This window comes from Hippoglossus stenolepis, chromosome 4 (assembly GCF_022539355.2).
Source record: "Hippoglossus stenolepis isolate QCI-W04-F060 chromosome 4, HSTE1.2, whole genome shotgun sequence".
Classification (NCBI taxonomy): Eukaryota; Metazoa; Chordata; class Actinopteri; order Pleuronectiformes; family Pleuronectidae; genus Hippoglossus; species Hippoglossus stenolepis.
In genome coordinates this window covers 6528833-7105548 of record NC_061486.1, presented here as the reverse complement: position 1 = coordinate 7105548, position 576716 = coordinate 6528833, and the positions used below count along the sequence as shown (strand labels likewise).

The following is a 576716-nucleotide window of genomic DNA, read 5'->3' as shown; positions in this document are numbered from 1 at the left end:
CAGGTCATTTGGGGCATTTGTGTAGAAAGGGTGTAGAAGGTTAAAGGAAATGTCCTGTTGGACATTGTAAAAAAGAAGCAATTAACAATTTGAGTTTGTTTAAAAGAAACGGGGAAGTGAAGACATGAAAGGCCTCCCTCTCGCTCTGAACATCAAGTGCTCTGACCCACAGACAAAGGCATGAGGGTCCGTATGGAAGAGGAGCAGAGTGGACTTGGTCGGTCTTTGTGAGAGCTTTGGCGCTGGTTTAGCCACAGTAATAATGAGAAGTACACTGTTGTAGACTTATGACACTGGCTCCATTTATACCTCTCCCATTCAATTACCATCCCATCTGGCCATTGCTTTTTCTGCTGCCACAGCAGTAGAGAGAGAATTCACTTTTGAGGACTTCAAAGCTGGTTTGAACACTCAAATCTCCCCTATAGCAAAAAACCGCAGCTCAAAGGACACTCGGTACAGTGACTGCCAATTAGGAGTTCCAACGAGAGCCATCGGATCCCAAAGAAAAATAGATGTTTCAAAGAGGGACAGAGAAGAAAGTGCGGTTTTATGAAGGGTACTAAAATATTTCACGTCACTGTACACTGTATATGTCTTTGGCATTAGGCTTTTGAAGGACAAACTGTTATTTTACAGGTAGTTACTCACCTGCGAGCTGTCAGATGTGGGAGCTGAGTACCATTTGATGATACTTTCTAATAAACTCATCCGGAGTGCCCTTCAGCAACGGTCATCACAATCGTCGCTGCAGAAGCTGGGACGGAGAGAGAGGCGAGGGGGGAAAAGCAGAGGCTGGATGTGCCCCATTCACACACATAAAAGATTTAACATCACCCTACGGTGTTTTTATAGCGCTGATGTACCTCAAAGCTGTGTTAAGTAAGATTTTACTGTCCTTTAGCACAAATGGTGGTGATAAATCATCAGGGATTTGATAAAGGTGTCACCACCAGCACTCCCGCTCCCGGTGGGATGTCTGGATTTCAGAAACTCACTTTCAGACTTAACCTCCTCTTTGTGTTTCAAGCTCCAAGGTGATGACGATGCAAAAGTCAGGGGTGCTGGTGATTACCTGCAAGTAAATACAACTGGCAGCGATATCATTTAAAATTAACAACAGTGATTGTTTGATTTTAAAATCTAATAAAATTTGGGTAGGTTGAAGTCACAAATCAAGTGTTTTTACAGGTTTTAGTTTGTGTTTTTGTGTTATCCTTTGGAAAGCCAGTCTAAGAATGTACCCTCTTTTGTGCAACACACTAAAGTTCAAATACCTAAAATAAATGACCTTAAAACAATGTCATGTCATATTATAGGAGCCAAATATCACAGCACGAAACTGCATGTGCTCAACGCGATAATGTAACTCTGACAAACAAATAGAGGCAGCAACATTTTTACTCTCATGGTATTTCATCCAAACTGCACTCTGGGTTGTATGGCATAATAAAACGTATGAGTGCAAACCCCCAACAAGGCCCAACAGATAGATATCAGTCCTCTAAATATGTCTGATTTTGATGCATTAGTCCCTGGGACATTGGTGAAAATGTCAAGAATCTATTCTTTAGCTTTTTGTCTAAACCTGCTGAAAACGAACCAAAAGAACAAACCGACACACGGGGATGAAAACACAACTTCCTTGGTGGAGGTAATAACACAACCAGGTGTCTGAAAGATAGAAAAAAACATCTATAAACCCCGGAGAATGTGCACTGATGGTAAACTGTAAATGATTATATTATAATTTTAATATACGAAATACGATTTCATCAGCATGTGAGTCTGTTATATTAACATCCTGCATTCCAGCCTGAGGGAGTTTACCAGTACATCTACTTAAAGTAATAAGACACAGTTGTTAACGGAGCCAGGACTTTTCATGTGGGTCATTTAACAGGTGAGATCATGCTGAGAGGAGGGGGGGGGGCTTCCTGTCACACAAATTAATGGACACTTCCAATCTAATTTCACCTCGTAGCTTCAGAGGTCCTCTCCGTCATTGTGTCTGCACGACGCGCCGTTCCACAATCTGACTTTTTAATCTTGATGCGTCCAGCATGTCTGCTGCGGTGGATTTTATAGATTTTTTTTTTTAAGAATACATATTAATCCTCTTGTGGACTGTATGGAAATATCCATGAGAATTAAAGTCTAATAAACGTTTTTTGACCACTCATAAAACCTAATGTTGGATAAAAGTATATGTACATGTTCAACTATCTAGTATCTGCTAACAGGTCAGGCTTTGTGTCCCATAGTGATGAAGTTCTGATGCCTGATGATTGAGGTCAAGATAACCAGAGAAGTAATCAATCAACTGATCAATCAATCAATCAATTGATCCAATAACCAAATATGTTTGGGCTTTCAATTGTTGGTCGTTCAAAACAAGCAAATTTAAGATGTCACATTCCACTATAGAGAATTCTGAGAGTGATCTGTCTTTTGTGTTTTTACATTCAATAAACTAACCATTAATTAATTTGTTTAATTGAAACTCTGAAAATTGAAACTAAGGATTAGTTGCAGCCGTAAAAATAAATATAATATACAAACACGTGTGGTTATATTGATGTGTTCAAATAATCTGCCGCTCGTCTCCATTCAGTTTTCCATTCCCTCTGCATCCTCTTTTCCAAAGTTAAACAATAGATATACAATATGCACAATGTGCCTGAGGCCTCCATGTCCTATAAGGCAAACAGGCCTTAGGCACGTATGCTAACCAACATATCACTCTGTGGATCCCATAGTTTATATAAGGTCATTGAACTCTAAATTATTATTTAAACATTGATTCAATATTTGTTACCATAAATCATTGTTTAACAATCAGACCAATGCTGAAAAAGGTGACAGGTCTGACTCTTTAGAATAATCACTGGCGTTAATTTTGTTTATTGACGTCAATGCCGTCTTGTTCTCATCTCCTCTTAGAACACAGCCATTGTTTTAATCTATGAAATTAACACTGGTAATTACCAATAGCTGTTGGTCATTGATCAAAGTCTCCTCCCCCTCTGTGGGATGTTTCGCTGACTTGTTTTCTTACATTACTTTTTACTCAGCAGTGCACAGTGTGGATTGACTATCACCTGAGCGATCACACGAAAAAGCATCGTCTTCCCTGTCGATAACCTGATCGCAATTTGTTTCCACTTCGCACGCGTCCGGGTTTTGATCCGCCTGTCTCGGAACTTTGACCTCTTATTTGACGACTGCACCAGTGTGGCCATCGCATCCTTGACTCAACCTTTATTGGATTCTTCACAATTGACTGTCAGCTTTTTGACAGAAGCGTGCGAGCATCATCACAGCGCGTTGTCATTGACTTCCTATTCTGCACCGCTCAATTCTATTTGACAGGTGACTGGTGCGTACACCTGTGACCCGATGATGGTATCTGTGGAGGAGGCAGGTGTGAGGGCAGTGCCGCCTACTTGTGAAGGTCATTCAGGGGTTAGAGACCACCCGACCAATTAATTGATAATATCCTGAGAAGCCATATTAGCCTTAATATTACACAGTGTGTCTGAAAGTCTGACATTTTCATCAATAATTTGATGCAAAGAAAAGGACTGTGATAACTTATTACAAGGTTAGAGGGGTTTGCAGCTAATAAATGGGATCCAAGGAAGCTACCAATATTAAATCAGATTAGAATTTTAAATAGGTCATTATGTTCTAGAAATATGTATCGCACTGTTATTAATATGCACTGAATATACTTAGTATTTCACCTTGGTTTGGCTTGAACTGTGACAAGCATGCTTAGAATGACTTTCCAAGAAAGGAAAGTGTCAGAGCGTCTTCACTTCAGAAGGAGAACACATTGATCAATAGAAGTTTTGTGCTAAATGATGTTATTAATGAGAAGCAGCAAACTGTGGAAGTATCCAGAGGAATTAGCCAAAGGTGCCTACACATAGATTATTAAGGTTTTTTTATGAATGTATATTTATGATTATGTCATGAGAGAGAAAAGAAAAGGGGAGACAAATAAATAGAGATGATATTTATAATTTATACGCCTAGACTACTGCACCTCCCTCCTCACTGGTCTGCCTGCTAGTGCCATCCGACCTCTGCAGCTCATTCAGAATGCAGCAGCTCGACTGGCCTTCAACCTAAGTTATGGTTCACTCACACTACTCCGCTCCTCCGCTCCCTTCACTGGTTACCAGTGGCTGCCCGCATCTGCTTCAAGACACTAGTACTGTGCAGCGAACAGATCGGGCCCAGTCTACATCCAGGACATAGTTAAACCTTACACCCCAGCCCGTCCACTTCGCTCTGCTCCCTCACTGCGAGGGACACCTGCAACTAAACAAAATCACGACTGATTTCTGTCCTGGCTCCCAAATGGTGGAACGAGCTCCCCATTGACATCAGGGAAGCAGAAAGTCTGCACATCTTCCGCCGCAGACTAAAGACACAAGATTCAATATGATACTGGACAATGAAGAGTCCAGGTGAACACAAGAAAATCAGGTGCTGCCAAAGAAATATGAAGAGTCCACAAAGTATCAAGTCAGAAGTTTCAAGCCAGTAAAGACCGGTGTTGCTCATCTGGGCAATATTTTGATATGAGGACATGTAAAAATGTTGGCGATGTGGTTTGAGGCACAAACCATATAACTGCAAAGCCCCCAGTTTGATTCAGAGTGAGGAGCTTGTCAATGCATTTTATTTTATTTACGCCTCTCGCTCTCCCGGCATGTCGGTTTTATAAGAATCCTCTTAAGATTTATTCAGGAAACATTAAGTTAAAATATTATTTTTTAAAAAAGAAGGAAAAGAAGATGAAAATATATAAGAATCAACAAATTTAATCAAAAATAATCTTTTAATTTTCCTATATGATGCTGACAACCTGATTACAATGATGTTATCATGAGCCATGTCGGTCCATGATGAAGCCGATCTAGATCTAACGTCATGTCAACAACAGAGATCTTTTGTCAGGGTAACAGAACACAAACGATCTTTTCCATCGACCGATTTATTGTTGCACTCATGAAAGAAAATAACAGCAACCACCACCACGTAAATCGTTAGGTCAACTTAAGTTCTCCTCAAAGACAGACTCGGTGATTGATGGGAGCAATGTGTTGTTATGGTCATATTCCGCATCCAATTAGTACTGATCTATTGTTGCTGTGTGGTGTTTTAATGACCACAGTGGGCGGGAGATGATTGGCCCTAATATCATTTGTCTCCCTAATCATGTGTTTATCACAGTGAGGTCTGCAGAGGGTCTCTGGTGAGGCACGCATAAACCCACTCTTTGTCCTGGATGAACCTACAGAGCCCCGTCGGAAGGAAAGTCACCATTAACATGCAGAGGGGTTGGGAGTATGCAACTGCAGGGGCAGGAAGCCCGGCATGAATCATCATTAAAGGATGACATGGCGCAGGGTCACATTTAGCGCTTAGTACAGAGGCTGGTTACAGCGACGGCTGTGGATCACCTGCTATAAGACTGGCACCATGCAGCTCAATAGAGATAAACCAATCGGCAAATAACTTCTAGGCGGCTCTCACATTTGTGATATTGAACCACTCCATTCACTGTTAATTGCCTCAGTTTAAGGTTAATTGGCTTGAATTGGAGCCTGGAAATCCAATTAGTTTGATTGTGATTCCACTTCTATCTACTCATCGATCCCTCCTTGTTCTGATCACAAAATAAGAGATATTATGAATCCGATCCAGCAAGACAGTGATAGCTTTATGAGTTAGTGCAGACAAATCTTGACATTGTGAAAGCTGCACACGTTTTTGCTGCTCCTTCATTTAAATTCTGATGACGTCTGAGATGACGACCAATTCTGGTCTATTAAAAGTTACAACTACAGAGGAAAGAGTTGGCAGCATAGTGGTGAAAAGAAGAAGGGATGTGAGAGGATTCACTTAAAGGTTCAGTGCTTAGAATTTAGTGGTGAAGTGTCATGTTGCAGGTGATCACCCCTCAGCTCCCCATCCCCTTCCAAACATGAAGGAGAATCTGTGGTCGCCTTCAGTTGTCATAAAAACTCAGAACTAGTTTAGTTTGTCCCTTCTGGGCAACTGTAAAAAAAACAGGACTCGCTCCAGATGTAAATATGAAGGGTCCATTCTAGGGTTAACAAAACAACCATTCAAACAATTTAGATGATTACACACCAGTGAAAACATCACTTGGATTATTTTATACGGAATTTACTTACACACTGAACCTTTTAAGCGGAAATTCAGTTTCTCATTTCTCCGGCATAAACCGGCTTTTCTTTCCCTGCAGAAGATACTGGGCTTCTGGTGACGCAGGAGAAATGACGCAGTATCAAACATGAAGGATGTTCTGCGGCTGTAATTCAAAACAAACCACTCATGGTGCCAAAGAGTCCTGCGAAAAATAGTCCAAGGAATTACTTGAACTGGTAGCCATGGAGCATAAATAGTTTTCCACTTGGCTTTTGTCATGGTGATGGACAAAAATCACACTCTGTACCTGCACATTAATAATCATAATAATAATAAAATCTAAGCACCTGCACCCAAGTGTTTTTAAGCAATTTGAAAAAAAAAGGTGGACGGCTGGAATGAGATGTCTGTATAAAACAGCCCAGGCATCACCAGGCCATGACGGATGGGTCCACATGTGGAACAAAGGCTATATGAACTGATGGATGGAGAGATGAATGGACGGATAGATGAATGGAGGAGTGGAGAGAAGTAGACAGGGATGATAAATGGGCAGAAGATGAATGCTTGCAGCCCTTCATACACACAAAGACTACCTGACCATCAAACCTTTAAGATGACAACAACAGCTTTTCACAGCCGGCGTCGCAGCGTCCGATGCCGGCCGGCGGTGATTCCAATCTGTCTCAGGGTGGATTATTGCACCGTTTGAGGGGTTTTATAGTTGCTAATGTTCGGTGGTTTTCTGGTCCACTGCAGAGCGGCCGGGACGGGCGAGCCATGTGCGGGAAATGTCAATGACGATTAGCATAAGAAGAGGGAAGGGCAGGTCACTCGATGCATATTGCACAGCCCATTGGCTCAGGAGTATTAATAATAAAACAACACAATGAGGGGCTCGCTTACTAGTTCACCGCAGAGCCATTGCAAATCAATTGTATTTCCCTGTGTGTGGGTGAAATATCTATCCTGCACACCTTGCCGGGCTCCAATTAAAGATGTTGTGATGTTGTGCGTGTGCCTCTCGCAGTGCAAACTACTGACCTCGAGGAGACGGTGGGTGTATTCAGACGCTGATCTCCCCTCCTATTCCCTTTATCCCTCCCCCATTTATCCACCCCCACTCCCTTTTCACCATCTCCCCCATCTCTGCCTGCAGTGTTGTCGCAGTGAGTCCGTGTATAGGAGAGGCATGTATGTGCATACTAACACGGGCCGCGCTGCGATTTCCCTCTAAGCCAACACGACGCGCCTGCTGCCTGCACTCTGTTTTTTTTTATAAAGAAGGGGAATAAGCATTGAGCTGTTATTAAAGTTGATGGAGACAGATGGCTGCTGTTGTTTACAAGTTTAACTAAATCACCGGCCGATCATCTGTGACACCCGGTGGAAAGTTGAAGGAGGAGGAAGAGGGAGAGAACAAGAGAGCGGTGGTGAACTGATACCTGCAAAAAATCTGTAGCGAATGATTGGTGAGATAATTCATCACTGCTTCTGTTACATCAGCAGTCCATGGTCATTAGTGTCAGCGTATCTCCGAGATTAATGCACCACTGGTCTCCAGGTTTGCCGAACAGTCTATAAGCTCACATACAGTAAGTGAGGTCAGTTCTTTTTGTCTCTTTTAAGCCACGAGGATCATGTCAGACACAAAAGCATATACATCATCTCAGCGTGACAAGTGACGCCTATAGATTCAAAGCAATTTAGATGTCCACTTTGAATGCTAATGTATACAACAGACATTGAACTAATGTAGTGATTCATTATTTACCATTCAAAGTCCTCAGGGGGGACATCTGGTTCAGCCTGGTCATCTTTTAAACGCCTGTCGGGGTAAAATCTGAATCGATTTAAAGTGTTTTAGTGGCGATAACTTCATTGTCACCTCTTCCATAAAGAATAGGAACACAGACGAAAAAAGAAACTAATCAGTTATGTTGAAAGTGGAATAGTTTGTCCCAATCCAGAATTCCTAATGAATTGATATTTCCCAGTCCGCCATCCGGCTCCGTCAGAGGTGACATTGATATTCATACATCGCAGCAGGCTCTGTGTCAATTTTTCAACTTTTATTCAAATCTATTCTGAAAGGAGCACAAACCTCTCAGCAGTGCTGGTTGCGAGGATGATAGCCCGTCCTGTTTGAAGGGAAAATTACAAAAGCAATACACCCAGGGATCTTTTCTCATTCCGCGTGATGTCAGCGCACGAGACGTCTCGCAGCAATCTTGTCCAAATGAAGTATTTTCCTCCATTTCTTTGGGTATTTACTGTGCAGCATATTGAATATGAATGAAGTAGTTGTGCGCACCTAGACACGTCCATGAATTCGCATGAGATGCCCTTCATGGTAAAACGTACGCACCAGATGCATACTTGCAATATGCATTTGGGGATATCCCATTACAATTCCTTGACCCTGTGACCTTAACCGTGACCCCCATCGCTGCACCTAAACTTAACCTTTACCCTGCAGGACCCGATTTCAAATTCAAAGACGTTCTCTTAAACCCCCGCGGCTTAAAAATACAACTGTGCTCCTTGTGATCATAATCCTTTGGAAAAACGGTTGCTTTCCGATGAGCCACTTTGAGTCATAAAAGCTGGTGAAACATATACGCACATTACTTGACTCAAACACACACACACATGCAACATAAACCCTGTGATTATTTTACACACTCTTTGACAACTCCCTAAAAGTCGCACAGCAGTTTTGTTAATGTGTGTAAGTGGTTTGACTCCCCCTGCCTGATCCATCAGCCCGTCTGACCTCAGGTGCCCCCCCCTCCCTGACCTTTAGAAAGGCCAGCTGTTCCCCTTTTACAGGATGTGACTGAAGAGGCGGGTCTCCCAGACATCAATTGATTAGAGAAGCATTAATCAAGCTGAGGGATTATCCCTAGCATGGATAAGACTCCTTTCTATAGTAAACCAATTATACTTTTTATGGGATGAGAAGGTTAACTGGCTGGGTGAGCAATCCGTTTAAACCATTGACACTGCAGGAGAGGGGTGGAAAGAAGGTGGAGGATGGAAGAGGAGGAGCTGGCAGGACGGGACGGGAGGCCGAGGGCGCGGAGGAGCGCAATATGGATTCATGGAGGAGTTTGAATAGAGAGAATAGAGTGAAAAGCATAAAATGATATTATTGGCCGTTAAAGTTAATTGGGGAACTTGCCCTAAAAGGTCCATGAAAGGCGAGGATGCATGATGCCGCCCTTGCTGCACACATAAAGCAGTGTTTTCCCTTCATGCTGCGTTGAACATGCAGCAGAAGGAGGGAGATTCTGATAAAGGTTCGTTCTCCTTCTTAATGGCTCCTATGACTTTAATGACCGCTGCCCTGATCTCACACTTAATGGCCCTTCTAGATTTAAGGATGGGGGGGTAAATTAAACTGGTAAAGAGAAACATTCATTCATTACCACACCCCCGTAACTTGCAGTCCCATCAGTGACATGATAACAATTAGCGCATAAAGCCCTCCATTATAATGAATGATTATGGCTCCACGACTGAGGCACTGGTCACAAATAAAACTGTGATTCAAAATTAATCAGATTGATTCCCACTGTATTATATTACAGAAGCACATTTTAATATAATGATAACCGTCTTACAATCATTTCACTCTGTATAGACTTTATGTAATACAGCTGATGACTCATTTCTGTTGAACAGTCTTATACGACCTCACACAGCCAACTTTGGTGCTAAGAGTCTTGGCAGTGAACAAACGTTATATAAAACTAAAGGAGGCAAGATGGAAAGTCTTTTATACTGAAGTTTTTCAGTTTGTCGACTCAAATCAAACTAGATATCGAGTTTGAAACCAGCATCATGCCTCAGATACGGCTGAAAATGCCTGGTACCTATGTACCCATGAAATACCATAAAACTGCATTTTTCTTATCCTGGAAATCACTTCTTCTTCGTCGCTCCATGATGAGAGGATGAAGTTATCTGCTGCAGTGGAGCGTTAACCAGGGCTAAAATGTCTGCAATTTCACACTGGAAAGTCCCACAAGTAGAACAGTGACATGTACTCTATGCAAGGCGTCCGTTTCCAGGGGCCAATTACAACCCTAGCAACACTGTTAATTATTTCTAGATTCCTTTGTTTTGAAGTTCCACTGTTTCATACTGTTACTACTACGGTTTAAAACTCAAAAGGTCTTTTATTTTTTATAAATGTTACAAACTGGCTGCACTTTAACAGCTGTTTAGAAATAGTTTGTCTCTACTCCTGAGTCAGGACATACACAAATAATAGCAATCACCACTTCCATGCAGCGTCAGTAGAATACAGCTGTTAAAATACATCATGTAAATTGTTATTTTAAATGTTATTGGATCTTTATTCGGTATCGGCTGATGCACAAAGTCCAGGTATTGGAATCGTGAAGTTAAAAATGGTATCGGAGCATCTCTACCATGCTGACACCCTATCTCGCCATCTTAATGAAAGTGAAACAAATTAAATAAATTCCATTCTGCCCATTTATTCCGATTCTCTCAAATATTTGTTCATAAAGAGTTGAGTCCAAACCACCGTTCACAACAGATAGATACTGTGCTGCTTTTCTTTTTAACTTTGAGCAAACAATCTTTCTGTCAAGGGACATGAACATATTTCTGAGAATATTCACAGTAAATTCCCTTTTACTCCGAGCAGACCTGCACTAAAAGTAATTTATCAATAATAGATGCAAATCCAATGAAAAACTCAACCCAAATGATAAGAAATAAGTGACAAAGTTTCCAAACCAACATCAAAACTGTGAGAGAAAAAAAACATCAAGCCTCCATTTGCAAAACAACGTTCACCCCTTTTTGGCCCCAAATGATGCAGAGCAACATAACTCTTAATCACAGCTTCATCTCACGCAGACGAGATTAATAAATCATTTACCTCCAAACCACCCTTTTGCTGCAGCTCTCACAAATCTGTGAGAAGATGGATAACGGCATTAAAGAGAGCAGGCACATGATTTCCACTGAGTTACGGGTTTTGGAGTCTTTCTGCGAACATATGTATTTGTTTTAGTGAAATTAGATTTTTAGCACTTACAGTTAACTAAAGACATTTTAGTTTTTGTCACTAACATTTTTGTCATGCATTGACAAAGCCTTTTAAGCATTGGGACACTACAGGCATTTTTTGGTGTAGTTACCATGGTCACAGGTGTCAGCCACAAGGTGTCCATGTGGCTCGGCTCTGCGGTCGAGCAGACAGACTCAACTCATTAAATCCAGGTTGAATTTCCAAACTCTCAACAGAACACGCTCTCTCTAATCAGAACTGGTTCAGCTGTTCCAGTAACCTGGCGTCGCTGCAGCTTCCTGTGCTGTTCACTGCACTCGTTCAGAGGCTGGATTCAAAATGCTCTTTATTTTCTCCCTGTAATATGAGAGGAGGTGCTGTATAGAGACATATCTGGTATTTCTGTAGCAAACATCTACAGGGAGATTTACCTGGTTATGACAACACCATGGCCGGTAGCCGACTGAAAGTTATGTTAACTTTACATCCACAGTATTTATAAACATCCGTTATTATTCCCGGTCTTCGGTTTCTTGTTCAGGAAAGTTCGTCCATGATGTTTAAGTCGGGCGTCTGTGGGGGCCATGACAGATCCTTTCACTTCTTGAGGTAGTCGTCCATGGGATTTGAAGGTGTGTTCTTATCCTCTTTTTATCTTTAGCTTCTTTTGCAGACGTTCGGGATGTTTTCTCTTCCAGAATTCACTGGTAATTCATTTAATCTTTTCTTCCCTCGACCAGTGAGATGCTGCCTCTGGCTGCAACACCAGCCCAACGCATGACTGATCCAATGCGTAACTGCTTGTGAGGTGTCCTTTTCATCAAATTCTGCAAATTTTGTTCATTGAGGTAAAAAGTTATATCTTAGTTTAAAAAAGAAACAAAATGCCTCAGGCCTGCTCCTTTACAAATTACTGACCCTGGAGTTTGTGTGGAGGATGCAATAACAATTTTCTTCTGCTTTTGACTCTTCGATTAAAGTCAAATTTGTGCAGGTGTCTTGTGCCTTTCTGCTGAAGTCTTTTTCAGTTCTGCCCGACCTCAACTTGACCTCCACCTTTACGGTTTACTGCCATTTCCTAATTACATTATGAGCATATAAGAAACAACTGTCCGGAAAATCTTACTGCACAGTTTGTGAGTGAGCGTAGTCATAGAGCTTTAAAATATGCATCACCTGTCCTTTCCTTATAATGGTCGTGAACAAGCCACGACCCAAACAAACGAATCAATGTCTGACACCAAATCTTAGATCGCTTATGGGGACAAACCTTTGCATGGTGCTCCTTTTTAATTTCTCTATTCTAAAATTTTACAAAATAACAAATCATTCTTGATAATAATATATTATAATGTTGAAAAGTAAGAGAAATAGTGACCAATGTTTCATGCAACTACTACAAATGTATTTAGAACTGCTGAAAATGTGGAAGTTATACTGCCTCTTTTCTTGTAATGGAAAAATATTAAATATCAAGTGAACACAGAGGACACAGAGTTATATTTAGCATCAAGTCTGTGACTGTAACAAACTCTTCCACACGGGGGAACAGAACCCACAGGTGGGAAGAGCAGGGAAGAAAACTCAATTTGATCAACAGTGAGCTGCAGCCATTGTTTGATGATGCACAGCAGCGAGTAGAGAGAGTGAACGTAGCACAACTGGAGGTGTTTGCCTGAAGTGCCTCACAGGCTATTTACTCCATATGATGCAAGGTTACCTCTGGTCACGTCCAACACTGAGATGCTGGTTATGGTTTCATTTTTGTCCATATAACAACCACATCTTTATTTTAGAAATACTGGACACAATCTTTGTGTAACTGTAGATGTTTTTTAGTTCCTTTCATCTAAATGTAATCACATTGCCAACAGAACCTGATTGGAAAAACATTTCAGTAGTTTATGAATGTGTTTTCTAGGAGACGGGTGAGACATGAGAAGTAGATGTCGGCTTTCTGTAAAGGATCATAGTTGAGTGTGGATACCCGGTGTGAACCGACCTGATGGGTTGGGCCGAGTTTGGACAAAAAATTGTTTTGGTTTTGGGTGATTGGCTTTTACACTGCATGTGCCTTTAATTTGGCTTAACTTCGTGTTTGGGTCATCTTTAAACATAGACAACATAATTCCTGTCGGTTTCGGGTCAGACATGGTTTTGTTTTCTCTCTTTTATTATACGGCCTTTAGTTAATTTATTTGTATCCCTCCTCCATTACTAATGATAAACACTGTAGTAAGTGCCAGCGCGGCAGTGAGCACTTTCATGTCAGCGGTGCCATGGAATAGCTTCAGCTGGAGGCCAGTCGAGCAGTGGGACACGAGCCACATGCACCGGCTGCCCCCCCACCTCGCTTTAGTCTGGTTGACTGATCATCTGCATACATTACCCCACTGACGGTCAAAATCCAGCCGTCCCACAGGAGCGTCATTATTGCAGTTTGAAGCCCATTTTGAACCAGAAATGGGGGAACAGCATGAAGACGCATTTTGTTACCAAAAATCTTGGTGGTGGTGGTGGTGGTGGTGGGGGGGAAGCTGAAGCCATCTCCAACTGTTTCGGCTGTTTCAATCACCATGTTCAGGCCAATCTGTTCAGGCAACTAATTCAATGTCAGAGCCGAGAAACGGGGAGACAGAGGAGCATCCCTGTGAATGCAAAGCAAAGCGGCAACGCTCTCAGCATAAGCAGTGCACATCTTTTACGTACGTTCGCTCCCAAAAGGCGGCTGCAGCCAGATAGTGGAATGTGTGTGTGTGTGTGTGTGTGTGTGTGTGTGTGTGTGTGTGTGTGTGTGTGTGTGTGTGTGTGTGTGTGTGTGTGTGTGTGTGTGTGTGTGTGTGTGTGTGTGTGTGTGTGTGTGTGTGTGTGTGTGGGGAGGGGAGTTGATGAAACATGCATGTAGGGATCAGTGCAACACACGAGCTGCAGTAGATGTTTGACAAACAGAGATGCAGGGCAGAGTGGGACGGACAGCTCCCCCCTAAGAGAGACGGCGCTCCCACTGACCTTGAAGTTGCCGGTGACTTGTGCCTCGTGTGTTTACCTTCATCGCCGTCTTCACACAGTGCCGCAGGTTACTGTCAGGCTCTTAAGTTCCCATTGTCCTCCATTCTGCCTCGGGCTGTAAATGTACAGAAAGCAGGCGGGGGGGCCCAAGAGGTGGCTGGCTGTGTGACTCTGGGCTTTGCTTGCCACCTGTCTAGACATCAGGGAGATAACACCCCCACTTTTAATCCGTACTGCAGAGCCCGGAGGAGACACATTTTTAGCACCTGTGCCTGACTGTTTATCGGTACACAGGAAAATGTGGACTTTCAACTCTACAAGACGCTACACACTGCAAGACAAGCAGCACACAATGCCCCTCTGCTTTGCTTGGCAGTGGCTTATAGCCTTTGGTGAAGAAAAAACCCATCTGTCCACAGAGATGTGTCCTGCGGTCGCTGCGTTATTTTCAATCACAACTATAGCAATTTAATGCAGAATCACTTCCCTGGGGCATGAGAGCCACGCTCGTACATAGATAAGTCATTCTTTCACTCATTCCAATTTGCTGCAGGATGGAGGAGGATGTTGAATTGTTGTAAGAAAAAAAAGAAAGCGTTGTACAGTACAGTTCCACACACTGCCAGCCTCGGATGTTCACAGGTCAACTCGTACAGTGGCAATATTTATTCATTTCATCCCAAGAGCTGTCCTGGCAAATATTACTCGTGCTTCAAAATGGCAGTGGATTGAGTAGGAATGATGATTGACAGGAGAGATGCTTAAGGCCTGGGCTGTGTGTGTAATTAAAGAGGGCAGGAGATTATTGTGTGAGGCTCAGGAAGAAGACATCAGGAGTCTCTGATGTTGGAGTGGGAGAGTCCACAAATGACGTCCTGATAAAACCCACAACTTCCTAATTTTGTCCCAATTTGTACCCGTAGATGGTTCTTATTATAGTATCTTTAAATCGACTGTAATGGCAGGATAGGTTGTCATTATAAATGGGTGCAGTGTTTGTGTTGTTTCAAGTTATTTCAGTTGTCGCTTGTTTTAAAAACCCTTCAGCTATTAATGGATCTATGAAGTGAAGCTTTTTTTGAATATTAGGTTTTCTCCTAATTTATTGAATGCAAATTAAACATAAGCTTTTACATACATACATTTTCATACTAATATAATATGTTCTCTTTAACTTTATTTGCGCTGTAGCCACAAGTTTTGTGCATTGATGTAATATCAATAGACTGAGGAGTCTTGACACATCTACAGATTGAGTAATTATCCCTGTTTTATATTTCAAAGAAACATTTTTCTATTTTTATTCTTAAGGAGATCTTTCCATTGTCCGATGTAATAAAAAATTTCATTCGAGTAACATCAACAATATTTCTCAAAGTTTCGTGTTTGGTACAGACACGACAAGTGGAACTAATCAGTGGACACACGCTTGCCCACACAGTTTGAACTGAGTGTCTTGACTCAAGACGCTCAGGCAGAGTGAAGTCTCTGATGGAGAGCTCCACCACCTGTTTGGCCCCCATCTCCTTACTGCTCAGTGAGGCACAAGATGAAGCACTTTACATCTTAGTGATCCTCCTACTCCTGCTCATCACTCTTCATAATACCTTCCAACGCTGTGCCCCCCCTTGGTAATCTGCTAAGCAAAATGAGCAATGCCCTGATCTTTCTGCTATAGCCCCCTCAAAAGCACAGATGCGCTTCATTTCACTTCAGAGGTGACGGTGATGAGATGAGAGACAGCCCCCCTCCCATCCGCACCATGAGATGGTGAACCAACACACATTGGCTCTGCCACACGGCTCTGTTTAAACTACGGATTCACTCCCAGAACCAGCAGATGGCTAAGGAGTCCGCCACTGACTTAATGTGCTGTTTAGTTTTCATTATGTGGAGGGGACACAATGATCAATGTTTTGGCTGGTGAATAGTCGGTTTGGACTTTTTTCAAAGCAGATAATTTATATCTGTAGTTCAATAACCAGGCAGTGCAGGCATGGTTGGATTACTGAATGGACATCGACCCAACGGCCAGATCCTCTGAACTGAAAAAAAAGCTGTTGGAAAGTAAATTAAATAACGATAAAGGGACAGTAAACAACCACAAAGAGACACTAAACAGCAGCAAATGATGCAGAATATTGCCAAAGAGACACAAAATGACCAAACAAAGGAACAAAACAGCTGTAGAGGCACAGAATTACTGCAAGACAAAATTATGAACACAAAAAAAGATGGAGAACAATTACAAAGAGACACAAAACAATCAGGAACAAAAAAACTACCAAAAAAAGACAGAAAATAACCAAAAAGAGACAACAAACAACCATAGAGACACAAAACAACCACAAACAGAAACCTAACAAGCACAAAACTCAACTCAAAGGAGAAGCAAAAGAACTGCAAACAGACATTAAACAGCCACAGAGATAAAATGATGACAAGCTCAAATGACAAAGACACAAAACAACTCAAAAGAGAAGCAAAAGAACCACAAATCGATACAAAAAAGGCAACAAAAAGTCTCAATCATCACAAAATAAACAACTGACTCTAAATGTATCAGATTCATCTCAATTCATAAATACATACATTCATACTACACAAACACGGCTTCCGGAAATCTACAATTCTTTTCCAGGGTCTAATATTTACTCACTCATGTTCCATCTATCCCAGAATTTCAGCAGCTTTTAGTGATGCAATATTAATGGCACCTTTTTTATGACAGGTAATTTGAAATAATCCATTTAGAGTTGTGGAGAGCCCCTGAGGATTTGCATTTTAATTATACATTTTGATTTGCCGGGGTTGATTACTTTCATTCTCTGGCAGCAGGTTAATTGTGTGAGCTCAGCTCCGCAACACTGTGGACTTCTGTCATTACTTGTGTGAATAATATAATGAGGTTCTCATATGCAAGAGTGAAATGTTCAATACTTTGGCACTTTCACCAACACAACACGTGCAGCGTCTTCTTTTGTTTCAGGGACTCATCAGCTGATTTGGTGGGCTGGGCTGTGGCTCAGGGGTTAGAGTGGTCATCTTCTAGCCAGAAGATCGGCAGTTCGATCCCAGTTTACCCATTCTGAATGCCGAAGTGTCCTTGGGCAAGATACTGAACCCCAGAGTGCCCCTCCTCATAGACAAAGGGCTGCACATAGATGCATATTATGTATGAAAGTGTGAAAAGAGCTTTAAGTGGTCATCAGGACTAGAAAAACGCCATTTAAATACAGACCATTTACCGTTCCCCAGTTGACTTCAGTGGACCTTTGTGGTGGTTTCATGAGCGATGAACTGGTTGAACTGGAGAAAAACAGTCAAGCACAAACCGCCTTTACGGCTGTGCTTCAGTTCCTGTTGTTCCTGGAGGTTTCTCAATGATTCCCATCGATCGCCTCCCATGCTTGGCCAGTCAGCTCAGCTGTAACCCCACTCTGCATGGTCCTGGTCCGCTGGGAACCCTGCTTAGCTCTGTGTGCACAGGGAAAGGGAATTAGTGTGGGCTTTCAAAGGAAGGGGATGGTGGAGGGATCTGCTATGCATCGAAAATCATTGCTTCAAGCAGTTCCCAGTGGACGGGAGCAGGGCTCATTGGTAAACACAGTGGGTGAGGAAGGACATGGATGGAGCATGTCATCTGGGTTTTTGTGGTTTCTATTAAAAATGTCCTTTTCGCGTTAATCACATCACCACTTGTGTGTTATCTTTGCTTCACTTGGGAGGCAAAGCTGGTCGTCATATCAATTAGACATTAATTATTTATATTTTGAGCATATTGCATCCTGGAATATATCTTATCTGTATGTGAGTTGGTGGAAAATGTGCAGGCTGAGAGAAACATCTTGATTTAAGGTCAAGCTCAATGTGAGAAATCACAAGACGAAGATATATAGTCCAGAGTTCTGTTGTTCTTTTCCTTTATATACTGTCGACGTTGTACACTTTACTCTGGCAGCTGTTGAAGCCAGGATTCAAATATTCATGAAAGTGTAAATGATGCAAGGAAACATGGCAGCTGTGAAATATAATTTCAATTACTGGGACTGGCCAAAAACATTTTTCCATATCAATAATTGCTTTTTGTCCTGCGATTCATGGTGAAATGATAGTGTCCACAGGAGGAGGATGTTTTTCTCTTCATTGTGAGTGAACAAAACTCAATTTGATAAACAGTTAGCAGCGGCCTTTTGTTGTTTTGGTGATGTTATCATGTGCAAAATAGGAGCCGGGTCTGAGGAGAGGTTTACAAATGAGGTTTGAGGATTTTTTCTTTCTTTTTTCTGCAGTTCATTATTCTCCAGCCAGATGAGGAGAATTGCTTGCTGCTGGCTATAGTCGAGGAATTCCATCTTCTTTTTCTACCCTTCATTTAAGCCCCACCCTCAGCCGAGGATTTTTAGAGATTGTGATAAGGAAACCAACATATTCAGTGCACACAAGAGAAAGGAAATATTCCATTAGCGTCCTCCTACACTATAACTTTTCCTCATAGCTCTTTATGAATTCAACCTTTGTTTGCTCCTGTCTATGGTCAATTGATATCCGCCAATTTATATTCTGATCCGCTCTCATGCCGGCTGCACCCCTGCCGGGGAGTTCAGCCTAAAACATCTGAAATGTAACCTTTCCATCTCTGGCCGTCAGACTAACTCTAAATGTCAGTGATGGATCTCTCTCTGAGATGCTTGGCAATCAGGGATACTTTTGATGTACCAGCCACCCCTCATCATCCTTTGGTGTCATTTGAGATGGAGAGATGGGAAAACAGGAAGCTCTTCAATCACTCAGCCAGCCGCTGCAGGTCCCAGGGTAGCCACCTCTCGTACAGATTACAATGTGTAAGCTTGCGGTTCTTCTTCACACTCAACTTTCAAGATTAAATAAACAGATAAGAAACTAAACTCCAGAGACAGATGATCAGCAGAGCTTCTCTTAACAAACAAGTTTTTTCTTCTGCTGAGACTTTTTAAAACATTTCTTATATACTGGATGTGCACTGTACTGTTTCCAGGAAACAGCCACAGCCTCCACAGTCCAACACAGGAGAAAGCAGTTATCCTCTCCTGCCTGTTTGCTACAACTCAGTACAGCTTTGATATAATATGACTGAGCTATATCCAGTATGGATAAAAAACATAAATGATTCATAAAATCAACCTATCACACATTGTGACCAAATGTTGGACACAACAACTTCAACCAAACTGTTGTACAATTGTACAGTTAAAGATATACTTCACTAAAAACGACCCACGGTGTATATTTTGTTGACTTGTGAACTTACATTATCCAAAATGTTTGCAACAATGTAGAAATCAAGAGAAGTCTCCAATTTTAATCAGGCAACCTTTCATTTTGGACAACTTTTTTATAACTACTGGGCCAAATGACATAGGATGAAGGAAGAACATTGTTAGCCAGTCAGCTCTTTTATCATCACACTGGTTTTATTGGTGTCTTGTAATGGATCCCAATTATTCATTGTCGCCTGCTGCGACGTGACTCAGCAATCGTTATGAAGACAACAACTCCCATGATCCCATGCTGCTTCGTGATGTCATCAAACTAGGTTTTTTTTGTTGTTCTTTTGATTAAGACACCCCTAGTGGCTGAAGTAACATGTTGTATGTGTAATTAAAAAAACAGCTGTATTTCAGTTTGGATCAATAACCCTACAGTAATGTGATGAAAGTAACCCTGGGTCCTTTGTTTCTGGGTTTGATCGGTAAACCAGTGATTTTCATGGGTCCTGGTTAAAGTTAACCCAGTGCTGAATCAATGCTGTATCGACCCACACATCCACACAGGTGGAGAATACTGATGAGTCTTGGGGGGGTGTCACCAGGTACATTCATGCACCAGAGTCGCACAGTAAAGTCCTGCTAGTTACAGACGTACAGCAGCAGTTTGGTTCACAATTAAACTACATTTGACATATTGATTTAAATCCTGACATAATCTCCATTCAACTGTTTCTGCTTATTTTGTATTACATGATTCATTGTTGGCAGAATTTTGTTTTACTGTAAAAAAATAATTACAACCTACACAACCATCACATTCAGTGATTTAAACCTCCATGTGTTTATTTACTATAAGCTTCACATAGCCTCTAATTTAATAAGGATAATGAATTTGAAGTGTCTGTACTTCCTCTCAATGCCACCACATCTCGTTAAGCCCTGCACTCTCGTGAACCTCATATATTTAGATGTGCGAACAGGATACACCACGACAGAATGAGACATGCATGGGGATTAACAGAAAAAAAGACCCTCTGCTAATTAAGAGCAAAGCATTTCACGGCTGAAAAACCCGCACACAATTTATTTATTACACAGAGATCACTCCACCCCTCCAGAGGCGAAGAGGAAAGTAAAAACGAGGCATATCCATCACAGCCTTATGAATAGAGAAGCATGTAAGGCATGACAGGGGCGCTCAGTATGTGGCTTCGTCCTTTTCTTCCACTGCCACAGGAGTGACTCATTCGCAGCCGGGACACCCGAGATCGAGTGAACGAGCTTTGTTTCAGCGATGAAAAATACAAATGTGTGCGTCAGGCCATGAATGAAGAGCTGAATGTGTACGACCCATCGGAGCTTTAACCCTCTGATTGAATTACACACCGAAAACATCCATCTATTGTGCAAACTGCCAAGCCTGATGGACTTTAACTGTCAAATACTCAGTTACATAGAAACTGAAGAAGCCTCGTGTATGAGAGATGAAATGTCTTCAAACTAATCTTTTCTTGGACATAGGAATTAGACTTTTATTATTGGATCACTGATACACAATAATTTATTAACATATAATAATAAAGTCACCCAGAGAATTGTAATAATGTGTACAGGCTCTGCTCAGTGACATCAGTGGCACCAGAGTCTTTTTTTAGTCTCTTTACCCTCTTGAAAGCAATTTAACTGTCATGAATTCACCTCCGTTATTAGTCATAATTAAGCTTTGACTCCTTTCCTCACAGCTCTTAACATAACAGTTTGTTTTATTCATTAAATGAGGCAAAATGAAGTGTCTAAATGGAGTCAAAGAGTCCATTAAATCTGAAGTGCGATGCTTTGCCTTTTATCTTTCCATCTTTATTTTTTCCATCTTTTTTAATCAGTTCTCATGCCTGAGCTGATCTTGAGTGAAGTGTCTGGATCTTATTTTCTATTGCAGTCGTGCAGTAAAAACGTGTTTGTATACCTGCAAAGTTTGAAAGGATGAAGGATGAAACCAGAGTTGAAGTATTTGTCATTGTGCCTCCAGGTAGAAATTTGCTCTGTGGTAACAGATGCCCTGAGTAATGCTCCTCCGCATTCCTGCCCTCAAGGTCTCACTTGATATAGTTCAGGTTTTGAGTTTAAACTGTCATGAAAATAAAGACCTATGTAGGTTTTGATTATTTCCATCTCTTAAAGTTTTATTTTCATCCCAATGGAGGTGACTTTAATTTCAATTCTGTAACTTATGACATTACAACATGACATAAGAAAAAAGATTTGACTGATAAATGTTTGCAAATGCTAGAAAATATAAGAAAAAAGTAAAACAAGGAAAGAGTGTTATTAAGTGTTATTAAATTCTATTCACGCTGTCCGAGTAAATCTTTGTGTCATTTTGAGAGCTCACTATTTATGTGCTCAGGCTGTGTGTGGCCCCTCCGGACCAGACTGGCTATCGTCAAAGAGTTAGAAGTGGACGTTTGTTTGCTTTCACAAAACTAACAAGAGAGGAACATCTTGCCAACCCACAAATGGGCCATTCTGTGTGTTGGAACGTCACAATGAGAACGTCTCACTGATGGCATGTCAGTCATGAGAGAAGGAGGAGGAAACAGGCAGGCGCAGCTTATATGTTCTCTGTTGATATGATTCATTGAGTTCACATGGCTTGTCCTGGTTTTAGTCTTAGGCTCTGGGTTAGGGAAATTTACTGGTGACTAACTGTGCAAGAGCATGAAAACAGCCGAGCAAAATTTCTGTCCGAAATTCATCCGACAGCCGGTTGACTCTCCTCACTCTCCTCTGAACATTGCATGAGAAATGATGCACGATGAAGCTGTAATACAGTCAGACTCATGCGTCTCAGACATCGGGTCAAAATTCAGGGAGAAGGTTGGGGTCAAAACCAAAATGTTGGACAATCTCTGTTTGATTTCCATGTTCTTCCATCAGACTAAGCTGGTCCCTTTCCAACCCTGACCACATGTTCCCTTTTACAAGCAGTTGTTTTAACTCCAAACTTCTGCAAGAGTCTCATAGATGTGCTCTTTGGCAATTTGAATAAACTGGACATTTAAAAGGCTGCATCACGTGGTGGGAGCAGAGCAAAGGAGATTCTCAGTCTGTGCCCTGCAGCCAGTTCATGGGGCACTATTCAGGAGAAGGCCGGGCTGCTCTACCCTCCACCCCTGCTGCTTTTCTCCTTGAGGTTCTGGCTCAGTGCACGTTATTGCTCTACAGGGGAGGAGGTGTTCATCAGCCTCAGACTCCAACTTAGATTGTTGTCTATTCTGTGGAAGGATACGGCCCATATCATTGTTCAGTGTGTTCCACTGTATCTCTGTCACTATCTGTCCCTGATGGGAAAAGCTGCTGAGCAGGTTAAACCATGTGGAAGCTGTTGTATTAGGAGAGCTGGATTTTCTAAATACTGTAAGAAGAGAGGAATTTAACATGGGTTTAAAGGTTAAAGGTTTTTTGGCAATTATTACTTTTACTTATTTGCTTCTTGTCCAAATTTGGATGAGAAGATTGATACCAATCTCATTTCTGTAAATTAATATGAAGCAGCAGCAACTTAGCATAAGGACTGGAACCAGTGGAATTAGTAAATCTGGCTCTGTCCATAAATACAAAATCGATGTAAAAAAACTAAAATCTGTAGATATATTGGTAAAAACATTTATATTTTCAGATATGTGTCAATATGAAAACTTAAATTTTATAGAATATATTAGTATATAATTTATTTTTTATGTTCTGGTTCTGTATGTTTCATTGCATTCATTTTCTTTTTGTGTAGAGTTATTTCTGATTAAGTTAAACAGTAAAATATCCTGCCTATATTACATTTCTTTGTCATATGGGTTTGATCTCATTTTAGGAACCGAACCATTGCCGATTTATTTATTTCAGGATCGACATTGGCCCCAAAAACCTATGTATAGTGGATACATTGGGAAGGACAGCAGTCCACTCCCTGATCAGTCAAGTTCAACCCCTTTATTCACTGTGAAGTCAGACTGTTGATGAGTAACCTAGGTGACTTTTCCATGGGCCGTTATCAATCACCTTCATCTAAAGTGAATTAATTCCAGATTAGAGGGCGAGGCTGTAATTAGATTTCATGAAGCGGGGAGTTAAGGAGCTAAAGCGGAGCTTTGTGGCACGGCACTGTGCTATGAAGGCATTGTAAATTAAAGAGTAAAGGCCAGATAAGCATGAGTGGGACCTTCAGTTCTTATAGGCTGGTGAAGCTGGGTGAAGGAGGCTGTTGGGTGAAAACTGTATTGATTCTTTTGGGAGGAGGAAGAGAGCCAGGTGATAAACTTAGTCTGCTTAACTTGACAATCAATACAGATTTCAACCCTTCCTCAGGAAATAAGCATCAATTACCTGTAACGTAGCAGAACTGCAGCGGATAATTACATCTCACCCAACAGGTCAGTGGGTGGACTGACTGCGTCTCCAACCTGACAAGGTGTCTAATGCAATCCCGCCACTCAGAAGGCCCCAGAATGCTCTTGTTACCGCGGCCGTGTGGCGTTGAGCCGGGTCGTTTCCCCCTCAATCAGCTTGACCTTTTCCTCGGTGGCTTTGTGTGAATTCACAGGGACTCTCGAACAAGAGGAAAAAAAATACAACACTAAACAGTTCTTCTTTTTTTACTTCAAGTGTGTACACGAGGTTGATTAGTAAGTTTATGGTGTGTTGGCCTTGTTTAAGTCGCACTGCAGTCTGATGTTGTCCCCGCCGGATGGTATTTCTGGAGAAATTAATGAGCTATCCATTGCTGCGATAAATATAATCCTTATCAGCCGAGTAGGAAGGAGAGACTCCTCTGCTGAGACATGGTCCGATTCACAGACTGATTCAGCAGCGGTACGAGGGAAAGGTGTAAATTCTGTGCGATCATGGAATGTAAGAAGATTAGAAATTGAACCGAGTGTCCTGTGATGCTCAGAATAAACATTGACTCATGTGTAGGTGAAGTTATTTCTACAAATCCAATTAAATCATCAGAACTCGAACAAAGGAAGCTCAGGATTAACTGCATCTTCCTCATTAACAAGTAGACTTAATCTTCTGCTCTGTGGTTTCCCACATTGATCTGGTATTTCTTTTATTCTGTCTTTTAGACTTAATCATTAGTGATGATGAGGCGAAGAATGTTTGTTTTTCTATCTAAACATGTGTTTTTGACAGTTTTCTTAATTTCTCCTCTTCAAACATGTACGGTTGAAAGAGTCCGACAGCATCACGCAGCAGCTTGTTCTGGCTTTACTTTGTAGCTGTGTGATGTCTACACGGTCCACTGGCAAATCACCATCAAGCAACGGCCATGGTTCACATCCAAGCTGCATGTCATACTCTCTCTCCTCTCTCTCTCTCTCTCTCTCTCTCTCTCTCTCTCTCTCTCTCTCTCTCTCTACAAAGTATTTACTTCATCAACACATGAATTTGGTCTAGATCTAATCCTTAGGTCTTTTCACAAGTTGTCAACCTTAATATTTCAATATGTTTATGTTCAATCCCATTTACACTCTTTAAATCCTGTTTGTACTGAGTATATTATTGCTATTTTTGAATTCCCTTATCTTTATATTGCATGTTTACTTATTTATTACTTGTTTACTGATGCCTCTATTTGTTTTTATGTCTTTGCTGCTGCAATACGACACATTTCCCTGTTGTGGGACTAATAAAGGAATATATTCAGCTATCCTGACATTCAAATGGATTCTAATCTTATCATTTTAAACTAAACTAACAATCATCGTGTTCGCGGAAAACAGTTTTGAGTTGTTGATGCACCAGAACGTCACTGGATGTTTTTGGTATTTTTGTTTTTCAAAACTGAACTTGACCCAAACATTACAGCACCTGACCATGTGTGTGTGTGAGTATGTGTGTGTATATACTGTTAACAGTTTTTGAGTGACTCTTCAGAACCATTAGCCGAGGTTACACTGTAATTGCAGGCTGATTGTTGGCCATGAATGCAGATGACTCCGGCCTCTGTGAGATAAACATGGCTTCACGTGCTTCAGCTTCTTTTTTCTAAACGCACCTGTCTGGCTTGTGTGGAACCTTTTTTTCGAGTGAGCTAATTAGCCCCTCTGACAACAGCATAATGGGGAAATAGACAAAAGAAATTATTTTTTACAATACACTTCCAATCCCGAAGTAAATTAAAGAGAGAGCGCACCACTTTAGCACCGCTGTCCTCCACTGAAGCCATCTGGCCCTGTTGTTGCCACAGAAACTACATTTCCAATCACTGCTTTCATATCTGTGCACGTCCCAGATATACAAAAAAAAATAAAAAAAAGCATACATGGACGGCATTATTGCCAAAAATAAACTGCTGTCTGTTGTTATGTGCCCAGCAGTGGGAGAGAGCATTTCTCAGAAGAAGCACCAAATTAAAGCAGCAGATAAAATATTGTCGGAATGACCCAATAAAAAAAAAAACTCTGAGAGCTGAGAGAGCAAGCGTAGGAGAATGAGTAAGAGAGATGTGGGAGTGCTGGGAGCGAGTAAGACATGCAGAGGGAGAGAGACGGCAGGACATAAAAGAGGGGTTTGTAGCACCGTGCAGCTTCCCCCCCTTCAGCCTCAGCTGCTTTATACACCCGATCTTTTCATGTACAAGTGCCTGAGTCCTCCACTGAGAGCCGGACCCACAAAGAGACCCCTCACAGCCTCGGGCCTCTGGAAAGGTGACACAATCAATAGCCTCTCCCCTGCCGGCTTCTTCATGGTGGTAATGCCGTTGCGGATGGCTTCAGCCCCTCCACACACTCGCCCCGCACAACTCAATGCAACTTTGAACGCATTCAAACAAAGTACAACTAAAAATAGGAGGGACAAGTAGAGTGAGCGTATGGATTCAAGTGGATTGTTGTGTTCGCGTCTCCCAAAAAAAAAAAAAATCAATCTCCGAGAGTTCACACTTCACGGAATCCAACAAATTAGAGCATATTCCCCCCCCAAAAAAACAAAAGAGGCCACATAGTCGTCTTATCTCTTTGTATGGAGGCAGTGAAATGTGTTCTTGTGTGGATTTAGTTTTTTCTGTGGCTTGTTTGCTCAGGTCACTTTCTCTATCACGAAAACTTTGCAGGATAAAGGTTCACGGATTGCTCACTCTGTGTTTACAGTTGACTGACATTTTGAAGACATTTACAGATTTAGATTGAGGAGTTGGAGTTTGCTCTGTATGAATACATGTGAATTTATTACACATTTGATAAACCTAACCATTTATTTTCATTGGTGCTTTTTACATTATTTTTAATAAACTTTGAGAAAAATATGTTTGCTTTTGGTATTTTTTCCTTGTTTTTCACCTTTTCTCCAGAAAGTAGCCTGTGTGGAGGTGTAAAGTCCTGAATATACAGAGAAGTCAGCATTGAACTCTGTAAATAGAATATGTTTCAAATCCAACTAATTCAGTAATTTTAGTCATTTTAAAGATTTGTGTCTAGAATTTGATCAAAATCTCTTAAAGGGTTGATATGTGATGTGTTGAGGGTCACTTGGATTCCGCTCCCTGATAAATACAATTACTCGGTTAGTTTATTTAAAATGCCAAAAGTGACCTGTGTTAATGTTTAGCTGACAATTAAAATGATTAAATCTATACCTGAATTATTGCTCTTGTCAAGTCAGCAGTTGTTTCCCTCGGCATCTGATTGAAAAAACACTCATGGACGTGTCATTTATTTGGACAAGCAATGGAGATGCCATTAGTTCAGGATGAACGGGGAGAAATCCAAACCTTGTTAACTGTTCTCAACTGAACACATCTGGTCTCACATGAGATCATTGGATGTCTGTTAAACTACAAATGTACGTGTTAATGATAAGTCATTGCTGGCTGTGATATCGGCGTGATCCTCTCAGTAGGTTGTAATTTTACTCGATAAGAGTGGATGACGTCCTCGGCCTTGACTTGTGAGAAGAACTCGGGTGTGTTGCATCAAATGGTGCAACACCTGCTCTCTTGTGTTTTCTAACCTCAGAATCGTTGCACCACATGAATGATGAAACTGCCTCCAACCTCAAAATGAGTTGAACTGAACACACGCATACCATCACTCAAGTTGTATGGAATATCCAAGACGGGTCTGAATCTGTAGTAAGAACGAAAACAGGGAGCAGAGCTGGGTGATAAACGCAGAATCAAATATCACACCTCTTTTATTCAGTGCCTCCGTAGTTTTAGTGAGATGCGATTGATACAGTTTGGTATAGTTTTACACCGCATGTCATACCTGGCACCATTAGGCTGGTTTTTGACATTTAAAGTAAATTCCCATAATTGCACCGTTCTTCCATTATCTATTATCAAAACAGTCAAACCCCAGATTCGTATCATTCTAAGTGTTTGCTCATCGTATCTAACCTGAAAGTAAAAACCGCTGGGGGGGGACGGGGCTGTAATTAATCCGAAGTTGATACGGTCAGACTGTGGAACAGTTAATGTCTCCCGCTGGCGACCGACTAATCCATACTCCTCAATGAAACCTCTTATAGGTCTAATTGGAATAATAAACCATCTTATGCGCTGACACCAGTCACTTAATGGAGTTACATCAGCATTAAGGACATGCTGTAGCTGAGCTCTGGCACACAGACTCAGGTTTAAGTCCCTGTACTTCTCCGTCAGTCCAGTAGAGCTCAAAGTAAAGATCAAGAAAAAAGCCTCCATCTGCAAATTTCCTCCTGGATTTTCCTTTAAATGTTTCTGACTATTATCTCTGCACCGTTCTGTTCTGTATGAAGTATGAATGAAAGTACTGTTATCTCCGCCCTCCATTTTTCCAATTTCCCTACTCCTCCTTCCATCCACCAGAAGAGATAAAGTGTCTTCCAGGTATGATTTCACATTTTAGACATTTTTCACTATAACTGTATAACTTCTAATCTGTTTAAATGAGTATAATCCGACTAAAGAGGCAAACTCACTTCTCAACATTTCTCTGTTTAGAATTGGGTCTTACTCTTAATATGAAGAACTCGGATCAGATCATGACGGAGCTGTTTTTCTTAGCCACAGTGTACGAGTGAGAAAGTGCAGTTTGAGTCATAAACATTGACCGCCTAATAAAGAGGCTGAATATTTATATTATGCTCAGTCAATGAATTTAAAGTGAAGCCATGTTGTTTTTATTGTTTTGAGCCTTGCAGGTGATGGCATGGTTGATGTGTGTGTGTACATGTTTGTGAGGACCATTTTGAGCATAGACCTTACGGAGTGAGGTCATTTTTGGAAAGTGAGGACATTTTGGCCGGTCGTCACTTTTTCAATGGGCTGTTTGAGGGTTCAGACTTGTTTTCAGGGTTAGGTTTAGGTTAGGGGTAGAGTGAGGCATTTAGTTGTTATGTTTAAGATTAGGGTAGCAAATGCATCGTGCCTACGAGGGTCCTCACTAAGATACAAGTATAAGAATGTGTGTGTGTGCATGTACTAATTTTCATAATATGTCTCATCAGAATCAGAATCAGAATTCTTTTTATTGCCAAGTATATTTACATATACAGGAAATTGCCTTGGTGTGGTTGGTGCCTTTGGACATAACAACAAATCGGACATAAAACAACAATATATACAGAAAAAACAATAGGCACGTGCGGTGCTAAGGTGCAGTGATTGGTTCCGGATAGTGCCAACAATATATAAGTTATAAGTTATGTGCGGGGGGGGCAGAGTCAGTGTGATGCAGGGGGCTTGTTTGTGAGCCCCACTGCCATGGGGAAAAACTGTTCAGGTGGCGCGAGGTTTTGGTCTTGATGGCCCGGAACCTTTTTCCAGATGGGAGTCTCTGGAATAGGTGGTGGCCGGGATGGGAAGGATCAGCAATGATCTTGCCTGCTCTCTTCCTGGTCCTGGAGTGGAACAGGTGTAGGAGAGCCGGCAGGTCACAGCCGATGACCTTCTCAGCTGACCGAATGATCCGCTGCAGTCTGCCCTTGTCCTTGGCAGTGGAGGCAGCGAACCAGACGGTGATTGATGCAGTGAGGATGGACTCAATGATGGCCGTGTAGAACTCGACCATCACTTTCTGCGGCATGTTGAATTTCTTCAGTTGCCGCAGGAAGAACATCCTCTGCTGGGCCTTCTTGGTGATGGTGGTGATGTTCTCAGCCCACCTCAGGTCCTGTGCAATTATAGTCCCCAGGAATCTGAAAGACTCCACTGTTTTAACTGGGGAGTCGCACATGGTGAGGGGGGCGGTTTGGGCTGGGCTCCTCCTGAAGTCTGCTATCTATTTTGAAGCGTTCAGCTCCAGGAAGTTCTGGCTGCACCAGGAAGCCAGGCTGTCAACTTCCTCTCTGTAGGCGGCCTCGTCCCCATTGGAGATTAATCCAAGGGTTAGGTGTCGTCTGCAAACTTCAGGAGTTTGACAGAGGGGTGGCTGGAGATGCAGTTGTTGGTGTAGAGGGAGAAGAGTAGAGGGGAGAGCACACAACCTTGTGGGGCTCCAGTGCTGATGGTCCGGGGCTCAGAGACAAGCTTGCCCAGCCTCACGCGCTGCTTCCTCATTACACCAAAGTACTTTTTGCACATACGTTTGACTGTTAGTATTGATAAAGGTTTCTACTTTACTTTTTCTGTAAAATAGGTTTATTTTCCCAACAGTGATTGGAATTTTAAATTATGCCGTCCTGATTTTGGCAGTGTTTTTAGAAAACACTTCTTTATTTTAACCAAAGACGATATTTTGGCATTCGATTTGTTGAGGTTGTTAAAATGTGAGTGTCCATGGTTGTTTCATGTCACGGATGTTAACAATGGTGCTGGTTTGAATTGTCCATGTGGTGCGATTGAAGCTGTGTCCTTCACACGGTCGTTGGTTCATATATGGGACATTTGTCAAGTGGATTTTGATCACTTACCATGATCTGATGGAGTGTGTGCACCAGCCTCAGCTCAAGTCATATATTTCATCAAGAAGAACAGACCCAGTGTAGAGGAAATGATCAACTGTCAAAAGTCACTTGACCATTTCGAGAGAGGTTATATTCCGAATGTATCACCTGCTGAAGGCGAGACATGCTGTTTTACTACTGTTTTTTATTAAAGGGGAATAAATTATAGGACATAGGCAAGAGATGATCAAAATCACCCCCTTTGGTTTTGCTCAGTCGAATTGATGATGCTAATTTATGTACCTTATTTTCCTAAACCACGAAGTCCAGCATCCATGAGATCTTAGTTCATAGCCAGTAACACACCGACAGCAGCAGCAGCCCTTTGTCTGAGAGCCGGCTAACAAGGACGGCTGCACTCACGTGTGTGTGTGTGTGACCTCAGGTTTGAACTGCGTGTTTCTCCTCCCAGTATGAAATGTGTAGAGGAAAACCCATCATCCCCTCAACAACACTGCCCTTCCCCACAGCCACCGACAACAGGTCCAACATTCCCCGCTTCAAATTATACACAAAAAAAAAATCAAGATGAATGTTTTTTGGTTTTTTTTATCTTGAAGGCAGTCCTGCCCGCTTCCTTTGTCTCTCATGGTAAGCTCATGATCCTCCGTCCAGAGGAAATATTGGAAAAATACAAATGCAAATCCTCTTCCTCCCCACAATTCCACCTGGGAGAGTGTTGAGCTGTCAGTTAATGTGTGTGTGTGTGTGTGTGTGTGTGTGTGTGTGTGTGTGTGTGTGTGTGTGTGTGTGTGTGTGTGTGTGTGTGTGTGTGTGTGTGTGTGTGTGTGTGTGTGTGTGTGAGAGAGAAGCTCCTGTAACACAGCCTGTTAGAGGTGGGAATATTGTTCCTTTTTTCCCTCTCACTTTTCTTTTTAAAAGGTACAAACACGGAATAAAGGGGTGTTTTTGTTCCACCTTTATTCCGGCAGTGGAGGTCGTCACAGAGCCCGTGTTGTGTTGAATTCTTCTTCCCCAACGGTATTTCACGTTGCCCCCATCATGCACCAGCATAATATCTAAAATCGCTCATTGTTAACAGGCAAAGCTGGCACAGTGAGTAAGTTTCTTAATGGCAATATGGCGGAATCTCTGAACAGAAGAGATGGAAATGGAAATGGAGAAAGCAAGACAGACTATGTATGTGAATGAGATTTTATGGTTTGGTTGACCATAACATTTGTGTTTGTGTGTGTGTTGTCAATGCAAAAAACTGAATGCTATTTGAATTATTCCACCTGAGACCCTGATCCCACCCAGCACCCTTCACCAGTTCAGGTGTTCTATGAATATGATTTATTTACTAACAAGGAGATGTGCTGCGACCGTCTGGAGAGAAAGTGAGAGGGAGGAGGAGTTCAAAAATAAATGTTGTATATGATAAACACAGTCTGTTTGCTTTGAGAGTAAAGCAAACTCATTGTGCTTCATGGTACGAAATCTATGTCACATAATTTAAATAAATTATAATTTTTTTCTTTGAGAGAGAGCTATATGTTCTTAAAAGTTTAGCTTTACACACCTGATTCAATGTTTTCTCGTATTTTCAATAAAGTAAAATGCAATTTTTCTGGGTATGCATCAAATAATCCATGTGCCAACGCTGTCCCGTTACTAACTCTTTTTTACGAACTGCACATCTGGAGCACTGGAACATCTCCCAGGGGCCTGATGGTTGACCTGCCCTTGCACAGTCAATTTGTCCAGCGATAATACAGCAAGCAGGAATCAGTTGATGGACGTCTCAGATCCATTTATCTGGCAACCGACGTAATTGTTCTCATCGGTGACGCACATAACAGCCAAAGATAATCCAGCAAAAATCGGCTGCAGCAAAAATCTTTGCTGCAGCCGTGTGACGTCATTGACTAGATGGCAGAGAGCAGTGAGTTACTGTGCCGCCTACTGGTTGACTAGTCATAATTACTTTTTGAATGTGTAGGCTAATAGTTTTGCGTGCCTAGCCTTGTGCATTTGTGTGTCCTATGACTGCTGTATTCCTTGGGAGTTTTTGAGGGTTCAACCATAGCTTTAGCATTCCTTGAAAACTCAGTATTATAGAGTACTTGGTGGTTGGCCCCAAATTTATGTATTTTGTGATTTGGATAACTTTCCCCCTCAATGAACATAGTGGCCTGATTCATAACTAGTCTGGTGCTTTTGCGTGAAAAAGGAGATCTAGGATAGAGTCAAAGGGGCCTGAATTATTGTCTCAATCCGCCCTTGAATGTTAGCATATACATTCAAAATGTGATGCCATTTGAGATATCAACAAAATTATCTTTTACTGTAAATGCAAATATTTTAATAACGAATTTAACTGCAAAAATATTTACTCTCATTGGATTAAATGAGTAATCTCGACATTATCCCTTCCCTGTATCTAGAGCATGATTGTTTATGCTCACGGTGCTCTGGTTAAATATGAAAAGTCATTGCTCACAATGACGGAGACCGGAGGCATCGTGCGCCTGAAGCAAAAACAGAAATCTTCTGTGTCAAAGAGCTTTGTACTGTTCACCCAGACCTCCTCTGTACTTCTTTTCTGCCCTGCACAGTATGTCACGGTCAGAGCGGCTGAAAATTTGGTGGCAGTAAAGCAAGTAATTGAAGCTCTTAAATTCTGCAAATGTATAAAAGCAAAGTAAATTGAGAATATTGATCTCTGAGCACTTTTCAAAATTCAGATTACAAAGAGCCCCACAAGATACAACAACTAATTCACAAAATCATCAGATTCAAAATGCAAAAGTTAAAATGTTCAAAAAGGCAGCAAATCTGAAGAGGCTCTTTGATAAACGTATTTCTTAAGAAGGGACTTAAAAGAAACGACTGACTCAGCCGACCTACTTTCCTCCGTCGGATCGTTCAAGAAGAAGTTCCAGAAACAGAGTTGCCGGTCTGACAACTCGTTAAATCCCAAAATCACAAGCAAACATGGAAAACAACACGAGTGTATTTATATTGTCTTTGTTTAGTTGTGTTTAAGTAGTGTAATGAGCTCACTCAACCCCCCCCCCCCAGCAGTCCAAGCAGCAATTACATTTCCCTACGTTTCATAGTTATTCTAATAAGGTGCACATATTAAAACCAACAGTGGCGATGTTCACTCTGAAATTGCACTAAATGGCATTTCCACTGTAGGTTTTAGCTGACACGTATGTCTTAGGCTGCTCTCCAGCACGTATGCTGATGTGAAGGCTGCAGGTCAGAGGTCATATGAGATTATCTGAGGTTAGAACCTGTATCCCCTTCATTCTCTCTCCCCCTCTCTCTTTCTCTGAATCCTGCAGCTCCTCTTTCTAACACCAGTGACCTCTGGTTTCTACAGGGAGTCGGACAGGCAGGGCTGAGGGGCGAAATAAGAAAGAGAAGAGCCGAGATGCTGTGTGTGTGTGTGTGTGTGTGTGTGTGTGTGTGTGTGTGTGTGAGAGAGACGCAGGGGTATAGGGGAGCGCGTGTGTGGCTGGAATGTGAATGAGCATCGGTCTGAGAAACGAGGGTGTTTCACACAATGACTGCAAATGTGCCCATTCATTATTCCTCCACTTCTCCCATTCGCTCAGTGGGCACAGTTTGAATGTGGAGCTGTTTATGTCTCCTCGGCCATTTAGATCCGTGCCCCTCACAGATGTGTCCGCAGCGTGATCAATGAGCTCCCCCATCGGTCCAAGCCGACCTGTCAAACATGCTGACGCTAACATGACACCAGTGCGCGTTTGAGCGTGCACTACACCGCAATGAATGTCTGGGCTGTAAAAGTCGCCGGTTAGTTGCTTTTGCCCCCTGCGGTTGTTGGATTTACACCTGACCTTTAAACGCAAACACCTCGGAGCTGCTGAATTCGCCGCGTCTCTCGCCTCTGTTACATAATTAAAGCGTTGTAATAACATGATTAATGGTTTATTGCTCGACGTGATTAATGGAAAAACTAAATGCACGTGAATGCTGTGATTAATTTGAATATACATTGCAAATACTGGATGGTCATTTAATTAAATGCATATTCAGACTCAGGTGGAGAGTCAAGTGTGTGAAATAGGCAGTGGCCCCGGTTTGAATGAAGATGGAAATTAATTCTCTCAGCTGCCGTAAATGAGACGTACTCCATCACAGAGATGAGAGAGGAATTACAGGGAATGAATTCCATGTCATCCTTATATGATCCTTCTTTCATACAGTGTAATGTCGTCCAGAATAAAGACGTTGGCCTCTGTCGGGTTTAGTCCTCGCTCCCTCCCTCTCGCTCTCCCTCATGCACAGAGCCACTGACCTTGGGACTGCTCGCACAATGACGGCAGAAGCAACTTTTTTCCCTTTCATTAATTTCCTCTCCTTGTTTCTTTGGTTCAGCAACGTCTGATAAAATATTCATAATCAAAGAAAAGTGGAACGTGTTGGTCTAAAATCCAAAGACATGTTATTATAATCAAACTGTAAATCAGGAAGAAAGAACAGTTTGACTACTAAGCGTTAATGGCGACATTTAAATTGGCGGAAATTGCTGCATTGCACTTAAGCAACTTTTTGAAAAGTTGAACGTGTAAGTTCAAATGAGAAATGGACCTAAAATATTTTATGTTTAATTCAGGTCAATCGCGATTTATACATTAAGGCAGGTGGGCATTTGATCAAGCTATCTGGACCGAGCAAGTTTTGCATTTCTCTGTTTATGTAACATCATTTCTTTCCCTCACATTTGCAGCGAGTTCACTCTTGTTTTTGAATTGCAAATATTACAAGTGCTCATTTTAAATGTACATAATTTCCTTTGCACATCATTTTTTCATAGATTGTCCTCGCCAGAGAGGAAACCGCATCAGTTGTTTGTGTAAATGTTTGTGTTTATGACCCATTTGCTTTGAAAGCTCTTTCAGTTTTGCAAATAGTGACCGTCCTCTCCCACAAGCATATAGAGAGACGAAGCCCTGACTTAAACCAAGCAGTTGCAATTGCCTTAACACAACCCAAGCTTAATCATAGAGGTGGTAGATTAGAAAACACTGAATATGAATCATTTCATAACAATCATATGGGTAATTTCTAAGATCAACCCATATTATCATTGAGTATATTATCATCAGTCCTTGTATATATTGTATGGCTGCTGTAAAGAGTCATTTGTCAGTCAGGTTAAATATATCAGGTCCCTACTAGTTAGGTTCACAGTGATGAGGTGCTGGGTGGGCAGCTCTGTGTCTTGCTGAGTTTGGATAAAGAGGCAGTGGAGCAGAGGATGTAATTTGCTATATTTACCGCTGCCAGCACGTTGCCTGGAGCACGGGAAGACTGTGTCACAACTCGGTGAATAAACCTTCCTGCTCATTACGTTCATCTTGAAAATACTGCTGCAGTTGTTAATACAGATTTTTCAGAAAATAATTTAGATTTAAGGGTGATGCTGCACCCAAACGCTGTCGTACTGTGTACTATGTTTTAAGTACTTAATATTGTGCACACTTATATGTTGTGGCTAACTATATGTTTACACCGGGGATCAGAGAGAAACGGCATCTCAATCCCGTCTATGTCCTGTACATGTTGCAGAATTGAAAATAAAGTTGACTTGACTTTACATTGACTTTACATTCTGGTGGAAGAAACATCAACAAGGCTCTAGTTGTGATGCGTCTTCAGCGAAGATGACCGCAATTAAGATTTCTCAGATATGCTATAAATATTAAATATGAGTAATATTAAAGATGTGTTCATTATATTGAGTGAAAACTGTTGAGGTGGAATTACACTATTTCAAAACATAAACTTGTGTGAAATCAGAAGAGCAGATACTGTAAAAATTGAGTTTCTGGGAGACATGTTGGACTGGGATTGAGACAGAAGCCGTGTGTTTGGCCAAGGAATCTAGGAAAAAGCGAGTCTGTTTGGAACACACAGTGCTCACAGACGGACGGTGAAGAGGTGGATTAGGCAGAATGAGAAGTTTTTCTTTGGACGTTTATTTCACTAAATTGACAGCGTCTGTGTTCCATGAAGAAGCAAACTACAAACTTCTTTTACAGACACTTTAGGCTTCACTTCAGTCACATATCTGTATCTTGTAGCTCCCTGTAGACTTGATGTTGTGCTGCGAATGTATGGAAAAGGAGTGTGAAGATGGCCAGATGTGGGAGAAGCATCTAGGGAATCTTCTAGCTGTGATTGTACTCCAGCATGTCAACATATATTGTAGAAAACAAAGAATATTTCTGGACTTGAGTACAACCCCTCCATTATGTGGCTCCGTGTTTAAACTGCTCTCTAAACGTACCCAGCGATGCTACAGTTTCTGACATTTTAACTTGTCCGACAGATAATATCCACCTATCTATCTTTCTGCCGCTAAATACGGGATTCTCTGGCAAAGTTATGTTAATTATCCGCCCAAGACAAAGGAGAACATGGCTACAATGATGAATGGCTTTGCAGGAGCAGGTGGGCTTGCTCTTTTAAAGATAACCCTTTCTATGTAGAGGAGGATGTGTTATCCATTCAAATAGCCTTATCTAGATACGCAGGTGGTGTTCACAGCGCTGTACTGTTGTAATGAAGAGACAGAGAAAGATGAAATAATAAAATGAGACACGCAGCCCTGAATTACCATATAGATAACCAATACAGTTGGCTACAAGTGAGTTTGTGATCAATACCTGGGTGTGTTTGCCCCCGTTTGAGAAAATGCAGGCGAGAGTTGTTTTGTTACACCAGGAAAACAGTTAAATGTATGAAGACAGAGTCGGGAATATTTTAAGACAAAAGTTTTATTTGTTTTCCAGCCGCTGATGGGAGAGCGCTCTGTTTGCACAGCGCCGGTTCGAGCGTGTTCGAGCCGAGGCACTCACTCATTTTGAGAGGCACTTTCAAAGGGGCGGCTGGGTAACCTTTTTCAGTGCACACCTTGGGCTAAATTGTAGTGCATGTTTATAGGAGCGGATCTGCTGCTCGGACCAGGCCCCATAAAACACATAATCCTTTATACTGACACATCCGATTGCAGGGAACTTGTCAAACGTTTCTCTCCGATCCATAAAATGTGCTCAGAGGGGTTTTTACGCTGGAGTCAGCATGGATGTACAACTGCTATTTACAGTTTGCTGACCTCCCCGAGAAACTGTAACAGCACAAAAGCACCCTGGTTTTTTGTTTGTTATCCAAGCCCCTGTGATATGGATACCTTTTCTACCTTCATTCGACATTCCCCGTCCAACGATGATCCTTCATGAGCACATTGAAAAACGGATTCAACACAACGAGAGGCTGTTTTTATTCTGTCTCTGTAAGAAAAATAATGTTTTCCACATACGTTCTATACATGGCTGTCTTTGTTTAACCAGCACATGCACTAATAACTCACTGTAAAGGTTATGGAGTCCTTTTCACATTACATCCTTATATACGTTATTCCAATTATCTGTAATGGAAGGCACCTCCTGCCAAGTGAGAGAAGGTTTGGTTGCTTTATTGGGACTTTGATTTGACTTCTTTGTTTCCCGGTCTGAGATGAAGTCACAATTGGCAATCACCTACTTACACAAGGGGATTTTTTTCAGGGAGGAAATGATAATGATCAAGAGTGTTCTAAACCATTCCGCAGGCGTATTAGGGCCATGGTAGGTTTTAACCAGCATGAGGTTAAAAGTTATACATTTACAAGAGGAACATTTAATATTCTCTGAGATTATAAATTGTTTGAGAAAAAAAAGGGATTTGCCAAAAGTCACAGATATTTGACGAAAAGATTATGAGCCATTTCCCCCCCAAGGAACCAAATTTCTAAGTGAAAATGTATTTCCCTCTGGATTACAGAATATATACCCTAACATGTCATTTTAAATAGACTCAGCATTGTCTTACATTATTTAAGACATTATTTTCTGTTAGATGTATTTCTCTCAGTATCCAACACCGTCCACAGCAGGCTCAATACTCAACATAGTGGAAGCGTCTGTGGTGTAATGAGACTGTTAAAGTAGAGGAAGCACATTGTTTCATTTGGATCAGTCTAATTACTGGATCAGAGATGTTTTTCTCCAGATATCACCCCCCTCTGGTTCTAATCTGCAGTCGTACACAGACGCCTTATTGAGAAGTCCAGCATGCCGAATGGTTAAGAGGAAAACTGCACTGTTAACTCTGTACAATAATTCATCCTGATTAATCTACGTATTTCATCATCTATTAAATAAACAACAGCTATTTTTATTGTGGATGTAAATCATCAAAAATAAATATCAAGTGCCATTCAGTTCTAGCATCACCACAGGATGTAAACGTGTTCTTTGGTAACCAAGAAACTGCTCAACTCTGAGCTTGATTGTTCACAAGTGAAACACAAAGTGAGCCAAAGCAATCAAATGGATGTCTGTTGAAATGTAGACGTCTTCACACACAGAAACGCTCCGACTGAGGATATTTATCCACCCGACCCAGTGTGTTGATTAGTGAACAAAGGGATGCAGCTCAATTTATTTGTAATTAGGGTTCTAATGTGTGTTATTAAATACATCACCGTGTCCCAATTAGAAAACACTGGGGCCATACATCATTTTAATTGATATCCACCTCGAGCCACATGGGCTCACCATATTCCATCAGTGTTCCCAAAATGATCTTTGCTTGTAGAGAGGATCGGAGCACCGTCTTTTATTTTTCTTCTTATTGGCATGAACTCATTGACTTTATGGTGTGTGTGTGTGTGTGTGTGTGTGTGTGTGTGTGTGTGTGTGTGTGTGTGTGTGTGTGTGTGTGTGTGTGTGTGTGTGTGTGTGTGTGTGTGTGTGTGTGTGTGTGTGTGTGTGTGTGTGTGTGTGTGTGTGTGTGTGTGCGCGCGCGCTTGTGTCCGTGTGTGTAGGTACTCTGCGTGATTGTATATATCTGGAATTGTGAATTTTGTGAGTTATGGAACGTCTGAGAACATCAGTGTGGCTCCTCATTATAAAGCACACATCTCCCACGATACCAGTGCTTTCTGTTTATTGAATGGTAATGTGTTAGGGGATGCAAATGCAATCCGCCCCGTGCATTTTCTTTAAGCAATCACACTTAATAAGCTGCAGTTGGAGTGCAGCCAGGAAATATATATTTGATTCAGGTTTGATCAGCAAAGCTAAACTCAATTCCTGAAACAGAAAATACTGAACCTGAACACGGAAGATACTCACAGTGCTGCAGGAAGAAACTACGCTGTGCGATATAATATTTATTTTAGTTGAACCGGTTGTATTTGCCATTTGTGCCATTTGCTGCCCGGCACGTAACGTATTTGTATAGCTCATATTCAGAAATCACAAATTGTCTCATTGGGATTCACAAGGTGCGACATCCTCAACAAGAGTCAAGAAAAAATACCCCAAAAAACGTATAACAGGCGAAAAAACTTAGAAACCTGAGAGAGAACAACATTGATTAGAAGTTACAGTTTGTAACGTAATGGAAAGTGTGTCAGTATTTAAAGTATTTGTACATAAGACAATGTCTGATATAGCTGAAGGGAGCAGCAATGACATGAATTGAGGAGTTATTGTCAGTAATGGTAGAATATGTCAGTAGGCGTATTGTTTATGTAATAAACTGTTTCGTTTTCAAGTTCTCGGACCGAAATAGTGAAATGCCTCCAAATGTGAGGTGACAAAACTTAGACGATATAAACTGTACAAATGAGAATAAAGTGCTCTGAAAACCCATCAGCACCTTTGCACCATTCTGCACCAAGTTAGATTGCATTGTCTGGTCAGCGAGGTTAAGGCAGATAAAGCAACCGTCGATCAATAACCATTTCTTATCCTCACCCTTCATCTTCTCTCTATCAAAGGGCAAAAGCTCCTTTCACCAGTGATTCTGCCACAGATAACCAGCCGTCCACACCTTCGCTGCAATCTCCTCCTCCTCAGGGTTCAGCGGCATTACTGCTAACCTCTTCTGACTGTAAAGCACATTATGTGCAGCGGCCTATACCACTCAACCAGGAGGAGGGTGCAGGTTTCAGGTGCATTAGGTATTCTCTGCCCCTCTCTTAACCTTCTCTGTCCTGCGCCTGCATGCACGTGCATCTGTGTGAAGTTCAAAGTCTATGCAGGGTTCTTGTGCTCGTGGCCACATCTGAGAGGGATGTGAGAATGCAAATGTGCTGAAGCTTCGCCGACATCGATATGAAAACATGGAGGGGGAGAGCAAACATGTCGTTTTTTGTTTGAAGAGGAGGGTGTGAGTGGTAAGAAACGCCAAATAAATCAAATGATACATTTCATCTTCTCCATGCACGGATATCGATGCATCAAACTTTTACCAAACAGACTAATTAGTCTGGCAAAAATATTTCAGCTCACCGGGCCTTCGTCAGGCTAGAGAGCACTTTTCCCTTTTCCTGTTTTTATTGACTTAACAAGCTGTGCTTTGTTCATCGTAATTAAAAAGCCTTCACGGATCTGTCCTCCCCCCCTCGATGGACTGGTTCAATGCTCAGCAAACATGTGGCTCTTCACACCACGACTTTTTCTTTTTAGGGAAAAATCCAAATAGAAAAAAAAACTAACTTTCACTTCACTCACCTGCAGCGATTGTATGACGAGTGAAGCAAAGTTGGACATTTTTCTCAGGAAATCAATTGTGACCAGAGAAATTGTTTTTTGCATTGGTCCCATACTCACACTCTGTAATATGCAAAATCATCCATTTTTGTTTTCACGTTTTTTACTAGTACATTTAAAGGTTCAGTGTTCAGAATTCAGTGACATCTAGTGGTGAAGTTGCATCTGAACACCCTTCACCTCGCCCTCCCCTTCCAAACATGAGAGAGAACCTGTGGTAGCCTTCAGTTGTCATAAAAACTGAAAAGGTGTTTAGTTTGTCCAGTCTGGGCTACTGTAAAAAACATGGTAGCCTCCGTAGAGAGGACCTGCTCCTGATGAAAATATAAAGCATCTAAATATAAAGGGCTCATTCTAGGGTAAAGAAAACAAGAATTTGTACAATTTGGATGAAACACTACTGAAAACATCACTAGGATTGATCCCATTCACCTAAATCTTGATAACCTCGCCTTCAAACTTGTACATTTAAGGGGGTGAAATTTGTCCCAGAAAATGTGGTATTTGGGCTATAAAGACATTACGAAATATAATAAATGATTTTGTGTGCCAAAAAGTTATAGATAGAATGGATTCATAGATATGTAAAGCATGTTATCATAAAGTTGCTTGTGTAGTTGCAATTTGAGCAAAAGTAATTCCATCCCCAAGCTTTAATTCAAATATCAAGCTGTTAAAGCAATACACACGTTTTGAGATGAAACTTAATAACATTAAGGTCAAACATCCGTCCTGTTTGTCAGCTGTTGTCAAAATATTGGGTACGTACCCGATATATTGATGAAGTAAGTCAACAGCAACGGAGTCAGCAACCTGTACACTTTATGAAGAGCAGCCTGTAAACGTGTGTGATTTATACATCTTGTTGAAGGGACTCAGATGTGAGATCCCTGGAATCTTGTTCCGCTGACAGTCAGTCAGACACCGAGCTCAACCTGCTGGATCAATAGTTTGTGTCTGGGGAGTGTGTCCCGCAGGGGAAGATGGAGGGACTGGTGGGCTCCCTCGATCCGTCTCCCACTGATCTAAGCCGCCGCCATCATTCATCATTCAACATGTTGCCACCTCACACACACATCCAGCTTTAATTCAATACCGTTAAATTGGAAAAAGCGCACAGTGAACATTTTTACTCCTATCAGAATTATTTGCTTGGCAACATCAAGCTGGATATCAGGCTCAATTTGTCTCTATATCCCATGGTGATACCATACATAGTCATTTTTCTTCTCTTTGATGAGAAACCAAATTGTAATTGAATGTGAGAATAAATGTTTTAACAGGTCAAATCCCCCAGTGAGATGTGTAAGATAATATTTTCTGCTTGGACATTTTGGACAGGACTGAAAGCTGCTCTCCATGGATCCACATTCAGACGGCACATTAATCTATCAGTGGAGTGCTGCTCTCCCCCGTGTGCCTCCGTACCGATGGCTCCTGAAATGGGAATTTTGTTGGGGGGGGGGGGGTTGCATTACATGGAAGGTGTGGCCTTAAGCCGAGAGGAGAGAGGGCTCATGTGTTAGATTAACCAACTGGAAAAAAAAAAAAATCCAACACCTGCTTGTCGCTTGACATGAATTTGATTGGACGTGGTTTACAATTCAATTCCTTTGCAGAATTAACTTCCAATACAAGAAGCGATTAGCTGGGGAGCTGGCGATCGGGAGGAGTGTCCCTCTGTGCAGCTCTGGGCATCCCAGGTGAGCGCTAAAGCTCTGATGCTTGCCTATAAAACACTAAATGCCTATGGATTTTGTGCACTGCGGAAACCATAATAAAAATGCAATCTCGACTTTTAAGGAGAATCTATCACAGTAGAATTGAGCCCGATTCCCTCTCGCTCCGCGCCTCAGACTTTACCGCCTTTGCTAATAGTACAAGGAGCGCAAAGTGCTCAATGGTTGTAATCTGCTCCTGCCAAAACAAAAAAAAAACTATTGTCGACGAACTAAATCATCCTTTGTCGTGCACGGCAGACATTTTTACTTGTCATAGCAGGGGGAGCACAGGTGTGAGTCTAATGACGGCCCATTTCCATTTCAGTGCCTCGGTGAGCCGAGCCAGTGAGCCAGCGTGCACAGGGAAATGGAATGCAGCCATTATTAATGCTATTAGCTACATCTGTGTTCACCAAGACGAAATGTCTGCCAGGAGAAAGGTCCGCGTCGGACAATTAGAAGTTACTGGGGCAAGCAGCGTCTTTGTGTACAACAAATATCACTTCACCCCGACGTCTGTGGTTTATCTGAGGATTTTCTCGGCTAGTTTAACAAAGACTTTGTTTATGCATGTGTATATTTGTATTTGTAGAGTTTGAAACTACACTTGAGGTCTGGAGGACTTTACCACGTTATGCCCGAAATACATGCTTGTACTGTTTTGTACTGTAGGGCTGTCACAATATCAGATTTTCACTATTCAAGAAAATAATATATTGTTTGAACTATAGCACCAATAATTTGTCTGTTATCGTACCATTGTTAATTGTGTGTTTTATCTCATTTCTGGCAAATGAATTATGCTCAAAATACATCAAATTCTTATACCTACAGCGGTTGTGCAGATAAATGATTAACTCATTTTCCAGACTGATCATAAATAGACCAATTGTCTAATAATGTATTGAATCACTATTATTATTCATAATAGTAGCATAAGTTTTAATTGTGCCCGGCATAAAATTGTGTCTTTATCTCCTACACTCACTATAAGAGACATATTTCTAATTATTAATTCCACCCTAATAACTTGTACATGTTGGAGTGTGAACCAGATAGTTGAAAGGAATGATTTAGAAGCTGCTGGATGGATTTACAGTATATTATTGTTTGCATATCATTTATACAATATCAGTCATTTATTATTTAAATTGTCTATAATGGGATATTGCACATGGAAATAACTAATAACATCCATATTTAAACTACTTTTTGGATGGATATTAAATTCTCCACAGACATTCAGTCGCCCAGAGGATGATTCCTAATGACTTTGTGATCCTCGATCTTATTGATTCACATTTCATCAACCATCTCTGAGCTATGTTTGTCCGATTTTTCTTTACTTTGTACAACGGGATGTCTGTGAACTGTGGCCTACGACATGTATTTTATGAAGCAACAATAGTTATCGAACTAACAAGGCAGCTTCCACTGTCGGCCTCCACACCTGTGCAGACAGGAGGAAGAGGAAGTAACACGTAAACACGACGGCATCGACTCCACGATCGGTTTGTGACAGCTGCTTCTGTTCTTTTGTAAACATGGCACAGGGATAGACGGCTGGCTCTTTCATTTGGAGTGGTGAGGCTGAGGGGAAAAAATGTTTTCGTCATGCTGTGGCAGATCCTGGTACACCGGGGGCTGTTGTGAGGTAAGATGACAGCATCACAGTCATAAGTGGGCCAAGCAATTAGGACTGTAGGAAGCAGTGAGGGAGTCTGAAATCAGCTCAGAGGCCCAGCGCGGAGAGAGAGAATCATCTGAGCCTAAGGAGTGGGACAGAGCAAGACGTTCTCTTCTCCAGTCGTCCCAGTCAGATAGGATAGCAGACCACCCCAGGACAGGATTCATAGCGCCACTGCACAGGGCTTAAAAAGAAGGGATAGTAGATGAAAACCTCTGACACATACTGTATTTCACGCCTTTATCCCACTGAGCACCGAGCCAGCAGGCATTCAAAGGGCTCCCATTTTATCTGAGTCGTGTCCTTTCTGCAGCTCAGGGAGGCAGTTAAGGACGGAGAGAGAAATTTGCTTTCCTCTTAACATTGCAGAAATGACTCACCATGCAAAATCCGTTACATTGAAAGTGAGTTAACCAAACAATTGTCCCTGAAAAATGTGTTTTAATGAACAGATAATATGCCGGAGAGGTGCTGATTAGCGTGAGAGTTGAACTTGAATGTTTAAAGCAGCCTGACGATGGTCCGCTCCGTCCTTGAGATGCAGCAGAACGAAGCCAAGATGGGTTTTGTTTAGTTTCATGATAATTGTCTGCAAATTTGTACGTGCATTCTCTTGATATTAATCAAAGTTGAGATCACCGCATCTACGAGACATGCAAAACGTACTTTTACTCAAAGATGTGTGCAAACACTTCAGGGAAGATGCATATTATCATCCAGGCACATCTCGGACCTGCAGTAAGGCCACCTTCCAGTCAGCAGGGTTTAAAATCTAAGACCTGAATCTTTAAAACGACTCACTTAGATGTGAGATTAGTATTTGTTGAAACCAGTTAAAGGTAGAAAGCAACAAAAAAAACAGAAAAACCAACTCCGATCATAAGTGATTATACTTCTTAGTTCCAGAAGTGTCAGAAGATGTTTCATTATGAACCTTTGTAAATTCTTAGGATAACTCTAACTTTTCTCTACTCATTAAGGTCCAATTTTGTCCAAGACATCACACCTTAGGCGTCTAATTACAAAGACAGAGACCCCCCTTTGCGTCCAACTTTTTCCAATTGGTACTTTTCCACCGACTTTGCCAGCTTTGACGTCTCACTCCTCAGAGAGAGGTTTCATTTCATTTATTTAAAGTGAGTTTCCATTTGCAAACTCTACCGTGTCGGACTTTTCTGTCTTCCCACATTTGCCCACCAGGTATTGCAACTCTTACGGTTCACTCGGAGAAATATGTGCAACTTGTGTGGAAATATTCACAGGTACAGTTTAATGATGAGGAACGTCCATCCACTTCTGTCAGTACGCAGTAGTGTGATAGTATTTTTGGACTGGAATAGCGGAAAGATGTTTCTGGCTGGTTAATCCAAACGTGTGTTATTCTTCCTGGAAAGCTGACCTGTGTCATCTCTCTGCAAGTTAATGTTCATGTCAAGTCATTCTTACTGCAACACACACACAACACACACACACACACACACACACACACACACACACACACACACACACACACACACACACACACACACACACACACATTTCCTCAGATGTATTGCCGCAAGTTAACCGAATTGAAAAGCATAAAATTCATGATTTCATACAGCACCTGTGAAGTTCCGGCCTCGGTTCGCTGGTGGCAGTTTCAGTTACTGCTGCAACCTCTTCAAAGAAGATAAAAGCATAGATGCCACGATCAGATCTCTGCTAAAAGTCCTGTTAGAACCAATGAAAAGTTCAATCTCACACTGTCCCACCGACCAGCTGCCACACAACCTGCTCAATACAATGTGAGACAGCGGATTGCACAAGTCATCGCAACTAATTCCTCCATCTCATGAGCTTTTATCCTACAGATGGATGCAGTAATGTATTTACTCTGCAATCTGTTAATATTTATACATGTAAATACCTGGATTATACATGTTTTTTTCTCTCTGCAGCATCACCTGTGTGCTTCTTGAACAAATAATGAATAATGGATGAATAAATATTTCATCCTAGACTGATGCTTGACCGCATTGTGTGTCATTGCTTTCCTGGTTTTTATATGATTAGTTGCAGATGTAGGAGCTTATCCTGCATATCAAGTGGTGTCAGCAGCTGACTCCTCAGTTTTCTTCTCTAAACCAGGCACACCAAGTGAATGTAAATGGATTTGAACTTTAGCTGCCTCTCAACATCACATTCTGACATTTTGTAGGACCCACAGTGGCATGTCTCCGGCTCCGGAAGTGACATTGCACAGGTCCAAAATGAACGTATGAATGTAACAATATTGAAAATAATGAGGATCCCAGGAGATTATTCTAACCTATAATGTGTCTGGTATTTCATGACATAACATTCTTCCTCCCACCTACATTTACCTACTGAAATACCTTCATGTTAAAGCAACACTATTAATAGCATCCATATCTGCAGTTCCATAGTGCATCTTAGCCTCTTTTAGTTGATTGTTTCGGTTTTACACTCCCCATTTTCTGATGCAGCAGTAGTGTTTTCTCAGTGTTTGCCACCTGCTTGACCCTATGGCAGGTGGACAAAGGTAGCTACTAGCTTGTGAACACAGTGCAGCCTTTAGCAGCTAAACAGACAGATGTTTGTGTGGATAAATGCAGAATGAACATGATACTTAACATCTACCCAGTCTCCAGAAACACAATAAATAAATTCTATGTAGCTGTTCAGTGACTTTATAATGGAACAATGTTTCATTAGGTTGTTTTTTCGGCTTGTTCCATTGTCCTCAAGTGGCCAAAAATATCAACAAATTCAGCTTTAGGTCTTAATTTGATTTTCAAGTTACCTTTGTTAAGACTTGAAAAGTAAATTTAGTAACATTTTGATTTCATTTCTAGCTTATTCAACAACTTTGAATTGATACATACTGTCAAAGAGTATGTTTTATTCATTAACATTCTCCTTACATATGTTTTTTGAGCTGAGCTTATACTCAAAGAGAGAGAATAAAGCTAAAGAATCCTCCAGTATTCACAGAACCATATCGGATTTGATCATGGAAGTTTATGGTGGTGCATACTTGGTTGTATTTTTTCAAGAAGAAATGAAACCAAAACACTGACTAATAACACTAACGAACATGCTTCTGTATTATTATGATGTTTTAAGATGTTGATAATAAACCACTCTGCAATTGTCCAGTTTAATATTGCCAATCGTTTGTCATGTTAAGCTCCAAACAAGGACCTTGAAAGTAATTATCCTAAAATATAATGAAGCATAACTGTTATGAAACAATTGAGCGCACAGCACTTATCACCCCTTCAGTGCATTTAAATCAGTTTGGATGTGAAACCTTTGCCTAACAGACACCATATATATATATATATATATAACGGGCAAGGGGGTGAGGGTCTCCAAAGGTCTGTGAGTGGGATAAAGAGTTTGTGGGCAGAATTAAGACTGATTTCAATTCTCGGTTCCCTCTGGACGTGACCTCTGTCCCTCTCCGACCACACGGCAGACAGCCTGTTAGGATGCAGGGAGACGAGGGGAGCAGCCTGATGGTCCATTTCAAAAAGCAGCTTCTGCAGTGATTGAAAGGGGGGAGAGGTTACATCCATATTTACCTTTTTAGAAATACATGGGACGGTTTGAAAAAAAGCAAGGGAGAGAAAAGGAAGAGGAAGCATAATGCATGAGTTGATGGAATGATTCAAGAGGATGATGGAATACATCAATATAGAGATTTGCTCTGAAGCCAAATAGAATATTTTGACAGTGGGGAAAAAGAAAATTCTAACTTAATCTTGGAAAATTACAAAGAGATGAGCACTGAGTGTGTTTGCCTTAAAACATTCATAGGCTCGGGCAAATATACACTTTGAAATTAATGGATCACAGCCTAGATAGCTTATGGTCACACTCTGATGATTTAACAGACTGAATGGATGGGTAGATGGATGAGTGGCTGGATGGATGGATATGAGGATGGATGGCTGGATGGATGGATTGGTAGAACAATGGGTGGATGGATGGATGGATGGGTAGAAGGGTGGGTGGATGGATGGATGAGTGGCTGGATGGATGGATGGATGGATGGGTAGAAGGATGGACGAAAGCAATCCCTGCTTAGCAGCTTGTAAAAATGAGTAAATAGTAAAGTACAATACTACAAGTGTTAATCACCTCTTTATATTGACCTAATGTGAATTATTGACAATTTATTTGTTACTATCATCCATTTCTGTAAAATATATTTTATAATATTATGTAGTCAGAGTTTATGACATCTTGAGACATTGATAAATAAAGAAATCTGGTCTGAACTGAGCTTTGAATGTGGTCGGCCCTTTCTGTCACAGGGCTGTTTAAAATTTATGAGATGTGTAATGCAGCTGAGAAGGTAATAATTAATGGCCACACCCTCCTATTTATTTTCCCCTTTACACGGTGCTTGTGTGCACATGGACGCTGTGCATGCATGAAGTGATTTACCTCCAGGAAGAATCCAAGAGCCACCAGACACAAGCTCAGAGCCTTGGCCAATACAATGCTGTGCTTAAAGGGACATGATGGCACAGGTGAAACTTTAGATACGTAAACAGGTCAAACAGCTGGAATGTTTTAAGTCACTCACATCATATTGATAGTCATAGTGTGTGAAACCATCAAGCATCAAGGGGAAGCTGCACTGAAACTAAATTATATCCACGTGAACCTTTAAACTGGTCGATGAGCCATGTGATCATTAGTGATGATGCTTCTCCAGAGATTAGTTTGTTGCTTCACCAGAGAAGCTGGTTGGGAAATCTCACAGATTTAAAGTAAATTAACTACAAAGATCATATGTGAAACATTAAAGCCTCCAGTTTCTGTTGGGAAAGAATGGAGCCAAATCAATGACATCATCTCAGTTGTTTCCACTGGTTCACGGAGACTGATCATCTTGAAACAAAGTAAAATGGGTAATTATGGGAAATGGATTGTGATGCCTTTTTGTTACGCTTGTGAGTCATTCATTAGAAACCCGAGACCATGTTTCACAGTGGCTCTTTAAAAAGCAGTAGATTGAAGAGGCTGCGCGGCTCCAGTCTGCTGACAGGCTCGGAGGCTGATAACCGGTGTCATTAGTTTAGCGCAGCTCTAGGACCCGGGGAGGCTGACGCGGCTGCTCCCTGCAGGGGAAGGAGAAGAAGCATGGACAGATCTGTGAGCGCTGGCTCTTCACCGCTGCACTAACTGCACCGCACGTAACGACACACGGGATATTCTGGTTTCTTTTTCACCCTGGAGGATAAGCTTTACCGAAGGACCCTGCCTTGCTCTGAGTTCCCAGTGCTTTGTGTCTAGAACGAGGATAAACCGGCGTCCGCGTCAAGTCGCTCCATCACTAGTTGTAGGCTGTAGATCCCCCCGGTTGTCGTTCTCCACAACGTGCGCAGCGAATAAAAGTTTCACGGGCGCGCTGGTTATGGATCACCTCTGATTTTAAGTGGCAGAAACGTGCAGCAGCCCTCGCATCCTTTTGGAGAGGTAAGTTGGATCTCACGAGTTTATAGAGCTTGTGCGGTTGTGCATGTGTGCGTGCTGCGCAATTTGGTGAAAATGGTGCGTGTTGGTCCGTCTGCCGGTGTGGAGGCTATCTGTGGGTATGTAGTGTTTGTTTGTTTGTATGATTCATACCATCACGGCTCTGCAGCTGTGCTCAGTGAAGATACGGCTCCGACTCAGGAGCTCGCAGCGGACTCTGCGTAAAGCTGCTTTTACGCAGAGTTGGCACACGACGAGACCGGATTCTAATACAGCAAATCGTATGTGTCACTGCTTTCATGTCACGGTGCCATAAAACCAGCAGTTCATTGTACAGGCTTCCTGTCAGCAGTGTGTGTCTGGTTTGACAGGTGTGTGTGTGTGTGTGTGTGTGTGTGTGTGTGTGTGTGTGTGTGTGTGTGTGTGTGTGTGTGTGTGTGTGTGTGTGTTTGTGTGTGTGTGTGTGTGTGTGTGTGTGTGTGTTTGTGTGTGTGTGTGTGTGTGTCACCTGTCAGATCAGCCTGTTGACAGACTGACGGGACGCGGAGCTGTCCCCTCTCCGTGGTGCTGAAAGTTCCCCGCACGACTCCAGGCACCACAGAGAAAGAGACAGACAGGAATGAAGCGAACCTGCAGGTGGAGGTTTTATTCTCTCCAAAGACAGACATTCGAAATTTAAAGGCTAAACGCCACCAGGATATTTATCTACCGGGCTGCTCGGCATGACTGATGCATGGTTTGTGTTGTGGGATGCTTGTAACTCAGCCAGCAGCACTGTATTGGCGTACTGAGAGCAGGATCTCAGCGGGGATTGCAGTGGACAGTGAGGGATGATGAATCAATACACTGTGGATCAACACAGGAGGAATTCTAAAAGACTAAGTCTCTTTCATGGACAACCAATAAAATGTCCAGCTCTGTAATTTACAGTATTAAGATTTAGGTTATATTCTCGCTTATGTTACAATATGAAGGTGAAACCTCTATTTTTCATCCTTATTTTGCTTTTTCATCGGGTTTCAGTTAAACGTCTTATATATCCACTCTGTGGTGTAACACTCTGCATGACTCTTTTAATCCATCCTACCCTGAACTTTTTCTTTGCCGACCTATAACTAAGAGGTCTGGTGTCTTTTACATGTTGCCCAACATGTCTCAGGTGTAAACGGTGCAGTGTATTTATCCCTGCCGCCCACTGTGAGTAGCCTCCTCCCAGTGATTGCTCCTATCACTAATCCGACGCTCTGCACTTGTGAGATTTACAACATGGCTGTGAGGATATGTGGACAGGTGGAGCGTTGTCCACGCAGCTGCTGTGCCATCTTTTTACATTTTCTCCTCTTCTGCTCCAGCCCTGTGTGATACTTTGATTCTTACAGGTCTTGGCAGCATTCGCCACTGTGGATCTTTCCAGATTGATTCACTTTCCCAGAGAGCTTAAGAACCTTTTTATATTTTGTGCTCTACATCAGTTGCTATGATGGTTGGGGGTTGTCGACTGGCTTTTCAAATCAATGCTTTGCTTTCTCTGTTTCACAGAAGCACTCGTGTCTGCCTTATTTTATAGGGAAACTGTTTTGCATTGTGTAAAAATATATTTATGCAGCATCACTTGTTTCTTTCTTCTTAGACTGTACATTATTTATTGACAATAATGATACTATAGATTCCTCATACAAGGCCTTGTTGCTTTTTAAAAAGAGATGAGACTAAAACTCTCTTCCTGCCGTATTAGCATAATTCTATCAAGTTATCAATTATTCTTTTGTGTTTATTTTTTAGTTTCTACATTGCAAAGAAAATGCTTCCGAGGAACATTTTTGCCCCATTGTCTGACATTTTATCTTTTCACTGCTCGTCAGGTCTACATGTCAGTATGCTATCATTTTCTTTGTCTTGAATTGAAGTCTTGAATATATCACACTGGATCTTAATGGATCATAATTAAGTCCAAACACAGAGATTAGATACAACAAAGAAACAAATGACAAATCATTCATCTATAATAATAACATAAATTTAATGACTATATTTGTAGCTCCTTCTTACTTTTGTTGGTTTAATGGATGACTTTACCCACCGTGAATTTGGGGCTTATTGGCAAACTTGGAATTCTGTGTATGGCAGCAAAAGCAGAAAATTAACAGATTTCATCAACAGGATTAGTGATATTTGGAAATAAGACAAGAGGCATACTAAGCATGAATGGAGACAAAAACAACAGCACAAACTAATGTGTGTAAAGATTATTCAAAAAGCACACACGGCTTGTCATTTGATTATTGTGATTATGTGTGCAGTCACGTTTCCTGTTTGTCAAAACTCATTGTCACTTATTCATATTCACTGGTTTTGATAAAAATCCTTTACACCAACTCTGAGATATTTCTTGTACAGAAAACATTTCTGCTCTAGAAACAAACCGACAACAACAAAAAACCAACAACCCACGATAATAACCCTTTGTTAGGTCGAGATGATGGAGGAAGTTACCGTCGCTCTACTTCATCTTCCCTCCACCCTCAAGATGTTTAAAAGGCCTGAGGCTGCTTCCGATTGATTTGTGTTTTATTGTTTTTATTTTTCATTCCGACGCTATATAGAATGAAATCACTGTCCTGCAAGGTTGCTTGATTGAAAAGCTGTGGTCCCCCGTCATTTCTGGCTCATCCACTCCGAGCCCCGAGGCGCTGGGGTCCGGCAGCAGGGGGATCGTGTTCCCTCTGACACCCGACCTCACATGCAAAAGGTCGAGAGACGCTCGCCGTCGACAGGTCTCATCATTCCCTCATGACATGGCCATTATGGTGCCCTCTGGATGGCATGTCAGTCACCCATGGTGGCAAGTCAATTAGTCATGTCTGGAGGGAGTCGGGTTTGTTTACTGGTTGGATCTTGTCAGTCGTCTGCAGGTGGAGAGACGCGAGGGAGCAGATTACAGTTTTTAATTACTGTTTATACACCTTATGTCAAAAAAGGGCTCAGGTATAAAAACTAGCATATGGACTCTTTGTTTAAATCCAACAATTGTGCATCATGTTAATGTTTGAATTGTTTTATGCATCATGATTATGATGAGTGTTTCCTCTTTGAGTCTGTGAATTTCTTTTTTTATGCTAATTCGTCATCCCGACAAGGAGTCAAATGCACCGAGGACTTTGGCAGAATAATGTGCTCTGCGAGTTAAGAATAACTGACTTCTTCATCAGCAACAACAATACCGACGGGGAAAGGAGGAGAGGGTGGCTGCTGTTGAGTAGAGGGGAACAGGAAATGGGATGGCGGAGGAGCTGATCAAAGGAGTGGAGGCAGATACGTTCGCTTACCTCTCGAGGAGCTTCAGTGTTGTGTAAATCAAGCAGACAGTCTACAGCACCACATGGTAATGCTGTTAAGTACCTGGAAGATTGCTCAACAAAAAAAAACCTCATCATAATACACCCCGTGTGTGTGTGTGTGTGTGTGTGTGTGTGTGTGTGTGTGTGTGTGTGTGTGTGTGTGTGTGTGTGTGTGTGTGTGTGTGTGTGTGTGTGTGTGTGTGTGTGTGTGTGTGTGTGTGTGTGTGTGTGTGGCGTGCGAGAGTGTGTTTGTGTGTGCGCATTCAGCAGGAGCTAACAGATAATCTCATGTGTCACTCATTTTCAAGCATAATCTCTTTCTTCAGGTTCCGGTGCTGGCAGAAATAGATGTGAAACCATGATAATGATACTGAAATCTCTATGGTTTTACTAATGAGAGCTGCCACTGGTATTCTGTTGTCTATTGGATCAGTTTGGTTTGATTTCATTTCGAGGACAGCGACACTCCATTCTCCCTTCCTGTCATGATTGAGGAATTTGTTCCGTTCCCAAATCGACAATGTCATCCCAGTGATCAGCTCCATAATGTGTGAAATGGAAGAGATTGAAAATGTGGCTGATTTGTCTCAGGATAACTGAGCATTTGCTTTTTCCACAGCTCCCAAAGTATGATCTTGATAGGTGGTCGTCAGCACTGAGATGGTCAGTCCCACGCCTCACTATAACAATATTTATTTGATTTAATTCAAACAATCTTAGCCACTGACCATACAAGCACATGTGCTGGGAGTAAGCCTTTGTGATGGACTGCTGTCCTATCCATGGGTTTGTGTTGAACACCTGCTGTAAGCTGCTTCATGCCCCCTGCATCGGGAGATAAGCTCCTGGTCTGTTCATGCCGCCTCAGCATGAACAAGGCTTACTTATGTTGAAAAGCTTACGCACCAATGTAAATGATCAGAAAACCGTTCTGAGGATGCAGGAAGCTCTTCACTCAACCTCAAGGTGCTGGGCAGACACTTGTAGATGATATCAAAGTTCAATGTCCAACTGAAATTAGTATTAGATTCCTATAGGCTCACATCAACTTCCACTTTCTCAGTAGATTACAAGTCCTACCATGTTGAATGTTCTAAATATAAAATAGTTCATAACTTTGCACTTGTTTTATTACAAGAGTGGGGAAAAAAACACTTTTCCCACAGCACATCCAGGGCTCCTAGCAGTGCTGGCTCTCAAATGTCAGTCAACAGTTGCAATGAAAAACACCCACCCAGGAGCCCGAAGCTTACACGGTTTTAAACTCTTCTGAAAAACAGAGATATATGCACAACAGCTGCAGTGTCGTCATAGTTAACATTTTCCCACACAATAACATTTAAGATAATTCAAATGTCAGTTCAACTTTAATAAGAAAAATATGAATTTAAATGTGTTTCTTGCCCTTAAAACATTTAGACACCCTAGAAATAATGGCAAACATCACAATAGGTGCAGTATAAAGATTCATTTTCACTCATGCACCACCCGTATCTTTTTTTGTTTCCTCTGACACCAGCTTTCTGCACCTCCGTCATCTTGTGATAAACATCTCTATTACAGTCTGGACATCCACCCACACTGCCCAGCCTTTGGCAGGATATGTGTGGTCTATTAATTTGTGATTCTTCTTAGGTGCTGTATTGTTTATCAGGTTTGAAAGACGTAAAAACCGCTCAGGTCCCAGTGGGAGACACTGAGATGTGGGTTGTTTTTCATTCCTGAGGTTTGCAGAGTGTCTTTTGATTCGGGTCGGACTTGTACTTGGACATTGTTTGAAATGTGGAAATGAGGCAGCGAAGGGCTGATGAGGGCAAGATGTTTCTTAGCAAAGGAATGTCCTTCCTTTTATTCTGTCCGTCAATCTGCCTCCTCTATGTTCTGAAGCCCCAAGTCTCTCTGATACAACAGAACTAGAGCTAGTTATCTTGCATGGAATAAGATTACCTCCATATCTTAGTCCTGTTGCCCGTAAAATACATAATGTCATGAATAATTGTGGTGCAACACAGACAATAGACGGGATGAGCAATCCATCAATAAGAAAAAAAAAAAACCATGGCAAGGTCACTTCTGCAGCGTTTCTACATGCCAGGTTGCATTCAGGATGAGGGCTGTTGTTTGAATGAGCTTCTTTGTCTCGTGCATTGTCTTTAAACATAGTGTCAGAGTTTGTGCATGCTCAGCAGAGGCTCAGTGTTTGATGTCAATAACCAATTCCAACTGGGATGAGAGGAGAGTACACAGCTGGCTGGTGTGCTCGGTGTGTCTGTGCCTCAGATGTCTGCACTGCTCTAATTCTGTAACAAAGTCAAATACACTCCATGTGTGCGTGTGTGTGTGTTTGTGCATTCATTTGTATGGTGTGTTTGCATACATAAATGTGCATAATCAGTGTGCAGCAGGGAGAATGCAAAGGAATCTGCTTTTGTGTGTCTGTGCGAGTGTTTGTGTTGTGTCCATGCAGTTTGTGGGATCGGTGGTAACACGCAGCGGAGGGCAGGTCATCAGTGAAGAGCGCATCACCTTGTCTGGGCTCCCCGGCAGAGACAAAGGCATTAGACGCCCCCTTTCAGGCAGCGGAGAACAAAGCATATAATGTGCAGCATTGCATTAATGCAGGTAGATAAAAAGATACATGGACTAATCTGTGTAATAGATATAGTGAAACCGGCTCTCTGCGAGTCCACTCAAAATCAATGGCCATTATGTTTCCTGGACTGGTGTGTGAAGAGCCTATTTCTCCTCATGTGTACACACTCTGTGTAATAGTTGCTTTGCTTAATAATGGGCTTGCTTGGCCCTGTGGACATCGTTTGTCCCCTTTAATTACCTGGAGGGAGAGATTGTTATTCATGGTAAGAGACGGGGGAATAGCCCTCCGAACGCAGCCTTCCCCGAGGCGTACTGCTCCGAGCATTGATGTGGGAGGATGTGCAGAAAGCAGATGCTACCCGATGATTTCTGAGTGTTTGTACTAATGATGAGCTCGGCTATCTCTCTCAACCCTTTTTTAATGGTGGTTCAGCCTGATTTAAAGTCTGATTTTATGGATGGGGCAGTGGTTTCCAATCCAGCTCATCACCGAGGGCCATGCTGAAGCTCTTTTATAAAGCATGACTGTAATTCTTTATGCTGCAGCCCTTATGTGGAGTTGAAGCACGTCCTCCTTGCTGTCTTGTATCAAGTGTGGCGCTGTTTGCTTCAGAAACAAACCTGTAGTTGTATCCCATTCACTGTTTGTACTCCACATATGATCATCTTCCAAAGCATAACAATTTTTTAGATTGATTTCCTTCCTGCCAGGCGGCCATTGATCGCCGTTCATTTTAGTGCAATATGAAAATTAGACTGCAGAGGCTTGAAAATCTTCTGAGATAGATAATCAATCACATTTCTTTCGGGCCAGATGGCATTTCTAATACTTAGGTTGAATTGTTAAGACTTTGAAAACTCTGCTGATGCATTCAGGAAAGTACAAGGACTTTTTTAGGTTTGAGAGCTGGCTGACAAGCTTTGATGCGTTAAAAATCAAAGGAGGCAAACAACAGGAATACATTCAATCACCTAGAGGCTTTATAAATGTACTTTGTTATTTCTCGACTTCAAAATGCTGAGGTCACTTCTTCAAGTTTCCAAAACAAGTCCTTGTGGTCACAGCCACATGTTCACAGAGATAAGGTTGGTTAGATAAAAGAGAAAAGATACAAGGTGCTGCATCATCGTGCTTCTAAAAGTAGGAGCGTACAATGTTTGCTCACTTTATCGCCTTTACCTCAGACGTCTCAGTAAAACCACCAGGACACACGGGGACATCACGGACATTGAGGGGGTCCTCGCACAGATATCGATATCATTGGCGAGAGCGGTGTGTTTTTCCTCGAACCTTGTCCCATGTGCGACTGTCTATCCTGCCAGTGTTTAAGTGTAGGATGGGATGTGTCCCGGAGGCCGGCTCTAATTCCCAGCGGTGTCCATCAGACCCCTGTCCCTCGAAGCTCTGACAGAAGGAGCTATTATTTTCTCATCGCCCCGGTGGCCCGTGTCCCCCGGGAGAGGCCTCACCACGTGACTGACAGCTCCGTAAACACCGGCAGCCCCGGGGTGACGGAGTGAGAGTTCAACGCAGTGACGCCCTTGTCCTGCCTTTTCTCCTCCACCCCCCCTCCCCACGCCACAATCCCCTCCCACCCTCCTCCCCAGTCTTCTCATCACTGTTGCGATCTGGTCCACTTTACTTTCACCTGATACCCGGGGTCAGAAGTCACCTGTGCTGAAGTGAGGTTATGTCTAACCTTGCTGCACCTTGCCTGCAGCTGACCAGAAAACAACCACCCCCCACCCCACCCCCCAACAACCTAATACTTTTGTCATCATTAAATCCGGCCCGACTGCTTTCTCTCCCTGTGATGCTTTCTATATTTTCTGATGCACTCTATTAGTTCCTTTAATGCAGTATCATAACAACATAGCAGGATTGCAGGGGCTGCCCCGGCTCTTCTGTGTGTGTGTGTGTGTGTGTGTGTGTGTGTGTGTGTGTGTGTGTGTGTGTGTGTGTGTGTGTGTGTGTGTGTGTGTGTGTGTGTGTGTGTGTGTGTGTGTGTGTGTGTGTGTGTGTGTGTGTGTGTCAGCAGGTCTAACTCCTGAGTAACTAAGACAGATGACTGTGTCAACGATGTTTCCCCACAGGGTTGGGAGAGTAGTTCTCCTCCCAAGCTGCTCGGCTTCCTCCGCTTTACAGGCGTCGTTGGGCCACGCTGTTTATTGTAATGACCTAATGTAGATTCAGGATCAGCAGCCAGGGGCATCCATCTACATCAGGGTGCAGGAGACAGGAATACCCTCTGAGTCTGTCTGTGTTTGTGTAAACGTTTCTTCGAGTGAACGTACGGAAACAACAGTGTGTAAGTGTTACTAGATCAAATATATATATATATATTTTTTCCTTTATTGTGGAAGCCAAAAAATGAATCTTATTTTCTTTGTTATAGAAAGATAATGTAGAAAAGCCAATCTTCAATGTGTATTTAAGCAACATGTAGAATAAGTTCTGTCTCATCACAGTCCTCCCTGAGGATTTTATTCTCAATCATGCGGTTTGTTGTTGAGTCAATTCTTTCCCGTTTTTTATTGTTTTATTTGATGACTAATGCAAGTTCACGTACTGTGAAATAAACCGTCTCTGTCTGCTGGCAAAAATGGGCTTTTTCTACTAATGAAATGAAGCATTTTTGTGAATGTGATGCATCCAACTCGACGATAACAGCCTACTAATAAAGTATTTGCAAGCAACCATACATGGATGCCTCCAATTGGCTCCTGTCCATTATTCAAGGTAACTGAAATCTCATTGGTAAATGCACAGTGACTCTCTGTCTCTGTCTGAACAACATTGGGATTATAAAATACAGTTGCAAAAGGTCAAATGTGTATTTTAGGTTGTTCCGATTGTTGTTTTTCGATTGCTATCCTCCAGCACACACGATGTGAAAGTGGCACAACCCTTGTCCACTTTGCACTTTGGAAAATTTGAAGTATTAGGCCTATTGGTATGATAGTTTTGCTGAGTTGTCAGTGTCAATTAAGCTCCCCAAAGTGATTCTGTTTTTGGTAAATGCAAATATGACGAAGCCCAAAGCCTTTACGCGGTCGTTGATCTTATTATGATGCATGAGCAACTCTAAAATTTTACTTTAATTTGTTTTTGTTTTGTATTCAAATAACCCTTCTGCTGTCAGTATCCATTGATCAGTTGAAGCATTTGCATATAGTATCTCCAGTTACCCTAAGTGACGCAATGCATTTATGAACAAGTTCTTTACTGGTTAAGTTACACAGCATATTGCTTTCCAGCTAACGTTTTTATCCCGGGATGTAATTTATGGATGTTTATTGCAGTGAATGACCAATTCATCTGCGGAAAAACAGGCAATGTTCCCTTATTCCTCAGAGAATTACTGAATGACGGAAGCCAACAGTAATGTAAGCACATACAGTCTTATAGATGCAGATTTAAACTCTCGAATCAACTATTCTATTTACACTGTACTAGATTATATTGCAGTCAATCTCACAAGATAGTAGAATGATTTACCAGAGATCTTCTGTTCTTAAGAGGAAAAGACTGGGGACTGTTCAGTGTAATTCAATCCAGCTCTGTACTAATAAAAATGAGACTAAAAGGAATCATACACCATATTTAATTGTGATTAATATTTTGTAGGAAATATGATTTTATGTCTTCCCGATTCAAAATAATGGTGTACAAGTTGAAAATTGGCAAATTTAAACATTGACATTGAATGATGCATTTAAATTCTTTCAATTTCCCTCATTTAGTCCCTGTTGGAACATGTAAAAGCTCCTGGGGCCACCAGACAGGAACAATCCTACTTGTTGTACCCTTTTATGATCGTACTATAAATAGAAAACCTCCGCAGTCCGCCGCTCGCTCTTCTTTGGGCGCCGTGGACGGCTCTTCTTCATCTCTAACCCCCCAAGCACTAAAACGCACTTGGTAAAGCTTTTAAGAATGAGTCAAGCAAAATATAATGATAGAGGAGCATCTGTAGCTGGAGCATTACCACGGCAGTTAGAGCGTTTTGTTGCGTTAGAAAAGACAGATGCTGTGACAGTCGATGGTGATGATTCATTGCAGTATATTTTAGTTTTTTTTTTTTAATTCCAGTTTTCTTGTCAATGTTTTAAGTGGTGTTTGAAGTGGGTGTCATCATCATCGCCATCATCATTTATTTATTTATTTAAGACCTTGGAAGCCACATTGAGGTGGATCCCTCATTTGCTATCGTTAGCTTAGGTTAGCATAGGTTAACCAGGCTGTACAGCTCCGTGTACAGTGTCGGCTACAGATGAGTGTTATCAATCACTCTCAGCAAGAGAAGGAATAAGTGCTTCTCCCAAGATGTCAAACTTTTCCTTTACGTGTTAAAGACTGAAAAAGTGAAACTTTTGCAGCTTTGAAATCCCATATTTTTCTGTACTATATTTCTCTCTTGACAATTTATTAATGGAGGCAGTTTTTCTTCATTCTTTCAAGATCTTTGCCCTCATATGCTCTCAAATTATAAAACACAGCAGAGATGATCCGTTTTACTACAGCACGGGCGTTTTTCGGTTCTTTGCCAGAGATTTGCGGTAACAAGGGCAACATCATGAGGAGGCTGCTCTATCTGATTTATACCCAGGTCCAGCAACAAATTAACGCTGGTGCTATACTTTCAGATGCACCCACATTAATAACAAAGCTGAACCCCACAGCCGGGCAATACTGTAATGAGCCCCTTTATGTTAATGCGGCTTCGCAGAGAAACGTGGGAGCAAAGGTAATTCTGCAAAGTGTGAGAGTCCTCTGCGATACAATGAGCATTCAGCTCAGGCTTCTCTCCGGGTGCCTGCCACAGTCGAGATTAATACAGAGGGAGGAAAGTGAAAATCGCCTTTTTTGTAAACTTCTCGTAAACAAACATCGAGGCGGAGTTGTGCGGACGACAGACTCTCTTACTGCCAATTTCATTTGGCTCGTAGTTCCATTTCATAGGAGGGATTGGAAAAGGGAGAGGATATTTTGGCAAAAGAACAAGAGTTAGCTGGAGGACTTGAAAATATTCTCATCAGGCTTGTAGAAAAATTTTAAAAAACATGTTGACCCTCAGTTTTAATTGGCTGAGGGGGAAAGAAGAAGGCTGTGATCCCTGTCTGTCAATGTGTGAATGCTCTAATTAACAAGAACCTTGGAGTATTGTAATCTCCGGATTTTGGGGGTATCATAATGCATTAACTTTAATTAAGCTCGCAAGCTATGTGAGCTAATTAGATGAATGTGCTTATTTGTAATTTGGATAATATGAATATATTTTACACAAGCTCACATCAGTCAGTCTTGCTAATTACAGTACGCGTGATAGCTCTAATTGGTTATTGTCGGCGTGTCTGCCTGTGAATGGTACAGTGTGGCTGCGGCCGCTATCTGCGTGCCTGGATTAGGCTAATGTGATGAAATCCTCATGGAGAGATGATGTGCTCTGCTGAAGGCTGGGAGTCCCGAGGAGAAGGGCTCATGTCAGGGGCTTGTTGAACCTCGTACATGTTCAGGACCGCTGCTCCTGTCAGTCAGTACGAAACCCTCTGTGTTCTCATTATCTACCTGAGTTTTCTCTCCGTCTTTCCCCCGCTCTGCGACGATCTCTGCAGCTGATTATCCACGTATGGTTTTCACGTCACACATTTGATCCTTGTCTGCTGTTCCCTGGAGCATGAACGTTTACTGCTGTGAGTTGTCAGGCCCAGTGTGAGTGTAAAAACTGCAGCAGTTTCACAGCTAAACTAGTCCGTCTCCTGACATATAAAGTACCACTTGAAGGATTTGGGAAAAGGCCTAATGATCTCTTTTTTTTGTTGAAGTGAAAGAGAAAAAAGCAAAAACTTAAAAATCCTTTACTTTTACACGAAAACTTAGGAATACAAGATATTTCTTTTGACGCACGGTAAAATATTTATCATAACAGAAGTCAGAAGTGTCCTAAGTGGGTTAAACCTCTTACGTGTGACAAGTTTAAAACAGAATCTGAAAAGCAGAGAGTGTTCTGACTCTTTTAGTTCCCATATGAGTCGAACTTCAAAATCTCCCACGCTTCCTCTAATGCAATGCAAAAACATCTGTGATTAGACCCCTCCACTCCCCAGGTTTTAACTCAAGCTTCCTGATTCAGTGTCTCTGAGGAGCCCGGGGCCTGATAACCCTGATGAAAAAAAGGATTATGTCGCCATCAGGGTTATTTTTCTCTGACTTGACAAAGCTCCTCCAGAGCCACAGAAGATCTTCCACACCTGCTGAGTCGTGCTGCTCCTGACAAATCTGGATCATGGACTGAGCATAAAGATGGATGTCGTGAAGCCAAAGTGTCTCCATCGCCCACTGGTGGTTGGATACAGTACAGGTCATAAACCCTGCCTTCTCCGTGTTTGTAGATGTGACCTAGGCCAAACCAAAAAATGTAAATACATGTCAAATACATTTATCTCAAAGATGGTTTCTGTCATTATAGTTCTTATCATACTGGTGTATGTTCAAGAAATCTTGATTCCAGTAGGTTACTTAAGATTATTCATGATTGACAGCTCAGACTGACTAGTGATTGGTCGAGCTGGTCTATCCGTATGACCTCATAACGTGACTCCATCACTCAATCGCTGCTGCACAGACTCTGGCTGCAAATGACCATCGGGTCAAGATGGCAGCGTTCGTTTTCAATATATATTGGCTTTCTGGATAGTGGGAGGAAGGAGTGGCCACGTCGTCCATCTTTAGTCTATGGTCTTGAAATGTAAAATTGATAGAAACAGTTACACAATGTTGGATTGTAGGAGTGTGTGTTGTTTTTTTTATTGTGGAACACAGAGTTAAGTATTAGCTTTTGTACGTCACAGTCCTCTAATGCGAGCAGGTTAACTTGGCCCATAAAGAGAAATGATAAAAATCGGAATCACATGCAATGAGCGGTATATGTCAGATTTGAACCAGGCCTGAATTCAGAAGAACAAAATGTGCCCGTGGCCCACTTTGAAACAGACGCCTGCAGTCATGTTGCCGTCAGTCTGCCTGCGTGTTCCTGTATTCTGTTTATTCAGCTCGAGGCGCTGACAGCTGACAGCTGTGCCCAAACGAGCTCCTCAAAGTTAGGAATCGTATCAAGTCGATAGCCTTGCATAACTACTAGTGTGACACTTACTGCAAACTGCCGGATGCAATCACACGCCGCACCATGAGATAGACGAACAAGCAGAACAAGCTGTTACCATCAACGCTGTACACAGACAATAAATGCCGTGCGTACCCAGACGCGATATTCACATAAGCCCCTGTGGAAGCCTTACCTATTTATAAGTTATTGCAGAGAGCGGGTTGGAATTCATAAGGGCATATGGAAGGCAGAGGGAGATTGCCAGCCACTGTCACTTACAGTGAATGAAACCTCCGCTGCTCCCGTCCTCCAGAAAGTGCATCTGAAACACACTATTAACTTTCCCATTGCTGATGTCACTTTTTATTGCCCCATGGTTTCAGGTCTTTCCGAGTTGGCAGGCTGTGCTGCGCTGCTCTCCAAAGCCAGATAGATGCTTGTGTCAGGGCACAGAAATACAGCAATGATGGAGATATTATTCTGAGGGTTTAATTTGCCAGAGTGGGTCGGTGAAGTGCACCTTTATGGTGATAAATGCAAAAAGGCTGTTGTTGTGCTATTTGCGAGGGAGTCATCCTGAGTCAAGCGTGTTTATAGGAAACTTGCGTTTTTATGAACACACATTTGTCAACTCCTTGTTTTTTTCACAACAACATGCACGTTTTGACACCTTTGCTGCATCTGTACGTTGAAGAATGCATAGTTGAAAGTGGGTTATAAATACATTGATTCACCTTGAAATTAACTATAAGGTTAGTACAATGGCATAGTCAATTTTTGGTCAGTTCAATCTGTAAATGTTCGAACCTTTATTACCGCAGCATGTTTCTGTGCCTGTTCCCGTGGTGGCTGTGACTGATTCTAAAGCTCAGTATGTTAGGAAAGAGGTCAATGACGTTATCTATATGCAGGAACAAGGGAAGTGGCACCTTCAGAATGAAAAAGAACACAAGTGTTAGAGTCTGAAATCTTGGAGAATGCTGAAACAGTTCAGCTTCTGCAGCTGATGCTTCAGGTGAGATTGACTAATGAGATGAACAAGTGTATAGGATGAGGTTCATCAATTCAAGCCGCACACACAGATCTATTGGCTCATGTCGTATGATCTGCCTATGAATGATTTATTACCACTATTATTAATGAGATATTATTAATGAGAAGAGTGTGATTGTACCACGAGGACTTCATCCAGCCATCAAGGGGCCCTGACGTTCCTTCGCATGTGGCAGAGGGTAAAACGTGTGCTGCTTTTGTGCGGGGCCACAATAGTGAGTGGCGTTCGAACACACACTTGCAGCATTGTGCGTGGGTAATTAACATTGCATAATCTACCTGCTTACAAAGCAACTTTTGTAATTAGAGTTATGATTGCAGCCGGATAATGGCAGTGATTTCTAGAGGAGATAATGACTATTGTGCTCTTGGCAGTTGCTGCATTGTTTGTGCAGCAGACTTCTGACATATGGGACACAAAAGGACACAATGGCTCGGACTGACCGCCTTTGTTCCCACACGGGCAGACCCAATCACTGCAGACAAATTGCACTGTTGCACCATCCAAATGATGCCGACCCAGAGAAAATGGTCCAGACACATGTGAATGGGCCCGTAATGTAAAAAGCTCAGCTCGTGGACGCTGCACCTGAGCTCGCACACTGAGCCTATAGCTGCCAAGTGCTCTCTGACTGCAATAACACTGTTTCATTGTGACACGTTTCTCATCAGGAATTAGCCTGTGCCCCTCATGCTACTTTTAGTGCGTATTATATTACAGTGACCAAATTTAACGGAAAATATGAGGATAAAAATGTGCTTTTAATCATGAAAACCCTCGTTCATATGCTTAGGTCACTCAAATACAATGCAGCTGAAATTGTATTTAGTCAACGTTGTTTTCATGACATAAAATCACTTTTCCCAGCTTTAATGAATATGTCTCCGCGGAATCACGCACCAGTGTTAAAAGGGATTGGATGATGAAAAAAAATCAAAGAACCATCCATCTGTCGCACAGAAAAATGGAATTGTCCTTTAAAGAGATGGCGGAGCATTTATTCAAATAAATTAATAGTTGTCAGAGATGGCATCTTGATAGGAGGCACTTAGGCCCGTGGCGTCCGTGGCTGTGCAGTCAGTGGGGACAGGTCCATAGTGCAGACTCTGGACTAATCCATCACCGCCAGTGAGGGGGCTGGGGGGCCAAGCGCTTGGCTTCTCCCTCCAGGAAATAATCAGCTTTTAATTTATCACAGATCACATTCATGAGAAGACGGATCACTGTGGGGAGGCCTCATGTGACCAAGCCCATCTCCCCTGTCACACTGGAGTGCTTTCGGCTCTTCTAATTTATTGTAATTCCGGTTTTTCCCTCATATCATCGATTTGCCAGTTTTTTGATGAAGAGACCCTTTACCTCTATTAAATTACAGCAATTTAATAACATCAATCCCAGATTGGAAAATTAAAAAGATGTTGGCCTGACTGAACAGTGTCTGAAATAGTTTTCTACCATTTAAAGTGTTTCTTCTTTTACTCTATAAGACGTACAGTGGCCAGCACTATAAACTGGGGCAGTGAAACCAGGTCTATCCCAGTGGAGTGTATCAGAGCATATTCTAATATGTATGTCAAATGCAGGACATCCTAATGGCTTCATATTTGTTTCTTAACCCTGCATGTTGCCACCGTCGCCCCCACAGGAGTCTGGATGATTAGTAGCACGAGCAGAGTGATCTATAGACGCTCAGGGAGGGGGGGACGGTTCAGCCTCGTGTTGTCCACCCTCCCCACCAACCACATTACAGATGCCAGGCAGGTTAATCCTTTTATTGTAATGAAGTGATGGAGCATAATGTGCTGTGAATGTGAGATGCTTAAGGAAGTGTTGGCATTTTTATGAGGAAGGAGTAGCCATGGTGACACGCAGGACAGAGTGCTTGAGAGCCACAGGAGCCATCCATCAACTGACATCAGCTGACGTAGCACAACACAACAACGCACTCTTCAGGGGATTTGTTTCTGCGTCTACACTTTGAGACGAATCCCGATTTATTTCCACTGCTCTTCCAGCCTCACGTTACTGTGAATTTTGGCCACTTCATCGAAGCCGGTTGTTTTTTTTTAAACTCAAACTTGGCCTAGTTATAATGTGCTGAAAGTCGATATTTTGCCAGAATCAAAATGGGCTGCAGCACACATACTAGATTTAATATTGATGATACATACTGTCAGCTGTGACCATTGTAGTTGGAGTAAACTGCTGCAGTATACGAGTTAAAAGGTAACTGCAGGCTTTACCCCTGAAAGCATCAGTGTCAACTTCAATCTATCAACTTTACCGCGGATTGAATATCATAAGAACCATGTGCTGTACTGTATTCAGTAATCATTACTATCCCTATAATTACTCAGCTTTTAAATACCATAAGACATTCCTTAAGTGCTAGCGTGTGCAATCCCTGTGACGTCTCTTATTATGTTTGATCTCTCCATTTCTGCTCTACTGAAAATGCATTTTATAGGATTATGAATAAAATGAACTCTGAAGTCTAAATGGTGTTTGATAGAACGCAGGGTCGTTAACGGCAGTGGAGAAAATTGGTTGTATAGTTTGGATTATTTAAACTCTGTCTAAATATAATACTCACATGCTGTATGTAGGTTGTGAGTTGCTGGACGCAGTAATTGTAATATCCTGTCCGTACAAAAAAAAGTATGAATGCTCTTATAATTAGGTATATTTATAAGTATATTTGTACTTGCTCTATTGTTTTCCTGTCCTCCTGCTTTTGCTTCCTACATTCAGTCTGTCGGTGTAAGAAAGTGCAGTGGGCTTCAGAAGCACCAAAGCAGAAGATGAAAGAGAAATGGATTAAGCAGTGAGGTGTCGAGGTCCCAGTCAGAGGTAATAAGAAGTTCACTCTTACTCTCAGATTCTCTCCAACTAGCTTAACCTTAAGTTACCCGCAAATCCTAGTTTTAAATATTTCACCTGACGCTTGTCCAGGTTCAGGGACGTTGCACTCGAGCGTCTCATTAGTGCATCGACGGGAACATCTGCGAGATGAAGTGGAAAAGTTGTGTTTTTGCTCGTCTGTGGAAACAAAGGTGTGAGCCCCACAATTATCCGATCGACTTGAAGTGCTTGGGTCATGTGGAAGTGTCATAATGAGAAACCACAGGTTTTGAATGACATTGTCCGGGATTAGCAGGCATCCAAAAATCAATTTGTGGGCAGTGAGTGTTCTGCTGATGGTTCTTGTCTTTTGTGGGACTTGGTCAGTGAGCCAGCAGCAATGCCTCTTGTCACTGCTGATTAATTGGCTTCAATCCGTTCAACAGTCACTGAGTCAGATAAGGACGGACAATAAGGGCCTTTCATTCCTCTCCAAACCGAATTGGTAGTGAAAGCCGAGAAGGCCACTAAAACAACTCTTGTAAAACATGCTCATTTCCTTTGATGGAAGCCGGTGTAATAACGACTACAGAGGAAAGGTCATTGATTGGAAAGTGATGCATCTTCACGTACCTGTTTGTGGTTTCCAGAGGGGAGGGCTCAAATAAATCTTCCTTTATCTCTAATCTGTCCCTTCATTAATCAAATGGAACAGGGTGATGAGTAGAATTACAAAGTCAAAGTCACCACTTGCTTCTGGGTGAAGGAGGCCAGCTCACTTCCACGTGTCCCACGTTTCCAAAGACCCCTGGCGCCCACTTGTCGCCGCCATCTCCTGCCTGGTAATTGGGTATTTATCAGATTGCCTGCGAGAGGAAGATGCACTGTTTATCTGAAACCATTATCAAGAAAAATGAGGAGAACCTAGTTCGCCGCTCCTCCTGGATACTGGCCTGCTACTGGTGCAGGTGGCCATGCCGAAGAGAAACCACTGGAATCCACAGGGGGAAACCACAGAGACTTCTCTTTATCACACATTTAGTTGGGAGCGCGCTCGTCATCGTCAAATGCAAGTGGTGCAATTGTGCAAATATAATAATTCTCCGGCTCTGCTGTGACATTGGAGGAATGAGAGGTGATGATAACGAACGCTGCCGCAATGAGCTCCCCGTGGTTGAGATCTGATAGACGGCCTTTTCAGAGGCTCTTCAAATTCCAGGAAATGCATATAAAGGTTTGCAAGAGAGTCCACCGAGTACCTGCTGATAAGATTGGGAGAAGAAAAAAAAGCTATATTGGTATTCCTCTGCCCTCTTCTGCTTTCAAACCCATTACAGAGAGGAGAGTAAGAGAGGGGGTGGCGTAGAAAGGAGCAGCCAATAAGTGACAAATAATTGGCTCTTTTGGTGTGGATTAAAAAGGTTTGCAAAAGAAATTAAAGGGGCTTTTAACGCATGATTGGAAGGAGAACATAGTAAAGTAGAATACGCAGCACAGGGCAAAAACCTTTCTGAGCAGCGGTAGCTTTGCTAACGGAGCAGTCCTTTTCATTACTGCACACATTCACCTCTTTATTGAGAGGAGGTGATATTAAATGCTCTTCATCATCTCAAAAGATTCAAGGCTTGAAGAGACTGTCACTGCTGTAGTGCCTCGGAATTTATGATAAAGCTAGTCCATCATATTTTAGTCGAAGCATATCCAATTCTCGGAGTATGTCATGCCTGGGAAAAAGGGCTGCAAAGAGAAAATCAGAGTGCATAGCGGTGCAGAGAGGAAAGTGTGAAAGAGAGAGAGAGAGATGTACGGAGACGGAGCAGGAGACGGAGCAGCCGAGCCTGCCTGGCCTGCTGGATGTAATCAAACAAGGGTGAACAGGTTGTTCCACAGATGGCTGATGCGGAGAATCCTCCGATTTATTTCCAGGCTACAGACGGTCCCTGTCACTGTGCGCAGGTGATGTCAGCGCCGCGGCATCGTCTCGCACACCCCACTAAACTCTGACGCCTTTGTCTCACCTGTCTGAAATCAATTTGACACAGAGGCATCGGTGTTGTGTGTGTGTGTGTGTGTGTGTGTGTGTGTGTGGGGGTGTGCATGCATGAGTGCGTGTAAACAAAGAAGTTCGGCAGCAGAGGAAAAGTCGATTCACAATCATCTCTAAACTCTGTAAGAATTACAAATTATGGATTCATCTGCCATATCATTACAAAGTAAAGGGAGTCAATAGAGAATTTAGTTCTGTCTTCCTGTTCACTAATGCTTTAAACTGTTGTTATGGGATGTTTTCGCTATTGTGTTCATGCTGCTGTAGTAATCGTTTTTCTCCTGGTACTGTATTTCATCGGTTTTGCACCAAAAAAATCAAATTTTGATATTTCTTATTAATTTTCTTACCCAGCAGACAGAGGGATATTCCACCAACATGACCGCCCTTTAAATGTTTTAATGTCTTTCCCCAGATTGACGCCCAGTGATGCCAGGACAGTGAGCAGCACGATGCGTGGTGCGTGGTCAGGGGTGACACCCCTCTTCATAATGCTCCTGCTTGGAATGGCCCGGGGACAAGAGCTTCCTATAGTCCCAGGTAAGACGTTTCATATTGCTCAGCATGTCCTCTCATCTGTGATAAAGACTTCATGCTCCGGCTCCATCATCATGGATTGTGAGCGAGTCTGTGTGATTGTCTGACTCTTACAAGCTTGACACCTTTGCTCTGGTTCCAGTGATTTATTGTTGCTAAGTAACTATAAACCTCAAAGTTTGAGGAGTTATATAAGTAAGTTGGCACCAAGATTGTTGTGTTGTTAATGCGAACATCAGCACGTATGGTTTTATAGTCTTTTAGGGTTATAGGGTTTACCACCATCCCTGTGATAAATCATTTTCTGAGACCGATCACCAGTCTGAGGGAGGACGGGTCAGAGTAGTTTGTTGCTGATGCACATCTCTCGAGGTTGATAGTTCTAGCTATCGATACAAGGATATAAAAAATGGGGCATAGTAGGTAAAAATGAAAATTTCACGTTAGTTTAAAGGCTGTGATCGAGTCATATCCAGTTTTGTCAGAGTTGTGTGTATACAACTCTGCTTCTTGTTTGAGCTTGTGTTTTGACTTGTATTGATATTGCACTAATAAACAGTAATCATCTCAGTGGTGGTACCTACACTTTCTAAAAATCTCAAACAATTCAGGCCATTTCCTGAGAATTCGATGCCTCCACCGTATCTGAAACATTGAGCTACAATAGAAGTTATATTAGATGTGCAGAAATGCACCAACACTTGGTAAATGTAGCTAAATACTCTAAATGGCTTTTTATTATTTTAATTAGATCCGATTATGCATTTTCCAAAAGCAATATGTCATTGTGCTCTCTCGTGTGGAAATGAGCTGCGCTTTTTAATCAGCTTTCTAGTCTGATGAAGATTCTTTTTCTCATCTGTCTTGATTAATACACAATTTCATATCTTGCTCAGATCTTTTGAGATACAGGTATCATTTCTTTTATGGCTCGGTTTGACTTTTCAAGAAATAGTTTTCGAGAATTTTCTCCACGTCTCCCCGTCCTAGATGAGAGAATCACGTGCAGGATTTTTAATGTCACCACAATCGGCGGTCGTATCAGTTACACCTTGTTGATTTCACTCCTTTTCCACCCAGTTCCCATCAGACTGGATGACGGGTCCACGCAGCCCTGGTTAGCAGAGCATTTCACACCCACTGCTTTCTGTTATTACTTATTCTGGCTCCTTCTATTGCCTTTCACCTCTCATTCATTTTCTTTGACCATGTTCATGGGCACCACCTTCTTTCTCTTCGTATTGTCTTTTGCCAACACTATCTTGGAGGCAATTTACATGTCAAGCAGGGGGCAGGGTGGGGCTCGCTCGACTCTGATTTAATAGTGTGCGTGTGTGTGTGTGTGCGTGCATTCCCGTGAGTTTGTGAGTATTCGTGTGCATGGGTGAGGGATCACTACCTCGGCAAAAATGCTTTTAATATCACCCGTGGAGCGGGGTCTGTGACTGGCAGCAGTTATTAGGATTGAATTCAGCCTGTGGTGAGTTGACACTTCTGCTTAACACTCCGATGGCATCACAGAGCTATAATAACCCAGGTCTTCTCTTATCCATAACACTTCCTGCTCATATTCTGCTCCAGTTCCAACTGAGATAACAAGATACAAGGTGACATCCGTCCGAATCATAACGGCGGCGTGACGTACAGTATCTGCACGTGCATCGGCGTCGGGAACAAAGATTTAAAAAATAGATATTCCCTCTTATGTAAGGCTCTCGATGCCTCGAGCGAGGTGTTAAGCTTCAGTGACAGTTCGCCCGGACCAGAGAGGGATGTCAGATCGGAGTCATGAGTTGTGCTTTCTGCAGATGTGTCAGCACAGAGGAGAAACTGTCATAAACATCTAGATGTGGGGGGAAATCCGAATTCCGCCCGGGCCGCGTGCCTTCTATCTCCCGATGTCTTTCAGTGAGAGAGAGAAGTGTCAAGGCATCACTTTGGTTTTATTTCTTTGCATTCTTGCTGACTGACAGCTCTTTTAATTTGTCTCCGCAGTAAACACTGGCAGTTCCCAAAAGCAATGATAAGAATGAGGAGGTTAGGGTGATGGATGGGACTAGTGGAGTTTTTCTGACTTTCAAGCACTTTTATGTGAGTTTGAAGGAAACATACTTTTCTAGCGTCTTATCTATTCATTTTATTTGTTGAGCTTTTATTCATTTTAACATTTGGCTTATTTATTATAACATTTATTTTAGGGTTGGATGTTACTTGTGTTTCATACTCTGATGTATTTTGAGTGTGTGTGTATTCTGTCTTGTCTGTGTTCTGGTGAGGCAGCAGAGACAAATTCCAATCTGTCTTTTGCTGCACTCATGGCCTCCAGTTTTTAAATCCCTCAAATGGAAACTTTTGGATGTGATCGTCCAATTTTAGTTTGAAAACTCCAGGGTTGCATTTTAGTCTGGAAGAAACTGAGACTTTTGAAAACAATGATGCAGATACGCAATGTTTACTTTGAGTCTCGTCAGTCACGATGTTTCATTCCTCAAACCTTTTTGTGATTCAACCTTGTCTGGGTTCTGTGTCGTCTGGAGATGTATAATACTCCTGATAGCTCTTTAAAATGTTGCTCTGTATTTTCTATCAGACAACCTCTAAATCTGTTTGTTCTGTTGTCTGACCAGTTTACGCTGATCTGTTACTTTCAGTAAAGGTTCCACCTCATTGTAAAAACCCTTGTCTTACTTTTCGTCATTGCTTTTCTTCATTTGTAATATTTTCTGCAACAAAGCAACCAACTGCAGTGGACAGTTCCTGTTTACATCAGCACATACATGACCAGCATACGTGAATTATCATATATGATATACATTTTGAAGTGTGTTAGTGTGGACAGATTTTATTTTGATATGGAGCTGAATGCTGATCTGTATGGACGTTGTTTTTAGATGAATCAGTGTGACAGTATAGAGCTAAATGATGTGTGATCGTGGCATATACTGTATGTAAGCAAACAAAAACATGCCGACACAAAGATAACTCTAGAAAATTTAGAATATCTGAATATTTCACAATAACAGCAGATAACTGATTAATATTACAGTTTTTTGAAGTTTGCATAAACTCTGTTAAAACTTTAAAACCCTGTAAAAGTAAAATATTAAAGCTGCGTTCATATGACCATGTGCATATATTGTATCCAGTGTTGTAAATGTATTTAGTTTGCTTGTTTTAAAAAAGATTGGACGTACACACTCTCTGAAGTGGTGGCAGCTGATTTCTACTGACAATTCTATTCATAAATCTTTTCTTCACTTTGCACTGAATCCTCTATCATCTGCTCAGCTAAGCAGGCGCACGTTTATTGTACCAGAATTATAAAGATAAAGAGGTTGTCTGTTCACTGTAATTTACCTCCTGATCATTAATTTTCCATATTGCTCCACCAGCCTCTGTGCAACAGGCGCCTCATATAATTTTAGAGGTGGGTTGTGTTGGGGGAGGATGACAGAGCCGTATAATGTTTGTTTAGTATTAGCTTTAACTTAAAATTTCTGCTTTGCATCACTGATTTTGTGTTCTTACATTCGCTGGATTGTGAGGTTTGATGTAATTTATCTCGACAGCGTTTACAGACCCACAGAGCGTCTGAGACTGACTGACACATGCAATATTTATATGTGTGAAAGTGTCACGATAGTTAATCTTGTTTTCTTCATTCCGCTGATGCGCCTTTATCGGCGAACCTGCCCTTTGATTCGATTTGTCCAGACAACCCGACGCCATAACACCAGATATTGGATCTGTCATAGCCACAGTGCAACTTGACCAAATTAGATTTACTCATCTTTCTTCCTCTGCGCAAACAAATTAAAACAAACTCTCACAGATGAACTCCTCGTTGAAAACACTCACTTTTCCAGATGGCTCTTCTTTTTTTTTTAAGCTATACTCGAGCATAAAGTGTTCACCCTCCACATGAAGTGAGTCATATATATATAAGTATATATCAGGTGGAAGAGCCAGGCCTGTGTTGTACCGTGGGTTCCATATATTCCCTTTACATTCGGTATTCAGCCTGCTCGCCACCCCAAAGGTGATTAAATATGTGGTTAATACAGCACCATGAGAGTATTGAATTACACAGGAGCCATGCTGACCTTTTTAAATTACAGAACCAATTGTGCAAGACGGCAGAGGAAGTTTATAACAGGTACTGCCAAGAGGAGCCCGGAGGAGAATAGATGTCCTGCTGACGCTCTCCTTATTAGTCCTCTGCACCATAAGCACCATATTTAACACTCACACTTTCCTCGCGTTCTCCCACTCAGGGTCTCATCTGATGGCAGATTCTTGTGTCTATTTGTCTCTCACTGTTGTGCACACACAGCTACACACACATACGCACCCGCATAAACTAATTTGACATTTCATTTCACTGCTGATGAGACGCGTATCACTCTTTGCACAATGAAGCCTCACTCCATAAATCTTGATCACTGGCCTTTTTTTCTCAGATGCAACCTCGTCAGCATTTTGGCTTTCGATGAGACGTGAAGGTCGTTCCCGATGTCGGATCTAATTTGAAAATAAAGGCAGAAAAATGAAGCGGGCTACTTTGGCATCGGCCACACGACTTCGTGGAGTCACAGCCATTTTTCAGGGATGACTGTACTCATCTTCAATCCCCGTTGAGAGAATTGGAAACCTGACTGGCAGCGATACAACAATCTCCGCTTGGCAAAGGGCAGACAAAAGCTTTTTACCAATGAAATGTCAAAATAAAATATTCAGGCATTAAAAACAAAGTATTTTCGTCCTTGCCAACTTTCAGGAGGGATCTCTGATTGCTTTATGCAGCACTCTGCAGAATGTCCCGTAATTGTATTCAGGTGAAAAATCCTCATTTCACCGCTGCTTTTTTTACTCTTCTTTCACAAGGGAGATGGTGCCATTATTGGAGAAGGGAAAGGATTGAAGGCTGGAACGATATAATTTCATGACACCATTCATTCCATTAAGACATATTAAAAAAGCTTTGTCAAGGAAAAACCTTTTTTCTCTGAACACTGTCCAGACTGATTCATCAGAGCAAACCAATCGGAGCCTTGTCAAGTTAAAACTGCTCGTGTGCTTGTCCCAGTTGTTAGTCCATGCATTATTTCCCCTTTCACCCTTTTTTCCCATACACCATATCAGCTCCTTTTATTGTGTGTTCAAGGCTACATTATTAGTTGTGTGTGTGTGGGGGGGATTCAATCTGTCCCAACACCTCCATTATAAGTATGATGTATGATAGTATTTGTGTTCAGGGAGCAAAGTGTTTGCTTTTGTCTTCAATGGAATCACAACAAGGTGTGTTCATGCAGTCGTTTACTCTGGAGCCAAAGTCATTATTGGGGCTTTGCACAGAAAAGCCTCGAATCCAAAGTCAGGAGATCTCTTGTGCTCGTTGATGTGTGGATGCAGATAATGTCTGTTCTCTGAGCGGATGTGTACACTCCACATTTGTGGCAGGACAGAAGATGGAAAAGATTAACTATTGGAGATTTTGTTTTTTTGCTCTTTTTTTTTTTGAATTGCTAGCAGCCTGGCCTTGAGGCAATGTGATTGTAGGCATAAGTAAAATATCTCTAATAACTCAACAAAAAACCTCATGTAGTTAAGTTACATTCTGCTGTTTCCATGCTACATCTATTCATATCATGTACTATGCTGTGAACACTCATACATATTCATACTGTTGTCATACTTTTACATGATTTTATTCATTTTACAGAAAAACATTCTTGAGAGGTGTTATTGTGTTGGACCAGTAATGTGTCATTGGAGAATATTCCTGTGGAGAAAAACTCCATTGATCTCAGATCTACTAATAAACTATGTTGCACTGTTGTCACAGTTTTACTCAGATACATGAGATTTGTTTTTTCTGTTGCTGAACTTGAAAAAAAAAAAGGAACATTTCTTCCCATGTCGTTTTAGTGGTGCCGCCTCCCAGTAACACAGCTCCCAGTTCAGTTTGAAACTTGGCAGGGGTCTTTCTGTGTGGAGTTTGCATGTTCTCGCCATGTTTGCGTGGGTTTTTCTCTGGGAAGTCTGGCTTCCTCCCACAGTCCAAAGACTGACAACTCTATATTTATTGTAGATGTGAGTGTGAATAGTTTGTGTGTCGGCTCTGCGATACACAGGTGACGTGTCCCGGGTGTTTCCCACCTCTCACTCAATGTCAGCTGGCTCCAGCTCCCCTCAAAAAGGAGAAGCACTACAGATAATGGAAGGATGGACGTCCATGTACTGTAATTTATTGTTTTTAAGGTTTTACCATGAGGCTTACTTTATAGATTTGTATCTGGTACCTCCTTTAAATCTGCTCCTGTCATTACTTGTTTCACCAAGCATATTTCAAATCATTTATATTCAACATTATCTTTTTTTTGCATATTTGTCAACCTCCTTCTCTTTAGATTTATTTTACATTTTTAATAGGGGCTGTTGTGATTCCATTAAAAAACAGAAGAAGTCTCTCTGCCATCTCTGTTTCTGTTTAAAAACAGCAGCTCTGCTCACAGATAATGTTATTGTTTAAAGCATCTGACAATATGCGTCTGTCCCGGGGCACGCAGCCCAGTGTTTATCATCTCCCTGCCTCTCACTCCATCCGGCCGCCATTTAATTACAGAGCAGGGCACAAGCCAGTGTTTCCTCATCACACTCCCTCCGCCCTCAGGCCATCATTTAATGATGAAAAATCTGCTCCAGGAGGTTTGGGCATTTGTTGTGTTATTATTCTCCTCCTTTTTATTCTCCAGCCTTTTCTCTTTTTCCCATGAATGTGTGTGTTTGTGTGTCTTTCACACAGCATGCACAGCTTTGTTTTTTTCCTCTTATATTTTGCTCTCAGGCTTGAAATTTGATGTCCTGAGCTTCAGTTTCTTTATTCCACGCCTGCAGTTACAGCTTCATGTGTGTCCGGTGCGACTTCACCTTGACTCTCGTTACTTGTCACTGTTGAAGCAGAATCTATAACCGAGCCCAAGGGGAAGGTGAGATTCAGGACCAGCTGCACGTCCTGTAATGGACGTGCAGTTAGAAAGAAACAAGACATCAAGATGAACTCTAATAAAATTGGGAAAGAAACTTTACTATCTGATGTTTTGACCCCACAAGAGTGTGTGTTAGTCATTGGCAATAGAGCTGTAAGGTCATCATAAAATATGTTGACTAATCCAATAGTCACCAGCTTCACATGCACCTTCAACCTCTGAGGCATTCTGACTCAAAGTCTGGGAACCTCTGCTGCGTTTATTAATCTAACACAGAAAATCCTTCAAGCAGCAATAAGATATTTTTTTCTGTTGAACATTGATACACTGATTGGCTTGAATCAATATTTTAATGATAAATATTTCTTTGTATTAATTTGAATGAAAAGAAATACACTTTAAATCAATCAATATTGGAACGGATAACAACACAGTATAGCTGCAATGTTTTTACCTCCTCCTTCGCTGTGCTGTGTGTGTGTGCGTGTGTGTGTGTGTGTGTGTGGGTGCGTGCACTTGTAAGCATGCGGTATTATGGTTTGTTGTGCATGCAGCAGAGTTTATTGATTTCCATAGAGACATGACACGGGGCACCTCAGCATCTTTTCACCCCATACCTGAATCTGCCTCTCTCCCACCCTCGCACATGCATCCAGCATAACCCCCCACACACACACACACGCACACACACACACACACACACACACTCCCCACTCCCCCATCCTCCGAGCCGCAGCTTTCCCCTCTCCCAGGGTTTGTGCTGTGGGGCTGCGGGAGAGTGTCATCTCAGAAATGAATTTCTCCTCACATCCCTCTCTCCATTAAAGAACCTGTTTGTGCTCCTGCAGCAGCGCGCAGAACTGCCCTGCAGCTGTTTGTGCTCTCACACACAAGTACTTGTTATTTATACCTGTGTTGTGTCTACTGTGGCTACCATGCCTCTCGTGCACTTAACAGAAGGACTGATATTACTTTGGATGTGTCTTTGTTCATGTTTATTAATGGATAATTCCTGTTATTTTACTGGTTGTGGCTCTTTTTAGATATTTTGCAATGTCACTGTGGAAGCTTTCTGGCCTTTTAGCTTTTCGAGCTGCACATCCTGAGGGGCAAAGTTCAGGCGAACACAAACAGTCGTGATAATCCAGCCCTTCAACACATAAAACCACTGTTTCTATCTTTTGTATATTTTGTTATTTTCTGGTTCTTTGACTCCAGTGATTGAGGTTCACAGTAATATTACTTTTGCCTCGACTACACCGTTTCCTTCAAGACATGTTTATGTCGCTGAAACACTCGTCTGCATGTCTTTGTTGTTGTTTTATGAGTCCAATATCATTTCATTTTGTCATAAATGCATGAAAATTTGAGTTTAAAAAGAACCACAGCGAGAAAACATTGTCATTTCCAACACACATGTCATTCTGGTGTTATGTGTGATGAGGCACTCGTCCCGCACGCATCTCCACAAACTGTTGATTTGGATTCCGGGCTCATCTGTGTAGATTGCGTACACCGAGGGACGAGCAGACAAATTGAGCAACATCCATGATTGGAAATCTATGCGTCTGCGTGCTTGGCAGGACAATGAACGTCTCTGCTTGTCTCTGCAGAAATCACAAGCAGAGATCTCCCAGACATATCTGTTGATTTTTCACTTCATAAACAAGGCAATTTGGGTTAATCAGTGTATGTCTGTGTGCACCCCCTTATGCTCATCTGTGTATGTGCATGGCAGTGGATTAGTCACTATGAAAAGTTTTTAGATTGAGGGGAGAGAACAGTTGGATGCAAATCCCCACCTCCCCTGACAGTCGCCGCTCTATCTTGATGTTCCATTGAATTTGAGCTTTAAAGGATCTGCAGCACCACTGGGTGTTCCATGCATGTAGCCTAAACGGCCTTTGTAAAGCACTGAATTGTGAGCTCAATTTCCCATGCACGCTCATCTTTTTTCCTTTTTCCCATTTGAGACAAGGCCTTGGAGATGATCCCGCTATTCTGGCAAGTGGCCGTTTTAAATGGAATCTATTTCAGCCCTTTCATTTGTCAATCAGTCTGAAGAGTCAGTCTCCAACGGTGTCTCAATGTGAGGCTGTAATTGTCAGCGTCCCCTTCTGCCCAGTGCGCAGCCGGACGTTTTGCATGTGAAAGGATCCTGAAAGAAGACGTGAGCGCTGAATTAATACCCAAACCGCCTTTTGTCTCCATCACTTTGGCTTCTGCTGCTCTGAGACACGGAGGCAGACATGCAGACAATCGATGAGGAAGAGGAGAGGAGGAAGGAGGTCTCGCTTCTTATTCAAGTGTAAACTGCAGCATTCAACCCGAGGGGTTAAATCCACCTGTAGTGCCCTTCCTCAGTGTCCATTTATGAAGCGTGGTAAAAATATCTGCGTGATATTTCATTATTGTTTGAAATAGTCCAATATATTGACATCATTGCTCCCAAGAAAGTCTGAAGCTGTATAATGATGAAACAAACATCCACACAACTATATAGACTAAAGATTATAGATTTCTATAAATGAAGCTACCACTTATAAATAATGAGATGTCTCGCCAATTCAACATGAAAGAGAACACGCACCCTCACTGCACTGCGTTTTAAAGACACATAATATTGTTCGTGATGTGATTCTGTTTAAAAGTTGAGAAGGATCAAACTTTGTGTCTCCGTCGTCTCAGTGACAACGTGGCAAACACCCATTTGCGTTCGATTTGATTAAACTGAAGCACGTAGTTGTTTTCTGCTGCAGTCATTTCTTCATGATATAAATGTAATGAGCTCCCTGCAAAAAAAAATAAAAAAATCAATGCACAGAAACACATCCTTTGGTTAAATGAAGTACTTCATAATTCTCCACAATGTGGGGAAATTGCTGTCCAGGCTCAAGCGTCGATGCACATTATCAATAAAAGTGCAAAGTTTTCATGTTTTATCGTCCATTTAACTAATTGTGGTCTTAAAAACCGATTGGTTGCAACAGTGATTTAAAAAAAACAAACAGATTCTACATGTTTTAGATTAATAAAATATGAACTTTTCCAGGGGGTTCAATAGGTTTTACAATCAAAGCATCTGTGTGGTTGCACTGTAAAGCTCTATGCAGGTAGACGACTGTACACTGTGCTGTAGAGACTTCTCAACGCCGAATTTCCAGGAAACTTAAATGTTTTCGTTATGAAATATTTAAATGCTCTGTGCTTCGAAAGCAGAAGGTCAGGTACATGCAGAGAAAAATGTCTCCAAGTCTTAAAGAAGCTTTAGAATCAGGAACAGGATGCAGCAACTGAACTAAACCAAAAGTTTGTCTACATTTGAGCTTAACTTCCACATTGTTTAACTAAAGTCTTTAGGTTTCAACACAATAAGTTTCTTTGCATCAACCTACCAGCTGCAGTATACCTACGTGCTCCTGGTTTACCTTCCCATTCACAGAAACGATAACTGAGCTTTGACTCCACACACCAGCTGATAGCAGTCTGTCACGCAGCCCCTGGCATCGATTGTGTTTTTAGGAAATGAAACACTGCTATTTTTTATGAGTTTTCCTTATCTCCTCTAAATGTTGTTGTCCCACCTGCGCCCTTCATAATCTCTCCAGGCTCTCCCAGCCCAGTTCCAGCACGCTGCTGCTGCCGTCGTCGTCGCTGCACACGTTATGATTTGGATAAGAAACGTTCGGGGACATTGGAAGATAGGATTCCCGCCTAGACTTGAGGAATTTTCCTGTTTTGATATATAATAAAGCAGAAAGATATAAGTAAGATTATAAGAAAATGGGCCTGTCACAGCTCCAACTTACATGGCCAGATATTACCAAAACCTTTATTCCATTTCCCTCAGTATTTGACCACTATTTTTCTTTCTTTTTATCATAATTCGATTACGAGTATAAGGATCCCATTTTCCTCTCCTGCAGAGTTTGAGGTTGACAGACGAGGTGTACTTAGCGGTAGCAAAGCTTTTTGTTTGATGGGCTCTGAGATATTTCCCTGAACAAAGTCCCTGCACTTCATGTCTGGGTCATAAGCCTGATGTACAACCCCATTTCCCTAATGTTTACGTCAGCCTCATGCAGCTTTAATTAACGAAAGAGGGGCCCCTGTTGCTCCAGAACAAGCTCACCTGATCAATTATTTCCATTTAGGAACACACACATATACACACACACACTTCCAAAGAGAAAATTGCTCTAAAGCAGCAAATTTCCCTAATGAAGGAAGAAACGGGAGATTAGCTCGCTGTCAGCACTAAATGCCGCCCGGGAAACGGTGTACACAAAGACAATGGGAAATTAATTTGGAACAAAAAGCCATTGGCAGATTTTCCAGCCTTATCTCGGCACGTGAACTTCACGAGGAGCGGGATGACATTGGTTTTATTACTGAGGAGCATTGACGGCGAGCGAGAAGTGCTGACGAGAAGGAACGGGCGGGTGATCAGTCACCGGCTGGGCGCTCATCGCAGGCGCTCAAGGATGCTGAGAGGACGTTGGCCTCTGTCATGTGATTGCCTGGATATGGCGGGGCCAAGTGTGGGGGGTTAAACACACGGAGCTGGGCCACAACATGCAGGAGAAGGGAGCAACCCACATGCACTTTGTCGGACGCAGGTGCACGACACACACACACACCAGCATGTACTCCTTGTAAATTCAGTTTGTGTAGACATTTGTCTGTATAGACAGCTTGATGGTGATGGCGCTGATGCTAGTAGAACCTGCATTCAGCTGACTTATATCAAGTGTCGTTTTTTTCTGTTCCGATCCTTTTCGTTCCGAATCCATATGATGCACCTCCCCCCTCTCTCCCCGTCTCTCTCCATCTCATATTAATGTCATGTCTTCGTGGGTAAGGGTGAGCGGGAATGGGGCTGCCTCCACCGTCTTGCCGCTCTTTGCCGAGTTTTATTGCCTGTGTCTGTCACACCTTCAGGCTTTGGTGCACAACTGCGGCTGTGTATTCAGCGTTTGCTTTTATCAGCTCCGCGGAGTCGACTGCACAAAGTGGAGCTTGAAGGTTACAGTGCCCCGTGAGCGGCAGCTATTCAAAACGATATATTGATATATCCTTCACGCCAATTTTATTGGTATAACATTAGTATTAGTCACAGTTTTTTATGCCAGAATGGATTTGATAGTAACTTGCTGTTGTTCCGGTGGTTGTTGAAGGTTGTTGAAATCTACACATTTGTCAGCATGTATTTAAATGTTGAAGGAGAAACATCAAATACGTCTCCTCTTGTCTGCAAAAGGTACAAAATCGTTTCTATGATGTTCCCTTCATCAAAACATATCTTCAAATCTTTCCGTAGCTCTTACTACAACACTCCAAAGCTCATATAGCAAAGCCAATGAGATAGTGGTCGCTGTAATTGTTCCACTTGTCTATACTCGCTGTGAAAAGATCCATTCCTAATCGAATCCAATTTAAGTGATGGACGACAAAATCTGCAGTCCCTTCTCCGTGCAAAGACACTTTCTAAACTTCAGCAGAAGTCAATGTGAGGTTTCAGCAGTTTTAATTACTCAACAAATCAAGCAGATATTTCATAAAAATACAAATTTTACATAATTAAATCCCTCCCTTGTGTGTCACTGGAAGCTGCAGAGCCGCCATGAGAAACAGTGAAATAAAATACTGACATTTGTATAAAAAAGACTCTAACCCACTTGTTTTTGACGAACTGGGACTTCTGAAGACTCGTATTAGCTCAAGTAATTTCGTCAAGGATGCAAATTGTGAATTTTGTCTTTTGTCCAGATTTTTTCAGCCTCAATACAAAGCAGAGGAACAAACACAGCCTGTGATAACACTGTTAATTTATCATATGGACACGTGAGTATTGTTTTCAGACAAACTTTAAAAGCTGCGGTCGTCTCCTATAGGAACGAGCTGTGTGGTCTTCTAAATGTGCTTCACACCATGCATGCGTGGGATTTTACAAGTGAACTGAGGTCAGCGGCAAATATACCAGTGTGTCAAATAGGGGGATTATATGAAAACTATTTATCCGGGGGCCTTTTGAGCACATCCTCGGTCACGACAGTTTCGAGACTTGAGCTGCGTGTAATAGTATTTATAGATGAATCTGAAATCCCTTTTCTTAAAGCTTAGGAGATGTCAGTCAAACTGCGGTAATTTTTAAAATGAAAGCACAAATCAGATCATGAATTTGATTTGCCTGTGTCATCGATCAATATGCTCACAACATGCTGATGCATAAATAGCTGTGTGTAACAACACAACGGCTGCCGGGGCGGGGCTGGAGGACGCTGCCGTGCAGGATGAAGGTCAGAATGAATCTGGTTAATATCCAAACATGGTTAAATTGGCCAAATGCGTCTAAGGCTAACTGTTGTTAGTGAGCTTCCCGCACATGTGCATGATTTCACAATGACTGCGCTGTAAGAAGATAACGAGATGTACAACAATGTGTATGCAAGGGATTACACATTTGGTGCAAAGGCTGCTTATGCATATTTCACTGGCATCTTCAGTGTACACAATGGGATTTGTGCATCTGGCCCCAGAGATTTGGCGACGCTGTTACTACTCTATTGCATTGTTATAAATTAATGTGAAAATAGACAGCGTGGACAGTTATTAATGGTTAAAGACCTGTGTTGTCTCTGTGTGACAGATTTGTGAGGATATAAACCTTGACAAAAGCACAATACCCTCCCTTCAATGTTTGTGACATCATTTCTCCGCCATTCTGCCTTCAGTGTTCTGCCTGAAATGAATTAACTCGCGTGCCCTTTATTGCTATGACAATGCTGAGAGATGTGAAGTTGACAGTGTTGACTTCATTGTTTCTCATTTCCATATGAACAGCAGCGCTGAAGAGGCCTTCGACCTGCACACTTACCTCTGCACTGCTCATAAATTGCACCGCGCCGACGTGCGCACATGCACAGAGTTACTCGCGCATTCCTCTCCACGCGCCCATACTGAAGCCGGCACATTACCATAGATAACTGCCCTTCACAATCTCTGACAGGTCTTTTTTCTTCTCTCCGTCTGCGATACAGTATCAGATTCTCTGGATGAAGTGCTGCTGGGGACAGAGGGTGTGAGGGACAGTATCGTTCGCCGAGGCCGCTCATTAATTGGCCACTGGAATCTGCAGGACTTTCGATTTACATGAATTGCAGCCAGGTGGCGGGAGGGGGTCCAGGGCGTCTTATCGGAAAGCCCCGCTGCTCCCCGAGCTCTGTGTGTTGGGTCATTAATCTTGCTGTCAGTTGAACTGTCATTCCGAATATCTTTGGCCTCATCCTCGCTTCTCTCTCTCTCTCGCTCTGTCCGGACCGCCCTGGGTTGTCGGCGCAGCGAAAAGGGAGGCCAGGCTCTCAGAGGCTTCAACCCATACACACCACCACTCATCCAATCACTTGATCAGAGCTGTGTTTGATGATGAGTGGGCTGAGTGGAGGTTACTCACAGCGTGCCTCATCTTTACCTGCGCCTGATTGGAACTTAACTCTCAAAGCAGAACTGTGAAAGAACCCCAACGTCCCCTCGTACTGAATTGGTGTGGTCACATCATTGCATCCCCACTTTATTGCATTCACTTTGCATATCCCCAGTAAAGCTTGGTAAACATTTTTGTATGCTGGACCAGTGGAGCGTGGTTGCGGCTGTCCTCAGAGTGTGCTGACATGGCCGTTCTACATGTCTGAGGGAGAGGCCAAGGTGCTGAGCTCATGTTTCCTGACCCAGCAAGCGGCAGCAGCAACGGACGTGCGAGAAGCATAGTGATGAGAATAAGACTCGACTCCCACTCCACCGGGCCTCAGTCCCAGTATTAACTGTGAACTCCCATTTGAGACGATGTCCTTTAATCCTCCACTCCTGTGTTTTTATTAACTCTGCTACTTTTGAGGAAAAAGTCTAATGAATTCCAGAGAAGTGAATTGAAAGAGAAAGTTATTCATGAGCTTTGATGACGTGTGTGATTTACCCGCTGAGTGAAATGAATAAGAAAACCGAAAGGATTTTCTTGCTCTGTGTACTCACGCCGCTCGAATCTCCTTAAAGTGCGAGTCGCAACATGTGGGAGGAATAAATGAATCATATATTTGAATCTCCTTTTGTCATCTTCAATTAAGTTTCTGCAGAAACTTGAAGATGTACAGGTGAGGCACAGATTTCTGTCTCTCGTCTTACACATGATAAGCATCTTGATTAAAAAGGTTTCCCTCTCTAGATATTTATACTCAGGGACAAGACGCCTGTCAGTGCCGAGCCTCCTGGCACAGGGCTGTACATATTCTTAGTACCTTGTGACAGTAACAATAATGAATGACAGGACACTGTCTTTTTAACAGCACCAAATGTTATCCAGCTCAGCAATTACAGACTTTAATGAGCCCTTTAATGACAGATTTAACACTTGTCTTATAATTTTATAGTAGCAATATACATCGATGGAGAAATCTCTCTGCCATTCTGGAAAAAGGAGCCTCCGACTGAACCCGGTGAAAGACATTGGCTCTCTATCTATTTAAAAGCACATATGGTCATTAGCGGTGTCAGTGCGTCAAGGCTTTACGGCGCCGGTCAGGGCTGATTGCCCCGGGAGGGAGCTGCAGGGTTATGTCAAGGTGACTATGTGACTGTGTCATTCCTGGGCGCCCTCATGCAGAACATTGCTTATTTATACATCTGATTTCTTTATTGAATTGGTTTTACTTCTCCCTCGACCACGGAATCAAAACCAAATTCCCCAAAGAAGCCTGACAATCAATAGTGAGGTAGCTGACGCAGCTCACTGGGACGGCGTGCGAGGGAGTAGCTGACGGGGCTCACATCACTCCTGCGTGACATGTCCTCAGTATGTCTGACATGTGCCGTCAAACACGACCCCCTCGCCGCTTTACCGCATCAGCCCCAAAGGCATCTGCGGTAAAGATTTACACCGGTTTGATTCCATTTCATCACTTTCTTTGCTGGGGCCGTGAAGTGTTCGCCAAGTCAGCTTTTAACAATCAGCGATACATCCACATTTACTGTGTATTGTGTTTGTACCTGTCGACCTGCTCAGGCTTTCAGGAGTCTTGACATTTCCAGATGTTTCTGCTCTGCCGCCATATGTTCAATGGAAACTGGGCCGCTTAGTATTGATTTACCATCAGTCATGTGGTTATGCTGGGCCCAGCGCTGAGAAATACTCTACATGTGTCTCACGAGAGAGGAAAGATAATGGGGGAAGGAAATGTGCCGTCCGTATTTGTGTCAAAATAACATCTCTGAGGAAAACTACATTTTTCTCTGCTCTTTCTTTTTCTCAGTCTGTCATTGCTTTATATTTGATCTACTCTCATCTCTTTCTGCTTTTATCTGTTTCATTGAGTGTGTTTACGTGCACACACGAGTATAAACCTGGTTTTGATCATGTCCACGATATGACGTTCACATGAAACAGAAGAAATCTACTTATTTAAATCCCTCCTTTGAGAAAGTGCTATTCTCGTTGTGTTTGAGTTGCAGCTGTTTCCACGGTGTCTGTCTCTTGCTGCCTCAGGTGGACATTGTCTTCACTTTATGAACGACACTTGTCCCTAGTGCAAACAGTGGACACACAGACTTCCATGTCTAGACATGAGTGTGTCAACATTTCATCTGATCTCTGCCGTTTCTGCACTAACTGACTTACCTCAGCAGTCAGTTCATTTAACAGAGCATTTACTGCTCTGCTTGATTTGCCCTCTTCAGCTGATCAGCAGTGATGGAAGATGAGAGCAACAATAAGATGTTTCCTCCTCATTACCACCACTGCCAGACTTGCAATTTCATTTCAGTGCATAAATCAATGTATTTTTCAGATTCAGTAACTTGAACAGTGAAAACATTAGAGCCCAAATGATTTTATGGGCTGATTCCAAATCAGATAGCGATATGTATTGGCTGATGTACAGTACATACAAAAAATGTATCATTTTGAAAATAGGCAATCGTAGGAATCCTTAGATGTCGTGATGACGTTTGATATTTTACTATTTAACCATGAATAGTTATAAAATATAATCAGCATTATGAATAACTATAAAGAAAGGAAGAAAACATGAATACAACCACATTTATAGAACTTGAATGAACAAAAAATAAACATTTGTATGTACAACGTAAACATTATTGCACATCTTGTCTGCGTTGTTTATTCTATAAAATAAAAGTTTTCAAATCGGTGCATATCAAACGTGTACGCTGATACTGACGCCTGTGAAAAGGTCATATTGGCTGATTTATCGACCAGCGGATTTACTGTTCATCTTATCAAACATCATTACTCGGATACTAATGTTGAAATGCACTCACCCAGTCTGCTGAATCCTAAATATGACTTTGGCCAATATTTACCTTCCAAGGGTACCAATCCATGTGAAGATTCTTTGGTGCAGTAGTAGCTCATCTGTGCGTGAGCCTGTAAACTAACTGGAGAATTGGAGGAATATTGTTAAGTTCTTTGGATAAAACATTTGAATAAATGCAGTTCATTTAGGTATAAATATCAGTACGTGATCAGTACATTACTGTATCAATTCAGGTAATGAATCAGTATCAGAAAAAGTCACTGCTGCTGTATGCTTGTCTCCATGTATCTATAAATACAGGAACAATGTTTTTCTAATATAAATAAACTGAACCTGTAGATCCTTCTTTATACCTGCCATAGCTGATGTCTCTCCTCCTGACCTAAAGTGCAGCACTGGAGCTGTCACACACACACTAATTTAGTAGTGACAATCCATCACCTGCAAAAGGCCTCATGGCTTTTAGTGTATTAGCACACATTAACACATCCCTCTATGCTGAAGCCCACCCGCCCCCCACATCTCCTCTGCCGCCCTATATTTTCTGAACGCTGATGAAGGAACGGTGGAAAAGACGTTTACTGTTCGATTCTATTGACCTGCAGATTCCGAGTGATTTATCTGCATTTTTTATTGGGTTGTTTCACTGAGTTTGTTGTTTGTGTGGAGGTTTTATGTTCGGCTGTACCAAAAGGAAGTGCCCCCAGTGCTGCTACATATCCCGTGTCTTCTGACTTGATTTATCTGTTTAAAGAAGGAATTGAAGAAAGCGGAGAGCAGTGACGTTCCAGTCCATTCATCAATGTAAAGGCCAGTTTCCCCTTGAAACCGGGGTAATTCCAACAGAGCCGTAAGTGCACCACCGTGGTCATCAGGAAAAACTGAAAACTGTTCATCTGAGAGTAATGTCCTGCACACTTCAGGAATACAAACGCACCGGCAAGCTCCATCACCCCCTTCCAGGCGGAGCAAGCTTTAACCTGCACACCACGTCAGGAGCCTTTACTTAAACATATCGTACGTTTTACCCCGAGGTGGAGGGCACAGGGGGGCTACATCTCTTTATACCCAATTAAGCTTGCCACAGGAGGTAGATAGCCCCCCGACTGAAACCTCTTCTCCCTCGGTGCCCCATTAGAGTACTGAGAAGCCTGTAGAAGTCGGAATCCCTGGCGGACAAAATCCCTGACCTCGAGCCAAGGAGAAGCACTCCAGCTACTACCGACTGAGGGGCCATTCTTTGTTTATTTTTAGAGAAAGAAGCTACGACTGTGGCAGACCTGGAAAACAGGGGAAATACAGAGATGTAACAAGCGCACCTGAAAAATTGAAAAAAAGCTTAAACACAACTTAGAGTGCTCTCTCAGTAGACTTGCCTTGTCCAGGATTTCTGTGAACATGTGGGGGAATCAACCTCGGTGTCTCACTGGATGTATATTTATTTGTTTATTCTCTATCACTCCGTCAGTGCTCTGTAAACCCATTTCCCTTATATACCTACCCAAATCATGACAAATGCTCCAGCTTGCTTTGCCAGTGGTTTTGCATCGCTCATAATTCAATGTCCCCTGTTCTGCCATCCCGTCTGGGATTGGCTGGCCCTGACAGCAGAGGAAGAGTTGGTGCTCCAGCGGCACCGGCCCATCTGTCCCTGCCTGCAGGCGGCTGCGTAGATCCTCAGCCGTCTTACAATCAATGTCCATGCGGCCGCCAGGGGAGAAACGCCCCACAGCAGGCGCTTGAGTGTTTCTCTTTATATCCCTCTGTCTTTTTCTCCGATAGCTCACACCCTCCCACCACTGACCCCATCCGCCATCGCATGCACGTTTTGTGGCAGACAAGGGAGAAGGGAGACTGAGATGCTTGTTATTATCACAGCAGCAAACAAAACCAGCTACAAACCAGTTTAATTTCACAAGAGGTATGTGTGGAATTGTTAGCCACTGATTAGCATCATGCTCTTTTCTCTCTGGTCCTACCTGACCAACGTTATCCCCAAAACACTTGTGTTTTTAGCATCAACTTTACGGCAAAGGGCACGAATTCAGAAACTTTTAATTTCTTGGAGTGACATTTTCAGAAAGGAAAGCGTGTGCACTGTTAAATGTCAACAAGAGACTGCACATCACAAGCTTTCTTCTTCATTCTTGTCTGAATGTATTTGGCTCCCTGGGTGAACAGACTCTATGCGTTGCGAGTGATGGATGATGGGGATTCGAGGCTTAGTTTTCAAAATAGGTCCAGGATCCTTTTAATTTCATCACAAGCTGCTAATTTATTGGGACTCACACTCTCGACCACGCCAGCGTGCTCTGAAACGGTGGTTAGGGGAAATGTGTCTAATTACAGGGGCCGGGATTCCAGCTCAGGGGATACCATTAAGACGTTAGACGTGCCCACCAATGGTTTACCACATGGTGGCAGGAGTGGGTGAGAGTCATTCGCTCTCACTAAGCCGGTCCAAGTTGTCAAATTGAAGCTGAGTTGACTGAGTTGACTGTACTCAAGAACCAACCCTGCATGGCTGTGCAGTGATAGGACGGATAACTAGCAGGAGAGAAACGTATGTATAGATCCAAACTCTGCTCGTATTGAACATATAATCTCGGTGTAGCCTTCGAGGGTTGCAGGCTCTCGCACATCTAGACGAGCCGCAGTGGTGCTTGAGCTTCTCAAGGCCACAGACGTTCTCATAGGCAGAAAAACGCAGCGTAATTGGAAATCAGGCCGGGCTGCGAGTGAGGCTGCTCAGTTAACTACCTAAATAAATTGGATGGCAAGAGTCTGGTGTCAATGACTGCAAATGGGGCTGTTAGAAGAGGGAGAGAGGGACAGAGAGCGGTAGAGACAGAGACGAATGGAGAGTATGAGCAGCAGAAAGACAGAATGAGAGACAAATTAAATGTCTCTGACTCGGGTGAGACGGACAAACAGACACAAGCAGAAACTGTGGACACATGTAAAACATTAATAGCTATTACGATGCCGTGGGTTCACGGAAATCCTTTTCCAGCTGAGTTTTTGTGTTGTTCTCCACAGACGCCTGCCTCGATGTGTCAAAGAGGCAGAGGCAAAACAAAGAGAGCGTGCGTGGTGAGGGGGTGAGAGTGAATTTGAAGCTTTATTAGCGCCCTATCTCGCAGCGCAAATTACAAATCTTGAAGCAGTTATTCCTGCCTCGAGATGTTACCTCAACCCCACGTTTGAGGCAAATCATCCTGTAACGATATTGCTTACTGCAAATGAGGGACGTGATGGAAGGTAATGAATGAGGCGGGGATACGATCCGATAAGGCGGCACCTGACTAAGTGGGTCTCGCCTTCTCAACCTTCATCCGGCCGAGCCCGTCTCCCACCGCACGGACGTTATTCAACCCGTAACAAGCCGATTCATTCAGACTGTCGGAGAGCAGAATTAGATTCCCGCTTGAGCGAACGCGGAGAAAAACATAAAGATGTTTTCCGCACCCAACATGCGGCATTAACATAATTTCAGCCCAGGGTTGGGGCGGCAATAATAAGTTATGATAAAACTGTCATTAGGGGCGGGAGTGTGCAGCGAACAGGAGACATTTGGAGATTAATATGGGAGCTCTCTGTGGTGCTCAAATGTCAGGGGACACAGAATAATGAGACCAGCTTTGTAGGGATAACATACCTGTATGAGTATATACTTGCTAGTGTGTGTGTGTGTGTGTGTGTGTGTGTGTGTGTGTGTGTGTGTGTGTGTGTGTGTGTGTGTGTGTGTGTGTCCGCGCATATTTCAATGTGGGTACATCTGTGAGTCTCTGTACACTGATCTGAAGGTCAAAATGTGGATAGAGCATTTCTTAGTGCTTTTACTATGAGATCATACATGGAAGCAACAGTTGCAGCTCAATTTGTAAAAGGAAATAAGATAAATCAAATTAAAAAGACCTATTTATTCACTCACATGAGTATGATCTATGCAGTTTTATTAAATTTTGTATATTTCAAAAACATATAGCTCCTGTTCTTGTTTAGATTATGAAGCTTTTATATTTCACAGATTTTACCACAGTATTTCATTTAGTCATTATTTTTACTTAATTACATTTTATCCTTTAGCATATACTTTTCTTACTGTCTCTTGTGTTCTTAGTTTTATTACTTTGCAATTACGTTAAAGTGCAACAAAAACAAAACTTTCCACATTGTTTGTTGTGTTATTAGCAGAAAAGTTTTCCGTAATTGGACTTTGCTACGAAAAACAGCCCCAAACCCAAAACACTTAAAACAGACATAATGTGTCTGCAGCACCACGTTTGGGTATCGCAGTCCTGTTTTTCTAATTGTGATCCCAGAACTACCTTTACGTTTATATTTGGATCATGGGTCGTGCCTTAAGCGCGATTGACTATTTGCAGGTTTATCATCTTGTCACTTGTAAAGATCTCCCGCTTCCTACTTCCCTTATTCAGCGGTCCTCTGCTGAGCTGCACCTACAGCTGAAATTGCCGTTAATGGTCAGAGAAACTCTTTAATTAATCAAACAAATAGATTCTACAATGTAGGAGCAGCTTCACAAGGACACGGCATCCACGGTAATGTGCAATTTGTCACAGGCAATGGCTTTAAACAGTGCATTAGATGGACATCACCTTAGATTTATTCATCTCCATACAAAGGCAGGAACAGCGGTGAATGGGATGTTTGGCCATTATGGAGGCTGCAGGGAGCATTTGTTGTACGGTCACCGCCATATTTCTCCAAGATCGTTCTCCTTTTTAGAGGAATCAGTCCAACGTGCTGTAACCCCAGGATACAGTTGTCGAATAAATATGCTCACTTAACGCTCACTTCATTGGTAAATGCACTAACACAAAAAATAAATGGTTTATTTCGCTAAAGGCTATGTTATTTATTTTTAAACCAAAACGCTTAAACTGCTCAAATTCCCCTTTAATAATGCGTCTGTGTCTGATCTCTGTTGTCCACGAGCAGATCCTTCCTGATAACGCTGAAGCTGAAGGCCAGTTTTTGAGTAACAGTAACTAAGGAGTGGGCGGGAGACACAGGCTCAGTGTCACTGGGGGATTGGGGCGGCACCACAACACAAACCTAACACAGATTAATCTCTTTCACTTACTGGGTGTTTATTTTGGGGGGCATGTCTTTTAGGGTCTTTTGGGCATTATTTTCATAACCTTTTTGTCATTAAACAACAGAACCATGTGCACAGACTAATGTATTAATAACCTCAGTAAAAGTTAGTGCAGCCAGTGTCCTTTTTAGTGTAACATCCCCCACTTCCTGTCTCTGCTTTCCTGTCATCCGCTCTGCGTTTGATGCCGTTGATCTTGACGCGGTTGAACCTGAGAGCGGCTGCCTGCCGCCTCTGAAGCAAATCAAACGTGGAGTCTCCGGCTGCGTCAGGCCGATCTCTCTTGACACTGGGCTTTATTGAAAAAGCTATAGCCCTTTATAGAGAGAGTGTCAATTTCAAGACAAAGTCAAGATGGCAGTTGCGCCGAATCCATATTTAATAGTGGCAAACGGAGCAAACACAATTGAAGAGAATCAATACCGCTTTCACGTTTGATCATACATCACCTTTCTCTGAACTACTGCTCGGCTCCGTCCTTTTGTCTCCAGGAAAGAGGCTGCAGATCCGCAACAGTGAATTGTAAACAAACACATAACAGTTCCACTTCTCTTAATGGTTTGTGGACAAAGAGCCTTTCTGTCTCTGCACACACATACAGTACATGGTTGTGAAAATGTGGCATTAAATCTCTAAGCATAGTGACAGAGAAGTTTTTATGTTGTTGTTGTCTTTCGATGTTACAGACTCATTCTTCTTAGACAATATTAACGTGATAAAACATGTTGCTTGTAATAAAACGTCATAGTGTGGATGTGCAGATTTACTCGAAAAGGAAATGATCTTTGAAAGGTGGTTGAGCTGCCGTAGAACATTCAGCTGTAAGTAAATGTAAGTTTATCTGTAGTGGGATATGGTCATTTTATTGGAGTCCATACAAGATCGGGTAATGATTTTGATGGTGAAGCTTAAAAATACACATTTCTAAAGGTTAGAAATGGTTTGGTAAAGGATGAAACTCATTTCTATTCTTTTCTTGACCAGTAAGGGTAAACTGCTGTTTGGGGAACCTGAAGGCTTCATCCATACTACTACATTTTTAGAGCCGCTAAAAGAGAGAAGTCTGGAAACGCTGCTGGCCTCGTTTAAGTTTGAAAACTGTGCTGCTGTGTTTTAGCCTGGACGGGCAGAAACAAAGATTTTTGGAATCGGTGACATAGACCCAATCACAACTGCTTTGTGATCGGGTCTTTTCAGTCACGACATTGCGTTTGCTGCTTCAACAGGCTCCTATCACATGACGCCCTTCCAGAAGAGAACAACCAGCATTCCCCTCGGCTGCCGACGCTGGTTTAACAATGTGCAGTAGCATGGATGTAGTTATTATGGTAAAGTCTTGGTCTTAACCAGGCAGCTTGTTCAGCAGATGGACGTTGGGCACAGCCATAGCGCAGTGCAAAGGGTGAAGGATGACTAGGAAAGGACAGTGGGAGGACACACACACACATGACCGTCACCTGTCTTTGTCTGCCTTTCTTCTTTTCTCCGCGCCCCCCCCCCCCATCTCATGCTCTGTGTCTGAGCCCCACAGGTAGCGTGCGCTGTGTGGTGATGAAAGGCCTCAGTAATGGATCTTTTCTATATCCAAGCCCAACTAAACTGGTGTGACAGCTCTTCTCTCTCCCCAGACCAGGTTTTATATTGTCTCTTACTGGGAGTGAATACATTTTGAATGAATGAATTTCATTACAGACCCCTTTTGTTTGTGTGTGTGTGTGAGTATGTGTGTGCGTACGTGCGTTCTCTTGCACACATGTGCCTTTTTCAACTAGACCAGCATTAGGTTGTGTTCATGTTTGGCCACTTCCCAGGTGAGCTGCAGAATATATGCGTGCAGTATATCTATCAGCACTGACCCCAAAAGACAAGTGGGTGGTGATAGCAGACCCATGTAGAATGGGAAGGCCGTGTCAGAATTCACTTAACAGCCAAACAATGTGCCATCACATCATCTGCACTGCTCTTCTTCACGTATATTTGCTGATAGAGGCGACTTGTCTGTATTTTTTCCGGGACCTTCTGTTGAGATTCAAGCAGTAAAAAGCCATTCCGATGCCAGCAGGAAGATGATTGACATGGGAGCCTTCCTGGTAATGTATAAAAATGTGCCTCTGATCACTGTGCACTCATGCAGTGGAGCATGCTGGAAAATACCAAGCCCGCCGCAAGCTCCCGGTCCCCCATCGCTGGGCAACATGTCCCCCCGCCAACCCCAACTCTCAATCTGGTGTATAAGTGCCCATCCCTCCCCCTGTCCGTCTTCTATCCCCCTCCTCCGTCTCCTGCCTTCGCCTTGGCATACACACTCTGGAATGCACTGAAATTCAATCAGATGCTTAATTACATCTTAACATGGGTTCCTACCAGCTGGCTTTATTCCCCTGTTTCTGATTAAAGGGATTAGAAAAATGAAATTTAACAGTGGATTTGCATACCGCTCTAAAAGGTGGGGGACTGGCATGTCTCTGCGGCTGTCTGGCCAGCGTTGGCCGCTCTCGCTCCCTGTAGTCGATCAAGCAGGGGAGGAAGTACACAAGCATGTTCCCGTCGCCAATTCTCCACCGCAGGTAGATCCAATCATGAGAGATAGGAGCTCAGCCATGTCTCTGCTCTCCATCTCACTTTGAATACCACAGACGTGATATCCTGTCCCACATAGTCACCGGCATAGATCACATCAAAAAAAGTGCCATGAAAGGGGATCCAGGAATGTGTTTGCGTATATTTCATGCTGCATATTTCACAGATGTGGAGAATAAACCATTTTTGCTGCTCGTATCTGCCTGATGAATTGGGTACAGAGGAACCGGGTGGCTGTAGGCATATTTCCTAATGGGGCCAAGTAGGCCCACTATCCAAGCTGTGCAACGAAAATGGGCCCATTAATCACAGAGCCACCACCATCATCTCCATATGATTATTCTCCTCATGCATTGGCTAACTCCTCGCTGCACAGGAATTATTGTGACATCCTGCGCTATTCGCCCGCTCTTTCATCCATTTTTTATTTTTTTTTTCTACCCCTCAAGATAACTCGCAGGCTTACTTTTCAACTTAATCCGTCGTCTGTAGCCGAACTAAATCTATCCTGAGAGGAGATCTGGTTACGCGTTCACTGTTTATTTTATGCAATTAAAAAGTGATTCTGTTGGAAGTTTGTATTAAAGGGATTAAAGGCTTATTGGTCTGTCAATTCACAGCGAGAGACAGAGGAAACAGTGTAAAAGAGACGGAGGAATAAAGCAGACTGAGGCCTCTGGTGGGAGGAGGAGGAGAAAGAGACTTGAGTATATGTGTGTGTGTGTGTGTGTTTTGACCAATTAGTGAACGCTTACCCATTGCAGCCATTTTGGCATCAATTTGAGAACAAACCAGATTAATCATTTACATTTTGCTTTTCATGAAGGACACTGTAATTAGTCCCAATGAGTCAGCGTGAGGAGGATGTGGTCAAGGAAACTATAACAAGAGCTGTGAGGAAGTTGTGGCCCCTGCTAGTCTCGCAACATGACACTCTACTGCCCTCTTTTGGAAGAGGAAAGAACATCACTCCTGATGATCCGTGTGGCTTTGCAGATTTTCGATGGACACAATGAAAGATGAGAAGACACAAACATAAACAAATATAAACCTCACATTTTGCAAAAAAAAGGAAAGATGATGATTCATGTGCGTGCATCAATAAATAGACTCTTGCATGAGTTTTTACATGAATATATATGTTTTAAATACAGAAGTAATCCAACTGTAAATTCGATTCATTCTTTTTGTATTAATATTAATATTATTGTTTATTTGATATAAATCAACAAAGAGCTATTTCTCAGTCTGCACTGAACTAAAAGGCTTAATGAAGATTCAGTTTAGACTACTCTAGTTCACCTCAGCTTGGTTTAGAGCGCCACCTCCTGGCTAGATTGCATATTTCATGTACCCGTCCCATTATCTTCTGCCACACACACACAACAGCAGGTACTTAACACAGCTTCAATATTTATATTTGTGAGACAATTATGGGAAATTTTATGGAACAAATGTTTGATGTTTACAACTTTTGCTGCCACTTAGTGATTGGTTCTCGTGTGTGTGTGATGTGTTTGCAGCACAAAAGATAGTGAGATGCAGTTTTGTCTGAAGTGTCCCTCTGTGCAGCACAACATTTTATGGGAAAGGCGCACGCACGCACACACACAGACACACACACACACAATCATTAAATAGTGTTTGTGTACATGTGCTGAATGAGCACAAACACACATTTTCTGCTGACTTTTTCAAAATTGAGGAGTAAATTTGAGGCCAGAAAGAAATAGAAGTCATCATAAAAATGAAAGAGCATCTATTCTGTTGTGTATCCTGCAAATCCTCCACTTTCATAAGAATATTACACACATTTCACACAAAAAACCTGCTTTTTTGTGTGAAATGTGTGCATTATATTTTCCAGTTGCACTTTGTGGTTCCAGACACATGTAGCATGTAATAGTCTAGCGTTGAACACTCTCGTGCTCTGTGTTGGATGCTGCTGAACGAGACCGCCCTTGAGTTAAGTGCAACATCAGATCACTGCTTTGTCGGTTTCTAGTCATTTGTGATGGTGCGTCTCACATGCTCCTCTGCTCTGATCCACCGGAGAAGCTGCTCGTCCTTGATGCTCTCAGACGATGGAAGGTTGTGCACAAGCGTATGAGCTGTAAATAATTTATTCCAATCAATCCGTGGTGTAAGTGAACGTGTAGATGGAGAGAAGCTGATTTACAGATCTAATCTAGCAGGGTCTGATTCAGGAGGGCCGGGTGTCACGTCAACACCCAAACCCGGATCGACCTCACATGTCCCTGAGCCTCCCTAGGGTTGAACCATTGGACTAGGTGGCTCGCCTCAATACCGACGGGGGCGACACACTGCCTCCTGCTGGGGAGCAGCCATATTACAGAAGCTGACCTCAACAGCACCCCCACTCACATCTGTTGGAGCTGGTGCAGTGTGCGGCATCTCTTTTGAAGCTTGTGCAATTTTACTTTTAATGCTCCGACACCTTTTATACGACACCAGATGTTTCACCTGGTTCTCATCACACAGTCCAACGAGCACAAGCTGCAGCAGACGGCCCTTCAGAGACACATTGAACCAGAGGCACGGGGCATTAAAAGATGCATATCCGCAGTTATGACAATCCCATAATCATGAATGAGGCACATTTACACTGAGGGTTATGTGATTATCACCCGTGTACTTGGGGAAATGCCAGCGCCAGTGTGTCTGAGTTCAGATGGTGTATTCCCACGGTGTTTGTGTGGACTCTCCACAGTGGAGGGTGCAGGTGTCCTGAGGGGGAAACCTCGCTGAAGTGAACTCTGCACTGATAGCAGACATTTTTAAAGCCCATATCAAACATAATTTACAACCCAAGAGCCTCCTGGCAGCTTTTTTTGTGTGAGCAAAAGCAGATTTTTCCAAGAGGAAAAGCTAATTTACCCACTGCTGTGACTGTGGAGCGGTTAACCGTGGATGTTGTGACAGTGTGTTTACAGGAGAGGGGCAGAAAAAGAGCGATTACAATGTACTGTGAAAGTCAGTTTAGTAAAATAAATAATATATTCTGGTTATGTGCACTCACTTTCATTTTATTATTTTATTTTTGAGGTATTTGCAGTGAGGCTTTGAATTACAATACCTCTGCTTTGGTTTCTATCTTTTACCTAATTTTGTGTGATGTACATGATTTTGAATGGAAATCCAGGAACTATCTGATACCAAAGAAAAAAAGAGCATCAGGGTCTTTGGAGCGAGTTTGAAGACAGAGATCTAAGAGATGGAATAAGACCCAAAAGGCGTGTTTATACGTTGATGTAGGAAAGACAAGGAATACTGGACATATTCATTCAAAAGAGGAGATGTACAGGAAACACACAATGCATGCACAGAGAGAGTAAAAGGGTGAGATGGAGGGAGCGATGTTGAGCCTAACGCTGAGTGTTCAGGAGTGGTTATGGTCCAGATGGCCCTGCAGCAGCAGCAGCAGCTGTAAATCACAGTGCGTTGTGGGATATGGACGATAGTGCTGTAGGCTGGAATCGCACAGCAAGGCTGCGCCGCTGACGACAGCCATTACTGGGAATGGAACCAGGACTTCAGGGCGGGGAGGCAAATGGCATCGGCCCTGTTTGTCTCTATAAAAAAACAGATGCTAACATTAGCACAACCATTTGTTATAGAAATGTGTAAACTGGTATAAATGACAATGTGCTGTTTACAGTCAGTCTCCATTTTCCTTTAGCATCACTGTTAGTGTCATCATTCTCCCACAGACTGTAAATTCCACTAAAGATCAGAATTTGAAGCCACTTTTATTAACACATTTGTTTGCTTCATTTGGATTTTTGAACTTTTCACTCAATATGTTTGAAAACAGAAAAACCAACGTCCCTTCTTTACCCGTTGGAAAACCTTTTAATTTTGACGGCTGCGATCTCAGTAAAATCTCTGTCAAACCTCAGAGCGATTTAAATATCGTGGCACGCAAACAGCAACGCACATTCACCATCTATGTGAAGTGCGTGGGTGAGCAACACTTTTCAGATTAAAGCTAGTTTCTTATTTAGAATGGAAGATATATAGCCACAGTAAACATGTGCGAGGTCAGGTGTGTCTTTCCCTTCATGTCGTAGTATGTGATCACATGCAGGTTTTTTTTTTCCCCTGCACACATTAACCTTCAGCCAGGTTCCTCCTGTGACTTCTCATTGATTAGAGAGTGACATTGGAGGGAGGTGTGTGTGTGTGTGTGTGTGTGTGTGTGTGTGTGTGTGTGTGTGTGTGTGTGTGTGTGTGTGTGTGTGTGTGTGTGTGTGTGTGTGTGTGTGTGTCAGAGAAGAGAGCGAGTTGTGGGTGGGACGCTGGTGTTGATTGAGTGGACCATCGTAACCTGGTCATGCAGGGAATGCTGGGTGTGGCCGCTACACGCTGAACATAACTCATTCACAAACAGCACGGTCTCTGCAGCACTGATACGCAGAACAATAATTTTACCGCTCTACTCCCCGGCGTGCACACACTGGAGCGGCGGTGCTGAAGATCCGGCGATGAACTGTATTTACAACCTGTTGATTGGTTGTCAGTGTGTCGTGTGTCAGGCAGTAACTCTTACCTGGGGTCAACACCTCATCTCCGCAAACGTGGATTTCTCTTTGGATTCTTGAGGTCGAGACAGTAATGAAATATGAATCACTCACATCTCTGGTATGTAGGTTGGGAAAAAAAAAAGCTGTCATAACACAATCACCAGAGTCCTGATGGCTAATTTATGCTCCATCTGCCCTTCTCTGAAACACTATCATGAAACTTCTAATCCAATGCACTAAAAATAACATACAGCGATATATACAGTAAGTTAATGTGCTGTGATGTTACAAAAGCACATTGAGATTTACTGTGCTCCTTTTAATAAATTTACAATGGGAACCGTTAGTGTGGCAAATCATCAGCTACCACAATATAAATTTAACGCCCCTGCCAACACAGCACCGAGCAGATACTCTGGAGCTTATTGACGTGGCTCTCTGTGGGTGATACTGATGATTCAAAGGACTATTCAGACATTTTAAGACACATTTCTTTACAAACTGATATCTCCTCAGGTAACTGGTAAATGGACTGTTTTTATAAAGCGCTTTTCTGTCTTTAAAAGGTAGGAAAGTGCTTTAAGGAGGCACCTGTTAGCTCACCGGGCAGCGTGGGCGACCCCCTTACAGCGCTTTGCCACTCAAAGCACTTCCATTCACATTCATGCAGCACCTCTACATGCAGCACTTTGTCTATCACACATCACTCCCGCGGTTTGAAGACACGGTTTGTCTTGCCCAAGGACACTTGCGCACACTAGCGTGTGGACCATAGAGGAGCTGGGGATCAAACCACCCACTGTCTGTTTCGTGGACGGCCTGCTCTACCTGACTGTGTTTGAATATTGAACCAGAGCCAGGAGCGAGTTAGCAACTGGGAACAGGGGGAAGCAGCTGGTTTAACTTTTTTTGCCTCAAGAAAACACTGAGCAGAAAAAACTGAATCTGAGGATAAGCTGTGGTCTGCTGAGGGTTTGACTTCTTGCTGCTGGATGTTCAGATCCTTCTCTCCCTGTATCCATGAAGTCCAAACTTCAAATCTTCAAGTTTTCAAAGATAAATGTGTAACTTTACTGTAGTTTCTCTTCCCCCTGGGCCATTGTTCCCCTTCCTTTCTTCGTGTGTGAGTTTGTGTGAGTGGTACAAAGTGGGTGCCAGCTCCCCCTCTGAAACACTAGCTGAGCTCCAAGCTGTGAACTACCAACGTCCAGTCCATCGCCTGCTCGTCCCTGCTGGGTGTCTTTGTACCACCCATCAACCCCTGCTGTCACATCACGTGAGTGTTCAAAGTGTTACGTGTGTGTTTCTCTTCATCAGATGAAGCTATTCAGCACAATTCTGCAGCGAAATAACCAAACAGCTTATTGTTGCTCCACTAACATGAGAGCAAGGACTTACTTAGCATTTTAATACTTTTCTAAGCATAAGCATTTTTGCTCAGTCCTGAGGGTTGTCACCTGATCTGAGGGTTTGAGGTTTGCAGGGGTGAGCAGTTCTTTCAGACACAAGTCTGTGCTGAACAGTCAGGTGAATGAGTCAGAGAGTCGGCTGGAGCTGAGGCACAAAGGGTTTGGTTTTTACTGTCTGGATCACAGAAGGGGACTAAAGAGGAGACTCCTGCGAAGGATCCCTAAGAAGGGTGTGCTGCAGTAGTTAGGCCTTAAGGGTTGACTCCTCTGTATCTGCGGTTAAAGGAGACGTGGTAGTCTCAAATTCAGGTTTATCATTTGAAATTATGTTGTTACTTCAAAAGGTTTAAAGTTCAGAAAATATCGCTGTCCTCATGCTGTCCTTTGCTGCAGCTCCTCTTTTCAGCCTCTGTCTAGAACACTTGATTTCAGATAAAGCCTAGTCCGCTCTTATTGGCCAGCTCGCCCACTATGTTGTGAACGGTCATCAGCTTATGTGTTGGGAATGTTGGCCTCTCTCTTTTCCAGGCTTTGTTAGGGGGCATCCCAGAGTAGCCACAAGGTGTGCATGATGCAAATGTGACATCACAATGGTGTGGACGTATCAGCCGGACCACTGAGGAGGGGTTTCTGTGGAGAAGAAGAGCTCCATCTACTCATATTTATGGATTTTTTTAACTTTGCAGATCTTTCACGTTCACAGATAAAGGTATATAACACTCTAGAGGAACCAGACACTGAAAAAGCCTCATCTGTCTATTTTTAAAATTGGGCTCGAGTCTGGCAATGTGTGTCTATTTGCCCGAGAATAATTGTGCCTCATCCTTTCTTTCACCCTCTCAAGGCAGTTTTTTGCGAAAAAATATTATTGTGGCTCAGCAAAGAGCAGCTTATCCGTATCATTTTTTAACAATCAGCATGCAAATGAAACGGTAGTTCACGCTCTTTGTTGGCACCAACAACTGAGAGCGTGTAGAGGATGACAAGACGAGGCAGAGGTTTGACCCCGCGGAGCACCACAGCTGACAAGATGTGGGCCGAACCTGTGAGTTCTGCCAAATGCTGTGGATAAACGGAGATGAAAAAGTCCAGGGTGGTGCCAGAGATGAACAGTGCTGTTGAGTTACGAAGGTGCAAATGAACCGATCTGGGATCTGGATGCAGTATCAGCAGCAAACGTGACAAAATGTCCCTGGGATGTATTGCACTTTATGTATTTGTCCTTCTCAGACGGGTGGTTAAAATGACATGAGAGTGAGTTTGTAAAACACGTGAAAAATACACGTAGCTCGGCAGTGAGGCCGTCCATAACTTTAATGTTGAGTAGCAAAAATGTCAGAGCATGACACCCTGGGTGAATATGTGCGTGAGTTTGAAGTAATGTATGTGTGCGATTGAATTTTTCAGTGACACAGCTGTGGTGCTTTTTCTGCTGGGTGAAGTTTATAGTGTTCGCTCAAAATACGGCAGGGAAATTAAATATGTAATATAATATTTTTCTATGCATATTAGAATCCAACATGCGATTGTGATTAATATGTTATGACCCATCTAAAGAAGTAATACAGTGGATAGAAACAGCGTTTGCAGGGAAATGACTGAATGGGAGCAACTCGGCTCAATTCAAATAATATAACAGTTTCTTACCCTCTTGTGTTGTTTGCACCTCTTTGTTATACTGCGCACAACAAATCAACACAATTTAAGTCTATAATTACTGACATAATAATCTTTTATCAGTCCATCTATTCTCTGGTAAACTGACAGTTTTCATGTATTTGTTATCCACCTGTTGTTGCCGTCTGTAAACATGAAGCTAATCTCTTTCTCTGCATATTAACAAAGATACATGTCGTTTCTATAAATATACGCATTAGGCTCGATGAGGACAGTTTGTTAAATGCTGCCACAGCGTTAAATCCTCCTGCGTGGAATTTGCATTGCATTGTGCGGGTCTCTGAGCGGCTGGCATTAGCGGTGACATTTCGCAGGTAGCGGTGTTAGATTTGCGTCCCGAGGGGTTGAAGTGGCCCGTCCATACTGCAGGGGTAATTATTCCAGAGGCCTAATCATTAGAGAGCCGTTTTAATCAGACCTCCATCAGCGGTTAATGTAACATGATTAATAATATCTCAGGGAACATGGTCCTTAAGGGCCACTACACCAGGATTACATGTCGAATAGAGATGCTTGTGTAAGGCATCATCCCCAGTGTTCGACTAAAGACATCAGGTTGTCTGACTTTATCTGAGAACAGTACATGTATAGAGAGAGAGTGACTTGCAGACTGTATTCCAGTGAATAGCTTGTGACATAAAGCAAGCAAACGAGTCAGCAAACAGGTTTATGCTCTGTTCATCCTCACGTAGACCTCACACACTGTAAATTCCCATTTATGTGGATGACATTACGTTTGTTTGGAGGCATTTTATGCGACAGTGATGAAGGGCATATGAGAGAGAGAGAGAGAGAGAGAGAGAGACGTGCGGGAGGGCGGAAGGGCGGAAGGGGGAGGTGCTGCTGACACCTCCTGTTTCCCACGTTAACCTGCACTCACCTGCCTCCTGACAGGCGGAGGAAACGAGCGATGTAACTCTAGACCCAGACTTGCTGAGCTTGTTTTTCACAAAAATAGTCTTTGTGGCATTTGTGTGTTTGTGTGTGCGTGTGTGTGTGTGTGTCAATACACTACAGATAATGCATTTGTAAGACACTTTAGATAAAGAAAAATATGATTTTTGTCGGTGAGACACTACTGTCTTTTACAGATTGATTATTTAAAATGTTACTAATTAGTTTCATAGAGGAAGGTTGAGTTTGTAGTCGAGTGTAAATCAAGTGAAAATCAAGTGTAAATCAGCGTAAAGTTTTTTAAACCTCTGGATTTTAGTGCAGCTTATGTTATGAAGTGAATGTATCAGACACCTTAGACACCCGTACATCAGGTTTTTAGTCTTCCTCAGATTTGTGATTGCATGATAGTAAATTATTCACAACCACTGAATAACAATAATTATCAGTACAACTGTTTGGCAAAGCTGATGTCATTCAGTCGTACAGAGGTCTTACTTTAAAGTTACCGACGACATAAACACTCATTCAAACTGGTCTGCGTACATGTCTAAACAGGTGCATGCTGGGAGGGTCGGTTGGTCGGGGCTTGCGGGTAGCACGGTTTTTTGTTTGTTTTTGAATTTAGAAAAACATTAGATCACTGTAAACCTGTTCCAGTCGCACACAAACACGCACACACACACACACACACACACACACACACACACACACACACACACACACACACACACACACACACACACACACCCACAGACGCACAGTCGAGCAGAGGTTACAACCCCTGAGCTCAGTCGGGCTGTGGAATATCTGCGGTGGAAATACTCTCATGAACCATCATGACGGCCGTGCAAAAGAGCAACAGCCATTGCACTTGAGAAATTGCTATTCACACCCCCCACACTTGTCTCACTCAGTCTCTCTCCATATCTCCCTCCCTCCTTTGCTCGGAGATGCACTCTCCCTCTCTCTCTTTCTCTCACTCACTCCGTGTCTCTCTCTCTCTCTCTCTCAGACGCTCTGTTGACAAAGTCAAGGCTGCTCTGTAGTGAACTATCTCTGTGATTTATTTCTTATTTTCATATCAACACTGCCTCATGTGATCTGAGACGGGTGCTGTAGCCGGATGAAGAGAGGGAGAGAGAGGGGGGGGGGAGGACACACCTGCATTTACACACACTCCTGGACACACTCACTCAATCCATCCGTGCCTGGTGCAGGTGAGGAGATTTGGCTGCTGCTGCTGGATCAGTCGTGTGTCACCGCTCCAAACTGTGAGCTGCTGCTCTGCTAGAGGACGAACACTTTTCTTCTTCCTGTGCTGCCTCGGCTCATGGGAGCTGTTACCTCTGAGCTCAGCTTGAGCCTTGACCAGCACAGCAATAAATACCTCCCCATCAACAAGGAGCAGTGACAAGAGGAAGAGGAAAGAGGACAAGTGCAAAGAGAGGAAAAGTCAAGACCGATATTTTGGAGTTAAAAATCTGGACATCCCGGCTGTTTGCCTGTTGACCAGTGCTGGACTTACAGCCACTCTGTGAAGCTATCACCTTGAGAAGGATCCCTCCAATCCCCCAGGAGGAGGGGGGGATGTATGCACTGAGTGTGTGACCCCTCTGGGGCGTCAGTGTTGTGGCCCAGAGGCGAACGCTCCAGGAGAAGCTGAGCAGTGCTGCAGCTGCCTGTTATTGTTTTGGATCTCTCGCTACAGCTGTGTGGGGTATGACTGTGGAGGGGGGTGCATCGCTCCCCATGGCCCTCGACTCCGTGCTGTAGCCGTGATGCGAGCTCCAGAGGCAGGCATGGCCAGTGGGCGCATGCCGCTGCTGCTGCTGGTGGTGCTGGCGGAGGTGCTGAGTGGAGTCTGTGTACCAGGGGATGGCTCGGGGAAGTACAAGGGAAGCTGGAGGTGGAAAGGAGACAGGGGCCGTGAGTAACTCCTCCTCTCTCTGCTGCACTTTACTCGCTCTACTCCTGTTTTTGCTTTCCTTCCTTCTCCTGCTCTTTAATTTTTCTTAAAAGGATCAAACAGGGTTTTTTTTCCTGTACTTTGTTCTACTATTCTTTTTCATTCCCTGGACTTGTGAAGTATGATCCAGGAAGCTGTGTGCCACACTTTGATTACTCTGGTTGCTGCTGGAGTCTCAGCTCATCTCTCTGTTGCAGGCACCTGGATATGAGAATGAAATAAATCGCATATATGAGGCCAGCGACCTTGGCATGTGTTGCAGGCTTTAAGAGCTCTCGCTACGTACGTGAATGTGGAAGTGCTTCTCTGCTGTTGGGATTGCTGCGAGGTGCAATTCATGGTTTATTATCCTTCTCCCTGTGCTCTTCTTTCCCTCAGCATCACTCTGATTTTCCTGTATGAAAATCTCTCAGAGTCTCATTCGTAGTCATTAATTGATCAGCGTTGAGTTGTAAAAAGCTACTCCGAGTGATGGGGGCTGCCTATTTCCTCAGAGTGAAAGCTGAGTGTAGCTTTGAGTGACTTCATTACATATGCTGACACATGAGTGCATGGATGTCGGGAGAGAGGATGCTGAAGTGAGCAGAGAGCTGTGGTTTGATTCAGGACATTGCTGCTGGCTTTTGGCTGCTGCCTAATGGGATTGTTTGGCATGCTGCTTGACGCTGAGTGATGAAGTGGGAAGTGTGTCCCTTTTGTGTCCGTCCCCTCTGTGGAGGTTAAAGGGAGATCGCAGTCTTGATACCGCTCCAAGATTAAATGACCAGAGTGGGATGGAAGAGGCACTAAGTCAACCCCGGAGCAGGTCACTTGCCAAGGAGACATGAGCTGGTCTCAGGGTGGCATGAAAAGTGATAGCTCTCGCAGGTTTGGATGGCAGTGGCAGTGGAAGTCAAGGGTTCAAGTTATATTTAGCTACTTGCTAATTCTGTAAAAATGCAACGCTGCTCTCAAATCCCATAGATTCTCCTCGGTTTACTGTTAATTTGGTTTAAATCGACAGTGAGTTTCAGTGAAGGTTGAACTGGGAGGAAACGCAGGTGCATTATCTACCGACAAAACAAAGTCATGGATTCAACATTATCTTCGATTGGGAATGTTTTTACATATTTTAAAATATTCTATCTGGATATAGAACTGTGCTGAAAAACCTTGCATCTTTTGAAAATATATAAAAGAACACGCAGGTCACTCCAGATCGTCCACAGGTCGACTGAATAGTTTTCATGATACAAACCGTTGTACAAACACATCTTTTCACAGTAGATCAGCTCCAAAATCAAACAAATAAAAAAACACAGACGTCCCGCCCCCTTCTATGGCACCAGTAATACTTTGTTGAACAGGTTAAACAGTCAACAGTCAAATGAGTTACGCTGCTGCCAAGTTTGTCTGCATCAGGGGCCGTGGGCGACGTGCATGTTAACAAATCTGCTGGATAATGTTTCTTTGAATGCTCCCGAATATTAACAGATATAAACAAACTTTATCAAGGAAAAGGACATATGTTACCATGGAGAGCTGCAGGCTGCAACATGAGCACATTATTAACATGATTAAAAATAAAGGATGCTGAATAAGATATCATAACTTTCTGTTTGCATTTACCATTAGATCGGCTGACAACTATCACTGCATTATTATGACGCTGAGGGAAAGTTTGAAATGTGATGATTCTATGAGGAGGATTTCTAAGCTTATTCATTGATATTCATTTCCAATTAACATCATAATTATATTCTTGGAAAGTGTAAGTCACACTGAATCTAAAAATACGTGTGTCGTGTTTGTGTGTTCAGGTTTGACCAATGAGTCATGAAATGAGTTTCAACACAAAAATAACACTGATGTGATTTTAAGATGTTTGTGGTACAAAATATGACATTTGAATATTGATATTTGAGGACAGATCACACAAAAAAATAACTGCGGGTTTGGTTTGGAGATCGTTTTTTGTTTTGATACAATCTGTGAATGAATCTAATATAAGACTTGAGAGTCTCTCGTCCACTTTCGTTTGTAAAAGGAGCTGTCGATAAAATATAGGTGAGACTCTTTTCCCCTTACGTATTTCAGGGGACCGTTCTCGGATCTCAACCTTCTCACTTGCTCCAGAGATGTAAAACAGCACTTAACACAAAAGCTGGTGCACATTCTCCCAGTCAATCAACTTTATTGACGACACTTGCGTTTTTACTGCGGGAGTTATAAATTCACGGTTTGGTTATGAGCTCTGCAGGCCTGTGCTCAAGCTGTGGTGACCAGGTGAGCAGCGCCGCTTTCGATTTCAGCTCCGAATCCAGGAACTCATTTCAGATTTAGTTTCTGACAAAGTCCAGGCATATTTAATCATGAGGGTGCGACTTTGAGTGGAAAGTCTTATAGCTGCTTGAGAGCCAGATGCTTTTTTTTTAAGTGTAAGTGGAGAGCGAAGCGGAGCTGAAAGGATTGTGAATCCTGGACTTATGTTACTTCATATCTGCCAGATGTGTACGTGCGCAACTGCCAACAACAACTTTGACTTCCAAATTAAAAGCTGAGACATCAGTGTTGTGTTTACAGCTTCATATATTCCTTCATATTGTATTATTGTGCACTTTAATCTTTAACAGGAACTTTTACTTTGGGAGATTCTGCTCGGGTGAACATTGAGCTTGAATTCTGACACCATCGAAATGTGCCTCATTCATTTATTATGTGTGTGTCCTCCCAGTCCATGTTATGATAGAATCACTGCAACTTGTCTTTTGTGACTTTTGGGTATCGGTGTTTTTGAATCTTGTCACCTTATCCAGTTCAAGAAAACTTTATCTGTGATAAAATGTGAAAGGGCCAGGCTACCTAAAAAAAATATGACTGAGTTTATCTCTCAGATACTGGATGTGTCGTGCTGCAGTTCGCACACAGAAGTTCCATTTGGCAGCGCACAAAGAGTATAGTGATATGCATGAGGGCAGCCTGCTGATGTAAGTGATAATGTCACCAGCTATTATTTGCTACCTCACACTAAATCTCTTCTCCTCTCTCTGCGGAGCACGATGTGCACTTTTGTAGTTGGTGTAGACTCTGTTTCTTATTTCCTTGTGTCTCCAAATCTCTCTCTGCCACACACACACACACACACACACACACAAACAAACAAACACTGGCCAGTACATGAACCCACAGTAGAACCAATGCGTAAAATGGGATTTCTGTGTGCACGTGTTTAAGTATGTGTATGTGTGGGTGTGTGTGTACACAATGAATAAAATATCATATTTTCTATTTGTAGCGACCAGTTGTCACCTCGAGTCCACACAGCTGAGATATGCCCCCTGGTGCAATACTCTCCTTAACATCTGCAACTTAACGCTCCGTTCTGCACATCCTGTACCTCCGAGTCCGACAGTTTGTTGGACGAGTGAGACGGACCAGTCGGGAGCGGGTTATACTTGTGTTGCTGCAAGCCGATGGGCTGACCTTCTTTCAAAACTGACATCCATAATTCAGCCTCCAGCATATTTTGCGGTTCTCAAGCATAAAAATTAGCTTTGGTCCAGCTTGAACTTGTAAGTCCCCAAAACAGGCCGCTGTCCTGTTCACTGAGGTTTTGGTTTTTCTCTCTGACGTTGCCTCATGATGGATGAGGAAGATTATAGGATTTGCCGCTGATTTACTCTGCTCTCAATGCGCAGAGAGGCCACAGGAATATGAGCGTCTGCCCGCCCAGAATTCAATCAAAGTATACGAATCCTATTTGTTTCCAGAGATTCTCCACAGATGCTGTTTTCAGGGGTTTTCCCTCTGTTTATTCCTGCGAGGAGAGTAAATACAGTAGATGGGTTTAAACTGTGTGTCTACAGTTGCTGCTACCTCTTGTATTACATTTGTGGTTTGTGTGAAAAAAGCAGTTCTGCCTCCAATACTGTCAAGACAAATTATCTAGCGATTGCGTAGATGAAAGTATGTTTTGCCTTCATATAGGAGGTTTGGTCTGGATCGGTCTCTGGTTTCATTCGACCTCACTATGAGCGCGTTTTCAAACTTTTACGTTATACTGTAAATGTCTTTTTTTAGCTGCAGTTTGCATGAAGAATTTTTCCATGGTAAGTTGCATATGCAGGGATAAGAAATCATGTATCCAATAGATGGCAACAGTGGCATTTTAAGCTTTGTGGAGCTGGAGAGAATAAATGAGTGCTAATGAGCCGTGGACTGAATCCTGTGGTTTGGGTCAGAGGCCAGATGGAGACCAGACAGTCTCCACCACAGGCACACAGTCGTCACAAACCCTCACGGGCACAGACCAGTTACGTGCACGTATGTTTAATGCATGATACTGTATATTTATATCAAGAGCATTAGGTCCATATCTTTCTTCCGACTGTAATAGATGTTTTCTTCCATATCAGTCTTACATCACATCATATTTGGATATTTTTAATCATATCTTATTTAAAAAACTAATTTTAATTAAGTTAATTTTCCCCACTCGCGCCCTAATTCACTGTTGGACGTGTTAATGAGCACCAAGGCCCAGATGTTTTCCTTTTTCCTGCAGTTATTTTTTACTTTTTTTTTTTTGGTCAGTCTGTGCTTTTCCAATGTCTCAGACAATTTTAATTAGGTAACATTAAGTGAATCTCAATTAGTGCACCTCACACCCGAGGTCATTAACAATGCTGTGGAAGGTCAGTTAGTGGTGAAGTGAGTGGCTGAGCAAAGGGAGAAGTCAGATCTGAGTCTATTCCTCGTACCATAGTGAGTAAAAAGCGTGAAAAATAAACTAGGAATATTCTCACAGAAAAATGCCAAATAATGCCTCATATAAGCCTGTTTATTGGTTTTGCTGACTTTACAATCTTGCAAAGACGGCCCCTGTACTCATTTTATGGGCATTTTGCAGAAAATGCGCAGCGCTCGGTATCTTGTTGCATTCAAAACAACATGGTATGCTGTGAATTATGAGAAGAATTGAAACTTTTAGCAGAGAGAAGTGGAAAAACAGGTGGAAACCGCGATTAGACACGGTTCATAAATATGGGGCTCAGACAGCCATGGGCCCGAGTGAAAGCACTGGGATCCGGGATTCTGCGTATATGCAGGGTCAACGGTCATTAAGTGCCGGGGCAGGTCTTTCGAGGTTAAAAATCAAATGGCACCGCCCCTTGATGTTTAATTCCTCCCTTTTCACGCCAATTTCACTCGTAATGTTTTTACAGGCAAGTGTCCATACATACAAATGGCCTGGTTTCCACATCTGGAGCTGAGACGTATGAAATGACAAATTAAATCTGAAGAAAAAACACATGCGATTGCTTCTCGTGTATTTTTTCTGCTTCGGCCCTGACACCCGTTTGACGGCATTCACTTTGTGGACGTCTAACTACTCCGGGCATTTCTGTCAGGTCTGATGCTGAGAAACTGCTTCACCATCACATGCATGAGATCTCCTCTATAAACAACTCAAACACAGGGGAGGAGATATGATGCAGCTGCCATTATTGTTTATTTTCATTTGTTAGCTGGTGCTCAAACAATGTGGCAAAACCAAAAGGAACTTAGAGGTTAACATGATGACTCCCAAACTGATGTGTGTAAATCATGGTGATGTAATTTATCATAGGCTAATGTAAATACAGTGGTGAACACTTCAGTGGGTCTATGCTGGAATAAGGTATCATGAAGTCTGATAGGTTAGTTTTAAATATTAAGCATTGCTAGTTTTATGCTACACAGCCAATGTTAGCCCTGACTTACTTTACTTAGCTGCTTACAATCTTCTTACCCTATCTTACTTCACTCACCAAGTGCCGTCTCCAGGGAAAAGGCAACACCAATGTTTACTCTTGTTTTGCTGCTAAGTCTCTTTAAACTACTAAAGTTAGAATGCTAACCAACTGTAGACCCATCTTTGATTTCAGGGTCACTGTGGTCTCTGTTATTCCCTGAAGAAATAGCTTCAAATTATAACCTTGGCTGAAGCTTTTTGCAAGCGAACCATCTCCACCAGCTGGATGTAGCTGTTTGTGATATCTGTTCATATAATGAAGTAACAGAGAAACAAAACAAAATCTTCTCAAGTGTTCATGTACTGTAGTATCCTGTCCCTCCAGTTTGGTGCTACTGGCTGTACTAGTTGTTCAGAGTTTCTACACTGAAGATGTGTCTGAGCTGGATGGTATGAACCTTGGTTCTTATCAGATCAATATTTCTTGCAGAAAAGTGATGAGAAAACTTCGAGGATGTGTATCAGAAGATAACCAGGCCAACACTGTGAGCAGAGGAGGCTGAACCAGAGTGAATCTGCTGGGAAATTGAAAATGTGGATGAAAATAAAGAGAAAAATATTTTTAGACGAATGAACACACCTATTGTCATCTTGGTGTCTCTTTTGCGGCATTCATTTTAAAAAGAAAAATAAATACCTCAACTCTTTCTGCAGATTTCTGCGTACAAAATTAAATATTCACATTTGACAGAATGAGTTCAGTTTCATGTACTGTTTGTCAGCTTTTTCATTATCATTTTTTGCTGATGAGACAGCCTCGCTTGGTTTCCTGAAATACATCCTGCAGGCAACTCAGACATAGACGTGCACATATAGGCCAGGCGGTCTGTCTGGCTGACAGCATCAAGAGCCCCCCCCCGGTCCAACCACAGCAAAGACGGGGCAAGCTGTTTACCATCCCAGACCAGAATCTGATGGGGCCTCTGTTTTCCCTTTGCTCCACTGATGAAGTGGTAATTATAGGAGAGGCCTCACACCTCCGGGCTGGGGACAGCTTCAGGCTCAAGACACTGTTGTTTTCTTGTCTGTCTCTGACACAGTTCGGTCACGCTATTGACCGGAGGCAGAGTGGTTGAGACTTGCACAAGTTGGATGTTAATGAGCAACACAAGCAGAACTGGTCGTGGAGCAGAGGGGGATTCTGGCTTAGTGACATTTGGACCAATGGGATATGATTCATATGTAGCAAATCTTTATGTAATGTAGTTTATGGATGTACCTTTCATCCAGTTTGAAGGATTTTATGGTTATACCGTTGTTGCATTTGATCTTTTCTAAGTAACTATCAAACAAAGACATATTTTTTCTCCCTTAGTGGCGCATATCCACATCCATGTAAGTGCATTCCAGCTGTGCCAGTGGTTGGTCCGTCCATGGTGGGAACTGAGAGATCCTGTGCATCCGCATCCCTCCATCACTGACACAGAAATGTTTGCACACATCATTTCCTCGCAACAATCCCTCGCTCTGTCCATCAGCACGGACATGATGGAAAGACATTACTCACAAAACGCTGCCTTACTTTGAGCTTGTGTTTTGCATCCGTGCAGAGATTTTCAAGCCATCTGTTTCCACAACACAGACAGAATTTGGGATTGAAGTTGACACTTGGCATCGCTGTGGGGGGTGATGCAGAATCCGAGGTTGAGCACAGGTTACATCCCTGACGCTAAATTAAACTTCATTCTCGCCATATTTAGCAGTCGCACAATTTAAAATACAGGAAAATTACACTTGGGAGTATTTCATCGCCAGCAGGTTGCCTCTGCTTCAAAGTGTCTAGAGTTTCTGAGATCACATGGTAAAATGAGACGTTTTTGACTTGCGGAAACATCAGCACTGCGATGTCAGCGCCCGCAATAGTTTGCTGCTTTGCCGTGTGAATAATAGAATAAAAGGTAATCATCCAAAACGTATGAGTCAGTGCCCTCTTAGTGGCACTAATCAGCAATAATGAAGACTGGCGGTGGACTTCATAAAACCCGAAATGAACCCCAATTAATATGCTAATTGGAAATCCGTAATGAGACAGGGCTGGTGGTATTATATTAAACAGTCTCTTTATAGCTTCATTTTTAAAAAGACTGTTCTCAGTAATTTTTTTTTTTGCACTCGTCTTCTACAATGTTTAAAACTTGACTACGCAGCATTAGGAGTTCGGCCCTGTTGCAGGATGTAAGTGTAACAGCTCAGAAATGGTCGCACACCACAGGAAGGCACTATTGGACATATTACCACCAGATGTCTGACACCGTGGCGTTTCGTTTCCCCCCCGTAGTCCTCTCTCGAACACATGAATGTGACAGAATGTTGTTGATGGCCGTGATTTACGAGGCTGTGAACAATCGTAATAAGCCATTGTGTTGTGTGCGGACGCTTTTTCCCTCAACTCTCAAGGACAGAATGACTCGAATCTTTGGAACAAAAACTTCACTACGCTTTTTATGCATTTGAGCTAAACACAAAAAAGATGGAAATGCGAAACCCCTGCGCTGTAGCTGCAGTCCAGAAAGTCACCTGTCGCTAATAAATCTGGCTGATTTTGTGTGGTGCTGGGGTGACAGAGGGGGGGGAGCTGCAGGAGGCCTTGGCAGGAGGTGTGGAGAGTTGCACTTTGTCTTTTGTTGCATTTTCTTGCCCTTTTTTCGGGATTTACGATGTCCTCCTCCTCGCAGCCCTCTGGCCCCCATCGCCTCGGCACTTCCATGTGTCATGTGACACCGCTGCTTTGTAGGAGAGCAAAAAACCATCATCTCTGAGATGCCTGTGGCAGGAACCATTTGACACTAGCAGCTCTCCAAAGTGATTCATGTTCTGTGATTTCTTTAGGTGATAGACGCAGATATTTCAACATTTAAAGAATTACGGATTTTTCCGAGTCATTTTCCCACGAAGAGAGTGAGACGCAGCAAAAGTTGACACAGTCGCACTTTGAAGAAACTCGACAGTGGAGAATATGTTATTAAGGGTTAACCAAGGCAACAAACAGGACTTCCTATGCTCCCATATGTAATCTTGTTTTAACTTCCATATGAATTATAGGCTTAGATCTCACAGGTGGTGCCCGTCAGATAAATATGATTCATATACTCTCTTTAACCTAATGTGGAGAAATGCCAACATTTTACGCTGCCTTCACTGACGCAGACAAGTTTACAATACATTGACGTTTGTGATAATGAAGGTTAATAAATATGTTGAAAGAAATATTTTCTTGAGAATCAATCGCATGCGTCTTTCTCACTGAAAGTTATTTCCACTCAAAAGAGTTGGGGCGTACGTCTAATGTGATATTATGAACAATATAAAAACTATAATTATGTCTTCATACAAACGCCCCCTGGCACAATATCAGGTGGAAACAAGCTTTGATTTAATGAGGTGACAGTTGGAAGATTGCTCGGAAGAATGAGTTGAGGTTGTATCGTCAGCAGCCGTATGTTTGATGGGTGGTTGGATTGATATCTTCCTCTAAAAATCCTCTGGACATTTTTCAATAATATACATACTTGACTGCTTCACAGAGTTCCATGGGGGGAAAACCTGTCACAGAAAGTAGACGGAGAGTTTGCACATTGTAAATCTTGATCCAGGCGGCTTTCTCAAGAACTCTGACTCAGAACCTGCCTCAGGAAACACAGACTACACTTCCTTTACCCTGAACAGCCAAATGAATATCACTTCAGCACATTTAACACCTCATCTGTTTTTCTTTTCGCGCAGTGTAACTTTCCTGACAATGCCAAAGGCTTTGAAACAGACCATGAATGGGTCTAATCTCAGCTGGCTTACCAACAACCTCTCTTACATTCCTGTCCAGTGAGTCAGTGGATGTTTGAAGCTCTAATCCCCGGGTTTCCCCCCCCCCAAAAAAAAATGATATCATAAATTGTGCATGACTGTTTGACACACGTGAGAAGTGTCTCACTATCTTATCCAGTGTCCCAGAGGCCCAAATCAAAGCCACGCCATCGGCTTACTGACATTTCATCCATGTTCCCAGCTGCAAACTCCTGTAGCTCAGAACAAAAGAGGAGCGATGCTTGTCATCGTCGTCTGTGGACACAGAGCTGAGATCCTGGCACGGCCACGGTTACCTAAGCTGCCAGTATTGATCTGGCCTGTCCACTGAGATGTTAGTTTTCTCTTCAGTGCTGAGAAAGTGGCCGCATGCCTGCACTGTTCTTCTCCAGGCCTCATTTCCAGCTCCTCTAATCAGGACTAGACATTCTGAGGGCACACGTTGGTTTATCTGCACTCTCTCATTGGACTGTGAATAGTTAGTGTGTGTGCTCCAGTAAATTAGCATACACATGGTCCTCCCTGACAAGCACCAGTCCGTGGTGGAATGAGAGGGCGTGTGTGCGTCTGTGTGTGTGTGTGTGTGTGTGTGTGTGTGTGTGTGTGTGTGTGTGTGTGTGTGTGTGTGTGTGTGTGTGTGTGTGTGTGTGTGTGTGTGTGTGTGTGTGTGTGTGTGTGTGTGTGTGTGTGTTTGGCTGGGAAAGGGAGATAGTGCCTGCTGTTTGTTCAATTTGCTTGACATCAGATGCAGGGGACTGAACTGTGACACAGGCAATCACAGAAAGATGAGCAGAATCATGACCTTGAAGTCATTACTAAACTGCTTTATGCAAAATTACTTGTCTGAAAAGAGCTGTGATTCTTTTTCATATTACGTTTTTTTATAGTCTGAGGAGTCTGAGTCTGGGGCCTCAACCTTTCAGAGGCTGCTTTTAAAGAGCTGTTGCGTCACAGCAGCGTGACAAGGCCGTCCCATTCAGAAGGCTGCTTCATATTCGGCCAAGAAACATGTTTTTTCCATTCCCAGTGCAACAAAGGAGTCAATGGATGGAGCCTTCCCCAACCTCTCCCAAGATTCATTGTGCGCCAGTGACAAATCGCTATTAAAAAAAGAGAATATAGTAGTTTACAACAATGACAAAACTGAGTCAGAGAAGTAGATTTCTAAATGTTAGTATCAGGCTTGAACTCAGTCGAATAGCTATTGGGACAAATGTAAAAAACCAAAAAAACAAGGCGTGACATTAAATTATTTTAAAAATGTTTCTCTTACTTATGTTTATATTGTTAAATACACTCATTTATATTATGTATGTGTATTTTTTCAATATGTCATTTATAAACGTCAGCTCTTTCTTAAAGCGAATAAATAAATACATGTACATGCACATTTTTTCAGCGGCTGTTTTTTAAACACATTTTTAAGGGAAAATAAACAAATTCTAGTGTGAAGCAAAAAGTGCCTGTCACTGGAGCTTTTCAGCTGACAAAAAAAAAAAAACCAGGAGGAATTTACTGTTTGCTCATTTGTTTTGACCATAACACAGCTTGAGAGGAGACAGAGATTAATAGGTGCTTTCAGTGTGAACTGAAAGCCGACTGTCATTACATTTAAGACTGTGAAGGTTGTGCATCGCTGGTGGATCTTTCCCCCCCTTTCTCGATCTCTAATTAAAAAGTTGCAGAATTCCCCTTGGCTCACGTTTATGGCACAAACAGCCAGGAGACTGTTACCAGGAGCAGAGGACACAGATGAACGGGTGATAACTAAAGAGACTTTTCTTATTTGCTCAGCAAAATATAAGACAGTTCAATTTTAAATATGTATACAAGTCAAAGTAAAGTCGCAATTAAATGGTTATGGTGAGATTTTCTGGGTGAAAACAGTGACTGTCACTGTGGAGCACATCTCACTTAAGTCAAAGAGCCAAAGAGACATTTCCGCTGTGTCTGGAGAGTCAGGAGTCGTCAATGGATCATCTCCAGAAACTGATAGATTAGGTTTATATTTGGTCTCTAGGCCTGAGAAAGAATTGGTCACATTAAGATATTGACGGAGTTTTCAAAAGTTATACAATAGACATATGTGGATTCAATTTAAGAGCTCTTTCCTTTGAACTGGTGTGTTTGTGCTTGTGTGTTGCGTGTGTGTGTGTGTGTGTTTAGAGCACATGTGGCTGATTACATGAATCAAAGAGCAGGAAACGGTAGCATCAAGTTTGTCATTAATGTGCCGCGGCCTTGAAATGAATCTGAATTATCTGCTCCACTCCCCCTGAACGCATTCGCCAAAGTCATATGCCTCCAGTTCCCCTTATAAATAACTGTTGGCTCTTTTCATCCGTTGTCCTCTTTGTAATGGGCTAGCGAAGCAGAGGGTGAAATATTTTTAGAAAGATTCTGCGGAACAAAAGATGTAGGAGCAGAGAAAGTTTCAGAAAACGTGTATCAACTGTCATTACTCAGTCAAATTGCCCCCACGCGCTAAGAATCCTCCCACTCTTTGAGTTAAGTGCTGCTACAGTGCTTAAGAAGCAGCTTAGAGAGGAGGCATAGAAGGTCACACGTCTGTCGCTTGTGGCTGCCGAGAAGCTGCTTATGAGTCATGACCATGAGCCGCGATTGCCAGAGCGGAGTGATACACAAACAGGTATTCAGAAGCTGTTCACCTTGGCTACACAACTTCAAATCCTTGAAAGACCTTATTTTTCTCACCTACATAAGAAAAAATCTCTTTCCATCAGTCTGTCTCTCTCTGGCCAGAAATGAAAAAGTATTCCCGGTGTCGTAGAGATGGACATCTGGGCTTTTGGCAGCTCGGAGGATTGCTTGCCTCAGCTCCACCGGGATGTCAGAGTGAGTTCAGACTCCTCGCAGGCTTTGAACTCCGTTGACGTCAGTGCTGTTGAGCAAAGCTGAGATGCAAAGTTTCAAGTCGGCACAATAATAATACGTGTTACGCAACGTTAAGGTGTAGGGAAGAAGATATCAGTGCAGCGTTAGTCCTTCCTTCAATTTAACAGACTCAACAAGGACGACGCCGCTCTGACAGCAGCCGTGACAGTCTCAGTGTGCGCTGCGAGCTCATTGTGTCTGCGTGGCACTGAGTGATTGCACAGAAGTTTAGTCAAGTGACCATGCAATATTCAGCAGCGTCCCAGCCAATCAACACTATTTGTCCTGGATCTGTCTCTGTTTTGCTTTTTGTGGTTTGTTGCCGATGCCCTCCAAGCAAATCTATCAGTAAGCGAGTTGGCACGTATTTCCTTAGCCCTGACATTCGTTCTTTTATTCAACCACAATCAGTCACATTCCAGCTTTCAGGATTTACGTGCATGTATTTACTGTTGGTTTTTTGTAACCAACGAAACCCCTGTTTGGAGAGGAGGTGCAATATGTACAACTGCAGTAACTGTCGACATGCATCCATTCACTCGCTGGCAAGTCTGATCAGAATGGTTATCTGTTTGTCATCGCACTGATGTTTCCTCCAGCTGCAGCCGTGACTCACGAAACTGTGACTGTTAAAGACATCACGGGATTCTGTGGAAAAATATCTTTAAAATAACTTGATGTTAGCTTTTTGCAAAACGTTGCTTTTCACTGCAGTTCACCCATGGAAACCAAGAGTCTTAATTATTGCATTTTGTCACTGTCACAATTCTGGCTAGAATCTAAAATAGATGTGTGTGTGTGTGTGTGTGTGTGTGTGTGTGTGTGTGTGTGTGTGTGTGTGTGTGTGTGTGTGTGTGTGTGTGTGTGTGTGTGTGTGTGTGTGTGTGTGTGTGTGTGTGTGAGTTAAACTAGAGTTTGGACGAGGTCAAATATCTTCCTCTCTTACTCATTCCTCTTCTGACTCGTTCAGTAACACATACAGTTTCAAAAACACACATAAAATCTATATAATTTTCCAGTATGTGAGCCAATCTTGTTCTTATAGCATACAAATTGGTCCGTGTTTATATTTTAACTGGTTAATAAATTGTTTTAATAAGTCACAGACCAAGTTATAGGCAATTATACTGCAGACATGAATAGGACTTTTTATTGCTGGGGTATGACTATGACTTGGCAGTGAGACCTAAAATGTAGCTTAACGATGTAGAGCACTATATATAAATTTTCCCTCTTAAGTGATTTAGATGACATGACTCTGGCTATAGCAATTATTGCATGCTCACTGTTAAAGGTATTATCAATTAGCTATTAATGTATATTATAGTTTGCAGAGATTGTGAAGACAGAGTATCATAAAAGTATGTGTCTGTGTGTGTGTGCGAATCGGGAAGTTGGAGTATTTGTTGTGTTGCCAAAAGTTACATGAGCAGATTGCTTCGACTCTCCCTGAATGTCTTGATAACTTAGCTACTGAGTTAGTGAGCAGTGGTCCCAGCGCTAAGCTAACTGCTACATATTCAACAATCAGCTGTGATTTAATAAAAATTAATGAATCTGATTTATGAACATGAGCAGAGCCATGTTATCACTCTCTGGGCCTTTCCTACTTTAAAATGTCTTCTGTGAGAAAAGCCTGTGTCTCAGTAGTTTGGCTGAACACCATGTTTTCTTATATCTACACAGTTATGTTGTGTGATGACTTTCTATCCCCGGCTTTTCTTTCCTGAACAACAACCCGTGAGAGTGCCCCCCCCCCAGTAAAAGCAATACAAGGATTAGATGGTGAATTATTTGAGCTGTTTTTTTAAATTCTTTACTGGCAGTAATCTCCTTAATCACACAGTTATTATCATTACTTATAACAGTTATTCATCTCTCGACATGAATCTCAAGGGCTTTGTGGTTAAATGTGCTGTTTGCCGTGTAAGACTTTTTCTTTCTCAGAGAAGGTTTTCATTTGTAATTTTTTTTAATTCTTTTCCTCTTTGACTTGGTCCTTTTCTCTTTCTCTCCTGCAGTGTGTGTTCACTGCATATGCATATATAATCTCAAGGCCTGATTAAAACTCTATTAGTCATGCACAAAACAAGGAAAGTATAATCAGAATGGAAATTAGTGATGGTGCTGCGGTAACAGATGAAGTGGACGGACTAGCTTCTGCTGACAAAGCCTTTTTCTGAAAGACTTTTGTCACTCTTTTGTCTCCTTTTAAATAATGGACTATTGAATCCAGGTTTAAAATAATTCAGATACAACTAAAATCGTATTGGTTTGATTCTTGTTTAAATATTCAGCTTTGAGAATGAAAAAAATGTGAAAACTTATTGGCTTTACCCGGCAATTAGAATTCTTGCTGACTGTTCCTATTTTCTCTCTCTGTCGTCAGACAAAAAGTAAACAGATGTTAGGGGAGAACATTTTCCAAGAAACCAATTTAATCACTGAAATTGCTTGAGGTCATGTTGCAGAAATATGCCGCCTCTCTGATCAGGCTCTGTGAAGGAACTTGTCCTACAGCAAACAATCAGTCAGTCCTGTTAACAAGCCCCAGAGTCAGGCTCCCCGCGCTCATCATTCCAGGCCCATCCATCACTAATACGAGCTGCCACGGCCGGAGACCTGCTGCCGTTACACGACAAGATAACAACGAGACGACAGCGAGTCTCTCCGGCTTCTACTGCGAGTTCCCAGTGTTTGTCAATTTAAACAGCCGAGTTTGACATCAGGTTTATTGTCACGTCGGGTTGTACGGCAGCTAAAGAGCAGATTGGTCCACATGCAGTAGCCGCAGTGTTGCAAATAGCCACTCAAGTCAAATCTAATTTGTTTGCTTCGAGCTCATAACTCCTGGATGAAAACAGAGCCAAACGCCTGCCTGCTGGCCTGTGGATTGTTCCATGAAGAAAGGCTTCTATGAGCCAGAGAGGAGGACTTGCTCTCATGTTTGAGGAGGACTTGGGGGGCCAGGAGGAGGAAGGACTGCGGGAGGGTGGGGGGTCCAGGCTCTGTCTTTGTCAGCGGTCGGTTTATCAGCACATGTGCCCCATTAATTAACCAACAGGGGAGCGGCGGTTTAGAGGCTGTGTCGGGGCTAACAGGGGGTAGTGGGGCAACAGCTCTCTGCCCTGATGCCCCAGGGGCAGCTGGGTACACCACCTGTTAATGAGCTCTGAAGTGGTCACTAATTGGACCTCTGACTGGGGACCACCCACAGAATCAGACAGAGGAACAGTGGCCACATGCAGTTTATGAGGCTTGCAGGCAAAATAAATGATATTATCCCCTTTAAGAAGTGTATCCTAACATCAGTAATTATTATAATATTGTACATTTTGAGGTGGACTACCATTAATTAAGTGTCTAAAAATGTAAATTTGATGTTTTGAAGCGATCTTTCATTTACAAAGTCGAAAATATTCAAGCTCAGTTCATGGACTTCATATTTTTAAGTGTTTGATGAGACTTGTGTGTCAAACTATTGTGTCACTAAAGGGGTGCTCAAAGTACGCACCACTAAAGAAGCCCTTTCTCACCGTGTTCAAGGAAAAAATACATTCCTTGATCGGCTCATTTATCCTGATGTGCTCCACAAACTTTATTGGATACTTACTTGGGTCATTTCATGGAAATCGGTTGCGTGGTGTTTGATTAATCTGCCAGACAAACAATCCAAAAACACTGGTGGAGGTAAACATTGCACATACACGCACATACACATGTTTTATGGAATTTAGCTTGTCAATTGTTGTAAGTGGTGTGTTAACTTTTTTTGTGTGAAAAGAAAACTCCTTCTGTTTGAACACATTTGTGTGTCGATACTTGTTCCAGCCCGTAATTGCTGTCGGTGCCAAACTCCTGCTTTGTCGTGAGCAGATGTTGTAATCTAATTTGTCTGTTTCCAATATGAAAGCTGTTGGTGTCAAGCTGCAAGTGTCAGACAGTTTATCAGACTCGATCTTCATGTTGTCATTTCATATCATTACACTTCACTCATGTGCATGTGTCTGAGTAACCTACGCGGTTATTTCTGTGTGACACAGAGACCCTGCTCTCCTGTAGGGTTTTTTCCAGTCGGACGCTGCTGTTTGGATAAATACACAGACTGAGAAGAGCCAGATTTAAAGGTTTGGCTCAGTGTGAGACCCTATAACTGTCCGATTAATTGCTACACTACAGGAGCAGCAGGGGGACACCATCACTGCATTTTCGAATGTATTCTTGTGTTTACTATTATTAATGTGCCCATAAAATGCTGTAAAGTGGGGTTTCGGGGTCATCACTGTGTTTGCAATGTGTGCTTTGATTTATGCCGTTCAATTCTCTAATGGGGGGCGGGGCAGACGAAACGAAGGGTCATCCCCGTCTTCGCACTCCGCCGGTCTGAAGTGCTCTCCGGTGAACAATTCTGTCGGCCCGTCTGCTGTTTATCAGAAGTGATGCCAGATCGCAGTGAGGAAACAGATACTTCCGACAGACTGCCACTCTGTCAGCTAAAGGGGTTGGATGCACTTTGATTAAGATTCCTCTTACCGCCCCCACCCCAGCCTCCCTGCCCAAATTAACCCTCTGTCACTGGCCCACAAAGAGAATGGGCATGGCCGAGTCTGATTTATTTCACACTGAGCCATCATCAGGGCACAGTCGGCCACCCATCTCCCCCCATAAGCCACACACACACCGCCCGGGCCCCCTTGGCCTCTCCTCCCCCCCACCCCCAGTCCCGCCCTCTCACCGCCTGTCACACACTCAACCTGTCACACTGGAAGAAGACACAGGCACAAAGACGAGCGCGTATCAAAAGAAGCTGATTAGCAATTAATGGTGCATCATTGTATTTTGCATCGGGACTGCGTGCACGGTGTATGTGGTGCACGGAGAGTGGCGTTGTCAATCATGCAGAGTGTGCCCTGGCCCTGCCTCTGCCGCCCTGCCCATGTGCTCTCTCCAGGGAGCAGCCACTTATGGCTATTGATACGGCAGACATGACTCCGTTTGACACCCACACACTTACGCCCAAGCTGAACAGCGGACAACGGGAACAACCTCCTGCTGAGCACAGACAGGAGCTGAACACTGACGACTGCAGAAACCTATAGTTTTTATGGATCTATACCCAACAACTGATTGACGCGTGTCTGAGGTTATTACTTTATTCGTCCCAGACACAAAGTTTTCATCATACACAACCGCTGAGATCGTGGATGATTGTTTTTTTGTTTTTTTTGCTGCAATGTGGGTGTTTGAATCCTGCAGCCAGAGACAGAGTTTACAAGGATGGGGCCTGGTTCTTCTTAGTGTGTCTGCGCTCTGCTTGTTCCATGGAGGCAGAGGGCTGGAGGTTTGGACCACGGGTGGGGAAAGTGGACAGAATGCGTCTGGGTTCTCAGTCCCTGTGGTGTTATTGTTGACAGAGATTGGAGTCGCTCAGGAAGGGGCCAACGATGAGACAACACCAGCTCCCACCGCGGAACACGACGATGACAACTCTTTGGGCTACACAGGTACTGATGCTGCGTTCCCACTTCCTCCTAACACTGAATATGTGTTGCTTATTTGTGACTTCACTTGGATGTTTGTCCTGCACTGAGCCAAGTGATAGATATGTGGCTGTTTTCACATTCATCTGCTGTGTGATGTGTGATGTGGAAACTTGATACTGCAGCACACACAGACTGAGAATTTATGTTTTTATTGAAGAAGGAAGCATCTTGTGACCAGCAAAGTTTTGAAATGAAGAATAATTTGAAATTTAATTCATAGCTCTGAACTTTGCAATGACTATCAGAATATTTTGATGTTGAAACTGTATCTGAAGGCTGTTTAGTGCACACAGGCAACACAGGCATGTGTTGTTTATAACACAAGTTATAAAAAACCCTTATATATAAGCCTTCACTGAGAAAAGCAATCAAAGCAAAATGCAGTTGGGGGCAGTTGTTTACATTTTACAATCAGAAATCACCCAACACTGGAGAAGTCTTTGGACAGAATAAATAAGCTTCGGCGTTGGACAGGAGTTTCCACATGTGTTTCCATGGCAGATATATAAAGTCTCCATCATGTGGCTGCAGCTGAAAGTGTCTTAGTTTGGAGTCTTGGAGGAGAAATGTTGGTGGAGCCAGTATCTACACAGGCCATAGAGCTCTGTAGGGAAATGAAGAGCCAGAAATGAGGGACAGAAGAGCAAACGAAAAGTCTGGAGAAAATTACTGATGACGCATGTGTTTTGTTTGGGTTTTCGGGCTCTTTCTCTACAGAGTGAGGTGGGGAGGGGAGGGGGGGTGTTCTCAGTTTGTCGTGGAATCACGGAGACCTTCCTCCCTTGGTGATTTACTGGACCTCACACAGTTTCAGCAAAGTGAAGGGAAGTCCACATTAACTGCCAAAACTGTTAGTTCTACCATGTGTGCGTTAGCCTGGCAATTTGAGATTTTATTTTGCATAAAATTCACGCAATAAGCAATTATCTTTAGAATCTCACTGGGCCTTTTAAACAAGAATTTTTTTTTAGCCCAAACTTATATTAGTACTTAATTATTTACATTTAAACTTTTGAGTTTTTAAAAGCCTTCTCGTGCCTTGAATGAGGGTTTGAAAGAGGAAAATCCTGTCACATCTGCCTCACTGCATTTGGGTTCATCTTTAGACTGATTTGTCCGGTGGAGTTCATCTTCAATCTGGCCTCTTAATCCCATCTGTGCATGAAAATGAAGGAAAGCGATCTGGCCCAGCCAGTGAATTGGAAATGAGACTAATGTGGTCTAATACCTCAGTCTGCCGCTGATAGAATAAAGTGGGCAGCTGCCAAAGACTCCATTTTCCGAGAGCGTGACTCGACGCATGGGAAAGTGAGGATAATCTTGACAGCTGCCAGTTTTAGCCAAGGTGAACATGCAGTTCACCTTCAAACGTTACAGTGAAGGAGACTTTCAGGAGCCTGCATGGTTGCGTGTAATTGTGAGTCTCGGCCATGTGATCTCAGTGACCTTCATGGAGAAAGAGATTCATTGATTTAAGAGTAAGTTCCTCCGTTTATCTGATCACACTCCTCACATGACATTGAGGAACAAGAGTTATCTGTCCTGTTAGAACCTGAAAAAAAGGATCGAGATACATCCAAGTTGAGGGAAGAACTTTGGACGAGCGTGATCGATACTAAGACCTGACGTTCTTGGCTTCATATAAAACAAAACCCACCCGGCACAGCACCAGGCAGTGACCTGGTGACGTCTCAAAGTCACCCGGGACTGACACAGCTGTGAGTTTTATAAGGAACCACATGCTGACCTGAAGTTAGCAATACATTACAAGTGTTTTTCATCGGTCCCCCAAGACTCTGACTCTCAGCCAGCTCTAAATTGTTTCCCGATATCAGAGAGCGTTGCACAGAACTCCATTCATAATAAATGAGACTGACCTGTGTGAAGGCAGTGGATTAGAGAGGCATGCTAAAAGTCTTGCACTTTGCTGTAGCCGCTGCTTGGCAGGAAAACACAGGGAGAGGAGACAGATCTTTGGTTGTTGTGACGTGACATGAAAAGCTCAGCGTGGCTTCAGAGAGCCCATCAGTGCATATATCCTCCCTCTCCGCTGACAGCGACCAATGCGTTTTGTCACACATCACAAAAGACAGCAAGTTTGGAGAGCTGCTGCATTTGTGTGGTTATGGAAATAAGTGAGGGGAACCGAGAGCTGCGAGCTGTCACCGCTGATTGGCTGCAGGATAAAGGGTCCAGACCACTGTGATACTGCGTTTTAAATCTTCCCTTTAAAGTGGTCGTCCCTGAACGTCTAGAATGAACCATTCACTGGACTGAAGGGTGAAGAGATGAGTGACGTGAAAACAAACAAGGCTCACTGAGAGCTGCGGAGTCAGAGAGGTGAATGTTGCTGAACAAATCTCCAAGTTCTGATAAATATCCATATGGTGATAATTTAAATGGTGCTCAGCCACTGATTTAAACAAAAATAAAAAAAGTATTTGTATAACTATGATGAACTGTAACATTTGCACCTTTAGGTGGATGAATGATACAGCACCGCATGTCAATCAGTTTTCAAAGACACAGAATCGACATTGAGTGAATGTAGGATTATTCACTGAGAATATTGCACCTACTGAGTATGAAGGGAACCTGACCCACCCAAGAGACTGGTGCAAGTACCATGGAGACATATTATACTCATACTCAGGATTATAATTTCAATTTGGGTTATTTCTTGAAAAGGTTTTCATCGTCTCACTGTCCATTGCTTCAGCTCCTCTTTTCAGCCTCTATTATAAAATGTTTGGTTTTAGCTCCTGTCTCTTTAAGACCCTCTGTGCAATAAAGCCCACTCTGCTCTGATTGGTCAGCTGGCCCACCCTGTTGTGATTGGTTAAGCATTTTTAACGCATTTAGGAAGCTCTTGTTTCATTTGTTAGGGGGGGCATGCCAGTCGTTAGGTTTGAACCGAGCGGAAGTATCAGCCGAATAACTGGCAGGAGTTTCAGGAGCATCAGGAGAAGTGTTCTTTTTCAGGGAGAGGAGATAACTTTAGACTTTTAAACTTTTATCTACAAAAAAACAATATAACACACTAGAGGAAAGAGAAAAACTGAAAAAGCATAAAACCTGTCCTTTAAGATAAATGCCCTTTATGATACATTAATCCTTTCTCCAGACGGGAATCACTTTCCTTCCTGCAACCAAATTTAAACATGACATTGTTTTTGTCTGAGTTAGCACGCTGACATTTTTCTCTGAGAGAATATAAACAGGGCTCTGCTGAGTTTGACCTGCGGCTGCTATAGAAAGAGCACATGCCGTCACTGAACTATGAATTCAAAGTGTTGCGTGACACAGTTCTGTCAGCTGACACTTTGTCACATGACACATCTCCACTGAAGTATACATTAGCCTTAAGCCTCATATATACTTTACAAGAATCTGTTATTAAGTGGTTATAGGCGATGGGAACCTGTTGGTGTTTTTAACTCATAGCTGTGACTGGATGTGGCAGATCCACGTATGTAGAACCAATTAGATGTCAACAGCTTTCAGAAAAAATGTCCATTTGCTTTCAGAAAAGACGTAAACATGTTTCCTCCAGCTTCCTTTGTCCTCCAGTAAGTTAATAAATGTTGTTTGACAGAGTGTCCGCAAAGAAAAATTTGGCAACAAGTATTTTGATGTGTGCCTAACCATCACTGAGGCATTTGCACCATTATGCTGGTGGTTTTGGGCAAGTGGAGATATTTTAATTTGTGTGGAGAAAATAACTTCCCCTTATTGATCCCACACAGTCCACTGAAAAACCAGATATTCGAGTTTTCCACCAACAATTAAAAGCAACATACATTTGTGGATCAGCGACTCTGAGGACAGTTAGAGCTCCACACACAAACGTAACCCAATGCACATGTGTCAGATAATCCTGACCCACACTTTTAACAATCTTAATTTAACGCGTATAAAGCAAAAATATAACTACGATTATATTTACCAATTTTGGGATGCTTTTTTTTTACATTTGATGATTGGTTTATTTATTTGTGTAGATTGGACAACACATTACTCACAAATTGTCAATGTCAACTTTCAAAACGTTTCATTTGAAGCATGCGAGATACACAATTGTTTTATTGGTCCCAATTATTGTGACTAATTTCTCTCCATATTTATTTCTCTGACTGTTTAACTATTAATGCAGTTTGACTCCTGATTTGTTTTAGAGATTAAACATAATCTGCCACATTGCCGTTATCTCTAAGATGGTATGAATGTAGTCATATTTTTTCGCCGTACAGTTTAACTCCCATTCACTTGCACATAGACTCATCCACCTTTTATGAGAAGATCGTGTTACAACAGTTTTCTGCTCACATTCATAACTCTGCAGAAGGTCAGTGGGTGGAGAGAGGCTGTCCGATCTCTCCATATTGAGTTGAAGGTGGAGTAAATACATGGCACTAACAGCTTTACAGCATGAAGGAGATGGAGAGCTTCACTCTCCATTCGTCCTTTGCACTCGTTACTTGGCTGCTGCTCTCGCCTTGAGTCCCCACCCTCAAAAAACCAATTTCCTTGACAGTGTCACCCCCACGTATATTACCCAGGAGTCACCACAGCATCAGTGTGTCACGTCTCCTCGCCACTCACCTAATGTTCATCAGTCTCAGGGCTCGAGTAATCGTGATATGCGAAAAACAAAGTGAGTGCTGCATGTTCATCCAGCCGCACTCTCACATTTTATCCCCAGTACAGCCGTACTCATCTCCTACCAGTGTAACAATAGAGAAAGATTCCATGGCCACGCCTGGAGGAGCAATTCACTTGAGATATAATTAGTAATATCCATGCACTAATGTCCGACATGCAGCTCCCCCACCGCCTCTGTGCTGCTTAGGCCAGTGGAGGGTTTGCCCCCCCCATCCCAATCTCTTTTCATCTCCCTGAGCCGCACAGCTCAGCTTAGCACCGTCCCAGGAAATAGCTCTATTAGCCATTCTTGTCAAGATAGCGTGCGGAGTAATGTGGTCAAGAGGCACTGAAGATTCGAGATGGGAGCTAGCGCCAGTGTGCAGGGGTCCAAAAGCACCAAAAGACAATGAGAATTCAATTTGAATATTCAGATTCACGTTTCGAGCGTCCTCAAGATAATTGGGGAGAAGATTGGATGTAGGCTTTTGTTAAGTTGTAGTCATCAGCTGCTCCTGCCCAGTCAAACGCTCTTTAATGTCTCAGTGAAAGTGTTTTCTTATGGTGCAAATGGGTCAAATTCGTCACAATCTCAATGGGAACAGACGGGAATCCTGTGGCTCCTTCAACGCAACAGTTAATGGTTCACGTAGCTTCTGTAACACAAACTCTGAATTTTTAATTTCACATTCGTGCTATGTGATCTGTGATCTCTCTGACTGTCCATCACTAACATATATAAAACATTTTTTGTTATAATTATTACTCTCTGGGAAATTGGTGAAAATGTAAAAAGAAAAAGAAAATCGTACCAAAAGAGCAATTTCTTGGCTCTTGCACAATCTGAATTTGATCCTTTCTGTCTTACAGAAATCTGAAAGTCTAGAGGAGCTGTATCAGTAAATAGTTTTAGACCTCTCATGTGTGTGAGAAGCCTGGAAGGTTTAAACAAAGGAAATCTAATGTACGTAAACCACAGGTTCATGTGCCCAAACATTGCAAAACATAAATGACACATGAGGCCGATTAACACCTTTTATATTAAAAGAATGGGGCCATTTTGAAACATCCAGTTTTTCATCCTTAATACCTTGACACAGCAAGACAGCAAACCAGTGTGGTCAGTGCTGTATTAGCTTAGCGCTCCTGCCAAGACCAAGAATTCCCTCAACAGACCAGTGTTATATAATGTTGGCTGCACAGGTGTTTGGTTTTGCTGGAGAACTTAAATAAGTAATGATCCATAAAATCCAAACCACAACTTTGTAGGGACTTTGAAGAGAAATTAGTTTTTTTAACTAAAATAACAAGTGTTTTAAACTCTGTCGATAAAACCGTAATAATTTATATATTCTTACTTATTTTTACATTTATCTCAAATCTAAAATTGAACTACTTTATTAAACAAATGTATTGAAGATGCAAATCCATCTATGACGCAGTACAACCTTTATAAATCACAGCTTTTTTAAATAACCAACCGTCTTTGACTTTATTTGTTTGTTCTTTTTCCAAAGGTGCCTTTGCTTTTCGATCAGACATTTTCATGAGCCAACACGTAGAAAGAGCTTCTCCACTTCACTGACAGCCCTGTGGACTCCTCCCTGCACAAATGACTCTGATAACTGTGACTATGACTGGCGGCTTGATGATCTGTAGAAAAAACAATTTCTGGTTTTATTAGCAGTGATGTGACTCATGCTTAGTCACGTTAACGTTCAGCCAGAGCCACGCAGGCCTGTGTCTGTGAGACGCGGTTTGAGCTGGGGGGGGGCCCTGTGGCCTGTGGAGACTCAGCAGTGCGACTGTGTCTCAGCAGGACTCAGTGTCTGTGTGAACGAGAGGAGAATATCATGAGATTGGGGGACGGCTGTAAATCTGAGCAGCACCTGCTCCCTGGACTCCGGCGCGTGGTGTGAGGTCAGCAGCGCCAGATATCCCATCGATCATATTTATTACATTCGTCCCAGCGCCAGTTTGTTTTGGCAGCTGATCGCACCAGGGAAAGAGAGAGAGAGGAAGAATAGGCTTTTTATTTGAGAGAGGGAGGAATGTTTTTTAGCATGAGCAGTGTCTTTGCATTTCTCTCTGCTCAGGGTCTACAGAGAGAGATCAGTCACCGATGTTGGCTCTAAGGCCCCAATTGAAACCACAACTACTGCAGAATGATATTCTAAGTACAGCTCTGGAAAGTTTCTGGACGTTTTAACTTCGAGGAAGAAAATAAATATTATCGTCCCCTGAAATTCGCAACTCTGCGGCACTGTGGGTTTTGCAGCCGAGGTTTGCGGAGAATACTGAAGGAGCAATTTGTGTTTTTACTTCTTTGATTGATTTGGTTTTAATAATACGAAACCCAAACGGTTTGAATTTGGTATGTTTATCTAGCCCAAAAAAACTAGAGAATGTATTTTGATCCAGGCATCAACTGACATTTTATCTGCAGCAGTGGTGTCGCTCCAGGGATATCAATGTCAGTTTGTCGGTTGGTTAGTTCGGTCCAGACTGAAATATCTCTACGACTGCTGGATGGATTGCGATGACATTCTACACAGATAAATATGATCCTCAGAGGACAATTTAAAATGACTTTAGTGATCTTCTGCCTTTTCATCCAACACGAGACTGACTTTACAGTTTGGAGTGAAGCATCAAAACAGCTATTGGATTGATTGTGAGGAACTGGCAGCAGGGGATTTGTGTCCTGCTCAGAATGAATTGTTATCTCATTATGTGACTCCCTGGCTTTTCATCTGGTGCCAGCATCAGCTCAATTTCTAATTTATGACCAAATGTCTGCAAAACCAATTAAATATTGCTAATTAACAAATATTAGCTCACTAACACACAGTGCTAACCATTATACATGCATGCTGTGAGCATGTTAGCATGCTGAGGTAGCATTTAGCTCAAAGCAACATGAGTACAAACTCACAGAGATGATAGCATGATAGTCTTTTAAGAATAAACTGCAGTCTCAAAATACAAAATATGTTTTTGATAACTGACTAAAGTAATTTGTGAATATTAGATTATCTATGGCAATGCTTTTCCCCCATCACATAACGTTTTTACTAGATTTTCATGTCTGGAGTCAATCGTATACTTTAACATTTTAGTGACAACATCCGGAATGTGCAGCTGCTTCTCTTATATTCAGTTGTTTTCAGCTGTCACTGTCACATTCGTTCACCAAAAACATTTAAAGGCTGAGCAAGAAAACTACTTTTGAAAAGCTAAACCTGCGGCCCTGTGCAGTTGCATGACTCGGGTATAAAGAAGAAGTTTTTGAGCTCCACTCTCGGTCAGGATCTCGTCCCCTGCTCTCTCGCTGCCACGTGATTGGCTGAGGTCCAGCAGTGATAAGAACAGAGGAATCTCTTGGCTCACTCACCCTGAGCCCCACTCTCAGCCGTTAAAGCTCTCCTGTCTCTAAACCAATTACGCCAGTTAAGCGTGAAACACAATCCTGCTTAGTTTTGACATCACGCATCTCTATGCGGGGAGGCAGCGAGCAACAGGTCGCTCAAAACAAGCTGCGTTCGACAAAAAGAAGAGCGACTCAAGGACGGTCAGAGACACTGTAATATTGTCTAATCGTGCTCAGATCCGGTCTTTGTGTTACACCAGTGCAGACGTGCGTAGATATTCACAAAGTAGATACTGCTGCATAGTAATATTGATGGTGAACACTTGCAATTAACAGAACAAACTGAGCATCTTTCCATTTGGAACAGAATCTCAAAGGAGGAAACTTTAAACTGAAACAACTTGTGAAGGAAATTAAAGGTTGTATATAACATGTTAATTAGCAGGGAGCAAGATGTGTCGTGATGTTGTTAGTTTACTTGCAGGATGCGTACTTACAAGAAGACTGCATCCTTAACTCTTAATGCTTTCACGTCTTATTAGAGCCATCAAGTTTTTTTCTACCATGCGTGAAACTGTTTCCTCTCCAACTCCGTCTTTTCTAAAAATGCGTTAGCACTGCGTTTATCTATGATTAGCATTTTTTCTGAAGTGCAGAACGCTCATGCGAACTTTGTTAACGTCCGCCGCCGCAAATACTCCAGCGACAGCCTGCATCTTGATGTTGCTGCCAGGATGTTATGTGATAGCTGGGTTATTTTAATCAGCCTCCACAGGCCATGTCGAGGCCTGACGCTAAACAGATGCTAATATGAGGCCCATTAAAAGACACAGGGTAAGAAGGGATTGAGTGTGCGCGGGGAAGCGGAAAAGCAACAGCCTGTTTATCGCCTCATCCTGCTTTGTGCTGCAAACCTCGTCACGGCATCCTCTGAAGCTCGCCCCTCTGTCTTTCTCCTCTGTGTCTGCCCCCCCACCGCCTCACATTTCTTGCAGCAGCGTCATGCATGGGGGCATTCCCTGAACAGGAACAGATTTGTTCAGTTCGCTGTCGTTTTCTTTCATCGGACCTTCTCTCTCTCTCTTTTTTATCATGTCTGAAAGCTGAACAGAGAGGCTATAGTGAGGAGAGGAATGTTCTCACTCTCCTGTTTATGTTTTGCTACACTCTGTTTTGCATCTCTCGCGCTTTATACAGCCCGTCCCTTTCTCTCGTCTCTGGCATACTCTCAATATAATGGAGACAAGAGACATTTTTAGTCTTGTCCTCTTTTTTAAAAGACTTTTTGGCTTGTTTCTGAGGTTCATCTCAGTGGGTTAAAGGGATTTATTCTGGGTTGGTGCCCAGAGTGATATATTCTTTGGCTCTGGTGTGGGGCTGAGGGGTGAGAGTGTTGTCCACAGTGGACAGGTAAGAGGAAATGGCCTGGCAATCATCGAAGTTACTTTTGCAGAAGTTCCAGAAATATGACAAGACTGCCAACTCTTTGGCAAAATCTAAATATGGTTGATTTTATTTTAATCGCCCCTTTGGCCCCTGGTTGTGTTTAACACTAATGTCAAAATTCTGTTGAAACGTGCACTAAACTTTTCTGCTATATGTTATTAATACTACAAACCATATTACTTTTTCAAAACTGACATGGGCTACATCAAAATGTGAGGCTGCTCTACAGATGTGGAGTCCTGAAGCTTCATCACTCCCTCAGCGACCAATCAAAAATGATAAGTTGCCTCTTTTCGCAGTGGCATAGAAACACCAACATGATCTAACCTCCTCTGCACCTCAGGTCGTCTCTCCTCTCCTCCCTCACATCACTCCTTGAAGTCCACCCCCTTTCCTTTCAGTCGATTCATTTCCCATGTTAGCTCTCTGTCATCCTGGCTGAAAATCATCTCATTCTCCATGACAGAGAGAGGGGGAGAGCGCTCCTCAACCTGCGCATGAAAAAAAAAGCAGCCCTCCTTCAACATGCGTGTATCCTGCAGACCACACACATCAATCATGCAGCCGTTACATCCTACAGGAAGTTTTAAAAATAAAAGATTTCCATGTGCAGTTAGCAACTGGATAAATGTTGGCTCAGGTGAATAAATGCTATTCCATATGTTTACACTCCTCTACTTTAAACCTGTGGTCCTTCGCCGAGATGGGTGACGAGATGTGGGCAGGGCTGTTAAATGATGGCTGCCCATTGTCGGCTCACGAAGACCACACATTTGAATCTCTGTTTCATGAAAAGAAAAAGCAGTGCGATGAATAAATAAAAGGACGTCTCCCCAAGGACGGGACATAAATGATAAAAGGCTGCAGTAAATGTGAGGCAAGTGAAGTACGGTAACCGTCCAGCTGAAGTTTCTGTGAAGGGAGCTCAAACAGTGACGGCTGCGTTCTGTCCAAGGTGACTCGAGCTGCAACGCTGACAAGTTCCTGTTTTACTTCAGGAGGCAGATCTCAGCCTGTGGAAATCCCAAAATGCATCTCTTATTCTGAGGATTGGAAAAGTGTTCTTACCCTCTATTGGGAGTGCTGTGTTTGCCTCTCAACAGGGGGGGAAGTTTTTTGTTTCATTCCATCTTGTTTGGTGCTCTGGTGAGACGGGAATGAAAGCCATTAAATAGTCTTAGTCAGGGAAAAGGGAATGTGGGCTCCTCTGCCTTACCCCGCCTGTGTGTCACCCCATAACCTCTATGGTGAGGGGGCCCAGGTTTTGTGTGGGAGTCCAACACGTCTGAAAAGGGACCCAGCGTGTCGCCTACAGGATCCCCCGTCCTGCTGCATGCATCAGAAACATCATAAGAAAAGAGGGAACGTCCACAAACTTCTTTTGAATATTGAAAGGAGAATTACTGGAAATAAAAAGGCCAGGGAGATGAGAGACAGTTCCTCCATTGAGCGATGGGGCGACAAGATGGAGAAGGGAGTGAACTTCACCATGCACATTATATAGAGTTGCCCTCATTAAGATCCCATCGTCCTCTGGGGGACATTGTCACTGGATTTAGGAGACTAGCCAAGACTGCAGGGGTTTGTGTATCTGGCAGATCTCAAGGGTAGAAGCATGAAGGGCTCTTGGTGGGAAGTGCAGCAATGTTTGCAGTCGGTTGCTGTCTTTTGGAATTTCCGAGAGGACCTTTGGTTTGGATTTTTATCATCTGCACCTTCTCAAGGAAGACCTGTGATTCAACAAGGGCAACAGTGAATTGTGGGATTTGCTTGACGCTCCTTTGCTTGAGATAGACGAGTCCGCAGCCACCGAACCAGGAGGAAAGGTGTATTCTTTATCGTGGTGCTGTCCACAATCATCACCATGCAGATTATGTGCTTGCTGGTGGTGTTGTTTGCCATGCTGGTGATGCTGGGAGTCCCTATAGACCACAAGGGTCCACACAGAGCCCATCACACCTCCGGGTTACAGAAGTCTCTCTTGTGCAAACGGCTGCCTAATAATTCTGGCCTGCAACGAAACCGCCAGACTTCGAGGCACTCCCACAACAAACCACACAAATGCAACCAGGCCTTTCACAGTAAGTACAAAAAAGTGCTGTATTACGTAAGTGTCATCCCCAAAAAAATAATGACTCATCAAATCTTTGACAATTGTTGTCAATATAATTGGATGGATATTATATTCAAAGTTGTTTTGGTTCTCTTTAGTGGTTGTTGAAGACTGAAATGCCCGTAGGGTTCTGCAGTCAGGGATTTTAATCCTTCTGTGCCTTGTATATTCTTGTAAGTGTTAGTGCAAAACATTTTGGTTGTGGTGTTAAAAGCTCTCCGCTCCCTGTGCTGCCATTACAGCCCCGACAGTTTGTCATTTTTCTTGCCTCTGCCGGTCTGATGGAGGTTGCAGGGGAGAGGGGGAGGACTGAGAGCCTCCCTGTTCATGGGGCTCAGATGCCATAACTTGTGGTGCTCTGGGGATTTCTTTCTTTTTTTGACAACCAAAGATGAAGGGTGAAACTGAGCCTGAATACAAAAGGGTCTCGTACGCCGTCAAGCTAGGAAGTTGTGGCTTTAAAGGTATGACCGAGGCCAACAGTAGTTCTTAAGCACACTGCAAACTTTGAGGGGGTCTCCTTTTGTAATATACACATTTAATAATAGTAATAAGACATTTCATTTTCTATTTATGCTGTTACATATGAGAAATGAGAGCTCTGTGAGACACATAAGTATCTGCCTTTGCGTGTGTGTGTGTGTTTTTTTTACCATCTTATTCTTTGCTGTGCCACATCAAACTTTTAAAATGCTCACATCCTCTTGTATTAATCAGACACCCTCGTCTCCTGGTGGGTGTAAGTGCTGATAATTGCCTTTATGTTACAGTTTCCTGCTGCTGGCTCGAGGAATTTCTTTTTTTTGCTTTTGGATTGGGCGGTAGAAGCATTCAAGGAAAACGGGACACATGAGGACAAAATGAAATGTGTAAAACTGTAAGATAATGCACACAAGGATGAGTGAGAAATGAAAATGTGTGCAGACGAAAGACAGGTTATTTTGTCTTAGTATGTCCGTTGGGTAACTTTCATCAAAAGAGTCACTGAGGGGGTAAACTTAACTTAACTTCTTTTTTGTAACCTTGAGCATAGAACAAGATGCTGTATCTATTATGTGTGTGATTTAAAGCATTTTGTTTCACTATCCCAATGATCATATTCATTTATATGCAGATAACTTGTCCCCTAAGTTTAATGATTATGCATAAAGTGCTGGTCCTCAAGAAAATATGCTTTATAGTAGCTATTTATGTTTATTTCACTGGTGATGCACATTGCAGTGAAAACAAGAAGTAAAAAGCCATGTGTTGAAGTTTTAAAATATGGATTGAGTTCTTTTATGCACTTTTCATTGTTTGAGAACAAGAGTTGAAATTAAAAAACAGTGCAATGTCATTACTGCTCCTCCATTAAACACAAGTTATTCTCGCCTATTACAGCTATTTGTGGTTTTATGTACATTTGTGATCAGATTTAGATAATGAATATGATTATTACTCTCCATCTTGTTTCTCAGCCTACAATATTGCATTTGTGAGAAAGAGAGGAAGGGTGGCACGGTGGGTCAGTGGGTAGCAGCGATGCCTCACAGCATGACGGTTCTGGGTTTGAACCCGATGGCCAACCAGGGCCTCTCTGTGGAGTTTGCATGATCTCCGTGTGTCTGTGTGGGTTTTCTGCAGCTTCCTCCTCCTGTTCAAAGTCATGCAAATCTGGTTAACTGGAGTTTCTAACGTGCCTGTAAGTGTAAAGGGTGTGAGGAGTTGTTTGTGTTGCTGTAACCACCTCTTGCCCAATGTCAGCCGGGATTGGCTGTGTGGCCCACAAAGGATAAATGCTACCGATGATGGATGGATGCAGAAAAGGCCATTATTAGTTGTGGGTGTTTGCTCAGAGAATTATCTGTTTTGTGCATTAAACAGCTCAAGAGACCTTGGGCATGATGACTAATGTGCCACTGGGTCCGATAGAAGAGACAGATTACAGCTGCTCTCGTTAGATCAGTTCAGGCAGCCTTCACTGGGGGGCGCTGTTGGGTAACAAATGCACAGTGAGGTTGACAGAGAGAGAGAGAGAGAGAGAGAGAGCGAGAGGCTTTGAGCTGAGCTGAGCAAATGAGAAAATCTTCTGCTCTTCTTCTCTCCCACTGTTTCCCTTTTTATGCCTTTCATTCGTTTCAGAAGCTTTAATGCAGGATAACTTGCACAGTTATAAATTATGTAGCCCTGTGCCAGGCTCTGTGTCTAAAGTTAGTAATGCTACAGCGGCATGGAGGAATAAATATAGGCTAAAGTATCACAGCAGTGCAGAGAGGCATGGCTTCTAAACTACAACCAAAAAAAACGCATGTTAACGGTGAATCCTACATTTGTTATTAGGAATAAGGATTTCCAGATCAATTGGAAGCCAAAGTTTAACGTGTAATCTAGTGAACTGTATGTACTGTAGTATTATGTGGTCATAAATAGTGCACTTACACATAAATTGTCTTCCTTGGATTTATTATTTTATCAAAAACTGGATGGGAGCTGTTTGGAAACATTACGAAAACCTCACAGTTCATAATAGAGACTAGAGTCGTTTGGTTTTGCATGTAAAACTAAAAGTATTTGAATAGAAACAGTACAATTATAACCACAAGCACACCAGCATTTGTCATTTCTCTCATGCTGAGCTAAACTACTTTGTCTTAAATCTGAAAAATAGTAGTTAATAGCCGAACTAGTTTATAATACTGAGATATTAATGGAGTATGAAACCAAAGGAGACAAAACAAACCATAAAGTATGTTAGAAGCATTGTGGCTAGATAATAGCCAAACGCTTTCTGTTAAACCCCTTTAGGGATATCTAGTGGAATGTGGCTGTTACAGTTGGTTTCAGTCTGCACAGGATGAAATTAAGTCAATAGTTTTTCTAAGGTTTTCTTTTATTCTTGGACATAGTTAAAGAAAACCCAGCAGACTGTGCCGGTGCGCGCTGCGTAACTGCGCTGCTCACTGGGATCCAGGCGCGAAGAGGTTAACTCTCTTCTCAGGGAAACATTGTCGGGTCTATGGAGGGGGTAGAAAGGCGCATACCAAATTGTAGAGGTATTCCGCTTTCCTTGAATGAAATGCTGTGGGTATGAATCCGTGTTTGCCCCCTCTCGCCTGAGGTCCGGGGGTCTGCGACGCGCGCTGGGGATCGGTCGAGAGCTGAAACCGGGGGCGGAAAGTGATGGAAAAGTTGCAGTGATCTTGTGCGCGGATCTGGTGGATGAGGGAGGACGGGGCGAACTCGCAAAGTTTCCGATCTCAAGTGACAGATTCAGACCTGGACGGAGATAATGTGACTGCAGGGGACGGAGCCTTTTTTTTCACGCGTGGACTTCTGCGTCTTTTCCCTGAGTTTCGAGCGAACTTTCAGTTTGCGCTGGATTTATTATTCATCCTTTTTTTTTTCCTGCGCACAAAGGAACTAAATGATTTGAATGGGATCGTCTGGCTGGTCACTGAGCGCTTTGGCAGTAACGGGATGAATCCAAAGACAGGATAGAGCTGTTTCTGTTCATCCATGGTTCCAAACTATTCACTCCGGCTGAAACAGAACATGTGCTGATATCCCTGGAACTGTTTGAGCTCATTTTTTAAATTTTCTTAATACTTCTTCTCATCTGAAACAAGAAGCCAGCTCGTAATTAACTGCTCCTGCTCTGATCATTTGCTTTTTTCTGTAATGTTCAAACTGTGGACTCTGAGATTTAGTTTTCCAGTTTGACATGAAGGAGTGGATGGCTAAACTGCTTTTTGAATAATTTGGATTACACTAGGATATTTCCCATAAGAGAGGCGTTGAATGATGTCTCCAACTTTTATTGGATTTGCATTTCTGTTAGGAATTCTCCATGTGTGCTCAGGTAAGTTCATAACCATTATTACCAATAATCTGGTTTCTTTATGGGTTTTTATTTGGGTTTTACAAGTTGACTTATGAAACAGAAAAAGAAGAGGATACAAAAAAAAACCCCAATTCATTCCTTTACTGTGAAGATGAAAATCAATTTTATAATTTGCAAAGCTAAAGGTGTTAGTTATTCACATAAATGCTGAGCAAAGCAGTTTAATTCAATATAATTTATTGAAGTTTAAAATCCATGACAGGAATATGTCTTCCCAGTGAAAAATGGTCACTTCAGGGCATATGGACACAAACTTTCCCACCCATTAGAAAACACATCTTGAACTTTTTGTTAAACACAGAGTTTTGTTTGAGGCCTCGCTCTGATAAACATGAGGCTCATTTCATGGTGAAGGCAAAAAAAATTCTGACACACAACTGTGACATTTTCCCTCCGGACCAAGAAAGTCAAACTCAAAGGAGTTGTCTAAGTTTTAAGAGCTGAGCACACACAAAGTCACACATAGAGTGCTGAAGCCATGTGGGATCAGTGGAGGCAGCAGCTATCATCGGTCAAACCGACAGCACAAACCCCAACGGAGACCGGGTTTCCATGCATGCCACGATTCTGCCCATGGATGATATTATAGCTGAGTGCAACATTTCTTTTTATTGTTTTTAAAATGGAAATCAGCTGCATATAAAATGAGGCAGGTTTTAATACATTTCTTTTTATTTTAGTGTTTTAACTCATGGTTGTGCCACTTCCAAACCCCATGTGGAGCAACATCAGCCTGGTTTCACTTGTCTTTGTCATGTGACGCCGTCTGTATTGTTCCTTATTATCCTTCACATTATTCCTCCTCAAGCATCACATCACATGGGTGTCTTCATAAAGCCCCTGGACCATGAGAGGGTTTTCAGGGTTTTCCAGGTCAGTTGCCTCTGAGTTATGAGGAAGTGTCTGCCACACTTTTATAAGTGCAGAGCCCAGAATGGTGTTTTACACAAAGAAAAACCTGGGAAAAAAACAGCTAGTTTAAAGGGACAGTTCACCCAAAAATGTAAATTCACTTATCTACTCACCACTATGCCGATGGAGGGGTGGGTGAAGTGTTTGAGTCCACAAAACACTTTTGTAGTTTCAGGGGTAAACAGTGTTGGAGCCAAATCCAATACAATTACAAAGGAACTGGGGACCAATTGTTTAAACATGAAAAAACCACAGAAAAAGTCTAATTTGAAACTTTAGACTCAAACACTTCACCCACCTCTCAATCGTCACAGTGGTGAGTAGATAATGAGTGAACTTTCATTTCTGGGTGAACTATCCCTTTAAGACAAACTAACTAGATAATAAAACATTTAAGAAATGATTAAAAGCAGAAACACCCAGGCCGTCCACTGCTGTTTAACACGTCTCCAACACACCTATTTAATTGCCTAAGTAGCCTTCTAGTGTAATTTGTCTTCAAGTTTAGACCTGAAAAGCCGTAATGACTTACCTGTCCAAAGTCAAATCCCAGATGTCCCTACAAGTGAAGTTTTTCCGTGTGAAAGTCAGAGACCTTAAATCATCATGTCTTAAATGAAAGGACTCTATTTTTACCAGTGCATTCTGTAAGACATTTAAAACCACTATATGAGGTTGTTCTTCTGTGTCTGATGACTGCGCTCAAGTCAGTCTTTGTTTTAAGATCTTCATCATAAATGTCACTTCCTCGTGTGCTTCCTGAATTGGCTCTTTGTTTGTGTAGACGGGCGGAGATGAAACGGGGGGAAAGCCTGTGACAACCTCAGTTTGAGGAAACACTGTAGCACCTAAACAGGAAGTAGGGTCAGAGGTGAGCATTGAGGACTAGGTGGCGGCTGCTCCACCTCCAGCCGGGATCCTGAGCTCGAGCTGAGCCAGTAATGGTCCCGTCCTGTGGGAAAGGCCGTCGGACACCGGGGTTTCCAATTACGCCTGGCTGTGGGGATGTTGTCTGGGGAGAGGCGTGAGAATAGAGCCCGTTAGTAGAGATGGACTAGACTTCAAACGCTCACAGGATTGGTCGTGGATTAGACACTAGTGTGAGGAAAATTGGATTATATGCAGCTTGCGAGGAAAATAATTCATATTTGCTGGTAATTGAAGGGATAACAACTTCATTCTAGTGCAGAGATGGTATCTTATCTCTTAAGAAAACACTTAATGGTGTTTCGTAACATCTCCGCGGATCACATCAAGATTGTTTCCAGATTGCTGGCGCGGCTGTAATAAAGTATTTTTATACCACTTCAATGTGTGAAATACAGAGAGAGAGATTGGAAGACCTTTGCCCCCGTCCAACTTGTGGTGACGTGCTTATTGCTGCCTTGCTCCGTCTGAAGGCGGTAAATTGATACCTCCATACATCACGTCTCGCTATGTTATCAGGGGATCTGTCCTGCTGCTACACACCAAATGGTTATCTCAAAGTGCTGACAATATCGTCGCCTCAGAGGTTCGATTCCGATGAATGCAAGAGTTGGCTACACTTCTCCCACTCAGTATTACTTATAAGAACATTATATATCAAATTATAACTAAATAACATCTGCATTCTTTTCTCTTTGGATGATTATATCCGAGCTCAACAGTGAGTATGTAACAGTGCCGATGAAAGTATGGACGGAGGGAGGGGTGTCTGGGTAATAGGCTCCAGCAGCACCTAGCCGTTGAGGTCTTGACAAATTGACTCGTAAGTGCTGATAAATTGCAGAGCCCTTCCACCTCCTACATCACGACGCTATGACAAGACACAGAAGGCTGCTGAGCCAATTAATGACCAGAGAGCACAGGTGAGACCCATCTCTGTCTCCTGTCTTCTTCCTGTTACCTCTCACATGGCCTGAAAGCATACTCATTAGAGCCAACCTCTTCCCTTCGCCATCTCTCACATCTTCCCACTTATTTTTTTCTATCAGCGTTGTGAAAAATAGCTCCATTATTCCAAAAAGGCCCCAAAATCATGTTGTTTTTGAGGGTTTGACCTTCTTAATGGATGTTGGGTGAGAGCACTAGTTGTCCGCTGTCTCAGGTCACCTCTTTACCTGAGGGGGAAAAATCTCACACCTCTGTGAGATGACAAGTGTCAATATCTCTATAACTTCTACTAATGCACATTAATCTGCTCCTAATCCAAATCAAGCAGGGTTTCACACCCTAAGATCCAGGATTAGGCAGACTTTGGCTTAGTGAAACCGCATGGAGGAATGTGGGGGGGGGGGGCAGTTCTCTTCCTGCTCCTGAGAACCACGGCTAAGTCATTAATGAGTGACTAGATAAACATTTCAAAGCAGTTTGTTTGAGGGCAGATAAATTAGGCGGTGACTCTTAATGATCTGCTTTCCCCACACTGCTCTTCAATTAACGACCTAAAAGCACTGCTTAATTGGATTAATTAACAAGTCCATCTGACGTCAATGGTTTGTAATTTGCCGTGACTGCAGTCTGACTGATAAGCATGTCAGCAAGGAGAGGATTGAGATCATCTCATGAAACTGTGAATCCATCCCAGTGGCCTCTTGTCAACCTCTCTGTGTTTTTAAATTCCTCCGAAACGAGCTGTGTGAGAACTGAGGTTGTTTTCGCTCGTCACTCGCACACAACGTTCGTACGACTTATTTAGCTTTAGGATGACTTTATCCATGAAGTTGTCTGTCAGTCTCAGATCTAAAAGTGTAGAGTGAGACAGTGCAAAGGCGTCTACACCAAGAATACTCTGCAACACAACTTGTTATCCATAGCGAGAGTTGTCTGATAGGACGAGGCAGCAGGCGGGGCCGGGATATATAGGCTGTGATAGACTCACGGGTCAGTCAGTATATAGAGTTAATGCATCTTGTTCTGAACTTGACGTGGAGGACAAACATTCCCTATTGCCACTTGGTGCGGAAGTGATAAATGACGTGTCCTCACAGGATGAAAGGTGCAGTCTGGTTTCTGTCTCGGTTCACAAATGACACGCTTAGAATTCCCACCGCTTTGCTTCCTGCTATGAAAAATGCAAAAAGCTTGTATTGCAGACGCGGTGATACATGAGCAAATTACATAATGCTAATCCACATTTGATTCGACACCGCATATGCATGTTTACTCCAATCTAGCCTCGCCGTGGATTAGTTTCCCCATGACTCCACTAATATAGATGTGAGTGGGAAGGAAAAACAGAGAGGAGGGGTGTATTTGTGTGTGTGTGTGTGTGTGTGTGTGTGTGTGTGTGTGTGTGTGTGTGTGTGTGTGTGTGTGTGTGTGTGTGTGTGTGTGTGTGTGTGTGTGTGTGTGTGTGTGTGTGTGTGTGTGTGTGGTGGTGAAAGGGGCTTTAAGGAATCTCTTCATCCTCTTACCCATCCCCCGCATTTTGTTTTTTGTTTTGGCCCAATTTTTTAAGATGTGCCTTTTTTTTGTGACTGGTCAGCGCAAAGCCTTTCTTGAATAAAGCAGGCCGACACGCAGAAAAGGCCTGTGGGGACGGGGATGGGGAGGCCACATTGTGTCGCCTTAACAGGGCGATTGTGAGGCATGGAGGAGGGGAAGAGAAAGCTTCACTGGGGACTGAGGGTGTGTGAGGAGGGTGGAGGGTGGAGGGGGGGGAGCGCGGCTACACACAAAGGCTACCCCAGGGTGTGGAGGGGAGTGGGGGGAGTGTGTGGGATGAAGGTGGAGGACGGAGCAGTCAAACACACCGTGATACATCAGCTCTGGGAGTTCTCTTGATCCAGCTCTCTGCGCCAGCGTTGCATGTTCTCACTGTTCCCTCGTGGCGGAGAATGTGCTGATGAGGGCGATAGTGGTGGAAAAGTGTGAGGCGAGGGGATCCTGGTGTTGTTTTTTGGTCTTTTAAAGGTGGGACATCTGAGGGAGAGGTGAGGTTGATTTTCAGAAGTGCTGCGTAAATGAAAGGCTTCTGTGTGGCATTGAGGGTTTGGTTTGGTGAAACGCAGTGTACGACCAAACCTCCCTCGTGCGTCTAAATTCTGCATGCTCAGGAACTCCCAGAAGGCTCGGGCCTGGCGTTTGCTGTGGTGGTGAAGCTATGCTACCGTGGGGTGCTCTCCACGCTGTGCATTTTAAAGAGGCTCAGCCCGCCCTCCCTTTCATTTCCGCCACTGGGGAAGACTGAGCGACGGCATTGAGGACAGCCTTTCCCCAGTACCCTTCTTTTCTTTCTCACTCCCAGAGCTCAGGCCTCCTCCCAGCCCCTGTGACCATTCTATTACCCTCTCATTGCAAGGCCTGGATACACTTTTGAAATGCTAAACCTGTCTTTGGTTATAACTGACAGGGGGAAATAGTATTAAAGAGGCTGAGAGGAATAGATTAAATTAGCAGTTAAAAGAGAGACTGCTAATTAGTTGATTAATGTCTTTGGTTCCTCCCCCTCTCAGCTCTGCTGTTGTAGTTAAGATTTCCTCTGGTGACAAGCTCCCCCCTTCCATCAAAATTCAATGTTTATCTAAAAAAAAATAATTTAAACATATATTTAATCCTCACAGTGCAAATGATGCATTCAGAGAGTTGTGTTCAAAAGAGCTGCATCAGCAACTTTATGCACAGGCTCCTGGGGGCTAATTCTGTCACACAAAGGACAGCGATAAAAGTAGGAGGGGTGCGCTCTATTTAAGAGGAAGCGCTGGAAAACATAATTAATGGGAAGGTGACCTTGAAATTCACTATTATAGGACTGCTTTTGGAGGCACTCCCACCATTCAGCCGTAACCATGGTGAGGAAAAATTCAAATAACTGGGTGAATTTCCAGCACCGAGGCGCCACGAGTTGGGAGATTAACTCCAATTTCCGATCTGCTATGAGCTGTGCCTGCTTCCTGAAAATGTTTGTGACATTATCGTTGAATCAAGAAGTCACCTTTTTGAAAAGAACACAAACAGTTTCTCAATGTCTTTGTTGTGGATAATGTGCATGGTTTCACTTTCTGCGCGAACACCATTGAGCCCTTTGAGCAGGAATGATGCTTGCGACTTAGACTGAAAGCTTCTGGATTTTCACCCTTTGAAAAGCTTTTAAACTCTACTTTTTTCCATTTTGAGTGACTTGCCGAGCTGTTTATCAGTTCTCCCTGTCACCTTTTAGTCTCCCTCCACTGTGCAATCCTCCCCCTTATTCACTCACTTCGCTCTCCCTCCCACGTCCCTTGCTTTGCTTGTGCAATGAAAGCCCTAATTGAATAACAATTGTCACCAGGTGAGGGACAGGTTCTTCAGGCTTTAAGCACAAAATTGCTTTTGAATTTAACTGTGTGTCTGTCTTCAGGCCTTAATCGGAAGCGGCACAGCTCAAACTAATAATAGAGTCTTTAGGTTTAGAGCCTCACCTCCATTTCCATCCAGGCACTTGAGTAATCTCACATTTTTTTGGCTCAGAAGACACTGTTGCAGAATGTGTGAAGGTGCTCCGTGATAAATGTCGTCCTACTTGACTGCTGTGATTCTTTCTGGCATTCAGTCCTGACAGCCAGTGTTTATCCCATCTCATTATGGCCTCTAATCAGAGCATACTATTCACTTTTGTCTCCACCTCAGCTCGGCGCTGCAATGATAATGACGGGCATCCTTTCAACATCTTCAAGTGTGTTTGGGTTCCTCTCTCCAAGTAGCAGAAGCCAAAACATATTTTCTTTACCCCGTGGCTTTGATTGAGCTGCGTTAATGCCTCGTTTCTTTCTATTTGCTTTTTTAACTTTGCATGGTAGAAATTTGTCAGTTTTGATTTAGACCTCCAGCAGCTGTCATATCCTATTTGTTGTTTTTGGGGGATAGCAGCGCAGAAAACACAATTTTTGGGGAGAAGTTATTAAAGCGTAAATGTTGGAATGCAAACTCTATAAAGTGTTGTCTGTGATATCTGCCTCTGCATTGGCTGCCTCACATTTTTAAATGGAGAATTTTCGAGGAATCAATGAATTGCTCAGTGTGGGTGTTTGAAAGGCTGTTGGAGGCAGGGGTTTCTCCTCTCTTGCATTTGTCATCACAGCTGCCTTGCACAGATCTGACTCTCCTCCCCCTCTGTATCCAGCTCCAACAGGCTTTCGTCAACATTTTATTCAAATGTTTAACAAATTGTGTTTGCTGTCAAACACAGAAAAGTGACAGATGGTCAAGTCATTTTCCGTTATAGCATGAAAAGAAACCAGCTCCACTGTGTACCTGGACAGTTGTTATGTGATTTGAAGAGAGGACGTGGTAAGTGGGTGCTGGAAAGCAGACAGGCCAGTGAGCAGTTGTCTGCAGAAGGAAATTTCTTTTTAATGCCAGACTGGGCACAGTCTCCCCTCTGTGGACGTCTAGAAAAAGGCCTCTTGGCAGACTTTGCCCCTTCATTAATTTTGACCAAATATTTACTGTGCATCACGTGGCATGCCTTATATCCCACTTTCATTTTTCCAGGCCAGGTTTTTGAACAGTTTGGGGCAATTTGTGTTCCATTTGGCTGGACGCGGGCCATGCCCCACTCAGCAGGCCCGTGCTGGTGTCTCTGGGTTCTTGCCACATGAGAAACTGGCTCCACTGAGTCTTAACCTACGCTTCGCCTGTGGGAGCCACGTCTCACTTTAATAATACCTTGTATCCGCGGCTACAGCGCATGAACCATTCTTACATATATGCATGCACACAGGCAAACTTGCACACATTTACACTTCGGTGCTATGTGCTCCGTGCTTACCCTTTTAACCTAAAGGGCACCAGAAAGAATTGTGCCAAGTTTCTGTGCTCGGGCATAACCGTTGTACCCCCGGCTGAATGCTGTAACTGAAATTACTTTTCAACGCCCAGCTGTCTGAGATTGGCTCTAGAATGCGTTTGGCTGAACATTTAGAATAGTCCACATAAGCGGTTAAGGTCATCAGCTCTGCTCTCGGGGACTGAAACTTAACACCGGTCCAACAGTAGGCCAGTATCAGCCGCTGCCATCAAGTAAATAACATTTAAAAAGCATTAGGTGCTTTTTGGCCGTGCCTGCCCCAATTCACTTTGGCATCTCATCAGAGCTGTTCTTTCTCTTGGCACTGAGCCCAAATGTCATACTCCGTGTGGCTGGGCCGTGCCAGCTGAGTGTGCTGCTCCTTCCCCCTCAGCGCCCGGCGGCCCGCTCCCCTCCCGGCCCTCCCTCTGCTCCGTGTCACCTCTCACAGTCCCCTCATGACCGGGGAGGAGAGAAACTGCATCCAGTTCTCAGAGTGACCTTGGGAGGAGCGGACTACAGCCCCCTTATTGTTATGGACACAAAACTGAGCAGACAGCAGATTTGGAATTAAATTAAGCCTTATTTACATTAACCCTACAGTGCTGGCTGTGCAATTATTGCATCATAAAGTCTTTGAAATAGAGTCGCAACCATCTCGTGTGCTCATAAAGCCCCTTTCAACCATGTATTTGTTTTTCAAAATACTGAACAAATTGCTTTTCTGAAATACAATTTATTAATCTCCTGAGGATTTCCCGTCCTGGAAGAAGTCAGCAGTGAGACTCTTGCCGTCCCCTGTTGGGAAATAAATTCACCAGCCTATTCAATTACCCCTGCTTCTCCTCTGCTGCCGTTGTGAGCTGCTTTGATGTATCATTGAGATTGCACTGGTCAAACCTCATTAAAAACTGGCAATGCTAGAAAACAAAAAACTAGAAGTAATTGCCCACTCGTGCTCCGCCGTGCTTCTTTTCGACGCACGCAGAAGCCTCCTATTAGAGGGTCTGAGCACAGCATCTGGGCTCCATTTTAATTACAGCTCCTTTCCCTGCTTCTCTGCTCTGCTGAATCAATGGCATCCTCGACACTGGCGTTTGAGGTCTTTCAGGAGAAGTATGCGATGGGTTTTCTCCTTGCAGGTCATCGCAGTGAATACTCAGGGTCAGCTCGAGGAGTTCGCAAAGTCTGATGGAAGTCACACTGGATGGATAGATACTAGACAGACTGGCACACACACATAACAGCCTGACTCTCTGGTTGCATCCATACTGCTCTGTTCAGTCCATCTGCCGGGTCTCCAGAGCCAATTTGATGGGCAGCTTCCTAACAAGCATTCCAGTCTTTTTCACTGCAGATTTCCTCCCTGTGTCAGTGAATAAAAAAAATTGAATTTATCCTGCAGGAATGAATTCTGCCCTCGTGGCCTTCTGCTGCTTCTGACAGCTTTTATTTGTGTCTAATGACACTCACTGGAGTAGCACGGCATCATGGAGGAGCTACAGCTCATCCACAATTGTGTCCCCTGGGTTTCTGATGAAAAATCCTTATTGTATAGCATGTTTCCCTTATTTATGTCTTTTCGCAGTCGTTCCACATTGCTACTGAGAGTATATCTCAAATTACTACGGATATTTACATTGTGGGAGCATAGCTTAATAGTTCCTGTTCAGGATTTTTTGAAGACTGATGAAACAAAGATCTCCTTCTTGTCTTCAGTTGAGTTATGAGGTGTTTCACGAGCATCAACACTCCTTTATCATACACCCAGTCAAGTCTGGTGTCTCTTCCAAATGTGTCAGGCCTTTTTTTGGAAAAGCGTGTAGCAGAACTGGAAATACTGCTCCTATTGTCTTAGCTCCAGATGGGGGCCCCAGAGCAGGATGGGCCCCAGCCTCCCAGAGGAGCACTCTGCTGCGCTGTCTCACTCCCAGCCTGGCCTGCATTGCCAGGGGAGAGCAAGGGATGTGTTTCCCAGCTGACACAGCCAGGAGCTGGGGCTGGTGCTCCAGGACTTTAAACCTCTGTTCAGGTCTTCGTCCTGATGAGCGATCGTGATAATGCCAGAGCCCCGGAGCTTGTGATGAACTGTGGCCCTGAGCAAGGGAAGGAGAGTCGGCTGTTTATGATATCATCAATGGATTTCTCACCTCTTAATTGTAGGTTACAGAGGAGCATCAGGGCAAACATCAATAAAGCTGATAAAGTTTATTCGTTAATGCAGGAAGTTAAGACATCATCTGCCCTACTTTAAACCATTATGGTTCCTGCTTGATATAACATATATTATCAGAACATTATGAGGAGAGCCTGGCAGGGACAGCACAGTCGGCAGCCTTGTTATCTTTTATCGCATTACTTCCTTATCTTTGCCCAATGTCTTAACCTTAATAACAACAAAGGAGCCTTGTGTCATGGTTTCATTACAGCAGTGTCGTAATCCTCTGTAGAAACAGTTTCTACAACAACAAATACAGATCAACATCAAATAGTGTAGTGCTGGGTTGCTGTGATGTGTGTAAACTTGTAGGTAGCGTGTTAAAGGTTTAATTTAATGGGAAAAATAATCACAAATTTGGACAGTGGTCCTATTTCTTTGGAAACTTGATATGTGGTCTCAAGCGCTGCTGAAGTATAAGTGATGTAACCTTACCCCGTTCTGTTTGGTAAACGGAGACTAAGAGTTGAGGAAAGAAAGACGCCATGAAGATATCTATCATCCCCCTCCGTCGCCCCACCTCTGGCTCCCCCATACACACTCACACACAGGGCTCTAATCCTGCCTCTTAGGAGAGTAAGTGATAGCCTTGTGTAACATTAAAACAGGTCTGATCTGATGCAACCCGCAAAGTCATTCATGCGACGCATTCCAGGGTTGGGATCCTGATTTTGAAACGGTAAAAGATTCGGTTTCACTTTCCCGTTAATGTCATCTGATCAGCAGGAGTATAGTGCTTTGCCTTTTCTCTCGGTTTCCGTCCCTCCCCTGGTTTACCTCTTATCTCTGCCCTCGCTCTCGGTTATCTTCTCCAACTCCACAGAAAAGGGTGCCTTTTTCTTTCTGCTCTCATTTATCGGCCGGCCCTGTCCCGGGCAGGCGTGGCTCCGGACTCCGCTCGCCTTCCCCCCCGAGGGACACGCCCTCTGCTCTTATCTCTGCCATAAATCCCTCTTAAGACCCCTAATCACAGATTAATGGGGCTGTAGAGAGGGAGTGCCCTACTGTGCTTAGCCTCCCTCATCACTGATCCATATTCTATATCTGTGCCATTGCTCAGCTGGTCAACTGATACGGGGTGTGATGATGTGGCCTCCTGCAACATCTCTCAATTTCAACATCTGTCTTCATGACATTCTGCGACCTTGAAATATCTGTCTGGGGGAAATTAAACTTCACCGCTATATCGCTCATGCAATGACAAGCAATCCTAGTCTGGGATCATATGTTAGATGGCGAGAATAGGTCTAAATGATGTCCTTTTATCATTCGCTGAAGTGGACACATTATCCCGTCTCTCTGCCTCAGAGGACCACACTGACAACAGCTCTAAACTGCCCCGCTGTCCCTCTCCCCTGTGATTACTCCGGGGTGAAGGGCAGGTGCTTGCCTCTCCTTCACACTCTGCCAAGACGGGGGCCACGGGAAAAAAAAAAGTTGTGAGAGACAGAGGCGCATTTACTCGTAAAGTCACTGAACCTGGAGTCATTACTGCAGCGAGGTGATTGTTTGTTTTGCCTGCCTCTCTGCCCCCCATCTTTACCTCTGTCCTTCATACACAGACAAACTCAAGACTAGTGATTAGTAATAAAGATGCCGTGCACATGATGTTGCCTGTGGGGGTACATGAGCTCTTAATTGCAAAGGGCAAACATGCTGTGTTTGAGGAGTGACCCTGGCCCTGACAGCGCTGACCCTGTCCGGCTGTTCCTTGTCCTGAGCTGCTCAGACTCTAGGTTGGAGTTCCAGGTTCCTCTTCTAGGCCTTCAGTCGGAGTAGTTGGATCGATCGCTGCCTCTGAGCCTCCGTGCTGCTATGAGCTTTGTAGCACCACAAAGCTGCAGTCGTCGACGTTATTGCATTTTCTTGCAGCTCACATCTTTGCTATTCATATAAATGTTCTCAATGAAATTGTGCTTCTGCTAACGCGGAGAGGCCTGATATAATTACACACAACAGTGACGTTCCAGTAATAGAAATAGTGTTGATACATCCAGAGTGTCTTGCTCTGTGGATCTCAGTATTTGCAAGATGAGTCGATTGGAGATCAGATTGAAGGGGGCTCATCTCCTGGAATATAGATTCACAACTCATGTTGCAGAGGGTGAAATTCAAGTTTAGCCCTAAGACACAGATGAATCGATATGAAGCCGGTAGTCATAATGTTAATATACGATGTATGCCCAGTGATCTAAAGGCCAGCAGATTGACCTTGGCTTCTCCAGAACCATCGCAAATCTCATGATTATGCCTTTTCTATCAGTGAATGGAGGGGAGGGGGGGGAGTCTGGTTTTCAGAATACCCCAGAGGTCTTCCTGAATCGTGTGGTGCACACAGAGAGTGTGGGTACATGGGTCAATGTCTGGGTCTGGACCCTTGTGGTGGCTGTATGGGGGGGTCTGAGGCTTCTCAATCCACTGTGCTTGTTGTTGCTGTCGGGCCCTCGTGGTTTGTTGTTCATTACTGAGATTGGTTTTAGCAGTGAGAGAAAAGTCACAGAGAATTGTAGGTTTTTTTAATTACCTCCTCAGCGAGCAAAAGCTCCCTCAAGCATAGTTTAACTTTGTGTGTATATGTGTGCGTGCATGCTTGTGTGTGTGTGTGTGTGTGAGTGAGTGAGTGATTAAACGAGAAGAAAAAAAAGAAACACAGAGCGCTGCGGCAAGTGTGAGGGTTAAGGGAGAAGGAGAATCTTGCCTCAGGCACCAATCGATCCAATCCTTGCAGTAGAAGTCCCAGCCTCCCTTTGGTGAGGCTGTGTATTGCATTAGCTCATCTCACATTCTCTGTCTGGAAGCAAAGAAGGGAGGGGGGGAGAGGGGGATAGAAAATAGGCGAGAGGGTGGTTGAAAGCGGCGGAGGAGAAGGAAGGGCAGCGCTTTGAAATGAAGGGGAACGTTAGACGACTCAAAGCGAAGCGAGAAAAGAGATGCTGAACAGCTGGGCTCAGAAGCGGAGGCTGCACTCTGCTCCTCTCTTGTGTCTGCCTCAGATTTGGTATTGGGCACTTCGTTGTAGCGAAAGGAGTGGAGTTCGTTTAATGGCGTGCACCTGTAGCAGGGGGGGGGACTGATTGTGCAATGACAGAATAATCCCTTACACCGCCTGTGTCTTTTTCCCCTGGCGAGAGGTAATGGGGCTGAAGTAAGTAGGGTCACTCGCAGTGTCAGATGGGATCAGCGTGGCAGAGCACACACACACAAACACGCTACACACACAATGAATTCAATCAGGGACAAAGAAAGTATAATAGCATTATGTAACTGATACTCGCAGACCCACTGCCCAAAACACACTCGCAGGAGTCAGACACACAGCGTGTATTATTACACCTTGGATGAACTGCTGAATATGCATCTACCAGCTGTAACACAATACTGTATCTATACATCAGTCTGCCTCTTAATCATGCAGATTCCATGTAATCGTGTACAGTAAGCAGCCACTGATCAAACACTGCACCGCCTGCTGCACAGCTCCCCTCACCGTGGGCCCACATCTAAATAGTTAATGGCTCCCCCCCCCATAAAACCCCAAACTTCAGACCATTTCAAATTAGAGAGGAACTATCTGAATCAGGAAGGCAATGGGCAGAGCAGATAGCGGTGCAGCTCTTCAAAGTCCTCTTTAATAAAACATATTAGTCTGCCGTGTCTGGTGGAGGTTGGTGGTGGTATTGGTGCAGTGTGGTGGTAATGGCCTTGTGCGTAGTGAGCAGTGTAAGATCAGCTCCTGCCTGACCAAAGGGCCGGGCCTCCACAGCACACAGTCAGTACGCTGAAAAGTGCAGATTTCTAATGGGAGTTAATTAGCCTAGTTGTGCTTCAGACAACTCCAATAGCACATATGTATTTTTAATAAACTTTATTCAGCCTCAGATATGAGACTTATTCATTCTTGCTAAAGGCTTCATCTGCCGCTCGCGCTCTCACTCCCGTCTGTTTCTCTCAGAAATGCTTTAATCTCCACAGATATGTTTTTCATTCCCACAGATTATCTATAAAATGACACAGAGGACAAAGACACTTTCATAATTACAGGGATTTCTCACCGAGACTTTATCTTATTTGTAATTTAGCCACTAAATTATGAAACCCCAACTGATATGTGAAGAAATAACAAGTTATTTTGCTGCTTATTAGCTCATTGCCTCCATCAAGAAGGTTTTCATGTCTGTTTGTTTGATGGTTAACAGGATTACGCAAAAACTACGGAACTGATTCCCATTAGGTTTTGTGGAGGGGTGGGGCATGACCCCAGAGAGAACCCATTCAATTCTGGAACTGATCCAGATAAACGTGCAGATCTGGGAGATGTTTTTTTTTTCATTTTCTTTAAAGTGGCGAGATAGGGCGTTAGCCTTGGCAGACGTATGCACGATCCGAGCGCCCTTTTAGTTTGCTATTGCTGTCACTGCAGCCATAAACAACCACTGATATTTGTGACCAATAGATTTTGAAAATACATATGCAGCCTGAGACATCCCCAAAGAGGAGGCTGCATTTAGTCTCAAGGGACAGCCCAGTGTTTGTGTGGGATTTGTGTGAGAACGTGTAGAGGTTGCCCAGAGTCAAAACAAACTCTTTTCTTATAAGTTTATTTCCGACAAAATAATTTTCTAAATCCTGCGCAGCCTTTGCTCGTTAAAATACGAATGACCCACAATCATGATGTCCTTGATTGGGCAGCTAGATTAATTATATTCCACTGACCACTCTACACAGTGTTGAGGTTATTAATCTCTCCACAGAGCTGTCACTAATTATGCTGACTTGACCTGAAATATGTGGTGACCACAGGAAGCTGCCTCCTCAGCACCAGATTTCTGGGGTAATAGAGGATGGGCGGAGGGCACAGAAATGAGGCAGCGGTGCAAGTTCACTGAATACTGGGTAAATTAATTGCAGGCCTGTGCCTCCAATTAGACCCGACTCTCTTTAATTGGTGCTGAATGAGCTCCAAAGGCTCTGAGATACGGGAAGGAGGAAATAATTCATTCTCTCTCTCTCTCTCTCTCTCTCTCTCTCTCTCTCTCTCTCTCTCTCTCTCTCTCTCTCTCTCACACACACACACACCCTCTTTCTCTCTCTCTATTGTGTGTAAAGGCACACACAATGCATTCACAACCAGGTCCCACCCCCCAGAAATTAACAACAGGAAGCTAATTTGCATGTAAAGCAGGTTTGATAGCCACAGCTGACTAGTCAGAGAGCAATAATAATGACCTGAGATAGCACAGGGGTATTAACCCCCTTGCTACTGCTGTTGGCGTTGCTGCTGGCTGCTGTCTTGCTTCAACAATGCAATCTTGCTCCTGCTCCTTTTTTACTGCTAAGCTATGCAGTGCACCTATATCATATCTTTCATCTGTTAATTTCCTTTTACCTTTAAGGTGTGTCATACTCCTGTTTACTGTTGCCTTCTTTTCTCCTCTTTTCTGCTCTTTGAAGTGAACAATGACAGAGTCGCGTAGCTGCAGCAGTGCTCAGCTTTACTAAAGGAGCTGTTTCTGTAATTAAAGGGTGACTCCACACACAGATTGGTAGTTTATCTGGTCTGTCCTCACTACTTTACTACTTATCAGCATTACCTGTTATTGTGCCTAAAAGACTATGTTCCACTACTTTCAAATAGTATTTTGTACATATACCCATGTATCAGTACACTCACGTCTAAATAGTGCATGACTCATCCTAACATGCTCCATATTGAGTCCCCAGAGTTGATTGAAAACATAAAAAGACAGGATAGTATAACATGACATAAAGGTTAATAATTTATGAACATGGACATAAATATGGGCAGAAGTGAATGGAGGCTCAATAACCAGCTGCAACACAACTATACTCCCCATCTGGTAGAGTGGTTTATGTGAGGTATTTAAAAGATGTCCACCATCAGTTGCTAATTACATCGCTATTGTTGTATTTAAAACTTTCCTCTTGAGCAAGACAGCATGGGCCCTGTGTCCTGTATCTTATTGAAACAGTTGAATAAGGATTCCCATTCAAATCTATTCAAGCTGTGTAAATTATAGCAGTTGTGAACCTTCTTCTTTGTCATTTTCTTCTCAGGATCTCGTCTGCGCCAAGAGGACACCCCACCCCGGATTGTGGAGCACCCCTCTGACCTGATAGTTTCCAAAGGGGAGCCCGCCACTCTCAACTGTAAGGCAGAGGGTCGTCCAACCCCAACAGTGGAGTGGTACAAGGATGGAGAGCGAGTGGAAACGGACAGGGACAACCCCCGTTCTCAGCGCATGCTGCTGCCCAGCGGCTCCCTCTTCTTCTTACGCATCGTCCACGGACGACGGAGCAAACCGGACGAAGGCTCCTATGTCTGTGTTGCCCGCAACTACCTGGGAGAGGCAGTGAGCCACAATGCCTCACTGGAAGTAGCCAGTAAGTGCAGCATGTTTTTTCTGTTTCTTCCCTGGCCTCTAGCGTGGGTGTGAATTTTAGAGTTTGGGTTTAGCTGCAGCTGAATAGCAGGCTCCAGTTTCTTCCACAGTTTCTGTAGTCAATGTGTTCATTGAGTTGGATAATCTCTCAGGAGATGGGCAGGATGTGTTTGCCCCAGCGGGTTCTGCAAGCCTGCAGAGCCTTGGGGGAGAAGTGGCCTGATCATTCCAGGGTGAGTGCTCCTCTAAAGGGCCCTTGGTAGGTGGTCAGGAGCCACAATGAGAACAAAGCCCTTTATGTTTTGGCTCGGCTTCTGCTTTTTGTCAGAGAGGTAGATATAAATAAAAGTTGTTTTGTCGAAAGAAATGAGGTTATTGCATTTGGGTTAAGTCATTGTTTTAGTCATCGTTTCAGTTAAGAGATCGTCAGAAATTCGTTAGCTCTCGTGCAATGACAGGCCGGCTTTGATGTGAAGTGGATTAAAACATTCCTGGGGTCAACATGCAGGTTCTGAGACATATTAGCCAGCAGAGTAATTGGCATCAAAAGGAATATAATGTAGGAAGAGTAAATAATCATCATTCTCTTTTGTAAGTGGTGACCAGTGTTGACAAATTTGTTCCCATGATTCTTTAAGGGGCAGCTTTCACTGGTGAGGTCAGCTCTTCAGATGTATTATCTCTTTGCTCTCTTGACTGGCTGAGAGCGGAGGCTGAGGAGGAAAGCTCAGATATCAACCGCTCCTCCAGCATGCCCAGAGGCTGTCACCAAGCCGCTCACTGTAATCTAATCAAGATGGGGAAAGACACAACGGTGTGTGTGTGTGTGTGTGTGCGTGCGTGTGTGTGTGTGTGTAACCGAATGACATGACTGGGTGTTGCATTGGCTGCTGGTGTATTGAGTGTAATGGTCTTTGGTATGAGGTGTTAGTCAGATCGAACATGGCTTCCTGCTGTGTATTTTTGAATTTAAGCTGTAGCTGGACCTCTGGAGTGAACAGATGAGACTGTTCTTGTGCAAATGGTGTTGGCCATATTTTCCACCTTCTATGTCAGCTCAGTGAAATGTAAAGTGTGAAGCATCATGCAGATCAGAGACCTTTAGAGGCCTCCTGATCATATACTGGGCTGTTTATGGTGTATTTAATGAGCTTTGCTTTTGAACTGAGCAGAGAAGCATCCATTCAGATGATTAGAGAGGAGATGAGTGGAAGAAATGAAAAGAGAGGTGCAGAGTGGTGGTCAAATAAGAGAAGAAATATTGTGTTTAGCTCGTAGTTTCCACAGGTCAGAGTGCAAAAAATATGTTCCCCCAGTAGATGAAATACCATGTTTATTTCAGAGGTGGATTTTTCAAGAAGAAAAACAAGACACTTGGCGGGACATGTGAGGACCAGAGTACACAGCGCCATTGGCTCAGTCTCAAGTTTGGGCTGCTTATTCTGTCTAAGGTTCAAACAGACCCATAATGACAAGCCACTGTGCTCCAGCCCTCTCTCTCCTTCTCGCTCAGTTGGTGTCTCTCACTCCCTTCTCTGCAACTCATGCTTAACTACGTATAATTATGTTGTCGGAGCAACCGGGACGGAACCCTGCCGGAGAAAAGAGGCCTATAGAAAAAAAAAAAGAAAAACCCCAGAAACGCTGAGATTTCTTCACAAGGCAGAGTGTAGAAAGAGCTCGCCATAAATCTGACTCCTGAGGGTATATGAGAAAGTTCTCTGGACTCCTTGTTGTCATTAAAGATGCTCGTCATGCCAATACTGTTCTGTGCTGAACATTGTCGACAGTGTGTTTAACTTGGTGTCAGAGTGAGTTGAGGGCACCGCTATAAGCTTTTAATTTCCAATGAAACGCCAAAGCGGGAAGTCGCGGTTTTAATTTGTGTTTACTTTGTCAAGCTCTCACCGCGAACGTTTTCACTTTAAAAGCTAAAAACACAGCTTTTTGGAAACGCTAATCTAAAAGCCTGGCTTCCACAGTTTCCCTGGCTCACCAGCGATTGTTAACATAATCCAAGTTTCAACAAGTCCTGTTTTGCCAGGCTAGGAGCGCTAACCCAGTTTGTTTGGTTTATCATTAACCACATGTACAGTGCAGCCCACAATCTCTATATCTCAGCCTCTTAACCCAAAGCCTAAGCTAATGCACTTACCATGAATCATGTTTGCCTTGTGTTTTAAAATGAGCTGAAGCTAGGATTATCCTTTTGTTCACGTTTTATTTTTCTCTTCAAATAACGAACTTTTGTGCAAAACGACCATTGATAAGGAACTAAGGGCCACATTGACCTATATGCTATTTAAAACACAGTTTCTATGACTTCTCTGACATTAATAGGACAAAATTTTAAATGTGTTAAAACTGTTCAAAGCTCTCAAGATTGACTAAGGGAAAATAATGCACTGCACATTTTAAGTCTTCCCAAGCTTTCTTGAGATCATTTTCAAATTATACCTAAAAAACTTTGGATGCTGTTCTCATAAATGTGCCCACTCTTATTTAGCATTCACTGTACAATACAATATGTGTGCGGTATTCTCTGTGATAGGTCAGAGGAGTTCCATCCATTGCTCTGCATGAGGCCCCGAGAGGCTCTATGAATAGCTTGTTTTCCTTTTCCTGGATGCGGAGATAGTAAAGTGAGGTAATGGACGGCACACTGCTCCACTCGAGGAAAGCGATAACCTCAGGGCTTGCTGTCTAGTGGCCTGGCCGACTGCACCGTGCTGACCACACTGCGCTGGCTGCAGGCCTTGTATACACATGCAGACTCCGCTCTCCAGAGGAAGGGTTTACTTTTTTTACAGCCACTAACAACAGAAGCAGAGAGACGTTGACTCGAATCTGGCCCAGTGCTTATATCACTATTCCGCCAAGTTTATCTGTGACTCTCATTGATCTCGATGCTTCCGTGAAATCTCTGTCAGCATGAGCAGCCAGCTGGCTCCACTGACTCTGATTAGTGGGGGGAAGGTCGGGGGGGGCGTCGGATGTGTTGAAGCAGGCAGGGTTCATTCTGACAGATTTGGGGCCATTCCTAAGGGTCATCTGCCGAGCGGAGGACAGTTGGCTGGCATGCGCCACTCGAATGGCACCACCTCCAGCGCCACCTCCCACTGATCCGGGGTCCGCCTGTCTCTCTCTCGCAGGAAATCCCTTGTACTACATCTGTTGGCTCTCAAAGACTTGCGGTCTTTAATGGTGTCCCTCTGCAGCTCAACTCCTCCCAAACGAAACCCCCTCCTCTTGACACAAACCATCTGAGTTTACTCTATCTCACATTTCTTTCTTCCCTGCACTCAACCGTCTCTCCTCCCAACTCTTCATTATTCTCTGCTGCTATCTACAAGAACAAGCCCTGCACCTAGACCAGGCTTTTCCACCTTCTGGTGGCAGAGTAATTATTATTTGTCATTACAAGAGTGACAATACAGGGCAGCACAGATCTGTCCATCGGTTTATTTTTGGGTGTTGTGTAGACAGCATTTAACCTCTTTTTTCACTTTGGCCAATAACTAGAAGTTTCCAACATAAATTGAGACAATGAGTGGAAGTAAGAGGAAGTGATGTAAGGAAAAGAAACAGCAAAGAATGAGAGGCTGATTAAACATTAAAAAAATTCAGGACAGCTAAAGCCCGGCAGAATCGGCAGTGAGAGCGCTGGCAAGCTGCCAGGAGACCGGAGGCCGAGTGTGTTCCTGCGCTGTGGCAGTTATTTGTCTCAGGGAGGTTCAGAGCAAATTGGTGAAAACGGCACAGCCAGGGTCGGCCTCATGAGTCAACATGCAGCCGAGACGTGGGCTCCACACCACAGAGTCTTTTTGGCCTCCGCTCTAATTTGTTTTATGTTGGAATGCAGACCCCTATCCACAATCTCAAGGGCCAGTGGTGTGCGCGTGTGTGTGTGTGTGTGTGTGTGTGTGTGTGTGTGTGTGTGTGTGTGTGTGTGTGTGTGTGTGTGTGTGTGTGTGTGTGTGAGAAAAGTCTGTTATAGAGTGTACAAAGGTTTACATGCATGCTGTTGGCTTTAAAACAAATCCCAGAGTATTTGATGAATTATGTCTTGGTTTTAGTTGATCTTTTTTCTGAATAGTCGATGGGTGTGTGCTGCTGGTCGAGGCTATTTTAGTCCAATGCCGTTAATCTTGAAATTATAGTACATGGGAAACAACTGGCTTCTGTCTAATTACAGTCCCCATCAGCACATAACTGTTAGCTAGACTATGTGAAACCTCTGCTGAGAAAATATGTTCAGCACATGCATATCAACTCGTCTTCTATCAATCCATATATGTAGAAAACAGTTTTTAACATGCATGTTGCGTGCTTGACCTAGCATATTTACCACTTCAGGGTATTTCCATAAATCAATGCAATACATGTAATTAAACCCGGAGCATCTATTTGCTGCTGGTCAATACTTAAATGTCATCTGGAGGGAAGAATTCCCCCGATACGCTGCAAGATCGACGCGTGTGGTGACTCTGATGGCACGATCTGCTTGTTAGTGTGCTGGACACATACCTTCAAACTTTGACTTCATTCATTAAACATAACATCAGACACAACTTGGCATATATATGCGCTGACATAACTCGCCTTAAATGCACTTGTCACTCCTGCTGTGGCGCCAGCCTGGAGTGAAGGGAAGGAGGGCGCCCATGTCTCTTTCAGTCATGTAAGAATCTGTCAAGTGTCACGGCAAATTCAGGATTTTCTGAACGTGTTTTTTTTTTTTTTTTACAAACACACAAGCGTGACCTCGCCCACACATCGCCCTCCCCCACCAAAACTAATACTGCTGGCTAGATGCGAGGCCAAGCGGTGAAAATGCTCAGCGAGGGAAAGAGCAGTGCAGCAGTGGATAAGAGCCGGAGCGCAGAAGCAGGGCAGAGTTTTAGGTGCTTTGAGCTGTTTTACAGCAAACACTGGCACCACGCCTGAAGAGAACACACATCCTGCAGAGGGAGAGAAAGTAGCCTGACTGGTTTGTATTAGACAGTAGGTAGAACGAGATCGGGCGATGCAGGACTTCCTGTGTTTGTGTCTGTGGTTTGATTCCATCAATCTGTCAACATGTGTAAACTGGTCCAGTGAACAATGTCTTAGCAGAGAGTTGTGTGAAGGTGTCTGCACATGAGCTAAAGGGGCAGGTGTAAAGACGTGGGTAAAAAAGAGCCTGCCCAAAGTCCCATCCATCACTCCATGCTCCCCCATCTCTGACAGCCCACTGGGCCAAGAAAGAGATGAGACGTTCCCCCTCCTGAAGTACACTTGAAGGTTTTTCCTCCGAGAGAAAACAAAAGAACAAATGACGACAAAGCTCGGCACCGTTAAATTTTTTGTTTCATGTAATTTCCACTCTGAATCTTTATCATTTGTGTTATCAGTTTATCACCAGTGGAATTTACTGTGGGGAGGAAATTGCACCATAAAACAATAAACAGACCTTGGGTAAATAAGGTACTTTTTTTTTAAAGGCAACTTAAAATACCTCTCAGTAGGTGACACTTGAGTGGGTCTATGTAGTGTGATAAATATTTTCCTCTTTGATCTCACCCTCTCTCTCTGTGTATAAAAATAGGAGGATGAAATGCATTAGATGTGCTAAACACAGCTGTTTCACACTGACTTGTTTCCCCCCCCCCCGCTCAGATCTCGGCTCTGTGCATTCATGTAGGAAATGTCTCTGTTAACAAGGCAGGGGGATGCTGACTTATGGATCCACTTTAAGCACTTTCTTCTGTTTCTGCTGAGGTTTTTTTGGAGCCCGTCCATTTACACGCGATGACATTTCCCAGATATCTCGGTAACGTCTCTGAAAAAAGTAGTGCCACCGCACAGCCTACTTTCTGGGTGTCTGGGCACTCCCCAAAAACGTGTGCGTCAGAGCTTTTCTCTCTCCCCCCACCGTCACCACAGCGACTGCTTATTCATCTCTGTGTAATCCTTGGCTCTGGCTACGGTGCAGCACACATGGGAGGGATGGGCGCTGGGTCCCAGGATAGTGAAGTATGATATTAACATTATGAAGTGGTTGTCTAGAGTAGATAAGATACAGTATGTGAGCTCTTGAGTTCCAGTCCTCTACGACCACTCTGGAGGACGACTGATAGCAGAGTGCCCTCACTTCCTCTCCTCTTAAAAACCGTCCCTGTTGTCCTCTTGTGTGCATGTTTCAGTGTGCAGTTAGTTCATGTTTATGTGCGGCCTTTATCAATTTCTTTCCATATTTGTTCGAGGTGTGTGTTTGGCCCTGATCCATGTGTGATAAATGCTCTTGGTGGTAAGCTGTGTGTCAGTGCTTGTGAGAACCAGATGAATGGATGCTGCTGACTCTAATCTCCACTTCTTCTGCCGGGACCTGGGTATTACTCTTGTTGGGAGGTGTAATCTCCTCTTGGTCTGGAGCCTCTCCCGTGGCTGGAGAGGCTGCGCGCATGTGTGTGTTTGCGTGTCTGCGAGGGCAGTGTGTGCGTACATGCCTGCATTGTGGTGTCTGGTCATATGACGAGGCGTTCTGCTCTGCGGACATGCTCTGGTTATTAAACCTGGGTTAAGCCTTTACTTGAAACCTTCTATCATGCTCCTCGTTCCGAGACGATGGAGTTAGGGAGGATTAAGGGGTTTGGAGACTGGAACTTCAGGGATTTTCAGTCAACATTTTCGCAAAGTTAGAAAAATGTGCACAAGGGCACACTCTCAACTTAAGGTGAGCGTGCACAGACCTTGTGATGGCCCCCCCCCCCCCTTGTCTTCACTGTTTACTTCCAGGAGACAGGCCACCAATTCACCACCAATTGATACTTTATCACGTACCCTCTAACTCTCAACCAACGGCAGACATCCAGCTGTGAACTCCTGGAAAAGTTCAGCACGGGCACAAAACAAGAGCAGTGAAATGTCAGACACATACTCGACAAATTCGCCCCCAAAATACTGATGGGTTTCATTTGGATTTTTAAGTGACATTGACAATGAACTGCAGCATCTTTGATGCAAGTATATGGCTCACATCGTTGCTTTATCCTCGACATGGATGACATCTGTTAAATTGTAGATTTGTTGGGTTCGCTGAGGCGTTGGGTAGCAAGGGTTTGCTTGCAGGTTGTTTCTCTTCAGATTCATTGTACTGATAACATGGGAAAGAGTCTGTGGTGCTATATCAGCCTTCATCTGATATATGTTACCTTTCTCTCTGTTTCTCCTTCTACTTTCCACCCACTCTCACTCTGTCTCCTGTGATATTGATAGAGAGACAAAGGTTGAGGCAGAGAAAGGACAGGAGAATGGGAGAAGAAGCAGGGAAAAAAAGGAAGTCTGAAATGTTATCAGACTTGTAGCATGTTCTTTGCCCTGGAGCGTGACAGGCAGGAAGAGCCGGTGAGGTAAGCAGTAGACCCAAACACTGATAATGATCTGCCTTCTGCTATCTGACTACAAATGAATTGCAGTCTATTTGCTGTTGACTGTGGATAGTCGCAGCCCTGCCATCAGTCAATGACAAAGGCAAACAGGGGAAACATGATGGCATCCAATTGTCATCTAATTGCCCTTGGTTGCCGGGGAAGCTAATCTGATCATTAATGCAACAATTGGGACAAAATTGGTTTCTCCTTGTCGTGTCGCGGATACAAGAGTGGGTTGTAAAATAGGAGCGGTATGAGTGAGAGCTGATGCTCATTATCAGCGTGTCGTTCTTATGCAAGCTCTCTTGTTATCATGACCTTTCTGTAATGCTCACAGTTCATTTCTAAACCCTGGACACTCGGCATACTTGGTCTCACATTACAAATAAAGGGGCCTGACTTCATTACCACAGTACTAATGACGAAGGACGGAAAAAGAAATGGATGAACAAAAAAAGCCACAAGCTGACACCGAACGTGTTAATTGAACGTGCGCAGGTCAGATCTGCGAGGACTTGTTGAAGCATCCGTCTCGTCCTATTAACTTGGAGAATGTACTTTACGCACCTCAGGCTCAGCTAGCGAACATAATCATCCTCCTTGAAGTGTATGTAAACACATACAATAGTCTAATTAGGACCACGAGGAGAAGGGGTGCTTGAGTGAGCGGTGAATAGAACAGATACACCCTCACCTCTTCTTTGTGCCGGCTTGACCTTTCTGAACAGGGTGTGGCAAGGACACAAAGGGATCCCCATGTAACCATATACTGCAGAGGGTCGGATAAAGGACAGACAGGGGGGACGTCATGTGTAAAAGGAGAAAAGTAGAGAGGATCCATTGAAAATTCAAACAGTAGTCGGTGTTGCTGAGGGTAAGTTTGAAATAGCTGACATCTGACTCAGTGGGGACCCGGTATTGTATGACCATAGTGCTGCTGTTAGGCTCCGGGGTGACATTTCTATTCTCCCTTCCAGACCCCTCTCTCTTTCTCCGCCTCGCACTAGTATCAGATTCTCATCTATCAGTGGTGCCTCGGCTCCTTTTAGCCAATTTTTACTATCTGATGGATGGGATAGAAAGCCCCTCATTGACCGGGTGGGACATAACTAGTCTTTCCCCCATAGTTCTTCACATCCCTGAAGATAACTAAGGCTAAAGCACTCGCTAATGCTGGTTTTCAACACTTATTTTGTCAGTGTGTTATTCTTGTATATACCCGTAGTGCAGTATTACTTTCTACCCCACCACTTCTCCAGAGCCTTGCAGTGTATCACTTGCACCATTCGAACCTGTTTTGCTTTCTATGCCAGCATCATGCCGATAGTCATGGTGTGGAAGCAGATGATCTTGGGTCCTGGCCTTTGCGTCCAGTCTCGTTTTTCCCTGCCAATGGGATTAGGGGAGAGTGCCGACTCTGCAGGTGGAGCCTGTAAGTTAATTTGCCCCACTGTTTGGAGCTATAATAGCTTATTGATTGCCTGACAGAAATGCAAGAGGCAGCATGGAAGGGCAAAGAGAGGGGAGAGAATAAGTTAATCATTGCTCAGTGTGTTGCCAGGATTTAATCACATTACTCAAGGTTCACCACTGCCATGTAAATTCACTTTCAACCTCAGAGGAGTTGGAGTGACTGCTCTGGGTACGAGGGGACCCTCCTGATCTCATGAAACCTTTCCTCAGCTGGGGCCCGGTCCCTGTCGGCCTGGTGCTCCCTGCCCTGCACCCGCCTCAATCCTCTCGGTTTCAAGCTACCTGCCCAGGGGCCCGGCCTAATTTATGTTAAGCTGTAGGGTTAATTTGAGCTATGCTACCCAGTGGGGACCTCCATCTGCTGTAGTGCTGCTCAAGTAGTCTGTAAAACATCAGCCTGGTCTCCACGAATCAGACCATCACTCGCAGATGGTTGGTTAGGCCAGCACTCATATCTTCCACTGGTCCTTCCACGCTTAAGTGCTCCTGTGCAGTGTGTGCCTGTGTGTACAGTATGGACAGGAAGGTCTGTGTGTGTGTGTTACTCAAAGGAACTCTGGCCCATTAGCACTGCCTTCATATACATATCCTCACTACAGCTGGTTACCTGGAAACTGCACGTGCTGCTCTTATTTGACTGATGTCCATGTAGCTGCCAGCACCAGCACAGACTCGCACATCGACTGCCCCAGACCCGAGTAACTGTTTCAATCCCACAGTCACCGACCAGAACTGATGAAGCTCTCATTTAGCAACACAATCCATTCCCTGCCGTGCTTACTCCTGAGTGTATAGCATTTGCTTGTTTTTACTCAGACTGCAGTCAAAAAAGGGGTTTAGCTGTGGTTGGAGTTTGCCCATGCTCCGGCCTGGCTTCCATCAACCTGTCTGCACACAAACACTCGGCTAACCGAAAGCAAAACAATGGCCCAGCGAGGAGTAGAGGTGAAAGAGTGAGATCATGTAAACACAGAGACAGGGAAACGTTGACCTTGCACCCCATCACGCACACTCTGCTCCTATCTGGCGACAACAGGAACATCTGGCACAACTGTCCACCTTCACTCATATCTCAACCTCATCATCGCGACGGGGACCGCAGGTACAGCATTCGCTCCTGTCGGAAACGGCTTGATCCGATTTGAAATAATTGCATGGAATCTGGCGCTTTGAGATCAAACGCGCAGAGGGAGAGATGGGAAGGAACAACAAAGACGGGGATAAATCGTGGAGAAGAAAATAGCGGACAAGCTGCCATTAAGCGTGGGATGAGAGAGTGGAAGGCTGAGGCTCCGATTTGGACGGAGAGTCTCTCTTGGCTCGTGAGGGGAAGATAAGGGGACAGGTGGTGTTCTGTTCTCTCAAAGATCTCCGACAGCTGGCAACTCTCTCGCTATAAGCGTGCTGCCACAGAATGTATGCGTGCGTGTCCCTGAGAGTGTGTGTGTGTGCGTGTTCGTGTGACATTTGTTTGTCGGAGCGTGTGTGTTTATAGGTGCATGTGCTTTTGCGTTCGGGGGGTCTTTCGGCACTTGCCAGCTTAGATATCTCCCTAAAGTCTCAGCTCTTACACCTAGGATATTGTTCTACATTTTCCTTGTGCTTTTTCTGCTCACTGGCAGCCCCATGGCCATTTATATACCAGTCTGTTCTACTATTGTTTTTTCTTCCTGTGTGTGTAGCAATACTGCTTGAAAGCCAAGCAGGTTGATTCCTGTTCTGATCCACTTAAAACTTAAGGAGTGGTCTGGTCATGTTACTTAGTCTGATGTTTACTTTGGTGCTCGTACCTAGCTCCCTGCAAAGACTAATGTTAATATGTCTGTCATGAGTTTAGGTTTAATATTGCATCGAGTTCTGTACCACTTTTAAACCGACATTTCAAATTCTGCACTTTTTCTAGTCTGATCTCAGAAAAAATTCGATAATTGTTTGCGTTGAGTTTCTCATAAACTCAGTTTAATGGCCAATGAACTGTTTCCATGCAAAGAAGATCCCGGGATCTCAAATGAGCCCAAAGCAGAAGGGACTTTAAATTCGTCTTTGTTGGCCTGGCACTATGTAGTGTTCATGTACTCTGGTTAGTTCAGAGTTCTTTACTGTGTTGGCTTTGGGCTTGCTCCACGTCCAGCTCTGTGTTTGATCGGGGCGGTGTAGTGGTCGCCACTGAGAAGAGCTCGTGTCATCTCAGTGGCAGACTGCTTTTGTTTGCAGAAAAGAAAAAAGAGCAGGTCCTAAATGGGCCAGAGGCGGTTATTTGCTGTTGGCAAACAGACGCTGTCCTCAGTGGTGCAGCACTCAGTCACCACTGTGGCCTGACAGCTGGCTGTCATCCCTCGGTGCAGCCGAGTTAGTTCAAAATGCAAGTTGCTCTTAAATTTAATTCACACTCCTAAACACTCTGCGGCCATTGTTCTCTGGTGGAGGCTTAGAATGAAGATTAGCCTCCAGCGCTGCTTCTGGTCAACACAAAGAGAATCTATTTCCTGGACCATTATTGATTGATGTCAACTCTTATAAGCGTCCTCTTTTTTCTGCGTCGAGCCAGCGGATTCTTTGAAGTCGCAGTGATTCCTTTCAGCTTCCCACCTTCAATGGAACAGTTGGCCTGCACCTGATCCATTGATGTTTCACAGCCCAGAGGTCACCTTGACGAGGGCGCACCCTCTTTATGGCATGGAACTTTTTCATATGCAAAAATTGATGATAGTGTTTTAAGATGAAAGGCACCATCTGCATCTCCACCTATCTCTAAATATATCATTCCCTGTCGGTCTTCATTAGAAGCTATGGCCTCCACCACATCTGAATCACAGTGCGGAGAGAGTATTGCTGATCTACTCAGCTGTTAAAACAGTCCCATAATGACTTTGAACATCCCTTCAGCACCATAATTACACTTACCTTCAGCCCATTGGGCACAGATATTTCATCATTTAGCCGCATTGACTAGATTCAAGATTCCTATTAGTGTATCCTCCCTTGAATGTGCCTCTCGTCAGGTAATCATTTGGACTGAAGCTCTTGTAATTACCAGTTGTTGAGGCAATTCTGCCGATCAATCATTTTCTAATTGCTTGGGGTATTTTAAATCTCCATCCTCAGCCACCTAATGGAAATTGTGCTTAAATAGTAGTAGCAGTAAACAGTTAAAAAATCTCTTTTTTGTTTAGTAATTACATCAAATCATCTCTCCGAGAACAAATCCTCAGCAACGACTCGATCGCACACAACTCGGACAGACATGGTCATTTTTCCTGATTTGCTTTGCCACATAAAGAATTTCTGCTGCAACGCTTTCAAGCACGAATTGTATCAGAAAATATGTTTTTTCTTTCGTCCCGCACGACATTCAAGCTATTTCCCCTGAGGCAAAGCCACATAAAACCCGCTTTGTCCTCCAGTCGCACAGATGTTATTATAGCTGTCCTCATATAACTATATATATATATCTATTCTGAACATCAACTGTTATTCAACTTGACCATAAAGTTGTAAGGAGTCCTGTAACGTTCACGTTGGCATGCAGGGGACGGAAAATGTCAGCCCTCGACTCTTTTGTGATGCAGAACTGCACATTTAAGTCCCCGCATACGAGTAATACAGCAGCGTGTATATGTCACAATGCGGGTGTCAGTTATAGCAGTGTCGTTTTGCAGAATTGCTGGTCGCCTGCCACACATCGCTGTGACCTTGGGGAGCCTGTAAATCTGGTGTTTTCTGATCTTTTATGTGTGAATTTCGATTCCTCAGCTTCACATGTCGTTTTTCTGCTCGGACTACAAAACAAGCGTACGTGAGTAGGTGTCAGGATATTCCAGGGAGGCATGAAAAAAATCAGAGGCTGGTCAGATGTAGAGAAAATCTATGCCAAGTTCTCGGCAGACAGCTTTTTTGTCTCATGTTGTCTGGAAGCTGTCACGGGAGAAGAGATCAAGGTGACCATTCCGAACAACACTTGCAGCTTTTAGCCATTGGCTGCTCGTTCCCTCGGGCAGGCAGAGCCGAGCGTAAACCCTTAAAGCAGGTTTTAAACAAACAGTCTGGCGAGGTGGCTGTGTGTGGCTTTTCTGTTCAAATGCCTTCCTCGCTCGCACTCTGCTCTGTGGAGCAGAGTGCGAGCGGCGCTGTGTGTCCCCGTTTGATTTATCTGTGTAAGGTGAGATAAGACTCCCTTAGCCCCACTGTTAATCCTCTCAGCCACAGATGGAGAATGAGCATCCATCCAGCTTGTAGACAAAAGATCTGCTGCAAGGAAACGGTAGACTAGGCATTTAATACGAATCTGTATTACCTCAACTCTCTGGCCTGTCAGAGGAATTCAGTATTAGGAAAAATATTTTTTTTTATCTTAACAGCTTTTCCATTTGTCTTGGGTTTTTGGGACTTTAAGAGATTAGGGATTTATGGAGAGGACGAGGATGATCTGGTGATTTTTCAAATGGGTCTATTTCAGTATTTTTGTCATTGTTGAGCGATGCAACTGGTTTTATCTTTCTGTCTCACTCTGTAGCACAGACTGTTTACACCCTCGAACTTAAAAGTGCAGCCACTACAAGACAGTAATCGTACTTGATCTGTAGCGAGTTTTCATAGTTGATAAGTACTGTGGGGACTATATCCATCGGTCAGCTTTGATGTCAAGTTGAAAGACTCTCGGGCTGGACTCCTGTAGAACTAAGTTAAACAGATGCTCACTAAGGGTTTTTTTTTCTTCTGCAAACGATCACAAGTGAGTTTGTGAAACAAAGTGAGACAGATGACACCCAGGGGAAAATCTTTCTGCAGGGATCTGTGTGTGTGTGTGTGTGAGAATGTGGGTGTGGAGGTGTGCGTGTGTGCAGTGTGGACGCACGGGCCGACTCCAGATGAAACCCATTTATATCCTCGGCATTCCTGTATTCATCAGGGGGCTTCAGCATCACTGTGTCCTGCTGACAGCATTGGATTGTAATTGGATAACAGAGTTAAATGTCTCTGGAGCCGACCGGTAGAAGAGGTGCTCGGGCTGATTGGCCCTTGGGTCACAGCTCCTCTGATATAGACGATAATTTGTGGTCAACTACAATGAGATAGAAATCAACTTACTCATCCACCATTCATCCTGCATCACTGGACTACAGCTGTCCTTTGTATTCCTTTTGTTCCTGATCCAAAGAAGCGTCGTCACCATATTTGCAAAAACAATGAAGGGATTGGAATTAGATTAATAAAATAATGTTGTGCTATGTGTAATGCTCATGGTGGAATTACACTGTGTGATGAGTGAAAGGTGATAGAGGCAGAGTGTTAATAATTTTCAGCTGCAGAGCACGAAACTGGTTGTTTGTCCTCAAGGTAATCAAATGATTTCAAGCAGAGTTTTAATGGAATCCTCCAAGTGTTTCCCCATCTGTTAACAAATCAAGAGCCGCTCACAAGCCTCTTCGGTTATTTATGGAAACCAAATGTGTGCCGAGGAGAACTTGAGATAATAGGAAACATGACATAGCCAGGTACGGGATCGTTGGTTTTCCCCAACCTGTGCATGCACATGGATACTGTCAGGGAGACAGTGATATGGAAGATTCATAGCTAGAGTACATAGTGTTCAGCGATGGAAATGGAAGCTCTTCAGCGGCATCTCTTTGATGTAGCAGACAAAAAGCAGGGATAGAGTCCCTGAAGAGCACTTATGTTCAGGATACATCCCTCCCTCTCCGAGGCTCAGCTGCTATCATTTGTAAAAGTGGGGTTTTTACTGTATGGTAACTACCATTTACATGATAATGCTCCCTGGGTATATAAACCACTAACACCACTCCACTCCCTCTCCCTCAGCATGGTGCCTTATTATATTACAACATACACTGGAGTCGAACTGAATGCAAAACCAGTCATAAGAATAAATAGTTGGCTTCAGTTTCCAGACCATACTGATCCCAGTCCTTTCTCCCCACAGAAGTGTGGTCTTGGTGACCAGCCTCGAGTTGGCGCTTGCCAGTGACTGGTATCTGGCAGTGGGAGGGTTGGGGCTCCTCAATCTCCCTTTCCCTTCTCTTTGACCTCCCTCCTTGCACCTTTAATCCCGTCTGTCTCTGTTTATAAACCTTATACATTTTGACAGCCGGTGTGGGGAGAAAGGCGGGTTTAGGGGCAAAGTAACTTTTCTTTTTTTTCTCCTCCTCTTCCTGAGCACCACTTCCCCACTTCTCAGCCAGCAGGGAGAGACACTTTAAGGGCTTAAAAATAATCACACAGTGTTTTCAGTGTGGGCCTTTCTAATTGAGCCAGGACTGACCCCTGAATGTGACCGTGCCGTCTGGTTTCCATCCCCGCACTTGATTGAAATGGGAAAAGTAGACAGGGATTCAGCTCGTTCTTATTTATTTATGTTTGGTCGTCCCCTGTTTTGCATGGCCCAGCGGTGGATTAGCACTCTATAGATGGATCCACAGTGGTGGGGCCCCACTTCCCGGACACACTCAGGGGGGCTGGAATGTGCAACACACAGCCAGGACTAATGGTGTATGAGAGCGGGGTGGTATGAGCTGTCTACCTCAATACACCTCGTCACTGTGTGGGGGGGCTGTGCGCTGCATTTCTCCGATTCTGAGCCTCCCAATGTTTTGTGTCAAATTCTGTACTGAAGAATGGCCGCGTCGAAGAAATCACGGCGCAGTTCATGCAGCATGCAACATCAATCTGACTTGTGACACTGGCCATAAAACTGACATTTTGAGGCCTGTGTAAAACGAGCTCTGGTAAACAAAGTTGACAGCATGCTGGAAGTGCACCCAGGATGCAGGATCTTTGTAGGTTAAACACATCTGACATGGCCAAAGCACTATGTCTATTTAGTCCAGTTTTGCATGCTGCATGCTGTCAGACACCGAGCGACAGCTAAATCTGCCGGCTTATATTAGAACTAAGCCACTGTGTAATTGAATATTAGTTAAATCCTCACCATGCTACCGAGATTTGACCTAAAAAAAATCCAAATGTGTAATTGGAGTATAGTACCTCCCCTCAGGCAGCACAGTTGGCATTCTACTATTATTTTTATCTTAATTTAATTAGATCATACATTTTTTTTTCAGTCATCATCTGGAGCCTTGCTTTAGGAAGAACCACACAGCTTTTCCGTGGGTTTTAAATATACGTTGGAGATGGTTTGTGCACTTTTGCATCGTCTTGACAGTCAATTTCACGAAAAACCTTTTAAAGTTGGATGAATCTGAAAATTGTGCAGAGAATCGCTGCCTTTGAAAAGCTCTGTGCGTAGCATATAACTACAGTACACGTATAAATAAAATATCAAAGCGGCCTTTGTTAATCTTCATTTCACATCAGCTGCTGTTATGGTGCTTTTTTGTAATATGGACAAAGTAAGAAGTGCTGAAGTTTAAATGACGAGAAGTAGTGAATTTCTGCCGTGTTCTGTAATTCGTGGAGAGATTCAGACACATTGCATTGATTATCTACTGGCCTGGGAGCTGCCTGACTAATGCAGGGGAGTTTTTGAGAGGCGCCAGGAGGACATCTGCCTGAGATGGTAGAGTAGTTTGATAAAACATTTCTAATTAAAAATCTTTCCCCTCCATTGTTCTTTGTATACTGTATATTATCAGTATTTTACTTTGCTCTCTCTGGAGCTGGATTAATTAATGATTATTCGTTTATTTCAGCTGCAACTGAAGCATTTTTCTGTGTTTTATTGATATCTGCAGTAGCACATCGCTGTACCTGCTAATTGAAAGGCTTGTTAATGAAAGGTAACAGCCAGGAGACTTCAAAAACCCCATCTGTGTCCCTCGGTTTTTAACTCCACATCACATCCACCGTGCAGATGTCTGCCGCAACTGTTCTTATTTGGCCTGAGTTGATCCGCCGAGGTGTGTGTGTGTGTGTGTGTGTGTGTGTGTGTGTGTGTGTGTGTGTGTGTGTGTGTGTGTGTGTGTGTGTGTGTGTGTGTGTGTGTGTGTGTGTGTGTGTGTGTGTGTGTGTGTGTGTGTCCTTCAGAGGTGTGTTGGGAATTGTGCAGCAAAGACACAGATCAGTAGTTGCACTGTCCCACTGCAGCCTCGGGATAAGACAGTGAACGAGAGGCTGTACTTTGTATCTTGGCCAGTGATGATACGTTTTCCCCCTGAATGCTTCTCTCACTGCAGCCTCACAATCATCAGGTCTGGATATCAGTGAGTGTGTGGGTGTGCATATTCTGTTTTTGAGTTGTCTATCCATTCTGTTCTTGCGAATATGTAATTATATAGTTTGAATTAATTTTATTATAGTTCAGTGGGTTTATTTTAAATTTTTATGTTATTTTCAGTCTATTTTCAACTTTATTTTATCTTGTTTTTTTATTATTATCATTATGTGGGTTTTATTTTCCATGTAAAGCAACTTATACTATTTGGTTTTTATGCTCACTCTATGCATTATTATTATATTCAGAGTGGGGTACAAAAGTCTGAAACCACTTTCCCTATCAAGTGAAGGGGAAGGATCTGGATTCTCCTCACACCACAATATGTGAGCAGTTTGTAAATTTGTTGTGTTTTTTCTTTTTGTTGTGTTGTGTCCATGTTTATAATTTTGAATGCCACAGCGTCTGGAAAAATGTGAACAGTTTAGGTGTCAGAAAATATATTTTTTAAAGAAATAATTCAAGTAAAGAAAGAAACAAAGAAACAAACAGCAACCCAACATTCCCTCAGCCTTTATAGTAATTTGGTTTAATCCGTATTTCTGGGGGGGGGGAGGGGGCGAAGCGGACATGATGGCTGTATGTGGAGACTCGTCCTAGCACTCTCAGCGGGGGTGCCGGATAATGCGGGCCATTTAGTAACTTCACACGAAGGAAGGACATGACTATTTTGTGTTTTTTTTTTTCACACAGCCTGTTATTAACGGAATCTGAGTGCCAGATCTCCATCTGTTAAAGCAAAATTACTGCATCGCTGTGGATAATTCCTAATTCCTCTGCACTCAGAGAGATTTTAACTACATATATATTATACCATTGGATGCATCTGACTGTGTATACACCAGTTACTAGTATGGAGCGAAATGAAGTGAGGCACATATCAGAATAATTATATATTAAACCATTTCAAGGATTAAAAAAGAGAAAAGAAAAAAAACAGCAAACACAGACTATTTTCTTTCTGTCTTAATTTTCTCTTTCAGTGTCTCTCAGTGCTCCGTCTGTCTAAGCAGCGGCAGAGTTGACATTTACCCCTCCTGCAGACAAAGAGCACTGGCAGAATGAATGGACAACGCAGGGAGTAGCTGGCAACTCCGGGGCACAGGCCAGATGGATTAACTTGAAAGGCATGGCATTGTAAACCAAATTCAAATTAATCCTTTTTTTGTGTCCCTTGATGGAACAATGCTTCCTTCCTGGGCCTCAGAGAGACATTGACGCTGAGGGGAGAGTCAGGCCTTCACCGTATCCGACACTCTATTCACATCACTGCTCTCAATTACCTGCCACAGAAATCGGCCACTTTCTCCACACTGGGAAAATTACCTCACATAATTCAAGGCAGGACCCCGTGAACTGAATATATTTGAATATTAATTCACAAATTACATCCTATATTAAATACACACCACTGGAAGCTGGATTCATTATCTGCCCAGCGGATGTTTTTTTTTCTTTTCCTTATGCTGGTCTGAGTTGCATATTTCATGTGTTTTCAGGATTTCCATATAAAATAGTTCTCAGTCCATTCGGCTCTGTCCAGTGTTTTTCGGGGGTGTCTCGACACAGCCGAACAAAGAAATGTGAGCTCGAAACCCGCTCTCTGCAGGATCCCCCCACCCTCAACACACACACACACACACACACACACACACACACACACACACACACACACACACACACACACATCAACTAAGGTTTTTGGTTTTACCACTGTCTGACCTTTTCTTATTTTTTTCATCGAGTGCAGTGTGGCCTCACCATCGTTATTGTAAGAATGTCCCCGTCTGCCAGCGTTTCTCTGTGTTTCCTAATGACCCCTGCTGTTTCATATTTTATTTCCTGAAGACATTTTTATGGGAAAGTCTGTTGGTAAATCACTATTAAATTCCTTTTGGAACCACTTCTTAATTCCTCCTCCTCCCCCTTAATTTAGTGTGTGTGTGTGTGTGTGTGTGTGTGTGTGTGTGTGCGTGTGCGTGTGTGCATGTGTGTGTGCATAATACACAGCAGAAGTAGGACAAGAGGTCCCACTGTTACAGCTTGTATTATTTGACGCTGCTATTCATTAATTATCTTCCCTGCGCAGTCTTCCTTATCGCTCATTGTTTCCTTTTTTTGTTTTCGCTTCCAGCACCTTGTTCCACGCTGTTCTAATCCCGGCTCTTTGTTAAATCATTTGCCTTCCCAATATCCCAGGGAATCACTGAATTAATTGGACCACAGTACATGTGTACCTGGATCTCGCTCCTCCTGGAGTTTATGCCACGCTGTGACGTACAGGAATCCAGAGAATATAGAGGCTTAAAGGTTAAATTGAGATAAACAGTGACTCTGTTTGCCATGGAGAAGGATGCGTAGCGCTGGCTGTCACTGTTTGCTTTTACTGTCTTTATTCTTCTGTCTCTGTGTTGCTGCCTTGCTCTGAGGACAGATTTGTGTTGTGTTTAAGTTGGCCAGAAATGTTTGGATTTATCAAACATTTGGCTTTTTTTCTTACATTCAGTTTCCGAACGCGCTCAAAAAACACGCGCACGCTCGGACACCTCCTCGAATGTCACACATGCTTTCACTTCTGCCGCCCTCCTCTGTTGACAGTGCACTAAATGATCCATAGCGCTGTATATGGACCGCACCTCCTCTCATCGGTCACAGACACTTGCTTTTATTGAGTCTATCAGGTTAGTCCACACAAACGTTGACTCATATTTGCGTTGAGTATCACTGCAGACCAAGTCACTGGAGTGTTATTCCCAGTGACATCTCTTGTCCCCCTGCCATCCCTGAAAACATGTTTGTTATCCAGTCTCTCAAGCCTCAGCTGCTGTGGCCCCCCAAGTCTGGAGCCTGTTTTCTGAGGGTCTGTCCCTGAGGTGACCACAATGGCATATGGCCTATGTGGCGTTATGCTAAACCACAAACGGTTTACACACAAAGCTATTAATAATATTAACGGAAAGAAAAAAAAAAAGACACGCTGACATGCGTGACAGTGAAAGACAGAAAGAATGTCGGATAGTCAGTTATAGACACTAAAGCAATTATAGACGGTGGGAGACTAGAAGTGCGCTGAACAGGGCGCGCGGGTGAAAGGTTGATATTTGTGTCCCCGCTGAGATGTGGATGCTGTGAAGAATGGCGCTGTGTAGCGTTTTAACTGCCCTGTGCATTCCTACGTCTGGGCTGTTTACTGTTACCACACCTCACCCCTCTCTCTCTCTCTCTCTCTCTGTGTGTAGCGGTAACCAGCCGGGTAACACATGGTCCTGTCTGTGCCAAGAACATTACCCCGGCGCAGCTACTCTGACCCCCTTTCAGACCTATTTCACTCCACCGCCTGCGGTAGTCACATACCAGCGGCATAGCTTCATGGCACAAAGCTCCAGAGATGTGAAGTGTAGAAAACAAAACAGTGTTGCAGCTGTAGGAGGGAATCAATGAGCAATTGTGGACATGACAGAAGGGATTTAATGTTCAGTGGCATTTTAAACCATTAGCTACTGTCTCCTTTCTTGTTACCCAAACTGTCCATGTTGCACAGCTGTATGTGTTTTTTTTCATTTCTGTCATATAGATTCTGTGGCTTGTTAAAGCGGGATTTAGAGTCGGTAAATCCACATTAGCTGCAGGAGGGACACTGACCTCGCTTACTGCAATTAGACAGAGCCTGGCCCTGATCAGTCCCTGCACCACCAGCCACAGACACAACTCCCATTACAATGTGTGGACATCAGTTGATGGGTGGGGAACAGGTGGAGATGTCATCACGACCTTCAGTGAGAGGGTCTCTTGTCCTGTGACTGAGCTGTTGATGGTTCTAATGTTAAACGAAGGACATTAGCTGCTGCGGCCACTCTCCTGCACGGCCCTCCGAAGAACAGCGGCTCCAGTCTGGATGTTTTCATCCTCTAAATGACACTGTCGGCCAAGTGTTTCAACTCGGTGTTGTGGAGAATGCTAACAACCGTGAGGGAAACATTTGCCAGTTTGAGAGACACATCTTCTCCCCTCTAACCAGTTTACTATCCAGGCACCATCTTGGCATGTTCCCCGGTTAACATTTGTGGGAAGAAAGAGGAAATTCAGTGTTCACTGACAACTGTGAAATCATCTGAGATGGAGGTAAAGTGGAGGATTAGGCTGGGATCAGGCCAGAGGAGGGCACAGTGAGTCAGGGTGACGGGAGAGCGAGAGAGATGGAGGATGAACGGTTCCCAGCAAAATTCACTGAATAGATTTTTAGAGCCTCTGTAATTGTCTTTCTCTTTGTCCGCTGTCCTGGAAAACCACCCACTCCTCCTTCTCGCCTTTTCTTTTTCTCTCGAGTTGACGTTCTTTCAGCTTTGTAGCTTTCGCTAAAATACTACTGGTGACAACCGATACTACCAATTTGTAATTATCCCCGTCTAATTCTAAAAAAACTTGATTCTCTAATGCATTGTCATTTAAATCTGTATCTTTGTTGCTGTGTTTCCTCCCTGCTGTCACGTTGAACTACTTCCCGATGCTTTTTTATCGTATCCTCTGGAGTTGTTTTTCTTCCTGCCGGCCTTTTCATCGGTACCAAGGCGAATGCAGCAGCAATGTGTTGTGACAAGCAGCACACTTTCAAGGTGCTCTCTTTTTACCTCGCTCACCTGTCTGCTTCCATTTCTTCACAACATCTCTTTTACTCTGCCTTTACCCAACTTGTTTTCCTCAGACTTTGTTCCAGCTTCCTGCCTGTAACAAACAATAAGGGGGGGTGAGCCCACCAAGTCTCTCTTTCTTTCTCTCTACAACCCTCAGTCCATCATCTATCCACTCTCGCTTTAAGCTTTTCCTCTGCCCTTCACCAGCTCTCCCTCTGACGCAGGGTTTCTTGGTTCCTGTTGGCATTGAGCAGTGGTACCATTTCTCCCTTTTCCTTCCAGCTTGACTCCCCTGGATGACTGGAGCCCTTGTTGAGGTGTTGTTGTGGTTGTTGAGCGGGGGCCGTTTCTCAAGGGGCTCCTTCAGCTTGTCTCTCCTCTCCAAGTGTCCCTGGCCCCTGGCCCCCGACTCCCACCCTGCTTGCCTCTGCCACAAAGCTGCTGTCAGTTCACAGGCCACATGTGTCAGGCTTCAGGCCCTTATTTAGGACCCATGCCCTGCCTAGGCGTCTCTGTTCCAGCGACAGAGAGGACGCCATGAAAGAGAGGCGTGTAGGCAGCTATTCAGCAACACAGAAAGACTCGGAGGCAAACGGGACAAGGAAAGGTGATGAAAATAAAAGCAAAAGCACTTTCACTGGAACAATTGCTCTCAGCCCAGCTGACACTGTGAACTTTAAAAAAAAGTACTGTGTGTGTGAAGAGGTAGAGTGACTATTCACCCACACAGAGTGCCCACAGTTCATAAAGCTTTATCAAAAAAAAAAAAAGTGTGAATATGCTAGATTGGCTGGACGGGACAGTGGAGCTCAGCCAGGCTCATGCACAACAGCCTCTCTGTTCAACTTTTTTCTCCCTCAACAGTGCAGGAGCCCAGACACATTAACAAATACAAGCCTCCAATAAAACACCACCACTGGACAATGTTCCGTCAGGCCTGCCAGTGCTGTGATAGGCTGTGTATGAGGCACAGAGAAGCCGTGCCTTTCATTCCACTTCAGGCTATTCTCGGGGTCTGTTTTCCTTTATTAGGCTTTAGTTAAACAGTGATGACTCATGCAACATCGCAGAGTGCCCGCGATTTTATTCGGTTATTTTATTTTTTTTAACACATAGTGCATTCAGCCATTAGGCTCCGGCTTTGTGCATTACTGTTTATTGGTCGCCTGCTAACACTGTGTGAAACTGTGTCTGTCTCGGCTGCTCCGGGGACGCTCGGCGTTATTACGTGGATGTTTTGAGGTGACGTAGCCTTTAAATAGAACGGTGACTAACCAGGTAGAGATGACTGGGCCTTTCAGCGGCTCCTTAAAGTTACTGTGTTGGAGGTCACAGGAGACAGGACCTCTAATTGACAATCAGTGATGAGTGTCTAAACAGTCTGTTATTACAGGGCTCCCAGGGCCTTGATCAGTCAGTGTGGAGAGACAGGCAGACCGTGGGGGGGGAGGAGAGCGGGACGTCCGTGACATAAACATAACTGTCCGTGTCTTTCATGGGAAGTCTGGCACTTTATATAACAGGACTGCTTTATTTTCACATGGCACAAACGTAGAAACAAACACTGTTCCAAATGATAAAAGGTTACGTCTGGACTTTGTCTCCGCTCTCATCCTCCGCGTTGCTCTGTAGCTCTGTGGGTGGTGGGCAGGATGATGATGGCTTCTACAGCCATGGAGGAAAGAAGCAGGGTAAGAACGTCCATCTTAGTTTCGGGAGCAGGACCAGCAGCAGCTTTGTGGACAGAAACGAGCTCAGTCAGAGGGGACAGGGCAAATTAACATTTCTGCCAAACCCCTATTTGACTAGTGGTTAAAGTTTCCTCGCTGTGGTCGGGAGGCAATATTGGGTATGAAAGGTTTGAATTAAAATGTCCAACGTGAATGCTGATACATGTTTGTGGATAAGGCCTGTAATGCATCTCCAGTGGCGTGTTAGTACTTTTTTTTTTCTTCGGAAATAACATTTTATTATTTCCCAAAACCTATAATGATCTTCTCCTCTGCTGCCAGGTATTTCCACACAAAGCCTCCCCTATCGTCCTCCATTGTAATTTTTAATTAGTGTATCTCTCAGGGCACATAGCGTGAAGTGATTAAGGTCTAATTGCACCCAAGGTCAGTGGATTTAATCATTTATCCGTTCATTTATTTTGTAAGCAGCCTGTTTTACGGCAGTTTGGCTCTCCGTGGCTGTTTGCCATCCGAGTCACTGGGTGCAGCCGTCCTCTCCTCACCTCCAGCAGCAGAGTGCTACCTCTGTGTTATATGTTGAGCAGAGGTGGTGATGGCAGTGAGAAGGAAGCCGGTAACACATAGAGATGTTGCTACTAGCTTCACGATACTCGGTCTCAGGAGGAGGTTTGGTGGTGCTGATGGCGTGTTGGGTGTAAACAGTGGTCTGCTCCCAGGGGTCAGTGCCTTACAGAGCTGCCAACATATTCCCTGCTTTGTTCAACAGATTGCCCCTCTATCCTAATATTAATCTTTTCGAGGTGAACAGATTTGTTTTGCCTCCTGGTTCTCTTTCATCCAGCCGCTCTTTTGTCTGTGCCAAATGAGGAGTGATTCCCCTTGTTCCCTGTGCTGAGTGCTTCAATGTAGCTTTCCTCACGTTCACATTTATAGTCCTTTATTAGAGCATCCGTGAAAACCACTCACACACATGCGCACACACACGTAAACAGTGTCATCCATCAAGGGACGGGTCAAACAGACTACCCACATGTCCTTGCATGTCGAAAATCAGTGGGGCTTCTGCTCAGCGTGTGTGCAGTAGCCCACCTTGCCTCTGTCATGTTAGCCGTATTAAAGTGCCGGTGTGGTGGGCTCCTGCTGGTGGCAGGGTAGGGGTCCTGTCCCAGGGCTGTGCATGTGGGTCTAATCCCCTCATTAACTCTGCCAGTGCTGAGCGCAGATGGCAGGTTGGCACTGAAACAGGGTGCACGCCCCCTGGCTTTCTACCGCTGTCAATCCCTGAGATCATCCTAACTGGTATCTGCTCATTACTGTTAATGGATCACTGTTGCTCTGTCTTGCTTTGCTAATGTGTGGGCTGAGTGTGCACGTGAGTCTGTGTGTGTGTCTGTGTGTGTGTGTTTGTGCACATATTGTTTCATCAGGTGTGTAGACTGATCAGTTCACTTGTCTATTTAATGACAACTGATGATTGATTTGATTTGTGCCGGGCAGTTTTTGGAGCCGTCACAACTGCCCCACTTATCTTCCTGATTTGAGAAATGGAAAATAAGACGAGATGCTTTCTGATGCAGGCTGAAGCGGAAGCAGTCACAAACATGCACACATTTACACACACACCAATTACTACACTCCTTCCACTCTGTCTCTCCCCCATAGATTATTGGAAACTTCTACTTTCATGTACTCAACTCTGCAAAGTGCCCATAGCCCCGCTGCTTATTGGAGGTCCTAAAAGACATTTACAAGGCTCTCAGCAAAACTCACTCTGCCAGCCCATGAAATAACAAACTGTTAAAACCGTTCTTGTAAATTTTCCTACCAACAGGCTTGGGGAAAATATGAGCGAACTGACAATCGAGCCACGGCACTTGAAGTGCTAGGAGCTATTGCGGTGACAAAAACCAGAAACCCTTTGAGAACACGCGTGTGTCGGCACTCTGCTACAGGCTGAATCTGCGCTGGCACCGCAGTTAAATATAGCATGTGTTTATAAAATGTCCAATAGCACTTTTTCATTTGCTTATTTCCTAGCAGTGCACTGACAGAATTTATTTCACTAATTCAATTTGGCTGTAATAGGAGCCCAGACTGGTGCTGAACAGGGCTGAATATTAACTTTTATTACAAGGGAGTGGAACTGATATGCACTAGATCTGGACGTGGGCCAGTCATGGGCAGATGAAAGACGTGTGTGTGTGTGTGTGTTTCTGAATGTATGTTTGACTGTTAGAGCATATGTGTGTGGAGGTCATTCTGGCTTCCTGTTGACAGCTGCAGGCTGTAGGCAGATTTATCCCCGGGCAGATGCTGCTGAGGGACACAACTCAAGTCTTAAGTTTATGTTGTACCATTTGGCTGCATCTATTTATAGACAGGGACTATACAATGTGAATAGGTAGACTAAGCAAAGCTGCTTTTAGTAGTAAAATTGTCTTGGCAATGTTCTTTTGTTCATGTGTTGGTAGTTGTTAGCTTAGCTGGACACCCTCATTACCAGACACTCACAGGAAGGTATGGTTGATTTCCCACTGCAAAAGGGCACATCGGGTCTCGAGGAAAGAAAAAAGAAATCCACAATAGAATCACTGTGACTTCCTGCTGCCTCCTTTCATCTCCTACTTCCTCTTGTCCATACCTCCCTCCACATAGTTCTGCTCAGCGTCTTTGCCGTGTCATGTCACACGCAATTTGTATCCCGGGCCTGAGATTTGGTGAAAGAGGGTCAATCTGGATATTCTCAGTGAGTGAAACATGGCCACGGCTCTGAATCGTGACAAGTATGTCAAAGGCTGGTACCAAATCACAGTCCCTTGAGATTGGAGGAATTCTCTGGCTTTCTTCATGTAAAAAAAAAATCAAAGTCCATCTATGCTGGAGGGCCCTCATCCAAGTCTTAGGGACCTTTAGATAGATTCAAAAAGCAAAGAAAGTGGTCATTATCTGCCTTGTGCCAAGCCTCCATCATCTGAGCTTTTTCTTTACTTGGACCAAAGAAACTCATTGCCTCGGTTCCTTCAAGGAACCAGCTGAGTGACTTATGAACTTGCACTGTATGTGTTGGCAGTGTGAGATCAGGGGCCCAAATCCAAACAGAGCGCAAAAGTCAAACATAGGTTTGTCACCAGAGAACCGAATGTGGAAATACTGCAGGGTCATCGGGTTAGCAATTTAAAAGAAGTCATGCAGCGACCTTTGGGATGAAGTGAAATTGCGTATTTGCAGGAGGGAGGAGACGTTTCAATTGATAAAAGCAAGGTATTTTGTTGAGCTCTGAAAATGCTTTTTTGTATCTTACCCCGCTTCCCTTTACTTGCCTCTCCTCTCCCCAGACACATAAAGAGCCTGCCAAACATCTGAGCAGGTTAGGCCTTGCTTTGAGCACTGAGCACAGATTGAGTTTCATTGCTCAAACATTTACCATTTTGTTTGCTATGTATAAGCCTGCAGTTTGACAAAGGCTGCCATTGTACCAGAGGGACATTTCTTTGGCTTTTCTTCTCCTTCTAAAGGCTTCAGTGCTGCGCAGTGGAAGGAGGCTACATGACAGATAAGTTTCACTTTTGTGCCCACAACAATCACGGCTCTATTGTTCAACTGAGGTGTGTTTTTTTTATGTCAGGAGAAAGAAAAAAAAAGATGATTGCATGTTAAACTAAACCAACAAGACACAAGTCCCGTGTTTGCTGTGTTTTCCTCTGCTACTGTCTTGGTTTAGTTTTAATGTCTTGGCTTGTTCAACATTTCCTTCATTTTTAGACTTCAGGATTTTTACACGAGCCAAATCACACATCGGTGGCTTCAAACAGAAAGTGAGTGGAAACTGGGAAGCCGAAACAGAAACATTTCAGAAATTAGTGCCAGGAAAATGTCAATGAAGTGTAGATAGCATGCTGATATTTAACCACCTGGCCTAGATACTTTTCAAAGAAGAGCCCTTTGTGTTTCAGTTTGTATTCACGTATGTATCTTACTTTGAGGAAAAGACTAGATTTAGCAAATTTCTATTACTCCTCTTTTATTACAGATAATAATTAGATCCACACAATAGTTCCTCTCTGAAAGCAAATGCTGCCATTTGACCAATTCATACTTTAATAAAAGTCAGATTCACATATTTTTGGTCTGTTCATAACAGTTAAAACATTTCATATAACCCCTTGTCTCTATAGAGGCCCCTTGCAATCTGTACAATATTGACATAAGTTCAATAATGTTTGGTTCATCTAGTCATAATCATCACGCTCTTGAAATGACCTATAACATATGGAATGAAAAAAGCTTATCGGTGAATCTCTATCTCCAATATCCATTTTTAAGTGCTGGTGTGTTTGTTGTACTGTCGTTCCACTTGGAGAAGCCGGGACTGGCTAAATGAGAGCCAGACTGTTTTCAGTGAGCCCCGTGGGGTTAGTCGTGTTGACGAACAATATCCTGGCCCCCCTCGGTGGGGGGGCTCGCAAGTGTCTCACAGCTGACCCCCTTTTCTTTCAGCGTCTCTCTGTCATCATGCTACTTATACCTTTCCCCCCAATATGACAGCTGGCCTTTCATCAAACATGGCCCATTCAGATAGATTGAGTTTGCATAGCAGTGACACATGACTTTGTTGACAGGAGCAAGGATCAATGGTTTTATCTTCCGCTATCTCCTCCTGTGTTCTATCAAATAGAAGTCATTCAGGACTCTTGACCTGGAGAGATGGACACTCATAAACAGGATATGAGATCATCTTCTTCATGAATCAGGCTGCCTGGAAAGTACCGCTGTGTCAACTCTCGCCTGCCTCTGCCCCCGTCTTTATCACCCATTGGCTTCTTATCAGGGTAGAGTAGCTCCAGTGTTGACCTTGTGGGAGAGGCTTTCGGCCTTGCCCTCAGCCCTGAGTCCACACTGATTGTTGGCCATTGTTTTCTGTTCTTTACTGATCTGAAGGGATCGATTAGGCCGTTTGCTGACTTCGCGGACAGAGGTTAAGTGTCCCAATGCCGGCTTGACTAATGCATTCTCTCTTAATGATGCTGGTTACAGAGATGCCCTTTGAACACATCACCAACAAGTGGGATTACAATCTAGAATTTGTCAGACACGGCTGTATTGCTGTGTGATTTATTTTTTGCCTCAAGCTTCGAAAGCAGAATAACTACTTGAGATGGAGGAAGAGCTCTGCTTTCCTCTGTCTGTTTTTCCCCCGAGTTGTATCTGAAGCGGTGTCAGGTTGCTTGTGAGGGCATGCTGTCTTTTACTGCCATCCCCCAGGAGTCCAGCTTTTTTATGTCTTATCATAATCAAAACTTTATATATATCCACACCCTGACAGAAGGATTATGTGCATTCGGATACATGCTGGCAAGAAATGCGTCCATGAGGAAAGAAAAGAAAATAGAAAAGCACACCATGAGTCTGTCAGCAATATTAGTTTTGGTTTGCGCCTGCAGATATATCTAGAACTATAACCTTCTCACAGTGATAAGTTTGGGGGAAGTATGTCTGTGAAGATTCTCAGTCATCCAGGTCACGGTTTCTTCAGAAGTTGAACAAATGTACGTAGGCAACTGGACGTTTCACCTCTCATCCAAGAGGCTTCTTCTTCTTCTTGGTGGAAGTACATGTTTGGCGCAAACTAAGAAAGGTTGTGTGCAGCGTATATGATTGGATTCTTTGTCCTCCCAAGATAGCCTGTAACATCTATCTCTAGATATCCCTTCCTGAGTGGTTCTGTGATTTGAGTGCTGTGGAGCGTCCCTTTATGCGAAAGGAAGAAAAAGGGAAATTTGGACCAGCTCGTAGCAGAGAAAGGATACACTTGGCTGGTTTATTGATTTCCCCCTTTCCTCCTCTCCTCGCCCCGACTCTCTGTCCATCCATCCCTCTTTCCCTCTCCAACCGAGTGCTGATGAGCCCGCTCCCAGCAGACCCGCCGCCAGACACAGTCATTCAGGGTTCTCTCTGTCCATCTCTGGCCCCGCTAGGCAGAAGATTTCTCCCGAGGCCAAGAGGGAACAAGGCATATTCTGTTACAGCCAGGGCAGGGGAAAGAAAAACGCACTGTTACTAGATATAAGTGAAATCAAATCTGTTTGACTTGCCCGGCAGCTATGACCATTTTCCATGCAGAATGTCAGCATTGAACTAATGGAATGCAGTTACTCACCGCGCACCTGACAGGTTTATGGAACTGTCAGTATTTAAAAGAGATCTGATAAAGGATTGTTTTATTTCCACGGGGAGCAGGTGAGGAAATGAGAGGTAGAAACACACACCACTCCAAGGTGTTCAATATAGATTATATTACAGCGCTTGGTTTTTCCTTAAGTGTGTTTCCTTTTCGTCTTCATCAGGTTGCTCTTGTTGCACCTCCATATCTTTAGGAATGATGCAGTGTGGGTCGGCCGACGGTCACACTGAGCGGCAAGTGGAGATTGGTTTTCCGTTCTCATTCTCTGAGAGTCTCACTTTCCGAATGTGCGCAATGAACGGGTGCAGAGCAGACGGAGGGGTTGAGCACGCTAACTGGAAAGCTGCTCTCTGATGTCTAAACTAACATTCAGTCCGCACTTCAAAGAGCTGTGGGCGTTGACACACTGCCCTCCTTTGTGTTAGCGTGTATCTGAGTAAATTGAAATTGAGGAGCGAAATACAGGACAGAGAAAAAAATGGGGTTGTAAACCAACCTTCAGTCGGGGTTCCAGAACAGCTGGTGGTGTCTTGTGAGGCTACAGTGTTTGCTCCAGCAGTGTGACAGATGTACCGTAAGCCCCATTGCTGTGCTTTTGTCTATGAGTGTGTGTGTGTGTGTGTGTGTGTGTGTGTGTGTGTGTGTGTGTGTGTGTGTGTGTGTGTGTGTGTGTGTGTGTGTGTGTGTGTGTCTGAGCGGTTGAACGAGTTGGGTAAGGAGGATGAAAAAGGGAACATTCCAGAGGACCAGCATAACAGATCAAGCCGTTATGTGCCCTTCACTGACCGTCTTTGGCTGAATCAAATTGAAAAAAGTATCTCTTTCTTTCCTTCTTTCTCTACGATTTGCCTTTTCTCTTCCCATCTCACCGGTTTGAACCCACACGTTGCTTCGCCATAATGCTGCAGCCCAGCGAAGGGCCTACTTCTAATAAAAGCATGTACTGTAGCACAATTACAGCTGCTTTGCTCAGTGGCTCAGGTTTGACAGAGTCCTACTCAGGCACTCCTCTTTTTGTCCATGTTATGCTGGATAGATAGCAGCCCCAGTAATTGGATGGTTCTGTACGTGCACGGAGCTCAGTGTCCCTCCATTGCCCTTCATCTCTGCAGATGCTGCGGATATGGTGGATGTTAATGTGAGACGCCGCAAGCTTCATCATCTGGTATCAGTCACTTTGTAATTGGAACAGCCCCGGTGGTTGGTTGTAGCCTTCCCAAGCCCTGGTGTAACCCCACCCGCACTCTAATGGTGGATTGGGCGCTTCATTCTCAACCATGTGTGGAGGAAGATTCTTGGAGGAGGAGGAGGAGAAGAAGAAGGGAAAAGGGAGGGAATGGATGGGAGCCAGAGGAGGAGGACTGTGATCTCTCGCTTCCTGTCCTGGTTTCGATGGCACCAGTCTGGTTACCAGGTGGCTCGCCCCTCTGGTGCCTCCCCCAATCCACCACTGCAGCCCACCCTCCTCTTTTTCTGCCACTAACACGATGATGGATTGATCTCACACAGCGGAAATGACTTCTTTAACACCCACCTTTTTTGGGTTATAAATGGCAGCTGTGGTTTATCAAAGGTTTTGTTGTTTGCTGATGTTATGTGTGTGTGCGTCTGTACTGTGACAAAAACATTCACAGAAATTGTTCAAATCCTTTCAAATTCACCAAAACCTTAAAATTTGTATCTTGGTGTTTTTGATTTTACGCGAGGGCACATGCTTGTGAACACATGTGCATAACAGCACATGTGTGTGGGTGCATTGGTGTGTGTGGGTGTGTGTGAATGTGAACGTGTGTGCGTAGTCTTAGAGCTAATTAAAAGGCCTTGGGTAGGACAGAGCCATTCATCTCAGTGATGGGCCCAAGCTGTCACTTAACCCACAGCCCTGCGGAGTGTGCATGGGTAAAAAAACACAACATAAATTCCCCTTTTCTTTCCCTCAACCTCAGACATCCATATGTTAGTGTTAAATATAAAACCAGTCTTAAATTCAATGTGTTATCCTAACATATTCCAAGAAGTGGATGTTTTTTCCGCTCGCCTCTCCCTCGCCACTATGATTGAAAGAAAACCCCGCCTCCTGTCAACCTTCCCCGCTAAAGGTGACAAGAGCGGTTAATGTCGAGGTGTGCTGCCTTTGACGACGGGATTAAGATATGCACAACGCTCCCTCTTGATTTTCTGTGCTCAGCGGGGTTTTAGATCACAGGGCAATTTTATTAGCTGTGATGGGCCCTGACAAAGATTGCTGGCAATGGAATTCGTAATTGATGCCTTTTTAGTATGCATGTCAGGCCTGCATATCCTTTGGCCTCTCTCGGCTGCCCCTTGCCCCCTGCTCCACGGGTGAACTCAGGCTGCCTGTCCCCTTGCCCTCTCATTACCACCTCACGCCCAGGGGTGCTGCCAGGGCACCGAGAGGTGAAGCAGCTGCGTCTGGGCCCGATGCCGGCAGTGACACAATCAAACATCGCATTTTCATGGGTGAACACACTTAATACTGTCTGGTATCGATTTTAGCTGATGGAAATTGATTTAGATTCTCTGCCCTGCATTGCATTATCTGTGTGTATGCACTTGGTAACTGCAAGTTGAGCTGCTGGACACTCAAAGTCCAGCATACAGGACAGTGTGTTGAGTTGAGTTTAGTTTTTATAGCCTTGTATCTACTAGAATGATTCGGTTTAAAAGTCTAGAAAGAATCTTCAGGGGTTATGGGTGAGTGGTAAGTGGGAATACATGCATGACCCGGACAGCATGTGCCACTGTGAAATATCCCTCATCACATGTGCGAGGACAAAGGCCGACTAGTGAGATGTTTGGTGATTTAAAGTCGCTCTGGCATTTTGACTGATTGTTCTCTCGATGCATCACGGGGTCACCTCAGGTCTCTCTGCCCCTTGCCCCCGAAACGCCCTCCCACCAAGCAGTAATACTAGTTTGTCCTCTGTAGTTGCGCCTTTCAGGATCGCATTACAATAATTACCTCCTCTGAAAGATTCGGGCACATGAAGCACTGTCTAAATCCCACAAATCCACTCATGAACAATAGAAGGCACAGGCCGTACCTGTCATTTGAAACATACCATCACCCTGTTCTCTCTCCGGCCCTCTGTCGGTATTCTTAACGTGTGTGTGTGTGTGTGTGTGTGTGTGTGTGTGTGTGTGTGTGTGTGTGTGTGTGTGTGTGTGTGTGTGTGTGTGTGTGTGTGTGTGTGTGTGTGTGTGTGTGTGTGTGTGTGTGTGTGTGTGTGTGTGTGCTGAGAATTTGTGTGTTTGACTGTGTGTTGCAGCACCTGCAGAGCACGTAAAAGCAACATGTGTGTGTGTGTGTGTGACAGAGAGGTCTTTCCCTGAGGGGATCTGTTGCACTAAGCAACAGCAAGGGGTCACCGGAGAGGGAGGGGGGAGGTAGGAACCCTCACCTCCACATGAACCTTCAACCAGTAAGGGAAGCTAAGAGACAGATCGGGGGGTTGAGACTTGAGCTTGAACATACGTCTGCAGGCCTTAGACAAATGATAGGGATTTCCTCTGCCTTACTGACCACGTCTGACTGTCTAAGCCCTTATCTTGTATCTGTCTGTCTGGTGTTATGAGGAGTAGAAGTACCATCCAACTAGCCAGCTCTGTACCCACAGTTTGGAAATATAATAAACTGAGTTTTGAAAATCAAAGTCAAAGAGATCAGAAAGAGAGTTGGCAGTAAGTCGGAAGATACACCTTATTATAGCCCCCCCCCCCTCTTCAGTTCAAATTCCTTGTAAATATTGAAAATATAATTTTCACAGTGAAAATATGTTCTAGGAAATAAGGGGGAAATAGTCTTTTGGAGCTATATTTCTTATCATATTTTATCATAGTGCAAACTTACAATTCCAACTGTTACAGAACAAGTGGAGCCTTTTAAATGTACAAATCTCAAACCTGCAGCTCTTATACTTGCACAGTGTGCTGTCAATTTTAAAAATGAAGAGATCATACGAATCCGTTAAAATGTGGGACTGCTGTTAGATTGCTCATGGTGAGTGTGTGTGTGTGTGTGTGTTTTTTTTGTGTGTGTGTGTGTGTGTGTGTGTGTGTGTGTGTGTGTGTGTGTGTGTGTGTGTGTGTGTGTGTGTGTGTGTGTGTGTGTGTGTGTGTGTGTGTGTGCTGGAACTGTTAATGGAGTGAAGCAGCATGGATCCCTCCACAGGCGCAGACCTAATGTCGACAGTGTGGAGATATGTGCTGTGGTCTTGTGTGTGTGTGTGTTCTGTCGGGTGATGGATGGACGGAGCCGGGGTTAAAGCGGGGTCACCCTGTTTGTTTTGTTGCGTTTTGCTGGAGATGGGGCGAGGAGGTGCCTCAGAGCTTTACTCTTTGTTAAAAAGGTCTGTTTGCCACACTTCATCACCATACCTCAAAGTCTGATGGGATGTGTGTGCAACCTCCCCCTCCTTCTATCTTTCTCTCTCTCGCTCTTTCTCATGCACCCCTTCCTCGCACACACACACTCAGATAAATTGAGGAGTGTTGAAAGATTCTCAATCACTATCTTCAGGTAAGTGTGAATGATCGTAGCTCCTAATAACTTATTGGTCCCCCTTGGTCGCATTTAGCTGCATATCAGGATTGTTCCGCAGCACTTGTCAGTCTCTTCATCTATCAGCAGAAGATCCTTGAGGTTCCCCGCCCACCCGCCCGCCCGTAGCCGTGTTATTATTCCTGACGGCTGAGTCCTGATGGAAGTAAATACAGGCTCATGGACTCGAAGGGAATAACCCTTTATCCCTGCCTATCATCTATTTCATTAGTAAGCTGTTTTTACTGATATATATATATATATATATATATATATATATATATATATATATATATATATATATATATATATATATATATATAGCAGTGAAATCAGTTACCGAGGTGGCCTTGTGACCTGAGCTATCTTTACCAGAGCTTTATACGAGGATCATTTATCCATAATGGCTCATAATTCATACTTGCTACAGGAGGTGACCTGCTGTACAGTCTCAGTGACCTAAGTAATACTGACTGATGCTAAAAGAGGGTAAAGGAGAACTTTTTAAGGATGAGTATCCGGCACACACTTCACCATGGTTCCTCTCTTCTTTTTTTTTTTACAGGAAATCAAGCTATTTGGCCTGAGCCAGCTTCCATCTTGTTTCCACTACACTGCCACCTTCATGCTCTCAGCTTTCTCAGCAGCTGCCGTTGAGGTGCACTTAAATTCCAGCTACATTAGCAGAGCTGGTCCGTGGCCAAGAGTGACAGACTGTTGGCTCAATGTGAAGCAGCCCATTGCTTCACATGAGCATGTGTGCCTGGATAAACAATGGTTCTTGGCTTGTTAATTTATTATTAAAAGTTAAATCACAGACTTGAGCTCTGTTCCCATCCACATCACCTGTGTGAGGCTGATATTCTGCTGTGGCTGCTGCATGGTGGATGTCAGCTGCTGCTGCTGCCGTAATGAAACTAAATGTAATAGCCGGCGCCCTCACCTGGAACCTGAAGGAGCACTGGGCCATATCCTCACTTTCACGCCAGACTGTCCCCAAATAAACTCAGTACATGTTCGCAGTGGTCCCCTGTCACATTTATCTTCTCAGCCTGACTTGGCTTATCTGGTTTCCCGCACGTCAACCGTGGCGAATTATCATATAAAGGGAGATAGGCAACACATTTCTTGTCATAGTTTGTGCGCTGCGAGTGGCGCTTTGGGACAAGTTAGGTATAACTGTGTTTTATTCGGCTATTTCTGTGTATTGCATGAGTGCATGTTTGGTCTGTGTGCTTGAGTAATCACATGTGACACATATGTGCACATGTCTGTTGTGAGATTTTTCATTTCGGATTTGATCGAATAAATGGAGGATGAATCTGCAGGGCATTGGTTTTGTCCAGCATGAATTTATGTCTGAATTAGATAGATGGATATAGATACTGTTCATTTGTCCACGACAGCTTTATGCACAAAGGCAACTGTTACCAGCACAGTCCCGCGGCCAAGTGGTGGGCAGACAGCTGGATTAATCCTCTCTTTATAACACATCACCTCCCTCTTAACCTTTCAGTAAAGCAGAGTGTCGAGCGCGAGGCATGAGACGGGCAGAGATTATCACACAAGTTGATACTGTAGATGCTGTTAATGAGCCCTGTGCTGTTGTCAGAGGTAACGATTTTCTTAGAAAAAGCCCTTTTATACCTGCGCACATTTCGCCTCCTGGAAAACCCACCGAGCTGCGAACCGCCTGAACCCTGCCATCACTTCAGGGAAGGAATCTCAGTGTGTCAGTTATGATAAACATCGTACAGGGAGAGACAGATTTCTGAGGGATGAAAGCGTTCCCATCGTGCAATTCCCTCAGGATGTGGTTGCTCTCAAAGCAGCCCTCCTGCCGACAGAGATTCGGGAGATTCCAGGAGACCTTAAACTTTCACTGAACATGACGGAGGGCAATGGAAACACAACACGGGGAGAGACACCCATAACCAGCATTAATGTGTTCTCATCAAAGTGAATATTTCCTCAGTTCCCCACTCTTTTCATCTTTTATGTATTTTCTCTGACAAAACACTTCTTTGAGGCCTCATTCTCTGACAGATACGTTGGTGATAATTAGGTTTATAGGAAAAGAGCGCCAGAGATTTGAGGATACCCTCCTTCTTTTGAACATTTCTTTTCAAGGGAAACTTTGGGTAACTTTTCCTTCCGAGATAAAAACTATCTGTCTGTGTCTTCCCACCCTCTCTCCCTATTTTAACACACTTGTCTTTCCACGTGTTTCTTCGCACCTACTAATTTCTGAAGCTCTGCTCTGTCATTACCTGCCACCGAGGTGGGGTTCGCGGTGCAGTTTGCGCTGTAGTATCTCTTCCTTCCTCTCCTATTTGGCCCGCATGCAAATAACGGTTATTCTAGACATGCACTGCTCCAGGTTACGTGCGCCGTGGCCTCACATTAGCGTTCTCATTTCTCTCCACTGCGCCCTCAGTGAGGCGAGTAGACACAACAGGGAGTGAATGGTATTTACACTCGTCTGTGCGCTGTTCTTCATGAGCAGTTGCATCGCGTAGCCTCATTACATGAAAAGAAGCAGTCAATGCTCTGCAGACTGGAAGAGCATTCTCCCACTCACTTAAATGTGGCCCACATATGATACAGGCGTGCTTAGCCCACATACACATCAGTCAGATGGAGTTACTGTGTGATTAACGGCTGCTTTATTAACTACAAGTTGGATCACGTGCTCTACTTGTGCTGGTAAAAAAAAAAGGGGGCTTTGAGCTTGTGTTTGGTTTTGTTCAAAGTTTGACATCACCTTGTCTAAAGGTGAAGGTTCATGACTCAAAATAGCCAGGTCAGTGTGGGGGGTGTTGTTTTCCACCCTTGAACACTAAAGCTCCTCTTAAATAGCTGGTCCTAAAACACGCTTCCCCTTGAAGCTGGGTCAATATGTATGTGTGTTAAACATATGCACGAGCTGGATGCGGCTTTTCTATTTTAAAATCCTCCCAAGGATGAAAGCAAGGTCAGGGGTGTTACGCTCGAGCATAAACAGCCATTTGAATGTTGTGCTGTAGTTGGACAGGTGTTAAAAGGGAGTTAAATGCATCTAAGTAGTGTTTACACCCATATTCCAGCTAAACCCCTCATAGGGTTATATCATTCCCTTGGTAATTAATTAACAGTGTCTTTATTTCATTTTCACTGTGCTAATTGCAGTAAATTCATGGTGTTGCTTGACAAGTCTGCACAATGTGTGTGTGCACGCTTTGGCACACATGTATCAGCGTGTGCACATGTGTACAGTTGTGTGGAAGGAATATGCACAAGATTTAAGACTCTGGTTACATAAATTCCCATTAAGTTTTTGTCTTTTCATTACCGTGTTTCCATGACACACATCTGATCCATGTTATCTTCTTGCTGTGCCTGCAAGAATTTAAGTGGGATAGAAAAAAAACCTAATGTTTGATTACACAGAAGTTAGTCAAGCTTAGAGTGGAGGGGCTAACAGCGAGCTGGCCTACAAGTGAGAGCTTTGGTAGATATAATCTCTTTTATGCCTTTAATTTGGGAGGATTAGTAACCTACATTCTCTGCTCTCATCTCTTGGAGACCAGCCTTTTATGGATGGACTCGGCTCCCTTCATCGCTTTTTGCCTTTTTTATTTGACTCCAATCAGTCTGGTCCTTCTGCTGCACTTCTCAAAAACATGAAATGCTTGTTGTAAACCTGTTTATTTGATGTTTGTGTCTGGACTAGATTTTTTAATTTGGTCATGAACGAAAAATGTGATCGATATATCATATGTTAAAACACATTATTGTGTGTTTTCTGAAACAATTCGCTCTCTCTCTTGCTTTGTGTGTGTGTATGTGTGTTCTTCCTCGCCTCGGGGATGCAGCTCCTGAGGCTGATTAGTGAGAGGGACAATTACCAATCATCCTTCATTTCTTCTAGTCAGTCAGATGAGTGGCATCGTGATTATGCAACACAAACACATTTACCCCAAACCACTCCAGCATGATGAATTTCCATCACCTACTCTTGTCCTCCATTGATCTGGCACACAGAGGTCTTCATTGATTGCGGTCACCCGCAGATTACAATCAGAAAAGATGCACAGTCCGAGGTCTTCTTTAAGCCAGAGGGCACAGAAGACAGATGCCGGGCTGTAAAAAATTCCTGCATCCTAATCTGTCCAGATGCCACCCTGCAATCCTCCTCTCCCACTCCACGTCCTCTGCTAATACATCTTGTTTTATCTGTCTCAAGTGTTTATAGTCTTTTGAGTGCCGGGGAAGGGGCTGGAATTATTAGAGCTATTTGGTTCTGCATAAATCAGAGTATTCCATGATGAATGGCTCTGAGTGAATGTGCTGTGCAGCTTTGTGATTGCTGGCAGAGAATCCGCCACAGCATAGAAATGGACTGATTTATTATTATAAGCATAGTTCTTAATGCGTTTTCAGACTTTGTATTAATTTTTATTGATGTCCTCATTTGATATCCACATCAGCACAGTGTACAAACTGCCGCTCTTCTGATGACTTACATTGGACCCATCTGTGTGCCTGCAATAACTAAACTCGGGTGACCTAAAATAGAAAGGAAGATATATCCCATACTACAGGCTTTACTTTGTAAAATATAATTTATGTGGCTTCGAGAGATACAACATAGACATTAGACATAAATGGAGTTTGAGGCAAAGGGCCAGGGAAGAGAGCAGAGGAAGACAGAATGACTGACAGAATGTGGATAGAAAGGAGAAACAAAAGAGAAGATGAAATGGCAACACGTTGCACCGGCAGATTCACCTTTGCCTGTTGGCTTCACATCTCAGAAACCTCCCAAAAAGTATTCACAAAGCGTTGAAAGACGCTTGTTCTCCACCCGCCCTCAACATTTTTGTCTTTCATACATTGAATAGATAGACTGACAACATGCTTCATTTCTGTATATTCTCTGTATGACTTCTATTCAGCATAATTATGCACAGGCAGTTGTGAAAGTGGCTTTGCAAGCAGGGGGAGTGGCCTTGAGGGCTAAAAGACGGATGACCCCGTCCTCCTCCCTGCATTTACTTCTAATCTCTGTTCTGATGAGAGGTAAATTGCATTTCTCCGCACATCAGCAAGCAGCTCCCTGCGTCATCCTCTCCCAGCCAACACACTGGCTCTCCTTCAGGAGGCTTGTTAAAGACTAACCACTGATCGAGCGCCCAGGGCCTTCCCAGGTCAGGCCAGAGTGCCCTCTTGACCTTTGTCTGTTTAACTCCAAATTATGATGTATTTAAGCACAAAGGTCTACTAATGGCTTTGCATGTATTAACATCTGTGCTGCTCCTCCATCAAAGGGTCATTTACAACAGGACCCTAAATATGCTCACAGGAAGTAGTGGTGAGTAAAATAGGTCAGGGGTCAGGGCGAGCGTGTGAAGTGGACCTGTGGCTAATTATTGGCTTGCGAGAGCCTTTGTAGTGAGAAGCAGCTGTAAGACGAGAGGACCAAGGTCTTTAATATCCTGTTTGTAGCCTCTACATGTTTTTCTGTATCACAGAGGAGCGTTCTTGCTCAATGGAAATGGAGGCTGCCCCTTTGATGATGATTGGGTTTGTCCTCCAGTCTTCGGCGCTGTGCAGGTGCCTCAAAAAACGAACGCCATGCTCGTGATTGCGGTGAAGACCTTTTCCCATTATCGCAGTGTGCGATAGCGGATTGGCAGACAGGCAGTGTTACTCCTCTTTCAAAGCGAGTGAGCATTGTCTCAGTTTAGAGTCGTGGCTCCATTCCTGTGGTGTCAGAAATTATACAGTTGGTCTGAAACGACAGAATCCACTGTTTGGACTTGACTTGGCCGCAGAGTGCAGTGCTGTTTAGTTCAAAACCCCTCAATTTGCTTAGACTTAAATGAGACATTGAGAAGTCACCAGACATTCCTGGAGTGAGTGAACCATCGCTCAGCATCGTCAGGGCATAGAAATGATAGAGCAGAGGAATCAAATGACTGACAGACTTTGAAGGTAGTGAAAAGGTCTATGAGTTGCCTCAAATATAATCTGAGGTTTTTCCTGAGAACTGAGGTGTCGTAACTGTCGAGGTGTTTTAAGATGATTTCTATCACGCTTGTAAAAGGTTTATCTGAGGAATACCAAAGTCCTTGGAGGTGAGTCTCATCACTCAGCTGCCATCTTGGTGGTACCCTTGCTAGCAGTTATTTTGGGCTAACAAGGCTCCTACCTAATTGTTCCTTCAATGGTCACCAGAACATAAAGTTATTTACCTATACTACGCATGTGAAGGTTTCACAACACCATCCTATATGACCTCTCAATAACTCATTTTCTCATCAAATAGAAAGTGAGAAATTTTTGCCTTTATGTGCTGGAGGGGCACTACTACTATTACTGTTACTGCTATTATTACAGCATATTTCCACTTGACAGGCAATGAAATATCCAGGGAAAGACAGAGTGGCATTGTCCAAGTCAAAATCGGACTTTGCCCTGCCCCTTGTTTACCCTTAGATTTAATCCTACATCACTTTGACAAGTGTCTTTAAGAAGGAAGGTAATTACAGTCAGCCTCACTGTAAATTATAGTAAACCTCATGAACACTGGCAGCAGCACAGAGAGTTATTGTAGAGGTGGATATATGACTTTATTAAGTAATAACCCTATTAAGAGTTATTCAGTCAAGGAGTTGGCTCGCAGCAGATTCTCTAAGGTTATAATCATAATTTTTCTGGAGCTCAGTGTCAACAAATTGCGAGTATTAAATGATAATTAGTTTCCAGTGTTCGGCGTGCAGTATAATCTTTTAACAGAGGGGACCCACGCCGTAAAAATCCTGAAATGTTGCCAGTGGAGCCCCACAGACACTGATTTTTTAGGGGGTTGATGCCAATACCAATATTAAGGAGTACAAATTTCAGAGAGGCCAACTTACATAACTTTACAAATTTGCCTATAAGAAATATTAATGCAGATACAGATGTGTGTGAAAGGCTCATATTGACCAGGGTCTAGTTGCCAGGGAATAAATAAATTGTAGAAATGTATGGTTTTACCCAGATTCACTTATATATGGATTTTATTAGCGTCATGAATCTTAAGCAATCAGGGATACACTGTGTTATACAGTCAGGGAAGACTGGGTTAATGCTATATTTCTCCTGAACACGAAAACAATAATCTTCACATTTCCTTTCCTTCACCTCTCAGAAAAAAAGAAATATATTTAATCTATCTTTCTTTCTCTTTCCTATCTTGACCTTTTTTCAGTTTCCCTTCCTGCTTATGTCTCTATAGGCTTATGTTTCTGTCTCGCTGCCTGTCTGTCTCCGTGTGGCAGAGGTCTCTCTCCTTTTCCCTCTAATTGGCCAGCTCGCCTCTCTCCTTGCCTGCTAGATAATTGGACATGCAACCCCAACCCTCGCATCCCAATCACTGCAGCCCCCTCTGCATTCCACACACTCCTCATCCTCGTCTCTCCATGGACCCTTCTTTGACCACTGGATCAAAAGGAATATACAATCCTACCCAGTCCAAACACATTGCATCTCGGTCTGCTTTCACCTCGCTCACAATACCAAACATCAGTATGGCATGCATTTTTATATACAGCAAATTGCATCCAGCATCTCTTTCCACTACCTGAACCCCTGGAGACGAAGAGCCGCATCTCCTTCAGCAGTACACGGAGAACAAGGTAATTCATTTTGGGGTAGCCCTGCTGGAATTATTCATAAGGTTTCAATATCAAAATATTCCCCTCTGCTCTGGCCCTTAATAATTCATGCTTAGCATTCGTCTTCATTGGTGTAGGGAGAAGAGGAGTCATCCATCTCTATAGGGAGTCCTGGTTTAACTAGTACCAGGCCCTAGTGTTGGTTGCCAGGGTCTGTAGAGGTAGTGCAGGAGGGAGGGAACAAAAGAAGGAGGCGTGTGGCTTTGTCACGCTGACATGTGGGGCCCCCCATCTCTGGGAAGGAGGCAGCTCAGAGTAAGAGAAGGCTGAGTTGTTGACCTTTGGGAAAGGACCATTGGCTTCAGATTGAGTGATGGTGTCAGCCGCTAGTGTAAAACACCTCTATTAGGAATGCCTGGCATGCTTGGGCGCTTCTAATTATGAAGAATGCAAAACAACAGTCAGGGGAGACAGGAGAGGTCGCCTCGCAGTCAGCCCAACGCCAGACTTACTCACCAGCTACTGCTGTGTGGGACCCACCACTGCGTGACTCCTTACCTCACACACACATTACCAGACGGAGCTGACACGTTCCCTGCCCAAGCTTTGTTTCGCAGTCGTTTCTTCCTCTCGCCATTATTGTGTGTGCCTACCACCGGCTGCCATTCGTGAGTTTTGTTCTGGTACGAGCACATTTTCCTCGGTATGGTCCCTCCACATACCCTATGTTTTAAGCACAGCCAGCAGGCAAGGCCAAAATCCTCTCACATCTGAGCTCACTGAGTGGGAGTTGAGACATTCCCCGGAGTCCATCTCGGAAGAAAAACTGAGATCAAGCCAAGAAACTGGACCCAGAGAAAAATAGCTCAACATTGGTGCTTGCTTGCAACAGCCAGTGATACAAGCCATCTGCGTGCAATTTGACTTGACTGTGTTGTCATCCTGCTTCCCCCTAAGGCATCACTGTGAGAGAAAAGCCCTGTAACATTATCAGCAGATATGTGCGCATAGCTACTGGGCAGTCAGCGCTGAAGGGAGGAATGGACAGGAGGAAGGATGGAGAGATGGAGAGTGGAGGCCGTCCCCAGAGAGTTTCCCACTGAGTGACGGAGGTCAACAGCAGAACGCAAATAGGCTTCTTATTTCCAGGAGCTGCACCTCCACCAATCTGATCCATCACTAAGAACTGAGGGGTCCGTTGTAACAAACCACAGAGAAGCACAGCAGAGCAGAGCCGGAGGCCGCCATCGACTTTCTACTCACTGTGTTATTACTGTTACTAGTGAAATTTCAACCACTCCAATCCTGTCACTGAATAATAAACTGGTAACACTGGTATATTTTTGAGGGATGATTAACTGTAGTAAAACCTCTCAGTGTTTATCCTTAGCTCAGCAATAAAACAAATTTCCCCTCTGCATGTTAAGACTAGCCTATCTGGCAGATTTGTCATCTTATATAGTTTTACTGTCACCAGCAGCCATAAAACATCTCTATTTATTTAGTGGCAACCAAGCGTTGCCGTCGGTCTCAAAGGAATGTCCTTGTGCCCACCCCAGTAACCTTGAGCCTAATGGTGGAGGTCAGTCCAAATCAGAGGGGGAAGAAATAGAGAAAAGAATGAGGGAATTCAATAAAAGCAGGGTTGCAGTTGATAGGGAGGAGGAAAACGTTGGCAGCAAGATGATAATTCAGTATCTTTTTGTTTATTTGTTTCTTTCCTTCTGTTTTTATCTCGTCCATATCCTCTTGCTTTCTCTCAAATGGGTGTAAAAACGCTGTTGTTGGATTTTTCCTTCATTTCAGCCAAGATTAATTCTCTTTGCAGTTTTGTCACCCATCACCAGTCATTGTGTCCAGGATTTAATATCAGAATGTTTGCCTTCTTTAAAGCATTTTTTACATTTTTTGTTTTTCTGTGGGTGGGGAATGAACAGAACCCTGCGGAGAGTCGCTGACAGGGGAGCTGGAGAATAATGGTCACAAATGAGGTGCAGGTGTATGGGTAATCAATTTCATGGAGTTTGGTTTTTGCAAGGCCGCATGCTGAAGGAGACTGTCATAATTGGGCCACCATTTCAGACAGGTAATGGCTTTGCAGCATTCATTCTTTTTAGGACATGCACACAGAGGCACACACATTCCTGCATGGACCCACAGAAATCACAGGCCGTTGAACACAATTGAGACAGATAGGTTTGTGGCATTTCCTAGTAACCCCCATGCTTCAAGGACTCTCGCAGGTTTGTTCATTCATCATTAGGGGAGGGCTGTTTGGAGGAGCTTTGCTGTGGCTGTGGTCAGATTTATCACAGAGCAAGGATTCCTGTTTGCCTCGTTAACATTAGCAAGATGAGCTGTCCGGAGCAGGTGCTGCAAAGTTAAAGGGTCTTTTATTAGATTGGAAATGGATTCATCACGGGGCTGCTGTGCACAGGCGACCAGTCTCCCAATGGATCATCCTAGGTTTTAACCTCTGAAAACTAAGTTGATAAGTAAAACCAGCAAGATGATGATGAGATGGTATCTTCATGTAAAATATATTGGCAAATGCAGAACCAGTATCACAAATATTTGACTGCAGTGGCACAAACATGGTTGTCCTTGTCAAAATAAAAAAAATTACTAGTACATACTTATCTCTAAATTATATAGAAAATATGTGTAAAAACAAGAATTGGTGTTTTTTTTGTTCAGCAACTGAAGGACTTTCCACAAAACCTTTGGGAAGGATGCAGTATGGCTAAGGGAAAAAGCCATTAAGCAGAGGTATGGGCTCCACTGAGTGCCATTATGTTATTTTGCTTAAAAGTCAGGAAAGCCATCCACTGCGTGTGGCAGTTCGTTTTGCGAGCAGCATTTGTTTTAACGACAGCCACATTCAAAAGTCTGTTCAGTGCTGCGCTTGTTGAGAATTGTAATTGAAATGACTTTCCTGCAAATATGCTTCAAAGAATTCTAAATTAAATTATGATTTTTTATCTTAATTGGTCCCAATTAACCATTGTTCAGCTGCTGCTGCTGCAGAGAAAGTCAAGAGGAACTGACATGTACTGGCATTTTCTCATATCCATACACATACCCACGTGCATGTACGCTCTCTCTCACACACACACACACACACACACACACACACACACACACACACACACACACACACACACACACACACACACACACACACACACACACACACATACAAACACAAAGGAACATGGATCTCGGTCCTTTTCAGTTTTTCCTGCCTTAATGGATCCAATTACTCTTTCAAAGACTGCCAACACGACGGTGAGCCAGTTGTGATGGTAATTCAGTTGTTTTTAATGGACACACTCTCAATAATGAACCTGTGGGGGGAAAGATTTTCCAGACAAATTGCAGCGCACATGGTGAACGTAGATTATGCTAATGTAAGGTGCAGAGAGGTTGTCATGTCTGGTGAGGTAGGGATTGCTATACATACCCCCATTTATAGTAGAGGAAACCTGCCTGTAATTGTCCCCAGTTTTTTACCTTGAAATGGATGCATTTATGTGAATATCCCCCTGTGGGGTACGGCACGGCACTTTCCAGCAATCCGCGTTGTTTATTAGTCATGGTTTGGATGCTGGATATTCTCTGCTGCTTTTATTTGAGGAAGAGAAACGATGACAGCACAACAGATGGCTCTGAGATCTCGGTCCATAGTGTTGAGCCACAGTTAACATAAACTCACTGCAGAACATTCCTGCTGGTGCTTTCACTCAGATTTAGTATCATCCCTCTGTGGTGTCTGACAGGCTCATGTTCTTGGCTTGTCTCCTGACCAGCCATCAAGTTACCTCCCCCTCCCCTCGGAGGTTGTCGATCTCTGACACTTACCAGACAGGAGCCTGAGATCGGGACCACCGGACACAGAGGAGGTCACTGTATCCCGTTTCACCGGAGAGGGATGAATAGATCTGGGCCAACCAAACACACACTTCCCCCAGACTGCCTCGGGCACCATGGTCCAGAGAAAAGAGGGAGGGAGACTAAGGAAGAATGACTGAAGTGCATTCCTGAAAGGAGGAGAGATGGGATTGAATGACGCGGGAGGACGGGGGGCCACTGGTGACACTGGCAGCCAGTGGGATCGAGTTTTCTCTCTGAAAACCCGGCTCAGAAAAAACAATGACTTTGGCATCTGTCTGGAAGGGGAAAGCGGAGACTGGGATCTTGTGCTGTGAAGTGCTGAGAGTTCACGGGAATGCCTTTAATGTAACCCTGCCCCAGCTCTCATCGGATACTTCATGGCTCTCTCTCCTCGTAGAACGTAACATGAATCAAAACCCTATTGCTGCATCAATTAAAGCGGCACACTCATCAACTCCTGGAGCTCCCTGTTCTAGTTGAGGACAATAATACAGTGAATAACAGAGGTTTGTGTGCCAAGATGACTTGTCTTATCCTCAGGCCAAATCCTACATTAGATAAGGATCAGCATTCTTCCACTCCACTGATGTAGGTCATGTAGCCACAATGGCGCAAGTAGCATTTGAGTCGTGCTTCATTTGTTTTATTACCCATCATCGTGTACTGTGAATTCTCCGCCTTTGCACCCCGCAGATCAAATTGAGGATCTTGCTCCACTCTGTCTCTTCCATTTCAATGCGCCGATGGAGCTCAGATAGAATCAAATCAATGTCTCTCTGCGGGCCTCACACACATTATTCACCAGAAAGCCACACAATAGGGCATTTGTTTGATTTTAGAAGTGGAGGACACAGATGAACATATGAGTTATTCAACGATTTTTCAAATGAAAGCAGCAGTAGAAGCAAATTAAACTATATCAATCTAGTATTTATCAAATTGATTATAGTGCTCTCTACAGTAATATTAACTGTACAAATGTATAATAAATACTATAGAATGTCCTGTTTTCTTTTGCAGTATTATTGACAAAGACAAGTGAACTACCTTATAATTTATCAGGGATCAATTCTGGAGAATAGGAGAAAAATTCAATTCAATTGAAAATCCAGAGAAGCCTTTATATAAAGCCTGAGAGGCAAAATCCAGGGGATATAAAAAATGTGGCTTCCACTTATTGAAGCTTATTGGGGGGTACGGTTTTCCCCAGTGTAAAGTATGCCCTTTGTCACACAGTCACACAAATGCACACATGCTGTGGAAGTGTAACAACATCATACCGGAAGGAAATCTAGAAAATGATCCACAGGGAGTTGGGGGGCAGGTCTGAGGGTAACTAAGACCCTCTGAAGGAGACCTTATCGTGGGAACTGCCAGAGACAGAGATGTCTATCAGCTACGTCTGCAGCACGCTGCACAAGCACAGGTCAAGTCGTCTGTACCCAGTAGTTCAGCCAGGGGCGCACCACACCCTGCAGATACAGTCCAGTATCACGCATCTGATTGCTGCTGTGTGTTGGTGGTTCTCTCTGAAGTGGGCCGAAGAATACTCCCTCAGTGTGTACACTGCTGTAGGACAGGAAGAGGCTAAATAGAAGCCAATTAGCTTTGATTTCAGGTCAATTAGCTGCTTTCTTCTTCGACATTAGAATGTATATTATCTTTGGGAAAAGGAAATCATGGGAGGGCTGTCAGGGACTCGTTGGTAGTCTGCTGAGCGCATGTTGTCTGTCCAAAACAAGCACTTAAACACAAACACTCTCCGAGGAATAAATAAACACACTGACAGAGATGAAGCGCAAAGGCAGAGTGAAATATCAGGATGAGTTCTCCTTGTGTTTTTTTTGTGGAAAAGCAAAGCGTGTTCCTTCTGTTTTGAACTGGGAAAAATTTAATTGAATGTAGATTTGACATTGTTTCTTGGTACAGGGATATTTTTGGCACATTGTGCTGTGCGCTGACGACGGGGGGGGTTTGACACAGGAGAAGGGAGCGCGTGGTCTTTGCTGAAAAGGAAATTGAAAAGAAACAGAATACCAGGAGTCAGATTTCATGAAATAATAGCTGTGACAGAAATGGGGAATAGCAAAGCAGCGCAGAAACCAAGAACGAATTTTCTTCATGGCTCAAAGACAAGAGAGGCAGAGGAAGACAAATATATCGGGGTCATAACAAATGTGCCATTGTGAAGGCAATTTAACTGGTACATACTGTAGCTGGAAGCAAATATTGCCTCAGTGATATTATTATTATCAGCTGGGGTTGGCCTGTTAGAGCAGAAATCGGACTTAGATTTCTTTGACTACGTTGCGGCGTGCTGCTGGACTGTTCCCCCGGTCTCTTTCTTCCAGGATTTTCTAAAGGGAAATATATATATTTTTTTTTCTTCTCTTTGTCAAGAGGGAGAGTTCAAACTGAGCGTGGCATCCTGGATCAGGTCCATGTGCCTGTGGCCTCTGTGTTTCATGGTGACCTGCCAAGGATTCTGTGCCAGAGGGAGGAACTAGCTGCAAACCAGCAGCGTCGTCTTATGCTGGGCCCTTAGGCCACAGGTCAAAGGGCCACTGGCTGGAGCTGTCAACTCCGCTGTGCTTCTCAGAGCTAACACGCGCACACAGAGGGACACAATATACATGCAAGAGTGGTCAAGCTCACATCGGGGGTCGCACACGAATGCGTCCGCACTCCGAGTCCTCTGTTACGTGCTCATTGGTGGACTGGAGTGGGGAGTTGTCCATTTTGGCTTTAATTGTGTTGTTCTATGCATTAGCCCAGGGCTCATTAAGGGCTTGTGCGGGGCGTGGGTGGATGAGGATGCATGCAGGAAGCAGTGACAGAGGGCTTTTAGTAGACCGATGAGAAGGTGGAGGGCCTCTTCAGCCTGGGCACCGCTCCTCTATCTCCTGTGGAGTGGCCATGGATTGCTCGTACTTCATCAGTCAGGGTGATCACTGCCAGCCCTTACTTTACCCATTTCTAAACAATGGCTTTTGTTAGTAGTAGTGACTCATTTGAAGCACATACTTGGGAGCACATTAGTGCTGGAGTGTTTTCTTAGCAGTGCACCCAGTGTCCTGCTTACACCTGGATGGCATGTTGTAATATAAGGTATTTGTGCATATGAGGGAATGAATGAAAGAATCGAAGAATCTTGCCAAGCTCTTGAATACAAGTCAAGCTTCATCTATTGCTAGAAGTCATTTCAATTTCTTTCTGATTACTGAAGTTATTACAGAAAGTGAAACAATGTTCTGTGGTTCAGGAAATGAAGTTTTCATGGCTTGTGTCCTCCTCTGTAGCTTGGCTTGTGCCTGTGTGCGTCAGACTGGCTCATTACGATCCTGTTTTTTTTAATCAGAAGCAAAAAGCCAAAAGGTGAAGAAGACTTACACTGAGTCATATTTCCATGTACTCATTAACAGTGATTGTCGACTCCTGACCCAGTAATAACTGTCATCATTGGAAGGAGCACAAAAAAAGTGGAAGCGGGAAGTGGGCCAAGTAAATATTCACTCAATTCCGTTCAGAGTTCAAGCTGTTGTGGAGGCTTTGTCAGAATGTACACAGACTTAAAATGGATTTGCTCTATGCAGACGACTGCCAACAAAAGCTTTTAGTTTGTGTAGTTAACTCATTTATATTTCCCTTTAAGAACTTTAAGGCAATACATCATCCCGTTCAACAGTATTCAAGCATGTTAAATGTGTTTTGCATATGAATCAGACTCCACCACTGATAACCAGCAACACTGAGAGCAGATAATGAAGCTGCACAGTCTAAATTTGGGAAACATGCAAACATAATACGTGACTTTTGACCAAATGCCTTAAATTTAGTGTTTTAAGGTGTTATACACATGCTTTGGTTTTAACTACACACCAGCAGAATAGTTGTAGTAGAATATTATCGGGACGTGTCTGCTTTTCGTGTGCACGTCTAGAAAACAGGACATACAATAAAATAAATATGTACAGTATGAGATGTGGCCAGGAACAGCACCCGAGAGAGATCATTACTCGTGCAGAGACATGAAGTACGGCCTTTCCGTCACCGCGGAGAGAAGATGCACTTCTTTGACTAGTTCATTCCCCGGTGGCTGCTGGAGCATCGTCTGCGAGCAGAGTAAACTCCTGTGATGTACAGCGAGAGAGTCATTGTTCTGGGGCGGTGTGCTGATGCTGTGCAGTTAAGGAGGCATAGTAAAATGCAAGGTGAAAGATAGTGGGTCAGACACCGCGACTGTAAGGACAACACCGCCGGTTTTTTAGCCACATGATGACAGAGCTGTCGCTGGTGCAGCGTCTGGCATGCGTGGGACGTCTCTGTTGACTAGTCGAGGTTTCCACTCACTTGACTTTGTTGTAGCCTTGTCGAGGAGTAAGGTGTCCACTTTAGCACCAGTCAATCACCGTGTAACACTCCCTTCCTCCCAGAGTGTGCTCCTTTTTTTTTTCTCCTCCCTGATATCTTCCCTCAGGTTTGTGCTGCTAATCAGACAGAATAGAAACGAGAGAGACGGGGGGGTGGGGTGGGGAGGAAAATGTGATATATTGAGAAAGAGCTAAACCGAGCAGCAGCAGTAAAGCGAGGAGAGAAAAAAAACAAAGAGAGAGAATATGAGACAGGGATGAAGCAGCTAGATGCGGATACAAATTTTGCCATAAGTTGCCTCTGAATAATTCATCGATTCTTCATAATCGAAAAACCCACTGATTTTTATGATGTCGTATTTCCCAGCTAGTTTATGCTTGGGAGCGTTTTCAGACGCCACCAACCGAGGGGAGAGATATTGGTTGCGGCTGTGTAACTCGGGTACGGAATGTAAAGTTCTGTTTGTGTGGTGTTTCTCCCCCCCAACCCAAACATACTGTAGCTCTCAGGTTATCTTCCATGATTTGTCCACCACCGTATGTATATTTTCACTGGCTCTGCTTGGATACCTGACCCAATGCCAATTAACTGTGCTATGAAAATTTGGCAGGTCCGACCGCAGTGGATATCCACCGTAGCACGTACCCCCCCCCTCCCCCTTATAGACGCTCCCGAGCCATTTTTGCTTTGTCTGCATCGTATGTGAACACCTTGTCTGGTCAACCAAACACTTGAATGTCCCTAAAAGCTCTGGTCGACTCATCTCAGAGCCCTCTCTCATCACAAAGCCTGTGTGGTGAAACCGCAGAGTGATGAGTGTACGATAAAAAGAGGAGCCGGGGTATTGAACTCAAATCCGTCGCCACTTCAAAAGACAAGCGGGATCTATAGGAGCGTTTGCCATTGTCTGTCGTGCAGGTGTGCTGCCTCCCACAGGCTCTGAAGGTCTCTGGAAACCACAGAGCACCACAGAGAGGCCTTTGCTGAGATGCTATCTCTCTCGCAGATTCAGACAACATGGTGGGGACTCAGACAATAGAAGGCATGTGCACTCAGAGGGGGGAGTGTTTGCAATCAGTGCTAAACGTTGCAGGCAGATCCAGTTGGTTCAGGGGAATGTAATGTCTTGTTTTTAGTCGAGTTAAAATATGTGCAGATTTTTTCCTTCCAGCATAATGTGACCCGGCTGTGCCAGTTTGATCCCACATTCCAGAAAGATGTGAATCAGTTTGGATACAGACTATAAATGTCTGTCGAGTGTCTTTATGTGTGTGTGCTGCCACATGATGATCTGTGTAGGACGAAACTACACAAAACTATATATATTTGACTATTTTTATCTGGATCGATCAGTCATAACTTGCAGATACTCTGAACTTTGTGTCCATGGTTATAGCAAAGTGATGAGTTTCTATTATTGGAAAGGAATGTATTGGCATTTTGAGAGTCTAAATATCCATCCTGTGATTTGACTGAGAGACAAAGCAAACTATCACGCTATCCCTAACACAGCTTTACCATCTTTCACAACTATGTGATGTGCAATGAGGAGCCAGAGGAATGACACCATCCTCACCACCATCCCTCTTGCCTTGGCATGTATGCAGCCGTGCATGTCACATTACTCTGTTGCTGCTCCGGTCGATGTAACGGAAACAACGACATGTGGGACATTGTGTATGTTGCATGCTGGGATATGTCCAGTCCCTACGACTATAGCAGAGAGGACAACGAATAAAACACGATCCCCAACTGAAATAGTGGAGGCACATTTTATTGATGTCACCCATATGGCCTGTGCTCCCAGGCAGGTCTGACCCGCATGACTTGAACAGCTCTGTTTTATTTTACCCTTCTCCACAACAAGCCGAACACCCTCATCTGCTGCTCCAGAGGCCAACAAGTCCCATCACATCCTGGCCCTGGTTAGCTTTTTCCCCTTTGTTGAGCACAATGTAGCTTTTTGAGCTGCACATTCTTTCATCGTGGCTTTGTTGGCATACTTGAGCCTCGCGGAAGCTAAACATGGATCTACTGGATGATTTGCCCTGAGCGGAGGCAGCGGCATCGTTTCGTGGTGGAATCGTCTCCTCCTGTGAGGCACGTCAGGCATGTCTTATCTGAGGACAGCTGGAAAGAGCGGAGGGAGGGTTTATCTGTTCGCTGGGTCCTGACCTCTCTGTGCTGAGGTTGTTTAGTTTGTTGAAGAGATACCGAGGATGATGGTTGTTGCTCTCTCTCTCGCTCTCTCTCTCTCTCTCTCTCTCTCTCTCTCTCTCTCTCTCTAGTCTCTTTATGGCAGGGGACAGTTTGTTTGCGGGCACAGGAGAGTGTTTCATGTTTGCTTTCGCGCTTGCTTGTTTTACGCCCCAGCCCTGAGGTGAGTGCAGTGAACTGGTCGGGGTCCGCGGATGCTAATGAGATGTACCACTGACCACACAGCCCAGCAGCTCTTAACACAGTGCCGTGTGTACACACTGCTGCTGACCTCGAACACCGGACCTGTCACTCCCTCAAACCTGCAGCTTCACGCACACTGCAAACTCAGCCGAGCATCCAGCAGTAGGTCCTCTGCAACGTTACACTATATCTATCATCATATAGAAGATCTTGAAATACGTTTAAATAATCAAATACTTCCTGACAGATTTAAACTGTCCTCCACACAATCTCTTATTCACCTTGTCATGCCTCTCTCTTCTGAGGCCGGATTTGAACCGCACATCCCACTTGGTGCTGTAGATCTTTCATGCATCCCTGCATCCCCCTTTGGCAAGACTCCTCAAACATCTGCCCCCGCCCCATCCCCCCCAAATACTCCTCTGTCTTCCTGACATGCATTTCGTTATCCTCCAAATCATGCAGCTCGGTCTTTCTCCTCCATTTCTTAAATTTCCTCTCCCCCTTCCCCTGCTCCTTGCCCCTGCTCCTGCTCCAGATGGGCTCCTCTTTTCCTGTCAGAGTAATCTGTGTATGATGCACAGGGGCTTTGGGCTGACCACATGCCTTTGGATGTTGGGAATGGCATCCATGTTGAGTAGGGTTTTTTTTTTTTCTCCTCCCTTATGAAGAGGTGAACTGGAGGTTGCTGCTTCCGCTGGTTGTCCCCGTAGACACCTGCTCAGCAAAGCAATGCAGAGGAGGGGGAGGAGGAGAGGGGGGGAGATAAGACTGGAGAGTCAGGGTTTCACAAAAAAAATTACAAAAAAGTCACTTTAATCAGAATGATAAAATAACATACCTACTTACACATTTTCACACATTTTAGCAGAACAGACTGGGCAACAGAGAAATGAAAAGGAGAAAATAAAATAGAAAGTAGAACCAGGGGGATAAATTGGCCTTATTAAAAGTAAAATGAAACTTGCCATCGGCTGATCTTTAATAAGTTCATTATATTGAACATTTGATAGGTTTTATACCATCCTTACCAAGGCCGCTCTTCTTCCCATGAGGATTAACTGCCAGAGGAGGCTCCTTCAATGTGATTAGGTGTTCACATATTAATTTTTCAGACGTTTTGAAGACCCATCAGCAGCCTCACTGCAGCCTGCTGGGGATGGGATTGAGAAGATATGAGACCAGTATTTAATATTCCCTTTTAATGTCACCCAGTAAAGGCGGCAGTTGTCCATCATCTCTCGGTAATTTTTCAATCGAGCTCCTCCTGTATTTAAAAAACGTCTTATCATGTGTGTGTGCCCCCCCCCCCTTGACAATCAATATCTTAATTGACAGTTATTATCTGCTAATTCACCGCAACTTATTACAATGCTAATTTGAAAATGATTTTAACAGGCACGATTGAACGAGTGAGTTGTTTTTCATTCAGACTGAAATTTGCTGACTTGGGGATTGGATCAAAAAACATAACGTAACGGGAGAAGTCTCTTCAGCAGTTTCTGAAAGATGAGCTCAATGGAAGGATAAAGAGATGGAGAAGACAGACTTTGAATGTAGAGGCTGTTTAAACGCTGAAGCAGAAACACAGTTAAGAAACCTGAATCAGACACATAAAATATGTTTAGATAGAATGCCCCTCCACGCTCCTCTCTATTCATCGGTCTCAGGCTGCCGAGCTTCACTTTAGGGAGTCGAGAGAAAAAGCGAGCAGCACCTCAGAGGGAGGAAAGGATTTCTCTCCCACTTCTATAAATCTAGCAGATATTTTCGAGTCCTCTGTGAGCAGAGTTGGTGCAGTAGCCTTAAATTTCCCTCGCTGCCGCTGGGCTTGGCTTTGTACCCTGGGGAGAGGGATCATAAATCACCTCACCAGGATGTTTCAGCCATGTTAACAGTAGCAAAGTGTCCCATAAAACAAAGGAGGAAAAACTTTTTCTTTGTCTGTGCTCTAATGAAAATGTAAAGATGGAAAATCCTGGGGCTTAGCATCAGTCTTGAAACCTTACACAGTGTCAATTTCACAGGGATCAGGGTAATTTCTGGCACACTTCCATTACGTTCTCCTTGGCATCAGCCACACTCAATATTGCATGTTGGACAACTTGACAAGCGCACTGAAGAGCTATAGCACCGAAAGTGTTTGGCAGTGATCACGTGCACATTCCCATTGTAGACAAGTGCTAAAGATGAAATTTCAACTCTCCATTTCTTTTTTGGCACGCTACCGCTGACGGCGCTCCCTCGCTCTGCTCCTTTCCCTATCACTTCCCACAGTAACAGATCCCCTCTGAGATAGGGATACGGTCATCGTTTCATCTTCTCGGGGTCCATCTGGGACAGTTTAGGGTCCATGTGGAAACCATTGAAATGGGGACAGAAACTGATGAGAGAAAGATGTGCCCCTCTGGAGATGCAGCACATGTTTGGATCCCTCGTTTGCTTTGTCTCGCCCTGTTTAATGTTCCTGCGCCCTGTATCTGTGGAGGACCACCGCCACACACACCTCCACACTTCATCCGCACAACCTCTTCCCCTCTTTTTGTCCCTCTTCCTCCTTCCTTCCTCGTCTCCCCGTTTCCCCCTGTGCCTGGTAAAGTGATTGCAGGAGGATCGGCATGGTGGAAATGAAAGTGGCCATGACGAAAGGCTGAGGGATCTGCTGCAACATTACATTGGAGCCCCTTGTGTTTTTTCCTTCCCCCTTTTCCTCTGTGCCTGCCTGTTTCCCTCCACACAGCCGCTATCGTATTACGCCTCTGCAGTCACCTCCGCAACAGCCGCTGATGTAATCCAAGTTTATGACCACACTGTTCTCCACAACAATCGCTCGCTCGCTCACTACCGTTTCCCAAACATCTATCAAATTAGACTTTCATTGGAAACTAAGTGTATTAGGCTGAGATTTCCATTACGCCAATTGAAGATAAAAGAGAGACTTCCAGCTTCCTCTGCTTTGAATTACGTTGTTTGACATGTGCTACAGAGGCATCCGCGCACCGCATGTGCACTGGATCTCATTAAGCATGTATTAATAAGGCGTAGCCCAAACAGACTAGCAGCGCAGTCAGTCGGGAGTCCTAAAACACAAGCAAACACACCTGCCCGCACAAACATACGAGAATCCTGCGCTGAAGCCATGGAAGCTGTACATTAACCACTGGAGAGTCCAGCTGAGCAAAGGAATGAGCGGGAGCTGTATAATGTTTATGATTTCCATTATCTCTGACATGAGGAAAAGTCAGACCCTCGGTCAACATTAACTGTCTCATCTCCAGCTCCACACCAGGATCTCATTCCCCCCCGCCCTGGCTCTGTCTGCACAGGACCTCTGCAGAATAACACTCCGTCAGTCTCTGCTGTTTGTCGACGATATCTCTCTGTTTTTGGAAGATGAGCGGAAGATTGGTGGTCATCCTGTTATCTGGTCAGGGGATCTGGGGCTAATAGAGAAGGGAACAGATCTGCAGCAGATGTGTGAGTTCCATAATGTTCAGATGAGGGTAAGCTGCAGGTCAAATGGCACTCTGCAGGAAAGCATGCCGTGTTTATGGATGTAATTTCTCTGATGGTGTGAGTTAGCGAGCGGACGGGCTCCTCTTACAGTGCCCCCCCCCCAGCCCCAAAATCACGAGTCGTCCACCTTTCCCAAATGAGCCCGTATCAATGCCTGTCACGTCAAATCAAGAGCGATTGTGATGAATCTACCGCCTGACTGCTGCTAACGTATTTATTCTTTCCTAGAGCTGCTCCCAAATACATAACAGACATGTTAGTCCAATGTAACCCTCCAAGACCCCTGAGATCACTGGGGAGTGGTCTGCTCGTGGTGCCGTAAGTAAAATCTAAACATGGTGAATCAGCTTTTAGTCACTGTGCAGCACAGCACAGGAACCAACTGCCTGATGCTCTTAGGAAGGCCTCATCCATTGCAATTTTTTAAATCTGTTTTATTCTATTCTTATTTTCTTTATTTTACACAGACCTCCATTTGTATAAGTTTTTTTCTTTTTCTTTAATAATCCTTTACAGCACCTTAAATCTACTTCTGTGTATTAAAGGTGCTTTTAGAAATATAAACTGCCTTGTCCTCCTTCCCCCCAATTTTCTTTTCTTCACACACAAACGGTATAAATATGAACATACAAAGCAAAGACACATGTAAAAACAGACAACCACACAGACTTTGGTTCCTCAGGAGGAAAAACAAGTTGCCTCACCCCCCCCTCTCGCTCTATATTCAAGAGTCCCGTGGCCGGTCTGGGTCCTACACAGCTTCTTTGTCGTCGTAGAGCCGAGGAGGGGTCAGGTCTGGAGGAGCAGGGGGGAGGGCCAGTGGGGCTCCAGGGACCAGGAATGTTAATTGGGAAGATTGTTTTAATAAGGCCCTCATCTCTGCAGATGCTGGGAGAGGGCGAGCTGGTGGGGCCACACAGATGGGAGGGCAGCTCACAGTGAGATATTGTCAGCAAACAGAGCCGACACAATGTGAATTGAGCTGTGCAAAACACGTAGCAGGGTTTAGAGGCACAAGTGGATAAAGATATTTCACGGCTCTCGGCGTCTTCACGGCTCTTGGCGTCTTCACGCCTGCGTTTCTTGAGGTAAAGAGATTTACTGTAATGAGCATTCAAGGCAACAAATCTGCAATCTGCATATTCTCACCAGTTTTGTGTAAAATCCAATTACGCTGCGGCGCCTCAGACCGATGAGCGAGGCTGAATACAGGCGCTGCACTGTGAAAAGAGTGAGAAATTCAGATGTAAATAGCGAAGAAAGAGTTCACAAAGGGTCAGTCGTCCTAAATTTAACAAAAAATATAGTTTTCGAGTATCGTAAGTAGTATTTAGTCACGCCTGATAGCTAGTTTTATTTTTTAATAAATCCATCTATTTTCTGCCTCTACCTCAACACAAGGAAAGTGGGTTTTGGTGCTCGGAGAGGAGCTCGTGGAAGAATGACATTTAAAGATTCAACGTCTCCTTCCAGAATCAATGCCCTCATTACTGGGGATAATCCACAGAGCTTTACACACCGTCAGCACTTTTCATAGGCAGCGTTTATTCAGCTGAATTTAGCACCAATGGAAATGTCTGCACCAAGGTCCCTTATAAACAGATACACTTCCTCTGGGTCGTGTTTACAATAACCTACAACAACCCATACAATAAATCCTTAAAAAATAATTAAGAATACTGGAGGTTTGTCTTATAATAACTTATAAATTAAAATGATCCCTCTGTGTAGAGTGTGTATATTTCATTTATGTATGCAGGAAGCAGCTTATTCACTAGTATAGTCTATGAGCAGGTCCCCGTGGCCTCTGTCTGTGTCATGTGTGAAAGGCAGAAAGAGCCGGAGAATGAGGGAACACACTGTACAGGTGTACATGTTTGTGTGCGTGATAGTGTTACATCTGCTCTTTTGTGTCTCTTAGCAGTGAGCTTCAGGCTCCAGGCTATACAGTGAGTGGTGAAGAGCCAGGTTACTGGGGTTCTCCGTTCCTCCTCCTCCCCTGGGAGCAGGTGGTAGAGCTCCACCTATAGACAGAGCTTACAACGCTGAGGACCGGCTTTACTCACACAGCTTATACCTTTGAACCTAAAAAGCAGAGACGACATAATATAAGTGCTGCAGTTCAATGTTGAGAGCTCGGTGTTGATGCAGCCACATCATTTATCTTCTGTGGCAAAGGTTTTGCGAATGGAGGCAATTTTTGTACTTGTAAAATATGTTGATTTACCTACTTCTCCCGTTTGTATTATTTTACTGCAACATGAAACTCCTGAAACACAGCGTGAGGCTGGAGACAGAATGAATTCCACTGGCATCAGCTCTGAACTGTTTTAAATTTAACATTGTACTCAGCTTATCCAGCCCCGAATGAGAAAACTATGTACGTCTGAAGGCATTTAGTAAGTACAATAGTTGATGTAGTGTTGCCACAGCAGGTGACAAGATGTCCTTGAGAATCAAAACAGCCATGAAATCACTTTCATATGAAGACAGAGTGTACGCTCTGATCTGTCAGGGGCTGACAAATCCCCCAAATGGCTCGTTGATTCCTTTCAATCATTGCGTTCGATGTGATAATCCCATACATGTGTTCATTACACAGTTTGCTTTGCGGGGATCGTTGTTCCTGTGAGGATTTTATTACATTAAATTATTTTTTAACATTTTCTTAACACTTTGCTTGAGTTTTTTTTTTTCTCCGACATTCCTCCAACTCTGGAAACGCTCTTTTCTTTAAGTCAAACTCCGGCTCACCCAGCACTCCAATCACACGGCCTCTGTTTATTGAACTACGAGCTGCCAAGTCACTCAGTCACTCACTCAGTCACTCACATAAACCTGCCTCCCCGATGCCCTCTGTGCCTTTGGCCGTGTTCACCACACGCCATCTCTCCCTCTCCGAGCCTGACGAGAAGACTTATGACCATTTAAACAAACACAGGCACTCAATGGCCTCTCTGTCTGTGCGGCTGTGCAGCAGGGCTTTCCTTTATGTGGTAAATGTCTGTGTGTGTGTGTGTGTGTGTGTGTGTGTGTGTGTGTGTGTGTGTGTGTGTGTGTGTGTGTGTGTGTGTGTGTGTGTGTGTGTGTGTGTGTGTGTGTGTGTGTGTGTGTGTGTGTGCACGCTTGTGTTTCTTTATGTACACAAATTAATTGCACTTGGATACCAATGCACTTGAGGCCTGTGTGTGTTTGTCGAGGTGTGTAACGTAGAGAATGAAGCGCTGAGATTGAATCGTCTTGTCTGTAACCTCACTGGGCCACAGCGAGTGCAGACACGTCCTCTGCTGTGCCAGTGAAAGGTCCGTAAAGCCATCTGCCCCGGCTGCCGGTGCCAGGCATGGACTGTAATCACCTGGCACAGCGCAGTGTAAATGCCTTTACCCGCCCCCCTTCATCTCACCCCTGCTTTACTCTACACACATACAGCAGCTGGGCCAGGCTGAGTCATTTCCCTACATGGCGTGGTTTACATTTGTTTCTGTATATCTCTTCAGTTAGTAGCACATGTGCCGCTCATTCTCTGGAAGCCGATCAAAACACCGGGTCACACACTCCTCAGATCTTCAACATCTTCAGAAGATTTTCAAACAGAGTTTCCCTCCATTTATTCCAGTTTTTCACTTGAAAGATCGCGTTGACAGACTCGCGCTGGGTACGCCTGCGTTTTTTTGTTTATTTACTAATAGACTCACACGGTTTATTATTAAGGCTCTGAATATTTACAGTTGTTAATCTTGACATCCTGTCTCCGTTCAATGACGTGACATCTGAGTGTGAAGGATGACCTCACGGCATCCAAGGTGTGCAGGTGCAAACCCTAAAGGCCAACCGGGGAAATAGTGCGTCTGCTGCTGCTGACATATTTACGGGTGTCCACGAGGTATCTTGCGGTCAACCAGGCACTTAGGCTGTCAAGCATTTTTGAACCAATGTGACTCTGCAGATGTGACCTCATATTGGATGTCACGCTTAGTCTTGAGAGCTGCTATTGTTTTCTAGAGTGATTGATCAAAGCAGCATTTGAAAATAAATGGGAAATCTATTAATTAAATCCCAAAAGAATAAAACATTTAGGAGATGGCCTCATTATGATTATTTACAACTTTCCAAATTCGTCTGTTTTATCTCTAAATGCGCAGTGTAGGTGAAGTGTATATCTATAATCACCAATCCCAGCCCGTGTTGTGGGCTTGCTCGGTTCAGCTTGCGTGCTGCAGGAGAGGATAGAGTGTCTGCAGGGTGGACGAGAGGGCATGAGCTCAGAGCTGAGGAACGAGAGCCAGATTGAGAAAGAGAGGGGAGTCTGCCATGTCCAATCCGATCTCCCTGGTGGTGGGGTCAGGGGAGGAACAGGAGGAGGAGGAGGTGGGGGGGGCAGCGGTTCTCCAGAGGACAGCAGGAGTGTTGTTGTATCTTCACACCCACCAGCAAACTACAGAGTTGTGCATTGCAACGACACACACACACTGTACACACGCCGCTGGCACATTATCCAACAGCCTTTGCAATAGAGTGGCATGGGTTAGCACACCATCGCTATGAGCGCGTCTTTGATGCGAGCTGCTCAGTGTGTGTGCGCGCAGAGAGAGAGGTAAGACAAGGGGGTCAAATGCTGAGAGGGGAGCGAGAAATGTAGAGACAAAGTGGGAGGCTCATAGAGGGAGAGGACGAGAGGTGTTTGTCCCACAAGACAAAGCCGGAGGCAAGGTGAGGAGCATCGATATGGAAAGGGCCTAGCACACAGCGTAGCCGCCGCACTAACTGTGAACAAGGCAGATTTTCTTTTTTGCTTGTGGCATAAACAACTCTCATGAAGGAGCGGAGGAATTATGTTGTAACGTGAGTACAGCTGCGCCGGAGGGGAGCTCATCCATTGTAAAAAACTATTTTAATACCCATAAACCTGTCAGTTGACCAGAATGCAGCAGATTTGAATACGATTTCCGCTACCGTGAAAATGTGACAGTTTTCCTCACCTGTGAAATATAACGGAAACCTCCCCATTATGGTTTTATTTCTTATGCGGTAAAATATATTGCATTTTGCTGTTTTCCAGACATGAACTTTTTTCCTGTCGCTGCTTCGTAGTGTTGAGGAAGTAAGAAAGACCTATTCTGCTGCAGCTGGGCCTGGAAGCGGTCGCGTATAACCAAGAACATCTGGGGCTGCTTAGCCATTTGATATTTACTCGGTATTCATTTTACAGTCCATTCATCCCTCCTTCGTATCCTCAGGTAATATTTGATGATGTTTGACCCCCGATAGCCCGACACTGTGGCAGCTTGTGAAGCAAATAGAGCTAATTTGTTCTATTTTCTTTATATGTGGCGCCCTCTCTCTTTTTTGCTTCTACAGTTCTTCCTTTCTTGGCTCCTTTTCTCTGCTGTTATCATTCATTCTCCTTCCCTTCCCTGTCCATTCTGTTATAAGGGAAAATAAAAATAAAAAAGAGCCAAAGGCGAGACCCATGCTCTGCTCAGTGTCTCTGCAGGATTGACTCCGGGTGCCTTCTGATAAATCTTAAATCCCTAGTGGGTCTGTTTTTGTATCCTTCCAAAGATTTGCCGGGAAGCTTGTTATACTTGGTTTAATTTCCTCAGAACAAAGCTCATCTGATCTTCCCACCCAGACTTGTGTGTGGCATTAAGTCTTCATTTTCATTAATGTTGGAGGGGCAGCACGGGAATCTCATTTTAATTTGACATTTAAACATCTGTTTTCAATTTCCTGAGGCGAAGACGGCGTGAGTGTGTGCATGTGTGTGCGGGTGAGGGGGTGGGTGGACGAGGGATAGTTTGTGGGGGTGATGAACCTGGGAGTTGTCAGAGCTGAGAGCAGCCATCTCCGCTGACCTTTAAACGAGGGTTTGGGTGTAAGAAATGATGGCGGCTAATTGCGTTAGCCTCAGCGCAGCTCCACTTTGCTACTGTGGACCCAGGGAGCGATTTATCATACAGTACAGCAAAGTGTGGTTAGGCTTGGCTTGGCAGGACCCAACAGATGTTTGCCTCTGCATACTAAACCTCTGCTTTGATAGATGTAGTTGTTTTACGCAGAGTCAGCTGTTTGCGTTGCAGTGAGACACGCCGGCCAGATGAGACACAATGTGTTTTGTTTTTTAGTGAAAAAGCGGTGGAAACACAATGCAATAGATATCTTTTATCCCGACAAAGTGTATTGACAAATGTCCAGCTCCGGATATTCACTGTGTTCATCCCATCATCGGCATATTTGAGCAAATCCAGGACAGACAAAGAGGCGTCTTCATGCTGGGACTTGTGACTTCGGCCCATTTTCACATATTAAGCCACAAACTGAAAAAATCTGTACACACAAACACACGGATACACACACACACATGGAGCTTGGCCTGTGTTAATAGTGAAGGAAATATTATCTGCTGGGGGACAGCTGCAGGCTCACTAGAGAGACAGAATGGTAGAGTAGGCTCATTATCCCAAACACAGACACGGACCACACCAGATACACACACATGCACACACATGCACACTTTCAGGACAGTGCACAGCGTGAGAGCCTCTCTATCCCATTCTTTTTTTCACCCAATTCTGGGTCCCAGAGCAGGAACAGTGAGGGAGTCAGGAGGAGAGGGGGCGTGTGCAGGATAAATACAGGAAGGAGAGTCGTTGGATACCTTATTTAAACCAGGGGGCCAGAGGCAACCAATTCCTCCACAGCTCCGGATCTGACAGGGCTTCTGGCAGAGGAGTCGGGGCTTTGTACCCCATCCAGATCTGGGTCCATCTGTCTGTCTGTTAGACTGTCTGGCTGCCACTCTCTCTCCCCCCCCTTACTCACGCTGCCTCCATCCCAAAGGATTTTGTTTTCAGATACACAGATGTTCGGGGCTGTTCTGCCGTGCTACACTCAGCTGTGTTTATAACAAAGAGGTGTTGGTTTGGAGGAGGAGAGAGGGCAGCGAGGTGGGGGAGTGAGTGCTGCGGAGGAGGAGGTGGAGGTCACTGCGCTGTTGGTGTAAACACTGAATGATGCCAGCTCTCCCTCTGGCCTCCAGCTAGTCAGCACAGCATCCCTTTCCCCCCCCTGTTTTTCCTCCACACATCCCTTTTTCATTTTCCACAGGGACAGATGCATCTGCATGTAAGTTGAAAGAGTTACAGCGAGGCCAGCAGGGGAGGTGGAGACCAACTGAGAGCAGATGAGGTGCACTTAATGCTACAGTTAAAGTCCCTGGGCTCGCTCATCCAAGCGTTTATTACAGGCTCTGCATTTGCCATGCAGGGAAAACATGAATTCTCTGACAGACTTTGCACTGTTGAGTTCTTAAGAACACTTTGGTCTCGATCAACAGGATATTGCTCAATCGTTATCGCTCACGCAAGATGTTTAGTCTTTACACACTTTTATCAAGTAGAGAAAAACAAGAATGGGAGATGTTTGAACAGAAAAATGCACGTTTGCATATATCGGAGTGAAGGCTGCATATACGGCACCAGCAGTGTTTGACTCACCTTGATTCCCTAAAGCTGACTTTTTACAATAACGCTCCTCAGAACAGGTTGACCTCGCTGGAACAAACAGAGACGGTGTTTCTTCAGATGGGGCTGGTGCTCTAATGGATCGGATGTTTACTGTTTACATTTTCATTCCTGAATGACTGTATCTGCTTTTAAGTGCAGCGAATGAGCTCATTGCCACACAGCTGTACCACTGAGTTTGGGTTGGATCAGAGCGAGTGTAGAGAGTTAAGGGGGTCACACACACACACACACACACACACACACACACACACACACACACACACACACACACAGTTGTTATTCATCTCTGTGCAGCACAGTGTGCATACATCTGCAGATGCCTCCCTCATCCTGATGAAGCCGTTTGCTTTGTTTCTAATAAATTATTTTTCTACGCTGAGCATTGAAGAAATGTCGGAGCTGTACACATGAAGGTTGGGACGTGATGATGCAGCGAAAGACTGGGAAAAGCTATTATACTGCCCGTCGTTTTCTAAAGTCGTGTCCTTACTGTTGCATTGGATTCCAACTCGGTGGAAGATGAAGCAAGGAGAAGTATCTAACAGAAAATGGCTTAAAGGGTTTAGTCAGGAATTTGTTGGCTGTCAGTAGGTGAGGGGTCCAGGGGTGAGTTAGACTTTGATCTGTAACTAAGGTGACTTTAGAGCAAACTGAAGAGCGTGAGACAACAGACGGCAAAAGCTCTGTTTTATCCCCAAAACACAGACAAAATAACCCACCAGCGTATATTCACATGCATTTAAAGAGATAATGCACGTGCACACACGGCGCTGACCTCACATACTTTGTGTGTGGCCTGAATTACAGCCTGAAATTTACAAGCGCTGTTTCTTTTTTTTTTTATAAGTGTATGCACTGGAGCTGGGAAAATGATTACTGGCATGCTGTCTGCAGAAGTGAGCTTGTTGCTTTTTCATTACTTTCTCAATAAAGCTCCAGTTTATCTTGAACACCAGAGATGTTGGAGGCCATAGAACTGCTGGTCCTCTGCCCCTCGGAAAGTAGATATGCATTGATCTGCTTGTAGCAACTACCAGTTAGTAATGATATTGATGTGATATTCCGATAAGGCAGGCAGGCGAAGAGTAATGATTTGAGGTGAGGCGGGTTTTTTGCAATTTTACATTCGGCCCCAAATGAAAATCCGATTTGCTCATTTAATCTCTTCAAATCTTCCCATCTATTAGTATCAAATTTGTGCCAATGAGAATGAGAAGCTACGAACCCCTAATGTCCAAATAATGGAAATCCATGGCTGTGTCATCTTTTTTTACACCACCCTCTCCGGGGAAAATCAATGCAAATAAGAGTCATATCCTTCGCAAGTTCTTAGCAAGGCAGCGATGGTGGATTGGATCTAATGTAGATTTTCATCTGTGTCAAGGCACCATGGGTGTATGAGGGCGGGGGATGTAAATACAGAGTGTCAGGGAGAGATGAGGAAGCGGTGATGGAGAGGTTGTGATCAGCGTGTACTGAAGTGTGTGTGAGCTTGATTGCATGTAGGTCTGTTTGGTTCGTTCAACAAAGAACAAGGTCTTTGCTTGTAGAGATGATGATGGGTGCAAATGTGTTCATCATTACTGTTGTAAAGCTTATTCACAGTAACGTTATTGGGGAGCCGGCTATTAAAATATGTCCTTTATGAATGTACCAAGAGCTTTAATTGTTTTGTACATTGCAATCATTGGCTTCTTCGACTTGCTGTTCTTTTCCTGACGAAGGACTTTTTTCCCCTTTCTGTTTTCTTGCAGTTCTACGAGACGACTTTAGACAAAACCCTGCAGATGTGATCGTGGCGGCCGGAGAACCAGCGGTCCTGGAGTGTATGCCCCCACGTGGACATCCTGAACCCACCATATCATGGAAGAAAGATGCCGTGAACATCGACGACCGAGACGAGAGGATCACTGTAAGCAAACTGACATTTATTTCTGAAAACTGCAGTGATTTTAACATTTATATTGCTGACACGCAGCCTAAATCATGGCCTGGAGACTGATTCGTATATTAGGATGATGATGACGGCCCAGTGATGCGAGTCAAGTCATTTCCAACACCTCAGTGTATGTTGAAAGATTGATTTGTTTGACTAATTATTCACGTGCTGCAATTACCGAATCCAAAGCAGCCCATTTCGGTGGCTACAGCCTTTAATGACGACGGTATAGAATCGGTCGTGCTTCATTAGTCAGCAGCAGGGCATTGATTTGGGATGTTTTGCTGATTGAATCAACCAGGAGAAGCATAGTTTAGGAGGGAGAAATGAGCTGACTGGAATCTAAGAGGAGAAAGCTGTACTCAGCGGCAGCAGCACCTACAGAATCCAAACAACTCTCGACATCGGATTTACAGTGAAACCACCACTTTAACCACCTTAATTAAAACAACACTGAGCCAGCACTGCTGCATCAATCAACTCTACTGGCTTGCTTACTTAAAAACTGTCTTAAATACTTCAAGCTCAAACAGTTTCAACCAAACACTACTTTGTGTCCATAGCCATTTTCCCTTCAGCAGGAAGAGTCTTGTAGTTGTGTTTGATTATACTGATTGGATGTGGGCTTTAGGGAAGTAAAGGCTCTGACTCAGCACTCGGCTAACACAAGCAGGTACTGAGAAGGAAGAAGTTAGCGGTGGGTCTGGATCCCATTTTCAAATCTGACTGTTGGGGTTTCAAAGTTCCCACATTGCACAGTCACATAGTTTGGCCCCCAAGTGCTGACGGTGGCTAACTTAACGGTACAGTCATGGAAAATCACATCTTCCCCAGATAATGAATACAAGGCACCAACGATGGTCGTCTCTCTTTGCCTGTAGCATTCTAGCTTAGGAAAATCCAGCCTGGACTACTTTTCATTTTCATTACTGGGGATGTTGCTGGTGAGTCTTCAGCAGAGGACTGTACATGACTAAACATTGTTTTTCCCACTGAGGGCCAGTTGAGGTTGCGCACATTGAGCCCTTGACTTTAACTCCTTAACCGTGCGAGTACCCTCCCTCCTTCTGATTGAGAGAAGATTGAGAGTCCGTGTCTGGCCACCGAGCAGCATAACTGAAATAAACAAGCGCATAACCTAGTTTAAAAGGAATTAAATCATATCTGCTCCTTGAGTTTAGTGGTTAGTGTAGGTGAGGTACACTGAGGACAAAGCATCCCTCTATGACTCTTGCACACATGGCCTCTCCCATAATTATATTTTAGCTCCACTGAGCACACACACGCACTATTTGATTTGTTTATTTGCACAGTAACATCATTTCCACCCCCTGCATGGTGGAAGTGGGGACTTATCTCACTGCTGTATATGTGATCTTGGGCATCGATGGGTGAAATCCTTTGAGTGCGCGCTGTGAACACTGCTGCTGTAACGCAGCCTAAGCGACTCAGCGTTGTGTCCTTGTAGCCTGCAGCAGTGTTGGGCCTTCTGTGGAAGTGAAAACAGCGTCTGGTACATTAAACAGCTGGTGTTGCTCACCGTAAACTTCCTGCCATGCACACAAAACCCCACACTCGTAAGTGTTCCCAAATGACCACTTTGAAAGTAGCGCTAGACGTCACGTATGACCCATCGGAGTATGTGTAATCAGCTGTGGCGACAGATGGGAGTCCACGCCCACGTCAACAGATCAAGTTGTGTTGGATGCGGGACAATCAAGGGGCCAATGTGAAGAATGTGTTTACATTACAGTAAATTTGGTCGGAGGGAATATGTGATTGACGAGAGGAAAGGCAGAGGGCGGAATCTTTATGTGTTGAACAGCTGAGCTCCTCAAAGGGCCCTCCTCGTCCAGCCTGCATTGTTGTGCTCAGTTCAGTGCAACACGCTTGAACGTGCAGTCTCCTTGGTGATCAGCAGCGATCAGAGCGGGGTCCCGAACCACCTGCAGTGGGGATTTTCTCTTAGCACTGCACTTTTCCTGGAGTCGGGTCGGCTTGACTTTGGTGGCTCCAGCACAAAGACGAGGGAGTGAACTTCAGAGAGAAAAAGATACTTCAGAGGAAGCTCTTGTGTTTTTCTATCTATTTCAGTCAGCCATGTATAAACATCGATGACATGCCGCTTGCCAATCTCGCATACATACATGGTTTCATGTGGAGCAGCTGTGAAAAGGTTTCACACTGAGCCATACAAAAGTCAGGTAAAACCCTTAAGGCCAGTTTATTCTTTTGAGTAACTTCTACGACGTAGCTCACATGATAGCCTGATGTGACCTCCAAAGAAATCTAAATACACATTGCAACCACTCAGGCCGCAATAAGTGATTGGGCTGTTTGGCTGCTTTGCATTTTCTCCCAACATGTTTCTCAATGGCCGGACAAACACTGCACCAAACACTTCAATGGTCGTCCACATCATCTCCTCTAAAATAAAAGTAATTGTTGTTCGACATTTAATGGCACCAATTCAAAACCATTCAATCAGAGACTCAAACACATTGAAAACCCACAGCCAGCGAGTGATCTGGTTCCGTAACGACAAAATGACGCAAGCTCACCAGCAAACATGTTTAAATGCCCTCAACGTTGATCTATGTTGATCTACGCCGAAGTATAAACTGGGCTTTGCCCTTTAATGGTGCGGTGCCACGAGCAGCAGCTGGCCACAGTCATCTCATCTTGGCCAAACAGGTCTTTCAGGAACAATTAGGGAACAATAAATAAACAGAAAATGCCAGTATTTAAGCCCGGACCATTGTCTGTATTTTAGAGCAAGAGTCTGTCGGCGGCATCACAAATGGCCCAAATGCTGCACATTGTCCCCTTTTGTGAAATGTAGTTGTGGCTAATTATCAGCCTGGAAAATGAAGCGCTGTGTGAATACCAACAGAGTGCACGCTGAATGGGGGCTTTTGCATTATCAGCATTGCCAAATGACATGAGACAAAAGGCAGCAGGATAGAGCCATCTCCCCGTAATGCAGGGATAATGGTCAGATTGTTGGGGCTTTCAGCAGAGTGTGTGCTGTGTGGAGAGGATATGCATGCGGAGAAAAAGAGGACCGCTGCTGCATTCATTTACTCCAGCCCCTGCTGCTCAGGCACTCTAAATATGCCTGTGGAGAATAGGGAAACTGCCACAGACACACAGAGGTAGGAATATGGATAGAGTGGTCGGGCCTTTAAGTGGATCCTCATGTCGAAGCCCAGTGGAACCAACATTATGCCCCCCTCTTCCCCTGCCGCATGGTCTGCCCTGACCTTGGGCCTTTGTGAGTGTCACAGTGTTTTAGCCGTTAAGCCTTTCCTCAAACAAACAGTAACATAATGATACTTCAAACCCCTCCTGCACCACAGGGTACCCTAAATAAACCAGCCTTCTACAGCCTCTTCACGTCCTTCTGCCGCCTGCTTTTTCACCATGAATATTAAACAGGGGTGAAGGGCTCAGGAATGCCTCTGAACCAGAAGAACATTTCCAGTTGCAAAATTGGGCATCCAGACTCTCAGACTTCCCCTGGCTGCTTTATGAAAGCTAAAATCCATTTGCACACCAGCTGAAGTTTGTTTCTCGTGAAAACTGGACTGCATGGTGCCGTGATGTAGATTTGCTGAGACACAGCTCGCAAGTGAACACACGCGTAGGAGGGCTTGACTTAAACATGTTAGTCACTGGGAAAGCAGATTTTTTGCAATATTGTGTGTCAAGTTCTCTGTCAGTGGTTCTCTAATGAGGGTATCGGTTACATACTTGCAGGTGGTGGTCCACGTCTCGCAGGCTGATGTGTGCATTTAAAACCTTAACCAGGCTATTGTCTGTGTCGGCTATGACTGGCGTGGTTGTCAGCTGAGAGACGGGCTGAGGGGCCTGTGCTGGGCCCTGGGCTGCCTTTCTGACTGCCTGAGAACAAAGCACCTCCTCTGGCCTGTAATCAAAGCCCTGGGAAATAACAGACATGACATTCACCTGGACAAACACACACATTCACTGCTGTGTGCATGTGCGTAAGTGCTTGTGCTTGAATGTATGTTCACTTGCTCTCACTTGTAGCTGTATGCACACACAGAAAGAAGAAAAAAAATCAAGAAACCTATTCTTTCAAACATTCCCCCGCCCGGCTCAGTAATAGACTTGAACGTTGAAGTTGTTTGAGGCCTCCAGCAAAGTGCTTGTGGTCCTGCAGTGCCTCAGGTGTTCCCTCAGGGACCTGCGGTTGTCTTGGACTGGGGAAGTGTTCTTTGGCTCAGCTTACCCTGAGGAGGAGCAGGCCAACTGATAGTGATTCAGGCCTCAAGTGGAAGTTGAGTGGGAACAGCACAGAGCGAGATATAGATCAAGTAGTCCAGTGGTCTCTGTAAGCTCCGAGCAAAAAAAAAAAAGAGAAAAACTCTAGCGCTAAGCCATTATGTGTTTTTTAGTACATTTATCTTTGTGTTGTAATGAGTGCTCACAGGCATTCTTCACAGCAATCAGGAAATGTTTTGCAATGTTTGCTAATGTTGTGTCAACCACAGGCCTTGTGTGTCTCCGACTCTGATATAGCTGCTGTTCCTCTCAGTGTTTACCCTCTCGCCTCCTCTTCTGTTCCCTCAGATACGCGGCGGGAAGCTGATGATCACAAATGCCCGGAAGAGCGATGCTGGGAAGTACGTGTGTGTCGGCACAAACATGGTTGGAGAACGTGAAAGCGAAATAGCTGAACTTACAGTGCTTGGTAAGTGCGATGTATACTTTGCTTGCTGTCCACATACAACCAAGGTTTTTTCCTCTGTCTGTGGTGAAAAACCTGAATCCAGATGTTAAGCTTTGATTGTTCATCTCCTAGAGAACTAAACGGTGTCGCTGACCTTTATCAGACAGAGTGTGAGATGACCTCCAATCTCACACCTCACTACGAATCCCACACTGACCCCGGTAGCTTCCCTCCTCTCACCAGCTGCACCCTATTTCACCATGAGTGACCCCTGACCCTGATACTCTCCCGCGTCCCGAGCCGAGAGCTTGTCCAGACTCCTGATTTTACAGCCGGCATTTTCTCACTTCCTCCACCACCCCCCCTTCTCCTCAGAGACCTCTTATAATCTGTGAGAGGGAACAACAACACAGGCAGTTTCGTAAAGATAAATAATTACACTGAAATAATCCTGTCAGGGCTGAAACTGGGCCAGCTCGTTGCTTTTGTGTTTGCCCATATGAGCGAGTATCGCAACACAGAAACTCTGGTTAATCATCAACCACCCTGGTTAGGTTTTGGGCGCGAGACTGAGGGAATTTGATCAGAGCAACCTGAAAAACATGATTTTTTTAAAGCCTTGGAAATTGTAAAAACAATAAACAATGGAGGTTCTGTCACGACCCTGCACCTTTGGGATTCGGTGACTATAGTTAGTCCTGCCTCAGGTTTCTGTGGTTAACAAGATGACAAGAGGAGTTTGACTTTGTGTCAGGTCTTGTTCATTGTCCTGTCTTCCTTTCATTTATTGCCGTCGTGTGTAATCAAAGCCAAGTACTGCACCACTAAATTGTTTCTGTCCTGACCTGTGTTTTCACTATTAACCTCTTATGATATGTCTCAAACCAATATTTCAGGTCAGAACACCTCAAATTAAATTATTTAAACAAAGTTTCTCTCAATGCTTAATCTCTTCCATTGGTTTTGAAATTTAAATTCAAACGTGGCTCACTCTGAATAGTCTGAATAGCCCAAAACCACAGATATTTTGACTTAAAACTAATCAAAACATTATTTAAGTGCTGCCATTCTCCGCTTCGTGATGTTTAATGTGTGTGCTGGGTTTGTCTTCGCAGAGCGTCCCAGCTTTGTCCGTCGCCCAGGCAGCCAGGTGGTGTTAGTGGACCAAAGCGTAGAGTTCAGGTGTGAGGCCCGGGGTGACCCAGTTCCCACCGTGCGCTGGAGGAAAGACGACGGTGACCTGCCCAAAGGAAGGTAATGTATGACTCATCTGCTGGTCACCTTTCATGGCACAATACTGTCCTCCCTCACCCTCTCGCTGTGTTTGTGTGATCCGCTGCTCTCTTTTGTCTGTGCTGCCTGTTCACACATGTTGCAATGAGTGAGCCTGTGCATGTAAAATTTCATCCTGACCACATGAAGCCCTTCTTCAATCCAGATATGAGATTCGCGAGGACCACACCCTGAAGATCCGTCGTCTGACCTCGGCTGATGTGGGCTCCTACACCTGTGTGGCTGAGAACCTGGTGGGCAAGGCGGAAGCATCGGCCACGCTCACCGTCCACGGTAAGACACCAGACTTTCGCACTGCGCCGTTAGCAAACGATGTGATTTACAGCTCTGTGAACAGCCATTCTAAATTCAACGCAATTTGGGCCCGGCTACACCACATCACAGTAATAGCCTTCGGTTTTAGTAGTACACGGGCATCCCTTTCAACTATTCTCTCTCAATTAGTTGATTGATTTCTAATAAAAAGAAACGCAAAAATCTATACCAGCTATAGAGCAGTACACATGGGAGCTCAACAGCAATTGATTCCATTTGGCCAATACAAGTGGCATTTCTCTGGAGGCCTGTCCTTCTTCACGTTTTGAAGACATACAGTACTATTTGTGGACCTATAGAATATCTTTGTGTCTTCTGTGGTCCTCTCTCTATTGGACGTCTTATTAACACAGTTGGAATATAAAGCAGCCGGTCACAGAGTGTGAACATTCAGAAAGAGCCCATTCAGAGGAACTGGGGGCTGGATCACCCCCAAACTCTCCTGAGAGCCTGACGAACACAGGGGCTATTTAATGCCAAGCTAATGGGAATGTTAGGAGTCGGGTTAGAGGAGGGAAGGAGGCGGAGGCTGGTGGCATGGGACCCTGGGATTGGATGGAAGGACAGTGAATATGACGGTGTTGGTGGCGACTCACCGCTGATGCAGAACGGGTCTGGGGGAGATTGCGGTGAAGAGGACGGAGGGGGGTGGGGGGGCTTTATGTGGTGAGGTCAGTCATATTAATGTCACTCCCAGAAGTCAGCCCAGTGGAGATATAAAGAGACAAGGCAATTCTATTACACTGCCGACCCCCACCTGCAAACACAGATACTTCATCTTCACATGACTACACATGACAATTATTTCTTGATTTTCTCTCCAGGAAAGCGCTCCTCAGATTGGAGGAGCAAGATTGGGCTCACCTGCCAATACACCCGTCAATATATCTGCTCCTCTTATTGCCTTTTTCCACTCTTCTCCGCTCCCTGATGAAAGCTTAGTTAATGAAAGGGAACAGCATTGATGCCCTGGTTCAATAGCCTGTTCTGCTGGCTTAGAATCATATTTGCAATGTTTAAGCCTCCTTTGTCCTCAGTGGAAATGAAATGTCTTAACCTCAGGCTAATTCCCTGTGGTCCGCATGCAGAGCCGAGGCACTGACCCTCTTTTCGTACATTGTGCCTTTTCAACCCCCCGTGTTATACGAGTCAGACATGCGTGAAAACTGAAGTAAAAGCACAAAGAAGAAGCTCTTCCATAGCTTTAAAGGACCAACCCTGATGCTTTCTCAAAGTGTAAAATCAGGTTAAAAGGATCGTCCTATAACAGTCACAGTTAAATCTGAACCGACCCACGGAGCTCTCAAAGTTCCTAGAACCATTTCCAGCTACTCTTCAGCTCCCTGAGTTGCATCCAGACCAGGACGTGAGGAGGCCAGGGAAGCTGTGGGCACTGAATAGTCCGGCTAATTAAAGGCAAGCAGGCCACAGTCCCACGCCCGGAAATGACATGCTTCTAATTACAGATGCGGGCGCAGGAAAGGAAAGAAAAGACGGGTAATTGCAGGTCTAAACAGGCCAAACTAGCAAAAACCATGTATAGGTAGTAAGATGTCGCTGTAGTAGTGAAGACAACAGTAATGTGGGGGGGCGGGAGTTTAGTCTGTGGGCTCTGTGGCCAACGCTGTCGCTCTACATCAAGAGTCAAAGAATGGCGAGATTGCTGAGCTCCGGCATAAGAATAACTGAGCAGCTGAGTAAAATCATTTCAGCGGTGAACTGCTGGCGGAGAGAGCCTCACCACAAAATGAGTAAAATGGGCCCAAGTGGAATTAATGTAAATAACTCAAGAATATTTCTGCTAAATCCGCTCTGATGTGTAAAATAACGATAAAACCGACTAGAAAAATGCTTAAGTGTTGAAGTAATTCCCCACAATGTCATTACACAATGTGCTTATCACAGCAGTATATATTGTGTGTAACTGATAGTAAGAGACAGAGTATTTGAAGATATTGTCCTTCAAAGGAAATCCCTTTAAAGAGCCGGACAGTTTATGAGAATAATCCAGCTCTGTGCAGACGAGGGGGGGGGTTTCACAACTTCTGTCGTGAGATTGTCAGTGAATAATGTCGACATTGTGGGAGCGGCGCCCGGGGCTATTTTTCTTTCAATGCGCTCTGCTGTCGTTCCTAACTTAATCAGTGAATCACTGTCTTACTCATGTGTTTGTCAGTCTGCTACACCTCCGCTGCCTTGTAAACATGTCAAGTAAAATATGTAATTTATTGATTGAAGAACATAATTGGACCGAGTCACCCGACGCATTTATGGTTTCGTCGTAAAAAAAATAATAAATAATCATTAATCTAAGCAACATGAGAGTACAGTTGTGAGATGGGTTGTTCAGCTCTTGGGTCTACTTCGCTTGTAGCATAATTGAGTGTGTGTGTGTATTTTAAAAGATTTAAGAATCAGACAGAAGGGTCTGGTCTGGTCTGGTTAGATAATGTTTATACAGTGTTTTCTTAATTAAACCTCACCAGTGAATTTCCACCAAAGGAATGTAAATACAGACCGCATTGGACGCATTTCAGAAAATCAACGTGTTATGTTTTTTTCTCAGCTGGTTCATTTTGCCGTTAGCGGTGATTTATGTGCAGAAAGGTCTTGAATGGAATGGTGGTCCCCAGAGCGGCGTTGCTAATAAGCCATGTAAAGGGTCTGGAAGGAGGTTTGGAACTGGTGCCAAAATACAGTGAATCAGAGGTACTTCCTCGTCAGCAGTCTGCGTAGTGTTACAGCGATGATAAACACCTAAACCTGGTTGGGTGCCAAAACGGAGGCTTTGTGTCACTGTATATCAGTTTATCTCCATTTCATTCGTCTTGACCATGAAATACACTGTCATTGTGTATTTCTTGCTGTCGCACAAAGTTGCAGTGGATGACACAATTTCAGAGCAGTGCGGGATATTTAAAGCGTCCTCCAGTCCTTCCACTGGGAGCAACTATTAATCACACCAAATCCTCTGCGAGCACCAGTGTGGATTTCAGGCGGACCGAACAGCCGCTACCACTCAAATCCCCATTAATATCTCTGCTGTGGTCCTTGGTACGTAGCCTGCCTCCTATTGGGCTGGAGGCCACAATGCTCCGTGTGTTTCCCTCCGCTGCTCTGATCAGCTTATTGATAGAGACTCCCTTCATGCGCTGCAAGCCAGCAGAGAGGCCACAACAAAGTAGCCTGGTCAGATTTAAGGCTCACCTCTCCCCTTCAGGTCCACAACTGTGATCACAGCAGCATGGGGAGAGGTAGGGTTACCTAATTAAAGGCTTAGACACACATGAATGGATGTGTGTAGGTGTTTGTAGGGGGTATGTTCTCACGATTGTGTGTACGTGTGTGTGTGTGCGGAGCCTCTCACACATGGATAGCGCTGAGCGTCTTCTTCCTGGAGTGTTTGATCTGAGTCTTATCTGCATTTTAAAGGCCAGTGATGGGCAGGGGGAGGAGGGAGGGGCCGGTCATTAATCTGACTGACGGCGTTTATGTTTCCGAGGGAGCTGTTGGAGCAGACGGATTAGATAAGGTGAGTGATTGGCCGGGGGAGATTTATGGCCGGAGAGTGACAGTTAACATTCACCTTGTGTTTTTATGGACTGTGTATACATTTGCGAGGCCGTGTTTGAGGGGCCGTGATGGAGCCACTCCTCTGGGGGCTCTAAACTTCACCAAGGGCACAGGGATGTTCACCTTCACACAACACCTGGAAAGAGACGGGCAAAAAGTAAACAAAGCCCGACGCTGTGGACATTAAACATCTGTCGTGTGTGTTTCATTGTATTGCCTGTGTGTATTTTTGTCATTTCGTTTTATTTGATCCAGCTTTTATTTGTTCCTGTCCTAGAGCATTTCCTAAGTGTATGGAAAGAATGTTGAATCAGATGTTCCCCTGTTTATTTCTTTGTGTGTGTGCATTTTTAATGCCTTCCTGGTCATTTATGGTAATTATTCTGTGCTGTGTGCAGCATGGGTTCCCTGGGGTATGAGTCCAGGATGAAATATGACATGTCTTTTATTCACTGAATAATAATGATTTGTACCCATGGACATCACATTGTTATTTTTCCTTATCTCTCTTCACTGTCATGCTGTTTGTTGTTTCGTTATTCATCTTTACATTTTTTTGTTGTTGTGTTTTTTGTTCCCTTTTTAGTCGTGTCTGGTAAGTTGAAATATCACCCGTCACCTATTCACCGCCCTGACAGAGACAGGAAGCTGTCACAGCCCCCCCTTCATCCTCCTCCCATCACCTCTCCACCCTCCAATCAGCACTCATGTTTCTGTTGTCATGGGCAACAGTGACAAAAGGACATTAATGGGTAAAAAAATATGCTCAGCATGGGCCTCCAAGGTAAAGCCGCATCATTTCATTCTATTATTTCCCCCTTTTATGCATTGCCAAACACCCCATCTTATTCATGGACAAATTATGTCTGTATTTCAGATGACAGCTTTCAGATTGCTTTTATTTATGTACGACACAGCCCTTTTAAGAAATGGATTGAAATGTTGGGCGATTTAATACAATTGAGGAAATATCCATAGCCCTTTTGAAATGAACATGTAAACTGTCCAGCCTCTGGAGCTCTACAATCAGAGGGTCTCCTCACATAGATGGCCTATTAGACCAAGGCCTGGTGTCTGCAGTCCGGGTGCACGGGTGACATTGGACTGTGACACCACATTTAGTCTGAAATGGAATTTGTCATTAAGATGGATACTGCATCCTGGCTCGGGCCTGTGCTGTTGGAGGGTGTCAGCGTGGACAGATGGCTCAAATTTATTCCCAATTTCCATGTAAATTTTAATGGTGCCCTTGCCAATGCAAATACAGGGGCATTGGAGTAACCCTTGTTTTTTTTCCTCTTCATTACATCTATAATATGGCTGCATTTTGAATTTGATCAGTGCACTGTTTAATCTGCTGTGCACGCTCCATGTGAAGTTTTGAGCAAGAGCCCGTTTCTCTAAGAACTGATTTGAATTGGCTACAAGCACCAGCGCTTCTGTCGAAATTCCTTTGTCTTCTGTTCAAATAAGCCAGAACACTTGTAACTGTAATATTATGACAACCATAATAACACACTATGGCATGTTTGTCTATTCAATGGCTAACCATTGTCATGGCTGTCCTGTAGTGCCCCCGGCATTTGTGGTGAGACCAAGGAACCAGGTGGTTGGGGTTGGCAGAACCGTCACTTTCCAGTGCGAGGCCACTGGAAACCCGCAGCCAGCCATTTTCTGGCAGCGGGAAGGCAGTCAGGTAAGCAAAATAAACCATGATAAATGTTTTCGTTCCAAAATGCTCTTTATCCACTTGGAACACATTTTAACATAACCACAAGCTTTGGAAATAACTATTTTGTCGGCATAGTTCACTAGACAGATGTTTGCATACAGTGAAACATTCAACCCCTCCAGTTAATATATTCTTGCCAAATAAAAAGTTTGACTCTATGTGTTTTGTTCTCCACAGAACCTGCTCTTCTCCTACCAGCCTCCTCAACCCTCCAGCCGATTCTCTGTATCCCAGACTGGGGATCTGACGATCACTGACGCCGAACGCTCAGACGTGGGATATTACAGCTGCCAGGCCCTCAACATCGCTGGCAGTGTCATCACCAAGGCTCTGCTGGAGGTCACTGATGGTAAGCGGCCTTCCCTTAAACACAGTTTCTGCATATACAGCAAAGCCCGAGAGAGAATTAGAGGAACACTGAGAGGATGAATATTGGTATTTCAGATAATCTTTGGCTCATGAGGATAAAGCTCTTCATCTGAAATGCTGTGGTCCCACTCTGGAGCATATTAATATCTGAAATGAGGTTCGTGAGGTTTGGTCTGGCCTGTTCAGTGTGTTCCTGTCAGAGGTAGAGACTCTCTGGTGCCTGTGCACCCAGACCGTGGCTCAGTATTTGGCTTCACTGGCTTCACACTGGCTAATGTTTCCTTTGGTATTCCATGGATGGCTTGCTGCTGTCTACCGTTGGAAGACTGTGGCTGTGTGGTGAGGTCTGGATCGAGTCCTCTAATTACTCCGCTTAGCCAATCCCTGTCAGCCTGGTGGACTAACCTCGGTTTCGTTTCCACCGATCCCACAGGGACTGGGCAGCTATTATACCGTCGACGACACACCTAGATTCATCCCTGCATTCGCCAAACGTCCTTCTTCATTTCAGACCAACAATGGCACGCTCCATCTCGCTCTCCTCCTCTCCACCTCGTTCTGTCGTGCTCTCTGGATAATAATAACAGTTATTAAAGTTAGCAGGCCGCTCCAAGGCCACCACTTCTCCGCAGGCAGATGTAGTAATTACAGGTCACGCTGACAGTGTTTTAGTAATTGCATCATCCCCGGCACAAAAGCAAAGACAAAGCGTCCCAGAGATTACGCCGCGGCGTGCGTCTGAGGATGCGTGCACACGTACATTCATCTTTGTGTGTTGCCTTTACACAACGCTATTAATTCGATCGCTCCTCGCTGAATGTAACTCGCTGGTAAATCAGTGGAGCTGACAGTAATGGTCATCAATAGAGCTATGAATAATGATAATAATCCGGGGGAGGCAGACAACCTACAGCAGAACCATGATGAATAACACTCAGTAGAGATAAAGTAAAACTGGGAAAAAAAATTTATTTGGCGCATATAATTAAAGTCTCTCTTAAATCTTGATTTGCTTCTTCTTCCCTCATTACAGCGTTTCTCTTCATGTCAAACACGACATGCTCTCTCTCTGTCTTGTTTCTTGCTGTTTGTTGTTGTGTCTTCTGGATGAACACCCAGTGGGCAGGGAGCAGGAGTTTAACCGTCTTCATGCTAATAACTTCGTCCTCTCTGGATGGATGTTTCTGAGCATTTTTCTCCCTTGTTTTGTGTGTTTTACGGCTGGGGGAGGGGTCACGGGATTGCTGGCCGCGAGCGTTCTTCTGCTTCGTGCCAGGCATCTGGCGGCGCTGCAGCGAAAAGACTCTGAGTATCTGAGGCTGTTTCATTTTAATTACGCTGCTTTTATTTGGCTGAGTTTGACTCCTGCTGCTGAATGATTAGAAAATTGTTTCCAGTTCTTAAAATTGGATTTAATTCCTCTCCGACTACCCTCGCAGTTTTCACATGCTTACATTGCTACATGCTGTTTGTCAGCTTCTCACCATTCTCGGCCTTTTGTGCGTTTTCTCTCACAAGCTGGATGTAATTGTCTGAATCCTCTGTTCGATTGCGAATCCTCTCTGCGCCTGTTTTCACTACATGAACACCTTCACAGTCTTGCACCTTCCACCTCTCCACACAATTACTCACTCTCCTTACTCCTTCCACAGTTGTGTCGGATCGCCCGCCGCCAGTTATCCGCCAAGGCCCGACCAATCAGACGGTGGCCGTGGACGGCACGGTGGTTCTCAACTGTATGGCATCGAGTAACCCCACTCCTACCATCCTCTGGAGGAAGGATGGAGTGCTGGTGTCCACTCACGACTCCAGGGTCAAACAGCTGGACACGGGCGCTCTGCAGATCCGCTATGCAAAGGTGAGACGTCACATGCACAAAACATGCTCGGATTATTTTAACATCAAGCAAAACAGTTCCCAGTGCTGGTCTGTGACATTTGGAGTACAAAGTCACAAGTAAACACCACAAAAGAATTATTTGTCTCACTCTCAGACTTTGCGGTTGACAGGACAGACATTTAAACATGTGTAATTTTGTCATTTACTGTTGCCAGCAGGGTTATGGCTTGTGTTTTGTTTATTAGCCTCAAGCTCGCAGAATATCTCAGGAACTTGTAAACATGGAGGAAATTTCGGTCATGAGCTCAGAAACAATGATTTGTTTTGGTCCGGCTTCAGATTCAGGTGCTGATCTAATAATCCGTAGAGAGAAGGAGCTTCTTTTTGTTGTCTCTGTTTTCTCATGAACTCCTGCACTTTCAGCGAAAAAGAACCTGGCAGCGCACCATGATTGTCTCTCGCTGTGTATTTTGATGCAGATCCAGATCTAATTCAGATCACATTTGCAATTACCAAACTTATGGTTCAGCCGTGGTGGAGAGAGAGGTATGCGCTTGTGTAGTGCTTTTCCATTGTTGTTCCAAAATGAACAAAACATTTCCGTGCACTCTCCCCCTTTCCCAACACAGTCATATATTAAAGCTTATGAATAATCGAGGTTTGACCGCATGTATCGCTGGATTGTCCACACATCTGTTGAACGGGGCAGCTGCCTCCATGTTTGGTAGTCAGGGGGATGGTAGCGAGAGAAAAAAAAGGTCTCCAATTAGTCTGTGATCCTGTGAAAATCTTTTCCATTTGACCAGGAATGGTTCTGTCACTTGGCCTTTCCAGCTGCTTTCCCCCCAGTTTCTGCTTTGAAAGAGATGATATTGAGATTATCAGGCACTGACAGCGACCTGCTACAGACTCCAGCAGACTGTCAATAAGTGGGGCAGTGAAGTGGAGAAATAGCAAGGGGAAGCAGGAAAGAGACTGCTGCCTCACTGGAAACTGTAACACATATTTGAATGATTTCCATTTAACTAATATCCTCCTCTCTTCTACTCCAGCTCGGTGACACTGGCACCTACACCTGCATCGCCTCCACACCCAGCGGCGAGGCCTCGTGGAAAGCTTATTTAGAGGTTCACGGTAAGCTCAATCCAATAGTGGCCCATTTCCTAGCTTTCTAAGAAGTGGGTTTTTTTTCAGTTGCAGGGTGTATTTTCATATAATTTATTCAGTTCTGTGAAATGCCTTTGGCTTTTGGAATATACTCAACTAACTCGTTTCTTTCCTTCTCTTCATCCAGAGTTTGGAGTTTCAGTCCAACCAAACAGACCCACTGACCCCAACCTGATCCCCAGTGCCCCTTCCAAACCTGAGGTCACTGACGTTACCCGCACCTCCGTCACCCTTTCCTGGAAGCCTAACCTTAACGCCGGAGCCACGCCCACCTCCTACATAATAGAGGCCTTCAGGTACAACTAATCAACTTCACCATCAACACGCAAATTATTCCTTTCTTTTTTATTTGAAACCTTTTAGACTTAAACTTCCTCTGTTGTGTGTCCACAGTCATGCATCAGGGAGCAGCTGGCAGACCTTGGCGGAGCATGTGAAAACTGAGTCATTTGTACTGAAGGGCTTGAAGCCCAGCGCAGTCTACCTCTTCTTAGTGCGGGCAGCCAATGCCTATGGGCTGAGTGATCCCAGTCCCATCACTGATGCTGTGAAAACCCAAGGTGAGAACTGCCTTGTTACTGATATGAAGTTGATATGCTGCACAGCAGTGTTTGTGTTTTTCTCTGGTTTTATGAGAGTGTAAATCAGTTTTGGTGCCTGTTCCTCTGCAGACATCCCTCCCACCAGTCAGGGTGTGGACCACCGTCAGATCCAAAGGGAGTTGGGGGAAGTGCTGATCCACCTGCACAACCCCACCATCCTCTCCTCCTCGTCTGTCAGGGTGCAGTGGACAGTGAGTATCATTTTCTCCATGACTGCATTATTGTCACTCTCACACAGCTGCAGCCAGTTACAGATTGCCGTATGGTTCATCGGTATAACTGGCCACCGATGCTCCAAGGTTAGTTTAGTGATATACCTATGGTCAATTTGTCAGGCAACTCAGCCGAGCTAATGCGTTAACACCCGCACGCAGGAAGGACACTGCTGATATCAGCCTGCAACGCATTCTTAGTGTTCTTCAAATCCATCTGGCACGAGTGTGACCGGTCAGCTGGCGAGAGATCCAAAAGTCTGCACATTTTTCCATAGCGCGCCTCTAAACCACCCGAAATCTACACCGCAGAGCTCAGCCTTCTGCAAGCGGCCGTGCAGGGCCGTATAGCAGCGTGTGGCGTGCCAGCTTGTGCCCTCTCAGATTGAAAACACTTGACGGCTGTTAAAATAATACAAGCGAGAAGAAGGAGGCGGCCAACTCATGCTCTTAGGTGGAAATGGCTTGCAGATGTTAGAGCGGATAGGTGGGAGACGAGGAAGTAGAAGTAGAACTGGGAGCTCATGTTGCTGCTTCTTTGATAGAACAAGCTGAATGCGGAGCACGAATGTCCACCTGCAACTGATCTGGTTCATGTGCAGTTGTTTGAAATTATGAAACAACACAACTGAAGTGTACATTATGGCTGTCGACCCGAGATATTAGCCTGTGGGATGACTCACTGAAGGGAAAGAACAGCCCATTTTGCCTTTTGACATAAGGCCACCCCTACGTTCCCAGTTATTATGAAGTGCCACAGTGAGTGATGAATGGGACGGAGGAAACGTTAAGAGGATAGTGACATGTCAAGACTGATTCAAAACGTTACTGCCCAGTTACCCTGTCACCGTGGAATGTTCCAGGAAAACACACGACACGACGGAGACTGACATTGGAGTTAAACTCCACACTTTCCCGGTTTTCCTTGGTTTTACATATTTCTTTGTGTAAAGGTAAATGGAGCACAGTTTTCCAGGCTAATGAAGACCACCTGAGCCGCAGCAATTTTTTTACATGGGAGAATGAAATCGCTAGAATCTTTACAAGCCAGTGCTGCTCGCCTTCCACAGGGATATTAGCATACTGGTTAGCGGTTATTCTTTTCTCCAACCATGCTGCGTCACAACGCAACATTAATTATCCCGAGATTAAACTAACAGACAAAACCCTTCCTATTGCATTCACCCCATGTATTTCGCTACCGTGCATCACATGCTGTTGAAATAGTCGCATTCTCAACTTCTGATATTCCGAATAAAGATCCACTTTTCTGCGCCTTCCTGGACTTCAGCAGCCTGTCAGTGCACTTCAGAGCAGGACAGGATGAGACAGGCTGCTGTGGGAGCCTGGGCCCTATTTAACCAGCTCCAGACTTAGAGGAACCTCTGGCCAATGACCTCATACTGTGGTTTTCGCACAAATCGCTGCTGCTCCAAATGGCGCATAGACAGACAGGGAAGAGAGATGTAGATGTGGATGAATAAACAGAAGGGTGATATGATGAGTTAGCATCCTTTTCCATTCAGCGCCTGCTGTATCAGTTGCGTGAGTCAAGTGGTTCTACAATTAATTACATTACTGTATAATTTTCCACTACATACTGTGAAGCATATAATCCAGTGAAGCTGACACCGTCTTTGTCTGTGTTGCTGTGCCGTTCCCCAGGTGGAGCAGCAGTCTCAGTACATACAGGGCTACAAGGTGATGTACAGGCCTTCACCGGAGGGGCTGCAGAGGAGCGAATGGGCCGTGTTCGAGGTGCGCACGCCCGGGGAGGACAGCGCCGTCGTGCCACAGCTTCGGAAGGGAGTCACATATGAATTCAAACTCCGCCCCTTCTTCAATGAATTCCAGGGAACAGACAGCGATGTCAAAATTGGCAAGACGCTGGAGGAAGGTGGGGGATGTGAACGTGTGCGACTGCCTGCAAGTGTGCTTTAGTGCTTGCATGTGTGCATGCATGTTTTCATGTTTACACAATTTTATGTGCACAGCTTGTATGTGTGAGAGCATACAACAGCTGTTCACAGCGGGCAGTGAGGGAAGGATTATGTTAGGTTCAGATGCGGTGTATTCGAGCATGCTAGAGTGGATGTTGAGCTCTTTAAAAGGCCCTATGGAAAACCATACACAACACTGCAGGACCGGTGTTATACTAATTTTTCATAGGGTGTGGCAGTTGTGGCAGTCTCATGAGGTTTGGTCGAGAACCAACTGCAAATTGTAATCTGCGGCAAACAGTTAAGAGAAACGTGAGCGAGGGTGTTTACTGGAATGTGTGTGTTTGTGTGTGTGTGTGTTTGTGTGTTTGTGTGTGTGTAATTTGGTCTTGCATGTGCAGTGTAGAGTGTTTTGATCTTTTTCTGCTGAATTCTCCTTTGTTCCAAATTTAGTTTATAATTGTTTTTGGAGATTTATGCACGTTTGTTTTTGTAACACTCGCTCACACGTCTTTTATGTTGGACTGGTAATTGTTTCAGCTTAATTACTGTTACTGCGCCACAGGTTGACGTCCGCGAGCCACCACACACCCCACCGTCACAACTCCCTGTCTGTTTTCAGTAAACACTTATTGTTGTCATCCACATAAACACTTGTGTGAAGCAAACTCAATTATCTGATAAAAGGGTTGTAATGTTCATCATTAGTGCTTTGTTGTCACCTCAGCTTGAATCTCACACAAAGATACAGGATAGATTCCAGCAGCTAAATGGGATGGCAGGGCGAGACTGCATGCAGTTATGGAAAAAAACTCGGTATCATGTATGAAGGTGTGTTGTTTTTTAAAAATCTTTTGTCTCCCCAACCCTCAGCCCCCGGCGCCCCTCCTCGTGAGGTTACAGTGACGGAGAGTGGGGACAATGGGACTGCCATCGTGGTCTCCTGGCAACCCCCTCCGGAAGAGGAACAGAATGGGGTGGTCCAGGAGTACAAGGTAACAACAACAACTAAAAATGCACCCTGCAGAAAAACCAGGTCTGAGCGTGAGAGGGACTCGGTGCTGTAGAGACACAAAGGAGAAAAACAAACAGGGATGCAGGCAGAGCAGATAACCGAGAAAGGGACAATGCACAGACATGGAAAGGTAATGAATTCCTGGTTGAGGCACACCTTTGTACGCTCCGCGGTGCTCCTCCTCTGTGTGCTGACAGAGGCTCAGACAGAAGAAAGGAGTCAGAGCAGGGGAGCTGCTGGAAACTCTTATGAACCAGTGCCATCTGGTGGAGAGAGCAGGCTCGTGGATACTCGCAGGGAACAATCTCTGCTGGACTACTGATCTTTCTCTTTTTCCCCTTCAGTGGTAGTTAGGCCTTAACCAGTGATTTCCAATCCTTGTGTGTTGGGAGACAATGGGAGAAAATTTAGGCTTTGCATTTCATTCATTGGATAATAAGTATTTTTACTGATATAAATGACAATTTATTGAATTTTGCATGTAAATGACTTGACTCAGCTGTAGATCTGATAGAATTTAGAAGAGATTTGAATGCAGAGGCAGAAAATAGTATTTTTTTAACAACTAGCTATAATGATGACCAATGACATAAAATGACATCATCATTTCTTTGATCCGGATCTGTACTAAATTCATCCTTAAATCTACAGCACGTCTCTTCGGTTCCCCTCCTCCTCCTCCTCCTCCTCCTCCTCCTCCTCCTCCTCACTCGACAACGCATGCTCTTTTTGTCATGGCCCCACTTTGCAGAGCACACACCTCTCATTCTTTATGCTGTGGAAGTCCTGTATTTTAATTGGGAGGCCTTAGTGTGTCAAAGGGGATGTAGGCTAGTGGTGGAAGGGAGGCCGAAGCAGAGCCACTGTTAATTTCCCAGGTAAATGTTTCTGGTGATAGGGTGATAGAGTAATTTCATGGTTTTTAAGTCCGGCCCGAGAGTGTTCCCTGCTCATTACCGAGCCCTGGTGCCTGGCGGCAATTTCACTCGCCGCAATTTTTTAAGATACACAGCGAGAAAATTTCAAGGCTTTCTAGCTCCATCATAGATAGTGCACATCCAAGGAAGTGTATGTGTTAACCTAGTTTACTGCTGGTAGGAGGTGGGGAGCAAAGAAAGCAGATTGTCAGGGCTCCAGGATGTGGAGGTCTCCAGGCCTTGGAGCTGAGGTGAATGTAAACTTCTCTTTGTGCCCGTGGCTCGAGTCCAACTGAGGCTCGGCTCTCCTGCCTGGGAGTGACAGCTCTTAGCTTCTGCTGTAATTGGGTTATAGGGGTGATTACTGATCCCCACTTGTTTCTCAGGGGCTTCAGGCTACACTGAGATGTTATGGCTACCTCAACTATAACTGACTCTGTGTTCAGCTCAGCCTGTAAAAGCCAGAATCGTGTCGTAAAATGTTTTGCTTCCTCGGAGATGTAACGCAATACCCGCAGTGCTCGAAAATGTTGCAATAACAGCAGCAACCAATTACGAGAGCACAGATTGGTGTTGTCAGGAAAACCCTCATAACATTCCCTCAATCTCCACTTTGTCCTTGTCTCTGTTATGGCAGATTTGGTGTTTGGGGAACGAGAGTCGGTACCACATCAACCGTACAGTCGACGGCTCAACCTTATCCGTGCTGATCCCCAGTCTGGCCCCGGGGATCCGCTACAGCGTGGAGGTAGCGGCCAGCACCGGGGCGGGTCCTGGGGTCAAGAGCGATACCACCTTCTTCCAGCTCGGTGAGTTGGAACAACCTTTTAATTCCGTCTTATTCAGTTTTTTTCTGATTTACTGTTTTTTCTGAGTTTGTCCTCCGGCTATCCTTGCACAGAGAATAAACCCCAATCATCTGATAAATAATAACGGCATTAATCCCGTCATCATCGTTTTGCTAAGTAAACAGACAATTATGCAATTCCTTTCTTTGCAGTAATGCACACGTTCAAGCCTCGGCCTGCTTTTCCCTTCCATTATCAAGGATACTTAAAAACTGTAATTGTGAGTTATTACTGTTCTACAGACATCATCAAGAAGAGGAGTGTGATGAGTGCAACTGGGAACTTTTACAGTTTTCCTGCACTTTGAAATGGCTTTTTAGTTCCAGTAGCTGGGAGTTATAATGAACACAGGCACTTTGAATTTGTGTACGGTGGGAGCTGTTGAGCTGGCTGCCCCACCCTGCTCCATTCTCCAGTCAAGGATGCAATGTTTTCTTTCTCTGCTTCACTTCAAACAACAAAGGCAATAATGAATCCTGCACTCAGGGCTCAGGCTTGACACGTTATTAATACCAAGGAACACAGTGCAGCCTGCAGTGAGGCTAGTTGTTATAATTTACTCCTTGTTTTTGTCCTTTTAGTCTAGACAGACAGATATTTTGAGATATTTTGTCAGCTCTTATTCCCCAAAGCTCTGGGCAGGGCTACTCAGGAGAGAGATGGAAAACACATGAATAGCAGGATGAAGCAGACACAGAGAGAGAGAGAGAGAGAAAGAGAGAGAACTCCATCTGGTTTTAAATGTGTGATTGAATGGGATGGGATGGGCATGAAGAAGCATCGACTGTAACTGATACAATTTCTCTCACTCCGAAGAGTTCCTGTGGTGATTGTTGCCATGTTCCAACGCTGGAGTGGAACAATGCGCCTTTGGGGACCAGCACTTCGCCCAAATGCATTTGTCACACTCTGAGCTTGTGTGCGTCATCCCAGCCTAGATACCTGTACAGTCCCTCGTGGGATGCTTAGTCACATTGGCATGCTCTGTTCACCGGGCCCGACGGAGCCACAAATTGAGGAGACAGAGGAGTGAGAAGGGAGGCACCCGAATGGAGACATGGACTGAGTGACTGAGACAAAGATAGACGGAGGGATGTGGAGGGGTAAAGGCAGGGAGCTGGTCTCTTTTGGGGAAGTGTTTCTGCCTCCGGCTCCGAGAGTTGACAGATAAGAGTGGCTGCAACATGAAAGACTGGAGAAAAAGATATGAAGGAAAGTAACGCGTACATGACGAAATTTCAGAATGGCGGGCGGGGGGGGTTATCCTAGAGAGGCCTTTCATGTATCACGCATGAGGGAAAAGCACAGAGAGAATGGAGAGATGAGGAAAACAGGCCGAGAGCGGGTTGTTGTGAGCAGCCACACAGACGCCGGCTTCACTGCTTTTCACAGTGGAACCGGCTTCAAGCCTTTCACACCTCGGCTTTCCACAGATGTGCCTCAGTTTGCTAATTACCGTGGTGTCTGGATTCAGAGGATGATCTCATTGGATTTATTTATATGATTATGAAACAGCCATTGCTCAGGGAAAATTCTCCTCTCTGGAGTGTTTGGTGGCCTCGGTGCACGGGGGCTGCGTTCGAGTGTCTCCGGTTGCTTTCGCCTGCTCACCTGCTATTGTTGTGTGAGATTAGTGATGAAAGCCGTTTGAATAATACAGAGAAAAAGACTCCGTTTCCACAACCCAGTGTCTCACACACACGCTGAGATGAAGACTCTCTCTGTGCGTCAGGAGAAAGAGGAACGTTCACAGTTATGAACTTTTGCTGACTCCATTTATTTCACATAGATTTTTCCCCTATTTCAGATCTTTCCACTTTGGTTTGAGTTTTATTTTTCTCCTCATCTCTTGCCTGCGTCCTGCGTCCCATTTCATTCTAACTCCAAACATCATTTGAATCCTGCTCTCGTGTGTCCTCAGATGCATCTGGGCGGATGACAGATCCCGACGCCTCAGAGAACCCCCTGTCCCAGCAGATCTCCGACGTGGTCAAGCAGCCGGCCTTCATAGCCGGCATCGGAGCCGCCTGCTGGATCATCCTCATGGTCTTCAGCATCTGGTTGTACCGACACCGCAAGAAGAGGAACGGCCTCTCCAGCAGCTATGCAGGCATCCGCAAAGGTCAGTGCACGCGTGTGCGTGGCATTTATCAGGTGGATCTACCTGAATTTCTGGTTTGCTGGTTGCTGGTTTGAGGTTGCAAGAGGTTTTCTCACTCACAAAATGGTTTGGATAAAACACGGTGCAGGGATCAGTGTGTTCGCCTCTGTGTCAATCCAGTCCTCGCCATCATCTTCTTCCCACATACTGCCAACCTCCCTCACACCTCCCTGTCACACACAGAGAGATGTCTTTATAGAGCGCTCGAGGTGAAGTCGGAGTGAAAGTACTCTCCTGTCGAGCACTTTAAAATGTGATGTGAGCTCCTGTTGAGAGCGCCGCATGAAGACATCTCTCATTTCTTTCTTTTTCCCCCCCCTCAGTCACGCTGATTCTGCAAAAAGGTGTGTTTTTAGTAAAGTACATTTCGAGGTCCAAAAGCCTCCACCTTTTTAGCAACAACCCCTTTTAGCTGACTCCACTTGTTTGGGCCGCAGTGCAACTCTCTTAGAGCAGCCACAGAGCAACCCATTGGGCTCTTACCTGAGTGGAAGTGACAGGGTTCACGACATGCCCAACCTCTGCCCACAATAGTTAGAGTATAAAGAGAGCTATTAGCCTTTCTTCCTGAGTCTCATTTGTGTTTAGACTGGCTTAATGTGTAGCCTTGGGCTGTGCAGCTGCTGCCTGGGAGAGCTACCTGCGCCGTACTCACTTCTGGGCTCAGGTTTACCGCTGACGACCAGGGTTAGAGGAGATCCACCTTCAACCCTTCGAACACACTCAGAGACTCGACCGACTTAGCTGTTGCTAATCTGTGGCTGTCACACAGAAAACACAGGTTATCCATGTTCTGAAACCAGGGCACCGCAGCTAAATGTGGGAATTGTGAAGGTTTTCCTTAAAAGGCCTTTAAAAAAATACCTGTGTCAACTTGAAAACACTCACAATCCCAGATAACGTTGTTTTTTTTGTTGCTATGGGAATAAATTCTATGAACCTATGAACAAAATTAAATGTTGCCTTTAGTGTTTTAACCAAAGGAACTTGAGAGCAGAGGTGACTCAGTAGTACACGGTCATACTGCGTCGGCTAAGATTAGCCTCTGGTCCTGCGTGATTCTCTATGTTTTCTCTCATAAACTTAAAAAGCTCTTCAGGAGCACAGTAGGCGAGCATCGCTCCCCCTCCTTCTCCTCCTCGTGTCCCCAGACCACAAGAGGCCACGGTCTTTGTTGGAACTGGTAACGAAGAATGTTTTCAAAAGTGTATAATTGCAACCACATGAAGCAGCGATCTGCACTCGGGGTGAAACGAGTTGAAGAGGGACTGTACGTGTATGTCTAAGTGCAACAGTATAGATGACATATTTCAATTTGTCAACTCAAAAAGGAGAAAAAGAAAAGAAAGTCAAACAGCTTTTTCTTATTTCCTCGACAATGGATCCAATCGTACGAACCACATGGTGCTTTTGTGTTGAATAGTGCGCATTTTGCAATGTCACACTGGAGGAGTGCTCAAAAGAATCTCATAACTGAAATAATACAAACAAATAAGCTACAAAAACAAAAAGCTATTACCCAACATCGTCACAGCTCAGTTGCAGCTCCATACAGCCTGAGACTGAGCAGCTGTGACAGTCCTGCGACGGAAGAGAAATCTGACTCACGTATTTTAGTCACGTTTCTCAGACTTTTGACTACAAAGTGATAAAGTCTGCTCCTCTGAGACATTCATCAACCAGATAAAAGTCGTCCAACTTCTCAAATCTTTCGACTTCTCTAAGCATCAAGAGATTATTCAAAGGATATTTATTGGCGCAGGTTCTGAATGAATTAATGGTTTGAGGAAATGAAAATGTGAAAACAGCAGTTTCTGTCTCCTCAGATGAAGTTTTAGGTTAAAGGCAGAGAGCAGCGTTTCTAAAAATGTGCATATTTAAGGCCGAGCGCTGGATGACTACCAGCATGGTACAGCGTTGCGTCAGCTGCAGTGCATGCTGTAGCATTCTTCACTTCTTCAAAGAGAGCAACAACAAACAAAGTGCATTTTAAAGAAGAAAAACCACAGACCACACCGTTTATTACAGAATATAAATCAACCGGGAGTGGGTTGATGTTTTCGCACACAGGAACCCCGCCCGTGCCAAAGGTGGAGTAATTGAGATGTGTGGGTGATGATGTGGGTGTGAGATAGAGCAACAGCTATCTCTCTGGTGTGTGACCCCCACCCAGCAGGTCTCTGATAGTCTGGGTCGGGATTTGAACCAGCAGCTGTCACAACACTCACTTTCCCTCAGTCGGGGTCCAGACATGTCTGAGGTAATCAAAGACTTGAGGGCAGCGAGGAAGCATGTGAATACAGGCTGAAATGCAGCTCGTGGATTTATTTACTTGAACAGATGTGTGGTGATGAAGCATAGAAACTGTCACATGAACTGACTCCAGACATTTTAATCCAACAATGATTTAATATCCTTCGTTTCTGTCCCTACAGTGCCGTCCTTTACTTTCACACCAACAGGTAAGAATTCAGATTCTTTTAACAGTTTGTGCTCGATCCTTTTCCCCCGTGTTAGTAAAGCGCTTCATTTAATTGCCGTCGCAGTGTAATAGACTGCAGAGAATTCAGCAAGGGACACTTCATGTTCTAATCTTCAGCACCGTTTGAGGATCTATCTGCAAATATATATTTCACCAAAAGATGTTTTTGGGGCTCGTGTCAGAACACAGCGCTCGTTGAGGAGCCGGCCACACGACTGATAAAACGCTGTTTAAAACTCGTGGCAACTTGATCAAAGGGGCCGCTGCCGACCTCAGATGGGATTTGAGAGAATGACACACCAGCAGCACTCCAACGCGCCAATTAGAAAGGCGAGCAGCAGCAGAGCTAAGAAGGTTATCTGTGAACTGAGGTGACACAGCGTAGAGCAGATAAAATCAAAGCTCTCTCCGCGCCTCGCCATCATTCTCCCTCTGCGAGTTTGTATTTACAGTGCTCGCCTTCCGTTTTTCTTTCACTCGTGGACTTTCATCCGTCTGAAATACTTTGTTCCCCAGAGGTGTGGCAGGGGTGTTGGCGCGGCTGAGTGCAATGGCCGAGTGCGAACCATTGAATGTGTGAGGGGAAGTAAAGAAGAGACAAAACTGTGCACTATGTGTTTGCGGTTACACTGGCTGAACCTGTCTGAGCAGAGATTGCACCTTAACAGTAGCCGTGTTGTTTGTGTCTGCCTCAAGGCTTCCAGTCAGGCAGAATAATTTTTGCAGTTGCAAGTTTGTTTCCTGATCTGCTCTGAAATCTTTCAAGCGAGACTCGCGCCTTGCTTGTGTGGTTGGGTTTGTGTCTGTCTGAAGGAGAAAATCCCTGCACTCCTCTAAACCCAGGATGTACAAGGGAATTGTGATGGTTTTAATCTACAAGCAGATCGTGATACTTTGCATTAAAGAGAGCTAATCTAAGAGCTCCTCCGGCTGCATGTAGGGGCCAAAACACACACACTTCCTGTTTTGAAAAAGAGACAGGGAATCGACATATAGCCGAGTCCCCCGACCTACCCTTCTTCCTCCATCTCGGCTCTCAGGGAAAAGATTGTAATTAAAGTTGGAAGTTTATCTCTCCTTCACACACCGGCAGCTTATGGCTCCTTGAAAGAGTCCAACTTGCAGCGTACGAAGCTTCAAACCCGCTGAACCCGAGCCAGACAACCTAAGAGCTCTGCCTCTCTGTTCTTCATAAGCCTCTTACATATCCTGCTCCTGCTCCTGTTGCTGTTCGGGTGACTCAGCCCAAATTATGCCTCACACTCGCCCGTAAAAAAAAATAAGCGTTGCCGTCATCGCTGGCGAGGCTGATGATTCAGAATCAAATGAATAATTGTGTGTTGACCTTGTATAACAATGGCATAGATGCTGATTGCTGTGTTGACAGAAGTAACAGTTGGACACTTGTTCTTTTCTTTCTTTTCAGTGGCATATCAGAGAGGTGGAGAAGGTGTGAGCAGCGCCGGAAGGTAAGAGTTCACTCATTGTTTATCATGTATGATAATATTAGAAATATTACACAGATGGTAAATTCAACAGCATCTAATCACAAACACAATTGGACGAGTGCAGTTGGGCACATGCACTTTTGTTTGACAGACACTAGGGGGAGTGCTGTGCCTTTCTAAAGCCGCAGAGAGCTGAGGAGGGGTAAGGAGGTGCTTTAAGCGTGATGCAAAAAGGAACAAAGCCCCATATAGTGTGCCAGGAGCCCATCCTCATCCCGTATAGTGGAGAGACACATCCAGCCACAAGGCTGTGCCATAGCAACACCATACAACTTTAGAGGAGATGTATGCAAACACACACACACACAGCAGTAACAACACAACTCTTCATGTTGTGGAATGGTGCATTGTGCATAAACAGTGAGACTGCACAGGGAAAACACTGCATCAACTTGCTAATGCACATCTATATAAATATAGAATATGCACAGTGTTGTACTGTAAGTGTGCGTGTGTTGTTTATGTGTTAATGAATACTAAGCTTGGAGCCTTCAGCAGGAAATCCATATTCATTATACTGCCCTGTTCTGTGACTGAATCCCATATGCAGCATGGCTGTCTCAGCTCTGTACAAAGACAATGGCCATTCAATAACAACATACAACTGCCCGGGTGATTGAGGAGCCATTGTGAGATTGTATTTGGCTGCACAAGACAAATGTGTTCATTACCCAAAATGAATCCAAGAAAGGAGTCATTTGAGTGGGAATGAGGAAATGTAATTCAATGCTAATTTCAGTGTTTGGATATGCAAACCGGGAGTCATTCTGTGGAGATTTGAATACCGAAACAATATATGGCACTGCAAGAGAAGTCTGCGTTCTCTTTGTACGCTGGATTGATTCATTTCATGAGCAAAAGGAGGCTATTTATTCTCCGTGTTTGGCCTGAGGTCAGGTTGTACAGTAGAATCTTGTTGCACAGCTGATCTTGTATTGTATTGGGATTAAAGCCCAAGAAACAGGCGTAAGACACGGAAACAATAGAGATGGATGGCCACACGATGATGTGAAACACTGGTCCACATGGGTTTCTCCTCTGGTGCTTGGATTTCTCTTCTTTCCCTCTGTGCAAATGTAAAAAAAACTTTTCAACTGATAGAGATGTTGTGTGACACCATGGAATCTACTCTGGGAGCATTCGTGGTTCACTGACTGTTCAGGACACGCATTTCGCAACATTGGGAGTGAATTTTCTCTGGCTGTCTAATCCAGGCGGATCGCTAATGCTCACGAGGGCTCAGGGAAAGTGTCATCGGCTGTGGGCAAGTCAAGCACACACAATCTATTTAGCTGGGCTTTTTTTTCTAATGTGCTCCCCGGGCCTGTGCACGTACGACCATGCGTGTTTGGCCAAAAGGCAAAAAAGAGCTAAAGCCGGATTTCTATTTTTTTTTTTTTCTATTGTGAGCTGCTGGATAAACAAACTCCACATAATCTTCTCTTTAAGATATTGTTTCTGTGGCTGTTTTGGTTTAGTCACATAAATGTCACTGTGGTGTTGTCTCTTACTATTGTTAACCATTTGGTCCCGTTTCTTTTGTTTTTTTTTTACAGGCCTGGTTTGCTGAACATCGGGGAATCTGCCACTCAGCCCTGGCTGGCGGACACATGGCCCAACTCCTGCTCCAACCACAACGACTGCAGCATGAACTGCTGCACCGCTGGCAACGGCAACAGTGACAGTAACTTGGCGACGTACAGCCGACCAGGTATGTCGTGTTGACCCCGCCGTACGAAGGCAACAACCAAAATAAACATTCCCCTCAAAGGCAATGATGCAGCCCTTGACAAAATAACTGTAGAGATAAGAAATGTAGGCACCGGGGGAATCTGCAGCGCAAAAGGAAGTAAAATCTGATATCTGGGTTAGCTCCCTGGAGGGTTGTTTCTGTGTATCTCTCCTTTGTGTAGGTCTCCACGAGAAAAACCTGGAGAAATATTCGGATTAAGAGTGGCTGTGTGCTTGTGTGTTTGATTTATCTGAGGTTAAAGTAGAGCTGTTTTAGGCAGGAAATAAAAGGAGCACACTGAGAGGGGCTTATGGCTCTACTCTGTTGCTAATCGAATTGCTTTGCTGATTTCCATACTGTTGTTATAGCCTGTAATGTAATTTCCCTTAAGTGCTCAGTTATTTAAGAAATGTGCAGCGGGCGAAGAGGTCAAGGCTGGACTGGCCAGGAAGAAAGAGAGAGAGAGAGAGAGTGAGAGAGAGAGTGAGAGTGAGAGAGAGAGAGGTGCACCTGGTCGACCAGATGGAAGGAGTGATGAAGAAAGAGTATATGCTAAATCATACACATAGAGTGCAGGAGAGCATGAATGAGATAAAGTAGGGGAGGTGGAGAGGAAATAAGAAGAAGTGATGTATAGAACACCAGCAGGTGGCCTGTAAGTTTATTCAGCACAACGAGAGATGTCACCAAAAAAAGGACCAAGTTCACCCTCAAAATCAAACACACATTACAACACAAAAGTCACTTCTGTGTATAATGGGGATAAGAATCTGTGCAGATGCATAAAAGTTGACACCAATTAAAAAAGTAAGTGTTAGTAAGCACTGGAGATTAGTTTGAATTTGGGAATTGCTACAAATTCAGTGTTTTAGCGATGCATCCAATTTGTAAAATGCCGTGACGCGATAAAAAATAGAAACATCACCAAAATCTCATCATTAACTTGACCGTAGCTCCGACTGTGTAGTCGCACTCACTGAGCTGCCGAACGATGTATATTCCTCCTGATTCCCGAACAGGAAGTGCTGTAACAAACATGTCAGAATGAAAGAGGGCCCGTTCTCCCTGTTACAAGTCATTGTACCGTAAAACTGATTTTGAAGCTGTTATTTCAGGGTAAAGCAGATGCATAATGCTGCTCTAATGTATCGGATCATTGACAATGCATTGAGATGTGTGTCGTGTCGGCCTCGGTGATGGCGATGAGCGTCCTTATTGCATATGCAGACGCTCAGGCACACTGTGACCTATCTGAAAAGAGAACAGGGTAAAACTCGGAGCCAAAAACATCAGCTTGGATGAAACAGAGCTTAATGTTATTCATTTTTCAACTGTGACCAAAGTCTTAAAAAAAATAAATAAACTATCCTTGGAAACTTGGAGAGTAATGAAATGCTTTATGTTGTAAATTATGCACTTTGGGACTGTGCCTTTAAGGGCAGATCATAATTCCTATCCAGCTGTTTGGCCTAATATCCATCCAGCCGTTCAGTAGTTTCTTCTTACTTCATACCTTCCCCAATGAGGATTAATAATTCATTCTGTGGACTCTAGTCATCAAGTTCAGTTTTTTCTCTGTGCTAATCACCCCTCTGAGGCTGAAGTGTTGAACTTTACCTTAACGTGGTGTGAGATGTTTAACAGGGAATAACAGGCTAAAGGCAGCCCTCACTCCTCGCATGACCCCCCCCCTCTGTATGACACTAAGGAGCTTGCCAGACGCATGCTTTGTGTGTGTGCCAAACCTAAACTCTGTGAACATTAGGAGGATCACTGACTAGGTGACAGAGCAAAGAAATGGGAGTTAATGTCCCTTTATCTCAGCCATAGGGGCGCTTTCACAGATCACCCATTGATGTGTCGATCTGGGCCGTGCAGCTGAAATGCGAGGCGCGCGGCACGTGCAGCGTGCGCCTATGGCCGTCCTTGGTATTTACCGCAAGGCTGGCTCTCAGATCTGCCGGAGGATTTGAATATTTTATGAGCCAGGGAAAATTGGATCTGTCAGTGGGAGCTGTGCTTTTACTGCGTGCCTCATCCCGAGTCTTTGATACAGACATGTCTCTCTGTCCCTCTCAATGAGAGAAGACGCTCTCACCGTCAGTTGGAAGAGAATAGAGATGACACCCACATTGAAACACTGAGGAGAGACTGAGCGAGAGTGGTGCAATACCACCTGTGTCACTCACCTTAAATAGAACATTATTTGGCAAACAATTCTAATACTTTAAATGGAGATCTCTCTTTTGTTGGCAGGGAGTTTTTTTTTTTCAAAAGCCCTGAAATGAATTGCTTCCCTCAGGTAAATGCTTTCAACTCTGTAGTAGATCAGACGAGGCCCTGTTGTTTCAAAGCTTCTACCCTCGTGTTCTCCAGCCGACTGCATCGCCAATTATAACAACCAGATGGAAAACAAGCAGACCAACCTCCTGGCGCCGGAGTCGGGAGTCTATGGAGATGTGGACCTGTCCAACAAGATCAATGAGATGAAGACCTTCAACAGCCCCAACCTGAAAGACGGACGCTTTGTGGGTCCGGGGGGCCAGCCGACACCTTACGCCACCACCCAGCTCATCCAGTCCTCCATCATGGGCAACAATATAAACTCGGAAAGAGGCACCGGAGGGAGCGGAGGTGGGCCCGGGGGTGGAGGGGAGCTGAATGAGAAACACTGCTGGAAGCCCACCCCGGTCCAGCAGCAGCAGAAACAGGAAATGGGCTCGCAGCTGCAGTACATCATCATGGAGCAAAACAAGCTGAACAAGGGTGAGTGTGTGGAATACCCAGCAGCCAATGGTTAAAGAGGTCATCTCCGAGCCATGATCTTCCTCCACCTGGTTTTCCCCCTGTTCTCTCCTCTCCCGGCTCTTCCAGCCTCACTGTGGAAGCCTGTAGAAGAGTCTCATGCTCCTATTTTCCTTGGTTCTGTCTCGCTCCTTTTTCAAATCAACACAAGCGTCATCACTCTTTCTTTCCGCCCGTCTGTTCGTTCATTCATGTAACCCCCTCATCACCCCTTCTTGCAATCATGTATAATCTGTGCCGCTAAACGTGAGCCATGCTTGAACCGCTGTCGTATCTGGGTTGTCTTGTGGTGGAGGCAGGTGTGAAGGTTTATTTTGGGTGTCAGATTTCTAAAGGCCAGACGATGATAAATCTTGGGTCTTTAGATGCTTTGAACAAAGCTATCATCGCCTCGTTGGATCTGCCACATGTGGTGTGATAGTTTTGAGATTTCTGTGCAGATGTTTGCATGTGTTCTCATACTCACCTGAAAATTACAAAGCATTAACTGCATGGCTCTTTTTCACGTGTAGCACTGTGCTCGGTGTAAAGTCATTTCATGGTATACATATTTCCATATTTCTCCACCGTGAAATGATTTTTGTGCTGCGACTCAAATGCAGTTCTTAATTTCCTTGTTTCATTACCAAGTGAGCGGTTGCTTTGCTTGAATGTTTGTGAGATGTCTCCCTGGGGCCACACTAACCATGCGCTCCAACATTCCCACCATCAGACCGCTACAGAGGAGGAGACAATCCTATGCCGGCCACCATCCCCTACAACCAGACCCATGACAGCCACACTGGGGGCTCCTACAACAGCTCCGACCGAGGCAGCAGTAGTACCTCCGGTAAGAACAAAAACAATGTATATCTAAGGACTCATTCTCCTTCTTTTAGTTGTAACAATTATCTTTTTATTGTTTCGCTCCTCTTAACTCAACTGGCAGAGTATTTTCCCAGCTTATTGTTGTTGTGAACTATATAATCACATACATCCCCGCAGCTCCATTTGAAGAAATCCCAGTTTTCCTCAGAAGCAATAAATCACTTTGAGATGCTAATAATGCCTGCTTTAAAATGGTAATGTGATTAATTTCCATGTCAGCCTGTTTTGAGGAGAAATTGAAAGGGTGATTCCTTCAGAGAGTGGAAAATTGCTGAATAAAGAGAGGAGGAACCTGGCAACAATGCCGTCAAACAAAGGCACGAGCACCATGCTAGACATTTGATTGTGCCTTTTGTTTCCTGCTTGCAATGTCATCCAAGGGATGTTTAAAGCAAATTAGATAAAAGCAGCTTCCTGTTTTGTTTAGTTTTTTCCTGCTTTCTATTTTATTTCTGTTTGTCCTTGCTTATTTTGCATTGCTTATATTAATTGGCTTTACTTTAATTCCGGTATGGGAGCAGCCTAATTTCATCAGGGCCTCAATGTCTGTCTGTGGACAAGGACAAATGACAACACATTGCGGACGGCATGCAACACTGCCACCTTAATGCCATGTATCCATTCTGATATTGCGTTTGAAGTTCAAGCCATTAAGGAGAAGCCTTTAGTGCTCACTGCACCTCACAGCTCATTGGTTCACAATCCTAATAGTTTGGTATTAATTAGATCCCTCTCTGCTGTTCCCTTCCTACCTTCTCTCGTAGTACTGGTTAACACCACAGTATGGAAATGACTGTGTTTTATAGTATTTCCCCCTCATGTAATAACCTCGAGGTTTGTGTGCACACTTGCATAAAGTGGAGCGTTGCATTAGCCCCAGCACTCTATTGTGTAAAAAAATCCATTCTTTGTCAGCCGGTCCTGTTAAAGCGTTTTATCAGCTGTCACATCCTCGCTCATTAACTTGAGATTTCCTTCGACATTAATAATTGATGTGTTTTCCAGAGACAGGTATTGTGTACGTCTGTAGGTGTGTTGTGACGGATGGACGCTTTTCTTTTTCTCATTTCTTCGGAGCAGGCAGCCAGGGCCAGAAGAAGGGAATGCGCACCCCCAAACTACCCAAACAGAGCACAATGAATTGGGCTGACCTGCTGCCCCCTCCCCCTGCAAACCCACCCCCCAGTCGGAGCACGGAGGAGTACTCTCTACCAATGGAAGAAAGGTGGGACATGTCAGCGCCGGCCGAAAGACACAGACAACCTGACAGGCGTGCACACACTATCTGTACATGCTCGTTCATTCTTCCAGCCTTTTCTCCCGTTTCTTGCATTCATTACATGTATTTACCCCAAGGGTGCTCAATCTACCAGTGCTAGGTTCATGATAGAAGGATGCCATGAATATTAAGTGCATGTTTTTCTGGCCTTCAATGTATAAACATCCGTGTTTTCTGTGAGTGATATGAAGGTAACGAGGCTTGTTTCTCTCTGTTGGCAGCTGTGACCCAGACATGCAGTGCCCCATGCCCCCGTCTCACATGTACCTGCAGCCTCATGAGCTGGAGGAGGAGGAAGAGGAGATGGAGCGGGGCCCCACTCCTCCCATCCGAGGGGCGGCATCTTCCCCTGCTGCTGTGTCTTACAGTCACCAGTCCACGGCCACTCTCACCCCCTCACCCCAGGAGGAGATGCGGCCGATGCTCCAGGATGCGCCCGACAGCCACGAACGCAGGTACATCTGCCAGGATACAAAAATAACAAGTAGCAGAAGATGAGCGTTTCTTTAAATCCTCACAGAGAAACAATGTCTCCCCGACGTAATTGAAATTCATACATTTTTTTGTTTTAGCCCATTAATTCCAAATTCTGTATATTCTGTTGGCCATTTTTTCAAAAGCATATCTTCTCTTGATTTGTTACCTCACTGGGAGCCATTAGTTTCACTTCATTGCAGTGCAGCACGAAAATCAACTTTGCAGCGATTTGAAAGTTGTCTGAAAAGAAGTCATACGTCACAGTCTGAATTTAGTCCATTTAATGTTTTTTTGTCAAAGATATATTACTGTTGCGTGTTAATAGACCTGCGAGCAGGAACTGTTCATCCTTGTTAGCACATAAGGAAAAAAACACATCATCATAAATTCAGGAATGAGCTGCCAGAAGAAGTTATGTTAAGCTATATAGCTGTAAAGATAATACAAAACTATCACATTCACATCATTGTTGGCATTTCTGGTTTCTTATAGCTTAATTTATGGGTCCGATTCCAGGGTAACATAGTCGTAAACCCTCAAATCTTGAATGTTATGTCCATATATTTAAAAAAAATATTCGCATTAATGCAAAGTACCAGCATCTTCTCATAATAATAGGCAGGAGAATTTTACTTTGCGTGTAATTTGTTGAAAATATTCTACATTCTGACGTGTTTCCATCTTTTAACAGGCGCCATGGTGTAAGCCCCCCAGCGCCTCAAAGACCCCTCTCCCCTTCACACACATATGGGTACAACTGCAGCCCGTTGGCCTTGGACACAGACGGCATGGAGGAGGACGACATATTGGAGGAAGACGAGGAGGGGGACGAGACAGATGCAGAGGTGGCCAAGATGCACTACCACCACACCCACCCCCACACACACACACACCCTCACCACACCCAAATGCACCCGCGAAGGCTGCTGCTACGAGGGCTCGAACAGACGCCTGCGTCCAGCATGGGTGACCTAGAGAGTTCAGTGACCGGCTCTATGATCAACGGATGGGGGTCGGCCTCTGAAGAGGATAATGTCTCTTCGGGGAGGTCTAGTGCAGTCAGCTCTTCAGATGGATCCTTCTTCACTGATGCTGACTTTGCCCAAGCGGTCGCTGCAGCTGCAGAGTATTCAGGCGTCAGAGTGGCCAAGTACCCCAACACACATGGCCAGGAGGTTGGAGGAGCTTCAGGTAGGTTTAATAATGTCGGCCACAACCACGAGAAATGTTATTGCAAGGTTTTTTTTTCGCGGAATGGGAAAAGACCAAAATATATCTCTGTTTTTCTTTCAGCACGAAAATACCAAATAAACCCATCAGGCCACCGTCCAGGCAGCCCGGTGTCTACAGACAGTAACATGAGTATGGCAGCGGTGCACAGGAGGCCTCCTAAAAAGCAGAAACAGCATCCTGCAGTCCATCCAGGCAACCAGAGACGTGATCCATACAATGAAGGTACACACATAATTACATGTCCGGATTATTAAAAAAAACCTTTATCAAAATGATTTTCACAATTAAAGACATTCTGTTAAAATATGCATTTGTTGTAGGCTCCTACCCAAATAATGAATATGAAGCTATGTGTTTTCAATGTGTTTTAGCTAAAGCTGTGGTTTCTTAGAGGTTATATGTGTATACAAACTATAGATATACAACAACTGTGTTTGTGATTATGCTCGTTGCAAACATTGTTCTGAAATATGCACAGTAGACCTAAAACAAATATTACTGAAACTGTAAGTATTCAGGTTTGAACTTGCTGGTCTGCAAAAGACGTGAATGACTCAATGCAGCCAACACCCTGACAGAGTAGCCGCAGTAGTGGGTCAGCTGTAGTACACAGATGGCCGGTTTGTATCAGTGGCTCTCCCTCTATTCCCTCTCCAGAAATGAAAGTGAAAAATGCAGTTTACTGTAATGCATTGGAGCGCTGCTGTGCCGCGAGCCAGAGGTTTAATCATCTTCTTTCATGTGTTTCATGCACATGCATACGTGGCATCACTCCTAATCTGTGGCGCTGCTGAACAGATCGGGCGAGTGGTGGGCAGGAGCGGAGGGGGGGGCTGTCTCGGGGGAGCTCTGCCCGGCTTCGCAGTGCTGACACTGGGATGTCTCTCCACTCTAGCCACTAATGAAATTGATCCAGGTGCTCTGGCTCATTCTGAAGTGCCACCTTTTACTCGGCAGGGGCCGGACATAAACCAAACAGGGGCTAAATACCAGAGCAGCTGTACACAGATAGAAGAGCTTTAGTCTGGTTAAGTAAAAGAGCAATTTACTTTTCTATTGCATCAGCTTTTTTACAACTTACAGCACAAAACCCTTCTTTCTTTTATCTTTTCTTTATGTATCTATATGTGAGTTGTGTGTCCCCTCACTCTGCTGTACAGCGTGTGCAGTCCCAGAGCTGGCTCTCCTCTTTCTGTCAGGTGTCCTTGAGGGTTGGAAGCACTTGACAGGGAGATTTAATATCCAGCTCACTAGGAGCCAGACCAGCTATATCACAGCAGAAAATCCAACACCCCCCTCCCCACCTCCTGCCATCATCCTTATACCCTGGCTTCTTCCCCATCCGCTGCCCCTCCCTCTGGAGTGATCTCCATCCCTCTCCGCTCTTGTCCCTGCTCCCCTCTCCTCCGTCTTTGTTTGAGCAGCGAGGGGGTGGACTGACAGCTCTGCAGCTCTGTCTGTCCATCAGTTCTCCTGCTGATTGCATTTGATCTGAATGGATTGTTTTTCATTTGGAGGTTATTGCCTCCTCCCCCCATCTCTCTCTCTCCACCCCCACCCGACATGCCCTGTCTGTGGTCTGCAGGACCGGTGCTGAGGTGATAGGTGAGAAGGTGATTTAATGAAATGTAAAGGAGGATAGAAAACAAAGAAAAACCCAGATGTTTTCCACCCACCCAATGTAATGTAATGTGTGTTTATATTGTTTGTTTTATGTCGCTCTACCTTTCCAATTACTCCACGCTGGGACTTCTATGCAGGCAGCGTCATTATAGTACATAAAGACTGCAATAAAAAGGCAGGAAAACACATGAGCAATGGGATCAACCCCCTTCCTTACCTCTTACCCCACTTTGACCTATAATCATTTCACACGTTTACACAGTGGATGTAGAAAAACCTAAGTTGTATTCCCCCCCTGACTCATATTGGGTTTGACTGTGATGCCTTTGTCTACCCCCTCTCTGAACTTAACCCTTTCCTGTCTCCTCATCTGTCTTGGCCTTGTCCGCCTAATTAACCACCACGCCCTCCGATAAACTCTCCCTGGCAAATCCAGAGACACTTTTCAGAGCCGAGCTCTGTCCTCCACGATGTTTCCTCATAAATCTCACAGGCGCCCGGCTCCTCCCTCGCAGTGGGCTATATCTCACAGACTGTGGCATTGATCGGACTCTGACTGAGCCAGGACTCAGGAGGCAAGAGAGATATTAAAAAACTGCAGACGCCTCTCTGCTGTATGATATTGACTGGCTCCCTTTTGTATTCAGGAGTGGACGGAGGTGGAGGATAATGAGAATAGTGTATTGAAGGTACCTGATTCCGCCAACAAGACAGGAGCAAAGACATCACCTGCCTCATTAGCCTTTCATGTGTTAAAACACTTGAATACAAAAATGAATTACATTAAAGCTTTGATTCTTGTACAATCTTACAAAGTCCAGAGTATCCATTGGGATGCAAGGAAGGACAATGTGTTGGCACTTGTTATCTTTATTAACGTTCTAATCCAATGTGGATTATCGGTCTGGGTGCCTGCAGGTTAGAGCCATCAAATCACAGGCCCAAGACTTTTCTCTCTGCGTTTCGTTTAGATGTCTGTGATGTGTGAGAGACCCGGCCGCCCACTGGTTGGCCTCATGTGACTAATGGCTCAAAGAAGAGCAGCATTGATTCATCAACAGGGGAAAGGGGAGCGGGTCAGAGATCCAGCTGCTGACCATCACGCTCCCCTCGTCCTCTTCACACTCCCATCTCATAGCGCCGTGGCCAGATTAGGGCTGTCTCATGCTATCTGTTCTGTTTACTGTTTCCATGTGTGCAGATATAAGTGCATGTGCACACACTGCAGCTGTGTTTGTGTATCACCTCGCAGGTGTGAGACAGCTGAGCGGCAGATGATACACACTGAAGTTTCAAGAGTACACAGATTCTCGGTCCTCAGTCTTGTGCAATCATCTAAACCCCAGTTTTTTTATGTCGGTGACTCATGTGCTTTTACTTCCCGTGTTTATCCTTTAGATCTCCCCCCTCCTCCCATCCCTCCTCCAGCAGGGCTCAAGTCCCCCACACATCCCTCCAAGGCAGCACTGGAGGGCCGGGGGGTGGTTTCCCCCAAAACGGGCGAGGGTCGAGACAAGCGAGGAGCGACAGGAGGCTACCGCCCCCGAGAGGGTTCGGACCCCAGAACCAGCTCCTCTGAACGCAAGGAGGCTCAGGAGAGACAAAAGACTGCTCATGGAGAGAAAGGGAATAGACACGAGAGTAGCACTGCCAGCAAGGCACGCCAACATGCAGGTACGGCAACATGTGGAGGAATCCTTCAGTGACACGTGCACTACTTGTGATCACGCAAGACTCAATTCTCTCTAACACGCTCCTCCGTCTCCCCAGGTTCAGAGGACATTCTGCCCTACAACAGACCACAGTTCCCAACAGTCAACAGCCCCCGAGACCCGAGCTCCTCCAGCTCCATGTCCTCTCGGGGTTCAGGGGGCCGGCGGAGAGGAGAGGGAGGCCGCAGGAACCAAGCAGACATGGGCCTCATCACCACGGGGGCCTTACAACCAGGAGATGAAGAGCTAGAGGTACAAAATATCACCTAATCTGACCATTGCTCAATATTGATATTTGGAAGTTTGAAAAACTAAATATTGATAGTTTATTATCCTTTTTTATGTTTCCTTTTTTCTAATCGGGTGACATATACAAAAGTTTTGGCAGATTTTTCAGCCTAGTCTCTAGTTTTGACAGATGGATGCTGAGCAAAATGTTTGTTTTTGTGTTTTTTCCCCCAGATGGCAGAAAGCTGAAGATCCACGGAGACAAAGGAGGAGCTGTCCTGATTTTTCCAAGAGTGAAGCACCATTGTTTCTCTTACATTTTTAAATATCTCAGTATTTCACCGTCATGTTTGCTGCCATCATACTGTACATCAGTAGTGTTTCTTTACATCTGGAAATCAGACCTATGTTTTTTATTTTTTTTTCTAACTATTCATTTTCTATGTCCATTTGACAAAAAAAAAAGGCGAGCGTGTGTGAAGATAGAAGAACGGTGCATTCAAAACAAAAATACGCAGTAGTATATTTATGTTTAATTCCAATGCAATATGGAGTGAAATCTGACTCCAGACATTGACATGACTCGGCTTGACAAGAACTTTGCAGAGCCCATAACAGTCACATGTTACTGTAATAAAATAGCTGCAAGCAGAGGTGGACTGTAAATATACGTGTATACATGATGTCCTCTTGTTTTACCCACTGTGGTACCTCGAATTTGTCTTCCTTTGTTTTTTATTTTTTGCGAATTCTAATTTTATTATGCCAGTAAATATAAATATTATTTTATCATTTCCATTCATGTTGTAAATTGCAATATTATTTAGCTGCCCCCCAAGAAAGTGCCACTTTGGGATTATTCTTTTTTTTTTCTCTCTCTCTCTTTTCTTTTTTTGTTGTTTTTGTAATGCACTGTTATGTTTCGTGTTGTCGTCAATGTTTGTCATTTTGTTTTACTTTGGTTTTAAAAGCACAATCACTAAACTTTATTTTAAACCATTCTATCTATTAACCTTTTTGTCTTACTGGAGGAAAACAGGTACGACAAGAGAGTCTAGTTAATCCTGATGATGGTGATGATAATGATGTAGGTAAAGGTTGCTGTTTACGAAGGCTGTGCTTGAAAGGAGACTCCTTTCATTTTTGATTGTCTCCCTCTCCGGTTCTGACGCTAGCTCCAGTGAAAAAAAAAACAGACAGTTAATGTGAGTCGTAGCTGCAATGTAAATATCTTTTTCGCATTGACCATAAACTCAGCTATTGCACATTAATCGAAATGGTTACGTCGTCTACTAATGCACTTAAATGAATTTCAAATACAGGAAATAAAGAGTCACTTTGGGAATCTGGAGAGGTTGTTATTGGACAAGAAGGGTCTCTTTTCTCGAGAAGGCAGGGGCAGTCGCCTCCCTGTTTTTGAGAAGAAAGGTGCTGTTGTTTATTCATAGAACATCTGCAAACATTTGTTTCGTAAAGCAAAAAAGGAAAAAGAACTACAAAAAAATGATGAATAAAAAGGTTCAAACTATCACGCTCCTCTTGTCATTTGTCAACATTTTCATTAGGAATAAAGGTTTATTCTTCTGGATTTTATTCCACTGCAAAAAATTCCAAGCTAAACCCTGCATCGTTGTTGTGATTCAATATTTGACCCTTTCTCTGCCCTGTCAGTTATGAATTCTTACTGAAGACACATCTTTTAAACAATGCGAACAAACAGGAAGTTTCAATTTTGAAAAAGTACTTTTCTTAACATCTGGGCACTAGATAGAGGGATGGATGGACAGATAGATAGATCTGATTGGTTTGTCAAGGTTCTATAACAGTGCTAGTCCAGCTATTAGCCTGTTACTATACATGTTGCAGCCATGACATGAATGTCCTGTTCCTGTGATATCTCAAATATTATAGGCCTATCATTAAACGTCAGTAATAAACAACCTAGTTTATGTTAATATTACTTATATTGACAATATATAGACATTTTACTACCGTATCCTTCTTTGTCCTATTATTTCAGATTTTGATCAAAGAATCTATTAATTCAGTGTTAAATCTAAAATGGTATTGAGCACGTACCACCACCCAGGTCCAACAGTCCCATTAAGTTCAATCAAGCTGCAAGGAATTTCACACACTCATCATTCTACTAAATACGACAGATTTATTTTAACAAGATCCATAAATTATTCCCTCGGGTAAAAATGTCAAAAAAACGCCAATTCACAGCGTTAAAGGAAGTGAAAAAGTAATCGTGGATCTGCCCCTTTGTCGGAATCAGAGTCAACATTTAATGACGTCTTTTTTAGACCATGTCCAATCCTTGTAAGTTTTGTAGAAATCTGTTTAGTATTTTTTGCGTAGTGACCAACAAACACACAAACACACAAACACACAGGGTGAAAACATCATCCCCTTGGCGGCGGTAAAAAAACAACAACCTCCATTTGTAATGATTCAGATTTGTTATCACCGCACGTGAAAAAGTACACAACACTAAAATTTGCGGGGATAAAAAATATTAATAAAAGTGATAAATTAATTCTACTGACACATTTATTACAGCTATAATTGAAAAGCATCACAATAAAGCTCAATGTCATTGCGTCTATTGCATTTTAATGTGAAACCATCGGAGTTGGCCTCACCCCCGAAAGGACAGGATGTACTTCAGCAGCAGCGTCAAGGAGGGAACTATCAATATCCTCGGCTCGGAGTCTAAACAGCTATTTCTGTTCCGTACAGTAGCTATTCAGATATATTACCTAACGCCAATTCCATTAGCGTTCTCCATTACTCCCAGTATCAGCATCCCATGTCATTCAGCAAAGGCATTTGGGGCCACGGAGGGAAGCTAAAACCGATGGTGACGGGATTATATTCGATTTGACAGGCCTAGATTGCTGCCAATTAGGCGTGAGGCGGCTTCAATGAGGTTACGTAAGGGAGCGAATACAGTGCTCATCTTATTTGTCATCACTCACTATAGCCGGCGAGATAAACTGCTGACGCGGCAAAACAAAATATCCCCAGAATCAGAAGATGACATTATTGCTGCCGCAGAGTGACTCCAGACGGCGGCTTATCCTAATAGGAGAGCGAAATACATTTGTTCCAGTTTATTACATCTAACCTGCCAACTGCTTGTCCTCACAGAGGCAATAACCCGGCCAATGGGAGTCTTTAATGTCGACCGCTGTCCGTCCCGGCTTATTCAAACACCGGTGATGAAGAAAGAGAGGTGGCTCCTCCCGTTCACTCTCCCTCCTGAGCCTCGCACAACTGGAATGGAAGTCCTGTTTTTACAAGTTAATGAAGAGTGCTGCCCAACGCGACGCGGTGGAGCCTCGAGAGGGCCGACCGCGGCGAGTCGTCAGAGCGACAAGAGAGTCCACGTACTCTGCTCACTGACTGCCCCAGTTTGAAAAGGGCCCATTTAGAGACACGTAAGATGGGTTTTGAAGGAGAAAATACAGGAATTTACACATGTAATTGGAAACAGCGTTTTTCAGCAGTGAATACGTGTCGTCAAAGAATTTGAATCATATAACATTTTTGCTGACGTTCGGTGTTGACAGAGACAAATTGGAAGCAGATCGGTGTAATTCAGTAATGTTTTAGTGATGACAACTGTGGTCTCTGAATCCCCCTCCTCCTCCTCCTCCTCCTCCTCCTCCTCCTCCTCCTCCTCCTCCTCCTCCTCCTCAGCTCTCTCAGCATTTGAGGCCCCTTCCCCCCCACCTTTCTTTCCCCCAGGTGTTCTCTAATAAGCACCTTTCTAAACAAGAACAAATTTGGAACAGGGGAGAGCATCCCCCTTATGCCTCCATCCATCATTTTAATGAGTGGAGGTGTGTCCGGGCCCCACGATGAGATGCAGGTGATTAAGGATATTAAGCGGATACACTGGCTGCCCCCACAAAGCCATGAATATGCAGGATGAAGCTGCAGGGTCTTTAGTCTGGCCCTTACAGTTACTCTACCTGTGTGCTGGGGGGGGGAGCTCCGAGGTGTAGTGGCATGTGTGCAGGATTAAAACTGGGGGAAGTAGAAATACAGAGAGTAGGTGGATTTATTACGATGTTGTATTTTGTCTCCCTCACTATTAACAATACCTAAGCTTCTGTACATATCATATACACACAGTTACATTAAAAACTAGAATGGCCACCAGTAGAGTCCATATACCAAAACCTAACAGTGAGAAAACCTGTTTGGTTTTACAAACACATATGAAACTACATTTAGATTCACTAGAGCCAGACTTTTAATTGGATCTGCACCAAATTCTGAAGTGAAATGTTTTTGCTGGGATGAAATGTAAAATGTGACAAACTATTCTAACACTGAGCTGATTGCTTCAAAAGCACAAACAACAACAACAACAGTTACAAGTACAGTTTTTTTTTTCTATTCTGATAGAATTCATTCTGATTGAAGATTGAGGATCAACTGTTTATGTTGGATGTGATTAATACAGTCTGGTGTTTACACGTGCTGACACATTTAATCAGAACAGCAGCTGGGTGTCGCCATCAGAAGTGATGAACATGTCATACATTCCTCTTCTTTAATGGCGATCTCATCTCTCATCTGTATCTCATCTCTCGTCTGTATCTCATCCCTTTGGCACGTGTTTGATCAGCTCCCAGATGACGGATCTATTGTCTGTCGTTACTATCCAGTACTTATTATCCAATACTCTTCACTTCTAGTGTGTACTAAAAGCAAACTCTCTGCAGAGAAACCAATTCATCTTTAAGTAGGAGGAATGTTGATTAATTTGAATATTTATGGATGCACAAATACTAAATGAGAAAAAGATGTTGAGTTAAATCTCAATTACAGTCAAGGAAGGAATTTTCATTCGGGGAACAAACGTCCAAATATGTAATTTTTAGAAACAGATGAATATTTAGGTGTTTAATCAGAAGAGGGACTTTTCCCTCTGCAGCTGATCAATCTGTTTCAATCTTTTAGGGCCTGTTTATTGTAACTGAGGTGTTAAAGCATTTAAAATTTGACTTGCTCTTTTATAATCAGAATATTAGGCTCCATGTAAAGATACCTTAAGTCCCACAATGATGCTTTAAGGCTAAAATAATCTGTACAACCCCAAAAGATCACACAGTCTCTACCAGTCCACTGAAGAAGCTGAAGAAACAATATTCTTTTCGGCACTAAAAATAAAACACCTTCACAAATCACGTTCACTGTTTCTGCATTAATCCAAGTTTCAAGAGAGAGAAGAAAATGAGTAATTTCTCAGAAGGAAGTACATTCACAGACATTCAGAGCCAACGTCAGCACGACACCTAATTACCCTGCACAGGGAGGGAAATGCTAAACATGTACAAATCTGTGGAGCACCCCAACCTCTCCACCTCCATCAGCTTCCTCTTTCTTTATGTCCTCAGTGTTTCACTTTATGCAATCAATGATTTCAACCGCCGCCGCTTTCAACTCTGTCCCAGCATCCAGAAACTAATTTCTTTTGTGCACATTCAGGCTGTCTCTCATTTCTGATCGCCAATCTGCTTCATTAACCTCCTTCCAAAACTAGGAGGTAATTAAGGGAACAGCTGTGCACCGTCTGACGACTCGTCTTGCCGCCGTCGCCGCCGCCGCCACTTCGCGAGAACGCCGGCGAGGAAGCCGCCAGGCACAGGTGCACGGCGTGTGGACAGCTCACCAGCACCTCTCCACAGCCATTTACACTCCAGCTGCAGGTCAGACGCCACCTCTTCACCACGATCAATCAAAATTCATTTTTTACGTTTAATGATCTCACCAACCGACTCATCGCAATTTCACATCATTACTAAAAAACTTGTTCTTAATCAATGTTAAACACTCGCGCTCGTTTTCCAAATTGTGGAAATTGAAGTGAGATGAGTTACGGTGAAAGATGGCCGTCAGTGGCGACGCTGCCAGATGTAATGAGAGAGGGAGGGTGGACGCCGGCCAAATCCACGATTTTTTTTTTTTAATAACTGGGAAGTAATCTGGGTGATTTGTTCATCCATTCGTCACTTAGCCAGTCGTTCTAACCGTCCTTATTTAGTGCCGATGGGGTCCGCACAATTAACCCAGAGGGATATGGCCTCCTCGTGCCGTCTCCTCGGATCTTTCCCACCTCAGCTTTTTTCTCTGCTGTCCTCTTTGCATCATCAGCTGAACCCACCATCAACCATTTAATATTACCAATGAGTCATGGTCTTTATGAAAGTGCTTACACTTATTAATACTGGTATAGGCCCTTTGATTCGCAGGGAAATTACAGGATTCACTGCACTTGCAGAAATCATGGAAAAGTTATGCTGATGCTACCACCTCACATGTGACACTGACATTTAAAGACATGTTTTCTATATGGATACAATAATATCTATTTAGTTTTATATTGCAAAAATCATATCTGTATCATGTGGGAATAGTTCACTTCAGTGGATATTAGGTTTACAAGATAGAAACAGTGGAAAAACCACATAAATTGAAAGAAGTACACAAAACAAACAAAAAACTAAACAGAAAAAAGTAATTCTCCTAAAATATCTCCTATTATATGCCAAATGCAATACAAACACAAACGAAGCAATCTCTATAACACTTAAGTGATAAAGTAAAAAAAACTACAAAATTACTTATGCAAATTAGAGCCAAAATGATTTATCAGCTGTCAAATAAAAATCTGTCGATATGAGCTACAGGCGTTCTCGCCTCGCTACACTGGTTTCCTGTCAGCTGCAGGATTGATTTCAAAATTCTTATGATTGTGTACAAGGCACTAAATGGTCTGATCCCACGCAGAGCGTACATTTACCGATATGCATCGAAATGAACAGCAACAACAGATCGAATGATGCAGAAAAGATGTGCATTAACATTTTCTGCCAAATTTGTTTTCCTATTTTCTAAACTTCTAAATATTTGGTAGCATTTGCATTTTCTTTTTATTCATGGTTATTAAAAATAACTGTAAAATATCAAATCTCAGTTACATTTCTGTGTCATAAGGATTTTTATCGGTCAGGCTCTAGTGCAAATTCAGCTACTTTAACAAAAGTTCAACTGTAATTGACACATATATGAAGTTATTACATGTAAATGTTTGGTATTTTGACTTGATTAATTACTTAAAATGATAGACTATCATTATTGTTGGTTTGTAATTTGCTATTGATTAATTAGTACCGAATATTTGAGCTAAAAAACAAATTAACAACATGACCAATCAAGGTTTTTCATCTGACGGATGCTATATCATCGTGTTTGTTGATTTATAACCAGATGGTTTAATACAAGCGTTCATAATAAAGACAGATACCTCAGCTCTGTCGACTTCACGATCCTTTAGTAGTATGAACATCATTTTGTCTGCCCCCTGTGGGTTTTTAATCCATCTCCTGTGAATAAAACATTTCTCCTGTTACAGGTACAGTACAGAGCCCTAATTAAAAGACCCCTCACACCGAGAGACACTGTGTGAATCTGCCGCCCACTCACTTCCCTGTGAATCCAGAGGAAAACACTGGAAAAGCTCTTGTCTTATTCAAGGTGTTGGGTAAACGTGTAATGACAGTATTGAAATAACCTTTCACCCCACGTTGCTCCCGCCCGAGGTTTGGAATGTCCAACGCAAACACACAATCATACCGTTCAAAAGTGACGTGTTTTTACTTCAGCATTTACAACCGAGAAAGCTCAGACAGCCCCATGACACGACCAATCATGGAAAACAATGTAAATGGCGACAGACAAAAAAGGGCCTGGCGGTGCCTAATGTGCAGCGAGGCCACATAATGGGTGTAAATTAGAGTGTTTTCTTAGTCAAATGACCTGGGGAGTTGTGGTGTGATGTGAATGGCGGGTGCTCTTCAGGCGCTGATGGATGGCGGGTGAGGACGCGGGTGAGCGGGGGCTGTGGAGGTGTCGCACGTGGTGGGGTGGGGTGGGGTGGGGGGGATGATCATGGCTGTGGATTTTAAAGGGTGTCGGCACCTTTGGATTCATCTCACCTCTTCTCCGCCCTCGTCTTCCTCGTGTCGCTGGCCGGCTGCTGACTGACTGACTGAGCGAGCGGGGAGACGAGACACGGGTTCATCACGCCGCGTGTGTGGCCTTGGGGCTTTTTCTATTCCATCATAAGACGGCTGATGCGCTTGTGTTGCCGTCTGAAGCTGTTGTTTTACAGTCTGGCAATTCTTCTCTTTTATGACGGTGACCTACTTGAGAGCAACAGCTACACCCTCTCACCTCCATTTATCTTTTTTTCCCGAGGTATGTTTGTATCTTTTCATTCAAAGCAGATAAAGGGTAGCGATGGCTAACGACAGGCCGCCGTCATATGACTGGCTTCGGGTTGTATGTTATTTGACTGGTGTATATTTCTAGATCGTGTCCAGAGCTTGTTTTATCGATTCTTATTCTTCTCCCCCTCGAAAAAGACTAATGAGCTCAGAGAATTCCACTAGAAAGGTTAATACAATATTGAAATGTCAGGAGATTAATGATATTGTTCTTTCTTCCTATAGTCCTGTAGGGGCGGGTGACAAATGTCTTGCCCTTTTCGCTCCGTTCCTCCCTATTTGTGATCTTTTTCCTCTCCCCTTCTCATTCTCTTTGTCTCTGCGTCTGTTTCCCTTTAACTCACCATCTCCCATTATTTTTTTTTTCTCCTCCCTCCCTTTTGTCTCTCCCTCGTTCTCCTCCGCTGACCATGGTCTCCAGATGCCAAGGACTTATCCCTGCGACTGTGTGAAAACGCCGCAGCTATATATATATATATATATACGCGGTGACACAACACAGGAGATGGGCTGTGCTCGACACTGTGTGCGGTTGTCAGCAAATGAATAGCGTTGATCCATCTTCATTAGGACGCGATGAGATTTCAACACGGGGAGTTTGTCTTCTGTCAAGAGCAGAATCTCGTCCTTATGCACCGGACCATCAAACAGTATATTGTTACTCTTCGGGCTTCAAACCCAGAAACCCTCAGCCGGTCAATGTGGTGCAGATGTTAACCGCTCTTATGTGTTCAGCGATTCTGCCGTGAACATCTTGACTCCTCCTATGCTCCCGCAGAAGCCTGGCATGGGGTCCAAGTTTTAATCAACTCTGCATAATTGGAGTGATTCCCTGTCTTGCTGTATATTTCAACCCATCTGTATAATTACGGTGAATTAAAGTCTTTGTCAGAAGGAATGGGGAGGGAGCAGCCTCACAGAGACCCTCCCCTGCCAGTCCCCCCAACCGCCACCAGCCCCCTTCACACTGTAGCTCACACAATTACACACCATCTTGAGAGAAAGAGGAAATTACCTCTTTTGTCATCTCATTTTTTCACTGGTTGGAGGCCAAACACACGCGAAGGAGCGTAAACGATAATTAATGCATCACAACAACCTGTGTGCAGAATATCGTCCATATCTATTTCAATATCACAGATCAACCAATTAGCGTTGCACCTTTACAGAGCATCCCTGTTGGTCTTTGTGCTGTTTGCTGCTTGAGGACCAGCAGCAGGGAACTGGGATCTCGCTCCTTGCTTTGGGGGCTTCTGGCCAAGCCATGCCTCAGTGCAGTAATTGCATCGATGAGAAGAAAAGCAGTAGCTTGCAGGCGAGCACGGGTCGTCATTACTCTGCGTGACGCTCGCAGCCCTCAGGTAGGCCATTACTGCGGCGTGTCAATAGCTGATGCTGTTCTATGATAGAGGCCAAACGTTAGCCCTCCCAGGGTCATGTGATCACATCCTGCCTGCAGGTTAAAGGTTCAGGCAATTACTGGGACGCCAATTTATCTTCTGTCTATTGTAGGTGAAGATCCTCTAAATGGTTTCAAATATGATCTCACACAAGGAGAAGAAATGGAGATGCAACCATTGTGTCTTTCTTCTGCTCAATGTTCTTGGCATTGCTCTTTTGATACTGTCACTGGCGTCCCGGTCATAGTTTGATCCCCGGGCCCACGTCTCATTTCCTCACGTCTTCCGTCCTGCGGCAGACGACTCCTATCTCTCCTTCTCTGTGAGGCGGACGTCTGCAGAGCGCGGCCACATCACTGCTACGATCCTACAGGGGGAACACTCCTCCAATAACTCTGACCTCCGTCCAGGAAGTCCTGCATTATCCATGAAGCTACTTTGCCAAGTCATAAGGTTTCATTCATTTTATCAGACCTGCCAAAACCTTTGAATAATTGCTCCTCTACAGTGTGGCTCTTTCCTTTATTGTTCTGAGTTGAGGCCAGTCACCGTTCAGCTCCAACGCAGCCTTTATTAAGTAATTCACAGGGGATGCGCTCTGTGAGTAAAGTCTAGCGGCACTAGAAACAACAGCAGTCATTATGAATGTGATAATGATGGCATTTCTTGCTTTTATACCCGTTTGTTGCTGACTGCGCTGTAGATTGACTCCACAACAGAAATCAAATATCCCTGCTCTGTGCTTTCTTCGTCCATAATTGAATCTAAAACGTCTCTGTCTTCATTTATTGTTCCGCTGGTCGTCTATCCTGAAACGGTTGTCTCGCAATCTCATTCAACACTGACCTTGGCCCTCTCCCAATTTTCACCTCACTACCTCCCTCCCTTTTGACCCTCGCATCATCCTCCCCTCCTTTTTCATCTCTCCATCATTGTCAATTCGCCGCTAACTTCCCGGCAATTGCAGCTTTTCCTCACACAATGTTTCCGACAGCCAATTTATACGGTGGCAGGACGCATCTATCTCCTGGAAGGCTGAGGAGTGCCTCCGTCTCGATAGCCGTTCCCTGACTCGCTCAGGGTCTGTGTGTCTTCATCTGTACGTTTGTGTCTCTGGAAAGTTTGCTCTGAGTTTGGCTGGTGTGAACTCAGCAGCATAAAATGACACACACTTAACTTTGTGGTGCTAAAACTTGTGTCTACATGCTGTATCAGTCTGTTTCATTGATTGTAATGACTGGTTATAAACAGACAAAGGTGCAATTAATGGGGAATGAATGGAACTGGAAGTAAAAATGTCAAAAGATTTAATAAATCCATAAAATTAACTTGTTGACGTGTTAATTACCTCCTTTAAGGCCATTTTTCAAGAAGAAGAAAATTCAAAACCCAGTAAGATCCGCCTGTAAACTTTTAATGTGCTCATCATAATTCTTTATCTGTGACCCACTTAACCTCCCATCAAGTCTCCTGTGTCACAGTCTCAGCGTCTGTAGGTTGGACCCGTCCCTCAGCTTGACTCAGCGTTAAGAGCAAAGCCCCCCGATGGATGTGACTCCGAGTTCACATGCATTAACGTTCCCACTCGACGCCACTGGTTCTCTCCGCAGTTGCACCGCGATCGGCCCTGACGTCCTCACCGCTCGTGTCCTCTGCGAGTCCCCGGCACGAGATGTGTGCAGCCAGCAGGAAGAAGCGAAGCTGCACCGAGCTCATGCAACAGCAATAAAGAGCAAAACAAGCTGTAAGTGCAGCGCCACCGTCAGTTTATGGAGTTCTGGTGCTTTTTAAAGAACTCACACAGCTCTTCACAACACTATATTGTATTTGATAACCTCATATTCTGTCTTTCTTCCTTATATCCTCTTAATCAGTCGTGTAATGAACTACGCTGGTACTGCTGTTAAGATTAATTAAACCCAATTACACAGCACATCCACGCTACAGCTTTATCTGATTACAAGACCAATAGAAAGATCAGAGACTCATCACATTTTTACATAAGGAGCTCCTCCACGTAATCTGATTGAGGACACAGAGACAAAGTAAATTAGCGCAAATATTTTTCTTGGGAAGAGGACAAATCACATGCTGCATACTTTGTCACAAGTTGCGTTTTTCCAATTTGTGTTTGTAATTAGGGTGTGCAGCACCCAGACATCCAGCGGATAATCTGGCCTTTCTGTATTAGACGGGAAGTGGACCGTGAAAGTAATTGGTGAGTGTAGCACAAATTGGATCTAAGCGTGATGCGGTTTTTATTCCTCTGAGGCAATATTTGCAAAACGATTAGAACAATGCTGCTCGGGCACATTTAAAAAAAAAAAAGAAGCTTTATTACATATGCGTAGTGTTTATGATCAAATGTTAACAGGTCCAGTAATCAACCTGGAGGTGGGAGGAAGAACTCAACGTCAGCTCATAGGAGAGAAGACACCGAAGTTTACAGCCGAGGCTCAGGCTGCTTTCAATGAGGGGTAAATAAATAATGAAAATAAAATCCTAATGGTTTTCATCATTCAACTGTTTCAAAACTGTTCCAATTAGGATTCCTATTTAGATGCCTTGGAAATAAACTGCCAAATCAACCACAAAAAATATGGATTGAAGAGTTGTCTTCCACAGAGGGGCATTAACTTCTGCTCCTGCTGGGACAACTGTAGCGTGTTTTACCCGAAGTTGTGTGAGACTCATACAAATAAGATCATTAGAAACAAATTCATTAGCAAGTAACACCACTTGGTAATGAGATCTCGAGCTTGAGCGCGTAGCCACTGGGGGTTAGGTAAGCCTGCCAGAATCATACTGGTGTGACACCAGCATCAAAAGCACAGAGATGGGAAATATCTGCAGTCTGCAGACACTGCAGCTGATAAATGGTGTTTTATCACTTTGGCAGAATCCTGACCAATATGCCCGGCTGAATACTGAACAGGATTATTGTGTGGATGGGGAGGAGGCACTTTTCCTCTGAGGACAGGGAGGTCTGGGAGAGCTGGTCTCATTTGAAGCATGTAGGTATTGTGGCGACACACAGATGGATATGAGCTCCCTCACAGACATAAAGCAGAGGAGCGGTTTCAGGAATACACTGCAGGGTTAGAATCAACAAGTTTCAGGTAATAGGGAGTATGAGAAAAATCAACACGATAACTCATTGACTATGGAAATATTACACATTAGAGACCAATTGTATTTTGTGTCGATTACTTTGTTTTCATAATCATTCGAAGCCATAATCGTAATTGAAGTTCAATTAATCGTCCAGCCCTAATAGGGAGTGTACAATAAGCTGGATGTGATATCTGTGATTTATTACTATTCATCTGATCAATCTTTTGAAGCTAGGGTTGGTGATCCTGGAAAAGTTAGCAAGAGCAGGCTACACTTGGAAACTATACAAACCAATACATCTCACCCCTCCCAACTGACTTTTCTGTGACTCGCTTACCTATTTTTAGATAATGGGCACGTTTTCCTTTGGCGTAAGCTTAAAAACTACATGGTTAGGTTTAAGAAAAGAAAAAAAGACTGGTTTGGCTTAAAGTAAGTACTTTCTTAAGGTCAGAGGAACTTTGTCGCCATGGTTACAATGATAAAAATACTATGTTATCTGTTTCCAATGGGAAATTAATGACAGTCTCCTGTGTCAGAGTCATCCTATCACATACTGCAAACACCATCTAGCTTCCTCCTTTTCTCTCGTCCTGATTTGGCTGCTAAAGGTCGTCTAACAATATTGAGCAATTGTATTTTTATCTCTGACGTAAAAAATGTACTTTCAATCTCAATTTGTACGCAGACATGTGGAAGAAGTCTCAATCTCAGTTATGTAAATCGGATGGAAAACAAAAAGTTAGGATTATATCCTTTGTGGAGTTGTGACTGTTGTGTTAAGACTAGTTTTAGCTCAGAGGACTTAGTGGACAACTTTGTGTTGCTGATGTTTCAGTTGGTCTTTCAGTTACATGATCAACAATTAGCACCTGCACCTCTGTTTGCCACCTTCTCTTCGTCTAATTGTCGGGTTCCCTCCCAGTTTGCTCTGCACGCCCGTGGCAGTAGACCCCCCCATTGATTACCTGCTACACTCTGTTTCATGGTGAGCATGAAGGAACATGTCAACACCTCTGCACACACATGAAAGCCTGGCCATCCACACGGAGGAAAACCCCTGACAGCATAAATTACTGGGTGGAAGAAGGTGAAGGCATGTGCATGTACCAAGCCTTGTCTGCTGTCAGAGGCGGGAGACAGGGAAACAAAGGGCGGCACAGGGGCTGAGCGACGAGAGGGAAGAAGGAAGCGGGATGTGAGGTGAACATCGCAGAGGGAGGAGGAGAACAGGACATTAGAGATAGAGAGAGGTCGAGAAGCTGGTCGGAAAACAGGCAGAACAATCCTCCGGTGTGTTCCAGGGGACTGTCAGCTCCCATGAGAACAACAAGGTTCATAAGGAAGCAGAAATAGCTTTGAGTCGTCAGCGGTGGCAAGACAAACAACCACTGGCACAACTGCAGTGTGCTTGTTACGTAGCTGGTGGAAGAGGAGCTGCGGAGCTGTGTGATGAGGGACACGTCTGGGCGCCTCTGCCATTGTTCGGCACAGTTGAGAATCATTTATCACAATGGGAGCACCTGGTGTTCACAGGAAGCTTCAGCAGAGCAGGAGCTGGTTCACCACGAGCCGAACGCCGCCGCCAACAAAGAGGGTGAAAATAGCAACATCTTTGTGCACGTCTACCCCCGGTTCCCCTTCACATCCACCCATCTCCGCCTCGCCCTCCCTTCCTCCGCTGCTTTCAACGTGCCTCCATCTCCTCATGTTAATTTGCTGCTTCAGTGACACGCATCATTGGGGGAGTCATTTTTCTAATAACCCCGCCAGCCCCCGTACGAGTGCCTGTGAGTCACGCACTGAGATGTCATTCAAATTATTAAGCATAATGGCAACAATGATGCATCTCCAAAGCCTTGCTTCCTTCCTGACACGACTGCAGTTAGCTCGAACACGGGCCCAGCCAATCCACCGACGTCCTCCTGCCCCCTTTCCCCGGCGCAGATGAACCCCCCGTGTCCCCGTCTCATCTTTGTGAGAAAGAGCACGTACCGAGCTGCTGGGATGAATCATTTCATTTCCCCAAGCATTTTGCCACAAGAAAAATCTTTTTCTTTCTGAAGCATCTCAGCATGTCACAGCCTCCTCGGCGGCGGCGTCCTGTCACACGTCATGATGCAGGGCTTCTCAGCTGAAAGAGGGTGAGGGTGGGTGTCTTTACCTTCGTCTCCCTGACCTGAGTCAAAGTCGCAGTAATTATTCATTCATGCAGGGCCGTCGAGGATGATGCGCCAGTGACATTTTCCCTCAGCTGCTTTGTTGTCGCAGATCCAAGGCACAGAGGATTGTCGGAGCCCAACATCTGCTGGTTTTTTTCTCCCACAGCCTCAGCTTGATACAACTCATCTCAGTAGCTAAGAAAATAACCGAACAGAGCCACAGGGATTCTCCTTCTCTCGTTTACAGACTTTAGGGTGTAGGCGTCACATGCAAGGCAGATGGCAAGAGGAAAACATAGCCAGACAATAACGTTTAATATTATTTTGGTCGTGCTTTTACACTGGAGATGTAAGAGGTTACTGCGGTGCTGTTCTGCCCGAAAGTACAGACAAAGTACTGTAATTTGCTGAGAGCCGGTGTTACCGCAGTCGTCAGAAACTCATTTTCTTTGTCCGTGTGTGTTTTCTGATTCCACAAACATGGCCTCCACTGCCTGGGTGATGCCACAGTGTTGTGGGTTTAAAAAAGCAGAAAGCAGATGCCTTGGTAATGAAGACAATTAAACCAGCAGCTGCACCATCTGCTATTGACCGTGACCGAAGTAATGAGTGGAAAAAAAGAGTGGAAAAGGAATTCTGAGAGCGGAGCAGCGTGCAGGTACATCTTCATCCTCGTCACCAGATAACTGCAGAGCCACAACGGCTACGACAGGTCAAATAAAAACGTATACAACAAGGTTCTTTTTTAAGAAGTTAAGCAATAAATCATGAGACCCAAAACATTTTCTAGATGCAGGATAATACGACATATTCCTTTAACGTATGCGTTATCCCCTCCTCAGCCTCCTTTCCATTTCCAGCCTGTGTGGCCCGAGCTGGAGAAGATAGATGTTGGGGCAGCGTGTGAACCCAACACCGTTCTTGACTGGAAGAGATTAACTGATCATGGATCAGTGAGCGGTGACGTTCAGGCTTGGAGGCCTTTCTCCTTGCTGGACACATAACTTCTTAACATGCAGCACATGAATAATGATAATAATAAAGTTTATTTATGCGGCACTTTTCAAAATTAAGTTACAGAGTTATTAACATGTATAAACAAGGATTAGGACATTTCAAGACTAAGGCAAATAAAAGATACAGAAAATATGATGGAAGAAACCAACAAACAGTAAAAAACTAAAACAATAGATAAGAAACAAAGAGGAAAGGAAAAGGAAGAAAGAACCCAACAGTAAATGATGATAAAATGTTGGCAATTCTCTTATGCAAGAATTAATTAAAGGCTCTTTTAAAAATATATGTTTTAAGAAGTGATTTAAAGGATTTCACTGATTCTATAAGTCTCAGATCCTCGGGCAGTGAGTTCCAGAGCTGAGGGGCCCTGACTGTAAAAGACCTTTAGTCTTGAGTCACAACGTAGGAACAGGCAGCAGAGAACAAATCATCTTCACCAGAGAACCAGTGGACTCTGTATTAAATGCTGCAGGAGAACCCTAACCCCAACCCCAACCCCAACCCCAACCCTTACACATTACGAAAGTTCATCAATTATGAGCTACAGAAATAATGGTATCAATGTGTATGTTTGCAGATTTTAAATACTAATATTAACAGAATAACCAATGAAGAAAACATGTTCTTTTTATAAACAGTTCTTCATAAGACAGTTGATGGTTAAACTGTAAAACATTAACTCTTAATTATATATTTATTTATTTGATAACAACATTTCATTTTCGAATCATTGCCATTTTTTGAAAATATACATTGGCCGATATCTTGGTATAATAATATTTTAGACTCTAACAATAAGTGTATGATGAATGAGTCATTTTACATAGAATGTACATAACTGAATTGTTAAGTAATGTGTGCAGCTCACTCTGAAAAAACTGATTAGACTAAATCATGTTTTTCATTATAAAATCTAAATTTTACTATATAAAAATACAGCTCTTAAGTGGCAGCGCTGATGAAACCTAGTGTGTCGCAGCCTTGAAACTTTCAAAGTCCTTGGCGAAGACTCGTATCTGCAAAACCTTTGCCCATCACATGTGTTGAAGTGCCACTGCATGAAAAGCATGAGCAAGCTTCCACAAAAGTTAGACATGAATGAAGAAAACCTCTCAGTCTGTTTTATCTGAGCATGTGTGTGTGTGTGTGTGTGTGTGTGTGTGTGTGTGTGTGTGTGTGTGTGTGTGTGTGTGTGTGTGTGTGTGTGTGTGTGTGTGTGTGTGTGTGTGTGTGTGTGTGTGTGTGTGTGTGTGTGTGTGTGTGTGTGTGTGGCAGGAAAGGATGGTTTTGCATATTTTCTCCCCACTTCATACGACCAGAGCCAAAACCAGGCCGTGGCAGAGCTGCTTCTTTATTCCTCCGTGTGGTTTTCAAACACACGGCCGAGTGCAGGGTTTTTATAAAAGCCTTGATTTCATGGACAAGATTTAAAGGACGAGGGACATGTGTAGTTTGGACTCACGGTCAAAGAAAACATCTCTCTACTCTTTGATTCTCTCACATATAAACCACGGTGCATGTGCAGTAAAAAAACCATATGTTCTATAAAATAAGATGATTTACGGAACGTGCAGAAAACCTCTGAAGAGAACGTTATGTTAACATTAAATCTATCACAGCTCCACGACCGGCATCAGTCAGCTGAGGGGGGTTATGTTTCCACTTCCATTACGTTATGCGGCGTGTTCCAGCCTCAGACAGTGTTGGGGCCCAGCCTTTAATTAACGAGAGTCGGACAAGGTTTTGGGGTGTCTCCCACTGTGTTCGTTAACACACATCATTAATCAAGGGGGTTCCATTAAGCAGGTCACTCAGGATCATGCTAAACAATTAGGCTTTGATTAAGAGATTGTTCATCAAGTCGTCCCACCAGCCGCCAGTGGCAGATTAAAAGCCCACAGGAGCAAGATGCCGAGCACCCACGGCTCCGTACTCACAAACACTTGTGCTCTCTGTCAGTATACGACAAGTATACTTAGATACAAACATCCAGTGGCAACACAAACACACACACACACACACACGTCAGAAAATTTAAATCATGCAAACACTGCTTTCTTTTCTCCAGCGTCCAACAATGTACGGCAATCAATTACTGTTTATTTCTGCCAACACGGTTTTCCTGTTGAATTCACCCTCTCAGCTTTCACGAACGTCCCTGCTCTCAGCCTGAATAGTCCCACGTTTGAAAAGACTGCAAGGTGAAACGTAAGGCCACCTCCCACTCCACACCTGAACACAACTCAACTGCAGATCTCAAGGAGAGCAAGATGAGTGGAGAGAAAGGAAAACGTGTGGGCAGGCAAGGATGTCGGTGAATGTGAAAAGAATATAGTGGGATGAAAAATGTGCCAGAAGAGCCGTGCAGAGAGATAACCTTCATGTTACTATCGCAGAGAAGAGCACAGACATTCATGTGTCTGTCAGAGGAGCCGGAGAAATCTAAACATGTCATGGAAATGTACGAATTATAAACACTTTAAAACTTTCTGTGAGGCTGATTCTCCGTCAGCAGCATGTAAACTATGAAATGTTGCGTAACCTGCTCTCTTTAAACCTCGTGAAAAACAAGAGGTCAACACATCTGGGCCCGGGACACAAGTGCATCCTTTTACTGCTTATTATGTCAAACGCATGATCACATGTGTCAAACACACACGAGCTGCAGAGCTTCACAAGTTTCTAACTGATATGAAGCAGCAGGGATATTCTGATAGACACAGTTCACACTCTGGTAATTTGGTTTCCTCTAACAGAGAATAATGTGCCTGTGCTCAGTCCAATGAAAGTATCACATTTATTCAATACTAACGTGTTGTGAGTAAATGTGTTGAACTCTGTTTTCGCATGTCACCGCATTTGTCTTGTTAGAAAACACAGGGTTACTTTCAATAAGGAGGGTGTGAAATGTAATAAATCAGATTCTGCAAGTAAATGTTCAAAATCTGTGGGTGAGAGACAGGATTCTGTCCAAGAAAAGTTCTGATTTCTAGTTTGAGGTTTCATATGCAGAAAGCTGTTAACAGAGATTAGCCAGAATATTATCTGGACCTAAAACACCTAGAAAAAGTTTCACTGGTTTTATTTCAAGAGGAGAAACATTTGATATATTGTCTGTTGCCCTCAGAGGTTAATTTAGCCTCAGACAATTTGCAGATGGGCTCTGAGATTAAAGTGTTTGTTCGGTGACCTGTCGCCGATGCATTTAAAGTGAAGTACCTGTTAAGGTAAAGTTGTGTGTTGTACTTGTTGTGTTGTGTAGAGGGATTTGCAGGATATATATAGAACACAGTGTTTGCTGAAAAAGCTGAATATTTATGTAAGATTAGCACTAAAACTGTTATTCATTTTCGCTCTTAATTGATTTCATAACATTTTGATAGTAATTTTTTTTTCAGCCTTTTACCAATTTGACAGAATAGAGGATTAATGTAATAATTATTTACATATTAATCACTGCCAATAACTCAGGGATGTTCCCCCTTGTGTTAACATGAACCAGAAACAAGAGTCACTCTCATTCCAACACACTAAGTACAACCAGTCCTCCGACCCGGTGACTACACTGCCCATCATTCTGATTCTTAATGAAGACCCACAGGAGACCAGGCTGCTCTGGGACTCAAAGCTCAATACATGGAAAACGTGTTGGTCAATAAAGCAACGTTCTCGTCCTAACAGCTGGAAAATCATGTGGCTTCAGGAGTCGTTTATCAAATCTGGAGCTATGATGGAAATATATAAAGGATGAGAGAGAGAGGGAGAGAGGGAGGGAGGAGGGAGGGAGGGAGGGAGGGAGAGGGATGAAATGCAAATCCATGCCGCCTGCCCCCAGCAGCTGGTTTAGCTGTTTGACATGTGTGATGAATGGTGTTGCATTGGTAGTGCTGCCCTCTCACCTCCACTCTGTGTCACCAGCAAAGAGACAAAGAGGAGGAGGAAAGAAACGCAGCACGAGTAGAAGATGCTTCCTTTCATCAAAACACACACACACAGACAGACACACACACACACACACACACACACACACACACACACACACACACACACACACACACACACACACACACACACACACACAGACAGACACACACAGTCTTCCGTTACTTGTGAGGACACATAATGCATTCCCCTACAGACTCGCACATTAACCATCACAGGCACTTAACCTTATCCTCAACCTCTTCTAACCTTAATCCTAAAACAGACCTCTGAAGCTGTCAATGTCCAACATTGAGGACAATGCTGAGGACACTTTGGTCTGTCCTTGCAACTTCAAAATGTCAGACACTTTTAAAAACACACACACTGAGATGTTATGCCAAATTCACCGGAAGAAGGATGAAGGCTACAGAAAGGAAAGGAAAGAAATGTAGTGGGAATTTATGAAGCTATCATGTGTTGTGATTTGCCCCAAAGTCCCATCAGCCCACATAAAAGTATTATTTTGTATAAACATAATTGGTCCTCGGCAGAACCCACTAATTTCTGCTGCCACTTAAAGTTAGAATGTGTTTTACAGACGATACATGTATCTATAATGTCAGGGTATTGAATTCTGCCCAGAATACTTTGTAAATGCATTTAAATACTATTATTTTAAGAATATTAAATATGTATCTTGTATGACCCTCTGGTACTCTGCTTCACATTGAAGGTTTCAAACCAAAAAATATCCACACAAGTCATAGACACACACATATGCACAAACACAACAGCTCCCCTCTCCCAGTACAAACACTCATCTAACATCCAAACATCCAAATGCACACTCACTCTCACCCTGATAACTTGTATCTCTGCACTATGTATTTGCTGAGCAAAGCTCGTTTCCCTCTGCCTGGCTAACCAGTTTTTTTCTCCCTCCGCAGACAATCTCCACCGATGTCTGATGCAACAATTACATGCTCGTATGAAAGCAGAGAAACAGGTAACGTCACAAACTGCAGATCTGCTGCACATTCGGAGCAATGTGAGAAATGAGGAAGAGGTGGAAGAGTGCACACTGGTAAACAGCTGGAAACAAGAGATGGGAGATGAGAGCGAGAAAGTTGCTTTGTTGGCAAAGAGCAGAGCAGTCATTACCACACACACACACACACACACACACACACACACACACAGACAGAGGAAGAGGTGTGAAATAGGAGTCAGATCCTGCAGACCATATACTGATGTGTTTGTTTAAAGGGTCGGGATGGACTGCTGAACCTTTTCCAAATAGGAAATCAAAAAACGGTTAACCGTCTCAAACCGTTTTTTACTCTGTGTGGGGTTATTTCATGTTTTTTTGCAGTAATGGCTCTGCTTTTTTAAAAGAAAATGTTCAATCTTGCAGTAATATGGGCTCGAACACGTGTGAGGGCCTGACAGTCACTTCAGACAGATTAAGAATCACTGTGTCATCAGAGCGAAGGAAAAACAGGATCACTTTAAGCAGGTAATCACTCTAAATGCAAAACTTAAACAGCAGAACAGGAGGCAATTTTTAAAACTCAGTCATGAACACATGAGGATAAACTGAGGGGAGGATGTTCTCCCACCGCAGCGTCAGTCATTAACAGATAAACAGCCAAATAAACAAGAAGCACTTTTCTGTCTTTTTGCATAAATATACTCGGCTGAGATAAAAACCCAAAAAACTGAAAACTATTGACGTTTACAAGAAACACAGTAAGAAAGTTGAATCTAAATTCATTCAAAAACACCAGATAATAATCACTTAATCAAATTAGATTCTAATGAGTTACATTTTCATCATGGAGAGAAATTATAGGAGAACTTCAAAATCACTCCATATACCATATATTCAACGTAAGGACAGAATAAATAAAGTAGTTCAGACTGTAGAGAGGATCTAAGCCTGATTTCTACTCCAGTCATCATACGATATAAATTCTATGTCAACACAGTATATATCTATTTTTTTTAGCCGTAGGAGATCATTTAAAAAATACCTCAGACCGGTGAGTCACTTATATTTTACATTTCCTTCAGACGCCTGCAGCTGCCACCAAACTGAAAATGGCTCGACTCCAACAGAAAACCACACCAGTAAATAAACAGCCTGCAAAACCGTCTCTCTTCCCATTAAACCAGTTAATAACACATTTCTCTCTGTGTCCGGGAACAGTTCACCAGATGTGGGCAGGTGCAGCCGCAGCTTTACCCGTCATCTTTCTACAGGACTCTGCTCATAGACCTTTAATGTTTTATAATTCTTTGTCTGAAAAGATTAGAGGTAACGACATTTAACCTTTGGACACTATTATTTCTTCACAAAATTTAGAAAAAAACGAGGCAGAAAAACAGAAAAAGAGTCAATGTTGGTAGAGAGATCGATTAAATTATCACTTTCAGAGCTGTAAGGAATCACTGCAGCAGGATGTCAATTGCAAATTGAAACGTGATTTTATACATAAACATTATATTGCCTGAGATAGTTATGTCATTACTAGTAACTGAGCTCTCTTGTTGCCGGGCAGATGCCACCTTGTCCAAATGGTTGAGTCTCCACCTGGTGCTTTGACCTTGAGATCAAGATCAAACCCCACAAAGGGATGTGATATCATGGTTCCAGTGTATATTTTGAGCATTATGATTAAACCTGTGAGGGGAGAGATGATGCTATAACGATGTCAGTGTAATATTGGACCAAACAACAATGATTTTCTCGTTTCAAAATAACAACGTTGCCATCTCCAAACACAAAACACCAGTGTTTTACTGTCTGAATGTGCAGGATCGTGAAGTGAACTCTAATCTCTGATCTGAGAAAAAAACTAAACTGCACCCTTGAATTTGTCATTTACACCAAACATCTGGCCTCAAACCACACACAGGCAGGAGCATCCCACGCCGTAAGGCCCATTAGTTCCACGTAGCATTCAGACAGCAGACTACCCTCTGGAGCTGGCGCTCGAACATGTGAAGGGGCTGAAACGGCTCCAGCTGCAGAGTTTCCATCACCACGTCCAAATCCTGCAGGGAGAGCGCAGCCCCTCTGCGGTCAGGATAACGGCACCAGAGAAGAAACAACTTCTTCTTCTTCTTCATTCTCCTCATTCACATCATTTGGGAGGTCGGACAGCGTCGTTAACATTCCCTGAAGAAACGAATGATGATGATCGTCAGACACCAGCAGATTGAACCTCGTGTCCTCCACCAGCCCAGAATCAATGAGATGACGGTGAACACTGTTCTTTCTGAGGTCATCTCACACATCACACTGCTCATTGAACAATTCACCACAGCAGCTACACACACGTTTCACTGCTCGCCTGGGAAACGGGGAAACACGTGTGTGGTCTGTACTGGGATCAGTAGAAAGACTGATCCTACAACGATAATATGGTTTAGTGGGGAGATGAGGAACAACAACTCATTTACATTTGCTCATAGTTCTGATCACAACGGTTGTTTCTTATTTTAAACAGTTTTGCATAATTTCTTCCATGAGTCATTTTCCCCTTTGAGCTTCACGGGAGGAAGCTTGAAAGTGTGAGAGTGATTTAGCAGATTTAAGTTTGTGTTTGATGCTGCTCCTCTGCAAGGATCAAGGTACGGACTCGGTTTGACATGAAAAGCACAGCTGAGTCAGGAGCTCTTTTACCAACACACACACACACACACACACAGTCAGCTACACGTCTTTAGTGCAGATGTACACACAAACACACACATCACAAAATAGCTGCACACGTTTTTGCAGAGTCAGACACTATAAAGACGAGAGGGGTCATGTTTTCGGAGAAACAGGCAAACTTGCCAGATTTCATTGTAGCTATAACATAGTAGGCTGCAAACACTTCAGTTACAGGTAAATGTGATTCCTTATATTTACTTTTACTTTCAGTTTAGATAACTTTTGGAAATGTGTAAGACATAACACTGGTGGCCATCTGCAGTATGAGTCATAATCCCACCTTCTCCAGGTTAGTGAATTGGGCAGAGACCAAAATAGAACGTCAAAGCACACGTTAAATAATTTTATTTCTTGAAGATGGTTGATGTCATTTTCAGTTCTCATCACTCCATTTGTTTAAGAGACACGTCGTCCATCTTTATTTACACTCAATGGATTGGATCTGTTAATTACGCTGCAGCAGAACATTTCTATCAGATACAAATCATTTCAGGCATTTTTTCATTTTTCAAAAATATTTTATTTGATATTGATCCAGGTACAAGGAAATAAAGGAACATGGATTTATCTTACAGGACATGGGGATGAGACTGTAAAAGTTTTTATTTTCTTGATCCACTCTCTTCTTGGACAAGGACATGCAAGTGAATAAAGAAGGTGGTTTACAGAAAAAGAAAAGAAGGCAGAATGTACTGTACTGTAGAAATGGCGTCGGACTGAGGTGTCGCCTCACCCCCGTACTGTACAGAAAGACTTCACCCAACAACTTGATCTTTTTGTCATTTTTAATCTTGTTTTATAGCAAAAAGGCAACACACAGATAGGCTACAAAGAACCAACGATATTGAGAAAATGAAAAGAGAGGGAAAGCCAAAGTACTTTCATCCTTCCAAAAAAGACCTTTTTTTCCTCAATTGTCTTGACAAGCAAATTGTGAGCCATAGTTTTTGGCTCATGTGTTCAGAAAGGTTTTTAGTTTCTTTAGTTTTGACATGAGAGGAGCAGTGTGGTGAACATGCAGGACGAAGAGTGACTCAGACGACCACTGAGCCGGCACCTCACCGTGCTCCGAGCCCAGCGTGCCGATCATCTCCTCGCTGCTCGGCTCTGACAGCAAAAACTTTACAAGGAACAAAAAAAAAAACACATTTTATATCCCACGAATCTTTATGCATATTTTCACAATATACTTTTTATTATCATTTTAATAAATACAAAACGACACTGTGATTCAAAAGAAAACAATGAGTATTAAAGAGACACTAAAACGCATTAGACATTAGAAATATCAATCTTAATTTGGTATGTTCTTTAACTGACATCTTGTCTTTAGGTGGCTGAGCCAGCACATTATACTCAGAATCAAAATCCACAGCAGGAAAGAAAAAGAGGGGATGAAAGAATCAGACGTGAGAGGGACGTTTCTGTCAATGACAATGGAATGGCATAATCAAGTGGAGATGTATATGGATATATACACATATATACACATACATAAACACCACCAGAATGTAAAATAACCTGAGATACTCTTTGCACCTCATTTCCAGAACACTGGCCACTGGGCGGAGGATATAAAATGACGATGGCATGACAACAACAGTACAACAGCATCTGACGGCCTTTAGTTTCCACCCCCCGGTTTATCAACATTAGCAGTACAAAAAAAGACAAAAAACAAACAGTCATCGAACCACAAAAATCCTGAAACAGTAATATTAAAAACGTTGTTGTAATCAGAGTTTCTGAGTCTTTAGAAGGCATACGAAGAAACAAGCTTTTCATCAATAAAAGGACAACCGATAAAAAAATTGGAGAATCAGAGGTTGAGGAGTCGGGCAGACGTGCGTGAGAGAGAAAGTGTTCTGCTCCACACTGTGACTGGAGACATGAAGCAGCCGACCTGCTCGTTAATGTACAAGGCTTTTCTCCGCCATCGCTCCACCGTCGGGGAATCAAACACCAACTCAAAAGCTACAATCCTACACACACACCAATTTCTCCCTCAAAGTTACTGACACGTGACTGTGCTGATCATCGGGTTTTGGTAACTCAGGCACCGAACTTTAACTGCTTTTAACGGATCGTCTGAATTTAACAGCCCTCAGCTGAACTGAACAGGTCGATGTGTTGTTTCCTTTAAACGACCGTGTACAGTGTCATATAATGAACAATAAACGGTAAGTGCTCTAAAAAGCAAACAACATTAAAAATGGATGGAAATTAAAGACAAAAAAAAAATCCAAAACGTAAAAAAGATGTAAACAAATGATATTGCTCCACTGATATTTTTAGGTAAGTCTGGCAGTATAATCGATACTGATCACAGTAAATCCTCCCTCTGCCTGCGATGTGTGTTCACCTATTAAGGCCTGAGAAGAATCATAAATCTGTCTGTAAGTGCTATGACTGAGCTACAGCGACAGATCCCAGCGGCTCCTCCCTCCCTGTGACTGTTTTATGGTGAGTGCGCCGTTATGCCGAACGAGGAGCGTAAACTTTGTGCGGCTAAAAAATTATTTAGGCAGTAAATCACAAGAGAAAAAAAAATAAAACTTGAAATGCTTGGAGACCATTTAACAAAAAAAAAAAAAGAAAAGAAAAGAACACAACATTCTCTCGGAAAAAGCCTGGGGGCCGCCCCCAAAGCACTGAACTCTAAATGTTTCTGATAAACAATTATTATCAGACAGCAAAATTAGGAATTACATGATCAACTCGGTTACCATCAGTAATAAATACAGTATCGTCTGCATATAGTTCTTCCAGCCTCGTATCTGTTCCTCAGACCCTCAGGAACCTTGTGTCTGCCACCCGATTAGTCTAGACTATGGAAATGGGCACGTTATCTGTTGCTGTGCGTCAGCAAAGCCTTACTCTTTAATATCTCTCTGTACATTAGTATATAATTTTCTTCTCTTTACAGTACAGAAACTCCTCTTCACATATTCTTCCGGTTCTTCATGTCAGCAGGAGCTATGTTTTTGTGCTTATCACCAAAAAATTGCAGTGCAAAAACAATAATTAATAATAATAATAATAATAATGATAATAATAATTAATGGTAGCTATTAACAAACAATGGATTATAAAACAATTATTTTTATGGCACGGCAGCCACGCAATTCACATATAATACAAATAACCAGATAAAACCAACTGTTCCTGTATATGGAAATAAAAAGCTCAAACTGAATTAGGCTTGCATAGCAATGCAACAACAAGTGACAGGTTATATTTACAGGAAACAGAATTCCCTCTTTCACGAGGGCAGTTATCAGAAAAATTTGTTCTCATATATGTTTTCTTTTTTTTTTTTGTTAAACTTGCCTTTTTCTAACAAAAAGAAAAATCAAAGTAAGGTAGGAGGTGGAAAATATTTTTCTTGAGGACGAAAACATAGTGAGATGTACAGTATGTCTGTGTCTATACATCACATTTACAGTTCTGTGACACTGCTGCTCTCCGTCGTGCCCTCGGCTGCACTCCTTCCCTCTGAGAACTCACAGCTGAGGACAAAGTTCGTTGCCCCAACAACGAGGGCGTCATTCTTTCGTGGACAGACTGAGTTTCCTCCAGTTCACATCCCGGGCGGATCACTCTGTGAGAAACATGACATGAAAATTAGTTGAGAAGAACGATATCAGTTTTATATTTGTGCGCGTAATGCAGAGCTGGAGCAGGGAGCTGATTGACTTAGCTTAGCAGAAATAAACCTTTTAGGCAAAATATGCCAAATTCAAGGAATTTATTTTTATAATAGCCTATAATAGCTGTCATTACACTGAAAGAAAAGGCACGGGATTCATTTACAGCTAAACAATGATACTTTATCAAGTTTAACAAATATTAGCAAACAGCTAAAAGACTAGAAAACAGCTACAAAGCAAGAGCAACACCTCTAAAGCATTAATTAGCATATTGTGTCTTGTTTATTAATCGTTATTGTCATATTATGATTAGAATATGATCAGAGGATTAGAGTACTCAGACCTTTTTGACAGTATCTCATAAAAAACAGTGCTCTAAAACATCAAATGACTGAATTACTCACATAACTCCCCCGAGTACTGTCCCTGTCCGTTGGCCCCCAGGAATTCAGCGTGCTCTGTGGCGGTCCACTGTTGTGGCTGTCGTGGACCCTCGGCCTTCCGTGGCCCCGTCGAGCCCTTGGAGGAGGCAGTGCCGGAGGAGCTCTGCCCACCAGGGGAGGGGAACGATGGTTTACTGTATGGCAGGCACCCTTCCTCTGAAAACACACGCAGGAGGGACCAGAAGGCACAGTTTGAGTTTGAAAAGAAAAGACATCACGTGACTTTTATTGTTGTGGCGGAACAACATCTAACATCTGATGCATGGGGACAAAGAGCACTTTGGACAGCCCCTCTCCTCCGGACATCTGCAGAGTGGCGCTGCCAAGAGGCGCAGCCAGGGTGTGCCACGGAAAGTACTCTCTGCCTCACACATGGCCTTGCAGCTACCAGCCTTATGAGGGGGTAAATACAATAACAGAGGGACCACTGGCTGCCGAGGCACCCCCCGCTGCAGGGCAGCATAACATTGACCCTCAGCAGTCTCCGTCATTGCATGAAATCTCATCAAACTGCTCCCCACTGCTCTGCTAATGACTGTAATGGAGCCTGCCCCGACCTCAGTAGATGCCACTGTGAATCAGTCAGCAATATGACACTTATGGGAATTTACCTATGGGTTTTTTAGCAAAGATGCTGATTGTGGCACCTGTCTCTGTCTCACAGTCTCAGATGAACTGTGCGAGGAAGTCCTGGCTCAGAGAGAACAGGGTGCACAGCATGGAGATCTTTAATGGTTACAAACGCACATGCATATTCACATGAACACACAGATGGGGTGTAGAGTGGCTCCTGTTTGTGTGAAAAATGAAAGCTGAAGCGATTAGAGTGCATTTCAGTGGCTGGGGCCTCCTGCCTTACTTGGAGCAGAGCGAGCCAATATTGGCAACAGTTACAGGGGCATTGGGGAGGCTGGGGGGCTGAGGGTGGGGGCATTCTGGAAACCAGAGCAAGTGGCAGACAGTGCAATCTGTTCATGGGAGCCTGGTCTCAACGCAGCATGGAAGCTCACTCCAACACAAGAACTCAGAGAGAAACGGCTCACTACAAAAGGCTCAGCCGCAGAAAAACTCTGCCGTCCTGCTTTAATGAAACAAATGATCTCTTTACTCAAATAAAGTCTCAAGTCTAAACAAGAAAATGTCCACTTCAGATCTTCTGTATTGTTTAGAATGTTCAGCAGAATGGTTTTTATTTCCTTGGCCATGGTAAGTTTTAAGCCAAATTATTTGATTATTGATAGTGTTTGGTTGGAATACGAATACGTTTGGTGATCTCCAGACTTTTCCTCCTTCACAGAATGCTAACATGCTAATGCTAAAACGCTGATTCAGCAAGAGAAACATAAGACGATCGCAACTACAACCATGTTAACGTACAAGTTAACAGGTTAATGAGCATGTGTGTTTTGGACGGCTGCAGGCTTCAGTCTAGTTTCACATGTACCTGTTATCTGTCCCCTGCGTCCATCCTCAGCCCGGTCCACGGAGCCCAGCCTGTCTTGACCCTGGCGATAATGTTCCAGAGAAGTGCGTGTCTGTCTGTCGATGGAGCTCTTCATGTCCTCCGGCCCAGACAGGGGTCCTGATAATGGCGGACGCTCCAGAGAAGAAGCCTTCCGCTCTGTAGGGGGCGCCACGCTGGTTGCGCTGCGGGCCCCCTGGGTACGGCTCTGCCCCTGGCTGGGAGGAGGCTCAGGTGGAGGAGGTAGGTCTGTGTCGATGCAAGTAAATCAAATTAATTCATAAGTTATTCAGAAATTGTAACTTTGTCCACACGACACAAAACCTCAAGAACTTTCCACATAAACTATTTCAAATGTATTTTCAGTCGCTGCCTCACCGTCTGCAGCAGCCTCTCTCCGGTGGGGTGCTGTGCCCTGGCTTCGGGGCTTGCGTGTGGGTCTGGGGGCCCTCTGGTGGCCCAAGCTGTGTGTGCCGACTGTGCTGCCATCTGTCGAGAATGGACTGCTGGGCCGGGGCCGGTGGGACAAGCCTTTACCTGCAAGAAAGATAATGGACCACAAAGCCTGCTAGTTAATAAAGACATAAAGGAGCCAACACACAGTGGAGCTGAGGCTGTCATCAAAGAGAAGATTTTATTAATCAAGATCCAAAAACCTTTTAGAAAAACAAAGATGAAGGTTTTCATTAAAAGAGAAAGCACTCTGGTAGCAGCCGATAAGAATGTAGCAAGAACAAAGTCAGAGTCCGAGTCAGAAGAGCACAGGGGCTGAGTCAGGGGAAAGGATAGAGAGATACCCGCAGTCTAGCCATAAACAGCAGGTCCCATGCACAACCTGGGCACAGCGTCCACAAGCAGCAGAGGAAATCACAAGCCAGCACAATGTGGGAAACACCAGCCAGTGTCTGACAGGGGGGAACAATTAGAGCAGAAAAGAACAAATCATCTGCCGCTGGAAGAAGTTCCAGTCCAGCAGTGGGAAGCTGGCCGCCGCACACCAACCTCTCTTGCTGAGGCTAGTGCCCTCCAGGCGGTAGCCTGCCTTGTCTGCAGCGGCCACTAGGGCCTGGGCAAAGCTGCAGTGGGTATAGATGGAGCCATCGGATGAACTGCCCATACTGGACCTATGGCTGGAGTAATAACGGTCATCCTCCGAGGCTGAGCCCCACCCATTCACCATGGACCCTGGGGAACACCACAGGTTACAGGCTTTTTGGATTTGTATTGTATTGTGTATTATGTTATTTCAGAATGCTTCCATCAGTGGATAAATTATATGATAATTACACCTGTGCTGTGATTTAGATGAATGGAAGTTTTGATAGATCTTACAGATGTTAGAGATGAGATAAATATCTAGACTTGAATGAATTCAGATTTGCTGCAGGGCATTTCTCTCTTCTTGCAGGTGGGTAGTTTTGTGCACTCACTCTGTTCTGGCCTGCCCTTATTCATCTATTACAACCACATGCAAAACATATATTGCATGAGTACACACACACACACACACACACCCACCCACAACATAACGTAAATAAACACACACCAGAGTTTACAAGGGAAGCAGCAGCAAATCAACTGACTCCTCTTTTTTATTGAGAACAATGAGCACACCTGTGCGGAGCCGTGTGAGCTCGACAACAGCCTCAGGTGACACAGATGAAGCTTCTCACAGAACAGTGTATTGACTCCAACACCTGGTGGAGTTTGTTTTATTGCTGTTTCAAATGCACAGCCACCACTGACTGAAAGGTTCATTAAGGTGTGTCACTTACAAGCTGCTGTAGTTACACAGACCTCTGCTCACATGCTACTTCAAAGATGGTGAAAATGGAAGATTGAATCAACTTTATATTAGAACACAAACATAATCCGCTCTTTGATGGGGCTGACAGAACACACATGAGGGAGAAGTATATATATTGTACAACTTTTGACCGTTGGCTTGTATATCTGCGCTACTGTAATTATTTCTTCATGCTCTGATTTATTTGATTTTTTTTCCACCAACACAAAAAAAAAAGGCCAGGCCAGCACTTCAAATATAAAACTATCAGCCTGCCAATAAAAATATGGCACTTTAGCAAAGCAAAAACACAGAACAGTCGGCTAATGTGACAGCTTTCAGTGGGACTGGTTTGGCAGACTTTGCTGAAGTGGCATGAACCCAAGTGCTCCGCTCACTCACACACACACACACACACACACACACACACACACACACACACACACACACACACACACACACACACACACACACCACACACACACACAGGAGTGATGTGATACAACAGGCTGGTGTAACAGAGAACAGGGGGGGGGTATAGGTTGTTGAGACAGAGCGATCGGGACAAAAAGTTAGCAGCAGGATTAATTAAAAGGTGAGTGTGATATAAAGGGATTCAAATGAACACAACCAGACACTCAGCTGCAGAGTTTGCTCTCAGACGACACTCTTCCACCTCTTGGAAAAACAACATTTAAACTCTGACATGGAACGTGTGGTTTCTTTTTTGAGATACACTCGGACGTCCCTTTCAAAGAGTTTTTTTTTCCAATTTTCCATCTGTGAATCTCTTCCGCTTCAATCGCATGTTTCAGAGAGGCGGGTACTCAGTCACTTGAAGTGACTCCAGGCAGTTGCACCTTCAACAGCTGAAGTTGCAACAGATTTTCACACCTAATGCAGTGAAATACTCTCAGATTATTGGAACCTTCTATAAAATATAAGATTACATAAGGTAGAAAAGCTCCTTACACAATCCATTTTCACTGCACTAACTGAACTCCACGGCTGTAACTACCTTGAGCCCTCCATCTAGTCTGGCAATTTTCTTTGAAATTCTTTTTTTTTTTTTCTTCAAGAAAGAAAGACAGCAATTCCACTGGGTCCAATCCTCCCACAAAGAATAGAGCAGATAATGAAGTATGGGCCGTGTGAGCCAAAGCACTGAAGCTTCCAACTCCTCCGGCTCAGCTAAGGAACACTGCCTCAGCAAATCACATCACAGAATGACTTTTCTGTCGTACTACCTGCCACTTTCTGCTGCTGAACCTCTGGAGCACTTCTATGCTCAGAATGAGAGTCCATCAAACGCTGATCATTGGATTCTAATTTGATAAAAATACAATCCATTTTTCTTTTTTGCCACAGAAATGTGATTTTTCTCCAGATGCTCCAGACCTAGGTTCAGCCCCTGATAGTCAGTTCATCATGTCTTGAACCTCAGCAATGGGCCAAACCGTGTTTTCTAAAAACCCCAGGCTGGTCCCTGACGTGCTCCACACACTGACAGAGCAAGGCCAGTAAACGGGAGATGGTTGGGGGGCAGTAAAAACCTCAGCTCAGGTCCCTGCTGCCACTAAAACTGATTTATAGGGACGGAAACCCTAATCTGCATGTCATTAAGCAGGAGAATCATTCCCTGTGATGAGCAGGCGTCTCTACCTGCCGCCAGGAGACGTGACCCCGCTCCTCACAAACCTGGTACGGCTTTATGGGAGAGTAATCGCCCAGAACAGCTCCGCTTTCAGCCCATTGTCGCTGTAACAGCTTCCCTGCCACCACATCTCAGCTTTACATGACCAGCACCTCCTACGCAGGGAGCCGGGTATCACCGACCTGCTCCCTTCATCTCTGACTCAGGTCAGAGTGCAGCACCCACCAATATCAGCATTTACATTTATCTGCAAAAAAAGTCTGTTGTATAATTTCCCGTCGGCCTGTGCAGACGATCTGTGAGGAAAAATGGCCCCAGAGGACGAAGCTGCTTCTGTTTTCTGGAGCATCGGTGAAAATGTTTGATTTACCGGCCTTTGGTGTAACATTACGAAAACAGACCTATTTCCATATTATTAAAACAATGACAAATCTATCGAGCAGGGCTTGACAGGAGTCTCACTCCAACCCTCCCCTATTTGTACAGTCTACAAAATGGTGGCTGCAATAAATCTCCCCGGGTTCCCCCTATCCCCCCTCTCTTCCTGCTGCTCGCCCCGGAGCTGGGACCGTGTCTGTGTTGTCAAACGATGGGGTGCGAGGCAGACTTTCAGGGAGATAAGAAGAAATAGTGCTGTCTTCAGAGTAATACAGTGGCGGAGAGATGCAGTAGATTAGGGCCCAGCTGCTGCTTTATATTCCTCTAAATACATCAGCAGTAGTATGTGTCAGCGCTACCCAAACCGCTGTTCCATCATCCCATGGAAAACTACTTTTTAGGTCTGCTGCTGACAGGGAAGACCTAGAAGAAGCACCGCCAACCAGTTGTGTTCTCAACTCCCTCCACCTTCAGCCTTACTGTCTCCTCACTTTCTTTCCACACATACATTTCCCCGTTACAGATTTGTATTTCTCAGTACTCACAGCCACTGATGGAAGAGCTGACAGATACTCACTGGAATACACTTCACCAGTACTTTGTATCAAAACCTGTCCCTAAAATACATGATGGCCACATGTCACACATTTTTACAGCCACCGCTAACCTCCAGTAAACAGATGGACAGTGTGGCCTGGTCAGTGTGAGGGAACAGCAGCACCAGAGCCCCGGCTCTGCTGCTGCCGTGCCCTTCATGTGTCCCCCCCCCCCCACCTGACAGACGGCTGTAAAAGTTTTCAGTGAGTTGTAAAAATGGAAATGGGGCCTCTATATGCCGCACGTGAAATTTATTTCAAATCTCCTCAGGAGGATGGGGGTGCCTCTGGTTCAATCACACTCACTCTCCCCTGCTTGCTTTGCTTCTCCCTCCTCTTAATTTCCCGCTCACTATCCTGTTTAAAATTCATGGACTTTCTTATCTCTTTTTTTGGTGGAATGATAATTATAATTCTCCAGAGTCTCCCAAAAGGGCTTTAAAAAACTGATTGAGGGGCACTCAGTAGGCATGTAGGCATCGGAAATTAATATGTAGCAGTCTCATGGAAAACATGTCATGAACAACTGTCCATTTACTGTATAAACAACAATAGAAACAGTCGAAGTGATTAGAATTAATTTGTATTTGATCAAAAATGTGTAACACTGATAAAAAGGTAATAACAATAATAGTAATAAACCACATCGCAATAGTCACAATTCATTATCCAGTACACCTTACCTGTTAAAGAGCTGTCCAGGTTGTCCATGCTCGACCCCGGTGTGTGCTCAATCCCGCGGGGATGCCTGGCTCCGTAGCCTTCATCCTCCTCCTCCTCCTCTTCCTCCTCCTCCTCATCTGGCAGGTCAGTCTCCTGGTCAGAAACCATTGTGCTCGACACGTAGCCCACTGGAGGAGCGGGAGCCTGAGGAGGAAGGGAGCTTCCCTGCATGTGCCTGGGAAGAGAACGAGAGAACATGTTATCCTGCTGGTGTGCACTCAGTACACATCAAGGCATGTGCAGGGGAGTTGAATATAGAGAATACGGGGGTTATTCAGTAGTTATGATGCCGGAAGGTGAGGTACATATATACGAGGGTGTACGTGGCGATGTAGAGCTCATTTTAGAGACGGCTTTCACACGTGAAGTGCTGAATAAATCTACAAAATTCCACTTCTTCTTCAGCGCCACTTACGAACATGCTAACACAATGACCTGTTAATTGCTGCTGTAGATGGCACAAAGACACGCTCCCCCGGCCTGTCGACACATGGCAGTCACCTCTTGCGGCGGCCGACTCTGCTGACAGCCACGTTTGTTCGGAGAGTGCAGCGTCTCTGGCGCAGTTTGCAGTGGGAATTGGTTGTAATTACCGGGCCTCTGGTGTTGTCAGAGATGCTCTCTAACCAACATAGTCATTACTGGGTAACATGACAACCCTTCCTCACAAACCCCCCCCACCACCACCACCACCACCACCACCACCACCAGCACCGCTTCACTGTTATGAATGAATGCCATAATTCGGGATGCTGCGGTCCCGACAGAATGAAGAATGGTCTTCATCTGACTTGCATGAGCGCAACAACAATGGAAATTCGCCGTATAGGTGTAAGAGGAGTAAACAACTGGTTGGGAAATTGTTTCTCTTAGAGTGAGTAAAACACAGCAGCCACCTAAGTGGTAGCACGGGCCCATTAAAATGGTATGATAAATGGGTTTATATCTCCACTGCACACACAGCTGACACACAGCTGACACACAGCTGACACACTGCAGGGCCCAAATAAATCCAGGCAGCAATACACACAGGGCGGAATGTACAGTAAGCATTTTAAAATGACAGCAATGCATTTATTATCAACCATGACAATAAATCCTTCAGCACAGAGGGACTGATGGATGGATGCACAGATTGATTGATAGATAGACACAATCGGTCCACCTTCTTTTAACATCACAGTCTTTACCATGTCTGTTTTGCCATGTCCAGTTGGTAAACTCTGGTCAGCTCGTCCAGATGGGCCTGGAGCATGGGCTGCATCTCGTCCCGAGGAGAAGGGGTGAGAGTGGCCGTGGACTGCTGCCCGAAGGACACAGCAGCCGGGGAGGAGGCGACTCCTCGGATGGGTGGGGTGGGGACCCTCTCCTCCTCCTCCTCCAGCTCGTCCTCCAGGCCCTGATGAAGATAGGTCTGCACGGGCATGGGGGGGCCCCAACCGTCACTCTCATACCTGGGGTGAGAAGAGATGTTTACTGCACACATTCTCACAGTCAATGTGTGAAATTGTGTGAGCAATCAGCCTGATCCATTACCTTTATACAAATATTTTATACAGCCCACGCTGAGCTTTGAAAGTTAATAAAAGAATCATCTACGTGATGTGAGACGTACAGTTGGTTTTAGTTAAAATGCGAGCAGCAGTAATACAGAAACCAAACAACAATAAGATGTGTGATATTATCAAGGTCTCCAAATGTAACTGAAGGAAGTTGGAAATAAAAAAAATAATGGACATAGAAACATTAATATTTTAAGAGGGATTTTTACACATTAACAGATCTTTGTGACCTTGTCCAACCTTTTCAAGAATTTGTTATACGAGTGTCCTGAGTGGGATTGCAGAGCTAATCAGGCTTCACTTCCTCATAGCCGTGCTTATACATGCTGAGATAATACTGGCCATAAAGAAAATGTTCATTAAAAGAATTTGTCACCGCACACTCCCTAGGACATTAACTGTTTTAATCTGGTGCCATTAAGAGCAGCCGCAGATTTACAGTGCACTGGACTCTTCATTTGCCAGATAGACTATTAAAGCAGATGACTCTCCCAGATTGGAAATGGGACAGAAGAGGACACGGTAGCTGCTGGACCAAAGACACATGACGGCACTTGAATAAGCTGCTGCTACTAGTGGGATCTTGGCTGTTCTTGAAAAAGTCATGTAAATAGTCTGTATAGTAGACAAAGTAAGGAAGCACATTCAAACATGTATATACGCACTCTGATAGCTTACTGTCTATTTCAATCTCAGTTGGTGGATAAAACCGTGTTGGTGTAAATCCTCCTCTCTGTCTGACACTTTTCTCTCTATGAAACAATGCAACTGCAATTGTGGAATTCAGCAGATAGACTTATCTGAAACCATCTGTGTGTCTACACGCTAGCAGCAGCAGGAGTCTGCTCCAACATGGCTTTTTTTCCCCATTTATTTTCCAGTCAGGAAGTCATCCCATAGACTGAAGACAGGATTAGCAAATAGTTTGATCTGCAGCCATCTGTATATGAGTTTTTCCGCGAAAGAGTGTGTAAGTGAGGATGTGTTTGTGTGTATGTGGCTACACGCAAACACACAAACAAACACGTTGATCCTTCACTCTTCTCCAGATGTACAGTAGTACAGTAATTAGCAGCAGAGAAAACAGAGCTGAACCCTGTTATTACACACAACAAAGTGTAGTGTTGTGCACGTTGGCAAGCATTGTCTTTTTCATTCCAGAGAGAAAAACACTACATTCTCCTCGTCCTCAGAGGAAATGCGCAATAACGGCGCAGAAATCTAATCATTACTGCTTCATGTTATGTTTTCACTTCTCATTTGCCCTCATTCGTTTATGTACAAGTTTATCTGAAAACAAAATATGCAAAATGTCTATAAAATAATTTATATTGTTAATAATAAAATCATTTAACACGGCCCCTTCATTCAATTTCAGGCTATGCAACGTCCCAGGTTTCAATATCAGACCATGATGAATAACTAAAACGAATATATATCTTCAGTCACTTGTATAATTGTGACTGTTTAAATCACATTTATCGGTTCACATGTGTATCAGAACTCATCACTAGTAGACCTACCCTCCTCCCTCATGGTGCTCATTGGGATAATGGTCCATCTCAGTGCCAGGAAGCGGGTGTATAGGGGGAGGGGGCAGGGGAACATTGGCCCAGCTCGAGCCGTTGGCTTTGGTGGGTTTGGAGCCAGCCTTGGTTTTCTTCTTCTTTCCTCCCTTACCGCCTACAAAAGGAAAGGATGTATTTGAGAGAAACAGTCATTGAAACATAAATTGTAAAAGACGAATATAACAGTGGGTTCAAACAAAAAAAAAAACACTAGATGTGTAAATGTGTATTCTAAAGAAACTCAATTTAGTCCAAACACCTTACTTACGGATCCATTTGGACTCAATTTCAACATACTCTCAGAAAGTCATACACAATTTCAAACACAGGGTTTTATGGGCTCCTGGCCTGTCACAGTGTTTCCACAGAAAAGTTCAAGGTTTCCTGATGAAAAGCGTGCCTCTATTGATTGATTGGCTGAAAAGCCTCAAATCTCCATAGAAACAGGAGAGAGCGGCAGTAAACGCAGTTGAGGCGGACCTTTGTGCTCCACCCATTCCTCAGTGTCCCCTTTTCACACCAGGCTTTGGGCTCCACAATGAAATATCTCACTTCACAGCATCATCATAATGAATGGCTTGTGTAGTGTCAGTGTGTCCCTAATGGAATTCACTGAGAGTCTATTACTACTTTCATTTCTTTTATTACACCAGAGCGCTGCTAACCCCATCCATTTCCACTCATATCCCTCCAACACCCGATTCTCCCCTGTCCCATCCATCTTTATAAATCTGCCAGCCAGGTCAATACTGGGTTTTATACGATTTGGTCACTGTGGAAGAAACCTTTTTTTTCCTCTTTAAAACACATTTGGCTTCAGGCCGTAATCCGTTTTCAACTTAAGAGGAATATATAGTATTCGTAATTTCCTGAAGACACACCGGAGCAAAATAAACTCAAACTCGGTTTAGATTTAAAAGCATATTAACAGTAACTTTAACAACATTTTAGAGCCTCAGTGTCCTTTGTTCTGATCTATTTGGCAATTTATTTATCATGAAAAGAATATTGCAATATCTCTTATTTTATATAATGTACTTCTAAGAATTTACTGAGAATCGTAAGTAGATGTAACAGCAGCCAACTCTCACCATCCATAAAATTGTTGGATTTGCACATTAAGGTTAAACACTGGACTAGTACATTATTTCAAAGTCGGCAACCCTATACCACACAAATTGTTCTGAGCGCAAAGTTATAATTATTTTTTCTATATATGCATTATGTCGTTCTTCCTCTGTGCATATGGGTAAAGTAAGGATACATAGCGTTTGCATATATATATATATAAATACATTTGTGGCTGAAACACCTCACATCTCAATCCAGAAAATACCTCAAGCTGACGTCAGCGGCCACACAGACGAGCGAAAGCCATCATTGGGAAACTCTGCTGAACACATTTGTATCTGTCATCTGCTGGTTAGGCTTCCCTGCCAAAGGCCTGTAATCACTTCCCCCAGCGCCACAAAAACGCTGCCAATATTGCATCTTGTGCAATGTAACGTGATGCACTGAGATGTAATTTGATAAACGGACTTGACTCAGGCGCAGTATACAAAAGTACATCACTGTCATCAAAAGAAACTTACAGGAGCAATGAGGTACATGTCCATTGATTTTTCACGGAGGCCAGATGGCAGAGAAGTCATGAACACTGTATGTTTCAAGTTCAGATAATTCTCATCATATTACATTTGAAAAAATCTATTCCCAGCAAGAAAAACAAAAGTACTTCTAAGATGAGCACGGAGGAGAGAGAGGGAAATCTCAGGCAGGGGGAGATACAAGAGGAGTCGAAATGAGATTAATAAAGAATGGAAGTGATAAAAGAAACAACTGTAAGCCCAAGGCAGGCGGCACCAGTGTAGGTATAGTCTGAAAGTAATTGGGTTTCCTAATTGTACCTCTGGGCGACGCTTGACTTTTCCCAATAAATGGTGAGCTGACGTGATTGTTCAATCATCCTTAGTCTCTCCACACAAGACCGGCCATCAATATTGTAAATGAGCCTCTTCTAGGGAAGGCTGGACTGGCACTGGAATTATAACAGCTCACCCCAAATATGAAAAATACAGAGAGAGAGAGGCTGTGGCTAGGAGCTATACAGGAATTACACAGCGAAGCCATCCCCTATGACAAAACTGGGCCTCTCTTCAAAGGGGAACTCGCACTAAATATAGATTCAGCTTTGGGTATTTATACCCAAGGTTTGGGCGGCCCCAGCCTATAACTGTAGGGCTGCAAAGCCTTGAGCTTGCTTTGTTTTCATTGGGTGCGTCAGTGCTGAGGGGGAAGCCACAGAGCAGAGACTTGGAATATGCAGCCAGTAACTTACATATTTAAAAAAGAGGACGAATCAACGGGTAGTCATCTATCATCATGTTTCATCTTAATTTCCAAAAAACAAGTTACACGATGAGGTGAGATGCAACACATACAGGAGGTGCAGGACAGTTCACACACACAAACCACGGACTTCACCACATGATCGTGGACTTTGCAGCCTCACAGACAGATAAGTGAGAGTGGAGGGGAACGGGGAGTCTTCGGGGTCTCGAACAGACACAGAAAACAGAGAAAACACCAGCTACATCTTCTCCCTTACACTATGAAAGGTTTTAATGAGCAGCTCCATGCCCCCAGTGGAGATCCACGCTGCTATAAAAGCCGCTCTATTTCAGTTCCTTTTCATCCCGCTCCCCTCCTTCAGACCTGACATTCATTATTCTTTCCATCTCCTCGGAGGGAGCGCAAGACACTGCAACTTCTACTTTTCCCCCCTTTCAAATGGTGAGTTTACTTTGGCTGAGGTCTGAATCAAAGCTCAGCTTGTGCTGATTCAAATTTCCATCACTGTATATAACACGCACTGTATTATATAGAAGATATATAGTCAGAAACTCAGTTTGATGCTCATCCCTTATTCTTTATAGAGAAGAATATCATAGCCTATGTTAATCCATTCACTTTTATGGCGTTATTAATACATATTTGAATTATTATTTCACTCTGGGCTACCTTTTGCCTGATGTCAGCTTGGATCGGCTCCAGCCCCCCGTCCACCCTCAACAGGAGAGGTATAAATAATGGATGGTTATTTCAATCTCATGTAGATATTTATCTCTTACCATCACTGGCTGAGTAATTCCTTAAAAGAAGTTATGAGGTTGTAGAAGCCTGTATGTTATACACTATACATTTTACTATAGGAGACCATGTCTGAGTATAAGTGAAAATGAATAAACCAAAAATAATTCTTTAAGAAAACTGAGAATATCCACATACTGGAAGCAAGATTAATCCCACTCTCATATCTGTTTATTGACAATAACCAGGAAACTGTTTCTGCTTCTTAAAAGCAGTTATTTTAAAGCACATTAGTTTTTTCCATGTTTCTTTTCAATCCATGAATCAAAATACAGCATGTGTTGAGCCCAGTTAGAGATTTCCTTATGGGAAGGATCTGCCTGTGAGGCACGGCCACTTCACATCTCTCTCTCCAGCTGACTGTGTGCCGGAGCACTGAATTAGAGACCAGTTAAGGCAGTGGCTTGTAACTAGATAAAAGAGGAGAGTAGAGGGGAGGCAGGCAGAGGGCTGCCTTGTCCTATAAATGACATTGTAATTCTCTGAACATAGGTTTTAGTGTAGTCGGTGACCATTAGTAGAAGAGGGAAAAAGGGAGGTATTTTTGCCACTTTACCCAGCCAAGCATCTCTAATGGCGCGTGTGTGTGTATATAGTCCACTCTGTCTGAAAGACTCCCTCTGCCCCAATTCCCGTCTTCTCAGTCGCACAGTGAGAGACAAAGCCTTAACAAAGAGCGGCAGTGATGGCAGAAACCCAGGATTAGCACTTGCAGCAATATTCTGTCAGGAGCTCGTAGCACTATTCTACTCGCTCTTATTTAAAAGTCCTGCTTCTTTATGCTCCAGTAACTGATGTCCAGCTCCCATATCACAACATCACTAAATACAGTGATCGCCTATATACTCAGTAACCCATATTAGTTGAAAAATAACCACATAGCATTCAGATGTATTGCACTGTGAGCAGGGGGAGCTGAGTGAGAAAAGCATCTCTGGTGAAGGAAAGGGACGAGGTGAAGAAACAAATCTTAGATGTCAGGTTTGTACATGCAGATAACTGATCAATGAAGCAATTAAGACACCCATCAATCATAAAGTCAAGCGGCAGAGCCCCAGAGAGTTTCCCAGTTCACTTTGACTTAAACCCACCTGAGAGACTGCCGCTTCGCTCTGAGCTGTTGTGAGAGCTGGTGGTGCTGAAATCTTGTGATTGGTTGTGTGGTATTCTATTAGACAATCCATCGGCCAATCGGTAGTCAGGAATGAAAAGGAGGGCTACAGTGGGGGTTAAAGGGCAAAAACCACAGTGGCGTCAGGTGATTGGCTCTTAGCACAAGCACATGCAAACATGCAGTTAGAGCATCAAGCAAGCAGGATATATTCAGGAGTCACACATTTAACAGGCTGGACTGATTCAACACTTCGTGGGATTTGTAGGCAACAGACTGAACATTTGCTGGACATACATAATTTGTCATTGATCTAAAAAAATTGATAAATGAGTGAATGCTAGAGATTTTAATTCAATATATGTACCTTCTAGAGAGAGAATCATACCAAATAATTTGGGATCATATTTCTGAAAATGATGCCAGGAAGATTTAGAAAATTAGTTCTTAAAGATCCATTGCATTAGGAGTGGGGACTATGTAAAAACCATAAATAATCAATTTTAGACTTTAGAAAATGTGATCATAAATATGTATCAGAATACAGTCAAGGAATGCTCATCACACCTTAAGTGTGAAGCTCCGGTCTGCTTTAAAAGTCCCATAATTAATTCTCTGTAATTAATTTGGATCCTTTTCCAAAATATTACTCAAAGTTAAAACAGATTGGCAATTACTCTGAAACCCAGGGAGGAGCGGTAATATCGTGAAAACCCAGCAAGAAAAAAGGGATGGATGACTAAACTGTACTTCTCCTTCAAAATATGTTTATTCAACCTTGGAGAGTGACCAAGTTGATGTCTGCTGGAGGAGAAATGAGTCTTTTTAAGGAAGCCTCCCACCACCGCAGCCGGGTTAAAAAGGCTTCAGAGTCTTTGGGTAGAAAAGTTTAAATACCAAATGACCATGTTTTTTTCAACCGTAAACTTTGTAGTGTGAGAACGTGGTTAAACGGCTTTGTTTTTGATGTCACCGGACGACAATAATGACTCTATAGCTGACTCACAATCGTATAAAACTTGCTAAACCTCCCACACACGAGGGAACCAATGTCCCCGAAAAACCTCACACTGGCACGCTCGCGTTCTCAGTATAACTTACTGTTGTTGCAGGAATTCTTGTCGGGCAGGGAGTAGCCCAGGTTGGCCATCTCCTGCTTGGCCTGGAGCGAGGCCTTCCACTGGGCCTCGGGCAGGTCCACAGCCAGCTCGTGGATGCTGCTGGAGTGGAGAATCTGAGTGGTGGCATAGGGCGTGGCCTGGGATGTTTGGCCAGCGCTGTTGTAGTTGGCTTTGGTGGTGAAGTCTATGCTGCTGTAGATGGCTCCATCAGAGAGCATGGTGCCCGTCTTATCCCCTTGACCATTGGGGATATCTGCAAAGACAAAGGAGGGGGGGAAAAATAAGAAAGCTGCCATTTCATTTCACCTTTATCCCTTCAGTACTTAATCAAAAGCTTTTTGTTTTTATGGCAGATAGACAGAACAGGACTATCCAAGTGCATGTCCGGCAAAGGCTCCTTGACACTTATGAAATTACAGTCTGCGTCCTGGTGCTTTCAGGTCCGCGAACATCTTAAGAAACAGCACTTAACAGCTAAATCTCATTGAAAGAAAACATCCCCATTATTTATGTATTTCACGGAGCCCTGTTCCCCTCCACATGTGTGGATATCTCACTCCCCTCCCTTCTCTGTTTGTATACATCAGGGACAATGCTGCTGCTCTGCATGTGTGTGCGATGACAGAGGAAGGGAGGGAGAGAGCGAGCAGACTCTCTCCGTAGTGCCTGGTTTGCATGCCCAGTGAAGGGGAGATGATGTAGAGCCATGGCGGAAGTGTCCGCATCTGCGCCAGTCAAGCTGCGCCTGTCCTTCACGACTGGCTGCTCAACACCATCCTTTCAAACACCCATCCACCCCCTGCTCCTCTTCCTGTCTCTCCCCTCGCATTCTCTTGCTCTGAGGTATGGGCTATGACACCAAGCCGGACTATTTGCCATTACTCAGCCTGGTGACAGTGGAGGCCCCCAATGTTAATGCTCTAGCTGTCCCCTATGTGATATATAAATGTATATCCAAACATGCATGCAATACGCATATACTCTAGGTATCCATCTCGCATGCATATATGTACATGATGAACAACAGGAGCTCGTGGTAGAACAGAAAGGAAAGCAGGTCATCATCTTTTATCTCTGTCAGTCTTTTCACAAACCGCCTGGGACGGCACCAGGGCACTTACCTCCTCGCCCAAAGTTACTCAGGTCATTGGGTCCCCCAGAGCCGCTGTTGACAGGCAGGCTGGTGGCTGGCCAGGAGTCCGCTAACCAGGGGTAGCCGGGGTCACCGGCAGTCAACAGTCCCGGCCGGCTGAGCAGAAACACAAGATAAAACACAGGATTAAACACAGCCTGTGAAATGACACTACTATCAGAGTTTATTGCACTAACAACATCCCTTATTCCTTATTATGCATGGTTGAATTTGGCATTATGTTACCGGATTTAGAAATAAAAGATGAAAAACATGACAGCAATCAGCAGAGAGGCAATATGAAGACAAAGAAATATCAAACATATGTTTCAATGTTAGTTGTGCACAGGAATGTGTGTTTGTGTGAGATAAGCTTGCCATAAGCCTCTGAAGCTAATGAAACACATCTGAGATACGGGTAAGAACTGTATGGATACATTTCTTTTCTCACAGAGTTGGAATTCCTTCAGGCACACGCAGCCCTTTATCTCTGTGTTTCTCCTGCTGTGTCTTTGTCACATTCCCAGAGTTATTAATGCAAAAGCACACCGTGGAGACACTAATGCATACATTCGCTCTGTGCACACATGTGCAGCAATGCACGTCCACACCCACATGCATACGTTCCCTCATTCGTTAATATCTGGGGCATTCTGCTGTGTTTTCCCATCAACCCCTTGTGGTGATGTCCAGACAGTCTCAATCTTATTTGATGAGACGTCAAACCTCAGCCGTCGCCCCACCGTGATGCCCCCGACCCACTTGTGGGATGCCTGCATATGGGTGAGGGCAGCTCCATTGAACAGGTGTTGCGTCCCTCCTGAGGGGGTGAGGTCCATAAAAAGCAGCCATTAAGACTTTAACCTGTCATGGGTGACTGCTGGGAGGCCATTAGGGCCACTTTACTGTACAATCACGTCTGAGGCTCGTTACCATGGGAAATACAGATGGAGTTGAGTTAAATGCTGTTGTTTATGTTCAATTGATGAATCATACTCCACTTGTTTTTAATTACCTAGCATTGAAATCAATTAAAATATGTATAACCACTAGTTTGCGAAGCGGAGGAAGGATACAAACAGACAAAAGACCCACAGACATTTTCTCAGATAAATTAAACCCTGCAACGGTCAGACAAGCAGCACGTGCAATGAAGCGGATGGCACCGCCTTCTCAGAAACACAGCACACCCCGCTGTCAGTGCCCGGCAGTGCTGTATGTAGCAGACTACAGACAGACTGGTGCATTCTGAAAGACTGTGTAACACAGTAGTTAGCAGTCTGGCTGCCTGATGGGGCTTTTCGTCTCAGCTCCACTGGGGTGATGTGTTGGCTCCGAGGGACTGGGACAGAGTCAAGCCCCGAGGACAAGGGCAGGTAATGGGCGCGCTGCAGTCAGTTTCTCCCTCAGCCACAGGTTCGAAATGAGAAGAGCTTCTACAGCGGGGGGAGTCCAAATGAACTGCAGCCCTGGCAAGCTAAGAACCCTCGCTGTGGTTCCTGAATGCCAAAACAGGCCCTCGGGGGAGACAAGTCATTCAAATTGATGGCTGTGCATCAGACACATGCACTTTTATAGGGTAATACATCTCTCCCCATCCTTCTCCCTCTGTTTCTGGCTGCAATGTTTCCAAACTGCCATCATTCTCTCTCTCTCTCTCCCTCTCTCTCGCCATACCATCTTTCCCTAACCCTTTTTTCCCTTTATCACCCCCCCCAACATACACCTCCATCTCCTCTTTTTATCCCTCCTGCACCACTCCTGTGCGCTCAGCATCTGTCAGCCCAAAAGCAGATCAAAAAGAGAGGACACTGTCTCTCTTGCAGACTCCAGCAAGGCTGCACCACAAACGTACACGGTCTAAAATAAAAGACCATGACCTTGTCTTATCGCCGCTCTCACTTGCCCCTGTGTGCTCCAGCAAGTCCTCCCCCCAGCCCCACTACAGAAAGACCATTTGAAAGACAAGGAGCTGACAGTGGAAATGGCTGCATCGTCCTTGCATTCATCACACAGCAGAATTCCTGCTCAGGGATAATTAGAATAAGACTGATTCCTTCTGGGGATATATGTGTGTGTGTGTGTGTGTGTGTGTGTGTGTGTGTGTGTGTGTGTGTGTGTGTGTGTGTGTGTGTGTGTGTGTGTGTGTGAGATGGTGCTGGAATGGGGGAACGGGCGGGAGGTGGACACTGGGTCATATGTCTAATGAAAAGTAGACACCTAGCTTGGATGGATAGCAACCTTGGCAGATAAAATTTGATTTGGAGCGCTTCCTCTTAGACGTTTCAGTTCCTTGTGATGGGTAGGAAACCATAAATACAGCCTCAGACCCCGACACTGAGCTTCCCATAAATAAGCCAAGTGAGAGGCATTAATTCCAAAGCAACTTCATAAATCAGGTGTTTATGGTCCCGCGGACTAGTGAATGGAACTTGGATTAAAAGTCTAGACATTAGCTAACACTAAAAGCAATGAGAAACCTGGATTAGTTTTCTAGATGAACTCTCAGGCAACGTGCTGTCATTTAGCATTCGGAGCCCGGATTGTAAAAGAAATCTCCATAGCAACAGTGTCAGTGAAACCTGTTCACTCTGCCTATATGAGCGAATGTGCTTTGCTAAAATATTGATCAGTGCCGAGATAGGAAGTTATTACTACCTCCTAATTACCATCTCCCTATTGGCAGGGGGATAACGAATGAGCCCATATCGGCTTTTATCAATTTCAATTGAGCAGCCAAAATCAAATGGTCCAGACCTACCGATCTGCAGCCTATTCATCTTCCATGAATCATTTATTTTGTGATCGATTAAGTGTAATTGTTCAGTCAGGGCAATTTGGCAAGAGCCAATGAGAAACTGGAAACAGACGCAGCTTCATTTGCTATTGTCTAATTAATGCAATGAACATTTCATGTAACAAATGAACACATTTTGCCTCTGATACTGTGCTACATATTTTCACTCTCAGGGCAGATGGGGAAGTTGCAACATCTGGGATTCGATGGCACTAGAGTGACTAACGGATCAGACGCTCGCGTTGGAATAAGTGCTCCAGACTGCATCCTATTCCGGGGCTGTGAAAAATTGTGGCAGTCGCTGCTGCTGACTAAAGATATGACAAATACAGAGCAGCGCAAATACAGACATTTCAAATCCTATTCGCTGGACTAAGAATCAGAAGCACTTATGTGGAAAATTGAAGGAAAAAAACACTGCAGCAGAACGTAGATGAGAAAAAGGCAACGACGAGTGGCGTGGCTAATTCATTGAGAGCTTGCTGGCAGCTCGCAGAACAATACAGGCAAAAATTGTCCATTGTGGCATCCAGTCATATGCACGGAGTAAAAGGGGGGTTAAAAATAAAAAGCATGAATACAGAAATGCCGCAGCCAGACTGCAGAGCGCACACATTCCCAGAAGCCCAGAGACACACGGGGTCAGATTTAGTCGGCGGTGTCTCGTCGAGGGTTCGAGTCCAGCAGGTTTTACCTAGTCAGGTGTGATGAGCAGTAGATAGGCGGAAGCACAAGATTCTCAAGGGAGTCTCTTGAATACCCACAAAGGCTCAGTAACTGGTGTCATTGAGATGTGCCCCTCTCTCTCTTTCACTAACACACACTGAGATGGAACAGGCTATACGGGGGTGCAAGTGGGGTACCTGCACACGCACCTCTCCCCTGGGTAATTATTTTTACATTATTACATGTGCTCAGATCCCAGCCGCCCACGCAAGGTGACAGGCAAATTTATCACTCCAGAGGGCTCCTGGGCTGCCTGTAGCCGGCAGCCGAAGATAAATGACAAAATAAAAACACTCTCTGCTTAAATTGTTTCTGTTAATTCTGTGGAGGAGATTTACGAGTTCATCCGTCGATGCATGGATGGAGATGTGGTAGAAACGTAGATTTGCACGCCGGTTTGCGTGGTCGGCACACAAACAGGTATCGGTTATCTATCAATCTATCAGTCGTTTATCAGCGTTAGGATCGAGAGCAGCTCGCGGTGGACGTGATGCATGACTGTGGAGGAAGTGCGTAAAGGCATGTAAAGATGGTAATGATGGGAAGATTTGTTTTTGCTCAAATATTGATGGTCTGGTTTGGTGTTGTGGTTTTTGTTTCTGGATGGACACTCACCTTCCATTGCTCATCAGGCCGCCATCGACTCTCTGGAAGGTCACTGATGACAGAACGGAAAGAAAGAAAGAAAGGGGGGAAGGGGGGAAAAAAAGACAACACCAGATATTAAGTTTTCTAGTATTCACAATAAACAAGCAGGATTTATTTCCATAAGTAAGACACATGGCACTTTCAGTATTGTCCTGTTTCCCATGTGTTTCAGCAGCTATGTATTCATCTGTTCACTTTTCTAACACAGCTGGAGAGATAATGCTTTCACTAAGGGCTGCGGTTGTCCCTCTGCATCCAATGCCTTTCATGAAAATTAAAAAAAAGAAAGTGCAAAGATGAGGACTGCATATTGCTTTGCATTAAGTGGAGACGTCATGTGTTCCTCAAGGACAAGATGCCTGATGAGAGGGAAAACTCATTTCATCTTTCTTGTTTTGCTGCTGAGTTATTATCAGATTTGAGATTAAATTCTCAGCCAAAAAATGATTAGAAAAGGCAGAGGGCTCATTAATCACGTTGGATTTTCTATCTGGAAGTGCGATGGCTGAGTTGCTGATGCTCCAGCTTGCAGGGGCTCCCCAGAATCCATGCACGTGACCTGCTCCATTACAGCGATGTACTGATAACAAGGGCCGCTCTTTGACGGCGGTTTGCGAAACTCCGTGGCTCAAAGTGAGCGACGGCATTTGAAAGATCCATTTTATCTCCGTTCAACAAACACGATGACAAAGCAGCACCGAGAGTTCTGAGCGTGTTAAGAACTTCAATGGATCACAGGGAACACGGAGGAGCAGCAAGAGTTTTGGAAACCACCTCATACCGATGAGAGGGAAAGAGAGGGTTGGGGGGGGGGGTTACTCAAGAGAGAGACGGAGAGCTGTTAGTAATTTGGCTCATGTGCTCCACAGATGGAGATTAAAGAGAGGAGGCGGCATTCCTCCTCCCTTTTCTGTTTCATTCAGGTTGATTCCACAACAAGCCCGGGCACGGGCGAGAGAGAGGGGGCTTTTCTGTGGGTGACGCTGTAATGCGGATGACAGGGAGAGGAAACTCCCACAATAGATTACAGAGGCTGCTAACAGGACATTTTAATGCATCATCAACACAACCTAGGCTTATTTAATCCAATTTCCTCCGAGTTCTAAGCAAGGAAAACACAATTCAAAATTTGTCTAACAAGCATGTCAAAACAGTTTAGGGGTTTATTTACTGCATTCAGATTTAAGCAACTGCATACAAGCAACCGGAATTAAAATGCTTACTGCTAACAATAGTTTTACTGAGATAAAACAAACATTGCAAGTTTGTGTGAATACAACGCAGCTTTGACAGCTTGAGGCAGACTTGGGTTTCTTTATTTAGTCATCGCTAAAGCCATTCGTCTTTGTTCCACCACCAACAAACTTGCGTTGGAGAATTCTCCGTCGCCTCAGAGAGGACTGACAGGAGAAGGAGGTGGCGGCGAGGGGAGACTCGGCAGCGGGGAGGCCTCTGAAGTCCCTATCTGCGCTCAGGCACATTTCTAGGCTGCTGTGGAATACTTTTATGTTAGCCAGAGTGACATGGCGGCACAGCTGTGCTTCTCGCCTCTGTCTTCCAGATAAGCACTTTCTCCAATATGAATACAGATTAATCCCCTTTAATAAGCATTAAGGGGGGGGTGGACATAATCAGCGTATAAAAATTCCATCAAATCTCTTTCCTGCTGGCTGCGCGCCACAACAGTGTCGTGATTTACCTCTCCTGCACTGACAGGAGGCTCAAACAGGACACTCTCGATATATCAACTAATTGTCAATATAGAGAAGAGCAGCACTGAGCGACTCCTCAGCCGTGCTGTGGCTCAGGTTCTAAATATCACCTTGACAACTGTTTTATCTCTTATACTTTAGTGAGTTAACGTGAAGTTTATCTCACATTTTAATGTTCAAATATCTGTTGTTATAGTGTTAGAAAGGCTAGAATCATTTCCATGGGGACTACATAACACAAACGTCAACAAACATGTCATTTGTTAGTGATGGTTAGAAAGTCCAGGGAACAGAAGGAAGAATGTGCTGACCCCTGACCCTGTGTACTGCGGTTCCACTAATATTATACAGAACAAAGGAATCATTTGAATTTAATCCTCAATGTCTTGTATTTTGTTAAACTCAATGCACTTGAAAACACATTATCTTTGATCGGGAGCCATTGACTTGATCCACAGATAGAATGATTTGTGCATTGTAGGTGCTACTTCATTAAGCTTAGAACAGCTGGTGACAGGACATCGTTCAGAGTGGCTGTTCTTTGCCATTACGTTCAGTAGTAGGTGACATTCCTTTGTCACAAGATCACAAGTAAACAGAGGGGAAACAATCAAATCGACCACCGAGCTGCCTAAATGACACCTACAGAAATAGATCTGTTAGATGGACAATGATTCGATGATTCTAGAGGGGAAAAAAAGGAAGATGCACTAGACAAGATGACACTTCATTCATAAGCAAACATACACACAAATACAACACAACATGTAAATCAGGCGGAAAGTTGGGCGGGGATAAGAATTGAAGTTTGCGGGGCCCTGGTCATGGCCAATAACAAATGTGGATTCATTTGACTGAAATTTGTTTCTCTGCCGGGTTTAAAAATCCTTCATTAGTATATGGTTTGGATTTTTTTGCATTAGCCATGACCATCAGTCTGACAATCCAAGCACATATACTATAAGCGGGCGGAAGATGGATCTGGGGTGAGGAGACGGGACAAATGAACAGTACCTGCAGGGGTGAAGGTGAAGGACTGAACTGCAAAACAAGAAGACAGAGAAGTTGTGCGTTAAAAGCCTGCAGAGATAAGCAGAGCTTTAGGGGTTGTCTGCACACCGGGGCCGGGGCCAAGTCGAGAGGCCCCGGGGGGGTCAGACAGTGGAAGACCACATTGTCACCCCGTGTGCAGAGCGTCAGGCAGGAAAGCAGCCAGCTCAGAGGCTAAAGAGGTGTAGAGATGGTGGCACAAACCAAAGAAAACACACATGTAACAAACAGAAATGAAAAAAACAAATTAACCAAGCAAACTCCGACACTGGACATACTCTTTCATTGTTAGTAAAAAAAATAGAGACATAAATGTGTGCTTCTATGGAAGTTCTGCTTGTTAATAAGAGAAGAACTAATGTTAGAATATTATGCTGCACAGACACATACACACACAACATAAATGCGTCAGCTCATTACCATTTTCTGTTCTCTAATTAAATCTTGAACCCTTGGCAGTGCATGTGGACTTGGTGGTTGCTAGTATTGACTGGGGGGTCGCTCAAGTAAGATGTCAGGGTCAGTGTGTGGGAGGAGAGCTGGACGACCTCCGGCTTCAGCGACCAGCAGAGAGTCCAGTCTGCCCACTCAGCTCGACCACCCTGGGCTATTAACCAACACCGTGGGTGGATTTGTCAAGAAGTGTAGCCCTGTGGATATGATTCACGCTGACATATGTCTCCCTGTTGAGCTTTCACACACCACAGCCATCTCAACCTCACCGCTAGCAGCTTCTACATTATTCCATTATATCTGCGCTGATTAAGACTGCGAGATGTTAATGTGGTGGTAAAATATTCATGCTTTGATAGAGAAAAACATAATTATTTGTTGAGTGGTGGACCAATTTCCCATTGTTTGCTGAGGCAGGAGAGCAGAATGTCGGCGGCAATTTGCATAGGTGACTATGATCAGTCTGACCTGCGTAGTTGCTCAGGCCCTTCCTCTTCTTTCTCCTCCAGTACAGCCAGATGCTGAAGCCCATGAGGATGACCCAGCAGGCCCCGCCGATACCCGCGATAAAAGCAGGCTGCTTCACCACATCAGTGATCTGCTCCGTGATGCTGTTGTTCCGGTTTCCGTGTATAATCACGTCCCGAAACTCCTTACCTGAGGGCACAGGGGAAAAACAGGAGGCGTTAATGTGATGCTGGGCGGATAGCTACTGGAGGGAAACAGGAAATAACAATGCTGCTGTGCATGAGCTGCTGCTCCAAGGTGAAAGTTAAGACAGCTGCCCGTATAATGCCGAAAGGCCCTGAGAGTGTTGCACTTTTTCACTCCGTGGAAAATAACACCTACAGATGCATCAAGGCAGGGTTAGGGCTAGATTAAGCTCAAAGGAAGTAGGTCTGATGAATTTCAGCAAGAGATATTGACAAAGGGAGCAGGACAGGATCTACAGGATGTGCAGTGAAATATAATGTGCAGACTGAAAAAGACAAAGCCTAAAAGCTTATAACAAACCCCCAGATGAGCAGGTTGTTTGCTTAGCTCAGCCCCTAATTCACTCTATTGCCGGTAAAACACACCATGTGAAATGAGAAGAGAGGATCCTGGTCTGTATTGATCTCCAATCGCAAGCTCACCCTGACTTGTCTGCTTGACACTATGTCTTGGAGCCCGGTGAGACACAGAGCACAAACAAATGTTCCCTCATAACAGGAACAAAAACACACTCGTGACAAAAAAACCTAAATATTAAATGTGCACGCGTGTAAAGATGCACAAAAGCTCTTTATCGTATTACTGTGTGACCACATGAACACTACCCAATCGCAAACACACAACATATTCTAACTGCAGACTTGGGGCTCTGCTCTGGGAGATGGATTATGTGAGTGACACTGGGGAAATAAGAACATGCTGCAGGCCAAGCCATCAGTTATGGGTCAAATCAGGCACAATCTGCCCCGGCTCCACATAAATCACACGTGGTCACGCCACATTTCAAAATAGTGGTATTATAAGAATAATATCAATTTGGTAATTCCTGGTGTTAGATGAAAATATTAAGACCGTCTTCTCTTCTGTTGAACTCCTCCTGTCACACTGGAATACAGTGTTGTTTTATGTGCACACTGATGGCATCATGGGGAAAAACAGATCGGAAGTTAAAAAGTTTTGAATGCTTTATAACAATCAGTCTTACCGATGATGATAGACTGAGGTTCGCTCTTCACTCCAACCCCCGCGCTTGTGCTGGCAGCCACTTCCACTCGGTACACCACTCCCACCTGCAGCCCACCCACCACCACAGAGCGAATGGCTGCGTCCACGGTCTTATTTACATGGAAACGTGTCTCGTTGCCCAAACACCAGATCTAGAGCGGAGAGGGAGAAAACAGATTTGCAGTTGATTCCATTTGGCTCTGTGTGATTGAAATGAAAAAGTCCACGCTGACTTGCTAGGGGGACAAACCTTGTACTCTTGTATGAGGCCGTTCTGGTGGTCTGATGGAGGGGGGTCCCAGGAGATGCTAATGGAAGTGCTGTTCTGGTTTCCCACAGTCAGGACTGTTACCTGCTGAGGAGGAGCACTGGGAGCTAAAAGTGGAAACACAAGATAACCAGGTCAACCATCAAATGTACTATTTTACAGTTCAGGCAGCGGAGTATTTAATTGGGATGCACAGTAGTATTTTACATCTGAATATGTTAGAGCTCAGAAATATGCACAGACATACAATCAGACACACGCACAAGCGCACACACACTTTTCCAAGGAATGTTATTCTTTGGGGATGGCCCAGGTGCCTGAAGGCTGTCAAGACGTCTCATTAAAAGAGGGATTTGCATGAGGACCAGGGCAGGTCTGACATGGCTGCAGCCGATCCTTAACGTTTCACTATGATTTAATATCTCACCCTCTGCTCTGGGGTGGTGGAGCTGCACAAAGAATACTGGTATTGATTTGTGGAATGACATCCTGGCACAGTCAGGCAAGAGCTCTCAGAAAGGCTAAGACTCCAGTATTAACCGAGCCATGGTAGCACGTAGGTCAACGGGCTTATAGGATGAAGCGCAGACAAGAGGGGAATATGGAAAAAAAACATTTTAGGGGAAGGAAACATGGTCTCAGTAAACATATTGACAGATTCCATCGATCAGCCAGAGGAAACTAAAGCCAGTAGGTAAGGATAAGACAGACGCTTCACAGCGGGGCTCATCTAAATGAATCAGTTCTATCCACAGACAAACGGAGAGCGTATAGAAACAAGACAAGTCCAAGCTTTCATAAACCTCACTCTGTTGTTATTCTGATGGCAACAATCTTCTGACCCCACAAGGGGTGACGGAGGAAAAAATAAATAACAGTTGGCCCAACTGGAAATAACGTTTTAAAAATAATGTTTTCTCATTTCCGCAGTGGCTGGCAGGGGAGCGGCACCACAGCAGAATACTGACAGGTCAATTACTCCTGAGCTGCCTCTCCCTCACCTCGCCTCCATCCAAAATGGCACGTGTCACCCTGTAAATCTGTGCTCATCCCTCAGTGCGATTGGCCACACAGTCCCCCAGAGAGCCAGAGAGCCCTGGCACGGCGGAAGACGAATGGGTCCAATGATGAACCCAGCACCTTGGCCAGATTAGAAACAATCTACCAAGGGAGCATCTGATCAACCGTCGTGCTCAGGGCTCTCCACCGCTGAATTACATCCAGGTGACAAAGTGGTGGAATGGTGCGTGGCAGCCATCAGCGACAATGTCGTTCAAAGTTAATGCTATGAATGATTTAGCAGCTTATTATCGTGCATATTTGCACTAAACAATACACATTTTTCATTAGCGTCCTCAGAGGCTGTGCTAATAGAGCCATTAGTGGTGTGATGTATGGCAGGCAGGAATGTGACCCCCTGTCTCTCATGCACACACAGTGCTATGCTGCATGAAGGAAGGAATAACTTCATACCATAACCAGACAGAGAAGCCAACAGCTAATGTAAAACAGTGGGTAGTGTGGGAGGAAAGATGTGGACCTTCCATCATTATGGATTAGCCCACTAGAAATTACAATATGTGAAAAATGTGATTTTTCTTTGACGTAAATACGCATCATCTTGCATATTTGATGGGAATCTAAAGTAAATTCTTAGACAATCATTCAGTCGGAATCCGAGGGAAGACAGAGTTCATCTAAAGCATCAGTCACGACAGGACTGTCCAGAGGGGAAGTGAGACATTGGGTGAAAAAGAATGAGAGAGACGCCTTGGACGGGCACAGCATTTGAGCCCTGAGAATCCGCCTGGACCCGTTCTGGGGATTCTCTAATTGCGTTAGGTATCGAACAAGTTTTAATCACCCTCTGAACTAGACTTCTCCTCTTATCCGTCTAACTTCCCTTCTCAGTAGTCCCAAGGTCTCCGAGGAGCCAAAAGCCTCGCTGCTGACGCTGTATCAGCTATCTCAGCTGACCGGGTGCAGCAGCAGGCCTGTGACAGAAATAGAAAGTGGCCGAGCTCTCTGGGGGACTGGGATGCAGATAGAGCATGAGCGCAGAGTGTTATCAGCATTGGTAATAGCTGTGACGTGCAGGTTCTGGAGGCCTCGGGGAGAGGAGGTGTGTCGGTATGTATGGGTTTACTGTATACATGTCTTAGTGTGGGCGTGTGTGTTGGGGACAGTTGTAATGTGATGGCAGTTCCACTACAGTAGCGGGTACACTGGCTGGCCACAGGAGATAGGGTCTCTTTGAGAAGTGGAAAATAAATGGGTCTGTCACCCCGACAGGATGTGAACTGTCTCTTGTACACGCACGCCTGGATACGTTGTGGCAAGAGGGGCTTTGTCTCCAGCACAAGGAGCCTGTGTTTGTGCGGTAGTGGGACAGTGCGTCTTTACTTCAGATCAAATCCCAGATTTAATTTCATTAGACTTGAAGGTTGAGGAAAGGTAATGGTGCAATGCCAATGGCTGCATTTCCGCTTTGACAGAGATAATTCATTCAAATACTGACCAGTTTGTGTGAGCGTTTTTTGTGCCCACACTGTTCTGTGGCCTTGTCAGAGTCTGTATGAATCAAGCTTTGGGGCGACAGATCATCTTCGCGAGAGGAAGTGTGTGTTGTGTCCAATCACAGCTCAGCCCGTGGCTGCTGGGTGATGGATTAGAGGAAGGTTGGCACTAACACCACCAATCATTAGAAAAAAGCACAGCAGGAAGGTCAGACAGACAAGCAGGAACATCCACACACATGCATCCTCACATATACCATCCACCCTCAGTTCTCAGAATCGAATGTGATATCATGAGACACATTAAAGCAACCTGTTGGGTCATTACCCCCCCACCCTGTATTTGTGCAGACACACCACAGTTTGACTGCTCAGCAAGTTCTCTCTCTTCGTACCTTCTTCAGTCGTCCGTGCCGTCCTGGATTCACTGTCCATGCCTTGAAACTCGTTGAAATAAGGCCGAACCTTGATCTCGTACACGATTCCTTTTTTGAGTGCGGAGAGGATGACGCTGCGCTCAGAAGGGACCTTCACATCCTGGGTCTGCCAGGGTCCTGGCGAAGGCAGTCCTGATGTTTGCCTGTACAGAACTCTGTAACCCTGGATAAACTGGGACTGACGATCCACCTGAGAAAGTGAACGGTAAAACATTAGGTCTGTATTCCATTGCAAAAAGAAAAGAGCTGATTGGAGGAGATTGGTTGACATTACCTGAGACCGCCACTAGATTAAACAATAGGATATTTTGCTCACTGGATCACATTCACGACTCTTAAGAGGCTGTTACTGGTTTAATGGGCCTTTTATCACCAGCTATGACACATTTAGCTCAATTAACACCCTGCCACTACCTCGTACACACAGCTCCTACCCCAAAGCAAGGGTTCCCTCCTCCATTACAAAGACTTTCTGTAATTCCGCCTTAAAGGACATATTCATGTCTCACGTGTAATATAAACACTAACTGGTGACACTGGAAATCAGGCTTCACCACATCTAATAAGGGCTGTGAGTACGCGAATGTCATGCAGCAGCAAATACAGACACCCCGGGGACATGAGGGGAATACGCAGCAGAGGTGATAACAAAAGATCTGTCCCATAGAAAAGATGGAGGGACTGGAAGTGTGATAGCCCCCCTGCAATCCGCAGAGGACCCCTCCCCTAAAACTTGGGCCATTTAGCTAGACAGAAAATTTGAATTTATGCAGAAGAGGAGTGGGTGCACAACTCATTGTAATGGCTTGTTAACAGTAGAAAAAGTGAGCAGGGCTTTCAAGTGGGATATTAAGCAGCTGTTTTTTTTCCGCAAGTGTAGCCTGAGTAAATCAGCAAAATGGATTCCCTGCTTAGTGCAGGACTTTTATTAATGGAATGATTTGGGAATATAAAAGCTCTCTGAGAGTGGCCCCTCTGTTTGCAGAAAGGGCCCCTGATTGATTATGTAGCCATGTTTCGTGTTGATTGTACATTACAATCATAAAGAAATGCTTCAGCATTAAATTTGTCACCAAGTCCAGGGGGGAGACTTATTACAGGGGTCAATAAACATGTCTCCAGGAAAAGTGCTAATGTGGTTCATTTGAAAATGGAATCCGGCTCCCCGTGCCACTAAGTGAGGGCTGTGCACTGTAAACACCTGCATCTGAGTGATTTATCAGAACAAACAAGCACGTAGTTTGTATGAATGCCTGAGCTTTGAGGAATATAAATAGCCTTTTTATCCTCATTACCATACAATTAAATAAAAAAAATTAGACGAGGCTGTAGCTGTTCATTTTTCACATTTAATAAACCTGCCAAATTTTGAGACATTGCTGATTCTTGTGTATATGTGTGCATGTATGGTGGAACAGCAGATGTGTGTTTGTATTGTTTTTGAAAAGAAGATTAATGCGTCGCTTCAAGGCGGGAAAAAAAAACACTTCCACAAAATACAGTTGAATTACAATTTCAAGCTAATTTATCTGTGCAAGTCTTTGATTTAAGAGGGAAGCAGATGAAGACACATGGAAGATTGATGAACAACCAGATGTCTCTGACATTTCTTTTAATGTTCCCTGTGGTTCAAAGAAACTATTTTCAACCATTTGATGTTCGGTTTACTTTTAAGTCGCCAATTACAATATTTCAAAGCTTCGGGGGAACAACCTGACTAGAATGTTGCCTCAAGGAGAAGATTCTTGGTTTTAAAGAGGAATTCTGATGTTAACATCAACTACCTTGACTTTATGACTCAGTTTGGAAAAATCAAAGATGTAAAGTAGAGCAGAGACAAGAAACCCAGAGAAAGCGAATGATTTCATGTATCTATTGTAGGTTCTTCCAGTGGGAAGACTCGAGCTTGAACAGAGGAATGATGTTCTTGGTGTAGCATCAGTTGAATAGAGTTATATTCACAAAATGAGAACTTGCACTTACCGTCCATGTGACCTGAATGGTTGTGGGACTCAGAACGACCGGGTTGTGCAACCGAACTATGACTTCGCCAAGTTCTTTCTGCACGTGCCTGTGGTCGACACCCTGAGCTGGAGGACTTATGTCTGTGAGAAAGCGAGACAGAAATGCACACAAAAGAAAATAAATGGTTCACTCAGTTCCTCATTTGAAAAGGAGCAACTTCATCTGCATTAAAATAGCCTCATTACATTTTGTATTAAGGAACTTGTCTGGTTTGGAGAAAAAGAAAACGGACCAGGGTCCATGAAGTTACTTAGATGTGTGACCTTTCTGTAAACAACTATATCAATGAACAAACTCTGAAATCGAGACTCCCACACATTTTGGATGGAAAATGGAAAATAAAACACTATTTTCCAGCTCATTTCCCATTTCCCATTTCAAAATACTCCAGCGCATGAGATACTGAGTGCAGCTGAAGGAAACCACATTTTGAGTTATTTACTGAAGGAAAGCAACAACAAAAAAATTCCCAAGAGGAAATTATATTTCCAAAAAAAGCTCCATTGAAACAACCCAACACTGTCATGAATCACAGGCCCCACTAACTGGGTGAGACAGGCCAAACACAGTTAGAAAGAAGTGAAAAATCAATTTGTCATCAATGCACGCCATCGCCAATAAACACGTCTATATATCAACTCAAAACCTTCACCGCAGCATGAGAGAGATATTCAGCAATTCACACTGACTCCACTTTCCTTTTTTTTAAACACACCCTTGGCTTGTATTTGACAGAGCTTGGCCACGGGTTGCTTTTTTTATTATATTATATCTTTTGCAGGGGGACTTATCATATCAGTGTAATCTGGAGACTGTGGTCTGTCCGGTGCAGTAATCAAATCGTCTTTGGGTTTGCAGGCAGTCATATTTCCCTGTTATGATCATTAACATAGCAGGGATAGCACTAACTCAGTTAGGCCTTGCAGAAGTAGACATGGTTATTTTACATAATTGCTAAAGTGTAGCCTTAATGAGCTGGCCTCAGATGGAGAATTTGACCTCTGCAAAATTGTCCGGTGATTCAGTGGAGCTATTCACAGCAAATTGCTGAGAGGGGCTGATAAGTATCACACTTTGAAGAGGTGCACAATGACCTTACCCCATCAGTGGAAACAGAAATTACACTCAGGAAAAAGAGAGCCACATACCAACAGTCAAAGTGATTACTACAGGTCCTGAAACAACTATACATGTGTTCCATAAACACGACAATCACCACAGTTCATCACTACTACTTTCCATATTCATGCCAGTGTAAGCTACCTTGTGTTCTGACAGGATCCGACATGGGGCTGGGATCACTGAGGCCCTGGCTGTTGACGGCTCGGACCATGAACAGGTAGATGGTGTTGGGACGGAGACCTTTGACAGTGAACTGGGTGGTTTTGATGTGATCTGCTACCGTTTGCCAGCTGTTGCTCACTGATTGACTGTAATCAAACAGAAGAGGAGGGGGGTTATTCCACACTATTTTCCAAGGCATTCAGGTGGTACATTGTAGTGCATTTACTAATTAAAGTGAGCAAACCTGAATGCTTCAATGACATAGGAGGAGACGGGTGAAGCCCCAGTCAGCCCAGGCTGCCAGGACAAGGACACACTGTTCTTGGTGACGTCAGTGACCTGAGGTTTAGATGGTGGACCTGGAAGCTCATTCTCATCATGGTTCTTCACGACAATCACTCCACCGGATTCTGAATGGACGGAGAGGAGGAGACAGATAAATAACCCACTTTCTCTCATAAAAAGTACCAGGTGACGAGTTGTAAAAAAAAATCTATTTGTTCTGTATTTAAATACATGGAATCATGAAGCCGTCTTGTACCTTTGACTTCCAGGAAAGCACTCCATGATGTTTCACCGCTGGAGCTGGTGGCCACACACGTGTAAATCCCAGAGTCGGAGAGCTGATGCACAGAATACACATACATATATGAATAAAACCAACATATACACACACACACACAAAAAAACGTAATGATTCATCTAATGACACTTTGCAGCGAAAGGACAATTTCATTTCACACACTCTGAGAGCAGGATCAATGACTGCATATATGGGATCTTCCGCAGAAACGCTTAAAGTGATGGGGCGACTTCACGAGCTCGCCTTGTGCCGGCCAAATTGTGTGTCATATGTGAGTGCCTCAAAGTGCTGACACTAATTTCCTAATGAATTCCATTTTCCACTCACCACCCTTCCATCACTTTTCCACTCCCCCTCCTTGTTTCTCCACTGTCCTGCCGACCACAACAAAGCCAGGCTAATTAATTTAGGGTGGGCTGCTGGAACCCCCTGGACCGATGACAGCTGGCTTGACTCTCCATCCCTCTTAGGGAACTTTGGTTGTTTGTTGGTTTTTTGTCCCTGTGCCTTGCTTCCATTTATTAAATAACATGTCAGTGGTCGGCAGCTTTATCAAGCGTAATAGATATTCCACCGAGGCCTCAGAGTGCGGAAAAGAAGATGTGAGCCTTTTAAATCTAATCTGGTCCAAGTGTGTACGTGTATACACACATGTGTATATCTCTCTAAGTGCATTTATGTTTCTATGCTACAGCTGGAGTCCGTCCCACCCTGCCCAGCTGAGCCCTTCTGTAGCTGTCGTGCCATTAAGTGACTCTGTCAAACAATTAACAAAAAAATCAATGCTGCCAATTCATCTTTGAGGTATTGTGATACCTCTTGTTCATCAAAGTTGCACTTAAACCTATAAACGTTGCATACATTAGTGTTGGAAGATCACACAAACATCTTAAATTAAGATACATACACGCTATTGACCACTAAGGGAAAATAGAGTGGTAATTAACATCTGCATCAAAACAAGAACCAAGAGAACGATGGAGTCCTCTACCTTAATGTTTTTGATCTGCAGGCTGCCCAGCTCCTGCAGAGACATGCGCGGGTCCTTTCCCAGCAGACTGACCCCGTCCTTCAGCCAGCTGATAGAGGGGATGGGGTCTCCCGATGCCTGGCACTTCAAAAGTGCCACATTGTCCACCGCGAGCGTCTGATTGGACGGGCCTTGGCGAATAATGGGCGGCGGTCTGTCTGTGAGCACTGGGGAACAAAGACAAAAATGTGAGCACGCGCTTGTATCTCTGTGAAGTTGAATGACGTGTTAACATAAGGCGTCTGACTATAGAATAAACTGAGTGACAGCACTGCTCATAAAATGCACCGGGGGTGGATGTGGTTATCTATCGTAAAGTGGACTATTTTCTCTGCAGGTCTTGTAATTGCACCACAGAACAATGACCATATCCTGTATTTCCAGGAAGCAGGGAAAGAAAAGCTGAGCAGCGTTTTCTCGTTCCATTGATGTGGCGGAGGGATGCTAAGCAGTTTCCAGTTACTGCCTTATTTTTATACACTTCTCTAGACTCTGTGGTGCAGTTTGGCGGTGAGACTCTTGCCCATTGACTCAGTGTGGTTCAGATAAATACTTCATTATGTGCAGTGTGGGGCACAATAAAAGGTCAATTTCAACTACGTGTTACTAAAAAAACCCTTGTGATATTCATATAAGCACCACCTCAATCTTAACATCAAATAATCAGAGCGCAGGAACCTTCTATATTTCGCTCTCGCTCAGTTCTAGTCGGATGAATGCTAATGCTGTGATGAATTCCATTGCATGAGAAATTTCATTTGTTACAACGTGACACAAAAAGCCGGTGGGGTCCGCCTGTGAAATACTGGAGGTGTCAGAGGTGATCACGGAGAGATTTGGCACCGGGGCACACCGGCAGTTTATATATTTAGAGTTGAATAATGTGGAGTCCCCCTGGCATCCCAGAACCCACATTAATTAGAAGGTATGGATTAATGATGTCAGACCTGCAGGGGCTAATTACCGAGTCTACCTTCGTAACCTTTCAACACATTACTACACCCTCAGCTCCACCCCTATTTTCTCTCTCGCAGCCACATCTGACAAAAGGAAGTGATTTCGGATGATGCATTAATGCTGTGGTATGATCGCCCCCTTCCTTTGGGTCAGCTGCGGCAGAAAGAGAAAAGCTACGCAGAAAGAAACCAGACACCAGTTTCAATAATGATATTTCACTTATTTTCAACTTATCAGTATATTAGGGGGCAAATACAATGATTTGAATATGAAGTTTTTTGTTTCATGACTCCATAGTTTACATCATGAGGTGCATCCGTGTTTAAGGGATGATGTTGGTGCTTTTCCATATTAAGGGAAGACAGGAAGCTAATTTTGACAGATGCCAGTGCTTGGCCGGATGCGTCGCTCGGACTCGATGTGTCTGATGCATGTGCGGGGGGGGGCGTGCAGGAGTGACAGAGGGAGGAGGCGAGGCTCGACTGAAGCCTTCGCTCCCTGGATCTGGAATTTCTCATTACAGATCTCCTTGAACTCCACAGACTGTTGTCAGGGCTCGGGGTAGTAAATCACATAAAGACTGCAGCAGGTGTGGCCGTGACCTCACCCTGGCCCTGACGTACTCTTTCCTCCTCTCCCTGTTTTCCTCTTCGACCTGCCGAGCACCTGTCTTTGCTAACACGGCTTTTGTTACTCTGCCCTCGTGAAGAAAAACATTTTGAATCCAAAAACTTAGAGTAAATACAAATAAAAGGGCTTAGCCGTCGGTTGTGTAGTTACCGAACGTGTGTGAAATGTGATGTTGAATTTGAACGACACACCAATTTTGTTCCAAAAAGAGCTCCTGTGGTGCTTTTTAATCTTTCTGCGAGCGAGTACTTCAGTAGACATATGGCCGTCGATCTCGCCATCACAACTCCCACAGCTCGCAGGACAACATTATTCATTCCACAGAAGACCGTTGTCAGTCACCAACACAATCACATGCCTCCTCTTTCTCTGTGTCTCTTTCTGTGGCTGATTCCCTCATACACATACTTGCACCTCGCCCACTCATCCAAGCTCTCATCATTCAACCTGAGGGAACTCAAGGGCAATGCTTTATTTCCTTTCCGAAAGGAAAAGTAAGACATTTTTAATTAAATTGTGTCAGGTAAAAAAACGAAACAAATACCTGAGAGCAAAAACCCAGCAACTAAAAGTCATGGGCACACTCGAGTTTCTTTAACCACAGCTGAATTTAATCTTTTACATGGAATACGAAAAAAAATATTTGTACTTCTTTGTACCTACTGAAAACCTTCAAACTAAAACCATACGTCAGTTAAAATAATCTATTTGTTGAGGGATAAATGATGAAATGCATGTGGAAGAGAATCAAACGTGCAAAGATGATATACATCTGTGTTTATATCCACATCATGCACCAGCGTCACCACAGTGCAGTGGTGTTAAATCATGTCTTAATATGCTGTAGTGTTCTGGCGCTGTAGAAGTTATACATCGTTTTTTCCCCTCACCATCTGTGACCTCCAGTTGAGCCTTGGCGAGGATGCTGCCTGCAACGGTCAGGGCCTGGCAGATATAGTAACCAGCATCTGTCCGCTGCACAGACGTGATGGTGAGGTCTCCGCTGGGCGACACTGAGAAGCGACTGTTGGGCTGCTGGGGTTGGTTTGGAAAGAGCAAATTCTGCAGGAAGACGAACAAACAGCCAATTAGTGAGAACATGGAGCCAGTACAACCTGGAAAAAAGACAAAACACTAACACTCTCTTCGCCTGCACACTCACACACACACACACACACACACACACACACACACACACACACACACACACACACACACACACACATCAGACTCTTAGAGCTATAATCTGAGCAACTGAATCACTCGCTTGGTTAACCAAGCTCACAAACTCCACAACCTGTCCACAGTTTGATGATTTGGTTTCATAATTATTCTCGGGCCAAGCCAGAGGCTCCACTGTGTTATGAAAGCTTATTTTTCCTCGTCATGACTTCTTTCATTTTTGCTTCCAGTCCACAGCGGTTAACTCACACTCACCCCACACACGTTGAACTTACGCTGAATATTGTACAGTTTATCTTGAGAACACATAAACCTAGCCAAATAACTAACTTTTTCAATATTCTAAATAAGGTTTATATTCTCCTAATTTCCATTTTAGTGTTTTATAATGCTTCTCTTTCTTTTTCGTGTTGTTTTCATGCATTATGTAAAGCACTTTCAACTGCTTTCATCAATCTCACATATTTGAGGGTAAATATAGAGGATCAGAGGAATCGATGACACTGAAAATCATCACCTCTACTTTTTATTATCTTTTATTATTGACCTGTTCTGTCACCTTATTCAAGCTCTTTCTTTTAGTATTCCCTTTTTCCTCATAATCACTCCCAAATGTAACCCAGCAAATACATTAGCTGTATTCAATTTCCCCCTAATCGCTCTAATGCAACAAATTATGTTGATGTTTTTTTTAATTACGCACTACGCATCTCCAGCGCATGAGATATACAGTCCATTATCCTCAAGAGTGAGAAAAGGGCTGTTCTGTCATTTAATTACTTTACTTAATTAGCTTTAATTTGTTCTCTCAACAAATGCCTTTGTACATTATATACGTCCGTGTGACGGAGGCAGAGGAGACCTCAGCGAACACAGACACAAGTGGGGAGACGGACGTGCAACTGCTTGTACCAAAGTGTTTGTGGTGCGTTCATTTCAAAAGGCTCATCTTTAATGACAATGTGAGACACGAGCTGGATATGAATCCGTTCACAACATTACTCAGCAGTGAGTCCCACGTTAAGGTCACCCACTGGTGAGGCGTAAAGTGGGTAAGTATCCCACTAAACGTTTGTGAGAACATGTAACCGTGTGTGTCTCGCTGCTCTTTACTCTTTCGGGAGGACTTTGCTGTAATTGTTGGCCTCTGTGTGTGTGTTTATGTGTGTTTGAACCTTAGCCAGAGCTGAATCATATCTCTGGCTCATCTACAAGCCTCTACAGGCTCCTAATTGGCACTGTTGTTGAGTGGTGTGAGGACACCCAGGTATTTGAATGGCTTATCTGCTCGACTGAGGGATAGGATCGTTCTTATCAGTGCAGGGTCACGGGGAAACCGATTAGCACTTCGCCAGGCACACTGTCGTTTGACTGCTCCCGAGAACAAAGGTGCATGTGTGTGTCTGTAGTACAGATACTGATGACAGATAGTGTAGTTTGAAGTGCTGCCTATACTGTATGTGTGTGTGTGTGTAGGTGCGTTCAGGGCAGCAGAATCATAGGTACTGAGCAATAAGACTTGATGGCCAGTAAACATAAAAGCTGCCGACCAAGAGAGCTGATGTTTCCACATTTTTTGTCATTTTTTTCTACACACTGTTCGTTTGCTCTTACCTGACTTCCCTCCTTCTGCCAGAAGACAGCAGGCTGAGGGTTTCCTTTGGTTTCACACGGGAAGCTGGCAGTGCGGCCTTGAGCCACAATTTGGTCCCTTGGACGGATGACAAACTGGGGTGCAGCTGGAGTCAAAGGGCACAAGCAGCAGTGTTAGTAGAGCAGCGATCCACAGGGAGGTCAAACATCAGGGCTGGAGATTATCAGGGCTTGGGGGATTACAGGCACAAAAACAAGCAATATACCATATGGTCAAATCAAAATGGGAGTGCTGTACAGAGCTTCCATGCAGCTTTGTATCTGTCTGTTTGCTCTCTAATGGCTCTGGACAGAGGGGGGGGGGAGACACCAATCACTATCGTGTCCATGGTAACCAGGTTGGCCATTCATCCAGGTGAGACAGAGGCTGAATGAATGACAGCCACATTGGCATTCACATGTGGAAGCTCCTTGGTCACTACGGCGTTTAGATCTGAGACAAAACAAAGGCACAGCCATGCCCTGGAAACATCTACGAACAGGTAAAGACATACAGGGCTAATCGTGACTTTTCATATGCAGGATCTCATATAAAAGTCAAGATCTGAGGTGGCTGATCAAAGTTGTGTCAGAAGGGGGAGTGTGAGACAGAAACTCTCCATCGAAGAGAGAAGTGGTTTGAAACGCTATCAAACTATTCAAAAACAGAGTGTGAAGCTTTCTCGGTCAATATTTACGACTCCATCAGGAGCCAGAGCAGTTGTCACACACTCTCAGTCACAGACAGAGTGAGACATTTCTGACCGACAGACGCAGCTCACTAATAGAGAGTGAAGAGTGTAGAGATAAGATACCAGCTCGTTTGGTGTGCACCGTCGTCTCTCTTCACTTCCTGACCAACCTGATAGCAAAGCTACTTTCAGAAACGCACTGAAGCCCAGACACTTAGTACTGTTGTGTAAAGATGATGAAGAATCCAGCACAGCACAGAAATTAAATGTAACATTCTTCATATTCTCAATATCAGCTACTGTATACAGCCAAATGCTCATCAGACGTGCAACTCTAGGATACTATCACAATTACTGCAGCTATAAAATTAGAACTCTGAACATGTCTGAACTTTGACCTGAGGTAATTTACTGCATGACCCAAGACCTCTACTTGTTTATTCTACTTGTCACTGAGGGGGGTTCTCTGTTGACAAGTGTTTGCCAAGATAAGACATCAATCACATAAAGGAGGAAACATGGTTCCTGCAGAGATAATGAGAGTCAACAAATTAAAAAGTTCCTGCCGTAACCTGTGCAGACAATGGGTCGTTAAAGGCATTTTCTATAGACAGACATAAAGTAAATTCTACAGATTGTTGTAAAATTGTGAGAAATCTGAATTGTTGCAAAGCAACATCTTGCACTCTTTGTTTCTTTAGATTTCTTTGTAAGTCCTTTCACTGACAAGCCAGCTGGTTCCAGTAAGGCCAAGCTCTTCCCATTTGGCTGGTTTCTCCGTGTAATTCCTTTTTGGGGGATGTGTATTTGTCAAAGATACACACAGTTGGGAATGGTACAGATGGCTACAGATTTACTGCCTTTCCGTTTGGCCTTCTGCAGCTTGGATATCTTGTGGCTCTCACAATGCTGGGCCTGATACAGAGCTCCTAAATCATGCTCTGGCAAGGACTCAGTTCCCTCCCCTCTCTTCTGTTCTATCCCACATATATACACTCCTGACTAAAAGTAAGGTCTAACACCTTACAGAGTGGGTCCTGTCACCGTGCGGGCCAGAACCATCCTTTCTCACGCTCTCCTCATTAGTATTTCCTCCCTTCCTTACCTCTGAATTTACGACACTCAGCGCTGTCGAGCAGAATTGCGTATGTGGATGTTTTTAAGGTTTATAATTGGGTTTTGCTTGTATGGATGATTGTCTATAGCTGGGTGTCAAAAAAAAAGTCTCAAGTGTTGTTCAGTTAGATCTCAGACAATCTACTAGAAATAAATATTATCATTCATGTAAGTTAAGGAGGGTCTTTCGTAACTGAGATTTGAATGAAATGAAGATGTTTCATATGGTGCTGGACTCTGTTAACCTTACGTATTTTGCTTAGTTTTTCCTGGTGGCCTGAGTTTCATCTTGAGCTTATTCTATACCTGCGGCGCTACTTTCAATCTTCCATTCTACCTTTTGAATTAACTTTAAAAAATAATTAAATACTGACGGGGAATGCTTTAAGAGGCGAAGGCCCACAGAGAAGCATAGATCAAAAACGCAGACAAATCAAGAGGAAGTCAGTGTGTGACAGTTTCACAGCTTGGCTCAGGGCTAACTCACACTGGCCCAGTTTTGATTCACAGGCCCTTAATGACATGTGAGAGGCTTCTTCCTGTCCCCTCCTAAGGAAACACATGATCAGGCACCCATATTTAATTCATGACAAGTCACATCTGCCTGGTTCGGCTAGATCTCGGCATAAAACAGCAGTCAGGGTGAAGAGAACAAATGGTCAGCGAGAAAGACATCCATTCAGTGCAACCCACTCAGAGGCAATTCTACCTCCTCCTTTAAAAATCCCACGTTCAATCATATTTTATTCAGGAGTCGACAGCAATTACTGTCTCTTCCCACAGGCAGGGTAACTGTGTAATTTCCTCCATCTTCTTCCAAGCTGAAAGTTTGACAATCGTATAACAGCCACTGCTGTTTTGGCAACCAAAGTCCTGCCAGTAAGGCTGTGTCTGGGTTTTTCTGCCAGCCAAGTCTGTCTTGACGGACACTTCTGTCAGTCTTCTCCTCGTCCTTCTTTGTCCTGGCGTATGCGGCGTGTTCCTCTATTTCTTTTGTTTCTAGATTTCTGCACTCGAAAAAACCCACCTTTCTGTACACACGCCTATTTCCACTCACTTCTTCTGACGATATTTTATTTCTTAAGTGTATCAGATTCGGTTCTGCCTTGACCTTTTCCCCCATCTATGGGGAAATCAAATGAGATTCTCTGCTCAGTGTTGCGGGGCTCAAAAGGATAGAAGCTCGTCCAAATCAAACAGATCTCTGCTTTGTGTTCCAACAATCCACAGATGGCCTCAAGACTTGCGAGTTAAACACGTTCTGGACCATATGAGATGACAATGTCGGAGACTATCACGCTGCCAGCCCACTCACTCATTGTAAAGGACGTGGTCTAGAATCTAAAGAGCCTTCAGTTCAGAGCTGCTCTAGTAACTGAACCTTTGAGTCATTACACTTGATAAATCTGCGCTGTAGAAAGTTGTTACTGAAACCTGCAGCGGTAATGTCAGCTGCCGGTTGAGATCAAGTGGAAAGTCATAACTAGAGCATCTTGAGACAGCACAACAGCTGCGACACCCCCCAACACTACCAACACCCCTCAGTAGTGATAACTCAGGAGTCAATCCTGTGATACTCATGGGTAGGACCACACGTCTCCGAGCATGGCCTTCATTTTGATCTCAATTGCACACCTGCAAAGTTTCATGACAGCAGCCAACTGAAAACCGCTTCTGTTTTCAGCAGAGTAGGTGCCTCCAAACACACACACACACAGATAAACACAGATAAACACAGATAAACACACAAAATATCACCATCGCAGCTTCAAATATAAAAAAAAACCTACAAAAAAACGTAATGCACTTGGCAAAGACGATTATTTTGTGGCTGGCGTTTATATTGTGGGATTCACATACTGAAGGACATACTAACTAATGCTTACCTGATGTTATAAAATATCCTTTTAATATGTGCTTCATATTAAAGTCGTGTTTTTGTGTGTTAGTAAACTAAGTAGAACTACACATAGAACCACAAAGTAGAACTACTAGACTTCAAAAACAAGGAACACAATTTGCAAACAATACTTTTAAGGCTAGACAATGTAATGTAACACCAGCTCTAATCGAACACAGTGATGTTAAGCAATGGTGATTGATTGTCAAGCAGTCGGGTGCAGTAACGTGTATGAGGGCATGCGGGATGGGATCAAATCAGAAGGATGGGTACTTACCGACAGGGCGAGCTGGAGACACAACAATGAAGGAGTGGATACACAAAGGAAACAAAATAGGACACAAACACACACACAAACAAACAGACACACACACACACACACACAGAGAGAACGACAGAAGAGGAACAGAACAAACAAAGTAAAATAAGACACAAAAAAAAGAAATCAAAGTCAGAACGAATGACATGTTGTGTTGGGGTCAACACATTTCTGGCAAAGGGAAACATGACAGAGAGGATTCAGTAGCTTTTGTCCACTGTCCACTGGACAGTTTTCTTTTGTTGTTTAGGTCAAAGCTTCTGTTTCTCACGACCCACAGTGATTACGGGGTTGTGGAATGAGCGCCCACTACAGGTCAACCATGTTCAATTGTATAGAAATCACTGTGGGGCAGTCGCTTTGCTTTTTAGAGACAAATGTGCTACTGGATCTTCTCTGCTTGCATTAATGAAATCTAAAATTCTACGGGTGGAGTGTATTTGTAATCGTAAGGCGAAGATGTGTTTGTCACTGGTGCTGATGTACAGGGCAGAAAAAAGAGAGGAAGAGGAGGTAAGGAAGAGAAAAAGCTTAAAGACAACATGTGGGTTGAATTCAGGGCTTCTGAAACCCCCATACTGTATCCAGAAGAGCTGATGTAGGTAGTTTATTCTCTCTGTTACTGTATCTGTCTTCGCTGTCAAATAAAACACAAAGATGCCTCAAAAAAGGGTAAAAAAGAAAAAATGAACCCAGACTTTGTTTTACCTCCCTGTGGCCCCCTGTGTCGCTCTAAAGCGCTCCACTGGGACCTTAAACACTTGGATTTAATGGGAAGAAGAGTGGTGAAAAGAGGGAAAATTATGGTTAGAATGTTTTTATTAACCTTGCAAACCCCAGGTGTGAGGCTGGCGGTGTGCACCAGTAATCTGTGAAATGGCTTTGCTGACTTGGTGGTTGCAGCATGAAGGGTGGCGTGGCCAGCAGACCACCTCGAAAGGGGGAGGGTCGCGGAGTGTGTCGACACCGCACTTGGAAACGTAAATAATTAAACAGATTCATAGACTGTCTACATCTCTCTCGGCTGTGGGAGTCAGCATTCTGGAGTTCCATTTGTGTAGAGGTAGACCCTACGGAGCAAACTGTCAATCCAACTCTCGTATTGGTAACCACTGCGGTCCACGGCTTCTCTAAGTGCTGCTATGTGCTGGCTAATGTGAAAAAATAACAGAACACAATACCTCTGACTGTGAGAGTGGCCGAGGCCTCCAGCTTTCCCACGCGGTTCTCTGCCACACAGGTGAACATGCCCTCGTCGTTGACGGAAGCCTTCTTCACTCTCAGCACATAGTCCTCCTTGTCATACTTGATCTCATACCTGTCAACGAAAAAAATGTTGCATCATGAAATTCAAGTTGCCCTTTCAGCATTGCATGCAAAAAAAAAATACAAATTCAGTTAAAACATTAACCCAGAGACAAATAAGATGTGATCCTAGACTTCAACCACGACAGCTGGACTGTCTGGCAGTGGTTGTGAAAAGTGTATCTCTCTCCTTGGAGAGGTGCACACAAGTACAACTGTTCATTATGACAAATGGAGACTGCAGGGAGGAGGATCAATTATTCAACAATGACACACAGTACACGGAGCTGTGCATTCAGATGGAACGCACTAAACTTGTTCAATATTCATGAAATGGTTCACTGTGTGTGTCTGTGTGTGTATATATTTTCAGGCCATATTCAGAGGTTTGTGTTTGTGTGTGTGTGTGTGTGTGTGTGTGTGTGTGTGTGTGTGTGTGTGTGTGTGTGTGTGTGTGTGTGTGTGTGTGTGTGTGTGAGGTAAATAACTGTGCCTTTTTCACGAATGTACATTTGCAATGAATCTATACACAGCAACACCTGGTTATTATTATGAGGGACTGAATCAATACAACAACAACACCGAGGCAAAGTTGGTCCTGATTTCAATTCGACTGCAGTTTCCTCCTGTTTGTGTTTCTGTGTGTTTACACGTGGTTGTACCCCTGGACCTATATAAATTGTATGGCAGTTGACAGGGGGGGGTGATGCTGGTCTGGGTTTGTAGCTCTGGTCTTGTTTGTTCTGTAATTGAAGGGGGTGCCGGCCTGGCAGTGAGTAAGTAGTGTGGTGGTGGCGGGCGTGGTGGGGGTGGTGGGGGCTGTGTGATGGTGGTCTGTCAGCCTGACAGCCTTCTGCTGTCCACAGTCTGTCACTCACAGACACTGAGAGCAGAGTTGAGATGAAGAGATAAAGGGCCACTCCGTTCGAGCGTGACACCATGATGACCCTTTACAGCCATCCTGCTAATTTCTATTTGATTATAGAATATGTAGAAAGATTAGTGCATGTGTTACTTTTCTTCTTTCCTGCAGAGTAAGCACTGCAGTCTGCCACGGTGTCTTTTTTTTTATCCTACCACTTATAATCCCACAAGTCACAATTCACACAAGGTTTTTAAATATCTTTTTTTTTTTATTACAGTGTAGGCCTCTGAGCCTCAAAACCCCAAACTTGTACTATAACAACTGTTAAAAACACATAAAAGAGCAGCGATATCTGCCCAACGCAGAGGTAACCGCTCAGAGATTGAAAGTGCAGCCACACAGCGGTTCGAGAACAAACTACACAGTCCATGTTGATCATAATGAAGAAATATTCCACCCTGCGCTCCAGCATGACTCTTTTATGAGCTTTTAATAGCTTCTGGATGACAACGGTGCGCTAAAGGAAAAAAAACTGCACCAGTTTCGGTCACACAGATATATAGGGGCAAGATAGGGATTAATGAAAAAGATAAAGACATTTATTATAGTTGGTTTTTGAACATAAAATAAAAAAAGGTTTACTCTGGATAATACATTGGATAGTTAGATGTGGCAATAAACTACAAAGCAATACTTTCTGAAGCGACTTTAGAGTAACAGTTCGCTACGGTCCATTTCCCCTCAGAGCGGAGAAAGACCCCTCTGGTCGACCATCAGGTGTATTGATGGCTGCTTGCCACTGGCAGCTGCAAAACTAATCTGTGCTGTCTATCCATGTCTTATTTTTTCCCTCTCCTGTTATGACATTTCCTGAGCAACCATTCAAAGGCAGCTTTATTGAAGCACATTCCTCAACTCTGACTGCCAGTTCCACCTCTCCACACAGGTACTTAAAGAGCCATAATGATTATTTGACTGAGTCATGACTGAATGCTTTGTTCTAGAAAGAGGGGATGTACAGTTCAGGTAATGGTAGGGAACACGAATAAAGCATTTACTGTTGATTCTGAGTGAGTGGCATCCAAAGGAATGAGGCAACACCTTTCGGGACAAGTCTGCTCTCAGATGAAAAACAAACAAGCTAATAGAAATGTGCTTCTCCACATTCTGTGCCTTCCAGCTATAAGATGGGTAGACAACATGAAGTCCTGACTTGCAAGTAGAGAGATGAGCAAAAGAGTGACAGCAACAAGTCAGGGCTTAGGGAAAACATCATGACTCCCTAACAAACTATTATGAGAACAAGTGAACAAGTAAATAGTTCCCAGTGCTCTCAATTAAACTTCTCTTACCAACGGAACCAAAGAAGGAAGGCAATGATTCCTTTAAGACTCTGGCTGCTTCAGTCCTGACGTAGGTTTGAATTCTTTCAAATCAACAGCTGCAGATACAGAAGCTGCCCACAGAGGATCTACAGCAGCCTTCTCTTTAAAATATTGTAAAAACAAGCCATGCTAGCAGCTCTCTGAGGCTGTACAGCATTGAACTCAATGCTAACAAGCTGATCTTAAGGTTATGTTAGGTCAGACATGTTTACCGTGTTAGTTTAGCACGTCAGCATGTTAACATTTGCTGATTAGCAAGTGCAGGCAAGGCTGATAAGAACATCCTTAGTTTTGCATAGAGCCAAGATTTTAAGAGAATGAAAACCAAAAGTAAAAACTAAGATTTGTGGCCTGATGTTTAGCAAGTTTTGGGAAATTCCTACAATTAATGTCTGTACCACAATTTGTGGTAATGCAGCAAACAGCAGAACAACTACTTGCCAACCTCACAGTGGCACATAAGTAGAAATCAGAGGATCATCCAGTCACCAGAGTTCATCATCTCAGGACCACAAATATTTTCATTTTAACTGTGGCAATCCATTAAATAGTTCTTTAGATATTTCAGTTTGGAAACAAAGTGTTGGACCCATCAAATGAATGACATGGAACTGACATGCAAAGATCCATCCATGCTTTCAACTCAATTTTGATCTCTTACTTTATGACCAGGCATGAAAAGTACATATTTTGTCAATTCTTGTTGAAACACAAACAGGCTTCCAACAGCCATCATCCGACAACTGCATGACCAACTCTCTGCAGTGTGGAGAACCTGCGTGTGCACACACTGAACAACATGCTTATTGTTCCTGGTCCTGTCTCTATCAGTCTCTCAAAACAGAACCTCCTGCTGGTCCATGACATATTAGAGGGAAACACGAGCCCAATCAATCTGTAATCAGCTTCCTATATGGAATCAGCCTGGATGACAAGATGAGTGGAACTACTCAGGGATAAGAGGTAGTTGTGGCCACACACACACACACACACATGCGAGTACACAGGGCAAAGGAACAGTAGCTCTTTATTGCGAGTGGATTGTGGCAGAGCTCTGTTTTCTATTAGAGGAGGAATGTAATTGCACATGTAGAAGGGCTGTGGAAAGGATAGAAGAGCCAAGTTCGCCCGGCCAGATTCATCCTCCTTTTTAAACAGAAAAGGCACACTGTACACACACAGACACACACACACACACACACACACACACACACACACACACACACACACACACACAGAACAAAGTATACAATCATCCAACACATATCCACACATGTGCAGAGTCATTCATGCAAGCAGGAAGATGAGGAGTGATGGGAATGTAAGCAAGTGCCAAGACGAAACAGCATTTTTCTGGGTTGTCGACTCGATGTGTCTGCTGCACGCAGAAGGCTGCGGCAGAGATGAAAACTTTATTGGACACACTTTAAAAGCACTAGATTTCAAAACTCCCGCAGATCATCTTGAAGGTCCTGCCTTTGAACTGTCTGTCAGGAACACAGTCGACCATGTTAAACCTTCAGACTTGTGCAATTCACTCACATTAAGAGAGTCTTATCTCTTGGGTTGTGAATGGTTAGACTCATCCACAAAATGACTCAATCTGTGACGATCTTATCGGGCCTCTCCTCTGTGTACGTGTGAATAGGGCCAGCAGTAAGCAGAAGGGCCGTGCGCCAAACTGAGCACATGAGTCAGACTCAAGATACAGTAAAGGGCTAAATCCAGCCTGGTCTCTGGCTTGACTGCTCTGACACAAAGTCCCCTCTCTGCTCCATTTATTTCTGACAGTCTGATCCAGTCTTACACCATCTGACTGCTACTTTACCTCATCCTGATCAAAGGGGCTGGAGTCCACCTCGCCAAGCCTTGTCACCCCTTAAGAGGGAATCAATTAACAGCTATTGCTTCTCATCTTCCCTCCGCGAGGCCGTGAGCCAGAGCTCCCCTCCGCCTTGGCACCTCTAATGGCTTAGCGGGGTCAGGGCTTTCTCAACAGTCCGAGTGACGTTCATCACCTTCCCATATATCCCATATTAATCAAAGATCCGTTTGGCAAGATTTCCACCCTGTGGCCAGGTGAGGGGGTTGTGGAGAGCAGATATATCCTAAGTTTGTCTTTAGAAGAGTTCCTTCTTTCCATAACCACAGCAACAGTTGCAGCAGTGCAGTCTTTACTTTGCCAAAGTGGTTTGGAGCAGATGGAATGGTTGTGTGCAACAGATATGTCGGGGAAAAAGGAAAGTACAGCTCACTGACCGATGCCTGAAAATCGCCCTCACTTGCAATCTAATGAATGACAGAAAACTGGGCCTATGGTTATTTTTAGTTAAAGCTCGGCCATTTATCAGTGTGGATGTGAGCAGGAGCTACGGATACAACTCACGTCAGCATGTGTGTTTTTGCATCGATGTGGACTTCACTGCAGCAGAGTTTATCAGGCTGAGTCAGAGAACTGATATTAGACCATACTGTGTATTAAGACTGGAGTATAAGCATTCACCTAAAAATATGTTTCATATGGCACAATATTATATGTCCTAGTGTCTTTTTCTTAACCTAAATGTAAATAATTGAGATATAAGCTATAATAGAGAAGTTTGTCCCCTTGCATCAGTTGCTCATATCCATGTCGTACACTCTAGGGGTAAAGTCTATAAATCAAGAAGCGAGATATTCAAATGACAATTGTTTTCAGCTGCCACATTTATCAAAGACCAATCACTCTTATGTGTGGATAGATACCGACGTTTACAAATCACTTGTGAACCCTGCCGATATTTTTGCAGTGGCGATGCAGCGAGGCAAGAATGGGATTGAATAGCAATGAAAAGCACCGACACATAATGAATGAGTGACTGCACATTTCCTAATTAATGCTAAATCATTGTTGTCTATAGTCCTTACAACACACAATGAGGTATTATATTGCTATTGACACAATCACTGTCAATAAACCTAAAGGATAAATTACAGTTCCAATCACCCTGCTGCCGTTTCTCTTCCCCCTCCCCCCCCCGTATACAAACGCCCTCATAAATACCAGATGTATCCACTTATATATCAAGAGAAGTATTGGAGACAGGAAGCAGAGTCTGCTGTCTTTTATTCTGCTGAGTTGCAGAGGTGAGAAATCACTGAAACCGGACGGTCAGCATAACAAAAGCGCTCCTGTCACACTAGCTTTAACAGCTCCCTCAAACAGAATGACCCACACGGGCACACACACACACACACAAGCTTAGCACACACACACGCACACGCACACGCACACCACAAAGGGATTGAGTCAGAAAGGGAAGCTTTTCTGCTGAATGTTGGAGGGGCTGTGCTGTGGAGGTCAACAGGGACGGGAGGGGGGGTAGAATACAGATAGACTGCGAGACCAAAGGGCCTCTGATAAGGCTCAGGAGAGGGCACAAGGGTCCAGTGCAAATGAGACAGGAGAGGGAAACCAAAGGCGGGACAGACTTGGGCCACATACTGAGCTGGTGGGCAGTGGGAGATAACACACACTGCTGCCTTTAGTCTTTTCACCGGGATTCAGACACTACGACAGGATCTTTTCCATTTGGAGTCAGAGCTCTCTGCAGAATTGCTCTCCTGGCTGTGGGAGCAGCTACTGTGGGTTTTCACCAAGATTCGGCAGAGATGCTCGACAGGCGGATATTATTTTCTGATACTGATATTAATCCAAATGATGAAACGTTCACAAATTTAAAAAATGGTAAGAATTGAGTGAGCACCGCCAAATATGGAGGTTATCAATTTTTCCCCAAATTATGGAAAAGCATCATAGATTCAGTAGGAACTGTCTTTCAGTCTTGACAGTATTTGCGGCTGTTCAGTTGCTCGGAGACACACGCCAAAGGTTTTCCCCAGGGACGACACACAACTCCACCCTCTGAATCTAATCGTATATAAGTAAAAAAAGAGTGAATCCCTTTTCGTGCTGGACTTATTTCTCTAGGGGAGGTTGGGTGATTTTAATTTTACATGTGCTGGTCAGTGATTTTAATCCCGCCCAGAGCAGGATATATTTGATTTTCCTCCTCTTATCCTGGTGATAATAAAAGCCCCAATTTCCAACCATTGTTCAGCACACTTACTGGTGCTCTTACAATTTAGGTCCTTTCTAATAAGAGACCTGGTATTTGGTTTCTTTCAGCACATTGTCGCACAGAACTCAAAGAGTTGTGCGTGACGATGTGAGAAATTGAAAAAGGGTTTTTGTGACCTGTTGGCAACATGCAGTTCTATTTGGGAGCCCACATGATGAATATTTTAAAAAAAGAAAGAAAAAAGAAAAGCCATTAAAAAGAGCAAGAACCTACTAGCTCATAAAATGGGCTGATCTAATTTCAGCTACAGGTAATTATTCTGTCTCAGCCATTCTGCTTTCCTATAACTAATTACAGGTGTATATAACTATTGCCTCCAAGACCCTCTCCTTACTTGTAACCGGCAAAAAGAAAAATCTTTGTCTCTTAAAAAGAACAGGTCCTTTGGCTTTGGGTGGAATGACTTTTACTCCAGTCCCTCCCCATGGAATATTAATCCTGTCCGAACTGGGTTTGTATGAATTGTTCTGTAAAATTTGTCGACAAATATATAAACCACAAATAAGATTTAAGGTTAAGTACAGAGGCATTAATTTGACTGACAGTGCTTTAAAACTCATCTAAACAACTTAACCTAAATATCTTCTTAGAGTCAGTGTCAGTAATTCCTGATATCTAAATTCCAAATCCTGAATAATCCACCTGCATTTTGGCATTTTTTATTTCTGGTTTCAATGCAGATTCTTGTACGGTGGTTTTATTGGTCTCACTGGGATATCTATGGGGATTTGGATATGGAATTAACCTATTTTATGATGCTGCCGTGTCAAAGCCTGTTGATGAGTGTCCTAGAATAGATAAGGTTGTTTGGTGATTAGAGTTTTACAAACATGCTGAAACACCCAGAGTGGGGCAAAAAAAGAGCAGCACTGTTGTCTTTGTCCCCTAATTGAAACCAGTGTCGTGTTGTCTCTATCTCCTGTTCTATCCCACAGAGACTGGAGCCAGTGCCATCCTGCGTACATTATATCTGTGTGCCAGTGTGTGCCAGTGTGTGTGTGTGTGTGTGTGTGTGTGTGTGTGTGTGTGTGTGTGTGTGTGTGTGTGTGTGCGTGTGCGTGTGTTTGCCTGGGAGGCTACTGGAGCCACTGAGCATATTAAAGACCTGTTTACTCAGCTGAGGCTCCATTTGCCTTCATCCTAGTATAAAAGTGTCACTCTCACACACACAGACACACACACACACACAGAAAGACACAGGCGTGCACAATGCATGTAAAGGGACCAGCCAAGACAAGTTGAAAGTATTTGATGTTAAAGAAGAATTGGCCTCACTAAGTATCTCTCGATCTATAGCTTATCATAATAATAAGGACGGTGTAACCTTTTCGCTTTAAGAACAAACAAAGACCAGCCCCCCCCACCCACCCCACTGCATATAGGAGTGCTTGATCTTTAGTCGTCTGCTGCGCCTATGGAGACGACCGCTACAGATACAGCAACAGAAGGCCACAGTGTAAATGACACAATGGCTGCGCTACAGTAGCTGTTTTTTTATTGCTTCCTCTCCAGGGTCGCTTGCCAGTTATCATACTGGAAACTATTCTTGCGTGGAATTTTAAACAGCTCCTCTGTCAGTCAGAGCGAAGCCATGTTTGATGTTTGCTAAGAGAGGATCAGAAGCAGAGGAAGCAGGAACAGATCGTCACTTAACAATATGAAGAGTCCTCATTTTGGCACGCGGCGAAAAAAGGCGGCAGAAAATGTCAAAATTAGAATATCACAGTGTCTGTGCTTGCTGTTGTGCATCAAAGCGAAACTGGAGAATTAATGATTGCAAAGGAAAACAAAAGTTATTCCAATGTAATTACAAACACTGCAATATTTATTGTTTATTCATTTCGGCAGTATTTCTTCTTTCAGGTATTTAGTTATTTTCCCATTTCCAAATAAGGCCAAACTTCAAAGGGGGATGATACAGGCACATAACACTCATCCTACATAAGTCTGTTAATTAGTGTACAAAATGAAGTCACTTCCAGAGCCAACTCCCTATCAAAGACACGAGTGAAATACTTTTATGTGCTTTGGCACAGTGCTCGTGTCCCACTGCCCAGCGATCCAAATCCTTATCAGACACAAACAACCCGCCCACGCTCAGCTCTGCAGCTACTGCCTCGAGAGATGTCAGGTCCGCTGAGTGTATGCTTTATGAGGTGATCCAAGCAGTGTGTGACTGGCCTGCTGGCCGGGCACAGCGCGCTGGTCTCTTTGAAGTCCACTCCGGAAAATGACACTGCTGTTGACTGCGAGTCCAGTGAGTCACGGTGGAGCAACAGGCTGACGCACGGGGACCCAACAACAACAGTATCACCATATCATCAGTGGCTGTTTACTGGAAGTCAGACAGTCTAGAGCTGGCAATGGTTGAGGCATGCTTCTGTAACTTTGAGACTTTGACTGCTTTTCTCTGCCGTCTCTAGTTTGAGTGAATGCAAGTGACAAAGGGTTAAATGCATAAGTGGGGGAGTGATTATCTTCCATGCTTCCGAGGTGCCTGTGCCGAGATCCACCTGAGCAGCTGCACCTGTACGCAGACATTTAAAGCCCATGTCAGCATCTATGCTCCGTCTCTTCGAACCTCCTGTCATTCTATCTGTCTCTTTTCTCAACACTTCTTGCAACTTCCCTCCCACCTTACCTGTCACTCAGTTTTAATTGTGTAGCTCAAAATCTGTTTGTCTTCATGTAGGGCTCTTCCCTGACACGAGACACCGTCGATCCCTCCTATGACTGTGCAAGCCAGCTTTTGGAGCACCCACGGGTGGAGTCATTTTATCCAGAATGTGTAATGTGTGTAGTGTACAGCCTAATAGGGCTATTTATTGCCCTGTGGCAGCCAAGCCAGGTGAGAGCTGGCAGTGTGAGTTATCATTAGTGTGAAACAGTCACTCAGGCTGACATCAATGCCTCCACAGCTCCTTTGCATTAAGTGCAGCCTGTCACATCCGTACTACACGCACGCACGCACGCACGCACACACACACACACACACACACACACACACACACACACACACACACACACACACACACACACACACACACACACACACACACACACACACACACACACACACACACACACACACACACACACAGGCAGACACAGATGAATACACACACTGGCTGCTCAAGAAGGGAAATAATCGTATCACTGTCTTAAGAAATGTTCTCTCCTGAAATCGAGCCTATTTTAATGCTTACCGCCCACGAGGAACATCGATATCATCTTTCCTCCAGCGTACATTGGGTTGGGGATCTCCTTGTACCTGGCAGCGAAACTCCACGGTCTCCTCCTCCAGGACCACCTGGTTGATGGGCCTCCGGATGAAGGTTGGTCGCTCTGCGGGAAGAAAGTAGATCATTTCATTTCCAGTGACCATACAGTAGGCGTATTATTCTGCGCAGCCGTCTCTTCCAACAGAATCTTTCATAAATCTCTAATAATAAATTTCTAATGAGTGGTGTTCTGTTCATTAACATTCTGCGATCATTTGTAATTTTTGTTACCCCGCGGCCATTATGTGGTCGAAGAAATATAGCAACGGCACGACGACACCCATAACTGGCTCCTTTGACACTATAGGAGCTGTGGATTTTTTTTAACTCACCGTAAATTTCATTTAACTTCTTGACAGCTTAATGGTCAAACATTAAATATGATGTACAGCACATGGGTTTTTCAGAAAAGAACGGTCGTCAGGGATTAAATTTCAACTGTAAAAACACATGCCTTGAAAGTATTACCACTTTTGAGCTTGATGTACTTTGGAGACATGTTGCGGGTGGAGAATTATACCGTCACAGGGAAAATGTAGTAATATGCATGGAAGTGGCTCATCTTTATCACTGAGGAGAAACAAAGTGAAGCTCACCAAACACTGTGACTTGTGCAGTCTCGCTGTCCCTTTCTCCGACCATGTTGGTGCCCACACAGATGTACATGCCGGCGTCACTCTTTCTCGTGTTGGAGATCATTAGTTTCCCTCCTCGGATCTAAAGACAAAAAAAGAAAAATCACTTAAATACTCAGATTGTGCATTTTGATTTGTTCCCTGCGGTTTTCCAATTTTCTTCTCCTTTTCTCGTCCATGTGCAGAATTTCTTCCCTGTCAGACCATTAGCTGGGCAGCAACAAAGGAAGGATCCCTCCCAGGCTTCCAACACATGAAAACACTGTCAAATTCAAGGAGCAAGGGTTTTTTTCTACGTGCCCAGACACTACAAAAAAAAAGTTAATAGTAGACATCGACCGAAAAAGTCCTTCCTATTCAGCGGTTATCAAAACAGACGCCACTCACTGTGATCCTGTCATCCTTGTCATCAATTCGCACTTTGTCCTTCTTCCAGTAGATGGTGGGCTCCGGATGGCCTCTGGGAGGAACACACTCGAGGATCGCTGGCTCTCCTGCTGCCACCACCACGTCTGTAGGGTTTTGTCTGAAGTCATCTCGTAGCACTGAGGGGGGAAAAAGGAGGAAAGGGTTCAGGACGAGTGCAGTTATGTTGTTTCTGTCTAAATATTCACTATTTTTCAAATGTTTTCATATGTCTTAAATTGTGTGCACAGCGCAGCGTGGACAGATTCATCGTGGCTTTTCAAATGGGATGTGCAGCTTCATCTGACTAGGCAAGCACAAACAGAAACTAATTGGAGCTAATGGAAGTCCCTGTGGAGGTGGAAGAACAAACAGAGACAGAATGCCCTGAAGCCTGGTGTCATTCACATGTGAGAGCCCACAGGGTGCCACACTGGCATGTACACATGCTCCCGCTTACGCACAACCAGATATGTGCTCTCACACACACGCGCAAAAACAGTGGGTGGTCTGATGAACAACTGTGGCCCTGCATGTAATCACCCTCAGGTAAAAGCCCTGCACCATGGAGATAGCCTCTCCCCCCTGCATGGTGCTCGGTGGAACACACAATACCAGCTCATTATACAATCAGAAAAGCTGATATCACACACAAGCACACGCATGAGCACAGAGATGTAAACATGAAAGCATTAACATGTACGAAAACATACTAAAGTAACTGGAAGAAATCTAATCCTAAATTAATGGTGTATTTAGAAATTGAGCCAACATACAAAATACCTGATGGAATGAAAAAAAAAAGTTTTTAAAAGGTACAAACAGGGGGTGGCTCAGTCTCGCCTGCTGTGTGTGCTCATACTGAGCTTTCTCCATTTGATCTAGAATAAATCTTATCCTTGGTGTAGCACTATAGGAACTTCGGCTGCAGCTGCATGTCCGTCTCTGCGGCAGCGAGGGGCACGTGGTGCCTCTAATGGATGAAGCGAGCTCGTTGGAGGATGTTTGAAGATGCTTGAGGAGGGCTAAATTAAGGGCACCACCACAGGTTCTTATGTAAATTCCTCGTGGCACATGGGGACAATGGCAGGGAGGGCCAGGATTATTAGAGGGATAACTGGTCCCCGTGGTCCAGGCTCCTCTCATCTCTTCAGTCACTTGTCTTCAGCAAGCAGAGCAGCCATTGTCTTCTTATTTATTTATTTAGACGAAAGGAAGCAGGGAGGAGGAAGAGACGAAGCTTTCAACCCAATTATCCTGGGGATGCACAGGGGCACCGAGAGGGACTCCTGTGTGACGTGAATTCAAATGGAATCTTTACACAGGGGTGATAGGAGGGAATAAAACAAGGAGGTAGAGGTTTTCTCCCTCTCATGCAGGGCTGCCCTCTAATCTAAAGAGCTAAGGTAATTAGTGAGGCAGCCCCCCCCCAGGCCATGATGGGCATAACAGCCACCACCACTGGGCTCCGCGTATTTGCATTACAAACAGAAGTCCTGCTGCTTAAAATCATAGCCTGGTTTGGACCATACACTGCCTGTTGTTTTCAAGATCACATTGGATTTAATTGCTCCTTTCCATTCATTGCTGATAGCACCCGTGGGATTTTTGTCAGAATCAATTTCCTTTGAAACAGAACAGTGACAAAAGAAACACTGGTTAGGTGCATCATTACGGTGCCAGTGCCACGCTGTCTAATCTAATCTTATACTACACCGTGTGTGTGGCAGTAAACGCATCCCGACACTGGGATCTAAATAAATACAGATAAAAACAGAGTAGACACACACTGCGGCAAATAAAACACAACACACATTGTTGAGGGCAGGATAAACAGTGGGTTACAAACAGCTTTAAGCAAACAGACAGATGACACAACACTGGTCAGAGGATTATGCCCTGTGTGTTGGTTCAAGGCTCGCTGATACACACACTGTGAATAGGTACATTCACTAAGTAAATGAGGGGTGGGCTCAATCCAAATACACTTTAGTCCACTATCTAATCCTAACTACAAGGCCACAGGCATCAAGGTCACATCGACAGTTAAAGCACACACTCGGCTCAAATATTGATCCCCTCAGTAACGGTCTGCCTTACTCTATTACAGTATAAGCATGCGTTTCCCTCCACGGCTGCCCACATGCTCCTCCACAGGCTCAACTGCAACATGTCATGGGCAATCATACGGCAAGAGAAGGCTTTAATATCAGAATTAGAACATGCCAGTTTCCTCTGTTAGTCCGTGTGAGGCACATTCGATATGAGTGAATCGTTAAGTGGGTCTGTGCATGTGCTGTGTGAGGATAAACTCCGGCTCCAACTCCGAGGCCCTGTAGGCACTCAGGCCCGAATCAGCCGACAGACGTAAGGTAATTGCCTTTCTATCCCCATGAAACACGCAACTCTTCTTCCACTGAAAACATCTCACCTCCCGCGGAGTTCCAACAGGCCCCAAACTCTGCCGCCTTTGCTTACTCGCTTATTAATATTTATATATTTTTACATTTACACCTCTCTCTTGGCTAAGTGCTACATCTGCCAATCCGGCTGCGGGCTAAAAAAGAACTCATATCTGAAAAAAAGATAAAAATTAATCTGCCTTGTATTTCATTTATTTATTTATTTCCCCAAGTATCAGAGGGGTGGGCTGATTTGAATGAAGGAGCAGCAGGCAGGGGGCAGAGCATGGCACATTCGCTGCTCCATCAGCTGGCACTGTTTCAACACCTTGAACTTACAGGGGAGGGATTCGAGTTGCAACTTGCACTGTGTGAAATAGCCGAGGGGTTGAGAGTGGAGGTCTTTGCCAAAATAAAAACACAAAGGAGACACCCACACAGTAACTTTGTAAAACTGACTGTCCTACACTGGCAGGGGGGGGGGCAACTATTAGGGAGGTCTCTGTGTGTGTGTTCTAACTTAAGATAGAGTCAGCACACAAAACAAAGTCAGCCGGACGCGGATACACGACAGCACAAACACCTGACATATAGCGCGGGGGGTTGGCAGGGCAAGGGCGGGATGAGAGGAGATATTTTGTACAGTGCGCCCTCTTCTCCCGCCCAAGATATTACTCAGTGGAGGGTGACACCGCTTGTCGGTAAGATTAGTGGGGAGCCTTGACTGAAGCTTCCAGCCAGCATACTGAGATAAGTGCTGACAAACACATTCACCTACAGGAGCGAGCCCAGCTTTGGTTCACAAAGGTTGCGCTCGCTGCCACAACACCACAGACTGATGTCTAAAATCTAATTCTTTTTTTCCCCTTCCTCTCCGGTTTGACATTCACATCACTTTGATAGACATTCGACACACACACACACTGAAAAAAAAAAACACACAACCCTGACAAACTGAGAGGCATTTACAAAAGCTGCAGGGCTTTGGTATCGTTTTGTAATGCGGCAAATGTGGAGTTTTGTGTATGTTTGCGGTTGTTATTATTTTTCCCTCCCTATTTACTGCAGGAAAAGACCCTCTGTGCTTTCAGAGATATTCTCCCGGGTCAAGGGCTAAGAAACACTACGAGAGATTACAACAGCTTCAAGCCCATGGCCATAACCCAGCAGGCAGACCCACCACCTTCTACCCACACTCTGATTAGAAAATAAACCATGCACACACACACACACACACACACACACACACACACACATAAACAGGGAGAGCTGTGGAGTGGTAGCTCCAAGCTATAATATCATTTCATTCGAGTGCTTTTTGCGCTTCATCCGGCAGAGTGCTATTACAATAACGCCATTTTCAATTCCAGCCTGAGAGAAGAGAGACGATATATATGTCACTTGACAAAACATAACAAACCTACTCTATGTGCTGTCATTGGTGTTTTGTATTACTGTTGACGCTGAGGGCAGGAGAAGGATAATGCCACCCTGTGCGATGCTACGCTGTGAAAGGAGATGTGCTCCATTTGTCTGGATGCAAGACCCTTCTCCAGCTCCGACTCGCTCATTTGCCCTCCCACCGGCCAGAGCTCACCTTTGCCCCCCCATCCAGATGCAGAAATTACCCCCTCAGCAGGCAGGCAAGCAGCAGGTTCACACATATCCCCCGTATTCCTCCGCTGAGGGGTTGCAGGTCAGACCAGGAAAACAGCTGCAACAATATGGCCGTCTGGCGGTGCCTATGGCTGTACCTCCTCCGAGAACTGAGCAGAGACTCTCATCATTAGCACAACTCATCACCATCTCTCTCTCTGTCTGTCTTATTCCCTCCCACCACCATCAGGGGGCCATTCTCTCTCTTTTCTCTCTCTTTCCATTTTCTCGGTTCATCCTTTTTTCCAGCCCCCGTAGCGTTGTCCCATGTGTTGCATCTTGCCCCCTCCACTTTCCTCCACCAGCTTGTCAGCGCTCTCACTGCACTGACTGCAGATGAGGTTCTGCAGATGAAGCCGTATGCATGCACACAGATCATTCTCCACAGACCATGGCCGAGCCCGATATGATCTCCAGCGCCATTCTCCCTATCTGCAAATCCTGAGGTAAGGGATTGTAAATAACACTGTCACTTTGGCAGATAAGATGCAGGAAATATGGTAAAGAGCGTCGGTAAAGGGAATCATATGGCTGGCAGTGATACCACAGTGGAGAGAAATCACAGGTGGTGATATTGTATGAAATGTGCATCTTTAATGGAGCCTTAGAGGGAATAAAAGAGCCAGAGCATGTGGGCTGTTGTGAGAAAGCAGAAAGAGGCAAGACACAACAGCACACAACAGGGGATGAGGAGAGGATGCCTGATCAAGGTCAAACTGAGGAGGTGGTGGGAAGTACAAAGGTGCTGAATAGATGGGGCCGACTGTACATGAATGGAGTGAATTCCATCAAACTCGCTGCCACATACTGTGCCTGTACCTCCGATTCAGCTGATGAGCCTAAACAAACATCTTTATTTAAACAGCAGCCCCATTCAAAGCTCATTTTTCAAACAGAACCCGCTAATTTGGCCTAACAAGCCCCTGGGCAGCACAGTAATGACAGCAGGACCTCAGTGGGCGAGTCTGCTGCCCGATCCAGGAAAAATGTGTGCCGCCGCCGCGGCTCCTGAGAAACAATATAATTAACTCTTAATGAACCCCTTTCCTTTACACCCTCTAACAACACCAACAGACACACATACATTAACATTCACACACTGACACACAATTCAATTTAGCCTAATCCATCCTTTATGGTAATGTATAGCTCATTAAAATGTTAGTTAAAAACTCATTAAAATTCACTTGAAGAAGTAATGGCTTCATTACAGTAATATTCTGAAACGCAAAAGAAAAAGACACGTAAGGACAAGGAGAAAAAAGACGGCAGAGAGCGACAGCTTTCTAATCACTTAATTGTTTCTAAAATGGAATGCATTTACATAATAAATAGCATGTGCCGTATCCTGCTTCTATCTTTCCCCGTTCTCGTGGCACTCAGTAATTAACAGGCGCTACAATTAAAGATGCATTTTGCCCCCCAAAATATGATTTTGGTGGCCACTCCAGCTTCCATTCTGTTGTCTTGTTTACGGTCGTGAATGTGTTGCCCCGCACATTCACATTCACATTGGCAGATGCACACAGTGCCCTGAAACTGGAGCTGGCTGATACTGACAAACAATGTGCCCATGGGTCTTTGTGCCTGCTCAGATAAGGCGCGAGGTTGTGCTGATGCTCGTGCTCCGTCCAGAACGGACACTTTACAGCCGGAAGGGGGAGTAAGACGTGAGGGGAGGAGAAGAAGGCAGGGGGGGTGGTGGTGGTGGTGGGGGGGTGGAAGGGGTAGATGAGAGTGGGATTGATTTCCTGCCAATTCCAGCACAGAGACAGCACTGACAGAGGTAGCGAGGCGTCATGATAGAGCGGGTGGTTCTGCTTCCTGCGTCGGGTGAAGGAAAGAGGGAAGAGGAAGTAAAGTGAGAGGAAGGAGAGGAGAGGAGATGGTGCATCCAGGCAGACGGGGGAAATGTCTCCCGTTAATGTTTTCCCTCTGAGGAAATTATTACTCCTATTGCATCAGTGATATCTGGACATGAGCACGGGGTATTGATAATGATGCAGCTTTATGATTAATTAGTGCAAACAGTACTATGCCAGAGAACGAGTGAGTGGGGGCGTGTTGGGAGTTGAGTCGGATGACGTAGTTTGGAACATTTAAAAAGGAAAATTCTCTCCACATCTTGTTATGACTCGATGCATTGATTCTTATCGAGAATTAAAGTCTGTAAAACAAGTTGGACATGGTTTCCTTTCTTGCCCAGAAGGTAATTTTAACTCTAGTGGTCTCTGGGCCTCCAACGTCTGGGGAGACTCGGGCAGAGACACGTCACTTTGAATTAGCGCTGTGTAACACGTTGGGAGCATGGGTCTCTCATTAAGTCAGACTCTTTGGTTGTGAGTTACCAAATGGCTGGACTCTAATGGAGCCTTCAGCCTCACATTTATTATGTCTGGGAGAACCCACAGGTCTTAGAATGGAAAATTAAAAACACACTCCCTGAACTTTTTCCCTCATGAGTAAAAACTGAATGTTCTATGATACAGAACAAAATGCCAATCTGCCATTTTACAACATAATATCTCTTTCCATCCTCTGTTATAGTTAATTTGTTTAACCCCATAGTTTTTAGTTTTCTCTTTTGTAGGAGAGTTCGAGTGTAACAGAAGTCACAAATCCAGCTGTGGCACAGAGAAGAACCAGAGGAGTTACTCCATTAAAAATGGGAACAGTGTTAGAAGCCACTGGGACAGAAATTTGTCTGGATCTGAAAAAAGTCTGAAATGTGCTTTGAACCTGTGTGTGTATGAGTATGTGTGTGTGTGTGTGTTTTTCAAAGTGTGTGGGGGCCCTGGCCTAATGACATTGAGACCGTGTCCTTCCACAGGGAAATATAATCCCCTGGATGCTGCTGAACTGTGTCCAGGCTGAGAGAACAGGGCTGGATTCTCGCAGACACTGCACACACACACACACACACACACACACACACACACACACACACACACACACACACACACACACACACACACACACACACACACACACACACACACACACACACACACACACACACACACACACACACACACACACACACAGTCGTTTATCCGGTGTGGCACACTTACACAGGCATCTCTGGTGAAAATGAAACCCTTGCAGCCTGGCTCTGCGGTCCACTGTGCGAATCTTCATATAATCTTTAATAGCTTCCCCCCCACTTTTTCTGTACACCAGCCTATTTGCCGCAGCTCCTTCCCGTGTCTGTTTTATTGTTTTGGTGTATAATTGGATTGGCAGTAACGGCGGGCGGAGAGCCGTTAGGAGCTTGTAAAAGGTGTCACTCTGCGATGGCAGCCCGGTTTAATTAAGCTCTCGGCTGGAGTTGAGCAGCTTTTATCTAGCTTGGTCTGATGAGCCCCGAGTGCAAGTGTGCTGCGCAGCATACTGCAGGACAAGCGGGAGGAGGAGAGGAGGTGTTTCACAACAGCTGCAGATAGCTCCAGTTTACTGTATTCAGCTAGCCCCCTCCCCAGACACCAATCTTGCATGCCTGGACCACAAAGATACTGGGAGACATCATAAAAATGCAATGTGTTTGTGTGTGTGTGTGTGTGTGTGTGTGTGCCATAGCCGTGTCTCCTTGTGCTCATTGTGACAGTGCCCCACCCATCAGTGGTGTGCAGTCATGTGAGTATTGGTGCAGATGCGGAGGCAGCCCAACAACATGGCGGCAGCAAATGGGAGCAAACGCAAATATAAACAAACGTGAGAGCGTAGTAATCTCACAGACTGCTGCTGTAAATTCTGAACTAATCCTACTTTACTGTCTGGCTGCTGTGCGAGTGAGAGTGTGCGTGTATATCTGCGTGTGAGGCTGGTGATGTCTGCAATGTTGTACACGGCATAATGATTAGAGAGGTGTTCATCACTGTCTGTCCTTGCCTGCACCCCCCCCCACAAGCTCCTCAATCCTCCTAATGGCCTCCTCAGATCATCTTTCCTTCAATCAATACCGCCTGAAAGGAACAACCCCACACCTAAGGACACTTTGTTCCCCCCAGTAGATCACAGGTGACACTTTTTCCATACCGGGACTCATCCGGTGGCTCCGGATCAGAACCTTGTAAAGGACTTTGAACCAGTTCTGACATCCATCAAATGTTAAGGTCTGGACATTTTCAATGCGGATGGCCGGGGCAGGGGGTGATACAGTTAGATTTGTGAGCGGAGGAAGGTTGAGGTCTGTCAGTGTGGCAAACGGAAAGAAAAAAAATAAAAAACAGACAGGGCAGGTGTTAAATCACATGCAGCCGAGATGCTCAGACGTTTAAAGAGATTTATTGATCACTTTATAGATCTTAACTCTTGAGGAAGAGCAAAAAATTAAACGGGATGCAGGGATGACCTTTACAACAGCCTCGCCCGTGGAGAGGGATTTTTTTTCCCCTCCATCTCCACATCCCAGGGTGTATATCTGTGAGCTGTTTATGGCTCGGCGAGAACAAGTAATTCACCATTTAGTCAGAATGTGCATCGGAAAATTCCCCTCAGTGCAACCAGCGCCGCCATCATCCAGGAGATGTGTTATATACTTTATGTGCGTCTGCTGAAGCATGATTGAATGCTGCACATAATATCTAAATACTTGGAATAAATTGTTGCAGTGATGCTGCCTGCTCAGCAAAGCATTGCTACATTAGGCTCACCTAAGTACCACACACTCACACACGAACAAATTACAACCTCAAGTGTCTGAGCTGCAGAGTCTCTCGGCTTATTTGGAAAAGCATACGGCAGAGAAATGCACAAACAGCAGCACTAATAACAAACTGATCGCTCTATAGTGCATTGATGTGTAGTGCACAACAAATCTTTTAAGACAACAATCCTGCAAAGAACTCACCCTAAGATTTCCTGTATACCTGTTTCACGTGTTTGTGTATTTACACAGGATACAAAGGACTTCAGGGTGTGTGCTGACATGCTTTGACATTAGCTTCACGGAGCTTCCCAGTGATTTATTGGAGCCACGGCTTCACTGGCGTCATTCTGTGAAAGAGCTCTGCATCTTCACAGAAGCCCAGAGACAGTCCGGTTGCTTATTCCACAATCCAATTCGTGTTAATTGCATTACAGGGGAGTAATTGTGTTAGTTCCATCTGTAATCAGCTTACTGCCTCAGTGCGGCTGGATATACCTGTACATGAGGCTTATGTAACCCGTGTGCTAATGTGGGGGGATACTCACTCAGGTAATCTGGCCGGCATGGAACCACCAGTCTGTGTGCAATAACCCTGCTGGACGAGTGTGTGTGTGTGTGTGAGTCAATCCATGCTCACATTATCATGCAAATGGAAAACAATCGGAAACACACCACTGGCTGCCATGTTCAGAATCAGTGTCTAAACCATTCCTGTTCTCCCTCAGCCAGCCCCCCCCCCATCTTTCTTTTTAACCTCTCCGTTTCCTCTTGATTTATCCCTCCACTTTCAAATTTCTCAGGCACCACATCAAAAAGGGCAGATTAATCAGCCCTGTTTCGTAATGCGTTCGTACCACGAAACTTGTCCGACGCATCTCTGTCGGCCGGAGATGTGAGGTTAATCATTTAGGCAAAGGAACAAAGTTAATGAGGCAACTTCTAATCCAAAGCTATTTGAAGTTCTGTCAACAGTATTGACTGCACTGCAGATGGGATAAGATATCGTTGGAGGGCACTGATGACCTACATAGCAAGGACAAGACAGTGGCTAAACAGCAGCACAGCACAGTGATCCCACAGCTCTCCAGGGCACAGATTCTGCAGCAAAGACACAACAACAAATACACACCGTATGCACGTTTGTGTGTGTTGCGTGTGAGAGAGCATTTCCACTCCCACCCACGCGGCGTCCTTTATCTTTACAGTCCCCCTGCTTTCATATCACCCTGTAGGAAAATCCAGTTTGGGATCAGCTATATACTCCCTATCGCCGCCGCCGCTGTGCAACACAGGATCAATACTGCTTTCACCTGGCAATTAGCTAATAATTCAATGAGCTATAACTACTGAGCCCGAACCTCTAAAGATAGAAGGTGGGACGGGGGTGGAGTGGGTTTTGGTTGAGGTCTGCCACATGACTGCTGTCGATTATGCTTGTGTGTGCGTGTTTGATACTGAAGCTCTGTGCAGGCGTCTGGTGAGAGTGAGGAGATAAAATCTTGTTCTCTTGTGCGTTTTATCTGCACAGAAGAACATTAGAGGCATTGAGGACATTAACAAACTCTTGCAGATAATAAGCAACACAGCTTTCTTACACTATTCAAGTTAAAATTTTGAATTTTAGACATGAAAGTAGTCATAAGAAATCTATGAGTACGGAAATACTGGTTTTAAGTGTTTAATTGGTTTAGATTCACATTATAAATTCAAATTGATTACAAAGATGTAGGCAAATGTGAATTTTCTCTATGGTCAACTGTACAACTGAATCTATATTGACAATTTAGCTCCCAATAATAATATCTTATTGAGTTTAAATTTAGCTTTTCTTTCAAATTACTGTTTTACTTTTAATTAGTAACACAATAGATAGTTAAATCATTAGGAAATAACTTTGTATGTATATTCAATTATTACTGAAATATCTCATTTTGTGTACACTGCACTACTGTGACTACTTCTCTTAAAGGTAATGACAAAACCCACAAAAGCTGATTTCTCTTCTTTAGTGTAAACGTAGACCTTGAACCATCCTAAAATCAGTTTAATTCAGAAAATGATTCCATCTCAGGCTCGGAGCAGAGGTGACTCTTTTTGCCATTTAAGATAGAAGGCACATTCCTTTCTTTGATTAATTCCAGGTCCTTGAAGGTCACTTTGATACAATGACATTTGAAATCGTCATGACTAACCCCAGAAAGCAGGACGCTGGGGAGCCATTAGGGGGGGACGTCTGTAGTTGGGGTGGACATTTAGCGTGGCAGACACCACTTGAGCTGCTTCTTGCCTCTGCCGGAATCCCTGATTGCCCACAGACACTGCACTCTCAGATCAGTGGGGGTAGTTGACACACATATCTATGATACAGGCAGACACACATACCCTACCTCACACACACACACACACACACACCGATGCTGTAAACCCCCCATATGTCTGAACACAGAAACAACCAGACACACTGTCCCCTGGGTAATGAAGGAGCATTGTGAGACTGTGGTCGCTGTAAAACCCAATTAGTGCATGTGGTTTTATCAGCGCTCTCAGTTAGTGCTACACATACAGATAACGGCCTCCACGAGATGTCTGGTGGTCTGCCCCCTCCTGGACACACACAAGCCAAGCAGGGACATGTAGAGATTTAATTAAGTATTAAGCAGTGCAAAAAAATGATCTTGATATAAGTTCAATACTTTTTTCTGTCATCACATTTAACTTTAACGTCAATGTTGGGTTAAGTTATTAATAACGATGATTTCTCACGCGAGCGGAAAATGAGTGTAGATAAACTCAATCACTGTCATTGGAGAGAATCCGTATTTTTATTGGTTTACGTTCAAACCTAAAAGTGGATATGAAGTGGATTTATTTAATCACTGGGAAACATTTGCATCAGCAAGAAAACCATTAGACGATTTACAGTCTTTTCTCACTCATACGTGGCCGTTAAAGGGAAAGAAATATGCAATGAATATGTTACTTTTACTAATTTGGAAGAGGTTTTTATGCAAAGCGACTTACAAGTAAGGCACAGCATTACAGCTTCAGTTCAGTACGAGACCATGTGAGCACTAGACCAGCACGTGGTGTAATAACATGTTAGTATAGCAGCAGCTGTGCATAAATGAGTAATTCTGCCTGTTAATAATCCTGATAAATCCTGCTGGGTGGACATTAAAAGTAAACAAAGCGGCGCCGTCTTGCTGCTACTGTGTTTTAAAATGAAGCGCTGCAGGATGATTTTGCTTCAGGTGATCGTGCACACTGTAGCTGCTGTGATGAGCCATCATCCATTTGTAAAAGCCCGGGTCTCTGTGTAAAACATCCCCACGATTTACATGATCCAGTGAAAAGGTTGCGTAACTGAACCTTGTTTTCTAAGGAATCAATGCTTTGAGCGGGTGCAGCCGTCTTTTTGCGATGTGCCGTAAATGTGTCCTTTACTGTTTCTATCTCTATTTTTGTGGAGGACTGTTCATCCCAAATACATCACAGTCGACACCGCTCAGCCTTGGGTCTTCAGGAACAGACCTGCCAAGTTTGAAGTTGACAGGATGAGTGGCTGTTGAGAAAATCGAAGACAGACAGACAGAGATCCCTGTATTTACAGTTAGATGTGGAGGGGGTCAGGTAATGTGCTTTAATGTGTTCTCCATAGGAGACTTAATCACGATAAATGAGTGTTAAATTACTGTGTGTTTGTTTTGGTAAAGGATAATTAATTACGCTATAGGTAGAAACCCCTCCCTAATAATTGACACCCACTACACAACAAGAACCACATGCTGCATGTGACTTGAAACACACAGAATCAAGCAGCGAGATCTCAGGTGATGTAAGAGAAGCACCTCCATCTGTATCACGTGTAATCAAATAAAGATTACGGCTGTTTCCCCTCCGTCTCTGAGCTTGATTTCTTGCCTTCAAATGACTGCGGCTGAGGGAACGAGGCAGCGGCTGACATTGTCACACCGAGCTTATCTGCGTCTTCAAACACCTCCATCTCCCACAGCCACATAAAAAGAGCAGAACAGAGAGGTGGCAATCGCGGCAGCCGTGCAATGCAAGCCTCTGCTGCACCACAGCCATCAAAAGAGCTACTTCTGCATTCATGTGCCGCATCACTCCCGAGTTCTTTGATGGCACAGATCACTGTCGAGATGCTGATGCTCTTACCAAATGTACTGTATGGCTGCATGGCGTAAAAACATGTAGGATTCCTCTAGAGTGTTGGAATGCACAGAGAGAGTCAGTGTGCACGTGTGCCCTGTAGACAGATTTACATTATTGGATTAGTATAGATTCGCTGATCATTTTCAATTTGCATTAGCATTATTGAATTTAAGGCATCACTTTTAATGACTTCAAATATTATTGACATCACTGGTACTGATGCCCCGTCGAGGAGTAAAAGCGTGAGTGTGGCAATCCAGTCAAGAGACAGAGGGAGAGAGAGAGAGAGAAACACAGTGAAGTGGGGTTTTTTTTTCTCCACCATCTTTCATTATTCAGCCTCAAGCCATGAATAACTGAATAACTGAATCCATGATAGCAGGGATGGAGGTAGTTTTATACAGCATGTCTGAATGTGGGGGGAAACATAACAAGCCACAAGAAAGCATCCTCCAAAAGAGGTCTTTAAATGAAGAGCTAGAAGCTCCACTCATGCATGACTGCATCTTCTGCATCCATTTCAGCATGGACCTCTGCATCCTCGCCCCCGCCCCCCCACCCCCTCCTCGACCGACTGGATGCACGAAACAAAAGATGCTTGAAATGTCTGCTACTTCTGAGATGAGTCATTGGGAGAAGCAGTGCTGTTAAGAGTGGGACCAAAATTATCAGTAGCTGCCCCGGTCCGGCCTCTGAGGAGTCACCCGCACAGAGCGACATGGTTCTCCTGCTCCCTGGACTGCTACTGAATTAAAAATGAGGGAGGAGACATGGGAGAAGAGAAAGAAAGAAGGGAGATAAGAACAGATGGGGCAAATAGCCGCTGTTTAAACGGCAGAAAGGTGACATGTGAGCACTCTGCGGAGGAAAGGGACCCCTGACCTCCCCGAGCCACGGTGACAACTAACACTTAGCGTTCTCCAAGGAGTCTGATTTCGCCGGGTAATTGTTGCATGGTTTGCATCAACACGACCCTTCGGCATTGTGCTGCTGACAAACACGCTGAAACAAATAATACATGTGTGTTTTGCTTTGTCACATCACAGTGCAAACAGTGCTCCATCTAAAAACCTGTCATTAACACAGATAATTCAGGGCAGGAGTACTCAGATGATTGAAGTCGATCAACTCATTTGAGGGTGAAAAAAAAAAAAATAGCAGTTTGAAATTGCCTTTTTTGAAAATCATCGACTGATTACCATAATCACTTCATGGCTGACAATACTTTGCAAATGTGTGTGCTATTAATGCCAGCAATTATGGAGGCTAAATGCAAATTGGATGCCAGGCTGGACGCATCCATTGATCTAAGCAGATAAAGCGCAAACATACCCAATCTTTCGCTTGCCAGAGAGCGAGTCCTCCTGCTCACTTCACCATTATCCTCTAAGAGTTTTGTCCAGGCACATTGAGGGGGGGGGGGAAACTCAACTGAAAATTTATAGAGGTGATTTTACTATGAAAATTGATTCATTCCAAGTTCCCAGTGAATGTGTTAGTGAAATGCGATGGCCGCTCCCGCTCCACACTCCAGCGTCCGCCTGCAGACCGCGCCTCAGGCTGTAGATCACTCTCCCGTGAAGCCACACTTCACTGTCAGGCCAGCGAGTTCCACCTTCATTAATAGCAACCACTCATGTCTGACTTCAATTAACGTACAAGCTATCAATTAGCTCAGGCGAGGCCAGACATATAGTGTACTCAAGGGGAAAGGAGACAGGCATCCTGGACGGAGGCTGGACATGGAAGATGGATGATACCGTGTCTCTTCTGCTATTATAACTTTTTCTTGTTTCCCTCTTTCTGCTTTGATCCACCCTCATTATTTAAAACTACTCACCTGTTCTACACAGGGATCTTCTTTGCTCTGGTTATTTACTTTTATTTTGACACAACGCAGTCCCTTCTTCCTCAAGGTGAACTAACTTTAAATCACTTAAAACAGTAGGCAGCCACTTAGCGTCTACTGAAGCAACCTGCAGGACAAAATGTCCACACACCGCATCACTCGTCACATTTTAATGAGTGTTTGTGTTCCCATACCGGTATGGATTGGTTCAGGGGTAAGGGGCTTCATTTGTATGGGTGTCACTGACCAATAATCTATTCATACGAAAACAACCTCCTCACCTTACGATGCCGAACTAAATTATTTTTTCCACATATACCCCAACATGTTTTTTTCCCCTCTTGATTATTCATGCGGCCATCCATCTTTCCATCTCCACATTTTCCTTGATGAGTTAATTTCTCTCCCATCGCCTGTTGTCTGCAGTGACCCTGACGACCCAGGAGAATCTCCTAACAGGCTGCTCTTGCCCATCACGATTGATTGGCCCACAGCACCCTGTCGTACGCGATCAATACATCATTCCTTCAGTAACGAGGCCCTGCTCGCTGGCCCCCTCCCCTGCATCGCTTTGCTTCCATTTTATTATTATTTCTCGCAGCGGATCGATGCAGGCAAACAGGCCCACTGTAAACCACACCACAATTAGAGCGGCGTCTAATCTTCTTGTTGACTCCATCTCCTTCACAACAGCCGGCGAATAAAACACAAATGATAATGAAATCTAATGGGATTGTGTGGAATTAAATCACTTAAACAATGAAGAGAGCCCAGCCACAGGTCTGAGCCAATAAAGATCCCGATAGATGTATATGCCAGTCAATATCCTACATGCACATAGGTTTAACAAGCGGGAGGAGCATCTTCTTTGCATAGTGATGGATCATGTACTGGCAGCTTTCATCAGGGGAAGGTGAAAAACGTAAAATAATTAAATTAACAATTTGCGAAACATGGAGACATGTGCACACACGTAACACACACACACACACACACACACACACACACACACACACACACACACACACACACACACACACACACACACACACACACACACACACACACACACCTGAGAAAGTGATGACACACTTGAGTTGAAATTTTAGATCTATTTTCATTCCATTAAGTGGATCTCTACAAAGTAAAATCGCATTTCTAATATCGAGCGAGAATGCTTTGTAGTGAGATAATTAAATAACCAACTCCATCCATAATTAGGTTAATTTTGTTAGGGGAAGCTCTAATGACATACTTAATGCACAGATGTCAGCATTTTCTCCAAGAACTATAATGACATCAGAGCTCTTCGCCCGCTCTCTGCAACGCGCAGGAGTTTCCAAAATTGAGGTTAAAACTGTCAGTGTCTATGAAGTAACTGGTTTCTGCAGTGTCATTGCATTAGCAGCTGGTTTACGGAGAGACAAAAATAGCCATCGAGCTAATTTAATCATTGAATTATAGATTTATCACGCCTGTGTAGCTTGGCCTGGGTTTGAGGGTAGGCCTGTCTAAGCGCGGCGCCGGTGATGCGAGAAGAGCCGTCTGCTTGGCGCAGGCGGTGTGCGGGGCAGCAGTGCGGGGCAGCAGCGTGGAACTGCCGGTGTAATTAGCGAATCGGGCCCCCAGCTCCCTGTGAAGTCCGGCCTTTGTAGGAGAGCGCTCAGACCGATCAGTGGCCCCTCTGATGTATGTTTGTGAATCTTTCAACAGAGTGAAAGCTGCTAACGAGGCCTCATCTATTACCATCTGAGATGTAATTAGCGTCGTCGGAGAAATGGAGAAGGGCCAAGAAAGAGTGGCTTAATCTGGGCTCTGTGTGTGCCTCCGTGTCCCACTGGGCAGCAACAGCAGGAGGATGAAGTGAGTGTGGAAGGAGACTCCCTGGAGAGGGGACGGGGGCCTCAGCGGTCCTGACACAGGCCAACCTGACACAGCTACAGCCACCACACTGGAGCACAAGGGAGGAAGCCTCTAAAACAACCATATGCACATGTTCCTGATTCCCAAATCTGTTAAGGTATCTGTTGTTGTGCAAACAGGTCAAAGTTTCATTTCTTTTTTTTTGAGGCACGCCAACAATATCATCCCAGAAATAGAATTACAATTGAGTGACATCTCTCTCTCTTCCTCTCTATCTCTGTCAAAACACACCCTGCACTTCCAGATGTCCGTCATGCTACTCAGAAGCACAAATTCAATATGGCTTCCTCCACTGTTACATGTGTGTGTGTGTGTCTGTGTGCTGTGCTGGACCAAAAGGAGAGGGTCCGGAGTGACAGATTAGCCGGGACTCTAAGTGGCAGCCAATCTTTGCCTCTCAGTTCACACTGGGGTCAGGTCAGGTGTGACTCTTGCTCCGTTAACTGTTTCAGTCGACCTTTAACCCCTCAGAGTTCAGTCGCCTGAGCCCCTGGGCAACTGGAGGGGCCATCCAGGTCATGATTGTTTTCACTGAACATCAAAAGTGGTTAGGTGGAAGCTAATGAGCCGTTGTTTTCGGCACAAAACGTATCGTTACAAACTGGAGGGACTGAAAATGCTAGCTCGCTATACACACCTCTCTGTTCTAAACAAGTAACTTTGAGATGACTTAAAAACCTGCTGACAGCGGGGAGTTAAGAGACCGAAACATGGGCCGGGTGTAGTGCAGTCACCTCTCTGGAGAGTGGTGGTGTAACTGTAGAGGAAGCTGTGATCCTCCTCGGCGGAGACAGTAATCTGTGTCAGGCCAAGGCACTTTTTTTTTTGTCTCTCTTCCTCATGCTCCCGCTCCTCACTAAGGTCGTTGAACTAGGGCATTAGGCATGGCTGCTTGCATCATCAGTATGCAGCATGGAGGCGGTGAATCAATGGAGCCTGGAGGACTTTCCACTCTCTCTCTCTCTCTCTCACTCTGTTGCAGACTCACTATTAATGAGCAGGAACCAGGGCCCGTCCACTCCCCTCGTGGCCACGCGCTAAATTACCAGCCGTGAATCAAGACAGCATTTATGGGCAACCGCAAAATTAAAGCGGCGAAATCTGGAAGGACGAGCAGACATTGTATAAACGAGAGGATCACAGGCCGTGAATGGGACCCGAGGAATCCAATAACCTTATAAAATACCAGAGGAATATATAAGGAAATGCAGCTTCTTCAGTTCTCAGTGGACATATCGGGTCTGGTGTTAGGATCAATGTAAGGCTCGTATACATAACAGGCCAAGTACCCAGCTAAGCACTTATTCTTATCAGAGAACATAAAGACGGTGAAAAAGAAAAACAAGCCAGACACAAAGGGAGAAAAAGAAGAGATAGACTAATATTATAAATGAGAGGCATGATAAAATAATAAACAGGTAAACAAATAGTAGAGCTGAAGAGGAAAAGGCTTTTAAACATTTAAGCGAGGCGGCGGGAGATGCCGCAGGATGACCCTTAATGGGAGGGGGAGCGGAGGAGTGGTAAAAGCCTGATAAAATAAGAGACTGTAACCTCACTCCACTTAGCCGTCAGACAAAGAGATGCTGTAGGGAGTGCATGAGCAATATCAGCAACATGCCGTGCGACTGCAGCCGTTTCAAAGCCCCCTGTCTGCTTCTCTACACACTGAAATGATTGAGTGAATTAAAAAAAAAGGAATGTTTACAGAAATAACTGTTTTGTGTGTGGGTTCCAAAGAAGAAAGGGAATAAAACGAGTGAGCTGTATATTCAATGTCTAGAGCATAAAGAGTGATGGAGAGAATGCCGGCAGTCACACAAACAGCAAAGTATGAAGATTATGTCGACGGTAATTACCAAAACTTTATAATCATGTGCTTGTGAAGAAAGGGGCCTTGAAATGCACGTGCCAACAGATGCATGTGTATGTGTAACTCATGGAAGTAGCAATATAGAGTTTCATGGGTAGATAAAGATGTTTATATCTTTATCTTTAAAATTACTGCAAGCGTAAACTCAGGGAGGCTCTTTTGGCGGTTTTGTCCACTGAAGTAATCCTTGAGGAGAGCATTGAATCAGTCTCTGGCTCAAGAATATAATAATAAAAATAAATGCCCCCACTCCAAGAATTACTGTATCTGAATAACAATAGGTATTGTCCCTACTGTGCCGGGCAATCAAATGGATTGGCTTACTGTAACTTGAGCAGCTAGTTCCAGAGCTGCTGCCAAAAAAGGTGTTTGGATAAACAGAAGGAAAGAGCCAGTGCCTGCCTGGTTTAATGGCGACATGACTTTGAGTTTGTGGCCCCATATATGCTGTAGCTCTGCCATACCTTTCTGATGGAGAGTATGGCTGTTTGTAGGTCATTGTGCTTTTGACAGTGTGTCAGTGTGTGTCAAACATTAAATGCTTCAAAATGGGCCCCCACTAACAGTGCCTTGGGACCAGACCGCTCACCCTCCTTCCATCTCAGGAGTGACAGTCCACCACTGAGGGAGAGAGAGTCTAATTTCACTGCTGGCTGACGTCCATTCAACTTGAGTGATGAGGGAGCAGGCCCTCGTGCACACGTGTGCGCAAACATGTACGGCCACATGGCCAGAAGCGCACACAGGCAAATAAAAAGATACTAAAACAGTAAACTCAAAGCAAGGTTGGCTGTGTTGACAGGGCCATTAACTGGCCTCCGTCTGCCATTACAGTCTTGTTCCACACCCTCCTGTTCCTTGGAAATATACTGGGCTGCATTGCCTTACTGTATGCTCCAGTGCACCACGGCCCCGCCAAAGCCATCATTATCCAATGTGGTGTCCTCTGTTTGCACCCGTTTCCCTCTCTTTATTATCATGGTGAAAACAAAACTGCTTTCGACGTAATAGGTTGCCATTCTACCTGCCATCACTTGCTTCTCAAGGTAAGGGTGATGAGAATATGCATGGACCTCTCAGGGAAAGTTAGAGGCAGTGAGTGAGACACAGCCAGAGATAGGGGCCCTCTGGGGCAACAGAGGCCTCCACTGTGATAGATCCTGATGAAGACAAATGGACAGGACCAATATGGCCTCCCCGCGGTGAGGTATCATCTACAGGAAAAAGAGGTTTGGGATGGCTGGCTGGATGACGGACATACAGCCTAATTGGTGACCTGCAGGGTTAGAGGTGGGGTGGGGAGGCCTCACCAATGACTGAGTGGCGTGAGCGTCAATCTATCCTGAGCAGGGGTCAGAGATCAAGTGATTTGCTGGGAAAGAGGTGAAGGGATAGGGAAGCCTGTCTGAGACATACCGTGTTTGCCACTGTCAGAAAGACTGAAATATTAAGTCTTATCTTGGGATGAAAATGTATCACTATAGCAGTGCTTTGATTTATGGTGGGCACACAGACTCATGCAGAAATGAAATTCCAGAACACTTCTGACAAGTGTTAGGGGGCCTGTGTTTGGAGAGGGGAAAACAAAGAGGAATTATTCTAACATTATTACTTTATAATAATGTTAGATTATTATTCATTATTATGAAGTAATTATGTCCGCATGAAATAATAATGTTAGCATGAAATAATAATGTTAGAGAACAGAACAATTCCTGTTACCGTGTATTGTCTGGTCAGCTTAGCAGTGAATATTGTGCCCAGAGTAAAGCAGAAAAAAAACATGTTAAACTCTAATTAAAGTTAGGGTTTTTTAGCATTGTCCACTGTGCTCAATTCTTAGGCAGCTGCTGGAGGAAAATCGATCACAAGACTGAATTAATACTTAATCATAGCACCGCAGATGCTCTTAGCTGAGGCCTTTGTCCACTGCTAAGCAAACATAGCACAAAGGACAAGGGGAAGAGAAAAGCTTGAGACCAATATATACGCCTGCTTTGAATCAACATAGGTACGGTGTCGCCGTGTACCCTACGCAGTACCCTTACGTGTAACTACCTAGAAATGTAACTACTCCAACTCCAACCTGATCTGCTCAGTTTCAGTTGCCATTGTTTGAAGTACGTGTGAATGAATAAAGCTTTACAATAGCTAAGGCCACTTGCATAGGGTCTGTGTAAATCCGATGAAGAGGTACAAACCAGGCTTTAAGCAAAATCCCCAACAGAATGAATGGCACTCAGTGAGCACCTCTGCCAAGGCCCATTCATTTAAATTCAAATGAAGCTGCTGAAAATAAGAGACTCATAGATATCAGTGCCCTAATTTAGACAATGTTTTCCCCTCAAGATTCATGCACTATTCCCTGGGAAATTGGTGAAATAACACCCATCCTTCCACTAAGGAAGTTGAAATTTGTTCATTAGTTTTTGCGTAATCTTGCTGAAAAACAAAAAAACTAAACAAAACCTCCTTTGCGGAGGTAACTTTGTGTTTCTTAACTCCCAACATGAACAAATACAGGGCAACAGCATGCATGGATGAGCACTAGCCGTCCACACCACACATATATAAAGTACAAATAAACCACCCAGACTGGGCTGAACTCAACTAGTCACATTTATCAGTGAGCTTGCCAGACTGCCTGACATTTCATCTCCTTGTCAGTTAAACCCCCCATTTCCATCCAAGAGTATCATGTAGCGAGGCTGGGTGTGTTATTATTTATAATGTGCAGCTCACCCGGACTGGACAACAAAGGGACTGACAATAATCCAGTGGAGAGGAATGTCAACATGCTTAGCCACACTGCAATATTGAAGTGACACTACAAAAAGCGGATGTGAATATGAATGGCTGCAGTGTTCAGGCTGCCACCGGAGAGTTTCCTCCCAAGTCTATTCAGACGGAAAACTGCCAAGGCCACTATGTGTGAGCGGCTTTCACCACTGACATGGCTAATCACACTGGCCTCTGATTGGAAAAGAATGAGACGGCCATTAACAGAATCCATGTGAGAAATAGTTGTACACCCTGTAATTTGCTACCAAGGCAACAGATGGAGAAATAAAATATTGGCGACTTCCACTATACACACAAGTAATGGTTGGCCAAGGTCTATGTCAGGGAAAAGAAAAGGCAAGAATGCAACACATGACAAAGCCGACGAATAGTTTCCTTTTAGAAAACAACTGTGCTTTCATGAAGTCACAATAAGAGTAAACATGCCCCGGGGTAATAATTATTTCAATTATTTCTAATCCACTGACATATCTCTTAGCCATCATTCACTCCAGAAGATAACCATCAGTTCCTCGAATCAAATTAGAGTGTGGGAAACGCTCATTTAGTTTAGTACACCAATGTTTTTTTATTGATTTGAAACAGTCATAAGTAAAGAAATGTTAGCTTTAAACCAGGGAAAACTTATTATTGCATCTATATAATGCCATGTTAAATTTAGAATTAATTATCTGTTGGCCAACCAACAAATTAATCATTTCTCAATTAATTTCCACCCTAATATATGTCCTTGCATTAACTCAGAATGAAAAGCACTGTTTAATTTCTTGCTGGAAATTATGCATTAGATAAAAAGCGGGGCTATGACAGGCTTGGCTCTGCTGGAGGAGGAGGTGTAAAATAGTACCACATTAACTGGGAATACATAGAAACAAAAGAAAAATGAGACGGACAACAGACCCGTGTGAATCAAAAAGGATTTGGGGGCTTTATCTGGTGGCACCATGTGGGAATGATAATGACCATCTTGAATCCAAAAGGACAACCATTCATCTTAACCCTCATAATCCCCGAAACACCCACGACCCACCACTCGACAGACAGCAGGGGGAAAATGGCACTTTGAAGGCAGCGGATAAGACAATACGGACCCATTTCTCCTGCTCTCCTCAGACATGATTATTTAACACTGAATGAAATGTGCTCCATCTGCTCTCCTCCATTAATTCCTTCTTTTTTTTACCAAATCTTCACCTTTACACCTTTGAGATTATGTCACACCCCCGCCCCCCCTGTCCACAGCCCCTTCTCCTCTACTCTCTTAACGGCTCCTTCAATCGGCCTAATACCTTCTTTCCCTCGTGATGAATCATTTCATTCTGGCTTCTTTTATTCCCCGCATTGGCTCTGCAGTTATACCGCCATCAACCGCTCCTTTTCTCTTTAAACATCCTCTATCCATCATAGAGGGAAGCCAGGTCTGAGTCCCAAACCCCCCCATGCTACGACTCTACTCCTCTCTAATCTAGATTTCTTCTTTTCCACCTCCCTTGCTTAAACCAGCCATCAAGATGAACGATGGTGAAGGTTAGATGGGTCCATTTTCACCCCCTCTGACTCCTGACCCCCTCCACACTAGCCCCAGGTGACATTTACTAAATGCTGCTGTCAGAGGGGAGTGAATAGTCTCTCAATTTATTTTGGAAAAATACTTTGTTTTGCTTATCCAGTGTGAAAACTATGCATGAGTTTCAGTCTGTATCATTGCCTGTGTGCCTTGTTCTGTATGTGAGAGTGTTTGCGGTCTTTTATTTGGTAAGTGGCACAATCCTGGAGACTGTTAAACATTCAAAAACCACAATGTAACTTCCAAAGTACACTATCGTTCCCTCGTTCGTGATTCTTTAAAAGTCATAACACTGGAGTCTTATAAATAACTGCAACAGCTTGAGTGAAACCGTGATCGTCAGAAACAGGATTTCCCAGTGTTTGCAAGGTCAACCTCTGCACTCTCTCAAAAAAGTGAAGAGCAATTAGCTGAGAGAGATTCCTCAGGCATCTAAAGGATCATAGAGGATCAGCGTTTATGACCCAAATGGCACCATTATGGTCAAAGAGTTACTAAGAGGAAAATGACAGGAAAAAAAAAAATAAAAGGGAGAAAGACTGACGGTTCCAAATAATAATAATAATAATAAAAAGCTAAAAACAAATCAGTAATGCCACAGAGAGCAAAAATAAAGTCTGAAACAGTACCTAAATGCGTAGTAAATCTGATTAAGCCTCAGAGCGAGGATGGCAACCAAGGCTAAGTGACTCAATGGATGAGTAAGTGAATAAATAAAGGAGAGAAGATTGTGGTGGCTGTCTGCCACAGCACCGCGTTATTTGAGCAGCCTTGTGTGTACACTAGCCAGGTTGCTACGGGCCGGGTTTCCACACTCGGCGCAATTACTTCTGTGTAGGTGAGCTAATTAGACCTTGGCGGGCTCGGAGCCGGTAGACTGGAAGAGGAGGTGAGTCAGTGGGGACGGAGATGGAGGTGATAGCCTCTGTTTTTTCACCTGAAGCCCTCTCACACGGAAGGAAGTCGCTCCCTGTTTACACCCCACGGTGTAAACTACAAATGGCCGTGAAAGGAGAGGGAGTTAATGTGGCAGGGAAAATGGTCGAGCGGCAGCTGTGCATGCTCCCAACTTCTCTCTCTCTCTCTCTCCCCCTCGCTGTCTGCCTTCTTCTGTGTTTTCCTCTCGGGCCGCCTTATGAACACATACCTAGCCCTGTCGTGTGCCACCAGAAACACCCAGCTGTCCGCTCTCTGCCCCCGTGCTAATCCGAGCCCATCGAGGCTGCTCCCACCCCCGCTGGAGTAACCCAATAATGCTGTGTGTACTTAAACAGCGGTGTTGGCAGGCCTCCTCCACTCCCAATCTCCTCTCATTGCCAACAAACACACAGAGCTCTCTTTCAACAGTCCTCCGCTGAACTCAACTCCTTCTGAGAGTCGCTGTTAAAACAAACACGAGGCAAGTCACTGTGATGTGTCTTTCAAGGAAGAAGAGAAAAGGAAATAGGGAGTGATGATTGCCATTCTCTCTCAAGGCATTATTAGGCAGTATGTTATAATTAACTGAACTGTGGTCTTGTTGGTACATGAGGGTTCTTGGCTGCTGAGCTTTCTCATTAGTTACGCAGATTCTGGCCCTAACCTAATGAACAATAATAATACTCGCTGGTTGAAATGCGTTACGGAGATGAAACCTGATGGCCTCTGCTTGTAATTGGGCTCCCTTCCACTCATTAGGGGAGGAAAGCAATAAAAAAGCAATAACACTCTTAGAGTGCCATCAGAGGAGGAATGTGGTACTTTCTTTTTGACAATTCATCAAGAGTGAAGCCCTGCGTATTAGCCGAATGAGAGCCCAGGGCCGAATAAACATCTCCCACTCTGCACCGACTGTTTGATGGGTAAACAGTCTTTGATGTGTCCGTCGCCAGACACTGACTTTCTGTGTGGACACAACCATCAGGGCAAAGACACGACCATGGGAGAACTTCAAGTGTAGTTAGTTATTACAGTAAATGTGGAAATCCAAGGTCTGCAATGTTTATTCGGACCATTTTGCTCACTCCACTTTGTGTCCTCTCCTCCCTCTGCAGGTAGGACGTGTGCAGAGTCAGTAAAAAGATCAGGTTAAATACTCGGGTCAGGGCATGATTGCATTTCCCTACAGGTAAGACAGCAAAAAAAATCCTGTCTGTTTGTACAAGGGTGTTGTATGAACTGCAGGATTTTCTGCTAAGTTTGCAGACGGGGACTTTCAGGTCCATTCATCACCGCTTCGCTCATCGTAATTTGTTTTCTGAGCAAGTGACATGGCGAAGCTGTCTTTCACTGGAATATTCAAATAAACAATTATCTCTGACTGGCTCAGGCAACAATGTTAGGAATGTTGCTCAACGCATTGGGTGTTTCAGCTCGTCTCCTCACTGGCTTTAAAGCAGTGGAGAAGAGGATATAAGCCAAGAGTGACACACAAGTCATCCTGAGGTCTCATTCCACAGGAGTCCTCTGTCTGGTCCTGACAGGGTTAGCGAACAGGCAGTTCAGAGTTCCTCTGCAGCTTGGCTGGAGAGCTACTTCTAAAAACCTGTCTAAATCTTATTCCCTCTCCTGCCCTCTGCATTTGTCGAGTTCAGAGGAGGATGAAGAGTCAGAGCTCAAGGAAGCACAAAGCAACAATAGCCTGGGAATTCAAAACTACTTTTGTAAACTTTTCAGTTTTTATTCCAACTGCAAAAGCTGCCGTGGATTGGCAGAGATGAAGAACCAGTATGTGGTTGAGCTGCTGTATGTCATCTGAGAAGGAAACTTTTCAAGCATTAAGGAGCGGGGGAGTGCAACATGGAGCAGCAATAAAAAAAAAAAAAAGAGGATGAGAAGCCTTATACACAGCTCAGTCTCCTGTCTACTCCTGTTTGCTGCATAAACATAATTCATGAAAATAAATACAGCAGCACATTAATGTTAGACTGCTTCGGTTTGCAAATGTATATTTACATTCAATATTATGTATTATGACTGGTTTTTTTCTCAAAGGTCTTAACATGAACTCATTTAATGAAAAACTTGAATGTGATTATGACATTAATAATAATTGCTTCAAATTTAGCAAACATCTCTTGCTGAAGATCTATCTCAGTCCAACCCAATTTTATATGTGAAATATAAACATAAATACAACCCCCCACACACACACACACACACACACACACACACACACACACACACACACACACACACACACACACACACACACACACACACACACACACACACACACACACACACACACAGTACAGTTCAGGCTAGGAGCCTCCCTGCTGGCAGACATCGTGTATCAGTCCATCCAGAAGGTCACAAAAAAGAGAGGAGGACCATTCAAGGTGTTCTCCAGACAACCTCCTCTGCCTCCTTCAATAATCACAACACAACAGATGAAACATGTGATCTTTATGGACAGTCCTTTCCTCTCACTTGTTCTCACTCACTCTGCTTATGTCATCAAGTGCCTCTCAAGAGAAGTCCTGTTTTTAAGGGCCCACATAAAGCCTGGTTTCAATTCTGCACTGATGCAGGCAAACATTATTCTTAAGACGTTCAGTTTTAATAAGTTTATTTCATGTTTGTTATATTCAGCCTGTTGAGGAATAGTGTTTTGAATGTTTTCCACTGTAATTCAGAGTCGGCCAACATTCTCGAAGCTGACAGTGATTCAGTGTCTCGTCTGGAGCTTGGCTGTCAATGTGGTTTGAACTTGAACTTTGCTTAAGAAATAGTTAAAGTAAAAAAAAAATCATACAGCCTCAACAACAACTCCACCACCATGTTTTTGCATGCTTTAGAGAAAACTGCCAGGGTACAATCAGTGCTGGTCTGAGACTGATTTCCATTATGCTGCTCCTGCTCTGGACAACCCGTCTAATCAAGTGTTGGTAATAATAAAAAACATGCAAGATAATCAGTGCAGCAGCAGGATTGCAAAACACATTATTTTCCCTTCCACACTACACCAGTGAACAGAAATACAGAGCACTACCCTCCTCTGTCTTTATTTTTCTTGTCTACTCTCAGTCCCGCACTCTGTGATACAGAAGGTCGTCGGAACAAAGGAGGCCCTCACTTGCTGCTATCTGACTGTGGTCCAACAAGATGGAGTCTGTCTGGATCACCTCCCTTTCCCCCCTGACAGTGACCCTGGATAGATAACAACAAGCGGAGAGGAATGTTGTTTGCCGGTAAGAAATTGAGACACAAGGGCAGAGGGGAGTGTGATACTCAACATGCGGACCAGACAGTGGAGACCTTTATTTTGCCTGCTTGCAAAACGCTGGAGTGAAATCAGAGTATAAGCAAAAGAGAGCCACACAAATAGCAACAGGGGAAACTAAGAGTTTGCCCAGACTGCTGCTAAGGTGAATCTGCTAAAACGGTTTCAAGAATAAAGGCAGATGAGAAAGTTGAGAAGAGGCACATCCTCCTTTGTGGGAGTGATGTATATTTTATGGCTGTAGAGGGGTTGGTGACCCTCCTCTTGGCCTCTTTGGGACCACAGATATGGGCTGAACCAGCTGTGGAGGGTGGGAGGACAACTGCAGATGAAAGTTTAACAGCCCTCCCAAGGGTCGTATACCTCCACCCCCCTGGTGGAGCTACATGAGCAGAGGGCGGGGCTTTTTTCACGGCACGGGGCCTTTGCCGGGTCTGATCAAACTCTTCAGCTGCTCCGCACTCAGAGTCCATCTGGTGCCAAGCAAGCAAGAGGAAGGAACTAAGAGAACACTTGCAACTTGCTGTGGTGCCCTCCCACACTTACCCACACATTTGTACAAGTGCTCCATTCCAGAGAACCACAGAGCCAATTCCTCCTGTGTCGTTTTAATTCAAGCCAATTAAGCTGATTTTTGTTGTAGATTTTATTTCCTCCTCGGCGTCCTGCTCACACTCCCGCTACACCCACCAGGACCCCAGCTGGGCTTAAACACACACAGGCAGTTCCTCAGAACAAATATTAACTGCTCAGCCTTGGAGGATTTGGTTGGATCCTTGTTTAAGTGTGTAATTTGGGGCACATTGAGAACATATGTGGAAAATCCTGTTAGAGGCATTAGTGCCAAACCTACTGATTGCTCTTCTCCGACTCTCTCTAATTGTCATGATCTCTGCATCTCTATCAAGAGGTTGGTTGTTTTTTTTTAGGTGTTGTCAATGTTGTCGTGTGTGGCAACATTTCTGTGACTTTCATGCTGTAAACATCAATATTCACTTACCTAGAAGATCAGCATAAGAGAGAAGGATCATCGGGAGCAGGCATGGAAGAAAAGAAAAAGATGGGAACTGGTTAGATTGTAGCAAACAGAAAGCAACAGCAATCTTCACTGAGCAAGGAATAGGTGCAAACCTTGCATTTCATGTGGGTCTAAAAGGAACCAACCTTGACCTGGGTTTACTGTGAGAACCCAGTCTAAGACCACTATCGTATTCCCTGCCCCACTCCTACATGCCCTCTACCTCTCCGCCTCCACCCATGCATCACCACATCCTTCCAGTTTCCCCTCCGACATCTGCTAATCCCTAGACCTCTGACCCCGGGAAATTTACTCTCTCAACCTTGACCATTTTCTTTCTCTTTTCCCTCTTTATGCCTGGCAGATCACCATTATCCATTATCATTCCATTGTCTGAGGCCAAGAAAAACAATTTAAATACCCGTGAACTGACATCCACTTGCTGGCTAAAGCCGATGGGGGTATACAGAAGGATGTGTGGCTGTAATGTGATGTGTGTCGATGGTGCGATAGTCTGGCTGTGTGATTTTTTACCAAACACAATAATAAGCTATGTATATTGCCTTTGGCCTACCAGGAAATGGCTATTTATTCCATATTTCATGGTTGTCAAAGGCATCTTTCACACTCGCAGCATACATTTGTGGCAATTACATTTTACTTAATACCTGCAGAGAATGGGAATTTTCACATGAAGCAAACTGTCAGATAACGCGTATATGCTGCATGTTGGTTTCGGCCAGGCCGTTAGAAACATGCAAAACTTGGAGAAACCCCTGGTCAGAGCATTTTCTGCTCTCTAAAGGATCAACATGTGTATTTTTTTTCCCACACTTAACAGCAAGGATTTGATCTCTTCTCGGGCGTGTAGGAGAGAAGACAATTTAGAAATACCCAACGGAGAGAGAAGGTAAAGGACAAGAGACAAAGATTTTTCATTGTAAAAAAGAGAAAGGTTTCAATAGCCTAAAAAATGTCACAGGCAATCTTTGAGAAGATATTTCTCAAGTATTACACCTGCATCCCTGAAGCAGAACTGCAGCTTATAACCTATTATACTTCATTCTTCCATTTTGCATTAAAATCTTGATCCATTTCCTAACAGTGATTGCTACATAAAAGCAGGTTCTGTAAAATGAGAACACAATCAAAAGAGTCTCCCTGTCAGAAGACAAGACGTACAGACACTAAATCATTCTTGCTATCTCATTGGACTGTGCCCAGATGGCTTTAGCACAAAGCTTCACATCCAAAAGCAGTATGACTTTAAGGGCCCTGTATTTGGTCAACTTTACAGCCGCTATAAGAGGATGATGAGGATAAATTATGTTGTGACAGGTCTTGTGATTTCGTTTTTTCTAAGGCTAAATCGTTAGTCACTAAAAAGTGCAAAATAAAAGTAACATTAAACTGCATTAATACAATTTGCGGTTAAGAGGCAGTACAAACAAATAAAGGTTTGTCGAACAAACAACTTATCACAAGAAATTGCATTTAAAAACAACTAGTTTGTTAAGACTTCCCTTCACTCTATTCAGCGTCACCCAATCGTCTACTCCCTTGAGTCCCAGACACACCCAATAAGCTCTAATAAGAGCAGATCAGAGGAACATCAGGATCCTTCTGTTGTTGATCTGTTGTGATCTGGCCGCGCTGGCACCCGTCCAACTATGTGTACTCTGACCCCGGGGGCCGAGAGGCCCTCATGCACCCCACTGTTCCTGCCAGCCCCGGGATGTTGGCACCACATGGCACACTCCCACATTCATTATTCATCTGCTTCAGTACTCCCCACATCTCTTTACCTTCACACTGCGGGCCTGATGCTGCGACCCTGGGTGGGCATTATGCTGCTCTTCAACAGAGGGAGGAGTAAGAAAGACGATGAGGGAGAGGCACCACCCCAATGTCATTTCACACATCTTCTCTCTCTCTCTCTCTCTCTGAGCTTAAAATGAACAGAAGCTGCCGACTGAAGTCAGGAGCTTCAGAGGAGTGTAGTGAAGTGGATTTGTGCGGAAATTGCCAGGAGGACACTGGCCTCATCTTTCGTAGGTCAGCATGCTAAGCGCTTAGAGAAACTCGGCCATTCCTAAGTAAGGATATCCAATCAATTCCAATAGCCCCCAGGGCAGTCACCATCCCAGGACCCCATGCAAGTGCTGTCTTTTAGCCTCCCAGCGCCCGGGAGCAGGCAGCTTATGTGTTGGGCTTAGCTCACTTAATTGCTTGAGATATGACTCGGTGTGGTTTGTGGGAGAGTTTTTAAGGAGTAGATGTTGTGGTTGGAAAGAGACATTTCCTGGCCCATAAACAAGAGATTAGCCCCACAATGGGAATATATAGAGCACAACTTTCCTGTGGGACTAAGAAGATACGAGCCCTCCATTAGCAGGGTGGGAAAAGGTCTCTGTTATGTGCACCTGTGTTTGTATGGGTGTCGGACAAAATTTTGTTCAGCATATTTGTAGAGAGGTAGAAAAGAGCTACATGGACAGGACTACTTTAACCCGTTTTATATTTCTTCACCAATTTCCCCCAAAATCCATTTTCTCTAGTAATGTTCTTAACTATATCTATTCAATTTTCCTTTCTACATTAAACATAAACATTCAAACACTATGTCGAGTGTTTTAGGAACCCACTTCAAACTCTTTGTTTATTTTAAAGCAGAATGGGAATTCGGAAAATACATTTTAAATAAAATACGATTGCACTTTTTTATAATTACGTTTATATTTCAGTCCCGATTATTTTACCCCTTTTCTCATGAACCAACTAACTGTGGTGTTCATGTTTATTTTGGACACCATCATAATAATCCAATGTGAGCACTAACCCAGGCCCCATAACGACTTCCCTTTTCTTTGCTGTTATTTCTGTGCCACTGGCCTGTGCCAGGACGCTACAAGGCTGAGGTGACCACAGAGAGTAGCTCTGGTCTGATTGTGGTTCTTGGACCAAGCCCTTGCAGAGAGTCCACTTGCAATCCAGGCTTGCTTCCCCCCCCTTCCCACCCTTTACTTGACTAGGGCAAGAAAACGGCTGTGGTATGGAGCAACATTTTCCCCCTTTTCCTTAGCACCAAGTCTGTGGAGAGGCCACATTGTACTCCAAACTAACAGTATAATTTTCACAAGGAAGAAACACGCCAACAAACACACAAATGCCCAAACACATGTACTCTGTATTATTCCTTACACGCTCGCTACCTTCTTTGCACTGCCTATACAGTTTCTGCTGCAGACATCTGCTTCTGTGCTGATCATTAACGTACACTTTAAATACATGTCCTAAAATAAGCTGAGTCCATCTCTAAACGATCAAAGCCTCTCTGCTGTGGTTTGAACAAAGCCAACATCCAGAGGGAGCCCGCAGAAAGACACACAACGGGATGTTTACGTTAAGTGAAAGACAGAAAGAGAAGGGCAGGTCAGAATGAAAAATACAAAGATTGCTAATAAGAACAACATAAGCTGAACAAATATGCAAGCAGAAATAAAAGGTTATATTTTAAAAGTATATCACAAATGAATAATTTAGTTCATAAATCAGCTTCTGGAAGATTTGCATGGCGACCTGAATACTGTTCGAGCCATGACGCCCTTCTCCGTCTCTTCTTACAATAGCAGAATGTATTTATCAGAATATAGCCTATGTGCCTGCGGCTGTGTAAAAGGTCATAGGTGAGGAAATGCATAAGGATGAGAGCAGGCGCCCAGTAATTGCAGGAATATACATTACTGCCCAGCTTGTCAATATGTACACATTGTTAATAGATCGATGTTTGCTACGACTGCCATTGACTGGTGCAGAGGCAGCCAAATGAAGAGTGGGGGCATAAAAATGACTCATAGCTGCATAAATCTCTCCTTGACAATTAAACTGATTACATCTTGTCACCTTCACATCTTTAACTGCCTCACTGTATTATAGCTTAACAGGCTGTATAGAGGAAAGATGCAGTCGTACACACATTACTGCATATCTGACGTTATGCTGGCAATTTTGAAACATTATCTTGCATAATTTTCACTCCTTCTCAGGAAGCAGTGAGGTTTAGTTACTCAGATGTCCCTCATATGTTTATGTATTCGGCTCCTGCGGTGCTAACGCTGAACCTGATGTGTGGCACATTGGCAAACACCCTTCAATTACCTCCCTGCCCCCCAACAGGATGCACAGCTTTCGCAGACCATCAAGAAGAGATGGGCCGATTGAAACACTCAACATGCAGTCGCACTGGGTACAATTACAGACCGCTACCCGCTCGTCCGACCTCTCAGCCCCACCCACGTATGCACAGGGGGGTCATTACCTCTACCCTCGCCATCAGGCTGCTGGCATCCAGTTGGCCAGGCAGTTTGAGCTCTGTTGCCCACATGTTGTGCAACTGAGGGAGAAGCAATGTGAACTTTGTGGAATAAAAGCGGCGTCGTTCAGCACCGCAGCAGAAAATGTTTGCTGCAGTTCTGCAAGCTGGAGAGCCAATTAGATTAGAGGTGGGCAAAACTGTGGTTGGAGGATGTCCCAATTCACTGAACATCTGCTGAAAGAATACGAAGCTGCACATGGTAAACCTCACCAGCAAACAACTCGTGCCTAATCCGGAACAGTGCCAGAAATGTATAAAAAAGAGGGTAAACTTGAAGGTAATGAGCGCCACAAAGTATATCCATATTGGAGCAGTGAGAAAACAGGATACAACGCCCTGTCATTCACTGCGTTTGCTGCAGCTGAACCCTCTTCCTTGGCTCCAGAAAGAACCTCCAGCTGTGTCTTGTGCCACCATATGCATGAAAAAGGGCCCATCAAAGAGCATATTTCTTTCATTCCAGGCAATTTCCCTAATCCCTAATGAGCTGCAGGGGAGAGGAAAACATTATGGATGTGGGTTAGCAGGTGGTGGAGAAGGGATTCTCTGGGAAGTGCATGAATTTGCGCGTTTCATTGTGTGCATGTGTGTGAACATCTGAATAAATTTGCATTATTGTGAAGACTTGTTTAATGACTCAACCTTTTATTTTGCACTGCTGTTTTTAGTAGTTTGTGTTTGTGAACGGATATTTGGACACACACAAGCCCCTTTCCCCCAGGAGAAGGGACTGAGAAGCCTGGAGGTAGCTCCCACGGATTAGTTTATCCAATCTTACTAATCGCTGATAAATTCTTTCCACTGGTGAGTCCCGCTCAAGATCCCTCTCTTAAGACTCACTTCAGCCTCAGCTGAAAGAGAGAGGAAGAAAAAAAGCTAAGACCAAGCTTCCTTTCTTAAATAAACTTTGAAATACAAACACTGGCTACCGCCGCCTCTAGTTAAGCTACCATTGCCAGTGCTTGTCCAAATACTACAGGTGATGGTCCAGTGACTAGTGGACATTGTCTCATATTTCAGGCCAGGGCACAGTAGGGGGGGGTGCCCTCCAGAAAGCAGTCAGTCCAATTTCCTCATGTCACCACCAGTGAGCTCCTGACAGCTCTGAGATGCGGGCTGCAATAACAAGGAACAGCAGCAGCCCACAATGTCAGCGTTTTCCTCCTGGTGCTGTAACTATCCTCTGGGCTCTGGAAGGAGGTGGGGACCGTGGGGGGGCAACGATGGGGCGCCAAGGGCGTGCTTGTTACGATTTAATAAGTGTCATTGTGTCAACAGCAAAAGCAGGCAGCAAATGTCCCACCCGTCTTCTGTCTTTTAAAGGTGAATGTCTGGGAGGCCGGGTGCAAGTGTTATCCAATCTTTTATTTATGCAGGTAAGATAATCTGAGTAGGCTGTAGGCTTTTTCCAGCACTAGTCTGCTTTGCATTCACGTATTCACACTGACCCATGAAAGGCACCCAAGTCTGCTATGGTTTGTCACTGAGAAACTCCACATCTGGGCGTTAAACCCTCCATCTCACTGCTCGTGTACTTTCTCCAGCCACATTTCCAGAAACACATAAGAATCGAATTGGGGACCTTCCAGTACCAGACCAACTTCCCATAGGGACGGACTCTTTCTGGCTTTTCATTGGTTTTTGATGACTACATGTGGAGGAAAACATAGCAACCGTAGCTGGAGTTCCTTGAGTTTATTCAGGGAGCGTTGGGTGGAGATTGGATTGGTGGGGTTGTACAGTGGACAGCTACAGTACAGTAATACCACAACGGTGAAGAATTTTATCGACTCCATCGCAGCAAACCATGCAAACTGCACATATAAGACAACAGTAGTCAAAAGTAGCCTTTTAACAGACTTGCTCTTCTGCAATATTGGAACACTAGCTACAAGGGAGTTTCCATTACTTTCTGGCAAAAGATCTTGGCATTGACAATAAACGGGGGGGAGGTGAGGGGGAGGGGGGGAAAAGAAACTGTGAAATCTGACTGGCGGACTTCCAAGTCTCCTATTCTTCTTTCTATCTGAACCCTGCCCTCACACTCCGACTGGCTGCCTTCCAGGGACTGTTTTATTATTCCTTCACTTTTTTCCTTTTCTCCGGCATACTCTCTTTGGTTCTTGTCTGATGCTCTTTGCTACTGTATTGTCAGCTGCACTCTTCTGTTCCCTTCAACACGCCTCCTGCAACAATCGGCAATCCATTAGTCACTCAGTCTGTGCATATATGAACCAGGCCTCTTCCTGCTTTAACTCATATCTATTACTTTTTAAGTGGGTACAACTGTATATTTGAGGCGTTTTGCAACACATGTAATAGCGGAGGCATCAAATATCTGACAGAGGGAGGTTAAACAAATTGTAGCATGTTTGATGGATTGGTTCAATTTGCACCACCTCAGTCTTCACTTGTGTATGAGGAAGATCCCAAGTGTAGGGCAGCGGAGCAGCTGGGGGTGCTTAAAGAGTACTTTTTCACCCTCTGCCAGTTTCCCCTCTGCATCGACTGTGGAGGAAGCCAATGATTTATGAAGCAAACAAATTTGTAAATGAGCATGCACCACTTCAACATTCCACACCCCAAACCTGCTGATGACAGACAAAAAGAGCTGAACGTGCAGCGCGCAGCCTGCTGGCTCGACTCACACATACACTTCTATATTCCAGGTCCCAAGTTTCTAGTATAATGTAATTCTAAATTAAGAAGATAGGGTTAATTCCAGCTTGAGAGAAAGGACTTCTTCCCACCAGCCTGTCGCAAGTGCCAAGTTACAATGATCACTGAATGCAGGGGTTGAAAAAAAGATGGGGGGTTCATTTAGAGCAGCAGAATATGATTCTGACATATACTGCCACATCAGCAGGCCGGATTAGCATGCAACCCTTTTCTTCCCTTTCTCAATATTTCATCAAACATCGTTTCATGCTGGCATTCCAGCAGGGGCGGACCGAGTGAGGAGGAGGAGATTGACTGGTAGTGATGGGTGGGAGTGTAAGGGTGGCAAGAAAATCAGTTCTGTTCGTCCCCTGAGAAGCCTTGATATGTGGAAACAGTGGGGAGAGGAGAGCAGGTGCAGAGGGATTGAGAAAACATTGCATATGGATGCTCTGATTTATACAGCAAGCTTTAGCTTGAGGAAAATTAATACTCAATTGGGACAGTAAGCTGCAGGATGTGAGGAATTGAAGTTGAGGCGAATTGTAGCCTATCTGAACCCAGTCTTTGAAAACCAGCCTGTCTTGCTCTCCAGCCTAACTAGGGATTTCTCTAGCCCAACATCAAGGTACAAGCCACCCCCGTTCTCCTGAGTCGTCCCCCGTCAGCACCGGAACTAATGTGCTTTAACAAGACATCTAATGGTTTCAGCGAGTATCAAAGGCCTGCCCCTGGAAATGCCTGTTCCTACAGAGGGCCCCCCATGTCAACAACACAGTTAGACAAGAGGATGGGAGGCATCCTGTGTATTTAGATCATACAGGCATCACGCAGGGAACAAAATTGGCTCTGACAAAATTCCCGAGCACTACGAGGAGACAAGGATGGGACAACGATGGGAGGCCAATGGTGTTTGTTTGTGTGAGTCATTGTGGAGCAACTGCACAATCAGGCTGAAATGTCTGTACATTGTATCTTGACTCATTGGGAGGAAGGGTGTGATTTTTTTCAATCATTGATTTACTCAGGTAAGATTACACAAGAGGTGTAACCCAGTCCGTTACAGTTTCCCACTGACAAACTTAAAAGCTGATTTTTAACCCTCCATCTCAGTGCTCATTTACTTTCTCCAGCCATATTTCCAGAAACACATGAGAACCAAACCAGGGACCTCCCAATCCAACACCGCTTGTTGTGATGACTACGTGTGAAGCAAATCTTAGCAAAAATAACTGGGGTTGGGTGAGATCAGATCACTGACATGTACAGTGGACAGCTACAGTTCAGCTGATACATTCACCACAAAATGCTCTTTTCAAAGGGCATCAGATGGACAGGAGAATTTCTCTATTGAAGAAACATTCCTCCAATGAATAAACGGAGAATCCTCTGTCTGTCTTTTGTCTCTACTCAGATTTTCTAGACAACCGCTCGTCCAATCAACTTCAAACTTGGCAGGTGAATTGAATTCAAACGTCACTTTTAAGTGACAAGGTGTTTGATGAGAACAAAATGGTGGAACTATACTTTGATGGCCTTGAAGTACCCAGACAATTTATAAAGCATGTCTGAGAGATTTCAGGGCAGATATAAAGCTTTATTGTGTTCTACATTGGACATTTCACAGCTTTATATTGTATTTATTATACAAGTTGTTTTTTAACAACATACACAGATTTCTAGAGCCTATATGGATGGATCTCTTTTTTTACAATCTTTAAGTTTCTGTAATGAGCTCGCTTGGTTGGCAAAACTTCTTTTCATAAAGTGTTGACTAGTGGACCATCCCCCTGTGAAACCTAATGCTGTATTGACCTTAAATAATGCAGGCACATTTTGAACTGAATTAGTTATGATCTGGTATTGTATATGGTGTTGCATTATGTTGTAGAATGTATTTTTTTTTCTTTTACATATATCCAATTGAAAGACTTGTTTTGGAGCATAACAGCCGGTACACTGAGTATTATGTTTCTCGCTGTTAATACACTCATCAGAATCCGGACTAGATGGTGGTAGAGGAGAAAAAACTGTGAGATTTATTACAGGAATCAAACAGCTGACAAAACGAGACTGAAGAAGCAGGGGACAATATCTTGTCTTCTTCCCACTAGGCAGGATAATAACCTTTTAAATCATGTTTGACATTTTTAAGTTGCCGCAGTGGAGATTGTGGCAATATCTATACTCTAATATTAAAACCGGTTACTGCCAGTAATCGCATTGCTTTGTTTGATGATTTGCAATATGACGCCCATCCCCCTTGTCCTCAGCCACCACATAGCCTCCGGCTCCCCCCCTGGAGACCGTCCGATCTCGCCCTGATTCGCTCTTGCCCTGACACCGGTTGCTAATGGTGCTGCTGTCAAGGGAAGGCCAATGGCAACAACGGAAGCCTAGACCCTTCTGTTGGATATTCACATTCTTTATGGTCTGAATTGACAGGGTGGGGCCTCTTTTTTCTCAGTACGCAACAGTGCAGTGATTAGAAGGCTGTCGCTTTTCCAACGGCTGCCAGAGATGACTCTTGATAAGCACTGACCGTTTGCACTGGTCAGTCATGGAGCTGTCTAATCAGCCGCAGTGTGGGATGAAAGCATACAGATGAATATCTGTTCAAAACAGTGTCAAACATCCCCTCAGCCATGTTTGACACACAGCCAGTGTCCACTGATTGAGTGTCACAGCATTTCTGATTTATTGTTGCTCTTCATTAAGGTGAACTCAAATGAACTGTCAGCATTTGGTTGTTCCAGCCACAGTGTGAAGGCTACAATCTGCTTGCTGCTACAGAGGAAGGACAAACATCAAGCTGTGGAGCAGGTGAGAGCACAAACTGAACTTGGGCCGGCACAAGAGAGGGAAGGACAGGCGAGGTTGAGAGGCAACACGTCAGGCCCGTTAATTAGTGTAGCACGGATGTCTTCATAATGAGGCCTAATCACCTGAGCATGGCAGCGACCATACGGAAACGCCCGTACTGCCATACTGCCTGACTGGCCCACGGTGCAGCAGGCACCACAAGGGATGGATAGAGGGGGAAAGAAACCCAGACAGAGGGGAGGTTGCTAAGAATGCAAAATGGAAAAGCAGGGGAGTTTCCGAGGCTGAAACGTGTATGACGGCAGCCGGTGTGTGTTGTGTGTGCTTCTCCTCTCCTGTGGCATAGTTAGGTGTTGTACCTTGGATTAGAGGCTGGTCTAATTGGCCCACTGGGCCCCGTGGGGAAAGAGCTGAGAGCAGGGATGCTGCGACAGCGATTTCCTCAGCAAATAAATCATCTATTCCGTTTCTTCAGCACACTGCTACATCTCAACACTTCTGTCATGAATGGCAAGCTTGCTCAGCTCCAGAGGCATATTTGTAGGTCCTTTTTTGATTATAGATATTATAGACGGAACCACTGTCTAGCACCACCCCATATAACACATGGTAAATATTAACTCGTTCAGAGCACTACAGCATTTGATAACGAAACAAGCAGAGAATAAATTAAATATAGAAAAATATTTTTACTCTGAAGTATAACTGTACAGTGATAAGCAGCTTGTCTTGCTTTTGTCACGCAGGCAGCTGCTATTTCTCCTACAGGTGTGTGTGTGTGTGTTTTTGTGTTGCCATAGAGACTCATCGTGGTGAACTACTGTGAAGCAGCGACATGAGGCGGCTTGTCCTCATCTGCCAGCATCCATTCCGTCTGTCCCCGAAAAGTGGCTGTGGCAGGAGTAAGACCACAGGGATGTGCTGAGCTTCTCTCATCCCAACACTGAACCCTCTCATCACTGCTCGGCAGATAGCTTAGCTGTAGAGAGAACATCCCCACTCCCTGCCACTTGCTCATTTCCAGATTATGCGGCCGTACGACCCAGCGGCCCAGTGCTTGGAACACAAGAAGTGGGGTCAACACATTATGTCATCAAAGAAAAGCTGCCTCGCACAGACGGAAACTGCCGTCCGCAAACCCACCACTTAGTGCAGGGGCACGCTGAGATTTAGATTGGATTGGTTCAAATTATACCCAAGAGCTGGCAGCTTAGTTAGAGGGAGGATTAACATCTACTTCACGTCAAGAGCTTTCTGGTTGTAACATCCACTAGAACATAAAAAACACACATACGCGTGCACACATGTTCACGTACACACACACATCAAATTACTTCAGTTATCCTCCGCAGAAACAGTGCCGGACCAATGGCAAACTGCCAACCACATTAAGATTAAACCCCAAATTATAAATCCACCAAAAACATTTAGAATCCAGGCCGCAACATCCCAGGATTCCTTAGGAGCCTGGTGGATAGTATAGTGCACATAAGGTTTAACGCACCTGCTACTCTATGCATACCGTTACTTTTGAAAGATTACATAGAGAAATAAATAAATTAAAAACAAACAAAAAAAGACTATTTCACAACAGATCAGAATCAGCGAAGGTGATGAAAGCTAAACTAAGCTAAGCTGCACACCATCTGAATCAAAATAAAGCCTAATCTCCACGGAGCGGCTGATAGGGGTTAAAACAGTGAGCGGTAAAGCCTGGTAAACATCTTTGGCTTCTTCACTAATCAGCGCCCGTCCCACCCCGCCTCCTCCCCTCTCACTCTCTCTCTCAGAGGAGCTGCCACTGCCTGGGTCACCATATTGTCATTAAAGACCGTGGCATAGCAAGGGGAGCGCAGGAAACCCCAGAGCCACGTCCCGGGAGGCCCGACCGCTCCGCTGAGGGCCACACTCGGTCCCAGTCGCGGCACTGCTCACACAAAGGCACAAACAAACAAGCAGAAACACAGACTGCCAAGCAGACTGACATATGTGTGCACATTCATTATATGCATCTTCAAAAGTAAAGAGGAAGAAAGAGAATCTTTCCAGTGTTTCTCTTTATCTCCTGAGACAGACTGTGGAATGGATCAGTTTTCTATTTAGCTCTTCATAACACCTAACACAGAATGCTCAGCTGCCAGGAAAAAACCCACAAAATTCAGGTTTCAAATAAAATCCCTCCTCCACGCCTTTTTAGCAGGCAGGCTTGAGATTAACTGATTCCGAGCTGAATAGTCAGCTAAAGAGGAGGCTTTAAGCTGCAGCCGAAACAGCTCCTCTGTACGCCTTGAACTATCAGCAGGATCTGTCTCCAGTGGATACTAAAAAAACTGGAGGCAGGGCTGTAAGACAGGGAGGACTATAATCATCCCCTGCATATGTGCGATGTGCAAGAGCGGGGAGATGGGGTGGTGGCACTGTCTGGGTGGTCGGAAGGGAGGAGAGAGAAAGATACTGGGAGGCTGAATCCAAACGAGGGGGCTTTACAGCAGACTGAATGCGCCTGTGTGTCTCCAGCAGATGGACTATTGTCTGTTGAGTCCTGGGGAGTGGGTGCTGAGAGCGTTCCTTGTGCCCAGGGTGGCCCATTCTTTATCCCATACTTCACCTCTCTGTCCCTCCTCAGCCTCAGGCTTTGTTACACTCGGTTTTGTTTGCTGTTGTTTTGTGTCTGACTATGTATCTCACTTTTGTTAACCTTTTCTCACACAAAACAGAGAGATTTTTTTCCTCTTTTTTTGGAGACGGAGGGCGATATCTTTCTTTGTAGGGGTTGTTTCGTGTTTTCTGGAGAACAAGTTGGAAGACTGGTTGTGACAGGGGAAGAACGTCGGGCGGAGCTGTTCCAGCCTGTTCGCTGATTGTCCCTCCCTGAGGACCAAATGTAAAGACCACCCTATAAATCACCAGCCACCCAAACAGGCAGGGAGGAAAACAGCCATTAGACAATGCAGCTGATTAGAGCAGGGACCATCATCCATATGCTCCATTGTCTATCTTGCATATCCGACTATCTCAGGTACCCTGGAAAAATCTGCTACTGCACGACTAACATCCATAAAAAGGCAGGGGGAGACAGTGGGGGATTTAACTGCTGCTACAAATAATATAGCTTCTTCTTAACTGTTAATCTAAAAACTGTGCACGTGTGCGCCATCACCATGTCCTATACTTTTCTCAAGGCATTATAGAGAAGTCTGCCTTTACTTAAGCCATATGGTACCATTTTCCTTGCCTTCTGTGGTTTTCAGGCTTGCTCTGTTAGAGTCATTAATTACATCACTATTCCAGAGTAAAATATATCAGGATCATTCAGGGGGATCCCTCACCAAAGTTGGAGAACTGGAAAACCAAAGGCAAATGAGTCCAATGCTCCTCAACCCACCCACCCCCCTCACCACCAAGTCAAACATCCCAAACCTGGCAAGACTTGACAAGATGTTCTGACGTAATCTTGGGTAACCCCACAAAATCCCCCATACCCGTCGGAAAAACTCCCAAAGTCTTTGAGGTCGTCTGCATGAGTGGGATGTTATGAGGCTCGATGAGGTGGGTGGCTTGAATAATAATCCCAGGTCTCCCCTTGTTACACCAAACCAAACTGAGCGGGCGAGCAAAGAGCAGAGCGGAGAAGTTAGCTTTATAGAAAAAAAGACTCCTGGCATTATTTATGACTCCCTATAAAAGCTGTAGTTAATTACAGTGTTTTAGACTTATAAATTACAGATTGTGGTGCTCCTGTTATAATTAGAGCTGTGGAGGCAGGGCCCGAGCTGGGTCCTCTCGGTTGGGAGGTGGAGAAGAGCTCGGAGAGAGGGCTGCTGGATGAGGCCTCCTCCACTGATGTGGTGAAATCAGGCCCAGGACTGGATCCCCAAACAGCGCCCTGCCTGTTGCATGTGGAAACACTGCGCTGGTCTCTGCAAAAGTCCCTCTAATGCTTATCCTCTCGGCCTTTTTACCAAACTGGGACCACCACAGAGCCGGCTGCACGGCATAAATTCTGCATAACACTGGCACTGAAGAAGCAGTTGTTATTTTTGGTTTTAGTTTCTGGTTGTTGGAACGGTTTCTTTTTGCTCAAAATAGCTCCTGTGGTGGAACAGATCAGTGGCTCCGTGTGACATATCTGAGATATTGATTGTCCTTTTGCTCCGGCTCAGTGAGGCAGAGCCAGACAGGCAGATAGACAGTGGGATGCTAAAGAGGGTTAATCCTGGTCATCCCCTCACACTCATTAGTTGAATTATCAATGGCCTTTAGCAAAGCTATACTGCAACGTGTGTGGACACAGAGTGGCCTCAGTGTATCATGGGAGATCTCCCGACAGCCAGGGCATGCCCTTAGGATGTTGCTGGTGTCAAAGGTCAAGTCGATGGCCTGCCTTAATGCACTTCGCATTATCTGCTATGTCATTATACGTATTAGGGAGATTTTGAAGACCTTGCAGCACCTGGGGGGGGGTGTATCGGTTGGATAATTTAAAAGTGTGATCAGCTTTTCCAGAATTATCATCCCTAGATTTAATAACAAAATAAAAATTAAGAAAATACAGAAAATATCAGGCTGTAGTAATAATCTGAGTCAATTCTGGGTAGGTCACATTTATCTCACATCGAGCATGCTGGGGATGTTCGTCTTGCCATTTCTGCTTTGAACACATTTGGCTTGACTGCCTGAGGTAGAGAAATAGGTGTGATGTTACACCAGCAGCTCACACTAATGCAGAGCTGAGAAAAAAAAGTCCCTCAGGTGGATGTGAGTGTAGAGAAACTCCTCAGGTCTACAGGGCATCTTTAGAGGCTTAGTATAAGACTCAGCTAATCCCTGGGATTCTGCCTTGTTCGGCACAAACATAAAAAAAATACTTCCACACTAAACCATTGAATGCGTCTGTGTGAAATCAATAAACAACTACTGGCAGGTTCCAATAGATTATAAATATTAGAAGTCACCCCCGATGCTTGATTTTATTCATTTATATATTTTTTTTTTCCAGCCTGTAACCTGTTATCCAGCATGGGGTTGTTACTGCTGAATTCTGAATCAATAAGCAGCATAATTTAGGAGAGCCGAGACAGCGGGACGACATTGTGTGCCTGAGTGAAAAGGCTTCAATCCTCGCTGAGTCTACCACAGCCCCTAATCAGGAGTCCTCTTCCACGGAAGAGAGGCACCTCTTTCTTGTATCCACATCATTTCTGTACAGAGGAATTCAGGACAGGTGCTGTGAATTAGCGATGAGGGCAGTGTCACCGAAGACAGATGCCAGCCTCTGTCGCCTTGGAACCCCCCTCCCCCCCCGCTGCTTAGTGCAACCCCTTAGCCCTCACCCATTTTCCTCTCTAATTCTTTACGCTGGCCCCAGGCTACGGGCCCTCTCTCATTAGGGGCGGTGACAGGCCCTGTCCTCACCCTGATCCCTCATCATTAGAGCATGTAATTCTCCCCGTCACACATACAGGTACACGCGCACGTCCCAACACACACACACACACACACACACACACATACGCTGCACACACACACACACACACGTCTGAAGAGGAAGGGGCTTCTGATCAAATTCACCTGAGAAATAGGAGTCAGCGACCCCAGGACCCACAAGAAAGGTTGGGTTCATGTGTATGATGAACACAAATGAGGGACATACATGTTCAAGGGCTGGTGACTGCCCAGCAAACAAAAGTTTGTGTAACTACTCTAAAATAATTAAACAAGGGCTACGCATAAAAACACACAGACAATAAAAGCAAAAGCGATACAATGAGTGCATGTAAAGAGAGGTAACCGAGACAAAAGCTGTGAATCTGGAGGGCAAGCATCTGGTGGGTCTCTGGTGCTCTGCTGCTGCCGCATGTATAATTCAGACTGGCCCTCTCCTTTCCTTTCCTCCAGCCATGTAAACGAGCCCAGACACAGCATATGGAGGGAAGGATGGGGGGGGAGGAGGAGGACAGGAGAAAAAAGAGGGAGCGAGGGAGATGTATGAGGGTAAAAAATATGGAAACGAGGACGAGGGAGGAGGAATGGGATGCTACAGGCAGGAGGAGAGGCAGAAGGTGAGGGGAAAGCACAGAGCAGGTACCAGAGGCAGATGAGCAAAGTTGGAAAAACAAGAAAGTGAAGTATGCAGGATGTGTTCCTCGACAAAAAAAAAAGAAAAGCTTGTCAGATTCCCATCTTGTTCCTCTCACTGCATGACAATTTCCCAGCACAAAATACAGGCTCGCTGAAACGGTCCATTATTTTGTACTCTAAAGGAGCCTTTAAAGAAATATCACAGCTATTTCAGCCAGATCCCTTGGGACAATTCCAGTATTGGCTTATTCAGACAGCAGTTACGGTGTAGATGTGACTGAGGCGTGCATGTCTGCATGTTCACATTCTGTATATGTGCCTATACAGTTTGTGTGTGTATGGTTCTGGGTGCAGTGAAAACTCAGGAACTGCATTTACACATTCTGTGATTTATAGTGATCGCAGGAGGAAGAAAAACTTACTCAGCGCACATAATTATTGAAGATTTAAAACTTTTTAACACAATCACTTATAAAATAAAGAGGAAATGACTAATAGGACTGAAGATGACTCACCTGATTGATGAGATTTGGGAAGGGACGGCGTCACCAGGCAGCAGCAGCAGCAGCGAGGAGGAGGAGGAGGAGAGAGAAGAGACAAGGAGGAAACATTAGGCAGAGTACTGGGGTTCATAAATATGAAAAAGATTGTGAGAGTATTTTATGTTCACTCTAAAATGCATGCTGCCTCTTAACTGCTGCAGTGAAACAGACTGGATTTACACATCATCCAAAAACGTAATATTGTTTACTACTGGGGGCTCCTGGCAGAAAATAAGAAGTGGATAGAAAATGAAGACAACCTTCCTCATAAGATCTTTTATCGGAGCATTTTGTAGCTACATTACAAGCCTTCCTTCTGAAGCTGTATTTGACAGATTTAAAAAAAAAAAACGCACAGCGTGGCCACAAGGTAAAGAGCATGTGGAAAAAAAGAGATACACAGAAAAGGGCCAGCGGGACAAAGAAAAGAGGCTGAAAGAGAGAATGATGAAGGAAGAGGAATCATTAATGCAAATGCACCCCAGAAGCCAGAGAGGCCGGAGTTATCGGAGGTTACGGCTGTTTTTGGAGAGTGTTAATTGTTATTCATGATGCTGTTGGCTTGAGCAGGGACTGGGGCGGGTTGTTTTTTGAAGTGCTGGATCAGGCAGGGGTTTATTGACCATCGCTGCTGGGGATACAGCCCCACAGAGAGATGTCGTTCAGGACGGAGACGGAATTGAGGGGGGGTAGAGGTGGAGCTGCTGGTGGTGGTTGGGTCAAACCTCCAACCTAACACCTACTGAGTGTTCCTGAACGCCCGTAGCTGTGCAGAAAGACCACTTGTGTAAACAGCAGGCGAAAGAGGGCATCTGTGTGTGCATCTGTTTTCCCTTCACCTCTTCAGCACTCGACTTGTTAGCACAAAGGACTCCAGAAGAAAGGCACAACAAAATCCGATCTTCAAAGAAAATGAAAACAAGCACTCAACTGAGGGATCTTAAAGGAGACGGACTGCTGAGATTTTTACAAGAATTCATCAATGTTTGTCGGACGATAGAAGAAAAGTTTGTATATGTACAGTTAGACTGATTAAAAGCAAAATCATAGTTTACGCGTTCCTCTAGTCCACTGGCGGCCGCTATGTTCCTCAGGGCGTATATGTCATCATGCACCCATGCCCGCTAGGATACACATGGATCCATTTGCAGATGCCACATCTATATAAAACAACCACCACCAACGTAATGTAAAGCCTGTGTGTCCATTATGGAGTCCGTCGAGAGGTTTGGTCGGATTTTAGACGTCTTAAGTGGGCGCTAGAGAGGCGTTTGACGTTCGTTGGCTGAATGAATGACACCTCATAACAAAAGGTCTACACGCCTGTAACACTGCATACATGTGCTTGTGTGTGCGTGTCCACATGCTGCTAATTGCAAGAATGCGTCCATGTGTCCAAACTATAAGGCCGAGGGCTTAGAGAGTGACAAAGCTAAGAATGCCTTCTCTTTGCACACATGTAACCACACACACACACACACACACACACACACACACACACACACACACACACACACACACACACACACACACACACACACACACACACACACACACACACACACACACACACACACACACTCATGTGGACAGAGTCTGTCAGCAGGCCTGTCAGAGCAGAGGACCCCTGACAGTCACTCATTCACCACTTGGAACTACTGCACAGCACTAACAACATTATCTGCATATTAGCATTTCACTATAATAATATTGCTTCTCTCCCCATTCTTTCTCCAAGTCCAAGCATTACAGCAACATACAGCATGTGTTTCACAACTGCCAAGATAGTAACAAGTAGATACAGTAGATACAGTAAGTGGATAGATAGATAGATAGATAGATAGATAGATAGATAGATAGATAGATAGATAGATAGATAGATAGATAGATAGGTGGTCAGTGCAGTGGGGAGTCATTACATAGATTAAAGCAATGACTCTGGAAGAGAACAAGACAACATGACATTGCACAAGGGAGTTCGAGGGGATGACCTTTCCCCGTCTATAAAACGACCTACTTCAAAAGAGATAAAGTCAGGGACAGAGGTAAGTCATGAGCAGAATCATAAAAGAGAGACGGCTGGATAAATAAAGAACCCTGCTGGATGATAACATGACAGGCCTCAGTGTCTTTTTAACCACTAAGCAAATATACATAAGGACAGTCAATGTGGGCTGGCAGGTAAGGCAGGGAAGTCGATGGTATTTGTGTAGCTGTGGCCCGTTGCTAGTATTACGTCTGCTAATCCCTGTGATCTACTGGTCTTAACAAGGAATTTGAGCTCGCTCACTGTTTGTAAAGAAAGTATTCACGTTCAAATTGTTTTAGAAGGCGCGTGTTTGCCAGCAGTGATGAATGGAAGTTAATTCATTTGTTTGAAAGGGATCTACTCTTGTTTGGTTGTGAACAGCAGGGTGGGTCAGACATGTAAGTAAGATGTCAACAGCTTGCACAGTGATGAAACCCATCTATAGTGCTGAGGCAATGTGTGAAGATGACAGGTGAAACTTTCTGTGGTGTCTTGTTTTCTTTATTGTTGCCCCGCAGCCTCCTCTCCTGTCTCGTCTTCTCTCTCTCTCTCTCTCTCTCTCTCTCTCTCTCTCTCTCTCTCCCTCTCTCCCTCCCTCCCTCCCTCCCTCCCTCTCTCAACATGACCTTGCCTAACCCACCTCTGGGTTTTTCTTTGACTGAGGGGCAGTCAGGCAGAATGTATCCGTCTGAGATCAAAAGTGGGGGGGAAGCTGGGGAAAGATTGCATATCCAGGCGTGAACCCCGGGACAGGCGCACAGGTCAACAGACTTCCAGCACTGACACTAGATAGATTCCACTCACGCACACCAACATCACAGGCAGGGATCTCGACGGTAAACACTTGTTTGAATATGAAAAATAACACTTAGTATTCAGTAGCAAGGATATTTGACATGTTTTCTACATATTGCTAAATGGTTTTGAGAAGAAGGGACAGAAATAAATGTTATTATCATAATCATTATTATTCTAATTATTCATCCTGTCCTCTTGTTTTCCTGTCACTGTTGCAACACATAAACATGAGTTGCTAATACACCCTCACATACATGCACAGACATAGCTCTCACGTCTATCTGTGTAACACCGGTCTCAGGGGAATCCCACTGAGGTGTGAAGAGTGTGATGGGATCATAGGGAGCCATGGCCTCTCTCCACCAATTACTCAGCAATCTGGCCTTGTCCTAATCTCGCTCTGAAAACTGCCCGGGTTGGAAATGATGCAGAAAACAGCAGGTTGCCCACCAGGCCACACGAGCTAATCCCGGTGCACTGGAGTATGTTGACCCTCTTGCTTTTATAAATACTAATACACCTCTATATCTCGTCACGGGTTCATGTGCATTCAATGACACCTCATGGTCTTCTCAAAGGAGGCGTGGATACGTAGCGTTATACAGAACATTTGTCTTTTTTTTTTTATAAATAATGCATCTGTCATTGTCTACCACCAGTAACCTAATGAGAATTAACACCTAAAAAATATTGTGTGATTTCCACAAGTTAATCAGGATTGAAAGTGACTGATGGCTTTAAAGGCAGGACTAAAAATACTGAGCAGCCCAGAGGCCTGACTTTGATCCCAAAGCTCAAATTAAATTGATTCTAACGGTTTCAGACAGCTTCCTCTGTGTCCTTCAGATTCAAACAATGATTTCATCAGGCTCTCATCACACGGCTCTGCCTAAAGCTATCTGGATGGAACCCCTGTTTCTTGATCCTTCCTCTAGCCGGCAGGAGAGAAATGTCTCTGCCTCGCTGTATAAAGAAGTGAAGAGTGGGGTTAGTCCATCTAAGAGCAGAGCAAATAAATGAATAATAAACAGAAGAATGAATGTCAGCGTCAGTCCATAGTGTGACATGTAGGCTGCTGTGTGATGGTCGCTGCTGTAGATGTGGTGTTTCCTGTTTACCACTGACAAATCGAACTCAGCCCAAATTCTAGCCTGGCCCAGTCCAGCCCACCAAGCCTCGCCATACCATGCTATCACCATGGCTACTGAACTTCACAGGCAAACAGTCAAGGAGTATTTTTACCCGGGCCGTTCCATCCCAACCCCACAGCAGCTGTTCCTCATCCTGTGGCTGACACTCACATCTGGTGTCAAGGCTCTGAACAGGCCAACAACAAAGGCTGTTCTCTTTTGAGCTTATGCTACACGGAGAGACGGACAGGCAGCTTTCAGCGTACAGTCATTTCAACATAGCCTAGGGGGCCCGCGGTGATCGGCGTCATTCTCCCAGCTGAGCACCTGTCCTGGATGTATGGAAGGTGCACCCCCACTCTGAGGTGAAACGCTATATCTTTTTTTTTTTATGGTGAGGATTAAGGGTCTATCACCCTCCCGCCATTCTCTCCACCACCACGCCTCCTGCACTAAATTACTCCGCACAGCATCACCCTGGCTCCCATTAGCCCTTTCAATCTGCCTGCCTTCAGCATGACGAGCCCTGGAGCTATAGGGGATGGTAATGATCTGTGTACACTCTACATTGTACAATACCACCCCCCCTTCTATATCTCCATCACTCCTCTCTCAAATATTCACCCCCTTACGAGATGTGTCCCACCTCAAAACCTTAGCGCCGCATTCAAGATTTGTCTCGGTATCTTTGGTAACCCGTTGTGTGGGATAGACGGGGGCCGAATTGAAGGGGGCTTTCTTTATCTGCTGCGGCGGCGGAGGGAGGTCTTCAAGAACGCGAACCTCCAGCCTATCTCAAAACCCCCTCAGCCTCCGAGCAGACACCCCCATCCATTAGTGACGGAAAGGGGTGGAGACCCTGTAAATTATAGACGAGTCCCACACAGTGAACAATGGTGCATCCACTCTGCATTCACCACCACATCTGCATTCCTCCACAGACCAAAGCACAAACACAACCTTTCTGACAATTTCCCTCCACATCAGAACCCGGTGGAGATATAAATAAAAGATAGATTTTGTTCTCTCTTTGCTCACAGTAGATCAATAATTCCACATGACTGTTGACTGACTACGGGCATAAAAAGCTTTCTTTGTCTAAAATAAGAAACAGATGTAATCATATGGATTCTTATGAGCGGCCAATTGTGGGCGAAATTAACATGCGATGAGACGGATCTGCTGTCAGCACAGAAGCCCAAGTTAAGAGAACAACAAGTCTGAATCACCTTTGTTCCGGTGGAACCATCCTTGCCTTTTCTGCTGAATGGTGATAATTAACATTCCTCTCTCGGCATCCTTTCCATTAAACTTGCATTAATGAAAGCACAAGATAAAGACATGAAATATTCTCTGTCACCCTTATTCTCATTTCCAGAATGAGGCTATTCAAAAACCACCATTAGTAATTATTCTTTGTGTCTCCAGCATAATATTTTATCCTGTTTAACCCCTCAAAATGATTTGAATCAGCCGAATAGGAGTGTAGGTATTTGGCGCTGACTGTGAATCAGAGAGCTCATCCTCGGCAGCCTAAGCTTTGCTGCTTTACTCCAAGACTGTGACCAATAGATTGTCTCCAAGAGAAAAGTGAATTTAGGAATGAAAAGTGTGGGATATTCAAAGGGAAACTCGGCATGAAGCCACTTCAGAGAGCTGCAGCATCCCACCATCCTTGTTTCACAGTTCAAGTTCAGCTCTCTCCGCCTCCGTATGTCAATTCTGCACAAATGTTGTTTTAAACAGAATCATTCTCCAGGCTTTTCACTGAGAAAACCTTTGTTTTCATTTCTACATACGTCACATTCGTCTAGATTGTGAGTTGCAGACTCTACAAGCACCAGGTGTGAGTATGTGGCGGTGACTTGACATTGAAATTAGTAGAATGAGATGCCTTTACTTTCCAACAACCCCCCCCTTTGTTTTTCCTGAACTATATTCCCTCTAGATGGGCTTTCGTCTAATCCTCAAACACTGTGTTCGTGTGTATCCATTAGCAGTGTGGCCTAGAGGCCTTTCTACCGCCCCTAACCCAGAAGATACCCCCCATACTCTCCACGGGGGGGATCAGGTTAATATTATATTGGTGAGGGGAGACACCATTTCTTATTTATTGAAAGGCAGTCTAGCATGAAAGAGTGTTTGCAGGCAGGCCAGTGGATTACCTGACCCCATCTCCCCTTCTATCAGATCACGCCGGATCCCAATAACTTCACAAGCCACTGCTGCATGAGGGGGACAAAGGCGAGAGTAGACGGCGGCTTTCTTAACCCTTCATCCGCCTCATTGACCACTTTAAAACACAGCATGACCAAGAAAATCAGTAGAGCTAAAAAGACTACGTGCAGGTTTCGAACATTTTGGGAGAGACCGCAGGGCTAAGATTTTTAGGTGTGGTATTTTAACACAAACCCATGGAGAGTGCAATTATTTTATTATTTTATGTGTTGCATGTTAAAGAAAGGCACATGTTTCACTTAAATTCAGCTGGCCACACATCTTTAAATGTATTCCTTATATTCTCAATGGCTTCATCTTTGCTGGTTCTTATATATGTTCCACTTCAGCTATTTACTACTTGTTTCCCACTGCTTCTCTGTTGACATTGAAAAAGTGAGGCCAGTGCCCTCTTTGTCCATGTTGCAGCTTTTAAGGGGTTGAAAAAAACCCACATTATCTATTTTTCTTGGCAATCTCAAGGGCCATCGTGGATGACATGCTGCAGACGCACAAAGACAAGAACTACTTAGTCTGACTATCCACTCATGATGGAGAAGAATGAAGAAGGACATAGGGGACATCCAGAGGGATAGAGATGGGGAGGGGGTGAGCAGGACTAGTGGAAAGGGGAGGTAGAAAAAAGTAATCAGGAAGTATATGACCTTGAAATGAGCAAAAAAACTTCATTAAGCAAAACAGACTGAACAGGATAAGGAAGAGGCTGCGTATGAATCAGGGTCATTGTTGAGTTGAATTTATGACAGGGTGTAAAACATGACATAAAGTCCTTGGAAAGTACAACATGGGAGCCTCATAGAAGCCTGTTTCCTGGGAATAAATCACTCCAGAGAGCGGACGCTTTATCTTATTAAAAGAACTAATCAGAGCCACATTAACTTTAACAAACTCCAGGGGACAAACAACAGAGACTCTCTTCTGATGAGCTGCTGCTTCAAATACTGTTGACGAAACAGAGGAAAGTGGCTTTGTCCTCCTGATTATTTTAAATACATCTTTCCTAACAATGCCATCATGGCACATGTGAATGGGACGAGTCTATGTGATGCCAATACAAGGACTCGCTGAATGAATGTTAAAACAGCACAAACAACAGACTGCAATGCGATCTCAACAGTTAAGAGGGTAGTTTAAAAAAAAGTGAATGGTTTGGCTACTTATGTAAAACCACTTATCTGTAATTTTCACCTATTTCCAAGAACATTAGGATCCCGCTCTCCTCAGTGAGAGACCCGGATTTCACCGCTAGCCAGTAGACCTGACTTCTGTTTGACCCGCTTCTGCTCGACATGGCACTTTCTCTACGCTGCAGATCCCTGCTCACAGTCTCTTTGTTAAGCAGAGCCACTCGGCGGCAAACGCTGCGTGTCTGGGAAGAAATGGCTCCAGGAACACTTATACTAAACACCCCCTGCCAATTAGATACCGTTAAGAATTAGCATTTTAAATTTCAATGTGCAGAGCAAGACCCTAGGATACCCGGCTATCAAAGCGAAGCCTGTAATGCTGACTACCACAATGCCACATTGCCCTCGCTTTATTTTTGCTGTTTGCAGGAATTCAATTTTGATGTTGATAGGAGCAAGGGCATTATCCACTTAGGGGTTATTAATTCAGCTGTTCTCAGGAGGGGCTGGGGGGGTGCTGATGCATTCACACTGCAGATCCATAGATATTCACAGGCTCTAATTGATTTGGCCAGTGTGGATTCTCAGCTGATAAGATATTGTATTGCGGGGCGAAGTATGCACGGATAAGCAGCTGTGTGGTGTTAGTCCTAATGGCTGAGAGAGCAGAGCACCGCCCGACACTTCGCACTCCTGACCCATATATTTACACCCCCTTTTGACAGAGCCTCAGGCCCAATTCGATAACAGCCACTGTGATATTCACATCTCAGAAGCACCATTCTTAGTGAAACAATTTGGAAAATGATATTGAACAAATAAAACTAAATAAAAAATGCACGCTCAGCAATAGATTACAAAAAAACCAAATGATCCTAAAGAGGCATTCGATATCTAGGATTTCACAATGCGGTGTTGAATGCAGATTCGTTTTTTGGCTCTCTAGCAAAACAAAAAACCCAAGCCAAGTATCTGAGGGTAAAGATAAAACAAAGGATTAATGAACTGACTCCGCCACTTCTCTCCGTACACAAATAAGGAGGGAGCCCTCTCCCCAGTTAGGCTTTCGTGTGCACTGTGGCGGGATGATTATCATGTATTTTTCATGTGCTCCCTCCGTCTTTACGCTTGGCCTGCAGGTCTAACATACAACAACACAACCTCAGCATCCACAGAGCCTCACTGTAGCACGAGCATAGTCTCACACACACCCACATACTAACACACAGACTCACTCGCAGACACTATGCATGCATTGCAGGTATAAAAACACACTTAGACACTGAGATGTAAAACAATCACAGAGTCACATAAAGGCACTTGAATTTGATTCAGCTGTCAAAGGATTGTGCAGAGTACGCACGCACGCACGCACGCACGCACACACACACACACGCACACACGCACACACACACACACACACACACACACACACGCACACACACACACACACACACACACACTAAATTGAAATAAATAAATTAGGTTGAGTGTATTTTGACAGGGAGATAGTAAGAGCAAAGAAGCAAGAGGTACTCCTGAATATTTCAACGGAAAACAAAAAGGAGGAGTTGGAAAGGCGCTGGCAAAGGCACGCCAGATGTCTGAGAATTTAATGGGGGGTAAATGGAAATCAATCCTTTTCACTGCTCAAGACGCCCAATCATAACACATTGTTTTAATGGTCCCACTGGATGGCATCCGCATTATACGTGAAAAGGAAGACGGCTCCACGGTTGACTATTATTATACCCAGTGGTTACATGCAGAAACTGACAGATAAATGCAGAACACACATACTGGATAACAATCAGACGGGCTCCGTGAAGGTTTTAACGCAGGCCCCTTACTTTTAAATAGGTCCATTGTGTATGGTTTTCAAAGGAGACTGAATTATTTACTTTGCGGATTTAGTCTTGTTCCTATTTTATCTGGGCTTTGTAATCATGAAGTCAGTCCAATTTATTGTGAAAGGAGGACTGTGGTGCATGTTGAAACACTCGGCACACAAATGAGAAAAGACTCCACTGTATGAACACGGAGAAAAGAATTGACCAAAAACCTCACTTCCATTATGTGATTTCACGTCACCTCTGATCAGGTCTGAATATGATCACGAGTGGAGACTGATAATCGGTTGCAGAACTATGCCATTAAGAGCTGTTTCTTCTAAAATTGCTTACGTACGAACATATGGTGCAATGAGAGCAATGTGCTCTACAAAAGGCAAAATGCTCAGAATTGCATTGCACCTATACCTGAGTTCTTTTTACTCCTTGTTTCTGGATAAAGGAGTCAAAGCAGGGCATTTAATGGGAGCCGACACTATGGGGAACTTCATGTCACCAGAGACAACACAGCAAATTAGCTGATAATTAAATTTTTCTCCATTAGGGAAAGAGCAGAGTAATAACTCACACAGTAGGACTGCCGGCTCCATTAATGTCTCTATTCTCCTCATGTGGGAGGATAAAGGAGCAAGACGGGGACGTCAACGGCTCAAAAACACACAGGAAGACGAGAGGAGATGGAGGAGGTCACACTCTCATACAATCTTAATGGTTGTATGAACAGTATGAGACAGATAAGATCTCCCATGTTCACTGTTTGGTTCAGTTCAGTGCGAAGAACTGTAAAGAGTCAAGGAGTTTGCTGGCTGTGCCACTGACATCACCGATCGGCACCGGCCACTCGTCTCTTTTCAGTGCAGGTGAAGATAATTCTTGTGGACTGTGTGTGTGTGAGTGTGTGTGAGTGTGTGTGAGTGTGTGTGAGTGTGTGTGTAATCACCCAGCTGTTGAAGGGGCTTTAGCCTCCAGCTGTTAGCCTGGTGATGACAGCGGTCCATGGCCCCACCTTCATGCTCAGTGATCTGAGTAATTACCGCGTCCATCTGACCCTCTCCCCTCTAGACGCGACTCCGCCGCCACCACCACCACCACCACCACCACTCTGACCAAGCTGACTGGTCTGAAGGTGCATGGTATGGACGGACGCACAGCTCTATTAAAACTCTAACCTTCAGGTCATCTCTGGGTGTTTTTATCATAAACTAAGGGTGAATGTGAAAGGAAATGCCTGGCGAACAATACTCATTATGATGAATGTCAACCTGGAGGTAAAGTTCACTGCCTGCACGCCGCTCAATGACAATCTCAGCGCCTGGCTTCATCAGAGGAGGTGGACATGCAATCAGCCTTTGCAAGATTGTCCTCAACCGTTGATGACAGGGAGGAGGAAGATGGGAGACTGGGAAAACACACTGAGCCAAAATACCTTCCCATCCTCTCCTCCTCCGATGCTCCTCTGCTCTCTGTGGTTCTCTCTCGATGAGCGGAAACAAGAAAGACCTGGATGATCTGTAATTTCACAGCTGAGAGACCTTCCTCTCCCCGATTTGATATCATTTGTAAAAAGAGAAGAAGGTAAATCTCCCTGCTCGACATCCCTCACTCCACTGGGATGTAATACATTTGGTTTGTCTCATTTTCTGGAATACTGGGAATTTGCGACAGCAGGCCGACGAGCAAATTGAGAGAAAGTGGGGGAATGAAATTAAGACAATAGCTGTGCATCTGCCCCTCTGAGCTTACTGGTGTGTGTGTGTGTGTGTGTGTGTGTGTGTGTGTGTGTGTGTGTGTGTGTGTGTGTGTGTGTGTGTGTGTGTGTAATTTAATAAAAAAAAGGCAATGGTCTCTCAGCGCAGCGCATGCAAACATAATTAAGGATTTACTATCAGCAAACACCTGGACATCTGGCCCTGATTCATAACATCCCATTCCTTGCAGAATTAAATTTATTCAGACACGGCATCTTGTGTTTATATTTGTGTTGTGTACATATACAGTGCATGCATTGGACTGTGTTTATATCTGTATGTTTAAACACGTTGTACAGCACAGGCTAATTTGTATGCACAGGCAATATTTCACATCTGTGCTTATCCTCGCTTTCCCACCCTGCACTTGACTGGGCAGCCTGGCTATGTCCCAGTTCCCCCAGTGATAACCCCCCCCCCCTCCCACCGCTTCACCACAAACATCCAGCCTGGAGGGGCTGCGTCAGCTGCACTGGACTGGGGATCAATGTTGGGGAAACAGCCTCATAATGGCTCGGATTAATGATGAAAAATCTGGTGTCAACCTGTGAGCTCGTGGATATTTATCACTGGGGAGGGATTTGTTGCCAATAGCAGCATCTTAGCACCCTCCTGACCTGGAAACTGGTATCAGGACAAGGGTGTAACTGTGGTTGCTACTGTCTCCAGCTGGAGCCCTAATGGAGGGGCTCTCTGGGGCATTCACCCAGCAGAGGATGGAGACTCTTAAATGGATACTAAAGCTGTTGCTCCTGCCTTTTATAGGCCAGAGCTGCATCCACGGCTGCCACTTTCCTATTTGAGAATGCACGTCGCTTCAAACAAGTGTCAGCAATCAATCTCACACACAGGATTATTTTGCATGTCTGGGGTTTTCCTGCCATTTTCTCTGTGTTGAAGCCCTAAGTGAAAAAAAAAGAGGTGCTAAGGGAAAACACTAACTGTGACATTTGAAACGTAAGAGAGAACGGCATTTTAAAGGAGAATGCATTCAAGTGCATTTATCAGGAAAGACAAATGCCCATCGAGCCAATAACCCCGTTCTGCCGCTCCATTATTAGAAAGACAGATAATGCACATAGACAGAGGTGCAATCATGGTCTCCGGAGAGAGGTCTTCCACGAGGCCTTGAGGATGGATTGGGTCGAGTCTACTGGTCTCCTGGTGACTGAGAGACAAGGCTATTACTGGCCTGTCAAATAAGGGAGTGGGCTCGAGGAATCTCTGACCACAGGACCTCAAATCTCCAATTACCTTTCAACAACCCGCGGTAACGTTGCCTTGGAAAGAAAGAGCTCAACTGAAGCTTACAGGTCGCTTCTGCTCTTTGGTCCTGCACGTGCTACAAAAAGAAACATAACATATAATATCTGCTCTGGTCTTCACCATTGTTGCGCCAATGACTCCTATTCTTTTTTTTGGACAGACAACCTATTATCAGGTGCAATTAAATCCAATATACCTGGGAGATACAAGGCTGTGAGGATCAAATTCAAAATCTGAACATCACAATCATCTTCAACAGAACATTTTGGTAGTTATTCCCTTCAAATACGCAGAGACTCTTTGGTTCTCTTTGCTCCACAGTCCACTCACTCACAACATTATAAAAACATTTCTAAACTTAAACTGATGCAGATCCATTTAAAACTGCCTGCATCATCCCAAAGCTTGATTCTGGGTTGACTTGATATCGAAAGGAATAGCACAATCTGAGGAAAAGTGTCTAAGCTTCCTTCTGTTGGGCAGCAATCTTTCATAGCTTACTTAAATCTGCTTTATCTGCATGGAAATATAAGGAAAGTGATTGTGTAAGCAAAGGGCAGGGTATGCATCAGAGCGAGCAGAGAGCCCACTCCAACTGCTCGTGCTTGTTCATGGCACGTGCACGGGGCCCCATTGTTCTATTTGCATGTACCTTGTTGTGACCCTCACTCTGGGACTGCCTGTCTGGTGCTGTGTGGACGACACTTCAATGCTCCTCCACGCCTTCTGTTAGTATTTGTTTTATGTTTTCCCAGCCTCATTGTTTTTCTCGGAGGTACGCCTGCTTTGACCCTGAGCACTGGGGATCTGTCAGCCCTGGAAATCACAGGCAAATGTCACAACTCCTTTTCTTCAGCATATCCAGTGCAAAGCAAAGGAAGATGACACTGCTCCATGGCCATTCTCAATAAAAACAAGACCCTCCTCACCAGTTCACCATGACAACAGCCTCCCCCAGCCCCACCAAGCCTGAGATGTTGATTCCAAGCTCTCCGGCCGTGGAAAACCTATAAATCCTGTACATCCACAGCACTAATGGACATAAGGCCTCTATCCAGGAATGTGGAGCATAAGCAGATATCAAGGCCTGAAGCAGGGGTGGGGGTACGGGGGGGACAATTAAGTGTGTGGCACAGGGAGGAGTGCAGGTGTGTGGACTGGTGATAAGGACAGCGGAGCTGCCATTACTCATCCCCCCACCAACAACAGCAAATAGACTGCCAACAGATGACGGGTCTGCTCTGGCAGCCTCCGAAAGCTTTTCCTCAGCCGGGGAGAGGAGAGTGTGGCAGAACAGAGTGGATAAGGAATAGATAGCAGCGGAAAGAGCATTTCATCACACTGGGAAAGACAGGGGGAAAAATGGCTGTATGCAATATTGTTGAGGGAAGAGTCATTTTGAAAAACAAGGGGATTCTGCAGGCGGGCTTGTTTTGAAGCCATTAGGATTAATTAAGTGTCGCTGGTGGCACTTCATATTGGAGATACTGGGTTTTATTATTGCTAATGTGCAGAGCCATACAAAAACATAATTTAAAGAGAATTTATTGAATAATGTTGAGAATGCTGAAAAAGATTACACCATTAGTCAACCTTTTCCAGATAGTACCTATGAAAAAGATATCCCAATTTCTCCCATGGTTAATGAATACCAGTTCCAGCTGTGACAGATGATTATGGTCGTGATTAAACAGAAGTAATTTAGTGGCAGACATATTTTTCCCGTAGGATCCAAATGGAAAGAAACATATTTGCAAGAATAAACGTAAACGCAATAATTTGTAATGATTATTAAAATGAAAAAAAGAAGAATTGAGTAGTGATGTCTCTTCAGGAAATATCGACTTATCAGTATAACAAACAATAGATTACAAATCAGCTCTCTTCCAGAAGCTTATACCTTAATAACTACCACGGTCCTTACCCCCTTATGAAGGAACGTCCCCATAAGCAAGAAAATGGGATTGCCAGAAGAGGTCAGTGTGATTGCTGGTCTGCTGACAGAATCTACTTTGTAAACTAGATACAGGAGTTCACCCACAGTCAGAGCAGTGCATCGGTTTGCCCTGAGGATCTTTGTGGCCCCTTTCTCCCGGTCAGCAGATCCCGTGTCGTCTCACCGGCCTTGGGGCTAAGGACATCCTGTCTGCCTGTCTACCACGGCAGACACAAGCGCAAGACAAGCAGATGCGCGGCGTTTCATGTGTAGCAGTATGCATATGGATGTGCAGGTTCAACCACTTGACAAGGGATTGGGACCTGTGAAGAGAGCATCTCTGCGGAGGGGCTGGGGAAAAGGGCAACTCTCGACTTTGACAAAGTCATTGTCATCGGTGACATTTATCAGTGTCCCCTTCATATCTGTCTGTGTGCCACCATTTTGCTCCCTCCGTTTAAGTAACCTCGTGGGTGGCAAGGTGTCACGCCAAATGGATGCACGGGTAAAGATTTGTACTTGCTGCTCAAAGGCCATAAGGGACATTGAACTTTGCGGTGAAAAAAAGAAAAGAAATGCAGCCAATTTCAAATATATATATATATATATTTTCACAGAAATAAATCTGTAAGCTTTTTTTGATACTGCCCTGCTTTGCTTCTCACTAATATGACTTTTGGATTGCTGATGTCAGCAGTTCTTTATTCTCCGCCGCAGAGTCTTGAAATCCTGCCCTACTCCCTCTCGTTGGCCTCAGGCAGCCCAGCAGTGAGGGCGAAGCAAAATAAAAACTAGGTCTGTTTAACCAAGAAGAAAAACAACATGGGACAGATCTGAAGATATCGTCAAATACTTCACTGTACACACTAAAATTCATACTAGTACAGTTATAGTCGGCAAACAAAGCCAATTTCTTAGTATTTGCACTGACTGGAAACAGAGGATAAGAAAGAAGCCCTGGCTGTGGGGCAGGGACTGATGCCACCTCACTGTTCCATCCCTCTGTCACCTGCTTGGCAGCCCCTCTGTTTAATTAGCTGGTAGTAATCAAATGGTGGGAGATTAAAACCCTTAAAATACTGTAGGCAGACGATAAATCCTCCAGAGACACCGAGGCCTTGCAGGAGAAAACAAAGCACTGAAACAGTTTATTATGTTAAGTTGAAGATTGAGTGAGACAGAGGGTGACAGAGAGAGAGAGAGAGAGAAAGAGAGAAAACAGGGAGAGCGCTTCTCTCATATTTACCCTTCGCCCCACCACCCAAAAAAAAAGGAGAAAAACAATGTGTAAATCTGCAGAAGGCTGCAGTAATTAGACTAAACACACCCTGCACAAAAACCTTGCATGCACAAACACAAACAAAGTGGTCGCCTTTATTGCAATTAGGTTATAGAAATATTTAATCTGTACGGCACCGTGACACAACCTTTGCGGTTCTGCACCGACACTTTTTTTTCCCTCATACCCGCGTATAGAGCGAAAAGGGACTTGCACCTAATTAGTTTCTCACTCTGCAGATGTCAAGTTTTATGATTTGGAATCGTAATGGTTCATGTAATGAGCGCGGTGTAACTGAAGTGTGTCTGCTGATCAAAGTGGAGGCGTTTTGCTTCATTTTCTCCAGAAGTGTGACTACTGGGAGAGAGAGACACTCATCTGGTGACATGTCACAGTGGTGTTCCCACAGATGTCAGCCATATCTGTCCCCTGGCTAATTCTTTGGGGTTGATCTGCAGGCAGGTCATCATTGGGAAAGGTTGCTAAAGTGTGCGTTATTATATAAAAGTGTACATTGCACATGCAGTCATGAATGGGCGTGTGCTCATGTGTATGTCTGTGTGAATTCATTTTCGCCCACTAGTGTCTGATCCTCTGTATCCCAGTCTTAGAGCTGGGTGGTGTTAAGCTCCCCTGGTCTCTGCCTCCCGCTCGTCACCAGAGCTACAACAGGTGTAGCTGGGCTTACACCTTACACCCCTGCAAGGTTTCTCTTTATATGCTAACCACACACTCCCTCGTGTGCGTGGAAACACACACAACTCTGACCTTTTCCCAGAGATATGGGAGGTGAAAGGGGGAAGATCAAGGGGGAAACGAGGGGGATGGACAGCCACGGCAAAGGGGATGTGAGGTTTAATTTGAGAGTCAAACAGGGACACACAGATAGGCAGAGTTGATATGTGAACTTTGATCAAGCACAAGAAGCAATGACGGTGATGCTTAGAGGACTGATTTATGAAGACTATAGATGAAAAATACTTTTTCCTGTATTTTTTAAAGATTCAAGATTCAAGATTCAAGAATCTCTACAGTATTTATGTCCTTTGACCACAAATGATCGTGGCCAGTCGTTTCTACACAGAAAAATCTGCCTTTTCAGTCTGCATTCTGGCGAAAGACATGAAAAGACATAACGATGATGCTTCGTGGTGGTAACTGTGGTACGGTGATATGGAAAGAGAATTGAGCCGTCGTGTTTTTGTTCTGCCTTTGTTTTAGCTGAGAGTCAGTGGGCGAGACAGGCCTTCCTGGCTTTGATGAGTGTAATTATGCTTTAAAGAGTGCCGCAGGAGTAAATTCATTACCCAGCCAGCTAGCTCTGGTTGCCCGCACTCTCCGTCTCTGTCTCCCCCAACTCCGTGCGCACAGACAGGGCCTCCAGACACGCACACACTCAGTAAGCTCCCAGCAGACCAGCCACCGCTATAGGGCTGCAGCTCTGTAGCCATGCCCCCCCCCACTCCCCATCAGGGCCCTGGAACTCTCCATACAAGCCAAACGCTATTGGATGAATATGAGGAAAGAAAACGTGCATGCAAAGATGCAAACACGCACGCACGCACGCACGCACGCACACACACACACACACACACACACACACACACACACACAACTACACACATGCCCTCTGAAACATCCACCCACGTTGCTGTGAGATGTAATTTTTTGCTTCTTCCTGGAGGTTCTCTATAAAAAGAGTGGAATAACAATGACCCCAATTTCCTCCCACACACATCAACACGCACAATGATGATCATCTTGTCCGCGGCAAAGCAAAACAAAACAGATGCATATGAACTACCAGCATGTAAATATCTAAATAAGCCAGAGCTTTTACGATTTGAGCCTGTGTGCTTATGTTGCTTACAGACAGTGCTGCTCGGGTCAATCACAATATTGATGGCATTGATTCCCTGGACCGAACTGTCTATCACATTTGAAACGGTGGATGTGGAATCGAGGACGAGGGTCTCAACAGACTGGTCAATGCCTGGAGGGAATGAACCACTCTTATAAAGAAACAAAGCACGGCAATGTCAAAGATTTGTGAACTCTCTCTTGTATCTGGGTGTGCCTGTAGTGCCTGTGCATGTTCGTTTATGTTTAAGTTGTTTTTTATCCTTCTGCCCATAAACATGGCTGAGATGGTGCTACCCCCCACCCCCTCCTCTCCCTGTCACTTTCTGACTCCAGGGAGCCTTCCACTTTGAGACCTGCAGAGCAAAGGCACGAGGGTATTAAGAGTCCGGCCCTATGGGGCACTAGATGCTTCCATATTCATTGTGTATGTAAAAGAGGGGGAGACAGGGAGGGAGATGCGTTTTTAAACAGATAAGTCATTAACTATACTTCCGACAATTTTCCCGTTTCAATCTCTGATCCATTTTTCCGTACGTGTATCTACGAGACGCTGCAGCCATTTTACGAGACCTCGATTATGTCAGTCGGTCCGTCTTTGGGAAAAAATGTCTGTAGCCTCTCATCTCCTCCCCTCTCTCAGCGTGTCGGCCTGTGTGTCTGTGAGGATTCATCATGCATCCTTAGGAGTCGATCAAGGGGAAAACACCTCCCTCTTTCTCCCCGCTCTCCCTCCTCCAGCTCCTCTTGCCCTCATCTAACATTAATGGCTGTTGGATTTTTAATGAGGAAGTGGGTGTCCCTGTGTAGTGTGTCCGTAGAGGGCTTGCAGTGGGGGTGGGTGGGGTGAAGCGGGATAGGGGGAGGAGGGGAAGAGATGTACTGGTGCAAAACACATCCTCCGGCTGAGAGGCTCTAACACTAGCCTAGCAGGGTGGGGCCGAGGGGCTCTCTCTCGGTAAATATTGCCATGCCCTCCTTCAGCCTTCAAAGAGCAAAACAAGCCAACCGCAGCATTCTGCGTCTCCTGCTCTTCTCCCCACACTGTGAACAGGCAGAATGCATTATGATAATAGACATGCCCGTCTGAATCCGCTACCAAGTGTTCTGTGAATCAAAGAGGCCTTTGTAAGTATAGTACATAATTGTATAACCTCTTTTTTCTCATGCTTCTCTTATTGTTGCAATGTGAGAGCTGTGTTGTCTCATTAGGAGCAGCACAAAAAGACTGTAGATAATATACTAGAATTTAATTCTCTGTAAGGACTCTTAAGAACTATGATTTAGGAACAGCCTGTGATATGATTCATAACAGTTGCTGTACTATTTTGTAGTTCATATCAACGTCAGCATTTTTTTTCCTTCTGGGGGAGTTTCAGCTAAAATCGGATCAAGCTTCAGATCAATAAAGTAACTGCAACTGTGGGGAAATCTTTGTATTATCATGCTCACAGTTTGTTCCCCAGCACTGAACTCTGCTAGGAAAAACCAGAAAATATGATTATTAATCCTAAAAACACATAAATGATGCATGAATACTCCTTTTTACAGTAAAAAAAATGTTGTGTTAACTAAAAATATCTGTAATTGTTGTCAGTCTAATTCCCAACATCATTTTCATTAACATGCAGCTCTATTAGCGGGCCACCAGTGGCAGAAGAAAAATGTCTCTAGTGACAGCCAAGTAAAATATGTTCAGTGGCACACAAGTACCACCATTTCCTCTGGTGTATAAATAATAGATAAAGACTCGAGTGCACAGGCAGTCTGTAATTCTGGAGAAAAATAAATTTCAGTACGCCACAAGCTAACATGAATTTGGGATAAAGTATGTGTCTCAAAAGTGCTAAGTGTAAATCAACACAGTGATTGTGTATCTATTTAAAACCAGGAGCATGGTTTTGCTGGTGTGTGTTTGCTCTTTGCGTTTATGTGTTAGTGTGGCTGTTTGTGTAAAGTCCTCAGTAGCAGCCAGCAGCTGAACAGTAGACACACAATCGGCCAAAACATGATTAAAGTGGAGTAAACAGGGGGCGATCAGGCTGGGACACATGAAAACTGGAAAGTTGACAGTAATGAACAAACTTTATTTATCTACACCCACTTTTGCACAGGAACCCTGAGTAGGACTTGGCAGAAGTTCGATCCTTTTAAATCAGACTGCTGTCACTGTTTAATCCCTGGTCTCACCCGCCGTCTGTTAGCTTCTGTTGCGCTAGCCTCGGCCCCCCCGAAACCTATTCCCTCCTAAATGACGCTGTCAATCTGTCTGCTTCTAGAATGAAAACATTGATATTCTAACACATTTAAACAAGAGTATGCCACATCAGTCTTAAGATACAGGTTCTCTGTGATGATTATTATTGATTGATCTCTAATGTCCATATCTCTGAGCCAAGTGAATCCAACTACCTGAAGGAAACGAAGCCTTTCTGGTCTTGTTTTTATTGACATTACTATTAGCGTTATGCTACAGACACACACAGAGACACTTGTTTGATGTGTCTGTACAGAGCTCTCAGCCAAAGCCCTCGTGCAGGACTCTGCTTTTTCCAAAAAAATGAGGCGCACACAAACATACTGCCGGTTGTGAGTCTGAAGTGACTTGCAACAAAGACACTGAGATACTGGCAGCCAATTAAATAAAGGAAATGGCCTTCATCATTGTATGATTAATGGAGCGCACCATTAGTGCATAATGTTGCTGCCCCCCCCCACCCTCCATCTCTACCTGTGTGAATGTGCAGTACATTCAGTAATGTGTGTGTGTGTGTGTGTGTGTGTAGAGGGGAAAGCGGCGGGGAGGGGCGGGGGGGTACCAGGGCCCCCAGGGTGTAGTAGCTGGAGGTATTCATCGCTCTCTCTCCCCTCCCTCTGAGTGATAATTCTGCTGTTATTCAGGCAGGAGTGGGATGGGCAGAGCTGGGCCCGTGATGAAGCACCATGGCCTTTAGAAATTCATTTCCACCCAGCATTCATCTCATTCCCATTCAGCGCTGGTCCACAACCTACACTCACACCCGTACACACAGAGACTCATTACACAGCTATGATCCATACTCATAGACTCGTCTCTATCCACCAATTATAACAAAACAAAATACACCAAATATGGAAAACAGCTACAGGCAAACACCAGAGAACCTCTCTTTGACTGCAGGTGTAATATAAATGTAGACGGAAGCAGAATGATGGAATAAGAATGATGGAGATTATTGGGGGATTCTCTAGGCTTGGTTTTGCTTCCACTACATCAGAGCATATGTCCAGATCAAATGCTGTCACTGATCTGACAGCTTTTCATCCTTAAAGAAAACTCCCATCTGTTTTTTTTATTTCTGTGCACCAGAGAACAGCTATCCACAGCAGAGACAAAGACAGGCAATGGATAAAACTAGTTGATGATTATATCTGATCAATGCATCTCACAACCCTGCAGGAGTAAAGGCGTGGTTCCAGTCACCTGATTACTTTTGATACATAAACATTGAGACATAAATCTTACACAACATACGATTTAGCTCTAATAATGTTGATAAAAAACAGTTGTCAAATCTCCGGTCTCACTTTTCCCATTTTTCAACGAGGAGCCTCAGGACAAGAGCAGACTGAACAACACATGTCCTTTTCATAGTCCTCTGACTGCCCTTTACACCCCTTAGAATAACATACACCCCTAAAACATCTGCTCAGCAAGCAAACCCCCCATCTGCACAGTGTGCACCCTCGGCCATTCTCACTTAGCAGCCACACCCCTGCTACATCCTCTCTTAGCACTCCATCCACATCGGATCCACCCCCCTCCACACCCCCAGCAGACACTTGCACACACAGACAGACAGAGAGAGAGCGCACTGAGTGGGCCTGGCCCGGCTTGGCAAGTAGCCCTGTCTGTGTGCTCACCCCCCCTGAACCAACCATCAGGATGGCCTTCCCCATGGAGGGGCTGCTGGGGTGACTCTGCCATGGCACCAGAGAAGTTCCACAGAGCTTTCAATGGCAGGCGGGCTGATGGGTCCCAAACCGCTGGCGCCTGCCAATTGTTTTGTCCCACTCCGACAACAACTAGGCCCACAACCACCATTCAGGAATCCCTGGGAGACACCATTAATATGTGAGCATTAATAGGTGGAGCTACACACTAATTGTACACTGGAACGGGATCATGTTTAATATTAGAATCCATTACACTCCGGCTGTTGCGAGCGAAGGCAAATGAATTAAGACAACACATTATTTACCAGCGCACAGGGCAAATGGAGACTGACAGCCCTGCGAAGGTTGACACTCCACGTGACAGCTGTTGCTCACATCTGTTGGCTCCCGTAACTGCAGCGCTCAGCGGCCCTTTGATACGAGCTGCTCCAATAATTAGTTGACTTGCCTCTGTTTCTCTGCTCAGCCAAATCAAGCTGCAGCGGGCAACACAAAGGCTGCATCCGCACAAACCCATTTGAGCTTTTTCAAATGCATCGTTTTTGCATCATTTACGCCTGCATGGCATTCACACTGCGGTGAAGTTATCAAGCCGAACACTTTAGGAAATGATGGTGCCATTTTAGTATGAAAACCTTAGGTTTGCATTTTAGTCTGATACGTGTTGTCAGCCATGTTGTTTCCTTTTTTCACACGCCACTTAAAAATGAAAATGTATGTAGACAAAGATGCAACGTGATCGTTGATTCCAAGGTTTTTGTTGTCTTCTTTTCAGAGAAGAAGGAAAACGGCACTTAGCTATGGCCTTTACACAAGGTCAGCAATATGGTGAACATAAAGGAAAGCTCTGGAGACAGAATGCAAACAGCATATCATTCATCAAACAACTGATGTATTGTGCCTTTGTGCTTGATAATGAATGTTTTGTATACACTAAAAAAAAGATTGCTGCTGCTTACATCTATATTGTTCAGAAATCTGGTAATAAAAAAAAAAACTGCAAGGACAAAATTATAAAATACAGAAGTGACACGTCTTCCTCGCTTTTCCTTCCTTTCACCAAGTCCCTAATGAGCATGTCGCTGGCAGGATTAATTTCTTATTATTTAATTGATCCCCAAACAGCTCTCATCCATCATAGGGTTATTCAATATCCTACTCTTTTAATCTCTGTCTGCCCCTCATCATAATTCTATAGCACAGGCCATTACGCACAGAGAGCGGACTAACACTGTGCCGTGGGCATCTTTAACACTGCCAACACACAAATGCTGACAACCAACACACACAGATCTACACAGGTTCACACACACACACACACACACATATATATAATAGAATAAATGATGTCGCTGTTAAATATGCATCCAAACAAGCAGAGCAGTTGATGATGCAGTGGCACAGACTCCAGTGGTGAGAGCTGGTGCACCAGGGAACGCATCTAACATCTGTTTTACATTAATGATTCCTAGTGCAGCTCACAGGCAACTGTAATATTCACTAGTGCTATAAGAAACCAGAGTAATTGGGATGTGTTTAAGATGTCTTACAATGTAGTTCAAGTGAAAAGCCACAGACGGGAGTGCCTGCACCTTCTCATCTGAAGAATCCCCAAGAATGCGGCGTAGACACTTGCCAAGTCAGCAGCCATGTTGACAAGATGCAGTTTTTCTACTTGGAAAGTAAAGCAAATGTTTTTTTTCGCAATGTAGTGTAATGAATATTTAGTTGTGTGAGAGCGGTAAATAATATTTATTCTAGCTGTGCAAGTGAAGTGAATAATGCTTACTTGGCTGGCGGTGTAACAACAGAGTAATGCAGACCTGGCCACGCACAGTCCTGCTTGCTTGGCTGTGCAGCAAAATAATGGCTGTGTCCTCTTTAGATGCAAGAGTGATTGTGGGAGCCCCGTCATGTATCAGCACCCACTGACATGCCCATACCAGGGGCGACCACTGCACCATGTCCCGTCCCTGACACGCCAACATAATGAATGGCCTAGCTAATGAAGGCTTACTAATTGATTATGGAGAAAACAGAGTATTACTCACCCAATGATGGCAGCTCCGAGGGGCGCGGAGACACTTTGTCAATGCTCTGTTTTTCGTGCCTGTCCAGCCCGGAGGGTCTTTATATCGACCTTCTGACCAGTGTCGACACCTCGCATGAGATGAAGTGTATTACTTTTATAATATTTCATTATCCTCTTACACGATGTACAAAAAAAAAAAAAAAGAACACTGCCTATTTTTTGGGGAGGTTTTGCATATCCATTAACATTAATTCAGCGAATGCATGTGTCGTACATGTGCTGCAGGCATAGACTAAACCCGACCAGGTGTGTCTGCCAGTGATGTGAGTGAATGGGGATTTCAAGGCTTTATACTCTAAGCTGTTGTTCAATGAAGCACGCAGAAGCTGCTAAGGTGGGAGGTATATGTAGAGAGCCATTGTCTTTGATTAACCAATTAGTAGACATTATCAAGACTAAACAGAAGTCATTACGACTGGGCTTTGGTGAGGAGGCATTCATTTCCCCACGGACCTCCAGCCACTGTCTCCCAGGCTCTGCCCGGTCCGCCATGGCCCCGGTCACTTATTAAATCTATAACAACTAATTTTGCTTTTTAAATGAAGGTCTAATTGACTTTCGTGTGAAGAAAGCAATATGGCTGATCCAGTCTGTATTATCTGAATCACAGATTGAATCACTGATTGGATGTGAATCAGCACTGTGGTATTGCTTTTTGAGACAAGGGCAGGCAAGTTAAGGAGCTTGCTGGCCTATCTGCTGACACACACACACACACACACACACACACACACACACACACACACACACACACACACACACACACACACACACACACACACACACACACACACACACACACACACACTCTCATTATCATAAATGCAATCATTCATGCACCCGTGATATCAGCCAAGCTATTTCATGTTTTCCCTGTTTCTCACCTTTCATTATTATTAACTTTACAGGTGACTTACACGCATCTGATGTGGAGCCACGGACGAAGGGTTAAATATTTCTACCAGCCATTGTTCAAAGTGTGTTTGAAACATTGCCATCTTGTGCTACAGGAGCCGCAGCTTGCACAGCGAGGTTGTGTTTATGAAATTTCAGAGGAAGTGTTTGACAGTGCACATCCAGTGGGTTGCACACGCTCCCTATTGTTGTCTGCTGTTGTGCTCAGACGAGGAGTGTCCTCCGGCTCACAGGCAGAGGCCAAACCATAATCAAGAAATTATCATAATTCAGTCTAATCATAAGTGAAGGAGGGCAAAATGACTGAAATTAAATTCTGGATTACTGCCTCCAACTGCAGGATCTTTCAGTAACTGCTATTTTCTGTCAGAGTTGTTAATATATGTTTACCATACTTGTGCCGCCAATTAAAGCACAGAGTCAAGGGGAGTGCCACAGGTTTACTGTTTAGCAACACTTGCGTGCCTGCATACACACACCCTGGTGCGGATTGGCCCTGCTGCGGTGTAATGAGATGGGCAAAGGCTGAGCGATGCGATTGCTCAGTGTGCTGTATGGCCGTGCTCCCAGTCCGGGGCATTAAACAGCTCTGCTGCAGTTGTAGCAGCATGCTGTGAGAGGGTAGGAGGCAAAATAAAGGCTTGGTCAGAGAGGGCTGTTCTGGTCTAATTGAGTCCTTTGGGCCGAGGCTCCACTGATCAGAGACTTGTTACAGGAATCCGGTTTCATGGTTTCCAAACAATAAGATTTCGGAGTGGGGATTTGTAGTCCTTTGGGACTACATCCATTCTAACCTTTCTGTGATTCTTGTGGTTTTCTCTTGGTTGTCTGCCCCCGTGTTCCTCTGTTTTAAATCCGATTACTACAACAATATGAAAACACTACGGTTGAGCTCAGCAAGTGGTACATTCACATATGAAACATTGCAGTGATGCTGTGCTGTCAATGTGAATCCAACGCTTGATGCCTACGGGGTGGATTCTTTGTTAGAACTGGTGTCTGCTTCTACATGACTGGAGCATGTCTGGCTTCCATATGGATTTTCAGATCATGAAGCTGACTCACCAGAGCAGTAACAGCGTCTCTGACCACTGGAGAAGACTGTAACACGGGTTGAAGGGTTGGAAATCTGAGTCTTTGCTCGGAGGTGCCATAAATCCTATAACTGTTGTTCAGACCTGCTGTCTAAATGATTAAACATGGACTTACAGGGTCATAAACACAGGTATGGAGTTGGGAAAGTTTGAGTTATAGCAGTAAAGAAATGCTAAAAACCTGAGCAATTTAAAAACAATAAACTATCAAATACATGACAGTGGAATTTGTTCTCATTTTATATCTTATGTTTTGAACTGTGAGGATGAGGCAATACAAAGCTGGGAACATTTATCAGAAGGCCTTGAATGTAGAATAGAGCAAAACACAGCTTTGAGTACAATGGCCAGGATGAAAAACCTTCACATATCCACAAAGAAAGGGATGTTCTCTTACTCCCTTTCACTCCTTATCTCTCTTGCTGTCTCTTTCTCTCTAAACAATCCCTGGGAGACAGAGAACAACAAAGACAAATGACTTTGGCCTTTTAAAAAGAAGCGTCAAAGCTCTCCCTCCAGTGGGCAGAGGATCCACAAAAGTATCCATGTTTCTCACTCACCCCCTGCAGTGGCGTTAACTAGAGGGGGTGGGGGTGTGGGGGGTGGTGGTGGGGCTCTGGATGAGCTTCCTGTGGAGCAGGAAAGGCCAGGACAAACATGGGCGCTGTGCTGGTTTTAATAGGCACTAGGCCCACTCAAGTGTAGCAGTTCATAAATTAGAGAGGAAAGCAAAGAGAGGAAGATGGAAGACTGAGCAAATACAAGTGGCAAACACGTGACAAAGCGCTGCCTGCTCCTCTGGATCATCACTCACTTCAGTATAATATGACAGAAAAGGAGAGAAAGAAGAGTGGAACAAGAAAAGAGGATGGGGGGAGCTAATGAAATGATAGATATTTGCCCAAGGCTTCAGTGAAAATAGCCCATGAGCCAAACACAATAGCCAAAATCAAAGCCATATGCTTTTTTTTTGGGGTCCAGAGAGTCAACGGATAAGGAGGAGGAAAATGGGGGACAGGCGCAGCGCCCCGTCCACCTGATGCCACGACGCTGCCTGGCGCTGCTTCCTTTTGTAAAGCCCAAAGTGCTGGACAGAGGAGAGAGGCAGACACAAAGAACAGACAGGACTCTCCGCAGGATACTCTTTGTGCCGTCGCCACTCACAGGCGGCGGGACAAAGCCGTCAGCTGCCTGGACACCTCGTTAGCCCGCTCCCCGCAGCTCTCGCATGGCACAGGGTTGACTCTGGGGCTGGCTCACCGCTACAGTGGAGCTTCAGCCACCAAGACACACACACACACACACACACACACACACACACACACACACACACACACACACACACACACACACACACACACACACACACACACACACACACACACACACACACACACACACACACACACACACACACACACAAAATGTGGGACTATAGAGCATTAAAGACCAAAGGAGGAGTACAGTGCTATAAAACACACCTGTTCTACAGAAGGTTCAATGCCCTCCTTTCACAAGCCTTTTCACGGATATTTGCTTAGGTTGTTAAAGCTGATCTTTTCAGATGCAGTCCACACACACACACACACACACACACACACAAAAAAGCGCCTCAAGCCTGCTGGAGATGGCCTGGAGAAAGGGATGAGGCTTTCTTCCCTCCTTGTGCTCTTTTATCTTTTTTTACCCATTTCACTGTCCCGAGTTGAATGAGATGCAGGGGACATAAAGATGAAGGGTTTAAATGAACTTGGTTGTTTGGGTGTCTGGATCAATGTGTGGTGCATCAATCTGAACACGAGAAGAAAGACGCTGCAGCACACAGACTGTACGTATATAAAACATACAATGGGACACAAGGACCCGACAACATATTTACAATAAGACTCGTGATCTATATTGAGCAATAAAAGCGCACAAGCTGATGAATCCAGTTAACGGCCACAGGAATACTCTGGCAGAAGGCTATCTGTTATTTAGGGGATTCTTTCCTCTCAGCACTTTAGCACAGCTTTCACATATTAGCCTGGGACTAAAATAGTAAAAGAAAGCCAGGGAAGCAAATTTCTTACAGTTTCAAAAAATAATTCATGCATCCATGCTCATTTAAAGGAGAATAAATTATGTTGACATTCTGAGGCAGCTGCATTTTTCCACTCACAGTCTTCCAAAGGCTGTTTGACGCCGTTGAAACACCAAAAGGGTGTTCCTGTCGGCGTGCCCTGGAATATTAAGTAGGGTTAGTGCTTACGTTGCTTAGACCAAGTCAAATAAATATGCAGGAATTAGTTCCAGCTTCATACACTGTCAAAATAGGATCCTCCAGTCAATGCACCAAAACAAGCCCATTCACCACACTTCAACTCATTCCAGCTACAAAGAAAAGCAAGGCAAATTTCATATTGACACAATAAACGCATATATACCGGGAGCTTTGTGAGCGCAGCGACAGTGATGTACATGAATGCAAAGCAAAATAGAAGCCAGCATCATGCAGGGATAAACTCGCAGCCGCTCACACAAACACAAATACACAAACCATATTTATCCCACAAACATTTATATCTATAAAAATAATATGCTACTGCAGGGTATTATTGTGATGGGGGAATGCAAGTATAATGTTCAATATCTTTACATAAATATGTATACTGTATATAAATATCTGAGTGTGGTGATTTTTCTTTCTCCACATATCCCGACCGGGTACCGACACAATGTCTCCTCATTCAGCTCAAGGTTTTCTTTTTGTCTCAACACTGCAGTTCGCTTCTCTAATCACATACAACCTCACACTCAATGTGATCAATCAGTCATCGAGCTCAATCACACAGATCCTGATGCACCTTGTTTCATGATCAATTCAGTTATTAGACGACACCATGTGGGGCCTTGGTGAAGCTCTTTCAGGTTTTAAACCCCAACCAATCCACCAAAGACACAAATACTTTTTATGGTAAATGATGCTGCACTTAATCATGGTGCATGGACCATGTGACCCATTTTTATGGCCATTTTGTTGGTGTTGTCATGAATTATGTTACACAGCCCTGATGCATACACCGACCAAACAATCAACCTCCCCCCACCACTCAGTCGTAGCAGTTCCTTGTAGCCATTGCAAGGGATAATATACCAGAAGGCAGCAATCAGTCTGGCTGGCTGTAGCAACCTCCCATGTATCAGTCTGTATATCCCTTCCCATTCAACAGCTGTGGACTCGTATGTTACTGTCCGTCTACCTGTCACTGTCCATCCACAGCCACACCAACCACAGCACACATCAATCAGCCCACCCTTGCTGCATTTTTAATCTCTTACCCACCCCCAAGGACCAAGGACGCTTCAAAATTACAGTGAGGAAAGGTCACCCCATCCAATTAGAACATCATCAGAGATGCACACTAGAGGGTCATTCCCTGAACCCGTGTAGCACATCGTAAATCCTACACAGCCGGAGAAGGAACACCCACTCTGGCAGGATTCAGAAAGGCTGACTGATTGCAGCACTGGCAAACGAGTTGCTCGGATGCATCTTTAACTGTGATCACGGAGACATCTCATATAAATTGTTTGGTTTGATATGAGGTGTAATGGCATGTGAAAGTGCTGCCATAGATTTATTCCCTGAAGATGAACCGTACTATCATCAGTCCGTGTATTGACCCTGTGTCGACCCCGGGGCCCAGATCTATCAGGTCTCCAATCAGTGGTAGATCAAGCTGCCCTCTGCATTCTCCCTCATCATTCTAGTAGCTTGTCCCTTGTGAGGATTTCGCCCAATAACAGGACATATTGTAGATCCAGGCAGAGAATGGCAAGCCTGCTGCAATGAGAGAGAGAGAGAGAGAGAGAGAGAGAGAGAGAGAGAGAGAGAGAGAGAGAGAGAGAGAGAGAGAGAGAGAGAGAGATTGTGGATCAAACTACCCAATGGAAAGGACCCTGTGGAGACCATTGTCTTGGCTTGGCAGAGGAAAAAGATCTAATGAGAGAGGGGCAGAGATAGAAACAGGGGCAGAGATGGAGAGAGAGGGTGGGTCAGTGAGCTTTGAGCCTCTCGTGGGATGATCTAAGCCAATTAGAGACAAGTGACAGCTCAGCTACACGCCGCTGACACAACTAGACCATGGCACCGTTTTAAGGCCCAGCACCCCACAGTACAAGCCTGATTTGGACCCCAACAAGCCCCTCACACTCCCCCGCATATATCTAAAAACCCTTCTACCACAACCCCCATCACCCCGGTCACAAACTGAAGCCAAGGAAGATGGAGAGAGTGGGCTTAGCAAAAAGACAGTTCTCTCACTTGCTGTCCTTTCAGAAGGAAGTGGCCGGCCAAGCAGAGGTCTGTGCCTGCCTCCGTCACGGTCAGCCAACTCTCTTGACATCTGATGCTGTTGAGAGTTTGCCGTAATGACTTGACAAATCCACTGACCTTTGCCCTGGAGGCTCAAAACATGTGAACCCGAGATGAGGGAGACAGCCAAAAAGCTCGGATGGAGACATATGACGTGAAGAGTTCCAACTGAAAAAAGGGGGGTTGGCTCAAATGACCAGGGGCCTCTGTCACTGCTGTGTTGCCTTCTTTCTGTGCACAGATAACAGTGCAGAGCCGTCCCAGCTTACATGAGGGGAAGTGGTAGGCCACCAGGTTGTGGGTTGTCAGGGCTCCAGCACAGGGCGTGTGATTAATGAGACACGGCTTCACGCCACAGGGAACTCAGCAGCACGTGCCACACTGGTGGGAACAATAAGAACTCCTGACACTGTGCGATATAGTGGACTGTCCACAGTTTTTAAAGGTCCTGGGTCAAAGCAAATCAATCCAATAGGCTGATATTTATGCCAACAAATATATTCTCAGGACCGCACATACACACGGAAACATGTATGACACAAATGAACGTCAACAATCACATGGCACACCCATGACACTGAAATTAGATATGTGAACTCTTCATGCATCCTCTTGTCCACCCTTGACTGAGCATCAAGGAGCAAGAAGCGCAGAGACGGAGGATGACAGTGAGGAGTGATGGGGGTCGAGGGACACCCAGCAGGGGGTGGGACAGGACAGCCCTCTGCACGTCTAACGTCTGCCACTCAACAAAGTTAATGATGCCACCTTCTTGGGCCAACCATCCCCCCGCTGCATGTGAGAAAAGACACGAGCAGACAGAGAGAGAGAGTCTTGAGAGTGGTGTTGCTGGCGTGTGGATGCAGTTAGAAGAGGTGAGACGCTCTTGTGAGGTGAGGTGGGGGTGGGGGGGAAAATTGAAGGTCCAGGATTATTTATGACAATCAACACCCCAGTTGGCACCGTTGAGTGATTCTGAGATGAATGATACCCCCCCCCCTATTTTCTCTTCCCAATTACATTGCTGTCTCCTGCCCTCATCAGCAGCCGTTATCGAGTCAAGTTACTTATTAAGGTTTATGAGAAATTCTGCTAATTTTATTAGCAGTCAGTCACCAGGTTGCTGTTTGATTTTTCATAGTGAGAAGGGGGGGTGGGGATGGGCGTTTTCACTGCCGGGCTGAAACTGTTATCATCTACAGCCAGTTAGGGAGCAGCAGTTAGGGGGATAGGGGAGAAACGGAGGAGGGATGGGGGTTGAAGATGCTGAGGAGAGATAACAAAATCTGGTCTGGCACTCAGCAAATGTAGAAGGTTTAGTTTCACAAAATGTCTTACAGAGCAGAAACAGTAGTAGTGTGGTGTAAAACGATAAACCGTGCTAAATTAAGGAGGGTAAAGGTTTGTGGATGTCAGAAAACCAATCTGGGCTGAATTTGTCATGAAGCAGTTAAGTTTTGAGGTAACTGCAGTAATAACATAACTTGAGTACTATAAGAATGAAAAAGCTGACGGTTGCTCATATCCTTTAGCCTGTTATTGAATTGTCTGTGCTTCTCTTCCTCTGACACAGGAATAACCCTGCACTTCCCTGGTGATTTCTCCTTTCATACATCTCCCAATAACACTAGCATAACGTCATTAGCAGCATATGAGATGATCTGCAGACTCCTAAATGGACCCGTGTGCAGCTCTGCTTTTTAAGCGATGGGGTCAGATGATGGTCAATCGATGGTCAGTCAGAGGTCACATCGAGAGGCGGCCAGAGGTCGGCCTATCTGGACCCAGAGGTACAAGCAGCCAATCAACCCTGTGAATTGCTGTGAATGGATTTAAATCATATGGACAACTCCCTTCTGCTTGGAGTCTGAGAATTTGATAAGAATGAGCAATTTAACATAAATCATCCAGGGATTGTAAAAGCAATTAAAAAATATGTAAACAATATTTCTAAATACTAGTTAATTTTCAATGTTCAGGATGTTTTTCTCAGAACAAGGTTGAGTGTGAGAGAGGATAAGTTAATTCCCCAAAAACAGGCAATTACACTAATAACACATTAGTTGCATAAACTAATAACAGCAGATTAATTGCAGATGTATTCCACTCAACATGTTTTGAATAATGTCATTTTCCATAACCTCCCGCACGGCAACAGCAGCCAAATCGATATTCATGAAGTGTCAGAGTTGTAATTCAAGCGTCTGTTCCTCATGAATACCACGGGGACCTTTAAAAGAAAGACAGGAAAGAAGCGAACATGTAAATTTCACAGTTAATGCCCGGGCATGGCTTATGTTGGCCAATTAAGATGTTCTTTTCAGCTCCATTACAACGCGGCGTCTTGGGGTTCATTTTTGCCTTACTGTGTCATTTAGGCCTCAAATAGGCAAACGTTCACTGTGCCAGTTGGAAGACAAAGAGGGAGATTGGAATCTGTTACAGAGTGTGTGTTTGTGTGTGTACACGTGTGGGTACAGACACGTGTGTGCATGTGCATTTACAAACCAGGTGTTGTGTACGAGTCCCAGAGATCCATGTGCTGTTGTGCCTGTGTGCCTTTGTGTGCGGAGGCCTAATTTGCGCATGAAACAGGAGAGCGTTAATGGCTTTTAAAGATCGGTGGAGTCAAATGAGCACGCTCATCAGTTAGCCACACACCCCTTGGTGATCACTCAGTGTCATTAGATTTCATTTCCTGTGGAATGAGAAGATCTCGGTGGATCCAAGACAAATCCCCGCAATTACAGCGGAGCTTAAGATGATTCACCGCCTTCATTTCTGTCTCACTGGGTGGTGAGTACTGTTCCGTGTGGCATTATCGAGTTTCTACTAGTACATCAACAGTAATCAGTGGAAACACACTAACAATACAATGTGTTTTCCAGCAATATCTTTCACAATAGTTTTCCTTCTGAATAGAACATCACAGCTAAGACACATACAGACAACTGAACATACACCCATCTAAGAGCGCGCACACACAGACACACACACACGCACACATTCGCGAGTGCAGAGAAACACAGACAAACACAGGAGGCACCTGCGTGTTGGTTAATAGCTTTGCCCTGGACAGTGTAGAGCACAAGGGCCAGCAGCAAGAGGCACAGAGATAAGATTCTGCTTAGCATTTGAATAGGGTGTTCTGATTTCTATTCAGTTGGCCTTTGGCCATGCTAGTGCTTAAGTGGTCTGGGCAAGTCTGCCTGGTGTCTCCTGTGCCAACCAATGTAGAGGCTCCTATCTGGCAAAGTGCAATGTCTGTCAGTGTCCCGGTCTGTATGTCTGTCCCTTTGGCTGGATGAAATTCTGGCTGGTTAATAATCAGCCTTGCTAGCTGCTAATCATCCTGCCAGCTGCAGAAGCAGGTGGCCACACATACCGCAAGTCCCAGTATCATCCACTATGTGATGTCATCTCACTGCACCACACATCGCTGAGGTACCCAGGTTCCCTCTATGAAATCACGTCTTTGCCTGAAGCGGAGAACCAAGGCGTCTATCTCTCGAAAGAGGTGACGCTGAGGATCCTGCAGTGAACTGGTGGCCGCTGAACCAACAACAACAAATCTCTGTGTCCCCTCCTTCACCTCGGACTGATCCTAGAACAGTCTTACAAGCAGAGGCAGCAGTCGGGACACAGCGAAATGGGAAGCCATTAGCTCTTCACCACACAAGGTCACCTTCAACTAGACACAGCAGCCAACCAACTTCCTCTGCTGATATGCCCATTGGATGCAGCGGTGCAGTCATGTAAAGGTCAGACAGTAAAATGGAATGGAACCACAGCTGTCTAAGAAAGCACCCTCTTAAACATTTGATCTTGTCTCCCTTCACTTTTGAGTGACCAAAATGCTTTGAGTATCACTTTCAAACAGCAGGAAAGGAAATGAGAGAGGGAGGGAGTGGAAAAGGGGAAAGAGGAAAGAGAGCGATGGAGAGAGGGAGAGAGACAGGACGATCAGGTTTCAACTCTGGTCCGCAGCTGTTCAGGGCTCCGGTGGCTGATAGGTGTCCTTTGCAGCAAACATTGTCCAAGACAAACACAATATCTATCTATGCCGTCGAGAGGTGGCAAAGTCATAACACACCCGGACCCATGATAACTCTGCTGTGGTGCAAGACCAAGAGAAACTTGGTAACAATTTTTGGAAAAACCACAAAGCTAACAAAGTCGCACACTAGATACTTAACTTGCAATTTGTGTCCCTTTCCCCAGTTTCCTTCTCTCGATTCACACAGTTGAGTTCCAAATCTAATGAAGCTGGAACACCATGTCTCACACAAGGCAACTTTCATGAGGGACCGTCCTTAGTGTCTGCACAACTGGAAAAACAGCCACAAAAGTTGTTTGCCTTAAAAAGGTATGTGTGGGTGCAAGTGTATATGTGGACTTGTGTTTGCTTCCAACAAGACTTATCCATCAGAGGGCCAGTGTGCAGTGTGACAGTTGTAACCCAAAATAAACAGGCTGAATCAAGGGTCTGGCCGAGTCCTGACCCTTTCATGAGATCAATCCCCCGCAGCATTGTGCACCCTACAGTGTTGCACAAAGGCATGTATGCGTGTGAATAAATGTGTGTTTACGGGTGTGTGTGTGAAACTAACCAAGGAAATAATGGGCATTTGAACCAGGGACATCAGTGCAGAAATAACACACCATTCCACACTCCAGAGGGTGAATCAATTTCAGCGACATTCGATTCTAACCCATATCAGCTAGCGCGTGAACTTCAGCCCTCCACCCTGTCACCTCCTCCCCAGCTCCGTATGATGGATTACCATCTCTGGCAGTCTCAGAAAGAGAGAGAGAGAAAGAGGAAGGTGGGTGGGGGAGGTCAGTCACTACGGGGACACATTCATCGGAGGGGAGCTCTGGGTTAAGGAATTCTGGTTTGACAGAGATCTGGGGCTGGATAGAAGAGGCCAAAGGGTTCTTCAGGGGTCAGAGGATCCAATCCTGGCTGGACTCAATGGCAAGCCACCCTCAGTACACAGATCTACAGGGATTTCACTCAGGGTCACTTTTTTTGATTAATATTATTATCACTCACTTGTCTCTTCGCCCACTTGTCAGCAAATGGAGTGGCATCAGACATATTCATCTGGTGAGTAGCACACCTGTGCAACCATGTCCCATGTGTTAGGTTCGAAAGAGAGAGAGAGAGTGTTGGACTGATAAAGTAAAGTATATTCTAGAAGGTACCATTAAGATCAAAGTAAATCTACATTAAACTGAAAACTACACAGGGTGTGAAAAAGTCAATATTGAAAAAAATAAATCAAAGTGCAATCAGACCATGAAAGCAGCCGCCTCTTACCCTGTCTGTGTTTTAATTCTGATCAATAATCAGCCTGCAGACAGATTTCAATAATTTACAGCTCCGTCTACATTGAAAACCGTCTGATTAGAGAAAAAGAAGTGTCAGCACCAGGGCAAGTATATTTTCTCGAAGCTTGTCTGGAGGTGCTCACTTTTTACTTTTTCTGTTTTTACTTCCCAGCTTGTACAATTCAGAGAGCCAATGTTAATGCAAAGATTCATTTTTTTCAGTCACCGAAGAGCGAGCATCCACGGTGTGAATCGTGGGTGATGAGACACGTGGGGTGGAGGGGGGGCAAGGAGAGAGGAGGCAAGCGGCAAAGACAAAGCAATAGACCTGCATTGTCAGAGTGGAGGGGCCATCAATAACACTGTCACTATAAAGAGAGAAAGAGGGAGAGTGTGAAGGAGCGAGAGTAGGGTGTATAAAAGAGGCACAACAAAACCCGGTGCGACGGGTGCTTCATCTTGCCGGGCACTAATGGGCGTGAGAAGCGGCTGGCTCAGCATTCTTCGCTTGACGGCTCACTCCTCTGCTGATGGGCCGTGGCATCCATGACGGAGTGCCACACACTTGTTTCATCCAGTTTATACTCTGGAAGGTGACACGGCGGAGGAAGTCGAAAGGTGAGGTGAGAGAGAGAGAGAGAGAGAGAGAGAGAGAGATAGAAAGGAGGGGCGGAGAGAGTTGGTCGGAGGTCGTCACAAACTTGGTTCTCTCTTAACCATCATTCTATACTTCCTCACCTCACTTTACAGCTCTTACAGCACTTCTCCACTATTGCTATCATTCCTCAGCAGCATAGTGGCACAGCCTGGGTGCTCTATAGGTGTTCTATATTTCCCATCTTCAGCACTTCAGTCTCTCTGAAGGTAAGAAGCTTACGCAGACAGTCTATTTCCCAGGGCGGAGTTGGGGAGGTCAGAGCTGGGACACGAGGGCCCGCTGAGGATAGTAAAAAGTGCAGTCTCAGGACATAACGTGTGTGTGAGAACGAGCTACTTCCATGTGTGTGTGTGTGTGTCAGAGAAAGGTCAAAGTGCCGGTAGTCACTGCAGTGTATGCCTATGATTTATTTCCCTGTGAGAACTTAGTCTTCAAATTTCTGTTTCCATTCTGCAGGTCAGTCTCTTTCATGGTTTGGGATGCGGTTGGAAATTCTCATTTACCGGAGCCATCTGTGGCTGATAAATGAGATAAGAGCAATCTGCATTCTGCTGTATGGCCGGAGAAACCCAAGTGCGTGTGTGTGTGTGTGTGTGTGTGTGTGGCCATCGTGTGAGTAAATCCCAATAGATAACAACACCTCTTTACAGAGGTCAGCAAACTCCAGCTGCACAGACACAGAGCTGACACATTTAATCAGGGATTTTTTACTCTCACGGTTTATCAGGCCGAGATATTTCTCACACCCTTGCCTGCTCTCGCCATCTTTCTTATCGCAGGACAACATTCCCACCTTTTCTGCATCCATACTCCCTCGCTCTTCCTCTGTCACATCACGACGTCTATCTGCTCTGAGCAAATACCAATTTTGCTCAGGCAATAAACAACAACAACAGCCATTACAATTACCAATATATATGTTGAGTACTCAAACAGCAGAATTACATCTATTTTGTTCAAGTGGAAGGAGAGAGACACCATGTGACCCAATATAAATTAAAGAATAATGTTGAAGAATCCTTCTCATCATGTCATGAACAGGTTTTCTTTAAACCAGAGATAATAAATTTCTCCAAACCACAACTCTGCCATGCAAAGGTGAAGAAATGATTGCATTTTATTTGTTTTTATATATCTCAACACAAACAAAGAGACATGCTGGGAGAGTAAAACATTTTTTAAATACAGATTAGGTAGAGCTAAGTTTTGGGGACTGTGCTCTATCTCCAACTGTAGCATGCATCATTGATGTGCCATAATGGCTGCATTGTTGCCGCTTCCTTCATTACCCTTCATTATTTCTCAAGGACTTTGCTGCAGATTAAACCTCTGCCTACCGGGGTTTATAGGAGCGCAGGGGCAGGTGTGTGTGTGTACATCTGTGTGAGTCAGGGCGAGTGTGTGTTGCTTGCGTGCACTTGTCACTCCATTCTCCCGTCTCTGAAATGCAATAATGAGTCCAGATGAGCTTGTGAAAGCCTCAGCAGTGCAGCTCAGCCTGACTCCCCACCTGGGCTGCTCCTCCTGGCCTGTCCCTTTATTAGCTTCCCCTCATGCTGGACACAACAGGAACAGCTTGGTACCCTCCTCCTCTCTTCACCACTCACACCTCTCCCAACTCTATTTTCCCGCTAATTACCTTGTTGTACGAGCACCAAATGCTACCTAACGATTCACTTAATTGCAGTAGGGGTACATTAGATGATATCAAAGGACCCTTTTTTTAAAGTCATCCAATCGCATTCCGAATGGCATTTAGCACCAACCCAAGACATCTGTTTCATTTCTGTCATTTGCATTTTTAAAAGGTTACAAATGAAGAGGTAAAGGATACACACCTCAAGGTTCTGCGCCCTCACACCTCTGCTGCACCTCCACCCGCAGACGATTACATGCATTTAATACACATACAACCACATACATGTCAGAGGGCCCGAGTCACATCCAACACTCAATTAAAAGTGCAACATGTTCACCCTAAACACTTTTATCTGGAGCACCGCGTACGCCTGCTATCCATCCACCTGAAGAGATGGGGCTAATTAACATTTTCCTTGGGAGCCTATCGCCCCAGGTGTGCCTTGTCACACTTACATATACATAGATATCCGCAGTGCTAGCAATTTATTCAGCTGCAGTGGCTGCAGCTAGCATTTCTGACACAGGCTTCACAATGATTTATGAACCTGCTCATTGACCTAGTTTATTCTGAAAAGAGAAAAGGGGGCACATCCCCTCTTATACGCAGCGTATCCATCCCACGGAGCTGGCCTGCAGTGGGTTGTGCAGAGACGGGAGGAGGAGGAGGAATAGGGTTACGAAGCAGACTGCTCCGATGCCCTCGAGGCACTTTACAACTTCTCTATCTTCCTAACAACAGGACAGTGAACAGCAGCTCTAACGACGTCTCTTCCCTAATGCAGCAAAGAGGTGCTTGAGTATTATTTTCTAACTCTGCATGTGCCCCACTGACTTAGACAACACAAAGCAGTTCATGCTCTCGTCCATCTATTGGTGAAAAAAACGTGTTCAACATCTAACACTTGGTTGGAGGACTAAGTCCCCCCCAATCTGGCCCACATTAATAATGCAGAGGCACCTCTCCGAGGCCTCTACCCCCTCTTCCTCTCCGCTCCACCTTTCCTCCTCTGACAGAGAGAGTGGTGAGTGCTGCCCAGCTTGATGTCCAGCATGCAGCCGCACCACTCTGCTCAGTGGAAACTGAGTTCAATCTGTTTCAGAGCTGCAATTCAATTATCTCGCCGGGGTCCTGCTCAACCACTCGTGAACGGAAGGGGGGCAAAGGTGTGTTCGATGGGAGGGAGGGAGAAAAGGGAGGCAGAAGCCGGAGGGGGAGAGAGACATATCATAAACACAAACCCAGTTCAACATGGTTATAGATTTACATGTAGCTTCTTCTTGTGAGATTAGCTTTTCGCATTACAATCGCTAGACGGATGTCAAGACCTGATAAGGCTAATCACTGTGGTAAGCCGGCGCTGTGGGATTTGGCAGCCCACCTCATTCTGCCTCCCTAGCCCCCCCGAAGACCTGGCTGGAAGCTGAAAGGCCCGAAAACAAACCAGACATGGCCTCCTTGAAATGTCCCTTCGAGTCTATGATGAAACGAAAAACCAAAATATACAAAAATAAAACATGCTGCAGAGGACTTACGTAAGAGTTATGATCATCACTACATTCTATTTGAGGTGTTAAACCCCAATTAGACTGCGCCGATTCCATTCATTTTGTTTCCTGAGACCAGACACTTGATTCCCTCAGACATGAATCCTGTAGATCAGCTTCAGGACATCCCCTACCCAATATTACTCGTCATTAAAATTGCAGCAAGTCATTAAATTAAAGAAAAAGTCATTAAAATATCCTACGAGCATAATTCAAACTCCTTTTCTTCTCCCCACCTCCTCCACTTTCAGTGAAGCTCTTTTGAGGACTCTGATCAGCTCATGATAAAACAGTTGATATAAAAAAATGATTTCACTTTAATAAAACTTCATTGCACTTCATGATCAAGTAGTGTGGCGACTGTCCCCGTTGAACTGCACTTGACCCACCGACACCACACCCACGATTCATCACAATCAATACACCTTTTTATACAGCCTGTTCCATGCTGCACTGTTATTCTGCCTCGCAGCTCTGTTCTGTATAAAAGGCACAAACGTGGAATGGAGGGAATTGTTCTGCCTTAATGTCGACAGCAGAGGTAGCTACAGAGGCAGATCAACATCTGTGTGAAACAGGCAGAGCTGACATGGTGGGATAGAAGCTGACGTTGATACATTACTTGTCATTTCCTGTGATTCTGGTAGGCTGACATGCTTCTATTAAAATTGAAAAATAACACACTTATGCCAGCTTTGATTGGTTCAGAGTTAACGAGCAAATCTGGGATAATGAGAGGTCTTCTCAATGGCAATGTAGTGGGATCTCTGTTTAGAGGCTGGTGTCCCAAGCTGGGTCGGATCAGGTTGAAATGAGCAAAACTTTGTGAGGGTTAGTGCCACTGTTAGTTCATCCTGTAAAAGAACTGGATGATGGGACAACACTTAGACAAACAATTAAATGTAGATGGGGAGTTAGCCTAAGTTTGGTTTCCCTCTGGTGGCAATGGCATTCCAGGCAGTGGCTAATTTAGTCTGTGCCCAAAGAGGATCCTGGCTGGCTGCGATATTCTGTATTATTCTGTGTTGGTGCAGAACAATACAGGAACTCTGATAATTCACTGAGACTAATTATTAAAGAAAAATTGTTTATTCATCCTGAGCCTGTCTCCCTCTCAGACCCAGTATCACTGTTAATACCGATCATTTGTATGCTCTTATTTCTTCACCTTGCCAGCTCTTCCTGAGCCCCTCGGCTCTGACCTCTCACCCCTCACCTTTAAGCCATGCAACTACTCAATGCCTCCATTCAACCCCCGTCTGCCGCTCAACTCGCATTACACGAGAGACGGAGAATACTGAAAAGAAAGGTGAAGAAACGGTGTGAGGAGGGAAAAATAAAATAATCTGTAGACTTCATCAATTTTTCATGAATTTTCATTTAGACTAGGAGAACCCTCTTACAAGCAATCGATAGATCAAGCTGCTGTCACACAGTTAGCACCTGCACGGGGGCTGCTGGATGGCCCTTGGGAAGGCAGGGGACCAACCCTCTACTCCTCCTTCTCCTCCCCCAACGCACAGTCCATTTCCCAATCACAAACCAACTACTCGTCCTATTACCGTTTCCTCATCTTAGAACCAACTGTACTGCATGTATAATATGATGTGGAAGATAATCTTCTTCCTGTCTCTTCTGTTCTTACCATTTCCAAATGTTAAATCAACAAATTGTTTGCTTGTCTTATAAAGAGAATGAAGGATTAGTATTTTGCTAGAAGATAAAGAGAAGATGCTAACCCGAGAGTAAACATCTCAAGATCTCAAGGTTCAAATCACATGAACCACAGAGCATCCAAAAAACACACCTTGTTTGAAACACAGGGCTATACAACTAAAAGCACTGACAGTTACAACAACAGACGGACAAGGAGACTTTCCACTCCACTTCCTGGGCAGTTTGAGGCCCCTGGGAGCCGCTCCATAGGAAGCCCAGCCTGAGCCTGCTGGGGGGAGGCTCATCTTCAAAGGTAATTTGAGCAGCATCTCAGGTTCTGCCTGTCAGTGCTCACCACCACAGTCCAGGCAACCTGGGCCAAATGTCCATCAGGGCTTTGATCACTGTCTGTCGTTCCACCCCCACCCACCAGTGAGAGACCCCTGTCTGCTCCACCACCACATGCAGGCTGACTGTAGCTTTATGAAACACAAAGATCTGCAGATAAAATCAATACAACTGCCTTGAGGTAAGAATATATGGAATCTAATTTAAATATGCGGTTGAAAATATCATTAGCAGTGGAGGATGACTTTCCCTCTCAGGCCGACAGGAAATGATCAGCGTGTTTTCCAACACAGAAAGCAAGATGCCTCAAATCAAATCTTGATTTGTTTGCCGTCATTCCCTAATCTACAGCCAATATCAGTTACCATCATGTATTAATCGAAAAAAAAGATTGTATATTGTAAACAAGGAAATGCTGGAATATTACATTATATATATACAGTATAGCTTGTGTTGAATGTAAATCCAGTCCTTCCATTTTCTGGAAGCAGCGAGATTGAGACTTTTTGTCGTCCAGTCAAATTACTTATAAATCATGCGAGCAAACATTATTTCAGCAGCACAGCAAAGACAAAAATAAAAAAAGTCCTGACTCACATGCTACTTCCAAAGATGCATTGCGGCTGACAGCTTCTCCCAGGTAGTTCCGTGCCACGCAGACATAGGCTCCCTCATCCGGTTTGCTCCGTCGTCCGTGAACGATACGCAGGAAGAAAAGCGAGCCGCTGGGCAGCAGCATGCGGTGAGAACGTGAGTCGTCTTTGTCCGTTTCCACCCGCTCTCCATCCTTGTACCACTCCACTGTCGGGGTCGGCCGCCCCTCTGCTTTACAGTTGAGGGTGGCGGGTTCCCCCTTGGAGACAATCAGGTCAGAGGGGTGCTCCACAATCCGGGGTGGGGAGTCCTCCTGGCGCAGACGGGATCCTGGAAGAAAAAGAAGACGTAATTAAGAACAGTGGAACAGTGCACACATGAAAAGGCTGGTTTCTGTTTGATTATTTAAATCAAACATTCTCAAGCTAAAAACCTCTTCCTTGAACACAAAGGAAAGGTAGTGGTGGTTGAATGAATAAACACACTTAACAACAACACATTCATTAAATGAACCATTTAGCTTCAGAAGACATCTGGAGCTGGATATACAGGATGTGGCTGAGATAAAGCTAACACACAACAGAATGTGAAGTATGTCATTGAATGACTAAATAAATAAAGAGTAACTAAATAACCTCAGGATTGAGGTTGTCAAATATGTACAGATGATAGCAAAGACCCTTGAGGCAAATCTGTGATATTGAGGTTAATAAAACAAAGCTTTAAAAAAAACAGGAATTAAGTAGCCAAGTACTTTTCCACTTCAAAGTGTTTTCCTATCTAATGATCTGCACGCCTCCGAGGAAAACTGCTGTCCAAGACGTGTTCTCTTGAGGAGATGATTCTGCCACGTATGCATTTTGATTTACAAACGCAGCTACGAAGTACTGAGCAGCATCTTGTGCTTAAGCACATCTTTAAAGTTAACAATGTGTTCTGTGAAGGACAAGAATAACAGACCATCTCCATCGAGCAACATTTCCACTGAAAATGAAGCAATGCAAACGCACCAGCTGCACAGATGGAGGAAACCGCAAAAACAGCACAAAAATCTGCAAGAATTTGACCAAACTTATCTGCATTTTCACAAGATAATGAGAAGTCAAAGTTAATTCAAATTTAGGTGTAAAAGCAGAGGAACTCACACTGGAGATGAAAACTGGACGGATTGCTCTGCAGTTATTTAGGTTTCTCTTGGTTAAGAACCATGTGAAACACATATATTGAAGCCTTTAATTACCATTTCAGGCCGGCCAAAGAGCTGCCATCTGGTCTTCTCCTATATGCAAGGGCTTGTGGGTAATTGGGCCCATGAGTGAACAGTGAATGAACGCATACAGTTGGCTTACATCTGACCTTTACACAAGCGTAAATTACATATTTGGTTTTCAGTGGGGTGCAAACAAGTAAGAGTCCACTGTTGTTGAAGTACACATGTGATGTGAATATGAATGGCGGGGTCCAGACTGATGTCAAATGCTAATCCCCTGGTGGCTGAAAACCCGGCCCACTCCTTTTCATTAGGGCTTGCAGTGGGAGAGGTCTGGGGGTCTGGCAGCCAAGATAATGCTCCCCCAAGTCAGAGTGCACTGTGCGACTGTGACTGGGTCTTAACCGCGGAGATAAGATGCTGTTAGCAACACATTTACATCACAGAGGCCATGGGAACCATGCAACAATCAAAGAGTTTGATCCAGCATCAAACGAGAAGAGACACAGCAAAGGGAATGGGGAATGAGGAAAAGTTTTTCCAACAGCTCTTTCTTCATCTTCTTTCTTTTGAACCGCACTCAATACCCATCATCAATAACCCTGACTCAGTCATTAACAAGCCGCTTATATTAAGTGCAGCACTGGACTCTTTTTGTCTTAAAATGAGTTGTTGCAGGTGTGCATGTGATTGAGCTGAGTTGATGACTGTGCCCTTGCCCAGGGCGGTGCGGTGCGGTGCAGTCGGGTAATAGGACGAAGCTGTACAGAGGAGCAGTGCACCACGTAGGCCTTTGTGCTTATGTAAGTGCTAATTTCAACACGAGATGGAAGGCAAAGTAGTGGAGGGTGCAGGTCTTTGTTTGGCTGGGTTTGCACATGTTCCACTACCCCTTATACTCGCATGTCCCGGGGGAAACCGGGACAAGCTGTGCCACGGTCTTTTCTGCGGGCAAAAGGACAGGCGTAGGTACAATCCCACTGATCAGCACAAAATACACTTCAAAGACTCTGTGTGTGGTGAATGTGTGTGCACACAGACACACAAACGCACATGCAAACACATGCATTTAAACGGAGTAAATGTGCACTAGTCCACTGTTTGCATTAACAGGGATCAGGCTTCAGACAGTAGCATATTGACCCCAGAACAGGAGGCAGTCTATTCTCTCCTCTTCCTAATTTGGGCTAATTCCCTCCATTTCCCTGTCATTGATTAGTCATCAGCCCTGGTGTCTTGCACTAAGTGGGGACACAGACAGGGGTTTGTAGTGGGGGGGGTGCTGATATCCTGGTCCTGCAGTCCCTGATCTAATCTCATTGGCATTATGTGGAAAACGGAAGATGACCTATTGGTAGTCGAACACAACCCTCCAGTATCTGGCAAGTTTCTACCCAATGTCTTTCACCAATAGTCGGTAAATTAGCCAGTTCCCCGGTTAAAGCCAGGGCCACAGGGCACAGGGGCAAGTTAGTATTCTGGCAGGAAGTGACTTAATAAATGATGGAGTAATTAACACCGTGACATTGATAAATGGAGGGGCAAGATAAAGGACAGACATGAAGAGACCCCCATCTCGCTCAGTGTCAAATGCATATTTATTCTTATCTTACTGGAGCATCTGCTTCCCCCATAATCCAGCGGCCCTGCGGTGGCTCTCCACTGAGGCCGAGGCGCATGCACAGCACAAAACTACGGTGACTCCATTCGATTTATATCAGTCTAATTTCTTTAAATCCAATTTGTATTCCAATCTAGTGCCCTCTAATCACTTAAACCTTGAGTCTCCATCTGCTCTCCTCTTTCCTGTTAAAATGAACACAGCAGATGCCTCTACAATTGTCCTTTCACTGCCAGAAAAGGTGTAGGCGGGAGCACGGGACTGGTCAGTGTACTTCCTGAGAGGAGGGTAAGTCAGGTGTAGAGGTAGAAAAGGTTAAAAGCGCCCCCATATGCCACGGAGTATGTTTTAAAAGAGGCTCATCAATCTTGATATTTGAAAACCTCAAAATGTAAACCCTGTTTCACTCTGAAAACCTAACATATTTGCGTGTGTACATGTCTTTTCTTGTTTCTTTCTGTGGCTCAAATTTGCCCCTAAATGTGTGATGTCCAGGAAGGCAGCGTGCAGCCATCAGATTAAGCTTCTCACAGAAGCGAAAGTCAATTTTCAGCTTCCTATCGGGCCCCCTCTCTCACTCTCTTTACGGTAAATGGGCTTTCTGTTGCCCTTTTAATGCGATCATTGGTGCTGTGCAATCAAGTGCTCTCTGAGCTGAGGCGAGTGCACTTCACTGGGTCTCGGGGCACACGCTCCAATCAAAACGCTGTGTTTTCCCCTGTCTGCAATAACACCACCATTACTTTTCACCACTGCTGTGAAGTCATCCCCGTCCTGGAGGAGAGCAGGGACCAGAGAACAAACAAACAAGCGTGCAGACAGAGAGTGAAATCAGAGAGGGATTACTGAGGTGGAAGCTGATCCTTTTCGGCCTTTTCTTTCAGGCTACTTATGTCAGCTTCACTGAAATCGGATGCTACTTTGTAATGCTGCTGTCCAAGAAATGTCCAGTGCTTTCTTCCACTTTAGTTTCTTTTCCATCTTCCAACGAATCATTTCACATTTGTCACTGAAATTCAACTAAAGGTATATAAATGTTAAAGTTATCTAGAAAAATCGATCGATTTTGATGTTCAAACCCAGGACGAATTCACAGCAACTCACGCTCCCTCATATTCAATTGACCACACACATAGAATTGTATTTTTTTTTCTATTATCTTTGTCACAGATTTATTCATGTGCGCAACAGAAGGTCAGCCCTTTGATGATCTTTTTGTAATTATTTTTATTAGCTCCCAGGAGAAATCCCAGCCCACCAGCCGAATCAATACCCACACCAGTCTCAGCCCGAGCATAAAAGGAAGGGCTCCCCAAAGAGATATTAGTTATTCGGGCCAACAGACATGTGCGCTGATCACAGGTAACCAACGGCAACCTTATAGACCAAGGCAAAAAAGTTCCAGTCGCTGAGGCTCCATAAAACATCAAACATGAAAAAACCAAGGTCCAGGCCGGGACTCAGTAAAACTGTAATGTGGAGAGGGAGACGGTGGAGGCATTTCAGGCAGAAAGTGCTGAAGCCCAGTGAGCTTAGTGAATACCAAAAAAGAAAAAAATGAAAACCTCAAAGAAATTTCAGACGGAATGAATTATGCATGAGATCTATGTTGTCCATCCTGAAATATATTCTCCCCCTGCCTCTCATTTCTCCTCAACCTCTGCCACTCCATCTCTTTCTCTCTATATATCTCGGCCTCTCCCTTCCAATATCGCTCCGTCTCCTTCACTTGCTCCCTGTCCTGTTATATCCTCGCCTCGCTGTGAGGGTGACGGAGTCATATCCGTCATGTCATCAGAGGGGAAATGTGAGAGAGCGGCTGGGGGAAACTGGGGGTAGCGATGGGATGATGTTACTGGCCGTCCACGCCTCTGCACTGGCCCCGCCATGACACTCGTGAGCAGCCCGCTCTGCACCCGAGATTTATCTTCTTTATGGCGGGCTGTCAGTGCCCCCCCAACACCAGACACACAGCTCATCTTGGTGAGGTGTCACTAAAGACAACCTACTGTATCTGCTGGAGAATATCACGGCTCAGCCACAGGGTGCGGCCTCGGATATACAGCGAAAAATCCTCACAGAGAAGACACAGAGAGTGAAGTGAAGGGCGTTCACAGGTTCTTCCGCTTCATCTTCTATTGCAAGAGAGGGAGGAAGTCTGAGCTAGCCAGCTAGCGGGCTCACATGATGGGCTCTGTTCCACCTCAGTGCTCGGCTTACGGCCCCCCCACCCCTCTCCTGCTAAGATCTATACTCTGAAAGCAAACACAAGGGTAATTCTAGGAGATGCTCCCAACCTCTCTCTGCATCCATGCCTGCCTCCAACAAACATTAGATTGAATTCCACACCGGGTGTATATTTCGGGCAGTGGCGTAGTGGGGTCGTATTGACTCTGCATCTGTGTATTTGCCCTCTCTCCCCCTTGCTGTTGGAATATATAAATAGATAACTGTGGGAAACAGAATATCTGATATTGCTGCAAACGGCTGATGCACATTGCTCGCTGCAGAAGAGGAGAGATTACTGAAGGGAAACGAGAAACACAGGGAGGGAGAGGAAGGAAGACATGAGAACAGTTTGGGTTCTGTTTATGATGAAGTGTAATGTGCTGATAAGGGTTCTGTTTGCTCTGGACAAACAGCTGATTAGTGTAAGGAGTGCAGCACCGGCTCTGTGGGACTGCCGGGCGACCGGTGGGGACACTAAATTTTGTGATGCAGATTAAATGATTTCCGATGCCAGGGCCACTCGAGCATGTAGCCCGCTGCGCCACCCCACCTCCTTCATCCCTCGCTCTTCCCCTGCAACACCCTTCTGAGCAGCCTGTGCTCAGCCATGTGCTCGCCTGCCTCTGCTTTGCACTACGGCTGCAGCCTTGATATTAAAAATAAGTGCGTGTGTGTGGAAAATCAACGACTCAGATCCCGGACCAAGTAATAAAACTTAAAGAGGTGAATTAAATGATTAATAGTCTGCCTTTCCTTGTCCTGTATTGTGGAGGAGCCATAAAGATTAGTTAACGTCCACTTGCTCCAGTCAAGCAGTGGTCATCTGCAGAAAACCGTGGTGTGGTACAGCAGGTAATTTTCTATAAAATCAGATAAGCGAGCAGCAGTGTTTATGTTGATGTTCTCAAGATGTGTGTGTGTGTGTGTGTGTGTGTGTGTGTGTGTGTGTGTGTGTGTGTGTGTGTGTGTGTGTGTGTGTGTGTGTGTGTGTGTGTGTGTGTGTGTGTGTGCATGTGTGAATGTTGACGCAGCTGGGCTCAAACATCCCAACACCAATCCCCTATACATTCAAGCATGGGCTACTCTGACAGTTCCTACCGGGGGGACTGCAATGAAATGAATGGCATCAATTGATTCTCCCTCAAGCATTGTAATCTCTTTACCTGCATTGCTGAGCTGCCCCTGCAGATTGAACAGGGGGGGAAATAAATAAGAGCTTTATTGCTTCAGAAATGAAGGCAAAGGGGAGGGGAGGGTGGAGGATGGGGGCCTTCAGGTGTCTATGATACACTGTGCTGAGAGATGAGTGGATAATTGGAGGTGTGCTGCGGGCGCCGACCTGTAGTGAACACATCGCAGTGTCCTTGCATGTCAATGAGGGCAGTCGCCACCGCCAGCCCCTCCAGCCCCTCCAGCCCCTCCAGCCCCTCCAGCGGCCCTCGGCCCCGCAGGTGAACATGAGGAATAAGAGCTGTAATCACAGAGCATCCGAGTGATGGACTCAGAGAGCACTGCAAGGTAATCTAATGGCCCTCGTAGCTTACTGGTCGTGTTTTTTTTAGGGTGCAGCATAGCAAGTCATGATGAGATTTATTAAATTTCTATTCCAGGGGACACTTCATCTGGTCTTGCCGAGGGCTACAGGGTCAGGGGTGCCAGCAGTATGTGAAGGAAGGTCTTATTAAATTTACTCAGGCCCGTATAGCCATGCCAACACAAAACAAACAACAGGCTTTGATGGTTATGAATAGTGCTCAGAAAACCAATCGCACACATACAATCACTTAGTTTCATAATTCTACCGCTGGCTGGGTGTCGCTGTGTCTCTCGCTGACGAATGCCCGGGAGCGAGCCCTCAGAAAAATTCATCAACCCCCGGGGAAGTGAAACTGGTGAGTTCAAACGTTCAAGGATGCGATTAAGTCGTTTTTTCCCTCTCTGCCACAATGGGTGTGACACTTGGCTTGTGCCATGTTTCACCCGGAGACTTCAGCCACAAAGCCAGTCTCACCAGGAGCCATTCCATACAGTAAATAACCTCACCCCTGGTCGCGGTGGCTCGGGCGACAGTGTGGTGCCGCAAGTGTTCTCAGTAGGAACACAACAAGAACAGATTCCCACAACACTGACACACACAATTATCAAATTCTTATGTCTGTAAGAGTGTGATCATATTCCGTCAGTTGTGCTAGAAGTGCTAACTTAAATATGCTAACATAGTTTAGCATATTACATATCAAAGCATAGCAATCTACTTACACACAGATTATCTGGACAAAAACTACCAGGGAAATAACTCTGTGTCTGAAATGTTTTTCAACGTACCATAGTCAAGAAAAAAGTACAGACAGCACATCATGTATACCACCATTATACATACTTTACAATTCTTTTATAAACCTTTTCTTAAACCACAAGTAACCATATTTGGAGGACACTTCATGCCCAGCTACACCTGCACCCATCTGACGGGGCTAGCTGTCAATCACACAGCTTCCTTGCCCTAATGCATGTCAAACTTTATTGAACATTATATTCTAAATGGAACAATATTTTACAAAGGACTAGAAATTACTGAGAACATATACTCCACATAAAAATGTTGTGGGCATTCGGATCATTTTCTCAGAGATTTCTACAGAAACTGACTTATTTTTGCAACCGGTGGAGTCGCCCTCTGCTGGTCATGACTAGGGTTGCAAAGGGGCGGAAAATTTCCGGAAAATTTCCATGGGAAGTTAAGCTCTGGAATTTTGGAAATGTTAGCTTATAACAGGTGACTTAAATGTAGTTGAAAACAAGACTAGGCAAGCCTAGCTCAGCTGGAACCTGGATGCAGCTAGTTGGGAACATTGTCTGCCAGAAACGTAAACCTATGACTTTCTGTTGTTGTTGAACGTCTTTGTCATTACCTAGCATATTGATTACTTGTTACACTGAAGCCATGTTCATTTTAATACCAAGTTTATTGGTATTAAAATGAACATGGAAAGGATGTAGCTAGCTATTGTAAACCAAATTGACAGGATTAATGGATTGTTTTATTTTTCTCTCAACCCGACATGATCAAATGCGTCAAATGAAAGTCCGAAGTCCTCTTGTCTGAGAAAGCACGCTGTATCCATTATTGATTGACAACGCAAACAGGTGACTGTATTTATAGTCCACAGGAACAAAATTGTCTTGCTGGCAAGTGGCTAACGTTAGCAATTCTAGATCTTGCAGCATGATCTTGGTTAAAACAACCAAGATCATGGTTGATCATGGTCGATGACGTCATCAGCATCGCTTTCTCCTCCGCTGAGCCACAGGAGACATGTTTTGCATTTTGCATTTTACTTTTTACTTTATTTTTTTATATATCTTTTATATCTTTTTATTTTATATTTGTTTTTTTCATGTGTGTAGTACTTATTGTGTTTTTATGTTTTATGTTCCTTGTATGCACCTATATACCAAGGCAAATTCCAGGTAGGTGTAAACCTACTTGGCAATAAATACTTCTGATTCTGATTCTGATTTAACACCTGTGAACTACTTCCCATTAAATGACGTTTATGTGTAAAACTACTTCCCCTTTGCACTTTACATCCATTTCCTCTTTATAGTAAAAATATATTCAGAAACCACCAATACTCATCTCCAACATACTGTCACATAGAGGAAACTGCTGAGGTCAGATTTCCATATTTAAGTCCATCGTTCCTGCAGGTTTTGATAAGTTTTCACTAACTGGGTTCTATCCTGAGATCCACATAGAGACGGTAGAGTTCTACTCACAAATGGATTAAGTCAAAATGTCATTTTTAAAATTTGTATTAGAAATGTTTGCATGCATGTCTGCTTATGACAAAACAAAATGTTTATATTTATGTCTGTATATGACAAGGTAAATACAGTTAGTATAAATTACCCCAAAGTTTCCAGTTTATTCCCATTAATTCCCGTATATTCCCGTTAATTCCCATGGAAAGTTTCCAACTTTGAATATTCCCGGAATTTTCAATTCCACATTGGCCTCACTTTCCGGACAAAGAGTCGATGTGTACTTTTATCAACAGTCTATGGTTTGGTCATCGTGATAGTGTGTAGGTTGGAGTATATGCAATTTCGTAGTTTACGATTCCCCAGTATGTTACGGGGACGAAAAGGCACCGGGCTGTCATGGCCGAGTGATCCACAGACCGCTCGGCGAGATGGAGATGGTGGAACAAGACACGCATTCGGCGGCCCCGCCAGCGGACTGCTGCTGTGTGTGACGGATGCGTGCTCGAGTGTCGTGCTCTGCCTGTCCATCTTCACGTGTCTCACACTGAGAGACAGCTCATGCATTTTTATCACCAGGCCTGACCTCATCTCTCAAGACACTGGTGAGACACTCTGCTCAGGTGCAACTGTCACGCTAACGCTCGACAATGACAAATAAGAAGGTTTGTTACTGATTGAAAACACATGGAAGAAAAACAAGCAGGAATGTGGTGGTAAATTGACTGATAATGAATTGAAGTGGGTATTTCTGTGAATTAACACAGCACATTAAGCTCATGTGCATTAATGTCTCCTTACTCTCTCCTCCTGAAACATAAATGCTTGATGCCACCAGAGTGCATGCATGATCGCCTGCATAGGTTTTAATGCTTCTGTGTATGCTTTCAATACGTGTGCGGTCTTACGCTCATGATTATGTATAATTACTGTAGTTGCATGAATGTATGTGAGTAAATCAACCTTGACATTCCCCCTTTCTCTATCTGAAGGTTGTTGCGAAACAGGCGACCAGAGGGCAAAGTGAGGGCGACGAGATACAGAGTAATTATGTGATGCTTCCCCAAACACGTTTCAGTGCAGCATGCAACATGAAAACGCTGTTAAAGGTGAACCAGTGAGTTTAAGGACTCACAGACTCGTGATCTGCTCCTTCCTGACTTCCTGTCTGCATATTGGCGTGCGCTTTAAATAATCAAGTTTTGTTGAGATAAGAATTCTCTTCACATTCACACTGTAACTGACTAATCTGTCCTACACCGAGGCACTTTGCATTTTAACTGCTGGCTGGGTGTTTGCTGCTGAGGAATAAGGATTGGTTCACTATCATCTTATCATCAGTCTTTGCTGTTGGCCTGGAATTCTCCGTCGTCTGTTTGGGAAACAAGAGGCGGTGAGAGAATAGAGAGAGGATTATCTCTGTATCGGGGCCCAGGAGGGTGAGTGCAGGTGTGTATTCTGTAAGTACAGGTGTGTGGGACAGGTGAAGTCCCTCATCGCTTGCAGTCAGCAGGCTCAATTCATCATTTCACTCCTCCCCCCCACCCCTAACTCCACACATTCTCCCACTATACTGCCATCGCAGGTGCACAACCGCCCCTCAGTGTTTGAATTCCACCCTCATGCACACCGACAACTGACACAGAGATAACATGTGTGTGTATGTGAGGAGGAGGAGGAGGATGGGGCTAAAGAAGTTTGGAAATATAAATCATGCAGGAGTAAATATATATATGCAATATAGCTGTTAGCATTAAACCGCCATATTTTCCTGTTTGTTCTCTAATCCTCCTTTGTCTTTGTTTCTCTGGGCAGAAACATCGAGGCATTAGGCCTTTTTTCTGCTCTGTAAATGTCAGGGGTATGCTTGGCTGATGCTTAATAAAGCGGAGGTAAAACAGGGAGAAGTGGTTTATTGCCTCCGCTGCATTCTGCTGGTCTCACAGCAAAAATCAGCCACGTGCATTTTCTCCATCTCTCTTCCACTTCTGCGCTATGAAAAAAAAAGAGTAAGGGCGTTGACCAGTGTGACCGAAGAACTTAAAACAGCTGTGAATCTTTTTTTTTTTACTGATCACAGAGCAGTGTTTCACAGTCGATCCTGAACGTGTGGGATTGATGGCCGCTGAAACACGAGCCGCAGAGTAACCAGAGTTGGCTGTTAAAGTCTCACAGGAGTTGACAGGCCCATGTCATTGGTCAAGTAACACTTATCACACTCACACAAAGACCTGTAAACTGATTTTCCTACTTCTTTCTTCCATGTTCATTCACTTCCTCTAACAATCACCCCCTTGAGTGTTATTGTCTTTACTCTCCACTCAATGCTTGACGTTAATCGGAGAATAAACAGCGGTGCCCTTCGATGTGGAGGGAAGTGGCTTCGATGACAGTGATGTTACCGTGGGAGACAGTAGAGAAGAGCTTCCTGTAGATCTCAGATGAAGGTTCATCATTAGAGCGAGCCCATTCCAGCAAATGAACCGCAATTACAATAACGCAGCCTAAACGCAGCCAAGTCGAGCAGAACAATCACATTTGTGGACGAGACATCGGAATGGCTCTCACACAATGACTTGAGCCTGCCTCATCATTCACTGAGACTATTTTAATCTGGCTTTACTTCGCATTATAGGGCAGTACATCAAACCACTCACATTCAATCATGACCATCAACGGAGCTGTTAGTCTCCAGGGAGCGTCGGTAATAAAGCCTAATGCTTAAGTTTCTTTTAAAAGATTGTGTTGTTCAACAACTTGTCTCTCAATTCATATATTTGATTACACTTGTAATGCGTCTTCAGACACTTTCTGACTTTCAGTTTCTTTAGACTCAGCCTTTGTGAAACCACAGCCCTGCTGGCTGAGGGAAATAGAGAGAGGGAGATGCACTTTCTAAGGCATCAGACAACCAGAGTGGTCGTCGCCACGGCCTTTCAGACAGATTAGACAGTCCCGAAAGTCGGGAGCATGTTTCAGCACCTCTTGGTGTGTCACCCGGGATGGGCGTGATGTCACCAGGTCCTACATCAGACACAAGCTTGCAGGAGATCTCAGAATAGCACAGGGTCAGGAGTGCACGGTCCCTATGCAAAGCATCTTCTAATCCAGCTTCAAAAGCAGCACAGCGGAGTTTTAAGAGATAACCAGGCAGCTGCTGACCGTTGTATTCCTGGAAATATCTCCTCCTGCAATCAGTCTGATTCCTAAAAGAGTGTGCTACCCTGTTTTCTTTGGTCTCAACATCCCTCCCCTCTCTCGCTCTCTCTGTTGCTCTCCCAGCCCTGGCAACACCCAACACACTTTCTCATCCTCTATTCTGTCTTCATCTTACCTTTTCTCTCCTCGCCTTACACACCAGCAGTATTAATCACAGCACCCTAAACAGTGACTGACGCCATTCACAAGGTTGGGCTTTGTCGGTTACGCTGCCCAGTGAATACAACTCCAGACCTTTTTGTCTGCCTAAGTGGACTCTTAGAGTAAGCCCCTCCCTCTCTAAGGACCCTCAGATTACCTCTGAAAAGGGCTGGGTGATGGGTAAGTTTGTGCTGGGATGGAGCGGGGGAGGAAGCAAGGAAACGGTCAGGGGGGGAGGAGGGTGACAGGCAAATTATTGGGAGGATCCAAAGCTCCCGGGGAGATGTGCACCCTCTCCCTCTGGGCAGCCAGCAATGCCATCAGCCACTGCCTAGCAACCAGTGGGTTTGGCTGAGCACAGTGAAAGACGGCAGAAATTGCAAAAGAAAGAGTATAAAAAGAGAAATAGCCAAACCCCAGCACACAGAGGACTGGATTTGCTAACTACAGAAAGCCACGAGGATTGAACTAAAAAGCCTCAAGAGCAAAAGTCGCAGCTGTGAAGGACAAAAGCGGGAGTTGACAGGTGAAAGAAAAGAAAAATGGGGCCTTGCAGGCTCTTGCATTCAGTGTGAAGAAAACCTGGGCTTTACGTACTGCTAACTTGTACAAACAGCACAAAGCAAACTACAGTGTGACTCATCACTCACGACCTTGAGCAGATACAATGCCCCAGGATGTGAGAGGTCAGGAGTATTGTGATCCTTTTTTTTTCATTACAGGGTTCTCATTGTTTGTGGAGGTTCGTGTGTGTCAGAGAGAACGAAGGTGTGTCCAGCTCAAAAGCGCATTTTTAAAAAGGTGCTACGTCTTCACCCCTCCCATCATTCCACCAGTCACAGGTTGGACCAATCCCAGTGACGATTTCTGTCCCAGAAGCCCCCCACCCACCCACCCAGCCACCCATTTCGATGATTAATGTAAGTCATCAGATTAACTCTGCAGTTGACGTGCTTTTATTTCCCGTTAAACCACTTCTCTTGTAGGCCGTCCATTCCCAAAAAAGCCCTGTAAAATTATTATTCTTTTATATATTTTTTTTAAATGCTGACTTTGCAGTCAGGGGCCGAGTGGACAAAAGGAGCCGAAGCTTTTGGCTGCAGCAATCACCAGAGATCACCATTATTAAAGTTTAATCAAACAAATGGGAATAATTGATTGGGGCATTGTCCCAGTTTGGGTTTAAGCCAGCTTACACCACCGTGCACAACTGCAGCAGTGAAATCCTAAAAGCCAAATGACCACAGCAGTGCAGAGATACAGTGTGGAATCACAACACCTACAAGCCAGTGAAGCTCCTCGTGTCCACAGATCTGAACAAAACTACTTTCTCCTGTGTTAGAGCACTTTGTCTGACATTTGTGTTTTTCCTGGAAACACAAACACGTGTGGGATTTGTTTGTCGTAATTAAAAAAAAAAATCCTGAAACAAAACACTGCCTCCACCTCTAGAGAGAGAACCTGTAGCCAGTGCAACAGCACCTGACAATCTACTCAGAGATCTGTGCTTCACACAGAATTAGAGAATCTCACTCTCAGAGGAACATTACTAAACAAATCTCGAACTGATTCATTTTGTCGTAACACACATCATATACTATCCTACAACATATATATTTTTAAATGTTAAATACTCAGAAAACAGGAGTTGTGCTGCTTCTTCTATCTGTTGCATATGAAGATAAAACAAATCTCTCTCCTCAATTTTAACCTCTTGACAGACACTTCCAAAAGACAATTGCTGCAGTGGATGGAAGAGCTGAATTCAACTACTTGTTCACATATGACTTTAATTTAAATTTTAAAACAGGAGACACCAACTCCTGAGATGGTGCAACATGGATTTAAATCACACCTTTACAAGGTTATTAACATAATCCCCTGATTGCAGCTAATAATCCTTTAATCATCAAAGCCCAGTGAATTGATGAAATATATATATTTCTTCCCTCCAACAACATAAACGCACATTACGCACAGATGAACACTGCTGAGGTGGACGAGTGGCGTCCAAATGGGTGTGTTTGAAGTCTGTGCCAAACAGAAACTATTCATTTGGAGACAAGTATTAAGTTTTTTTACTCAACAAAACGTTTTCAAACTTACCATCAGCTTGAAAATACAGTAATCCACCAACAAGGATGAACGCTAGCGGACCCATACTAGCATATTAAACATCCACGGCGGGCGCGCAAATCCTCCAATCTCACCGCACAACAAAAATAATATGTCCAAAAAAAAAATAATGACAGCCGAGTGGGCTCCGTGTTTCTGTGGCGTGAACACGCAGAGGTTTACTCACTGACAGCAGCCAGTTTAAATGTCCAAAAGCAGAGAGGATCCATTGAACCGCAGGTCACCCGGAGCAGCGCGGGTTGTGAATATCCAGCAAACCCTTCCAACCAAACTCTCCGTGTTTGCGTAAAATTATCCGCGTGTGTCCGGTGGGTTCATCCGCAAGCTGTGCCGGTTCCCCGGCAGGATGAAGCCCACACAGGGAGTCGGGGGGAGGAATTGAAGTCCACGCTGGAAAAGAAACGCAGCTACAGGCTATGCACTTCTCCGCATGCCCTCGGTTCCTTGAGACGCGTCTTTGGCACCTTTCAAAAATAAAAAGCCACAATCTTCTCCCCAGTTCAACACATGGTCACAACCAGCCTCCAACTCCTGCGCTCTCCCCCAAAAAGTTGCTTTATTACGCAGGGACCCAGCTCCCAGAAGACCCATGTGCTTGGGAATATAGACGTGTAAGTGTGCAGTCACGCCACAAGTCACTTCAACATCCTTCTCCTCTCTTTCTGTCTGTTTGGTTTTTGGAACAGCGCTGCCGCTAGGAGCGCACTGCCTCTGCGCACCCGGCACAGCTCGCAGACCAAAACGCACTGAGGATCCACACTGGAGCTCCACGCACGGGCGATCCACACGCACGCACACACACAACGCGGACGGATGCGGGGAGATGGAAGCGACCGGAGGGGAGAGAGAGAGACTGAAGGGAAAGGAAGTCAAGGAGAGTCTGGAGCTGAGTCCAACTAAGTCATAAAAAAAATGAAGCTGCACGGTTTGTTTCTGCAGGAAAAAGTGATAAACACTGACGCAGTGGAGCTGGATGATAAAATCCACACCGAGTGTTTATTACTCACATTTAGCTTTTTTACTTTATAGCCTCACATAAATCTGTGCAGGACATCAATTCGTTATTTATCACACAACGTGAGCAATATACTGGAAATCAAATCAGAAAATATCCATTTGGCAAAATAAAAAGAGCCAACAGGTATCAGAGCACAGGATAATATTTTAAAGGTAAAGGCAATAATTTGGAAAAAAGCTCAAGTGCACATAGTGTGATTATAAATGTAATTTCCAATGATCGATAGACCCCATATCTGGCATATGAAAGATGCACAGAGGGGAAATGCTAAATAGTAGAAAAGAAGAGTAAATATGATCTCAGTCAAAAATCAATGAATGAGTGACCGAGGCCCTGCACCAACATGAGGCGTCTTCTCTGCATTACAAGTGTCTTCATCTGGGAAAAAGTGCAGAAACACACAGGAAACAGAATGTGAAGAATCTAATATTTAATATAATGAGACACAGAAGGCAGGAGCCGGTCTATGTAGATGTGCAGAGATAGAGGTGGATGTGTGGATGTGTATGTGGTCTGCGCCACTGCCCAGCTGCAGTCCTGTTCATATCCACCCACCAGTTTATAATAGGGTGAGCTATGAGCTGTGAGCTCCCCCTACTGGTGACAGCCATAGCAATCCGTGCCCCAAGGCTCTCTAATATTCATTTCAAGAGGTGTAATAAGAGGAGACAGCAACAGCAACATTTTTTAAAAAAAGGAGCTATCACATAATTGTGCCATCACTTTAATTTGTTTGTTGTATTCAGCAGGAGAATTAGACACATTTTATCAATACCACAGAGGGAGAGCTCTTTCAACACATTGTAATAGACAACAAAACGTAATCACTATTATATGTAGTAAGGAAAACTTACTGTATCACTTCAAGCTGCTGGTAATAATCATTTTGACAAGGAGCTTTTAAACAACTAATCTAATCCACCGTCTTATTCCCCCACAGAGTATAGTGGTTTACTGTGACCTTACATTAAGCAAATACTGCAGCTGTACACGACATTAAATGCACATCTGTATATACAAGCACACTAGATAAAAATGACGTAAGGTTTTAATTTCACCAGTTACTCCCTTTGTTTTTCCACCTTAACAGACACAACACCAGCGGGAACATAAACTCGAAGGTTCAGATTTTCCCATTTTATGATTTACATCAAAGTCACCCGAAAGAACAAAGCCTCCAAATCTTGCAGTAGAAGCCCTGAAGGTGTCTGTGGAAACCATACTCTCCCAATAAAACATACAGGGGCCAACACCATGACAGAACGGCTTTGGCAAAGGAAACCACTTCTATTGCCGTTAATAATAGCTTTGACTGCTCATGGTTTGTTTGTCGAGCTGCGTGTTGGAGCCTGCCCTATAAAGGCCTTACTGGGAACTGTGACATGTTGCAAGTTTGCAAGGCTCGCTCCCACTGCAGGCGGGCGGGCGGGCGGCCCTGTCAGCTGGCCAGACACAGTGATTTGTCTTCATATCCCGATACGTTTGTGAGCTGCATGCAAATGCTGTCTTCTCTGGGCCTCCGTAGTGTCCTAGATTCAACCAGATGTGCGTAACCACACGCACACAAACACAAACGCACACGCACACAGAGCCAAGGCAGAAATTTATTGTGTCATCAGTGCTGCTGACGGTTTGAGGGAAATAAAATAGTGGGGAGAAAAAAAAGAGAATTGGAGAAAGGTAATTTACTAAGAAGAAAAGCCCACTTCGAACATAAACAACCGAGTGTATGGCTTCATTGATGGAAACGTAAGTAGAGTGTAATTCTCCTTCAAGCCCAGCCTTTTATTCACCACTTCCAATCCCTGTATCTGTAGCAGAGGCAGTGACATTCTAAATATTAGCTGAAAGTGGATTTATTTTAATTAAACTGGAGGCTGCATTTACTCAGGGCAAGGCACGCCACATAAAAAAGGAGATGGCGGGGCTAAGCCAGGGACACTATAATATGAGATTATGCTTCGTTCCACCGTTGGGAGAATGTCACAGATCTCTTATTAGGGTGACATTCATAATATTACAGACAAACACGGTTTTCTGGGTTGATTACTTCTTTCATTATGACAACAGACAGCGTGCAAGATGAGGCGTAACCACACGCGACTGAGTGTGACGTCATTGAGGGTAAAGCAAAACACGAGCAGTGGTTTGGAAACGACTGCGTCAACAACATGAAACCAAATATAATGAAAAACACTAAGGAGAAAAACTGTCTCATACGCAATTGTTATTTGGTTTCCATTCCTGCAAAGACTGGTTTAAATTTACCAATAGATGTTGTAAGGGATCATTTATTTTGTCCCAAACCAATCATGCCACAATTACTGTCACATATCTGTGCAATTATGTGTCTTTAATTGGATCAAAACTAATAATCAATCAGATGATTCCCCCAATATTGTTCTCAGAACATCTGCTCATTGACGAATCCTGGGCGGGGCCATTCATTATGGAGGGTTGTTGGGCTGGACCCCCCCCATCCATCCTCATCCACTTCTCAAGTGACACCGCAGCAATCGGTCAAGTTGATTCCCAAAGTCCACTGACTTCGTATAAAAAACAGCAGCTTATGATTCAATGAAAGACAGAAATCACATTATATGAAGCGCTGCAGACTTTAATTACTGCGTCCTCTAATTTTCCCTGTGAAAGATTAAGAATCTGGTGGTTGAATTCAAAGTGAAGCGATGTGAACATAAAGTGCTGCAGTGTTGTTGTTTTTATGTAGATAAAAGCACAGCTGAGGATCAATAGGGGGTCCCCGAGTGGAGAGGGTGATATCTACGCCACAATCAGGAGCGTGCACAACAGCAGCAGCGCTCTATGGGGGTTTTGGAGACTCCACACATTCCAGCACAAAACATTTTCTGCATTTTAATTGCGCGCAACTCAGGTGCAACTCAAATGCAAACAATGAATCAGGGGAAAGACAGAGACAAAATGTGTAGTTTCAGCGAAGCCGTTTCTCCTCCGAGTCTCTGGGAGGGAGAGGAAAGTGTTTTTAATTGTGTGCCGGGTCAGAGGTTCAGGTAGCAACATCACTCACGATCAGATCAGAGTGGTATTTGGGGAGCTCTTAGCTGGATATCTTTCATGGCTGCGTATCCCCTTACTGGGTTTGGGTCTCTGCGTGGGGATGATTAGGAGCTGGAGGTGGTGGGGGGCGCCGGTGTGCGGATAGAGGGGGGGGTTGATATGTGGAGGGGTGATTAATGTAGATGTCAGTAGGCGGCCCGGCCTCCTCTGCTCCCTCCCCAGCATCCGTAATGACACCTGGGGAAGGCAGAATGGGTCTACCTGCAGCCCAGGCTCCCTCAGCAGGGCATGATTCTTCCCCATGATCCTCCTCTGTCAGCAGTCCTGTCACTGGGCCGGGATCAGACCCTTATTAATGGGCCTCCATGTCAAACATAGATATTAAGCTGTGCTCTGCTCTGCACTGTCCTCGGCAATAACACCCACATAGGAACACGCCGTACAATACAGTGACAGACACAGGCACACACACACACACACACACCCATAAACACATCCCTACATGTGCGTTAGCATCCGCTGAAGTATCACTTTCTTATTTAGCAAGTTTTTCCGATTCCGCTCCGGCGTGACAGCGACTCTATAGATCTATTAGACGTCTCTATTCCTCTCCTCTCTTTCGACCCTTTAATACACACAACCCGTTTCCACATTATGCTGAAATAGTGACACACCTCTCACAGTGATGCATTGTCCAAAAATGCACATCGCTCTGTGCATAAACTGAATGAGTTCCATGTGGTTACGAGGAGGTTATGTGGCTACAGATTTAGTCAAATCTCTGTCCAGAAAAGGGCAGAAATGTTGGAGGAGGGACAGCGAGAAAAGGCTGCTTTTGCTATTTAGGGCTTGTGACTTTAATATGATACATGGAAGTGGGAGACTTTTATAAGAACCCATGTTTTTTTTTTTTTAAGACATTAAACAGCTGATCTGGATTTATCCGGGGCAATAAAACATTTAATGGAAGCCGGTGTGACACATGTTAAATTCTGTACTCTCTGATACTCCCTCCGAGGGGCTTAAGGAGGAGGCCCAGACAGATGGAGAAAGTATGGAGGACACGACACCTGAGCTCGGTGTGGAGGGAGGCCTCTATCAGCAGGACACGCACTCTGTATGTAATGCATCGCCCCGTCTTCCTCTGCGTTCACTGAGAAGGCCCAGGAAGTGAGATAGGGGCGCCCTATCAAATGTTGCTAAACCGGGGATTACTGTATAGGAATTTATGCTTTTAACATCGAGCGGACGACTGAAGAAACGAGTTGTTAGTATTTGATTTTTGTTGCGAACGTGAATACAGCAGCTACGAGGCAGTTGCATGTGTATCCATGTGTATTTACAAGTTTCAGAAGAAAGATATCCTTAGTTCTTCTTAGATTAACACTCGAAAGCTCAGTTCCTCTTATTCATCAGGACTTTGTGAGTGTGGTTTGATCTGATTTGGGCAACATGAGCAAAAGACGCAACACCTTTTGATTCACATGCTGCCAAAAGGTGAGCGGTGCACAGTAAAACAAGACACCACCTTTTCTCCCCATCCGAGTTCTGCCTAATTCAAACCAGTGAGAAAAGCAAGGACAGAAACACAAATGTAGAAATCTGACAGCGTCTTTTCAGGGAAATATATACAGAAAACACTGTCCTTCACATAGTCAGTACAACTGAACCAAACACATTCCATGTAGAAGATGAACTTCTGTACATTTAGTCCCGCACACAGGTGCTTACATCTGTTTTCTCCCCCTGAAGAGGCCATTTCAAAGATACGTCTAACAAATGTCAGGAGAATCTACGAGGTGCACTGTGAGATGAGATAAGTTCAGTTGCATAAACGTTATGGGATGATCTGTCTCCTTGCCTCCATTTTTTTTCGCTGTTCCATGTCAACCTCTCTTTTCCTCCCACTCGTATTAGATATTCCAGCCTCTCCTCTTCAACCACATTCCTGTCATTTATGGAATTTCCCTGTCTCGGTGAAAAACAGCCTCCTCTCCGGGTCCTGAGAGCTGCAGCTAATTAGCTGCCCTACTTTTCCCCCCCTCTGAATGTAGCCACGTAATCTGCCTCTGTGGAAACTCATCACAGCTGTCATCCCCCACCTAGGGCAGACCTTGATAACAGGGTGCTAGTCATTGTCATGACAGGATGGGATAAACACTTTGGTCCAGTGAGTGAGGGGCAGCAGCCGCTAATGAGTGAGAAGTGAATACTTGAGCCCTGACGAGTCAGAAGGGAGGGAACGAGAGGAAGGGAGGAGAGTTTCTCAAGTATCTCTCCAACCTCCTTATCAGTTCGGACGTCGTCCTTCCTCTCCCTGCAGTCTTCCTCCTCAGACATCATTAGACTGGCTCTGAGCGGGATCTGTTTCCTCTGGTCTGAAAACCCCTTTGCCCCGCACAACGGACCACACTATGAACACTGATAAGACCGTGGCTTCTTGATTGTCAGGAGGAAACCCACAGAGTCAACCTCATATTCAGCTGTCTTTGTTAAGAACGGGAAGTTATTCATTTTCATTTCCCCTGCAGGAAACTCGGAGAAAGACACTCGATCTCACAAACACCCGTGAAACCAAAATAAGTTGATTTATTTAACCTATCAACACCATTTATTCATCGTCACCCCCCCCTCATTAAAAACATCCCTGCAAATCTCCCCAAGACTTGGCAGGAGCCACCATCAATCAGGAACAAGAATTTACAAGTCATGTTTGGTGGAATAAACTTTACAACACAGGAAGCCCCCCACATAAATGTCTGAGATCTACTGAGTAACCATAAATAACGCTTTGACTTCCTCACATGATTTAACCTTATTAAAAAATACAATGTACGTATGCACCATTTTCCTAATGTAGTGTTTGTTTTGTCAGGTTGAACAGGTTTTTGATAAGAGGATGAGATTATCTCGTTAAGGTTTCAGCATGATTGTATCACTTAGCCTCTTGCCAGCATTGTCACACTTACATTAGCACATACAACAGTATATCCACTGAGCCCTTTATTTCTAACATGTAATTTAATGTGTTGACATAATTGATCTCATTTGCATTAATGTTCCTGAGCCCTCGTAGATAGCCAATACTAAAAAGTTGAATTTCTACAGCACCACATTCATTCATTTGTACCTATGATCCAGCTCTTCCTGTGTAAAGGCTGTCTTTACATTACCTGCTGTAACTATTCCTTATTCTTTGTTGCAGGAGGCAGAGTGGGTGTGAGCATGAAGTAAGACTTTAATTAAACCTCCTTTCCACTGGTGGCATGTGATCAATAAACAGTATTTAAGGATTGCTAGATATTCAATTTCCGGAAGTCATGTAATTAATTGTCTGTGTTAACAGGTAGCAAATGCACAGTGGAAACAACATCATACTGATATATTGAATTGCATTATATTGTGCCTCCACAGGCCTGGAATGGAAAATAACTTATGGTTTAGGAAGTAGCCTCTCACCCTGTCGTGGAAAAGTCACACATTGAATCCATCAGTAACTATTTAATTGAAATAGTCGAATAGTTTTTATGGCTGCTATTTAAAAATGATTCAACTGTGCAGTGGGGAAAAACAATTCTAAAAAACTAGAACGGAAATCAGTAGAGCTGAAGGGTCAACAGTCCCCTTGAATTCAATTAAACTGCACCAAATTGCGCACACTCATGGATATCAGTCCCTTAAATGTCAAGATGTGCCCAATCTCACAATGTTAAAGGAAGTGAAAAAAATTCCATGGCTTCTTTCTTGGCCCATGTCCCACCCTTCCACCGAGCTTTGTGGAGTTTTTGCAAAATCCTGGTGACAAACAAAAGGACAGAGGCAAAAACATAGGCCCCGTAAACACCTGCTGGTAACATGTGGTTTTTGTGATCCGATGACAAGTGGACAGATCTGAGTGTGTGCAATCACACCTGGGGGCCCCACCCACGTCTCATGATCGGATCTCATTTCCCCGCCCTATATGCAAATAAACACGTACATCGTTTCTGTTCACGAAGACCAAGTTTTTACCCAGTCTGAGAACACAAGTGTGTCCCTTGTCATTTTGTGTGTTGTGTGTGTGTCTGTGTTTGTGTGCGCCTGTGTGTCCGCAAAAGCGAGTGAGCGAGAGAGAGGTGGAGAGAGAGAGGAGCTGAATGAATCTCGTGCAGCTAAGGGGAGAAGAAAGATTTTGCCAATTTAAGGAAAGTATTGATCAGTATGTGGTGATCAGTGTTGATATTGTGGCTGAGGTTAAAAATACGCTCGATTCATAGTGAAACTGCAGCGGGTCAGAGGAAGTCAGCCGAGTAGGAGGTCCTTTATGTGGCCAAGGACAGATTTGTGTCCACACTGTTAAACGAATGTGGACCATGTGGTCTGGTGTGATCGGATCACTATCTGATCTAAGTGTGTTCCCACCTGTACTTAGAGCTGTCCACTCACTCACTTTGTTTGTGTGTGTGTGTGTCTGTGAGGGGGGTATATAGTATACATGCTATTGTGTTTAATTGTGTTTGGCACCCACTGTGCTAGACACTTAACTGCAATACTGTACATTAAAATGTACCTCTTGCAGCAATAGGTACATATTCCATTTCCAGGGAATATGAATGTGTATAAACAGTTTCGCATTAAACTCCGCTTTTATCTGCTAACAGCCTGTTCCTCTTTTTGCACACAGTCGAGATAACGTATTTAAAATATGTATATGCCATTACACTCTCACCGTGCACTCACTTCTGGAACAGAGCCCAGAATTAAAAGTGCCTCTCTCACTGCTTCTGTCTTGTCTCCACTCAAACCTTTTCAATGGCCCTGTCCCCTTCCGCACACAGTAAACTGGCTGTAATCATGACTATAAAAACGGCATCACCCCCTCACGTCCTTTAAATCTCCTGCCTTGCTCCTCACCTTCAGTCGGCCGTTGGAGGGGAAACCATTCATCTCAATATTTGGATTCGGTGACCCCCTTTGGCCTGAGACAGTTTGAACATCTGCTGCCCCCTGTTGCCAGAAACAAACAAACTAGCTGTTGCACAGTTCCGGTCCGCCACGTTGTGTTGTGCAGCTACACTGAGCTATTTGCGATTCCCCGGGATGACGCACGGTTGTGAATGAGCTGAAATGACACATTAGATGTTTGGGATGTCTCGTCTCGGAGGCAGTTGTTTACATTTAGGTCCTCACTCATCAATACCTTCAGATGAGCCGAAATAATTGGATTGAATAAAACACTCTGGCTCTGAAAATGGAGGGGTTATTCCACTTAACCAGACGGCCCCGCCCCTGTATGCTGAGTGCTATCGACAGAATCACTTGAGGGCCGTACAAATCAGAGGTTCAAACTTAATTGTCCCCTGGAATGGAAAGTGATTTAGAGCCCTGGGTCAGAGTCGATCCCCAACGACACATAAAGGCACCCCTTCCCAATGCTTGACCACAGACACTATGACCCTTTTGGGGGAGAAAGAAATAGCCAGACACCGGGGGGCCCCCGGGGCCACCCCTACAACCATAAATGCTTCAATGTCACCAATCTGAAGCTGAGTGATGGTCTGACACAGACATCACTGGAAATGGCCGTGGTGGCCTATAATTACTTTTAGGCATGAACTGAGAAACACAATAAAAGCCTAAAAGCAGCAGGTGATAATGTTTAAGGAAAAAATGTCACTCCACAAAACCTTCAGAATACACTGGAGGATAGATTGATTTTCTTTTGTAAATGACAGTGAAGTTGGTGCATAGCAAGCTGGTGCAGCTCAGTCTCACTCAGGTCCCCCTCCGACCACTGATGTGGTGATAAAACAATGGAGGTATGTAAGTGGATTCCACAGCGTGTAAGTGGATTTCAAAGCAAGCAAGTGTCCACAGCTGCTCCTAACCTGTGACCTCGTTCTGTGTTGGCTAACTGTCTCCCACAAATAATTCCAACCCCCTTTTGGCTGAAAGAATTACGCAGACAGTATGGATCGTCATAGTCTCTTCAGGCCCTAATGAAACTGGGCTTGTGCCCCTGACATTTCCATCCCCCGGGGCCAAGCCTCGCACAGCCGCAGCCTCGTGCCCTGGCCTTGCCACTTCACACTCTAATTGCTGCCTCATAAGCAAGCACCACAGCAACAAATCCAGTTAACGACAGTGGCATATTGATCGCTGGCAGGCAGGCAGGCAGGCAGCACCCCTGTCCCTAGGTGTGGGAGGAGGGGCACTGTGGCTTTTACAACCTGAGGGATGGCCTGCACCCGATAAAGCGCAGGTCCCTGTGACAAAATAAAAACCAAAAGAGGGTCAGAGTGATACAATTACTGCTCTGCAGCTCTGACCCAAACCGTAGGTGAACAATAGACTGCAGGACGATGGTGGCAGTGGGGCGGGGGGGGAGAGGCAGAGAAGAAGGAGGTCCTCATTATGGAGCGAGGCTGGGAGACCTGTTCAATTTGCTCCATTAATGAGCGCTGAAGAAGCACTTTTACGCCGTCCCAACAGAGCCATTACAGGCACTGAAGAAGTCAGACTACGCAGCACGCCAAAAATACTGCCGGCAGCATTGGGACATTAAGCCAAACAGACCTGAAAGCTATGAATACACAACGGCTGTTCAAACAGCAGCCTGTAAATCCATGATGTCATCGATACAGAAAATGCTGCACCGGGGGTTAAAATGTGTCATAGTTACACAGCATATTAATCTGAATTTATCTTGATTCATGGTGTTTTATTGCGCTTTTAAATAGTGTAAACATGTTAAACTACACGTGCTCGGTACTGCACAGCTTTGGGTGGTTTATGCGGCGTACACAGGATTCTCTAATTGGAAAAGGAAACAACCAATGTTAGTCAAACTACTCATTTATATGCTGAAAGGGAAATGCTGCATTTTCCTCTAATTTATTTATGTGGCAGTGAAAGGTGATAGAATGAGGCCAAACAACAGGGAAGCTTAGTGGGTCTGCACTTCTGCTTAAATCTAAAATATTTTAACACATACTGTACGTTCGTATATCAACTGAAGTTGGTAAACATCCTTCCATAATCTGTTTTAATGCAGCACTAAATGACTGTTTTCCGTTGCCTTTGTGGTTTAATCTGGTGTGTTCTCAACCCACACTGCATCGTCTCGTCCTCCAAGAACGGCTCTTTCTTCAGTCGTGAGCCGTTACAACAGCCAGCCGAGGTTCACTGTCTCGTTTTTTATCACAGCAACATTACCAATCCTGCCTCAGGCCTTTACTATATTGTCTGAATGAACATTTTACGAGTAATGTTTACAGTCACTTTCCCATCAGCTGTAAAAACTGAGCTATACTTTCTCACACCGGATTCCAGGAGGGGGTGTTCAGCAAAGACAGAGCAGTACATACATTTTATTACCTTTTATTAATTAATCAATTAGGTTAGTGGGTCTCAGTGGAAATGGGTAGATTGGGTGAGCAGTGCAAAGGAAATTGCTACTCGAGAAAAGAGTTGAAAAAAAACATCTGGTATTACGACAGAACTAAAAGCTTTGTCACATCTGGACTAATAAAAGTTGACCATGATTCCTTTGGACAACTTTGTTGTTACGACATTTACCCGACTCAGCACCATTTGGTTTCTGGCAACACATCTCTCTGGTCCTTGTGTTCACTGCAACAGGGTCCAAGCCCTTCTGAGCTTTACTGTTGTTTTGTCATGAAGAGACTTGTCTCATGAAATGATTTAAAATGATGCTTCAAAAGGCTGTTTGCTTTCACCACGAGGACCTGCTTCGAACCCCCCGTCCAATTCCTACACTGAGTAATGTGCCTTGTATTATCTGGACTATTTAACCAAAGTTTTGAAACATGAACTCCGGGAAATAACCACACAATGGGGTCCGGGCCTTCTTCGGACTTTGCCTTCCACATATGAACAATGCAGCTCATATAGGTCAGATGTGTCCACAACAAGAAGAAAATCTGCTGAGGGATCAGGTGAAGGGTGATGCAGCACGCAGGAGGCAGGATGTAGCGTCAAAGTTCAGCTGCGGTAATCACAAATTTTTGTTTAGAGTACAATGAAACCAGTGTTGACCCTTATCAACAAGTGTTCTTCCCAAGTTGACATTTTCATTGGCATCTTATACGGGTATGGCACCTCTTTTATTGTATTGGTACATTGGCTCACACAGTCATTCTCTGGAGATTTCACCAGGGGGCTGGCAGGAGAATCTTCTAGGAAATGTCCGGAGCAAGAAAGTCAGACATTTGCTTTCTCACGTGCAGCCCCTCCGGATAAACTCAGGAGAATATCTGGAGATCAGTGCATGTCTGAAAGCAGCTATAGAGAGATATATAATTCGCGCTAAGGGAAGTTGGCTGCTCATGCATCCTGACAACAGGCTGGCATTCAGCATAAGTACACATCCGTCACATCACAAAAGGGTTTTACGCTGAACAGAGGTGGAGAGGTTGGCATGTGTATGACGACGAGATAAAAGGTGGATGGGGACGGTTTTAAAAATAAACAGGAAAGCTGAGAGACCGGCTTTTAGCATCTCCTTTTTTCTTCTGCTTAAAACATCCTCCCACTTACTGTTACTTGTCTTCCACTCGACCGTTAAAGCCAAAAAATATAGAATGGGAACAATGGCAGATGAAAACGCGAGACAGCGTGTGGACTGAGTACTCAAATCGATTTAGACAGGCGTGATTTACTTAAGTTACACGAGAGCTGTCAGTGCCTTTTTAATTATGAAATCTCGTTACGCACTCATTGTCCTATGGTGAGATTTAATTTCTTTCGTATAATTTTGGGGAATGAGCGAAATATTCATTAATGCGACATTTGCATGAAGAAGCGTGTTAAGGCGACGCTTAAGAAAAAAACGTTACGGTTTATCAGACGGGTGTAGGTGTATATAATCGTATATAGAAATGAAACACAAAGAAATGTCTGTCAATGCCAATATTCGTGTCTGTGTGAGGATTAATGTGATGTGCTCGCTTGGCGTTTTGACTCATCTCTTCCACTGTTTTGTTAAGTTTACACAAAACAAAACAGAAGTAGGAACACACAACACTGTTAAAATACACAACCGTGAATCACGAGTTCCCTACAGGTGTAGATTATGAATGTGGACTGGAGGTACAACCAAACAAAGAACTCACAAAGCGGTGAATTGGTTCTGCAGTGAGGCTGTGACTCATGCAACCTACTTCCAAACATGATCAGGGAGGAAATTAGCAGCTTGAAGGCTCCGCATGTCCACGACGTCGCTGTGGCCATTGTTGCAGCCGCGGAGGAGGAGGAGAAGAGAAGGAGAGTGTGGGCACGTGGCCCTTGGGTCAACAACACTATTTGGATTTTTACTACGGGCGGCCCTGCTGTGCAGTGCTGTTGGCCTTGAGACTTTACTGTGAGCCGTTAAGGTGTAACACATAAAACTGAAAAGGTCATCTCTGCTCTAAAAGCATGAGGTTGTTACCTTTACAGCACAGAGAGAGAGATGAGGATAGAAGAGAGGGAGGAGACAGGAAACATCTAACTGTGCTACATTTAAAAAAACAAAACAATGTAAAAGTTAGTAGATAGAAAAATATATACAATTTGCAGCATTATCTGGGATATTGTAAATCAGTTTATCCACATCGCCGATATTTATAGTTGCTATATTTGGAGGAGAGCTGCTATATTTAGTTTTGTCCTTTTGTGTCCGAGGAAACTAATGTCCACAGTCTGTGGTATCGTACAATTACAGCGGATTGTAATTGTACTCCCACTATCTTCAGGATCAGGAAGAGGATACGAGAGAAAACTCGAGAGGATGTGTGGGTCCAAAAAAAAAGGGATTGTAACAATTTAAACGTGGTGAGCACTTTGAGCTGAGCTTAATGATTTCTGTGTGACAGTGTCATCCAAACACCTCACAGAGAAAGGACCTGTTTTAATAAGGCCCCTTGTTCTGAAACTACCTATTGATTTTCACTGTGGCAGGTTGCGGGGCAGTGACCTGCGCCGGTTCCTGGCTCTCACAAAAGCTAAATTGAGCCATTTAGAAGCCGGGTCTGGCCTTTAGAGACTCCGGCTCAGTACCGACTCCCCCAGCCAATTTATATCCATCAGGAGGAACTTTTTTGTTTTTCAAGAGCTGCAGAATTTCACCACAATGGACCCGCAGCCGAAGATCCCGACAGACAATTTCCTGCTTCTTTCCATCAGCCCGAGTTTGGGTCTCACCCCTTCGCTTTATTACAGTTCAACATTACACTTCTAGCTCTGACCCAGCCGCAGCACAATGTGCACTTGTACAATAGAGCCGAGTTTTCTTTTAAAATACTCACAATCGAGCATTGTGGCCAGCGGAAAGCTGGAGGAACACTCGCCGCTCATTTCCTCTCACTGCAGACTGTCCCTTAGTCGACCTCTGACTTACACTGAGAGGTTGACTTGACAAACACAGAGAGGGAGGTTACAGTGTGATACAGAAATCATGAAGCAATGCACTTTGCTCTGCAAGCCTCACCACAAGTATGCACGGAGTCACACCCTCAATGACACATATCAGTGTTACTGAAGGATGTGTACTGACAGGTTTGTTAATGATGATTCATCCATCTTTGTGGCGAGGCTTTATCACATGTGTCTTTATTGTCTGTCAACTGCTTTGATACTGTCGGGCGAAGCAAAGGTGAACGGATGCGTAAAATGTGGGCAGCACATCAGGCTAGTGACAGACCGTATAGAAAGATGAATGACCTGTCAGCTCCCAAAAAGTGAAACACAAAACAATCATCACCCCCGGGTGGCTGGTTGCAGTGTAGGCCATAAAACCTGCCTCCTCCATGTTCGCAGTTGGTCCATGGACCAAACTAAAAAGTCAAATATGTTATTCCCAAAGATTGTTTCTGTAATTTTGGTTGTTCAAGCTCCAATCCACGTTCAGTACTGCAACAGACTCTGGCTCTTAATGATGACACAGTTTCCGGGATATTCTGGCAAATGTTGGCAAGCAGCTCCAGTAACGTGACGAGTTGTCTTGATGTCAAGGTAACAACCTCACAGTTATTAACTTTATCGAATAAAAGCCAACACATCTTTCTAGTGGTCTGATGGTCAATAGGAAACAGAACTCTGCTCTTAAAAAGTGCTGTATGCTTCGAATTTTATAAAGTTCCAGTTTCGGTCTAAATGTAATATGATGCATTATCCATTTTGAATCAACCATCTGCCAAAACATTGACTCACTGGTCCCAACAGCAAGTAACCAAGTTAGTCCACATCTCACACCTTTCTCTAACAGCTGCGCCCCCTTTCTGATAAAGGAACAAACAAAACAGGGTATTGAACACTGATACAAGAGTCTTGATAAGAGAGGTGGGGTCTGATACCAAGGAACAGTATTGGTACCAATGCTATTATCTATAAAATCCTAACTATGCTTATCTATAATAGTCATAGTGTTACTGTACATAACAGTACAACTGCAGCAGTGATATTTCAGATGTCTGTACCAATGAAGTTGGGGGATAAAGTGCAACTGATGTGTACAATACTGTTGCCTCACCAGAATTTGTTCACATGTACACTCCGAGTGTTCCAGAGAGCTTAATCGGGAGTCTTTAGGTTGAACTGCCTTTGTAAGCTACATTCCCCAATCAGCAAAGTGTATTACTCAATGTGCTGTAGGAGAAATGCAGCTGAAATCTTGGTCAGGGATCACATACAAGCACATAACACACTTTCCTTTAGAGTTAACATTCACTGCAAGAGATAAAAAGATGAAAAGAAACCATCAGATAAATGATCTGCACCTGAGATCAAACAAGAAACCGCTTCACGGCATTTTCGCAATCAAAGTTAGGGAACAAATCCAAATATTTTATTTTTTTCTCTTCACAGGAGGCATGAATAGAGATCGTAATTCAGGTTAAGATAATGTGAATGACGTGCCAAGGGTCACTCGCGTCAGAGCGTACGTGAGGATGTCAGAAATACCATGAAACAACGCTCAAAGGCAGAATGTGAAAGGACAAAAAAAAAAAGCTGCTATGAAAGTAAGAGGGTAAAAAACATTGAAGGTCACCCTCACACTTTCCCCCCCCAGGCTGCAAAACATTTCAGTGTATAGCGCTGAGGCACATTCATTGCTCAAACCAATTTTACCAGAGGAATCAATATGGCTGAAACATTGGGCTTTTATGAGTTGCTACATTCAGCTGGGGGCCATGTGAGGGAAGTAATGTGTTCAGCTAGATTAGATTTAAACAACCTAGACATTGAGAAGGGCTGGAACAAACTTACAAGAGGAGAACAAAGAGAAGCACAAAGACTACGGTTATTTAAATTATTGCTATTATTACCTATATCATTGATCGTTGCATCAACAAAGCTCGTGTGCATAACATTTAATTGTGGCAGCATAACTGGCAACAGCTAGTTACCATCTATTCGATAAGAGTGTGAATTGCAGATTGTAAATTATATGACTTTAAAGAGACGTGTGTCCATGTTACAGTGGTGCTGTTTAAAGCCTTGAAGCAAACCCTAATTGATTGCCATTCATATTTGATGTTGTTTAATTAGATAAACACAAGGCCCATATTTCCTTTTTGCAATCTATTATTTATTGAACTCTTGTTTCATGTGTGTCAGCATACCGCTGCAAGGCGTGAGCTTAATGATTCGTGGAGTTTGTGTTTCTTTAGTTGCGCCTATTTTCTCTCTATTATAAAGAAAGCCACACATCAGTATTTCTCAGGAAGTATAGTATATATGTGAACTCGACACTAGTGCCCCAGGTCTGATATATTTAATGATTGTTTCTAACCTGTGCTGCACCTCCAGTGTCTTTGGCTTCATGTCTTTATATGACGTGGTGCAGGTGGTTCTCGTGGTGTCTGACAGCGAGTTGTTGGGGACCTCGCAAAGTCTCAGAGGTGTGAAAAAGAACATCGTGTCAGCGGCGCTGCCACAGAGCCGCTGCTCAACTAATATGTGAAAAGAGCAGCTGAGGAAGCCATTACACAGCCACAGTGCCAGGGAAAAGGGTGGGCCGCTGGGGCCCCCCTGGCAGTGCTACAGTCATTAATGCCCTCAATTTGCCTTAATGGCTTTCTCAATCCCAGCCCTCAGTTTCATTCTCCCCCCATGCCAGACTGTATTTCGTCTCCTCTCACTGCCTGTAATTAATCCATTCATCTCTAAAAGATCCGATCAATGCTGTCTGGGATGAAAGTTGCCGTGCTGTGGGAATAGGACGGGAAAAACATGGAGGCGAGGCGAGGCTTTGGTCACACAGTGATCGCAACACTGGACATGGACCGAGTATCAAACTCTAACATCCACATAATAACACAGTTACGATGTGACAGCAGTAACGTGAAATGCATGTTGCGAAAAGACTATCTCAAAACTGCTCAGCACCTCAGTGAAGGTCTGACCTCCCGCGGTGAGCTATTACAAAACTCAATAGGATCATACAGTGAACATTCCTACTGGAGATGATTTTTCAATTCCAGTCTCATCATATTACATTTCTGGGCTAAATGTCATGCACCGTATATATATATATATATTTATATATATATATAAAAAAAATCAATTTTCAATTTATGTATTTTAAGAGGAAGAGATGTTGTGCCTGGGGATCATTGAAACCAGATCCAGTTACCATCAGGACTTTTTAGTGAAAGAAGAGCTTATTAGAAATACATGTTGGGGCTGTTACTGATTCATTTTGGGGGAGGAAAATATATACATATGTGTGTGTGTGTGTGTGTGTGTGTGTGTGTGTGTGTGTGTGTGTGTGTGTGTGTGTGTGTGTGTGTGTGTGAGAGAGAGAGAGAGTGTGTGTGTTTCATGATTCAGAAATGCTGGCTGGCAATCAGGCACTACGAGCCCTCCCACTGACCCCGCCACTAAATCCCCCTCCATGCTGCGGCCTGGGATCAATAAGTAATTTTTTGGAGCTGATTAGTTTGCAAAAGGAATGTGGTCACTGTCTGATCTGTCCTAAGGATATAATCAAGCACTAAAAAAGTGGCATTACTGCTGCTGTAAGGCGAGGAGGGTGGGTGTAATGGTATGATGTGATGCATGTTCTCTTCAGAGATGGTGATTATGGGTCATGATGCAGGTCCACGGAGGCGGTCGGAGGCGCGATGGACATGACTTGGAAAGAGAAGCCTGCTCATCCGGCACAAAGAAGCATTTCGCCATTACAAAGATAATGTCGTAGTCAAGTGAAGTGAAGAGAAAATCAGTACAAGCGAAGGATGCTTTTGATTGGTTGGTAAATACTGAAAAATTCGTTTTTGGAGGGTGTTATCGGCAAAGAACGAGAGAAAGAGAAAATAAGTGGATGGAGGTGAGGGCTTAAAAGAAGTAGCAGTAAATTCTGCTGTGTTATTTCCCCGAGAGACGGATTGGGACACCTCTGAAGTGAACAACGATGAATGTTCACTTCTCTTTGGCTCTAACGTCCCGACCTTCCAATGTCTCTGCTTTATCAGCTTGATCAGGATTACGGGCTGTAATCGACACAAGGGTTTCACAGTATGACCACGCTGGTGTTTACGTTTACTGTATAATCACAATATACACAAAGTAAAAGTAGGTCAGGAGTATGTGATGGTGACCTGAATCCAACAAACAAATTCAACAATGCAGTCTTGAGACAAACATGAGTGAACAAATACATAAAAAAATATTTGGCATGTGGATTTGCATTTTATCTTCGACACACTTGAAATTCTACAATCAGATTAGTCAATCCAGATGAGACAAGGAGAGGCTTCACGCCTCGGTATAGCACAGCCGGATTAAACCGCTACAAACCATTGGCCATGAAGCATTAACTGTGTTTACAGAACTGCCAGTAAAAAATAAATGAGTTTGCTGGAAAGGTTAAATATGAACAAAATGTCGCATAAAAAAAATAAATGATGATTTCTAAAGATGTTTATTGAAGAAATAAGATTTCAATCGCTTTTCAAATGAATAGTCGTTGATGTAACAAAACCGTTTAGTGCAACCTTTAAAAGATGCTTCACCTTATATTTGCAGTTTGTTCCTGTCAAGACTCAGAATTCAACCTGTGCTGAATTGATCACTGAGAGAAAATAACATGGACACATTGCATATTACAGACTATGTTCCACTGAAGTTGTTGCTTTCAGCACTTCTTCCATAGCTGCTTTTCCCCACTGTTGTGTTTACTACTATCAGCTGCAACTATTACTAACAGCAGGTTGTCTTGAATGTGCTACATTTCACAGGCTCGGGGGAATTAAGTCAAAACTACAGGCTTTCAAAGTCTTTACAATTCCTTACTACACTTTAGAAAGGTCATCTGTTCACCGATATTTAAATGCGTTCATCAAAAGCACAACTATCATTATATAATATGTACAGACCAATTAATATGGAGTTTAAAATGGAGTAAATGGAATCAAATAACTCCACATGTTTTTATCAAACCCTTATGACAAAGAAATGTAACTTAAGCTTGATATTGAAGACTTAATTCTATATTTCTATAGGAAAAGAATACATCCATTACAGAAGCAGAAATAGGAGTCATTTCTCAGAAGTTGTGTGTAACCCGATATGTGGTGTGAAATTCTGATTGGCCGCAAATGTGGCAACAGTGTGAAAAAAAAAATCAATTCATACATTCATGTTGCCAAACAAGCATTTTCTACGGAAAGGTTTTTATTTATCTGTCCTTGTGAGCTGCTGCAATTCCAGGAAGCTGGAGGCGAGTCGCAGCCCACACAAATATCCCTTTAAAAGGCCAGTGAAGCTCCACTAATGGGGGCCGTGCAGTAAGAGGACCATGATCTCTCTAAAAGGGAAATGTCACTGAGAGAGCTGTCTCACAAAGAGTAAACATACAGCAAATTCTGAGGATTTTAAAAGTTTGGAACTCAAAATATCTCCCTGAGCTTCAAGTATTGAACTTTTGTGGCCCTTGTGACTGGGGGTGCTTTGTATTTCCCTTTTGCTGTCGAGCCACAATGTTGAGCTCCTGTCCCCGGAGTCCGATGTTGGTGGTCATAAATTGGGAGTGCGTTTAAGAGCGAGGTGGCCAAGGCTGTCGCTACGCTTCTCATATTTTAACTTAAACCCAGGCACACCGCAAATGATTTACAATCTGACCATTAAGATGTCATCTAAAGAAAAGCTCTAAGTTTAAGAACGTTGTGTAAGTCAACCTGTTGGGGCAACTTTTTACTTTTTATTTTTTATTCCCACAACCAAACGGCCACTTCTTTCAGCTCCAATCATGGATTTGACCTCAAAGAGAAAAACTGGAAAAAAGAAAATCAATCAGATGTGCAGCATGTGAGAGAAATGTTGGAAGGTTTAAATGCTTTAGGCCTTTTAGCCATTTGTGTGAGTTCAATATCTTATTTTACATTCAGTCATGGCAGAGTAAAGGAGAGAGGGGGGGTTTGATAAATTAAAGATAAAGTGATATGAAAGAGAAAAGCAGCTTTGCCAAATGTGCCCTCTGCTGGATTCTAATGTTTACAGCATTACACCACTGCAGCTGACTACAGAACTAATGAGTTGGTTTTAATAAAGTTTGTGTGAATATACCACAAGGAAGTCTGGGTTAGGACATTCCTGATTTTGCTTAATTCTAAAAAACATGTTCCACTAGAAAAACAAAAAACTGCCATACTAAAGACAAATTAAGAGAACTGAGAAAAAACAACAGAGACAGGAAGTCTCCTGGTTACAATTGTTCTCTGAGGAAGACGAATTGCCGGCCACGATCTTTGACAAAACAATCGCACTTGATCAACCACAGGAACAAAGAGGAGGCTGATATTCAGCCAAGAGGAAAAACCTGAACTCCGAGACCAAGAAGCAAAGAGTCCAAATCAATTCATCAAATGAAATCAATCAATACACTGAATGCACTGCATTAACAATTCAGCATGTTCACACCGCTACATACTTACTCACCAGTTTATCAATACAACATTCTTATTTTACTTAATATTATATATATTAATTGCAGATTATCACAAATTCCTTCAGTTTATAAAAATATATTTAATGACAGATGAAAGACACTTTGGTGCTTTGATTTCATTTCATATGTCTGCTTCGTTAAATCTGATAATAGTATGAAGGAAAAAGCCAGGAATTAAAAATGAAAATGATGTACATGTTGTATGTGATGATATATGTTCGTAAAGGCAGAACTTTGTCTCTGTCTGTTTCTAATAGATTTTGAGGCGATAGACTCCCACCCGCTCCTGCAGGTAATAGAAACCTACCACAGAAGAAACAGTATCGAGAGCTTTTATCTGCCCAAAATGGCTTTTGATCTTTCATTGGCAGTGATGGAAACAGGCAGAGTGTTTCTTCACCACTTCTCCTTGAGCGCTCTGCTACAGCATTGTGTGAATGTTCTGCACTCAAACCGACCCTGAACTGTAACACGAGGCTTGTGACAAATTACACGGCAGCAGTCATTCGGAGCTGCGGCGGAACTGTTGGCCACGTTCTCAAAGCTGCAGCAGGGGGTGCGGTGGGAATGCATTACACTAGCATTACCTGGCTGGTGTACTATTTGCCCACTTGCCCAGTGCAGCACACAAAAGCTATATCTCCACCAGTGTTTAATCTATTCTGTGTCAAAGGATCAGCCCCCCAGAGACCCAGAAAACAAGTTGTTTTATGTGGTGAGACCACTAAGCTAACACAGCACACACACACACAGGAGAAACAGGAGAACACATAAATTCATGCTGCTTGCATGAAAGATGCAACAACAGGATGAAGGGGAATTTAGTTCTTCAGGATGAAGAAAGGCTCCTCTGACCCGTTCATCATGAATAATTGCAATCTAACGCCAACATCATGGGTTAAAAGAGAAGCTCTCTTCCTGCTCACCTAGCCGCGGCAGTTATTTCAGGGCGTTGGGTGGGATAGATTTCCACTCTGAAGCGAGGGGATGGTCTGAAGAGCACCACCACAGGTTTGGTTTTACAAGCAGGATCCAAATCAAAGCAATTAGACCATAATGTGCTCCATAAAGCTGAAAGAGAGGGGCCACGAAGGGGGGGAAATGGAAGGAGTGCATTTACATATCTATAGCTTTAAAGGGATTTCAAGCTATATTAAAGAGAAAATGAAATTACTGGGCCATAGCACTGAGACTACACCTTAAACTCTTTGCTTGTGCAGTGCGGTGAGAAACTGCATGTACACACACATTCAAGCACAAAGGGGGCACACACTCAAACAACGCACCACCCCTTACCCGCCGTTGCCTGATAGAAACCACAGGGGTCCGAATGTGACGAAAAGGATTTCAAACAATCCAAACTGCCATTTAGAGAGGTTAATTGGTTGGTCTGGTGCCAAACTGAGCCAACAGAAGCCGAATCCGAGCTGGGACCGTAGACATACTTCAAGAGATTTCCAGGGACGTCGGATCACTGCTATTTAGCAATCAGCCACTGGCAAATGTCCACACGTCGGATCAAAAGGACGCACGTCTTAACAGGAGAGGGATAAAGTAGAAAGGTCACTTCACTGAAGTGGTGCTATGATGTGCAACCTCAATCAGAGATAAGTTACTGATAATTCAGTTAGCGATAGCTGGGCAGTGCGTGCTGTAGGGGAAACTCTGCGGCACAGTGCTGGAGCACAGCTGAGTGATGGTCAAATAGAGGTTGTTTCCTCTCCGTGACCCCACCTAGTCCACTGGCTAAATGCAGCCATAAACAAGACAGACCCAATAACGACGACAGGCCCGGCCATGGACAGTCCAGGCATCTCGCTGCAAAGCCACTCCTCTGAGACTGTATAATCCCAAACAGCCACAGTCGGGTTTATGTACTTCAGTATCTTCAGTCATGCTACAAACACGTGTTTCGGGTGTTTTATGATTTACTAAATAAGCAGTTTTGCTAAACATATATCGCTGTGATCATTAGACTGTAAAACCACAAGTCTAGGATTCTTGTAGTGACATATACAGTATGTCCTCAACCCTGTCTAACCTCACCCAGAGATAGTACAGTAGGTACATACATAGCAAAAATCTTTCAGAGACATATTACATTTCCTCTAACCTAATCGCTCGCCCACACAATAAGAACCATAACAGATATGAGGCCACATCTCATCCATGCCCCCATTCAGGACTGGACCTTATCTGCAGGGAAACACATTTCAGCCGGGGCTTGTCCTCACGCAGGAGACCGGCCTGCTGACGGCGGGCTCCCAGGGCTTAACCTGGACTTACTGCACCTCCTCTCTCCCTCAGCGGATACTCCCACGTCTCTCCCAGTCCCCCCACTCAGCACAAGATCTAGTCCCCGCACCTGTCCCTCCACGAGGCAAGACACTAGCTCTGCACAAAGGGGTATTTACAGAGCCCGTGGAGTTATTAAAGTTTAATCCCACTAAGAAGAGCATATTCTGACAATGAATTATAGATGACACAGGTTAGAGTGTCCTATGTGACCTCCATTCCACCAAGCCCACCGTGGTTGGTTTTAATAAACTGTGTTATCAACTGTGTCAGGATGCTGCTTGCACCTAGATGGAGTTTCATATATATAACGGAAAAAAATATGGGAAATCTAATCCTGATGTGAATTACAGCTGTGTGGTGGGGGGGGTCAGGGTCTGCGTAAAATGGCAGGGTGCATCAAGCTGAAACCTACACAGCACATATTCTAGAACAATAATGAGAAGGGTGGCGTTAATTCATTCTCAGGAGCTCGTCAGTGACCCCCACTCTTTTTCATTTGTTTAGTCTGCGGGGAGATAAACAGAATTGCCACTTTCCCATCTGTCAAAAATTGGCAAAAGACAGTAAATGACTTTTAAAATTCATCGGAGACCAATTGTCCTTCCTTAAAATTATTTTATTTGTCCCCCGAGATAAGTAATACAAGCTTTCCTGGCAAAAACACACAGTGTGATTCACTTGTGGAAAGGTTTTGTTACTCATTATCTAAAATCACAGTGGAGTCCAGTGATTTGCTCCACATCGGTTATGTGGGTTATTTTGCTAATAAATGAGTAAACACAAATTAGGAATCTGAACAAAATTCCGTCGACATCTTCAAATAAGATAAATGTGTTTTACACATATAAAGAAAAACAAAGGATTAAATAGCTAAAACTAGTGGTGCACCGATGTATCGGCCGTATATCGGTAGCGGACGATATTCGCCTCGTTTACTGCCATCGGCGTATCGGTAATAAACTTGACTTTCACCGATAACATTGGCCGATGTTCATTGGTATGTTTTCTGCAGCCTGCCAATCTGGCATCCAGATTATGGTACACTGACGCCGGGTTTACACCGGGCGCTGAAGCGCCGCGCCGCGCAGCGCAGCGCCAAGGAAAGCCAGGCGCCTCCCATCCACCCCCCTGTTAAACCTTTGTGTGGTCACATGGGCTGCGATGCGCCGCGCCGCGCCAGCGCCCTTCACCGATGGTTTCGGCGAGCGAGCGTATCGCGCCAGGAAACAGACTGAAAAATGATTTTAAATGATATAAATGACATATTTTATATGATATAAATGATCAAATATGCATCCCATACTTTGTATTCCCCTTCTGTTGTCCTGGAGTTTTAATTTTCCCAATTTTCCCAATCACATAATTAAATGTCCCCCTCTGCCCATCCACTACAGCCACACAAGCAGTCATATAGATAAAAAGAGAGAGGGGGGGCTAAAGGCTTGCTTGGAGAATACGTCATTTACCCCCGACACCCGACATTGAACGGGTTACATACAACAACAAGCGGAGAATCGCGGGCTGACCGGCGCGGAGAAATGCGGGTCCGGAGTGAACCATCCATGGCATCTAAAGTTACACTTGTCACTTTTTCTGTTTTTCATATTATTCAAGTAATAAACAAATATCGGTATCGGCTATCGGCTATCGGCTATATTGTTGTATTAAATATCGGTATCGGTATCGGCCAAGAATTTCCATATCGGTGCATCCCTAGCTAAAACCATATAAGCTATTTGTTTTTAAAAAGTGCATATATTACCCTGCAGTTAGTTAATAGAGGTGACATCAACAGGTCTCCTAAAAGATGTGGTCATCCAGTATCACTTAATAAGCCATTATAGTTTTACAGATATGATGAAAATATGACCAGTGACCCACCACACATAATGGTCTTGTAAGCTATATCATTAGGGTTTCCATATAACTAAATGCACGGTTGACGTCTGCAGTCGTGCACTTAATGGATGGGCAGTAGCTGTCACAGTGAGGTCAGTGTGTTTGTTGTGTGACCTGGAGCTAGGGTAACTTCCTGTATTATGTGGCCGTCCAATGCAGTCCAGACCAGGGGCCTCTCATTACACACTGGAATCCTGCCTCTAAATTGTAGGGCAGGGACGTCGACTCCCTGATTCTGGAGTAATGGGATCCAGGGTCATCATTATCAAGTGCACAGGACCTACATCACGGAGGCTTTTACGGTCTTCAAACAGCTGCTCTTTCCCTTCAAAAAACCGCATTTGCATCCCATCCTCTTTTTTCTAGAACCTCCCTTCCCCACAGTGCTAATCCAGGGCAGTTGAGGAGCCTTGTATTTACGGAGAGGCCTGAACTAAACATCTTGCAGCTGTAGCCATGCTGGGAAAAAAAAGAATGCTTTCAACTGCACAGTCTACCTGAGGAGTGTCGAGCGGAAGAATAGCTGCTGGTTGTGCATAACAACCCCCGACACTTCAGAGACTCAATTTACAGACACAAAACAAAGCAAATGGGTGTAGATGTTGTTTGTAAGTGCAAAAACAAAATGTAATACGGTACATGTCTGTCTATTTAAGTTGCTCTGGGTTCAAAATGATAAACAATAATCGAAGAGGCGCATATGGAACTTCTGCTTTCGAGAGAGGCTTCGGGGGAACCAGCAGTAGCTGTCATCTCCGGACATCACTATCAGCATGGTGGAGACACAACAATGCAGCAAACACAGTAATTACCTAGTCAGGGAACAGGATTGTGTTTGTGGGTAAATGGCAGGTGGTTATGATAAGTGCTGAGGCTATTGTGCCAGCAGGCCTTGCCTAGCCCAGTTAAAGGTGGGGAGTCATGCAGGAAACGAGATTACTACTGCAACTCAGGCTCATGGGCTCCCTGCATGTGGGCCTCATGAAAAAAAAAAAGAAGCTTGATAGCTGCCATTATCTTTTCTGGAGTGCGTTTAGAAGCGAAACACACCTTAATCAGCCCCCCCCCTCCCGACGGAAAAGAGAAGAGAAACTCAGCATTACCAAAAAATGCATGTTTGACATTAAAAAAAGTCTCAATTCTCTCATCACAGTGGTGGAGTTTCACAGGGGATGTAACTGTACAATTTCCATTTAAATGAGGTTCACAGAACTAAAGTTGCTTGTGCTTTGTCAGTGTGTTGCATATTAACGAGGGCGGAGAAAAAATACCCCCTGAAACACTACAGGAAAGTGAAAATAAGGTAGAATCTAATGGTGTGACAAATGCAAAAGGGCACTTTATAACAGCGACTATCACCTGGGGGATGATGAAGAGAGTTAGGATCTAATTCTTCCTTAATAATGTATCCCTGTAGACCTGCGCTTTCAGCTCCTATATATGGAAAGATAGCGGCAGGGTTGCGGTGGGGTTGTGAACAGCCGTGCTCAGAACACGCTGTGTGTGAGGGCTGCACAGTGGGGCTGCTACAATTGGTTGTGATCTAAACCCCAAGAGACCAAACCGGAGCGTGATCCTCTAGGTCGGCTGAGCTCTGCTCTCTGGTCTCTATTCTCTGCTGTGCTCCTTTCATGCAGCTCTCTCAGCGAGTCATTACAGGAGTTCCTCTTCCCCTCTGGTGGAGGTAGCCCAAACGTGGCCCCTGTGCTATACACAATACACGTCCAGTGCAAACTGCAGCAAACTAGAAAGGAAAGCAAGTCTGCAGTGGATTAGCTGGGCTCGACTCTGGCAGTGCAGGAAAGTGGCTTATGTTTAAGTAAAGGACTGTGGTTGAAATCGTCGCTTTATTGTTCTGACTTTGACAGAAACAGCTTCTTCTCCTCAAGAGCAACCAACAAACTGAAAGTGCAATAATTCATTTCATGTCACATTAGAGGGCTGATGGATTGTTGACAAAGTTGTGTTTAGTACACATGCATACATGCAATCACTCCAGGTTTGAGGCAGCTCTGTTTATAAATGTGCCTTTAAATTGTGCTGCGGATGAATTGTGTTGGGGTAAGCATTTACACTTTATAGTCAATCAATCATGAAAAAAGTGAGATGAATACAAATGCATTTACATACTGACATCACAGTGAGGTTTTCTTCCAAATGCATGGCTGGTTCGGGATATCAGCAAAAACAACACCGATCTTCTATCTGAACATACAGAGACACTCGCCCCTCACAGATTTATCACAGATCTTCACCACACGGTGTAATTGATGCCTTAAATTTATACGGAGTCACAAAGGAATTTACAAGGTTGAGCATACTAACACAATAAAGGAGCTTTCCGGATTCATGAAGCTGTCGCTCCGTTACAAATTTAACGACTATTAGACGTGAAAATGAGCACTCCCATTTTGCTGCCTTCAGCAGAACCATCTGATGGAAGGATTGGAATGTAAAGCGGAGGGAGGGAGCTGGGAGACCGAATGGCCATATTGTTAAATTGGAGAAAATGATTAGAGACATTAAATGGGTTATTTATCTCATTAATCATTAATCACTCCATATGTGCAACTTGGTGAGATGTGGACGATGTCTGTCCTCTGTCAATAATCTTCTATCCGAAGGCAATAAGGCTGCGTTAGACCATCTAAAACCGGTGGGGGTTTCATCACAGTCCGGGGCTCAACAACCAAGGGAGCAAACACCACGGGCCCCCTGCGCATTGCTTAGCCATATTACCCAGCACCCACCAACCCAAATTTCATTACCAACTCATTACCGAGTCGAGCTCAGCCATGAGAGAGCAGCACTGAATCATAAAGCGCTCATTTAGCAGCACATCCACAAATTATCCTTTATATTGGCCTGGGTTTCACTGTAAAAAACATGCCACAGTTTCATCTGATAAACCTCAAAAGTCATGATTTATGACGTATGTTAGCAAAATGGACATAAGAATTGTATATATGTATATAAAAATGTCAATATGAAATCAATTATGACAAGAAATTGAGGTTTGTGTATGATTGACTTCAAATGCACCAGTCAAAAATGAAAATAAATGATTCTGGTATTGTTAAGGTGCCATTTGAATGTGTTAAGTGAATGTTCTTGACGGTTAAGATGGTAACAGCCTTAGCAGGAACGATGTGACTGAACCAGATGTAATGAACATATCCAGGTCTGTTTTTTACAGTGCTCAGGAAGAGAGCACCAAAGTAAGAGATTAACCTGCAGCGGCAGCCAGTCACCAGCGACTCATTAAACTGAGAGAGAAAGCAGTTCTAACAATCACAGGTCCTGCTCTCGTTCCACTGTGATATTTCATCAATTGAAGTCGTGCTCCCTCTGTTTCCTTTGGTTTATTATGAATATCAATATGTGTCGCAGCAATTGGTGGGTGATGGTACAATTGTGTTTTTGCACTTACCTAGTCGGGAGAAGATCAGCCACAGAAAGAAAGAATCCGGCAGCAAAAAAAGAGAGAAAAATAGGAATTAGAAAGTTAGACCAGTACATATTTGTACAGGTATGATGGGGTTGTTTAAGGCAAATTCATTCAACAACGAACAAATCTCCTCTCATTTGCTACTACTTCTCCTGCATATCCAAAGACTGTATATAAACACTTGATGTCATTTGGAGCAGTAGTGATCGTGGTGTGGAGTCGTGGTTTCCAATTTATGCCGAAAGACACACTCAACCAATTGTGGGTCAGTCTCAGCTGTCAATCGTGTCGTCTCACTCCATTTTTACAGCATGAAATAACTAATTAAACTTTACTGTAAAAAACTGAACACTTGAACAAACATCAGTGTGATAACAACGGCCTAAATTTACAGGAACCATCATTGAGAAAAGAAGATTATTTGACATGTACTTTGACTTTTTAGTTTGGTACATGTCCCATCTGCTAACATGGAGGAGGCAGGGTTTATGACTTATACTGTACCCAGCCACAAGGGGGCAGTCACTTTTGGGGAGCAGTCATGTTGTCAATCTTTATATACAGACTGTAGTGCCTTCAGTTCAGACTCAACAAGCATCGATGATAATATGTGTATAGAACTGAGGAATGTTGGAAAAGCTTTTAAAGGATTCACATTGTTCGCCCCAGCATACGTTCGATTGTTGGGTTTCGCATTTCCTGACATCTTTACGACACAAATGGTGAATGTAGGCTAACGTATAACAGTTTAACGTATTCATATAAAATGTTCAGTATTTTTTTATAACCAAGTTATTTGGTTTAAAGGATCTGAGATCTACATGAGTTTGTTGTTCCTGGACAAACAGTAACATCCCCTTCATCTCAAACAACCTCCCAGGATTCGTCATGCATTACAAGCATCCGCAGTTTACCCAGAATGGTGCAATAAATGAAAGAAAACAAGCATTCAGGGGCTTCAATGTGGGAACAAACAACTTGTCAATACGAGGCACCGGAGGAGATGTGTTCAATCTCTACATTGCTCTTGGAAAATGACAGCAATTCCATTTTACTACAATGGCTCGAACGACCTCCAGAAAGCAACCCAATACAGAATATTTGGGGCGAGGCGGAACGAGAGCTGCACAGCGTGAATACATGGCCAAACAAAATTCAACCAAAAATTGCATGAGTTTATCGTGTCAGCATGAGCCATGTGATTTAAAAAGCGTTGGAAAAAAAACAGACTTCAACGATGCCAGCTAGTCTCAATGCAAAAGCAGGTAACCCCCCCCCTCTTGTAAAGTGTAGACAGGGAATATAGGATAAAACATAAACACTGTATTCATGTATTCAGGTTAATTGATAACTAAAAAGACAAGAGACTTTTTGTGAACCTCACAGGGGACATATTGACTAATTCAGGGAATGACATAGCAGCAAAGAATGAAGAAACAATCCTCTTTTATGTTAGTGGCTGTTTCCGATTTCCATTTTTATAGCCGGAAAAGATCTGTTTAAGAGCCACTGTCTGTTCTAATGAGATGTCACTTGATTTAGGGTCAGGCCGCTTGAAGACTACAGTGTTTCACAGAGGCCTGCTCTGACAGTCAATAGGAATCAATACAGCCGATGCAATTATTAATACAGTCCTCGGCCGTTTGATGTGAATGAGACAGATGACATTAAGCCAGATTGATCTAGAGGGAAATGGATTTCATAAAGCACTCAATGCCTTCATTATATTCCACACAATGACGCGTCTGGGGAAGCTCAAAAGCAGAGACGCCGCAATTCTATGCTTCCCAGTTCACTAACATGAAGGGAAATTACACTGTTAAATCTAAATGTTGTAAAAGAGCATATTGTTGTACGACATTGTTACGTTTTGTTGTAAATCTTGTTCTCATGAACTTAACTGCTGTATTTAAACTGTTTAAAAAACGAGGGGGATCTCAGAATGATCGAGCATGTTACACTGACACGAATATGAATGTGTTGACAACACTGAAACAATGCAGTCAATACGAATGGTGCTCGATGAGGAGCTGGTGAGTCTCAGGTGTCAGTCCCAAATGAATATTCACCCCAAAGATGAACCTTGCTCCCTCCGGGACCGCGGCACTAAATAACCGAGCATTAACGCTGATAAACAAAAACCGAGCCGTGCTTGGTTTGAGGGGGTTTGTTTAAATAACCTCTGGCTCTCCAGCTCACGACACAGCAAAGCAATAAAACCTGCTTATTGTCAATAAATCCCTACAGCTTCATTAACACTGAAATATATATGAAGAGAAACCTCATGTCTTTTGAGTGGCAACGGTGAAACTCTTTGTGAGCCTGTGCATCTGTGCTTTTAATGCTTCGGAGACGCTAAAGCAGTTTTAACAGCATAATCAGACCAGTATATTTTTCATTTGCAAAATTAAATGTGATTGGGTATATAAAATGTTTTTAAACCAGCCAGAGTCATAGTCCTAGAGAACAAAAGCTTTGCTCATCAATATTTTTTATATTAGCGATGCAACAAATTAATAGTTTGCATAATATAGAGAACCATTACTCGACTCTGATACCTGGCTCGTGGTCCCGCTGAGCCCTTTTAGTCTATTTTGGATCATTGTTTTCATTTTCACTCAGATTTATCTGCAGGATACAAATGCATCTGTTGTTCAGTGTCATATAGACATATAAATAAACTGCATTTTGTTGTTAATATTTCCATTTAGGTTTGCTTTCCTGTCGCCATATGGCTGAATACATTACAAGTGCAGATTCAATTTTCATTCTGAAACCAATCTGGCAATGGTGTGAAAAAAGTTAAACCCCAGTATACTTCTATTCATATGCAACGATGATGTCAGTTTGGTAACCCACTGGAAAGGTGAAAAGCCTGAGGAGGTGTAGGAGCAGTGAAGGGTATAAACTGAATGAGTCAGAGTGTGTCCTGAAATGTGACAGCAGCCGGCGAGCGAGCCAAAGCAGCGGCTGCCGCTCTGCCACGGCCGGGCAAACAGGACGGCACGGCTGCCCTGACTCCACACAGGTACAGTGAAGATCCAAGACCGCACACATTCACATGCATGCTCATGTACACACAAATACACACCTTCGGAAAAAAACCATTTACAAAACATACTTGCATATCTGCAGTCACACGTACGTAAACAAGAAGCACACAACATTCCTGGAAATGTCTGCAAGCTACTGGCGTTTTTCCTGCGCTAATCCAGCATTTACTGTAAGTAGAAAATCCTGTGATGTTGAGGCACTAATAATACTCAATGATCCCATTTCTGCTGAGTCCATTTCCCTGAATCCCGTTTGGAAAAAAGGATCCTAAAATCTGAATAAACAGCCAGTCGACTCGAGCATTCACAAACAGCCAAATTTGAAAATGCTGTTCAGTTATATTTTAATCCACTTTAAAATGTCTGTCTGAGGAGTTGCAGCTTTTTAAGGCTGAAAAAGACGACACCACCACCACGTCACCTAATGTTGCCTATACCTATGAAATTTCAAGTTTATTCTCAACATTTCCACTTAATCCTCGAACTGCAAATTAAAAATAAAATCTTCCTCCTCTCATTTTTTTTCCCACTGCCTGACCCTGATAGTTTTCTGTATAAATCCGCAGAAAATAAAGGCGAGTGTTGCTTTTTACATTTTATTTCATAGTCAAGTAACATGACAAGAATCCAGTTTTTTTCTTCTAAGTCAGGGGGAGGACAGCCACCGTATCTGCATTGAAACATGAACGTTATATGTTAGATAAGGTTTCAAGTGCTCGGGTCAGAGTTTACCATCTATCTCCATCCACTGTGACTGGATGTTTAATAGTTCCGCTCAAAGATAGCTGTCATTCAACTTAACTTGGATCCGACATTGCTCGTGTTCAAATGAGATGTTTGAATGTCAGCAGAATTCTAATCTAAACGATATCACAGCTGTAATTATATATCAGAGGCTCGGCGTCAAAGATTAGAACCCCCCCCCCAAAAAAGCTGAACATAGTTTTTTTTTCATTTTAATCACCAGCTTCTGACTACATGTGGAACAGCACTAATAATTCTTTAATTAACATGTTGAATAGGAAAAAGCAGAGGGGCACCGTCACTCCCCCTCCCCAGGCAGGCATGTGTGATGTCTGCTTCTCACACACACACACACACACACACACACACACACACACACACACACACACACACACACACACACACACACACACACACACACACACACACACACACACACACACACACACACACACACACACACACACACCTGCAGGAGCCCTGCACTTTCATCAAAAAAGTAAGGTCGTGCAGAGAAGTTGTGACAGAGGTGATACTGCAGCACATGTTGGGGCACAGTGAAGGTATAAGCCATGATTATTGGTTTGTAGCGAACACCCCCGGTTTCCAATGCTGCAGGACTTGACTGTCACTGTGACTCGTTCTTTTTTTCCAGGGTTAGTCCTGCCACAGCACGGCAATCTCCTCCCCTGCTCCCTCTATAGATGGGAGCAGAGAGCAGCTGGTGAAAAGTGATAAAGTCGTGTTCTGAGTGCTTCGCCACTTCCAGTCCACCGCGCGCCGCACACCCCGAACTCAGGGAGGACAAAGATAGAAGCGAGAGAGCCAGAAAGTAGATTAAGGGAAGCAGGGGCTCTCGTTCCCATTGCTGGCCACATGAACACCTTGAACTGGTGAGGTTCCCACCCTCTGTGATTTTCAGTGGTTGAAATCACACACGTACACAAATTAGACTTCACTTGGCCCGGTACCCTGTTTTGGTGTGAAAAGCAAACAGAACCATGTCCCCATCATCCTTTTCCTCGTTTGCGAAAGCACTGGATACGTCTTTAATGATATAACTCTGAGGCAAGCACAACCCATCCCCCATGTCTTAATGAAATTAGCTTTTGCCTCGCCAGAAACAGTGCTGGTGGCAAAGAGAGGTGACAAAGAAGATCATCATCAAAGGTTATTCCCCGCGTCTTTGTTCTTATTGCCTTTTCACTCGCAATCAGCGCAAGTTCATCTATGTCCTAAAGCTATGCTCGTGAATTTGAGGGAGGCTTAAATTACCTCAATAAAACATTTTCATATAATCTCAGCGCATGAAGTGAATATTGAAAATTGTATAATATCTCAATAATCACGTTCCTGTTTTTAATATTTCAGGATTAGCAGCCATAAGAGATTTGTCCCACCGTCTAATGGTTTATTAAAAGGTGGAGAGACGTCTGGTGTCTGGCACTTGTTTTGAAATTAGCCGTGAAATATAGCAAGAGAAGAAAAAAATTGGATGACACAAGCTGAATTAAAAAGGTGCATGACGATACAGATAAGAGCAAATACCAAATTCAAACGGACACAATTTCTCTTTACAATACACGACAGAACCGCAATAACCAAAAGCTGCCAAATCAGACATTTGAGCTCTCATTACTCTACTATGTAACAAAACTCATTTATCATGTCACATTAAACATTGTAACATATGTTAATCCAAAATTGATGTTTTATTTAAAATTAGCACAAGCTGTATATTGTGTTATCTTACAACTGCATGAGTCATGTGACTACTTTGGTCCAATCCTGATCCAAAACTAGTTTAAATAGCTCAAGAATAACAATTTTCTGGTTCTACCCTGAACATGTTCACATCATCAGTGTGGTCACATGTTGGTCCTCCCCGACATCCCAAGAAAAATGGTGGATATGGATATGAATGGTGGATCATACAGCGAGGTCTGAAATGAACTGTGGATTTGGGTAATGGTTATAATCCATTGGCAAAACAGGCTGGAATTCAAAATAAAAGCATTCTAAATCGTATTTCTTCCTTTTCATTCGGTCAAACCAGCTACACTCGACTTTTGCCTCCATCTCTGATCAAAACACCCCTTGAAGATAATGACGCTGAATTACACTGCTCGACAAACAACAGAAACAGCAGAAAATAACTAATATAACAATCAAAAGAAGCTGAGCTCGACAATGTCTAGATCTCAGCTCCAATTTGTTTATTACATCACCAATAGGCAAATGAATCATCCAACCAATTGTGATTGTGATGAACTGAAATACTCAACTGAAAATGTCCAAACTTACAGATATTGGAAGAAGAACCATTTTCACAGAACACAAAACTATGGCTCGCACAACCACAATGTTGCTTTCTCACCAGCGTCCCATTGTTCAACGTGTCCTTTCGGTGACCAGTTTACTCACCGGGTTAAATGCTGAGATCTGGAGAAGCAGTGACGTCAATACAATCAAGTCAATCAAGATAAGGAACACAAGCTTTCAGGCAATAGAGGTTGTATGCAAACTTTCATTGTATCCATATAATCTAATGAACTCTTTGGAATACAGATCTTTGCAGACATGTCCTGAGAGAAGGGAAGGTTCAGGTTAAAGATTGAGTGTTGGAATACTAGGTGATTTTGGTGTTCTCATGCACACAATTATAAAAAATAAAAAGAGCTGACGGTGTCTTACAATCTTTTTCACTCAACCAATCACTTCTGTTCGTTGCCCAGACTTTGATCTTGAGAGGCTTCTGCGACCCCAGGTCCCATTTTGTCAAAAATGATCGAAATTAAAACTTCAAGGAAACTCAAGTTGTCAAAAATAAAACGATATATCCAATGAAGATTTGAGACATTTATTAAAAAAGGTTGTAAAGGCTATGCTTTAAAGAAAAGGCAAAAACAACATATCCATGGTTGGACTCACTGTGTTAATTATACCCCAAAAAATGAAGGTTACACAAGCTCAGAAACGTTGCCATGGAGGAGAGTCAGTTATCCAACATCTGGCAACTGAGCAGCCATGTTTGGGCCCAGCCGACTCTAAATGACCCAGTGGGGGACGTCCTCTCATGTAGCCCTCTGTTTATTAAGGGCATCCAATCATGATAGCAATCAGCTCACACATTTAAATCCTGAGGTGTTATTGGATTTATCAATCTTGTCAGGAGTCCAGTGGTTTATGCGATCACCGACCGGCCACTTGGCAGCTGTCCTGGACGGGAGGATGGCACTTACTCTTCAGTCAGGACAGCACCTCTGCCGCCAAGGCAGATGTGAGTAAACAAGCACATCGTTGGTGGAATGAATCTACACCTCGGTATAAAGACATTGTATCTTAAGTGCTGCTCATGCGTGCGAATAAATCTGGAGTCAGAAATGAGCACATATGGCAAAAAAGCCAACATGTGGCAAATGGGCAATTTGTCTTCAATACCCTTTCTGTGGTGCCAGAATGAAAAGCGTCACCATAGCAACGAAATAGGGAAAATAGTTCAATCACCCCAATCATTCAGACAACACAATATTTTGTCCCCTAGCACTGCCAATAGATATTTGAAAGAGTATAATGACCTGTCTTATTTTGGTGCAGCAAAAAAAATACCACACAACTGAGATTGGTAAAGGTAAAAAGATATGTGGTCGATGGAACTGTATACAACTATGTTTGTGTTAACTGAAGACAACAGCCTGTTTACATATCCCAAAAATGTAATTTCAATGACAATAAGTGAAATGGCACTAGAGCGCATACCTCCGCCAAGGCCCAACAGTCCCATAGCATCCAATCAAGCTGCATCAACTTGCACACACCTGTAGATATCAGTCCCCTAAATATGCCTGATTTTAAGATTTTACATAATCTTGCTCACAAACCTACAAACTACCAACCCAACGGACACAGGCGGAAACACAACCTCCTTGGCAAAGTTAATAAATGCCTGCAGATACCATATGTTTTGCAATACTGTTCTTTCCAAGATTCTAAATATGCTTGTATCAGCTGGCATCGTTCATCCCAACACGAAGAAGCATTTGCACTGACAGAATTTATTTTCTTGTCCCTCATGGATGACACAGTCCCCGACTCTTTCTCTAACCAGCTGTTTGCGTTAATTACTTCTCAACTTGCTTCTGTCACACTAACATGGCACCACTCTAACTGCTTATGAATTGATGACAATAATGGGAATCAGCAGAGACAATGGAGTGAGATTACAGGCTGAAAAGGCCAATTTCTCAGCCATAGCGGCGGCGAACAGAGGGATCGGAAAGGACCGCGTCTCTTAAAATAGACAGAGCCTTTTCATTATATGCTAAACAAATGCAACAGCTGTAGAATTAATCCTAAATGGGGTATATAGCTTGCACTTAGACCATCTGGCATGGTGGAGCATATTAAAATGAAGACTGAATTGGCTGACTGAGGCTGATGTGCACACGGTGAGGACGGTGCCTCTCTGTTTGTCGGGGGCTGCTCGTTGGGTAGATGGAGATATCGAGCACAGCTTGAACGCTGACTAATGGAGGCTTTCACTTTCATTTTCCAGAGAGGTAACAATAGTGCCCTCTGTCTGGCCCGCCCACACTACACCATGCCACCGCAACCATTCATGCAAACAGCCTCAGGCACAACATCAACGGAAACATCAACTACAAGCAGAGATAGATGCAAGCCTATTTCCTGAAATGAGAAAATTAACAAAGCAGTGAACCGAGAAGTTAGAGGGTCTGCCGCAGTAGACGCAATACGGAAGATGAATATAGGGGAAAAAAAGTATTGTTCCTATTCAGGACTATGATTAATAGCAACATGCTGGTTCAGTAACCTTTTAAAGTGTCACTCTTCAGACAAGGGTTTGACCTCCCGTGCTTCTCAAAACCCAGGCACAGGAAACAGAAAAATCCTGAACTGAAGTTACCTTCCAGCCGGTGTTGTAAGACTACTTCATAAGAAATGAATATTGCATGTGATGCACTTCCTCCTCACACAATGTTTTGTTCTGTTCTCCACCCTGCCAGGCAGACACAAAGAAGCAGAAGATTGGGTTTGGCCCATCAAGGACATAATGGTGCTGTTGGAAGAATATTAGATCTCAGCTACAGCTGGGGTACAACGAGCATGTGGCTCCTCCGCAGGGACTAACTCCTAGCACCTAATGCAATCAGCCACACAAATCACACATAGTTACGTGTGTGTGTGTGCGCGCACGTACCCCCACGCAGACACATGCTGCACAGGACACAAAAGATTTCTCGGCGTGTCTTGCCGGAAGTCGAATCATCATCACTCAAATTTGATTTGGATCCAGAGTGTTCTGACTGCAATTTCCTTTATTAAAACGGTCAGATACACATCAAGTCCTGTTCACAGGGTTTGGGTTGCACAGCATCTACTGACCGAAGGGAGGGGCCTGCTGGAGGCGACAGAGGGATGGGGGGTTGTAATGCAGCAGATGTGTATTTCACAAGCTGTTTAATGACAGATTTAATGGTGACGTACGCAGCTCTAAAGGCCACAAGTGCTCACAATGCACTCGTTCTGTTGGTAAAAAAAAGTGCAATAAACGTGTGAGAGCATCTGTCAGAGTGGAGTCAAACTAGAGTCAGAATATCTTCCACTAAAATAAGCCACCACACGCACTCTTAACCTTTAAGCAATAATGCTATTGGAGAGTGAGCTCTTCTTGCATTAAAAGAGTAAAATAAGAAAAAGTCACTGCTGGAATATGATCTGCAGAAATGTGGACAATCGAGCGTCATTGACTGCTACTGACCTTCAGCAACTGTAATTTCGCCAAATCGAAAACCACCTCCTGTTTAACTGAGACAGTGGATCATTTTCAGGGTAAACAAAACAAAAATGACCCCCATCACTTTGTGATCATGCAAAGCACACAACAACCCCCCCGAAAAGTGACAGCATTTAACATGCACCCAGTCCCATGTGCCAGAATGTCCATCTGTTGTTGTAAATTATGAATGAGCCATTAAATTTTTATACACGTTAAATGTCTCCCATTTTTTAATTATGAGACATCGGGATGTTCCGTCCTCAGAACAGAGAGTTTTCATTTCCAATATGAAATGTGCAGAAATCCTGTACTGTGTATTAGCTGAGCTGTATGAGTCGATAGGGCTGAGTTCAGACCCACTGGAGCTGTTGCCTATTCTGCACATAAATACTGCCACCTGGTGATATATCACAGACAGCCCATGTGTCTGCAGTGAAAGCTGAGCTGTAAATCTGTGCAGGCATCAAACAAATATCTGATCCAAGGTTCAGCGCCATTATCGTCGCATTCAGCATTTACACTTTTAATTGGAACGCTGACCAGATGAATACAGATTAGAAAGGTCAAAGCAACACACACACACACACACACACACACACACACACACACACACACACACACACACACACACACACACACACACACACACACACACACACACACACACACACACACACACACACACACAGCTGTGTCTCCATGATTTCAGGGGACATTACATTGACTTACACTTATTTCCTGCAGACTTCAACCTTAACCGTAGCTACCACCTTTACCTTAACCTTAACCTAAGGTCCCCATAAGGAATATAACCCCCTTGATGTGTCAGTACAAACAGATTTAGGTCCCCACAACACGAGGAATACTCACCCACACACACACATTTACGCACACTCCATTCACTTTTGTTCTGCCATCAATCAAAATGGCTGCTTTGGGAGGTGGGGTTAATGGTATTATTTGTCATGCCAACCAAGGACATGAGCATGCGTGCCCATTGGATGTGATGTCTTTATTAGCAGACATGACAGCAGCCAACTCACCAGTCTCTTTTCCATGTGGAGCGATGCCAACCAGTTCAACCCTCAGGGTTGTTTAACCAGTGCACAGTCGAAACTGAGCAAACACACTCATTCATGGTAAAAATTCAAATAGGTGTAAAATTGTCAGTGCAAAACGACTGTGCTCGTCCAAAAAATGATCAAGAATGTAATTGCGTTTTCTGCCATGGTGAAGGATAACAAATCATTATTTATAGTACACATTCATAAATCTGCATTTACATATTGTGTGTTCATAAATCTAAATTAAAATGCTCATTACAACTTTTGTCCAAATCATTCTAGATAAAGATCATGAATCAGAAAAGAACCTGCAGTAAGAAAAAGCCCTTTTTTATTCTGAAGCTGCTTCCTGTTGGATTACATTACCCGTGAAACTGAAGCTTTTTTTTCAGTGGGCTCTAATGGTGTCTACTGGTGCAAAGCCGCTGTGTACGTTAGCCCATTTTGTTTAGTTCAAGTGTTGTTTTTGTGTCATTTCATGACTCCGGAGGTGGATGGAGTGGCACAGCTGAGGTGGCAGTTACACAGATCAGGCAGCAATGTGTAATTTTATCATTGTTTGGAAATTGCTTGTATTTGCACCTGCACAGACCACCTCCATCTCGTATTGCAAACACACACAAACACACACACAGGAAACAGTATCAGAGTCTGTACTGGAGACACAGAGTCACAGAGAACCCTGGTTCAGAATGTTTGCATATATTTGCAGTATGGGCAATTTAATTAACAGGGAAATCACCACTGTTTTCTCTCCTGATGCAAGGGTTGAGGTATCGGCTGATATTATGTGCTGATCCTATAACTGTGTTTAATCAGTAAGTTGTATATTTCACTGAGTGGAAGAGGCTGGGATCATTATTTTACATGTTAGGCTTTACAGTTACTTTATAGTTAATTCTAAGTGACCAGCGTTAGTCTCGTGGCAGCCAGGACGTTTGTGGACTGCTAATTTCTTTGAAGACTTATTGCAAGAATACGAAGTACTTGTGCTGCTCCTGCTACAAGCTAACGCTAAGCTACTGACTCAGCCGATGTGCGGTTGAAATAAAATCATTAAGAATAAGATAACAACAATGGAGGGCGTATGTGATCAACAGGGACCATCAAGGTTAACACAACTTTTGCTCCTACTCTTTGTGGGTTGTTGCAGTGTGTCAGGTCTGCTGCACTGTTGATGTACCATTACACCTGCATTCTTTACATTTCTTTCACACGTACATCTTTAGCTTTTGTACGGCATCAGTTACACAACATCTAGGTTAATAGCTCATTATGATTAAAACAAAGAAATGAATGAAAAGGTCGCTGGCCCTGTTGTCACTGATACCTGACTCAGCTAATTAAGCCAGGAACTGACCGATTAGTTTACTGCAAATGTATAATTTAATTAAATCTTCTTCGCCGTGTCCAGGCTATGGAGACTTGCATATGTGTGAAAAGCAACACAAACACAACACAACCCTTATCTGGCTCGGTGAGAATGTAAAAATCAATTTTGATGTTTGCTCTGTATTACATGTGTTCAATACAATAACTGTTGTTCCTTTAGCTCTTCATTCACGAGTATAATGAAAAGGACTGTTTTGAATGTGCTGCAATAACCCACTTGTAAAAATAACGTTTCGATGATGCACAGGGGAATACGAGTGTTGTATTTTAAGAATATAAATGAATACAAAGATGTTGTAAATGAGCCAGCTGTAGGGATGGGGAAGCTTCCTGAGATGAAGGTGAGATTGCCAGTTATTTACTATCCTGGGGGTCTGATTTATCAACAGCATGGACATCAATTTGTTTTCCATTGGAAATCTAAAAATAGAAACAAAACTGATAGGAATCTGGTGTAGAAGAAGAAAAAAAAACACACAATTTTGCCCTGTTATATCTAAAATGGCAAATAATAGATTTTTGTTTTTCCATTCATGTAAACAGTGCATTACCATAGAAATGGCCTCTTTTATGCACATGTGAGGGCCAAAGTGGGCGCGTGGGGGATGGAGTTGCTAATCCTGTTAGTTTCCCTGTACCTCTGAGCAGCTCCTGCCACCAGCTCCCTTCCTGGGAGGACTGGCACAATAATAACCCAGAGACACTCAAGCACTCGTTCTCAGGTACGCTCACTGCTGCAGGCTTAAAGTCTGCCTGTGAAACGTACATCTCATTCCCTCTTGTTAATATGCAACTCGGTAGTTCCACCGTTTTAATGGCAGTCCGGTGCAGTACAGCGCATACTGCTGATTGCTGGATTCCTGAGTGACAGAAAAAGCAGAACACATATTGCTGAATTTAATATTTCTGTATCTAGGAACCTACAGTCAAAAAAGAACTTTTACTTCACAATATGGCCCTCGGGAGACTTGAAGCTGTTTTTTTTTTTCAATTTTACTTGAAGTCGCACTTTGATCAAAGTTGGCAAGCAGCGTTTGATTCCGCCAAAATAAAACCTGAAACGATTTGAGGAGCAGCACAATTATAGAGAAACATATGATGAAACCTGACAGAGAGAGTGAAATTTGCACCTGATCACTGAGCTAGAATCACTGTTTGACAACAATAAACCAGAGTGTGATCCCGGGGAAGAAAAAGCTGTTTTCAGGAACTGATAAAACGTCAGTCAGGAAAACTCCAGGGATCCATATTGTTGATTGATAAATGTGACTGCTGTCAAGACACACCCACACCTAGAGACACAAAACCCTCATCCTGCTGCTCTTGTGTTGATGTCAGCCGTCTATGTCATTTCACACATGTGGAAAAGCTTCACGTCTGAGCTTCAACACAAGCCGTCCATCTTCCTCGTCTACACTTTGTCTCTGTCCAATTTAAACATTATAGCGGAACCTGACCTGTTTTATTCATCCGTCATATAACTGCTCTTTGCTATTTTACACTTATTTCTTCGCCTTTCTTTTTCCAAGCACGGTTGGTAATGTTATTTATATCAGCATGTGCATTTGCTTTTAGATGGATTGCAAAACCGAAGCCATTAGTTGATAATATGCTGTCGGTTTCTCGCTGTTACTCTTCTCTGAATTGCATTAATGTGGCACGCTGATCGGAGGAACTGTTTGTCTTCTTGTCTTGTGTGTGTGTGTTTGTTTGTGTTTGTGTTTGTGTTTGTGTGTGTGTGTTTGTGTGTGTGTGTGTGTGTGTGTGTGTGTGTGTGTGTGTGCGCGCTTTGGGCATTGTTCAGCCCGTTATGTTTGTGGCTGTGTTAATATGTCTCTTGTCAATTTTATGAAAGTTTATGTCAAACTGAAATTCCAGTTGAATATTAAAGGTCTCAGCGTGAGCCCGTGATTGATGACTGTACTGCTTCCCAAACACAATGTTTACATTTGCACCCCCATTACTCACCTACAACACCGCCTCAGGGCACAGTGCCCGATGGAATATATTGCCAAACACCAGGAATGCACATGGCTACCAAAAGTAGCAATGCGTGTCTTTTGGCTTATGATGCAAGCCATTCATTTTTTGCATGAATGTCTCTCTTGTAGGAAAATGATAAACAAAGGAGTGTAAACCTGCATCAATTACAAAAAACAGTCCCAGAACATGATCCCATAATTACAAACACTATTAACTCTTAATTAAGACAGATACGAAGAAAGGAGGGAAAGACAGCTTTCCCCGAAAATGAAGGTTAACAAATGAGATCTGTTTGTCCATTTGTGCAGTAAACTGTGTGATGCATTAGGAAGCGTTCCCATCCCCTCCAATGGCCGCTGTGCTGCAGAGTGCAGACATATGGCTGGTTCTGTGTCCTCCTACCCCACCCTGTGGTCTGTCTTTGACATGCTCTTACTGCCTGGGCCGAGAGGAAGCCACACAGAGAATGAAAAGAAGCAGCGGAAAAAAGGAAAGAAAGAAAGGAGAAAATGGGGGCTGACCCTGATCACACCACAACCACATTCACTGTAATTTCTGCCCACTTTGTGATTTATAAGGCGCAAGGAGGTGAATATTTTATTGCAATACATCTAGGTTAATATTCCAGCTTGGGGTCCGGAGCATTAAGGTAGGCATGAATCCATGGAGTTTGTTTCAGCAGGCCCTAATCAATCAGGGCATATGGTGGGTGGAACAGCTTAGAAAAGAGCTCTGTTCTCATTACGCAGACAAATCATACAGTGCGTGTTATAAATTACACTCCGGCGCAGGGCTCCATTCTCCCCGCTGTCATTTGCAGAGAAAAGACGTGGGTCTGCAGTAAATATTTGGTTTTATGTTAAAATGTGGGCCATAGGAATATGCTTAAAAGTTGCAAATCACTGATAGAAGGCAATGTGGAAATGCAGAGTGCTGCGTGTGAGAACCATTATAAGGTCTTCATTATGAAAATAGAAAGCTTTGAGCTTTGACAAGAGAGCCTCCAGAGGGAAAGCAGCCTGGCATATAATATAAATGTTACAATATTGAGGGAATATAGAATGCCATGAATAGAATTACATTCTCACTCGCCAAATGTATTGCTTTGCACCGCCTCAGAAATCAGTCTGACAGGGCAAACATACTCGTGCAGGCGTATTACTTCAAGCAGTAATAATGATACCTTTGTTTTGTGAGAACCAATAAAAGTCCATCTTGTTTTCGTGTGTGTTGGGTAAGAGGCTTATGCATGTTGCGTTTAGTCCCCGACAGGATGAGAGAGGAAACGATGGACCTGTCAGAAGCCGAATCTCGTGTTCACCTGTTTTTAAATTCTCTTCCTCATAAAAACTGGTCAGATGTGGATGTCCGCAGGGTCGAAATTACATGACAAAGCACGCCCGACCAAAACCGAGAGCAACGCAATCAATAACTTCTACTTAGTTTGAACAAAATCTAATATGATTTTGTAGGAGCCTTCACCCGGGCCGCTCCTGCTCTGACACACTTGACATTTGCTATAACTGCATCGAGTGAAACACGGTTTAATTTAGCTCGAACATCTAAGTAACAGTGTCTGACAGCTTCCAAAAGACATGACATATATATTTTTTTTACTTTGCCGAGACTGACACAGAGATCAGGTGAAAGCTGCAGGTGTCAAGACACTTTTATAGAAAACGAGCGCCAGTGTTTTACCACATCTGGCGGACTGTAAATATAAATAGGCGCTGCTACATATTCATATCGGGGTCCAGCCATCGTTTTCTATATTTACGACGACAATAACAGCGACATGAAACTGGCAAACACGGAACAGTGACTGTCCTGCAGCTAAACAAAATTAACAAGCATATCCATCATAAGTCCAGTCAAAGGGTTGCTGATTTCATCACGTAAGATGATGTAATGCAAATTACTTACATGCCGTGTCATTAATTAACAGCCCATTGCACTGAAGTGCGCTGTGTTCATATGTTTGCTTAGCAGTGACTTTATAATCCTCACTCTGCAAGTCCCGACGTTTATGTTGGCACAGAACTCAGCAGTCAGAAAACAGGGAATCCAGCCAGGGACGTGAGTGCTGGCAAAATGGCATTGATCAGCTGGTAACGTGACATTAAGCTTTGTCAATCATCCCATCTACATACCTCAGCTACGTTTCTGTATCATTAAGGTGAGAGAAGAAAAAAAAAACATTTCTGCCAAACACTCCGGCTTGTGTAAGTGTTCGTTAATATCAAAATGCAAAGCCTGGATATAAGGTATGTAAAGCGACATGTGATTGACGTGTATTTAAGTGTGTTTGTGTGTGGCAAAAAAAACTGTGTGTTTATGTGTATTCACGGGGCTGGATGTGCGAATTCAGAAGTTTTCTTTTTTTCTCCTGTGCCAGTCAGGCAGTATAGGAGCAGGAAGCAGCTATGGAGGAAGGGAGCTTGTCAGAGCTGTCTCACTGGGTGATGTTAATATGGCAATGCTAAGCTGGCACAGGACTTAAGCAGCTTACAAAGTACAGGGAAATAAACTTGATGATTCCACAGCAGTTTGCAAGACTTTTTAAATCCTGAAGACATCCCACCTCATGCTGGCCACATAACAAGTTCGTCGATCATAAAAAACCTGCACATTTCAATGCAAATGTAAACTTCATCGAGTGTCATGACAACGTTGAACTATTTTGGCTGTTGCTCCGTATGCATCAACGCTCTTATTTTTTTATCGACTGCTTCAATGGCCTGCTTTACCTACATGACAATTGAAGTCTAGTTCCCATTAGGGATCAATATTCATCTGGGTCACGGCAAATCCCTCAATTAACTCAGGGAGCGAGAGGGAGAAAAAAAAATCAACTCCATATCCGCCTTTCTGTGCAGTCTCTTTTATCTTATCTCCTGATGGGGGGCTGAAATAAAAGGGTTGCCTTGCAACTCGGGATCAAAAGCCAAAGACCTGATCAATAGGAATTGGCAAACACATCTAACAGTGCTGCTTGCCAATCGGTAAATCTCCAGCACGGACCCAGTTGTGCCAGGACATACGTTAGTTTCGGCACATAACACATCATCTCGCAACAGATCAACAGATCATCCCGTGTGACATGGTTCCATTCTGATTCCCATCAAAGTGATCAATCACCCTAATGGTCCCAATCATAGTGGTGAGATGTAATTCCAAATGTTGGATACTATATGGAGAACACTATATGTCTATCATTGTTTGGTGATCTGATGTCACTGGGCTGTATGCGCTGATGGTTTATTGTTTAAGCGTTATGGTTTCATGGATTTTCTGTCACTTTGTTGGATATCAGCAGTGACCTGGAGATCGACCTTGTCAGAACAGGGGTCCAGTGGTGGCCGTTCTCTCAGCCGACGCCACCTCTGAACAGTCAGCCCCCCCGACCCCCCCTCCCTTTCTCACTACACTGCACATTCCCCCGCCATCTGCTCGCATCTGATTCCAGTTGCCCACACTTTCACCCAAATTTCTCCTGCAATGATAATACCCCCCAATAACAGTCATAATCCCAGCATGCCGCGCTGCTCAATTACAGTCTTTAGGAGGATGGGATTAGGAGCAGAGGTGGTGGGAGGGGGGGAGGGACAGTGGGAGGATGGTGGAATGAGTTGAGCTGAAGGGTGAGCGTGGGGGAGAAGAGAAGGGAGGAAAAGGATAAGGGGGAGGAGAGACTGCTTTTTACTGCCATGAAAGGCTGCAGATGAAGAGACAGGCACAGCAGCAGTGGGTAAATCCCAAATAGCCTGTCACCAGCCGACAGCGCACTGGAGCGTGTAGAGCACAGAACAGCACAGCAGACTGGCAGACTGGGTTGAGCCAGGCTACGGGGAGAGGGAGGAGGTTGTCTGCTGGGGCTGCAGGAAATGTTAAGGGTTGGCCAATTTGACTCTGGCACAAAGACAGGAGGTTGGAGGAAAAACACATCAGGTGATGGAGACGAGGGACAGGGTGGCTTGGTTCATGATTTCAAGCTTGGCTCATAAACATTTCTCTCTGATTGTGGCGGAGGGACAGGGGAGAGAGTGTGTGTGGGGGGGGGGAGCGAGGTAGAAAGCTGACAGGGAGAGAATGAGACGGAGCGAGGGAGAGCAAGAGTCAGACAACGAGAGAGAGAGAGAGAGAGAGAGAGAGAGAGAGAGAGAGAGAGAGAGAGAGAGAGAGAGAGAGAGGAGGCAGCGAAAGTTGAGCTTAGAAATAAGGCATGCAGGGCTTATGTCTCCACGCTGACATTTACAGAATCCGGGCCCAGATAAACATCCCTCTCCCTCATCCCTTTAGTTGTGGCTGTTGATTGAGGGCAGGCTGGCAGGCAGATGAGCCATAATCAACTACTCATCACAACAGCAGCCATCACACACAGTGACACTGCCAGCAATGCAGGGGATCCTGCAGCCAAGTGACAAATCAGGGTTTGCAGAGCAGATCATATTTACGCACACGTCAATGTGCAGAGCTTCTGCAGTCGGAGCACGTCAGCAAAGTTTGAAAAGGTAATCATCGTTTGAATGTGAAACTAGTAATGAGTCTGTCCTACGAGACAGACGCAGTCACAGTGAGATGTTATGAAATCTCTTAATAAGCAGAAAATGGTCGTGCTACTTTTTGTAGAATAATGCAAAAATATTCCTGAATGAGTGACCAAGCTTATCAGCATCAGGCGCTGGTTGCTTGATTCAATATCAGGAGTAATATCAACACTATAATATAGCAATTTAATGTGTGAATGATTCACTTGTGGCATTTATTCAACCCCTTAAAAAGGAAAGATCCATTTAATTGTATTTTCAAAGAAGAAATAAAAAAATTGTGTCTTGAAAAAACATTGACAACTCCACTGATGAAAGTTGTATTTCCTTCTTATTATATTTGAAGTCGTGCATCTCGTAGATACACTTTCATAATTGTAAAAAAAGGTTTGCCTCCGATTTCAAATCCAGTTTGTTGTTTATGTCCTTTTGCGCTTTGTGCCGCTTCTTCTCCAACTTCTGCTAATGAGATGCTCGTATCATTTGGCCAAACAGATTGGACCACAACAAAACTTGATCTTCTCCGACACGTCTGATGGGTCTTTGGCAGCTGAATAATATCAGTTGTCAGTAGCCAAAACTTTTTAAGTGATTATTTTCAGCCGCACTCCCTCCATTTATAGTCTTGGGGGATTTAAAAGAAACAGATTAAAAATTCAGTGCAAGTACAGAGTAGTTCTGTGGGAAACAAACTTCGAAATGCAAAATAGGTTAAGTAAGAGGTTACACTCAAAATATGTTTTATTACTTTAGAGCACATGTTGTTCAGAATTTCTGGTTCTTGTATAATCCAGAGCAGCTAATTTCAAAATCTAAAGAGTGTACACTTTGAAGGGCGGGATGATACGATCTGAAATCCGACATCAGGACTCCTCCGAGGTAAAACACGGAGCAACAGGGGATCGAACAAACACTGAATGAAATATCTCCCTCACAGAGAAACTCTTTTTTTCTGTCTAACCTCCTCCAGTGGGAACCTTCATGTTCTGTTGTCAAGTTCTGTTCCACTGATTCTCCCACTGATCCCGCACTGTCCTGTCAAGCCCAGAGTACACACACACAGACAGACCCCGGTCAACAAAGCTGTGGCTACCAAAGCATGAAGTGAATAAAGAAAACAAAACGCGCCCGCCCTTCCTCATCCGCTTTCCACCCACCACCATGCCCCCCCCCCCATGAAACAGCACAGCACCTGATGGAGCTGATAAAGTGGTTGATCAGCTACAAGTGATGGTCAGTGGTCCAGAGTAGCTCCAATGCTGTGGAGAGGCAGTGCAGACTCGCTGGAGGAGTGTGTACACAGAGCGCTGGCAAAACAAATTATACAACTACTGGTGACATGAATTTACACAGTGGATAAACAGTGGGGCAATGGTGCGTTATGTACGGAGCAGTTTTTAATTACCAGAGTAAACCCTCTGCTCTATGGCCTGTGTTTTTTTTTCTTATTCATAGAAACCCCGTCATTTGGTTTCAGAAGTAGTAGCTGCCTTCGCCACAAATGAGTTGCTTGTGTATTTAAATTTTTTAGATATCTATTTTTGGTTTTCTTATGACTTTGTCAATAAAAAAGGTTTCACTTTAAATTTTTCAGACATGTAAGAAATTCCAAGTGTGTTTTTAGCTCTGGTGAGGGAAGTATTTTTGGTGGTATTTTCCAATTCTTTTTTAGAAATGTATACTACTACTGTGTAGTGGGTTCTGAGTAGTACATTTTATGCATATGTGTGTAAGAAGTCTGTGAATATGGAAATATTCTGATACATCTCTACATTAATTACAATAGAAAAACAATTCTTTAAAAAATAATTACCTAACCCAATAAACATAATAAAGTTTTAATACGGACAAATTAATTTAGCATCACAGAGCTGTTGAATAACTTTGGTGTGAAGAAACATATTTATAAAGAGACACCACAAACTACAAGGAGAAAATGGCTTAATTTAATTCAGTTCTTCCGGCAAACCAGTTTTACTAATTTACTTTAGACTGTTGTTGAAATAAACCACAGATTTTCGAATTTTAAAATAACAAGGGGTGGAACTGATCCAAACGTCGGGTCACTGTGTAACCGGCGGCTAGAGTGGAGGCCACTGATAAAGAGTTATGGAAGGGGGCAGACTCATAGTCGTTGTCCTAATTAATCCACAGATAGCTCTGATCCTCCGCAGTGGGGGGTCATGGGAGTTTCCACAGTGATGTCCCAGCCAGGCGGCCTTGATTCGTTTCCAGCAGATTGCTCTCTCCCAGCAAAACAGGAAAGCGTTTGAGTTGAGAGTGTGAGCGGCGACTGGTGCAGCATCTGGCTCCCACGTTTACATGCGAGGGGACAAGATTAATGTAGAGGATTAGCATATCTGTGTAAGGACCTAAGGACTGTGTATTCTAATTACTTCCCAAGACAGCACTGCCAAGACCATCTAAAGGCCTCAATTATGCTCCGGTGACGATGCACACAGGGATGGTTGCAGACCTTCCCGCTGCCACTCTTCAAATTCAGCCATTTTGTTTTTTTTCCAGCACATGCGCAGTTGACGTCCTTGTAACAAAGGTGCAAAGAGCATCTCATGCACGCTGTGATGGGGACATTTACGTCACTGAGTCTCTGGCAGACCCACATGTCCTCAAGGATTCACCATAACTCTACTTGTCCACTGCTGAGCCATGAGCAGAAGGACAAATGGTGTCATCCTGACTGCTGAAAAGAAAAAGGGGAGCTGGTCAATGGTGTCAACTGTCTGGTGTCTTCTCAAAGGGAGAAGATCCAAACACACGACAAGACGATAACGGTGCTATTCTTAATATTTGAGCTCTCCGGCAGACACGGGGAGAGACATCAGTAAATGTTTGTGAATACATCAATCTCTGCTAAAACTATCTGAGCAGCAGGCTTTGCAACAAGGACAACAGGTGTCACACGTTCGCTGACAGCAGAATCGTGAAGGACACAGATCGTTGTGTTGACAGTGAGATCGAGGGTAAATTGGCTTGTGGCTTGTATCAATCAGTAGCTGGTGATAACCCACCTTAATGCTGATAAACACGGTAAAAGATGCAGTTGTTCCACATGACACATGTACATCCGTTGTTCACACGAGAGGGAAAATGTCTCTTTTTTGAGACCCGCAAGAAGTTGATAGCACTTATCAACAGTGGTGAATGAGCCATGTGTCAGTGTGTGTGTGTGTGTGTGTGTGTGTGTGTGTGTGTGTGTGTGTGTGTGTGTGTGTGTGTGTGTGTGTGTGTGTGTGTGTGTGTGTGTGTGTGGTATCGGTGTTGTCAACGCAGCAGATCATCTCCACAGAGAACAGACAGCCCGGCTCTTCACATGTGATGACACGGCTCATTATTTGGGGATCCAGCAGAACATGATGGGTCCAGACACTCAGTGGACCACTTCACAGGGAAAAAAAGCTTCCACAGTTCAATTAAAAAGGTCGGAGACAACACTCGACTACTGCAGCTTAGAGTGGTGGCATATGAAATACACATTCAGTGTGACCAGAGACAAGGACAATATTGCTATTTTTGTTGTATCAATAAACATAACAATATCACAAATGTGTGAAAAGCACAAAACACACACACACACAAACACACATATGCAACACAAAGGCTTCCAAACGAGCCACAAACACTGCTCGGTACAAGCTGTGCCTTCAACGTTCCCAACCTCGCTGACAACCTCTGTGCTTGAACACTCGACTGAGCTTTCAAAGAGCTCTCTACATTATTGAATACATTGGAATACGTTCTACGTCATTTCACATTTACGTTTACATTTGCCGCGAGAACCCTTAAGCTTCAGGACAGAATCAGTTCAATAAGATAATCCCCACTCAGTAACTGCAGTGTATGCAACTCAGGCAGGTGTACGGCCCAAAATTAGGTCGTCTGAAAAGACTGAAATAAGGCTTTCTAACACAGGATTTACCAAAGTTAAAACGGAGTGATTGTATCTATCCTGGAGAGTCTTAAAAGAGACATATGCTCATATTAAGGTTGATCATTTTAATTAGGTTTATTACTTGAAAAGTACAGTGTTCAGAAAACATGACTTTCCTCTTACTGTCCTCTCCTCTTTTCACGCTCTGTCTGAAACGCCTGTTTTTTAGGTCCTGTCTCTGTTAGCAAATCCAAAGTGGCTTTTACAACTGAGAGAGAACCCTTAAGCTTCAGGACAGAATCAGTTCAATAAGACAAAGGAGATCAAAAGAGCAACAGTAAATTTGGGCATATTTGAGTGTTGGATGTATTAGAGGAGCAGGTGTTCTCTGGAGATAGTCTCACAGTCTTTAAGAGGTTGTCCCAGTAGTATTTGGTAGCTTGTTCCACAATGGGGGAACCACAAGCTAGAACAGTCAGTGATGGCAACCGCAGTTGCTGTTCCCTGTGAGAACGTATCGTATAGATGTTGGTGTTAGGTTGCAGTGAATAAAGAGCCTGAACACCGACGGTGACTCCATCTGTATGACTTCATCTTCTGACTGTTCAGGGTGATGACATGTTCGTGGATAGAGCGAGTATTCACTAAATATTTACATTTTCAACATCAATGTGTAGTTTTAATAACATAAAAACAGTCGTGGTTGAAAGAAACGCAAAGATTCTAAGCATGAGAAGAGGCCCCATTGTCGTTTCATGCGATTTCACCATATCCTGAGACAGCATACACTTACATGTTCTCTCATTCACATCTCTGTACCTTCATCTCACACACACACACACAGATACGCAACACACAGGCTTCCAAACTCGCCACAAACACTGCTCGGTACAAGCTGTGCCTTCGAACGTTCCCAACCTTGTTACTCGGCTGAGCTTTCAAAGGGCTTTTTACATTATTGAATACATTGGATTTTAAGTGAAGGGAAACGTTAGAGCATTCCTCATGGTTCCGTCTTCCCCCGGTTATCTAAACACTTCCTCTCCACAGTTGAGGCCTTTAATTATCCATCAATCATGAGCTCACTTGTACTCTACTCCTGTAGCTATAGATTACAGCTTCCATGAACATTCTATAGGTGCGCGTGCTTGGCGTATAGCATGAGTAATGCACACACCTAATGTGAGAATCACAGCTAACAGCTTGGTTAAGACGGAAAGTGCACGTCACATATTTATTCCTGTGGAGCTGCGTGTGTTTGTGTCGACATAACTGCATGCATTGTGTAGCCACATACACCTTCATGCGTGTGCACACTTTGCAATGCAGAGCTAAATTGAAATAAATGATGCCTACGCTGCTGCCCCACCCTGTCCAAATATATAATGCGGTGGGAATCTAGTAAGTGGGTCAACAACGTAAACATGCTTAAACACGCGCTGGATCCTCCATGCTGCCTCCACAGACAAGATGTGGAGTGACACAAGAGATACAACTCTGAAATATGGATGCACTGGGACACAGTACATAATCCCAGTACCCAGAAATGGTGTAAGTGTGTGTGGGGGTGGGTATGTGTGTGTGTTTTTTATAGCTATAGCAGGGATGATGGACAAGGGAGAGAGCCAAGAGTAGAGGATGTTATCAGGAATGAGAAAGCGGATCAGGTGACTCACTTGGAGATAAAAGCATGGCGCTCTCGAAAAAACGAGCCGGCTCCCGAAAGGTTATTAGCTTTTACTTTATAATTCAGCTTTGGTTCTTCTTCTAATGTTCCCACAGATTATGTTCTTAAAGTGACATTTCTGTTAAATAGACAAAAATGAAATGTCACATTGGACTTCCAGCGACCCCAGTTTCCTCAAAACACTGTTACTGTGTAATTTAATGCCTTTTTAAAAATTCTGTATGTAGCTACAGCTTCAGAGACTCTGTGCATCTGTATTATAGAGACTTATTTAACATCAGCTTTTTCCCATAATATCCTTCCTTTCCTCATGTGCAGTAAATTCCACCGGGCATCTCAAATGAGACTGTGTTAATGTTGTGTTTTCAGATTAACCTCCACCACCCGAGATGGATGTCACGCTTCAACCTTTGCTCTCTGCTACTATCCTGCGGCTGAAATACACCAACATGACTTTAATATTTAATAAATGTGCACACTCATAAAATATAAACAGACAATTTGTATGCCAGTGCATTTTGATGAATAGCAATAGAGTCCATGCATCTAATCTCGCATTTAACAATGAAATCGATACTTGCATTAATCAAGTTCCAGGGAGTCATTACAGCACAGTGTGAGGCACAAATGATGAAAAAAGGAGACTGATGTGGGTTGGGTGTGGGGGGGGGGGAGCAATGTTTCCCACAGGTTGAGAATTTATCTGGGGTGGTGGGTGTCACGCGGTGCGACCGTAATTCGTGCGAAGACGTAACCCGTGCAGCTTGGGGGGGTGGGAGAGGTCCGAGGTTGTATTCTGTAGCTGCAATTTACCGATGTCCCCCTTCTGCCTCGCGTACAGATGACTGGTACGTGCAGCAATCTATAGATGTTCCTGAAATGCTTCACATGCAGGACACTAACTAGGCGGCTGTGTACAGAAAAGTCTCTAATCCCCACTCAGCTTCTGCAGCATATGCAACATAGGCAGGTGTACGGCCAAAATTAGGTCGTCTGAAAAGACTGAAATAAGGCTTTCTAACGTGGGAAGTTGTCGGAAGTTGAAACAAAGACATTTTAGCTACCTCGAAAAGTCTTAAAGGAGACATGTGCTCATATTAAGGTTCATTATTTTAATTAGGTTTATTGCTTACTATTCAGAAAACATGACTTTCCTCATCCTCTTTTCAGGCTCTGTCTGAAACGCTTGTTTTAAGGTCCTGTCTCTTTAACCCCGCCCTTCCGATAAAGCCTGGTCTGCAATGACTGGCCAGCTGGCTCTCTCTGTTGTGATTGGTCAACCACTTCGAGTGCGTGTGTGAATTGTCTACCGCCGCTCTCGCATTTCTTGGCTTTGTTAAGGGTCGAACTAGCCACTAGCTGTGATGTCCCATGACATCATGGTGGTACTTGAGTATTGATCAGGTCACTTACGAGGAGTTTCAGAAGCTTCAGGAACAGTGTTGTGTGTGTGTGTGTGTGTGTGTGTGTTACTGCTTACTTTGGGCTTTTTAACTTTGCAGAAGTCTTACACACACACAAAAGAAACTATACAACAAACAGGAGGAAATAAAAAGTGTCTGTCGTGCAACATGATGAAATCTAACATCCAATCTAAGTTTGAATCAAGGGTTTAATTTGCACAAGGCGAGGGAGTAAATGGGGCTAACTTGTTTGTAATGGGACTTCATTTGCCTGCTGCGCTAAAGCAAATTTAATTTGTTATGTCTCCTTCAGAGCAGAACACAGAAGACAAACAGTCCAGTCAGGAGAGGCTGGGTCTAAACAGAACAGCAGGTGAAACAATAGACAAGAAAGTCCTGAGGAACATGAAGAACTAAAGAATTCCACAGAGCATAGATCATATTTCAATATCCTGCACGGTTATTGCTGCGGTTAAAATTGCTTTTTGGCCTCTAAACAGTGGGAGGAAACTTAACTTCTTAACACCACTTCCCTGCGAATCCATAATAATCGTCCTCCTACCGCTTTGGGAATGTTGAAGTATAGGAGAGGAAATAATACCTCTATCATCAAATATCTCCTAAAATAGTCGGAGATGTATGAAATGTCAGATTAGCCCCAGTTCTCCGCCAGCCTTCAAAGGGAGAAATAAATGCACGAGGAATACACACAGCTCGTCTGAGGTATTTATAAATCATCTTCGACACACACTCCACCCCTGTATGGCAGATTAACATTTTTATGAGATTTAAACTAATGGAGGATAACAGATGCGTAAGGAGATGGAGGTCAGTTGTCCAAGTTCACAACAATGCAGAGTGGGATTTAACCTTCAGCAGGGGAGGTGTGTATCTGTATTTGTTTAAATACTCGCTAAACTTAGCACTAAGAATGTGTTATATTAAAATCCAGCATTAATTAGAGAATACTTTGCTGCTGAGTCATACAAGAAACAAAGAAGAATGCTATATATTGTACATACTGTAGGTGGTACAGCGATGTATGCATCAGTGTTCACTACATACTATTACTACTGATGTGTTGTCCGTTCTAGCCGTGCAGGGACATTGAGAACGGAGGGTTGATTTTTGGCTTAGGAGAAAGAAATAAGACAACTTCCCCTCGCCCCATAATTAACCACATCTTGTGTAGGGCAAAGGGAATGTTCAAAAGGTGCTTTCCAATTAGGCATTAATTCGTCACACAACCTCGCACTTTAATTAAATGTAGCACATCAAATGGAGATGTGGAATATGAGGTTATTAATGCGATGACCGATAATGGGTGTTGCCAAGCAGGGGCCTTCCGTAGCCAGTATAAGCCTGCACCCTCTGAAGACTAGTGGCATCACAGCTTAGCCTTAATCCCTCTGCCCGTCAAAAAGACACATTTTCCTAATTGCCTCTTAACTAATATGAAATTAGCACCTACGTAAGTAAAATGATCATTGCACGATGTGAATAATGGAGATTGGGGAGGGAGGTTTCTGCAGCGATAGGCTGGTTGAGCTCATTAATTATTGTGTTGCTGGGGACGGCACCAGGGAGAGGAGAGCGCTCTGCAGTGGGGCTGCAAGGATAGTGCCTCTCAAGGGGGAGATCTGGGGGCATTAGCCCGCTCCTCCAAGGATTATCCATGCAGTTTTCAAGGCACCGCCAAGGGAAAAGTACACTGAAGAGGATTTTGGATCAACTCAATCGAAGGAGGAGGTGCATTGAGAGAGAGACGACTTAACCTACAGGGTATTATATAAGTGACCAAATGAAAACAGAATTACATTTCCCTTATAAAACCATACATACTATAATTTGGAGCTATCCCTTGGCTAAATACACAGTTCTAGATAACCCAGTTGATAGTAACAGATTGAGATTAGGGTTTTTACATAATTTGGGATTATGATTCAAAAGGGGATTTATTATAAAGACTCTATAATCGTCACTAAAATTAGTCAAAGAATAGCAATTCTCAGAGTTTTCATCCAAGACGGACGGCGGATTATTGATCTTTTCAGTGTTTACAGTAGCGTAGATGAAATACTCTTCAGGGAATATCTGAGGGCTATGGTAATTTCAAAGTAGCCCTTCAATGGTAAATTGACCTACATTAAGCAACTCATGTTCCTGACAACATATTTTCCGATGACAGATGGCACAATTCCCAAAGCAATAGATCAGTTGTCCGACTAAAACTCATCAGTGAATGGAAAATATTAAGAGCCTTGATTAGTTTTTGAACAATCTGTCAGCGGGCTGTTACATTTTCAGAATTAAACAAACTACAGTAACGTTCAGTTTGACGATTGAAATAATGAATTTAAGCATCTCAAACTATTAGAATGCTATTATTTAACTATTATCATTATGTAAGAGAGATGTTTTATGTGCTTGTGTCATCATATCATGACTAATGCTGCCCGGATTAAAAAACATGGAGAAATAAATAATATACAAGAGTATATTTGGCTTTGTTGTATACAATGCCACAGAAACATCAAACTTCTGCCACTCCACTCTTATCATCCTCTCCAGTGCTGTTTCCCTCATCCCCATGGCAACTGCTCGCCTCCTTATCCTAATCACTCCAAGTTAACCTTGATATGAAACAGGGCCCAAGGGACCACTCACACTTTTGTGCCAGCTTCTGAAGACAGACACCATTTCTAATAATAGCCATAAAAAGACATGACCGTCTGGATATTGTGGGAGTCTGAAGATAAATGATGAGCTTAGCAAGACGACTTAAAAGTGACATGCGGGGAGCAAGTTAGTCGTAGAGAGCTGATTATTTGAAAAGGATGTTCTTGGGGACAAAATCAACTGTGGTTCCTTTAGATATGCGTAGTCTCGACAAAGACAACCATATTTCCCACTGCTGGTGTTCTGTGAGGGTGTTTATCACATGGTTGAACAGCGATAATGCTGGAACCACTCTGCTCTGATTCACTGACACCTTTTGACCTCAGATTGTTCCACGCAAACTCATAATCATTTCCTGTATCTCCCTCTGTGCGGCTCTTTGTCTGGGCAATTTTTTGGAGCAGAGCCCATAATCCTCCAGTTTGACAGCTGTAGATTAAAGTTATATTGCAATTAAAAGAAAGTCTGCCCGAGCTTTTGTACAGAGCAAGACATCTCTGCACGGCGCTTAACTCAATGTTGCTTACATAAATGGTAGTCAGCTGTGAGAAAATAAATAATTATTAGTTAGGCATACAGGTTTTTAATAAAACTGTATTATACTTGTGCAATAAGGAAGGCACAGCTAAGTCTGCATCGAGAGATTCCAGAGTCCGGATTTAAAACAGAACAGAGGAGAAGAAACATTACATTGACGCCTTCATGCATCACTAGTTTTGGAAATAGTCGAGGAGGAGAAGAAGACAACACGACTGACTCCTGACTGACGCCCAGGGACGCTGCATGGTGTTTTATGGAAGCACTTTGTCGTGGGGGGGTCGCTGAATACATTTAAAACCAGCAAAGGGAGAAAAAAAAAAGCTTGAGCAGCAGAGATTGAGATGACCCATCTCATTTTTAATGGAGCCCCTTGGGTGTAGGATGGGTAATTATGACTGACCCAGGGAATGTGTGGTCGCTGGTCACCTCTGGCCTTGCATGGCCTCTAATGGCCCTGCCCCTTCCATTAAACAAGGCCAGGACGTAACAGTTTACAAGACAGTGTGAAGACTCATGACTCCACTGACAGCGGTGAAGGCAAAGAGTAGTTAACACTTACTGTCAGTTACAGTTCCACCTCATGGTCAGCCCGAGAAAATAAATCCCTTATACTTTTTACCATTGTTGTCCCTTGTTTGTCTGCAGAGTAGACGATCAATACCCAGTGTATGTGAATGGTCAAAGCAAAAAACAGCGATTGTTTCAGTTTTAAAACGTCGTTTGATTCTCAACTCATCCGTAGTTTTCCGTCTGTGGCATAATTTGCAAGGTACTTGTTTTCTGCTCTGTGTCAGACTCTCCACGCCCAAACCTTGTCCTTGTGACAAAAGCACGAGCTCCTCATTTGGTCTTGGCCTCCAGAATCGCTCTTTTGTTCTGAAAAAAACTTTTCTATGTCAAAAGAGCACTAACCCTCATGCCTGACACATTGTATATCAACAACATAGATGTCAAGGTCTATTGGGCTTATGCCACAATGACGAAATCACATTGACAGCGACTGAAAACTGAAACGGCTGCAATGTTACCGCATTGCAAGTGTATATCTGAAGTGTTTGAATGTAGGAATGATTTCCGTGCTGTATTCATCTCCTTGATCACCGGGTGTGATGGCAGTATGGGTCGACCCTCTGCTAATTCGGGGGGAAACACAATTACCCTGAAACAGTAATAGCCATTACTGGACGTGATAGCATCATTTGGTCCCATTACGTTTACAATTCACGGGCACATAAAGAGTGAAATCTTTTTCTAGTTGAAAAATATGAGACAATGAACACTTAATCGCTACATTAATGAGATCAAACGCCCACAACGGCGTTCTGAGACAGAGAGAGCAATAAGAATGAGGTTAAAAAAATTTCAGCCTCAATGTTTACAAACTCTACGACCATTATCCTCAACCCACAAATTATAATTACTCCACCTTAAATGTGTGGGTGTTATATGCAGTGTAATATAATTCCAGCAACGACAAGTTAATGTTCCCCTCTAAAACACAAACAACACACAGGAGGTCAACGCGATATATCAGAGGTGCTTCACTGTGTGTTTGACCTCAAAACATAATTTTCCACAACAACGTTCTGCCCATTCTAATTGCGCCCGCAGCACAGACCCACATGTAACACCAGGCTGTTAAACAGGAAATAATAATCCACAAGCCTCGATTATTACCCCAGAGTAAAACACTGTGTAAACGTTTGCAGCAAAACATCCTTCCTTATTTATTTTTTTTGATTCAGAAAATTATACCTCGAAGCAACTTAACACAAGTTTATAGAAGTGGTGCGTTTCCAAGGCAAATCAATGTTCTTCAAAGAGGAGGGAAAATAATTCTAGAGAAGAGAGGAAAGAAAAAAAGAGACAAGGTGGAAGAGGAGAGGATTGAGAGGAGAGAAACATTAAAGTGTGTGTGTGTGTGTGTGTGTGTGTGTGTGTGTGTGTGTGTGTGTGTGTGTGTGTGTGTGTGTGTGTGTGTCTCTCTAAAAGAGTACACGTAGTGGTGAGAAGTGGCTCTCCATAAGGCCATAAGGTAAACTCTATGGGAACTGTGACTCCAAGCCAGAGGTATTGAAAAGCCAGGTGATAGCAGTAATGAAAGAAATGCAATAATAATGCAATAATGCTGGTTGGGTGAGTCAGCTGGGCCTCCGGCACTTTCTCCATTGTGCAGTAGATGACCTGGTTTCTCTCCTGCTCCGTTCCTCCACTGGAAACACAGGGCCGAGGTGCTAGCCATCAATAATAAATACACACAGTTACTGCTGCCACAAGCCCCTGAGCTGCACAGGGCTGAGACGAAGGCTTATTATAGTCCCTCCCTTCTGTTATTGTTTAGCCCTGAAAGAAAGTGGTATTATGAAAAATAGGACAACAAAGAAGAGCTTGGCTTGGCACAGTGTCAGGATCAGGCACCACTAAATTGGCACTGTCCTTGGACGGAAAATTACGGCCGAGCCGCGCTGCATCTTTCTTGTTGCCATGGCGCAAAGGAAGTGCAGCCATAGCAAGCAAATTGCCTTTTGTGGTCATTTACTCAGTCAGGGACGCGGAGCCAGGGGACGATGTGTGAAAACGCTGAACAGAGCCACACCTCGGAAGTTGCAACTGAGCACAACATCACGCTGCAAAACTTTTTTCAGTTCCACCAGAACTGTGTCCTTGGGATAAGAGATTGAAAACATATTTCAAACACATGCTACTGGATGTGTGACAGGTTAATAGTATTTGTAGAAGAGTTAATCAAACTGAAAGTAAATTATAAAAAAACAATTATTGTTTTGGTGTTGGAAGAAAAAAAACTCTGATATCACATTAGAACTGGTGCAGAAAACCATTAAGCCTTTATACCCCAAACTACTCAATGCGTAACATTTTCTTTATTTTACTCTGAAGACTCTGGCATGAAGTGAATGTCATAAAGCCAACAAAGTAGGTAGTAAGTCGTAGTGGTAGTATTTAATAGCAACGCAGTTTAAAAGCTTAATAATGTCACATATATGATTATGTTTTTTGTCGACTGGGAGTTTTTGGCAGCAAGAAAGATTAAGGAGAACATTCACATCTCCATATTCCACCACCTGTTATCACACAAGCAAACTCCATCTGCTGACTAACACTGTAATTTGTTGTCTCTTTTCAGGTCATTTGATTTTTTTTTGTCAAATATTTTTACTCCTTGTGTAAATTTAATCAATTTAATTAAATATAAATATCTCTATTGTTTAAAAAAAATTCCAGCTCTATCAGAAACTGACCAGGGAAAGAGCCACTGACTCAAATAGGCACACGAATGTCTCCTGGACAGGGGTTGTGCTTGTTAGCAGTTCCCTGTTACAGTGAAGAAGAAGAACGTGTGTACATCACATCAGGGACAGACAAGGTCCTGTAGCAGACCTGACACATGCAATTTTTACTGATGACAAACCTGCATCGTGTGCCGACCGCCCTGATGGTGCCTCTGTGGAAGGTGTGTGTGTGTGTGTTAGTGTGCACGTATGTGTCCTATATGGCTGATGGGGATCTCTAAGGGAGCTGTTTGCCCATGCATCCACTCTGTAATCACGGCCATAAAAGAAACAACACGCAACGAAAGACAGGCAACTGGCAATAAATGACACGTCCTCCCAGCGGTGTAATACCTTCCTCATTCATCAGTCAACCACTGTACACACACATCTCTCTGCCATTCGACTTCTGCTGCTGCTGCTGCTGCCGCCCGGCTCAGTACAGCTTTCCTCTCTCGGGAAGAATTACTTGGACGGACGAAGGGATTGATTGAGCTCGGCCACTGTTTGATGTTTATTTCAGCTGAAATGAAACCGTCTTCTCCCCTCGATAAACCTCTGGCACAGACACACAGGCTGAAAAGAGTATAACAGCCACATGATGAATTACAATATAATATCACACCTTCATGTGTTTCAGACAGGGCACGTGTTTCACCCAAAAGACCTTGAAATTAATCTGCAGCACCCCCCCTCCCCAAATTTACGGCTGCAGCCGGGGTTTCGCGTGAGATCGATTTCACACCACATTTCTGTAAATGATGGCTGGCGTGTCAAAGTCCCCGGCTCCCTGCTGAGAGAGGGGGTAAAACAAAGACAACCACAGGTGGGCGATGAACAGGGTGGGAGAGGGTAGAAGGGTACGTGGTACTAAAAGAAGGACATGGGGGGGGGGGGGCTGGGGAAATATGTTTTGAAAAGCATGAGGAATGAAAGGAAAGACAGCAAGGTGAGGAGATCAGCAGAAAGCGGAGCTCTTTGAGAAGCCGGAAAAGAAAAAGAGAGAGAGAGCCAGAGCTTAATCTGTTCTTTCACAAACATGCAGAGGTGAGGCGGTGTGGGCCCGGGAGCAGCGCTTATTCATCTGCAGGGAAAGTCGTGTGTCACCCTTCTCCCTGCCAGCCACAGAGAGGTCATATATTTCCTGTCTGTAAACCATCAATCCACACCGGGGGCGACAGCCAACCACAAGCTCACACACTCAATCTCGCACGCAAACACACTTGCACAAATATGTACAGAACACATGCAAACACTATTCATAGGACCGATCCACGTGCACACGGACCTGACCGCGTGTGCCAGTTCACCGGCGCTCTGCACAAACTTTCCTTTCCGGTTAAGAATTCTCTGGTTTCATAAAAAAAACAATAGGATTGTTCTTCCTGCACGGTTTTAAAAATTAATTTTGATGCATTTAGTTCATTTCACGTGGACTTTCATCCTGGGAAAAGAGCGACTAGCGAAAGAGAAAAAAATGAGGCATTAGGTCTGAGCTATTTTTACTCCATGCAAAACGGGAAAGGACTCAAATAAAGATTCAGATGTCGTATCATTTCAGGAGGCGCTGATGTGAGACACACGCCAGCACTTGAATTGATGAATTTTGGGTGAGCAGCAGAAACTTCCAATCACATCCAGTTAGATCCCTTCAGCATTAATAATGCACCAGCCTTTATCTTCCTTCTCTGACCTCTTAAATCACTATCACAAAGCTGCTGGTCAGGAAGTTAACTACAACCCCCCCCGTCCCCACTTCCATCGGATTTGCCTCAATCCATTCCTCTTCATTACCTATAATCTTATCTACCCTCTATTCTTTCTTGCGAATCACCAGGATTATTCATGGAGAATGTATTTTTACTCTTAGTAGCCCAAATGGCAAATGCTTTGTCTCACAGCATTAGCTCGAACCAATAAGGATGTGATTGGATTTTACACAAAATCATCCCTCTCATTCTGGATACGCAGGAAAACGTAAAAGAAGTGGCGCTCTTGACCAAGATGCACTGTCATGCTAGTGTGTGGAAGATGTGCAACATTTCCCATCTTTCAAGCTTAAGTTTTCGCACATGTGTATGTATGCTTGTGTGTGTACGTTTTCTGTGTGTGTGTGAGAGAGAGAGACTGCAAATGAGAAAGAGAGGGAGGCAATCTGATGAATTGTCTCATATATGGCATCCATCAGCAGTTCAGTGATTTATGGGGTTAATAACGAAGTCTATTCACAAGCCTGCAGTCCTGTTGTTTTTCTGTTTGTGGTGCGATGACAGAAATACTACGGCCAAACCACCCATTTGCTCGCTCCCATCCTCGTTCAAAAACCCATAAAGCCGATCCTCGCTCACATCTGCGCGATGGGCAGGGCCGTTTGCATGTACGTGCGCTCGCATGGTGGCTGTGTTTTACATTTGCACACATTTTCTAAAGCAACACAAACATAATTACAAACAAAACAAAAATAATCAGGCCGATGTAATGCTCATGGTCTGCGAGACAGGCCACCAAACAGGAAATGAAAAAATGGACGGGGGGAGTCATTTTAAGAAAAATACTTATTAATCTGAAATTCGCAGTGTGTGTCTGTTAAAAAAAGAAAAAGTGTCAAAGGCAAGATCTGCAACCGCTCTGAATGTAATGCTGACTCATGGACTGCACCCCGGCTTTTTTAATGTTCCTCTTTTTCTCCTGTGATCCCTCAAAGCTTTTAAACGTTCAGTCAGGTACATTGTGCAGACTTTCCATACCCTGTTTTAAATTATACAGCGATAGAGGTAAAGCAGGGAGGAAGACAGTCCTTATTCTATTGTATGGTAATCCACAGAACTTCTTAATGTCTACAGGCTATAACAGATGCTCTACCCTCTATGAGCCCTCATATTTTATTTACCACCAGGTCTCACTGTTTCTCGAAATTACACATAATTCAGATAATATGGTGAAAACTGCAAACAGCTTTGCTCGCTCTGTGAAGAAAATTGCGTTCATTTTGTCTGTAGTGTTCGAACACGTTGCACATTGTACGTCCACCACGTCAATAAGAAAAATGCCATCTGATAGTATGTAATAGTATTTGCAAAAATACCACGTTTGCCAGTCAGTCGCTTACTTCAAACCAACAAACCAACAAAACGAACATGTTATCAAAAAGACATCAACTGTAATGTACAATAGATGCACCTGGTTCAGTGCCGTCTGGGGTAATGTAATTGTGTACATCGTCTTGAGTTTGATAATGGGGGCAGTCATTATACATGCAGAGTAATAAAAAGATAATTATGAATCCCCCAACCGTGTTCCGCCATTTGGCAGGCTCTTTAACACAAAGCATACGTTCCAATGAGCCTCGGCTAATCTTCACAAGAGACGAGGAAATTGGCTCTATTCAACTGACTCCATTCCACTTCTCGTCTGCGGACTTGCCAGTTTTGAAATCAACATGAAAGATTGCGGGAGGAGGGCAGAGCACGAGCAGGGGAGCACATGAAAGCAGGGAAGTAAACGAGAGCGGAGGAGAGCGACGTGGAGCCAAACAGAAATGAGATGTGGGCAACTATAAAGAAACGAGAGAGGGGCGGAGAAAGCACATCAGCAGTGCTAATATGTTTACCTATTTAATGCTACGGCGGCGGTGATTGCTTTGTCAACCCAGCGAGTCTGTGCATGGAGATGGGAGAATTGCAAGCAGGGAGATCGATGATACTTGCATGCAAGAAGAAAATGGTAATATCAGCAGGGTGTGTAATGAAAAGAAGAGCCGGAGAAGAGGTGAAGGGAAAAGGAACTGGGCTGAGGTGGCCCGCTGCCTTTTTTCTGCCGAACACCTTTTGCTGTTGCAGCAGGCGACAGGTTACACTATGTGACCGTGGCAACTAGCCTGAGCTGGCAAGTGTTAATGAGAACCTGCAACCTCCACAGCTCTCTAATTGCTGTATTAAGTGGTGGGAAGCAAGATAAAAGGGAAAGGTGTGGGGTTAAATGTGTGAGGACTCATAATGTTTGAGGTTGCAAAGGGAGACAAATTAGCCTTTTGATAAAAGCAGCCATGGCGGGAATGTTTGTGCGTTTGGAGAATCGTCGCAGGTTGATCGATCACCTCGCTACAACCCTGCGTGTCCCTTTGTGAGTCTGTTTGTTGGTTAGGAACAAACTCACAAAAAAAAAAGGTGTGTGATTAATTACCTCTAGCACCATTCAACAAAAGGTTATCGAGATGCAATTAAAATGAAAAAGAAATCAGCCGCGAACATTGTCAGGGTTCCAGAGTTGCATAAATGAGTTTGCTTCATATTTTGGCGACATTGAGGAACTCGACAATATCAGCTGGCACCTGAATTCACATCCATCAGGGAAAAAAAGCGTACCGGTTCAAATAGCCCCAGAAAATACTTTTCGTCAGCTTTAAAATACAAAAGGTGTTTGCATACAATTTGTAAAAAGTGGATTCAATATGAGGAATGATTCTTTATTCTACTGACTGTGCTTTCAACAAGCCTGAAATGTCTGTTGTCATACTAATGCAATTCCCTCTGTCAGAGACTCTTTTAGCCCAAAATAGATCCATCAGCATTCGCAGCATATTCCGTGCTTGTGCATGTACACACTCCAACACATCAGAAAAAAAAGATGCACCATGAAGTGAAACTGCAGTAACTTAAGGCATGTACTGTGGATAAAGCACGCACACATGCACACACACACACACACGCACGGGCACGCACGCACACACGCACACGCACGCACAGAGCTTATACAGAATCTGAAGCTCAAGCTGGAGGCTTTGATATGACAAAGACACAGCTCAAGGATAGAAAAGCACTTTTCCCTCACCAAGGCTGATTGCTGTGAAATGGAATGGAAACAATGATACCTATAGTGAACAACAAGCGGGCACACAGACAAACAGAGGGAGCAAGCTAACATCACATCAGTGCCGCTGCCACTGCCTCGTTTTATCGACAGTCAAAGCCATTTAGACAGGAGCTGTTAGATGGTCAGACCCAGGGCTGCTGCAGCCCCTCTCTCCCCGACGACTTCACAGGCATATTTATCTGCATTAGGGATTAAAGTGCTGGGGACAATCAGATTGGAGATGGCTAATTCCACAGCTGTCTACTCGCAACATTTAGCAACACAACAGTTGATTATTCCTCAGACTTATCTCTGTGAGCTTCTAGATGAAAGAGCATGTTGTCTTTTTTCCTCTTTCCCTTGTGTTTTTCCATTGCTTGTTTATCACCCAACCTTCACAGCGCATCCCCGAGTCGAAGTGGCTGGGTTCAAACAAAATGCTTTGCTGCTAATTATCTGCAATTCCTCATCTTCATAAGACTACCCCCCCTCCCCCCAACCCCCACTTTTGCAATTGAATGAATTTGCATAATAATGAACACTTGCCTCAATGCAGTGTAAATAACTGGCTGGCGATGGCTAGTTATCCTGAGGGGGGGTTAGGGTCATATGACTTTTTATAAACTAAAATGTTTTAAAAGAATTACTAGAAATATTTAAATGTACCATGATATAATGCAAAGATAGTTTTTGAGCACTAGTTACAACAAAATAAAGATGTCTTGCTCAGATTCTCACATGTGGGGATCTGCTGCTTTTTCTCTGTTGTTGAGCTTTTGTTTGTTATCTTAGAACCAGACAATTGACAGCTAACAATCAATAGTCAGGTTTCAATCTACTTCTATTGCAAATTTTCAACCAAAAAAAGGCAAAACAAAGTGCAAATTTATGAGTTATGTTTTAGCCAATGGTTCATTGATATATACTGTAAGTGGCTCTAATTTACCACTGGAGAAGTGGACAACAAAATCAGATGAATGTGATCATGTGATTTCTGTTCATCATCATTTGTTTCTTGAATCTGATTCCATCGTGTTTTCCTTTAATCGATAGATCAACTTTTTCACTTCTCCCAAGCAAAAAAACATTGTATGATATTCAAAGATTTTTGGGGGAGTTTTTCCCACATTTTTCAAACATAAATTGAAAACATTGAAATTGCTCCAAATAACCTGTCTGCAAATGCCAATTTAATAATAGCAACTGAAGCTATTCATCAAGCACCAGCTCAACGCTGCAGCAATATTCAAGTAGCACAAACAACATTCTTGCCCACGCACTTCACCCTAATGTTCACAGTGCCACACTTTTCAGTTACTCAACATTGACTCGCACACCTGCTACCAAACAGCTGAGGCATTTTCAATTGCTCATCCTGCCTCTTATCTTACTTACACTCTTCAAGAGAATCCTTATTGACAGATCTCCTGGTGATTCTCATGAGTGTGCCGACGGGAAACGTGTACACGTGTAGACGAACTGTGCATTTTGACAGGCGTTAATATGCCGCTGTCAAGAGGATGCCACTGGCATGCAAACACCACCCCGCCCCCGGTCCTGTTATTTATGAACCTGACTCTTATTAATGAGTGCAAAGAAGATTGATGGACTCATTCACCCCCAACACACAAAAGCACGAAACATACACACACACGGAAAGAGTAGAATGTATAAGATTTATGTATTTACCACTTTGAAAGTTCACTCAGATATAAATAATGTTCATAAAAAGGTATTTTTCTTCCTACTGACTGATATTAATGCTGTGAGAAGCAGGGGATATTAAGAAAGAATTTATTTTTTTGTCTTTTTGCCAATACCTCCGAAAAATAACGTACTATGAACTAAACATTGATTTCTGTTTACAAGAAATCCCAATAAATAAGCGTGATAGTTTTTGTTTGTCTTCAATATTTCACACTTCCACACTTTGCTCTGTGTTTAAGTTTATTAAGTTAAAGTGAAGCTGAGAATAGTGAAAAGAATCGACCAAACAAATAAACCAAAAACAATATATAACTTTTTCCGTTGATATCTGTGTGTTATAATCCTTCTTCCGATCAGACTGGTGAATTTACATTATGATTATCGTATATCTTTTAATGATACTTCTAGTACCCTAATGGAATATTTTAAATTCAAATACATCAAACAGAGACAAGACTGACTTTAATAAAACAAAGAGAAGAAAACAGAAGCATCTGAATATAATAACAATAGTAATAATAACACAACACAAGCAAAAAGAAAAATGTGCACGGTAAGGAAACATAGATTAAGTAGATTATTAGACATTAAAAATGTATGTGGGTCAACTGTAAATTGTGCTGATGGAGTTGTGAGGAAAGGAAAGGAAAACCTATCTTCAATGCACTGACAAATAATATTCCTTCCATGAGCCCTTGAACTTAAGCGGTTCAATATGTCTCAATATGGCGTCCTAAAGCTGGTTTAAAGAGACACGTTAGATAAGACACTGTTGATTCAGTATAACTTTTGACTAAACTACACTGACATGAAGGCAAATTTGCCTCCTTCATGAATGTGGCAGCCTTCAGAAGGAACACAGATGATAAATTGGTCTTCTCCGGCACCAGCAGGGACACTACCAACTCTGGAGGCTGCCGAGTTCTCACTCTCCCTTCAAGGGAATCCTTTATTAGCCCCAAAGCTCCATATCAATAGAAGAAGATTTAAGCCTATCCCTTTTTGGATTTCAAGCCCCACATCTCTGTATTCTTCCTCCATCCCTGCTGGCCCTGATGAGAGCTGTCCACCCTCCCTAGGCGCCCGGAGCCCCATCTCTCCACTGTATCACCTCCCACCCAACCCAACTCTGCACAGTCCCTCCTCTGCTCTAATCTGTGATTCAAGCTCGACTGTGGGTTAATGCCATTGGACACACTCCCACCCAGTTCCAAATCTCACCTCTGGAAACAGATGAAGAGCATGTAAGATGGGTGGGGTAATGTGCGAGAGAGAGAGGACGAGTAGGGTGGCTCTAGCTGCATGCTACAACTCCACAGCCATCCAGACAGCGGTGTGCAGGATCTACGGAGGAGTAAATCGGGATTACTATGGGGAAAGCAGCCTCTCCCAGTTATATGGCAGCGCTGGGGATGAACCGTCGGCAGGGCCCACGCAAGCTTTATGTGAAACTAAGAGCAGGTGACTGATCACAGCAGTGCAGCGGGAGAGGAGGGAATCTGAAGGAGACCCCTTGAGATTAACTGTTGCAGGCTAAACTGTGATAAAAAGAAACAGTCACCTCGTGGAAGTCAAAATCAAAAAACACTTCAGTCAGAACTCCCTCTTCAAAAGGAGTCTAGATGGGACCCGGTGATAGAATATGTTTGAAATGGCCCCATAATGCAACAGGCTCAGGTGTGTGCCAGGTGTTTGTGGCAACGAGCTTTGGGTCCAATTACCAGCCTGCACCTGCTGCAGGGAGGAATAACCTAAAAATAAGATTAAAATATGATAGCAAAAATCGTGCACCTTACACATTAATCACTGCAGGTGAGCAACATGCAAAAAACAACAGTGATGCAGTGGAAAGCTCGCAAAGCTGGAGACAGGTTGCAAAGGGACCTCGCTTTTAGTTGTTGTTCACTTTGGTATGAGTGAGTGGGAGTTTTTCGCCCAGAGGGAATGTTCTCTACCTCAGTTGGGGACTTTAAATCTCATATAAATCTGTTTGAAACTGGGACATCTCTTTTTAGAATATAGGACCATCAGCAACACATAAAGTATGCTGTCTAAAGTGCAACTTCTTCAATTCTCTTTACTGTTATCAAACCCTGTGAAAAGATGAAATTAAACAATGAATAGATCCCTGTGACAAGTTTTGCCCGTGCATTCAAATAGAGCTTATTTCCTGTGTCACGAGCATAGACCGTATATAAAGATGGACAGTGCCAGGATAACCTAAATATGGGTTCTGCCATCTTGAACTAGCGCTAGCTATACGCACGCTTGACCTAGCGTGGGTCAATCATCACGCTTCATTCTGTTTTTGTAACATCGAATTACTAAAATCCATTAAACCCAAACTAACTCAAAACATGAACACATACACACAAATCAGTATGATAAAAACTATGGAAAATTACACAATCTTTATAAAAAAAGGTGTATTTTACAAGTAGTTTCCCCTTTTAGTTTGGCACATGTCCCATCTGCTAACATGGAGGAGGCGGGATGTACCTGTACTCAGCCAGCCATCAGGCAATCAAGATGTTTTGGCTTTTCTATTAGGGAGCCATCATGTCGTCTATCATTATCAACACTCTACGGTGTAAAGCAACACATTTGGACTGAGGGACATGTTCCTTCATATCAGAGAAGCACGGTAGTGTATTTTGAATCAATGCCACATCCATTGCCATAAATATTTGCCAAATTCACTGCTCAATATTGCTCCTAATAAAATCACTCTCGTTTTACTGAGAGTCCAGCTGTTTCAGGAAATGATCTAGCCCCAGACAGGCTGGAGAAATTGGACAGTACTGAGAATAAAACAGTTGGTTTGAGATTAGAATATAACTATTTTCATATAACACTCAATCGCCGTGGTTTGATTTTGAAGTGAAGTGAAATATAATACCGTAAGATTTTAAAGGGCATCTGGTGATCAATAATAGCACAGGTTTCACAATGACTGCCTTTGCAAAGGCCAAGAAGAAAAACTGAAACAGAAAAGGAGAGCTGGTAGGACGATGGAAAGATATATGCAAATGGCTTACGTAGTGTGAGGATCAGTCACTCCTCTCATTGTAATTGCACATGACATTTAATTTTGAGAGTGGCGTGTTGTTTAATCAGTTGTATCCTCCAGCATCTAATTAGTCTTCGCCGAGAAAAGAAAAGAAAATTCAGGAGCAAACAAGCCTTCATTTGTTATGTGGTGTTTAAACACAGTTCATCCTCGTGTTCTGCATTTGATGCGGAGTAAATCGTTTACAGGGTGGTTTAGCCCCGCGACGGAATCGATGTCACCTTGTCTTCATTTCTACACGACACACAGGACAGGAAGGTTTGTGTGTGTGTGTGTTATGAGTTCATCTTCCTCTGGTGAGGACAGGTTTTTGTTTAAAACTTATCATTGTGATGACCGTCTGGCTGGTCCTCACAACTATGGACGATATGTGAGAGTTAAGACTTGGTTTAAGGGTTCATCTTAAAATTAGGTTTAGGTTATATTAGTTGAGAATGGTATGGGTAAGGTTAAGGTTAGGGGCAAGCGAGTGACTTATCTCAATGAGTCTACTCACTAGAATCTAATGTGTTGGAAATCTTTTAACCTCCCAATATCAGTTTTAGCCCCAAAAAGTATTGGTTAGTCTCTACTACTCAAAACTCTAGAATTACAAACAGAAATGTGTGTGTGTGTGTGTGTGTGTGTGTGTGTGTGTGTGTGTGTGTGTGTGTGTGTGTGTGTGTGTGTGTGTGTGTGTGTGTGTGTGTGTGTGTGTGTGTGTGTGTGTGTGGTAATGCCATCGCAGGAGCCCTTTTATTGACATCTCAACCTTGCAAACAGAAAACTTCTGGCTGACTCGTGTCCCCATTCATTACCAGCCCCCTCAATATCTAACCCAGCCACATAAAATGACACTCTTGAGGTGAAAAAAAGATTTTCAGTGCTCTGAAAGGCAATTAATGTCAAGTGTAAAATTGTCAGCATCGTTGAAGCCTGGAAAGTATGGCTAATATCCCTCATTAGTATGATAAAGGTTTTCACTCTCCTTCAGTCTCCATCAAGGCTCACGTGCTCTTCAACGGATGTAATGTGTGTGATCCAAGACTTTTCTCTCATCAACTATTCAAGTCAACTTTCAATCAATCTGATTGTTGCATGACTTTCTAAACCTGTTGTTGACTGACCAGCTTCTTAGACCCTTGTCAGGTTATTTTATCCTGAATTCACTATATGCTAAAAGCTTTAGTTCTTTAGCTTTGTGACTGTCTGGAACTGAAACCTAGTTCAGCAATGTCTTCCCGACATTAGCATGCAGCTCAGTATAGTAAGTGCAAAGGGCCATGCCTAATGAGTCATGTTCCTTTCTCTTCCCTGTAGCAGGTTGATGTTCCCAATGAGCTGTGGCTATATTCCCATTCCCTTCTCCCGCTCCCACTCTAAGGACCACAGCCCCTCTCCTCCGCTGACAGCCCGTCATCCCTGCTGCTCACCTGCCGCCGCTCACATCAGCACCGCCATAATGGAGTGTGAAGTGTGAAAACATTTAACAGAGAGGCAGGTTCATTTGAGCTGCATCATTTCCAATCCATCCCGACAGGGGACGTGTGGCTTTCATTACACCTAATGTTCAAAAAGACATGGGCAGCATGCAGGTGCTGAGTGCCATTTGCAGTTTTCCATTTATGTTTTACCTTTAGATAAATAAGAGCCAGGGGGCTCAATGACTACGAGCATTGTGTATTCATAGCTTGGCTCGATAGGTCGACAACATCCTGCCGTCAAACCTCCCGTAGTAAGTTTCCCATGTTTTCCCACCTTATCAACAATGACCTCTTGAACCTCAGGGTGTTTACTTAACTACCCTGTAGCTCCACTGCATGATGACTGCTGCTGTTTCTTAATTCTTCCTGATGGAGTGTGCACAGAGCCTGTGTGCTGCAGTCTAGCATCACACTGCTGGGCTGGTAATTGTTTACCTTCTAATATCCTCATCCTGTGGGAATAACCTCTATTGTACGTTGCTGACCACAGGGACATTTTCACTGAGCCTAGCAACCTGGTGTCCTAGTTGTTTTTTAACAAACAGCGTGATCAGCGGTGTCATTAGGACTTGACACGAGGCCTTTGATTATAAATTCCCCAAACTCTACGGTCAGCACCCTTTGCCATTTTCACCCCTTTTGACGATGTCACAGGGTGGGTTCCCCTTTCCTCCCACCTCTGCTGTCATTGTGGCAAAGTTCCATCGCTGCACTCAAGAGAGCCCTTCTGTCTAATCACTGCTGCCCTGCAGAGTCTTTCCTGTGCCCTCAATCCCATCCGTATGTCCTGCTCTTAAATTACCCTGGCTAAGCACCCTCTCCCACTCCACTCAAGACCATTACGCCGCCTGCCCGTCCCTGTTTGACTGCCAGAGTTTCAGTAATGTGTATGCTGTGAGGGTTGCCTGACAAGCCAGGGGTCAGACAGCCAACGCGTCCTTTTTCCTCAAATTACAGCCGCCTGCCAACACAGGCCCCATCACAGGCCCCACAGTGACGCATCAGCAGCACATCGGGGGTTCTCCTGTGAGGAAGACTCGTCTTCACTGGTGTCTTCACATCACAGGTTATGGGGTGGGCAAGGCTGGCAGTATGTGGTTGAAAAGAAAAGATCAAATAGCAAATGTAGAAATAGGACACAGGCACAGAAAATAAGCAGCTTGGAAGAGAAGCCAAATTTTACCAAGAGATGAAAGCGAGAGAAGAAGGAAGTGGAAGCTGCGACATTTGCTTTTAATCTGGTACTAATGCACCGCCTTGTGATGAGTCGTTTTATTCTCACACTGCTGCTGGCACTTCAAAATCGAGTGACCACTCCAAGTCAGCCATCACACAGGGCCGGTCTGATGGTCTATAACTGCTTTAATATTTCAGTCGCTCACAGGGAGCTTCTGGCCCTCCCTTCTGGCCTTCCGAGCCATGGGTGAGAGATTAGACATGGTGGGATTCTGGGCCCTGAGCAAGCCTCTCTTTCATGCCTGCCTTCCTCCAAGCTGTTCCTGCAAAGCCCACTGTTTCTTTCTCTCACTGTGCTAATTTATCTAAAAACATAGCACCCTGACAGCCAGAACCCCAAGCTGCCTTTATGGGTTAGGAGGGTGATTCTTATCCAAAGCCACTTGGCCCATCCATCTGTTTGGCCCTGGAACCCAGGCATCTGCTCATTGCTATTGTTAGGCTTTGTCAGATGACAGGCCAAGACCCTCATGGGGACCCTTGGTCAAGTCTCCTGCACAGTAATGTGTGTATGCGCGCATATACGGGCGCACATGTGCTTGTGATTGACTTCAAGGGCCAGGGAGAGGCCAAGTGCTGGCTCCGGCCACCGTCTTTGTTTTGGGGGCCGGTGGCGGAAGCAGCAGTGGCCAGGAAACATACTGGGAGCCCTTGTTTCATCCCAACCGACCTGCCTGACTGACCTTCAGCCACAGTAACAGCTCTTTCCTGGGGTAGGGGTTTACAGAGTTACTGTCAGAAGAGTTTTGGAGGTGCAGATAACGGTTTTGTTCCTTTCACCTCAGAATGACCTTCAGAATAAATAAACTTGAAACCCATTTACATGCACAAGAGAGTGGAGTGGAAATGCATTCACTGTCAAGGTGACTAATAGAGTTTGTTTCATAGTGGTGTTAGCCAAAAACAAACACGATGTATATACACAAACAAACAGAGCATACACAGCATTAGTGAGACCTTGTGACACACATAAAAAGCCATTGTTGCTATTGAAGTATGAATTCAAATGTGAACTTTCGTCTTTTGCAAATATTTAAATTGGTGAAATTAATTAATTTTCAATTGCACTGAATGTGAGCTAAACGCTTTAATGGGAAAATACCTCAAATGAATAACAGACTCTGCATAACTTAACTTCCCTTCCTGTGTGTGATGCACAGAGATAAGTTAACACACACACCACACTCCATCCCCACTGATATGATCCCAGCAGGTCAGCTGTTTCAGGTGAAATATCTCTTCATGCACCACTGAGATGATTCTTTTAATCTGCCCTGCATTCACTTCTTAATCAGATTATTAAACCCACTCTCCTTCCTTGATGCACATTTCTAACCGAATGAACTGAAAATCTGGCTGCACACTGTGTAGCATTAGACCTTTTACTTCACCACCTGCATGTATATTTTGTTTTGCTCATCCCTGTATTCATACATTCTGCCTTTTTTACATTACATTTTTCATACATTTTGCCGTTTTGAATATTCAAGAATGTTGATTTCCAAACCATGAAAAATGCATGTGTGAAGGCTGCATAATGAAGTACTTTAATTCTAGGCTTTCGGATGCATTCGTCACTTAATTATCATTTTGGGGGAAGGGTTGAATATAATGGGAGGAGACAGACACGTTACATCTGAGCAATGAGATGATCTAAAAAAAAAAAAACACAGCACAAATGTGAGATTTATCTCATGAGTAAAGTGTGAGGTCTGAGAAATATTTCCCAATCAATAGCACACAACATGTCACTGTATGAAGATATCTTTTTTTTGTTTAAGTGCAACTACACAAAAAGCAACATTATAGATGCCTAACATTTAATTTCTTTCTCAGAAATAACTGAACAGACAAAGAGTTGGAAAGATTTTCAGAAAAAGCCTTGGAGCCAAACACCAGGTTCCAGCAGCTAATTTACCTCATGTTTTCAATGATGAATGGAAGCCATTATGCAATGAATAATAGGAGTCAAGAGGATTTATTACATGCAGCACGGTAAAACTTCAATAATGCATTCAGCACTTGCTATACACAAACATTAGCAAACAACTTCCTTCGTAAGTGGCTGCATTCTTTATGTTCTATATAGTTTAGGCTGAAGGCACGACAATCTAAACAAATAATTCATAATTCTTATTAGGCATGATTAAGTATGTTTTAATACAGTAAGTAAGGATTCATATTCTTAAATATCCGAATAGCTGCTATCAATAACAGCCCTGTGGCTGCAAATATGAGAGATAAATCACGTTTGCCTTAACACTAATAAAAATATTGTACAGTCATGAACATTTACACATGTAGTGACAAGCAATACATTCACACCATGCATACACACGTTAGGTTATTAAAGTTTTTTTTAAAGGGATTATTAAAGAGCCAAGGACTGACAGACCATAGTAGAACATCAAGCCTCTAAGTCAAGTGATTCTAAAGCATGTATTACTGGCTCCATAATGGAGGTCATGCTCGCATTTAGAGTTCAACATATGTGGTTTCCTGGGGTCAGTTTAATTAAGTTAATAAAAAGTGCTCGTATCAACAAGGCTTTTAATTATGAGCAGACTTTCTGTCCATTAGTACTGTGCTGTGTTAACCGGTGGGATTACGCCCATCGGATCTAAAGGAACTACTGCTCTATGAGCTAAATGGACAAAGTCTACTAAAGATCGATTGCATTTTATTTCGGTTTGTCAAGTTTTATTACAGGTATTAAAGACATTGTGGCCTATTTAAGATGCAGGCTAAATGAGATTCTGAGACTTTGTTACTTCTGAGCAATGGCACTTTCCTGCTTTGGGCCAAATAGGAAATGACTTAGAAAAAAATACAGTATGTGAAAACTGAAATAACAAGTATGTATAAAGTTTGTCAGAAACAGTGTCAAAGTGGCTTCTACTGGGGTTTAGCTTAGCATTGGGAAAGTTCTGATTTGTATTGTGTACATTGTATATTTGTGTCAGCATGTCCTAAGTAAGTGAGATCAAAAGTGAAGAAAGGAGAGTTGAGAAATAAGGACGAGATCCAGGGGTGTGTGTTCAGGTGTTATCAAAAGTAGCATCTCCTGCCCTGGGAGGAGCCGTGGAGACTGAGGGATGCTGCTATAACGTAGCTGCTGGTTAACTTCTCAGCCTACACGCACATTAATTAGCACCCAGAGGAAAAAGGGATGGGGGAACTGGGACAGGGGAATGGTGAGGCGAATGATTGGGGGTTTAAAACAGGGATCCCCTAATGACAGGCACGGCATAGTGCATACTCCTGAGGACACTTCTGAATGTACGGAGACACAGATGAAGTTCTGACACTATAATATTATGTTGTTGTTACTGTTACTGCTATGAGACTATATGGCTGTTGTTTCTTTTTATTCACAGCCATAAAATGAAGTTTATTTTAAAGGGTTATGCCGCCAATATGTATTAAAATTAAAAAATTAACAATGATAGTGATAATAACTGTCAAAGGTCTCCTCAGAAGTTAAATTAATTGTTTAATGAATGACCAAGCATAAGGTTGTAGCCCATTCTATGTCTTAAAAAGAACAGATTATATAGTTATTATATAAAATACTACTTTAGTGTGCTACTTATGACTTCCTTGGGTACTTCATGTGTTAGGTTTGAAATACAGTACAGTCTCTGCTCTGCTTTCATGACACAAACCTCCAAACAAATTATCTCGTGCCGGCCTGATTATTCTTCTGAGGGTTAAAAATGAAATCATGGCAAAGCAGCTTTATTTTTAGTTCATCACATATTTGGAGCAAACATTTCAAAGATCTGACAGCTGCTCTTTTAAGTGAAACCTTTGTTACAGCTCTGGATGTAGAAGCATTTTACTTCTTCGCTGAAACTGCAGAACATTTTAATTCCTAACTGCTACAGAGCTGCTCAGTGGACAGTGGTATGCAAATGTTGTAAAGAGACAAACAGGGGCAGTAAAAACTTTATGGGTTTTTTGATGGTCCAGCAGCCCACTGATGCAGTGAGAATTCTCCTGGTAGCCCAGATGGCCAGACCAAACGTGACAGATAGGGGCAAGGAGCGAAGCAATGGCACATATGTAGTGGGGGGTTTGTCCACAGAAATTTACTACTCTCAATGGAGATGTATGTCAAGTGCACTCACAACTGAAAGCTGTCGGATGTGCGTCCCCACGAATACGCAACAGGTTCGCTCCTTTTTGGTACATTCACAGTGAACAGGGATGGTGAAATGGGACTCCATCCTTTGCGTCCATTGATTTCACAATATCTAGATGATAGTTCACCAAAACTGAAGATGGAAAAGTCGCAGATAATCTCACTCAAGGATACCCTGACCTTTACAACCTTTCTGGTTCACACCAACAGAAGTAACAACACCTGGAGATAGAGCATATTCGCTCAACACTTGGCTTTACTGGTGGGCAGGTGTATAAATCAGAAATTAATAAGTAGTAAAACTGACGAGTATTTCTGGTTCCATAGGGGTAGCAATGTTTAGTTGTCAATATGACTAATCACACCCATCCCTAGACTGTACAGCAATAAATACTGGTACTATAACATTTCTATTATAGTATTTTACTAAACTGTGTTCAACTATTCAAACTATGTTCATTATGAAACGATTCTGTAAAAACACATTTGTTTTTCAGTGTGAATGTAGATCTTTGCAAAATGTCTGCCTGCAGTGTTGTTTACAAAAATGTCATGTTCACGAGGAGGTCAGTGCAGTACTGAGACAGATAACAGTGTTTGTAGCAGCTCTTTTAACAAGGTTAATGTACTTAAGCATATAAGAGTGTTAAACTGAAGGGCAGAAGACAAAGGTATTAATTAACTAATTTTATGTAAGCAAATAATAGTTTCTTAGACAGACATAGTCATAGTTTATCCATCCGTAAACTGATTTAACTTCAGATTATGCCTCAATTATTGTTTAAACTTCATAAATGACGTGAAATCCCAAAGATAATTGTTGATTACAACTTTCTTTTGTAATAAGTAATGTGACATAAGTCTCCTCTTTGATAATTAGAGGAGCTAAATAAAGTGCTTTCTCAATACAAATACAAGGGCTTAACCAGCTCTCACCAGCTTATACGTATGAACTATATTCATCAGATGCTTCACAACAGCTTTGCTCATGAGTCAGAGATTATGCCCAAAACAATTCACATTTCTGTGCCAATCTTAGAGACCTGAAAAAAAACGGCATAATCCAAACACCAACACAATCTGTCGTACATTTTAGCACAGAGTATAAAATAACATTCGGTAAATGCTTTTCGTGAAAAATGTTGTTTTAAAGAGAGATGGAGTTGTGTGGAGTTGTGTCTGCGTGTGTATTAAAACATTTTGTTTATGGGAGGTTTCAAAATGAATTAATGCCGTTAATAACGAGCTGTCACACTTGAGTCAAAATGAAGATTGCTCCTCTTAAAGTGATAATCAGAGAGAACATCCTGACACAGATAAGTCTCAATGGGCCAGTGTTGTCTAATATCAGAAAGCTTACAAATGCTGAATTAGGGCCATTAAAGACTATAGGAATCTAGATAAGGCTGAGATGAAATGCTGTTGAGCTCATCAGTTGCCCAAAGGCAACATTTCTTTTTCAAAGAATAATTAAGCCTTACATTATTAGGACCAAGGGGGTATCCCTGGTAATTATCACCCCTCAGTACTTCTCTCAGCAAGACTGCATGAAAGCATCTTGCCTAATGCGCGTGTTTTTAATATTCGTCTGCCTCTTTAAAGACACCCAAATGGCAAGATGAGCCTAATCCTGTCGAGCAAAATTGACACCCTCGTATGCCATCTGTTTAAATACAGTAAATCTGGTGTAACATAACTGGCTCGTAATGAAAAGATAGTAATCCTGTAAATTGGGGCAATGAGAAAGACCAATATCTTTAAATAAAAACTCCAGCTCTGCCTTTGTGCTCCTTATTTCCATCTTGGCAGATAGAGTGGGCCAGTGGGGCCCTAATGATGCTCGGGATAATTTTTCATTTGTTTGATGTGTTTCGGGGATTCAGGTACAGTTTCCATTAAAGTGGGTCACTCCACGTGTAACTTAATGCTGAATATGCTTACAGTCAAGCGATTAGGAGCGGCAGCAACGAAGCGGGTTATTAGCTACCTGCTGCCAGTGAGTCACAATAAGCACAAGAGATGGAGGTGAAGGCAGAGGATCGGGGTGGGGGAGGGTGTTGGGGGGTGGGGGGTTTGCAATTTATTATCCTCCAGCAATTAGCCAGGAAATGCTACAGGCTCTTTGATTGTGGGATGTTTAAAAATGGAAGAGATAAGCGAGAGCCACAGATGCACCAGCCCTTCCTCGTGGTAGACGCTGGCTGCGAGCGCAAGAGATAGCAGAGGCTCAGATAGCCTCCTAGTCAGACAGAAAGGCCCAGATAGGCAGAGCTAAACTGATCCACCGGTGATAACTCCTGTCAATCAGGCCTTGGGCTTGATTAATACAAGCAGCTCATGGGAAAATTAGGCCAAATGGGAGGTTTGATTCGAGAGGTTACGGAGAATTGAGTTAGAGAGGATGCGTAGAAGAGTAGAGAGGCAGCGAGGCAACGTCTCAGCTAACAACGAGTGAAAAGAGAAACATCCCGTTTAGGTTAGGGCTCTTGAAGGAGGCCTGACGTGTGTGAGGCATTTTTTCACTGGCGCATCACAGCCACCATGTCAGCTTGGGGTCAAGGTCACAGTGAATCTGTCACTGTCTTATCATTTCAAATCAAAATTTTGATGAGGGACTTGGTACCGTCCATAACCCCTGCCCTCTGCTTGTCTTGGTTGAAGTCCATCTTTTTCAATCCGGGCCACAGGGAGATCTACACTGGTCCGCAATGATTTTTTCATTCGCATCCAAACCAGAACAATCGATTCAGTGAGAACTGAGGAGAATCCATTCATCTGGGGGCAGCCAACATTGGGCGAGAGGCGGCCTACACCCTGGACAGGCTGCTGTCATATCTCAGGATAGAGACAAACAACCATTCACGCTGGCAATCACACCTACAGGCGATTTAAAGTCCCCGGTTAACCTCCATGTGTTGCATTGTGGGAGGAAACTGGATTACGCGAAGAAAACCCAAGCATGCAGGAGGACAAATTAAGAGGAATGAGAATTATTTAGAATTGGTCCATTTTAATACACGTTTAAGGTCCAGCCCCAGTTATGAACCTTTCTTCTTACAGTAAAATGATGTGATTTGTAATCTTAAAGTGAACAAAAAACTACTGGATAAAAGTTACACCCAATTTCCACCTAGTATTAAAATGTGGTGATCTGTGTCTGAAATACGGTCTGTGTCTGGGTGCTTTATCTCAATAATGACATCGAATCATGGGTCTTTATATGGGTCGCAATTCTGCCTGCATTACGATTGGATCTCAATATGCAGATTAGGGAGATAGAGCCAGTGGATTTGCTGGACCCAGGTCAAGGGCAGTGAAACTATGCAATGCATTTCCTTTTTTGCTTCTTATACAGCCACCATACAATTTAAATACCTTAAACTAAATTTGAGATAAGATGTATTATCTTCTACTATTAGGCTTTCGCCAGGCTTGCAGAAAAGAGTAGAACTGGGAGGTTTTTAAAACTGGAAAGGCAGAAGGGATATAACAGAAAAAACCATGAGAAACCATGAGAAATTTACAGTAAATACCATCCAGCACCAACCAAAGTGTTTGTACATCTATTCCAGGTTGTATAAAATGGGTCTTATATACAATATAATTTGCACATTTTAGACAAATATATTTTTGTTTGGTTACATAACCTTTGATTGCAATGACTGCATCAACCCTGCGACCGTGACATCACCAAACTGATTATAACCCCGAACTGATGCAGCACATCTTTGTATTTCTTTGCAAATTCCAAACTGGCTTTGTGATTCTTGTGTTCTACTGTTTTTATCTTGTGTCATTGCCTATATATTCCTGCTCTCTAAGTCTTGTTCCAGTGATGGATTGTGATATCTTCAGCCCTGCCCTGTGGAGGTTGGTGTTGATGTGACTTTTGTTTTTTTAGTTTTTCCTCACAGCTCTCACAATCTTGCCGTCATCAACTGCTGTTCGATGTCTGTTGTTGAGGACACCAGAAGTATCTTTCTTTTTCTGGATATTCCAAATTGTTTTATTGGCAATGGCATTCATTTGTAAGGGCTGATTGATTTTCACTCTTTTCTAAGCTTTCTGCACAGACAGCTCACTAGTCTTCATGTTGGTTCAACCTTGTTTTCTGTAAACGTGTAGTCTTCAACAAAAAGTAAAAGTAAAAGTAGTTCAGTAGGTTTAATATTTAAACCAGCAGTGGAGAACATCTGGGCCATATACTGCCTCCGGAATTATTTGATCTGGCCAACGAGGCAATGTGTAAGTTTTAACAACTCAGACATCCAAAAGCATCTGGAATGTATGTGTCTTTCAGTGTGGCCTCTTCTGGCTATGTAGCTTACGGGCTTCGGTCAGGGTGAAACACAAGTAGATGTTATGCTGCATCACCGAAGCATCGTGGTGAATGTAGAGAAAAGAAAAGTAGATGCAGAATGCTGTGCTTTCCTAAAGGCTATTGTTTGAAGTAAAAGACAAACCAGTGTGCTAAGCTTGCAGGGACAAGATGATGAAGACAGAATGAAAAACAGAAATTTGGATCTTGTTTCAAACCCAAATGTCTACAACATTAACAGGAATTCACGTTCCACAAGGAGACTGTGAGTTGATTGTCCCAATTACCTTGGAAATGAATTAGGAACCTGCCAACAGATGACGTATCAGACCTGTCATGATAAACCATAGTGATGAACACAGTTATGCTTGTATGGTTGAGGAAGGTCTGGAAACAAATACAACTAATGTGTACAAGGTTGTTAAGTAGGAAGAACTTCCTTGAGAAAGTAAGGATCTTTGTCATCATTGTTACAATATAAACAGGGAGTTAAGGTTGTTAAACGGTCATGAATAAAAGAAATATATTGATTACACATGGGAAACAAAGAGCTGTCTTCCGTGTGAAAGTCCCTTGTTTTGACGATACATTAATTCACCCCCAACATTCTAACATGGACTTCGTTGCATTTTATACTTTGTCATCGGACTTACTTCCTTGCTCCGGTCATAATTACTACAACCACTAAAAGGTTGGCTCACAATAAAACGTAACTGTGGGTCATAAAAACCTCCTTGTACGGACGACCTATGGGGTCATTTCCTTTTTACTAGAGGAGGACAGTCTCACATCAAGATCAAATTATAGTCCAGTCCGAGAGAAACCTACTGAACTGGGACTGCGATGTGTTTTGCACTAATTTTGTTTTCCTTTCCCAGATAAAATGTTCTGATTCAGATCATCCATTCAAACAAATGACCAAGCATTTCATTCTAGGTCAGTAGATCCATCCTCCTATCATATAATTTTTAATCTCTGTTCTCGATAACCCCAACATGTAAAACCTGCCCTAAGCCCTGTAGATGACTTCATCTCTTGGTTATGGCGGATAAGGAGTGTTTATTTAACTTTATTAGTAAGAAAATAATGGGAACATCTTTTAGGACACCAGAACCAAAACAGAAACTGCTGTTAAACATTGTATAAATTCTTTTCGTGCTTACGCCACCGTGTTTTATCAGCTGTGCTCAATTCACAGCTGTCCTTGAAGCCTTGCACTACAAGTCACAATACAGTGAAACAAATCGCTCCTACATCCCATCCCTTCTTTACTGCGTTAACCCTAATGACCCTAGTCAGAGAGGAGCGAGAAAAAACTAATTCTGTGTAACTTTTTAATGTCTGTTGCTGATTAAGATAAAGCCACCCTGTCTCGTCTCCTAGTGATTCTCCTCCCCACTTCCCTCTGGAGCCAATTTTGTTTGGTGGGGAACGGTGGTAGATAAAGCTGGGAGCTGGCGAGTTCTCTAATCTGAGGAGTAGTGTTAGAGCAACTAGGGTGATGTGGGGGAGCAATGTGCTCTCAGAGCATGGACAGATAAAAAAAGACTGTGATTGGGATCAGGAGTTTGATGTTGGGTGTGAGATAACAAAGACAGCGCATCATCCCGATGGGACGAGGTTGGGGATAAAACCAATCCCTCTGCCTCTTGTCTGGTTTTCAGGGTTTTACTGAGTAGGGGGCTTAAGCCAACAAAAGTATTGTGAGGGAAAAAGTGAATTATCCACAAAGGGTGATCTCTCCTGCTTCTCCAAATTAAAAAATTCAGGTTTCTTTGATAAATCAATACATTCAAAATATCCTGGCATTATTTTGACTTTCACTTATTTTGAAGAGGAGTAATTCAGGTGCTGGTGTCAATTGATTTGGTTCCACATCCAGACTTTTATGGCCTTGGAGCGATAACATGTCTGTGCTGTGATAGAGGTGTCGGCCACTCAGGCCTATAATTACCTGAAAATACAGTCGGTGCAACCACAGTCACAGACGGGTCAACTATTTTACAACTTCGGTGACAAAAGGTGACGACCCTTGCCGGCAGAGGTCCAATGTCCGAATGCGAGCAGTGTAAACAACCTGTGAATCTGTCCTTTCAAACATGATATATTCAGCTACAGGCTCCTATCGAGAGCAACACTTCATCAAACTTATTCTTTAAATGTGTTCATAAAGACATAGTAACAAAAACAGTAAAATGCATGTACTAATAGATAAAACATTAGTACCTATTATCCATAGTTTTATGACCATGGGCTCGAGATAATGGAGAATAATTTACAAGGGATAAACCTAACCTACCCGGCAGCTATGGTCGCTGTGTACCAGGAAGTGGAGTTTGAAAAAAAAAGCTCCTCCCTCGAGCCTTGCTGAAGTAACCCATTACAGCACACACGATAAAATATTCATATGTGATCATGACGGCCTCTTTACAGTAGCACCACACCTTCATCCGAGCCACTGTACAGTACAGCTAAGTGGATAACACAGTATGCCACTGTTAGCATCTGTCTGGAAGGCTGTAGTTAGATTAAGACAGAGTGAAATACAGTATATATAAATTACAGTATATGACTCTAATGAATATGTATCATACTCTTTCATCTGCTTGGCAAAGCTATTAAACTAAAAATCTTCATAACCATGGTCCATTTTAAGAATAACATTCATGACATATAGCACTGGGAATTAGTCAATATAGATTTACACAGACAACCAAAAATATTATATAGTAATACAATATTTAGCTCATAAACACGTAAGAGTAAAGCACGACATTGTTGGAAAGTACACACCATTAATACTCTCAGGTGCAAGTCGGTTGTTTTTCCATAATATCCCCATCATTAGATTCACCTGCGGTCGCCAACTGTCAACTCACATCTGCTCATTCATCTGTTTGAGTCAAAGTCTATCCTCTCAGCTGTTACTGTAGGCTGCCGCCATGCACAGATCTGGGGCATGTGTGGGCATGGATGAAATTATCTTTATTAATTGGAACAGTGCTCCAATATGCTAATGCCATCTTCTTAATCGCAAACGCATGTTGACTGCAAAAAGAATTTGACGGTCTCGACAAACCAAATTACTGCGTCTATGAATATGTTTGACTCGGTGCCGGAATCATTGGACGGGTTTTTAGCAGTAGAGGTTTTATATGTGAGGTGTAAAATCACATACAGCAGCTACTTGAGTTACACGTCAGAGTTACACAAATTGAACGTCATCGTCATATTGCAGCTCTGCAGTTTTTTACTTCGAGGCTCTTTGCAGTGTAACACTTCTGCCAACATCCCGATTATCAGCAACGACTCTTTCCACCGGATTTATATGGTGAGTGTGGCAGAGCAGCGAGTTCACCCCCCCGATGGTTCTGCACATTACCGGGTTAGGTGCCCTCCTTTCTATCGTGGGTGCAGGTGTTATTCAAGCTAAGACTAGCTCGTCAGCACCTAAAATAAGATTTGAGAATAAGGGGTTTGACAGAATCCTGGATAACAGATGGCTATTTATAGACGAGACAAAGTAATTCAGACTTCCCACAACCGAGCAGAGAGACACAAACGCTTTAATCTCTACCAAAGGGTCCAGTTCAGACGAACAAACATTTATTCCATCGCTCGAATGTAAGAGTTTGTCCAAACAGCACCTTGTAGCACATTAAAATCTCCTCGCTCTAGTCAGCGTTGAAGCTACAGTAAAGGATAAGAGCTTCTCAGGGAGCCAGACAGCCATTCTTCTTCTGAATTTGCATATCCTTCTGAGACAAGCTTGGCTTCAGATTCAAAAGGACAGAAAAAGAAACAAACACATACAAAAGCAAAGCTCATTCCCCAAGCTTTTGTATTTGAATAATCCAAGGCTCTCTGTCGCAAATATTTTCCTATGGCAACGCAAGTAGGCGTCCATATTCAATGTATAGGCACATTTAAGGGCTGATATCGTTGACACTGTGAATGGATGAGAGATGAACACTCATTTCAGTTACATACTCTAGGACTTAATCTTGGCCGCTTTTGTTCTAGTTGACAAATACAAATAAAATTGAGCAAAGAGGTATTTCTGCTGACTGATTCATTCCTGGGCTCTAACGCTCTTAAACCGAGCTTGCAGAGTTGCATGTTGTCGCTATCATGGCAGTGATGCACTGGTGCTGATCCCTAAATAAGATTTCATCCCCCTGCTCCGTGGATTAGAGTTGTGAAAAGATTCAGCTGTGACATATTATCTTCTCCACATGTGAAGGAAGAAAATGGAGGGGGAAGCCATGGCTTGGAGACTGTGATGTGTCTGTTCCAGTCTTACAACTGCTCTTCACACAATGTCTCAAATTTCAAGGTCTGTTGTAACAAATGAAAGCACCGGGGGAAAAAGAGTGAAGAGCGATGACACACCGGGCTTACTTACTTCAGTCAGGTTTGGAGACTGAGCAAGCGTGCCTCCATGGCCTCTGCTTTCTCACGCCGTCAACCGAAGCTGACAGAACAAAACAGTACAGTGGCACCTGATATCCCACCACACACTGTTTCCCTAGCTCCTACTAATAGCTGTATGCTTTGGAGATGGCCACCTGACTGCTTTCTGCACTGTCATCTGCATTTTCAGTGCCCTGGACCAAAATGGGCGGAAAACTTGCATAAGAAATACGTCCGTCTTCAAATTGTTATGCAGTCTTTATTTCCTCGTATTTGTCATGCATGGTTGAGCCCATGAAGACACGCCCAAACACCAAAGCCTCTCAGACATGCAACCTACGTACATAAAGATGAAAGCAACGTCGCAATGGTGTCTTATTAGGTTTGACTTACTAATATCTCCGAGACGTTAAGGCACAAGTAAAATAGAATAGAGTGCAGAAACGTACAGAAAGAAAAGGCTGCACTGTCTGACAAAATCACCATCAAGCATAAGTTAACGACAATATCTGTGCAAGGATTCCAGTTACATGCAAACTGATATAGAGATAAAGAGATAAAGTCCGAATATTTTTCTTATTTTCGCCATTTTCATATTGACATTGTCCAGAATGATCCTTTCACACATCCAGCACAAAAGTAGAGATTGTGTATCTGAAACAAGTTCTCACCGACAAGAATGTTCAGCAGCGGCAAAGAGAAGTGATAGAGACGTCATCAGCACACCCACTCGTTCATTGAGAATGACTTGTCTCTATTTACACCTCAGCTTAGTCAGACATGACACTGACTAAGCACTGGGGAGCTACCAGGGTACAGTCTATTTACTGTCCGGTTCATCTGACTCGGACATTTGCGCTCACACATACAGCTCGTGCCGACATTTGGGAAAGTTCAGGGCTGCAGTGAAAGTGCGAAAGCAGCACGTCACATCTGAGACACAACCTAATGCCCAAGAGTCATCATTTTAGCAGCTGAAACTGGCAATGTTACATGTTTAATGCCTGAAAAAGATATTAGCTTGAGCAAAAAATACGGTCTGGACTGTCCTTGTACACTCCACACTTCACAGCTGGGGGCGAGTAGTCAAGCAGGGACATTTTCAACAGGCCTGTGCTGCCAGTTGCCTGACCCGTCATCGGAGCAGAAACAGGTATAGCCGTTCGATGTCACACCTCTACACTTCCTCGAGTGTGCCAAACTGCAGTTACATGGATGTCTCAGCGGATCCGTCATAGAGAACGGGTCAATAGTGTGAACAAAGAATTTGCAGTGGAAGAAGCGATGGTTACTAAGTGGTGAAATTAATGTACTCGGTTGGAAACATTAGTTTAGATGAAGAAAGACCAGATGGAATTGACATCATGCGGATTTTACAAGCAAGACTTTGGTATGAACTGTTTTTCTGAATGGAAATATGGGCGTGCAGTGGCCAGCCAGGAAGTTAAGATTTCCACACTGTTGCAGGGTGAGAAATTTACACCAAGAATGTCAAGGGAATCTCTATTTCTAGCTCGCTTGAGCCCCTGGAGCTGCCCAGCCTTTCTCCTCAAATTAGCTTTTCACCTTTAATTATCCAGTGTTTGGCGTGGCATGGAGTCAAGACAGTGTTGCACACACCCATTAACACAAAAACCTGTTTGAGGGAAACAAATGCCTTCTGCTCCCCTTTTTGAAGTTCGTTTAACAATGTCCTCGAGCCACCATTTCCCAATGTGTGAGGAAGTGCCGGCAAACAAGACATCCATCAAATTGACAGACAAAACAAATTACAAGGCAAACAGAACCTTAATGTGTCACCAGAGCTAATGGTGTCAAGGCTGGTTGGCAGTGGACCCAGACACTCGCATGCTGCCGCTGTCACACTCGCAGGACCTTGCTCTTCAAGTCGCAAAAACGTCCATCTGAGAAGGAGAGGGGAATGATTTCTGGATAACACTCAGGTATTACCAGCCTACACACTATTAACAATGCATCAAACCTAGATTCATAAAAGCCCATTAATCCGCAGCGAGTTAGAACAAGGGGCTCTCATGCAGGTATGATGTATCTGCACTGTGGCTTGCGCTCACAAGTGAGATTATTCTTTAAATGAATGATGCAGTCACCCTAAAGCCAATAAAAGTGTAATTACATGCCTTGGGCCTCGGTGACGAAGCCGGCGCTGGTGACAGCTATGTGGGAACGAGGAAGAAAGGATTACCTTCACTTTTCATCTCGCTTTGGCACGATCACCTCTCCACAGGGGTCACCTTGGACGGAATGCCACAATTTTACCAGTCATTAAACTCCTAATCCAGCCTCAGCGTGCAGACCACCATCTCATCTGTCAAAGCATCCGCGGTCTTATATCACTTCATGCTGCCCGTGCGTCCTCGCCAGCCATTATGACAGAAAGCAAAGGTGAGAAGCCTCCGCCGGAACAGTTGCGACACAGAAGAAACAATAACAGAAAGTTCACGGCGAGTCAACGTTTTTCTCATTTCATACATTTTCCCGGCTTAAACGGAAAATTATCCTTGGCAGGTAAAGCAATATCCTGGGGATTACTTCATTTTACACACATTTTCCTTTAGGTTAATATTCTACAAGTTATTTCGGTCTCCGCAGGAAACCGTGCGCTCGAACCTTTGCGGGGTATCAGCTGGAAGACGGCTTAGCACACCTCTTAATATGTGCTGCCCTGTATTTGCAAAGCAGAGCCATTACATATTCAGAGATAGGGAGATATTTTTTTTTCACGCCAGGCAAACTGAACATGATAAATTGGACAATAAGCAATCTAATCCAGCCACACAAAAAGTGCACGGAGGCATAATGCTGCACTAAATATGACTTCACGCCGACAACCTGCAAAACAACACTGCCAGTCACAGGAGCACGGCGCTAACCAACAATACCGTGGTCACACTCACACGCACGTGTTCATTACACAATCACTTGTTTTTATAATTGAAATCTATATGGCGTAACAGCCGAGTAGGGACCCAAACAGTTAGATTGTCTCACTGTGACGAAGACAATAAAAGGACTTTCTTTCACCAAACCTGCAATTAATCAGCATGCTTGTTTTAATACTGCGAGGAGAGAGCCGCTGGTTGTTATATTCTCAAAACTAAATTCTTAAACATACTCTGAGATTTGGGCATTTAGAAAAAAATCTTAATTAAATTTCACCGTCAGTGGCAGGAAGTACACGAAATATTTAAAAGGGGGCCGTATAAATACACATGACTTAAAATAACTAATGACTGCATAACTTGCTTCAGTGCAGTTCGAAGCATTCATTAGTGTAATACTTTTAAATTGTGAGAAATATCATGTGATTATAGCTGGTTTTCTTTACCACCAAAAACACACTGTGCCTTTGGTTCATTCAAGCCGATGTGTGTCGGATTTGTAGCTAAAGGATCTTTCTCCCAGTTTTCAGCTTTGCCAGAGGAGACACAATATAAAATGTTAATTAATTGTGTAATTCTCCATCACACGCTGTGTTTGGCCCTGAGAAATACCCGAGCACCACTCATTGGACTTTGGATGAACAGATACACAACATACAATGACCTATTATAATCGAATTTCTCATAAACCATATTTAAACCTTTATAAAAAAGGATAATTATGGTCTCAGAGTTTTAAAAACTTTAATAAACTGGGTAAGATATTAAACTCTAACTTGAAACAGAAACTTACAATGTCTACAGTTTCAAAACTTCTTTCATGTGTCTGCTTTCGCCGGGAGTCCCACTTTAGAAAAGTGAATTCTTTGCTGCCAGAGTTCACCACAGGTAGCACCTCAATAATGGCAGCTCACTGATAATATAGTCATATTTAAACATGACCGATAACGCAGCTGTGATTTTAATCAATCAATCTCAGTAATGAGAACAGGAAGTTAATCCATTGTTATGCATTATTCGCCGGTAAATTAAGGTCTTTGGGGTTAATTAACCAGTGGGCTAAGGACAATGTTAATAATGCAGCACTAATATAGGGCAGGTAATAACACACTTGGAAATTTCCCTGTCAACTCCAGCCTTCAGTTCTGCTCGGAGTAGAGCAGCAGATATATCCTGGCAATTCGGTTTCTCTACAATGTCTTCTTCAGGATAAACAGACATTAACACTGCTTTATGTTGCTCTGCAGTAGAATGTACATCGTCGGGATGTTACTCCTTCCTTTCCTTTTATTGAACGGTTACAACAGAAATCACCAGAATAGCAATTTACAGTTTCTTAAAATGCAATGAATGCCAGCCGCCCTCCCATTACCATAATTAAGCTTAATCACCCGAAACACATTTTCCAACACCACTGACCGATTCATTGTCCCGGTAAAATATTCACATTTCAATGAAATGAAAGGGTGGCATGATAATCAGTCATTAGTACAATTATTTTACTGATAATTACTGATTAAAAGTAGCAAAGTAAAAAGACATGGGAAATTAGTTGGTTAATTAGTTGAAATATTTAAAACCCTGCAACTAAGTCCAGCTGCTATTGACTTTAAGATGGACTATATGTGTTTGTATGACCTGTGTATATCTAACCTGGAACAATGTCTGAAAGTGAATTTGCTGCAGAAACCAGTTGTCATGAACAAGGAGATTTCTTTAATATTAACAGCACAGGACAACTAATAACATCTACCTACTTCTTAGCAACTGCTTCAAAACATTTACATCCATTTCATAAAGAAATCACTAAACCACCTCAGAGTTCTGTGTCTCTTCCAACCAGTCACGTTTACAGTTTACATCCATGTCTGTCCAGACTCAGGTAATATGTCGACTTTGAAGGACAGAAAATAATTAGACTATGAATTCTTGAATTATGGCAAAAACATGTTTGACCTCTGACAGCCAAATTCAAATCAGTTGATCTCTGTGTCAGATGTGAGGAAAATTCTCTTCAGGCGTTCCCGGAATATGGTTTTCACAAGAATGTGATGGACGTGAGGTTACGGTGGCCTTGACCTTTTATATTTGACCTTCAAAATCTCAGTTTTTCTTTGAGTCCCTCACAGTGTTTCATGTGATGTCATGTTTACAAGAATAGGACAGGAAGATGGAACCAGGAACATGGCTCCGTCTTCAAACCTGTTCTCTTCTTATTTGAATTACATTTTAATATGTTTAAATTTGTATCTCTATAGTATGTGAGCTGCATTTCTTGTATGAAAGCTGCTATACAAATAAAGTTTATTATTATTAATAAATCAGTATTCACAGTTATCGCAGATTGATGTGCATGGATAATATACTACTACATATGTTTTTGTCATATTAAAAACACATGGGAGTCATGTAAACTGTTTGCCTCACCTCCTTCCTATGATGTTACCAGCAAACATGGAGCATGCAAGTTTTTAAAAAGTTACAGCTTTTAGCCATTTAATGAATAGTAGTAGTTTCCAAGAAAGAGACGCATTTTCAGAATTTGCTGATGAGCCGCTTCAGTGGTATCTTTGTGAGGGCAGGAGAAGGGATCTGGATAAAAACGCACACTAATGCAAAATGTAAAGAGGGCATTTGTAGACACCTTAATTTAGCGGTGAAAATCCCTCGCTTCATATAAATACTGCACTAACATATTTCCCACAAAGCCAGCGCTTCTTGCTGCATCTCCTGGGGTCCAGAATGACATTCAGCATCTGGTTGGACATCCTTTCCACTGCACGGTTGAGAGGCAAAATGCCGCCTCGCTCACTATCCCTGGACCCACATCAGACCTAAAAGACGGTCTGCAGCTACTTTAAAGAATTGTATCAGTGCATTACTGGGGTTTACTTTGCTACACATTTTATTCATGTGTTTAAAAAAAAATGTACATGCATGTATACACAGTAGTCCTGGTCCCTGAATGTTCCAACCGCCGACACAGACGATCAAAAATACAGCCGCTCTGTGCAGCCGTGTTCCTCTAAAGGTCTACATTAAAATCACTAAAGCAATTTATATGTCTCTTATTCAAATAGCTTAATATTTTTGATATTGTCCTGTATGTTCAGATGCTGCTTCCTTTATTACAAAGGGGAGGGACTACTCCCTACATTAGGTGGAACCATTGACTGTATCTAAAGATGGACGACATGACGGCTCCCTGGTGTCTGGCTGCAGTAATGCTCATTAACCCAGCCTCCTCAATGTTAGTGGATGGGACATGGACTGAACTTAAAAAATACTTGTTGAATACATTTTTCTCAAAGATGATTTCTGTCATTTCTGTAATTCAGTTCTTATCACACTGATGTTTGTTCACGTGCTTATTTTTCTGGTAAGTTTGGTTGTAATGAGTTATTTGATGCTATAAAAACGTGGTGAAACGTCATGATTGACAGCTGAGACTGACTTGCAAATGAACTTGCTCTAAATTACGTCAGGGATTCAAAATGGAGGCATTCGTATCCTTGCTGAGGTGGAGTCGCCTCATCCATCTTTAAATACAGTCTGTGGTTGACATCATGAGCTGGAACATTAAAGACACTGGGTAAGAACCATATTTCAATGCCAACTCAATCAGTGCCTCCTTATCCGGGTGCCTTGAATAAACAGAAAGACATTTCAAAGGTACCTCTTCATCTTGTAAACCATATGTGGACAAAACAATTCTCAGCTCCAGTTAGTCAGTTGCCACAGATGCTCAAGCACGAATCAAGGATGAACACAGTCAGCCAAACATTCATTACAAAACACAAACAGGAAACAGCATTAGCATCTGACTGGAGCTGTTACTGAAAGATTGCGTCAATTCAACAGCATCAAACTAGAGGTCATTGTCTATTAGGGACAGGGACAATCTCTGTTAATGACAGTGAGTTAGAATAACATCAGTTCCTTTAAGCTATGTCCCCGCATTACTGTCCCCCCCTTTTTTGTAATGTGTGTCTCCATCCAGCACTGGCGGTCTTATCTGCATCCCAGCTCTGTGCTGGCACAGGGAAAGGCTGTTGCTAGACACACAATATTGGACAAGACAGTAACATGGAACATTTAGTGGAGGATGGAGAGGGTACCGTCGCACCAGGCTTGCCAGCTGTGATAATGATGTATAATTTAATTGAAGGCTGCGCTTCTATCCTCCACAGAACTCAAACTGCTCTTCTCTTGTCAATGCATTATTCAGGCTAATGGTGACCCTGAAATAGAAAAAAGCTTCTTATCTCTTTAAAGTTTTATTGCACAGAGCAGAGAGAGGTAAGGAGGTATATCGAAAGAAAGTGAGTTAGAGTGAGGCACAAATAAGGTAAAAAAAAGGCTTAGTGAAATGCAGTGCTGCCGTTCTTTGTGAAGGATTTCTGTTTCTGACCGTGACAGCGTCATCTTCCTGGCAACAGTGGTAAAACTCAATTGGCCAGAGACGCTGTTCCCTCTCCTTCGCTGCTGACATTTCCAAGGGAATAACAAAGATCTTCCACAAACCAAATGCCTGGGACGGGCGAGTTAAAGAGGAGATTTACACTCTCGTCTGCAGGCAATCTTTGTCCTTTTGCGACTACACTGAACATATACAAATCAAAAACTTTAACAACAACACCTCCAGAAATATTCCATCACGATCATCAACACACCACAACTGAAACACGAGAGGCACGGGGAGCAGGGTGAGGCACTCGTGCATTCACTACTACACGCGATCAAGTGGCTACGCTGCAAGTTAGTTGTAGCCAAGTCAAGGAAGAACGAGGTGAAAGGGTCCTAGGCCATAAAATGTGCACACTTCTATCCATCACTCTAAGGTGTCATATTTACAGTCTGAAATTCAGCCATAAAACACTGTTATTGTAATGTGTAATTTCCTCTGCAATTAGTAATCCGCTTCATTAGAGGACGTGCGACTGGAATGTGGCAATTAAGCCGCGCTGTATGGCAAGTGGATTTGTGATTGGGGTGGTGAGGAGGAGGAGGAGGAAACGTAATACCCGGTGAGAGTACTTTAGCCATTTACTCAATCAGTTATTTCACTGCATCAGTCTTTAATTGCAACTGCTTCATTTTTTAATGTTAAGATAAATCCATCATTTAAAAGATTGTGAAAGATAGGTGGTAAATGATCATTTATTGGTTCAAATGTGTAATATCGAGATTATTTAACCTGATAATAGTGTAGTGCAAGACCAGAGCTATTTTTATAATGACTGGCATCTAAGGAAGAACGTGTTAGTGTAATGAGTGAAACAAAAAATGTCAATATTACCACCTATAATAAAATATAATATCTTTATTATTATCATTATTATTATTGTCCTTTTTGCAATCAGAGTGATTGACGGACTTCTGTGAATCAACAAACAATCTATAATCCTTAAATGATCTTAGTTACCTTTAGGTTGTTTAATTTTAGGTTTTGAATATTTTAGTTTTTTGGGGGATTATTCAATTGTAATAATTAAAATAAATTCCAACAGGTAGCTTTTATAACAGTGATCATATTTCAACATGCATGTTTGATTATTGTTTTAATAACTGAGGATGTGTAACTGTCATCCTGATCTAAGACATACGCTATTTTAAAAAGTGTACTGCGTTACACAATCATAAAATTGACTTTTGTCTTGGAAAGACAATGACATTTTAGCACAGTTACCTTTTGAAACAATGATTTATTTACATTAATTGATAATGACGTCAATGTGAGGTAACTATTTTTCTTAAATTAGGTCTATTTCACATGGGCTTTGCATATTATATGATGCAGAGCGATGTTTTAACAGAACCACAGATTTACAAAAACTTGTTTACCATTCGATTTAATTCAATAACAGCCTTCTGCTGCTCTAAATTGGGGAGGAACTGCTTTTACCTAATGTCGACTCAACCCTGTTACCAATGCATCTGTAATCTCGCCCACACTTTTCAGCTCGTATGCATTACATTTATTTCTAACAAGGCGTAGGCGTACAAAATGAAGACAAGTACATTTGAGAAACTGATTCTTCTCCACTTGCAGTGGCACAAAGCTTAATGATCTAATTGGATTGAACGAGGAACAGCAGGCGCATTTTCTGCCTTTCTAGCCTTTTTCACCATGATTGAGTAATTACCAGGGCGCCAAGTCTACTTCATTATAGATGTACTCGCTGTCTGTCTTGTAAACATTTTGTTTCTAAAAAATCAAATGTTTGGCAGAACTGAAAACTTGGCCTACATTTCTTACATTAGCACACACGGGATGTGCCGGAGACAATTCTCCAGAGATCTCACCAGTCAGAACTGAGTCAGAGTGTGTAAGCAATACGTCACAGGAACAGATAGTGAGAGATGTTCCCCTTGGTCCCTTTGTTCCCTGCCCCGAGACAAAAGTCAAAACAAATTAACTGAACGTAATGACAGTGATGCAATTGTCCCTGTCAGGCTCTTGCCTAATTTTTCCCCTATTATTTTTGTCCCCGTTGTCAGTGTGGACTTCCTGCTCAGGCCAGGGTATGAGAGTGGGGGGGGCGGGTCCATTAACAGTAATTCGACATAAATAGGAGACTGGTTCATAAAGCAGTGAACTTAACACTTGAGAAAACTATGCAAAACAAGCTGTAAAACTAGATCTACTCAAATAACTCAAAAACAAAGACATGCTGAGTAATGTGTCGTTATTTTCCACCAGTTGAGATACAATTAGTCACTAATATGCTTTCCAACATGTAATACATACACTACAGTGACATTTATACTCTGGCAGCCACAATGAATAAGCATTTAATCTAAGACGTAGAAGCTATGAATATGAAGCATTACAAAATAATTCCGGTTCATTTAAACGTCTCTTTTTTTGTTTAAGTAGCTCAAAGCACAAGCAACAAGACAACAGCTTAAGTGTATTATCTCCCATTTCATTAGACGGCAAAAGGGAAAGTAGACACAGGTAACATGAGCAATAATCCCTCATTGTACAAGAAAAAACTGTTTGTTAGAACCACTGCAGCAAATCTGAACCAGAGACGGCCTGTAAACTGTCATGGATAAGAGATAAAAAATTATCTGGGTAAAATATTTTACTGTTTTCTTCAGTTTGGGGTTTTTAGTTTTAAATAACCTGCTAATCTAAGGTCTCAGCACTTTAAAGCAGGACTGAGCTGTGATATATACATGATATGACCCTGCAAGGCAATTTGTAAAAAAAAAAAGAAACTCAGAAATACAAAAGAGTTCTCAAGGACAAAGGCATTTGAATGAATTTCTTGTCGATTGCCCAACAATCAGCTGTGGATACAGGCAGGTTTGATTATAAGCAAGCTAACAGAAGAATCACAAACCTGATTGAGGGGCAGTTGTTGCTGCTCTGCACTGAACAAAGTAAAATTGTTCTTAAGCATCGGTTACTGAGCCGATCACTGATACGTATGGAACAAGATATTGGGAAAAAAAAACAGAGGAGGACACTGAAAGAAATTTCCTGTTCTTCTCTCCGGTCTGCGATTGAAGCAGCAGATAACAGATACTATTAAAGATCGCCATTACAGTACAGAGGTTAGTGTGATGTGTGTCCAATAATTTGGTACGAGCTGGCGGATGATGTCGTAAAAATTTAACTGGCCCTTGAGATGTAAAAAAAAGTTCCTTACTCTGCTCTAGTCGTTACAAATTAAAAGGAATTATCCTTCCAGTAGAAGTGCATCAAAATTAGGATGGACACCTAATTTAATGAGTTGATCGGTGACTTTTTGCCATTTAAATCATTCACAATAAGAGTTTTAATTCCAGTTAGAATCGAGGAAAAGCTCAATAAACATTGTTATGGTAATGTTGTTGAGGAACATTTTCAGCTGACTGTAGATGGCTGCTTCATTTTGTCTGGCGGTCTGAGCAGCCCCTGAATAGCACTCACTAATTGCACGGCTGCGGCCTGTGTGCAAACAATGATGAAGTAAGCCATTTGGGCTGTTGATCCGTACTAGGCTACACTATTCCTGTGTGATTAGGAAGTGGTAATATTAATCCCTCCTCTCCTGCCCCGGCCTATAAATCTAATAGTCTCTCACTCCCATCCCAGCCGGTCAGATACCCTCGGCCCTGGGAGATAGAGGAGTGAGAGTGGTATTTCTGTAATAGGTGTTGGTCACTTCTTTAAACCATTACTCTCTCACTGACTGCCTCGGCAAGGCCCCTGTTTAGTAAATCAGTTGTTGAGAACATTGCAAAAAAATGACCCTTTTTCTAATCCTGGGCTACTCCTGAAATTGTTTGGCTTCAGAGCTCAGTGTGAACACAGCCAGGCTCCTCTCCACCTGGTACTGTCTTCACATTACCATGCATTACAGTTGGGTGGGATCGTAATACATCCAATTGAATTTGCCCCCTACTGCCAGGCTCACTTCCATCTCTGCTGCCAGGGTGATATTAGTTATGGAGGCTCTCTCTGCAGGGCGGTAGGAGAATATGAAGGAACAGTAATTTGCTGTATTCGGGATGATGTCAGACATCGTGCGTAGGAAGTAAGTGTTTTGTTTCCTGATCACAAGACCTTAAGAACTAGTGTTCGACGCTTAGAAATGAGATGACAACAAGCAGCGTTCTGCTGCCGCCTCTACTGCAGCTGGTGTACCTGGTGTGATTCCACTGCAGCAGGTATTGGGGAAAGTGGAAGTGAAACACAGTTTGATTCCAACAAATCATAAATATAGAAAGCGAGCTTTACAAACCTCCACAATTCTTTCATATTCATTTGTGTATATTGGTGTAACACTTCTCCATAGTGTGATACAACCTACTAAGACCAATATACACATATAGAGACATTTATTTTGGGAAAACCTTCACAATATTTGAGCTATTATTAGTGTACACTTACTCTTTTAATTTAAACAGTATGAACATCTCAGTGTCAGTGCAATTATTTTGTGTGTGTTGTCGTATGCACCACTAAAATGATAATAACTCTATTTGCCACATGCTCGCGGTACAGTCGATGAGGTTTTTACCGTCCCCACAGTCAGACCTCAAAGCGTCAGCTGCAGTTGTGGCATGCAATGCAGTTCTTTAGTTTTATTTGTACCGGTATCAGTATTTTTAACAACCCCAAAAATCACTTTGTGCTATCCATCTTGTACGCCAACACAAATCTTTCAATATCAAACACTCATCACCTGCATAGTTGAAAAGTGGCAATAAAATTGAGTTTCTTCCTTCACAGAGCAACAGCAGCCGAGCTTCGACGCCTCACGGACATGACAGGGGAATTAGTCTATTTAGACTGTAAAAAGAATTTGAGATCTTTTTATGGGAGCTTTGATGCTTTTTCCATCGTGACACTTAAACACTGAATTGCATTGTGACGGGAATTGAAGCCACAGACGCAAAGAAAAACTAAATTACACAGCAACCTTTCAAGTCCACAGATGATAAGAGTGTTTGATATTCAGAAAGCAGATTTGTTGGATGATCACTTCAATGCATGCTTTTAAAGAAAGTTTTGCGGCTTGTGTTAATATTTGGTGTGTGAGACAATGAATAAATTGCATGTTAGGCAACATCTTGCACATAGTATAGGGAAAGTACCTGGTCAATGTTACTGGGCAAATCACCAAGCATATGTAAACCTGCTTATTCCTGCAAATCAGCCAAGTGTAATGTGTACGATCACACAAACACTGAACCTTCAGTTTATGTTTAGATCAAATGTCAGAATGGGTAAAGCATAAGGGATCTAAGTGACTTTGATAGGGTGTTATGGCCAGTGGGGCTAGTTTGAGTTTTTAGATTTGATTCAGAATGGGCTGAAAAACAAAGACATCCAGTCAGCGGCAGTTCTGCAGACAAAATCGTCTTTTTGATGAGAGAGGTCAGACGAAGAAAACCAGACCGGATTGGAGCTGATAGATACTGTAACTCAGGCAATCACAACTGGGGGTGAGCAGGAAAGATTTGGATGCACAACGCATCAAAGTTGGAGATCAACAGCAGAAGACCTACATCAAGTTCCACTCTCCCATCAGTCTGGAATCTAAATCCGAGGCTGCACACGGAAACAAACCAGGACAGTTGAAGATTGGGAAACTGTGGTACGGTCTAATGAATCTCGATTTCTGCTGAGACAGGCAGATAGCAGGTTCACAACAGCATGAACAGCAACAGTCCAGACGAATGGTGGTGGTCTAATCGTGTGGGGAATGTTTTCTTTGCACACTTTGGGCCCGTTAACACCGATCAATCATCGATGAATGCCACAGCCTGTCTGAGTATTGTTGCTGACCATGTGCATCCATTTATAGCCACAGTTTACCATCTTCTAATGGCTACTCCCAATATGATAAAGCACCATGTCACGAAGCCAAATTCATCTTTAAGTAGTTTCATGAACACGTCGAGTTCAGTGCACTTCAACTGCCTTTTCTGTCGCAAGATCCGAATCGGACAGAACAACTTAAGGAGGTGGAAGAGAAATATTCTTGGAGGAATATTTCCAACACCTTAAGGAATCCAGTTTTAGTATGCTGTTCCGAATAAAGTGCCTGGTGTGGAGGCTTGCCACATAATGTATAATACTGTGAGTAAATAGTTTATATCCCCAGTGTCCTCCTAGCAATATACATTTTAACAGTATGGAAAGGGTTAATAATCTAGCCTATACCGTGCAGGGACAAATCACACATGCATGAAAATTGTGATGTTAAATGTGATAATGAATGGCAATTTATAGTCAATGGGAATTAACACTGGTGAGAGAAATCCAATGACACAGTGCTGGCACACAAATTAAATGTTAAATACTTCTTCCCACCCAATATCCATCAAGATTTGTACACCCTGTACAGATCTCTGGAAAATAGAAATCTTTCCAACAAAATGTGTCGCAAAAACTATAATTAACCAAGCACGGTTACATTTGGCTGTGGAATGATTTTATTTTTTTCCCACCTGTGAACAGATATAGGGACGGAGCCTATGGCCTAATTACGTGGAGGGAGGTCAGTGCCCTCGATTTCACCAGAGGCAGGCGACAACTTTGATTTCATAATGGATCTGTTTTTACCCTTGGTTTTAGAGATTGCTGATTCATATTTTCACCAAACACATCAAATTCCAACCTTGAGCACATTTTACCCACTGTTCCAAGTGATTCAAACATTGGGCTGAAAACGTGTTTTGCTTTTACAAAAGCGCCGGCAAAGCTGACACTTTATTCTATGTTCAATCTCGTTGTCTCTGCAACATTCTATCGTAAATTCTTAAGTCGGAAAAATATATATAGATATTAAGTTATTTAAGCAAGAGAACAACTAGATTTGTTAATCATCCATTATTTAAGTGTGCGATATCGATCCCAGAGCTTGATCCACGTCAATAAGTTAGAACTTCTGAGTGCTACGGATCCGTGTTGGTGAGAAATGCATGGAAACTGTATAGTGACAGGAAGGTGTAAAAGAGACTTGTTTGAAGAAATGTAAAACATCGAGAGTGGGTGACACGAGCACGAGCGAGTGGCAGGGAATCATTAAGACAGATCACAGTTGTGACACTGCCTCTTTGAAGACAACCAGGATCCCACCGAGCGCGAGTCTCGTGTGCTTCCAATGCTGATAGGCTGCAGGGAGCATCTCTCAGGCTTCTCGCTGAGCACCAGCACCAAGATTAGAGGTTCCTTTAATCCGAAAAAGGGGATTAAATGCTACAAGAGAGGCGAGAGGGCCGCTCCCACGGAGGGGATGAGATGAATTATTAACACCTCTGCTCAATACGGGAGATCTAAGTCTATAAACCAAAAATCACAGTTCTAAGACACTGGTGGCATGTCCTGTCAACCAAACATACCAGGGTGCACAGATAAATGTGATCTTGCCTAACACACTCCGCCTCAGCGAGCAGGCAGGGGGTGTGTGTGGGAACGTGTGTGGGAATGTGTGTGTGTTAAGAGTGTTAGGGGGATTCAAAACACACAAAACGATACGAGCGGGACAGTAACATAGTTGCGAATACGCCAATAACGTAGAAATTGTGGAGAGCACTCAAAAGTTATGACATCCAGTGGACGAAAGTGGTCATCACTTCCTCTTGTGCTCAAAAACACACATCAACTTCCCATGAACACACCTCAGCTGCCACAGTGAGTCAGAATTGTCCAGAAAAATAAGTTAACCAGTCCAGACTTGTATGTCAAATATATGTAAATATGGTGGAACACAACATCCAAATCCTAAAGTGTTTAAAAGCAAGGTCAGTGTGGAATGGGAATGTGTCAGCCAAATTTATTACCCATGATCACCTGCAGATCAAATCTATCTCAAAATCATTCAGCTACAGAACAGATACTCACAACGCAAAATCTACAAATAAATAGACGTGTGTATCATGGTTGTCCATCATCACTTACCGCCCTTGTTCCATCTGCCTTTAGTCCTTGCCTGATAGGTGAGTTCAGGACAGCCAGAGAACACCAAGAGAAAAAAAACAAGTTCAAACACAGAAAGAAATCCAGACTTTGCCCTGGAAAACATGTCCAAGAGTTGCTGGCAGCCGAGTCACTTTCACATGGCTGTGTTTCCTCCTAGAACGGCGCGGCTGTGGCGCATGGTAGCCCACGCGTGGGCTGTCATCATCAGTCACGCTGGTGTCAGCAGTGGGTCTCCAGTCCTACCATGCTGCTCAGTGATGCCCCGGCCGGGTGCTGATCTTCACTGATGCTGGAGCAGCGAGTGGAGCCGCATCTCTCCCTTCTGTAAGCTCTGCCTCAGCACAGTGCATGGGAACCAAACAGGAACACACAGCTTGCCACGCGACGGCACAGCTCAGCTACGCTCGGCACAGTGCAAAGGAACTCGCTCTCACACACACACACACACACACACACACACACACTCACACACACTCCCTCTCTCTCCGTCTCTCTCACGCTCACTGCTGCCACCGCTGTCGATGCTGCTGCGGGAGCTGCTGCTGAATAATTTCTTGCCCTCCTCACTCTAGGTTTCAGGGGATATTCATTCCTCTGAGCTCGCTCTTTTGCTCCGAGCCTCACACTGTGGAGAAGACAGAGATTAGAGCACGACCCCCCCCCCTGTGCACTCCACAAAGGAGTTTCCAGGGAGGTGTTGGACTGAGACTGAGTCTGGTAGTGTGAACCTGCTGACAGGCAAGTAAGGATAGCAGGTAGCTGGTGAGTGTGGTAGGCAGATGAATTTGTAGGGATGCTCTTTACGAGTAAGACATTTGCATGGGGATAGCATGACCATCGGCAAAGTAAGGAAAGGCTCAACATTCCTAGAGGCGATGGAGCAGAGAGAGAAGGAGAAAGACTGGGCGGGAAAAACCAAAAGAGAAAAGATCACTGGTGGGGAGATTGTAGGGTCCTTGCTTCTTGACCCAACCCCCTCTGCAGTGACAGCACATGGACAAAAAAAGCGTTATATCCCTGAACAAAGTCAAGCAATATTATTGAGGATAAATGTATTTATTTCACATTTTGGAAGTGTTTGGAGTATTTGGTCAACAACAATTTGAAAATAGTGAAAACTGCATTTCCCATTGGCCAGGTTGTCATTTTCTAATTCCTCCTAAACTCCACAGAGACAAAACTAATCAAATCACAAATCCCATCGTGAAACTCGTAACGTATTCATTTCCGAAACAAACTATAGAGGAAACTTCGGGTTTGTGACTGTGGTAGTGACGCAGTGGGAAACTGTTATTTAACCTTTCTTTAGCCAATTCATGCTAAAGAATATTGGAAAAGCTTTTGCTCCTCTAACGCACTAACAATTGAAAAAAAATACAAGTCATGTAATATAATATTTTAATTAAAACATATAATTTTTCTCTCATTTGTAACTAGCTGCCAAGATCTTTAGAGATACGAGGCACTCTGTTGATCAGCCGCATTTCCCTGACAAAGCTCCAAGGTCGTTATGCTCACAAGTTCATAAAACAAGTACCTCACAAGTATGAGCCGGCAGTCTGGTACACACACCACGGCTTTAATGTCCTAATTACAGCTTCTGTGGAAACCCATGATCAAGTCCATCATTTTTTATACACAGCGCAAATTAATATTCTGAGTCCACACATGATCTTCGCTCATATCTTACCTGCTCAACCCCCCACACCGCCCACCCCCATCCTCCTCTTCCTTCACGCCGTCTCGGTTCCTTTCGTAAAACAACCTGCGACGACACCAGGAACTATAATTAAGCTTTCTGCACATGAGAGAGACAGACGTGTATTTCCTCTTAGACACCAGCAGGAGCACGTGTGTTGGCTGTACACATTTCCCACGACGGATTAAACAAGCTCGCTGTTTGCTTCTCTGTGGCCTCTTGCAACGCAGCGAAAGTACGCAACTCTAACGTCTGACAGACTCCTGTTAATCGACTTATAAAATCTGAAAAATCTGCACCAGACATGGTAGATTCAAACCCTAATGTTACAATACGTCTTCCCCCATGTCGACACTTCTAAGGAGGGTTTTTTTAATCAGTAACCTGGAGCTTTTTGTGTTGAACAGTAATACTCATGAGATTATTCTTTTTGCATATAAAGAGCCTGGTGTGGCACCTTGGGCTCCAAATTTAAATGATGCTGGCAAGGGTAAGCACAAAGTAGTTTAGATGCAAGCAGTTAGTGGGGGGAGGACCAGGAAATACACGGAGAATGTGGTTTAGCTGGTTCTAAGTGGTCTATAGTGACCATTTGTTAGAGCCTATGTCCCACGGCGGTGCATTTTCATAAAGCAAATCGCTGCTATAACAAGAGTAGCATTCTTGCCATTACCGCGTAGCATTCGGTTTAACCGTAAAAGGTAAAACTAACTCCCACACCGATCACTGAGTTCACTTCACTTCATCAAAGACAAGATATTTATGTTTAACGAGGCAAATTTAAAGAGGGGATGGTGCATCTTAATCCCTTTCACAAGCTGCAAAATGACACAACAGTTGAATATGTAGCAGACGTATTAAAAAAGATGGGGGAAAAAAAAGTTCAAAATTCAAATGTCAGAAACAGAAAAACAGCACAGATGTTCCCAAAACAAACTCTGCGCCTGTGTCATCAGCGGATGAAAGCGACAGACTTTGATGTCTGCCGCCTCTTGTGTAAAATTAGTTCACACAGACATAAATCTGGTGAAGTGTAGCTGGAATTAGCATCCAGTGTCTTTGTCTAAGGTCCCTGTGAGCCCATTAAACTAACCATTCAAAGTTGTTTTTGCTTCAAAAACACTTTCTGCCTCTTTAATACAGTCGTGCAAAACAGAGGAGGGAAGAAGGAGAGGGGATAAGAGGGATGAGAGGGGAACCTGTGCAGGGTGTGATAGTCGAGGCAGATGCACAGAAACAAACAGCAGCGAAGTATCGTCGAGTAGGTTTACGGTGTCACCAAAAACAGTCCTTGCTGCCGAGGAAGGAGTAAAGAGGAGTAGAGTGGAGTGAAGTGGAGGGGATGCGGGGACTACTACACCCATACTGGTAAGTCAGACAGCTTATCACCCCCAGACAAGAGCCCCCTGGATAAATGTGGTCAAGCAGGAGAGGAGCCCAGCTTCAGCAGTGATGGGGTGCAGGACAGCGATAAGGATGAAGCTCTACTGGGTGAAATGGGGGAGTGAGGCGAGGGGCCCCGGGCGGAGAAACTCAGCCAACAGCGATGTTCATTCCAACTCTTCCTGGCTAAACCTCTTAAAAAATTTACACAAAGGCATCCACCATACTCAGCAAATATAGGTTACCGCATGTATGCATGCATTCATGTGTCTTAAGTGTAACCGTGCATGTGTGCACGTTTGATTGCACATCTCACTACAGAACCTGAAAGAGGGGAGGAAGGGAGTGTGGAGCAGGAAGAGGAGAGGATGGGAACGAGGAGAGCGGAAAGAGGCGAGGCGGAGAGAGAGAAGCCGTCTTCTTGATGTTTGTCCGACGCCAGCCTCTTGAAAACACACCATGAAATTTGCTTTTTCACAGGAAGTGACAGAGCGAGCACCATGAATTGATCCCCTGATGGAGATCTGGCTCTTTGTGCAGTTGTTCTCTCCTCTGCACATCTGCCTGCCCAGATACTGGATAATCTACTTGCTCCCGGCATTCCTAATCCAACCAACCATCCCCATTCACTCCGCCCATGTGTGTCCCAGCACGGGACAGGAGGCTAGTTTGGAGGTCTATAATGGAATAGATTTGGTTGTTTGTCGCTCTTGAAATGATTGTTATGTGTCACTGAAATGATTTTTTTTCTCCTGCCTTGCTAACCTCTAGGTAATGAGCAACACTCTAATTATAATTTACCAGAATCAGAGACCCCCGCAACTTTCAAATCAGACAATCAGCGGTGGAGCCTTTCTTTTGTTTGCGGCTGAATTTTGTTCTTTTCCAGAAATTTTTAAGTCTCTAATATGGACAAAGCTAATACATCACAGCTAAGACATCCATGCATGCCAGCTCCTTGTTTGTATTTTTGTTTAAATTTTCCCTTTAGATTATGGCCCACAAAGCCACATATTTGAATAGAGCACAACTCCCAGTTTGGCTCCCGGCAAACAAATGTTAAAGATTATAAGCTGATTATGGCTCTGTCAGCCAATTCGAATAAGTAAACAAGACAGACTATAAAAGGGCAGCGCTTGTGGAAAACTCTTTGTAAATATGTTTTTAATGTAAATACGCCCCTGACTATTCGGTCACATGACTGATCACTGTGAAAACTGGGAACCACAACAGCTTGTAAACAGTGTCCATTAATAAACACTCTGGGGTTTGATTAAAAGTAGCGCCAATTCTTAATGAAACAATTACATAAAGTACTCCTACAAAATGCAGTATATGATTTATCATTTTCTAATAAACACTTTCTGTATCTGTAAACAGGAAATATATGTGCTCCCTTCAAACTAATGTGAACAATGCAATTTTGTTAACTAATCAGAAATGTGTTGTGTTTTCCATACAGCTCTTGAGTCAAATTGCTAGTAAATTATCGGTATGTAAATGTTATATGTATGCACTCGGAAACCGGGTGCACTCGTTACAATGAACACAAACGTGGCAATCGGAGGCAAAAAATGTGGCACGAAGCTGAGGGCGCAATTACATCAGGAATAAATTCCTTCACAGTCAATCCTTTATACCGAATAAACTCGCGCACGGAATGTGTCTGTGAACGGTCCCGCAAGTCAAAGAACAGAGAGGTAATAAGAATCAGAATGAGTTAGTGATTGCTGTCATAAAATATGGCAGGGGCTTCTATTTACAACCTGTAATAAAACTGCCTCTGCTGCGATTTATGGAGAAGCTTGCCCCACAGAGCTAAAGCCTTTTTTGCCAAGGGCATGTTAATAACCTCCATACTGCATTCTGAATATATTGGCAGATAGACATTTTGTCTAATAGAGCATTGCAAACTGGAAAGCAGGTTCTAAAAAAAGCAACAGCGTCATGCTTACAGTATAAGGTATTCTGGTGGCAGCGCGGGCTCCAGCCTGAAGCTCGGAGACCTGCCCACACTGCTCATCAATCCCTTGTCCCCCCCTCAACACAAAAACAACCCACACCAACAACCCACTGGCAATGGTGAAATCCTATTAATGACGTCACACGGTTGAGTAATGGAAAAAAAATTATTACACAAAATATGGCATTAATATGAATATGAGGTGGACACAATCCAGAGATGGTCTGGTACAAGCTGAACACGTTAAACTAATCATTTGAACTTAAGGTCCACTTACGAGCTTCATTCAGCTTTCACCAGTATCTTTGTAAGGATGCAGACTATTCATTTGTCCCAGGGGATGGTTTAGCTGTCAATACATGACAGTCACATGGGGATCGATTAGAGGGTATGTGTCTGAGGCATATGTGGCTAACACTTACGAGTCCTGGGCTATTTTTGCTCTTTTTAAATATTTAACATTCAAAATTAAATGTTTATCTTTCCAATGTTTGTGTCTTTTTATTTCAGCACGATATTGTTCATGCGATCAAACGATTCATTTTTCATTTTGTCATAGAATATCAACAAATTGGACCCAAAACACGTCACGTGATTTCACCACGCCAGAACCTACAAGGCTGAAGCTACATCGGTCTATATCAATCCAGACAATCAGTCTATCCTGTGCACACTCACACATCTAACCTGCCAACAAAGGAGAAAACACAAAGTAAAAAGGCGGGGGGCATTATTGTTCAGTAGAAATATAGCGATGTATGTGATGCACACATTAGCAGAAATTATTTGCACTCATCTATGAACCATTACAGCGCTAACAGTGTTTGTTTACAATCACAATGCACAGCCTGAGCTAGAATGCAAGCACATTATAAAACTGTAATGAGAAGAATCATTTTATTGCGGCTCCGGTCTCCATTAGTGGGATGGAGGTGAAGAGAACATGGACAGATGTGGATGCTGCTCCCATCCCCTCTCTGGCTGAAGAGATTCACCTGATCACCGGTCTCACTGGTCAAGGTCACCGGCTCTTCAGACCAAAAGCACGGTACTCTCTATATCACACACTCTATTAAATACTGGGTTTCAACAGTCCCCGCTATCAACTCCCTCTCCTCATTCTCCATCTCTCTAATATTTTTAAAACACTATGAAATCTCAATTACACACTGAGCTGTGGTCTGCAGAAGTAAGTTCCTGTTTTATGGTCGTGCGCATTGGTAGAATGTAGCAATATTGGTTATATAATTAATCACATGTTCGTCCTTCAAGACGCTGATGTAATGATGCCGAGGTACAGGTGGTTTGAAGGGCAACATGAGGCTGGGCACTGACCTGTTCGTCGTTCACCCTCCAGCTCGGGTCGGTGCCAGGTCTGATGCCGATGTCGATTAAACCTCGGAGCTTGGAATTTCCAAACGAATGTTTATTTAATTGTGATGGCATTTAAAAAGAGGCTGTCCAATTGTAACAGCAGTGACAAAGTCAGAGTAAATTAAATATGACGTTACCTGTGATAAATACATCTGATGGCCCCTCAATATTACATTTGTTTTGTTCTCAGCTTTGGATGCTGAGCTAATATTGAGGTTACAGATTGAAAGAGACACACGATTCAGATCTAATAAGATTTGATAATGTTCATTGCCTTAAGGTGATCAAATCTGCTGGCGACATTTGTCAAATTGGATGCTAGGTCAAGATATATATCTGAATAGTATTAGCATCAAGTATAACAAGTACGATGGTAAACTATAATTGTACCTTAAGGAAAACACCACATCCACTCTAATTTCGTTTTCATTTTAAAGTACAATTCAATCTGTATTTTCAAGATACGGATAACTAGTCCCTAATAAGTTACACCACTAATTTCCTTACCTTCAGTCATTCAAACATTCAACAACATTTGTGTTTTGAAGAACACAGCACATTCTCTAACAAATACTGCTGCATCAAGTAGAAAAGAACCATCACAGGTAATGTTATGGAAAGGTGAGAAATAGGCTGTGCTTATCTGAAGTCGATGTACCACTAGACATAAATCATTGCCTCAGTTTAGCTTCAGGCTGTTGCACAGTCTCATTCATTTGAATACTGTACATTTGCAAACCACTAGACTGTTCACCGATTGATCATCAGCTGTATACAGTCTGGAGGCTTGTTTGCGCTCGGAATATAAACAGACTCCACCAAAGTTATTTATTATCAAACACAAAAAATAACTGTGGCTGAAATGCCAAAAGGTGGTCTGGGATCAGCGAAGGAAGCTCTCATTATTAAACACGCACCCAAAGCATTGTGCGAATGCTGTTAAGTCAGATGGATGGAGGCGGGAGACGCCGAGACTAACTTTCTGGAGGTATTTACAAAAATGAGATCCTCGGATACAGGCAGAGGAGCAGGAGAGACTGCTGGGCAGAATGAAGGCTATACACATCCATTACCCCATATCATCAGCAGCAATCACATCATCTCCCAGACACTTCCAGGTAGACCTGAGCCCCCTCAGGCTTTTATTGGAGCTGCCAAACCCGCATCCATACAGTCACCCGGGCCAACAGCTCGTCCTCCCAGTTCAGCAACGCTTTTGATCATTGCAAATTGAATGAGCATAATAAGCCAGTCAATATGAAATTTACCCCCCCTATATCCAGTTCAAAATTTGACTATGCAGAAACAGCAGGAGAAAAGTGCACTCAGACCGAAGTCAGGTGTTTCCTAATGACATTCATTTTCGCTCTGCGCTCTTTTGCCCGCTCCCAGAAAATGGCATCGCGTTTCATGTGGGGAACAAAATGAAGCTTACAGCCGTTCACTTATTCACACATACAGGGGGTATTGAAAAGGTGTCGGTTTATAACACACTGGTTTGAGATGTTTAAGTGTGACTGATAAATACCAGTAAATTGTTGACATTGTAGATCCATATTCTACCAGGGGAAAATTGTTCAGCTGTCGTACCTGCCTGTCCAGACTGACAATACTGCCAATAAGGTGCAAGTGCATTTCAAAACATGCTCGTATTTCCATGTATCTAAGTCAACAATAAAAGCCCATACAGCAGTAAACTGGCCCCATTTTCTGGGGTTTTGCATCAGCTGATTTAAATAAATTGTGAGCTGCACACGACTGTCTCAGCTTCATCTTCGCCGCAGTTTAATAATCTCAACGCTGCTGGAGAAAAATGACAGCACACCACAAAGTTTACGATCTCAGTGTTAAGGAGCACAATATGGGGTAGGGCCAACAACTCTCCAACCCCCAGATTACCATGTTGGTCGTTTGTCACTGTGCTCCCATACAACCCGCTCGAGTGTCTCCTGAAATAGCATTCTTGCAGCACCAGGAATACTGGATCACTGCTATGCACACAAGAGGTTAAGCCTGAGACGCAAACACTTCAGGCACAGAAAACTACTTGATCGGGGTTTCAAGGAAACCATGCTTTGGATTAAAAGAAGTACTTCCCTATGATTAGAGGACATGTTTACAAATGAGGCAGGATTAATTAATTATTGATCTATCAAATACTAGAAAATGGCAAAACATTCACATCATCCCTGCTACTGTAGTGATATCTTAGTCCAAAACAAAGATATTCACTTTACACTGATGAAAATTAAAGAAAAATCTATAAGTATGTGTTAATGGTCGAGGCAGCAGCCCAGTTTCCCATAGATTACAAAAACATTTTACATTAATTTAGTCTATGAACTTATTCTATTGATCGGTGGTATGGCGTATCATTACTAAACTGCAGGCATACACTGTTTATGATGACCTTGTGTGGGCAAACAACACATCATTCCTATTCAGATGCCTTCAACAGGCAGCAGAAAGGTCAATCTATTGACCTATAGAAACACGCTGGAGGGAATTCAAGGTTCAGCACCACAATACGAGCCCCACCTCCCCCACCTGGGTCCCACATCCACATCGACGGAGAGGAAGATGGAGAGAAATAGAAGGGAAATACACCCTTCTATGTGCCGGGGTGGGCCCATCGCTCTCGGGAGTAGTGCCGGGCATTAAATCTGCCCGGGGATGAGAAAGAGTGGCAGCCACTCAGCTAGCGGGCCTCAAAACACATTTTAAATTTTGCCGTGGATGACAAGTCTCGTCCACCTCTCAGACTGTGCTGACAGCAGTGACAGTTAGCCAGCTTTTATGAGTCCGACTTGAAGGTTGCAGAGAGGCAGTTGAAACTCACCTGAAAAACATGGGAGTGGGTTTTTGTTTTTGTGTTGTCATTGCTGGATTTTCAATTAAAAACACCTACAAACAAAAATGTATAAACTCGATTCTGAGAAAAACAAGTGTGACTTAGTCCATAAATCCTGTTCCACAGAAGTAAACTGCCGGACAGGAAGTTGACTGCAGTGCATTTATCAAATGGGCTATGATGCAAGGCTGAATATGAATGTTTTGGAGATAAATTGCTTGTCACCCGGTCACAGCCGACGCTCATCACAAGCCCGTGTTGTGTGTTTATCCCCGGCTGAACCTCGCACCTTACTGTACAAAGATGTCAACATGTTTCCACGAGTTGAAAACAACCTTTGTCCTACAACATAATATCGATGCATCAGGCAAAAGGAGCGTGTGAGCGAGACAGAGAGTGGGATAAAATACACATCCACACCCAAAGAGTGTTGCACCGCAAGTATTGATCGGTGATGATTGATTCTGTGGATCAATTTTTTATTAAGAATTTATGTTCTCGTGTTATCAAGCCTCACGGACACAGACGTCTTTCTATTTCCTGCAATGATTGAAATGCTCCATGGGCCAACATTCAGGAGGGGTGTTCGACTACTACAGCTCCGGTCAGTCAGCGAGGAAACAGACAGGTGTTCAGAACCCCGGCCTTGTCCAGGGTCGAGAGGTCACAGCAGTTAGGAGGATGAATGAAATCTGGTGAAAATGAGAAAACTGTTCTAAAAGATTCTGGAAGTACCACTGGGCAACTGTGACATTTTTTGTAACATGCAACTTTGCTGTCGTCGGGTGTTGTGCTTTTGCTATAGACATGTTTGTTTTTCTGAGGTTTTCTTTATTTTAAATATATAAAAAGACTATTAATTTGCATTTCAAAATCTCCAATGTCATTTAAATCAAATATTCAAAACCAGACCATCATTGCTTTATCAGCACTTAAAAAAATGTTGCTTTGTGATGTTTAAAAACACAGAAATACAGCAGATAGTGAATCGGCTGCGAGCCTCTCCTGATGTGTTCGGTGAAAGAACTTTCCTTGAAGGTTAGCCAAATTATTAACAGAAACGCACTGGTGCAGTGACGGTCAGAGGCGGAACATTTCACAACAGTAGTTTGGTTGATTAACGAGACAACCAGAGGTGATTAAGACGTCTCTGATTGTGCTGTCACTCTTCCAAATGGACAGGACCTCCGTGCTCACCCCTCTGCCATTCCAGTCCAAATGGCCGGGTGTGGAGATGTGTCTCCACATTTCCAGCACTCCCTCATTTAAAAGACCCCTTTGCTCCTCACTAAATCTTCCTCGGCCCATCTGGAGATAGGGTTTTATACAGGACACAGGTCCACTCAGGCTAGCCATCACCTTTACTGTCCCCACTGATACAGCCCGCCATTAGCATTAAAACCAGGCTGTGCGCCGAGAAATCGAACTTGAGCTTGAGTCAGAGTGAGGTGGAACATTCTTATCTGACAAGTGCATCATAGTGAATATAGTGAAATACTCTTTTAAATTTCTCCTATAATTTCTTTTACATCAGTCTTTGGAAATGTCCTGTTCCCAGTGAGATTTGCTTTTCAACAAATTTTTTTGCCAGCATCAATATTAAAAAAACAATCTCAAGCGCTTTCAAGCAATTACAAACAAAGCATCCCGACAGAGAGATTAAATAAACCAACAAAGATATGAACTATAAAAATCTATGATCTACAAAGTGTGCAAATAATTATCTCAGAACCAATGTGCACTGACAGTTTAGTCACTTAATATTCTCTCTCATACGGACGTGCTGTTGTAGTAAATACAAGCTGATCAATTCGCTCTGTGGTTTCATTGTTGTGCTCCTCAAATCTATAATGTATGTGTTAGTTCTATGATGTAAATCTAATAATATTAGATATAGTTTTTCCTATTGAAGGATATTGAAATGCAACTGCAAAGCTCTAGCATTCTGTACATACTGAGATGCTCAACTACAGTTTGCCCAAGGACATCCGTGCATTTGAGCAGGTCTACATGTATATATATATGCACGTGCCTAATAGCTAAGGTGTATGTAATCTATAGCATCAGTTTTTTTTATCTGTTTCTTTTGTAACTGTGACATTTTTTTGTATATTGCAATCATCTATTCTGTAATTCATGCTGCTGTTATTTGAACTTTAATACCAACAGCAGATATTCCTGATAAATGACATGCCCATATGTTGTTTTGTAGAAGAGCAATAACTCAAATTAAGGTGAAAAGGCGAGGCTGATTAATTATCATGACATTACGTTGGGTAAGAATAACAAATAAACCACCAGGCTAAATATGCTCCAATGATCACATGAAACAAAACCAAATTCAATATGGTGGAAAAGATCATTTACATACGGTCATGCCAAACAAAACAGATTTGCTATTTAAGCATCTTTTTTTTTTTATATAATGAAATGCATGATAACCTTACTGTGTAGTGTCATACAACACATTCATCAGTAACGTATATAATTGCTTGCCAGTGGTCTGTTTTGTTCAAGTTCAGCTGTTTCGATATTATTAAAGCTGCCTTAATTGATTTTGTGTTATTCTTTGATGCTCACTACACTACAATGCTTTCATCGTGTCTGCCTGATTAAATACGTGCAACAGCAGCACTTCAACTTTCCATAATGAGAGAGGGGTGGGGGGGGCATGAAGGTGGTTGCCAACTGGGGCAACAAATGCAACCAGAGCTAGACATCAAATGGAGACTGTTAGTGTCAAACCCTTAAAAACATACAGCACATTTATGAGAATTCAACTTTTAGATTATTTACACTCGTAAAAAAAAATATTACACCACTAGGGGGCATGAAGGTACCAAAACAACCCCAAAGAAATGAAGCCCAGAATTCTACGTGTTCAAGTACCGATGGCTAACATGTTAGCGCACAAAAACAGGCAGTACTTCCAGTAGACTCAACATTTGACTTTCATTAGCAAACACAAACCATCTTCATTTGACTGCTCTTTTATTTATAGTTATGTATGTCATTGTTAACATTGAGACTTTTGTTCTAGTAATCCAAATTTACAATCTGTGAAAAGCTATCAAACCTACACCCTAATATATTTGTTTAATTTAGCTATAGTGTGCACATTTTCTACCTAACTCTCTGGCAGAGTGTTGTGAAAAATATTATCTATGGGCATGGATGACTATAAAACTGAAAAAATAATATAAAACACAAAAAGACCATGACATCAAGTTCAGTGAGAACAGATTGAAAGAGAAACTTAACAAAACGAAACAAAACAGGTATTCTAACCAGCAGCTGTTTAAAAGTAATGGTTTAAACATAATAAAATAAGCCATGAACTTTTTTTCCCCATTGTGTGGTTTCCACATCTCACGGCCATCGGGAACTTATTTGCTTGACCTTGGTCAGTTTTGGCTTTTTAAAAATGTATTAACAAATTCTTCATTGATATCCAACCATGAGCGAACGAGTTAGACTGGGTGTGGCCTATTCTATAACGCCTTGACCTTATCATACCAGTGAAACGTTTTGTAAAACGGGTATTTTGTATAAAATGTATGTCATGTTGTGTGCAAACCAATTACTCTACTACATGGTGATGAGTCAGGCAGAAAATAAATGAAGGAATTTAGAGTGAAAGCATCCTTTGTCATTAGATAATAAACTGACTGTACACACACCAAAGGAGAGGGACAGGGCGAGTGTCCAGGAGACGGGAGACTATGAGACAGATCCATTCTTGAGGATGATCTCGAATGCTGGAAAGACACGTGGCCCAGCCAAGCAGCTCCATGATTAACCCTGCACTGGTGATAGGAGTCAGCGAGTAAGTGAGAAGGTGAAGGAGCGGAGAGGGAGTGACAGCGGAGGAGTGGAGGAGAGGGAACCGAGGAAGTGTCAGCGTTGCTTTGGAAGGCAAAGAGAAACACGGGCTGACAGGTGAACCCGTGAGGATTGACCAGCCTACATCCAGCTGTCAGCGAGAGCTCATCTGGCACCAGCAGAGCTTATGTGTCAAACAGGAGAAAGGACAGGAGGATCCCTGCATATGGCCGCACATGTACAGCTGTGGCCCGGCCCCACACTAAGCAGCTTTAATGAGCAACATGTAACAACAACAGAGGACACAAGGACAGAAGAGTGATTATCATCTCACACATGGTGGTGTGCAAGTGGTTGCTATGCCACCACATTAAATCCTTTTTCAGAATAAGCTCCACTTGGAGTCTACGCGCAGTTTCAATTCACTGGGACTCAAATTTAAAATACTGTTAGATATTTGAAAGGATTGTGATCAAAAATATGGATTTTAAATTTTAAGTCAAAATAATTTTTGGGGAACTATGAATATTGATGTCGAGGGGAAATGAGAATCTGTCTCTAAAACTGTAAATTATTTTCAAGTCATATTTTCTAACACAACTGATCCGACATGTTTGGAGACTTGTATATTTCCATTTGCTGCCTGTTCAACCCTGTCACAAGAACATATAGCATTTCTTTAACATGTGTACTATGAAAAAATAGGTTTGGGCGTAATAAGGTAATAAGATATCTCGAGGGTTTTTGAAAATATTACCAATGTCTTCTCACTACTGTCAATACAATTTGCACATTAACATTATTAAGACCTTAACAATGTTTGCCCAGCAACAGTGTCTGTGTGATTGCGGATGCTATGAAAGTGATGACAGAACTTTCAAGAAACAGTATAATTTTTCGAATTGATTTTTAACCCATTCATAAGAAATGCACATTAAAATGCTTTACAAAAAGACACTGAGTGAATCATACAAAAATAGACTAAATGAACCCAAAAAACTGTTAAAACATGTTAAAAATCACAAGTGTGCACTGCAGCTCTCTGGAGGAAACAGTACAACAGCAATTTTAACAGCATTAAAAGCTGGATAACAGGAAACTGTTTAGATTTGAGCGGTGAGCCAAACCATTCACCAACTAACGCTCATCCAGTGCAATGACGTGAAACAACTCATTCATGTGTTGGTCTGTGTAGAATAAGATAATTGTTAGGCTTGAGCTTCCAGTCGTCTTTTAAACTGTAAAAGTGATGATTGAGTTGATGTCCCCTCATCACAGGTGACTGCTACAAGCTAAAACTGACACACTCTCACAGAACAGCCGAGCAAATAAATTCTTCCTTCATTAAGATTATAATGTTCTTCTTGTTTTGCTGGCTGCCGTTTGTTATTTGCCTTCAATAATAACTCAAGGCTCACTTGACTTGCCTGTATACTCTCCACAATTTGCATTCTGGAAACCGACACTGAAATTATGAGAATGAAATCAACTGCTAGTGCCAGCAAGTTGGTAACATCGCTGTGACAAAGGATTAATGGGAGGTTTTCAAACACCAGCTGGGAGACTTGCCCTCTCGGTCAGAAAGCCATCATTTGGAACAACGACAGTTGGGAAGTCATTAGGCAATTAATGAACAATGAAAATGAATGCTTCTCTAAGCATTTACACAAAGTTAAGGGGCAGTAAGGTCACAGAGAATCCAGCTAAAAACACTGACTGGCAAATTGTACAATGTTTTGTATCAATTTATCTTGACAGGCGGAATAAAGCTGTCTTATGCAACAATAACTTAAAGTTAACTTTTGTTTAAATTAAAATGATCACAAGTACACAATGACAACACCTTGACTTTGAACCCTAACCCATGTTTGACCAATTGGTCCACTTTTGCAAAACACCATCATTAACCCAATGTGGAAATGTTGCAGTCGTTCTATAAATCATGAATTCATCCTTCAGAATGTAAAGCAAAAAGGTTTTATATTGCTTCTTGTCATCTTGTGCACACTTTCTCTTCACACTCCTGTTTCTCCATTGCAGACAATTAGAAAATACCAAGAATCCATTCAAAACACTGCCATAATTACTCACTCCACTCACTGTCAGGCAAAACACTGCCCATGCATTATAGATAATCGAAGTGAAATATGACAAAAAAGTGGAAAGTAGAAATATAGTCCAGCTGAGGTTTTGCAAAATCCCAAAGTACTTTGCATTAATAAGAAATACACATGTTAAAAATAGCAAAGATTCAGAACAAATGAGGATGCACTTCCAAACACAGACAAAGAAGAGCCGGTAAGAAGCAAATAGATAAGCAGTGAGACATAAGAGCCTGATTGGCCTGATAACCCTTTTGATGGCATCCAAACATTCATTTAAAATGCACAATTGGTTACTCTCACAAGGTTTATATGAGAAATCCAAGCAAATATCATCGGTGTAATACATATAAGTGATGCCGCTTTAACAACCAATGACCCGTCCACAAGGCAGTATACTGAGGCACTGTGTCTGACATGAACTGGCCCATAGAGACTAAAAAAAAGTAGTCCAAGGCAGAACCTGGGATACCCACAACTAGTTTGGGCCAACTGTATCAAAAGCAGAGCTGAAGTTAACACTAATAATGAGCATTTCCCACCAACTGTTAAATGTGGTTTATGAAAACCGGACTGAAAGGAGTCATTAAAGTTGTGTTTCTAAAACAGTAATAAGCTGTGGAGATAAAATATAGATGAGCACTGAGGCTCATGCTAACTGGCTCCTCACGCTACACCTACAGAGTAGACATTTTTATTTACTTTAGTCCAATACCAATCACAGTGACATCTTATAGACATTTAAGATAGAACTGCGACAGATTACACACCTTGCTCCCCACATAATCATTCGTAGGTTTAATATCGTGACAAATTCCCCGCCCCCTCAAAAGCAGGTTAAGACTCGTGCCACAGATCAAATACACAATTTTCTTTCCTGCCAGCTGTGTCTCTGTGGACCCTCGCACCAGGATAACACAATCACACTCAGCAAATCTGTTTACCCAGGTGAATCCACCATCTGGCGAATAGATGTGTGCCAGCAGGTAGGTCCTGCTCACTTGTTCACTTCTGCTTTGCATTATACCATCGAACATGAGAGATGGGTAAGAGTTTCAAGTCAGAACGCCTCAATTTTTGAGTCTTGTGTAGGCCAGTGGTTCGTAAACCAGGGGTCGGGACCTCCTGGAGGGGTCACAAGATGATTTTCAGCAATCATGGGGTTTGTTGAAAGAATAATAACAGCTTTATATTTTTATTTAATTTCATATATTGACAGTTTGTGCCAACTATCCCTGGATTAGCCCAGATCCCATCCCTCTGGAAAAACCATGGACATCAATGGTTTTTAATACTTCTCTCAGATTGGTTTCAAAAACACAAAACAATCTGTGTTGCTATGCTGCTGTGTTACTAGACTGCTTTTGCTCTCAGTGCTACAAGATTATATAGAAGGCTTGGGAGCAATGAGGGAAAGGTGTCATATGGGAAATAAGCTGCAAAAGTGAGCTATGCCTGAAGTCGACTTAACAAGGAGCTGTACATAAATCCGTGTTTAGCCACAAAGATTTCTAGGTCTTGTAATTTCAACAGTCGTGACAGAAAACTGTTAAAGCTTTTCTTATCTTTATTAATACAAACGTCCGATAGATGGACGGCCTGCATTCGTCTTTTTTAATCTCTAAACAAATGTAAAAGCAGAGAAAACACAACACTACGACAACTTTAGTTACAAACAGCCCAGGCAAGCAAACTAAGTTTAAAACTATTTGACAAACTCAAGAAAAACAAAGCAAATGACACGTAACAGTGGACACAATTTCAATATTCCTGCTTTCACTCCGTTGAGAACCAACAGGCGTCCACAGTTGAGGAGGCTCTCAGGGCACAGAAACTGCAGCACAAGAAATGGCACTATAATCAATAGCTTCCCAGGCCACTTGTTAAAAATGCCATTTCCATCTCCGAGACGCTGAGAGGGCCCTTTACCGGGAAAGAGCCACATATCATTCTCTCCAGACAACTGGCGGAATGAAAAATAGGGGACCACTGTCACTGACCAATATTGATTATGACTGAAAATGTGATCATTTCGTATTAACTCGCCCCGAGGAGCCCTGTTCTGTCAGCTTTGCCGGTGAGAATTAATGCTTTCATATCATGCTTAACAAAAATATGGGTCGTTGCTCACTTCAGCCTCCAGACAAAAAGGTATACGCCAATCGCAAGGATCTCATAGCTTCCACAGGAACACGACAATATGAATTACATTTAAGTAATTATTTAACACATTTCCTCTTACTTTAAAGATATGTATTATGGCCCCTGTCAGCACTTTAATGAAGCTCCAGACTTGGCATTTAAAATATAAATTTCTGGTGATGAGAGTTGTCATTGTTAAAAAGAGGAGATATGGAGGTGGGGGTGGACTGAGCTATTCAATTGAGATGTCTTGCTCTATAAGGTCTCGATGAGGATAATTGAGCCTTTCTGAAACAATTTGTTAATGTATGACATTGAGTCGAAGCCCAGCCATCAGGGGGAAAACAGAATAAAACAGCATTTAAAAGGTGTTCATTTTATAAGGCAATTTAAACATTTGCCCTAAGTGCTTTTCAGATCAGATTATTGTGCATTTGCCTCTTTGGTTTGATTTGTTTATAGGCATGCGTGAAGGCTGAGAGTCAAAACAACTTTAAAACCTTTATCTGACACTACATCGACCATATGCAGAGATGGACGAAATGACAGCTCCCCAAAAGTGAAGCCAAGCTATCTTGACCTCCCCCTGCTGGAATGGGACTCTCTTTAATGGTTTCTGTCATGTTTTGTGGTGTGAAAGAAAAACACACCATCCACAGGACCTTACGATAGCCGATGTGTGATTTAAGGACAAATCCAAAGAGTTATATTTCTATGGAATCCATCTTTTGATTGAGAACTCTGAAGGGAGCAATGTTTTAAAAAGTGCACTGGATCTGGATAAGCAGCATCTATATTTATGCATTTAATTTAGCACAATTATACATCTGAAAGTGAAAATGAGTTACAACAAAGTCATGCCTTTATTCTACTATAAGTATTTTGGTTTAACTGGTTCCCGTAAGTCATTGTACGCATCTTATTTTCCATTTGCAGATCATGAAATACACGTGTGGCTATTTCAGGCTAATTTATCTCTGTGTACAACTCACATTATGTACAGCGAAAGAACTTCATTCCTTTGTTACACTTCAGCATTTTTATTTCCAAAGTGCAGCATATGTAAATCATGCTTCAAATAAAGAGAAGCAAATGAAAAGAAAGTCTGAATATAACTGTGTCAGCGTGACAGGAGAATAAAAGGCAGCACCAAAGTCATTTTGAATGCTGTGTGACTGGCCCTTTTTAGCAGGGCGATGGGGATTCATAATTACAACATAGCCCACAGACAAATGCACTGAAGGTGCTTATTGAAGGTATAAATATTGCCCTATAGGAAAATGTCCTGTTGTGTTTTATTAGTTTGATAGTTTTTTTTCCCCTATTTCCAATTGAAAATTCAATAAATACGTGCAAATTCACTCACAGTCTATCTCACGCCGCCTTATGCAGCTTATCCTTGCAGGCATTTTGTTCCAATCTCAGACAGTGGCTACACAAGCAATGGCTACAGCAGTGATATTACACTTTGTCACATATCACAGACCGCATGAGGCCTTATAGGCACTTATATTCAAGAAGTAATGCATTAAACATAGAAAAAGAGTTTAAAAAAAAAAAAAGGTAATATCTTTTGTTTGTTTTCTGAGCAGAAAACCATACGAAAAATGCAATATGTGGTTCTTCTTGAGGACAGAAATACTGTGTACGCCAGTCAACAAAACAATAATTAAAATAAGAGTTGATGTCAACATTTCTTTTCACTATTTTTCTCACGTTGGAAAATAAGTATAGATGTTCATTGAATGCAGACTGAGAAAGACTGTCAATGATAAATACGGGGAAAAAAAGGAAGGACACAAGGACTTTAATATTTTTGAAAGTTCAATCATTCTTCATCCTGTGATGGCTGGGTGAAATTGCGTTGGTGCCGGCTCTGACAATAGTCAGGTAAATCCACAATACAGTCCTAATCCCTCTCAGACTGCTGCGGAGCCACTGCAGTTATCAGGGTGCTGCTCCACACAAACGCACTGGATTACCCAGAGTACCCAGCAACGGCAAACAGATGTTACAGAACAGCATGCTGTCAATTTCTCAAGGCAGGTGGGAATCGCTGTTCAATCGGTGTTACTGTAAAATCAGGTGTACAGGTGAATCACAGTATATTGAGACAAGCCTGTGGGAAATATCTTCTGTGTTTTCATGCTGCAGTGTTAAGAGCAGGGACCAAAAGACATGTTACTGTTAAGAACAAGTGGTGAAGCATACACAGGGGACTTTCAGTTCAAGATTTCAAATCAGCACATCAACAAACTCTTCCTCGGATCTACTAGTCTTCCTCCCAAATGAAAAGGAGAAAAAAAAAAACATGGTGATGCAGAGAGGTTATCTGCTTAGCTCACCTTCAGCCAGTACATCTCAACATGACTGCACAAAGGTGAATAGCAAAAGCTTAACACTCACTCAGCGACTGCCGATTCACACTTCTGAGCAGAAGAACAGACATTTAGAACAGCATTATTCTTCAGCCTTTAATGTTAACTCCAATTGAGGAGCCACATCCTTCATGGTCATGCCAAAATGAGACAGACTGGTCGACAAAGGTCACCAGCTTGTCCCCCTCTCACCAAAGCATCTTTAGCTACTTTACTTACTGCAGCTCAGCCATCCACATACAGTACCTAGCTTGTTACGTCTTTGTCACCGGCACACAACGAATCCTGGATCCACCTGTTGGATCCTTGTCGTTGCTCAGGAATGGAAGGATGAATTTGACAGCCGCATTTGAAGGAGCCTTCAGCCAAGTCACACTGCTGTGACGCAAGACCGTCCCTGAATTGGGACCCAGCTAATCAGCATCAACCCTAAAAACCATGCACATCATCTTTATAAGCTGTGTTTGGGAAGAGGACTCGTATGTTCCATGGCCCCTGTCTGGAAGTTGTCAGTGCAACAGTGCCCACTCATGTCAGAGCTTCCAGTCAGGCCTCAGGTTTTATTGGCCTGAGTTTACAGTGAGCAGGGTCTATGTCACCAGGTTCTCACTATGACAGAGGCAGTGCTCAGTGACAGCAAACTTTAGATGAGTTTATGAAGCGATGGAAAAGATGACATCAGGTCTAATCCCGGCTTTAAAAGGGGTGAAACCAACGAGTGACGTTTCTGAAGTGGACGAGATGCACAAGGACGTATACAGCCCCACTGTCGAGCTGCACGACTCTGCTGACACTTTCAAAAATAAACTGAATCTAAAGTTGTCATTATTAACTGTACAATGACAACACTATCAGCAGCTCACCAGAATCTCCTGAGCCCATCACAGTCTGCGACAATGACTTTTGGCCGAAAAAGTCTGGATTTTTTTCCCCCCTCAGTCAGTCAGTTTCCTCTTTTTTTCATTTGGCTTGGCATGCCATGAAGTGAAGTCTAATTAAACAATCAAACCCATGCAGTCCCATTCCTCCTCTGTCCTATTGACTTTGTCACAGCACTCATCCTCTTCCCACTATAAAGTCCCATGTCTAATGCCAGCCAGGGAGAGGGACTGTTGTCTCACACTGTTTGTTCCCCTATCTCTCCTCGTCTCTGTGAGCAGAGTCAGCATCAAAGCGGCAGCCGCTGAGCTCTGAGAGCAAACTACAGCTTTGAGTGTTGAGTTTAAGCTAAACTGCTGAGCACAAACATGACTGAAGTTGTACTGAAGAGTTGCATCTGTAAAAGTGCCTCACAACTTTCTCTTTATGTCGTGGATGCAAGAAATTAGCCATTGGACACAGCACTTAATCATAACAAGGTGTGAGGATATATAGGAACGTGCACAGAGAGAAGGACTTGCCTCCATCCAACCATTTAATAGCAATGTCACCCAAAGTATATATCAATCTCAACAAAAATATATAAAGTTAGCATAATAATCCAGGCTGATTATTCAAGCTAGAAGTTTGAATCACAGTCAATAAATGTATATAATGTAAAGACAGCTGTTTATCCTTTTAATTTGACTTTAAACAAACAAATCTGCAGCTTAAGTTACAAAAGTATTAAAGTGAACGCTTGAAGAGTAAAAAGCCTGTTGTCAGAAATGTACGACTGAAAGTAATGATCGCTCAAATTGAGATAATGGTGCACACTTTCAAACGGTCTTTCTTAGAAAGCCTTCATAGCATCGCAGTGTCCACTTGAAAAGCTACAGAAGTGGTTTTGACCAGTGAAATTAAAACCATAAAAAGCCTGTATGACGAGCAAAACATTAATTGCACAGACTCACAATCTACAAGCTCCAGTCTTTCACATGGCATTATGTCTCTAAGCACCAGTGGGCACATTGGGTTGTCAGCTAATCTAAAAAGGTAAAGATAAAATCTGAAAAATCTTGGAAGGCACTATTAATGGCATTTCTCAAACAGGCATCTTAAAACCCTGCAATCCCCCCAAACCAGAGGGCGTTGGCAGAATGAGTCTCCAGCTCTGTTCAACCGGCCAATAAGCACTTCAGTGGGAGTGTCTTCAGCATAACTACACACGGCCTGAACATCCTGCTAATGCTGCCATCTAGCAGCTGTGCTGTGCTCTGTCCTCTCATGGAGCCCACCACACTTACAGAGACACGAGAACCAGCCACTTTTAACCTTAACTTAATCTTAACCACACTCAGTGACGATAACTTTGGTGGATTACATACTATAATGTGCACAGCATCCACAATACACAATACTGCTTTTCCTCACCGACAGTTAAGTTGCTATTTTAAATGGAGAAAGTGGCATACGAGTAAATCTTGTTACAGATGAATTAAAAGGTTTCATATTTGTACATGGAGTCTGTTGTTATATTTCAAAGAAGAGGGTGTTATCACATCGGATGGTGTCGGATCACGGTCTCCAGGAACTTAAAGCCGTCAGCCACATAAACAGTCGTGGCATTTATTTCTCGTGGGAAATCACCAGGCAACATCCAGTGGCTCAGAAGACAGAGAGGCGTTGCTGTAAAGGTTGATTTGTTTGTCGAGTCCTAAAAACATGACAAGTCACCTGCCGCAGGTAAACGATCTCGTGTTTTTTAAGGACCGTAGAGGTGTTGTCTCTTGGGAATTCATCGCTGTTTAAATAAGGTCACTGGTGACACATTCATTCAATGATGTACAAGGAGTCGATAAAGTCAGGAGTTTGTAACTTTGCAGGACAATTATGTTCACTGATAAAGAACAAGAAAGATGGGCGCTCAGTTTGCAAATGTCTTCTTATAAAGTCAAAGATTTAACTGTAGATAAAAGACAAACATATTTATTCAGCTGTGTTCTTGTGATAGAAATCTATATAAATATACTGACATCTGTGTTGACTGCACCAGAGTGTTGTGGCTCAGGTCAACATTAGATAAGATTTTGAGATATCGAGACTCCAAGTCTGTACATATACTGAAGCATTTCTACGTTGTGGTGAGAAGCCGATTGTAAATGTGGGAATTACAAAGCACAAATGTTCATTGTTGTTCAAGATATCAAGAAACAGGCTAGTGAAAATAAAATACTACAGATAGTACACAGAAACACTTCTTTGTGTGTATGAGAGCATCTACGAACACAGTGAGGCTGTAAATATGGACAGTGAACGAAGACAGTTGGACTTTGAGGGTTATGTGCTGGACTCGTCATATTCCATGTGCTTTATAATTTATAACTGATCTGATCTCTTAAGATAAACAACGATTTAGTTTGGCACCTTGTTGAACTTGGCATATTATTAATAAACTGTGCGCTAACTTGTCTGTGTTAAGATGCAACATCAACTTTGTGTTTAACGCATGAGGCTGAACATGTCAGAATTGGCATATTTCAAAATTTTTGGTCTAACAGTTGGTTAAAATGGTTCAATTTGATGTAAATAATCAACCTGGTGAGGACAAGGTAAGATTTCAGTCTATCGAGATTTTGTTTGCTTGACTACAGCCCTAGCAAACATTGTAGACATTTTAAAATAAAACTGTATGAATAATATGCCAGTGCAGCTCAATTTGACCTTGTGACAGCCCTAACATGTAAACTTTTTCAAACTGATTAGAATAATTACCTAAACTGAATAATAACCAATTAATCATTATCTGGCTTGTGTATTTACTTGGCTCATTTTAAAATCATACAAACTAAGAATCTAATAGACCAATCATGACTTATTCAAGAGTAGTAATCAAGGCGTTGCTCGCGTTGTTCATGTTACACTGTTGATGATCACTACATTTCCCTGATAGCTGTCGTGGCTCCTGCTACAGTGCGAGGCGGCTGCAGACCACACCCTGTCTCTCTCTCTCAGCTCAGTATGCACATGAGCCAGCCCTGGGCATCAGCAGAGAGAAGGGGTAGAGGGCTGAGAACACTCAGTCGTACTACTCAGGATGGATGTTTCCCATCATGCAGCTCAATCAGCCGCCCAATGATTCATTTCACAGACACTTGGGTAATTATAGGAGTCGGCTCTTCACCTCTGGGGATGAAACTGCATGAGCGCAGCCAGGTGGGGGGACGGGTGGTTCTGGCGGAAAGACAAAGTGAGAAGTGAGTGAGTGAAAACAAAGAGACATGAACGACAAGGGGTGACGTGTAGTGAAATTCGTTTAACTGGTGTCAATGGTCTTGCTTAGGAAACAATATTTTTATTGACTCCACTAATCACTGCTGTGTGAGCCCTGCAAACCATTTACAACCAGTGTGAGCAAACAAAAGCAGTGAAGATATACAGCAGATGACCTTTTTAAGGGGGAGAGTAAAACAAAAGCTGTAAAATAAAAGGCTATAAGATGGGGCGTGAATAAAGATGCACGACGAAAGAATTAGAAGAGCTTGTGAAGGAAACATGGGTGATGATAAGTGTGAAAGCGCCCCCTATTGATGGAAAAAGCATTTTCACCCCACATACCTCAGTGCAAATCCTAGATGGAGCATTTCAGTCTCACCAATCATTCAGTTAAATTATATATTAGGCTTTATGCATGAAGAATGTTTCTGAGTCGAGCAGCAAAGCAGGAGCCAAACAGAAATTCTCATGAACTCAATAGTCTTCACTGAATGAAATGGAGTGTGGAGAATATTGATTTGGATGACAATAATTGGATAGAAAAGGTGCAAGGGGGAGGACTGGCTCAAAAAAAAAATTTAAAAAGGTTGTGGGAGTTAATCGTTACGCAGCGGTCAGGGTGTAAAGGGAGCCCATTGATTATTTGGTGTTTGTCTTCAAATGTAAAATATTCAGAGTGGACATGTATTTTAGTGCATCAGATTGAGATGGCTGGTTAATTCTGCTCAGTGGACTGTTTACAGCTGTAAATGGCTCAGGATCGGGCCACTACAATCACAGTGCCCATAACAGCTGTATGTCAGATTTGAAGGCAAACACAATATCTGTGTAAAATATCTGAAGTTGGCTCAGCTATGATGGGGAATAATTACATTTGTATGTCCTTGCTTAGTCTAAGAAGATTCTTCTGAGCTCAGAGGGTCAGCGTGTACGATTTAGTCACACCGAGAAGTTGAGGTTGCAGAATGGAACCGACTGAACACCCCCCCCTCCCCTCATCCCCCTTCTTTTCAAAGCTTGCAGGAGAACGGTGGCCTTGAGTTGGAAAGAATACATGAAAGGTCCTGTCTGGAGCCAGTGTTTGTGAATGCCGGACTTCTGTAGACATACAGCTTTGCAGATGGACGTATAGAAGGCCGTTATAAGGAGACACAAACACCCAAATTCTCACTTTTATTATCTAAAATATAAAAGGATTGTTAATAGAGTGCCCTAAATCCTCCACACTGCTCCTCCAAAATCCTTCTCTCTAGGGCATGTGTTTGCATGACGCACGGTATAAATGCAAAGCACCAACTAGGATGAGACACCTCCCTTTTCTACGTTTTTCTATCTATACCTCTCCTTCCTCCGCATACCAGTCGTCGTCGTCCCCCCCCCCATCCTCCCCAAAGCATTTTCCATCCACGTTGTGACTATTTTTTTATAGCCCCGAGAGCTGTGTTCAGAAATGTGATGCTTTGTTAGAAAATTCCAAGGCTACGGAGAGCAGGTGCACAGCCATTGTGACAAGCACAATTTATTGGCTGCTTCCAAGCAAGGGAACACATTCAATAATGTGCTGGGAAGATTAATCCATTCTGCACACGGGGCTGGGTTCATAGGATGTGGCAACAGAGGTAATTTACACGTGCAGGTAACCAAACACAGCAGTTAGGCCTTTGCAGTTGTAAAATATCGGTGTATTAGCAGTTCCAATCCATTTAATTACACTTTAATCTTTACAGTCTGACACCATCATAAATTAAAACTACTAGCCCACCACACACACACTTTACATTATATGACTTGTTAATATTTGTACATACATGACTATAACATTATCCTTCTGCACACAAGCTGTATAACTTTACAAATTAGAACCTGAACTTTGTGCCGTAGATTTTAAAATAAAGATGAACACGTCTCCACTTCCTTGTAAAAAAATTTAAGCTAAAATAACCATGTGTCGCCATCTTGCATTTTTCACATGATTTGGAGCCAGTGACATTTCACCCTGTTTTTTATGGCATCAAATTACTAACGATCAGTTGCACATACATCAGTGTAAGAAGAAGTATCGAAAATGACAAACAATTTATTTAATATGTACTTGGACCTTTTAGTTTGGTCCATGTCCCATCTGCTTACATAAAGTAGGTTTATGACCTATAACTACACTCAGCGACCAGGGAGCGATAAAGATCATTTGGCTTCACTCTTGGGGAGCTGTCCTGTCATCCATCTTTAAAATTCAGTTGGTGGCTCAACCTCTTTATATTGCAGAAGTCGGGGGTAAACCATAGGAGTTCTGAGCCCTGCCAGTTTCCGAGGGAAAGAAAAGGATACAGGATGGTGGATCATTGACAGGCAGCGAGAGCAGCAGGCAGTTAGCCAGACATGATGTACAGCTCTGCATAATCAGCTCGCAGCCCCATTAATCTGGGGAGACTGCAACACTTGATGAGACTGTGATGCAGTTGGTGAAAGGTCCCTCCCTCAGATGTCATTTTGAAGAACAGTGGCAGCGCTGCCGCCAAAAGCAGGAGCCCCAGCCACGCCCCTTCACCAGGCTCAGAGGACAAACAGTCATAACACTCCGAGGACATTGGGTGTCTTCCAACTCCGGCAGTATACTCCTAAATTCATAATCACACTGGCGAGCAAAGGAGATTAAAAAAAAAAAACTCCCATGCATAGTCAGCGGGTCTCATTTCAAAAATCAAACATATCTGCTTAATGATCGTCTCTCCAAGGGCATACAGTGGTGGTGCCTAAATCCTGAGTACACAGCCATTAAAGCCCGAGGATCACAATGAGAGAATGTGATCTGAGCTCCTCTCAGGGGAGAAAGGGGCATTACACAAGCCAACACAATGCAGGAGCCACTGTGTAGGATGACAAGGTTAACTGGACCTCTCCCCTCTGCAGCTTTAGCTCTTCCCTCAAGGCAGGTCAGTCCGCAGTAACACGCTCCATTAACCGTTTGCTTCTGTTAATCCAACTAAACCTCTGCTGTAAAGGGTTATCCTATAGGTCCTTGCTAGGAGTACGTGGTTGACCTTTACTTGGATCCCATGACAGTGGATCTACAAACATCCAAAACATCTAGAACATGAAGGCATTAGGTCAATAGAATTAAACTTGCTGAAGAAGATCAAGTGAAGAGAATAACTGAACTTGATTTTTAGACTGGATTTGTAAACTTCTGTTTCTCAGAGTGAATTTAAGGCAACATGGACAAGAAGTCTGTACAAGAGTACTGCAGCGATTTGATGCTGAGCTCCCACAAATTATAGGTTTGCAAGGGAAACATTTAACTTTTACTCCCCAGAATAAGTCAAGATCCAAAAATGCAGGATTCTATTTCATGCAACATGACAAAAAAGAAAAGTGCTACACTTCATCCATGTGGTAATTGTCACATCTTCAGAGGTGTTCATGGGTTGAGTCAGACAGGACCTGAGCCAGAGAAGAAAGGATATGGCCTCGTCCACAGGGAGAGTAATCCTCTCCACAACAACTTAACAGACCTTCAGGTGTTCATTCAGTGCCACATTAAAAGTGCTCAGAAATATTCAACCTCCGCAATAACTGGGGAAATTCCATCTTGAGATCGTGTGACACAATCAAAAGCTCCAGAGCATCAACTAAAAATGGACGTTGCAATGAGATTTCTTGGTCATATCATTTATCATCTCCGCAGTATACGATCTATGAAAGGCAAAATTTCGATTTTAAACGTCTGTTAGAAGGTTTCTTGGGTCAAAATGACTAAAATGAATTCAAATGCATTTTCTGTGTTACTCTTCTTTTACTTCTCCAGGGAGACAATGTAAAGGGCACAACCTCATAATATAAACTTATAGTGTGTCACAATTTACACTGAAACATGCAATAAACATTATTATCACAGCAGTTTTAGTTGGAGAAGAGGTGCTGCTGGTGGGACGTGGGGAAACCAGATATTTAGACTTAATGGGCCTTGGTGTGTGGAGGGAGTCAGAGGTGGTGACTGTGACACAGTCCACTGGGACCTGACTCTCATTGTTCTGCACTGGCAGTGGATGTGCTGTGGCTTTTTATGACCTGCTAATATTTCATGACCCCAGACATTGGTAAATCAGAGTGAAGCAGATGAACAGCACAGTCTTCTAAAACAAACCCTTCCAGCTCTGTGACATTAGGGTCATGGAAATAAGCACGAACATCTGATAGGAACTCCCTAAATGGTGATTTTCACAAGATGGCGTCGAAGTCATTTGTGTTGTAATGGAGTTGCACCCTGTTGTGTTGTCGGGTTTTTACAATTGACTACAGCAACCATGTTTGGGCTAATGAATCTTAGATGACTTTGACTCCACACTTTAATTAAAAGGGAGATTGCAGAGCCTCTCACAGAATCACCACACTTTCAGAGATTAGAAACGCTTTTGTGAAATGTGTGTATTAAGGCGCTTCATGACACAAATAAAAACAAATAATGCAAAGGCATAGAATATAATCAATGTATACAATCAGCCACATCACGTCATAGTACTTATAAAATCATCAAACCCTATATGTCCTCTTGACACTTCACGGTTCACATTAGAGAAGTAGGCTGAATAACAGCTTTTAAACAGAAGCAATACTGCCATCTAGTGTGAGAAGACATAATGAACATATTCTCAGTGGCTCGGCATATCCTCCAAAAGATGCAATATAAAACAACACAAAGAACGAATACACACAACAGTGGCATTAAGACTAATAGAGGGTCCTTCAGAAAACTAAAGACGAGACACTGACTGACAGTTTATTCTACCAGCAGCTTCGAAAACAAACTATCTCTTTGAAAAATAGTTTTATGGTGACAGGCGTTCAATAAATTAAGTATTAATGGGATTGTGTGGCAGCAGCTTTTGGTAATACTGGTATTCACCAACAATATTTATGCTGAGAGCAACCTCTTCAAAAGAAGTCATCCGTCCAAGGTTATACGATCAATGTCATAGTGGCTCTGCCTCTCCATATTAAATCAGTAAGTTAGTTCCACTATGTTGAATCCTGGAGAGGTAACACAGGTTAAAAAATGCAGTAAAGTGCTTATCACAGAATGCATAAAAACAAAAGAGGGAAAATGACGATTATTATGTTGAAGACTTGAGCTCCACATAAATTAAACTTTACTAGATTATATTTCTGCCATCTTGTTTTCAGATCATGACCCCAAAGATGTGATATGAGCCCAGAAAGAACCAAGAACAGGTTCAGTTTTGGCACAGATCCAGATAAAGGGGCAGATCCATCCACAACATTGCAAGATAGGGCATTTTCACAGGGAATAATTCAGGGATATTATTTTTTTTTAATCCGGCATACTTAGGGGACTAATATATTAGAGTGTGTGCAATTTGGTGCAGCTTGATTGAACTTAAGGGGACTGTTGGGCCTTGGTGGAGCTATGCGCTGTTGTTTCAGCAAGGCCACACTTTTGTTTTCTCTGTTCCACTACGCCTCCACTTTGAATGTCTGCCACGCTCTCTCAAGGCTTTTTTTTAAACATTGGTCGTAGTCGTCTCCTGCTGGATATCAGCACATCTTTACCTGATTCATCATCACATTAGAGGCAGAGGAAGAAACATGATACCCAGAACACTTACAAAGACAGTCCGCGCTTTAAAAAGGGACATCAAAAGTTGCCCTGGTAACGACAGCGAGCTTGACTCATGTTTTGTCAAAGCCCTACATGGCGCTGCACTGATGCAAGCAAACACAATATTTGATTTCCAGTGGAATGAATATTTGGGAATTATTTCATAGGCGTATAGTTTTACATTTTGCTATTAGAAAACAAGAGGTTCTTATCAGCCAATCAGACCTGTTCTATTATTCTATCATAGGAAGTAACCCTGTACTGTGAGCAAGAATTGTACTTGTGACTGTCGTTATATTACATCATATGAAGAAGTTTGAAAGAAGCGCTTATGATGCAATAAAGTGTGGGGATTAGAAATACACGTTTCATATAAAGTGACAGTTTACACAAACAGAGCCTGACAATTAAAAACTTTACTTTAAAAAAAAGGTTTTAAAAATATGACCGTTGTGTAATGAGTCTCTCAGTGTCGCAGGATTGGTCACTTTTTATTATGTAAATGTAAAACACTACAACCTAATGGAATCAAGCCAGGCTGTCAAACTGTTCTATCCAACACTGGACCTAAATACATTAGTGTCTTCATTGCGAGGTCACTCCCTTACTCACAGATTCAATATCCATTTATTCTCGGTAATAAAAAAATCAATCTGCAAGGTGGTTGGCAGACATCCGCTGCTGCTGATGAGGCAGAGTTGGCTCTTGGCACATTACCGGCGGCTGAAGTGCCTCTCGTGATGCACCCAGAGTTGTCCAGGGTATCTGAGAAATTACTTGCATATCATTCACATTGATTGTTTAATCAGGGATCGTGACTTGGCAGAGTTACCATCAACAGATGTAATTGAGCTGTATGACAGTTTAATGTGACGGCACAAGAACAGCATGAACAGCACACTTTGGAGTTGAAGCATTTTAGATGCTCCCCTTCCCAGAACCAATTAAGAACGAGTGCACAAGTATGATGAGCTCATATCACAGAGATTTACATCATCCCAAAGTATGAAGGGCAAAGCAAATTGCTGTAATGTTTTGCCAATAATTTGGCTCCACGGAATGATGTCTTGATCCAGAAATCAAACAAAGTAGATGCTGAGGAAAGCGTGAAAGAATAATTGACATCAATTAACCCTCAGGACTCCAGGGCTATTTTGTACGATTTTAATTTTGCCTTTTTATACCACGTTAAAGATCTTTATCTTGCCAATGTTCGGTATCTTTTTTTCAGTGCAACATATGATCAGATAATGAATTTTTCACAGAATAATGTTGGACCCAAAGACCCATAAGACACGCCACGTGATTTGATTACGCCTGCGTGATCCTATACTCCAGAGGGTGGAAGTGATCAGACAAGAAAAGCCACGATACAAAGGAAAGAGGCCGACAGGGGGAAAGAAAACAACACCACAGATAATTAATTTCAAAACTGTATGTCAGTACTAATATGAAACTACAATCATCACAACAAATCAGTGCACAGCAAAACACAAATAACACCTAACCACTTTAATATCCTCCCACTATGTCTAATGTAACCGGCATTACAAACAAATAAGAGTTCTGCTGTGCTCGTACACACAACTTAACTGTGGAGCACACAGATACAAAATGAATGTGAATCTGTCTCTGTTTTGATTTAAGACATAATTAATACAGTCAGTGCTGCAAAAACAAATAATTTGTGTTGCAATTATCCTTATACTTTCCCTGCAGTTAACAGTAAAAGATGCATAAACACGACGGCCTCGTCTTTATTCAGCAGAAAATGAAGGATCCTATAAAGTAATCCAAAGCCCTGTGGGACGCACCCTTTGAAAAACATCCAACATTAATCTCTCAAAAGCCAGATTCTTAATATCTGCTGCGTGATGGGTATTGCATTTTCCCCAGTGTTTACTCAGCACTTTAACTCTGTAATTCTAACCCGACGCAAATTCATTTAAAAAACATCAGAGGAGGTTGGGGGGGGGTGGGTGTCTAATGGCCGTACCTGTGCAATTTTCATGATGAATTATGGGAAAATTTATGAGATGAGTTAGTGCTTTGATAGAAATCTTGTTCACACACCCACTAATCCAGTAAAAAGAATCAAGTATCTGCTTAACAACAACGTAGCATCCATTACTCTTGTTGTTTATGGCAAAATAAAAGTCTTGCATAACATTTTAAAACCAGAAATATAAAGAATTTCTATTTAATCTAACACTCACATGACATTTAGTCTTAAAAGTTATTTGTCTCTTGTCATATTCACATTTGGCACAGCGAACTGTGAGCGTGTTGGACGAGCTCGCTCTCCTGACTGGTTCTCTGCAGCAGATAGTTCACCTTGACAACAATATCGTGTTCGAGGCAGAAGGTAAAGAAGCATGGGAGGGCCGAGAAGCTAATCGCCAGATGTCACCCACAATAGAGCCAGTGGTAAACTGAAGCATAGGAAACTCACCCTGCTCATGTGTATTCTTACAATTATTCCATTTTCACACAATCTGGCCACGTGTATCTCTGACACTTAGCAGTTCACATGATCATATATTGAACTGCTAAAAAATAAACAGTAACAAGCAACAAGTTAAGAGTTGAAGGATGTTTGCTAAATAAAAGGAAGTAACTTAAACACAAGTGGGGGAAGTTCTCGATACTCATTCAGAGAAACGAGCTGACGGAACATTTTCAAAATAAGAAAATGGAAAGTGTGGACTTATTCCTCTGAATGTCAGGTGAGTGTTTGATATTTGTGGCTCTCGTCTCCTCCTGGTCGGGCTCTTCCCTGTCCTCCCACACGATTCACCCTGGCATATGCCACAGCTGAGGCCCATTAATCAGAGCTCATTTTATAAGTGCTGAGTACACTACTCCCAATTCTTGTGCATTAACCTTGTTGCTGCCCCTTACCACCTCTGAAAACTGGCACTTGTGTGCTGCGTGTGTGCTGCGTGTGTGTGCTGCGTGTGTGCTGTGTGTGTGTATATATTTTGAGAACTTGTCACTTGTTAGTGGAGCAATTCCTGCCATGCTATAAATAAAACAAGTCACAGGGAGGGATGGAAGCCAGTGGAGCGCTTTGACAGCAAAGGGCATAGTGGCCTTGTCTCTGTAAGATATGAGGATTAAATGTGGTCTACAAACTAAGAGCTTTTTTAAATGCTTATATACTGGACCTTTGCACATCACACACCTTCATTTAACTATTATATGTATTTATGAAATGTTTATTTTAAATTCTCTCATTCTGTGTCAGACTGTTATTGCTTCACTGGATATTCCTGTTTCACAAATCAGACACAGGCTGTAACTAAGAACATTATTTGGTCCAGTATTGACCACGTCTTATACTATGGATCTCCTGGTATTAAACCAGTCCAAACACCAGAGCGGTGAAATTTCATTATCAATTTATCTGTCTTAAAATGTCGGAAAATAGCTAAAAGTAGTCCATCACAATTCCCCACAGCCCACGGAGAAGTCTTCAGAGTTCATAGTTTGTTGGTTAAATTGTCCAAAACCAAAAATATATTCAATATACAATGATCAACAATAATAAATATGCACATTCCTGACATTTGAGAGGCTGGGACCGGCTGTGTCACTGTGGCCAAGAACAACCACAATGGCCAAACACAGGCTCTTTGTCTCACATCAGGACAAATAGAAGAACAGTAGAAAACCTCTGAATCTTACCTTGACCCCGGGCGTCCAGCAGGAGACCGAAGAGAATCAGAAGGAGCTGGGAGGTGGAGGACGGCACACCCACTGGGACAGCTCTGCTCCCCACAGTGCTCTGGCTCCTCGCAGGCATTGCACCATTGGACACTGGGGAGAAAAAGACAGAAATATATAGTGAGGTACAAGCTATTAAGATACCGACAAGCGTTTCCATTTTACTTACACGTTTTCTGCAAAGACCCATTAAGAACATGATATGAAAAACATGCAAGACCGCAGAGTTCATGAGGCCAGACAGAAAAGATGCATCATCCAGTGGGTATGTAATTCACCAAATGATCAGCACTAAATATTAGTCTGTGGCCAAAACACAACAGCCATTAGTAGAAATAAGAATTCACTGAACAACAATTTATCAGTCTAATGATTGTTGATATGCATTGCAAAAGAAAATGTTTTCTGCCATTATATTTAATGTAATGTTATTTCACTGGCTGCCAAGGACAAAGGAGTTTCTTACAGTTTTCTAAAATGACACATAATGGACAATCTCTTCAGAAAAGCAACTACTAATAATAATACTACTACAAGTACTAATAAGAATACCTTAGATTTCTATTTCTTGGTTTTAATCAAAACAGTTTAGCAGCGAAAAAATACTGTTGTAGTCAGGAAGTAAACAACCGATGTAATTAGGACAAAGCTCCATCTTCAGTTGTTGATAAATGACGCACACAGTGTGGCAGAGTTCACTAAGTGCTATTATTCACCCTGACATTTCACAACAGGCTTTCAATGGAAGGATAGAATGAGAAGTGATACATTAATATATAATATACACTAATATTCACATCTTGACTTGAAGAATGAAATGAAGTGCAAACAAACTAACTTGCTGCACTTTCAAAACACAAAACATTAAATCTAATCCACAGTTTCACGATAACGGTAAATAAATAAAGTACTAAAAGCTCAGAGTCACGTAGTTCAATCATCAATCAGAATCGGGATTCATTGCCAAGCAGGTTTACACAGGCTTTGCTGTCATTTATGCAGAACATAAATTTAAAAATATATATATATAACAGTATACAAAAATTATAAACACTAGAAAAAGTGATGTATAATATGAACAATAGATAAGTACTGTGTGACGGAGAATTCAAACTCCACACTCACATGTGGGTTTTTAACATATATGCAATGTAATGTCACTCGGCTCATACTATTTGCACTATTTCTAACTTTTTACACATTTATGTCATCTGCACATCACAATATGTCCTTATACTCATGTACAAATGGTTCTTCTACGTTCTACTCTTACAATCATCCTGAGGCACTGAACTTTATAACATTTCTACACAAACCACCACAGTGAAAAGTGAATATAATCAGCATCTTTTATATATAACTTAATTGTTTTATTCTCTTGTCTGCCTCCTTCTGACCTGCCTGCTGCTGTAACAACTGAATTTCCCCTGTGTGGATCAATAAAGTTTTATGTTATCTTATCTTAATGAGATCGTATTTTCTGGGAATTCATTTGTATTTTTTTACAATGAAAATAATCAGGAAAGTAGTGAACAGCATCATTTTTATTAGAAGATCAAACA

General features: G+C 43.6%; 2 protein-coding genes across 13 annotated transcripts; one reads left to right on the top strand and one right to left on the bottom strand.

Moving 5' to 3' along the window:
- The first annotated feature begins 49541 nt into the window (after positions 1 to 49541).
- robo1 (roundabout, axon guidance receptor, homolog 1 (Drosophila)) lies at positions 49542 to 260260 on the top strand. Of its 7 annotated transcripts, XM_047339573.1 has the most exons (32): positions 49542 to 49907; positions 69301 to 69425; positions 122818 to 122907; positions 154353 to 154679; positions 219923 to 220080; positions 224704 to 224824; positions 225919 to 226057; positions 226242 to 226369; positions 230571 to 230579; positions 231556 to 231680; positions 231894 to 232065; positions 233738 to 233943; positions 234977 to 235058; positions 235219 to 235387; positions 235485 to 235651; positions 235763 to 235884; positions 237571 to 237802; positions 238719 to 238840; positions 240415 to 240586; positions 242547 to 242747; positions 245222 to 245248; positions 246695 to 246737; positions 248333 to 248487; positions 250885 to 251274; positions 252026 to 252142; positions 253261 to 253405; positions 253681 to 253914; positions 254628 to 255127; positions 255230 to 255391; positions 258191 to 258466; positions 258563 to 258756; positions 258967 to 260260. In XM_047339573.1, the coding sequence occupies exons 2-32, from the start codon at positions 69338 to 69340 to the stop codon at positions 258979 to 258981; spliced, it is 5088 nt and encodes a 1695-aa protein (XP_047195529.1). In that variant the 5' UTR covers positions 49542 to 49907; positions 69301 to 69337; the 3' UTR covers positions 258982 to 260260. The 7 variants fall into 7 exon arrangements, with proteins under 7 accessions (XP_047195529.1, XP_047195530.1, XP_047195531.1 ...); XM_047339574.1 differs by lacking the exon at positions 230571 to 230579; XM_047339575.1 differs by lacking the exon at positions 245222 to 245248.
- Positions 260261 to 282875: 22615 nt separating this feature from the next.
- robo2 (roundabout, axon guidance receptor, homolog 2 (Drosophila)) lies at positions 282876 to 542467 on the bottom strand. Of its 6 annotated transcripts, none has more exons than XM_035154976.2 (30): positions 541943 to 542467; positions 426417 to 426743; positions 340371 to 340528; positions 339945 to 340065; positions 339274 to 339412; positions 329573 to 329709; positions 328350 to 328361; positions 324347 to 324471; positions 322441 to 322612; positions 319925 to 320130; positions 318892 to 318973; positions 318595 to 318760; positions 318330 to 318496; positions 317025 to 317146; positions 315000 to 315231; positions 312071 to 312195; positions 311801 to 311972; positions 310570 to 310758; positions 309613 to 309639; positions 306854 to 306896; positions 302705 to 302832; positions 301564 to 301836; positions 300443 to 300568; positions 296157 to 296316; positions 294262 to 294525; positions 293032 to 293246; positions 288313 to 288471; positions 287917 to 288183; positions 286434 to 286628; positions 282876 to 285980 (listed from the first exon to the last, which is right to left on the bottom strand). In XM_035154976.2, coding segments are annotated over exons 1-30 (4635 nt in total). In that variant the 5' UTR covers positions 542067 to 542467; the 3' UTR covers positions 282876 to 285978. The 6 variants fall into 6 exon arrangements, with proteins under 6 accessions (XP_035010867.1, XP_035010873.1, XP_035010874.1 ...); XM_035154982.2 differs by lacking the exon at positions 541943 to 542467 and adding an exon at positions 440705 to 441465; XM_035154983.2 differs by lacking the exon at positions 300443 to 300568.
- Positions 542468 to 576716: the final 34249 nt, after the last annotated feature.

Excerpts from the sequence above, each read along its gene's own strand:
- robo1 (XM_047339579.1), top strand. The coding sequence starts at position 104,747 with ATGCGAGCTCCAGAGGCAGGCATGGCCAGTGGGCGCATGCCGCTGCTG. Across the intron at positions 238,841-240,414 it reads GGGTGGTCCAGGAGTACAAG|ATTTGGTGTTTGGGGAACGA; the intron begins GTAACAACAACA and ends CTGTTATGGCAG. Across the intron at positions 252,143-253,260 it reads AGGCAGCAGTAGTACCTCCG|GCAGCCAGGGCCAGAAGAAG; the intron begins GTAAGAACAAAA and ends TCTTCGGAGCAG.
- robo2 (XM_035154976.2), bottom strand. The coding sequence starts at position 542,066 with ATGTTTTCCAGGGCAAAGTCTGGATTTCTTTCTGTGTTTGAACTTGTT. Across the intron at positions 310,759-311,800 it reads ACCTCAGTCTATCATCATCG|GTAAGGAGTTTCGGGACGTG; the intron begins GTAAGACTGATT and ends CTGTGCCCTCAG. Across the intron at positions 294,526-296,156 it reads GAGCACCATGAGGGAGGAGG|GTATGAGAGTGACGGTTGGG; the intron begins GTAGGTCTACTA and ends TTCTCACCCCAG.